The sequence below is a fragment of the Cupressus sempervirens genome, chromosome 8, assembly GCF_028749045.1.
Source record: "Cupressus sempervirens isolate cs-2001-9-10 chromosome 8, ASM2874904v1, whole genome shotgun sequence".
Lineage (NCBI taxonomy): Eukaryota > Viridiplantae > Streptophyta > Pinopsida > Cupressales > Cupressaceae > Cupressus > Cupressus sempervirens.
This window is the reverse complement of record NC_143125.1, coordinates 586099005-586675720: the sequence shown is the minus strand read 5'-3', so window position 1 is coordinate 586675720 and position 576716 is coordinate 586099005. Positions and strand designations below refer to the sequence as shown.

General features: G+C 34.6%; 1 protein-coding gene and 1 pseudogene across 3 annotated transcripts; both read right to left on the bottom strand.

Annotated features, from left to right (window-relative positions):
• Positions 1 to 131263: 131263 nt before the first annotated feature.
• On the bottom strand, positions 131264 to 425052 carry LOC149543799 (pectin acetylesterase 3-like). Of its 3 annotated transcripts, none has more exons than XR_016355683.1 (13): positions 424794 to 425032; positions 424410 to 424699; positions 363577 to 363659; positions 349933 to 350062; positions 315112 to 315191; positions 313463 to 313549; positions 297319 to 297443; positions 236472 to 236532; positions 207546 to 207599; positions 207342 to 207394; positions 207133 to 207238; positions 145137 to 145282; positions 131264 to 131568 (listed from the first exon to the last, which is right to left on the bottom strand). XR_016355683.1 is itself a non-coding variant. In XM_089798482.1 (13 exons), exons 2-13 carry the CDS (start codon positions 424579 to 424581, stop codon positions 131467 to 131469), a joined length of 1224 nt encoding a protein of 407 aa, XP_089654608.1. In that variant the 5' UTR covers positions 424582 to 424589; positions 424794 to 425052; the 3' UTR covers positions 131264 to 131466. The 3 variants fall into 3 exon arrangements, 2 of the variants coding, with proteins under 2 accessions (XP_089654608.1, XP_089654607.1); XM_089798482.1 differs by having other exon boundaries at positions 207342 to 207419; positions 424410 to 424589; positions 424794 to 425052; XM_089798481.1 differs by having other exon boundaries at positions 207342 to 207419; positions 424794 to 425034.
• A 91725-nt stretch (positions 425053 to 516777) lies between these two features.
• LOC149543798 (taxadien-5-alpha-ol O-acetyltransferase pseudogene) lies at positions 516778 to 520468 on the bottom strand (annotated as a pseudogene).
• Between the last annotated feature and the right edge of the window lie 56248 nt (positions 520469 to 576716).

Here is a 576716-nt window from a genome sequence, read left to right as displayed (position 1 = left end):
TTATGCTTGCTTGTTGATTTATAGTAACTTGTTGAATAGGAAAGTTAAACCTTGGATGAATGAATAGTGTGATGGGGTCACTACACTTAGTAAAAAGTTTGAATTGGACATGTTGGACCTTGAATAAATAATTCACACCCCCCCCTCCCCCCCCCCTCTTAGTTATTCTAAAGCATTTATAAAAAATTTTGAATTGGACATGTTGGACCTTGAATAACTGATTCACCCCCCCCCCCCCCCCCCCCCCCCCCCCCCCCCTCTTAGTTATTCTAAAGCATTTATAACAACTTGTACATGTTTTTCCTCTTTCTAGGTAATTGAGAAATGGCTCAAGAAATTTCTAATGGATCTATCTAACTAAGAAGTTACACTAGCATATAAGGTAACATCAATTTCCTAGCAAACTAATAGACAAAACCTCATAGTTAAGCAAGAGAGGAAGATCAACCCAATCTCATTCATAAATCACCAAGAGAGAATGAGCCTATACATATCATATTTGAGTCTCTGGATTTTGTATGGGAAGTCAATTAGACCTCATCTGAATATAGACCAATATTTTATTTGGATGGAATATAATCCACATCATGACAAAAGAAATATAATGCTACTCTTAACCAACTCTAGTACCCACCTAGGCCCCTAAGACATGACTAAAAAGTAATGTAAAATAATTCACCTTATGGGTGGGCATGAGTACTAAATACCCTAATGATTAACCCCTCAAAATTATATTAAAATTCAATATAAAACAACAAGGAAAAAAAAGAGAGAGATTAAGACCTAAAAGTGGTAGCCTTATGCTATGACTAAGTAAGTCACATCCAAATCATGCTCAAGGGGCATGTAGTCAGTGGTCCCCACCATCTCTTAGCATTCGAAGACCTTGGGAAGAGGCTAGGTGTTTTGGAGAGATCTCTGCCTCTTGGTCCCATGTTAGGGACCGTCTCCCTAGGTACTTGCCACCTTTCCAACTCATGGAAGCATATTTGCAGCAAATTTCTTTGTTGGCCTATGACGCCTCACCTTGTTATCGGTGCCTCCACTTCTCAAGAGAAATGTACCTGGGAGGAGTACATAGAATTTGGGAAGTGGGAGGAAAGTTTTATGTTGGGGAATGTTCTTGTCAGGGCTCCTTGAGATCATGTCGACTAGACCTTGCAAGGATTTAAAGGGGGCACATGGCTCTATTTTGCTAGGAAATTTGCATGGGAATGTTGGGTAGAGTTTTAAGGGGATAGCAGGTTAGTGGTTAGGTTTGTATGTTAGTAAGGAATGTTATTAGTTAGTGATAAGTTAGTAATAAAATTTTATTGTTTAGAAGATAGCAAGTTCTTTAGTGTAATTTAGTGATTAGTTATAAGTATATGAATACTTTGAACTCCACTATGTTACATAAGTGTTAGTTAATGGAAATAGGTGTTTAGTAATAATGTTATTATTTGTTCTTAATATATATAATTATACTAAATACTATAGATTCTCTTGATTTTGTTTGCAAATAGGCTTGACAAAAAAATTATAATCTATACATTTCGTGTATAAGAATATAGTCTTATTATAAAATTCAAGTTATCCTTCCATTAACGAATTAATAGAAAGTTTGTTCGAATCCAAAATAAACTTGTAAGTCAATTATTATGATTGAATGTGAATGAAGTTGTAAAAACTTGGTGTAGTTAGAATTAAGATAAAGTGGTAGTAGCAAGTAGGTTAAGAGATAAAATTGGGTTGTTAGGTTAGATAGGTTAATTAAGTTTGATATGGGATATTTAGAGCTATTATTTCATGTAGATTCATACATGGATTAGTAAGTTTTGTGGATTAGTAGTTGTTAGTAAGATTAAGGTAAGGTAGGTTAGTGGGTAATATGTTTTTAAATCAAATGGATAGATAAATTATGAAGCATAGCAATAATGGACTTTAATTTTTATGCATTTTTGAGTCATGTCATGTTGATTTAAAATTGAGTAAATAAATTGTTTTGTTCCTTTTATTTAAGGATATTGGTATGTTTGAATAACTAATAAATAAATAAAAAGTTAATTGAAAAAGTATCAAATAAATAAATAATAATTAATCTTAGATTATAATCAAATAGATATTCAATAGTACCTAATTAGTGACACATTTTGCTGATTGAGATTACTAGGATTTATTAAATAAATTATAAAGTAACTATGCTTTGTAGTGAATGGACATTGGATCATAGGATTAATATAGTAATTATAAATAACTAATTCATATATAGGTATTAGTGGATGGATAAGTAATAATTAAATTAGTCGGTGACTAGATGATGGTTTATAGTTGGAATATAACTTTATTAATTGAAGGTATAAACTGTGACTCATAGTTAAGAGTAACTGTTTTAGTTGATAATAGAATCATAACTCTTAATCGAATCTTTACATATTCCTTGATTATTTCATTAAATCATAACTATATGACTTCCCGTTAAGGATTGGTAATAGTAATTTATTTTAGAATTTGGATAGTGAATAAATGATAAATAATTTAAAATATCTTGTTGTAAAACATCTTCACCAAAGCAATTTGGAACAATTATAACAACATCAATGCATAAATGGTATTTCTTTATTGTATCTATAATGTCTCACCTCAAGGATAGGATGTGAATCAGTGATGATAACATCACCTAGCTATTTTTTCATAACCCAAATTGTTAGTTAATGTTAGGGGATAATTTGGTAGCACCATGGAAAAATTGAAGTACATGACCTCAACAGAAACAAACTTCACTGGTCAAATTAGTAAAATCTTAACTCCCTCGAGGAAATATAATTGGTTTCCAGACAACTCACTGTTCAATGAAATATTCAAAACAAGTAAAGATCTATACATAAAAGCTATAGTACACCCAAAATAATAATAATAATAAAATTTTGTTTAAGAATTGGTGGATGGTAATACATTTGTAGTAGTTTGGAAAATAAATAATTAATGGTTAATAAAGAATAATCATTATGATATAATTAACATACATATAAATCAATGTATCAAGTAAGTTTCATTAAAGGTTTTGAACTGTCTTGATTAAGTTTTTAATGATCTATAAGATGTGCGTAAATATATGGCACTCAATGAGAACAAGTAACAAGTATTATTGAGTATTTCTATACTAGACCCTATATAGTGTGATGTAAATATAGGTATAAATATGTAAGGGAAACACATCCTCATGTAATGAATATTTAAAACTATATGTCCAACTTAAGATAAATCCCCACAAGTATATGTTTCTTAAGATCTCCTAGAGAGTAGTTCCAAGTTAAATTAGGTGAGATAGACATTAACTATCAAGCATGTTTTATAATTTGGATTTGAGTAAAATAGAGTACCTAGGGTTGGCATTATAAATGTTTAGGGCAAATGTTTGCCTGATATGCTCCATTTCCTTCTATACGTCATTGGTCACTATAGCTTACACTTTCATGACTATGGTGTACCCAAACTTCTAATTTGAGATAATCAAGTTAATTATGGATTATCCTTTATGAGAACTTGTAAGTTATGTAATTATTAAAAAAAAATTACTTTTGTTTTGCCTTATAATTTTGGGCATGACAAATTAATTATATAAACATTAATTGATTGTTTTGGTTAGTAAATACTAAAGATATAATTGATATTAATCATAAGATGAATAATATTATCTAAAAGGTAAGCATTTAATTTTAAAAGAATTAAACAACAATAACATGTTCTATGTTATTTAAAAAAATATTAATATAATATTTCTATAAGAGAATAATACAATAGTTCTTATTATTTAAATACAAAAAAAAAAAATGAATGCAATGGACTATAGTATTTCTTAAAAGGAAAGTACTAGTAACTCGTTTATTTGAAGTAAAGGTGATTGCAATAATAAGTACTAGTTATTGCAATTGAAATGTGTCTTCTTTATAGATGACATTTACAAAATTAGTTGAGCATTCCTGAAATCAACCCAAAATTTATCTTGGGTCATTGATCTAAGTTGAACAAATGGTGATCATTTTTGGTTTCTTCCAAGTAATCATCATTAGAAGTTAGTGATTGGGGACACGTATAAATATTTCATAAGTGTTTTAGGAATTTGGGTTATGTATTTCCTTTCAGTCCAAAATACAACTAGCGTAATTGATCTATTGTGATCTAATGGTTGTCAGGCCTCGCTGATATTATAATAAAATAATTATAACATGAATCCAATAATTAATTTATTAAATAATTGTTAATTATACATTAAATGTTAAACCTCTACATTTTAATTTTAATTCAATGAAAAATGTTATATTCCATTTCTTACAAATTTACATAAAATTTTCAAAAAGGAAAAATCATTAAAATAAAACAATAGAACAAAAATTTAGATGGAACTACAAAATTTTCATTGATATTTTTTGGAAATTAAATCTATAGGTAGACACAATGTATGATGATTTTAATTTGATAAAAAAATAGAAACCAAAAAAAAATGTCAACAGGGGAAAACCCTACTACTACTCTGTGTAGAAATCATGAGACACAATTAAGTTTGTGAATTCTTGAAGTCACTGGTTTTTCTTTTCCACTTCATCCATGCTAAACCATTTTCAAAGAAAATTCCTATCAATTCACTCTCATTTCTTATGGCACTTCAATTTCCCAACATTTAGGCCCAACAAAAATGGTTGCAAGGTCACACTCTAGCCTCATTCTAGAAGCTTGTGGACTTCACCTACCCAAGGGATCCCAACCCCTAATATTACATGAACAACAACCTCAATGTCATTCCCTAGGTACTCTATTTGAAGTCCTCCTCAAGAGCATCAAAATGTTGACCCTTTCTCCATCAAGGTCGAGGAGAGAGGCTAGAAAATGAGATGTAATGTCTGTGTTGACACACTACTTGTTCTCATTCTCCAAAAATTCATGGCCCAACACTATTTTTACAACACACTTTTCACTTCATTATTGATGAAATCCACAATGGGCCCAACCTCATTGCAAATTAAATTGAGTTTTACATTAGGGAAGGGGCCTAAAAAGGCTTTCTAGTCCTCTTCCAATTCACATGTTAGGTGAATTGGAGTGTCCATCTTGATTCTCAAATTATGCAAATAGGAGGATTTAGGAAATAATTAACTACAAAACAATGAACACCACACCAATTAACTAATTGGATACAAATTACATTACCTACAAAGAAATGACTACTACACCAATTAATTAAACTAGACCAGAATTTATCGAGCACTACCACTACTAGACTCATGACTACCAAAGAGGAATGAGCAATGACAAAGAAAGAAGCTCAATTGCCTATAACGAAGCTCAAGTGACTGGAAATTTCTTAACCTTAACCATTTGTCCTTCCGATTCAAATTTTTAAAATAATTAAATATTTGAAATTGTTCATCATTAATGTTGGTTTGCGCAAAAAAAATACTTAATGCTTGGGGAGGCAATGGAAGAGGGAATGCCACTAATAGTGATAAGACATCTACTTGATGTCCACTACAAGTAGTATAGTGTAGAAGGACACTTGTCACCATTTCAAAGACTTAAACAAGGTTGAGGTTCCATTTGAGATGTTTGGTTCAAAATAAACCTTTAACTATTGATATATAATCATCAGATGGTAGATGGATGTTACGTACATGTTGAAGATATGACACATAATTTGAAACATTTCCCAAAAATTAGTTACTTCATATATGTAATTCAAGCTTGCATGTGTACTATGTTCTAACTAGAAAATAATTACTTACTAGAAAATTAAATTAGGATTGACATAAGTTTGGAAAATAATAATCAAATAAATCAATTGATTACTATAGAAGAACTAGAGCCAAAAAGAAAACCCCATGCTATAGAAATATTAAAAATGGGTTTTCTTTTCAATTAGGCTATACTGATGGTTCCCACTTTTTGCCCAACTTTGACACTGAAATAAATAATTTTTTTTAAAAACTTTATTTTCAAATGCATATTACTAAAACATTGTAAAGAATTTGAAGATGATTAAACAAGTGATTTTTAACATTTTCTTTCTAGTTTGTAAATTTTTTTTTTTTTTTTTTAAATTTATTTGAAGTTCATTTTTCCTTCTCCTTTGAGAATTGTTTTATATTAAAATTGACTTTTTCGAAGAGTGATGGGTCAGTTGACCAACGTAAAGACAATGAAAAAATTCTTTCAAGATGAGAATGGTAACATCAATATCTAACAAGTTAAGTTAGTTTCATTTAATTTTGTTAAACATTATAGATTTTATTCAATGGCAAAGTGATACTAACGATAATTTAGACATAGGTTGTCTTTTATTAATATGATTTGATTTATATTTATCAAAATGGATTCTTCATGATTTTCTAAGTAGCAACATATACCTTTGATGAACATATTTTTGAAAAAAAACATTCTCTCATTTTCTATTTTTTCTTGAAGCTTCAAATAAAGATTTGTGAAATGGGCAAAAAACCTATATTTAATAAAACTAAAAATAAAACATCATGATAAACACATTATATAATAAATATATATTCATTGGAAAGCTTATTTAGAGTAGAATAATTTTCTATATTTATTTTCATAATATTTATCTATTTATCCCTTTTTCAAGCACTCTCAAGGGAAAATTTTGGTAGAATATTAGAGGATTTTGTTCAAATTTTCATTTTTTAGGGCTTTTCTCGAAGAGGGATTTGAACAAAGCCCTTTGGGGAGGCTTTGTTAGCATGAATTCTGATGGTATTACTTTGGGGGAGTATTCTAATCATTGGTAAGCATGTGTAATAATTGACATATTGCATTCATGACCATATTTGTCATTGATGACAACATAGTATAGTTTTTGTGAAGACTAGCAGAGTAGTAGATAATGGTCATGATTGCACGTACATCATTTTGATGTTTAGGTGATGTGTGATCAAGGACATGTTCCACACTGTGTCTTGGAAATGAGGTCAAGTGTGCATAGCATAAGTCAAATTCATGCAAAAGATATGTGAGATTTATAGAGAGTAGTGTAGAGATAGAGTACTAATAAGCAATTTTTGATGATTGGATTGTATCTCCTAACAAAGATATAATCAAGGTATGCAAAGTTACACAGTGATAGAAGAAAGTTTGATAATGACATAATTGAGTGTGCAAGTTTTGAAGTAATATGTGTGAGAATTTGTACATATTTTGAGATGACATTGTAAAGTGATTGTGAAATAATTAATTATCTTATTGTGGTCCTATTATAATTAATTGGGAAAGCCTCAAGGTCAACTAAAGGAATCTTTTTGAGGACATGGTATAAAGGAAAGTATTTTTGTTGCTTTTAAAATGTGTATAGGATGTGAAGTGATCAAGAAAGTGTGAACAAGAACATAGTGTTTGGTAAATGTGAGTAAGTGATCCAAGAGATTATTAGATGCAAAGTTTGTGATCTAGTATCAAGATCAAAAGGAGCATAAGTCAGGTTTATAGGATAGAGAAAGAAGAATAAGAAGTACAGTCCAATTCTATTATTTTCAAGGAATAATAAAAATATCATTTGGATAGTGGGTTCATTAGTCTTTCCCTTGAATCTATTTGGATAGTGGGTCCATCTGCCTTCTACAACTCCTAATAGAGTTGTCACAACTCCTAAGAGGGTTGGACTATCCTAACAGGGACTGATATATACTAAATATTTTAATAGAATCCTAATAGGGCCCATCCTCTAACAAGGAATATTTATATTACTACATTATCTTGTGGGTACCATCTCCACCAGGTTTTTCCCTCTAATTAAGGGTTTCCCTAGTTAACATATCTAGCATTTTTGTGCATTAGTATCTTGTTGTGGTTTCTCATTATATTGCTTGTATGGTTAAGATTTAATAAGGTTTATAATTGTGATAATTATTGGATAGTTGATTCACCCCCCTCTTAGTTATATTGGTGGACTATTTATTCTATCAATTGGTACCAAAGCTTCAAGTCCTTGAAGGGAGAGTTTAACAACTTTGGGAGATCAATGGCGAGTCACTTCAGAAAAGATAGTCCTAAGTTTGATGGAGACTATGAAAAATAGAAAGAAAAGATGAAGACTCATCTACTATGTATGGGTCCAAAATATTTTCTTTCGATGAAGGAAAACAAAAAGATTTTGGAAGAAGCCAAGGTTGAGGAAAGTAGTGAAGCAGAAAGAAATATGTTCATGTGTAATATGAGATCTAGAAAAGCCTTACTATCAACTCTTCTTGAGAATGAATATAGTTAGGTAAAGACACTAGAAACATCTCATAATATTTGGAAAGATTTAGAATCTATTTTTGAAGGGGGTACACATATACAAAAAGGATAAGATTATAGAATTGGATATGCTCATTTCAAGATGCTAAAATGATGGAAGATGAATATGTAAGAAGCTATGTTGGTAGGATATCTAAGATTGTTGCAAGAATAAAGTCATATGGTGGATCCAAGGAAGAATATCAATTTTTCTAAAAGATCTTAAAAACTTTGACACCACCATTCAATCAGTAGCATAGATGATTGAATTTTTGATACCCTATGTTGAGAAGTTGACCAGGGAAACCTTGCTTGGAAGATTAGAAGCATCAAAAGTTGGTTTGAGATAGTTTGGAGACAACTTTTAGTGTTCATCCATTCTTATCTAGAAGTGCAAGCACTTATGGAGATTTTGCTAGCAGTAGTAGAGCTAGATCTGAAGAAGAAAGAAAGATTGAAGAAGGTATAGCCCTACTTTTAAGAAGAGAACTAGTTGATAAGATAATCTTTAAATGTTGGACTTGTAATGGATTTAGTCATTATGTATCTAAGTGTCCTAAAAGTGAGAAAAGGTATAAAGGAAATTTTGAGCCTAGAAGACCTAGAAATTGTTTGTATGCAAATGAAGATGAGGAATCTAAGGAAATTGTTTAGAGTGAAATTAAGGATGAGCTAGGATTTGTAGCCATAAAATAAGATGATCTTAACATAGAAATTAGACAAGAAAAAGGCTCTAGTTTCATAGGAATAAAATAAATATGATTGGATAATAGACAATGGATGTTCACATCACATGACTAGTGATATGAAAAATTTTGTTAATTAGGAAATCATGATGGAGGTATTGTTAGAGTTTGTAACAATGCAACCTCTCACATCATAGGGGTATAATCTATTACTCTTGATGGAAAAACTAACACTAATGAAGTTTTCTTTGTTGATGGTTTAAATTATAACTTGTTGAGTGTTGGATAGTTGGTAGATAAAGGTTGCCTGTTGCAATTCATTGAAAAGACTTGTATTATCAAATATAAATATGGTAAGATGATTGGAATAGGTACAAGATCTAGAGGTAGTGTATTCTAGTTGAATCCTACTAAGATGACATGTTTGGTTGCAAAAGTGGATAACAGTTTTGATAACATTGTGAAGGTTAGTAGCATATTTTTAGTTAGAGATTTGCCTAATATAATGAAGCGTACTAATTTTATTTGCAAAGAATGTATCATGACTAAGAAGAAGAAGGTATCATTTCCCAACAAGAAGTCCACTACTACCAAAAAGTTGGAGATTGTTCATATATATTTGAGTGGCCTTAGCAAGGCAAGATGATTCTATGGAGAAAGGTTTTTTATTATTTTTGTTGATGATTTTCTAGAATGATGTGGGTAGAATTTCTTAAAGAGAAATCTAAAGCATTTGAGGAGTTAAAAATTGTAAAATTCTGGATTGCTACAAAGGTATTAACACTGCCATAATGTTTGGTATGTGCTTTTCAAATGCAACATATCCTCTCATGTATATATTGAGCATAGAACATGAATGGGCATGCCCCTTCATGGGACATGTCTATCTGATAATTAGATAACTAATATTAATCATTATATATATATATATATATATATATATATATATATATATATATATATATATATATATATATATATATATATATATAAAACAACAAACTTATATCTCATATATGAGGAACACACACATATATAAAGGATAAATACATCTAAATTGACTAAACCTTTAACACTCCCTCTTAGTCAAGAAGGATAAATACATTTTGATAATCAAAGGTTAAGGACAATTGTTAATTTGAATAATCCAAAGATGATTAATGAGATGATATCTAAGCTCTTTGTTATTAAAATACCTAGTATGAATTTATACAAACAATCCAAAGATAATCAATTTGATGATATCTAAGCTCTTAGTTGTTAGTCTCACAAAATGCATACTTACCTCATACCCAATATGCATCTATACAAACAATTGAAAGACATTCATTTAATGACATCTAAGTACTCAATTGTAAGTCTCACTAGATGCATATTCTCATGATTTAAGTAAAAAACTTACTCAAAATGTATAACATGGAGTTTATCCAACTAAAGTTGCCACAAATAAACACTCCCTCTTATCTAGGAAGGATAAAAAAAAGATATTACACTATTTGTAATATTAGAGAGTTACACAACAAAGAAATATTTGATCATAAGACTTCCATTATATGATATTGCATGGATATTGGCCTATATGAATGTTAACACATGACATTTACCAAATGTACTTTTGATATCATATTACATAACATGAGTATTGGCCTATCTAAACATCAATTAAGTGATATTCACCAATTACTCAATGTGTTTTTGATATCACATCTAATATCAAGAATATTGGTCTTTTAGAATATTTAGATGTAAGACATTCACCATTTACTCAATTTATTTGATCAAATAATACAAGTAATTGTAAGATCCTCATCTTATAACAACTTCTCCAAATATAAGTGATGATCATTTGGAAGTTGTTACTTCCTCATGATGTAACAAAGTGGTAGGCCAATTAAATCATGCAGTCACATCCATGATACCAAAATTTTACATGAAGTCAAAATGCATACTATCATGTGGTGTTGCCGTGACATCCACCATGGATCATGTTAGAGAATAAGGTTTTCACCTCAAACTTATGTTTCATAGAGAAGAATGCATTATGAGGGATTATACTTGGAACTTCTTCTTCACAAAGAAACACTAACCTTTTGACCTCCTTGTTAATGTTATTTCCAATAAGATGTCAAAATTCCCTCTAAATCTAACACATATCCCCTATCTACTCCCTCTCCTTGTCCAAAATTTCCTCTAATAATTTTTTATTCTCCTTGGTTCACATGGAACTTCATCCCATGAATCATAGTACCTTTAATTGTAATAATGTTCTGATCACTGAGGGTTGACTTGAGTATATCTTCTATCTACCTCTCTTTCAAGGTTGACTTTAATAAAATGTTCATCTCCCTCTAAATCTCAATCTCCCTTTGAACATCAATTTTTAGAGTTCCTCATTCAATATTAATTTTGATGAAGTATTAGACTCCCTCTAATTTGATATCAGTCATCATTGTCCCACAAAGAATATTCTCAGAGAAAAGATCAAGACACATATCTCTTATAATACAAATAATAATGTTAACATTAGTTATGATGTTTAGGTTGTTTAGGTTAACTCATGCCTATGACTAATAACATAAATAATTATAACTCTTCATTTTATGATATTAATTTTGATTCCATCTAGCCATTCTTATAGAGATGGCCTCAACCTTTATAGTGACATGCAAGAATTCATATAGAGATGAGTGTGGTCCCTATTAGAGTAAAAGGTTAATTTAATTTAATTTATTAAATTTCCTTTACTACCTTCTTAAGATTTCCCTTTATGCACTTGCATTTCCATTTAATAATTAATTAGTAATTATTAAATGCCATTTACCTCTTAGGGTTTTCCTATTAGGTTTTTGATCTCCTTCATAAGGATTGATCAGTAGTAAATTTATTCATTTTGTTTTGCACAAGAAAATACAATCTTCTTGTTTATTGAGAAAACCCTTCTTTCTCTTTACCTTTCTTACTTCCTTTAATAGGTTTATTGCATATAGGATATTCAAGGTCTGTATATTTGTTCATCATCAAATCCTACATGGTATCAAAGCCTTTCTTGCAGCTACCTATTTTTGTTTGAAGAAAAACAAGAACAAAGGTTTGACAAAATATATTTGACATTTTTTGGGTATTTCATGTGAAAATAGGGGGTTTCTATTTTCAAAGCACTTTGAGGTTAAACAGACCTCATAGTTAGAATCAAAGTCCCCATTTTCATATAAAATTTGTTGATTTTGGACAATGTTGACTAGGGAGGTAAAAAAAATTGCATAATAGGGTCGCACAACCTCTGCACGCAATTTGAGGTGACAAAAAAATTGTAAAAATAATTTTAAAAGTGGTGTTTTAACATTGCTAGAGTCAACTAACCACAACAACCACTATCGTGATTATCTTAATCATAGTGGCACCATTAGCAATTGGCCTACTAATTGTAATGACCTCTACTCAATCACATCACCACAACATTGCTCGCATCCAACCCCACCCCTACCACACCACTAGAGCACCAACACCACCATTGGAGCACCTCTAGCACACCACTAGAGTGCCAACACTATGGTGGTTATTTTATTATTATTATTATTTTAAAATATTATTTTTTGATATGGAGACCCTGGTAATCTTTTTGCTCTAACTTGAGCATACAGGGGTATTTTTTCGATCCAAAAGAAGCACTAAAAAGATGATTTAGAGACAGAGTCAGTGATGTAGGTATTTTTTGGATTTTGTTCTATTTTGGTACTTGTTGTTTTTCTTGATGTTAGATGATGACTTCTATCTTCTACGGGACATAACTTGCTCATTACAACTTCATTTTTCAATCCAAAAAAAGTGTTGGAAAGCTCTTGTTGAGCCCTATCTAGATTCTTTATTATTTTCATCAATATTTCTCAAAGGTACATGAGATTCTCAAACTAAATCCTTTTTCTCTCTTCTTTTTTATGCATTCCTTCTAGTAAATGGGGTTCAATTTTTTTGCATTATGGGGGGTGTTCTTTTATTATTTTTTGTAACAATATCACTATATCAAAAAACTTCAAAAAACTTTCTTAAAAAATTGCTAAGACCTCTTCTTGTCTAGTACTTCTAAACCCACACAATTATCACACATAGAAATCTCATATGCAACGACTTCTCGATTCAAAGGTTTTTTGGTCTTGTTCAGATATAGTGCAACTAGTATTTTAAAGTTAGTATCAAACTTTGCAACATAGAAATAAGATGGATGAAGCCATGGTTCTAATTTCTTTGAGTGTTTCAGACAACTTACAATTTCATCTTGATGAGTGTTCAACTCCTCAAGAAATGTGGAAAAATTTCAACAACTTGTTTGGTACCATCAAAGAGTTAAAAGCACTTCAAATTGAGGGGGAGCTTACCTCTCTTGTACCAGATTCTTTTCCTTCCATTGAGGAATTCTCAATGAAGTTTAAACAATATAGATCTTTATTGTAGGGTTATGGGAAAACAAAGACTGATGCTGAGTGCATTTACTTGCTTCTTTCCAAGCTTCATGGAAACTTTTAGATTTTTTCTTCTACCTTCTATTCCACCAAAGATGCTTTGGGTAATAGATTTACTATGCCATCCTTTGAGGCTATTTATGATCATTTGAATTGATAGAAAGCTAAGCTCTCTTAGTTGGATTCTCTCATAGGCTCACAGACTTATGCATTGGTATCTCAACCATCTTCTGAGATGAAGGAGAAGAAATAAAAGTCACATCCTACATAGTCTTAGATTGATTCTAGCCCTCACATTACATTAGACCCACCTCCTCCTAAGGGAGATAAACCAAATCCAAATAGACTGAAGTGTGCTTATTATAATAATCCCAATCATGATGAGTCACATTGCTATGAGAAGAAGTTAGATGGCTATGCCAAAAAAGTTTTAGATTTGACAACTCTCCTTCATAAGAGAAACATTGATATTCCTTCTACTTCTCATAGATCTTCTTCATCATCATCATTTTAGTCAGATGTTAAAAATAAAGGAAAGGGTCATGCATGTGCAACTACTACTCCACCCTCTTGTAGATTGTTACTGGATTTAGTTTCTTCACACCATATGACATCTTCTCAGGATTTGTTCTCTTCTTTTGAGGCTTCTCCTACTCCACACGTTTTGATGGGAAAAATAATATTATGACTGTATGTGGGAAAGGTTCTATTGGCATTGATGATGGTATATTTTGATGATGTACTTTGTGTTTCATCTTTGTCCACTAACCTTCTCTCTATTTATTAGATTACACACAATGGGACAAGGAAGATAGTTGAGTTTGCACAAGATTTAGTGCACATAAGAGATAGTGAGACAAGAAAATATTATTGCTACAAGGATTGTTGATCATTCATCCCACCTATACTCCTCTCATTTTGGTCCACCATCTCCACTATTAGAGACTCACTCTCCTTCTTCACAAGAGAATACTAAGGTGTAATCAAGCCACTTGAACTTATGTGTTACTCCTGAGACTAGTGTTGTGACTTCTATGCCTCCACCTCTTGTTTAGATTCCATCCATTGAACATGATTACTCTTTTGCATCACCTATCATTGTAGCTCTAGTCATCAAACCACCTACTAGAGTTGTTGAAGATATATCAATCGACACATATCTCCTCTCAGATGACATATTCAAAACACATGTTATCCCACCTCCATTGAAGATTCCATTTCAGGATTCTTATGCATTCTCCTTTGAGCATTAGCTAGGATTTCTAGCTTTACCTTACATTCATGGGTTTCATTCTTGTTGTCCACTGCCTTTTTTTCTTTTAGATTGGAGTCATATTGGTATGTTTATTGACATAGGAGTTTTACCATTCGGGGGGGGGGGGGGGGGGGGGGGGGGGGGTGGGGTTACAAAGTCTCAAGCTTTTATCATGGAGCGTTTCATTGTGCTTATGGTCTTGAGAGAGTCTCTTGAGATATTTCATTTGTGCATCCTTTTCTATATATTTTTAGAGTAGGGTTTTTCCCACTAGGTTTTCTCTATTTCTTTATTTCATAGAGATTTAGTTTTGATTGGGTACCTCATTAGGCCTTGTTTGCAGGACCCAATTTTTCTTTCATCATTGTAGTTTCCTTTCTTTTCTTGCATTTTTCGTAGTTGCATTGTTGTTCATCTTAAGGGGGGGTGTTAGAGTAAAAGATTAATTTAATTTAATTTATTAAATTACCTTTACTAACTTCTTAAGATTTCTTATGCACTTGCATTTCCATTTAATAATTAATTAGTAATTATTAAATATCATTTACCTCTTCGGGTTTCCCTTTTAGGTTTTTGATCTCCTTCATAAGGATTGATTTGTTGTAAATTTATTCATTCTATTTTGCACAAGAAAATACAATCTTCTTGTTTATTGAGAAAACCCTTCTTTCTCTCTGCCTTTCTTACTTCCTTGTAATAGGTTATTTGCATGCAATATATTTAGGGATCTGTGTATTTGTTCATCATCAAATCCTACAGTCCCTACACTGTTACTATAAAACTTGATCCATTATTTCTATAGATTCATTTAATGAACATATAATATTGAATTACAAACATTCACCTAATTTTTATTCTTGAATAACAATATACTCTTATATATAATGTTATTATAATATCAACTTAATATTCATATATTCATACTATTTACATTTGCATATAAATCAATAATACATTATACTTACTTTTGGGATTATTAAATGTATGCCCTTATGTTGCATAGTCAATAGAATATTTGACACATGGAGACCATCCAACAATCCTAGTCATGGTAGTTAGATGGAGACCTTAATGCCTCACATAGCACATGCTATGGATTCCCTTTGATTACCATGGTGTCAATCCTATGGACTCTTAGTTAAATATGGGGTCCATTCCTTTTACTTTCCTTTAATCATTGGTCTAACTTTCCAACATAAATTTTCACCCCTCGTACCATTTGACACTTTTGATTTGTATAATGAAGCATTGTTTTCCTGATGAATTTTTCTAAGTCAAAGTATGGTATTTCATGTCACACCAATTTTATTGCACATTGCACTCTATGTCATACAAATTGATGGGACCTATTCCACCTATGTATGTCAATTTGATTTCATGCTACCTGAGTAATTTTATTTTTGTATTTTTATTTTTTCTTCTATTCCTCTTTTAGATTGTAATTTCTTACATCTCTCCTTAATATATTTTCTTTTGTTCTATTCGATGGCCTTTGTCTTTCATCATTACAATAGTTTGCGCCTACCATTAAAAGATCGTCATTAAGATTAAGTTCATCAAACATTATTTTACAACCCCTAATTCATATTCCAATTATCTTTCTCAATCGTTATTTATTATTATTATTTATTTGTTAGAGGCACCTTTATACACATAAATTTGAGTGTATTCAATTTAGAGTTTGAATACACTAGATGACATCAAAGACATGGAATCATTGTGATTGTAACATTAATTATGGTCTACAATGATTTATTGTTCAAACTCAATACTTTGGGTTGGCATCATATATCATGAATACTACCCTTTGACGATCAAGAACTCCTGACAGTGTTCCATCTTATATTATCTGGTCTTTAATTTTTGTATACAACATTTGTCATTGTTGTATAAGCATTCAACCTTTCAAAAGTCATCGTTATGCTTATACTATTGTTGTTGTTTTATTCATTCTTGAGTTGTCTTATGGAATCATTAGTGACTTCTCTTTACCATTGGTGTAACATGAAACCAATCTTATCAATATTTATGACTGTTATCTACATTAAATTCTTCATTAGCAATAATGTGCTTCCTTACTTTCCTTTTGTGAAAACTAGACTCATATTAAAACTCATCTCTTGTGAATCATGATAATGATTCGTTTATGTTAGGCTTCACCCCTGTGAAAAAATAAATTGAACAAATATTACAAATTTTTCTTCATTTCTTTCATTCAAATTGGACTAATCATTATGTGGTATCTCAAGAACTCAAAGTAGTCATAGCTTTGCATTCACGTAATGGTTTAGACATCCAAAAAGAGCCAGTCAAATTTATTTGTAATTGTACACATCAAATCTCAAGCTCAATGTTAGACTCATTTAGATATGTCACAAACCTTGTCCACCACCAAAAATTATCCCACTGAAATCAACCTATCTTAGTGAATATGCTTCTCACTACAGTTTCAAGAATTCACCCAATTCAACTTCAGTGTGAACACCCCAGAGCTTAGCTATGAATTTGAGATCTTCATACCAGTTTGGAAAACATTAATGCAAATTTTCCTTGTATATTTGACTTAGTAGGGTCAATGTGCCTTCTTCTAATAGTTCCCACCAATCTTGCTACTATCTTTTGTATGCAGATCAAGCATCTAATGTTTTAAAGACTCTCATTGCATCAGATTCTTTATGAGTCATTTTTCTTAGATCCATCTACGAGTAGTGTGCCAAGCCAAATCAACATCCAAATTACTATTTCCATTTCCACATAGGGGTTCATGATTAGAGCTCACCCTAAGAAACAAAGACCTAACTTTGATTTAATATATCACACATAGTAAAAGGGTTTCCTTAAACCACTTACTCTGATTGTAGAATAATTCTTCAATGATCATAACTCTACTTTGATACCATGTAAAATTTTGGATTACTGTAAAGGTATTAACACTACCATAATGTTTGGTATGTGATTTTCAAATACAAAATCCTCTCACATTTATATTGAGAATAGGACATGAATAGACATGTCCCTTCATGGGACATATCTATTTATTAATCAAATTATTAATATTAAATCTCTCTCTCTCTCTCTCTCTCTCTCTCTCTCTCTCTCTCTCTCTCTCTCTCTCTCTCTCTCTCTCTCTCTCTCTCTCTCTCTCTCTCTCACACACACACACACACACACACACACACACACACACACACACACCAATAAAATTATCTCTCATATATGATGAACACACATATATAAAGGATAAAGATATCCAAATTGATAAAACATTTAATAAAAATATTCAAGAAAAAAGTTGAGAATGAATCTGGTGTAAAGATTAAATGTTTGAGATTAGATGGAGGAGAGTTTACCTCTAGATAATTTAACATTTTTTGTGAAGATAATGAAATTAAGAGACATTTATCTTCACCTAAGACCCCTAAGAATAATGGAATAGTAGAAAGGAGAAACAAGTCAGTATCAAAGGCAACAAGAGCAATGATGTTTGAGAATGATGTATTGAAGAAATTTTGGAGAGAAGCGGTCAATACAACAGTGTACACCATGAATAGAGTATAGATTAGAAAACATATGAATAAGACTCATGAATTATGGTTTGGTTAGACACCTTCACTAAAGTATTTCATAATATTTGGAAGCAAGTATTACATAAAGAGAGATGATGATGTTGGTAAGTTTGATCGAAGAAGTTATGAAGACATGTTTCTTAGTTATTCATTAAAAAGTAAAGCTTACAAATTTTTTAACCATAGGATAAAGACATTTGAGTGTGCAAATGTAAAAGTTGATGAGAATTTTGGAATTAAGGAAAATATGATGGATTATAATTCTGATGAAGATGAAGAAAATGTTGGAATTGTTAGAGAGATTGTGGAAGTTTTCTTTGAAACTAACAATGATTTTCATAATGATGTAAAAATTGTTGAGCGGAGAGGAGAATAGAGATCTAAACAAAGAGATGAGGTAAGAGTTGAGTTAGCAACTCCTACTTCTAATAGGGACTTGACAAAGAATCACCCTCCAGAGCAGATAATTGAGAGCAATGACAAATGAGTGATGACAAGAAATAGAGTAAATGAGGAATCATGTTGTGTAGATGAGGCATGCAAATATGATCATTGGATTCAACAAATGAACAAAGAACTAGATCAGATTGTGAAGAATGAAAAATGAGAATTGGCTCCTAGGCATAAAGAAAAGTATGTTATAGGAAATAAATGGGTATTTAGAAACAAAATGAATGAACAAGGAAAAGTTGTAAGAAACAAAGCTAGACTGGTATGCAAAGGATATTCATAGCAAGAAGGGATAGATTATGAGAAAACATATGCCTCTATAGCTAGAATGGAAGTAGTGAGAAGGTTCTTGTTGTATGCAACAAATAAGAAGTTCAAAGTGTATCAGATGGATGTCAAATCAACCTTCCTAAATGGAGAACTTGAAGAATAGGTATACATTGGGCAACTCAAAGGTTTTCCTCTAATAGAAGAAAGCTCTATATGATCTAAAGCAAGCACCTAGAACTTGGTATGCAAGGTTATTGGAAAAGTATTTGGAAAAGATTGGATTTGCTAAAGGTACGACATATAGTAACTTGTATTTGAAATAAATTGAGAATGGTTTGTTGATAATATAAATATTTTTTGATGACATAATTTTTGGAGGTAATGATGAAGAAAGTGATAAGTTTTCTGAAGAAATAAAGAATGAGTATGAAATGAGTATGATAGGAGAGATGAAGTTCTTTCTAGGTTTGCAGATTGTGTAAAACAATGATGACATTTTCATTTCATAAGCTAAGTATTTAAAAGACTTTTTGAAAATATTTGTCTCAAAAAATTGTTATATTGCTGGTGCACTAATGATAATTGGTCATAAGTTTTCTAGAAAGGATGAGACAACTACAGTTAAAAATAAGAAGTACCGATCCATTATTAGAGGTTTGTAATATCTAACTCACATAAGACTAGATATAGAAAAAGAATTTGGGATTGTAGTTATATTTCAAGCTAATCCTAAGGAGTATCATTATGCAATAGTAAAGAGGATATTTAGACATTTAAAGGGAACATCTGATTATGGGATATGGTATGGCAAGTCAAGTGATTTCACTTATGTGCTTATACTAATGTAGATTGGGTAGGTAGTATGGATAATAGAAAAAAAAATGGTGGTGGAGCATTTTTTCTTGGAGGAAGATTAGTTTATTGGTTAAGAAAGAAACAAGATTGTATTTCACAGAGCACAACTAAGCTAGAGTATGCAACAACAACAAATAATTGTATCTAGGTCATGTGGATGAAGCAGATGCTTAAAGATATTGGGATAAAAAATTTAGAACATGTTATCATGTGTTGTGATAACACAAGTACAGTAAGTATGTCTAAGAATTTATGTATTGCATTCTAAGACTAAGCATATATCTATTAAGTGTCATGTTTTAAGACAAAATGTAGCAGAGAAAGAGATCAGATTGGAGTATGTCAGTACTAAAGATCAGATTGTAGATATTTTTATAAAGCCCTTGTCTAAAGATACATTTGAGTACTTGTGAGGTATACTGGGGGTTATGCCCCTACCTACTTCAGAGTAGATGATGTAGAGATTGCATCAATTCAGTGGTACAGAGCACTATTATTTGTCTAGAGTGAATGTTGATGCTTCCTATGTGGGGGAGTATTTGCAATGAATAGAGTTACTAAGGACTCTTGGTAATTGTTATTAAATAGTGTCCTTGGACACATGATCTATTTGAAGACTTGGAGTAGATGATTGACATAATGAGATCTTTGTCATTGATGTCAATGGGGGAGATATGTACATGAAAAACATCCTCTAGTTGAATGGGGGAGAGATAGTTGAACATATCTTTATTAGGGAGATTTAGAAAGATTCATGTAAGGAAAAGGAATATATCTATAGGGGAGATAAAACATGAAGAGTTATGATGTATGGGGGAGAAGCTGAGAGTTGTTTAGTGTGTGAACAACTAATGCCAATCCTAAGAATATGTAGAATATAGTAGTGTTCCAGAAGGTTTTAGATTTGATTGATGAAGAGGGTTTGAAAAGATGAGAACAACAATAGCAATAGAGTGTTGTTTAGTATTCTTGGAACCTAGATGTTTTTCATCTATGTTGCAATCAATGCCAAAGGGGGGATATTGTTAGCATGAATGCTGATGATATTCCTTTGGGGGAGTATCTTAAGAATTGTTAAGCATGTGGAATAACTAACATGTTGCATTCATGATTGTGTTTGACATTGATGACAACATAGTATGGTTTCTGTAAAGACTAATAGACTAGCAAACAAAGATTCTGATAGTATAGATAACATTTTGATGTTTAGGTGACACTAGTTAAGGACATGTTTTATACTATGTCTTGATGATGAGGTCAAGTGAGCATAACATAAGTCAAAGTTATGTAGAAAATATGCAAGATTTATGATGATTGGATTGTATCTTCTAACAGAGATAAAATTAGGGTATGCAAAGTTAATAGTGATAAAGGATAGTCTAGTGATGATGTCAATGAGTGTGGAAGTCCCAAAGTCACAAGTGTCAAAATTTGTATAAAGTTTGAGCCGACATTGTTATGTGGTTGCAAAATAATTATCTTATGTGATCCTATTATAATTAATTAGGAAAGCCTCAAGGTCAAATTAAAGAATTGTTTTGAGGACATGGTATAAAGGAAAGTATTTTCCCTGATTGTAAAATGTGTATGAGATGTGAAGTGATCAATAAAGTGAAAAAAAAGGAGTATTTTGTAATGAGTAAGAAATCCAAGGGATTATTGGATGTGAAGTTTGTGATTTGGTATCAAGCTTAGAAGGAGCAGAAGTCTAGTTTATAGGATAGAGAAAGAGGAAGAAGAAGTACAATTCAATTATATTATTCTGCAAGGAATAATATAGAGATCATTTGAAAAATGGGTTCATTAGTCTTTCCCCTAAAACTGTTTGGCAGTGGGTTCATCTGCCTTAGACTCCTAACAAGTTCCATCCTCTAAAAAGGAATATTTATATTGGTACATCATCTTGTGGATACCATCCCCACTAGGGTTTTCCCTTTGATCAAGGATTTCCCTAGTTAACATATCTGATGTTATTGTCATGAGTATCTTGTTGTGATTTTTGATTATGTTGCTTACATGGTTAATATTTAATAAGGTTGATAATTGTGATAATAACTAGATAATTTATTCATCCCCAACCTCCTCCCTCTCTCAATTATATTGGTGGACTATATATTCTAACAGGCTTCTCACAAAGCCCCTTTAGGAAAAGCCACCGAGGAGGTTTTTAAGGAATCATAGCCTGGGCCACATTTTGGTGGGTTTTCATACTGATAGAGTTTGGTCAAGGAGGATTTGAATGAAGCTCCTATCAATTACATGAACCATAGGGGGATTCGTTTGAAGCCAATCAGCCAAAAATAATTTCATTTTAAATTTTTTAAAAATAATATTAATATCATTTTTCTTTCATTTTCCATATCAATTCAAGAAAATCTAACTGGAAGAACTTGCTATTTTTGAAGAAATAGGAAGAATATTGGGGACAATTTGAAATATGTCATGCCTAAAATATGAGGCAAAACACACACAATTTTTTAAAATTATATTTTTAAGGTTAATAATTAAAATTACATTCACTAAGTTTGAATAGTTTAAATTTAGTTTGAACAAAGGTACAATGGGGACATCGAACAGGTTCTACAATCAAGAGACTTGATATTCCATTTTGGGTTTAATAACAAAGAGTATGAATGGGTCGTTAAAACTGAGCATTTGTTATTCAAATGATTAATTAATTTGAACAATCCAACTTTCAATTAATTAAAAGATTTGGCACCCTTTCACTATTGTTCACTTTTAAAATAATTCGACATGAATTGTGATTCTTTCACTACCTACTAACCTTAACTTAATAACTTGAACGACATAACAATTCAAATCATCTAACTATAATCTTTAATTTCATAAACAAATTCCAACTTTAATCTAAAAGTAACTACATCCAAATCTATAATCTATCCTAAAATACAACTCTATAAAATAATAATAGTGGTACTAAAAAAAATTAGTAGAATTTAAAATAATAAATAGAATATTACATTCCTAACTTATAGAATAATTTGTAAACAATAATTTATCAATGTCTTTAAAACATTTAAACTAAATTACAATTAAAAAAAAAAAATTAAGTAAGATTAAATTAAAACTTAATTTAATCTAACTATCTATCTTTTAACCAAACCAATTTAATTATCACAGATTTCTAAACAACAAATTTAATTAAAACTAAAAACTAAATTAAATTTACACTACTTAAAATTAAACTAATCTAATACTAACTTAAATAAATAAAAACTAACTTAATTCTACACTAATTTAAAATTAAAACTTTTCTTAAAACAATAAACAATACTAATCTAACTACTATCTATTCTACTTCTAGGCTCACGTGAGCCTTCTTTGAAGCTTTAAAAAAAAAAAAACTTAAACAAATTCAATTCCTAACTACCCCAAACTTAACTCCCTAAACTCCCTTGGCCACTTGGCCACTAGACTTCCCCTTGACCCATGCCCCAAGAAGATCTTGGGTGGATCCCAAGGCCTAGCACTGTCCCAAGTCTGCTAGGCACAAACTTGTTCCCCCATTGCTAAAGCAAGCAAGCCTCAAAGTTGCATGCCTAGGAAGGAGAGTGAGGGTGCAATTAGAAAGGGGGTTCATTAAGAATGTTCAAAACTAACATGTCACTTGCCACGAATGCCAACCAAGGAGGTCTCATGCTGCTCAAGGTTAGCCTGAGGATAAACTTCACATGGAGAGGATTGGCTAAGGTGGTTGGGGATGCCAAGTCAACATTTAATGTTTTTTCTAGTTGCTCCTTTGACCTACGCCCCAAGTCCAATTAGTCACCTAGAAGAAAGCAGGGGGGGGAGGGGGGGGTGTTAGTGAACAATATAATAAATTAAAGGTCTACTCCTTTAGACTTCCCATGCGCTAGAATCATGGGATAGGTGTGAGGGGTTAGGTGGAGGTTCAGGAGAAGGGAAGGGTAATAATGGTTAAAAGTTTTTTTTGGTGAGTTTTAGGATAGAGCTATATATATATATATATATAGATATTTTATTTTATTTTCTTTTGCATTATTTATTTGTTTTTAACATCAAAATTATTCATTTTTATATTTAAAGGATTTGAGAAAAGATTTTTAAAAAAAGAAGAATCAATGGAATATACTCTGTTGCTTTCCAAGGATTAAATTTTGTCTCTCATACATATTCCAAAGAGCAAAATGCTCCTGGGAGTGTTCATTTTTTTTTGCCAAGCCAATTCCTTACTAAGTGTTGATTTATTTTGAAGTGTGAAAATGTTCTAAGTAGCCTAATTTTCTAAGAGGCATATTTTGAGTCTAATAGGATTTTATAACAAGGTGGTCCATACTATGATACTCCTTTCTAAATGAATTTGCAAAAATGCCAAGCTAACCGAGAAATCGAATAATGTGTTTAAGCAATAATACAAGATTTGTTTTATTTCCAATTAAGCACGGATTGAATTGAGAGTTGCAACATAATATAGTTTCCTTCTTTAGCAAGATTGAACTTGAAAATACATAATTTATCATCATCATTCTATCTACTCATCAATGCCCATATGCAAGAACTGAAATAACATAAGCTACAACGCAAGAAAGTTTCTCAATCTTTTCTCTCTATTAATCAACCTGGTTCAAGGCTCCATTGGGAAAGAACCAGTAAGAAAACTTGACATCTTTGCCAAATACATCAAAATTCAAATACATTTTTACATAATGTTACAGTTCAATTGAATTCTCTTCTAGGTCTTTCACAAGAGGTCTTTTCCAACATCCACAATGCACCAAGGGAACCATGGGAAAGACAAGAACTGACCCAGAGGTAAAACAACATAAATGATGAACAATTCAAGCATGCAATCCCAACCCAATTTTTGCACAATAGGTTCAACATTGAACCAAATTAGGGGGGGAGGTGGATTTTATCAATAGGATACATCAATCACCATACCATAACATAGCCCTTGTGGGGCTAAAATTCAAGAACTTTTGTTCTTCTACAAATGCCCTTTCGAGGCGAATATAACAAGGGTTTTCATTCCTTCTCTTCTTCAAGAATTCAAATTTTCATACAAGGTATGTGATGACAAGTAGGGCCTATACACCCTACCCTCTTTCCCTCTTCTCACCATGAGAGGAGATTCTACACTATTGAGGTCCAACTAAGGCCCTTCCCCTCGTACTTGGCCACTTCTTCCCTATCCAAGGGTGAGTAATGCCAAAACAATCCCCATGAAATCCTCTCAAAATTTCAAAGAAAAGCATAAGAATGACATCCAAGAACAAGTTAAGATCCCTCCCCAAACAACCTCAACACACATGCAAGTAATACAAGAACAACACAATGCCTTATGCATGAATCAAAGTATGAACAATATGAAGAACATGATCAAAAGAGTGAAGAACCCTACCTTCACAAAAGACAGTTATGGTAAAATGACAAGTTGAGAAGAGCTTATCCTTCCTTTCCTTCCATCTTCAAACTTCTCTCTAAAAAACTAGAGATTGGCTAACAAAACCAAAAACTTCTCCAAAATGCATCTAAATATGATCCTAACTCAACTAGGCTTTAGGTAACCCCAAGGTGGAGTTTGAGTCACCAACTCATGAGAGAGACAATTCCATTTTTGCAAATCAACCAAAAGTAGGGTTTTTGAGTGACCCTAAAAGTCAACCTAAGAGGCTAAGGGGGTGGAAAGTACTCCCAACCCATACCCTTACCCCTAGGATACTTAAATTTAATGTTTTTAGGCCCTAAAGACTTAATAGAAACCAAACAAAAGCTAGGAGAATAGTAAGACCCAAAACAACCTTCAAGGAAAGACAATGCAAAATAGCACAAATTAGCAAGGGGTTCAGTTTTGTCTTTCCATTAGATGTCCTCGCTAAATATCCTACACACTCATTGCACACATCAATAGTCCAAGAATTCACATGCATATATGTAAATTACGTATCAGAAAAATCATGTAAATTTAAAACATCCATCTTTCTAATAATCAATTGTTTATCTCATTCTACTCATATTTTTGACCATTCAAATTGCATAATCAAAGTGTTAGTTCTACATATATTTACGTCATCATTATACATGTTCATAAAACATTAAATGACAAAATAAAATATCTAAAAGTAAAGCATCACACATCATAAAATAACATAATAATGTTCAGTGCATCAAATAATGTCCTGACATATCGAGTCATGAGTATCAAAATAGTAATGTAACAACTATGCTACGATGGGTCAAGGTGAGGCCTCACAAAATATTTTGATAATTTTTTGAAGACCAAAGATGAAATGAAAGAAAGGAAGACAAAGTAAATTTGCAAGAAATATATTGCTTGGTGAAGAACAAAGAAATCATGAAAAAATGATAGCAAATTATGTACATGTAAATTCATATGCATGTATATTTTTTAGTTTTTTAAATAATTTTCTAATTTCATTTAGTTATATCAATATAGGTCTCAACAAAAATCACAAGATGAGAAAATACATGTTGGAGAAGGTTTGGGATACAAAGATGCAAGACATGACAATTTAGGACATAATAATTCTGGACATGAAGTAGTGGAAGTTGGAGAAGGGTTATGATCACTTTCTCAAATTGATATGGATGAACGTGTTAGAATGGGGTTTTTGTTACACCAAAAGATTGATCTATCAATGCCCAATACAATCATTCAACTTATACTACACAGGAGGTGGTTAAGACCATGTCACAAATCTCAAGGGGAGCATTGAATAAATTTATAATAATCTCTCCCTCAACATTACTCGAGGGTCTAAGGATTTAAACTTGTAACCAAGCTCTGATACCACTTTTTAGAGTAGGGTTTCCATTGCACCAAAATACTGATCTATCAATGCCCAATGCAATCACTCAACTTATAGTACACAGGAGGTAGTTAAGCCCTTATCACAAATCCTAAGAGGAGCACTAAAAATATTTCTAATAGAATAAATAAGACTAGCTACAACTATAAAGAAGAATATCACTCATAGACATTTAGATCATTTAATTGCAATGGTTGTGGATAAATTGAAATCACTTGTTGATATTAAATGGTTAAGTCCTTCCAAAAAATGAGCTTTAAATAAGATAGTAAAAGAAATAACAAGTAAATTTGATGGTTTGGAAACACTTGAAAAATCCCAGGTAATTTCTTGTGTTATTATAGAAAAAAACTTGTAGGAGCCATTAAAATTGTTGGGTGTACACATAACATCAAAAAAGAGAAATTTTTCTAACATGCAATGTGGTATTATCGAAAATGTTAAGAAATGTTTGAGTTTGTAGGGAAGACAACTCAAAGTAAAGTTAATATTATGACAAAAAGAGTTATGTTGGTATCTATTGTTGGTAGGAATAAACCCCAAAATAGACAAATATCTTCAATTTCATCACAATTTGGTTTTAGTAGAAAAATCATATCAAAATATGTTAAGAGGAGAATGGTTTTGGATTATAGTACTTTGGAAGGAAATTGGGAAATTATGTGCAGAGCTCCTTGTTGTGAGAAGGTTGACAATAGAATCAAAATTTTGATAATATCATTTTGGAATGATAATACACTTCCTTTGTCAAATACTAAAAATGTTCTTAGATATAAGATTAGAGCTAATCTTTACAAATATTGTACAAAACATTGGTTGGACATAATAGAACATGAAATGTATGTCTCATTTTCTAGTTCAAATCCTAACATAAGGTTGGGAAGACATTATTTGGAAGATTGAAGCCATATCATGTTAGGAGAAAAAAAGTGTTTGAAACTTTTTGTTTTCGTTATACATAAAATTTGATCTCCACTACTAGGTTTATTGAAACTTTATAGAAGAAACTTTTGGTTATAAATATGCTCCTCCTAGTAAATGAAGTGAGTTCATCTCATCTATTTTGTGATAAAAAATATAATCATGTTGGTCAAATTAATTTCATTAGAGGAACATGTGAAATATGTGCTAATTTGAATATTTTTCCTTTGAAAAATGAAGATATTGATTCCACAAAAATGATAAATTGAAAGGGTTACAAGTATGTAATGAATGAAACTAAATTTGGGAAGGAATCCAAAAGATTATAATATGTTGAAGAGGAGATAAGTGCTGGAGTATTTATGGACAAAATATAAGTTTGATTCAACCATAATTTTGTCATTTTTTTTGTAAAGTGGCAAAAACAAAAATGTCAAAAACTTAGAGATAACTTTCCACTTGGAACCATTTTTGCATAAAACTATTCTTTCATTCATCAAAAGGCTATTCAATTAAACAACCATTTTTCATATTAGGTTTCTATTATGGTACAAGTGTGTTATCATCATGAACAATTAGATTTTGATGGTATTCAAAGAAAAGATAAAGCACAAGTCATCAAGAAAGAATATTACTTCTACATAAGTGATGATAAAGAACATGATATTTTTTATGTAGAACATTATTTCAAGAAATTTTTTACATATATTAAAGAAAGGGGCATAAGCATTAATAAAAATTACATTTGGTCAAATGGGTGTGCTACAAAGTTAAAATCATCTATACTATTTTATGCACTTTGTCAATGTCATCGTAATGAAAACATACCATATGTATGGAGTTTCTTTGAAAGTGGACATGGAAAAGGTGAACATGATGGTGTTGGAGCTTGCATCTAATATGCTCTACAAAAGTGTCAAATAAATTATAAAGTAATTCACATAAATAATGCACATGATATTGTCAAATGGTACAAGGAACATTTTGCATCAAATGAGGTTTATGCATCATCAAGAATGAGTCAAGTAGTACCACATAGAGTTTTGTGGGAGATATCAGGTACATGTATGCATGTGTATATATTTAAATTATAAGTTCATATATTTTTATTATTTAATTTAAGTTAAATATATGTGTGTATATATTTTTGTCTCTAATTTTAATGTATATGTTTTTGATTAGGTAAAACAAGTTTTACATGGATCCTGAAACCCAAAGTTTTACAACAAAAAGAGCGAGATGAAATAGACTAAACAAACAAAAAACTACCACAAAAGGCCGGAGACAAAAGAAGGCCTGAAGCCAAATTACAAAGGCTAGAGATAGAAAAGAAAAGCCAGGTGAACAAGCTAGTGGCCATCTGTGTCCATGGCCTGCAGGGTTTCTGCAACATCATTGTCCTTCTGACTGGCTGCACCCTCTTGAATCCTGGTAGGAGTGTTCATTTGGTTCCCCTGATTCACCTGGACATTGGCCTCTTTCTGAAATTCATCCCAGTTGAATCCTTGCTCTATTTTCTACTTTGCATCCCTTTCAAGGCCAATTGTAGTCAAATAGTCCCCCAGATTGACAATATTCTCATTCAAGGTGTGAAGGGTGTCCACTATCTGTTTGGTGATTATTTGGTGGATAGAGTCCAGCCTTTGGACCTTCTACTCAAGTTGGGTGAGTTTGTCATCTTGATGGTCTTTGGAGACCTGGCCTCTGTCTTTCGCCTGGCTACCCACTTGGTCCTTGCTTCCTCTGGCTTCCTGGTCCTTGTCAGAATCCTAGTTGTTGGGCTGGTTGCTCCTATCCTTCAGAGCCTCAATTTCCTGAAAAAGCCACTTGATGAAACAAAAGTTGTCAATCAGGCTATTCTTTGCATTGTTCAGGAAGTTGAAGCTAGTTTCTCGCACATTGTCAGAGATAACCAAAAGAGCTGGGTCAATGAGCTCGTTGTAGTGGGTACTTTTGTCAAGGTCCTCTAGCACTTGGATTTTAGTAGGTTCTCTAACAATACCCAAACTAACCTTGTCCCCATAGAAGTTCCTCCAGGCCCTCCTCTTGTTCCTTCTGATTACCTCCCCCCCTTTTTCAACCATGATTTCAATCATCTCCTTTGGGGGCGAAATGAGAACATCCTAAGGCAAATTGGGCAGGGTGGGGCTGGGGGCACATCAACAAGGTTGTTGGGATGATCCTGGGGCAGGGCCTGGTTCACTTTTCTTTTATTGGGGCTAACCTTGGGGTCCATAGGGGTCACCACCTCCTTGTCATTTTCTCTCCCCTTATCTTCTTCCATCTCACTTTCCTTCATCATCTCCGAGTCCTCCTCCTCAGACTCCATATCAGACTCCACATCATCATCACTGGCCTCTTTCACCTCCTAAGGATGAGGAGAGGGGGGGATAGGGGGAAGACATCTAGGGCTCTTACTACTAGGGATGTGGGGATCACGGGTAACAGGGATAGCTTTGCTCAGGGTGTCAATTTTCTCTGATTTCACTACAAGCTCATCCCCAGAATCAGAACTAGCAGTGTCCTCCGAGGCACTACCCAAATCCCCAATGGTTTTACCTCTAGTTTGGGTTTTCAAGAACTCATAAATCAAAAGCAAGAGACCCTTATGGAGGGCAGGATTTATGACAGGGCATTTCTTGAACCCCTCTATATTCTTGGCCATGGAGGTGAAAATGTAAAAAGGAAAAGAAATTTTCACTTTGTGTCTAAAATAATTTAATAGAACAAAATGATGAGTCTTGATTCTATCAAACATGGGGTCAAGAGTGACATATTCAATGATAATCCTGAGAACATACCTCCAGAACTTTTTGATGGAATCAATGTCATAGTAGGTGTCAATCTTGACCAATTTGCTTTTCTCCTTATCATCCTTGACAAAGTTGTTGACAACATTGGTGGACATCTTCTTGTCCCTATAGAATTTCAAGCCATCCTGAGAAAAGCCAATCACCTCCTTAATAAGACCCTCAGTGATTTGGTGGGAAACATCATCAATTTTGACCCTAACATTTTGCCAGGAATCAACCATAGCTTTAGTAATCTCCGCATCAAATCCATGAAGCTTCTCTATGAATTTGGTTATACCTCCCTTCTAGAGCTTTCTCCAGACCTTCCTCTTCTCTTTCCATCTATTTGCTTCGCCCCATGGCTCTCTTCTGATCCTTTCACCCACCATTGCAGTTTTCAGCTCAACTAACCCTAAACCACTAGCAGTATTGCCGAGTTTAGAGTAGCAAAAGGCGCTAAGAGCGAAAATAATTGTGCGCATTTTTATGGGTTTATTTCTGGCTTCCTTCAGCTCGTGTCTTCTATACGCATGATTATGGAGCGGAGGGGGTTCCGCATAACTCCAAATAATTTTCTTTTTGAAGTATGATTTTGCAAATCCTATCATCATTAAAAGGACATTATGTTGGTGCCGTGGATTTTCTCCTTTCGGATTAGCTCAATTGCCACTGCTGGAAAGTCATTATTGCTTCCCCACGTCATCATCGAGTTGCTAGCAATCGCTTCGTTGGCAAACCAGTCAGTGACCATGTTTGCTTCATGATAAACGTGGCTAACCTAGTAGTTTTTAAATTTCCTTAGGTCTAATTTTAGGTCCTCAATAATTCTTTCAATGGTCCAAGAGGGTTTTGTGACTCCTAAAATGAAATTTATTATATTTAAGGAGTCACCTTCAAGCCACAGCTGCTCAATCCCTAAGGCCAGGGACAACTTAATAGTGAACCTAGCAGCACTGGCTTCAGCTAGATGATTGGTTTGGTGGCCAATAGGGGAAGAGATAGTAGCAATGCCACCTCCCAAACTGTTTCTTATGATACCTTTGCATCCAGCTAGACCTGGATTCCCCTTGGTTGCCCCATCAAAATTGGCTTTATGCTAGTTCTCAGGGGGAAAAGACCAAATAGCCTCTTGTCTTCTTTTGATCCTATCTTCTTTCCTGGCTTTATTGTTCCCTCCAACCTTTATGTCTCCTTCTCTGGTTATGGCATAGTTCTCTGTCATAAGGTTTTCGGTTTTCTCAGCTATTATAACCTCAGGGGCTTCTCTGACTCTGAATATCTTATAAAAACTAAGGTTTAATGTATATGATAAATATGCCTTCAGGTGTCAATAGAAAAATTATGCATGGTTGCAAAGGGATAGAACAAATATGACCTTTACATTATGTTATGAGTATCAATCATCACAATTGGACATTGTACACAAGAGACTATTCATATTTTTGTTGGTGTCGCATTGTTGAGAATTATTCTGAATGCATCAATAAGGATTGTGGATATGTAGGTCCATAAACTTTGGTGCTTCTTGTTGTTACTAAAACAAATAATGGAGATGAAGATGAAATTTTTGATGATATTCCTTTGATTTCTAATGATTATAACCATATCTATGGACTAGTTCAAATTAGTAAGTATTTTTAATTTAAATATAATAAATGCATATATTAAAGTCATAAGGATAATTTAGCTCACATATACATGTATGTGTTTCTTGTGTGTAGGGGAAGGCTTTGCAGTTATTGTTGAACCTAGAAATGTAGAAAGAGTGAGTTACTATTTATTGTGTTACATTGTAGAAAGGATGAAGTTAATTGTTCAAAAAATGGCTAAGGTGTATATTTGATGTTGTCATTTATAGAAACATATCGGTTATGTAAAGAGGGCAGATCATGAAGATTCAATTATGATAGCTATACTTAGAAAATTGTCTAAGTATCATACAATTTATTTGGTGAAATAGATAGAATTTTGATTAGCATGGTTTTCTGAGGTACATTGGACATGTGTGAAGTTGGGTATAGCTACCTAACATCATGGTTATGGTGTATAAAAGTCTACAGGTTAGTACATATAGTACATAATAAGTTATGAGTAAGTTACCAATTACAACAGAAAATAGGTAGAACAAAGCATGACATGAAATGGATAATTATGGATCAAGGAATTATTTTGTTCACAAAATAATTACTTAACTAATTAGGGATGACATTCTATATGTTAACCCTAAGTCAACAATTTATAATAATATATTTTGTAAAGTGTGTGAAAGCTTGAAGGCCAACTAGATAGTATTTTGTAATTTGTAAAGGTATGTAAGAAGATTGCAATATAGAAAATTATGTGTGCTTCTAAGGAAGATTATGTGAGCTATATGTGATGCAAATTCTAATATAAGATCAAAGATCTACAAGTTTTTTGATGAGAAGCTAAAGCTATATCAAATATTGAAGATATCAACATCAACTAAAGAGGGTTTTGTTTCTATCTTTTTGTATCAAGGAATGACATTGTATATTGCATGTTTGGGCAATGGGCTCTTCTTAAATACATTTTGTATTTGTATATAATAAATCCTAATATGGTTGAGGCTTCTAACAAGGATTGGCACACTATACAAAAGCAATAGACTCCTAATAGGGTCAATATCTTTAACCATATACTTTTGGTCAGTGGATAATTTTGTGGGTACCATCCCCACTAGGGTTTTTGCTTGGTTAGGATTTCCCTAGTTAACAAAATATGATATTATAAGTTCTCTTATTGCATGTTTATAAATTATCTTACTTTAATATGCAAGTTATAAGGTAATTAATAGTATCAAATTTTGGGTTAAAGTTTGTTTAATATTGGTTCACCCTCCCCCCCCAATCCCCCTTCTTAGTATTCCCTATTTCTAACAATTCATATCAAAGCTCAATTATGCAAAAGAGGCTTAACAACTTGAGTAAGATCCCTATGGATATGGAATAGTTATAAAATAACCTAGGAGAAGATCTTGAGAAGATTGACCTTCTCACTGAAAAAAGAGATAACTTGAACGAAAGATATGAAGATACAAAAGACTACATTGGAAAGGTAAAAGACAAAATTGATCATCTCAAATCCAGAAATGAGCATAAAGATCAAATTAAGGATAATGATGAAGTTAAAGATTGAAGAAAGAAAATGAGATCCTAAAACATGAATTGAAGATCACTAAACTGAAATTGAGCTTAAATAAAGGTCATAGGAAAATTGAGTCAGATCTAAAATTTGAGAATTAAGATCTAAGATCTCATCTTACTAAAGTTACATCTAAACTTGAATCCAACAAGTTAGAGTGTACAAAACTTGATAAGTACAACACTATTATGAAAGGAGAGCTAATCCAGACTAAGCAACATTTAGAAAATTTATATTCTAGTAGTGAGAAAATTGATGAGCAATTATATTTTCAAAGACTGTCTTATGATAAGACTAGTCTTGGATGTTTCATTGGAGAAAAATCAGCTAAGAAATCTAAAGCTATAAAGGAAACTAATCCTAAAATTCATCAGCCTATGCAAGAAAAATAGGATCTGAACAAAGTTGAGCCAAATCAATCTGATAATACAACTAGGGAGATTGAACAACTTGGTCAACCTAAATAAACTGATGAACCTAAGAAAACTAAGAGAACTGAATCACCTGAGGAAGTGAGGTATGAATTTAAAGGTATATGTTTTGCATGTAGTAAAGTTGGTCATATGAAAAGGGAATGCATAGATAAGCCATTTAAACATGTTACTAATTGTATCATCTTAAAATGGAAAAACTTCCATGTTAATAGTGTTTAGCCCATTGAGTAAGTGGTTTGGGTTCATCTCAAGTGCCTTGAATAGGTCTTTGCATGGATCTATTTGTTTTCCCCCTCTTCTGCTTCTCTCTCTATTTCTAGCCTATTTCTACAACTTTCTCCATGAATCTAAGGAATTTGACTTTCTAGGTAAAGGATGAGCTTTTAGGTCAAGGTTGACCTTAACCTTGACCTAGGCTAGGGTCAACCTCATCTCTGACCCCAAGTCCAATTTTCAAGTTCCAGGAGTTTTGAGATATCAGGCTTCAAAAAAATTCATTTTCCCACTTCTACGTAAGCTATTTCAAGTCTTAGAATGGTAGACTCTTAAATTACATTTAATCTAGATCCATTTATAGGGGTTAAGGTTAATTGGGATTTAATGCTCCCATGTTGGCCTTCTCTAGAAATTTGTGCCCTAGATCTTTATATAAGAAAGCCTTCTTCCCTCATTTTGACATCCATGAATGACTACTATCCATTATCCACTTACTAGGATTGACTATCTACTTTTTAAGGAGATAACTTTCTATGATCAAGCATCCACATTCTACCGTTCAAGTATTCAATTTTTCTATTGTAGATAAAGGATTGAAGCATTCAAGCCTTTGAAGGGATTTGGTTCAAGTATTCAAGATTCATCATTCTAAACCCTAGATCTAACCTTCATGGTGGTGTGATCTTCCTACAAGATCCTTTGTTCATCTTCAAGATCTATTCATTCTTCTATCAGGTGGATTCCAAGCATACAATCATGGTTGAGGTTTTGATTTATATTTACTAATGTTATGTTTAAGCCTTCATATCAATATACTTGTTTACATTTCAAATATAATTTCATATCAAATAGCTTCATTATTAGATTTACTTCTACTACTTCTACTACTTGTTAGCATTCTCTATTTCAATTCAATTATTAAAGTTGATTCCAAAATAGGGTTTGACCAAGGAAAACCACTCATCCAAACAAAAAAGCCATTTTTCTTGTAGATACAGGTGTGGAACAACAATTAAATTGCAGATTTGGATACACTTTTCATTGAACTTGCAGGTTCCACAAACATAAATTTTATCGAAGTAGTGTAGGTCAAGGTTGACTTTTCAGGGTACAATGTGCCCTAGGGTAAGATTGTGCCCTGCTATTTGGATCAAGGTTGAACTAAATTTAAAAATACAAAAAAAATTGGGATTTTCTCTGTCTCAACATTTCTAGTTTGAAATAGGTTGCAGAATTCTCCAAAACTATACATAGACATCAAAAATCAACATTTTCTAGTTTTGGTCTATTTTGAGGGTAGTATGTGTCTTCTATTCATTTCAGATTTCAAGTAAATACTTTTCCATAAAAATATTATAAGGTATCCTCCTTTCTTCCTATTATCCATTCCTTGACCCATTTGTCCATTGATCACTTCCTTGTGGTTAATCAATTTGGATCATTCCTTTTGGGAATTCAGGTTGAGAATAGATCCTATTTTATTCTTATTCACTAATTTAATTGTTATAATTTTCATGGTTTTGGTCATAGGGCAGTTAATTATAATAAACCTAAATTTGATAATAATAGTAGCAATAGTAGAATATTTAGAGGTACTAATCCGGTAGGATAAACATGAAGATCTAATGGACCAAGGAACAACATTGTGTGTTACACATGTAACAACTTTAGACATAGCCAAAAATTGTAGAGCTCCTACTAGCGTAGACCCAAATTTGGAAATAATGCATCAATATGTTAGTTATGCAACAACTTTGGTCATGTAGAAAGATTTTGTAAAATGGATATGAGGAAAACCAACGAGAATTTGAATTTAGAAAGGAACACAAAAAGAAATGTTAGAATGAGTGATAGCAACAATAATAGTCAGAAAGATGAATTGAAGGAGCATATAGAAGAATTAAAAAGAGGTATTTGTCAAAGAAAAAGATCAATCTAGATCACATGTAGTATTAGAAGAATAGTAAATTAATGCACTTGATGAAAGATTGAAGTCATCAACTATATATGATTCATCCTATTTGAACTAAATATTTTTCTATTAGAGATTGAGTATCAAAAACATGTAAGTAATGATAGAGATCAAGTTAAGGGTTGCAAATTTAGTATGAGGTAGAATAAGATATGTTTAAGTCATTGTTAAGTGCACATATGATTTGGAGATTGAATGAGGTTATACAAATCAATACAAGTTACTGGTAAAGAATAAAACAACTTTTTGTAAACTGCATACTTGTGCAATTATTGAAGTTGGTGAATGAAAAGGATTAAAGGGTTAGAATCAAGATTTTGAGCATAATTTAAATGTGTGATGAGTTATAGAGAAATTGAGTGAAAATCCAAGGAAAATTTAAGTAGCATTAAAGCAAATTCATCTAAAACCCTACATTTCGTGTAATTAAGGTATTTATCTAATTTCATAATTTTATCTATGAATTTGAAATCAAAATTTTTTAATAAACATGGATAGAAGTTTGACTCATAATGTTGAGGATGAGGCAAAACCAAAAATGAAGATAAACCCCATTCTACCTTTGGAAGAAAACACTATGCAACATTTTTTTCTATTCTAGACAAAGTCCTATACTTAGAATACATTGGAAAGTATCTTAAGAGAAAGTTTGAGACAGTAGGAGAAGAAAGAATAACAAATGAGTTTGAACATATCTACAATGAATACATGAGCTTTAAGATTATTTATGGATACCTAGAACATAATGAAATGATTAGGTTTATATTTTTACATGAGTTTGAGATTGAAGATTGGGTAAAGATAATATTGAGCCAAATTCATGATGGGCAATGTTGGTAAGGAGATAATGTAGTAGATATATCAACTAACCTAATTCATGCTATAATAGGACTATTAAATGAAGGATCTATCCTAGTTAATGAGAAGAATGTAAATAAATTTGTGTTGGAAAATACCAAGTTTGAGTGCAATGGAAGAGGCATTATGATAAGAAAGATAACACAGCATGATGTGAGATTTTATAAGAAAAATTATGACATTCAAGATTTTTGCTAGCTCTAGAGAAAATGATATGGCAATAGGTTTTATCCATGTAGCCTATATGATGTGTGTGGAGAGAGAAAAAATGTAAACATATGTGAAATCTTGATAGTGCAATTCATAGAAAAATTGGAGAAGATCAAGAAAGTAAAAAACTGTCAATTCATATTCAAATCATTAATTATTTACATGATTTTCCATCTAATTAGGATATTTCTATTCCTATCAGTTACTAATTTACTTAACAATGAAAAATGCACTATTGAAAAGATAATTGATTTCTATACTAGATATCCAGTTGATAAGATTGATAACAATGCAGATCTTATTGTAAAAACCTTCCAAGCAAAAATGAAATAGAGGTATAGAATCTCACCCTTTGTTGTGAAGAAATTCAAAGATGATATGTGTTTATGATTGGTACAAATCTTACCTACATACAACTAGTTGAACCAAGGATGATTAATGTCCAAACACTTGGTTATGAGATCACTAAAGAACAAGTTGAGGGTTATACAGAAGCAATTCTGAAGTCAACTAGAGATGAAGAATTCAATAGTTTTGGAACCTATGAAGAGATTATGCAATTAACCTCTCAAGCTCTTCTTTAGAAATCTACAATGAAGAAGGTAGAAGCCATAATGAAGAAGATCATGGAGGAAGAAAATATGACTCCTAAAGAAATTGTAGTAGTTAGAAAGACTATCACTAGAATGAAGCAGAGTGGACAATAAGGAATCATGTATATACAACCACTTGAAGCCAGAAGATTGTTAGAGGGTATAATTGTGGAAAAACCTCGGGCAACAACATCAACTATTCCATATGCATTAGTATCACAAGAACAACCACTAAGGACACCTATTTTTCAATCATTGGAATCCAGTGAAGAAGAAGAAGTAAAGATTATGGAGACAAAGAAAAAAATAGCTAGATTAGCTAAACTTAAACAAGAACAATCAAAAGGACTTAAACATAAGAGAGCAAAGAAGATGGAAAGAGGCCCAAGGATAAGGCAAAAGGTCTTAATGACATATGAATGGAAAAATATTTGAGGACAAGTAGAATCACTAGAGAAGGAAAAAGACATAGAACCAACCAAGAAAACAAAACCAAAGTTAGCGAGAAAAGGTAAGCAACTATGGAATCCTAAGATTGAAAAACTAAAAAACAAATCACTAATGAAGGAAACTTTGGTTAGTTAAAAAAAATTTATGATTTATACAATAGCATGGAGAATTTACAGTTAGAGAATGCTACAATAAGGTATATAATTTTGCATAAGAAGAAATTTGAGGACATTATGGAAAAAATTCCTAATGATTTATATGAGAGGCTAATAAATAGAAAGAGAAGAGTACAAGAGGAGGAAAAATAGATTAGAGAAAGCATGATTAGAAATTTGTTTGTAGTAGAGAGTGAAGATCACTTGAAGAATTTGTTACAGAGTCTTGAACCCTTTCTAAGGAACAAGACTAGAGCTATATTGATTATGGGTGGAAACTAAGAGGAGGTAGGAGAAGAAACTCAAAAAGAAATTACAGATGATGAAGAAAATTATACCTTCTAGCCACTTGACTATAGAATCTACATCAAAACCTCCACAAGTAATAGTAGGTACAAAGACTAAGTAGATTTATAGTACTAATGAATTTTTGATACAAAGGAAGCTCTTTTCTAACGATTTTGGTGCAAATGTTGACAATTTGGTCAGTCTGAACTCTAAAGAAGAGGAATAAGAAAAAGGAAAAGAAGAGGAAGAAGAAAAAGAAAAAGAAAAGGAAGAAAGAAGAAGAAGAAGAAAAGAAAAAAGAGGAGAAGAAGGCAAAAGAACATAAAAAGAAGGAAGAAGAGGAGAAAAAGAGGAAGGAAGAAGAGGAGATAAAGAGAAAGGAAGAGGAAGAGAAGGATAGAAAAGAACAAGAAGAATAAAATGAGAAGAAATGGAAGATGCCTTTGGTAACTATACTGGGAAACTTAACTGATGATGATGATCACAAAGGTTTGATTTCATCATTAAGTAAGTTATTTGAAAGAAACAAAAGGGTCAAGAGTTTGGAAAGAAATTTAGGAGAGGTATTTGACAAGTTACGAGAAGTTGTATCTTTATAATAAAAGATATTGATCCTTAGGTTAGAGAAAAAAAATTTGATAAGTTCATTTGGCATTAAGCTTACTTAATTAGCAAAAGTGGCAGCTAGTCAAGCATAGATTAACCATGATATACAATTGTTTGACATTGTCTATACAAATGTGAGGAATAACCTGCAATCATTTGATGCTTGCATTAAGTAGCTGAGAAGATTTCTTGAAGAATGTAGAAAATTGTATGGACAATGCACCTTTTCATACAACTACATCAAGGATATTAATAATGAGCTTAGTGCCAAATTGAATGAGTTATAAATTTTGACGTCTAAATTGCAGCAACCAAACATAAACATAGAAGATTTAGAGACATAAATTTCACATGTACATGATGATATTAAAATCATTGAGTTGAGAAAAGAGAGAGTAATTAAGAGGTTCACTTTGCTAAGAGAACATCTGACATTGAAAATTAGTAATGTGCAAAAATAACTTGAGGAATGTCTTGCAGCTAAGACATCTTATGGAAAATTTGTATACATATATATATATATATATATATATATATATATATATATATATATATATATATATATATATATATATATATATATATATATATATATATATATATATATATATATATGTATGTAGTTGAGGTGGAATCCCATGGCTTATGTGTGTTTCTTAGAATATTAGAGGTAGTAAAGGAATCCTAGTAGAAAGAAATTGAGAGCTTGAGGAAAATCTTCGCAAATTGCATATCTAGAGTTTCAAATTCAACGTAAAAGATGAGGTAATATAGTTTTGACTTGTAAATAAGTTTTGGCACCTTCATCATTAATGTCAAAGGGCAAGAGAAAGGTAAGGAAAATTGTGTAGAAGATGTATAGATGTATGTATATAAATAAGAGAGAAAGGTGATGAAAATTGTATATGTAAAAAGGAGATATAAGGAAATATGGTTAGAATTAAATGATCCACAAGCTTTGAATTTTGAAATTTTTTATAAGGCCAATTGTGTAAAGTTTTGAAGTTGCAAGTTTTTTGGACTTAGCTAGTTTTCCCACATCTTGCCATCAATGCTAAAGGGGGAGATTGCTGAAAATTTGGCTAAGATATACATTTTATGTTGTTATTTATTGAAACATATCAGTTTTGTGAAGAGGTACGATCATAAAGATTCAATTATGATAGCTATACATCAAAAATTGTCTAAGTATCATACAGTTTAACTAGCAAAATGGATAGAGTTTTGGTCAGCATGGTTAGTTGAGGTACATTGGACATCTATAGAGTTAGATATGTATACTTGACATTATGGCTATAATGTATGAAAGTTTGTAGTTCAATACATATAGTACATAACAAGTTATGGGTAAATTACTAGGTACACCAAAGAACAAGCAGAACAAAGTACAATAGGAAATAGATAATTATGGATTAAGAAATTATTTTGTTCACAAAATAATCATCTAATTCATTGGGTATGATATCCTAGATGTTAACCCTAAGTTAGCGAGTTATAATAATATATTTTGTAAAATGTAAGAAAGCTCAAAGGTTGATTGGACAATATTTTGTAATTTGTAAAGGTATATAAGAATATTACAATATGTGAAATTATGTGTGCTTCTGAGGAAGACTATTTGAGATGTATGTGATGCAAATTCTAATGCATGATCAGAGGTATGCAATTTTTTTGACTATCAACTAAATCTATATTAGATATTAAAGATATCAACAAGAACTAAAGAGGTTTTTGTATCTATCTTTTTGTATCAAGGAACTACATTTTATATTGCATGTTTGGGTAGTCAAATCTTCTTGCATACATTTTATATTTGTATATAACAACTCCTAATAGGGTTGAGGGTTCTGACAATGATGGGGCCTCAACCCAAGAACAAAATGGACACAACAGAAAAGGGAAATTGTATTAACTGAAAAATAAGCTAGTACATTCAGTACAGAGAAAATAAACTTCAAAACATGCCCTAAGGGCTTACAATAGCATAAATGTGGAGATAATTTATCCTTTCAGTACCTCCTCTCAAACTCCACTCTGAACTCCACTCCGAACTACCTTTACAATGCCTGAAATCTCCTTAAATAGACCCTGGAGGGTTAAGGACTAGGAGTACATTCTAGAAAGTGCTAGTAGGCATCTACCGACCAAATAGAAGGTTCCAGAAGCTGCATTAGAAGTCGACGCAAATCTAGAAGAATCCAAAAATGGTAACCAAACTTTCGGGAGGCATAACTTTTGAACTGTAGCTCCGATTGACAAACCGTTTACATTTTTTAAAAGATCTCGAAGCGCTCTATAGCCCTATGGACAAGCGTCGCTTGTCCCCCATTTTTTGACCTTTTTCGAGGTCATTTAATGCCCCTAACCTGACTTTGAAGCATTCGTAGGAGGTCTCCACAACTCAAAAAATTGCAATAACTTTCAAACCGTGGGGCCTTTTGACCTGATTCTTTTTTTGGAATGCTCTAAATCACAATTACATTCATTTGGCCAATTCACACCTTCTAGTTTACCAAAATGATGGCCCAATTACATACTCCTATTTTTTCAGGATTTACTAGCACACTGATAGTGGAACTGTGAGAGTTGGAACCTTTATTTGACCCAAATGGGTATCCAAAAATGAAAACACATGAAACAAAAACTAAGTCTAAGTATATTTTTTTGGGTGACACAGGATTGCCCTTATACCTCTGGATGCTCCGGCATCAGACAAAGCCTTATTCCTCTAACAAGGAATGAGACACTATATGGATGTAATAGACTCCTAATAGGATCACTATCTTTAACCAAATACTTTTGATCAGTGGATCATTTTGTGGGTACCATCCCCACCTAGGTTTTCCCTTGGCCATGATTTTCATAGTTAACAAAATATGGTTTTATGAGTCCTCTTATTGCATGGTTATGTTTATTTGTTCAACATAACTAGTACATATGCAAGTTATAAGGTAATTAATAATACCTAATTTTGGGCTAAAGTTTGTAGAATACTAATTCATGCCTCCCCCCAGTATTCTCTATTTCTAAAAAATTGAACTTGAAGAAAGTGATGGAATTCTATTCCCTACAAGTTTATTAAATGATGAATTTAATTATTATATGTACACATTTATAACATTTAGATGCATGGTGTGCAGGTTTAGTTGTTTAGGAGGGAACACAACTCAACCAAAAAAGATTAGTGAAACATGGAATTCACTTTCTGGATTACCAACTTAATAATAAGGCGCTTCAATATAATCACCATGTTATTGCTACCTCCATTACTCTACATCTAGTTAAAAATCAAAGTGTACATTGCAAGTGGAGACTAGATACCGAGGACTCTAAGATAATATTAAATGTTCTCCATGAGCATTTGGAACCACTTGGGACATTTCATATGTATGAATTACCTAGCTATTTCATAAATTTACCAATTTAGTGAAGAGATATTTACAATATATGTAAATTTAATACATCTAGGACTTATAGTTTCATAAATTATGTAACTTAGGACTTATATATGTGTATGTACATGTTTATTTAATGTAACTTCTATAACTTATATGTATATGTTTACATGTTCATTTCATGTTTACGAATTACATGTGTACACACATGCTCATAAATTTGTAACTTAGAATTTATATGTGAATGTATGCATATTCATATCATGTTTAGGAATTAATATATTTTCATAAATTTTGTTCATATAATCATTTAATATATATTCATAGATTATGTAACTTAGGACTTATATACATGTATACATATATATTCATGCATGAACTCATTTCATGTTTAGGACTTATATGTTTACTTGCATGTTCATTTTTTTGTAACTTCTAGGACATCACTAGTACATTAGGCTTTAATTTTTTTATAACAGTCCAATTTGTCTTATCAAGTTCACTTTTTTTATAATAGAATCCTGATAAGGTTAAAATTTTGACCATACTTAACTTTTTTGATAAAATTTTAGTGACACTTAATTGTCAAAATTTTGATGACACTTATGTTTATTGTCAAAATCTCAACGTGTTAGGATATAAACAAATAATAGAAACTTGAAACATTTCATTTTTTTTTGGGAAAATTGCGGGTGGGAGGGTTCAACTACATGCATGAACCAGTCATTAGTTTTAGGTAAGGTATTATTTTTGTGGATGCTAGTCAAGATTCCCTAATGATGATAATTTTGTGGCTCCTAGTAATGGTTTTTGAGGGCTAATTTTTTTCTCTAGCTTGCACAACACGTTAATGTAGTCATCCATTCTTTTGTAAGCCCTAATTTTCATTTCTTTGGCCCTTGAGGGCTTTGTTTATAAATCTATTTTGGATTTGATGAATGACCATGAACTAAATAATTTGTTACCTTGATGTATAAAAATTTAATGTGTTGTTTTCACCATAGGTTGTTCACTCTCTTCTCTTTACCTACATACTAATCAATGATAAAGAGAAACTAGGGGCTAGATAATGGAAGCTTTTGCTAAGTTGGGAGAATGGAAGGGAAACTAAAATTCATTAAATTGTGATTGATTGTGTTATAACTTCTTCCCCCACCTAAATTTTCCATTCATTCATTCATTTAGGATCAAGTAGTGAATATGTATTTTGTTTGTTGTTGTGCCCTTGTTATCTATGTCTCTACAGTGATATTTTTCAATGGAAAAGGAAAAAAAGGAAAAGGAAGGGTCTTGTATACATAATGTAGTGTAAGTGGCTTACATAAAACCACATTAAGGGTTAGTGGGGGTAGCATGAGGCTAGGTTAGTCAGTAGTAATTGTAGTAGTAGTATTCAAAGGCACAACATATACATAGATCACAAGGGCACACCAAGAGACTAAATATATATTGAACTTAGAAATATAATTAGAATTTTTACATTTTTATACCATAGTTCATAAGCAAAAAATAATGTTTGAACAGTCCCAGACCAGTCATTTTTTAATTACTGAGTATTGGAAAGTTCAATCAAGATACCAATTTTTTTAGTATAAGAGCTTATAACATGATATGCTTTAAATTTGAATCACAATTTTGTCTATTATACATAGTATCTCTCTTGAGTAATGAATCATATCTAGAGGATTTATAGTTTTTGTGAGTGTTGAAATTTTTTAACATAAGCAACTGCCAAACTAGAACTTTCCAATGGTTAGAAATAACTGTAGAGCTTCTTGTATGGGTGATAGGGTTAGAAATAAGTCAAATATGGCATGGTATTTAAAGAAAAATCAATGTGATAATCTATAAGTTAGCTCCATCATTAGTTCTGGCAAGTTTAAATTTTAGCAAGGATGACAAGGGAACCATTGTTGATCCAACATTGTAGAAAAGACTCCTTGGTAATTAAATGTATTTGACTAGCACACGTCCAAATACAATACACAACATGAATCATATTTCAAGGTACATGGAGTCCCTAAATGAACATCATTGGAAAGAAAGAACAAGGATTTTGAGATATGAAAGTTGAGCTAAAAATTATGTAACTTGGTATGCAAGGTTAGATGAGTTCAAACTCATTAGATATGTACATTTAATTATTGTGTCTATATCTATTTTGGAACAAGCATAGTTTTATAGACATCTATAAGAATAACTCATTGCCACTCTTTCAAAAATAGAATTAGAGTATGTATCAAGAATATGAACATGGTGAGAAATCTAAATAAGACAAATGTTAACAAATTTGAGGCATAAATAAGAAAAAGAAACAAAGATTATGTGTAAAAATTCAATGATTACACTATCTAATATTCTTGTACTTCATAAGAGTATAGACATCAATACCATTTCATTAGAGAATTTATCAAAAGATAAAAATTTACTAGGAATATTTCATGTCTAAAGATCACCACGTAGATATTTTTTCCAAGTCATTGAGAAAATAAAGTTTTTGATATTTATGAGATTTTTCAAGAATCTAAAATGATGATAGTTGTGATTATCAAGTGTTGGAAAAAACAATTCCAACAACTACTTTATGAATTTTCCTAAGGCAAGAATGAAATGCCAATATATAGAAGCTCAAGAGATAGCACAAGAGAGATAAGATATAATCAAATGAGAATGGATTAATCAGATAATTGGATGAATACAACATAGAAGTGTCTTGTATATAAAGGCAACTGATATGTCTAGGAATCATACAAGAGATAAGCATAACAACCAAGCACATGTCCACCAAGAGTGGATTATCCTCTATTGTGCATGAATGTATGTGCAACTATCAGAGGATAAGAATGTAAAGGTGTATCTCATAAAGAGATGTAGTAGGAAACATGTACTCAATTGGAGTGCAAACTACTATGTTTTCTACATGACAACTCATATGAATATGCAAACTCCTAGGTGTGTATATGGAAACTAATATGCTAGTGCATTAACCTAAGTAAACTTAAGTGAAGTGTAAATAGTAAATACTTATTTACACCAACACCTCCCCTTAAGTACAAAGTAGGGAAATGTAATTAAGCTCAAAAAAGCTAGATCATAATGCAAGATGGCTTCCAGATACTAGGTCATGTTAGGTATCCATGTACAAAATGCAAAAAAGAATGCAACCTCTCATAAAGCAGAGAAAGAGAGAAAACCCCATGGAAACAAGATGTAGGGATGGATGGAGTAATTAAGACCCCCCATTACAACATACATCATGTATATACAATAGAGAAGTATGAGAAGGACAAAATCCTAGAAGAGGAAAAGGTCCCCCCATAAGAGAGAAGAAGTAGAAGAAGAAGAAAGGAGACAAGGTAGTTCCCCCTCAATACAAAATGACCATCAGCGATAGCTACTGCAAAATGAATGAAAAATTTGATCCATGACTACTGAATAATGTTCCTCCCCTTAGGAAGAAATAATGTCATAGGTACATATGAGATGCTTCCCCAATGTGTAAAAAGAATCCTCAAGATGAATGGTGTCTCTAAAAATTTCTTAACTATCCCTGTGTCAATACTAACGGTTGCCCCTTCCAACACTACAGAATAGAACAAGTAAAAATCTAGCAAGGATGGATGTAGAAAATATCCCAAGAACCAAATATCTCCTCAAATGATAAAGAAACCTCCTATAATTTTTGTACATAAGGATCCACAATCATATCAACCTTGTAAGATTGATCATGTAGAGAATGGATAGGAGGGTTAGAATGTTCCCATAACTAAAGAAGGATCTTCTTCATCAAAGAGAAGATGTATATCATCTTCCCAAATATACTATGTAGGACTCCACAAATAAACCTAAAATCTCTATCAAGTAGTCATCCCCTGATGTTGGAACCGAAAGAAAAGGTGTACCCAATTATACTGAATGACATGGACCTATCACTATAGCAATGTATGCATGAGGAATTTTCTAATGTTGTGACCTTGTTCTTTGTCTGTTAAAAGGATCCCCCACAAGTGAGCTTGTTGAATCACTATCACTATTGTCACTATAAATTTCCACAATGTATGAAGTATGGAGAGGATTAGAGGATAAGTTAGGTGAACTTTCCTCAAAGTGAACATTCATCTCTATGAATATCTCATGAGTCTCAAGATCCGTTAGTCTATATTCCTTAACAATCTCTTCATATCTAGTGAAAGTACAAGGCCTTGTTGGTGGTGCCTTCCATTCCCTTGAAGATATGTGTGCCCATTCTGGACAACCAAAAACTCTAAAGTGTTTCACAATTTATTTTCTTTTGTGTCATGCCTCAAAAGGAGTCATTCCATCTAAGACATTATGAGGAGACCTATTAAGGATGTGATTGGCACTACTTATTGCTTCTACCTCAAGTGATGGATCAAGAGACTTAGCTTGAATCATGTAACTTGCCATTGACTTAAGAGTTCTAATCCTCATTTCTGCAACACTTGTCTTTTGTGGACTAATTGCTATAGGATTCTAAAGATCAATACCCTCAAGCTCACAAAAAATTTTAAGTCTTGAGTTCACATATCTACTTTCATTGTCCATACGAAGAACCTTGATGGATTTACTTGATTGCTTCTCAACATGACTCTTGAAGGCTAGAAACTTATATAACACTTCATTCTTGTGATGAAGAAAGTAGACCCATGTGTAGCATGAAAAGTCATCAATGAAAGTGAGAACACAGTGACCCTTGCTAATTGATGTCACTGAAAAAAGGCCTGATAGAACAATGTGAACCAACTCAAGAACAATTGATGCTCTCCAAGACTTCCCTTTGTCAAACTTCTCTTCTAGATGCATATCTATTAAACAAGTTGAACATTCACCCTTAGAAAAGTTGATTGTAGGTAGACTTTTGACCATATTTTTAAAGCTAAGTTGATAAAGATAGTGGAAGGCAATATGTCCATACCACTCATGCCATAATTTACTTTGTGGTTATGAATGTGTCAAGAAAGCATGTGAAAGAGACTTAGGCACAAATTGGGAGAAAGAATAAAGCCTTGTTTCATGATTAACTTTACCCACTGTAACCAATGAATCGTCTTAAGATTTTGCACCATTACTGAATCAGGAAGAAACTCAACTTTATTTCCACCTCCATAGTGAGTGATTTGGTAAATTGAAAGGAGATTAGTGCTAAGTTTAGGAACATAGAAAACATCTTTGAACTCTCCATTTTCCATCTCAACTTTTCTTTTCCCTTCAACTTCTACTTTTGTATTATTTTACAAAGATGTGAGGTACCTTAGATTGCTCCAATAAAGAAAAGTGTCCTTTTGAAGAACCCATATGATATGAGGCACCCAAGTCAAGAATCTATTCCCGTGAAGAACTTGAACTTTCCATAAGTACTTGCCCTTTTCCCTTTGAAGTGGATGGATTTTAATCCTTGGAAGCATTTGGCACATTGAGTTTTTTCTTCCTAGGTAAGTTTTCCAACTCATCTATTCTCTTTGTCTTGCAATGATGTTCATTATGATTTGGTTTCTTGCAATATGCACAAAATAGTTTATCCTTCTTGTTTTTGTTTCCCTTATGCACAAAATAACACCCGAATATGTGTTAGTATGAGCCCAAATGAAGCCTCCAAAGTTGTAAAAATTGGGATTGGAAATTTTCAAAAAAAATTAGGAACAAAGATCTCAAACAACCTACATCAATGTGTAGATCATGAAATTCTACCCCAAAAAAAAAATTGCTCAAAAAAAGAAAACTGTATGAGGGAGAGATCGTTGTTTGAAAATCAACTCTATAATTATTTTTCCAAAATTGCCACCACCACACCTTCAAAAATCAAATGACTCTAGATTTCACCTTAGATGTCCAATTTTGATTAAACAAAAGTTGATTAGGGTTTTTTGACCTTCTAAATGTGATGCTAACATCTAATTTACACCAGCAAGCTCTAATCTTGTCTTGCAAAACAAAATCTCTCCAATGGCTATGCAATGAAACTCCTATGGCTCTGGTATCATGTAAAAATTTGCCTAAGGCAAGAATGAAATGCCAAGATCTAGAAGCTCAAGAGATAGCACAAAAGAGACAAGATATGATAAAATGAGAATGGATTAATTAGATAACTAGATGAATACATCATAGAAGTGCCTTGTATATAAAGGCAACTCATATGTATAGGAGTCATACAAGAGATAAGCATAAAAACTAAGCACATGTCCACCAAGAGTAGATTATCCTCCATTGTGCATGAATATACGCACAACAATGAGAAGATAATAATGCAAAGGTGTATCTCATAAAGATATGTAGTAGACAACATGTACTCGATTGAAGTGAAAACTACTATGTTATCTACATGACAACTCATATGAATATGCAAACTCCTAGGTGTTTACATGACAACTAATATGCTAATGCATTAACCTAAGTAAACTTAATTAAAGTGAAAATATTAAATACTTATTTACACCAAAAAATATACTTACCACAATCTTTGTTCATCCTCTAGCACGTAGATAATGCAAATGTTTTATTCAATACATGATTTTGTATTTTTTTTTACAATTATATCTTTTTTTTTCCCTCTGTTTTTAGATATTATCTTTTGACCCATGAATGTATTGTCATTCATTCACTATAGTGGAGGACTTATTTATGTATATATTAATAGAAACTTTAATTTTAAGAAAAATGTATTTTGGTTTATATGAAGTCTTATCTACTATTTCTTCATTTCTTTCCATTGTATATCTTTGAGTGCATAGTTTTCCTTGAGTATTCAATGGAGTAAGTTCAAGATCTATATTGATTACCTATCACCTATTTTTCTTCATGTACAACTCTCTTCATCATGGTAAAGAGCCTAGATGGTGTTGTATATCTATCCTCTTGTGACATCCTTTGATTAAAACACCCTATGTTTGTGATCCAATGTGCTATATCAATGAGAGTCAGAGATGGATTTTTCCTCTCCATATCACATATAGAATTGTCTATCTAAATTGTCCCTTTCAACCTCCACTCTTTTTATTTCCAAGGTTGGAGCTCAATGCATGTGCACAATTCATAGTTAGAAACTTAAAAGGAAGGAAATCATTTTTCTATTATTTTTTCCATAGATCCTTCTATTGCTTTATCTAGCTCTTCTAGCTCCCGAAAACATGAAAAATTATTATATTTAATATTTCCAACTAATTGAATTCCTCCCTACCTTATTTCCTTCTCAATAGTTCATTTTCTACTTGTCTTCAAGCCATGGTGCATTGGTGTTTATTATTGATATGTAGGGCCCATATTCATTATAAAGAGTTTGCAATGCATTGTATACACTAAGTTTTTAATTTTTATTTGACCAAATATTAGAGCCACTTAGAGAAATTGTATAGCATAATCTCAAATATTTCTCTATTCCCTTTACTAATTTCTTTTTAATTTAACTATGATGGTGCTTGTGCCCAATGTTTTGGAGAATGTTTCTTAGTAAAAAAAAAATACACTTGTCATAAATCATGATATGAACATGTGGCTTCAAACTTCTAAATCAAATTTAATTATGATTAAATAATATAGGAGATATTTATAACTATAAAGTACAATCCCATGATGTTTATTTAAAATCAATTAGATGTTCTATGTAACTAGTTAATATTAGGTGGATTTAAGCCATGTGAAAAATCCCACTAGATGGTGTAAGAGAATGTAGACAGATTGGAATCAACATTTACCAAAAAAATTTTGTTTGTTTTCTATATGATAAACAATTATTACAATGGTTTCCTTTAATAAAATTATCAAGGACACATTGTTTGAGAAATTGAAGAACACTTAACAGAATATTGTACTTTCTTTAGATCATGATTGCATTACAATGGATAGCAAGGATCAAGCTTTGGGTCAATTCTTAAGATAAGCTTATTATTAAATTCGATCAAAAATATAATGTAAACTTCCAAAATATAATGTAAACAACATGCTATCACTTAATCAACATACACATACTATCAAGTCATAACATTAAAACATCTAATGGTTACATATTCTTGTACATTTGTGCTTTATTTTCTTGACAACCACAAAGCATTGTAATTTTATATATAGCATAAAACCAAACTACCAAATCTTAGATACAAGTTCGTCTGCCAACTATCTTCATCATTCTTTAATAGAAACCCAAAATATGCCAATGGGCCAAGATATGGAGTAAAACACCAAAACATGGTTTGTTAAATTGTTCATTGGAATAATCATGGTTATACCATTCACAAGTTTTTCCAATAATCAACAAATGCCTTTGAATATATAAATATATATCTCTGATATTACAATGCTCCAAAGAACCTAGAGAACAAAAAATTCATATACTATATATCTTCGAAATGTAGTATGACAAAACAAAATACATACCCCATTGTTATAACACATAAAATAAAGCATGAAGTATATCATGATATCCTTATAAATATTTGGACCTTCTTCTCAATGCTTTATTACACATCTATGCATCAGGTTGAGGGAATCCATTTTAGATAGGCAATAGGATTCATCTTCATCTTTGATGTGTCTCTCCACATATCTCATCTTGTCCCATTTTCTCACCTCTTGTAGCACCCATACAAGAAATCAACACAACATCTCCCCACAATACATATCAAATTTTGAAAATGGCTAAGTGGACATATGAAAATTTGAGTAGGGATTCCTTAGCCTATATGGGAAGAGAATTCATTAGTGGAGGCTCTTAACTTTTGTTATAGTCATGATAAGGGTGATGCACAACTACATCCTAGATTCAAGTTCCATCCTACTGATGAAGATCTCATAATACATTATTTCATGAGACAAGTTTTACATAATATTTTTATAGGAAGGGCCATTGTTAAAGTGCCATTCAAATTAGATGTGGTGTTTTGACCATAGGCTCTTCACTCTCTCCTATTTACATACACATAAATCAATGATAAAGACAAACTAGGGGGATACACAATGTAAGCTTTTGTTGAGTTGGGGGAATGGAAGGGAAACTAAATGTTATTAAATATTAATTGATTAAGTTATAAAATATTCCCACACCTAGATTTTCTAGTCATTCATTCATTTAGGATTCAACAATGAATATATATTTTGTCTCTTGTTGCACCCTTGTGATCTGTCTCTACAGTGATCTTTTTTTAATGAAAGATTTTCTTCTCATTATATATATCTAGTACAGGCTTGGAATACAATTTTTTCTAGCAACATCCTTTTTTTTTTTTAAACAAAGATAAAATGGTTTTCTTAAAACAAATTGTAGATTCAAGATTAAATTTCAATCAAACCCTAACTCTATTTTGTTTTCAAAAATCAATTCCTATAACAAGGGTTTCAATTTTTTTATATATTTATTTCTTAGATGATTCAACTATGAAGAATGATTATTTCTAAAATAAGGGTTTTGTTTTTAAAACATGATTTCCATAACACAAAGATCCATATAACAGGCACAAAGAAGATAGAGATACAACATGAGATTTACCATGAATACAAGATTCCTACCTCGATATGATGCTAAGATTTGATGAACACTCGAAGAATACAAAAATTACGGTCTCCCAAAACCCTTTCCAAAAATTGCTCCTCCAAACCTATGTGTGGAGAAATGAGCTTTAGTTTAGGAATAAAAGATTTTCTCAACCTTGGGTTTTGGTTTTACAAACCACAAAATCCTTTTCTTTTATTATTTTAATTTATTTAATTCTTTGTACAAACTTTTTTTCCTATTAATTAGAATAAAATTTATTTAAATTATTTCCACTTTGATGGTGCATCAAAAGGGAATAAAGGAGTATCAGGCATAGGGGAAATGGCTAGAAATGGTAAAGGGAAAATCATTGGGTTTGTGGCTAAAAGGTTTATGGATGACACCAATAATGTGGATGAGTTTGAGACTGTACAACTCATAGTTTTATTATCCAAAAAGTTAGATGTTACGCATCTTCACTTGGGAGGGGATTTAAAAGTGGTGGTTGATGCCATTGTTAGAGGCTTGGTGCAAACATGGTTTTATCAGATTTTGATTCAATTAATTAGAGAGTCATTGGATACATTAATAGATTTTTAAGGTGAGCCACGTGTATAGGGAGGGCAACATGGAAGTAGACAAGTTGGTGAACTCAGCCACAACTTTTCCCCAAATTAATTTTGTTGAAGTTAATGATCTACGTATGATACGATTGGACTCTTGAGGTGGTGGCAGTGTTTGGTTTCATCATTAGTGTCAATCCTTTATTACTAGTTGGTGGATTTTGTGGGAATTGATAGAGGGGCACATGTGAAGAGTGGCTAGGAGATGGCTTTGGATCACTTAAACTAGCTTTTTAAGTTCCTATCAGTGGTCGTATCTTTTAAGTGGTGACAAGCAATAAGTATTGATTTTTTTTGGAAGATTTTGTGTGTGAGGCGGGTGCTTTTATAGGATGGCATGTAGGGTAGCTCATTTACGAAACATAGTGCTGATTGAATTAGGTCTCTGGTTTTTTGCAGTATAGGGAGACGCTATTTGCAAAGGAAGCCTCCTTTTCTTTGGATTCAAACAAGGAGAAGAAGACATTTAAAGGGTTGGTCAGTAATGAAACAATGAAAGGCCTTTTGAAGATTAAGACTGATGCAATGATAGAAGCATGGGGATTGGAGTTGAACAATCCCATAGAGGAGGTTGGATATGTGGCAAGAGATTTGTTTGCAGAGGATATGCTAGGAGTTTAGACTCCGTTCTTGAGTGGTTTGTACTAGGCATTGGCTCAAACCTTTTTGAGTGTTTTGAGGATGAGGATGAAGGTAGATGCTATTGCTACATTCCCTTCTTGCGATGGAGAGTGAAGGTAGACAAGCCTTCTTTATATAAGGTGACAAAAGATGCATGGGGAAATCTATGGGAGGAGCTTAAAAGGGAAGAAGGTGGGGAGGCTCAGTTGGAAAATGAATGGTCCACCCTTCCATGTTGAAGGCATAGTCCTCAAGGTCAACGTGCTACCTCAGAGACATAGGGGTAGTGTTTTCACTTGGTGATGATATGAGCTAGGGTATGTTGGCAAGCTGATGGTGTATAAAGTTTTTTGTGCAGATGAATGTTATGTTTTTAGATGGCTAATATGTTAGTTGTAGGGAGCTAAGCCTTGTAATGGGTGGGTGGTTTTTGTATATGTATAACTGCGAATTGTATTGAAACTAGGATTGGCAGCTGGGTTGGGTGCTCAAGCCTTTAGGGCTTTTTTGTTAATGATGTTTTGTTGATATTCAAATGAATTGTATGTAACTACTTTATCTTTTATTTAATATAAAAAAAATTGAGTTCATTAATTAAATGAAACTTCTAAATTTATTATTATTAAATTGAATAAATATCGTTATGCTAAATTTGGTCTTTATTTAAATATTTAAATAATTTTTTCTTTATAATTTTTTTGTTTAATTAAATTATTTAATAAATTGTTTATTTGGTTTAATTATAACTAAAAATCATCGCAGACCCACCAACTTAATAAGAAAACTCATCTAAATGACAAAGCACAAATTCAAACTCAGAGGTCAAAAGTCTCAAATTCACGTCACTTGACAAATCTAGAAAGGTGGTCAACTTAGACACTTGTCCCATAATTTAGGACAATTGGCTTAGGTTTAGGATTTGGACTTGAGAACTATCTCCCCTCTTTTACCATTGAGATATTGCAATAGGGAACACTTATCTTGGCAATTCAGGGAAGTTGATGCTTGGTACTTGCTATCTGTATAAAAGTTGAACATGTACATATGCACACACACACACACACACACACACAAACTAAACTGAAAATGGCTAGGAGTGGTATATTGTGTAGATCCTGACTAGTAGGTGACTATGACTCCCTCCCTCAACCACATTAGAAATGTCAAGCATAAAATAAAACATACATTCACCATACACATGCAAGTATGGGGTAAGTAACCATAAAAATGTACATAAATCATCCATCTAACTGTCAACATGAAACAACTAAAATCACTATATGACACATACAAAGAATCATCATCGAAAGATAACCATGAATACATGAAATAATTGAGTATCAAGTAGCTCATCAAATATATAATCCAAGTATGAAATAACATCAATTAAACAAGTACCACTAAACCATTAGACATAACCATAAAAACTAGCCTAAAAGAATTAAACAATATAATGTGAAAAAGTAAACTAGGGGTAGGCACTACATCCCGCATGCAATCCACCCTTGATAGTCTAATTTTTTCCTTTTTTATACATATACATATGCTTTCTAGTTCATTCCCAACCATTATATGTGTTTCATAAGTATCTAATCCATACTTTGAACACTCATCCCTTAGGAATTCATCATTGTAAATCAAATCGCAAAATTTTTATGGATCTAAATTGGAAGATGTTTTCATCTTCATGTTGTAGTGCAATCTTCAAGATATGTCATAACTTCTTTGAAGAACAATGTTGGTGTAAATATGTACTTTACTATTTACACTTACTTAAGTTTACTTAGGTTAATGCATTATTTAATTATATTGTATTATTTTATTATTTTTATTTATGAGACACTTAGGAGTTTGCACACCTTGTGATTTGTCATGTTGACAACACAGGAGCATGCAACTTTATTTGAGCACATGGTGTCTACAATACTGTTTTGCGTGTCCCACCCTTCTAGGCTTATCCTCTCATAACCGCACTTACTTCCTTGCTTAATGGAGGATAATCCATATCTAGTGGACATGTGCTTGGTTGTCTGACACTTCATGGTGCTAAATTCTATGCATTCTAGGAGCTCTCTTGAGGCCTTTATATTCAGGCACTCCTAGTGTACTCTATGTATCAGTTATTGAATACGTTGTTATTCTGATCATACTCTCTCCATTTTTGGTCTACTGTTGTGCTTGTGTTTGAGTTCTTAGTTCTTGGGTGAATTTTTCCCTTAGGAAAATTCTTACATGGTATCATAGTTTGGAGACTTTCTCATCACATAGCCGTTCGAGACCTCTTGCTTGCTTCATCACCTCAGCTTGAATCTGGAGTGCTGCAGAAATTGGGAGTGTCCAGCACCAGATCTGACCTCTCCATTGCGTCTGGAGTGCTGAATCGGTGAAGATTGACTATAAACTTGCCTATGTTGAGTGAAAGGTTATTGTGAGGCAAAAAAAATTTTGCAAACAGGCACCCGAAGGCACCAATTTGCAAATCAGGTATGATCTAATTTGATCTGATTATTTATATTTTCGAATCTATAATTCTTTGTAATTTTTAGATTTTTTTAATCAGTCTATCAAAGATATTTTTTTTTGCAGTACAGGCTGTCAGATCCCGTACTACACAGTTGGTGGAATTATTTATCTGCAAGTTTTTTTAATCTGTCAGCCTCAGCATTCATCATGGGCCATAGCTGCACTGCACCGATCGAAACATTCAAGTTCGACCCTGCTCCATTTTCGGCATCAGAAATACTCGTCAGCGACAAAATCCTACAACATTTTCGGCACCGATCGCAGCTGACCCAACACCGCCCGACAACAGCAGCTGCCCAACCCTCCACCCGCAGACTGCATTTGGAACAAGGTTGACAGCAAATTGTATAAATACTACACTTCAAGCACATTCCCAATAGATGTGGGATTAAATCCCACGCAACTGGCATCGAAAAACAAAATCACCGGCAACACTCTATAATTCCAGCGCTCCCGCTATAACAACCAGTATCCACGTTGATGTCTCCATAGCCTATCCACTCTGTGGCCATCATCTCACCACGTGACAAAAATTGACTCGTCCACGCGGACCAATCCACAGGTGACATGCGTTAGCCCCTACACAGCGATCAGTCAGCTGCCATCTCAGCTGACATGCTGTCTTTGTCCGCACTGCCACGCAGTTTTTTATACAGTATGGATCCGTACAGTTTGTATTGCCACATCAACGCCACATCATCAGGTGGCCAAATTTTCTTGCTGAGATCATCATTTCATTGGGTTAAATTTGATGCCCATTTGAACGTCATTTCCAAGAATTTTTCAACTGCTACAACAATTGTTTGACCGTCAAATTTAACTTAGCATTTTTTTCTCTAGACCCCTCTCCAAATTGCTTTTCAGTTTGGTAGCCTAACTTTGCAAGCTCATAACTTGGACATCCGGACTCTGATTCAAGTGCAATATTTTTTGAAATCAGGTAGAATTTCTTGAATTTTCTAGTGGTGGTGTTGTTTCTTGGTTTTGGTATACAGATTTTGCAGAATTTGCATTTTTTGGTGATTGTACCTGCATAATCTTGCCTTTTACAACTTTAGAAGCTCCATATGGGCACATCTGGTCACCTTTTCAAGTTCTATTTTTTTTGAAAGTGCGTATTTTTTTGTCTACTTTCTAGATCCAAAGTCAGATTCTAAGGTTGTGTGGACCAATTTCTAACTTTCAGAATTAGGCCTTCTTTGGCATTGTAAAGCTTTGATTCTTTTTAGAATTGTTGTAAATCTGAGCTACTATGCTTAAGTGACAGATTTAAGCCTCATAAGATAGTTGTAAAAGCCAAATTAGAAAGTCCACTTTGTTCAGTTTTACAAGTGGCTCATTATAAACACACTACTTATAAAGTGCCAAAGCATCTTTTTTGGGGGGGTCTTTTGATTGAGTAAAAAGGGGGGGTGTGCACTGTGTTTTTTGTGTCTCTCTATTGTGCTCTTTCATTTCTGCATCATGGGTTTTAAATGTCCTCCTCTAACTTCACGCAACTATACTACATGGAAAGATATTGCATGGAGTAGATTAATGGAAAAAGGATATAGTTTGTATGTTGATGGCATAATCACTAAACCTACTAATGTTAAAAAACTCATTGATTGGACAATTCATGACTGAAAAGCTTTAGGTGTTATCAAGAGTTGTGTACATGGGGATCTTCTCTTTCACATTAAAAATTGTTCAGAATCTAAGGAAGCTTGGGATAAACTTGAACAGTTGTATGGTAAAGTGGATGAAGAAAAGGGATTTCAGATTGAAGATGATCTACTTCTCTTAGATCCTAAGAATTATGACACAATTCAAGATTGTATCATTAAAGTCAATGAGTATAGGGCACTTCTCAAAGATTGTGGAAATCCCATTAAGGATGATAGGTTGATTCATCACATCCTAAAGAAGCTACCTACTGAGTATGCCAACTTTGTTTCGAGTTTTAATACTCACAAGTTGACCATGGGATCTGCTTACTAGAAGCCTTCCTTTGATGGATTTGCAGATATGTTGATTGTTGAACAATCTCACTTGGTGGATTTTGGCCTTCTCAAGTCATCTAAGACCAAAGCCTTAGTAGCTCGTGATGATCATACATCTAGTCAAGGGGGGAAAAGCAACAACAACAAGAAGCAGTGGAAGCAGAAAACACAATCTGAGACACAACATGACTCCTCTCAACAAGGCGGTTCTTCAAACAAGAAAGGAAGTAATGAAAAGAAGGAAAAACTCTTTTGTGCATATTGCAAAAAGCCAAATCATGACGAGCATCATTGCAAGACAAAAATAATTGATGAGTTAGAAAATCTACTCAAGAAGAACAAGATTCAAGTGCCAGGTACTTCCAAGGATTCTACTCCTACCTCTTCAAAGGGTAAAGGTCAAGCACTTATGGAAAACTCAAGTTCTTCTTCAGAATGGATACCTGATCCAGGTGCCTCTTACTACATGGGTTCTTCAAAGCACGACTTTTCTTCATTGAAGTAGTCAAAGGTACCACACATCTTCGTGGGAGATGATGCGAAGATGGAAGTTGAAGGGAAAGGACATGTAAAAATGGAAGATGGGTAATTCAAAGATGTTCTCTATGTTCCAAATCTAAGCTCTAATCTCCTATTAGTTTACCAAATCACTCACCTTGGAGATGGTCATAAGGTTGAGTTCCTTCCCGATTCAGTGATGGTGCAAAGTCTCAAAGATGATTCATTGGTAGCAGTTGGGAAAGTCAATGATGATAAGAGGCTTTATTCCTTCTCCCATTTTGTGTCTAAGAGTTCTTCTCAAGCCTTGTTAACTCACTCTAATTCAAACAACAACTTATGGCATGAGTAGTTTGGTCACCTTGACTTCTGCTCTCTTCAGCAACTTTTCTCAAAACACATGGTCAAAGGTCTACCCAACATCAACTTTTCTAAGGGAGAGTGTTCATCTTGTTCAATGGATATGCATCTCAAGGAGAAGTATGATAAAGGGAAGTCTTCTCGAGCTCTAGTTGTTCTTCAACTAGTTCACATGGTATTAGCAGGACCGTTTGCAGTGACTTCAATCAACCAAGGCCGCTACATACTCACATTTGTTAATGAATTTTCAAGATTCACTTGGGTCTTCTTCCTTCATCACAAGAATGAAGTGGTTCACAAGCTTCAAGAGTTCAAGGCTCATGCTGAACACAAGTCAAGGAAAGCCATCAAAGTATTAAGAGTGGACAATGAGAATAGATATGTTGACAGGAGACTTAAGAACTTTTGCAAAATTGAGGGCATTGATCTTCAGAACTCAGTAGCATTTAGTCCGCACAAGATAGATGTTGCAACTATGAGGATTAGGACTCTCAAGACCATGGCAAGTTGCATGATAAAGGCCAAGTCTCTTGATCCTACATTAGAAGTTGAAGCCATTACCAGTGCTACTCACATACTTAATAGGTCTCCTCATCCAGCCTTAGATGGAAAGACTCCTTTTGAGGCATGGTGTGGCAGAAAACTAGTTGTGAGTCACCTTAGAGTCTTTGGTTGTCCAGCATGGGCAAACCTATCCTCTAGGAGTTGCAAGGCACCATCACCTAGGCCTTGTACCTTTATTGGTTATGAAGACAATGTGAAGGCTTACAGACTAATGGATCTAGAGACTCATGAGATTTTTGTGGAGAAGGATGTTCACTTTGAGGAAAGTGCTCCAAGCTTGTCCTCTACTCCTCTCCGCACTTCATACACAATGGAAACTGATAGTGACACCAATGATAGTGCTTCAATAGGTTCAAACATGTGGGGTTCTGTCGACAGTTGCAGTGAGAGGTCACATTAGTCCAGTCCACGTGCTTATATTGCCACAGTGAAAGGTCCGTCACATCATGGTACATCTTGTCTTCTAGCTCCAGCTTCATTTGACTTGGGAGACAGACTTGAGGACATACATCTTCTCATTGATGATGATTCTTCTATAGTTGTTGCGAGGGCTCACTGTGACCCTCATGTCCATTCTCTACATGATCAATATACACAGGTTGGTGTGATTGTGGATCCTTATGAACAGCAATTAGTGGAGGTCTCTTTGTCAGTAGAGAAGACAAATGGTTCAGTGGAACAGGTTCAACAAACATCCTTGTCAAATCTGCATTCATTCTTTTCAACACAGTTGGAAGGGGTAAACTTCAACATTAGTACAGGGATACTTGAGCAAGTTTTAGGGCCATTGTACATCTTCAGGACAGTACCTTGGGCATTGTTTCTTCCTAAGGGGAGGAACACCATTCTGCATTCATGGACCAGCTTCTTCGTCGGAGCAGCTTTCACCTATTGGCATTCTTCTTTTGTGGGGGGAGCCTCTTCTATCTCTCTTCCTTCTTTCATTCTCTTTTGTATATACTAGATGTATGTCATAATGGGGGGGTCTTGATTACTCCATCCATCGATGCATCCTCTTCTATCTCTCTTTTTGGGGGAGGGTTTTTCCCATGAGGTTTTCCCTCTTTCCTCGCTTTATGGGAGATTGCATTTCATTATGTACATGGGTACCTTACATGGCCTAGTAGTCGGGACCCATTATGCATCTTCATCCTAGTTTGTACGCTTAAGGGCATCCCCTAAGTTGCACTTAAGGGGGGGTGTTGGTGTAAATATGTACTTTACTATTTACACTTACTTAAGTTTACTTAGGTTAATGCATTATTTAATTATATTGCATTATTTTATTATTTTTATTTATGAGACACTTAGGAGTTTGCATACCTTGTGATTTGTCATGTTGACAACACAGGAGTATGCAACTTTATTTTAGCACATGGTGTCTACAACACTGCTTTGCATGTCCCACCCTTCTAGGCTTATCCTCTCATCACCGCACTTACTTCCTTGCTTAATGGAGGATAATCCATATCTGGTGGACATGTGCTTGGTTTTCTGACACTTCATGGTGCTAACTTCTATGCATTCTAGGAGCTCTCTTGAGGCCTTTATATTCAGGCACTCCTAGTGTACTTTATGTATCAGTTATTGAATACATTGTTATTCTGATCATACTCTCTCCATTTTTGGTCTATTGTTGTGCTTATGTTTGAGTTCTTAGTTCTTGGGTGAATTTTTCCCTTAGGAAAATTCTTACAAACAAAAACATCACATCAAGAAGATATGCTTTGATCCTCAAGAAGCAATAATTCATTTGGTCTCAATTTTCCTAGATTTGTTGGCCTATAACCTGAGTTCATTGGGAATGTGCCTAGCACTTTTGTTAAAATTTTTTTAAAAAGGTGTTAGTGGAAATTTATTCCAAGTTTACATCCAGAGTCCATCAAGGAGGTTTTCAAAGTGTCAAAGACTCTAGAGTGTGTCAATCTACAAAGGAGAATGCACAATAACTCAAATGCAATAAATCTTGATCACATCAAGTTTTTAAATGACAACTAAAAAATCATCAAAGAGAATGCAATGTTGTAGTATCATGAGTCCCTAATTTCATGACCATTACAAATTACAAGGATTTTTATGATATTCTATAGGATTGATTAATTCAAAATCAATAGCTTCAACAGTTTCTTCAAGCATTTTCTAGCTTTGTAGATGCAGAAGATGGATCACATGTAATCCAATCACATGTAACTCAAATGCATGTAATGAAATCCCATGTAACATGATTACATGTCCTTATAACATGTAATCCAATAATTCCTCTCATCCAGTTTGACCGGGTCAAAGTTGGTTGAGTTGCTCCCACTTTTTCCTCCCTTTTCTCACTTATTTTTTTATAAAAGGAGTGTTTATCTCATTGTAAAAACCATCTTTTGTTGTATGTAAGAAATTTTTTCTGACCTTGTGAAAACATAACTTTGAATTTGTAGTACCAATTTGGGAAAAAATTGAATAAAAGATGCAATTGGATTCAAAGCTTTGACTTGAAGCAATTGTGATAGGGAAAATTAAAAGCTTTAACTATGATTTGTGCTTTTTGTCTTTGATTCATGTTATTATTATTATTCTATGTTCAACAGTAAAGCATAGTGAGTTAAGAAGAAATTAGAGTTGAAGATTTGACTAGGAGCCATTGTGGTAATACATAGACTATAAGCTTTGGCTGTAGCTTATGTTACCATCTCAAATTCACAAAAAATATTTAGAATTTCCTTATTCTGGGAGTCTTTGCACCCCAATGGTGGATATTTTTCTTATAAAATATATTAAAACTAAAAATAATTAATAGAATAGAGATCGTCTACTTTCAGAAGTCTTTGCAATGACATTGATTTTTCTCTTAAATTAGACAAACAAGACTTAGAGCCAAATTGGTATATTTTCAATCAGCCTTTGAGTTGGTTTTGGTTTGTTGGTATCATTGTTTCTAGCTACTAAATATAAGTGTAGTTAGAGATTTCATCTTAACCGTTACTCGCTCCATAGAGAAGTAGATTATCTCTTGAAATTTTAGAGGAAAAAATATTGGTAACACCTCTTATGAGTCTCTCAACTTCTTTCTTACCTTGGTAACACCCTTTAAGGTAGGAGATAATTTTTTTCATATGTTGTGGCTAGTCTACCTATTTTTCGATTAGATTTTCACAAAAATAATTGGTTGCAAAATATACACCCAACAGTTTTTGGCAACTCTATTAGGGACATGATGCACATTTGTTGGCATCATGCTTTTATTTGAAGCATACATGTTTCCTTTTTAATTATATATTTTAATTATAATTTTATTTCTTAAAGTTGTTTCAAGCATTACCAAGGACATGTAAATGGCCTAAGGTCCTTGGGGAAATTCTTTTGGACCATTTAATCTAGCTCCATCTCTAAATGTTCTTCCTAATGGTTTGTGAAAGAATTTCTCCAACTTTTTAGGTGATGAAGATCAACATCCTGTTGAACATATTATTTCTTTCTACATTGCATGTGGTGTTCATGTTATTAAATATGAGGATGTGTCTATAAGGTTGTTCATGGAAACTATACAAGGCATGGTTTATGATAGGTTCTACCATTTACCACCATGTATTATCACAAATCAGATTAAGTTTGAGGAAAGGTTCAAGCCTCCTAAAGATTCTCATACATTGTTGGCCAAACTTTCTCAGTTGAAGAAATCATCTCATATTCCTATGCATAAATTTTTTTCTCACTTCAAAAAATTGACACGAAGAATTCTAGTTGATGCTCAACCTACAACTACAAATTTGAAGTGTTTCTTTATCAATTCTCAAATTCTTGAAGTCATATTTCTATTAAGGAGAGAACCCTCGACTACTCTTGCAGCTGCATAGACATTGACTATTATAGTTGAAGATGATCTTATTCTTGTTGGAAAGATAAGAATTGAAGAAAATGGGTTTGAAGAAATACATCATTATTCCAATTCAATTTCTTTTGGTATGAGGATAGATCCTATGGTGTGGAGGTTAGCAAATGAGTTACTTTCCCTCAAAAAAGAAAATAGTTGAAGGAATGTTCTCCATTCCTCACAAAGATGTACAAATGGGGCATTTTCCAACTATTCCTCACAGTTATACTTTTAGGAATCAAAAAATTCACTTTCACCATCAAAGTGAGGAAACATTAGCAAAGACAACAGTGAAGCATCTTGTATCTAAAGATAGCGATCTCTCTATTCTCTTTCAAGAAAAGAAAAAAAGATATAGTTGATGACTTTCATATCTGGATACAGAGTGTTAGAAGGATAATGATGAAAAGATGAAGGAAAATGTTTCTTCTAATGGTCAAAATAATCCTGCTATAAAAGGGGACATGCAAGAAAGTTCTAATCAAGATAAAAATGATGTATTTGTGTAACAAGGTCATGAACTTGAGTACATTTTGCATAAATGTTTTACCCCAAAGCTTAGAAAGGAATTTCTCATAAAAAATAAATAAATTTCCAAGTCATAAGTTTGTGAGTAGTATGTTGAGTTATGCAGTGCATGCATGACATTAAAAAATTCACATGAGCAAGATCTTCTCAATCATCTTGAGGTGCTGGTGATTGATGAACTAGTCAAGAAATTTGTGGTTGGAAAGAAGAGTCTCAAAATTTTTTGATCAAGGGGATATCCAATTTGACATCTTGCATGGTTGGAGACTATTGTAAAGATAGACATTCTACATGTACCTAAACCTATAAATAATATTGAAGAGAAACAAAAAGAAGCATTTTTAGTTTTGGAGGAGAAATTTCAATTCATGGGCATATCTTGGAGTAGCAATACACATGATTCATCTCAAAAGGGTGAATTCTTTCATCTCTTCCAAGAGGTGTTACATCAAACATTGATAACATTATTTCAATTATTTGTGTTCCATCAATATGAAGTTGCATGTGAACATGCAACATACTGCAAGCTACTAAAAAAAAAAAGTAGCTATTTTGTTGAGCCCATAAATGGTTCATCTATAAATTTATATATCTAGTTAGTGTTAATTAGGTAGGTTTTTCTTTGACTTTAATAAGTAGGCTTACACATTTTGTTTTACTAGATTTTCTTTTCTTTAGTAACATTAGATCTTTTTTGTTTTTGGTTGCTTGATTCTATCATCTAATGGAGTAGATGAAGGAACTTAGAAAACTAGATTCTATGTCACTCTTTGTTTCCAAGAACAAATGAGTAACATTCCCTACATAGGGCCAACTATTGTATTGCATTTTGTCACCACAAAATATAGGTAACCAATATGAAACTTTTTCAACTCAGTTTCACATTACTCTAGGATTAGTTCAGTAATTAAATTGCTAACATTTATCAATCAATCAATCCCAATTGGTATAATGAGTCATTTATTAAAGGCTTTTGTCAAGTCCTTTTCATTTTTCTTTTTAATACGCTTATGATTGATTTTTTAAGTCTTTAATGTCCTTTTTTTCATTTTTTAGTGTGTGTTTATTTCCTTTTAGTATTTTGATTTTGTTCAATCCCTTGCTTTCAGTTTTCCCTTTGATTCAATATATCTTAGGGCTTAGTCAAACTTAGCAGTCAAAAGATATGATCATTTAAGTGCCCAAAAGATGGACTCTCCAAATGCAATTGTATATTTAAAATATCATGTTATATTTTAATGTTGGCATTCACATTTTGAAAAATATAAAATAAATTCACCTTATGATATGTTTTTAAGTTAATTTATGACTTAAGTGACTATAGAGCACTTTATGTTATATTTACATGTTGAGTTGTTTTTTTAATTTTTCACTTAAACGACTTTATTAACTATATAGTTTGATTTATTTTTGAGTTACTTTATGCTTTATTTCAAAATATCTAAGTTAAATATTGTTTTTTGAATAATATTTGCACATTATACATTAATTATATAGTGTAAATATTGTTTTTGTCCCAATTAAGTGATATTTCCTCAAAAAACAATTAAACATGTGCTCAATTGATCACTTAAGTTATACAAAAATAACTTTCAACCAATAATATGTTTAGATGCAATTATCTTGAGAGAGTTTGATTTGCACTAGAAAGGCAATTTTAAAACACTTAAAACAAGTAAAAGCCAAGTTTTTAAAAAAATATAATAGACCTCCAACAGTGTGATTCACATGAAAATGATTTTTAACATGTTAAAGAATTACATGCAAATGCATTTAGAGTCCACGATTTTGCCTTCCAAAGCCAAAATTGCTCAATGCATATTTTTAAAATATGTAATGGAGGATGGAGAGTGTGATTCTTATTATTATTCATATTAAATGCTTTTAATATATGTAATGGAGCCCTAAGAGTGCGATTTGCATTGCTTGTTATATGTGTGCATTTTAAAACATGCAATAGCACATGGAGAATGTGATTTCTTTTCTTTTCCAAGAATGCATCCATTTTAAAACATGTAAAGACTCCAATAGAATGTGATTTGCCACTTGATTCCATTTACATGCTTTTTAATACATGTTGAAGGGCTTGGAAAGTGTGATTTGTCTTCTTGACCTCTAGATACATGCATTTTGAATATGAAAACTCTCCTATAGAGTACGTTTGGGTATTTTGATGCATGTAAATGCTATTGGAGACCATGATTTTGAATCCCCAAGACAAAATTGGCTCAAATACATGCATTTTTAGGGCATATTTTTACTAAAAAAAGCCAAAAGGTTTCATTTTCATCCACATTTTTGCATTTTGATCCATGTGTTAGCATTTAGGGAAGACATTGTTGCATTTCCAGGTCAAAACGACCAATATATATGCATTTTTAGGCACATTTTTGCTAAAAAAGCCTAGAAAATGGCATTTACAGCCCATGCATTTTTGAGTTCTAATGCATATTAATGCATTTGAAATCCCCATTTTTTACTTTTTTATGCAAAAATACCCCATACTCATGCATCTAGAAGGCACAATTTTACTCAAAAATGTCCCATATACATGAGTTCCTTAAAAATGTTTTACACTTAGAGGTTTTAAGAATCATATTTTGGCATTTACATACAAAAATGCCTCTTGCATTGATCATTCAAAGTCATCATTTTCAAGCATTGAAAAGGTCAAGGAGTTGTTTGGAAATTCAAATTTGGAGGAAAGTCAATCATTCAAACCTATTAATCTTCCACATTTGGCTCTTTGATCTCCAAGTAAGTTGAAGTTTTTAAACCTTTACTATTTTGTTGCATATTTTGGCTTATTACTAAACACTTGTTGAAATATATGCTATGTATTTTTTAAAATTCCTTTAAATAATTTGAAAATTTCCCATTTCAAATGCTTGAAATTTTCCCAAATTCTAATTTTGAAATTGAGAGCAATTTGGTATTTTGTAGTGTTTGAGTCAAAAACCAAAAGTATGTTTTTGTTTTGTGTATAGTTTAGTTTGTTGTTTTCTTCATGAACTGATTTCCTTCTTTAAAAAAGGTTGAGGCTTCTTTCCCAAGAATGTGAGAGCATTTCACTCCATTTCACTTTCCACCTCTTCATGCAAGTACATCAAATCTTTTCATCAACACATGTCAAATCATATTGCACCATTTCCCAACATATGCAATTACATTCCAAGAGAATTTACAAGTAAGTCCATCCTTCATCCACATTTACATGTAATTACCTCCATACCCACTTACATGTAATTCCATCTTCCAAGCCTAATTACATATTTTCATCAAACACAATTACATGTAAATCACTTTACATGTAATTACATATACAGAACTAGATTTTGGTAAAAGGTCACACTTTTAAACACCAAAGTCACCATTTGTACACATCCATATGCAACCCAACTTGCATTCTTGGCCATACCCATAAAATTTCATCTTTTCTTACATGCAATTCACCCTTGAAAGTATGATTCTGGCCCTTTTCACCAACATACATATTCTTTTAAGTTCATTTCCAGCCATCATATGTGTTTCACAAGTATCTAATCCATACTTTGAACACTCATCCCTCATGGATTTGTCATTGTAACTAAATTAAAAAAAAATCTTGGATCCAAATTGGAAGATGCTTTCATCTTGATGTTGTGACACAATCTTTAAGATATGTCAAAACTTCTTTGAAGAACAGAAACATCTTGTCAAGAAGATACGATTTGATTCTCAAGAAGCAATAATTCATTTGGTCTCCACTTTCTCACTAACTATCCTAGAACCTGAGTTTGTGTGGGAATGTGCCAAGCATTTTTCTTCAAAAAGAGAGAGTTAAAGGTGCTAATGGAAAGTTGTTCTTAGTTTACATCGAGAGACCATCGAGAAGGTTTTCAAAGCATCAAAGATTGCAGAATGAGCCAATCTACAAAGGAGATTGAATGACAACTTGAATGATAATAAGCTTGATCACTCAAGTTTTCAAATGACAACTAGAAGCTCATCAAAGAGAATGCAATGTTGCAATCTACAGGAATCCCCAATCTCGTGATCATCATGAAGTACAAGGATTTTATGGATAAGCTATAGGATTGATTCATTCAGAATCAAGATTTCTTCAAGTATTTTCTATCTCTATAGATGTAGAAGATGGGTCATATATAATCCAATCACATGTAACTCAAAATTATGTAATGCAATCACATGTGATATGACTACATGTCCTCATGACATGTAATCCACTAATTCCTCTCCCCTAATTTGACCAGGTCAAAGTTGATTGAGTTGCTCCCACTCTTTCCTCCTTTTTTTCTCACTTTATTTTTCTATAAAATGAGTGTTTATCTAATTGTAAAAACCATCTTTTGTTGATGCAAGAAAGCTCTTCTAGACTTGTACAAGCCTAACTTTGATTATGAGGTACCAATTTTGGAGAAAAGTGAATAAAAGAAGCAATTGGACTTGAATTTTTGATTGGAAGTGATTTTGATAGAGAAAATTAGAAGCTTTCATTGTAATCTTTTCTTTTTTTCTTTGATTCGTGTTATATTTTGTGTTCAATAATAGAGCATAGTGAGTTAAGAAGTAATCAGAGCCAAATATTTGATTGAGAGAAATTGTGGTAATACATATACTAGAAGCTTTGATTTTATCTTGTGTTACCATCTCAAATTCACAAAAAATAGTTAGAATTTCCCTATTTTTGGAAGTCTTCATGTCCCAATGGTAGAGGTTTTTCTTATAATAGATTAAAACTAAAAATAAGTTATATAATAGAGATCATGTACTCCTAGAATTATTTGCACCTCAATTATAGTAACTTTTCTTATAAATTAGAGAAACAAGGCTTAGAACCAAACTAAATGCTTTCAATCAGCATTTGAGTTGGTGTTAGTTTATTGGTATCACCGTTTCTAGCTATTAGATAGAAGTGTAGCTAGAGATTTCATCTTGCCCATTACTCGCTCCACAGGTAAGTGGATTTTTTCTTGAAAGTAAAGAGCAAAGAATATTGATAAAACCCCATATGAATCTCTCAACTTCTTGCTTAACTTGAGTTGATTTAAGGAGCACTAAGAATAGGGATCCTTCCCTTCAAGGTAGGAGAGAGTTTGTCTCATATGTTGTGGTTAGTCTACCTATTTTGTGACTAGATTTTCATAAAATTATTGGTTACAAAATATCCATCCAACACAACCCTCATAACCAAGATCTATCTAACTTAAACCAACCTTAAAATCAAAAGGAATATGTATCTTCCAAGTTATAGAAAACCACCAATGAATTCAGCTAAGATTATTGTCACACAATTTTCTTCATTTTAACCCACCTCGCATCAAAATTTGAGGCACTATTTGCTTAAAATAATTCTCGTCCACCAAATTTATCTCAAATATCACTTCCATATTTGTCACATTTCCTCCAATCATCATCTCCACTTTATATTCCACAATTAATATTGCCCTTTTAATCCATAATATCACTTTACGTTCTATAGTATTCTTCTTTCTATACTCCTACTTTCTATACTCCTACAACATGCCCTACAACAACCTCAATTCCAACCACATATGTCACAACTCATGTATCATCCTTGTGTTCATCACTAAAATATACAACAAATAAATAATCTCCATTCAATTTACCAATAATGATCACAATATGGGTGTATCCCATATGAAACTCTAAAACTACCTCTCAACCCATTTTCCCAAGAATGCAAATGAATGAACATCATTCTCAAAGGGTTATAAAGAAAGACATTTGACATCAAAGAAAACCATACAAATTTGAAGATATTTGTCCTACTCATTTGTCAGATCTATCACAATGGTATATTTCCCTCCACATTTTAAAGTTCCAAAATTCTATAGATATAAGGTATTGAGAGACCTTTATAATCATATAAAATAATTATTGATGAAACACCAAAGGTTTGTTATACAAACATATGCTTGATGAGACTCTTTCCTTGTATTCTAAGAGGATAAGCCTAGAGTTATTTATGAATTCAGCTTCAATATCTATTGCTTGTTCATTGAATTGAAGTTTATTACACTCTTATACAACATTGATCACAAGATTACAATGTTTGATATATTTAGCCTAGACAAGATATGTGTGTGATGCCTAAAACTATCTAAACACCTTGAAGTCAATTTCCTTTACGTATTGATATATGTCCATGTTGTATGAGATAATGGAAAAATAGGTCACCGGTGAGAAATCCCTAATTGTTGAAGGTTTAAAAGATAATTAAAACAATGAAAGTGACAATGACAATAATCACCATATTTTAGGATAAAACAATAAATATTGTTAGTGATGGGTAAATTTCTCAAAGCACTAAATACTAAATTATTGCCACTTTAATGGAAGCCACATACATTTTAACTATCCTAAAACTCTCAAACATTTATATTCCATGTAAATAGCCAAAGCCTTCAACAAATCCAAAAAATTAATATATCTCTTTGGGGAAGCTATAGAGATGATCTCTCACAAAAAATGTCCAACAAAATATGGTTGAAATCCTAAAAACTAAAGTATTTGACAAGAATCAACCAAAATGCATGTTGTATATAGAAAATGAATATGCCACACTTAAAATTTAGGAAACTAAGAAACTATATCCATGATCTCATCAATTTTCATTAGATTGAATTAAAATGAAGTTTATCCTTTGCACCCAATAAAAAATCATTATTTTCCAAAATCCTTTTCCCAAACATGAACATAACCAACCTCATCATCTAACCAAATTTCATCCCATAATAATTGACCTAGAATGATGGCCCAAAGAAACTATGTACCTCGTATTACTTAGTTGTATTCCATATTAAAGAAACTACCTTGTGAGTCCCATGATAAAAAATAAATCATCAAGTTATAACACCAGTACAAGGAATGGCTATATTGTTCTTCGAGGATCCTCTAAATATTCAACATATGTCACCCAATACTAACTCCAAGAGAATATTAGAATAGCTCTAGATCAAATATATTTTGTGTATCTTCTCAAAATAATTAGTGTCCATAAGTAGATATCAAAGTGTGTCTTTCATGAGTTCTAAGTTCTCAATAACATCAACATTAATTATGTTGGCTAAATTTTTGTAAGCGTTGTGACCACAACTTACAAAATTATGACTTAGACAACATCTCTTTATATTCTTCTCTCCTCTTAGCAACAAAGAAGGATCTCTTCTTACCATAGGTGGATTCAATGCATCTTTCATGAGCTCTAAGATTTCAATAACATCAAAATTAATTATGTTGGCTAATTTTTTCGTAAGCACTATGACCACAACTTACAAAATTGTGACTTTAGACAACATCTCATGAGATTTATCTCTCCTCTTAGCAATAGGGGAGGATCCCTTCTTACCATAAGTGGCTTCAATAGGAATTTGACTTAAATTACAAAATAGGAAGATTCTCTTAATTCTCTCTTCTTCTTTTTTTCTAGGAATGATTTGCATACAACTAAAACCCTCTAACCTTATTGCTACAACAATATTGGCGACCCTGAAATTGACTTAAGGACAAAAATAGGGGTAGCTAAATTTCTAAAAATTATGAAATAAATACAAGAACCCAAAGCCTCTCGCGCTTGTCTCAAATGAGGATTCAGTTAGAAGAACTAGTAAGCATAGAGTCTCTTACTAGGTACTCTCAAATATAATAAAAATGCTTACAAAAAAGCCATAATTCTTCATCTCTAAGTAATTGCAACCACTATTAACCATAACAAGTTTTCCTCCTGGTAGCTAAAGACACTACCACTCCTCTCTCTCCCCCATAGTCCCCTCTTTACCCCTTAATCCCCACCCTTGAGTCCCAATCCCCCCGATAGGTTGTTATTGAGGAGAAGCAAAAGAATGATGACACTTGTGCCAAACCTAGTGGCTTGGTGGGTAGTATAAAAAACTAGCTAATCCTCCCTAGCAGCGAAAGATATTGCCCCTTCCCCCTCATAGTCCCCTCTTTATCCCTCAATCTCTACCCCTGATTCCCAATCCCAACCCCCCTGTAGGTTGTTGTTTAGGAGGAGAAAAAGAATGACAACACTATTGCCAAACCTGGTGGCATGGTGGGTAGCATCAAAAACTAGTTGACAAACCTCGAAAATGTTGTGTAGGAGCTGAAGAAGGATTTTGAGAATATTAACAAGTGTATGCATGTTTCTAAAAAAATCACTATCAAAGTCATGCATGCTTATTCAGTTACCATCTATATGATGTAGGAGAGGATTGTGAATATGAAGTCAAAATATGAGGAGGACTCCAAAGAGTTGTTTCAATTCCTCAAGAGGAAATGGGCTTCCACAATCCTCTCCTAGGGGATGGGCAGGAATACTAAAGCTTAGTGTTTATGGGGTTTCCTATTTTTTTGATTAATGGTGTGCAACAACCCTAAGGGATTTGATACTATGGGGTTTTCTATTTTTTTCTCTTTTACCGACAGCCCTACGGGCTTTGATAATATGTTGAAGAATGCTTTTATGTTTAATGGACCTATATGGCTCGTCTACTACATTAAATTTTCATTTAAGTATGCAAATACTACTAGTATTAATTTCTATTTAAAGCACTCTATTTTTATACTTTTGATAGAGGCAAAAGGTGGTTGCTCTATTTTGTTGTTGATGTGCTAGTTTCTATTAATGTGCTATTAATGCTCTAGTTTCTCTTGTGTCATGGGTCAACACCCTCTTGCTTCTTATCTATTCAAAAACAAATTGTCCTCCTACAACACAAATTCTTCAAAAGTTAAAATTGGTTCTGAAAGCAAAAGACAACTCAAAATTTGCACAATTTAGTTCAAATCCCTATTGAGAAAAGAAGTAGAACTCAAACCAAATCAAAAAGTATTGTCCCATAACAAGATGGATTAGCTTAATGTCTCTAAACAACCTATCTCTTATGTTGAAAGCAATTCAAATTTACATCTAATCATAAAATCTTATAGTGTACTACAAATTGATAGAATTACATTACATTGCCAAATGATGATTATTTACAAGGAGTTCCATTTTTTATATAGGAAGAGAGAAGAGAGAAAGGCAAAGGAAGAAGAGGAAAACCTTAAACACCTAGACTTATTCTCTAACAAACTTCTAACTAACATTGAATTTTTCAAAGTTGCATGCCTAATGCACTTGCAACCTTATTATATGTTACAACTTTGCACGTGATACTATCACATGTAATTACATCTTATTTTTCCATTGCATGTAATATGTCAATTACAAATTACAAATAGATGATGAAAAAATTCAAAGTGCTTGACAAGACACAACTTCTATTATATCATTCTTATTAGTTTTCATGCATTCAAAGGAGTGCTTTATGAATGATGTGCTTGGGTTTGGTGAGAGCAACTTGAATCTGAATATGAATTCATATTTTTTATTGTTTCATTCACCATCGTTCATTTAAATAATTCTGTACTTATAATCATTCTTTCACCTTCATGTAGGCTCCATTCTGTGATCATGCTTTTCTCGTGTCTCTCTTTCTTCTTTGCATGTGTAAAAATAATTTGTTAATGGGGGGAAATCTTAAAAATGAGGGTTTCTCATAGCATTTCTTATGGAGTACTACTGGAAACTTTTGGGAGAATGAATGGATGCCGATGTTTGAGCTCAAAAACAAACATTTTATGTTGAAATCGAGGTAATTTGTATAATGCTATCCATATTTTGTTGAATATGTCTTGGACAATGATAACATGTCTCTAATAAATAGGCCTAATTTCAAGGTGTTGTCTATTTAGAGGCCAAAATGCACTTTTATTAATTAATTTAAAAATTACATATAATAGTTCTATGAATTTTAATTTATTTAAAAAGACAAACAAAATGGTTAAGCCGGTGCATTTTCACCCGTCCATAGCCAAAACCTAATTTCAAGTGTTTCAACTACCTAGTTTGTTGCACAAGCTGTACCAGGATTTTTGCAATCATCTGGTTCATTCCATAGGTGTGTATCTTTGTTTCAATCAAAGATTCAAGTGTTATTAATCAATTTTCTTGCCTAGAATATCCATCTCCTAATATGATATCATAGAATTGGGCTTGTGCCCTGAGCCTAATGTATGAGTCTCTGCTCTATTAAAACTGTCTTACTTGATAATATATTTTACTCTATTAATTTTGCAATTATTAAAAATGTTTTATATGTTTCTATTTTCCTCTCGATAGACCTCTTCAATGATCTATATTGAAAATTACACCAAAAGGTACACCCAAGGATTGGCACCCAAGTTGCACTGCTGCTGTGGAAAATAGAAACATACAGTAGGACAATTTTTTGCAAGAATGGTCATGCAGTTGCTCTTAGTAAGGTGAGCATGCTTTGCATAATTCTTCTTATAGTTTACAATCCACATACCATGAAAGCTGATTCTTTCTATGGATTTTGATTTAGTGTAGTGATGAACATAAGTATACCTGATGTGGATTTCAAATTTATCTAGAACCATGTTGCCAGCTGCATGGAGGAAAGAGATTGAGTCATTATAATCGAGTGCCAGGTTAAATAAAAAATAGATACTTGGCGGGTTGGCTCAGCTTCTCTACAGGTAATATTTTTAAAAATAATTTGTTAAGTTAGATAAACAAGATAAATTTCTATAACAAGCAAGAAACTACATGGTAGACATTTTATTCCCCCTTGCTTAGTGCTACATTTTTACAATCTTACAAGATGTGAAATTCATTGTTTATGGCATATGCATTTAGTATTATGTTATGGTTTGTTCATGTTAAGTCTATAACATGAATTTGGTCTTTGCATTGAATTGAAGGGATAACTTAATCATTGTAACTTACATATTATTAAGAAAACCCATCAAGCATTTAGAATGTGAAAGCATATGTGGAAAAATAGGATATTATATGGAAAATACATGGAATTGAATGGGAAGATATTCACTTATAATGAGATATTGTGTTTTCATTATAAGTAAATGCACAAGCATATGCAAAAAACTACCATCATGAGTTTTTAAATCATGTGGTAGCAGTATGTAAAGTATGAACAGAGCTTATGTAAGCATGAAAAGTGGGGTTTTGGATGCAAAAGCACATGAGAAATGATCTCACTTTATTTGATGGTCTCTTTCAAGAACGGGGTAATTGATCACAAGCAAGGTAAAGTACTTGCACATGCAACTTGGAGAGTGTAGAAAAAAGATAGAGGAACACTTCATATATACAAAAAAAATGCAAATCTAAAAATGCAATGAAGTGATTTGCATACAAAAATGAGAGAACAAACATATATAACAAAACCCTATGAAGTTGGCAAAGAATCTTACCTTTTTTTGTAACATCCCTCTCCTTATGCACTAAATAAAACCATAGTTTCCTATCTAAATTCTCTACTAAATAATTGTAAACATTAAGTAAGCAAGATGTAGTATCCCACCTAGAGTTTAAGGAAGATTATAAGTCACAATTATGCCTTCTTATGATGTAATGTTAGAACTTGTTTGAAGAAGACATAGAACTTTATGATATATATATATATATATATATATATATATATATATATATAAGGATGGAGTACAAATATATATAGTCTTATTGTTTTAGAAAGTTATGTGGTTGTTGAGAAGTCATAAAATTTCATGCTTAATTAGGGTTATCGAGCTAGAGGGCTATAAAGGCAGAAAACCAAATATCTAAATTAGGTCATCAATGGTTGATTATAAATTATTATGGAAATAATCCTTGTCTTGTTAATTCTATTATCTTGATGACAAATGCATACCCTAGTAGTGGCATCATGGTCAATTGATTTGAATAAACCTTATAATGTGATGAACATGCCCTATATGAATCATTCATTTAAGAGTGTAATTATGTGGATTAGCATATGATGTATTTGTATATTGGAAGGTATATGAATTTGTTGAATAATGGATAGGAGTAGGTGAATTGTTTAGTCCTTTTGATTTATATTAAATATGTTGATTTATATGTATTTTAATCCATTATGTGTAATTGCTTTAGAATTCATGTCATGATTATTGATGGGAATAAAATTAGAATTTACCATTTTACATTTGATTCCCTATAAAGGTGTAAATGGACTAACTCAGAAATTGGAATAAAATACAAGTAGCCATGTTGAATGATATTGACAATATGGATTAGAGAAATTTCATGAATGTAAAGTAAGAAATGTTAAGATATGTGATGGAAAATTGATCTACGAATTATAGATGTCGATTTACATATTGATTATTTGGTCATGGACATTGGATATATATTATTTTCCATGTATTTGATTTATAGTGATTTCCTCATATGGGACTACTAATGTTTCCATGGAGTGTGCAAGTAGTGAGCCCATGGACATATGGAGAACCCTGACTAGGTGCATTAAGGCCAAGGTTAACCCTAAGGAGGGTGTAACCTAATTGCCATTGTGGTTTATTAGTGAAGCCAATTTGAATATAGTTGTGAGTTATATTATGTAATTTGTGGTTTATTATTATGTGATGTAATTTGCATGCGGATGTGATTAGTGTGTTGATATGTTGTAGATTATTATTGTGTCACTTGACACATGTTCTTTGATGTGACATGCCAAGGGGATAAATAGGTACTTAAGTAAAGCAAGGGGTAGCCTAGTAGGGAAACTAGGTTAGGTACATTCATTTATTTAACCGAGAGATTTTTTTTCCCCATGCAAATTCGAATGCAAACCTTCGATGAGTTTTTAGGAGGTTAAAACCATCCCTAGGGTCAGGTTAAGGCCTTATTTTAAAGCCCATATGGTACATCTAGGGATTGAGGGCATTTTAAAGTATATTTGGCATCCCTAGGCATCTTAGAAGTCACCCAAAAGTGAAGTTTTTCAAGTTGGTTGAATCTTGGGAATGGGAAAAGATAGGGAGAAGGGAAAATTCTTGGGAGATGTGTCTTGGGAAGTGTGGAAGGAGGAAATAGGGTAGAATTTTTTGGAAACCTCTAGAAGGAGTGAGTGAGTAGTTTTGGGAAAGGATCTTGAAGATTAGGAGGGGAGGGTAAGAAATAAGCTTAGGGAAGGAGAATGGTAGAAGGAAGAGAAGCCCAAATCCATTTTTAGCAAGCTTGGTAGCAAGCTAAGTAACCTCCCTTGTGCATCTTTGTTATGTAAAACTTGTGCTCATATGTGTTCCTGCTATTTTAGTAGTGTGATTTCATGTGATTCTTATTGTGGGTAAGATGGTGGACGTGTTTATAAGATTTAAGAGTTCTTGTTATAGATTTGTGCATGGTGATGATGTTTTGATGTTGTGTTCACAAAGGTTTGTGGGTTCGTTTATTTTCAATCTTAGTGTATGGTTGAAGTGTATTTTCTTTGTGTTGTGAGTTCTTTATTTCTTGTTTCAGTTTTGTGTTATGGGGCGTGACAAGGTGAGCCTCATCCCTTGGGGGGGGGGGGGAAGAGAGCCTTGTGTGGGTAAGGGGTGCATTGGGACTGTGTTGGGTGAGAGTCTCTCCTTGGATTAGGAGAGGGATGTTGTATGGGTGTTATGGGCCCCATATGCGACTTGCTTATATTTTGAAGGGGCTATAAAGGGGTAAGAATGTGTTGTGAAGGCAGGTATGAGCTCAATAAAGATGTCTTGTGAAGGCATGAATGTGACTTGAATAGCCTAGTAAAGGCATAAGTGCAAGTGGAGTCTCCCCAGCATTCAAGTTCCACCCTTACCCCTTAATATGGATCAATATGTGATACTAAGTGCTATACCTTGGATGGGGATTTTGTTTCTATTTGTGAATTGTAAGCATGTAAGCAGTTTTGTGAAATGTGAGCATTGTGATGTGAATCATTGTTAGAAAAGTAATTTTTCTACCTAGTCACAGTTCTCCTAGCTCAGGGGTGGCCTTGTATAAGGCCTAAGGTTGGGAGGAGAGTACCCATGGGCTTGCTGGTGTGTGTTTTGTTGCAGGTCACTACCTATGAAATTGGAAAGCTTGAAGATAGACTTGCTGATTTATTTATTTGTGCAAAGAGGCACATTTTCTTTTGTGAAATTTTATTGTACATGGGAGAGTCTCCCATTTGAAGTAACCCCCACTTTTGTTTCGTCAGATTTATGTGAAGTTTGTGGCAGCTTGTGTGTTGTAAAATGCACAAGATGGTTTGTACTAATGTTATGGTTTGTACTATTACTAATGTGTTGTGATATTTTTCCAGTGAATAAGTTATTGAAGAAATTACATGTTATTTACTGTTATTGTAGTAGAAAGAAATGAAGTAAAATTGTGATATTGTATTCCTAAAATATTCTAAAAGAAAATATATCAATAGATATTTGAAGTCTTACTTCACTATTATGTATGTTCACTTTCTATTATTGATAACAACTTTGTAATGAAGTTATGGTTCTGTTTCATTATAGTTCTAGATCTATTATATTAATCAACCTTAATTTTATGAAGACAATTTTTTTTTTTTACTGGTTCTTTTGGCTGTAAGTAAGCTGGGCATGACATTTTCCTCAAGAAGAAAAGGAAGAAGTATTTTAATCTCTCGTAAAAAATCTAGAAGTGAATCCAATTAGATTTTTAGATTTAGAATGATTGCATGAATGAGAGTTCAATAGACTTCAAACACTGACTCTTTGGGAAATGCATTCTTGAGTTAAAATTCATAGCTTGCCAAGTATATGAAGTTGGAGATTAAAAATGCATCATTTTAGCAACGATTTTGACCAAGAAATATGCAATATGTAATACATGTTAAAAATGACATCAAAAGCATTATATGCAACTTGAAAAGAATTGTCAAAAAGACAGAAATTATTAAAAATGCTTTAAAACTTCTCTTGAGGCAATGGGTTGAATATTTGGTGGAGATAAATGATCAAACTGTTAGTGAAAAAATTGTCCTTTGAGAAAATGCATGAAAATTTGACCCTAATGCCCAAGTGTAAGGACAAATCAACACCAACAATTGGATAGGTTATCATGGAATTGATAACCTTCCTCTGAATTTTATCAGGTACAGCTCCCCGTATGAGATATTCAATGAATCAAATGTGAATGCTTTTAACCAAAAAGCACAAAAGGATATCAAGCATCTATCCGTAAATATAGCATAGATGCGTAAACTTAATGACTGGAAAGAAAGAAAACAAAATATAACAGATTACACAAAGCTCATTTGTTGTATACTACATTACAAAAGACAAAGGTCAAAGGAATAATTTCCATTCTCCTAAGAAAGAAGAATCGAAGCTTCAAGAAGATCTTGATATCAAAATGCATTCAGAAAATAGCACATCTGATGCATTTAAAGAAAAATGAAAGTTACAAGAACATAACAATCAGTGGAAAGAAAACTACATAGACTCAAAGTTCTAATTTGCAAATATCTTTCAAACCTCCCTTCTTTAAGATGTAAAAGACTACACAGATCCTATTACACACTGTATCAGAAAATGAAAACCATCTCCCCTACATTACATTTCAAAATCAAATTCCCCTTTAATCACTAGCACAAAATCTAGCAAACAAAGCTCCGTTCTACTCCAGCTACAAATCTGCTCTTTTCTCTCAAAAATCTGGAAAATCTCCCCCTTGAAAAATTAGAATCCTCTCCCTAAAGCAACATGAAATATCCTTCTGGAAAAGGAAGAATATCCCCCCTTTGCATATTTGCTGAGACATATTTATCTTTCCCTGTTGTCGGTGACTGTTTAGTTTTTGGTAATTGATTCTTGAGTTTATCTTTCTTTAAACTTATTTGTTCTTGTGTCCCAATAACCTTTTCCACTCCCTGACCACTTTCTTTATTCCAAGATTGATATTTATAATGTTTTTATTTTTCATTATAAATGCAACTTTATAATGGGAAAATGTGTCGTTAAGGTCTAATAATGGGTCATAGTGGTGAGATTATTCTTTTCTGAATAAATATGAATCTATCCAAAAATTATATAATTTAGAATATGTGCTTTCTTTGGACAACTGGCTTCACTGACGACACATCATTTATACAAGAGGAACGTATTTGATCTCCATTGCAGAGTGTTCAAAAATTGTACCATCCTCAAGTTTGTCAATGATCATCAAGCTATCAATAACTGCAACAACCATTCTTCCTCTTGGCTTTAACTGATCGACTAGAGCTTTTGGCAGTTCTGCAGCTGCTACACCAACATGGATAGCATCATAGGGTGCTGCATCTAGAAATCCCTTTTTCCCATCTGCCACATGGATGGAGAGTGCCCCTTTCTCTAACAGATGAGCAGCAGGTCCCTTCTTTATTGAACCAACTGATCTTTTTTTACAAGCTAAGGAATATGTTCAACTCCTACAGTTATTCCATTTTCTCCAACCATCAAAGCAAAAACCACTGATAAGTATCCAGAACCAGAACCAACATCAAGTACAGACATTGTAGTGCCTCTCCCATTTGACTTTTGTAAGTCATCCTAATGGATGCAACCTTGATGATCTTTTGTTGTGATGGGATCATGATTGTGACCTTGAGTGGTCTACACCGTTGAGGTGTTTGGATTTATGTTTCTGTATCAGTTGCTTGGTTTATGCTTTTGATTGATCTTTGAGATTATGATGTGATTTTTGGTTCACTGAGGTTTGTGCCAGTGGTTACCAGGATCGATGTGGTATCATGAGGTAGTTCCGTGATTACCTTGAGATGTGTGCAGAGATTGCACTATGTTCTATTAGCATGCTACATGGGACTAGGTTCCTGTAGCAGTGGTTAGTCATGTTTATGACTGTGTTTGCTTATGTGTTTTAAGTGTTTTTTTTATGCAGTGTAATCAATCATTATTAAATGCTTAAGTAATTAGAGTGGATTGTTCTTGTGGGATTATTTGGTTATGTGTTGTGAGCATTTACCTTGTTATATTTCTGATTAGAGAGATATTTGTTACTCATGTTATGTTTATATTTGAGAGGACCTGAGGGTCAGATGTTACATCTTGATTCTAGTATCATAGATTTTAGACTACTATGCTATTTAGTAAATCATATTGCATTATGATGCCATTTTGAGATGATAGTGTGTTTTATGATGATATCTGGTTATTTGGTATTTGGACATTCCTCTGATTTTGTTATGTGATGGATTTAATGCTATGGTTATTTACTTCATTCCTGCGTTGTTATGCTTTATGCGAACGTGAGTGATGTAAATAGATTATTTTAATATAATTAAATAAATGGTTAAATTAGGTGATTTAATGCATTTATTGCTTCTACTATGTTATTATATGCAATTGCACTTGATCGTGTTGTTTAGTGTGCAGGATTATATCCCTGGCAGTGGCACATGGAGTTAGTGATTCAGCCTTTCATATTTTACCAATGTCGTCCTTGTATGGTCGACGTATCCTTTATTAAAATGTTTAATTTAAACCTTTCATTGATTATTAAATATGAACTCATTGCATTATGTGATTAGATCAGTAAGCGTGTCTGTGCATTTAGAGGTTCGCATTGTCGTGAAAGTTGTTTAAGGTGATTTTTGTGTTTTTGGGTTTTTCAAGCTTTTTATTTGATTTATTTTAATTTCTAGCAGCTTTGCCATAGATGAATTCTTATTTATAGTAATAGCCTATTTTCATTTGGGTCGATTCGGGGTTAAACTAGATTGGCTGGTTAAATGCCCTAATTGATTATTCACCCGAAAAGTGAATAAGTATCCAAAGAGGAATTTAATTCCTCACTTCTCACTTTCAAATTGGAAAGTTGGAGAGTAAAACCCAAAATCCTCTTCATGAGGATTTATTGTTTTGTTCGTTGTGAGAGCTACGGACGTGGGATCGTTGCGAGGTTGGGCTCGTTGGATCCAACTCGGAGAAACTTTGGATTGCCACAATTTTCAGCTACTTTTACGAGATATTTTAATGGTTCAGATTCCCGTTTTGCCCTTTTGGCTGTGAGGTAGGGCTTTCCTGTTTTATTGTTTCTGCTTCTGTTTTTGGTAACCGTTTGTTTGGAGGCTGAGAACTAGTGTTCCCCTCTGTTTCTGTATGCTAGTTCTACCCGGTTGGGCGGGTATGAACATTTCCCTATTTTTTGGGATGAGGGTTTGAAATTTTACGTCGTTATGCTGGTCATTTTTGCATACGGTGTCCGATTTCATTTATTTTTGAATTTTTGAGGTTTTTGAACCCAAAGGCCAAATGGGTTTTTAATTTTGAAGTTTTTCAAATTTTTGAAGTTTTTACCTCGTTTTGCATGCCGCCCTATTTTCTCGAGTTTTCTTGGCACAATGTGGGTCGTGGACCTTGATGATCTATTTGGATATCAGTTAGACCACTTTTGCACTTTTATGTTGCATTGGAATGCGTATTGCATCCATACTCTCGATGTTGTTTTCAGTTGAGTGATTTTATACTTGTTATGGTTTTTGTTGGACCTTTGCTTTTGTTTCGTGAATGCTAGGACTCGTGTAGAATCCATACTCTCGAATTGAGGCCGGTTGAGTGAGTTCATGATGTTTGGTCTTGTTACATCATTGGGATTCGTGTAGAATCCATACTCTCGGATTGAGGCCAGTTGAGTGATTTTATGATGTATGATTTTATTGGCTTTGGGATTCGTGTAGAATCTGTCCTTCCCGTGTTGCTTTCAATTGGGTGTTTTCTTTGCATTGTGTTCTCATTCTTGTCCTTGTGTTGTGATCTTCGTGATGGTGGTGCGCCACACATGAGTACGTGCGCGTACATTTGTTGAGTGACTTGCGAGACTTGATCTTCTATAAATTTGCCGGAAGTTATGATCATTGGGGTTGGGATGGGCATATGCATGCCCATGGGCACTTGTTGTAGGATGAGCATGGGTAGGGTAGGGTAGCATCTAGAGGGGGCTTCTATCTCGCAGCTCGACGTTCATGGCGTTGGAGGTTGACGGAGGATAAGAAGTTTTAAGAAAGTGATAACTAAATAAAATGTGTGATTGTTAATAAAACTTAAGATAAGTAAAATGTGTGAGCACCCGATTAAGTTCGAGGACACAATGTGTGAGCACCCGTTTAAGTTTGAGGACACACGATCCGAGCTTGGGCTTTTCGATGCCAAGTGACTCTCCATGATGTTAGCCCCTACTTAGCAGCCTTTTGAGTGTCTAACCAGGACCTATACTCCTTGCATTGTCTTAAGTTCTTGGTTGCAGCCATCATACTGTTTGGCGTGAGTGTTAGCCATGGATGTTCTTTTATGTGTTTTTGGTTGGATCATTATCTCCATCAACATGGCAGATGTGGACCTACGGGTTCCACGTGGTTGGGAGGCGTAGCTACCTTTACCACTGCTAGGGATCGGTGTACAGAGATGATCTTTTGTCCTAGTGCGACCGTTGCTGGATGTCTTCACTTGGTACTTCGAGTTTCGGAGTATGCTTTCTTGTGATTTATGCTTTCATTGGGATGCTTGTATATCATGCTTAAATGATGTTATTTTATTTGGTGCATTCCCTTATTATGATGTTTAGCATATGATTAGATGATGTGATTTTCTTTAGTAGTATATATGTTGCTTACTGCTGTTTAGCATGTGATAGGTGATGTTATCTACTGTAGGATTATCTTATGCGATATTACTAGCATGTTAGATGTTCTTATGCTGTTATTGTTACATATTTTTAGTAGTGACGTCCCTATTACGACAATACCGACGATCTAGTCGGTGGCTTGGGATGTTACGCGTGGGGGATGGCTAGGATCCACGATGGTCTTATGATGCTATTGACGGTTGGGAGGAACCACATACTTAGTTTGATTGTTTAGCTCTCTACGATGTTTATTTCAGTGTGTTCTTTGCTGCTGTAGTTGAGATGGATAGATGTTTTTCTTTCTATGTTGTTCTTGCACTCGAGTGTTCATTCTTCGATTCGCATGGATCTGGTACTCCCTGGTGTGGAGGTTCTTTGGTCCATTTTAATTTTTTTTGCTTCTGGGAGTGTTTTTGTTTTCCATGGGTGACATTTGTTCAGCATGGTGCGACACTTTAAAAAATATCGCACGCCCATGCAAACTATGTTGTACGACACTGTAAAGTATCTCACGCTTTCTTGAAAAATGTTGTACGATGCTGAAAAGTGTCGCATGCCTTCTTGAGAAATGTCGTACGACATTGGAAGAGTGTTGCACGCCTTAAGGAGAAGTATCACCCTCCCTTAGTAAAAAGTGTCGCACGATTTTTGTGAAAAACTTGCGCGTGCCATCAGCGGGCACTTTTCTTTGTGACCCGATCTTTTTTAGAGTGGTTTTGGATACCCTTTTGGGCGTTCTTTGACCCTATGCTGTTGCATTTTGAATTCTGTCGGTGTATCTTGAAATCGAGTTTTCGTGTTTTCTGTTTTAGTCTCTTGGGGTTTAAAATATATCATTTAAGTATAAGTTGACGTATATTTAATTTTTTATTACTTAAGATTGACGTATATTTAATTTCTTATTACTTAAGATATATTTTAATATATGCGAAAAATCATTTGAGATAGGTTTCAGACCTCTCAGAGATAAGTTATGGATTCTAAGAAATTTCAGGGCTTTAGAAATCCAGACTTAGCCAATTTCAAGGCTTCAGGATTTCAAGCTTAGCCAAATTTCGAGATTCTGCATTTTACCCCAGCTTGGTGTTTTGTTAATGAGTGGTCATTTCTTGTGCCCTCATCTCATTGTGGTGGTTGTTGGCTTTTGTTTGGGTGTGTCAGTTGGGTAGTGGCGTTCGGAGATTCATTGGTTGCCGGGATTGTGTTGAAGTCTTCCGTTGCGATCTTTGTGATCCTTGTATGATGTTGTCTTGTGCATTCATACTTGTAACAAAAAAAATATCTTGACTTGATTTGAATCCTTGTTTCCAAGGATCTCCGGGCGGGGCATTACAGACATGCTCGGCTTCAACTGATCCATCAGATCAAGACAGTAAGCATGCATATGAGGAGCAGATATAGTTGCACCGTAACCTTTGGGCTGCATCTGAGTCGACACATTTGCATATGGTGGATTTTAATTTAAAACCGAGTTTCACCCATCCTGCGGATTTCATTTCCTAGCCATCCTCTTAAATATAAGTGATATTCCACTCTTACACCCACAAGAAGCCAATTATGAAGATTCATAGATTGTGTGAAAACTCAATCAAATCTTGTGCTAATAGGATGGAGTGCTTGGGTTCCATGCAATGAATATACAGAGCTTATCGGGCTCTTGAACAATCTCAATGTTTCGGCCGGATTGTGGCACTTGTCATGCAGCTCACATACATTGTCCACGTCTCCTTCTGTTTTTTTTAAGACAAACTTCTTTAACAGAGCCAAGCCTGATTAGGTAAAGTCAAGGTGCATGTATTTCATGCGAACATTGTTCTGCCGGTCTTCCATGCTCTCAGGCATTTCCATATGTATCACCAACAAAAGCTTTCACAGTCGCATGTCATGACTTCAAACTTGGAAATTGAACAAACTGAGATGCAAATCCACGTACCCTTGTATGTGAACGACTCGAGCATATATTTTTCATAATTTTGTAATTCATACCCGTGAGTTTTCTTCATATGGTTGAAGAGCATACAGTTATGTGTTAGATGCGATAACAGCCATGACAGAGCCTGATCTTTATTGCAGATTAACCGACCATAAACAAATGGAGGCATAAAGCAAGAGCAGCAGGTAATAAGATAAATTACATGTAAACTCCAAATATATGTCATCATTCCCTGCTGCCTGATGTCAAAGTTACATATATTATAATAATAATAACTCATTCAAAACAAGCCCATCTGTTTCTTTAATCTTCAATCCCACTTCTATACCTACTTCCATCAAGTATGAGTTTTCGAGCTTCAATTTCCCGAACTAAGTATGTCTTCAAATCGAGTGTTGTGAGGGAGTTTTCACACAAGGCACAAGGTGTTCTTCCATGTTTTCACAGCAACCCGATATCCATCTTTATTAATCATTTGCGGGGCTCGGACACATGAAAAATGAACTATAACAGAGGAATAATGGTCAACAGTGATATGGACTACCTCTGCCGTGTGGAATGAAGACTTTGAAAATGATTTTGATTTACTAGAAGATGTAATTCACGAATGAATTTCATTTGATGGGATCTTCATGTAATGGGAACCCGAACTTGATACCATGCTCACATGAAAACTTAAGTCTCCACATTTCAAAAACCCTCATTTAAGGATAGTATGCACAATTCATATTGATTACATTCCATCATAGGATTAACTGATTGTGAATGCAATTTTTGCTTGGAGTGATGTATATCCTTTCAAACATTCTGATTCTTGAATATCTGAAAATCTGGGCCATGATTCTGAATCTGCATGTTTAACCATTTCCAACCTCTATAATTTGGAATCTTCGAACTTTTGACCTCCGCTCTCAAACTGATTCATATCTTCAGCTTTTGAGCTTCGAATTCTAGCTTGAACATTGTGAATAATGACTGGCTTAATAGACCCTGAAACATGAATTCAAACCTGTGACTTCAGACTTCACACCTTCCAACCGGGAGCTACTTTTGTAGTGTTGAACTTTGAGCATTTGAGTTATTACACTTTGAAACCTTAGAACCATTCTGAATTCTGCTTGCATTGAACTTGCAGGACGGGTCAACTGAACCATTGAACCACTTCGAACTGCTTTAAACTAAGGTTCAAAGCAGTTCAAAAACACGAATTACAAGTTTTAAAACCAAGTCCATATTAGGTACTAACACAAACTTAAGACATTTTTGTGCAAAACTGTGCCCTAAATAGGCTATAATATGAGCAAAATCCTTTCAAATCTGCACTTTTGATGTGCCAATAATGATCTTTGAGAGATATAATGCAATAACAACTCTATTGGAGGCAAAAAAAAAATTGAGTTTTGGTGATGAATCTTGTGATTCTTTTCTCCAATATCCTATTTTTGCTAAAAATGCCCACAATAAATGGGTTTTTACATGTCAAAACACACGATTTCCTCTCAAAAATCATTGTTCAAGCTTGTTTGATAAAAAAAGACATGAACAAATGAGTAAAGATGCACTGTTTTAAAACCAAAACACGTGCTATTTAAAACACATGTGCTTTTGGGTTCAAATTCCCCATCATTATGCATTTTAATCACAACTCAAGTAAAAAATGAATAGTAATGGACTTAAAAACTACAATAAATGCTCTTTTGGGGTCAAATTATCCACTTATAAGCATATTGCGAGTGCTATAAAAATGTGTTATTACATATAAAAAGTATACCAATATGTATTTAGGACTTATATTTTATTGGCAATGGGTTTTTAATAGGCGTTTTGCATGTTGATGATATGTAATGAGTGATAAAAACTCCCACCCTTCTCATTTTACGTGTTTCATGTAATTAAATTTAAGAAATAACTATAGCTTTCAATAAAGTAACATGAAAATAGACTTAAAAAGGCTATATTTTATAAAACTTAATTTTTTTGATAAAATCAACTCAAAATGAGCTGAAATTTTAAAATGGATGCTAAAATCTACTTTAGTTATTAAATACAATTTTATTTCATGCAAATTTCAATAAAAAAACCCACTTTTGGAGGAATTTTAACAAGATGTGTTGTCACCCTGGAAAACCCCACTTTTTCCTGTATAACTTGTACTAGACAACTTTGTTTTAGGCCTAAGATAGCTCGAAATTAATAGGATTTCAAGGGCTATTATAATACATAAAAAAACAAGACTCAAAACTATTTACAACAAAAAGAAAAATGGAGAAATGACGTGAAAGTTTACCAAAAATCAAACGCTTGAAGTCAAAGATGAAAAACTCTTTCTTAATAACATTTAGGGATTTAACTCAATGGAAACTTTCAAAAGACACACAAATAAAGTTACATAGAGAATAATTCAGGGATGACGAATCATCTTCACAACACTTTATTAATAGGTTAAAAAAAAGAGGATGCACCTATGCTTTTATGAGAAAATTGCATAGGGTTCCCATATTTTTTGTGAAGTCTAAATTGAGGACAACAAATTAACTCTACGATTTGGTTATATGCGCGCGTGCGTGTGTGTGTGTGTGTGTGTGTGTGTATATATATATAAAAGCACAAATGAATCTTGTAGAAAATATGTATAATTAAAATTATCTACATATGTTTTGGAACTTGAAAATATCATAATAGAATATATGATTTGATATAAAACTAGTATTAGGGGGTATAATATATGGCTCCACATTTAGATTGGTCATTTTATTATAAAAAAAAAAGGTATCAAGTTCTTGATCTTGACTTTCCTTAGAATATCCTCCTCAATCATCCATATATACATACATACATACATACATACATACATATATAGATATACATATTATATATATACATATGTATAGATCTATACATATTATATATATACATATGTATATCTATACATATGTATATATATAATATGTATATCTATATATGTATGTATGTATGTATGTATGTATATAAAAGCACAAATGAATCTTGTAGAAAATATGTATAATTAAAATTATCTACATATGTTTTGGAACTTGAAAATATCATAATAGAATATATGATTTGACATAAAACTAGTATTAGGGGGTATAATATATGGCTCCACATTTAGATTGGTCATTTTATTAAAAAAAAAAAAGGTATCAAGTTCTTGATCTTGACTTTCCTTAGAATATCCTCCTCAATCATCCATATTGGATCCACAGCATGTGGTTTGTTCAGAAACCATTAGTTCTTAGAGTGTGGATAAATGCACAAGTTTTGATGCCAAATATTGGAAAATCGTAATACCTATCCAAATAATCAATTTGTGACTTCAACAGATGAGATACAAGGCTTGGACTACTACAATATGAAAATATGAAACTTACATACAAATATAAAATAAAGTAACTTTAATATATGAAATTACCATGATTGAATGCATCTTCTTTATGATGCTAGAAATTAATATATCACGAGTAGCAACACTACCTTGCATGAATGTATAAAAACAATAAATAATGTATAATATCATCATAAGATAGGAATAAATAAGAAAAAAACTAGCAACATAAAGCATTGCATTATACAAGATTTATGTTGAGAAACCCTTTTTGGAAAAAACTCCACCAAGAAGAGAGGGAGGGTATGCATTATATTTATGTAAATGAGATTACAATACATTTAATTACATTATCTTTTTTTCCTTCAAAATTTAGCACATTTGTACATGTGAACAACCTCTTTATTATCAACCTATACTTATTCCTACATAGTAACTTTACATTCAATTATTTCTCATTAATTTCTAAATACATGAAGATGACTTCATAGACTTTCTAATAGCTCTAGGGCACTAAAAAATGTATTCCACTATAATTCTTCATTCCAAACATCACAACCCTTTGTATTGTCTTATATTGTGATAAGACATTAGTTTCAAATCCAATATTTTCCGTCTAAATTGGCTACCCAAAATTGGAAAATATAAAATAAATTACATTAAATGAAATAGATTACCAAATATCAAGAGACACATGTTGCCTCTTTCCAAGAGCCCAGTTGGAAAATCACATCAATAATTCATATGTCCTCTTCACGTGCCATTAATAATATCATTCTACGCATCTTCATGTGTGCAAATCATTATTATTGTTCATGTTCACAAGTTACCTTTTCCACTTCTAGTGGAACCCATAACCCCTTATGATTATACTATAGGGACTTCAGGAAGAAAATTTAATTCCTACACTTAACTCGAGAGAATAGTTTTGCAAGAAAAATCAGATGTCTACAATAATAGAAAAAACTTAATAGAAATAAACATAAATAGCATGAGTACTACAACATCGTTATTATGTGGGAAAAAGTCTTTTTGGAGAAACACTTGACACTTCAAAAGTCATCGAATAGATTATTTACAAATCAACGATATAATACAACATACTTGGAGAAAAAGCTTCTCACAAAAATATCAACAACTAGTGATATGGAGGTACAATATACAATAAAATAATATATTAGAGATAGAATACATGGAATTGTCAAATGGTATTACAAAATAATGGGCTTTAACCAACTGAGAAATCGTGTCAAACTCACCTCCAACCTAAGATGCTCTATGATGTGTTTAAATACACACCATCATGTATAGCTCCCTTTTAGAACTTGTTTAGGTCTTGAACACATTTTCATATTTCCTATTTTAGAAGACCCAACTTTTGGAAATGAAATGTTTCACTATAATCTACTTGAGATGCCATTTGAAGCACCAAAATGATCTTATTATGATCTATCCAGGTATAAATTGCTACAATATTCATAGACAAATTTGGGCCATTTAAGATCCTCTAAGACTATCAAAATTATATTCAAAACTTTCATTTGCAACTTTAAAAAAAAAACTCAATGTCTTCAAATCTAGACACGATCTTGCAACAAAAATTTACTACCATGCTCATTACCTAGCCAAATTGTAGCCTTGGGAAAAATATCAAACCAATCCATGCTCTAATATAAAATTACAAACATAGTAACCTTAGGTAAATGCAAGGTTAAGACACCATTTCCTTAACATTATTGCACTTGTTGACAACTTTGCAAGGGAGAATGAAATATCTACACCATAATTTAATTGCTATGGGTTTGTTGAAAGTTTTAATTGGGAAGCTAAGATATTGAGAGGGGGGGTGTGGGGGTGAATCAGTATCTATAAAACTTTTATCCTTCAAAACAAATTTACATCACTCACCATATTGACCTTCTCATATCTAGTTTATGCATAACATAACTTATAAAATCAAATTTTGAAATAAATAGATCTCTCTATTAATCGCATCCATGAAATGCAAACTCATAACACAAGATTTGGTTACCCAGAAACCTTCCAAGGTGAAGCTAAAATTGGGTTGCAAATGACAACCACAAATCTTCACTACTATAGTAATAAAGTTAACATATTAGGGTTACAATTTTGATCACTTCAGATGATCTACCTTGTGAGGGGTCTGCTCTGCTAAAGGCATTTAAGACTGTTAGTTCATACCATGTTAAAGGATTTTAAACTTACAATAAAGTAAGGACTTATTTAGGAGATTTACAAAGGTCTGTTAAAACCACTTTGTTAAGAGATTTTCCCTAATTCAATCTATTAGAACTGTCTCAATAACTAATCCTTTGGTATGCACTATAATTACTAATTATAGACCTCCTCTTTCCAATCTTTGATCTGATCTCCAATCTGATATAACTTTTCTTAGTCCTTCACTGCTTTATAAGGTCGCTATACTTTGTTCTTCACAACTCTCTCTTGCATGCATCATCCAAAACTTAACTCCTTTGCTTCCTTCACACACTTTGAAATATCTAATGTGATAAATCACTTTTATATATATAATAGGTTTGGATCTTCCTACTTAAATACTTCTGTGAAGTCTTATAGACGCTTCCCTTTTTGCCTCTTCATCTTATTGGTTGTTTATTCCTCATAGGGATTAGTGATCGACATCAAAAAGTGTAAGCAACCTCTATAACAAACTCTACGATCATTAAATATCTTGTCCATGTCAGCTTGAAATGGTTTATCTCAAAGTTTGTAACATTATAGACTTTTATGTTCTCTCTATGTTACTCAACACTCAATGTTTCTGATGATCGATCATAATTGTTCTTTGTTTTGTTGCTCGACCTTAACTATACTCAACTCGTTCTATATAACTCAACATCAATGTGCTTTGTCTACTTGACATTCACTAGGCTTGTCTTGTACTAAAAATACTTAATGGCCAAAGACTTGGTCGACTCTTATAAAGCTTGACATATACATGATTATTTACAAGTCTTTTCCATGACTCGACCTATGTAGAATAGATCATTTTTAGCAATGACTGTATAACTCTACCTTATTTATGACTAAGTGTTTGACACCAATAGACAACAAGACTTAGAGATATCAACAATCTCCCCCTTTGACATTAGTGGCAAAAATACTTTGTCATTATTACAACTTTTCAGTAAAAAGAATAATAGTAGTCCCCCTAAGCCTATGGTTCAATTCCTATAGAACTTCAAAATTGCCTTTACAATAAAATATACAATACAATACATTACATGACTCAAAAGTTTGATTCTAACTTTATCATACCTTGTTTGCTATTTGTCTTCTTTGAACTCCGAATCTCATCATTATGATTTCAACTTCATTTTTCCTTTATTCTTTCAATCATCATTCCCCCTTGTATATCAGTCATTAATCATTTATCCCCGTTATTTTCAACACTTATGTCTGCTACTTTTGCTACTAGGGTTGTGAGGGTGTTGGAATCAAACCATATTTATCAATTAATAGTTTGTGAATTTGGTTGATCATAGAAAGTGCATTATCCCATGTGGTTCTTCTTGATTCCAAAACATGACTCTTCAACTCCAAATTTTCTACTAAGTCAATCAAGTTATCAACAGTTGAAAGATTATGATCTTTTTGGACTAGATTCTTTTCTAAAGTCAGCTCTGTGCTCTCAAAATTTTGAATTTAAGGTGTGAAGAATACCTTCGAATTTTAGATATATAAATCCATTCATTCAAGTTAGGGTCTCCATTAATTTTGAGAACTCTGTTAGGTGGAATCCAATTGTCTCAGTCAATACTAAACTTTTTAAACTCAGTCTCCACTATATAGCTTGGTGAATTCCATCTAACTTGGCCTATACATTAATGTTACATTAGGGCACTCAGTCCATATTGCAATGCTTAGTCAATATATACAATCAAGTACCAATCTTCGACACTCATTGTGTAAATGATTCTTTTGCACTATTCTTTCCATAGATATGTTCTGTTACACCTTTTCTTATGCATATATAAACTTTAACACATTTTATGTTAGGAACTGATGTAAGATAACTTCTTAAGTACATAGTTTGTTACACACCTTTCTCAATCAGTTTGAGATGGTGTGATCACCTTCTCCATTAAATTGGATGACCTTAACTTCATTCGTTCCACTGCCTCCAGTTTCTACCTTTTTCTTCCAAGTTTGATTCATCTCCTTCTTTGTCTTTTCAACATCTACTTTTATTTTACCCTTGTGTTCATTATTTGGTATTGATGCTGGGGTCTTGCAATTCTTATTCACTTGTCCAATCTTGTGACAATTACAACAAAATTTCTTAGGTGCATTCTTGTTTTTCTAGTAGGGTTTTTCCTATGATCTGCACTCATATGCTCTATGCCCAAACTTTTGACAATTGTAACAGTAACCTTCAAATCCAAGTGTAGTAGATGTGTTTTTAATTCTTGATCTACACTCATGAATTTGATGTCCTTGCTTCTTGTAGTAAAAACAATAACCAGTAAACTTAGGTTTAGCATTTTGCATACCATTCTCGCTTCTATAAATGTTTGCAGTATGTCCAAATTTACCACAATGATAGCATGTTGGTTTGCCTTTTGAATTTTCATTCCTTAGTTCTCCACTCTTTAATGATTCTCCTTCTTTAGTGGATGAATGTTTTTTGTATGCCCTTGTCTAGAAGTGTTTTTAGATGGCCTAGGTGATTTCATCAATTCTTCAAAGTATTTTAATGCTTCATTGGGTTTATTCATCTTTCCCACAATTTCTTTCTCAGATCTTAACTCATTCCTCAATAGGCTAGTCTTTGATCTCAAATTTTCTATCTCCATGTCTTTCCTATTCAATTCTTGATTTGCAAGCATCCATTGATTTATCATGTCTAATTGAGTGTTTGTAAGCTTTTGCACATATGATTCCATTTGTCTTTTGTCTTCCCCAGCTACAAATTTATCTTCTTCTATTTGGTTGCTTCACATAGCCTTACTGACTAGATTTCATGTTCTCTCTTCAATCCTCTAACTTTTTCATTTAGGATATTGTTCTTCTCTAGTAGATTTGTAATGGATGCATCATTATCATTAGAATTTCCATTGTTAATAAATCCTTGTGTATCAACTTCTTCATAATGTGTATCATTATTTTGAATAGCCATATCCTTTTTCTTTCTAATGGATTTCTTGATCAATTCCTCTCTTGCTACTTCAAGTTGCTACAGTATAAGTTGGATGTCAATCACTTCATGATTGTCAATAACCTTTCCTAATTTGTAAACCTTCGTATCCAAGATCTAAACTCACAAGTTGTTAGACTTATTTCAAGAGAACCAAATTTTTGATACCAATTATTGAAAGTTTTAATTGGGAAACTAAGTTATTGAGAGGGGAGGCGAATCAGGATCTATAAAACTTTTATCCTTCAAAACAACTTTACTACATTCACCACATTGACCTTCTCATTCTAGTTTATGCATAACATAGCTTGTAAAATCAAATGTTGAAATAAATAGGTCTAACTATTAATTACATCCATGAAATGTAAACTCATAACAAAAGGCTTGGTTACCCAAAAACCCTCCAGGGTGAAGGTAAAACTAGGGTGGGGATGACACCCAAAAATCTTCACTACTATGGTAACAAAGTTAACCTATTAGGGTTATAATTTTGATCACTTTTGATGATCTACCCTGTGATGGGTCTACCCTGCTAAAGGTGTTTAAGAATGGAAGGCCTCACCCTATTAAAATATTTTTCACTTACAATAAAGTAAGGACTTTTCTAGGAGATTTACAAAGGTTTGTTAAACCCACTCTGTTAAGAGATTTGCCCCAATTCAATCTGTTAGAACTATCTCAGTACCTAATCCTTGAGTCTACACTGTAATTCCTAATTACAAATCTCCTCCTTCCAATCTCTAATCTAATATAACTTTTCTTAGTCCTTCACTTCTTCATAAGGTCTCTATACTCTATTCTTCACAAATCTCTCATGAATGCAACATCCAAAACATGACTCCTTCACTTCCTTCACACACTTCATAATATCTTCTGTGATATCTCACTCTTCTATATAAAATAGGTTTGGATTTTCCTATTTAAAGACTTTTTTGGAGTCTTCTAGATGCTTCCCTTTTTGCCTCTTCATCTGATTGGTTGTTCATTCCTAATAGGGATTGGTGATTGACATCAAAACAATTAACAACCTCTATAACAAACTCTACAATCATTAAATGTCATGTCCATGTTGGCTTGAAATAGTTTATCTCAAAGTTTGTAACATTACAAACTTTTAAGTTCTCTTTGTGTTACTTGGAACTCATTGTATCTAATTCTCATTCATAATTGTTCTTCATTTTGTTGCTCGACCTTCACTATACTTGGCTCATTCTGTATAACTCGAAATCAGTGTGTTCTATCTTCTTAGAATTCACTAGGCTTGACTTGTTATATTTTCAATTTGGAAACACTTTTTTTACCTTTTACGAAGTAATGCTCTAGTTGTATCATATTAATATCCTCCTCCAAATCACCATTAAGGAAAGAAATTTCACATCCGTTTTCTCAAGCTCTATATTTTTAGAAACAAAAATAGAAAGAAAAAATGTAATGCATCTCATTTTGTAATGTACCCACTATTAGGGTTAGTTAGGGACAAGTTATACCCACACAAAAAAAGTTAGAATCATACAAATAACAAATCTCACTATACTATTCTACCCTCTATCTTAAACCCCAATCTTAAGGACATCTCTAAATTGGGCTTCCTAGCTCATAGCTAACTTGTTGTCTTCTCAGGAGTGCATCACTTAAGATTATTCTTGGACATAAAATCCTCTATTCAAGGCCAATCACATATGCATATGTTGACATCATCAAAATATTCAGGCACATGGAAATTATATATTGATTCCCAACCATGGCAGTCACATGAAGATCTTAGAATATCACATACCCCATGCTTCGACTCTTGCTAATCTTCATGGTGCTAACCTCACAGGTTAGCATGTTATTATCTATTTCCATTATTCCTCATATAAGGAATTGATTATCATAACTATGCTCATTAGATAAAAATCATTTATGTTCAACTATGGTATTTCTCAAATATACCATAGTCTTATGTCATAAACATATTTAAATAAACTTGGGATCTATAATAATAATATTTCATACCTCCAGTGAGGGGGACAAGCTAATCTCCATCCAAAATGCACTAAAGACAAAACAAAGTCAAATTATTATTTTTTTTCTAGATTCACAAAAATGTAGTGATTTTTTTTTTTTTTTTTTGGTTGTTTTCAACTACAAACTATGCAGATCATGAAAATCAAATGCTGAAATTTTAGAAAAATCCATGATGTTTTCAATTTTTTGAAAATTGGTCATTGCACAGTTTGGATGGAGGATAGTTGTGTCCTCAATGAGGTGGTTCAAATGGTGGGGTCTACCTCCTTTTACTTTATTCTAACCACCTTTTTTTGGGATGTGACTATCCTCCATCCAAAATATACAGTTCACCAATTTTCAAAAAGTCAAAAACATCATGGATTTTTCTAAAAATTTCAGCATTTGGTCTTCGTGATCTGCATAGTTTGTAGTTGAAAACAACAATTTTTTTAGAAAAAAAAAACTATGTTTTCATGAATCTGAAAAAAAATAGTTTGAATTTTTGGGATTCCACGTGCTAACAATGATACGTCCATTGTTTGATGGCAATGATTTTTGTTCTATCGAACATACTTGACCTTTGGTGATGTGACATTTTTGGGATGTTATGTGTTTACCTTTCTTCCTTTCAACGTGCTTGGCTCCTATGCTATTCAATTTGATTATTGTTGAAGATGTCTGTTCTCCTTCCTTATTCGATGCCAAATCAGATGGTTGTGGGCCCAACTCCTATTTTCTCCTCCACGATGTATCTTATATATATGGTATTTCCTTTTCTACTACTCGATGATCTATGGTTTATGTCTCATTGTGAATGCGCCACCCTCCTTTTTTGGTCAATAACCCTTGAGTCCCACTTAAATATGTGCCTTGACCAATGAAAGGTCATGTTATTTGAGCATTAACATAGAAATGCCAATATGGCATGTGTAATGGGTTAATGTATCGTCCATTACCAATGAAGTTTATATAGAGTATGGAAATAGATAAAGGTTGGATGTTGATATTATAATTACAAGTAATATCTATCTGATTACTATGCTATTGTTGATTAGTTGAATTAGTATATTAATTACTATTAGTTAATTTGGTTTAGAATATTAGGAGTTTATGTACAGGAAAATGAGAAAATGGATCATTTTCATTATATGTTTTTGATATATTCAATTAGTTTTATTGTTAGCTAAAACCATTTAATTAAGACATTATTTTATCTTGAATCATTTGGTCATCTGAATTGATTATATATAAGATCTTATCATTAGAGGGGGTATTACACATTTTTGCATCAAGAGAAAATATCTAACTATAATCAACACTCAAGAAACCACATAGTAGCCTTTAGCAAGAAGCATTTCTTTATACTTCTCAATACCTTCATCTAAACCAATATTTTTGTTAAACACCCATATGTAACTATAAATAGGTTTTCATCCTTCAAGAAATATTAGATCTCATTTATTATAATTTTCCAATGCTACCCTTTTCTCATCCATAAAGTTTTTCTAAGATTTTGTATTAGTTGTATGTAATGCATCTTCTGTACATATAGGTCTGTCCATAGTAGTTAAAGAAAAGATACATCTCCAATCATTAGGTGAATATATTTTTGGTGGTTTTCTATATGTATTGTAAAATTTTGAACAATCTCATTTTGAGGTTATTACTCTTTTTTTGAATATTTAAAATTACTTGATGTGTCCTCAACTTCTTGTCTTTCTATGAGACTATTTGGGACAAAGGTTTTTCAAACTTTTTGGAAGGCTTGGATCCAGGTGAGACAGTTTATTGAGGAAAGAGAAGCGGCTGGAGGACCTCCTTATTTTCTTGTTAAAGATAGATCTATTTGGTGGGGGCTTTCATATAATAATAAACCTTTGGCCCTTACTCAAAGCTGTTCTGCTAAGGCTTGGAATTTAAAGGGGATCTCCTTGATTCATGATATCTTGGTAGGTGGGTAGTTAGGGGAGTGGGATGAGATAAAAGGAAAATATAACATTCTTAATTCTCAGAAGAAGACCTACACTTTCATTAAGAAAGCTATTAACTTTAATAGCTATTGTGAGATTATTGATTCTAATGCTTTCCTTGATAAGGTTAAATGGTCTGATGGCAACTTGTTGACTGATACCACTACTAAAGGGTTGTATCTTTGCATGAAGAATGATTCATCTCTTATTGCTAGGGTGTCCCAGTGTTGTGGGTAGATTAATCCCTTTTCTAATTGGTCTTTCTTTTTTGTAATTTTTGGAAAGGTAAAGCTGAAACCAAAAAGATTTGCTTTAAGTGGTTGTTATTGTTAAAAAAATTGGATGTTGGTCAAGTGCTTTCTTTTATTGGTCTCTCTCCTATGTCTTGTAGTTTGTGTAATGTTGTTGAGTCTTTTGAACATTTATTTTTTGAATGTGTTTATGCTCGCAAGATGTGGGCTATTTTTCTTGGGTCCCCTTGTCTATGGAATTATGATGATAGTATTTCTTGAAGTGAAATTCTTGCAGGATATGTGAAAAAATTTGATTCTAAACTTAATACTTTCTAGTTTTCTCTTTCAATTGAGGTTTTATGGACTCTTTGGAAGGATAGGAACAAATAAATCTTTTAGGCTGAAAGAAGGGAACTTAATAAGTTTAAATTTAAACTCACACATTTTAATATTATGTCATAGGTTACTTTGGTATTACACATTTCTAGGAGTGATTTCATGGTTTTAATGCAGGAAGGCAGCCTGGTGATTAATAGAGATAAAGTGCAGGCAACAAACTATATTATTGAGTACTTGATCTTTTTAGCTCCTAGTACCGATATGGAAGATTTGAATAATGTGATCAATGAGTTCTAGGCTAACAGTGTGCCTAACCAAGGTAATGCTTTGGCCAGAGCGGAAGATGAGGCCCCTGCTAATGTGATACAGACTTCTGATGAGGTTCTAGTGGTTTACTATGACCAAGGCAACCACAATGATGGCTGGGATTAGATAGCATTATCTTGTATAAATATTTTTTTCTATGCAATATATGTAAAAGGATGTATAAATCAGTGACTTTGTTTTACTTATAGTTATTTTTCTTTCATCCCCCCAAATTTTGTAACTGTATATGTAATTGGGGGTGTGATTAGGTTGTTTATTCTCAGACTCAACTCTATACTTCTAACTATTTCTAAACTATCTTAATAGAAAAAAATTTGAGTTTTAAACTGAAACAAACTAATAAATATTACTTTTAAAATGATATTTGCGCATTATATTTTAAATATAATACTGTAAATCTTATTTATGGCCCATTTAAGTAATATTTCATCAAAAAATAAATCTCCATGTGCTAGTTTAAATACTTACTCATCCTTTAGACCCATTTTCATATTTTCAAATTATGTAAATGCATCTAGAGTAAGCTTTTGAACTAAATGCATGTAAACGCCTTTTATTCAAAATATGTAATGGCCTCCCAAGAGTGAGCTTAGCATATTGCATATTTTTAAAACATGGAGATGCACTCCAAGAGTGCATTCAACATGGGCAAGCATATAAATCATATTTTAAACTATGCACATGCATCTTGAGAACCCGTTTTTGCTCAAGATGCATGTTTTCAAAATATGTAAATGCATTCCAAGAGTGTGTTTGGGCTTGGAAATCCACATGCATATTTTTAAAACATGTAATAGAACTCCAAGAGTGTGTATGGACTTTTAACACATGTTAGTGCCTCTTGAGAACTTGTTTTTAACTCTTAGGGAAAAAAAGTTCATGTCTATGGCCTCCAAGAACACATTTTTGATGTTTTTTCTTGGATTCTTCCATGAAATGCCTTGAAATATCTTCCTTAAGAGGATTTTTTGCATCCTTATGCATTTCTTTACATTTGGCATCCTTATTCATGTGAAAAATATTTCATTTCAACCTTATTTAGACCCAATTTTTGGACAAAAATGCCCAAATTTGGACCATTAGATTCCATGTTTTTGCCAAAGAAAGGGTCATTTTGGAGTTTTGATCATTGTATATGATAATGGGGGTCATGTTTTTACATTCTAAGATAAAAATGATTTGTCCTTTGGTGTTTGTTGACCACTTTTTTGGGCATATACATGGAAAACACCATCTGTTGCTCATTAATCATTCATCATTGCAAAGTTGAAGATTTTCAACATTGGAGTTTCTTTCTCCTTCATTTTTGGCACATAATCATCAAGTAAGTGGACATTTTCCTTCTTGCTATTTAATTCATGCTTATCTTGCTTATTTTATGTGTGTTTTATCTTGATGCTTCAAACTTGTTGATATAGATGCCATGAAAAATGTATTTTCCCTTTAAAAATGATAAAAAGTTTCATTTTCATATTTTTGGGTTTTTTCCCAAATTCCAAGTTCAAGTTTGCATATTGAAGTAGCTTGCTTGTTAACATGTTTGCGTCTTATGCTAAAGGTATATTTTTCTTTTGTGTTTGTCTTTGTGTTTTGTTTGTTTGTGTTTTAGTTTTTCTTCATTTTGAAGAAGTTGCAAGTTCTTTCCTAAGAACTTGAGGATGTTTCTTTTCATTCCACCTCCATAATTACATATCATAATACTTCGCATCTCACTCTTCACATGTGATTACATGTATTTTTGTCCATCATCTGCAAGTACATGTAATCCCATTCTCCATTCCCACTTTCAAGCATCTCACTCTCTGCACCCAATCACATGTCATGATTACATGACAATTCCTTTGCATGTAATTGTATCTTGAGAACCCATTTTTGATTGAAAGTTACTTTTAAAGAGTCAAAAAAGTCATGTGCACACATTCCCATGTACTTGGACGTCCCTTTTCCTCAAAGATATCTATAAGAGCTCACTTTGCCTCATTTTCTCATGATCACAAGACACATTGCATCCATTCCTTTCATATGAAACTACACTTCTACATGTGATTACATGTAATCTTACCCACCATCCACACTTACATGTAATCTTATTCTCCATCCACAATTACATGTAATCTCATCATTTTCCCATATACATTTACATGCCATCCATCTTCTGAAGTCCCATTTTAGCCCTTCACATGTACTTTCCATATCACATCCAGTTCATTGCATATGTTCCATGACTATCTAATCAATACTCTGAATATACTATTCCTCAGAGATCCATTTTGCCAATATTCCCATGGAGTCAGAATTCAGATCTTCTAATGATGGATTCAATCCCATTGAAACTTTCATGTTGCAACAAGTCAAGATATGCCATAATTTCTATAAAGAATGAAGACATCAAGTAAAAAAGGCATGCTTTGAATCAAGGAAGTGGTAACTCATTTGGTCCCCATTTTCCCAATGGTTGTCTAACAACCTGAGTTTGTGCAAGAATGCACCACACACTTTGTAAAAAAAAGAGATTGCAAATGCTTGTTGGAAAGTTGTTCCAAGTTTACATCCGAACAACATCAATAAAGTTTTCAGAGTGTTATAGACTCCAGAATGTGCCAACCTATAAAAGAGAATTCACTACAACTTGAATGAGAAAAAGCTTGATCACATCAAGATCTCAAATAATAACAAAAAATTCATCAAATAAAGTTAGAGGCTATCAAAAAGATGTAACATCATGATTATCAAGGTTAATGCAGTGGCACAAAATATAGGACTCCCAATCTTGTTATCATCTAGATTTGCATCATCAAGTACAAGGCCCCTCAGAGCAATCCCTAAGATAGTTTCAATTCTCTTTTGTCTTTCTTCTTCTTCTTCTTCTTCTTCTTCTTTCATGTTTGTAATTGAAGTTGTATTACATGAAACTATGTAATTACATGTATTACAAGTTACATGTGTAATGACATGTAATCCAATAATTTCTCTTGTTAGTTAGTCCGGGTCAAAGTTGGTTGAGTTGCTCCCACTTTTTCCTCCCATCTTTTTCTCAATTCCTTTGCCTATATAAGGAGTGTTAGCCCCATCATTGTAAAAATCATCTTTGTTGTATACAAGAAAGCTCTACTAGACTTGTGCAAGCATAACTTTGATTGTGTAGTATGAATTTGGGAGAAAAGTGAATGAAAGAAGCAATTGGATTCAAAGCTTTGACTGGAAGCAATTGTGATAGAGTGAATTATAAGCTTTGATTGTAATTTGTGCCTATTGTCTTTGATCCATGTTATTATTGTGTGTTCAATAATAGAGCATGATGATCAAAGAAGCAATTAGAGCCAAAGCTTTGATTGGGAGTGGTTATGGCAATACATAAACTAGGAGCTTTGACTATAGCTTGTATTACCATCTCAAATTCACGAAAAATAGTTAGAATTCTCTACTTCTGGAAATCTTTGTGCCCCAAAGGTAGAGGGTATTCTTATAGAATATGTTAAAATGAGACTTAGAGCCAAACTGGTATGCTTTCAGCTAGCCTTTGATTTAGTGTTGTTTTATCAATATCATCATTTACAACTTTAGATAGAAGTGTAGTTTGAGTTTCCATCTTGCCCATTACTCACTCCATGGGTAAGTGGATTTTTTCCTGAAAGCTAAGAGGAAATAATATTGGTAACACCTGTTACAAAATCTCTCAACTTCTTCCTTACCTTGAGTTGATCCAAGGAATGGTGAGAAGGGGATCCTTCCCTTTAAGGTAGGAGAGACTCTATCTCACACATTATGGTTGATCATCCTATTTTGTGACTGGATTTTACCCAAAACTATTAGTTGTAAAATATCCACCCAACAATGTGAACTCTCGATTTTAATTACTTCCTACAAATGTATAATGTTAGATTCTATGATGTATACAAACACACATTATCCATGTTTTCATATGACTATTTAATATTTTCCTATATATTTTAAAATTCTACTATTTTTAATATAGTCATCCCAATTTTTGTCCCTTACTCTAGGATTATTACTTTTTGTCTCAAAAACCAGTTTCCCTATCCTCCATCCCTGGTCCCATAAACTCAAGGTAACATAGACTACACATACATATAACAATTTATTAATATGTAATAAAGATAACATAATATAATATATAGTATGTGTGTGTGTGTGTGTGTATCAACACATTAAATTATATATTATTATTATACAATATATAGTATAATATATTTAATAATATTACTAAACCATATCAAGTTTTTGAATGATATTGCATATCCGATACCTTTCAGATATCTAATATTGCTAAGCATTTGTCATGACCAAATGCAACGACAAACAAACTAGCTAAAATGCCAACATGAATTTTTTCATTTTTGGTAAATTGAAAAACATTTTTTTTTCTTCATATCACCAGCTTTTGGCTACTAATGAGTCTACACATACTCATCAAACGTGGGAGTTATTTGAATTTTCTAAAGGTAAAAGAGTTGCAAAACAAAAGGGTTTATTGGTTAAAGGAAACAACATGGTGAAAAAATGATTTAAGGAAAGACTTGTAAAAAATTTTGCATAGAAAAAATGTATTGGTTTTGATGAAATTTTTCTCTTTTCATCAACATGACCTTAGTTCAAACTATTCTAAGTCTTGTGGCTATAAAAGACTTGTGTATTGAACAATTAGATGCAAAGACAACTTTTATCCATCTAGATTTGGAAGAAGATATGTATTTGTAACCACCATGGGGATGTGAGGTCAACATTAAAGAATTAGTGTATAATTTAAACAAAAACTTAGTGTATAGGTTAAAGAAAAACTCGTATACCACCACAAGGATATGAGGTCAATAGTGAGGACTTAATGTATAGGTTAAATACAATATTTGTATGAAACCATGACAAGGATGTGAGGTTAAAGAAAAACTTGTATGGACTAAGGAGAATGTCTTAGTAATGCTATTTAAAAATTGACAGTCTTATGGTTGAACAAGGTTACAATAGATGCCATGTTGATCATTGTGTTTATTTTATGAGATTAGATAAGGGTAGATATATCATCTCGATATTATATTTTAATGAAATTCTTATTGTTTGATCTAATATGTAGCAATAAATGAGCTTAAGAAGGATTTTGGGTGTAGAAAAATATATCCTCAATATGGGAATAACTAGAGATAGGAAGAATCACACATTAACATTGCATCAAAGTGATTACAAATAAAAGACGTCGAAAACATTTTAGATGTAGGATACAAAACTAATTAGTACACATTTTTATAATTATTTTAAATTAACTAAGGGGATGTGTCCTTAGGCAAGAGCCTACAACACAATGGTAACTTGTGAGCCTCTCATGTGGAGGTCTTGGGTTCAAATTCACTTAACACATAAAAATAATTAATTATAACAAATAACAATAATTAATCTAGGCTTCTCATTTACCAATTCAAAAAAAAAAAAAAAAAAAACTAAGCAAATGTGTCCTAAAAAAAAGAAGATATTGAATATATGTCCAATGTTTTGTACTCTTCATCAGTTGGCAGTTTGATGTATATCATAGTGTGTACAACTCTAGAAGCTAGTAGTTGTCAGTAGGTAAATGTAAGATCCTAGAAAATATATAGGTATTTGAGAGGTAGAACTACATAGTCATTATGTTTTAGAGCTTCTAATTATTCTCTTTAGGAATTTGTTGACTCTGAACTAGATAAAGATATTAATAGTAGGAGGAGCACAATAGGTCATATTTACTATAGATGGAACAAACTTGGTTGGATTTCATTGTTGCCAAAAAAACTACTCTCCACCAAAAAATCAATTATGTTTCTTATATTGAGGCTAACAAGAAGATTATTTAGTTACAAAGGGTTATGGAGGAATTTGACAAGCAACAAGAGAACAAGTTGTGTAGTGATAGTGAAAGTGTCATTCATCTTGAAAATGACTCATATATTTATTATAAGAAAAAAAAAAGGTTTATACCAATTGATACACATTTCTAGAGGATGAAAAAGTAAAATTGGAGAAGATGCACACTAGTAAGAATCCTACAAATATGTTAAATGTATAACATGAGAGAAATTAATTTGCTACTCAATTTCTATTGGTCTTCAAGCATAATACTAGAAGGAATGAGAAAAAATACAAGTCCAATCTGTCAATCTAGTGGGAAATATACATGCATTAATGTTCATCCAAGACCAAACTCCAAGTGGGGGATTGTTTGGTGTTGAGCCCAACCAATGCCAAAGTGGGAGACATTTGGTATGTAATGACTAATCATTACATTGTGTTGAAATTTTGGTGACTTTTTCATCCATTTTTCCTCAAAATTAATAAATGGGGAAATGCAAGGTAGGTAGAATCTCTCTTGTAGATCCTAGGGGGATGATCTCCCTCAGTAGGTGGTTAGAGGTGGAGCCCATAATAGGGGTTTGGGGGAAACACTCCATAGTGAGGGTTGTTGGGAGAAACATGCTAAATGGAAATTTTTTCTATTATTTAATGAAGGAATCAACTATTATTTTGGCATGTAAATCAACCTTTGTAAACCATCTTGAAAGCTTATAAATAAGTGGGTGTATAATGTGAAAGACACCATACCTTGAAAATTTATCTCTACTAGTTAATAGAAAGAAGTGGACAATTATTTCTCTCATGGATGTAGCCCACATTGTGTGAACCACATTAAATACTTGTGTTGAATTCTAACTTTGTATTTTTCCTCTCATTATACATCATTTTTTAATATTATTATTGCTTTGGTATGCCTTCAATTATGAACATGAGAGATATGAATCAACTAGGTGTCTAAGGAGATATTTGACCAAGAAAATAAGAGAAATCAAATGCCATTATATTTTAAAAGCATTGTACTAGATGGTAGGAAATATTTTCTCAAGGTTAATGAGGACATTTGGGGAAGTTTGAAATTCATTTCTTACAAATTCTAGCAAATCATTATAACTTTCAAAAAATCATTCAAGAAAAGAATATTGTATCAAGACTTTAAAAACTAATCTTAAGCAGTGACATAACATTCCAATACTTTGTCCAATAAAAAAACATTCCAATACTTTGTTTCTCAAGAATATTAAAAAAATCTTACTTTTGTCTACTTTATTATACCTTACATATCAACAAAATCTCCATTTTGTCTTCTTTACATGTTCATTTTATGACAATAGAAAATTGATATGTTGAGACTTGAGTGAAAAATCTCTATTACATGTTTCATATTTTAAATTGTTGTATAAAGTGAAATGTGAAGCAATCAGAAAAGGTCTTAATTACTCTACATTTTGGTTTAGAGTGAGGGACCTTATACCTCAAAGGGAAGTTAAGGAGATTGATCCTTTCAATTCCAACTCTAGGTTTATAAGATCTAAGTAGATTAGTGAAATCAAATGGTGAAGGATTGCTAATGTAAACAAAGATCTAGCCATTATAGAATTAGATAAAAAAATGCAAGATCATTAAAACCTTGATGTAGCAAAAAGCTACAAAATGCAATTAAGACTATAGATAAGGCTCCACTATCACTAATCGATGCAGATATCCTCCCTACAAATTGTATAGTTGTACCAATTTTCAAAAAATAAAAAACATCATGGATTTTTCCAAAATTTTTAGGATTTGATCTTCATGATCTGTATAGTTTGTAGTAGAAAACAACAAAAAATTTGGAAAACAATCACTACGTTTTCATGGATCTAAATTTTTTTTTTTTGACTTTGTTTTGTCTTTAGTACATTTTGTCTGGAGATTAGCCTGTCCCATCACTAATAGGGGAAGCTAGACCTTGAAAGGTTGGAGCATGAGCATGGAAGATGGATGATGAATCCCCCAAATGAACTCCTTTGAATGTCTTTGAAAAGATCTTGAATGCAAGATATATCCTCTCCAATGGGTTGCAAAAGGATCTCCTTGAATCTATGATGTAGGAGCATTAGGAGACCAAAATTTGAATTCTAGAGAACACCTATCTATGGTCAAACAAACATTATAATCAGACCATTAAGTTCATGATAGGGTATTATCAGATTCAAATGTACTATTTAATGGTCTCATGTGGGCATTCAAGATAGTAATGTAAGTTGTCGGGTGACAACTTTGTTAACTTGACTGCATCAATCTTTGTGATTGGCGGAGTGAGTAAGTAGTTATAGTTAGGTGGAGAGTTAGTTTTGATTCAATTTTTGATTAATTATCGATCCTCTTTGTTTTTTAAAGACTTGAAGCCCGATATGTAAAAATCAGGACATAGCCATCCTCCCACAAAAATGTACAGTTGACCAATTTTGAAAAGATCAAAAACATCATAGATTTTGTTGAAAATTTTAGTGTTTGATCTTCATGATTTGCATAGTTTTTAGTCGAAAACAACAAAAAAATTGAGAAAAATCATTATGTACTTGAATTTGGAAAAAAAAAGTTTGACTTTGTTTTGTTTTTGGTATTTTTTATAAGAGATTAGCCTGTACCAAAAGATCAGACATGATAGTAAGTAGTGGATGAGCTCAACAAAAGGAGGGGAGCGGGCTTAGTTGAACAAGAGAGCCCAATAACAGTGAGATATAGATCAGGTTTTTAGGATAGTGAATGTTCGGGTTTCTAATATAGAGGGCCCGATGTCAATGGGCATGGATCGGTTTTCGCATAGAAAAAGAAAATATGAGTATGTATAACCGATGATAAATAACGAGAGTTGGTAGTTTTTCTGCATTTTAGTATTATGATCTATTTTCTTCTTGTTCTTTGGAGATGGATTATTGTTCTTTGGTGAATGAATCCAATGAGCCGATAATGGGAGAGTCAAATTTTTTTCTTATGCAGTTAGAGTGACTCGATGAACTACAAGCCACGATATCAGTTCTTTACCTCTGCTATTCGGTGGAAGAAACTGATGGCAGTATTTCTTAAAGAATTTCGAAGGTTTTCACCAAACTATATATGTTAATTAATCATCTTTTACTGCGAGTTGGAAGTTGGTGGCATTTCTCTTTTATGTGTCTCTTTTTCTAAGTTTGGAATCTAAAAGCCGAGTTTGATAAAAGAGCCGAAGTTGGGCTATGTAATGTGTCTTCAAGGACACGATGATGATATGTCATGAAGCCCGATCATTGGGAGATGGAAAAGGTTCAGTGTGAACCGAGTTCCCATTTATTATGTCTCAATAGAAATGCGAATAGAGTGTTGTGTTACTTGAAGCATTGATAAAGTAATAGAAGTCTTGAACCCGTTCTTTGTGAGTGTTTGTTCACAGAATTTTTCAAGGTTGAGAGTGAATTTGTTCATCAAACCTTGTCATCAGTTGATTTCTTTGGGGTCCCATTTCGTTTGGCATCAATGCACTTGAAGATGGTTTGAGTGTTTGAATGCTTGGGCACTTCTATGCATGTATGGATGGAGAGATGGATTGTGCATGCATGGATGGATGAAAACTTGAGAAAATCAGTGTTCTTATAAAGGATTCAGAATAAGTTTTCTCCCATCGACCATCTAGGAAAAATAAATGATGTCTCAAATCAACTCCAATACAAGGGGTAAGAAGGGAACCCAAAATAGGTCTTAGAGTAGGGACACACTACATCCCAAACCCAGTGTAGAGACATAATATGTCCCTAGCATGGGGTCCCAAAATAAGCATTGATTTTAAGAAATTAGGTGCATATCCCAAGAAAAAGCTTTACTTCGATGCGGAAAGAAGATTTTGGTGATTGGAAGATAGAAAGGAGGACGCCAAGTGGATAGGTCCTACCTTGAGCTTTGTGCTATAGAATAGGAATACCAAGGAGAATCCATTAGATCCTACTCTAATTCCATCTAGGAGAAATAAAAAGAGATAAGAACAAAGGAGAAAATTCAAATTAAATAAAAATTTAGAATGAAATCACATTAAGTAAGTGCTAAACAATCATTAAGTTATAGTGCTTCCAATTTAAGACGATACAATAGCTATAATGAGAAAATATTTAGATAATTTAGGTTGTAGGCTATGACCTCATTTCTTATAGGCATTATATGTGATAAACAATTGGTTCCCTTCTAAAAAAATTATGATGTATTAATGCAAGTGTACAAGAAACAATTAATGTTGAGTATTTGTGTGTAAAAAGAATAATATTTTGAAATGGAAATCCTTCAATGACCTTGACCTTCCACTAGAAAAACAAGTAAAGTTAGAGGGTATACACATAAACCATCCTATCTATTATCACAATAGAGAAGATAAGCTCATCTGAGCAACATCAAATGATAGAACCTACATAGTGAAGGTAGGATATAAGCTGATCATCAACTCCCAAAGATGGGATGAGATAAATATAACTATGAAATCTGCCAGGATCCAATAGGACTTCCAAAGGTAGGGATCTTCCTATGGGTGGTAGTTCAGAACATAATCCTTATAGGAGATAAGATAAGGAAATTAGGTTTTGAAGGTTTGTTAAGATGTGTACTTTGTAAAGAAGCTTCAGAGGCTGAACACCTTCTTTACCAATGTAAATATTCTAAAAAATGTTGGAACTAGCTCAAGGGGAAACTTAATTGGACCCCCCCTCTACCTAGGGATTGATAGGATCACCTCTTGGGCTAGCCCATAGATAAGGATAAAAAAGTGTATGAAAAATTATGTAATATCACCCTAGTCATTCTAGTCTGAGAGATATGGAAAGAAAGAAATAGAAGAATATTTAACAATACTGAAATGAATACACCCTTACTCATTAACATAATTGAAACTAGCATAATGAAAGTTATGAATAATTATCTTAAGAAGAACAACTAAGGAAGAAGGCTTATTCTCATAATGGGATGCAGAAACAAAAAAAGAATTGGCATCATTTAATTAACCCTCCACTATATATCGAAACAAAGAATAACATAGCTAGAAACAAATGCAAGTGGGAACCACCTCCACGAGGTTGACTAAAACTCAATTTTGATGGAGCTTCTCGAGGAAATGCGGGGGTCTCAAGAACTAGTTTCATTTTAAGTAATGAATTAGGAGAATGGATACTCAAAAGAGCAAAACCCTTGGGTATAACCTCTAATAACATTGCCGAACTAGAAGCAGTACATGATGGCCTCATATACTACGATAAATTAAAAATCATAAAGAAAATAATTGAAGGAGACTCCCAGATAATTTTAAATGCTCTAAGGAAAAGAAGCACACCAAATTGGATAATAAATTCTAAATTAGAAAATGTAATTAAAACATTAGATAAATTTGAAAAAGTAATTATAAAACATGTTTACAAAGAAGGGAACATAGATGCCAATCTTCTAGCTAACAAAGAGATTGATGACAATGATATCCTACTAACAATCCTTGATACAGACTTCTTAACAAGAGATTAAAATCATAAAGTTAATCCTAAACTATATCTTCTAACTTGTCATCTTGTTTAAAATGTGTCACTTCTATTTTCAATCATGATGCTAGACTCTTTAAACTATCACTATCTTCACCATTTGGATTAAATCCATGATTTTGTCATGATGTCAGCTGACATAAGACTTCTAGATTTTTCCTTTGTACATTTGTTTCTTTATTTAACTTCAAATTGGTCTATAAAGGAAACTAGTAGAAACTATTCAATTCCCTGGATTCTGTCATTGGCGCCATCTTTGAAAATTAATATCTGTTGGAAACCTTTTCCTTCATAATAGTATTGAGATTAAGTTCCTGAACTTTATTCAAAATCATTTAGTACTAATTAGAAAACTGGATGTAAAAACTGCTTGTTTCCATCTAAAGGATCAATTTTTAATGTTACACATTCATTCTACAAATACTAATATAAAGAGTGAGTATTCTCCTTTTAACATTGTGGGAACCCTAGCCTCCCCATTAAAACAGGAACAATTTGGTGGAATTTTCTTAGGAAATAAGTGTTATATGACAATTTTGTTATTCCTAACCCTTTCTTCTTATTAGCTCTCTTGGAATCATTCAATATGATATGGTTTAGAAGTATATAGCATTTCATCCCTTCCTTTACCTTTCTTCATTTTTACTAACTTGCTCGAAGCTTTAGCTTCTTTTGGCTTTCTTTTCTTTTTGGTTTCTTTGTCTATTGATGCAGGGAAAAGCACATCCTAATAGAATAATGTGGAAGCCCGAATCTACCCTACCACATTTGCCATAACTTGGGATCATCTGATGAAGTTGTAAAATGTAAAATATGTTGAATTGTAAATATGATGATGATACCAAGCTCTAGCTAAAGTATTAAGATGAAATTATTAAACTGGGGTATGCCCCCTTGCAAATTGTATAATATTGGACTATGTCCCGGGAAAGACTAGAGGTTTTCTTCACCATTCTTTCCTACTAGTGCCCATTTGAATGGAGGATTTGTAAATACTTATTCATTAATAAAATATAATCAAATGCTCAGGCCATTTATTGATAAAAAAAAAAGTATTTTATGTCCAAATATTAATTTGGTGCACTGCCTTAGTAGTTCTAGGTCTCATTTTAACTTATTTCTTTTCCTTTCACTTAGAAAATTCGTTAAGTTAAATTAGATGAAGTACTAAAAGGAGCTAAAATTCTTTGGAAGTTCATTTTTGTGATAGGTAGCCCATAGCTTGAGAATGATACTACATTTCACTAGGTTGCAAAGTTAAGTAATAATAGTTATAATGTCAAGTGTTGTAATAAAGAATTGACAAATACCACATACCTTGTACAAAGTAAAGTTTGTAGTCTCCCTCTATTGCATATTTCTTAGTAGTAATAGTCAAAAGCATGCACCTTGTAGCATCTATGTTCTCATTTTCCATTCATGTGCATCTTCTTTCTCTTCCATTTTATATATTCTTTCCACTTTTTTTCCTTCATTATGTTCATTGTGTTCATATCTTAGGTTACATAGATCTATATAGAAAAGTGTTGGATGTTAAAATGGGTTGAAAATGAGTTTTTTATTATATAGTTATCATGATTTGTTTACGTCAAGATTGATATGGATATATTAAGTTTCTTTTTAATGGATATTCAATTTGTGTAGATGAGAAAGCATGTTCTCATTATGCGCCATTATATTGTTGGTAAATTGTTTTGGTTTAAAATGGTAGTTTAACATAATCTTACTAAAACTAAAATATCTTTCTTATTCGTTATTTGGAAGAGCACAAAACAAAAAAATGATTTACTTGAATATCATTTTCATTTAATTCATAATCTAAAGTAGAAGACAAAGGTTTTTGAATTGCCATTTTTAATTTTATGAAGCTATAAAAGTGTAATAAATTTTTGTATTTACACATTCTAATTGAATGCATTATTAGTAGAAATTGACATCCAAAAAAACTCATTGAAGGACAAATTTGTACTAGGCCAATTGTTGATATTGTGGTCAACATAAGGTCCCTATGCTAGCATGAATGGAGGGTCTTATGAATTATAGTGCATAGCATACAATGAAGTAATAAATAATGAATTAACATGTTACTTTTAGTTTATCATATGATAGTTTTTAGTTAGTTGAGATTAATTTCTAGTTAGTTGATGGGTACTAGAAGTTAAAAGGGACTATAAATCTATTGCAATGTAATAACTTTATGTTCAATGAAGAATATACAAATTTGAACTATTGATTCTCTCTTTTTTCCATTTCAATATGATATCAATGTAAGTTTTTTTTAAATGTAAAATATGGGCTTCAATCTTCTATACAAATGTTAAAAAAACACTCACATTTCACTTAGGGAATGGATCAATACTACTTCCTTCACAATTTGGCCTCTTTCCTTGTAGCCTTTCAAAATGACATGTTGGACCATAAATTTCATAATAAAAATATAAGACCTATTTGGAATACCTTTTTGGATTTATTCAACATATATGGAAATGGGTAGTGGTTCCTTTGTACAGACTGGGGAAAATTTTGACCATCCTCTTTTCTATTATGCTTTAAGACGTGTTAAAAAAAGTGGACTTTTTCGGCCATAATTCTTAGTGCAAATATGAGATCAAGAATCTAAAAATAACTTCAGACAAATGGGCATGAATTTCTGCAAGAAAAATGAACTAATCCAAACTAGAAAAAACCAAAAGGCAATACATTTATATTTCCAAACATACCACCTATGAGGGATTAACATTTTGTAGAACTTTATACAAAATGTTGCAACTAGATGATTACAAGAAAAATCTAGAAATTATAATCATGAAAATGATCACAATTTTCATAAAACATAATGAATTTTTTTCAAACCAAAGGATTTGAAACATAAAAAATTTATCCCACTTTTCAAATTAGTTTTGTGCCATTATTATTATGTGTAAGGCCATAGAGTTCAAATTACAATCAAATTTGATAAATAATTATAACAAAAAGTAGTGAAAATGATGCATATCTTTCACTCAATCTTATCTAGCCCCCAAATTCAAGTTGGAAGGTTACATTTATATATTTTCCACCCTAAAAACTATTAGATCCATCCAAAAAACTTTCTTGTTAAAAAAAAAAGCTTCTCACAACTTTTACAAAGTTGCTTGACAACATTTTGAGTAACATTGACAACTTCAAACATTTTTGGCATATAATCACCCAAATATTTCAATAATGATCCCAAATGAACCATAATGGTATTATATGACCTTCTTGACTCAAACAAACCATAATAAATGAAAATTTAACAAATGCCATTAATTTGACTCAAAGGGTGCATTTAGGATGCTCCTATATCATACTCCCCACAAAAAAAATTGAGTTCCATCTAAAAAATGAATCTTTCTTTTTTACTTCCAGTTCCTTTGCATACATGTATTGTGTTCTTTTTGTTGGATCTCAACTAAATTCATTTCAATCAATTCACTTGTTTTTTTAGGTCTAAAAAAATGCTTCTTCAACCAAGGCTAATTTGACACTAGATATACCCATGATTTTCTACTTGTCTTCATGTTCCAACTTTGGCTTTGATTGTCATTTGATTTTTTATGTTCTCTTTCATCCACTTTGTCTTCATTACCCACACAAGAAAAAAAAAAATTCAAATAAATCACATTCTTCTTCTTCACAATTCACTTCTTTATCCACCCCATGTTGTTTGTCATACATTATTGTCTCTTCTTACTCTCCAAAACCTTTAGCAACACCTCAACCCTACTCACCATTCATCTTCATTTTTGAATTACTCATTCATTCTTTTGCTCTCCTTCACATCAATTTTTTTTCCATGTCCTCTTAAGAACCAAACTATCTCCTTATCCTCCATAACTATCTTCTCTCCTTAGATTATCTTTGATTCCTTTAAAAGGTTGTGTGCTATTACTTTCTCTTCTTGAACATCACCCCCTTCATTAAAAAAGTCACTATTACTTTCATTTCTTTGATAAGATTCCCAAGAAATTTCTTCTTCTTCTTTTTTTGCAGGTTTTTCAAATAACATTTTTTTTCAGCAACAACAAAAAAACATTTCCTCACCCATTACCTCATTTTCTCTTTATTCATACTATCGTATCACCATCTTCTCACTTAAAATAAAGCTTTCAATTCCCACACTCTCATCCTTCAAGGTTATTAATGCACATTTCTCCCCATCCTTTTTCAACTCACATGTGTTGTGTTTCTTGTTATACATTTTTTGTTCTAGAATATAATGCCACAACCTTCCAAACACAAGGTGACATACATTTAAATGTATAATATCAAAAATATTTCATCCTTATAAGATCCTTTGTGAAATTATTTTTGCATTTTTCACTTTAAATTACTTAACTATCTATCTGAAGCCAAGTAATTGAAAAGAAGGCATAGTGTGGTATTCTTTCCAACCATAATTTATCTATCATATATTCAAAAAATATATAATAAATGTGAGCAACATATGAATTACAACTTGACAACATTTACCTATGGCCCTGCATGTAGGCCAAAATAATCTTTCCTTTTCCAATTGGTTTTCTTTCTTGGATTCAATTTCTTCCTCATATTAATTCTGTCATTTCTTCCTCCTATTTCCACTTTGAACAATCTATTGAAGAGTGTTGATTCTTTTTGCCTTTCTTATTATTTGGAGTTGTCATTCCAGAACATAGGCTTCCAAGACTTCCCTTACCTAGATCTTTGAGGTTCAATACCACCTTGACGCAAATAATGGGCTTCAATACTCTCTACCAACATAGAAAACCACTCATCTTTCACCTAGGAAATGGATCAATAGTACTTCTTCAAAATTGGGCCTCTTTCCTAGTAGCCTTTCAAAATGATCTTTTGGACCATAATTTTTATTTGACTTGCTATAAAAAAACATAATACCTATTCAAGATACCCTTTAGGGTTTTATTCAATACATTTGGAAATGTGCAATGGTTCCTTTGTATAAACTAGGGCGAATTCTACTATTCTCTTTTCTAGAAGGCCTAAAAAGGTGTAGTAAAATGGAGCTTTCAACAATAATTTTTAGTGCAAACATGATACCAAGATTGTAAGAATAGTTTAAGAAACCCAATTAGATATTATACTTTTTACAAAATCTTTCCCAATTTGATTTTTTTAATCACCCTAACAAGGGTTTCAAACCTATTTGCAATAAAGTGGGCATAACTTTCTTGAAACACAATGAAATTCACCCAAAATAAAACCAAATGAAAGGTAACTCATTTATCTTTCTAGTATACCATGTATAGGTCATACAAATTATGTACATATTCATGTACAAAATGATATAATATGACGGTTATAGGAAAAATCTATAAATTACAGTCACTAAAATTATCATAACTTTCAAAAAACATGATGAATTTTTTTTTACCAAAAGGAATTGAAAGATAAGACAATTCTCCTACAATTATTTCAGGCCAATATAAATTTTTATTAGGTTGTACAATGCAACTTACAGTTAGATTCCATATAAATTACAAGGAAAAGTAGTGAAAATGATGCATAAATTTCATTCAATCTTCTCCAACCCCAAGATTCAAGTTGGCCTAATTTAGATTTAAGTATCCAATATCTTAGCCTCTATAGTAAACATTTAGTAACATAAACTTGCAATCTACTATCCTAATACTTATCAAACTTGTAGTCTAATGTAAAACATTAAAAGTAAAACATCACAAATGAAATTGACACTGGGATTGAACATGGAAACCCAATTTGGGAAAAACCACTAGTAACATGTCACCAATCTTCCACTCTTCTGAAGTGAGCTCTATTAGGAGCCAACCTTGTTCAAGGTTACAAAATACACTGTTGAATGTGACTTTGTTAAAGAATTTAATCATGTTGTTAGGAGTGGCTTTGTTAGAGGGATTTATTATATTCCATTAGGATGCCACCTTGATTAAAGGATTTACATATGACTATTAGGTCAACCTTGATTAAAAGATTTCAAATACTGATAAAACAGTTAAAAAGTAACAACAATTTTGATCTAACAAATATATCTTACTTATTAAATATAGATCACAGTTTGGTTCACACGTTGATCCATTGTTTGGACTTCATTGCCATCTTAGACTCTGATTCACTTGCCAACCCTTCAAGCAAGCACTCTTCAACTCTTCACAATTCTTCTCAGCCTCTAGTTCAAGTTCACCAACCAATAGCATCAAAAACTATTTTAACCTCTCTACGTCTTCACAGCTAGCTCTGCTAACCTCTCATACACTTTAGATTAGTCCTTATGCCTCCTTAAATAGGTAATTATAGTCTTTTACCACTTAAACACCACCGTAGATCTTAGGGTTTGGTTAGATTCATCAAATTCTTCCAACATTTCATCTCTTCTTTTCTCTTCTAGAAATTTCTCCAAACTTCTCCTTGAATTCTTACATAGAAATGCTCAAACATGATTTCTCTCAAATTAAATGCTCCAAGTCATCCATCCTTATCTTCCAGATGTTTTACATATTCCAAGAAATCAATAGCATCTACTAGAAATCACACTTTCCGCATAATTTATTAAATGATGTCCCTCGACGAACACTATGTTTTGACACTCATTCATCACTAGATTACTTGGTCACTATTAAATTTTTTGTTTGGCACATATACTGTCACTCAGTCGATACTAATGCTCAGTCGACACTATATTATGCTCGGCTTATATTGTAACTTGGTCGACACTAGCATCACTTGGCATAAATTTCAAGTTTCATAATCTTCTACACTTTTTCTCAGTCAAGCCTATGTATTTGGTCAATCTTTGATCACTTCTTCAAGGCTTTAGTACAATAGTCTTCTTCACTCGTAGCATGTTTAAACAACCACTTTATCTTGTCAAATTTTAACTAATCAAGTGACCATTGTAATTTCTCTCATAAATCAACCTTTCATCTACATGTTTTTGTTATGTCCATCTTCTCAAATCCTCTTCATCAACCATCTTGATATCGCACTAAAATAATATAGAAAACTATCTTACCAATTAGGTTTGATGTGAATGACAAATTAGCAATTATCTCAATTGTAGTTTCCAACAATCTCCCTCTTTGGCATTGATGGAAACACTTCTAGTTACCATACAATCCAAAACATGTTCTATTTCAAGCAATCCCCTAAGATCTTCATTAATATCCTTAGTTTCATTGTGATCCTCATCTCTATGTCCAACAATCTTTTATTTTTCCAGTTTCATTTTGATTCTCATCCATGCAGCTCACATAAGCTCCCTCTATCAGATCACAAATCAATCAGATTCTTTTGTATTGATGGCAATACCTTGCATAAATTCTCCCTCTTTACAACATCTCCTTATTGAATAATTCTTTCTTCATATGGTAATTGAAATACTCTCCCTCTCTCTTATTACTTCATGGTAACTATCATATTCTCCCTCTTTGACAACAATTCCAAAGACGCTAAATCTTTCTCATACATCTTTATTGTGTAGATATCTTCATGTCAGTACATAATTCACCTTTGTCATCTAGTCTATGACTAATATAACATTCTATTCTTCTCCCTTCACTACTTTAGGCAACTCCTAAAATACAAATTTTTGCATCAACTTGTAAAATATTTTGATCAACACATTTGATGCAAATCTCCATCTTAGCTTAAGTAGCATCTTCTAGGAGAATCACTCCTAATTTACCTTTTAGATATTCATAAACATCCTTAGGTAAAGCATAGTGAAAATATCAACTATTTTCTTCTTAGTGTTTACATAGTCCAATCTTACTTCTTTGTCTTGAACTAGCTCTCTCAAGCATTTGATACTTGATAGCAATATCCTTGGTCTTTGTGTGCATTACATGATTCTTTTATATGTTTATAGAACTTGTGTTGTTGCAAAAGATATCAATTGGATCAATGATCTCTTCCTTCATCCATTTCAACAATTGCTTGATCAATATATCATTTGAACAATTTACTCATGCTACCACATATTCAACTTTAGATGCTGATCATAAAATATAGTTCTATTTCTTACTTGTCAACGAGATTAGTGTCTTTCCTAGAAAGAAATCTCCACCACTTGTAGACTTTCTATTATCAACATTGCCTTCCCAATCAAAATTAGTGAACACTTTCAATTCAAACTTTTCATTCTCCTTGTAATAAAAGCCATAGTATTTTTTTCCTTTCAGATATCTTAGTATCTTTTTCACTATCATTATGTGATTCTCTTTAGGGTTTGCATAAAATATAAAAATAATCCCAACTACTATGATAATATTAGGTTTGTTGTGAACAACATATTGTATTCTCACAATCATTGATTTGTATAATGTCTAGTTCACATTAGCTGAATCATTATTCTTAGATAGCTTATGTCTTGTAGCCATAGGTGTGCTCATAGGTCTTGAATCTTCCATTCCAAATGTTTTCACATCTCCTTAATGTATTTTGATTGAGTAATGAAGATACATTTCTTCATTTGATATACTTGTAAACCAACAAAGAATTTGATCTCACCAAACATAGACATTTCAAATTCCTTCATCTCATCTGAAAATGATTTACATAATGCATCCTTTCCTCCAAATATGATATCATCAACAAAAAATTTAGATAACAATATCTCATTGTTACCTCCAGTCTTCAAGTACAAATTGTGGTTATCATTAGTTCTTGCAAATCCAATCTTCACTAAATAATTATGCAATCTTTCATACCATGCTCTAGGGATTTGTTTCAAAACATATAGATCCTTGTGCAGTTTACATACCATGTTGTTCTTGTTGGGATCTACAAATCCTTTTGGTTGTTTAATGTAAATTTCGTCTTCAAGTATTCCATTCAAAAATATGGATTTGACATCCATTTGGTACTCTAACTCTTTTATAAATAAAAATATGCAAGTAGTGTTCTAACTCCTTCCAATCTTGCAACTAGGGAAAATGTTTCCCCATCGTCAATTCCTTCTTCTTGTGCATATCCTTTGCATACTAGTCTAGCCTTGTTCCTTGTGTCTTCTCATTTTTCATTCATCTTATTTCTGAATATCCACTTTGTTCAAATAACATTCTTGTCTTTTGGTCTAGGTACCAGTGTCTAGGTTTTGTTCTTCTCTATCTACTCAATTTCTTCATTCATTGCATGAATCCAATCCTCATTCTCCAAAGTATCTTTTTATTGATTTAGGTTCAAACTCACAAAGTAAACATGTATCACTTGTGAGTCTTTTCCTTGTCATAACTCCAAATTCTTTGTCTCCAATAATTTTCTCATATGCATGGTGTATTCTCACATACTTTGCTAGTGTAGGCTCTTTCATTCTTTCTTCTTGCACAAGTTCATCTTGAAAAATTATTTCAAGGTCATTTTGTCTCTTTGGTTTAGGTTTTGGTTCAAGATCTACTTACTCAACATTGTCTTCTTGATGTTCAACATCTACTTAATGTCTCTTGACATCATTTTGTTAATGCTCAACACCTACAGTTTGTTTCTCGGTAGCCTCCTGCTACAACTTGGCATTCATTATTCGTTGTTGTTTGGTAGCTTTATTCTCTTGCTCAGGTAAGGAGTATGAAACACATTCATGCACATAAATGGATGTGCTATAATCTTTAGGTTCTATCTTCCATTCAACTCCATTATTTTCTACATATTCATCAACTTTTACATTTTCACTTTTCACAACTTTGTTAGTGTTAGAGTTCAAACACTTATAAGCTTTTCTCTTAGTGGAATATCCTAGGAATGTGCCTTCATCACTCTTAGCATCAAGTTTTCCATTTCTATTATCTTTTAATATATAACACTTGCTTCCAAAAACTTTAAAGTACTTCACATTAGGCATACACCCATACCATAATTCAAAGGGTGCAAAATTTGTACCTTTCTTGATTTGTACTTTGTTCAAAGTATAAATTGTTGTATTTACAGTTTCTTGCTAATATTTCTATGACACATTCTTCTCCATCATCAATATTCTAACACAATCCATGATTGATCTATTTCTCTTTTTAGCTATTCCATTTTGGGGAGGGGTCCTAAGTGCTAACATTTTTCTTTTGATTCCTCTATCATTGCAAAATATATTGAATTCATTAGAGAAAAATTATCCTTCTCTATCAGATCTCAAGCACTTTAGACTCTTACATTTTTTCCTTTTCAACTCTAGCCAAATATCATTTAAACAACTGAAAAGCATCAAATTTTTCTTTAAGAAACGTCATAGTAATCATTCTACAGTAGTCATCAACAAATAGAATGAAATGTTTGTCTCTACAATAGCTTTGTACACCAATAGGTCCACAAAGGTCAGTATGAACTAATTCCAAAATATCATTAGATGTGTATATCTTGCTCTTGAAATAAGATATTTTTTCCAATTGACATTGTTTGCACATAGCATTATTAGGTTTCTTCAACCTTGGTAACCCTCTTACTCTTTTTATCTTACTTATGCTTACCAAATTATCAAAATTCACAAGACATAACCTCTTATGCCATAATCATATATCTTCATTTTGTGAAAACAAACATGTCTCATGAAATAAATCTAGATAGAACAAGTTACCTCTTGTCTGATTACCATTTCCAATTAGTTCACCAGTAGCATCAAATATCTTGGCCTTCTTATGATGGAGTTCAACTCTGTATCATAATTTTTTCAATTGTGAAACACTCAACAAATTATAGCTAAGTCCTTCAACCCAATAAACATTATCACATTTGATCTTGTTAGTCAATTGTATTGATCCTTTACCTTTCTCAAGACATGGTGCATCATTACCAAACTTAACATCGCTACCCTTGTATGGTTCCATGATTTCAAATTTACTTATATCACCAGTCATGTGATGTAAACAACCACTACCAATTATCCACCTATCTCCTTTACTCACATATTAAATCAATGCAATTTTCTCATCTTCATCAGAATTGTCTTTCATATCAACATAGACAACTTTTTTGGCATTACTTTCATACTCATTATCATTTTCTTCTTCAATAATATAACAAGATTTCTTACCTTCGTCTTTGTAGTCCTTGTTTCTTCCATTGTCTTAGTCATCTCTTCTTCCTTTGTACTCGCTTTTCCTTCTTTGTCAGGACATCTTGCATTAATATGACCAACTTTGTTACATGGAAAATATATTATAGGAAGTTTACCTTTGTACATTCCTTTGCCTCTTGAAAGACTCCTTTCCATTAGTGCTTCAAGCTCATCAAGTTCATCATTAGAAGCATCATTGTCATTAGTCACACATTTTCCTTTTTCTTTCTTACTAATAACCAATTGTGATTTGAAAGCATATTCAAAAGAAGTAGGAGGGAAATTATCAAAATTTGACATCTCAAAAGTAGTAAATCTACTAATTACACCTTCCAAGGTTACATTGTTATTAGGGGTACATCTCAATTCTTGTATTGCAAAGACTCTAATAGCATAAAGAGGAAGTAGAGTTCTCAATACCTTACTGATGTGCAGTCTCATCATCAATCTTTCCATTTTCTCCTCTTATAGCATTTACAACCTCTTTGATTCTTCAATAATACTGAACAATATTCTCACGTTCCATCATTGTCATTTCATCACACTTACCTCTCAAGATTTCTGATTTTGCTCTTAAAATGTTTGTGTCATCTCCATAGATGGTCTGCAGTGTATCCCACATTTGCTTTGCATTAGTGCAATCCTTTATGTCATCAAACTCGGTGTAGCTAAGGGCTGATGCAATCTCCAACACAGCTTGGTTGTGTTCTTGCTTCTCTTTCATCTACTAAGATGTCAGAGGAATTGTTGTGATTGCCACATATGTATTTTTTGTATATTATATTGCACCAACTCCAATTCCAACTAGATGCAACTTCATCAAACTTTGCCATGCAGGGGAAGTTTCATTTGTTCAACTTTTGACACCTCCTTTTCGTACATCTTGATCTTTAGCTTCAAGTAACTTCAAACTTTTCTCTACAAGCACTAATGCTCTAATACCAATTGTTGGGATATTTAGAATGATTGAGAGGGGGAGGGTGAATTAATTATCCAAGGTCCAAATGTACCAATTGAACATATAAATAGTTCAACTAATTCAAATCTAAGCATCCAATAGCTTGAATTCTATAGCAAACATTCAGTAACACAAACTTGCAGTCCACTATCCTAATACTTATCAAACTTGAAAAATGTAAAACATTAATAGTAAAACATCACAAATGACATCCACACAAATTGACACTAGGATTTATCGTGAAAACCCATTTTGGGGAAAGCCACCACTAACATGTCACCAATCTTTCACTCTTCTGAAGTGAGCTCTATTAGGAGCCAACCTTGTTAAAGATTACAAAACACACTGGGTAAGTGCACAAAGATGAGTCTCAATTTTGTGGAAGTTCGCAAATTGAGATCATGTACTTCTAGAAATGGACACCCATTTTTTAAAAAGTGGGCACCCATATTAGGCTTGGATACTTGATCCAAATTTTAAAAAATGGGCACCTATTTTAAAAAAATTGGGTGCCTATTTTTGAAAAAATAAAAAATTGAATTTTTTAAAAACAAACATTCGTTTAAAAAAAATAAAAATCAAGTACCAATTTTTCAAAAATTGGGTGCCTATTTGTTATTTATTTTTAAACAGGCGCTTGTTTCTAAAAAATATTTCTTTTCGTTTTTTTGTGATTTAAAATGCATTTTCAACGTTGAAAATACTTTTCCAAAATGGGTGCCCATTTCTTACATGAGGCAAGATTTTTTTCTCCTGCCTCAGACTTCAATTTGGGATAGGCTTGGTGAGACCAAGCCTATGCGTTGACCTCTCAAGATTTCGCAAAGACATTGAACTAACAGATTCATGTCTTGCCATAATTTTTAGAGGGTCTTCCCAATCAATTTTTCACAAAACAAAAACCCATTAGACTTTTCACTATCCTAATTTTAGAAATATAAATTTTATAGTGTTATGATGTTATTTGCTATTTTTGTAGTGTTCTTTAATCAAAGGTAGTACCTAAATCTAAAACAACGAGGTTCACTAGAACTTAAATAACTTTTTTATTTTTTATTTTTTCTTAAATTAATTTATGTCATTAGTCTACATACAACTCTTTTGAAGTTTACTTTTTTTTAAAAAATAAAATAAAATTTTGATTAAATTACGGTTATACTTCTTTACATACTCAATGAATTAGTCATTTGGATATGATACCATACATACATACATACATACATATATATCAATCCAATCAATCCAATTAACTACTTACTAGAGTTGACTACAATACCAAATTCATCATAATCCACAAAGTCGGCCCAACTGTTGTAAGTTGAGTTCAAAAGACTAACTTGATGTTGTTCTGACACTTGACAAACACTATCAACGCTCAAAAAACTCTAGCTCTCGGTTGACATTAAAGCTCGGTCCATACTGATCACTTCAAGTAGCATGATCTCGGTCAGCATTGTATAACTCAGTGAACAATGAGAAACTCAGTAGATATAGAATCACTCGGTTGACACTACATGACTCGATCAACACTACATTTTTTTAACACTGCAAGCTTGGTAGACATTGTAGAACTTGGTTAACACTAAGAACTTCATCACTTCTACTAGATAGCTCGGTAGACTCTGCTACACTCGAGCTATATTGTAAATTGTCTCAGATGCACGATAGACACTATGAAGCTCAACATGAATTGCATTTTGACTACATAGCTCGGTTGCAACTGAAACACTTGGTTAACATTGCTCAATGAATGATAAGCTCGGTAGAAATTGTAGAGCTCGGTAGCAATGTAACCAACTGACTAAGTGTTAAGTCACTAATAGACAAATTGACCTTAATATCAACAATCTCCCCCTTTGGCATTAGTGAAAAAAATACTTATCATACCAAAAATCCAAATTCTCAAAATTACAAGTCAAAAACTTCCTTTATCAACATTTTGTGTCTTCAACTTGGTTTTGACTTATTGCTGTTGAGCTTGGTAAATTACTACATTTTTTTTATTTTTCAAAATTGCTATTGTAAACATTTTACTACTTAGCTATACATATATTTGCATATTACTACTCCCCCATGGTACATATATCTCTTATAATATTTTCTATACAAATAATCTTATTCTCTCCCTTTAAACATATCTTCTCCCATACTTTGTACAAATAATCTTCTTCTCCCCCTTTTTGAGATAAATGCCAAAGGTGTATAATATCTATAAGTTAAAACCAAAATGTGACAAGAAATTAGTGTGTACCTTCAAAATGATTGTCATAGTCTTGTCCCAACTCTCTTGCAATACCTTACTTGCATGCAAGGCTATCTGTCTCTTTGCTGACAGTTCCATCATGGGATTAGCTATGGAGAAGTTGTTGTCGTGGATGAGTGTCTTTGCATGTGCAATGTGCGTTTGCATTGCATCCATGTTTGGAAGAATTGTGTCCTAAATTTCTGCAAGTGTGTCCCTAATTCTGGCTTCTTCCCTCAACAACTTTGCTTGGAGATTTGTCAGATATCTGATACTTGTAAAGTGTGCAGAACTACAACTAGGATCAAGTGACAACTGGTGTGAACTTGTCTTCATATCCTCATCTATCTTGGACAATTTATCCTTAATTTCCCTTGTAAAGATAGACATGCCACTCAATTTGACAAATAATGAAACAACATTATTTACAGATGTTTCCAATGAAGTAATAAGAGTAGACAAATCTACTTGATCAATAGCAAGCTTCTATGCTACTTGTTCCAAAACTTTATTTTCAAATTTTCTCTTAGTTCTCTACAATAGTCTTTCTTGTCCATTCAAATCTTCATTGTACTTGTGGACAATTGTAGCTAACTGCTCCAAAATAGGGTGTTTCCCATCAACCTCAATACTCAAAGCATCAACAACTATGCTCTTTATGTCCTCAAGGACTTAATTGGTCTTTTTCCTCTTTTCTCTAAGCTTCTTTTTCTTAGCCCTTTTCTTCCAAAGTTCTCCAATGGTATCCATCTCTTCAGGAGTGAGGTTGGAGGTATCCCAATTTGGAATAACAATGTCCTCATCCAAATCAATTTCTTCTTCTTATTTACACTTAATCTTTGGAATGGCAAAATGAACAATTTCTTTTCCCTTATTTAGAACTTTACTGCTCGATTGAGATTGATTCTCAATTGTCATTGCACTAACCATGGTGGAAACAATAGTTGAAAAAGTAGGAATATCACCAACAGTACTAACAATAGAGATAACATTAACAACAGGAATACCTCAAGCTGTTGCTCAGTCAAGCATGATGCTAGAAAGACTTGTTGCTCGACAGATGAAGTGCTAGGCACTTCAATAATTGAAACACTCAGTAGAGCAATTCTAGAGATTGGTTGTGTGCTTGGTGTAGCCGATTTGACCACAACTAACTCAGTAGAAGCCTTCTTTGAGCCTGACTACACTAAGGAAAAGAAGTCATAACTTCTGCTGCAATCTTTTCTGCATCTATTTCCTCTATACTTTGTACTTCTGGGAGACTTCCTCCAGTGGCTTCTTGCTTTTCTTCCTCATCATCAAGATTGACATCCTCTATCTCATCATCTTTGATTTCTACCTCTTCTTCAGCATCGTCATCTTCACCATCTTTGTCATCAACATGCACAATGAAGTGACTAGGCTTGTGCAACCCATAGATGTTTTTCCATGTGGTAGTCCTAGACTTCACCACATATTCAATGTCCTTTAGAAATAGTAGACATGTATTGAATTTGGGTGTGAGCTTCTTCTCATTTTCTTTCAAAGCTTCCTTCACATCTTTTTCAATGAGACTCAACATAAGTTGTCTCAAAGTTTGTTCACTAATGTCTTTAGCAACTTTTATTGCATTATTCTATTGAGGTTTGATTGGTTTCAAAAGTTCATCGGGAACTTGTTGTGTTAGCTCATCAAGTGAATAGTTCTACTTACTCAATTTTGTCAAAAGGATATCCTCAATTTTCTTTTTCTCATCTTCGCTCTTAGTCTCATATTTAAGAGACTTAAAATATGTCATACATGTTCCTTGTTCCATCTTCTTCAATCTTTCTTGAAGGGTAGGGGAAAAGATCTGAAAGATAATCTGTTTAGCTTCATCGTCTTCACCCAACTTTAGTTTCCTCTTGGATTTGGCAGATCTTCTTGTAAACACAGCAAGGGAAGACTTGACAAGTTTTGTTATTATAACCTTCCCTTCTTTAGAGGCTCCTCTTCCTCAGGTTCTATTTCCTCTACATCATCCTCTTCATTTTCATCTGCAATATCATTTCCTTTGCCTTTTGTCTACATCAATTGAGAGCTTGATTACTTAGAGTTTTTGATCATTTTCTCAATCATTTTCCTTCCTCTACTCTCTGCTTGGGGTAACTTTATCTCAAACTCAATTATGGCCTTAGCCTCCTCATAAGTACCAAAATATGTTGCCTTAGGATCCAAAGGCTCATTTAGCAGAGCTTAAACAAAATATTCAGTGTCATCAATGTTAACCTCATATTCTAGAGGCTTAACCCATGCCACTCTAGGCCTAACCGCCTGAATATAAACCTTGTCACAATCAACCATGAAACATATGTCCTGCTCATAATCTTCTACTAGTTTCTAGGGTATCCTACATTTGTTTTACATCTTCTCCTTGAATGTCTCAAAATAGTTATCCATAATACTATCAAAGTTTTCTCCCATCTCTACTATAAATTCATTGATTTGGTACAATAGTGGAGTATATTTCTTCTAAACTACAATACCTTTAGAAGGGAAAACCTTCTGAACATATAAAAATAAACATGTGAAGAGAGAACTAAACTTACATGGATTGTTCTTTGATGCTCGTATACTCTCCATATTCTTTCTTAATTGATTTAGCAACAGCTCGGCAAGGTCAAAGGACAAATTGTTCTTTACCACCTTGTACACTAGGTCAACTACTTCACATGACATGTTCTTCACTTGGCTTGAGCTATAGATTTTGTGAGCAATCACATAAATGCCAATTTTCAATTCCATGTTAGTTACACCACTTAACTTCATGCCTCTTTTGTCCCATTCGACAAGAGTCCACTTTGTCGACTCAACCCAACCTAGGGTTTTAGTGGTTTTCACTTTATTCAACATGAGAAATCTAGTAATCTTGTGTATCATCTTCTTGGTTATCAAAATAGGATGATCTAACCATAACTGCATGTTATGAATACGACTCAAAATGAGTCTAATCTACTTCACTAGAAAATCCCTCGACATATGTAAGATATGCATGAAACCCTTTGTCTCCAAATGTTTGTGCTCAAGTTTTTTAGTACCATCCACACATAGTTCGTTGTATGCTTCATTCATCTCTAGGGTTCCAAGCTCCTGAATAGAATAGTGATAAAATGATTGAATTTGTGAATAAGAAGCACCTTAGGTGGAATTTGTGATTGTGCTCCAGCAGGGTCAAGTGCCTCTGCAATTGCCAGACTCAATTTGAATGTGGTAACCTTGTAATCAACTCCACGAACCAACATTTCAAAACCTTTCTTAACCTTGCTACTTGAAGATGCCATCACTCGATAGGGTTTCAAACATGGGAGAAATCTTCAATAGTAACTATTTAAATCACTTGGAGGCACTGAATTCGCTCTATGCTCTATGCTTTGAAAATTTGTGGTGAAATAATACATCGATTTCCTCCTTTTAATGAATTTTAGTCTTTACGATCACCATTAATACTTTGTACACATAACCACTTGGTGACAGGCTATCCTCCATTCAATTTGGTCTTTAATGCTCGGAAGACACCTTCAACTCAGTAAGGTCTCCTTACTCGGTAGGAACTAGCAACTCAACATTTGCATCCTGAAAATGATATGCAACCTCACCTTGCTCGATAAGGTCTTGCAACCTGACTTTGCTCAGTAAGGTATTGAACTTCCATCATCACTCGATGCTCCTCGTGTATCTTAGATGCTGATATGGATCTTTCTGCTCGCTAGTTGGAACTAAAGTTAGATGACTTTTTCAAAACCACAATTCCAGTGATCTCCATGGGGAACTAAGTTGACGTGGTTGAGCCACCTAACTCATTGACTTGGGTGTCAACAACTTCAAGACTTTGGTTTGCATTTTCTGGAGATTTCTACACCCATTGCTGCCTCATTAGTTTTATGATATTGTTAGCTTTGGCTTTCTTTTCATCTTCTATTCTACTTGTGTTCATACAGTTCTTGGCAAGATGTCCAAGTTTTGTACAAACAAAACATCGCTTTGTAATGTCTATTTTCCTCATGTGATGTTTTACACAGCTTGCTCCAATGTGCTCAAACTCACCACCATAGTGACATCTACACCATGTGTTGTAATCCCATCCAAATATTGCTTTCACAATTTTCTTTGTGGGGTTTCATTTCTTGGTCTTACATTTTGAAGATTTGTGTCCTTGCTTATTGCAATTGTGACACTTTCCTTCAAACTTAGGTTTCTTTGTGCATTCACTTGCTTTATGACCTTGCTTATTGCAATTGTAATACTTTCCATTGAATTTTGCTTTACCATTGCTCCAACACTTATTTGATATATGACCTATCTTACCACAATGATTGCAAGTAGGCCTTTTGTTCTTTTGAGCTCCTTGTTGAGATAATTCACCTTCTTCTGTATATCCTAATCCAGCTTTTCCTTTGTGTCTATATTGAGTTTGTTCATTCAATTGATTCATGCTTTCTTGTAATTTCAAAATTCTCTCATTGATTTGCTTTTCAATACTGAGATCATTCTGCAGTCTTTCATTCTCTGTCCTTAGATTGATAAGCTCTTGATTTGCCTCATTAAGTTAATCAATAAAGTCTGTTTGCTGAAGGAATAGTTGTTGAATTTCATGGTCCTTTTCTTCTATCTCTTCTTTGGCTTTGTCTTTTTCTTCCATGACTTCACATAATCTGACTAATTGGATTTCTTTATTTCTTTTCAGCTTTTTGATTTCTTGAAGATTGGAATTTTTCTCAAGTAAGTCTTTGATTGCTACATCAGCTTCATTTGAATTTCTTTCTGCACATAAGTCTTTAATTCTTTCTTCAATATAGAGATTGTCATCCATTTGTGTTGCAAGATCTTTCCTTCTTTGTAATGATTGAGAGAGTTGCTCATTTGCTTTCTTGAGTTGTTTTATAGCTAATTCAAGATCCATCTTTTCATTCTCAATCGCCTTTTCTAGCTTGTATACCTCCATTGCCTCTGATCTTATCTCAAGTTGTTAAACTTCTGATGTGAGAACCAAAATGCTCAGATACCAATTGTTGGAAATATGAGGTAGGCTAGGTTACTGAGAGAGGAGGGGTGAATTAGGAACCAATAAAACTTTAACTCACTTCTCCAACTAACCTTTCATATATTATTACGATCTAATTACATGCATGAAAGAATAATAGCAATAAAACATTCATAACACTTTAACACAAGATATGGTGACCCAAAAACCTTCCAGTTAGAAAGTAAAACTTCGGGGGGGATGATACCCACAAAGCTTTATTACTACAGTACAAAGTTGGTATGTTAAGACTTATAATTGACCACTTTTGATGATCTACCTTGTTAGGAGCAATAAGGACTGTTAGGTCCACCTTGTTAAAGGATTTACAAACATATAGTGAAGTATGCACTCTAAATTAAGAGATTTCACAAAAGGCTATTAAATCCACCCAATTAAAGGATTTTACTAATGCACCTATTAGAATGAATTAGTAGTTGATATCTGATTTACAACTATGATTTGTTGAATGAGATTCCTTGAACTGCAATGATCACCTCACTATGATAGATAAGTCTCTATTATATCATATACTGCTTATGGCCTTCAATTCACACTCTTTTGCTTATGCTTCTTTACATACTCGATGAATTACTCGTTTGGATATGATACAATACATTACATATATATCAATCCAATTAACTACTAATGGGAGTCAACGACAATACCAAATTCATCATAATTCACAAAGTCAACCTAATTGTTGTAACTCAGGTTCACAAGACTAACTCGGTGATGTTCTGACAAACAAAAAACACTATCAATGCTCGGCAAACTCTGGCACTTGATTGACGTTGAAGCTTGATTCATATTAATGACTTCGAGTAGTATGAACTTGGTCATCACTGTATGACTTAGTGAATACTGAGAAACTCTGTAGATACACAATCACTCAGTGGACACTGCATTTAGTTTGTTAACACTGCAAGCTCGATAGACACTATAGAACTTGGTTAACACTACAAAGCTTGGTTAAGAGTAAAATCTTCATCATTTCTACTAGATGGCTCGGTAAACTTTGTTACACTTGGGCTATACTGTAAACTGTCTCAGATGCACAGTAGACACTGTGAAACTCGACATGAACTACATTCTAATTACATAGCTTGGTTACAAATGAAACACTTGGTTAACACGGTTGGATGAATGATAAACTCCATAGCAACTGTAGAGCTCGGTAGCAATGTAACCAACTGACTAAGTGTTAAGTCACTAATAGACAAATTGACCTTAATGTCAACAAAACCAAGTGAAAAAAAAAGTTTTTTTTTTTTTTTTTAAAGAAAAAGCTGAGGGCTTGTTTCTTTCAATATTGCTATGGATTTATTATGTCTCTCTTTGATGGATATTCAATTCAATCTAGGAATTATTTTCTTAGTAGACACCACTCCCCTCTTTATAGGTTGCTATGATTTTAAATGACAATTTATTATAGCTTTCATCTAACTCACAATCTAATAAGAAGACAAACATAGTTAAATTTTATTTTTTCCCTTGGAAGCCACAAGGGTATAATAGATTTTGTATTATTACATTGTATTTTAATGTTTTATTTGTAGAAATCACATCACTAAAAATAAGTTGTTGGAGGATAGATTTGTGATACGTCAATTATTGATATTGTAATACTAGAAAAAAGTTTCTATGTGAGCACAAATGGGGGATACTAGGAATTATAGTGCACATGATATAAAATGAAGTTTAAAGATTTTATGAAAATATTTGTGATGCAATAAGTTAGTATTATTGATGAATGAAGAGTTTATATGTACGAATCATTGGTTCTTAGTTCTCTTGTCACCATTTCAACAATTCAATACAAAGAGATAATTAAATTATGACAAATTCTGATAATAATCTTAATATAAATTAATAAAAACTCAAAATTAATTATTAATTGTGTAACTGTAAAAATTATTTTAAAAATGAACAAAATATTTATATCAATAGAAATAAAATATACAAAATAAATCTAAATATTAGCTCATCAAAAAAATATACTATTGAAAAACAACTTTTATTTTTCAAAACCAAAATCATACTCTACTAAAAATGTTCAGATAAATATAAACTTCCAAAACTTAGATAGAAAACTAGTCAAAGTAATGAAAGTTCTCATAATATATAACTTTATACCAAATCATATCTATTACATAGTTGCTCTTCTTTCATCCATTTGATTTGTAAAAGTTTTGTGCTTTTAAGTTTTTTGGATTGTTTATAACCTTACTCGGTATAACAACCTAGGATTGTACTTCACACTTGTTTACACTTTTTTTTAAAAAATGCATATAATTCTAACTTTGCACGAAACAAGTTGAATCACATGGATATGGGCAATCTATGTCTTGTATTGGATTTCTATCAAAATACCAATCTCCCACAGCTTCCGCAATAGTCTGTCATGCGCATTCAAGATATAGTGAAATTAGTAGACGTACAAAGATTCACTTTTATTTTTTTTTAAAGAAGAATTAGCAATACAAGACACATTTAAATGGTTACTGTAGAAATGATTTCAAAAACAGGAAAACCGTACAACAAATTGTCAGTGAATAGAGTATAATTTTTTTTTAAAAATAATATACTTTTAGTTAATAGATTATTAAACATAATTTAAAATAAAATGATTAATTATTAATTTTAGATTTAATAAAAAAATTGTTTAAGATTTAGTTATAATTTTTAGCAGTTATTTAGAAGATTTTTATGAATATTATAAAAGGGATGATAAAACATTGTATTAGTAAATAAATCTAGGTTTTGCTAGTAGATAGAGTAGAAAACTTACTTTTCATTCTATTGTCTATAAGTCATGATGATTAATTTTGAATTAGTAAATAAATCTAGGTTTTGCTAGTAGATAGAGTAGAAAACTTACTTTTCATTCTATTGTCTATAAGTCATGATGATTAATTTTGCTATTTTAGTAACAAGACATGTAATGTTTACAATACTATTTTAATATTTTTATTCTGACTTTTAAATTTCAATATAAAACTTTTTAGCTTTGACCTTCTATCAATGATGGATATGGCAAGAGGGATGGCAAAACATTGTATCTAGTAGAGAAATCTGGAGTTTTGTTAGTTGACAGCCTAGAGAACTTTTTTTTTTTTCATCTTGTTATTCATAGACCTTGATAATTAATTATGTTATTTTTGTAGCAAGATATGAATAGTCTATAGTATTTTTGTAATCTTTATTCTAACTTTCAAATTTTAATATAATTAATTATGTTATTTTTGTAGCAAGATATGAATAGTCTATAGTATTTTTGTAATCTTTATTCTAACTTTCAAATTTTAATATAAAACTTCTGACCTTTGACCTCTTATCTATAAAAAATAAAAATTCTTCAACACTCTACAAAATCATTTCATATATTTTGAAATCATATTTTTACATCAAGTTCAAATACAATTTTTTTCTCTAATTTATCTAGTTTTCAAGTTTGAACATAATAATTTCTAATATTTGACCTTGTATTGGATGATATAAATCCTAGCTATAAATGAGTTGCATCATGGAGATAAATATTGATGATTGCCTAATTGGTAATGAATTTAAGATAAGAAAGAATATATTTGTGCGTATAGGTTGTGTTGTCCTGCATTTTGTCACCACAAAATGTTGGTAACAACACAAAACTTTTTCAAGTTAGTTTCACATTTCTCTAAGCTTGAATTTGATATTTAATTGTTTAATGTGAATCAATTGATCCATTTCAATTCAAATATTAAATTGTTTTACTAAGGCCTTCGTCAAGTCTTTTTCATTTTTTTTCTGTCGAGCCTTTGCTTGATTTTTGAAGCCTTCACAGTCCGTTTTTTGCTTTTGCGTTTGCGTTTGCTTGTTTTTAGTCCTTTGATTTTGCTCATGTCATGCCTTTTGTTTTTTCCTTCGATTCGGTCTAACCTAGAGATCAACCGAAGCTGTCAATCAAGCTATGCTTGTTTTAGTGCCTCAAAAGTGAACATTTTAGGTGCAACAACACGAATTAAAAATATGATGTTATATTTTCAAATTGACATTCATTTTTTGAAAAATATAACATTATACTCACTTTTTGTTACGTTCTAAAGTTATTTTTACTTTAAATTTATAACTTAAAGTGACTATAGTGCACTTTATGTTATAATTTTAAGTTGAGCTACTTTTTAAATTTTCACTTAAAGTAACTATATAGCTATATAGTTTCATTTTAAATTGTTGGTTTTAAAAATCAAATACTTATTTAAATGTTACTTTAAAATGATGTTTATGTATTATATTTCATAATATGATAAATAAATATTGTTTTTGACCCATCTTGTAACATTTTTATAAATTTAAGTGAATTAAATGACTTAAAAGTTTCATAAGTGGACATTTTATGTGCAATTACATGTAAAATCTATCAAAAGTGGACTTTTTACATGACATTGCATATAAAGTCTACTTTGGTGGACATTTTTGATGTCATTACATCAAAAGTTCACCATAAGTGCACCCTTTTTGATGCTATGACATGAAAAGTGAACTTTTCATGCTTATGCATCTAAAAAGTGAGATGCATTTTAAAATATGCATTCCCCTCAAAAAGGTCTGATTTTCACTTGGAAGCACATTTTAAAATATGCATTGCACTAAAAAAAGTCCTATTTTCACTTGATGCATATTTTAAAACATGCATTGCACCTAAAAAGGTCTGATTTGGAAGAAAAACATATTTTAAAATATGCTATGCATCCCAAAAAGTCCGATTTTGAGAGGAAAGCATGCATTTGGCCTCCAAGAACCTGATTTTGCCCATAACTTGAGATTTTCTTGGTGGAATTGCATGAAATCTTCTCCATTCAAGATGTTTTTCCTTGGCAATGATTTTCTTTGCATCAAGAATGGATTTAGCATGCTGAATTTTTTTTTTATAAATCAATCCTAGGGCACGTTTTGGAAGAAAAACTCCAAATTACTTCATTTTTGCTCATAACTTGAGTTCTACTCAATGGATTTGCATGGGATTTGTTCTATTTGAAACGTTTTTGCATGGCAATGAGTTTTCTTGCTTCTAAAATGGATTCATTTGCCTCAAAAACATTTTTGAAACTTTCATGATGGATCACGTTTTTTAAGAAATATGTTAAAAAAATCTATTTTTAGTGCATATTTTCCCTCCCAACCAAATTGTTTTGGCATCTTTTGGAGATTACATGGCATTGGAATTCACATTTTGAAGTTTAATGATCAATTCTTTTTTATCTTGCAACATGAAAAAAAATGTTTTTTACCAAAAACGTGTTGCAACCATAAATCTTCAAAAACATTGGACTATGGAGAGTTTTTAGGACATGTTTCGGCATCTTCCAACAATTTCTCCTTGTTTGCTGCCCTCTCCCATTCGAATTTGCAAAGTTGGAAAAGGTTTTACCATTTTTGAAGAATTTTTTTAACATTAGAGCATCGTTTTCCTTCATATTTGACACTTAATCTTCATGTAAGTGAACTTCTGAATCCTTGCAATTTAATTCATGCTTATCTTGCTGATTTTATGCATGAAATTACTTGATGGTTGCCATTTGTGAAAATCTTTGTCAAGGAAAGTTCATTTTTCCTTTAACTATGAAGTTTTCATTCATTTTCATATTTTCGATTCTTTCGCAAGTCCCAATTTCGAATTTGAGCTTTGAAGTGCATTGCATCTTGTCGCCTTTACCAACTTGCAACCAAAATCACAACAATATGGAGATAAAGAGATGACAAAATGCTTCGCAGAGCATGCTTTTATTATACTTGAAATTTACTTCATTACAATATTTTTCCAATGAGAGAACTCTCAAATAAGAGTCTTCACACTAAGAGCTTCACCAAGAACTTCCCAACTAAGAGCCTTCACCTCCAAAGCTTCCACCCAAGAACTTCTACTTCAAGAGCTACACCTTAAGAGCTTTCACACCTTGAAGCTTGACCTTCCAAAGCTTTCACACCTTCTAGCTTGATTAGAAATGCTCATATGCCTTGCTTAATAGGCACTTACCACCCAATGCATGATTTATCCACAACCTTCTAGAATTCCACCTACACAATATCCACAACCTTCTAAGATTCCACCTACACAATATCCACAACCTTCTAGAATTCCACCTACACACCTCGATAAATGGAATGACAACCATTTTTATTTTATTTTTCTATTATGCCACCTATGCACCTTGAAAATAGAAATTCCTTTTTTTCTTTCTTTTCTCCTTTTTCCCCTTTTTTATTTTTTTTATTATTTCTCCTCTAATTTGTGTCACTTTCTCTCTCCTCCACAATTTTTTTTTAAAAATGTTACTTTCAACATGCCCCCTTTATTTTGGATGCAAGATGCTCCTGCATCATGTTTTGAGCTATTTTCGAAGATATGTTGTTTCTTTTGTGTTTTGTGTATTGTGCTTACTTGCTAGTTTTCTCCACTTGGAGAAATTGTTTGCTTCATTACATGCGAAAGCATCATCATATTTCACATTTCGTTTCATGTCACAACACTTCATCTCTCACTCAATGAAATGCAATTATATGTTTTTCATTCTATTTGCCATCCGCACATGCATATAATCTCATTTTCCATCTCTATTTTCACCCATCTCACTTTTTGCTTCCATTCACATGACACGATTACACGAAATGTCTTACGTGTGATTACATCCAAAAGGTCCAATTTTGACTAAAAGTCACATTTTGAAAAGTAAAAAAAATGTCATTTTCACTTCCCATGTACTTTGACTTCTCCTTTTCACCAAAACTGACTATAAAACTCATTATCTCACTTCCATTTTCCTTTTTCATCCCTTCATGTGCATTTGCGCTTTTGTGAGCAAATACATGTTTCTGCATCTTTCCATGTTTTCCATCTCATCGTCCATTCACACATATATGTGAAGTATATTCTTCATCCACGTTTGCATCTCATTTCACCCTCCATCTCTCGTTACATGTTGCCTTTACATGTATTCATTTTTCATGTAATAATGCCTTGAAAACGTTAAGTCACTTTTGAAATCAACAATTTTCATTTGCATGCATTTCCATGCGTTTCACCTTCATGCATTCTAATTCCATTCCATTTCATTTCATCTTCCATTTTCTCACTTTCATTTCATTTCATTCCGCTTTTCGTTTCATTGCATATGCATATGCTTTCTCTTTGAAGTTACTTTGACGGATTTGTTAAGTCTCCAAATCCATTTTCGAATCTTCATTGCTGATCTAGAATTCACTTGTATGGAGGTTCCTTTTGATGATGTATTTATGTTTTGGGATTTTTGTGTTGCAACACAAGCACAAGATATGTCCTTGCCATCCAAATCCAAAGACAAAATGAAATATCAATATGATAAAGAATTGGCTCATGCAGCTCCTTCAGCCATATCTGTTTTGGATAACATGTCGGACATGAAGATTGGTCATGTAGATGTGGCTGATTTTCTACAAAGAGTTGAAGCCCCGACTAGTTATGAAATGAAGAGCATTATAAGCAACATTCATTTGGTATCCACATTTCCTATGGTGGCTATAGAACCTGATTTCATTTATGAATGTGCACGGCAGTTTACTCCCAACACGAAAACTATCAAAGATGTTGACGGCAAGGTTATCATTAGCTTAGATCCTGAGGTTATAGAACAAATTTTCAAGGTTTCGCATAAATCATAATGTGTTGATTTGACTAAAGAATCATCATTGGCCAATTGGGATGAGCAAAAGAGTAATTATTAGAAGTATGTCAACCTTTACTAGTTGGAAAATAAAAGAAGCATTTTTTCTAGATGGCTAAAGACTATTCATCGGTCAAATTTCAAACAAGAGTACAAGTATCTCATCATCCTTCTTAGCAGGATTTGTGGCCTTAAAAATTCTACTGATTTTGAGCCATGGATGTAGAAGTTCATGTTTCAGATTATGGAGAATAAAGAACACATCTTTTGGGGAGAACTTATCAATATTGCACTCTGCGAACAGATATGCAATGTGGGAACATCAGTGTCTTTTTATGTGTAGTTTACATTGTTGCTGCCATGTGATCTTTCTCTGAGCTTTCTACCAAAGGAGATCGTCTTCAAGTTCATATTTGGGATTACTATGACCAAATCACTTTGGCAAATAGTAAATTCCATTACAAAAGAGTACAAGATGCCTTCTTTGGACATTTCCAGTGCTTGTTTGATAAGCAATTGTCTATCAAAAGAGTATCTAATGAGGCATGGGAAAAAGTGAACCAATATGGCTATATTTTTCTTTAGTTTTCCACTTTCACATACTTGAAGTTAGATATTTCAAGGGAGAGCCGTATACCTTACCTAGGTATGCTACAAATCAAATCATCCTGATAGAGTTAGCTAGATAGTTCATGGATGTGCAGAGTGATCAACATGCTTCGCATAGGCCTGGTTTTAGCATTACCTCAACTAAGCCTTTGGCTATTGGTAATTATTTAATCATTTTTGTAACTAAAGCAAAGAATATGGAAGTAGAATTGCAGTTGATTACTTTGAAGAAGTTCAAGGCCAGATTTGATTTTGACTATCAAGAGATGAATTCTCAGATAAAAAGAGCCTACACTCATGTCCATCGCATTGAAGACATTTGAATTGATATGAGAACAAAACTTGACATCATGAAAATGGATTACTGCAGATTAACCTTGCAACAAATAATTAATCTTAACATGTTGGAAATTCTTTCAGATTTCCAAGTTGAAGATGATGGCAACATTCTTGATCCAAAGTTTCATCAAGCCGACTTTGATAAGAAATGCCCTTTTCCTATCCAATGGCAACAAGAGGAAGGTACATCTATCATGGACAGATTTCAATCCATCTTAGTAAACAGTAATAAATGGTTGAAAAGTAAAGGCCTTAAAAGAGTAAATCCTAAGATGGGCTTAGATTGTGGAAGTTTTGGTCCTCCTGGCAGGAAATCACAATTAGAGATTATAGGGAAAGATGATGCCTCATCTTCTGATGCCAAGGGTTCCCTCAAATTCAAATTGAAGGGCAGAAAAGGAACAAAATCATCTCAAGTTCATGAGCCAATTCAAGAATCAGTAGTAGAATTAGAAGAAGAATTGGAAACAAAATTTGATAAAGGAGATTCAGATGAAGAAGGGAAAATCATGATCATATCTCCTCCAAAGCCTGCACAAGCTTGTACGTCTTTTGTATATGAAGAACCTTTTTTGCATGAGGTTGATGATGATGTGGATTCTTTTTCTACTATTTTCACTCCTTCCATTCTAGTCTCGGAAGTTAATATCATGGCTCTTCCTATTTCTTCTGCTGCTCCTCATGTCCTTGCACATGAATAGTATGATCACTTAGCAAATGCATTTGAAGATTTTCCAACTCTTACTAGTGGTCAAGTTTCCCAACTTGAGACATCTTTGACAAGATCTGAACTTTTCATGACGGAGTCTTCTCAATATGTTCTTATGCCTTCAGCAATATAGACTGAATCTTGCTCAGTCACTACAGATATACAATCTGGATCAATGCCAATGGTCTCCACTGTGCTCGCTTCTGCAAATGAAAGTTTTAGTCTGCCTGCATGGTTGAGTAAAATAACAAAGAGAAGGAAAGCGGTTGTTCCTCTTGACAATCTTCTTGTTAAGAAGACTAAATCCAAATCTTTGAAAGATAAGATTGTTTCCAGAATTTTGGTCGATTCTGATAATTCTAAATTTGTTAAGGTTGCTGAGCCCTTGATAGATAAACTTGTTGAGGAACTTACTTGTTCTAACTACAAGATTACTAAGGTTGAAGTTGGAAAGCAATCACATTTGGGTTGTTTGCAAGATGTTCAAGATGCATTGGCCAATGTATCAAAAAGAAATCATGAGTTTTGGGAAAAGAAGAATTGCTTGAAACAGAAGATCTCTTGTTTGAATGAGGTTATCTAGAAACAATCTTCTCAAAGTGTTGTTGTTATGTCTCAAATGTCTAAAGAAAGAAGGTTGATTGAAGCTGCTAAGTCGTGGATACAGGAAATCATTTCTGAAGGTATTCGAGCCATCATAGAGGCATTTGCAGTTCTTAGACATGTCAAAGAGATGATTGAAATGAAGCAAAAAACTTAATTTCTTCTTTGACTTGAGAAGCTGATAACTTAAAGGAAATTCTTGATGATTGGGATGATATGGTGAGATTCAATTTGGATGCCTTGGTTTCATGTGATATTCTTCCGTTATGTGAAATGTTCTTCAGATTTGAAGGGCTCATTGGGTACAAGGAGGAGACATTAAGGAAGCTGATCACAAAGTTGTAGGTGGCTTTTGGAGATTGTCAAGCTATTGAAACAAGTGTTACTTGTGATTTGGAATAGATGGGATGTCATGTTACTGATGAATCTAGTATTCTTAGTGCAACAGAGATAGTAAATTCAGAATATACCAATAGGATCAATGCTGATGTAGATTCTAAATATTTTGGTTCACATACGATGAACAAGTTTGTTTTGTATAAATTATGGCAAAACACTTGTTAGATACTACATCATCAAATTCCAAAATCATGCAATCAACATATGCAAATGCAGTGAGAGTTGAAGCCATATCGAAGATCATGGAAATTGTTGATCTTCCCACACTGTGTGACATCATTGTCGAATTCAAGGCATTGAGAAACAATCTCTAAGATTGTTGTTTTATCTTTATTTCATGTTAGTAGTTGTAAAGAATGCATTACATTAAAAAAGCATAATTACATGTAATGTGAGTTACATGTATGTAAAAGGATGTAATGTGAGTTGCATGTGCAGTTGCACGTAACCCTTTATTTTTTGTAGTTAGACTAGGTCAAAGTTGGTTGTGTTGCTCCCACTTTTTCCTCCACCTTTTTCTCAACTTCTTTGCCTACATAAAGGAGTGCCCCCTCATCATAAAATTATCATTATCTTTATGCAAGAGAGCTTTGGAGAAATTGTGCCAATAGAACTTTGTTTGTGTAAGCACTATTTTGAGAGAAAGTGAGCATTTGAGACTTAACTTTGATTAAGTGAGATTGGTTTTTGTGTGAACTGTAAGCTTTGTCTATAATTGATCCAAGTTGTCTTTGATTCATGTTATCTTGTGTTATTGGTAGTTGTATCTCATGAATTGAATAGAAAAGAGTTAAGAAGCAATTGAAGCCAGAGCTTTGACCGGGAGCAACTGTGGAAGTGTTTAGCTAGAAGCTATGTCTGTAGCTTATATTTTCTTCTTAATTCACAAAATAGCTAAGTATTCTTACTTTTAGGAGTCTTTGTGCCCTAATTGTAAAGCTTTTCATATAAAAGTAGGGCTGAACTTAGAGCCAAACCGGTACATTTTTAGCTAGCCTTTGAGTTAGTAAAGGTTTATCAGTATCACTGTTTCCAAATCTTGACAAAAGTGTAGTTAAAGATTCACCTTGCCCATTACTCACTCCATCGAGTAAGTGGATTCTTTCTTGAAAGATAAGAAAGGATATTGGTAACACCCATTTTTATAAAAATCTCTCGACTTATTGCTTACCTTGAGTTGATCTAAGGAATGGTGAGAAGGGGGAGCCTTCCCTTTAAGGTAGGAGAGACTTTGTCTCACACACTATGGCTGATCATCCTATTTCGCAACTGGATTTTTACCCAAAACTGTCGGTTGCAAAATATCCACCCAACAAGTTGGGTAGTTCAAGACATATGTGAGCTATCATTATAGACATAACAATTGTTACCATTGGTAGGTTATGACTACCTTGTGTTAACCCTCTAAAGTGACTCTTAGGGTCTGTTTGGTTTGTGGAATTGTAGAAATCGAGATTTCTACAAATCTTCATTTAATTAAATCAAGGATTTGCAAATCTTGAAAATGATTTTGGTATAGATGAGTGGGAAGATTCCATTTCTACGTTTGGTTCCTCAAATTAGAAATGGAATTGGGATTTTAAAAAAATTAATTAAGGACTTGGATCACCATTACCAGAGAGCTGCCCAGCTAAAACTTTCAAAGTCAAAAGAAAACCACAACACATCTTTAGTAGTTTCGTATAATCTACCAGCATTGGAAAAATCAAAGAATATTCTCTGTAAATCACACATGGACCTACAAGATACCCAATCATCTTGATCAGAGATAAACCCAAATTACTTGCCCAGTGCAGTGACCCTCACATCAACGCAAAACCTACCCGATCCAACAACAACTACTGCAACTCACATTGCCACATGAGTAACTTGTATCAACATTACATAGGCACACAATCGGGCCTTCTTTTGGATGCAATCCGCTACAGTGCTATCTATCTATCACCATTTCAAGACTAATCAGTATATTCTCATTTGAAACAAAATTTCCCCATTTCCAGGTTCGTACAAGTCGCACAATTCATTAAAATTAATGTTTTTAGATACTCAATTTCTTCCTGTTGGTATGCTCATAGTTGAGAAATAGGACGAGGAACAAAATATGTCCGAGAGCTTCAAATTTCCTTGACTGGGTGAAATCAATATTAAGGATTTGCCTTCAAAATTTCACAACACATAGCTTGCCTCTATCTGCAAGAAGCACAGATAATATCAAAGGCCCGCGTTGGCATTCCAAATCCAACCCATCTTCATGAGTAACCCCAGATCTTAGCCCCTCTACATCTACAATGACTTGGCATCCACAGTTTGTGATGTATGGTTCAAATAGAAAAGACGATTTGAACAATGACGATTAATAAAATGTGATTTTTTACACTTCATAAAAGTGTAACCAGGTTTTGATTTTCAATTCTAGATAGCTAGTGGGAAGCTCGATACCCTGACTATGAGGTAAATTAGATTTTTGCAATTCTAACCCTATTTTGAAATTTTGGACTTAAACGCAAAATTTTCCAAATCTGATTTTTACAAAAGTCAATTCCGGTCTAATTCTAGGAACCAAACATACCCTTAATGGGAGCTTGTCACTTCCCTATGCACCCTATACTTTTAGTGTTAACATTTTAACAACTCAATATGATTTGGACTTAGGTACGAGCTCTAAGATCAATCCTTTAATCATGTTTGATATTTTTGAATGTTGTATGGAGCCAATGAATAAGGTTATATACTTAATACTTTAATGATTTGTTTTTTTAATTTATGACATTGTTGTATTGATACATATATGCTATGTTTTTATATTTAACTAGATATTAAAATCTTTTGTTAATTTGTTTGTTAGAAATTGAAGTGGTTTTGTACACACATGGGTGCAACAAATGTTAACCTAAAAATTTATCCCAAGAATAGCCCTTAAGCCTTTTAGCCTTACTTTTGTAATTAGAATATCAATTTTGCCTAAATAGATCACATTGTTCAACTCATTAAGGAATTTCAACACAATCAAAAGGGCATTGTGTTTCACCTCTCTGGTTGTACCAAAATTGCAGGTCAGGGACAAGGTACCACACGTAGGGCAAGAAAAAGAGCCATAACCTCCACAGAACACATTGTTGGGGATTATTTTGAGAGGGAGGAAATGAGAAACATGTGGGAGAGGGCGAGTAGAGTGGGGGTGAGCTAACAAGGACTTTTCAAATCTAGGTAGCATCTTGAAGGTGTATTTCACCCAACTACAAAGTTGTGTGAATTTCTTCCTTAGCGCACCTTGATGTGTTTATCAATGATGATCTCTACATAAAGTTTTGTTCACCTGCAAAATTGACACCTTCTCTACCTGCAATGTGTATTAATGTTCATCCCACTTCTCTCAATCTATGTTTGACTAGCAACATCCTAGACTCCGAGTCTTATCTTGTGCAAATATGCTATTAAGCTTGAATAAGGAACATAAAAGATCTTGGTATCAACTCTGATTTTAAATGGTTTTCAAACTGTATATGGTGAATAATGCTATCTAGCAACTCAAAACAAATGGATTTTGGACAACTGACTAAGAATGTTATAGTGTGAATTACCTTCACCATAGCTGCAAGTGTATCCTCCATGGTAATGGCTACCTAACCTTCCTCTATTGCCATTGCGATAGAAGTTGAGGATATAGTGTTATGAACATCACTAGCTGATAAAAGAAAAAACACCGAGCTCAAGTAGCGAGCAGTTAGTCTTTCTTTGTACCTTTCAAAGTGACCAGACTGTTATACAAATGTAAAAGTGGGAGAATGGTGGAAACTACCTACAAATTTTTATCCCAGTGTTTCTATGAAACTAGGTTTAAATGCAAAAGTAGAGCCTTATAGCCATTTATTTAAGGTACTGGTTATACGTACCCTATTTAACCAGGTAAATAGTATGAAGTTAAATACGACAACTTGTTCCTTAGCTTTATGGATAGGAGGTTTACCATAGCTCCTTTAGAAACCAGTGATACAATTAGTAGTATGCCACGGGCTTGGTAACTATGTCACTAGCACACTTTGATGATAGGGCTGTTATAACATGAGGAAAATCTCATGTAAGTGAGTACAGAATCAATGACAATTAAGTTCTCCTAACCTGATGAGGAGGTGGCTGTCCTTGCCAAGTTTCGGATGAACAAAACTAGAAGTTTTTTGGTATCAGCTTTGTGATAATTGCCACACAAAATGATAAGCAATAGATATCTTGAACAAATACAGACTGCATAAAGGGATTTTTTTTGTTGTGAACCTCGTGAATAGGAGATTAAATAAGGCCCTTTCAAGCTGTCCCTGTTAAATATTGAGGAAATAAGTCTCGATAAAAATTACACTCTATTTATCAAGTGGCTGGTCACTGCCATGTGTACACTGCATAAAATGAGTGGATGGTGTTACCTTGTCTTTCCTATGCCACATGAACCATCATACGTATGGGATAGCTCTAAATCTACTATTATAATCCACAAGTTAAAATTGAGAAACACGAGATCTCCTAGGGTAGCTGGAATAATACTACATGTTGGAGCTACAAACAATGAATGCCAAAGACTATCCTAGATGTTGTACTGCAGCGATTGAGCTGGTTGCTACCAAGTAACAATAAACTGGAGACCATTGTGTATTAAGAGGGTTAGCATGCTGTCACTTATAGCACAAAGTTGGCTCATGCCTAGTGCTACCAGTACAGGGGTTAGTCCGCAATATCACCAACTCCATGTGTTGGTCTATATCTGATATCGCTTCTTGACTGGACTTATCAAGTTACCGTGAATGGCCTTGAGACATTTGAAGTTGGAATCCACCAACCTAAAATGGTTCACCTCTTGGGAAAATCTCCTTTTAGCTTACATGTCTATTTTGGGATTGAGGATGGACCCCCAAAGTAGTACAAGATGCATCATAATCCTCTAACTTGTTGTCTAGTAATTTGCATTCCTTACTAGGGATGAGGGAGGACCCATTATGTAGTATGTGATGCACTCAAGTGCTCGTCCGAGTCATTCAATGGAAAACCCAAATTTAACCCCTCACATAGCCCCTAAGCTTGACAACATAAGCACGGGATTATTCTCCAGCAGATCTTACTAGATCCACTTGGATAAGGTGAATGGAGTAGTGGTCCATGTGTTTGGGTTTGTTGCATCCTCAAGTCGACAACCAGGAACCCAAGCATACAGTTACTATTCGTGACCACTCAAGCTCTTATTCTTCACCAAATAGCATTAAGTTTGGCACTCTGTACTTTAGATTCTTGTTTATTTCTTGTGGTATATATTGAATAAAGTCACCTTTATATTTATGTTGCTGATTCAAAAAGATTTTTGTATTTACGTTCGCTAGTAAAAAAGGTAAAAAGGTTGCTGTCTACTGTCGTCGGTTTTTATAGAGCTTTGAGTATAACATGAGTATAATATTGTTTGTCTCTTTGTCACCACAAGAAGCTACTCTTTAGAAGACATATATCAGTATATCAAGATTCAAAATACATGAATTCTCTGCAATTTCAATAAATATACAAGCATACAAAAAGAGAGATGAAACTAAGAATATAAAATGACAAATGCAATAATACTAAATTTTGCACAACGAAAGAATTCTAATGATACCTTGTTATGTAATCTTGGAGAACTTTGTGAAAACCATGTTTGTTGCATCTCAGATTGACAATGAATAAAACATGAGTTGATAAAGATGCCCAGAAGTTTAGATCCCACAAAAGCTTTCAGTGCGCGAAGCATATCAGTCCTAAAATCTGTTTATAATCCAATATCAATAAAAAAACTCTATGAACTCGTAACATAAGTTGTTATTAATAAAAACTAGATCTAGAAAAATAAATTGTACAGTTGTTGAGTAGCATCCACAACATTTTAAACAAATGTTAAGAAGAAATGCAATAGAGAATGTTGCCCAAGACATAAGTGAGGTACAATATAGTTATAAGGATGAGTATTCCAGGCCATCAGTATCAAATATTGGTAGGTCATCGTAGACGCAAGAATCGTCCCCACACTCAAATTAAAAGTACCTTTCATTTGACAATTAAAAATATTCATATTTTTTAGTTCAATTGAAATCGCAATTTCACATTGAGTTTATTAAAATATCAAATTTGCACTGAAAATTCCCATTGCATGAGGACATGCAATGATAGGAAGGGTGGACTGTAACGTCCCCTACTCTAACATAGAATTTAATATATAATATAATTAAATTGGTAAACAAAAATAATAATAATAAATTCCATAAGTTATTATTAAACTAGAATAAAAGAATTGGTAAAATACAAAATAAACATAATAATAATAAAATTATAATATAATCATTATTAAATATAACATGCTATATTAATCTAATAATATATATACTATTAATATTTTTAATAATAGTATATTGATATAATAATTAACAATATAATAACATAATATATTATAAATATGACATTTCATTATTAAAATCATAATATAATATACTATCAAACTATAATATAATTTATTATCTATTAATTAACAATACAAAGTATAACTAAAATACAAATATAAATATAATTAAAGCATGTACAGGATAGGGAGCTATCCATTCGAAAAATACATAGGAGAAGTCTTCGAACGATTGAAAGGGATGGAACATCACAGCTTATAATACAAAACAACCTTTTTGAGGGATAAAATATAGTCAGCAATAGACAGATGGGGAGGAAATTCAGTTAACCTGAAACTTTAAATACACCCAGCAATACCAATAAAAAAACATCAGCAAACGGGATGTGAAATGATAGATCTTAAGTAGGGAAGGTTTTGCAGTCAGCATTGAAGTTCGTCTTCAAGATCAAATCAGTATTTCTGAACATTAAAGTACGCAAAGAACAAGCAACAATCAACATAATAAAACCAATGCAAGTATATTACAGTCAGTGGCCAAATATCACCAAATTTGAACAAATACCTGGCACTGTCAGCAACTCAAATAATCCAGATATTCATCCATTTCTTGTATAGCTGTAATTACTCAAGAGCAGAATTAAATGTTAAATGTAATTGTTGGCTCTAAAAGTTTTTGTAATTGTTTGTCAGTTAACCCTGTCGGTATATGTCATGTTAACCACACGTTTGAGTTTTATGACAGTTAGTTCACACATTTAATGTTGTAAAGTTTCATAGATATTTATTGTTGGAGACAGCAATTATATTTTCAGTCTTGAGATGAACTAATTCTGGAGACCTTTGAGTTTATTATGTGAATGCTTGACTTCTTCTTATGTGTGCTTAAAGATTTATGTAAATTCAATATATCTTCAATATATATTAAAGTAGTATTCTGATACAACCTGAGATCAATATGCCAATGTGATTGATAATAATCTGCAGATTGAATAGCGCGAGCGCGCGCGCACACACATATGTTGAAACATAATCATGTAGGGGCATGAACCTACGTGATCATGCCTCAACATATATTTAACTGCACCGTATCATAACTAAACATAAATCACCCGATACTGATCAGTGTGAAAGGCAAGATAAAACAACCGATACTAATCGGTGTGTAAGAAAAACAAAACACCCGATACTAATCAGTGTGTAAGCCAAAGCAAGACTCCTGATAATAATCGGTGAGTGAGAAGAGATATCTTACATAGTTAATACGATCAAGATTCATGATCCCCGAGTACCTTATATTATATATTAATGACAAGACATTAATGAATAGACTCTCATCAATAATTGGTATTTTGCAATATGACAGATTATACACACACACATATGCCAATGAATAATCAATACTTCATTAGATTTTTCAATTCACCAAGAAGCTAACATTCTTAACACTCCCTCTTTAGCAACGAGGGATTTGAAATAGATATATATATATATATATATATATATATATATATATATATATATATATATATATATATATATATATATACAAGATTTAAACACCTCTTAACTGTGGTTAATCAATTATGGTGTCCGGCAAAATCCGGCCTAATGAACAATGATAACACTTTACTTCAACACTTTTGGTGTTCGGAGGTAGATCAACTATTGATAAGATCGTCACCTTACAATAGTGACTTTAAACACATGAAAGATCGTCGCGTTTCATTTTACAAGTTTGCAAACAATCTAATTTTCAATTATTCATGAATATATAAATTTACAAATGTATTTACAAATATGTCATACCAAGTTTACCTCTGAAGTACTCTATTTTCATCCTTGTAGGAGGTTTGGTGAAAATGTCAGCATTTTTATCATTAGTGCTGATGTAAATCAGCTTGATCACATTTCTGTCAACCATATATAATGGTATGAAGTTTCGATGTGCTTTGAGCGATTGTGGAAGACCGGATTGGCAGAAAGTTTGATGCAGCTGTGGTTATCACAATGAATCATTGTGGGATCTAGTTGTTTTACAAACAATCGAAATAATAGCTTTCTTAGCCATACTGTTTTGCGAGCTTCCATAGAGGCTGCTATATATTTAGCTTCGGTGAAACTCAAGGCAACTGTAGGTTGTTTTCTAATGAACCATGATATAATTGCCGATCCAAGACTGAAACAACATCTTGTTGTACTCTTGCGGTTTATGAAGAAACCAACCTAGTCAGAATCAATATAACCTTCAAGTTTGATTTCAACATTTCTGTACTTCAATTGAAGACCAATAGTGCCACGTAGATATCTCAAGATATGTTTAGCAGCCATCAAATGAATCTTCTTCGGTTCACACATGAAATGACTTAAGACATTGAAGGCATAGCAAATATTAGGCCTAGTATGTACTAAATAAATGAGCAATCAAATGATTTGTCTGTAGAGAGTGGGATCAATAGATTCTAAATTTATAGCTTCCTCTTTTAGTTTGTGTAGATTAGTTTCCATCGGAGTTGCAAGGGGTTTGCTGTCCATCATTCCAAATCTAGTCAAGATGTCTTGAGTGTACTTCTCTTGGTTTAGAAAAATATGATCTTTCTTTTGACATACCTCTAGAGCCAAAAAATAGTATAGTAGGCCTAGATCCTTCATTTCAAACATAGCTACAAGATCTTGTTTGCATCTTTCAATTAGGTGATCATTTCCTGTTATCAATAGATCATCAACATATAAAACAAGTATTAACATGTCATCATTAGAGATTTTGAAATATATGTTAGGATCAGCTTCGTTCTTTGAGTATCCTAATTTGGTGAGATAGCTATCTATCCTTTCATACCAAGCTTGAGGTGCTTGTTTGAGGCCATAAAAAGCTTTCTTGAGTTTACACACATATAGAGTCTTATCTTTTATATCAAAACCTTCAGGTTGTTCAATATATACTTCTTCATTAATGACCCCATTTAGGAATGCATTCTTGACACCCATTTGGTGTATCTTCCATCCTTTGGCTACTGCAATTGCAATAATTGTTCTTGCTGAAGTGTATCAAGGAACAGGGGCAAAATCTTCTTCATAATCAATACCTGCATTCTGAGAAAAACCTCAAGCAACAAACCTTGCTAAGTTATGTTTTTCAATATTGCCATCTGAAGCATATTTCATTTTTTATAACTATTTTGAAGAAACAACTGACTTGTCTTTTAATCTAAGTACAATATCTCAAACATCATTTTGTAGTATGGATTGATATTCTTCAACTATAGCATCTTTCCAAGCTTGACAAGGTAGGGCTTCTTCAACAGTTGATGGTTCAGATTTAGTAAGCTCAGTTACTAATACAATGTAATAAGATTTGTTTTTGGTTTTCTTGCTTTCCCTAGAAATTTCATCTGGCTCAATATTATTTTCTTCAATCATTTTTCTTGCCCATAGTGGTCTTTTCTTGATATTAGAGATGTCTCTATTTTCTATATCTGGTAATAGTTCATTTTCTTCTAACATGTTCTCCCTTTGAATTTTAGTTTTTAGATTTTCATCTAAGTCTGTGATGGCTCATCTTTTGTACTTGTTGATAGTTTTAATGCAATGTTTTCCTCGAATATGACATCTCTGCTTACTTCAACTAATCTTTGTCCAGATACATAAACTTTATACCCTTTAGAGTTTTTAGTGTACCCAACAAAAATCCCTTTCTTCCCAGATGGTTCTAACTTAGTTCTTTTTTCTTTAGGTATGTGAATATAAACAGTGCAACCAAATATTCTAAGATGACTTAAGTCAGGTTTAGTTCCTGTAAAGACTTCTTCAAGCATTATGGTTTCTAGTATTGAGTGTGGGCATCTGTTTTGAATGTATACAATAGTATTGGTGGCCTCCGCCCAAAATGAGAAGTGTAAATTTTTTATCATGAAGCATGGCTTTTGCTACTTCAACAATGGTTCTATTTTTCCTTTTTGCTACCCCATACTGTTGAGGATTATAAGGTACTATATAGTCCCTCTTAAACCTAACAGAGGTACAAAAAGCTTTGAAATTTTCAGAAGTATATTCTCCCCCATTGTCTTATCTTAGGGTTTTAATTCTTTTTGACATTTGATTTTCCACAATTTCTTTGAATTCTTTAAATTTTGATAGAACCTCATTCGATTCTTTGACCTTTAGAAAATAGATCCAAGTTTTCCTAGAGAAATCATCAATGAATTATATGTAGTAAGAGTAACCTCCTAGAGAAAGTGTTGGAATAGGTCCACATGAGTCAAAGCGAACTAGTTCCAGAACTAATTTAGATTTGTGTTCACTAGGACGAAAAGGTTTTTTAATGTTCTTTGTTAGAGCACATCCTTTATAGGTGCCTACATGTCTTGAATTTAGGCCAGGTGTTCCAGTGGTGATTTTCTCTACATTTGGAAGTGAACTAAATCCAATATGTCCTAGGCTTCTATGCTATACTTCATTAGAATTTGTCACTTCATGGTTGAGAGCTTTCTTTTGAATGTTGCATAGTTTATATAGGGTCTAATCTCTAGTCCCTATGGTGATACCATTTTTTAGATTAGTGTTTTTAGGCGAGTACAAAACTTTGTCTTCATTGAAGATGACTTGAAACCCTTCACTAGCTAGTCTAGAAATTGATACTAGATTTCTTTTTATGCTTGATACAAAGAGAGCATCTTTCAATTTTAGTGTGAGCCCAGTCCTTAGTTGTATAGAACAGGTCCCAATTACTTTAACTAGATAAGTGGTCTCTATTGGTGACTCTTTCAGTGAGATAATTTCCAAAGGTTTCAAACTTATCTTTGAATCCTGTTATATGTCAGGAAGCACCGCTATCTATTATACACACATTTTCATTGGATTTCATCTCACTTGATAAGGCAAAGTAGAATAATAGATTTTCATCCTTCTTTGTTTCAGCTAAAGAAGCTAAGATTTTTTCCCTTTCTAGACAATTTCTGAAAGTATGTCCGAGTTTCTCACACTTATAACATTTAACTTTGCATAAGTCATTTCTTTTGTAATTATTATTCCCTTTCCTTTGAATTTTCTCCCTTTCCCTTTGTTGTTAGAGACTCAGAGGAGAGCTTGATTTTCTTCCTCTTGATTTGAGATGATCCCTCTAGAGATTAGTTTTGATTCTTCTGATGTGCACTCATTTTTTAGTTGATCAAAAGCTAGTATTGAAGGTTTGCTGACAACTTGGATGAATGCTTCCCCAAGATATGGGTAATCCTCTAAGTGCAATTATCAATAGTTCTTGGTCTTCTACTTTGCTTCCAATAGTAGATAGATGATTTTTAATTTCGGAAATCTTTCTAAAGTAGTATGAGAGTGTTTCTCCTTTATTCAGTTGATTTTTTAATGTAATCAATCTACTTGAGTTGTTGATTTCAAATGTATCCTTAATCATCTTGAATACTTCAAATGCCTTTTTGAGATTTGAGATGGATGGAAGAATATGATCTTTTACTGAATCCACAATGATTTTTCTGGCTTTATTATTCTGTCTTTTCTAAGCGGCTTTTTTTGCCTCATCTTCAAGTATTGAAATGTCTGATTCAATAAAAGATTCTAGTTCTAATTCTTCAAGAATTGTAATAATCCGAATATTCCAAGAAAAGAAATTTGCTACTCCTTCAAGCCCGTCCTCTACTCTAACATTATTTGACATATTATCACATTTGATTCAAGAGTAAATTTGAAAGTCTCTCTACCAATTTGGCTCAGATACCATGTAAAGTTTAATAGATCTTTATTGGTGGAGACTAAGCAATTATATTTTCAGTCTTGAGATGAATTAATTCTGGAGATCTTTGAGTTTCTTATGTGAATGTTTGACTTCTTCTTATGTGTGCTTAATGATTTATGTAAATTCAATATATCTTCAATATATATATTGAAGTAGTATTCTGATATAACCTGAGATCAATTTGCCAATGTGATTGATAATAATCTACAGATTGAATAGGACACACACACACATATATGTTGAAACATAATCACATAGGGGCATGACCCTATGTGATCATGCCTCAACATATATTTAACTACACCGTATCATAAGTAAACATAAATCACCCGATATTGGTCGATGTGAAAGGCAAGACAAAACAACCAATACTAATCGGTGTGTAAGCAAAACAAAACACCCAATACTAATTGGTGTGTAAGCCAAAGCAAGACTCCTGATAATAATCGGTGAGTGAGAACAAATATCTTACGTGGTTAATACAATCAAGATTCATGATCCCCGAGTACCTTATATTATATATTAATGACAAGACATTAATGAATAGACTCTTACCAATAATCAGTATTTTGCAATATATGGTTATGACAGATTTTATATATATATATATATATATGACAATGAATAATCAATACTTCATTAGATGTTTCAATTCACAAAGAAGCTAACATTCTTAACAAATGTGTTAGGTGAACATTATGCTTTCCCTCCAAATTTGACTTTCAAATCATGACGACTTTTGATTTTCATTATTTTGGATCTATTAGTATTATGTAAAGGAGGATTCTAGATGAAGTAATAGATAGAAAATTGCATGCCTCTGGTTTTCCTGTTATGCTCTATTTTTCCTCTATTCTAAATTATTTAATATGGTATCAGTGATGATGGTTGAAAGCTGATAGTTGAAAGCTAATGGTTGATTGGATCAAGCTGAAGAAGATCAAGAGCTTGCTGGAGAAAACCTGTTTCTAATAGCAACAATTTAAAGTTTGAAAACATTTTGTGTGAATCAGTCATGTTCTTACCCTATAGAGACATCTTAAACTAGTTGTGTTTAACTTGCAGAGATAGAAGAAACTACAACACAAATGTCCTAGTGCACACAATCTCTCTCAGTGGAAGAGAAGATCAAGGTAATCAAGTGTCTAAGTGTTTTTGGCAAAGAAATCTTGTTATTTAGCTCAGGAGAAAGGGGAAAATAGAATAAAGTAGTAATGGCAGCCAGAAACACAAGGACCAATATTAAATGAAAAAAAATTCTATATGAGCCATTAAAATGAAGAGTTACTTGAATAATTTGGATTGATGGGAGGCTGTAGAAACTAAGTATGAAGAGTCCAGTGCACAAGAACTAGCTCAAATGACAAATGGACAAAAGAATGCAAATACAGAGAGCAAAAGAAAATATTCTAGAGCTTTATCGAACATACAATGGAGTTGAAGAATCTATCTTACGCAAAATTTCAGCAGCAACTAGTGCAAACTAGGCATGGAAGATACTTGCAACAACATATCAAGGAGTAGAAAAGGTAAAGAATGCTAAGCTAAAGATTTTGAGAAAAAGATTTTAAAGCTTGCAAAAAAGGATACTAGGACTGTAGATTAGTCCATGTCTCAAGCTATGGATGTAGTGAATCAATTGAGAGCTTATGGTGAAGATGACATAGATAGAAAAATTGTACAGGAAATCCTTAGAAGTCTTCCAGAGTCATATGATACTTTGGTGACCACAATTGAAGAATGTAAAGATTTGTCTACATATTCAATTGAAGAGTTCATAGGTTCAATGCTGAACCATGAGTCTAGAATAAAAAAGAGAAATGAATCTTTGGAGATTGCTCTACAAACACAAGCCACAACTAGCAGAGGAAAAGGTAGAGGTGGTAGAAGCAGAGGAAGAAGAGGACAAAGTTCTTTTCACTTTGATAGGATACATAATGCTGAAAATCAAGTATAGCAACCTCTATCACAGTCGCAAAACCAAAGAGGAAGAGCCAGATTTGACAAATCAAACACACAATGTTATTATTGCAAAAGATATGGACATTATGAGAGTGAGTGCAGGAAGAAACAAGAAGACCAGAACAGAAGAAGAGCTAATGTGTCCAATGTGGAAGAGGAAACTCATTCAATGTTTCTATCATTCTAAGCAGCAGAAGATAACAACAAAGAAGACACATCATTGTTGGACAGCGCTTGTAGCAATCATATGATGGGTAACAAAAATCTTTTTACTTGTTTTGATGAAATAGTCAAGACCAAGCTAAAGTTAGGAGATGATCACTTGATTCATGCTCTAGGAAGAGGTACTGTCACAGTTGTTAATAAGAAAAATGAAAAGAAAGATATCCATAATGTTTATTATGTTGAGAATTTGAAGTACAAACTATTGAGTATAGGGCAAATGACTAACAATGGGTTTGAAGTTAATTTTGAAGGACCCACATGTATCATCGCACAAAAAACCCCAAGCAAACTAGTCATAGCTAGAGTCCTAATGACAAGAAATAGATTGTATCTTGTAAATATAATGGACACCCCTGAATTCCCCCAAAAACTAAACCAACTGCTGAAAGGAATTATGTCAAATGGTTTGCATTCAACTTCTTATTTGTCCTTTTAATGTTTAAATCCCTTATAACTTCGGAAATCAAACATTTATTTGTTTATTGTGTTTTGTGCATGGAATAGAAATCATACAACATAAACAAGAAAGAAACTACAATAATATGCAAAGTGGACAATGAACTACTGCCAATAAAATGCTATTTTCAGAATTTAATTAAATCAAATACATGGCAGATTATCAACTCACTAAATACTCCAATATCATTGGCATATTACTCCAGCCCGTGCTTTCAAACTTGCTGCTAGAATGCTGTGAATAGTACTGTGTGAACAGTGCCTCATGAACAGTGCTGCTACAGTACTTTTTCTTCCAAACAGCCCACTACCTTCATAAAATCATTCTCTCAAAGCGGCATAAGCGTCAAACAAATAGTGAAGAAGATATGAGCAAAATATCAAATCCGCTTGTAGTTGGAAATGGAACCAAAACTGTCTAATAGTGAAGCTGATAGTAATGGATTCCAAAGGCCGAACCCCAAGGGAATGACATCTAGAATGTCACACAAGAGGATAGATGTCTTCTAATGCCAAGAACAGATCTGCAACTTACACATCCATTTTCTTCTCATATTCAACCTGCCTAACAAGGGCCACAAGCTCTCCATTTTATTTCTACTTCATAGGGTCGACCCACTTTTCACAAGCAATGTGGGATAAAGTGTTCTAAAATAAAATAAAATAAAATAACACCTTATGTCCCCCTTGGGTTTCCCTTTTCCAACACACAACCCAACATGAATAATATTAAAGTAACACTTTATTATTTTCACATTTAATTTAAATGTTACTTTAATAAACTTCAAGCATTAAAATAAAATAGTAATTGGGCTCAGAATAATATGAGTGATAGCTCGTTAGAAAGCTCTCATCGAGGAGCATCAAACCCAATCACTAATTTTGACATCGCCCATGCCCTACTGACTTACTAAAAATAAACTCCATTCTAGCCCGAATTGGAAATGACTAGGCCAAAACATCTCAAGATCCCACTGACCTCTTTGTTAGCCTTCGGGACCAAGCGGAAATAGGCTAATAGTCACACAATTGGACAACTACTAAAGTGGGGACATTACAGTTTGCCCCCCTTGAAATCACTTGTCCTCAAGCAATCTCAATCCTGTTTGTTGTAACACCTGCTCACTCTCCCAAGTAGCATCCTCCTCTGGTAGGTCTTTCCATCTATTCTTTAGCCACCTTGTTCCACAAAGTCCTCTCCCTAGTATCTAGAATAGCCTCAGGAATCAATATGAGCTTCCTCTCCTCATCCAATGGTGGCAAATCTGCAGAAGGCACAACTTGAAACACATTATGCACTCGACTGCCCTCTGGAAGCTCAATCTCGTAGGCAATCTCACCCACCCTGCAAATCACTCTGTAGGGACCATACAATCTAGGCTTCAACTTCTCTACTCTACTCTTGTTGAGTGATGACTGTCTGTATGGTTGTAGCCTCAGGTAAACCATATCCCCAACCTCAAAATTGTGCTCTATTGTTGCTGATCAACATACAATTTTTGTTGATTTTGGGCTTGTTGTATATTCTCCCTGAGCACCCTCAAAATATCCTGACTATCCTGCAAAAAGTCTTTGGCTTTGGGCACTCTACTATCCCCCAAAACCAGATCCATGAAGCTAGGTGCTTCATAACCATATAGTGCCATGAATGGAGTCATCTTGATGGACATATGATAAGTGGTGTTATAACAATACTCTCCCATATGTAGCCATTTGACCCAAGCTCTCTGTTGTGCAGTCACATAGTTCCTTATATATCCTTCCACCCATTTATTCACAATCTCCATTTGCCCATCTGTCTACGGATGATAACTAGTGCTAGGTGTAAGATCTGTGCCTCACAACCCAAACAATTCTTGCCACAAAGCACTCATCAATTTACTATCCCAACCATTGACAATGAAACTAGGTAGCCCATGTAACTTGAATATCTCTCTAAAGAAAAGATCGGCCACTTGTGCTACTGTGTAGGTGGATGGAATAGCAAAGAAGTGAGAAAACTTTGTTAGTCGGTCAACTACCACATAGATGCAATCTCTCCCTATACTTGTGGTAACCCGGTGATGAATTCCATAGAAATACTTTCCCATTTCCTATCTAGAATGGGCAAAGGCTGTAACAACCCTGCAGGATATGTGTACTCTCCCTTATTCTGGTGACAAACTGCACACTCCCTGACATGCTTCTAAACATCATCTTTGAGCCCTTTCCATGTGAACCACTCATGGATCTGCCTGTAGGTCTTAAAGAACCCTGGATGTCCAGTTGTAGGTGCATCATGAAATGCCTTTAGTATAACCTCCCTAAACTATGATGAAAGAATCAACTATATCCTACCTTGGAACTTGATCAATCCATCCATCACCACATGATGATCATCCTGTATGGTGCCTGCAATCACTCCAGAAGCCCAAGTGTCCCTTGTATACTCTGCTGTAATCTTATTTCTCTAATCTCCTGTAATCTCAGCTAGAGCACAAATATGAGGTCTCCTGGATAAAGCATCTGCCACCACATTCTTCTTGCCTTTGACAAACTCAATGTCAAAGTCATAAGCCTGTAACTTCGTAATCCACTTCTGTTGTCTATCATTCAAGTCACGCTGGCTCACGAAGTATTTGATACTGTTGTGATCAGTCTTGATAACAAACTTCCCCCCAACTAGGTAGGACCGAAACTTGGCCAATGCACGCATAATGGCCAACATCTCATGGTCATAGATGGAATAGCTCCTCTCCACTCCATGGAGCTTCCAACTCTCAAAAACAATGGGATGCTTCTCCTGCATCAAGCCTGCCCCAATCCCATCACCTGACGCATCACAATGAAGCTCAAATGGCTTCGTGAAGTCTAGTAGAGCTAATACTAGACATGATATCACCTTCTTGAAATGATCGAAGCATCTCTAAGCTGCTCCTGTCCAAATGAAGGCCCCTGTAATGATCCCCAAATCTAGGACTTCAAATAATTGAAATTGTTTCCTTTAGATTAGAGCAACTTTCTCTCTATGAAGCCCACTATCAAATCTGATGTATGAATAACGTGTAAATAAATGTTTCCTTTAGAGATGAAATCATTGTCTAATATATTGTCCTTCATTTCATGAAATGGTTAATATGGTAATAACTCTATAGGGATATAGTTGCTACTTCATATGAATTTTTATCAACTGACACCAAGTATGATTTTATTTCTAACATGTATAAACTTTCTTATGATAAATGGGGTTGTCTTTGATCTTCCTTAGTGGGTTTATGAATCATGTATAATAAGCCCAATATGTATAAGTCCGAGAACAATGGGCTGTTAAAATATATATTGACTATACTACGCCAATGGGTTTAGATATATTTCTCCTTTCATAAATTATATATCCATTACCAAAAGATTACTTTTCCTTCCATCTTACCCACTATTGGTGATAGATAAACTTGTGATTGTTATTGATGTATTTAAAGATATTATATGTGTTCCTGCTGTATGCATTCTGTCATAGTTACACCATATGGTTTATTGTCATTATGATCATTCCTTCTATTTTACGGGCACACGGGCCCTAGGACAATAATCGTAAGGTGACGTGAGTGTTTTCTCTTTGGAGTTCTCTGGTCTTCGATGGCATCTTGATTCTAACCTATCGCCTTCCCTATCTCTTGCTATAAGGATCCTCGATTGCTCGTATGTGGTGAGTCTTTGACTCAAAATTACCAAGTATATGCTTTAGCTGCTACGAGCTTATCCCCTTTATGATCGTTCCATAACGTTCCTTCATATTTAACATATATTTCTTATTACCTGTCTAGTTCGAGCTACGTCTCCCTCTGCTCTCTTTATACCTCCAACTTTGCATACCTCCCCTTATTCTTGGGACTACGTCTAACATCTTCTTACTCTATGTGGAATCCAATTTGTCCTTATTCCTTCTTGTGACCTTGCGTGGAGTGCTTCTCTGTCAACTTGTTGACTGTATGACAACCATGTTTGCTTGCTGCTCTCTCCAAGGGAGGATAATTCACCATTTTGTGTTGTTATGATTATCCTGAGATTTACTCAGACTGTGCGATTGATGTTATTAGTTCTTGCATTTTCTCACATACATGGTATTTGATTTACTTCCTGTACTCATCCACTGTCATTCGTAATTGAATTCCCTGCCCCATCACTCAGGTGTAGAAACTCTTCTTATATCTTTCTTGGTCGAATGAAGAGTTTTCCCTATAAGAGACGTGTCCCATGGAGGCCATATCCTTTTGTTAAATATCTTAATCCTCTTTCTTAATCACATGTGATGAGATTTTGTGGCCATTATCATTGGGAGATTAAATGCTAGAGAGTATTTAAGATATTATTGTCGGTGGTCAAACTCTACAAGGTGCCCCTTGACCCAACCCCTCAACGAATCTGAGAGTCCATCCATAAACAACACTACTGACCTCCTCTTTGAAATATCTGTGACCAATGCAGCTAACTTGTGAAATTCACTGATATACGTCTCACCTGATCCCCACTGCTTGAGTTGTGTTAACTACTTAAACTGTAACTTGAGATCCCCGATATCAAATCTCTATATGAGTCTCTCATAAGATGTGATTTGATTATGCCCCAAGGTTACCATGCCATGGTGCCACCACTCAGACACTGGGCCATCCAAATGAATAGCCACATACTATATAGCCTCCTCCTCAAGCATAGGATTTAGTTGCAAGTATGTATCTACCATCTACACCCAAGCTCGTGCAATCATCTTCCATGAAGCATCATAATAAGGTAAATAGAGTTTTCCAACTTTCTTTCTCAACTCAAAGTTTTGATTCCTCCCTCTTGCTCTAGGCATGTGTCTCATCCTCAAGTCCATATAATCTTTAAGGGAAATGTTCGCTTGAAACTCTGGTCCACTAGCCTCCCAATCCCTCCTGAACTGATCCTGTAACTTGGTAATCTACTATTCGTTTACTGGTTGAACTGGATCTTTGGGTGGGAAGGTGGGTAGAAGAGGTCTCGAGCTCGCTGTTCAAGCTGGGCGTGCAACATGTCTATAGTTATCAGCCTCATTCCCATTGTTGCCATGTCCCTTATTACCATTAATGTTATTCTCAAGACTGTTGTTGCCTTGGCCTCCATTATTATTATTGCCCCTATTGTTATCGTTTTCGCCATTGTTATTGTTTCCATTGTTGGGATCACCTGGATTAATATTGACACCTATCTGTCTAGCCATAAGCTGCAACATCATGTCCATTCACCTATTCTGCTCCTACTGCATACACTGCCCCTAATCTAATTTATCCAGTAATTGTCTAAACATTACCTCCCCCTACTCTAGACCGGCATTCCTGCCTCAACCTAATCCTGTATTGTTGTCATCTCGGTCACCCATATTGCTGTCCTCATCAAAGAATATCTCCTCTGTGTCTATATGACTGGATTGTGTCATTGGCAAATATTGTGTAGCTGACGGGTTGATGTCATCGGTAAATATTGTCTAGCCAACGGGTTGATGTAGTTGGTAATTATTTATTATCTAGCCGACATGTAGCCGACGGACCCCTTTGGGAAGGTTCTTTGAAATGGTATATGTACAATTGTGGATCATCATTGTATTCATCATTATAAGCACTATGTAATCTCTTCAGCATATATGCAAATAATAAGAGTACTGCCATGTTACATATTCTTGTTTGTTGTCTGTATACATTAATCTATTTACCCCATATGGTAAACATTTAGCACCATTGCCCAATGGACCTAGAATGAAGGCAAAGGAATGAAGACTAATGCCCAATCAGCTTAACAAGGATAGGAATAAGATAAAGGGAAAAGATGGAATACGCACCGCACAAGAAAATTTAATTTTGGCACAACAGGCCGAGAGTGCAAACGGAGGTTTCAGTAGATTGCCAACGGACACCGAAGCACCGAGGAATTGTTGGAAAAGACTCGACAGCGGTTGGATTTGGTGGAAGAAGCAAGGAAGGAATTTTTGAACTTGTATACGCCGAGGGAAGAGAATCCAGACGGAAGGGAATTAACTCACACGGCTCGGAGTGACAAGGGAGCACAACCGTGGAGTGAACTCTTCGTCCGCGATACACTTCCAGAATGAACAACTTCTCTTAACGAAGACCCTTCTTCACCAGAGAATGCGACTATTGGAAATACTGTCCAAAAGACCGCCAATGTAGGAGTGTGAAGCGTCAGTGTCGAAGTGCAAACCACTGTTGTGGGAGTGTAGATCGTCGATGTGGGAGTGCAAAGCGTTGGTGTCAAAGTGCAGAACAACGCCGGTGTTGCAGTACCGAACAACGTCAGTGTCGCAATACTGAAAAAGTGCCTGTACACAAAATCAAGTAACAATGGCAGGACCAAAGGAGAAGTTGCCAAAGTTTGATGGTGATGCCGATCCAATCAGACACTGTAAGACATGCAAAACAATTTGGGCGGCAAATGGCATAACCAACACAGATGAATGGGTCCAACAATTTTCGGCAACCCTAAGGGGTGTAGCAATTGATTGGTTTGTCAATGCAGATCCCCAAAAATAAACCACATAGGCGGGAGTTAAAAAGAAGTTTAGCACCAAGTTTCAATTGCTCCGCGACGACAATGAGATAGTAGCAAAGATCTACACCACAAAACAAGGAAAAAATAAAACCATTCATGTATATGCCAGAAAGCTAAAAGAATTAATACATAAAATGGAAAGTAAGTTGGCAGATGGGCTAAAGAAGAGATGGTTCATTGAAGGACTATGCCTGGAGTTGAGGAAGAAAATGAAAATTGTGTCGCCATCATCATACACCAAAGCATGCAATCTGGCAATGGACTTAGAAAGTGAACAGAAAACAAAAAAGAAGAAGAAAAGTAGCTCATTTGACTCAGATGAAGTGTCTTTGGAATAAGATAGCAATGATGACAAAAAGGGCAGCAAGAACGTCCGAGCTCTCCAGAACGATATGATCAGAATGATGAAAGAATTTTAAAATATGTAGAAAGAGACGAAGGGAAACGAGCTATGGTGCACGAAATGTAAGACAAAAGGTCACACGAAGGGATCCTGTCGGAAAAACCAGTTATGTGATATCTATCAAATTATGGGACATTCCACAAAAGAATCCCCCTTCAATACGAAAACAAGAGGACATCAACAAGTGCTTCTAACACAGGAGGCTTCTGCATCAAGAGGGAGCAAAAACACCAGCAATGATGGTGCCACTTCGGTTGGGTACAAAAATAATAGAAGAGGGCAAGACAACAATACCAGCAATAATACCAACAATAATAATGGGGGCCACAATCGAATTCAGTACAATGCGAACGGCCACCCGATAGTTCAATGCCGAGCATGCAATTTGTGGGGCCACTTTGCATGAAACTGTACATCAGCGAATACACCAAAGTTATGCAGATGGTACAGTCCTGAAGATCATGAAGATCATGAAGATGCCAAGTGCCAGAAATCAAGAGTGAATTTGATTAGCATCGGTGCGGACGAAGAAGTCTTAGCAATCACCCGTAAACAAGCAAAAATGTACCCCGACCCGATGGAAGAAAAGAAGAGATTGGAAGAAGCACGAGCGAAAATTGAGAAAGCAATGCAAGCAGAGAAATCACAATTGAAGGACACTACTGGTATCTCAACGAGGAACTGCGTTGAGCAAAACATAATATGGCAGGAGATGCAAATGGAAATCCCGATCAAATTAAGTGACCTTCTCACAATGCCCAGTTAAGGACAACCATTCTGAATATGACATCATTTCCGAAGGCGACGGAGGAAACAGGAAGGGATGATAGTGGAACGAAAACAACAGGCCCAATGCTACTAGCACTCACAACGGGAAGGCATCTGGCAGTAGTCGAAATGGGCATTCTGGGAACTATTTGGACAGACACAATTGTGGATGGAGGGTCAAGCGTGAATGTGTTACCAAAAGATGTATGGAAAAAATTAGGACAACTTATGTTGTGGCCATCAACCTTCCAGTTGCTCACGAAAAACCAGCACGGGATCAAACCGTTGGGAACCTTGATGGCACAACCGGTAACTATTGGAACGCAACCATTTTTATTGGACTTCGTGGTCATACCATTGAAAAGAAAAGGACATGACACTATTCTGGGACAGAATTGGTTAGTGCAAGAAAAAGTAAAACATGATTGGAAATGAAATACCCTATCAATGAAGTGCAGAGGCAAACGATTCATAATTGACCTGCATACACAAATGGTAGGTGAGGAGGCCGTGTCGTCAGACTCAGAAGGAGAAGACAAGAGTGATGCTGAAGGAAAAAAGAGAATGGAACCAAACGAAGGAGTATTGAGATTAGGAGGACCGACTGAGGACAACCTAGACTCAGTGAACAGCATTTTCCACTGGCAGATGGAGGATTACGAACTCTTTCCGAGCTATAATATGTTAAGGGTCGACGAAAAAAGTGAAAGGAAAATGAATGTCCAAAGGAATACAGAGAAGTGGAAGGAACAAAGGCGATTAGGGCTGAAGCTAAAGGCAACAAAAGGAAAGATTTGACCGTTCGGTACACGGTGAACAGACCGCACGGAAAGAAAAGGTTAAACCGCACCATGAAATTAGTAGAAAGGTGTCGACAGCAAAGAAAACACATCTTATAGTGTGCACAGGAAACAAAGAGGAAGGGCTTAATAAAAACTTCAGCAGTATAGAGTGAATGTTCTAAAATCAAGAATACAGCTATTGACGGCAAGGAGTGGCAACCGACGAAATTTATGGTACTGAGTCTCAAGAACAAATCTTTGTGGACCCATGCAAATAGAGCCTATAGGAGGGAGGTATTATTTTGTGACTTTTATTGATGATTACAGTCGGATGACATGGGAGTATTTCATCAAGAACAAATCAGACACCTTTGAGAGATTCAAAAAATTTAAGGTAATGACAGACAATAAGAGTGTTAGACAGATTAAAGTCTTAAGGTCTGATGGAGGGGAATATGGTTCCAAAGGCTTTGTCAGGTATACTCCGCAACAAAATGGAGTAGCGGAGAGGAAAAACCAAACAATAATGAACATGAAAATAAGTATGCTAAAAAATAAAAATTCACCAAATGAATAATGGGCAGAGGCAGTTGCATATTTAGTCTACATCCTAAATAGATCACCTACCAAAAGTGTGAAGGATTAGACACTTCCAATAGAATGGAGTGAAACCACATATAACAAATTTGAGAATCTTTGGAAGTGTAGCTTATACACGTGCTTGAGGAGCTAAGGAAAAAGCTTGATGATAGAAGTAGGAAATGTATAATCATAGATTGTAGTGATGCATCAAAAGCCTACAAGTTGTATAACACAATTACTAAGAAGGCAATTGTGTCTACATATATAAACTTTCTTAAAGATAAGTCATGGTATGCACAAGATTATGTAACAACTCATAGTCAGCCTACTCCACATATTTATGAACCAGCAGATGTTGATCAGCCAAGAGAAAGACTTCCTAGATTGGAGGTTTCAACAACATCAGGAGAAAATCAATTGAGGACAGGGAATGCATAGTCCTTCTAGCAGTGATTAAATCCCGCATAATTAAGGAACCAAAAGACTAGAACTATAAGAGAAATATATGAACAACAAGACAACAATGAACAAGTATTGTTTCCTTTGATGTCTAGTCAGCCTAAATGCTTTGAAGAAGTGATTGAGAAGAAAGAGTAGAAAGAAGCAATGACCAATGAAATTGCAGCCATAGAGAAAAATGACACATGGGAGTTAGTAGACTTGCCACAAGATAAAACAAGAATAAAAGTTAAGTGGGTTTCTAAGACAAAGCTTAATGAGAAAGGTCAAATTGAGAAGCACAAGGCAAGGCTAGTAGCCAAAGGTTATGTACAACAGCCAGGCATAGACTATGAAGAAACTTTTGCACCAGTAGCAAAATTAGACACAATTAAAACTTTATTAGCAATTGCAGAAAAACACCATTGGTCAGTCTATTAGTTAGATGTTAAATCAACTTTTTAAAATGGAATACTAAATGAAGAAGTATATTTTAATCAGCCGCTTGGATATGAAATCAAAAGACAAGAAAAAAAGGTCTATAAGCTTAAAAAGGCTCTATATGGATTTAAACAAGCACCAAGGGCATGGTACAACAGAATAGATTCCTATCTACTCAACAAAGGGTTCAAGCACAACAACAACGAGCCAACATTGTAGACAAAAAAAGCTTACAAGGTGAGATCTTAATTAATGATTTACTATATACTGTTAACTTGCATCATGAATAATTCAGGGTTGATATGAAATGAGAAAATGAAATGAACAATCTTGGTCACATGAAGTACTTTCTTGGTTTAGAGATTGAACAATTGTAACAAGGTATTTTTATCAGCCAAAAGAAATATGCACAAGATGTGTTGACAAAATTCAAAATGAATAATGGCAAGCCAATCAGCACACCTATTGTTCTAGGTACAAAATTGGGCAAAAATGATAAAAGTTGTAGCAGTGAGTCCCACTTTATACAAGCAATTGGTTGGCAACCTAATCTACTTGACAGCAACAAGGCCAGCCATTATGTTTTCGGTCAGCCTTCTCTCTAGGTTTATGGAATCACCAAAAACATCGCATTGGAAAGTAGGGAAAAGAATACTAAAGTATATTGTAGGAATAGTTCGACATGGTATCTTGTATAGAGGTTATGGAGACAACCAACTAGTTGGATTCATAGATAGTGATTTTGTTGAAAGTGTAGATGACAAAAAGAGCAATTAAAATTAGAAAAACAAACTATAGTGGTAGCTGGGAATGCATTTAGCAACTCCAACTAAGAGTTTGTGATTGCCATACTTGCCTTGGTTAAACAAGAGAAGTATTACCTTTAGTAATCAAGAAAAGAAATAGGTAGGAACACATCAATCTGAAACAATGTACCAAGCATAACATGGCATAATCTAATTCAGACTTATTATTCATATTTGGAACTGCTGAGAGAATGCACTTGTCATTCATTAATTGAATAGTATAAGCACATATCAGAATGGTAACAAATTACCTAAAGTTATGCTTTTCCATTTGCATATCTAAATTCCTACATCCAGAAATAGTAAATCTAGTTGCCAGAAGGTATGCATATCAATTACAGTTCAAGAAGAAAGAAATTTGATATAGTGGGTGTGAGAAGTTGAAGTAGTTGTTTCGATATTTCGAGTTAAACAAATTAGTGGACATTTCAGTGGTATCAGAGCATGATTCTACCATTTGTAGGGCAAAAAGATAAACAAGGAATCAAGGAAAGACATGATAGAGCAGAGACATGAACTGTAAAAGCTAGGAGAACAACATTTAAAAAACAATTTATAAGTAAACAATCCTACTAGTTCTAACTTTGACAAACACCAATTTGCTTCACTTTTAGATGTTTGACATTTAACAAACACTTTGCATGCAAGCTTATCCAATTGTACTTTATTTTTCAGATTATGTTCTTTACGTTTGTAGGCTGCAAATGAAGTTATTGAATGCTTTGACAATGCAATGTTTTTACAGAAATGGTATACTAGTTGTTTCAACAATTTGGCAAACATTTACATGACTGAAATCAACTCTCACAACCAATAGACATAATGACAAACACTTGTCACGCATCCCAATATGCACCTACAGCCCCTAAACATTTCTGCAAACACTTGGCATGCATACTAATGACTGAAACACATAACTACAATCTTGGCATTTCATCAAACAGTTGTAGTGCAACTTTATAATTCCTTATTTCAATACGGTTGCAACTCTGAAATTCAATTACAATATAAACCAAATTTACAATTTGCACCTGCAACCATGAATGGTGTTTGGTAGAAACTCACAACCACGAATGAATTCCACGCCACCAAAGTACTATTATTCTTTCCCAAAATAAATGCTGCTAGTTCTCAACAACAACTATCTTACTCTTTATTAATGGCTCAAATTCCAATGCAACCCTGCTAGTTAAATGTTGCTCTAGAATAGTAAACTGCAGCCACAATGAATGCCTAACACTGACGATCCTATAAGCACCAAAGTGATGAATCCCACACACAGATCACAGGCCTGTAGATAAATGTTGACGCTTCCTTATACAGGAATATGCAGCCCTTACAAACCACACCCTTAAAAAGAATTTGGCCACCCAGGATAATATGTACACCTGCAGACTTCTAATGCCCAATTGCAGCAAATAATCACCCTCAAAAGCAACATATAACAGACTTCGTAGGCTGGAATTATGGCGTTCAACCCAGTAAACTATTGCAGCAAATTAAAGGATAATCGAGCATACAACAACATCAAATTATCAGTCCCACTTGCTGAATTATATCACAATGAACAAAGCACAATTCATCATGCTTGTAATGTTCTTGAGTGTGTCCTTGTACCAATTTGCTGAGGACAAAGGGTATGTATCTCTTTTGTACGATGCAGGAGGCGAAACTGAGGCATACAAAGTGTCTATACGATAAAAAAGTGCTAGGAAATTCGCATGATTGGAAGCAATAGTCCGTACGGTGGGAACAGACAGACCATACAGTAGAGGAGCGATGCTTGTATGACTGGAATGGTGGCAGTGTACTGTACGGTGGTGCAAGGGTGACTGTATGGTATGGATAGCATACGACAATAGTGGATGATTGGGTACAAAGAGGTGATGAAGTTCGCACAAAGAAGGAGAGGCTAGGCGTACGGAGTGGCGACCGTACGGAGCTCATAAGTGATGGAGAGGTGGTCATATGGTGATAGTTAAGTGGTCATATGGACTATGTTTGTCCTGAAGGAATGTGCAAGGGTGTATAAATAGAAGGATTAGGAGGGTATTGCAGAATTGATCAATGATGTTACTATAAACACAAAGATTGTTAATTATCTCCAAGTTGACAAATGAACACTAAATGCACAGAGAACATTGAACAAAGATTATAGTTGCACATAATGATGGTGCTCCGATTCGTCAAATCTGAGCAAAGTATTAAAGAGGACGGAATAGGGTGAGGGTTGAATCCCATTGAAATAGAAAGAGCAAAGTAGGGAAGATCTTTTGCTTTTGAAATGGAAAACAATAGTGAATTCTAGCAGGAATTTACAGTACAAATAAATAATTCAAATTGCATACCAAAACAACTCAACCTCATAGTCATAAATTCCCCGTTGAGGGAGAAACTTAATTCCGGCAGAGGACACGACAAACACCAACGGAAACAATTAAAATAAAAATGGGTGTAAGATATGCTAAATCAATCGACCCATAAAAAAATGTTTAATTTAGCATTTATTTTATGAAGAGGACATTATAGTCCTTCTGTCCCAAAATTTGCTTGCCCTCAAGCAAACAGTGTTGGATAATGAAGAATTTGTTTTCCTTCCAAAGCGGCATTATCGAGTGACAAATGTTTCTTGTGTACCAAGTATTCTTTGATGGTGCGACTTTTGTAGTTTCCTCTCAAATAAGTCACTAATTTCGATAGGTTCCAATATCAATTTCCCTTCTTTGTTCAGAGGTGGCAGGTTGGTGGATACCATGAGATTTTGTCCAATGACCTTCCTCAGGCATGATACATGGAAGATATTGTGGATCAAACTTCCTTTCGGTAGCTCAAGCTCGTAGGCAACTTCACCTTTGCGTCAAGTTATGTGGTACAAACCATAGAATCATGGCCTTAGTTTTCCTTTGCCACTTATCTTCTGTCATATCCCCATTTTAATATAGAATTTTAATAATAATTAAATCATACAATGTTATTAAATAAATAATGATAATAAAGTTATATTAAAACTAATACTTAAATATAGAACAGGAAATAATAATTATTTAATCTATATTATTAATGAAATAATATTTAGTATGATATTTTAAATAATTAAAAAATATAAAAATTTCAATGAGTGAATAAAGAAATTAAATTAAATACAAGAGATAATATTGTAGAAAGTATGTTAACTTTCTAAATAGAATTTAATAATAAATAATAATAAACACAAATAAGCAAATAAATAATATAAGATAGAATAATATAAATTAACTAAATCTAATGAAAGCTCAAGAGATGTTTAACAAATAGACATGACTCCTTAAAATTAAGATATAAAAGGGAGAAGAGTTTATTTTACAGAGAAAAAAAAAGAAGGGGAGGAGAGGAGTTCAAAAAGGATAAATGGAAGAGAAAGTGACTTTCTGAAAAGGTATCAATGATATTGAAAGGATGTGAACCTTTGAAAGGGTCAAAGTTATAAATAGTTGTAACTTTTCAAAAATATTTAGATTATAAATTATTGAGACTTTTCCAAAGGATTTTAGTTATGAAGTGTTGGGACTTTTCAAAAGGATTATAGCTATGAAGTGTTGTGCCTTTTTAAAGGATTTGCATTATAAAAGGTTGTGACTCTTGGAAAACAAGAAACAAAAAAAGTATTTTTTGTTCTTTCCTTATAATTAGAAAAGGAAGAATTTTGGAAAGAAAATATAGAGTTGAGATAATCTAGAAGAAATAATTCATTGAAGGACCGACTAAGGATAGAGCCACATGGATCAAGAAAAGAAGGTAAGAAAGGTATGTTTATGGATTGTATTTGTTTAATTATGTTTATGAATTTATTTATATTAATGAGTCATACCTGTTGATAATATTGTGTTAGCTCCTGTGGTTAACACCATGGAGATTAATAAGACCTGAAGCATAAAGCATGTGAGATATTAAGATCTCCATTGTCCACCATGGCCGATAATCAATGTGTCAAAATATTCTGATGTTGTCAACATATGCATATGTAATTGGCCTTAGATGGAGGATGCCCATCCAAGAAGAACATTAAGGGGCGCGCTGCCAGGAAGACCATTTTAAGATAGAATTTTAATAATAATTAGAAAATCCAATGTTTTTAAATAAATAATGATAATAAAGTTATATTAAAACTAATACTAAAATATAAAACTAGGAAATAATAATTATTTAATCTATATTATTAATGAAATAATATTAGGTATAATATTTAAATCATTTTTAAAAATTAAAAATTTCAATGAGTAAATAAAGAAATAAAATTAAATACAAGAGACATTATTATAAAAAAGTATGTTAACATTCAAATAGAATTTAGTAATAAATAATAATAAACTGTAATAACTAGGTTTGGTTATAGCTAAATCAAGCATCAATTTTTTTCACATTTCAATGGTTTGACATTTTGTCAAACACTTGTCAAATAACCCAATTATCACAGAACCTATGATGTCTTAAATTTTCAAACCCAATATCAGTATGTACAAAAAACTGATCACAAATTTACTTAATTTTGGCCTTATAAGTTTTGCTTAAATAAATACCAAACGCCAATAAACAATTATGTAATGATTCACATGAGCCTCTGTATTCATTCATCAACAAACCATATAGAAATATAATGATAAAGGAATTTAATTATTGGCTAACTATAAATTAGAATTTGAAGCCAACCTGTTTACTTTCAAACTATGTAATATAAACTGAATTTTACAAATTAAGAACATGGTTTTTGTCGTAGAATGTAATTGTAAAGTCAAATTGAAAGCCGCCTAGTCTAATTTCAATCTGGCGTTCATAGTCTACTCTTAGAAATGCTGCCCAAAACAAACTCCAATCTACAGACTAAACCCTCGTCCAACAACAAAGAAATTATAATATTCAATTGTATAAATGCTCCTCAACCACAGTTAATACAAAAAGAGGAGACGATAATAAAACTCAAAAGTCCACAATACCTCAGCTATGGATTCTTAAAATTAAATCTACAATACTTCAGCTGTAGATCCCAAACCCTTATAATTTAGCAAGGGCACAAACTTTAGACCCAGAAATGTCACAAAGACAATAAGAGAAAAATAAGATAATCAAATAATTGGATGTTTTACTCATCAAATGGGCTCATATTTATAATTTCCAAATGGCACAAAGTTTCCCAAATGAACTTCACTTAAGAGGCTTCCCACACACAACATTAAAATATAATAAAGTGTCATTATAATCCGATTTATTAATTGCTTTTGGCTCCGAAAATGACCTTTTCCACCATAACTTCAAATTCTGACACATAAGGTCACTGTTTCTTATGCCCATGATTTAAAACTTTTCGTCTCGATTCTAACAAGCTATGGTACTGAGGTGGCCAACTAACAACACTAACAAAAATAGCAACCTCAACGTATTTAGATGAATAATCATAATAATTCACCAGTCTTGCGAAAACAACTGAAGAAACATCAAAATCAAAATCTGACAACACCAAAGTGATCCTGATGATGAAAGACGATAAATGAACCTGACGGGGTGACTTACTATAAATGGACGCTTTGTCCAAGATTCTGAGAGCTCAACCGAAAGCTTGAAATAAAAACTGAGAGCATCCTCGAACTCCTCTAACTTAACTGAGCTCATCGAAATCAACAAATTGACTTGCTATAAATAGTACATTTCTCAAACGGAGCCAAAACACACCATAGGCTGCTGAAAAGCATATAACCACACAAGTGAGACCCTCAAATCCTATTGTCAACTCACGAGGGTCGCGATGGTTAATTGACCTAGCCAACTGCAAGAACCTGCTAAAAATAGGGACATTACAGTCCTCCCTCCCTAAGATTGCTTGTCCCCAAGCAATTCCGAAGCAACATGAACATCACAATCCACTTGGATCCCAAAGGTAGAATTGCGTACTATCCTTGCTATGTACAAGCAACTCCTGTAGCACCAACACCCAAATAACGAACGTCAACATCAGAATCATGTGAAAAATGACCCGAGGTGCTGATGGAGGCAACAACCCATTGCAATTCAACTCAATTGAAATACCAACTCTGTCAACACTTTGAGTCCCCATTAAAATGATACTCACACCCAACTGCACTGTGGAGATGGTAACAACCATAGGTACCTGAAACAATACCACCGACTCCAACCTCTATCAAACTATCCTGGGTGTGCAGATTCTACAAGGGGTTTAATTTGCAGCTATCAATCCCGTCTACAAAAGATAGTGCTAACCCATCCCATAGCGAATGGTATGAAACTGGAGCTAACCCACACCAACGCAAAACCAAATCCTCTACCTGTGGGTCAAAAGAAAAGTGATGAGCACTCCTCACAGTGCAATGCCGATAAAATCTCCCAATTTCTATCAAGGGCTCATCATCATAAAACTGGAAATCAAATAATGGCTCCAATCTCTGACTCCGAACTACCAGTCAAGTAGGATCATGGGCAATCCTCTCAACAAATCCAACCTCAAAATCCCTATGGGGAAGCATAGTAGACAGAGTCCCTACAATCTTTCCCACTAACCTTTGAATAGCACAAGAACCTCGGATGAGAGTACCCTCAAACACTCTATATGAATCCTCCCGCACATCCAAACTCTCCAAAAGATACTCCATGAAAGACTCTGTGTAGTAGAAATTATATGTGAAAGTATCAACCTACTCCCCTGCTACCCACAACTGATACCTCTACAAATTTGGCACTACCAACTGTCCAATGGTACCAGCTGTATGAAATGAAGAAATAGATTCGCTTCTGACAGAAGGAAGCAAATCACCATGAGAGCTCGTCTCCACTGATGCTCTCACCTCCTCTGTACCTACTACATCCATATGCTGGACAAATGTGTCAACCACATTATCACGTCCATCATCCCCAACTGTAGAAGCAAACTCACCACCAACCACAATATGCAACTAAATTGGATCTGGGGCTGGTGTAGTCCACACATGCTCCAACTCCACGGTCACCTCATTCAATCATGACTGTGACTCCTAAAGAGCCAATTAAATATACTAAAGAGAGTCCACAGTCACCTCAAGCTCTTAAGTGAGCTCAACCACCTCCTCCTCTCTCTAACAAAGTCTCATAGCATGTGCTACCTCATTCTAGAAGGTAATACCTGTCAACAACTAGTTTCGAATAGTTATGCTTCAAGATCTTGACAGCCTCTCGAAGTGCATGAACCTTTGCTAGAGAAAGAGTACTATCATCGTGCTCATCAAACATAGGAGCATCCCAGCTAGATGTAGCTGGACTTTGACGGATCGCATCATAATGCTCGAAAGCAGAAGACATGTCACTTTCACTCACCTTTAACTGATTGGTCACATGATGCCTTTGTAATCCTTGTCTCCTATGCAAGCTCTCTGCCTCACTAACTACACTATGATAGGAAATCGAATCAGAACTACCCACCACAAGATCACTCACTGAAGCCATCAACCTCGCACAACTCTACATCTGAGATACAACTACTATGTACCTCAATCAACTCCTCATCTGAACAAATGAAAGCCCTCGCAATATCAATATCCCTGTATGTCTCAGCTTCCACTTGTAAATACTAATCCTAAGACCCATCCAAAACCTCCTCGAACTCATCAGTTGATACCTGGCAAGGGATATCATACCCGGTGCAACTCATAGCATCATCAAATGTGTCCATATTATCTGCATCCACATCTCCTAATAAAGCCTCAACTGTTGACACCTGACTCTGCACACTTGACTCAACGTCAACTTGTGAATCAATAATGCTAGAGTATGAATCCACATCTACCGACTCCATTGTATCACCCAAATCACCAACATCAAAGCTAGGTGACTCCATACATGCATCGGTCCTACCTGAGGAAGCAATTGCCTCCTGCACTAGAGAAACACTATGACAGCTCACATACAAATCTCCAATAATAACCCCCTCCTCGAGAGAGTGTGAAGTATCAGTAGTAACAACTACATCAACTGTCTCTACACTGACTGCAACAACAGCTCTAGGAGCCTCAACCTATTGAAGCTTAGTGTCGCTATCCTCTGCTACTGACACAATCACACGTCCCTATGAAATAGGTTCATCATCAACACTGGATAGGATTAGCAGGTGTCGTACTAAATATAGGTCCATCTGTATCATGGACACCTATCGGGGAAGACTCAAGCCTCCTTCCCACTGACCTTCTAATGGCGGAAACCATATACCTCGCCGCCCTCTCAACATGTCTCTGGATTCGACAAGCTCTCTGCCATCCTTTGCTGATAAAGCTTAAGTTTCTCTATACTCTTTCTCAAGGAATTTAATTTCCTGTTATCTTCCTCACTACTCCACCAACTCTCAGAACTACTAGGCCAATTGTATCTGTCCATAGCTGGAAAAAACTAGAGTGCTGGTCACTCCGCATGCAACAATAAATCTGAAAATAAAATAAATTTCCTACCCCATAGGATGTCAGTAAACCGCTCTGATACCACTGTAATAACCCTGTTTGGTTATAGCTAAATCAAGCATCAATTTCTTTCACATTTCGATGGTTTGACATTTTGTTAAACACTTGGCAAGCAGCCCAATTACCACTGAATCTATGATGTCTTAAATTTTCAAACACAACATCAGGATGTACAACAAATTGATCACAAATTTACTTAATTTTGGCCTTATAAGTTTTGCATCAATAAATAACAAATGCCAATAAATAATTCTATAATGATTTACACCAGCCTCTAAATTCATTCAGCAACAAACCATATAACAATATAATGAAAAGGGAATTTAATTGTTGGCTGACTATAAATTAGAATTTGAAGCCAGCCTGTTTACTTTCAAACTATGTAATATAAATTGAATTTTACAAATTAAAAACCTAGTCTTTGTCATAGAATGTAATTGTAAAGTCAAACTGAAAGCCGCCTGGTCCAATTTCAATCTGGCATTCATAGTCTACTATTACAAATGCTGCCCAAAACAAACTCCAATCTACAGACTAAACCCTCATCCAGCAACAGAGAAATTATAATATTCAATTGTATAAATGCTCCTCAGCCACAGTTAATATAGAAAGAGGAGACAATAATAAAACTCAAAAGTCCACAATACCTCAACTGTGGATTCTTAGAATTAAATCTACAATACTTCAGTTGTAGATCCCAAACCCTTATACTTCAGCAAGGGCACAAACTTTAGACTCAAAAATGTCACAAAAACAAGAGTAAAATAAGATAATCAAATAATTGAATGCTTTACTCATCAAATGAGTTCATATTTATAATCTCCAAATGGCACAAAGTTTTCCAAATGAACTTCACTTAAGAAGCTTCTCACACACAACATTAAAATATAATAAAGTGTCATTATACTCTGATTTATTAATTGTTTTTGGCTCCGAAAATGACCTTTCGCACCATAACTTCAAATTCTAACACATAAGGTCACTGTTTCTTGTTCCCATAATTTTAAACTTTTTGTCTTGGTTCCAACGAGCTATGATACTGAGGTGATCAACCAACAACACCAACAAAAAAGCAACCTCGGCGTATTTAGATGAATAATAATAATAATTCACCCGTCTTGCGAAAACAACTAAAGAAACATCAGAATCAAAATATAACAACACTAAAGTGATCCTAATGATGAAAGACAATGAATGAACCTGACGGGGTGACTTACTCTAAATAGATGCTCCCTCCAAGATTCTTGGAGCCCAACCTGGAAGCCCAAAATAAAAATTGAGCATCGTCCAACTCCTCTTACTCAACTAAGCTCATCGGAACCAACAAATTGACTTACTATAAATAGTAAGTCTCTAAAACAGAGCCAAAACACACCATAGGCTGCTGGAAAGCCTATAACCACACAAGTGATGTAATGTCCCCAATTTTTTAATGTAATAATTTAATTTAATTAATTAATTAACTAGGCCCTAAATTTAAATAATATAATAAAAGGACCTCAATTAATTAATATGGACCCAAGTTAATATTTGTATTTGTGGTTTTCATTGATTTAATATATCTCGGACCTATTTTAATTTTTGTTTCCATAGTTTGTGTTGCCGTCGGCTATCTTTGTACACCCTCGGAAAGTTTCCCAACGGATATTTAAGCACAGCTTGTAGGTTGTGGTTGGTATGCGATTTGGATTATTTCTCTTGTACTGGGAATTCCAGTTGGGATTCTCTGTTGTTCACCATTTCGGAAGTGAAAGATCTTCCCTATTTGGCTCTTCCGGTTTTGGTGGAATTCAACCCTCACCCTATTCTGTCGCCTGTTGCACTTTGCTCGGAATCTGGCAAATTGGAGCACCATCTTTCGGCATATATTATTCATATTTAAGTTTCTGATATTGTCTGATCTTCCTGTGTCTTTGTGAATGAAATTACATTCATTGTTGTGGCTTAATTCCTCACTGTATAACATTCGACATTTCCTGTATAGCTTCTTGATTTACCTGTATGGCTTCCATCACTCCCTACCCATAAACTTTGACACTGTACGACCCTCACCCTATCCTCCAAACATAGTGCGACCAGTTACTTGCACTGTACGGCCTACTCATCCCCTCCGTACCGACACATAGTTCTACCGTACGATCACATATTCTCCTATACGACTATCCGGTCATTATCGTGCGGCCTCCAACATCATCCCTACTCCCCTCCAACATTACCGAACGGCCTTCGGCATCGTCCCTACTCCCCTACAACATTACGTACGGCCTCCAGCATCGTCCCTACTCCCCTCCAGCATTAACGAACGACGTCCAACATCGTCCCTACTCCCATCCAGCATTACCGTACAGCCTCCAGCATCGTCCCTAATTCCCTCCAACATTACTGAACGACCTCCAACATCATCCCTACCCCCCTCCAGCATTATTGTACGGCCCCAATTTTAGCATTCGTACTTCGTGTTACATACCCAATAGAAATCAGGAACCATTTTCATGTTTGTCGCACGCACACAGAGGTCAGGAACATTATAGTGGTATCAAAGCAGGTGATTCTGCCAGCCTATTGGGAGAATGGAGAACTTTGACTTGGATTACATTATGGCTTAATTTCCATTTGATTGGAGGGCACATCTATTAGTCGAATACTCCAAGAATATTTTTGCGTGCCAACTGTTGGATGGTCAAGTGTAGGATAACAGATACAAGGTGGTTGGCAATGTCATTTACCACAAAGACAGAATCTATATGGTACCCGAATCGAAGATGAAGGAAATGATTATGGAAGAACGTACTTGCACAAATAACATTAACCCAATGCTCGACAGTCAACTTGATAGAACTTTGGGTTCTACCAGTGACCCTCCAAATAAGCAAGCTCTATCAGGGGTTGTTCAGCCTCGTGGTGATGCAGATTCAATCAAGGATTATTTGCAGAAGCAATCTTTACAGTTGGCTGATTATGAAATCTATTTCCCAGTGGCAATCATGATGGATTACAAAGATGGATTTCAAGTCTGGGATCTTGGTGACTTAGGACAGAACAATATTTATATCAAAATGACACAGCGGAGCTTCAATGGTGATCTACTCATCTCAATTGAATTCAATTATGCACATGTGATCCTGAAGAAGTATGGTGTCATGTCCCCTATTTTTCTAATAAAATTCAATAATATAATGAGTTAAAGAAATAATTAATTTTATAATCTTAAAAGAGAACATAATAATGTAATAGGATAGTAACAAGAAGGAATAATAACAAGAAAACATAATATGAAAATAATATTATAACATTATTATTATTAAATATATTATAATAATATTATAATATAACAAGAACGAATATCTTAATAAAAGATGATTATAATAAAATTAAAAAGGTAATATAAGATAATGTTAAACCTTATTAATTAAAGGTAAAATATGATTATAAATATTAATAATTATAAATATAATCTAAAATTATAAATATAATTATATTTTAATAATCATTAAACTAATGTTATTAATTACTCATGATCGGTCATGTCTTTTGAGCATAATATGGACTTGATATATAAGAAGATTTGATTTTAAAAGGGAAGAACATCAGAAAATATAATGGAAAATATATAGCAACTCTGGGAAATGATGAATATTATTAAGGCTTTGAGAATAATGTTCCTATTTCCTAAATGGAGGAACCGGGGACATTACAAATGGAGTTTTCAGCAATCTGCATCCGCGCATGGTTTGGGATCCCATAGTTTGTGTATTGTTTGAGGACAAGCAATCTTTGGCCGACGAGGATTTGTAATGTCCCCAATTTTTTAATGTAATAATTTAATTTAATTAATTAATTAATTGGTCCTAGAATTTAAATAATATAATAAAAGGACTTTTAATTAATTAATATGGGCCCAGGTTAATATTTGTATTTATGGTTCCGATTGATTTAATATATTTCGAACCTATTTTAATTTTGTTTTTGTAGTTTGTGTTGCCGTCGACTATCTTTGTACACCCTCGGAAAGTTTCCCGACAAGTATTTAAGCATGGCTTGTAGGTAGTCTTTGGGTATGCAATTTGGATTATTTTCTCTATATTGCAAATTCCTATTGGGGGTTATCTACTATTTGCCATTTTGAAAGCGAAAGATCTTCCTTGGCTTATTCGATTTCGGTGGGATTCAACCCTCACCCTATTCCGTTGCATGTAATACTTCGCTCGGATCTAACAAGTAGGAGCACCATTTTTTGGTAAATATTATTGAAAGTATATGTATTCTAATCTCCATTGTTGATTCTATCTTATGAAATTGGGTCTTTGCGTTATCATATGTCTAAGCACTTCCTCTCTACCCGTACACCATCCACTTCTTCCAACACGAAGTTCATCTTCCATGAGACTACATTGCTCACTATACGGCTCACACCTAGCTCCTTCATTTCACCACCGTACGACCATTTGGCCTTCATCTTCTACCAACCGTATGGCCTCCCCTTCACCCATCCATCACTCCATACTTCCTCTGTACAGCTTTATTCACACATTATCTCCTTACTGTACGACTTTACCTCCATCCATAGAACGGCCAGCAAATCTTGTCGTACAGACCAGCTTCACACCACCGTATGGCCACAAGGAACATATAGTACGACACAATTCACTCTCCCATACAGCTACCAACATTCACCATTCTGCACTACCGTACGGCCACTAGTATAACCATACGGCCATCTTCCAAACATCCCTTGGCACTCATACACACCGTACATTGACAATTGGCATCCATACCAGTTTCTAGTTCATCATACATATTTCATCAGGTTGCCTAAATTTTCTAGAGAGGGATTGTCTATGCTTCATATACGGAATTGGAACATTACAGTGGTATTAGAGCAGAAATCATTGAGAGCATCTCCGAAACCGTTCGGAAAAGTGGTTGTGCAACACGGGCAATAGCCACGTAGTACGGGAGCATCTCCAAAACCATTCGGGAACATTACAGTGGTATCAGAGCACGGCTTGTAGGTTGTGGTTGGTATGCGATTTGGATTATTTCTCTTGTACTGCGAATTCCAATTGGGATTCTCTATTGTTCGCCATTTCAGAAGTGAAACCTATTCCCTATTTGGCTCTTCCAGTTTCGGTGGGATTCAACCCTCACCCTATTCTGTCACCTATAGCACTTCACTTGGATCTGGCAAATCGGAGCACCATCTTTCGACATATATCATTCATATTTAAGTTTTTGATATTGTCTGATCTACTTGTGTCTTTGTGAACGAAATTACATTCATTGTTGTGGCTCAATTCCTCCTTGTATAACATCCGACATTTCCCGTATAGCTACTTGATTTACCCGTATGGCTTCCATTACTCCCTACCCATACACTCTGACACCATACAGCCCTCATCCTATCCTCCAGGCATAGTGCGACCAGTTACTTGCACTGTACGGCCTGCTCATCCCCTCCGTACGAACACATAGTTCTACCGTATGGTCACATAATCTACTGTACAGCTATCTGGTCATTCCCATGCGGCCTCTAGCATTATCCCTACTCCCCTCCAACATTACCGTACGGCCTCCAACATCGTCCCTACTCCCCTCCAGCATTACTGTGCAATTTCCAACATCATCCCTACTCCCCTCCAGCATTACATACAGCCTCCAACATCGTCCCTACTCCCCCCCAGCATTACCGAACGGCCTCCAGCATCGTCCCTACTCCCCTCCAGCATTATTGTACGGCCTCCAACATCATCCCTAACGGCCTCCAGCATCATCCCTACTCCCCTCCAGCATTACCGTACAGCCTCCAGCATCTTCCCTCCAACATTATCGAATGGCCTCTAGCATCATCCCTACTCCCCTCCAGCATTGTTGTATGGCCCCAATTTTAGTATCCGTACTTCCTGTTACATACCCAACAGAAATCAAGAATCATTTTCTTGTTTGTCACACGCACACAGAGGTTAGGAACATTACAAGTGAGACCCTTAAATCCTATTGTTAGCTCACGAGAGTCGCGATGGTGAACTGACCTGGCCAACTGCAAAAACTTGCTAAAAAGGGAACATTACATAAACACAAATAAGTAAGTAAATAAATAATATAACATAGAATAATATAAATTAATTAAATCTAATGAAAAGTCAAGAGATGTTTAACAAATAGAGATGACTCCTTGAAATTAAGATATAAAAGGGAGGAGAGTTTATTTTAGAGAGAAGAAAAAAGAAGAGGAGAAGAGAGGAGTTCAAAAAGGAAAAATGGAAAAGGAAAGTGATATGAAGAAAAAAAGGAAGTGACTTTCTGAAAAGGTATCAATGATATTGAAAGGATGCAAACATTTGAAAGGGTCATAATTAAGAGTAGTTGCAACTCTTCAAAAATATTCTGATTATAAAGTATTTGGACATTTCCAATGGATTTTAGTTATGAAGTGTTGTGACTTTTCAAAAGGATTATAACTATGAAGTGTTGTGGCTTTTCAAAGGATTTGTATTATGAAAGGTTGTGACCTAAGTGCAGATTTGGGTTCAGGGATGGGTTCGGTTCGTGGGTTCGGGCAATTTTTTTTCCCCCATTTGGGTTCGTGGGTGGGTTCGTGAGTGGGTTCGTGAGTATATATATATATATATATATATATATATATATAGAGAAGAGAAACATGCATAGTTGCAAAACAAAATCATTTCACAATATGAACAATTGTTGCTTGATCATTGATCAATGCCAAATGCCAAAGGGTTTTGGGTCCCTTCAAAACATGATTTTACCTGAATCTAAAAACGTTAAATACTCGCTCATTAATCTATCTTCATAATTGTAAAGAAAATTATACATTCAATTACTAAATTGCAAAACATAGACTAGTTCATCAAATAATACATTGAATTACTAAATTGCAAAACAAAGACTAGTTCATCAAATAATGAAGTTTGAAACATGATGATAGATGACAAGTGTTTAGTAGTTTATCAATAATCATAGTATCAAATGCCCCTTCAAGGGTCAATTGGATCATCATAAAATGAGAGATCAATGGCTTCATCCCCAACTGCAACTATATCTAGAGCTTCATCATTGGAACCCAAACTGGTTCCACTAGTCCCATATGCTGCTATATCATCGTCCTCCTCCTTGACATAAGGGATTAGATGAGTGAAATGTTTTTTAAATTTTTATTAAGTTCCTTTGAGAGTTACAGAAGAAAACAATTTTAAAAACACTCTTTAAAGTTGTTTTTAGCCCCAGGTTCGCTGTGGGTTCGTCTAGGTTCGCTCCAGCAAGGACCCGGATGAACCCACAGTCAAAACTAAGGACCCTGCCTGGACCCGCAGCGAACCCAGGGGCGAATCTGGACCCGTGCGGACGCAGACCCGAATCCGGGCAGCAGCGAACGAATCCGGCAACTTAGGTTGTGACTCTTGGAAAAGAAACAAAAAAGTATATTTTGTCCTTTCCTTATAATTAGAAAAGGAAGAATTTTGGAAAGTAAATATAGAGTTGAGAAAATCTAAAAGGAATAATTCATTGAAGGGCTGACTAAAAATAGAGCCACATGAACCAAGAAAGGAAGGTAAGAAAGGTATATTTATGAATTATATTTGTTTAATTATGTTTATGAATTTATTTATATTAATGAGTCATACTTGTGGATAATATTGTGTTAGCTTATGGGGTTAACACCATGGAGATTAATGAGACTCGAAGGATGGAGCATGTGAGATATTAAGATCTCCATTGTCCGCCATGGTCGAGAATCAATATGCCAAAATATTCAAATGTTGTCAACATATGCATATGTGATTGGCCTTGAATAGAGGATGCTCGTCCAAGAATAACCCTAAGGGGTGCGCTGTCAGGAAGATGGTGAGGTAGATATGACCGAGGAAGCCTGATCCGGAGACATCCTTAAGATTGGGGTTAAATTAGAGGGTAGAATAACATAGTTAGTTTGTTATTGTTGTGATTCTAACCATTATTTTGTAGGTATTACTTGTCTTAAACTAACCCTAATAGTGGGGACATTACACCTTCAGAGACAACTACTGGTGTGGTTGAAGACAGAGATATACCAACTCACCTACTTCAAAGCTTCTCTCACTTCGATGTCTGTTTGCATCAAAGAAACGAGAATCACTGCAATTCGTATGATTCATCATTCAAGCAATTCAATGATCCTACTTGAGCTGGTCAATTTTTTTCGACTCGCTAAATCAACTCAACAGTTTTTTGCCCGAAATCGCCATGAAATGCCGAGTTATGTGCCTCATGACTTAGCAATTTTTTTTGGTTGCATCTCAATTATGATTTATAATTATTTAAATTCTTTATTGTTCGATCGGCAAAGATTGGTGTTTTGGAAACACATAAGATACATAGTTTCAAATAACTTCGAGAATACCTTCATTGATTGAACATTCCATGAACTCCAACATTCTTAGAAGATTAATAAGATCCTCCTTAATCTCTTTCAATCATATGCGGCATTTAAAACCTTTCATTGGATTAGAAATATGATATATCATATTATCAAAGTAATAAAAAATAGTTATTAATTTTCAAAGAATTCTTGCTCTAGATAGGACTCGCTACGTCTCCTCAAATACAAAGCCACTTAACATGAGATCAAAACCAATGAAAAGATAATTCAATGCACTAACAAAATCCAAAGTTTCCAACGATTAAAAGTAAAGATATCAACCTACTCTAATTCAAAGTTATAGTGTTACTATTTACGATTTTACACTTTATTGTTACAGATACGTGTTTCATGGAACATTTGATGTCATTGCTTTCAAACTTCCATGGATTTTGCATACATTTATGATTTGACCACATTTATAACTCTATATATCTATGTCAAAAGATTATGTTTTCTATTTCCTTCAAACACAATTTACAATTTACATATGTGATGGATTTAACATTTATGTTCCTTGTTTTATGTATGTTAGCTTCTATTTTTGATGATGTTATAGTGTGTTTAAGATATATTCAATAAAGAGTGCATGAAATAATTTCCAAATCGTTAAAATCTCTAAATTTCCAAGTTTTCTTCACTTGGCTGATTCATAGCCAATTCATGGGCAATTCATAGTCGATTTGCGAGTCGAATAGGCCTTGTTGATTCCAAGCCAATTCCAAGTTTTGGTTATTTGGTTTGCATACATCTTTTAATGATTTTGTGTCTGTTGGATGTTTTCCTTCAAGACCCTCAAAATATCCTATTCGTCTTGCAACCAATCCTTTGCCTTCAGTGTGCGACTGTCACCCAAAACCATATCGACAAATGCAGGGCGTTTGTATCCGTAAAGTTCCTTGAAAGGCACTATTATGGACATGTAGTAAGTGGTGTTATAATAGTACTCCCTTAGATGAAGCCATTTAAGCCATGCATTTTGTTGTGCCGAAACACTAGGTTGCACGGGTACCTCGCCCCCCCCTCCGGACCACGATCTGGTTCATACCAGGTTCCTAGTTCAGGTCCGATTCAAACTTGGTTCGACTAGGATCCTCTTTTCGCAGGCCTAGTTTGATCTGGTTGGAACCAGGGTTCGAACCCGGGCGAACCACATCCAAAAAATCAAACCTAGTTCGACCCCACAACTACTGACGTGATTTTAAGTGTTTTATTTGCAATTTTGTATAATGTTTTAGCGTCCATGTAACCTAAAAAGGTGTTATTAATAGATAGATCGTTAGATAGATTTTAATGTCCAACAAGAGGCCTAAGGGACTTCCAATGAAAGAGCAAAAGTCCAGCAAATAGCGGGAATACATAACAATGTCCGGACAAAGATAGAACAACAAACAAAGCAAAGCATAGTATAGATTCTAAAGCATTCACTTCTTAGAAGACTTTCTCAAGGAGAATTTACACCCATCATTTCCTTGACATCTTGTCAATAAATACATCAATACATAACTTGCAAGCGAAATAAGGCAACGCAGAATCAATTGATTCCCCATTTTGGGTCAACCTTCAACTTAGATTACATGACAAACGAGTATCTCTTCCATCAAAGTCATCTGTGGCTTGCATCTGGCCTTGATGATTGAGACAACTCTACACCCTATGTGTTTATATTACTTTATCCAAACTCATCTTTTGGCCTCAGCCTTTGCTTTGAAAGCCCTTTACAAGTTCAATGCATCCTAATTGGCATTATTTACTCAAGACTCGAATGTTTGGTGATTTGTTTCCATCATTAACCACCTATGAAAATCTAAGAGAAGCTAAAATCCAGGTATAAAATTGCAAAACGGAAAGATTAAACAAGATTAAAATAAGTTCATTTTCTCAGTTTCAATCATTTGAACCAACCGACCCTCCGACCCCACCCTTTTTGAATGGACAAGGAATTGCACTACAATTCTATGGGGGGGCTACCCCTACTATTTAAGGGTAAGGCAATGAGTAGGAATCAAAGATGGGTCCAACTGGCTCATTTACGATAATAGGGGAGGGGCGATAAGAAATTAAGTTAGAGCCATTAAGCGTTGCTTTGACACAATTGATTTTCATTCCATTAGTTAAACCATGAACATGAAACAATGATACTTGAACTTGATATTTTAAATGTTTTGAATCTTTGCTGTTGAAGTTGATTGAACTATGTTACTATATGATGGTATGATCACTATGGTATGTTATTGTTTATGGTGTTTTAAAGTTTTTGTTGTTTAAATGTGTTTATGCTACTATGCTACATTCTAATTTTAACTCATGCTTCATAAAAATGTACATATATATATTTATAATTTTTATATGTTTTTGTACTAACAAACCAAAACAAACCCAAACCCCTTTCCAAAATTTTGTCGAACCAACAAACCGGTTCTCGAACTTCAAACTTGGAACCGAACCCGAACCAACAACTTAGCCGAAACATAGTTGTGAAGGTATCCTTCCAACCATTTGTTCACAATTTTTGTTTGCCCATCGATCAGGGGATGATAATTGGTACTTAGTAATAATTTAGTTCTTGCTAGCCGAAATAGTTCTATCTAGAAGGTGCCAAGGAAATGACTGTCCCTGTCGGTTACAATGTTTCATGGTGATTTGTGCAAGCGGGAAATTTCCTTGAAGAATAAATCTAAATCTACTACTTGGGCTAGAACTTGGTGGGAATGGCGAAGACATGTGCGTACTTGGTCAATCTGTTAACCATCACAAAAATGCAATCCTTACTATTCACCTTCGGAAGCCTGGAGATGAAATCCATCAAGATGTTATTCAATTTCTGTTATGGACTCGGCAAGGTTTGTAACAAGCCTGCTAGTAAGGTGTGTTCAAATTTGTTTTGTTTGCATGTTGCACATTCCTGTACATTCTGCAAGACATCATTTTTAAGACCCTTTCATGAAAATCTCTCTCTAATCTCCCTGTAGGTTTTGAGGAATCTTAGGTGTCCAGCTAACAGTACATTTCCTTCAAAACTTTATGCTTCATTGTCAATCATAGCACCAAATATATTCTATTCTTGTAGTAGATGATGTCAATCAACTACTTTGTATAAGTCATCCTAAATGTCACCATCCATCATTTTGCATGGAAAAGTGTTCTTGGAGTACACCAATAAGTACGCCTTCCAATTGGTTGAAATGTGAGATAATGAATAGATGGCGAGTTTTCATGACAAAGCATCTACAACAAGAATATTCTTTCCCTTAACATATTCAATGTCAAAATCAAAAGTTTGAATCAATCTTACTCATTTTTATTGCCTCTTATTAGATCTCTTTGTTCCAAAAAATATCTCAAGCTATTATAATTGGCACAAACGACGAACTTGGCACCCACCAAATATTACCAAAACTTGGTCAGGGCGCGGATGATGGCCAACATCTCTTTGTCATATATCAATCAACTCTAATTCGCATAGAGAATTCTTTTACTAGAGGCTTTTATCAAGTCTTTTTCTTTTTTTTGTTTGTTGAGCCTATGCTTTATTTTTGAGGCCTTCACCATTCTTTTATTTGTTTTTGAGTGTGTGTTTACTGGTTTTTAGTCCTTCATTTTTGCTCAAGTCATGGTTTTCAATTTCCCCTTCAATTTGATCTAACCTAGAGCTTAATTGGAGTTGTCGGTCAAAAAATATGGTCATTTTAGTGCCCAAAAAGTGGACCTTTTTGATGCAACAACACAAATTAAAAATATCATGTTATGTTTTTAATTTGACATTCACTTTTTGAAAAATATAACTTAAATTCACTTTATGTTATGTTTTTAAGTTACTTTATCAATAAAATTTTCACTTAAAGTAACTATAGTGCACTTTATGTTATATTTTTAAGTTGAGTTTACTTTTTGATTTTTCACTTAAGCGACTATATTAACTATATAGTTCAGTTTAATTTTTGACATTTAAATCAAATGCTCTAGTAAAAATTACTTATTCTATTTTATCTACATGTTATATTGTTAATATGATATGTAAATATAATTTATGTCCCACTTAAGTAATATTTTATTGAAATTAAATTGACATGTGCTTATTAAATCACTTAAAATCACTTAAAGTGGACATTTTTCATGCCATTGAATGTAAATTTCAACTTAAAGTGTAAAGTCACTTAGAAGTGGACCTTTTTGATGCCATTGCATGTAAACTCACTGAAAATGTGCAATGGCATCAAAAAGATGAGCTTTATGTGTTATATGCATATGCACCAAAAAGGTGAGCTTTTGCCTTGAAATGCATATGCATGTAACCTAAATATGTCTTTTCACCAAAAAGGTGAGTTTTTCACTTAAAACATGTATTTGCACTTCCCAAACCCGATTTTGGACAAAAAACACAGTTTTAAAACATGCATATGCAGCAAAAAGGTGGGTTTTTGCCTTGAAAGTGCCCATCACATGTTTTTAAAACATGTAATGGCCTCCAAAAGGTGTGTTTTGCCTTATTAAATGTTTTTAATATGTGCATACATCTCGAAAAGGTGTGTTTTTGCCTTGAAAGTGCCCATTACATGGTTTTAAGACATGTAATGGCCTCCAAAAGGTGTGTTTTGCCTTGTTACATGTTTTTAATATGTGCATACACCTCTAAAAGGTGCATTTTGCATTGAAACACATGTATTTGGTCCTCTAAATCTCATTTTTGAAAAAACTTCATGCAATGGGCTCTCAAGAACACTTTTTTGGTGTTTTTGCTTTATTTTCTCCATGAAATTTCTTGAAATCTCCTTCATTGGGGTCGTTTTTGCAAATCTATGAGTTTCTAAACATTGAATGTCGAGATTTCATGTGAAAAACGTTATTTAGGACTGCATTCAAGGGCACGTTTTGGTGAAAAACCTAAAATTTATCATCTTGGCTCACGTTTTTACACTTGGGAGTCAAAAACGGTTTGTTTCACCTCTAGAGATTTACATTTTTTTCCCAAAAATGTCCCAAGAGCATCCATTTGTCAAAAACGTTGGAAGTTTGAGCATTCTTAGGGCACGTTTTTGGCATTGTCCATCAAAAACACCTCTTTTTCTGCCCACTACAGATTCCTCTTACAAAGTTTGAAAAGATCTAAGTTTGTTGAAGAATTTTTCAATATTGGAGCTTTTCCCTCCATTTTTGGCACATAATCATTGTAAGTGGACATTTTCCTTCTTGTTAATAAATTTGTGCTTATCTTGCTGATTTTATGCACATTTTAGCTTGATGATTGCCACTTGTTGATTTTGTTGCCATGGAAAGTGTATTTTTCCTTTAAAAATTATTAATGGTTCATTTTCATGTTTTTTGTTTTTACCCAAACTCCAAATTCGAAATTGCATATTGAAGTGCTTTGATTGTTGACATGTTTGAGTCATTTGCCAAAGGTATGTTTTCCTTTTGAAGTTTGTTTTGTGCTTTGTGAGTTTTCTTTCCGGTTTTTCTCCATTTTGGAAAAGTTGCAAGTTCTTTCCGAAGAACTTGATCATATTTCACTTCACTCCATTGTCCATTTCATGCAAGAGCATCATCATTTTCCATTTCTATCTTTCATGTCACAACATTTCACATCTCATTCATCAAATGCGATTACATGTTTTTCATCTCATTCATTATCCGCATGTGCATGTAATCTCATTTTCCACTTCCATTTTCACTCATCTCACTTTCTGTATCCACTTGCACACCACGATTACACAAAATACCTTACGTGTAATTGCTTCTTTAAAACCCATTTTTGACTTAAAGTCACTTTTTGAAAAGTCAAAAATGCCATATGCATGTTTTCCCATGTACTTTGACTTCACTTTTCCACAAGACGACTATAAAGTTCATTTCACCTCAAGCTACATTCCATTTTCATCTCTCCATATGCACTAATGCCTCCATGAGCAAATACATGTTTTTCCACTTTCCGTGTCATTTCACATTCTATCCACACTTACGTGTAAGCTCATCCTCCATCCGCATTCGCATCTCATCTCACTTTACATCCCTCATTACATCTGGCATATACATGTAGTCCATTTTCCATACAATAACATCTTGAAAACCTAAGTCACTTTTTGAAAATCAGCAATCTTCATTCGCACGCATTTCCATGCATTCCACCTTTACACATATCCATCTCCTTCCATTTTCACTTCACCTACCATTTTCCATCCAAATACATATGCTTTCCCAACAAGTAGGCATGTTTTGATTCTCAAGAAGCAGTAATTCATTTGATCTTCAACTTGAGTTTGTGTGGGAATGCACCAGGCACTATGTTTCAAATAAAATAAAAAATAAAATAGAAGGTGTTGATGGAAAGTTATTCCAAGTTTACATCCACACATCATCAAAAAGGTTTTCAAAGTGTCAGAGATTCTAGAATGTGCTTATCTACAAAGGAGAATTCACAACAACTTGAGCGAGAAAAGTTTGATCAAATCAAATTTTCAAATGACAACGGACAATTCATCAAAGAGAGTCACAGGATATCAAAAGACACAAGACTGTGGTTATCAAGATGAATGTAGTGACACAAAATACAGGAACTTCCAATCTTGTGATCATCTGGGATTGCATCGCAGAGTACAAGGTCCTTCAAAATAATCCCTAAGATTGCTTCAATTCTCTTCCGTCTTTCTTCTTCTTCTTTCATGTTTGTAATTGAAGAGGATGCATTGCATGAAAAGATATAATTACATGTAATGGGAGTTGCATGTAACCCAATAATTTTTCTTCTAGTTAGACCAGATCAAAGTTGGTTGAGTTGCTCCCACTTTTTCCTCTATCTTTTTCTCAACTCCTTTGCATGTATAAAGGAGTACCCCCTCATTGTAAAATCATCTTTTATCTATTATCTAATATTGTATGCAAGAGAGCTCTAGAGAAATTGTGCCAGCAAAACTTTGTTTGTGTAGCACTATTTTGAGAGAAAAGTGAATACAAAGGAGCAATTGAGACTTGACTTTTATTGAATAAGATTGTTACTTGTGTGAATTAGAAGCTTTGTCTGTAATTCACATATGTTATCTTTAGTTTGTGGTCTTGTGTTCTTAATAATTGAATATAAAATGAGCTAAGAAGCAATTGGAGCCATAGCTTTGACTAGGAGCAATTGCAGAGATATATAGTTAGAAGCTTTGTCTGTAGCTTATATCTCTTTCTTGATTCACAAAATAGTTAAGATATCTTTACTTTTAGAAGTCTTTGTGCCCTATTAGTAAAGGATATTCATATAGAAGTACGAACAGACTTAGAGCCAAATCGGTACACTTTTAGCTAGCCTTTTGAGTTAGTGTCGGTTTATCGATATCACCATTCTCAGCTTTAGATAGAAGTGTAGTTAGAGATTTCACCCTACCCATTACTCGCTCCACAAGTAAGTGGATTCTTTCCTGAAAGTTAAGAGGAAAGAATATTAGTAACACCCCTTTTAAAAAATCTCTCAACTTCTTGCTTACCTTGAGTTGATCCAAGGAATAGTGAGAAGGGCGAGTCTTCCCTTTAAGGTAGGAGAGAGACTGTTTCACACGCTGTGGCTGGTTATCCTATTTTGCAACTAGATTTTACCTAAAACTGTCAGTTGCAAAATATCCACCCAACAAGTTTCCAACTCTCATAGGCTATGAAATGCCTTTCTTGCATTAGTACAACACTGATGCCCTCTCCAAAAGCATCACACTCCAGAATGAAAGGTTGAGTGAAGTCAAGTAAGGCAAGTACCAGACAAGTACTCATTGCTACTTTTAACTTGTCAAAAGTGTGTTGTGCCTTTCCATTCCACTAGAATGATCCCTTATTAGTCAAATTCATTAATGGTGCACTAAGTAGAGAGAACTTTTTACAGATCTCCTACAGTAACTGCACAACCCAAAGAAACCGCACAACTCTGAGGGTGATTTTGGTGGAGGCCAATCAAGGATAGCCTGAAATTTCTCTTGGTGGACTTGTACTCCATGTCTACTAACAGGATGTCCCAAGTATAATATCTCTATCATCCCAAATTTGCACTCTGACTGTTTGCGAACAATGACTATGCTTCCATGATTCCGAGGACTTCCTCCAAATGCTTTAAATGCTCTTCCCATGTTTTACCATAAATATGAATGTCATTAAAAGATACCAACAAGAACTTATGCAAGCGTTTGTTAAAGATGTGATTCATGCAAGCCTGAAATGTAGTTGTTGCTCTTGTTAATTCAAATGACATTACCAAAAACTCATTGTGCCTACAGTGATAGTGGAAAGCAGTCTTTTGCACATCTTACTCCTGCATGCGGATCTAATGATATCTGGAGCGGAGATCTATTATAGAAAAATAAACTGCACCATGCAACTCATCCAATAATTCATCAATCCTGAGAAGGGCAGCTATTTTTTATTGTCTTCTTGTTCAACGCACAGTAATCCAAAAACATGCCTTTTGCCCCAGCCTTGTTTTTCACCAAGACCACTAATGATGCAAAAGGGCTAGAGCTAGGACGTAAAGTATCTACAAATGATGGGGAGGTACACCAAGAGGAATGTCTGCAAAAACTCTACTATATTCTTCCAAAATGACCTAAAGTTTAACATCGTGAGAGTGCGCATGTCCTTTTGTTGGTTCTGTCGAAATGAAGTAATGTGTGACCCATGCGACATCATCATGTCAGAAGATCACCTCCATCCTTTGTGTGGACACATCGTTCAGTCCCTCATTTGCCATCCCTCTAAGGAGCACCTTCTTCCCATTGACAACAAAAGTAAAGTCCATCCGTTTGAAGCTCTGTGTGTATTCATCCACTGATTCCATCCATCGTATACCTAAAATGACCTCCATATCATCCAAGTCCTTTATAAACAAATCTTGTCATTGTGTGGTTAGCCATGGTGATATTGAGTTGGGGAACAAGGTGTGTGCATGGTAAGAGTGTTCCTCTAGCGACTTTGATATTTCTATGTGCCTTTGTAGGTAAACCTCTTCGTTTTACAAGTTGTGAGTTTATAAAGTTCAGAGTAGCCCCACTGTCTAACGTCACAATGGCCCTCTATCATTGGACGGTTCCTTGCCCTCTATCATTGGAGGGTTCCTTGTACTCTGAATATTGTACATCTTGAGCTATCGACTAGTGCGATAGTTCCTCCATGCCAAAGAAATGCAACGATCTTCTTCGTACAGTTTAGCTGACCAACTTGGAGTCTTCCTGATGGTGGCTACCCTCTGTGGATAAATCTTCTTGATCATCTTGATCATCAAATATGACTTTGATGTAGTGTATTTTTCCTCGACTAAGGCGTCTGTGCCCAAGTTCCCAGGACTCCTCACAGGTGAACATAATTTTTTCCTTTGGAGTTCTTGTCAGGTAGCTTCCTCCAATGAAGGCTTCTTCGGCAAGGGCTTGTTGTCTTTGTCCCTCAAAATCAATGGTGGTTTGGAGTGGTGTAACCTTGAAACAAAGATGTGGATGATGATGTCATACTCCGTGCCTTTTTGATAGCCTCAAAGAGAGTGGCTAGATTGAAACCCTTTACCCAACCTCTCAATAGTTTTGACAATCTATCCATGAATAGTATTATCCATCTCCTTTTGGAAATGTCCATAACAAGTACAAAGAGTTTATGGAATTCTATGATGTAAAGGTCAACCAATCTTGTTTATCTTAATTGTGCCAATTTCTTAAAATTGAGATATGGATCTTTGCCATCAAACCAATCTATCGACCTTTCATTGTATTCTGCATAAGGATTTACTTGGTCATCTCTTAATGTAATTGTGCCATGATGCCATCATTCATGCACCACTCCCTCCAAGTGGAGTGCTTCAAATTTAATTGCCTCCTCTTCTTCAAATTTAATTGCCTCCTCTTCTAGCATCGGGTTGGATTGGAAGTAGGTATTGACCTTCATTACCCATGCTTGTACAAATATTTATTCTAATCCATTAAATGGCGACATATTCACTTAGCTTCGTTTTGAGAACATCATTAAAATATTTTCCGTATTTGCCCCCAAAATAACTCATTCTCAGTTCCATGTAATCTTTATAGGATATGACCCTTCCAAGTTTACATTATTCCAATCTTCTTCCTATTGTTCTTGAACTTCTTCAAAGGTTGGTTCCCTTCATCTTTGGGGTGCCTCCGTTCATGGAGAGAAAGTCGACATGGAAGGTCGCGAGAGCACTGGATGAGGAATTGCCTTTCCAAAAATTGAATCGTCACTAAGACCATTTTGTTCGTCAGATATTTTACTTTCAGCTAGCTTCTATAAAGTTTCTTCCATAAGCTATTGAGTGTCGTTAATCTACATTTAATTCTTGGAAAGCTCCCTCAGTAATGTCATGACTTCGACAGAAGTGGGTTCTTGTGAATCTGCGATTCTATCAACTAAGCGGGATCTCCTTCATTTTTGACTATAAACTTTCATTCATTGTCCAAAGGTTGGCAAGAACACTCACTCTCATACCACTATAATGTTCTTGAGTCCGTCCTTGTACCAATTTGCTGAGGATGGTGGGTATGTATCTCTTTTGCACAATGCATGAGGCCAAACCAAGGCATACAAAGAGTTCGTACAATAAAAAACTGTAAGGGAGTTCATACGGCTGGAAGCAACAGTCCATACGATAGGAACAAATAGATCATACGATAGGAATAGATAGACTGTACAGTAGAGGAGCAATCCCTGTAGGGTGGGAATGGTTGCAGTGTAGTATACGACAGTGCAAGGCTGACCGTACGCTATGGATAGCATAAGACAATAGAGGGAGATGGGGTATGAAGAGGTGATAGAGTTTATACAAAGAGGGAGAGGCTAGGCGTACAAAGTGGCAGTTGTATAGAGGGTAGAAGTGATGGAGAGGTGGTCATACGATGGGAGTTAAGTGGTCGTATGGGCTATGTTCATACAAAAGAATGTGCAAGGGTCTATGAACGAAAGGATTAGGAAGGTATTGCAGAATTCATTATTGATGTTACTATAAACACAGAGATTGTTAATTATCTTCGAGTTGCCAAATGAAAACTAAATGCACACAAAACATTTACAGAGATTATAGTTGAAAATAATGATAGCGCTTTAATTCACCAGATCTGAGCAAATTATTACAAAGGACGAAACAAGGTGAGGGTTGGATCTCACCGAAACTGGAAGAGCCAAGTAGGGAAGATATTTCACTTCCGAAATGACAATTAATACTAAACTCCAATAGGAATTCATAGTACAAAGAAATAAACCAAATCACATGCCAAAACAATTCAACATAACAGACATAAATACCTCATCAATAGAGAGACTAAGTGTCAACAAAAGATATGGAAAACACCTACAGAAACAATTAAAATAACAATAGGTCCAAGATTTTTTAAATCAATCGGCCCATAAACAAAGTTCTAATTTATTATTTATTTTATGACGGGGACATTACAATGCCTTTCAATGGCTCAAAGTGTGAATTAGAGAAAGGAATCATAACTCAAGAAACCCTTGAGGAAAACCTTCAACACTTCATAAAATAATAAAATCAATAGACAAGAGAATGAATTCTTTTTTCTCCATGAAGTCTCTTTTATAATGCAACTCTTCCTCACACTTTTCATTAAAGAGGCTTCATCAATGCACTTTTCAATTAGAAGCTCTTATTCGATACTCTTAAATAAATAACTCCCAAGCTCATAACTTCATGGAGACACTTTTCACTTAAAAAGCTTCTTCAACACACCATCAAATTATAACAGTTAAATGATAAAGTCATTTATTGAGGTAGTCTTAATAAACAACTTATAATATAAAGCTCCATTAATTTATCGAATCAATTATTGAAGATCCCCATCACTGGGTGCCTCAACTGCATTGCTAAAAATATTAACCGATCCAAAGATGACTTACTATAAATAATAAGTCTATCAATAGAGACCCTCAATTCAATCTGTCAGCTCAAGAGGGTTGCAATGATGAATTGACCATGACTTGCTACAGGAACTTGCTAAAATGGGGACATTACATTTTGCATATATATATGATGCAGTGCAAGGAAGGAGAATCCCCAAAGGAGATGTCCTAGCCCCTAACAAATAACCACACAACGGAAACACAACGCAAGAAATAAGATCTGATACCAAACACAACTCTTTATTCATAAAATAATTGATTACATGCAATGTGTCGGGTTGTAAGGTCTTCCCAATTACGACCAAATAGAAAGCAATAGTTCTGCGAGATCCTCAAGATCCAACCCAAACCCTAACTAGTCCAGATCCACACTTTGGTAGAAACCTCAGAGTAAAATCTAAACTTGGCAAGCCACCAAGCAATCTCCTTGTTTCCCAAGCTACAGCTACTAGCTCTTCTCAAACGTCGCTCCTCTACTTCATCCTTCTCTCCATGCTTCTATACAATAAGAGATCACATCTTGAGAGCTTGATTACAAATGCTCATATGCCTTGCTTAAATAGGAACTTACCATCCAAGATGTTACAAACACAAACAATGTGGGATAAAAGATAAATGCAACTACTTTACAACAAATTTTTAATTCCCAACCAAATACAACTAAGCACCACCATGTGGCCAATTAGAAAATTACATTGCCTTTGTGGATCACAAAAAATGTTAAATACATGATTTAAGGAACTTTCCACAAAATTCTAAAAAGCCACCTACACACCTCAATAAATGAAATGACAAACATTTTTCTTATTTTTCTTTTTATGCCACCCATGCGCCTCGGTAAACGAAAAAACATTCTCTCCGTTTTTCCATTTTCCTTTTTTTCTTAAGTTATTTTTCCTCTAATTTTTGTCACATTCTCTCTCCTTCATGGTTTTTTTAATCACACCCCATTTTATTTCGTGATGCAAGATGCTATTGCATCAAACTCCCCAGGTATTAAAAAAAGTATGTCCCATACTTTGATTCCAAAAGAAATTTCTCCAACCAACTGTTTCCAATCCATCCCAAACAAAACAACAAATCTGTACACCAACCATCTCGGCTTCATCCATACAAACATCTGAATTGAATGAATCTCAGCAACCCAATCAACATGGTCACTCCTAGGAACAAACTGAACATAATGCTTCACCAACAATCCCTGTAACTTAGGCAAATCAGGAACACACAGATTCACAGTATCATGTAGATCCTCAACCACGTCAGCAACATCCAACTCCACATCAGTAACAACATCCATATAAACCATATCAGCAGTAACCAATACATCCTCAATTATCTCAGCAGTAACATATGAATGCAGATCCATATCAACAACCATATGCAAATCCTCATCCATATGTAAATCCCCATAATCAGCAATCTCATCATCCACAATAAGATGCTCTACAATTTTCATGTCAGATCCAACCAACTAATCATGAAAACAAATCTTCGTTCGAGTCTCAACAAGGTTAGGAATCTCTTCAGCAACAACCACAAGTTTCTCTGCAAGTTTCGCATCACACTCCTCAAACTGATCAACAAAACCAACTTATACCTCGACCTTGCCATGGACTCTTTTCTCTCGAACAAGTCTTCTGAATGGCCAAATAACTCACTTCCAAATCAATAGACTCCAGCTCCAGTAATCTCTACAAAACTCAACTATCCCTTAACTAAATAAAGGAAGACATCTTTGAAATCTTTTTCTCCACCACATCACGGAGAACTGAAATCATTGTAGGGTCGAATCTTCTCGGAGGCATCTTCCAAGATTTTCGTCAACCCTCTGCAACAAATCCCACCCAATGTCATGTCCCCATATTTTATTAATTTTTATATAATAAAATAAACTAACAATAGAATAAGTTGTAATCTAATTATAAATGACAAATATAATAAGATATATGATTAATAATAATCAATATAAATAATTATAAATATACATATCTTTATTATTATTATTTTAATATTGTCATATCAAGAAATCATAATAAATAATATTAGTTGAGAACTAAAAATTATTATTGCTAATATTATATATTTATAGATAATAAATAAAGAGAAAATAATAACTATAAATAATATTCTTGAGTTAATAAACAATGGAGGTTCTTGCTACCTATATGTTCTTCCACAATGAAAGATTATAAATGGAGTAATCAATCGTGAATATTTCTAAACCCATGGATTCCGATATTTATAAATACATCAATCATGAGATAAACGACCAACATCGATACTTGGGCATATATTGTAGCATTGCCTATTATAAGCCAATGTTATTATAAGCTGTGACATGATACTATCTCCAAGCTGGCTGAGACGTCATTAAGGTTAAACAAAACTATTTGAGAGTGTGAATCAAGAGACGGGTTAAGGGAAGAGACAGGGACATGTCACTTGGGGCAGCATCCTTTCATCAAAACAGGTATGAAGAGGAAAGGCATGATTCATTCAGGGGGGGATAGGCGCTATGGTCAGAGAGGAATATAATCAGACGTAATCACTAGATAGGCTAAGGGACTTCACAAAAACCAGCAGAGGAATAAAAAGGAAGGTGGTACGACAGGGTAGATCATCACTGAATCACGCTGGCCAAAGCATATTCAAATAAGGAGGTACAAAATCAATAACCTGGTCACTTAAATAAGACAGATTGCAGCCAAGCCAATAGCAGAAAGACAAGTTATAAATAGGATATGTGCAGAGATACGAGAATAGACTGAGACAAGGAATCGAAATTAACTTCTGAAGATATTGGATTACAAAGGCAACGACACCAAATTATATATTAATTTATACATCTAGTCCCCTAGTATTTCAAGTCTCACATTAAATATCAAATTGCAAATAGGGTGATAGCAACCATAGGTTAAATACATCTGAAGCATTGAAATCCCATTCATTGAGAATATTTTGTTGGACATATCAAGACAAAGTATTATATCTAATCAGCCGTGACCCTATAAGGGATTAACGACCTTACAGCTGTTTATGAATAGTACATGCCAACATATATTATTAGATTACATTGAAGACTATTGATACAAGCATAAATTCATACATCCATGTTTGTCTAACCCATCTTGTCATATTGGAAAAATAATATTGGGTCGCCTATTCTTAAAACAATGATAAGAAGATCTATTTGATTGGAACTATATGAAAGCTTGCCTCTTCTAGTTGAGTTGTCAAACACTAGTTCAAGCAATAACATCAAAGTAAAGTCTGGAAGTTGTGAAGATACCGATATTTCCCTCAAGTCCTATGGTGTAGAATATTAATAAGAGATCCAAAAAGGACAAAATTCTGCTAGGACATTCTATACAAGTCATCATTTAAATCAAAAGGGAAATCAGTATACAATAAAGGATCGAAGATATAGTCATCTCAGAGCATCCAAATAAATCTTACAGATTTAAGAACGCAGTCCCATTTCATATTGAAGGCAAAAGGTGAAGGGACATTACACCCAAGCACCTTGTGACAAACCTGAATTGTTTGCAACTTGCCACCTTGCATGAACAACCAGGAAGAAATCACAAGTCTAGTAACACGGATCTGCAATAAATATCACACAACTCTCTACAATCATGCTCCAACCAGATCAACCTTCAATCTTCGCAACCATTGATCCATTTGCAAGTCCTCTACAATCGTAAGTCAGAACCACAATCTACCACCTCACAACCAAGATATCTAGGACTCTAGAAAGAACAATCCACCACCAAATCAAGATCTTCTCAGATCAACTTCTCCCAGCCCAAGGTCCTGGTACAAACTACCTCACGTCCAACAACTATCCACGCGCTCAAGAACACTAGCTATGATACCACTTGATGTAGTACAAGACAAGAGAATCCCCAAAGGAGACGTCCGAGTCTCCAACAAATAACCACACAACGGAAAGACAACACAAGAAATAAGATTTGATACCAAACATAGCTCTTTATTCATAAAATGATTGATTACAAGCAATGTGTCGGGCTGTAAGGCCTTCTCGATTACGACCAAATACAAAGCAAGTAATAGTTTTGCAAGATCCTCAAGATCCAACCCAAACCTTAACTAATTAATATCCAGACTCTGGTAGAAACCTCCAAGGAAAATCTAAACTTGTGCTCACAAACCACCAATCACAAACCACCAAACAATCTCCTTGTTTCCCAAGGTGCAGCTACTAGCTCTTCTCAAATGTCACTCCTCTGCTTCATCCTTCTCTCAAAGCTTCTATACAAGAAGAGATCACAGCTTGAGCACTTGATTACAAATGCTCATATGTCTTGCTTAAATAGAAACTTACCACCCAAGTTGTTACAAACACAACCAATGTGGGATAAAAGGTAAATGCAACTACTTTACAACAAATATTTAATTCCCACCCAAATACAACTAAGCACCACCATGTGGCCAATTAGAAAATTACATTGCCTTTGTGGATCACAACAAATGTTAAATTCATGATTTAAGGAGTTTTCCATAAAATTCTAAGATGCCACCTACACACCTCGATAAATGAAATGACAACCATTTTTTTTATTTTTCTTTTTATGCTACCCATGCACCTCAGTAAACAAAAAAAACCTTTTCTCTTCATTTTTCCATTTTCTATTTTTTTTAAATTATTTTTCCTCTAATTTTCCTCACTTTCTCTCTCCTACAATTTTTTTTTATCACACCCCATTTTATTTCCTGATGTAAGATCCTCCTGCAAATATATATATATATATATATATATATATATATATATATATGTATATATATATATATATATGTATATATATATATATATATGTATATATATATATATATGTATATATATATATATATGTATATATATATATATATATGTATATATATATATATATATATATATATATATATTTGTTTCTAAAATCCATTTTCAAACTTAAACTTTTTGTTTAAAGACATTTTTTTCAAAACAATGAGTTCTTCCCCCAAATTGGAAAACGAGTTTCTCCCACAAAGATAGAATCCAACTAATTTGTCTTTCCCCTTTTTATTGACATAATTAAAAAAATCTATCCATGAGCTTGTCATTCCAAGAAAGAACTAGTTTTTTCCCAACTGGTAATTGGAACTAGAAAGCCCACTTGCAAGTGCTCTCCAAGCACTTTTGAACACTCTTTTCAAGCTACAATTGGACTTATTAAACCCATTAGTAAGCATCAACTACCTTCCAAATGACTTGTAATCAAAAATAAACCCCGCTTATGAGTAAAAGTCTTCTCATTTGTATATCCATGCTTGAGCATCTCATTTTTATACTAAACACTTCCATTTCATCCACCTGTAGTGCTCTAGAAAAACCCATTTAAAAAAAATATAAAAAAAACTCCCATGGTGATCTGCTCCAGTCGCGAGTATTGAGAAAACGATGACCTCTCCCGTCGCAACCTCCTCCCTTCTACACCTATTCTTCATCTTCATCGCAGCCTTCCATGGCGTTCGTGCTCTATGATTTGGGTGGTCGAGCGGGTTGTATACTATGCTTCCGTCATGATTTACTAAACGGAGGGTTTCTGCAATGCATTCCAATCCATTTCTTTTCTTCGACTCATGGATTCTAGTGGATATTTCCCGTGCTCTGATACTGTCGTTCTAGGAGCTTGATTTCAATTTTGTTAACCTTCTTGTTCGTATTGTAGGGTGTCGTACTTTCTCTTTCTGATCCATCTTGGTTTCCTGATTGATTCATTCTGATTTTGCCCTCCACTACCAAATTTTTTTCACTATTAGGGATTGGATTTTTTCTATGCATATTGGTTTGATCTGCTATATCCTTGGCCCGGATTTTTGATCTGCTAACTGTTGTCCACTGTAGGGGTCTTACGGCTCCTAATTCTGGTCTATAATGGTTGGTACAATGACTACAAGTGATACCCAAAATAAAACCCTCACATATCAGCAATTATGTGATCATGTTTTTAAGTTGGAGAATGATAACACCTTTCTGAAAGAACGGGTTGTTGAGTTGACACCAAAATTTGCAAATCTCAAACAGTCCACAGAATCGAACACCTTGAAAATCCAACATTTTTTTGATACTTTCATCTCTGAAACAGCAGGGTTAAAATCCAACTTAGAGGCCGTTATTGAACAACTAGACGAGCTAGAGAAAATCAAGGAACAACAAACCGAAACGGAAACAATACACTCTTCTTTGATTGCGGAGACTGAACAAAAGGTGAAATCATGGGCTTCTATTTGCACTAATACAGATAATACAACCCCCAAGTAAAATATAGGCAAGATCGTTCAAGGTAAGATTGATGATGAGTGTGTACGACGTGCACATGAGCTCAACTTGCGTGTTCGTGGTCTCACACCCACTTCCGATCCTACTACCACTAGACATTCCTTTCTATCTGATAAACTTGGTATCTCAAATATTACCTTAGATAGGTGTTGGTTTGGTACACGGGACACCCTTTTCATCAGATTCTTCTCTTTTTCAAATAGACTTTGTGCCCTTAGAGCTAAGAGAAAGTTGTTTTCTCTTCCCTCAAAAATTTATCTTGATGAAGATTTTACTAAGGCACAGCTTACAGAACTCAAAACATGCTCGGGGAATCGTGGCAAAGGCTAGACGTGTTGGAAAATGGGCTGTTATTAGGAATCTTCGAGCAGTGGTTCGTGATTCTCCTCTTGCGAGTTGGGTTGAGAGGACAACCTCCAAACCAGCATGACGGTCCCAACAACAGTCTGACAAGAGGAAGCCCCCTTCTCTTCTTGTCAACTGCTGGAACAGTAATGGCTCTTTATGGTCATTACCAGGTCTTTTTCAGGATGCAATGGGGTCCTCAGATATTTTGGCCATCACTAAGACTCGCGAAAGTCCCATGCGCCCTCTTCCAGGTTATCCTGGTTATCAGTGGCTATCAATTTGCAGAGATGAGGCCTAGACTTTTGGTGGAGTCTGTGGGTCCAAAGGTCTTGCTTGCTTGGTTCGAGATGATATTTTCAGTTTCACTTTAGTTGTTCACTCTGACGCCTTTGCCAGATTTATGTGGGTCAAGATTCGTTGGCGGAAATACCGACACAAATATTTTTATTGTTGTTTGTTATTTTCCTCCGACATCCTCTCCTTATGCGATTCATGACCTAGAGAATGGGGATCCTTTTGGTGACCTTCAGGAGAGCATTTCACAATTTGAGGCTTTAGGTGATATTATTATTCTTGGAGACTTCAATGCTCGTACCAGGGATCTTTAGACTCCTATGCATGATTGTGGTTTTGATTTGAACTGCACTTCTAAGTTAGACCCGACTAGTATGGGACTTTAGCGCACCTCAGAGGATGCTCTTGGACCGCTCTCAGGCTATGGCTATCACCTTCTCTAGCTCAGAGTCTTCTGGGTTGTTGATTCTGAACGGTTTATCCTCCCTTCCTAGATCAAACTTTTTTACCTATTGGTCGCACTGTGGTGGTGCAAGTGTTGTTGACTATGCCATTTCCTCTCATTCCTTCATTTCTTCCATTCGCAGTTTCATCATTTTGCATCTCCCCTTAGCTGATCATGCTCTTCTTAGCATTTCTATTTGCATTTCACCCCACCTGTCCCCACCTTCTCACTGCCTAGGTGATACCATCTCCCTTCCTACTTGCTTTCATTACCCTGAGAGCGATGGTGAGCTTTCCACTTATCACCTTAGGAGACTTATGACACCCGCTAGCTTTAATGATTCGCTTGCTACTTCTGACATGTTTGATTCACTTGCCTCTGGCATCTGGGATTCTGCTCTCCTTTCTATTCCCCACCGTTCCCCTCCACCTCCCTCTCTCAAAGCTAAGTGTCAAAATACTTGTCCTATGAATAAATGGTTTTATGCTTTCCATCGCTCTGTTCGCATCGCCTTTGAGTCTTGGTCTCCTGCCTTCACCCATCTGCGTCTTTCGTACCTCCGTTTTCTTCGCCACAAGAAACGTTCTTTTGCCTCCATTTAGTGCAGAACCCTTTGCTCCACACTTTTTCAGAATCCCCAGATCTTTTGGCGTACCCTTTTTCCTTGTTGCTCCCCCCCCCCCCATCCTCCACTCTCGACTACCACTCTCTGACCTCCCATATCATTACGCTTTACAACATTCCTGGGCAGCCTCCTCTCCACTCCACTCCACCTCCTTACTGCCGCTTGTTCACCTACTCTAGTATTATGGAAGCCATCTAATCTTTGAGATACAGTAGAGCAGTAGATGAAGAGGTTTACCAGGCAGAACTTTTCAAACTTGGTGCCTTAGTTCTTGGATCTTACCTTCCTACACTCTTTAATAGAGTGGTTTGCACTGGGTTTCTTGAATCCTAGTCTAGACATGTGATTTACCCTATACACAAGTCTCGGCTTGTTTTTGATCCGAGTAACTACAGAACTATTATGATAGGACATACTTTTGCCAAACTTTATGCCACTACCCTGAACACCATTTATCTAGTGAGCTAGAAAGAAGAGGCTGTAGAGCTAAAGGTCAAGTTGGTTTTCAGGCAAACTATCAGACTATGGATCATGTTTTTACACTGTGGGCTATCATTGAAGAGGCTAGACACTGCTCTTAGAAGGTCTATTGTCGTTTTGTGTACTTCTGTAAGGCTTTTGATTATGTTCCTAGGTTGACCTTATTTCAACGGCTTCACAAAATTGGGATCTCAGATATGTTACAGACTGCTATTATGAGGCTTTGTGAGAGGGTAACTAGTAGGCTCAGGACTTCGGAGGGTTCTTCTGTTTTGATTCAAAGCACCATTGGGGTGAAGCAGGGCTGTCCTCTTTCTCCTACACTGTTTCGTTTGTGTATTGATGAGTTGGAGGATTTCCTTCTAAACTCCTCTCAACCGGGAGATGGGTGTTATTTACATCAAGTCTTGATCTCCATTCTCCTCTTTGCTGATGTGTGGTTCTCTTGGCCTCTTCTCCCAAGAGCTTACAGGGACTCCTTGATGGTCTAACTTCTTTTTGTGATCAGCGGCAGCTTGTGGTCAATTTGTCTAACACTCGGGTAATGGTTTTTAACTGTTTAAAGATCTCTCATCTTCACTTCTTTCAGGGGCAGGAGGTTGAGATTACTCCCTCTTATATGTATCTTGGTGTGAAGTTCTCGGGGCCGCGCTTCAGCTTGAGACCAGCTATTCAATCCAGAGTTAGTAAAGGCATGGGTTCCCTAGCATTGCTGGAAGGACAATGCTTCAGACATCATTTTCGAGATATTTCATCCAAGTTGTCCCTTTTTGACTCCTTGGTCAATCCGACAGTTCTCTATGGTTCGGTTGTTTGGGGGCCTTCTCTTAATGCTTCTGATTGGGCTTCTATTGAGCGGGTCCAGACGTTGTTACAACGTATCATTAGATGTCACAGAATCACCCCCACAGCATTGTCTTGGCTGAGTTTGGTACTCATCCTCTCAAACTCGCCGTCATTTTTAACGTGATTTGGTTTCTTCATCGGCTTCGTGGTTTTATGGAGACTAGTGTTGACCGGCACAAATACTCTCATCTGGCATACTGTTCTTCGATGGAGATTATGAGATCTGACACTTCTACTAGGTCTCAATGTTGGTATGCCTGGGCCACCTCTTTGTTGGGTTCGATTGGGATTAACATAGATCGTCTTCCTCCTTACCAATTTTCACTGGATGCTCCTACTCATCTTCTCCCCTCTTGTCAGGAGTTGAATGAACATGTTAGACAGGATATTTATAGACAATACATTTACCACTACCTGGAGCAATCCCCCGGGGGGTCTGTGACCTAGGATGGCTTTTTATGATAAGCATTTTCTTGAGATTCAGGATGGTATTATTGTTTTCCCTGCTTATCTCTATCTGTGTTGGAATCATGCCTTATGATTTTCTTTAGGATCATTTAGAGTTGGTTCTCACGCCTCAGGGCTCGAACTGAACACCATATGGATCGAGCTGATCGGATTTGTCAGTTGTGTACTCTAGCGGAGGTTGAGACTGAGATCCACTTCATATTTTGATGTCCTCTTTACTATGAGATCAGAGGGAGACTTTATTTTCTTTCCAGACACTATTCTTCTCTTTCGATGTTCTTCAGCTATATTGATCAGCAGTGTCTTGCACTTTATCTTCAAGAGGCCACCCATCTTCGAGAGATTACCCTGCGGTCTTTTATACCTTAGGGATGTACTTCTGATCAGCTCATTACCGCCCTTTTCTCTCCCTTGTCTCCTCCACCGGGTTTTAAAAGGCCTTCCACTTCTCATTCCAAATTGGTCATACATTGCACAAGTCTCTCCAGGCAACGACAGTCCTATAGAGGTTCTTCACAGCATTCTAAGACTATGGATCGTTCACGGGTTTACCCCTCTATTACTGATTTCTTTGTGGCAAGGAAGAACCCTTAGTCCTTACCTTGTCTTCTTTCGTGTTTTGTCTCTTGCTTTTGTTTCTTCTCTATCACCGTTTGGTGCTTCTGCTTTGGCCGGCTCTTCCGTTTGTATGCACAGTCCCATAAACCGCGTTGGTTTTTCGTGGATATTAATAATATTATCTTATCTTATCTTATCTAATCTCATTTGAAAGGCTGATTCCATTCACTTTCTTCCATCTTTTATTGTTCAAAGGACTTCTCGTCACATCAAACATACGTAGCTCTAGATTTGCAAAGAAGAAAGATCCATAACTTCTCATGTTTGCATAGTTACACCACCCTAGGGGATGAGGGGATGACAGAACGAGGGGACAAGTTTCCAGGATAGGGGGACAAAGGGGCCTTAATTTGGGGATGTCAGGGGGACAGCATGGGGAAGGTGGAGAGGAACAAAGGCAAGTTGTATAAACTATACTTATTGTACTTAAAATCTTAGTTATTAAAAGAAGTATTGCAATATAAGAATAAAGATGTAAAAGAGTAAATACTTGAACATTGCATTGAATTGGAACATCGAACACTGAAAATAAATAAATCCATTAGCAAATAGTCAACACTAGGACATCACCCCATACTTAGCGAAGGTGGCATAATTTGGTGGCGCTGCTGGGGACAACGGGACAGAGTCCCCAAGTTCTGGGTGTGTCCCCATCTCAGAGACGTGGGTCAAAAAGGTAGGAGACGCATCTCCATGTTACTGTGCCTATTTCCCAACATCATGACATTGGTCTTATTTTGCAAAGAGATTTGAAGACTCAGAGAATAATGTGAAGCAAGAACAACCACATGCTAGAGCATACAAGGAGGTGAAAAAGTGATGATGTAACATAGAATGCTTTCATGACAGAGAGAAAAAATAAAGGTGCTTTCTTAGGTAAACAACATTATCATGTAGAACAATCAAAGATGCAACTTTATTCCAATTTGAGATGCTTTCACCAAACCTAAACCCTTCAATCGTGGAGCAGCATGAAGACCGACACAAAAATGATGTAATAGGAGTCTTGTCTTGTCAGACACTAGTTTATTTTCATCATGCATTTTGTAAATGTATGATTAAGACTTGAAACACAAGATGTAATTGCATGTGATAGTATCACCTGCATAGAACTTGCAATGTTGAATAAGTCTAAGTTAGTTTGTGAATACGTCAAGATTTGTTGAGTTTCTCCCACCTATCTCTCAGCCCCTCACCTATATATAGGAGGGACCCTCATTGTAATTTTCATCTTTTGGAAATGCAAGAAAACTTTACAAGTTTATATATGCGCTTGAAGACTTTGTGCCTAGATGTAGATTAAATTGCCTTCAAAAATACAAGCAACTTGCTTTCAAACGTTGTGTTGATTCAAGGTGTTATGTGATGACATTTTTTGAATATTGATTGTGAGTTTTATGCTTTGTTTAAGAGGGATTTGAATTCAACCTTATAGACTTTGAGTTGCTTATTGCATTTAGAGTTACAGTTCAATTTGAACCTTTTAAAGACTTTGTGCTGCAGAAAGGAAATTTTTTGTAGTTGATACTGGCCTCAGATACTTAAAACTGAAAGATTTTGTGCTTCAATACTAAGTACTTATATTAAAACTAGTGAATATGTAGTAAGAGACAATATGCCTTACTGTTCGTTGATGTTATTACAATCTTCATTAGGGATAAGTGCAGAAGACTGCATGTTTCTGCAATTGTTCCACAAATATAAAGTAAACTGGTATCTTTATTGTTCTCACATCAAATCCCGAGCCGTCGATATTATCGTAGCAATAGGCACTTTTTGTTAAGTTTTAAAGTAGATCATAAATTGTCAAGTTAAGCTTGCTCGCCTGTTGGATTGTAGTTCTTCAAGCTACTAAACATTCTCAAGGGTTGTCCTGATGGTTGCCATTGGTGATCAGCCAACTCCAAATATATGCGTCATTACACATAAGGAGAGACTATTATAAACATGTTTCTTCTTCTATTGAAGTACCGAGGAAAGAGATAAATGGACAAATGGGTCTGTCTCTTACTCAATCTATCAACAAGACAATTGACCTATTCATAGCTCAATTGGTTACTAATAGTCTACATCTTATTGCTAGCAATCAAAAGGAAGAAGTGATCATTTGGATCATGGGATAAACAAATAGGGGATCACAAGAACCTTGTTTTCCCAACCTTCTACACAATGAAATAAAAAAGCATTACAAATGCCCATAGTGCTTTAGCCTCCCATGAAAACAAAGCTCAAAATGTGGAAAACTTTGTTTGAACAACATTCACATGGAAGTAGATTTTGTCCTAGTTAATCTCCCTATTACTTGTCTTGACATTGTTTCATTGGTCCACCGATACAAGAATGATGAGTGAGCAAAAACCATTCATGTAGGCATCTACTGGAAACACCCTTGCATCTGTTGGTGATATTGGACTACACTTTCTAAACATAAAATTTATTGTTATGGTAATATTTAATAAGACCTCATTAGTTATGTCTAAAATATAATTCATAATAAAGTTATAATAATTATGTAACTTCTCCATACAATACTAATTATAAGCATGCATTTACTGAGTGTGCACCATTAAATTCTCTGAGATTCTCTACATTCACTCTTAGCGGACCCTGGTACAGGCTTGCTTGGGTAAGCTGCTCCCTACTATTCTATGGCGAACACCATAGCCAACAATATTTCCATTTTAAATATGTTTTCTTTAGATTTGTAAGATGATATTTTGATTGAATTCAGATTGAGTAGTTTTACCTTCAAGACAATTGACCCTTTGTAAGAAATTATTTCCTTCTAACCTTTGGTGCATGCAATGAAATCAGAATGGAGATATAATTAGAAAGGGAAAACCTTGCAAAGTTTCCAATTGAGTTTCGTTACAACTACTAATGTTGTACTTGCAGTTTTGCCAATGTCCTTGAGGATCAGCTACGTCTGGTGCCAAAATATTTTGAATCTGAAGAACATTCAATACATTAAATGAAGGTTTTGGTTATCCAACAATATATCACATAAATACTTGAAATTGGAGATAAATTCAAAGGGTATATAAAGGTTACCTGCCATGAATCATATGGTGAATTTAGAATAAAAAATGGTGTATCTACGTAACCTAGAAAATATTGTGGAAAGAAACACTGTCATGCAAATCCATTATATGCCAAACACAAAGTTAATTAGAACAATCGCTTGTATGCAATCAAGAAATATGTTTAAAAAAGAAAAAAGAAAAATATTGCTTCTAAATATCATTTGACCATTACCATTGTTGAATCCATTTGTGAGGTACATGACTTTGGTAATTGAATAGATACTTCCTGCAAAAATAACCATCAAATCCAGTAAATGCAACTATAAAACGATTTTAACATTACAAAAAATTGAATAACAATAAGTATTCCATTGGTTGTATAAAATCACACAAAGTTCAAAAACTTAGGCATTGAAGTTGCTTCAATTTGCTTAATAATACGCAATTTGTCACACCTAAGCTACAAGCTTGCCAATAGTTTTGTGTACAATATTAAATTTATTATTTGGTTTCCTTCTTATATAAGGTTGCATTTTGCAATGTCCTCTTCTCAATCCTAGTCAGCCAGTTGACAAACAGCCCATGTCCTGAGTTCCTATACACTAACTAATTATGGTAAGAGGACTACTATAATAACCCCAACCGATTATAACTTCATCAAACACCAAATCCTTTTTATAATTCAGTCGTTTGACATTTCGTCAAACACTTTCCAAGCAAGCTTTGATACCACTGTGATGAGCCATGTTGGCTCTCAAACAATCTATGCCAAAGAAATGATTTCTTTTTTTTTTGTTTTTGAGGTTTTGCAATTTGTGATACAATACAGCAGAAAAATAGAAGATATTACAAAAATTATTTCAACTCAAATATTATGGATATTAAATAGGGAATATACAACTGAAAATTCCAAATTTTAATATCAACTTAGATCAGTGTTCTAGGACTCTGCAAGTCCGAGGCAGAGGCGGCCTTTCCGAGGCAACTGGCCTCTGGACTCTGACTCAGCCGAGTCTTGGCAAAGTCCACGTGGACTCGCTAAGTCCAGGAAGTCTGCCGAGTCCCAAGCCCAACACTCTCCCAAAAAAAAATTCTAATTTTTTTTTTAAATTTAAAAAGATAGAGATTTCTCGAAGGTGTTTTTTTTCAATGCTTATTAATTTTGAAAATGATATTGTGGTATGTCACGAACTTATTAAGGATTGAATCTTAAATCTTAAATCTTCAACTTTATATTATGTTAATCAGTTTTTTTCATTCAAAAATTCCTTGTTATATTTATGTGATCTATGCAAAATCGTGTATGAGTGTTAAGTAGCTTCTATTTATCTCAATTATTGTGTATTTGATGTTAATTGACTAAATGATGCATGAAAAAATCGTTAAATCCTTAAAAATCTTTGAATTTCATGAGTTTTTCAATTTTTCGAGTCCTTGCCGAGTCTGGTCACCGAGTCCAAGTCCGAGTCAAATTTTGACTTTCTGAGTCAAAGGCGAGTCTAAGTCCCATAACTATGACTTAGATATTGAGTATTTTCACAAAATACCAACAACCCAGTTGATAAAATATCCCATATTATCTAAAACAACCATAGTTTCCAGACTTGGACTCAGAGAGTACTCGGCAAGCCCAAAATTTTCAACTCAGAAAAAACTCTGCATATACACAACAAAAACTCTAGGAAAACTCGGCAACTCAGAAAGTATTAAAATTTAAAATCTGTTAAAGAAACATATATATTTTTGTAGAATACAATTATAAAATGTATTAAATTAGTAATTGACATTTTAATAGAGAAAATGTATAGATTTATAGCACTAAAATGATGTGAAAAATGCATCTAATCCAATGTTTTCCCTAAATCAACATTTTTACCTACGTTTTTTAACATCTATAAATACGCAAGAGTTAAACTTGAGAGTACTTGCCCATCAAAAAAACTTGAGAGTACTCGACAACTCTAAAAGTACTCGGAGAGTTTGCAAACTATGAAATCAACAATACCCAGAGAAATTAGAAGTTACAATCCATGAACTTACAGGTAAGGCATGCCTTGAAACCCTTTGAAATGAAGTCTGGGAGCAACAAAAGCATTCTCCAGCAAAAAAATGCAACTACAAATATGTAAAACAAGTGCAGATAGAAAATAATGCCTAGTAGTAAATATAAATGGGTGCTCAACCAACTCCAAATTAACCAACGCCCAACCGCTTCTCAGCAATAGTAATAATAGTATAAGAAGACACCAAATTCCAAATTCCCAACACCACAGTATCTCCTAACCATAGTGTATACAACAATGGAGATAAAGACCAATTCTCGGAATACTAATTCACAATACCTCAGCTATGAATTGCAATGAACTTCTCAAGAACAAACCCTTATACTTCAGCAAGGGCACAAAAAATTTGACTTTAGAAACGTCACAATGAGGACAAAGCAAAATAAGATAATCAAATAATTGGATGCTTTTCTCATTAAATGTCTTCATATTTATAATCTCAAAATGGCACCAGTTTCCCAAAAGAACTCCACTTGCACAACATTAAAATTTAATAAAGTGTCATTAATATAATTTATTAATTGTTTTTTGCTCCAAAAATGACCTTTTCCACCATAACTTAATGTGTTGACACACAAGGCCACTGTTTTTTGTTCCCACAATTTAAAACTTTTTGTCCCAATTCCAACGAGCTATGATATTGAGGTGACCAACTAACAACACCAACAAAAATAGCAACCTCAGCGTATTTAAATGAATAATAATAATAATTCACCCATCTTGTGAAAAAAACTAAAGAAGCATCAGAATCAAAATTTGACAACAACAAAGTGATCCTGATGATAAAAGACGATGAATGAACCTGACAGTGTGACTTACTATAAATAGACGCCTCCTCCAAGATTCTTGGAGCCCAAACCGGAAACCCAAAATAAAAACTATGAGCATCACTCAAATCTTATTCATTTGAGCTCATCGGAAGCAATAGATGGACTTACTATAAATAGTAAGTCCCTCAAATAGAGCCAAAACACACCATAGGCTATTGAAAAGCCTATAATCCCACAACTGAGACCCTTAAATCCCAATAGTCAGCTCACGATGGTCGCGATGGTGAACTGACCACGCCAACTGCAAGAACCTGCTAAAAATGTGGACATTACAAGTACAAGGAATGTTGGAGAGCATAGGTTCAGTATTTCTTGATTTTTATTTATGGAAAAAACTTGGTAGTATTGGTAGCAGTGACATTTTTTTGGAGGTGATTTCAAGCTCTGTGGATGTTCTCCAAAATTATTGGTAAGCACACCTATTTTTAGCATTTGAGTTGGCACCAATCATCATCTCACTGTTTCAATTTTTGTAATGAGCCCTGCTGGCTCTTCTCAAACTATGCTGTAGAATTAATGGTTTGTGTTTCTGATAGATTTTTTTTTTGGCGTGTTTTTGGGAATATATGCTTTTGTTTGCCTTTTTCCAGGATTGATAGAAACAATTCATAGAATTTGAAAAACTCGCACTAGATTAATTTACCATGAAATTATTTACAATGATATGCAATTAAAAGCACTGAACAAACAATTTTTTATTTCAAAGCCAAGAACCTGATACAACAGATATAAATGCTGGCCTCCGGCTGAGTTTGATTTCACAAATTAGTCTTCTAATGGCAACGTTGACTCTCCAACAGCGAACTTGGTCTGTGATTGCAAACGCAGCCTCTGTATATTCTAATGTTGGCTCTTTATAACTGATTGCAGCCTATCTTAGGCCTGCGTTCTCTGCATAAACCCAAACAGGTGGCCAAACTCAGAGCCAATACCTCAGCATTCCCGAAATTTCCAGCCACCTCTTCTCAGACTAAATCTCCAGCAAAATGTCACTTCTCTAGTATGAGTTGATTCAACCAAAAACAATCTAAACAGCAGAAATGAAAGGCACAATTCATGGGCAATGATTTCCCACTCAAAGTGCATAGAGAACTGAGAGAAATTTACAATTTCTCCAGCTGAGTCCTTCAAAAACCCAAATATCCAAAACATAAAATGTCATCAAGAATGCATGAAATGAAATCTGAAACCCCTTTCATAATATTGAAATTCTATTTATCTAAAACTCCTTTAATTTACTTTAATTTCATTTCTCATAAAGCAACTTTATGTTATAATTTAAAGTTGACAAATAATAAAGTCACTTTATTGATTAAACTCCCTCATTACTCCAAATTTACCCTTTTCATTGATATAATGGTATGTTGACACACAAGGTTCCTATTTCACGTGCCCATGATTTAAAACTTTTCATCCTGATTCCAATGTGGTATAACACTAAGGTGTCAATTAAACAATTTCAATTAAAAGAACAACCTTAGAAAATATAATTAAATTATAACCAATAGTACACCCAACTTGCAAAAATGGCCTAACAAAACTGGAATAAAAAATTGATACCATAGAAGTGATCCCAAAAATAAAAGATGATAAATGGTCCTAACTTGGACTTGCTAAAATAGACACTCCCTCTATCAATGTTACAGCCCAAACCAAAAGTCAGAAGTAACATCTGAAAGCATCATACAACTCCTCTAAATCATCTAAGCTCAATGAAATCATCTGTTGACTTACTACAAATAGTAAATGCCTCAAAGCGGAGTCAAAACTCACAATTGGCTAGTAGAGAGCCAAAGAATGCCACAGCAAGGTCCTCTAATCACCAGCATCAGCCTACAAGGATCCAATGATAGGCTAAATCCAGAATGCAACTTAAATATGGGGACATTACAGTTGCATCCTGGCATGATCAGAAATGGATTCAAAGTCTTGGCAGTACTTTTTGCAACTTGAGAGAAATATTTAAAATTTACACTTAATTTTCTAATATTTCAAAATAAAATATCTGCTTAAGTGATATTTTATTAAAATTTCTATGTTCCCACAAAAGTGAGCACTCGGGAAAAGGTGGAGACTCATACATAAAAAAGTCATTTTGTAATTCAAAAAGACCATAAATGGCAAAATTAATTATTTTATATTTTCAAATTGGCTATCTCCCCTCGAAAGCTAAAAAAGGAGGTTGAGGAGACTCATTTTGGATAAGTTGGAGATTTGATTCTGTTATGATGTTGGGCTGAACTTGTAATTCTTCCATAATATTCTGAGGACGGAAACCCCCTTAAAATTTCTAGTTTCGGAATCAAGAGATGTTCTTTAGCTAGAATGGTGTGGTTTCTTTTAGGAATATCATTGTACAGATTGAAATTCAGTTTGGCTTTCCAATCATGAAGTGTTTGATGTGTTTGAAAATAAAGTTTGAGATTTTCCTATGGAATGAAGAAATTTATTGTTATATTTGTTTCTTGATGTGAAGATTACTTCCCTTGTTGACAATACAATTTTTTGATAGGCTTTCCATTCCTGGCATCATATAGTAGGTTACCCTATTTAATAGCTTTTTGAGTCATAGAAAAATGATCAAGGTCCTATCTGCTGCTTTCTAATAGTTAATCCATGCTTGCCGTGGGATTTTTGAGGCCCACAATGCAAGTCATATGAATCAGGCGCTGGTTGTATATTTGCAATATAGGCATGTAATTGGAGTCCTTGATTGTGTTGATGTTTGGTAGCTTTTGTTGGATAAACCTATGTATATGATTATATGAGATATAATTTTTATAACCTCATTGGGGTTATGGATGCCTGACTAGCAGCAAGGCTCTATCCAAGATGCTTTTGGAGTAATGATATGGAAACCTATATGGAAACCTCGTTGGGGTTATGGACACCTGACTGGCAGTGAGGCTCTATCCAGGATGCTTTTGGAGTAAGAAAATCAAAATAACTAAGTCCAATGGATCTGAGAGGCTTTCTAGGTTCTTGTCAAGCAGGAAATGAATACATTTGCACACACATGTAATTGAGGATGAGGGCGCTTAGCCCAATTTCATGCTTCTTCCATTTTGAGTGCATTTTCCTAGTTGTTTGATAGGTGGAAGTGGATTCGATCAAAGGTTTTTGGTCCTCACAAGTCTTATCCTTGAAATGTTCAAGAACATTAATTTGGGTGGGTGCTAGATGTTGTGTGGTTTTCACACCATCACCCCATTGCAAATAGTGACCCCCTCTTTTTTCTTTAGCAAGTAGGAGTTGTTGTCTTTGGTGGTTCTAGTTAGCAACATTTTCAAGTCTCCAAGTTAGAGATGAATTTTAGCAATTTTGGCCCATTGGGAAGCAATTTTGCCCAAGTTTTGTGCAAGCACTTTGGTGCCATTTGAGGAATTTCCATAGTGTAAGTCCAAGTGGAGAGTGGAATTTTAGTTTGGGTGAGGGGTTTGCATGTTCGAGAGATAGGACAAAGTTTGTGAGCGAACCAAGTTTGGGGAAAATTTCACCTCTTAGGAATTTCCCTCTTGGGGAAATTTCACATCTCTCAAGAATTTCCCTCGAGAAATTTCACATCTTTTAGGAATTTCCGTTCTTGGGAAATTTCACATCTTTTAGGAATTTCCGTTCTTGGGAAATTTCACGTCTCTAATGAATTTCCCTACATTGAGTTCCCCCAAATTTAACCATCCTCTAATCCATTTAAAGACCGAGTTATGGCATGAGGGCAACACCATGAACAAGAATAGAACAATGAACTACTAAGGAATGTTCAAATGAGGAGTTTTTTAAGAACACCAATTTTAGGGCAAATTTCCTGTCTCTCACTATTTTTCCCAGCCAACTCTCATCCTTTATTAATCGCCAAAACCACCCTACCTCCCCAACAAAAAAAAAAATGAGAGAGACTAACAAATTAGAAAAATAATTAATAATAATAATAAATGATTTTGGATTGGGATGAAATTAAAATTTGCCTCAACTCTGCAAAATGATTGGTTTAAAAGTTGGATAAATTTTGTTTATTATTGATGTGATTTTATTTTCAAAGCTTCTTCCACAAACTTAATGCTTTTCTAATTTGTTTCGCAAGGTGTATTCGAGAAGGAGAAGGACTAAATTGAAATTCATTCTTGGAGCATCTGAGAAAATTAGAGCATTGCTGGTGCACATACCCTCCATCATTATGCCAACATAAATTGAAGCTAGAGGGCAAGGTGATGATCAAGGCCTCAAAACTTCAAGCGGATACTGCAAGGAGATGGGTCAAGCCCAAGGACTCGAGTGAGAAGGATAGATTCATGTTCAGGCTATCAAGCCACAAAATCAGATTGAAATCAAGGGGTAATTGCAATGTCCCCTTCTTTGAGATCGAATTTAATGATAGAAAAACTAATATGATTAGATAAATAAATAAATAAAATTTCTAATTGTAATATATATGATTACATTGATAGCATTAGCTTATACAAATATATATATATATATATATATATATATATATATATATATATATTTATTTATTTATTTATTTATTTATTTATTTATTTAAATATATAATGTATATAAGAAACCCAAACTTAAAAGTACTCTAATAAGAATTAATAATAATATTAAATAAATAAATTTAAATAAATAACATATATGAATATAATCAAATGTTTTATATATATATATATATATATATATATATATATATATATATTATAACAAATATAAAACCCATATATCTTTGATTGGGTCAGATAAAGTAATCTTACAAACTATATTATGGATGAGCGACACCCACACAATATTGATATTTTCGGAAGAGGATCATTATGTTTGCAGCGACATTATATGAGGAAATCATTGAATGGAAATAAATATAACATTGATGTTTGGATGAGGTCATGACTGGGAATGAGGTGTGCACGAGTTGGAGATAGTGCCTCAGCCAATATGGTCCAAACAAACTGTTATTATTAGATAAATGCCAATTAAGAATCAATAATGATACACATCAATGAATTAATAACATGAATCACACCCCATTTAGAATGAAGAGGTGTGAACGAGTCTCTAACTATAATGTATAAGATGAAGACTCGTCTCTCTCAATGGGGGGAAAAAGCATGGAGGGAAGGTATACGAAAAACTATAGAATGTCAACAGGAAGCATGGAAGGAGAATGAAAGAGATGCCTACAAAAAAATATATCTATAAAATCGGCCAAGAGACCAATGAACATCCTCATTTATTATTAAAGAGAAAAGAATCGCTAGGGAGGAACATCCAATTCGCTCATTATTCAATCGCAAACCTGTGAAGACTATCTATGGCACATAAGAACTAATATAAGAATCAGAAAAGATGGACACAAGTTGCTTAGCTATCATTGTTCTTGGAGACTCAGGAAAGCAGAAAGACATCTGGCAAAGGAAGCATATAGTCAAAAATCGCACTCCAATGTAGCAAGTAAATCACACATTGAATAAGATCAGAATAGGAAGCAATTGCATCAGACATAGGTGACCAACCTACAAACTTAGCAATTCATTCCCGACTCAGCATACACAATCTAAGAATAGAGAACCAACAATATATCAGTCAATTCAACAGCTTCTCATTCAGCAAGGAGGATTACATAATTTCATATCGGCAATCCACAAAAGCAAAAATAATCTCAGTGAGTTGGAAATAAGAAACTCACTGGACATTAGGAAACAAAGAAAGAGGAGACACGGGAATAACAATCAATGGATATATCATCAAATATAATCGAGAGAATCTCACTCAAAGAAGAATATTACCTTGGCAACAAATAAAGGCTAGAAATAAAATTCTTAAGCATGAACATTCACATTCAACATAATAGAAGTGACAATGCATTGGGAACATATCCAAATTATACATATAATAATTACTAAAGATATTGTTTGGACTATCAAATCATTCTATACAATCTCATACTATCAATGAATCATTGTCACTATTCAAATATATTAGTATCAAACAAAGAAATTGAACAAGAAGAGATGTCTCGAGATGGAATTATAAGAATTTGGTCCAATTCTTAGAAGAGTGCATACAAACCTGAGTAACCAATCATCTAGTACCAATTTATTAAGCTTGCAAATCAATTTTAAGAACATTGTCCTTAAATATCCAACTTAGTTGGATAGGGGCCATTACAGTGGTATCAGAGCATGATCCTGCCATCTTGGAGGGTTAAAATCATTACACAATTATTCAGGTGACAAAGAGAAAAAGGATAACTCAAACATAAAGCATTTGAACTTTGTTCAATTACATTTGAAGAAAACAAATTGGATTTATATGCGTTGTTATATGAGACTCATAGCCTTAATACAGATTGGATGGGGAAATAAGACAATTAAGAAAATAAAATATATATGAACGCATAGATCAGATTTTAGAGAACATGGAGTTAAATTGATAACAATTAAGTTATACATTAGCCACTCCATTCCTCCAGAGGAAAACAACAAACCAGTAATAATTGGATTAAGATACAAGTCATCAGTCCAAGTCAAAGGAGAATGTAAGAACATTCGTACATAGAAAGCAAACTGATTTGTAAACAGATTACTAAAGGATTGGCATCAAGATATATTACTGCAGTAGATATGCCATGAAGACATTTTATTTCAAGCCAATAAGAGAAATATTCTCCGACTCTATTGAGTGAGCAAGATATATCACCTAGTGTGATAAGAATCAGTGGATCAAGCATAGGCAATAGTAGATACCAGATCAGATCAAGACTTGGTTATGAGTAACTAAGTAAAGGACTCCTCATTTGCATCAAATTGGAAATAAAGATTAAAGCAGACATTCTAAGCTGAGTGTTCTAATTCCTAGTATGAAATTAAGGCAAAGAGCTAACCTCTCTGAAGGACTTCGCAAGATATTATATTATTGAATATTCTTAAGGAAGTGAGGCAGGGAATCAAGTATTCTCTGAAGGACAGTATAAAATATTAAGGAAAAACATATGAATATGTAAGGATGGATACACCCAGAATGGGTATCCATAAGGCCTAGGATGAGGAACAACTCCCTCTTAGGAAGGATGGATATATCAAGATAGATTATCCATAAGGTCTTAAAGAGAAGTATCGTGAGAAGATGGTGATTAGTGGAGAGTTGTTCTATTAATTAGAGCCCCAGGAAGCACTCCCCCAGGAGCTAAGCATCTGATCACAACCTCTCCTTAAGAAAGGGACTTAAATTGGGAATTACAATCTTCTATTTATATTCTTACAAGATTAAATAATATTTTTATATGTTTTTGGAGTACTAACATATGATGCAGGTCCACCTGTCAAGGCACTAGCGACCCCAACTTGGATTGTAATGTCCCCTACAGGATCTGTCCCATTTCTCTGAAATTTCCAATCATGGTAATAGTGTGCCCTTAGAAATGACTATTAATATTGTTCTGAATTAAGAAAATGCTGAGGTCACCTTTAGATTTCTGTTATTGCAATCTATGTAAAGATTACCATCCTCTTTCTATATAATCTATCTTACTCATGCTCTTAATTGAAAATAATATCATTTTTCGCCTTCTATGATTGACAATAACTTTTATTTTCTATAAGATTTGTTCCCATTTATAATAATCATCTATGACCCCTTTTTTTTTGAGCATTAAATGTGTCCATATGTGCTCATATGTTTTTATATATAAATATTCCAATATTTCACTTCTTTATATCTGCTCTCATCTTATTCGAATGATTCTCCATATTGTTATAACAATGTTGCACCCATTATATTGGTGTGGTAGTTATAATAGCTCTTTTATTCGCAGGTCATTCTTGGTGTAATTGATCATTTGTTGATAAAAATCTTTCATCTCTTTTCCCGTAATACAAGATAAGCATTATTGATTATCTTGAATAACCCATAGTCTCACCTATAATATTTTACATATGATTTAATTCCCATTCTTTGGTGCTTCCTATTAAACGATCAGTTATGACATGCCTTACATAGAGCTTCCCTTAGTATATTGATACATGCGATAGATAATACCTTGGTCATGGTTTTGCCTGATCAATTATCTCTGATATTTGCCAAGATTGTTTATGATGCCATTATGAATATGAAAATGGTGATTGGATGTTCCAGTCTACATGCATATGACTGCAGACTTCTCATTCCTGGAGATTACATTCGATTCCTTTAATAATTCTTTCTATTGCTGTAAGCACTTCTTTATCACCCATTGAATTTATATTCCTTGTCTATTACCTGGTGCAGGCCATATACTGTTGGCAGTGCTCTTGAAAATATGCTCATCATTTCTCTCCAAGATGGATTGTTTAAATGCTACTATGTGTCCTGTTTATTTCTACTCATTCCAACATGATAAACGTATTATTGCAAACTCCCTTTATTTCTTATATCACTATTTAATTTCTCTATGATCTTCCATATTCGATGACTGCCTATTATCCTGACAGAGCATTAATAGTTCTTGTGTTGGCTGCAGTATCACCTGTTTCTGGAAATTAATCGTTTGGTATGAAGTTTTATATTATAAGACCTTCATATCATGCTTCCTTTTCCATTTGATGCCCCTCTATCAACTGCCATCTATTCAATCACGTGGATGCTGAGTGCATATCTTTCCAATCTCTTTCTTGTTGTCACTGGCTGATTTATTTTCTATTGTTATTATTTTAAAATATATCAAATTATATATATCAATGATATTCAATATATATATATATTCTATTGACCATTGATTTATTACTTAATTCTATTGAAGGAAAATGGGGAACATGACATGGATATATGAGACAACAATCTAAAATAACGAATTTTGTGAAACTAAACTTGGCCTAATTCTTTTTGTAGGAAATTTACTTGTGTATGTTCTGTGTCTGTATCGTGTCTTCGTGCATTAGTGTGTATACTTTGTGTCCACATCGTGTCTTTATACACTAATGAATATATATTTTGTGCATGCTTTATGTTTACATATATCCTAGTCTATGCTTCTTAGTGAGTGCCAAGAATTAGGGACATTCTCAATTAATGTCAAAAGTAAGGACATTCTTAAGGAGTATCAAGCATCATGAACATTCTTAGTGAGTGTTGAGATTGAAGACATTCTGTCAATATTGGATCAAGAGCATCCTTAGGTTACTCAAACTTGCAAACAGGATGAAAATGGAGTTGAAGTTTCACATTGCTTGAGGACAAGCAATTTCGGGAAGGGCGAGCTGTAATGTCTCCTTCTTCAAGATCAAATTTAATGATAGTAAAACAAATACGCTTAGATAAATAAAAAAATATAATTTCTAATGTAATATATATGATTACATTGACACAATTAACTTATACAAATATATATATATATATATTTATTTATTTAAATATATAATATATATAAGAAACCCAAACTTAAAAACACTCTAATAAGAATTAATAATAATATTCAATAAAATAAATATAAATAAATAACATATATGAATATAATCAAATGTTATACATACATACAGATATATATATAATAACAAATATAAAACCTATATATTTTTGATTGGGCCAGATAAAGTAATCTTACAAACTATATTATGGATGAGCGACACCCATATAATAGCAAATTATGAAATACCACCCAGTATTGATATTTTCGAAAGAGGATCATTATGTTTGCAGCGACATTATATGAGGAAATCATTGAATTGAAAGAAATACATATAACATTGATGTTTGGATGAGGTCATGAATGGGAATGAGGTGTGCACGAGACAGTGCCTCGGCCAATATGGTCCAAACAAACCGTTATTATTAGATAAATGCCAATTAAGAATCAATAATGATACACATCAATCAATAAATAACATGAATCGCACCCAATTTAGAATGAAGAGGTGTGAACAAGTCTCTAATTTTAATGTATAAGACGAAGACTCGTCTCTCTCAATGGGGGGAAAAGCACAGTGGGAAGATATACGGCAAACTATAGAATGTCAACAAGAAGCATGGAAGGAGAACGAAAGAGACACCTATGAGATTCTTTATCTACAAAATCGGCCAAAAGACTAATGAACATCCTCATTTATTATTAAAGGGAAAAGAATCGCTAGTGAGGAACATCCAATTCACTCATTATTCAATCGCAGAATTGTGAAGACTATCTACGACAGATAAGAACTAATATAAGAATTAGAAAAGATGGACACAAGTTGCTTAAATATCATTGTTCTTGGAGACTCGGGAAAGCAGACAAACATCTAGCAAAGGAAGCATATAGTCAGAAATTGCACTCCAACATAGCAAGTAAATAACACATCGAATAAGATCAAAATAGGAAGCAGTTGTGTCAGACATATGTGACCAACCTGCAAACTTAGCAATTCATTCCCGACTCAACATCTCATTACACAATCTGAGAATACAGAACCAACGATATTAACAACTTCTTATTCGGCAAGGACGATTACATAATTTCATATCGGCAAATCCACAAAAGCAAAAATAATCTCAGCGAATTGGAAATAAGAAACTCACCAGATGCTACGGAACAAAGAAAGAGGAGACACGGGAATAACAATCAATGGATACATCATTAGATATAATCGAGAGAATCTCACTCAAAGAAGAATATTACCTTGGCAATAAATAAAGGATAGAAATAAGATTCTTAAGAATGAACGTTCACATTCAACATAATAGAAGTGACAATGCATTAGAAACGTATCCAAATTATACATAAAATAATTAATAAAGATATTGTTTGGACTATCAAATCATCTATACAATCTCAAGCAAACAATGAATCATTATCACTATTCAAATATATTAGTATCAAACAAAGAAATTGAACAAGAAGAGATGTCTCAAGATGGAATTATAAGAATTTGGTTCAATTCTTAGAAGAGCGCATACAAACCCAAGTAACCAATCATCTAGAACCAATTTATTAAGCTTGCAAATCAACTTTAAGAACATTGTCCTTAAATATCCAACTTAGTTGGATAGGGGCCATTATAGTAATTCAAGAAAGCACAGAGGATCTAGCTACATTAGGGCATATTCAAGGAGAATCAAGAAAGATCAACTTCATAGGTTTATGAAGATGCAAGTGGTTCAAGTCAATTCCATGAGAAAATTTTAGTTTCAAGCATAGTCAATCAAATCATGCCAAGTATCTAATATTCTCATTGGTTGGGAAAATCATGGTAATTTGCTTATTAGCCCATGATTTGTGCCTTCATGTAATTGGTTGTAAATTTGGCAACCCTATTTAGGGTTTGTGATAAGAAATCTCTACCCTTAATGTTGAATCGATCTTGGCCCTTTGTTGTAATGGAACTACTATAAAAGGCCAAGGCCTTCTCATTCGTAATTCATCAGATTAGAGTAGCTTAGGAGATTAGCTTAGAGATTGGATCTAATATACAGCAAGGAGAGTAGTGTAGGATACTTGAGGGAGAGACTCGATGAAGTTGTTGCTATAATGTCAAAGTAATTAATAATTCATTGTTCGTTCTTCATGGTGAATTACTTGTTATAGTTTTGGGATGTTGCATGGTTTTCTCAATCTTTCACTTCAAGTAGATTTATTTTCATGTTGAATTAGTTTAGTTGACTGTTGAATGGAAGTTGTTGTGGATGTTTACTTGTTTGACTTGAACAAATCCAAGTTACTAGCTTCTTGCTAATGGTAAGGGTGTCTTGTGAGGTAAGTTGATGATTGAATGCACTTAGCTTCAATTAATATTCAATCTTTAGTTTACATTCAATTGATGGGATTCGAGAGCAGATATTGATTTGAAAAGCACTTGAGTGTTCCTTAGAAGCTTGCACTGCGTGGGTGGACTCACTCGTGAGATTACACCTACTACAATCCAAGTCATCCATGATTCTTTTCATTCCTAGTTACAGGTAGAAGTAGTAGTAGAGGTTTAAGATTAAGTTGAAGTGGAAAATTTGGAAAATCAAAAGCTATATTTTTATTGCACATTGTGAAGCAAAATCTTTAGAATTACAAGAGTTGATACCCATTGAATGAATTACATAAGTCCACTTGTGATAACCAGCATATCACATCATAAAATTGAGTGAAGTCCATGATTATTAAGGAACCCTAAAGTCATTTCATGACCTTACTTTGCAAGCTTAGTATGAGAGATGACTTTATATCAAGAGAGGATTGACTGTTTCATGTTTCTCTATGAAATATTAAGTATTTGATTTTGCATGTTGTAGTGGAACAAAACTCACATCAACATTACCTTAGCCTTCTTGGTCTTAGGAACCTTGGCCTTTAGAACTAAGTTGGAATTATGGTCTTCAGGTGAAAGTTCTTCCTTCATCCTCTTTTGAGTAATTGCAATGAGCCAAGGAGAAAGAGTAAAGGAAGAGGATCCTACAAAAGCAGTGGTAACCAAAGTGGACACTAGATCAACATGTACAACTTTAACTACATAGATGTGGCTTCAAGCATGATTGTCATTGGAGTTGGGCTTCTATGTGTGACCTCAACCATGAATTGCTCAAACTGCGTCGATGAAGTATCCATCAATGGCATGGATGGAACCATAACATTTGGGATGGACATGGTGTAGGCATCATATACGCTCTAAAAGCTGATATATTGCTCCACTATAAAGACCGCGGGAGAAACTAAAGATATGGGGATAGCTGGTGTGATCGAAGTTGGATCTACATAGAATGGTGTCTGCTCGGAAGGAAGAGTGTCCATAGCAACATGCAAGGGTGAATCTTCTAACTCATTTGAGGCTGACATAGAATTAGTTAGGGTAGCTGCAAAAAAGACTTCTAGAGGAGGTCTCCTTGGAGAGCACTTTCTTAGTGGAGGAAGCTCATCATCACTAACAATAGTGTGAATCTTCTGAAGTTCAGCAAATATCACCTCAAGCACATGTCCCTTACCTTTATCACTCTTGATGGTGATCTTTGGAATGGTTTTTGTCAAAGACTTGGTACCATCCCTCTATTTAGCTCTCATTTCAACCCTTAGGCCAATTGGACTTGCAGGATCAAAATCCTTTCCATGCTTCACCTTTATGGTCTTCGACCCATTTTCTTTAGCCAAATGTTTGTGCAAGAAAGAATAGGCTGAAAACGGTCTGAAATGGAGATGTTTTCCTTAGATGAATAATATGGAGATGGCACAATAAACTTATCGAGATGATGCTAGTGTACTCTAGATCCAAGACCTTATCATTATCTTCAACCCCAACATGGATTGTTGTAAAATTAAGTCCACAATTTTCTTAAGGGTCAGCTAGCAATAATCCATCTGGCAAATATCAAACTCTATGTGTAAATTAACCAAAAGGTCTTAAAGGAAATGAACATGAATGTAAGATTTTCCTTGCCAAGCAAAAAGCATGCACAATGAACTTCTTCAAAGTAATCCACTATGGTTCAAACTCCACGCTCTTGGCCTTTAGCACAATGTCCAATGTATAGTCACCAATCCTTAAAGGATTCTTTGATGAAATACCAATGCCTCTATGCAAAGAAGACCGGTATGATTGTACCATCATCAACTGCCTTGCTAACTCCATAAGAATGATCTTATCAATAGGATACCATAGAAGAGTATATGGTTTGTCTCTGAAATAACCAAGTCTCATGTATGTGAAGTTGGGAAACTAGAGGAACAAACAACCATATTCAATTAATTTTGCCCATGCTTCATCAAACACCCGGTTCTTTGGCAATTCCTTGTTGAATAAGCATATATAATGCCCAAAGAACACATCCTATACTCTCTTATAGTGCATGAGATTGGATCACAAAGTGAGCTGATCAAAATTCTCCCATAGTGGCACTATCATACGATCACTCCTAGTAGATAGGTTTAAGAATGATCCCAAAGCAAAAACAATGTACATACCAAATAAGAGTTTATATATAAAGTCCCAATCGAAGAGAGTTGGGACAATTGCTCCAATAACATATTACTCATCATTTCTACCCAAAAGACTTTTCTTTTTGTTTTCAACAGACGATGAAAGAGATATTCTTGTACATCCACGGTTCAAAGACATTGTGTTCTTTAAGCCTAGCAATGCGACAAAGAAAAGTGATGAGATCATTGGTTCCTTCTTTGAAGTCAAAAGAACAAACACCTTTTGGCCATCTAACAAGATTTGGCATCTTGTTTATTAACCTGTTGGCATTCATGTACATACTAGATTCTTCCGTATCATTGTTCCATCTTTCCAAGGCCTTTTGTTTAGTAATGTTAGTCACCAACGAAGCGAGTGGAACTCCGAAGATTTGGTCCAAAGTTTCAAGATCCAAACTAACAATGGTTTTCCCATCTTGATCTCTAATTGTTCTTGATGGAACATCTAGATTCTTGACAAAGGAAAATATGAACTCAAGCTCATGAGAAGCCAAAGGGAAGTGGAAACTAGATTAATGCCACTTTGTTTGATATACAACATATCACTTATGGATGCATCCTCTATTCTCTTCAGGAAATCTTCAATATCCAAGTGTGAGATATCGGTGTCTTTGATGCCTTCACAATAGGAAGTGACTTGTGAAGGAGACATGGAGTCGTGATACTAATCATACTAGTACTTCATTTTCTATCTCTCTTTACCTCTACCTAGAGTGATATCCTCTATCATGACAAGTATATATGCACAAGCAACTGTGACATGAAAATTCCACAATCAAAGTATATCTTCAAGATGGGGATCCATGGTGTATGTTTTAGTGTTGAAGTATGGAATGTGGGACTTTTGTATGGAAGGTATAACTATAAGTTATTGGGACAACGAATGTATGCAAAAATTTGAGCTCAAATACATGCATTTTTATGATGGAATACCCAAAGCCGGTTTTTAGAATGTGAAAGCATGTGCAGACAACAATGGCGTAGCGTGGAAAATGATTGAGAGGATGTTTACTTGTATTGAGATTTTATGTTTTCATCATAACTAAATGTACAAGCATACACAAGCAACCACCATCATGAGTTTTTTAGTCATTTAGTAGCAGTTCATAAAATGTGAATGGAGTGTATGTGAGCATGAAAGTGGACATTTGGACACAAAAGTATGTTGTAAATGAGCTCACTTTATGAGAGTGTTTTCCAAGAACAGGTTTTTAAATCTCAATTGCATGTACAAGCAAGATGAAGTACTTGCACATGCAACTTAGAGAATTTAGACAAACGAAAGGATTGCATCATATACATTATAAGAATCTAAAAATTGAAATGAAAAGACTTACATAAACAAGAACTAGATCAAACAAATGATAGCAGAGATCGATATCTAGCACGTCAACTATAGCCCTACTCAACTATAGAAGGTGGGGCGGGGGGCTACAATGATCCTTGACACGAGTACAATAAAGCCCTATAAAAATGACGAAGAATCATACCTCTTTCCTCAAAAAGCAAGGGAAGAAGTCTTTTGATCTCTTACAAAAAATATGAAAAAAAATCCAAAGAGATTTCTTGGATTTAGAATGATTCCAAGATAGAGAGTTAAACAGACTTCAAATCTTGACTCAATCTTTGCAAAATTTGAGCCAAGATTCATAGGTTGCCAAGTGTACAAAGTTGGAGATTAAAATTGCATCATTTTAACAACCTTTTTGACCAAGCAACATGCAATATACAATGCATATTAAAAATGACATCCAAAGCATTGTATGCAAGCTGGAAATGATAAACAATACTTGAGATTTTACCTTGAGCCAAAGGGTTGAAGATTTGATGAAGGAGAATGCTAAAGCACAAGGCATTTTTGGGCAAAAACATGCACTAGATGGGTTGTAGAATGAGCAAAAACCTCTTTAATTTGCACTTTTGAGTAGATAAGAATGATCCCTGGGTAATTTCATGCAAAAACGACCCTATGGAGAGAAAAATCCATCAAGTGTTGACCAAGATATGAGTGATTCTTTGCTGCAAATCCTGTTTTTCCTCAAAAACACCCAAATCTGGTGGGTTTTTACAAGTCCAAAACATGTGTTTTTGGTGTGAAAATTGTCACCCGTGTTTGGAGAAACAAAAAGCCTTGAAAAAACAAATAAAGATGCACTTTTTAGAGCTCAAAACATGTGTTTTCAAATCCAGCATTCTCACCTCTCATAAACGCTTATATAACGGAGTAATAGCATACTTTTGATAATGAAAAGCATGTGTTTTTTGTTAATGTTTGGTAGCTTCAATTGGGTAAACTCAAGAGGCTAGATTGGAGTTATATATAGTTTATATATATTATATGTGTGTGTGTGTGTGTGTGTGAATGTTTGAATAATAAATTATTATATTAACAAATCTTCATGGATTATGCTATAAGAGAGGGAGTTGCATTTTGGAAAACATATACCAAGAAGGCAATGTAGTTACATATGTAACCATCCTCCAAAACTAACATGGTATTAGAGCGAAGTTTGTTTATAAAGCCTAACAGCTTGAAGGTAGATCAAAAATTGATAGAGAAGAATCTATAGGAGGACGTCAAGCGATTATCAAATGTGTGCAAAGATCTCCACGTGACAACATCAAAAATGTCTCCCAATTCCCTCTATCCCAAATTCGTATTAGTAGGCACATCACATATGTCTGACTTCTTTTGAGTGATGGATATTGCCTCTGCCACCTATCCAACCCTTCCTCTACAAGCCAATATTTCACATAACTTATGAGATTGTCGTTTGTCACACAAACATGACACGCATCTCATCTTGACTAGACGTGAATACCAAATGGATCTGAAATGTTACAGACTCGCTTTTGGCTAGTAAATGCATAGAGGAGGGAAGGGGATTGCGGTCCCTATGCACAGGTCCTCCATTGATAGAATTGTCCATATAGAATATTCTGAATTCATACGGAGATCTAAGATTGATAAGTGGAAATTTATGGAACATGCGCCCTTTGTCCAATTAGTGCACGAGGAAAGAAAACTAAAGTCTATGAAATTATCATCTATGGAGTCAGTTGGAGAATAAATGCCCACCCCATCCTTGGCTGAAAGAGAGGAATGTCTTTCCATTGCAAGGTGATTTTATCTACAAAAATGTTCGATGTCTTCGGAAATGCTTCCAGTGTTACACCATTGGCAAAACCAAACACGAGGACTGAAACCATCAATGCAAAATATGCATGCTTTGTTAATGCCAAAACTCGTTTTAAGAATCTTGGCTTCGGAAGCCTGATGTTTTCTGAAGGGTAATGTCTCACCTTGGTTATAGTGCAATCATCTTGGATTTTTGCAAGCATTGAAGCATTAAGCGAGGAAGGATGTTAAGTTTTGCACAAATGGTTTGAATGTCAACTTTGCTTGTCTATTTTTCTTTTATGGCATATTAAGTAGCATTTAATCAGTTAATGATGTATTGGATAGAACTATGAAGGCTTTATAACCCATATTTTTTAAAATATATTTAGATGTCTGAGATATCATTTGAACAACAAATAGGAGCATGATCTTCCAGGCAAATATCGCTAACAATGTGACTTTGGGAATAGTCTACGTCAACATTGACAACCATCATGAGGGGCTCGTCAAAAGATGAGGAATCAATTAAAAGATGAAGAGAGAAAGTAATTTTACCAATCGTGGCAGAAGGGAAAACCACATGATTAGATAGTATGCTAAGGAATAGGTGACTGAATTTTCGTGCACATTGAATAGGCTGCCATTTTTTAAGTTGAAAAGTATTAGTGGTCTGCTAAAGACATTGGGTGCTGATCTCATCAAGGAAGTGAAAAAAAGGACCATATCAAGGATCGAGAGAATATGAAGTGAGACCAAGTAAAAACAAATAAAATATTCAGAAAAGACATCATCTCTACTTTGGTGGTCAGAATAAAGATTAAGGAATATATAAAGGATGATTGGTTAACACAAAGGTATGTTCATTTTACATTTGATTCCTAAATATATAGTCATTTGTTTAGGAAATAAATAATTGAGGTGATGAGCAATTATTTGGAGTTATAGATGAAAAAATAAAATTTATTAGTTTATTATAATCAATTGATATTATGAATGTGATTCTATACATATAATGAAATAATATGTTGAAAATATAGAATAAAGTATACATAGAAGATGGAATATATGATTATACAGTTCAAAGTATAGATATTTATCTATATTATATTCAAATGATCTTATCATGTAAAATTATTTATTATTCTTGAGTATTGTAGTAATCTCTCTTATTTTTCAATATGTAATATATGAGCTATTTGCCTTGATCTTTTCCTCCAAGAATTTTATTGTAGGAAAACGAGATTGATATTAGATTCAGAGGGAGTTAGACACTTCTGTAAAGGTAAAGGAGCTTAGAAGACTGATGTTCCAAGGGAGTCTGTTGCATTCGTCAGAAGGAACAGATAGAGGATATGATTCAACCTTCAGTGATTCAGAGGGAGTAAACCGTGTTGAGATGGATTCTCCAATGATCATTAAGTTGTAGCAGTCAAGAGGACCATGATTCAAGAATATACTTCGTGACTATGATTTTAATGGACCTATCCCCTGTGTACATCATGAGGAAGTAACAACTTCCAAATGACGTCACTTGTATCTATAGAAGTTATTGAAAGGTGTCGATCTTACAATAACTTAATTTTCTATTATGATGGATACCTTATGATATCTATGTAGATCATAATAGATTATATTTTTCCATGGTGGATGTTTATATGGTAAGCATTATGAGAATATCTGTGCACATACCTTATAAACACTTTTGAGTATATGGTGAATGTTATGCGAATTGATGTTCTAGAGGCCTTTACACAGAGTACGTGGTGAATATCATATGACTTGATATTTTGGAGACCATTACTCATAGTACTTGAAAAATATCTTGCATCTCATTCTAGAGGCCATTATGCAAAGAGCATTTGGTGAATATCATATATTTTTATTTTGGAGACCAATACTCAAATGTGATATCAAAATGGTGAATATCATATGTTCTGCAGACCATTGTCTTATTGAGTACATGGTGAATATCAAGTGTTGATATTTTGGAGACCATTACTCAAAGTTTTGGTGAATATCAAATTTGATATTCTGAAGGACAATACTCTTGATATTATATGTGACATAAAAATGATAGAAATCTCTAATCAAAGATATCCTTAAAATTTGTCATGCCTAATATTACCAATGGTGTAATATTTGTCTTTTGTTTACCCTCCCTAGCTCAAAGGGAGTGTTATCATTTGGTAGCTTCCGTTGGATAAACTTAAGAGACTAAACTAGAGTTATATATAGTTTATATAGTTTATATCTGTGTGTGTGTCTGTGTGTGTGTGTGTGTGTGTGTTTTTAAGTAATAAATTATTATATTAACAAATGGATATTCATGGATTATGATATAAGAGAGGGAGATGCATTTTGGAAAACATATACCAAGAAGGCAATGCAATTACATATGCAAAGATCCTCCAGAACTAACATTTTTGAAGACAAAATTGCCACCTATAAAGCTAAATGGTTATTAAAATGTAAGGACACTCTTTTGGGTCCTAAAAACATGTGCTTTTGGGTTGAAAATCACCACACATGCAATTTTACTTTAAAATGCTCATAAGGTGAGTAATGATGAGCTTTTAGGATACAAAAGCATGCCTCTTGGCATTTAAAAGAAAACATAAATAGTGGTGTTCTTTTAGGGGTGAAAGCATATGTTTTGAAGGCCAAAAGGCCCACCATATGCATTAAAAACCTCTTATTGAAGAAGTAATGATGTGTTTTTAGGAAGGAATAACACGTGTTTCTGATAATGCATGTACTTTTGCATCCAAATTCCCCAACTATATGCATTTTAATACTAACTCAAGTCAATAAACGTATTAATAAACTTTAAAATTGCAATAACATGTTCTTTTGGGTTCAAATTCCTCACATAAAAGCACTTAAGTGATAAAATATCACGTCATTTCCTATTAAAAGTCCACTTATATGAATTTAGGACTTATATTTATTGGAAGTGGGTTTTTAATAGACATTTTGCATGCTAATATATCCTTTTGTTAAGATAAGGTAGCGTCGGTCAGGACACATACATACACACATAACCATTATATTTTCCATAATCCTTGAAATTATCTACTATCCATAGCATACTAAGTTGAAGTCTGAACCTTTTCTCTTGAATAAAACATTACTTGCCATAAATAGATCATGCATTAAGATTGTGATTATTTTTCTTGAAATAATTAGATCGACGTCTATAATTATTTGCTAAACTAACAAATCGAAATTAAGATTTGTGTTTGTAGCAGTTTGTTAGTTTAACCTTTCACACCCGATTAGGATTGGGATCTTTGAAATATAATCTTACCATAGTGTCTCTTTAGATCGAAGAGACATGTTTGCCCCTGATTGACTATTGGTAAGTATATTTATGTGATTAAAATCAAGAGATATGAACCATTGAAATACATAAATAGTTCTATCTTTGCTAACAAACTTGAAAAGAAATCAGTAATATAATCCTTAGGACTTATATCTCAAATCTGAAAATTCAAATTAGTGCATATACATTGTGATTGCTATCACCTGCAAACAAGACAATCAAATTACTACTCCAGAAATTTGTAAAATCACAATCTGATATAAAGTTTACCAATACATTTACAGCTCTGAGTGATGAAAACCCACCTTTATGCATTTTAAATGTCTCATGTAATTAAATTTAATAAATAACTATAGTTTTTAATAAAGTAAAGGCTTGCTTTGAAACTAAAGACGTGACACTAATGGGTAAGCACAAGATAGTAATACATTTCATAGAGGTGAAAAAGAAATGGAGTTCAAAGAGATTCGCCATAGCCATGTCAACAAATTTGGTTTTATATATATATATATATATATATATATATATATATATATATATATATATATATATATATATATATATATACACTTAATAGATTTATTTCGATTATTATCAATAGAAAATTTAAGATAGAAAATAAATAAGGGAAAGAGTGATAATTAAGGAAGAACCACCAAGGGCACCTTATTGTTAGCACCTTCCCAAGGCTGCAGTTATGGGAAAATAGCTAGGGCACACTATTACATTAGCATGTTAGGGAGAAGCATGGCAAGGGCACCTTACTACTCTGTGATTAAGGGAGAACCGCTAGGACAACCTATTGTGAAAGAGACCTAGGCTACAATTAAGAGAGAATTGTGAGGGCGCCTTATTGTAGAAGCCTGCTAGGGAGAGCTGCAATAAGGACACCCTACTACTTTGTGGTTAAGGGAGAACCACTAGGGCACCCTATTGCAGAAGAGACCTAAACTACAAGGGAGAATAGCAAAGAGCATCCTATTTTAGCAACAGTTAAGGGAGAACTACTAGGACACCCTATTGCAGAAGAGACCCAGACTACAAGGGAGAATCGCACAGGGCACCCTGTTTTAGTGACAATTAAGGGAGAACCACTTTAAGGGGACCCTACTTCATTGTAAACAAGGGAGTACTGCTAAGGGAACCCCACTATGTTGTGGTAAAGGGAGAACTGCTAGGGCACCCCACTATAAATAAGAGATTATATCCATTGAGGCCTAGGATGAGATAAAGTCTCTCCTAAGGATTACAAGTGCATATTCAAAGGGAATTCATAAGAGTTGAGAAGAAATAAGCATCTCTAAGAAATTATAAGGCTTACTCCTAAGGACTTATCGTGGGATAAGGCAATGCAGAGCAAGGAGAATGGAAGCACCAAAATATATCACGATAAGTTCTCTCTTTAATCATTCTTAGTAATTTAAACCTAATCTTGTGATATTTAAATTTATATTTATAACTATCTAATCCCAAACTGAAATTGTTGTTGCAAGATTGTCGATCAAATCAGGAGAAGAAAATATTGAATTGCTTGAGGATAAGCAATTTTCAGAAGGGCAGTGTAATGTCCCCACTAGGGAGGACAATAATACCTGCAAAACCAACGTTAGAATTTATACAATAATAAAATATATTACACCATTCTACCCCCTATCTTAACCCAACCTTAAAGACGTCTCTAGATCGGGTTTCCTAACCCTTAGTTAATCAACCATCTTTTCCAGAGTGCACCCCTTAAGGCTCACATATGCATATGTTGACACTATCGGAATATTCTTACCATTATATTTCCTCAAGCATGTTGGTCAGATGGAGATAAAATTTCTCACATACCAACATTATAGAGGTCATATCCTTTTAGGTAGTGTTTGGCCAAATGAGCATTTCACCCATCTCTGATACCAACACTATATGTCCATCTCTATTATGTCAGTCAAATGGGTAGTTATTAAATCAAATGGGCATTTCACCCATCTCTAATACTCACATTAAGACTTTGTGATCTACTTCATCGTGTCAACCAAATGAGAGGTTATGCCCATCTCTGATACTGCCACTATATAAATTATGATCAAATCTTCTCCCCATAAGAGATTTCATTGATCAAGTAACCTTTAATGGACATTTAAATTATGTATTAATCTAAAAATAGACTATCTTGATCTTAAACCATTAACCATTAAGTCATGTGTGTTATCCATTTCGAATTTCACCTTTACATGTACATATGTATATGTATAATTTATCCACAAGTATGATTCATTGATATAAATAAATTCATAAACATAATTAAATTAAATATAATCCACAAACATACCTTTCTTACCTTCTTCTTTGCTTGGTCCATGTGGCTCTATCCTTAGTTGACCCTTCAATAAATTATTCCTCATAGATTATCTCAACTTATTTTTACTTTCTAAAATTCTTCCTTTTCTAATTATAAGGAAAGGATCAAATGTACTTTTTTAGTTTCTTCCTTTTCAAGAGTTACAACCTTTCATAGTTATAATCCTTTCAAAAGGTCACAATACTTCATAACTAAAATGATTTGGAAAAGTCCCAATACTTTATAATTACAATATTTTTGAAGAGTCACAACTATTCATAATTATGATCCTTTCAAAGGTTCACATCCTTTCAATATCATTGATACCTTTTTAGAAAGTCACTTTCTTATTCTTTTCATATCACTTTCCTCTTCCAATTTTCCTTTTCGAAATCCTACTTTTCTCTTCTTTTTTCCCTCTCTAAAATAAACTCTCCTCCCTTTTATATCTTAATTTTAAGGAGCCATGTCTATTTGTTAAATATTTCTTGACTTTTCATTAGATTTAGTTAATTTATATTATTCAATGTTACATTGTTTATTTATTTACTTATTTGTGTTTATTATTATTTATTATTAAATTCTATTTAGAAAGTTAACATACTTTCTACAATATTATCTCTTGTATTTTATTTAATTTGTTTATATATTCATTGTACTATTATTATTTTATTTAAAATACTAAATATTATTTCATTGATAATATAGATTAAAAATTTATTTCTTAGTTTTATATTTTAGTATTAGTTCTAATTTAATTTTATTATCATTATTTATTGAATAACATGTTAATATCTAATTATTCTTAAAATTTTATCTTTAAAAAAGGATATGACAGAGGGATTGTAATGTCTCCATTTCTAAGATGGATTTTAATAATAATATGGTTAAATATTAGATTAAAAATTATAAATAAATAAAATATAATTATATTTGTAATAATAATATTAATTAAAATAATAATAATAAAAACAATATTCAATAATATATCATCATCCAAATTATTATATATAATCTAATGTAATATCTGATCTACAAAAGCAGATTCAATGAATAAATAACAATATCAAAATAAAAATAAAAATTATTAATTATAAAATTAAATAAGATAGATAATAACTAAATATAATATATATTGTATTTAAATAAGTTCAAATAAAAACATATCTACTAAATCGTAAGGGATGTGACCATTTGAGAACGGATCATAGAAGAGACACTAAAGAAAGGAGTTAAACAGTGAATAGAGGAAAACATCATGAAGGAGAGACTGAAGATAGGAGCAGAGAAACAAAGTATAGGCAGGAGTAATTATTTCAAATACAGAGTTTGTATTTTGAGACCCTGGCACATTCAAGAGATAAAGGATAAGAACAAAAGATGTTCCTAAATTGGAAAGGTATAACCCATACAATCAATAATTACAAACCAGATCGAACCATCAATGGCTATTGTGGAGAGCACTGGAAAATAAGAAGAAAAATCAGGAACTCGTCAAACTCCAATATTTAAATCCAGTCGACAGTAGATACCTAGTCAGCGACAACGAGTTCATCGGCAATAACAAGGGAGATCACATTCAACATTACAAGCAACAAATAATAATAGATACCGTTAGCACATAAAAGAAATCAAAAAGAGAAATTATCTACCAGCGATTGGATTATCCATTCAATAGTCACTGTCAGGCGTAGAATTGCAAACATATATCTGAAATAAACAGCTAATCATAGGCACCTAAGTCCTAACTATTATCTTAATATGACCGAGAGAAAGTATATAATTTTAAGGGAAGATTTTGATGTGTTTATCCTCATCAAACCTGCCCTGTTTAGAGCAACTTCTAATGAGGCATACTTGATTCACAACGGACAGAAAGGAAAAACATCTAATCCAGCATAGACTCGGCAGAAGGCACACAAGGGCGACTGTGAGGAACAATAATGGCATAGGAGAGACTGAGGAATATATACCAATAGATCATCAACCAAGTTGGACAAAAGCCCCAAAAATATTAAAGGGTGGTCATGTAAAGAAATTGACAATGATCAACATCAGGACAGTGCCTGTGGTGATGTCTTCCATTTACGCATATACACCCAGTAATATGAAAGAAGCTCATATCAATTGTTATCAATAGTGGAACATAATAAAAGTAATAATAAGTTATCGATTCTTTACAAATTACCATCAATGGAGTACAAAAACTTCTATCATAATGATTATCACTTCTATCAAGAACAAAGATCTCTTAATATTATAATCCATCAAGAAATATAGAATCCTACCAAGTAGCGTTGGAATTGGCAGAGGATATTGTGTATTACAAGTTAGCCAAAGGACATCAATTTGAGTTGCATGTAATCTATGAGGAGAATACCCCTACTACAAAAGATAGGAATGCTAAGAGTTAAGAATGAGGAAGAAAATTACGTTCTATGTACAGTATTACAATCCGAAAACGATATAGATCTTTAATAAATCCAACATATTGAGGGAGGAAATCTATGGGAATATATATATACACGAGAGTATCAATGTATTGATTGAGGAGAATCAACACTAAACATATAAGTTAGAAATATCTGATTTAGAATTATTACTGTAATGATCAATAGGAGACTATATGAAGAAAGGGAATACAACTATATGGAAAGATTAGATAAATGATATCATGGTAAGGGAAAGACGATAGAGATATAATATATCAACATCAAATATGGAGTATGAAATGCTATGATAATGAAGATATACAAAATTAGAAACTTGAAAGAGTACAATTTCATGTACTAATTGGGAATTATCGAGATCTCCCTAGTAGGAGACATTACAATAGTCGTGATTGTTACTTATTGTGAAGTTTTAATTAATATTTAATAGCAGCTATTTATCTAAGGCAGTCGTGGCCTCCATAAAACTTTGGCCATGACAAAGGAAGTGAAGCATATAAACATTAATTTGTCTTTGTATTCTATAGAGTTTTATTTAAGTTTGCTCCTGATGGAGGCGCAATTTCTGACACTCAAATCCTTTGGTTTGCCTTGCTGAAGGCACTATACCATCTGAAGAATTGATACCTTAAGATCCTTGTGTTTTCTAAACCCAAATCACAGCTTTAAATAGAATCACTCTCACCCATCCCAGCACAGGAATTGTTATTGTTGTTTGATGAAGATTTTATGAGGCCCAGGATTTGTGTGCTTCTGTACAATCACAGATTTGTGAGCGTTTCAAGCTGCTGTTTTAAATTATTTGGAGTCAGGTTTTTGACTCAAGTTTTTGGTTGAAATGATAGTGAGGTTTTGTTATAAGTTGTGTAAGTATTTATCATTTTTCAGATAACAGCGGAACAATATGAAATGTATGTGTTTTACTTAATTTTAAAATTGGAGTAAAAAAGATATAAATATATATAGAGATTATGAAAATATCGAAACCACTTCCAGTTTTCCAATGTGATTTCCACTAATCTCAAGAAGCATACTGTACGCATTGACTAAGGACAAAACACCTTTCTTTTATAATAAGATATCATTTACTAAGTTTCAACCAAAGCCTACCCTTATCTATCTTATTAATGAAAACATGGAAATATTTACCTGCAATGTTATCACCTTACTATAGAAAGATTTTATGAAGCTTGCTCCTGATATGTCCTTCCTATGAATTGGCAAAATGTACCAAGACAATCAATATAAGCATTGGACAAACACAATAAAAGAATAATACAGAGCCATGTCTAAACATGTTGAGTAAACGCACACCACATACAACATGAAAATAAACCATGATTTTACATGTAGACAAGAAAGCAACTCATATCAACCACATAATTGATCCGATTGGGACTAATCAATAAATAAGCTTTTGTGTATTTTATCCCACAAAATATTAATGCAAATATCATCTAAAATCTTCTATGTTTTAGAAAAAGACATTTCAAGTTTGAAAATTCAACCAGTCTTCTGTTTACGAACCGGGAAATTTTCTCTTTGCATTTACTTGATAACACTAAACCCAAATATTACAAGTTGGATTCACAAACAAAGATAAGTTGCAAAGTTAAATATTCTACCCAAATCTAACGCACCTATATTACAAACATTACTTCGGTGTTCTATGGAAATCTAACACAACCAGATTACAAACACTATTTTGTGTTCATTGTGTAATGTCCCCGGTCCTATGATGTCTTGGAAATTCGGAACAATTAGCTGGACTTCTCCATTCTTCTTTGTATTATGATATTTGATTCCACTTTGTAACTAGATACAGATAAGGGTAATAGATATTATTTGCCTAGAGGATACTTGTTCGTAATAGCGTTACTATATCTGGTATAACTTGGATAAGATGATCTGATGACTTTCCCTTATTTGACAATGGGACTATGATGTGATATGATTTGATAAACACTTTACTGAAATTACTTTCTCTACTCTAATGTTTGGAATATCCTTTAAGGCTATGTTGTTCCAGTTTTATTCAGTGGTGTCAGAGCATGGTCCTGCCATCATGCAATGTAGGAGAAGATCTAAAATCTTTAATTATTTGAATTTTTTTAAAGTAGATTTGGAGAACTTGACCAAAGATATAAGTAAAAATTAAAAATTGGAGAAAAGAATCAAATGTTCTTTGTGAGCACCAAGGCTTCATCAAGACATTCTTGGTGAATGTTACAGCTTGATCAAGAGACATTTTTGGTGAGTGTCAAAACTTGATTTAGACCTAATTGGTGAGCGTCAAGGCTTGATCAAGGACATTCTTGGTGAGTGTTACAGCTTGATCAAGAGATATTTTTGGTGAGTATCAAAACTTGATTTAGATGTTCTTGGCGAGTGTTGAGGCTTGACCATGGACATTCTTGGTGAGTGTCATAGCTTGATCAAGAGACAGCCTTCGTGAGTGCCAAAACTTGATTTAGACATTCTTGGTGAGTGTCAAGGCTTGATCAAGGACATTCTTGGTGAGTGTTAGAGCTTGATCAAGAGACGATATTGGTGAGTGTCAGAGCTTGATTAAGAGACATTCTTGGCAACTGTGGAATCTTGATCAAAGATTTCTTAGTGACTGTTGAAATTCTTGAAAGAGAATTAAGAGATTCTATATCACATGACAAAGCCACTCAATAAAAGAGAAGGAAAATGCTACAATGTATCATGAAAAGTTCAATTTTCAAATTAGTATTTCAAATTGAGCATAATGATCTTCAAATTTCATAAGTTACATTTGTAAATATATTATAGTTCTCACATCAAGTTGAAATTGCCATTTTAGATATTATTGTATTTAAGATGGATATCAGAGTAGCACAACATAAATTGCACACATCAAAATGTCCCCTTTCTAAAATTGAATTTAATAATAAAATATAAAAATAAATTAATAGACAAATAAATTATAATAAATACAATTTATTTTAAGTAATCATAATATGATATATTTTATTAAAGAGCATAATATATTAAATTATTAACTACTATAATAAAGTAATGAAATGATAATATTTATTAATTAATAAATACAAATAATCAATGATAATATACCAAATATCATCATTACTCTATAATGATGATAATATATATCAATAGTATGAACGAAATAAATAAATAGATGTTCAATACACTATAAATACTAATTATGTATATATGCCACAACGTGTATCAAATTTTATTAGTCTATATGTAACGTTCTAGTGATGGCAAAAGAAAAAATAGATGAAGCACACAGACGACAGATGCCCGTACATCACTGAGGCCCCAACATATGGTTAGGTTGTTGAACAACTCCCTTCTCTTGTCTGCAAAACCCATACAACCTAATCCAAAATTGGTGTACAGTGAGTGGTAGGAAAACCCACAACACTCCTTTGCCACAATCATGCGATAGACTAGACCCTACCCTTCGTACAGTGTTGTCACTATACAATCAACAATGCCTCCTGTGTACAACAAGTAAAAACAATGTGATTGTCATGACTAGTGTTCGTACAATAGATGAGCCTTTGCAGGGCAACCAATACAATCACCACAAATGTTTGGTCCCTAGCATATAGTAGAATCAGATGAATTCCACAATCTTGGTAATGACAATAATATTTATGCTAGATAGTAAGAAGATCAATACAACAAAATTACTTGGATTCCACATTTAAGAGATGCTCTGATTAATAATGACAACACTTCCAATTTCACTAATTTGGAAGCAAAGCAAAATAGGGTGAGGAGTGACTCCCACTGAAAGTGCAAATGCCAAGTAGCGAGATTCTTCACCTTCAAAATGGTAAACAAGTTGAACCTCCAACTGGAATTCGCACATACAAATAAAATCCAAATCACATACCTACAACTACAATAGACTTGACCTTAAATTGGGCTTCGATGAACTTTCCAAAGGAATACAAATATGCCGACATAACCAAAGATATTACCAACAATAAAATATGAAGGACCCAAGAGATATTAAAATTAAGTTTTGGGGCTATAAATACATAATTATAAAATTAAATTATTTAATATCATGGGGGACATTACAATATACGACTTATGATTGCTTGATAGGTTGGTTCCCCAAACCACAAATTACTCAATCAATTGTGGCAATGAACAAGAATAATCTCTTGATTCACTTTCCCTACACTTTAGGCTTCGCTAACCCTAGGTGGGTAAATCTTCATCTTAAACCCTAATCACTTGGTTTAAAGCTTTTCTATAGCAAATTTAAACTTTGTGAGTCTTTAAGTTTGCAAAATCCTTAAACTCGATCAAAATAAAGATATATGAATGCTTGAAATGATTAAATGTTCATATAAAATTTTATCAATAATTGAGTTGATGCTTGCAAAGAGATACAGAAAAGAATCATTAACTTCATCTATGAGTCTGATGATTGTCTTTCAATGATTCCAAAGACCAATGCCTTGTTTATTCGGGCAATAGAGTCTACCATAATGAAAATTCTTATGTACAACTTTATGGGACAATATACATCAAAATATCATCAATTGCTCCTATGTTCTAAATGTAGAAAATTAATCACATATGCAATTCAACGTCAGTCCAAAAGGATTCTAACTTCTTTGGAGGGAAGTCCAATTAGACATGGATGAAGAAACACTTATACATTTCACACTATCCCTGATTATCAAACAAACAATGCTATGAAGGATCTAATGAATAATGATTGTCAAGAATAATTCAATAATCGCCTTACTGATCACAAAGGACAAATCAAAATTGTAATTTATTTCTTTACCTCAAGTGAACACAAACAAAAATATTTTATTAATCATCAAAATATAATATATTATATAATATATTAGTTCATCTTACACCACTCACTTCTCTTTATAGATCTAATTGACTGCTTCCTTTTATTGGTCTTTGCATCTTGTATTCATATGTGAGTACAAGTGGTCATACCGTTTCATAACACATAATTCAAATTAGCTAGTTGCAATTTGTTTAGTCATTAATCATAGATCATAACAGTAGCAGTTATCTTCCTTCTTAACCTGCTATATGTCTTCTTTGTCTTTACTTGGAAGTCCCCGGGGTACCAATTTGGCTCTATTATTAGCATAATGCTATCTGCTCTTTTCCCGCTGACTATGCAAGATGATTTTGACGTCGATGATAGAAGTATTTCTAATGCTAGCCCGTCACCTTGGTCTCTCCTATGGTCATCGCATATTATTTTGGAACACTTCTTTCATGATATTTGTCCCTGCTATACCCAGTGATATGTTCGATCCCTTTGAAGATTTTCGGTGTTCAATGCCCAAAAGTTTTCTTTGCTACATTTGATTCTTCTTGCATCGACGGCGTGAGTCAGACTTAGGAGATTATATCGGTGTCAAATATTTGTTGATTTGCTATAGCCTAGTATCTTTGCATAGTATTTATCGGGCTTCCCTTCACAGGCATTTCAAGACTCCAATGTCCCTTGCTATCTGTCATGTGGTATCTTTTTGATTGTTGTCTCGAGGAGACTCGATTGTTTCTTATACTCCTTGCGCTGAATAATTCCATTGACGGCACCACAAATAGATGACTCGATATTCTTCATACTCTTACTACTTTTGGATGTATGTGTTAACTTTACCAGGCTGTCGAATAGTTTCGTCTAGTGCTTGAGTTTATTTTAAAACATCAATCAATTTTTTTTGTTCACGTAGCTGTGAGATTACACTCACTTTGGATATCCACAATGACTGGCATTCAATTTTGACTTGTTACACTGCCATAAAGACTTCAATATAGAAGACACCATTAATCACTCAACTTTTCCCTTAATTGCTGACATGGACATGTATCTCATTTGGCATTTCTGTTTACTGATATGTCAATCGCTTCCTTTATTGAATCGTCGATAATTATATTATTATTTCAACAGCTTCATTTGTGTTTGTTGTTTCTATTTCATTCATCGTTTTTTTATTGCTGAGAATTGTTGTCTATAATTAATCTTTTCTTTCTTCAATAGCGGGCTTTTGGAGATTCTATTTGAATTCCCTTACTTACACGACTTATACATGATGGTCCTTTTATTCTTTTGTATAGCTTAGTTGCTTCTTCATTGCCGTGATAGAAGAATTGCCCTGAAAATGCATTATGAGTTGTGCATATCGAATTTAATCTTAAAGTTTTCGATTTCCTCCAAGCCATCGTCTTTAATAATCATCTGAACTGACTGTCTAAGAAACCAATAATATGATTTCATACCCGTGCACATGTTATTTTTGTTATACAGGAAGCATCTGGTAATCTGTACGCTCTGTCCAGGCTTACTGTAATAATACCAATTTGCTTTTCATCATCTGTTACACATATTCACCATGTTCTTCACTTATTTTTCTATCTGCTCGACATCTGACAGGTATGAAATGGCCTTTCATTTATTATCTGCAAATAGAACCTTCAAACATGCTTCTTCCTCTAACTAGTAATATGCAAGTGATCTACTATACGTAGTGACTTCCTATGTGAAACGGAAGGCAAAACACTAATATCTTATTCCAGAATTATTTATTATCATTGGATTAGTGTTCAGAGGTTTTTCTCTCATAAGAAATTTGCTTTGTATTTTCAGCAATATTAAAGTTTGACGCCATCTTCAGTGAGTATGTCTTGTACAGGCACGCTCTGCGAAATGATAACTTCTGGAGGAATTCTATCATACACGTGACGCCCTTGATTTCCATTTAAATTCGCAGGTATGCAGTAATGCTACTAAGGATGTGTGAATTCACACAAACTCGTACACATTCTGCTGGCATCTTGTAGTTGATAAGGCTAATGATAGGCAATTCTGTAATAATATTTATTTTTGGCATTAGTGCATGGAGATCCTAATTTTCCAAAATTACGACTCAATCATAACGTATCACATATGTATATATATGACAATATATATAATAATAGAGCGGTAGAATTAATGAGACAAAGGATAGCAACAAACATTAGCGCAAAGGATAGCAACAAACAGTAGCACCACAACCCCTCCTATGCAAAGGTATAAGGAGGGAACGCCCAAAGAATACCATGGGAAGAGAAAAAAAGCTAATACATAACACAAAAATTACTTACAAAAACATACTTAGGGGAAAGGTGATTCATCAAGCAAAATACACATGTTCATTCAATTTAGGCAGTGCTGGGATTCAACCAATGGCAGATTGAACACTTCCAGATTATTTCTTAGCCACCTTGCATCGCTGAATTTGAATAGTAGCTATTCAAGGTTAGGATGCACACAATTAGGGATAAAGAACATAAAACAACGTCCAAGGAATGAATGAATTCAACAATTTTTATATTAGAGTCCGTTCAAATGAGAAATACAGTCAGCTTATAACAAATGCACAGTCAACCCCAATATGATTCAAAATTACAATCAACACTTGAAAATTCAAGCAACATTTGAATATTCAAGCAATGGTAATATTCATAAGAGTGCATACGTAGTACAAATTTACAGTGGGGGAATAAAACAGTAGTCACGAAGAGAGTGCCAAATTCATATCAATTTGAAATAAAATTTGAACAACATAATCTAAAAGGATATTCCTAAGATCGCAGTAGAGAAAGCAAATTCAATCAAGTGTTTATCAAATCATATCACATCATAGTCCCATTGTCAGATAAGGGAAAGTCGTCAGATCATCCTATCTAAGCTATACCAGATATAGTTATGTTATTAAGTATCGTCTAGGCAATCAAATATTTGTTACCCTTATCTGTATTATAAGTTACAAAGTGGAATCAAATATCATACTACAAAGGAGATTCAAGAAGTCAAGATAATTGTTCCAAATTTCTGAGGCATCATAGGACTGGGGACATTATATATTGATAGGTACAAATCTAGTTCACAAATGTAACATAAATTGTAGCTTGTTTTTTACATGCAATGGGTTTGTATCTATTACCAAACATTGCTACAACAAAATAAAAATTGGAAATGAAATGTATAAGTCAATCAAACTCAAATACATAAAAGTCGCCACAATGAAATCCTGAATAGGACTTTCGAGTGAGATCATCCTTCTAGTTGGAGAGGTTTCTGTGCACACCCAAAAATGGACTTACTTACGTGTTCAGACTTAATACACTATTATTCTTCTATTAATTAAGGATTCTAAATCATTAATTAATCATTTTATTTCTTCTATAATCAAATTTTTGCATCCTTTAATCATTATCTAATTTTAATCAAATAATTAATTTTATTTAATTATTTAACCTTTAATTAAATTATCATTATCAGTTAACTCAATTCAATTTCTTATAATTTAACTAATAAATATTGATTATTTAAACTAACCAATTATTCATATTTATTAAATTAAATTCTAAATTTAATTTAATTTCATCTTTATTTCTTTGAATTTCAATTTCGATCAATTTCTCATTAATTTTCATTTAATATCACCTTTGTAATTTAATTGAATTTTTTTATTTAATTAAACCTTCTAAAAATCTAAAAATCTAAATTATGAGGAATTACAATTTCTGGAAATTGGAAAATCCTCAGAAACTGAAAAAAAAAAAAAATTTAAATCCAAAATCAGAAATGATGCCAAAGTTTCCACTTTCAATTTTTGGAAACTTTATCTCTCCAAAAACTGAAAAAATCTCAGATTTAATCTTCTATTTTTTTTTTGTTTAAAATTGGTAACTTTCCAATTATTCCTCCAATCTCTTTCATCCTTGTCCGTTGATAGTGATTTTCCCGAATCAATCTCAATCGTTTATGGATTTCCTGGAAATCTAAATAAACAACCCTCCTATCTCATAATTTCATCACTCACTTTCACATCGAACCTCTCTCAATTTGTTATCATTTGAATCATATCTTTTATCATTTTTCGGAGTTCAGAGTCAAGGTGTTGCTTGATTCACAGCTGAGTGCAATCCCTCATGTGAATGAAGGGAAGTGACAAAAACTTGGAGCATTAGTCAGTTTGCATGCATTCATTTGTGTGTTTTATTTCTGATAATATGCTTCTTATTTTGTTATTTGTAGGGTTTGATGAATTTGTTAGTTTAGCATATTGAATAAATTGGTGCTACTAACTAGTTTGTTTGAGTCTTGTAAATTTCCCCTACGACAATTGGTAAACCTGACATGAACTTTGAGATCATCCTTCTAGTTGGAGAGGTTTCATCCTATGACATGTGCGATTAAGTGTCTTGTCCTCAAACTATCTATAAATCCATGGATTTTGTCCTTAAATTTGGGTGTTCGAACAAAAGGGTTCATTATATCTCCCTAAATAAGGTTTTTTGTATTTACTCATAATCATCCTCCATCAAGACTTAGGACCCTTAATATCCCGAAAAAGAATGTTGAGATTTGTATGAAAGTCCTTGAAAACAAGAATAGTATGCCATTAAGGACACCCATTCTTATCTAGGGTCACTTTCCCTCGGATCACACACAAAATTCCACCTATGTATGTAGGTTTCTACTTGAAAGACATGAGGATGTGACTCATGTGACTTGCAAATGTCTTTTACAATAATGGTGTGAGGTCTAGCATATTTCTGAAATCTAACAACTGCATTATTGGTAACAAGGCCCTTTTCTCTATTTTTATCCTTAAACATACACGATGATCTGTACCTTGAAGACTAAGCATTAATGGCACTTTGAGATGTGCCTAGAGTAAGTGATGTGAACAATAAGAAATGGTGAGAGTTTGGATTTCCGATTTTAGAGATGACAAGGAGCTCATAATATTAAGGTACCTTGACAAGGGAAAGCCTGAACAAGAAATCCTAATGAGAAAGAATAATGATAAGGATCAAGGATCTGGGATGACTAGTATACAGTACCATGCTCAAGGTAAGCCCACACCACCAAATTTGATAGGATATATGCTAGAAGTTACCCAACAATGAAGATTGAAAATGCTTAGGAAGAAGTATGTAGGTAAAGGGTATTACTCCTATACCTAGTAGATCAGATAAATGAAATAATAATAAAGATAGGAATCCCTACTAAAAATAGGAGTAAAACATATCTTTATATGCTTCTGAATTATTACAAAGAAGAAGACTTGCGATGGTCAGCCGAGGATTATAGTTAATTTGACCATACCATGCTACCTTCCTTCACAATACACAACATATTTAAAAGGCTCCACAGTTACCAGGAGGAACAGAACCATCAACCAACTGACAAAAATAATTACCCACAAAGGAAAAGGAAACTTGATATGGAAAATTCATACATTGTTGAATAATCATGTTATTAAACATAACAATGGAAATTGTACACTAACAAGAAAGGTATGAGCGAAAACTCAAGTCTAATGAGATAAGATAAGATGAACTATTAGTATCCAACTAGAGACCACGAAGGGTCTATAGGATTGAAAGTTACATCCAAGAGGCAACCCTTAACATGAACAACAAATGGTGTCCAGGGAAAGAAAGAACAACCAGAAGAAAAATGGAAAGAAAAAGAGATACAACACCAAGGGTCGGAGCAAGGAGAGAACAAGGACAACCAACAAAGAGCTTTTGGCCACCAAGAAGTTCCCTAGAATAGAAGGGTAACTATCAAGGTGAGAGAGTCTAGGACTGTCTCAAAGAGCAACAAGGGGCAGGTAGTTGCTGCCAAGGTGTGTGGTCTTTGCAAGGTCTCACTGACGTGATATAAATTGTAGTAGAGGGTCTAACAAATGCCTGGAGCCTATGACTGGGGTGGCTAGAATAAAGGAGGAGATGAGGTGATCAAAACCATGTCTTGAGGGAGAGTAGAGTTGAAAGGTGTGGTCACAAAGATGCGTAGCCTCCTAGAGGAAAAGAACCAGGCATTATTGATCAGTGTGTCTAAAGGAGGTAGAGGATCGATAATCCCTGAAGAGGCAATAGAACCTCCCATGGATCTCATAATAGATGGGGAAATGGAATAGAAAGTGTAACTTATTCTTTGCCACACCTGTGTCACATAGTTGGCATATCCAATCCTCTCTCACAATATGGTGATCGGTCAAAATAAGAAGACGATGAGAGTCGACTCTAAAGGAACCCAAAGGAGTACAAAGGGCATGAGTCCAACATCACTCAATATAATAGGGACACAAGATAACCCTATCCTGAATGTGAATGAAGAACTCAGCATAAAAGGCCATCTTAGCACGAAGTCCTTCTCCGGGGTCAACCCAAGTTATGTGGATATATCTACTGTAGCTATCCATCTTGGTGTGTGCATTCAGCTACTGTTGAGTAGGGAGTGTCCAACAAGTATTGGAAGCAAGGGAGGTGATCAATATCAATGCCCACTGACCTGAGGAGAACAGACGCCTAAGCATACCAACAACGAGCTCGACTAGTGGGATTGGTCACCACAATTGCCTCTGAGGAACGATATGCTAAGTAACAAAATCTGTGATGCCCCTTCGCAGAATTGATGAAACAATGAAGAAGATGAAACCAAGTCAAATCAAAGATGGTTATGCTAGTAAGGGTAGTCTGGTGAATCCTGATAATGCGCCAAAGGAGAAGAGGACAAACACGCTCAACCAAAGCCCAATCTGAAGCCAAGAGGGAGGGTCTACAACCATAGAGCCATAGAGATCACTCGGTTTGATCAAGTAATCCATAAAATCCATCGTGGACATGGTGTCCTAGAAGTGATGTCTGAAACACTATCTCTCAAGATGAGAAAGGCAACCCAAGCCTTTATTAACACGAGGCTGCATGGACGACCTCATACTGGGATCCGAAGAATCAGACGCCTTAATAAGTGTAGGTAAATGAGATCTCAATCTCCTTTCCCTGAAAGAAGTGCAAATGGGAGGTCCTTAAACAGTTGAAGACCATAACTCAAGTCTTACCCAAGTTGACCGCAAGTTGTCTAAAGTTACGGAAGGAGCTAGCCCGTCTAAGAGACATTGGAGGCCCTCAAAGGAGGCCAAGAGATTCACATTATTAACAAAAAGAAGAATGGAGATCATGATCTGGTGTAAGTAACAACCATTGTCAAAAGTGAGATGTTTCGAAGGAAGGCCTCTAGCTCATCAATGTAGATGTCAAAAACAGTAATGGAAAGTGGAAAACCCTACTTTACCACGATGGTACTCTAGATAGGGTTCAAGAAATCCTTTAGAGTCTTGTACTGACCAACAACACACACATAGAGCCTCAAGATGGTAGCCAAAAGAATCTTTGGAATCCTCATGTCTCCAAGTCTCTGAAATAAAGTCGCCCTAGGGACGAAATCAAAAGATATGCGAAAGTCTACGAACCAACAAAAGACTTTCGCCATGCGGCGCCAAGCCTTCTCAATGATAGCACAAAGATAGAATGTGATCCATATTCTGGAAGTTTTTCCTGAATTCGATCTAGCCCCTTGCACAACAATGTTATCTATCAAGCTCCCTGGATAGAATGGTGTGCGAACAGTAGCATATAATTTGGCAAAGATGTGCCTAACCATGATTCATGTAGTAGTCAAAGTCCAGAGCCGACCCAACTTTGTGTATCATATGGATGTTGTGTTGTGACAAAGAAGGGGCTAAACCAATTCAAACCACTCTGTTGAAGAGCATAGTGAAGAAAGAATACAAGACTCAAATAACCAGCCTAAAGAGTTTTTCCTAGAACCCTTCCTCATTAAATGCTCATGGATCTAATAGTCTCACAAACGTTAGTGAAGGTATAGAGATGGCAACAGGATGGGGGCGAGGCAGAAGGGGGGCTAACCAGGGATGTCCTAAAGGATGTAGGTGTAAGAGACTAGCTCGAAAAGATTCAAGGTGGATGGGGCAGGGGAGGTCAAGCGAAGAGGGTATGCCAAGAGAGCTTGGGGGACTACAAGAGGGATGAACAGAGGGATCTACATTGTGAAAGAAAAAATAGGCGCTCCTTGCAGCGAGAAAGGCAGCAATAAGAGATCCTCAGCTAGGGAAATGAAGGGATCTGGGAGAAGAAGGAAATGTGGACCGTGCAGTGGAAGGACTTACAATCCTAATCAAACCAAAGGTTAAGTAAGCACAAACATGAGCCCCAGGAATTACATGAGAACGAGATGGATCGGTAGGGGGAAGAGAGGATGGTAGACTTGTGGATTGCAATGGCAAGGTTGTAAGACATGGTCGGAGTATAGTAGGTGTTAGTGAAGGGCAACTTGTTGAGTGGTCATTTTGCACGATGCTAACGACATAAATTATTGCAAATCTCTCTTAAAAAGCTGATCAATGACCAACTCCAAGGTTTCGGATGGTTGTTTTTCAACCTGTTGGGTAGCTCAATCGAAGATAAATGTGAATGTTCACAAGGAGGCCTTTGCTGGTATCTATCAATTCTACACAACTTTGATGAAAAGTAAGCACAAAACCAATTTATTTTTGTATTTTCCGTTTTATGATGAATGCAATTTCTTATCAATGCAACTATATAAATTCATATTTTAACCAAGTGTTTGAAAAGCAAATAACGAAGATCTCTAGTAATGAGAGATTTAAAGCAAATTACTGAACGAGAAATTCCTAACGAACATAAGCCAAAGCAACAAGTCTGCGAACTAAATTGTCAAAAGGACCTTGTAGGAAACCAATAAAATTAGGAGCAACACTTCCTCAACTCCACTGATGCAATCATCAATGGGAACTTTAATGAAAACCAAAAGATGTTTCACGATTCATCAAATCGTGCAGCCACGGAAAGTGCACACACACAAGACAAAACGCTATGTAAGAACAATAGTGATCCTTCCTTCAATTCGTCACAACAACGGAATTTGTTAACATAAGGCAAAGACCATAACTAAAAGATCGCACAGTTATCACAATACAATAAAACCATTAGCTCCATTATTATTCATGAACGTAAATTCACAAAAAAATAACACTCCGGCAAGATTTACTACACTCAAAATGAGAGCATCAATAGTATTTATTGTTGCATCAAAATATCAGCCTGGAGTACATATTACATCCATGTATTTATAAGAAACCCTCTCCTCTTTTTGTGGTAGGAGAGAGCTCTTCTAATGCAAACACTATGCTAAAAACTAATAAAATAAAGCTAATTATAAACAGACTCTCTAAATGGTGCTAAGTAGGTCTCCGCCCTTGTTTATATCAATTAATGGGTGCATGAGTCTTCACATGACTTGAAACAATAAAAGAAGAAGATAGGAAGAAAGAAGCCATGAGATGATCTGGGAGTCACTAGGACTTCTAAAAATGCAAGCTTGGCCTTCTCAAGGTGTTTTTGGGAGTTGAACTATTGTTAAATCGCATTTCTAGTGCATGGAATACTCAAAAATAACAACTGCCAGTTAACTATCGGTGCATTGCTTCATCTTCAAAATTGTCAGCACACCTCTTGATTTGGCACACCTTGTGAAAAGTGCACCTTTGTGAAAAGCGCACAGTCTGGCAATGAACAAAATGACAAAATTTTCCTAAGTGTCAAAACTCAATTTCCAACATCTGGGTTTTCTTCTCTTTGGACTAAAATGATGTCTAGATATGTTATTTTGAACTTTTGGATGATGTCAGTGATCTCTTTGAGTTCCCAACAAATCTAAGGACACATACTTATTGTACAACACTTGGCGGTAATTACCAATCTCCAGCCTAATATTCGCAAAACCTTCCAACCTAGAATCTAACTCCAATAGTGCTTCTTCAGTTTTGAAGATCTATCTAATATCATCTACGGAGGAAGTTGCCTCAAACAGTGCTCTGAACTATTGTACTACTATTTCTACTGAAGAGAGATGAGTTCTTGATTCATCCCCAAAAATCTCTATGCTGGTGGTACTATAGTACTTATTTGCCTCCAAAAATTGCTTTGGAGCTTTGTTCTAAATGTCCTAAATATCCTCACATAATCCTACCATGACTCTATTGTCGGTCGATACCTTCTCAATCCAATCATCTATTTTATCCAATTCTTTTGCCTTATATACATCCATCACCATCCGATATGTTTGAACTTTGATAGTCTTCAATGCTTCCAAATCGTTGGTGCAGGTATGCACTTCATCCATTAGCCCAAAATCTTGGTTTATTACTGTGACCAATTTGTTGGCATTACTCTGGATGTTGTGTAGAAGGTTCAAATTACCTTCAATTATATGCACCCCTCTATATTCAAACCTATCACGCAACCTTTTTGCAAGCGCCCAAAAATGAATCACTCTCTTTTGTAATCTTTCCTCAATGTTTCTTCTCTAGAGAAACCTCTAGCTGGTCGGGGTTAATCGAGCCCACTATTTCATCAACATATCCTCTTAGCAACTCATTATGCTTTCTTAATACCAAAATCTCTTGCTCACCTTAGTACAAGTGTGTAAACACTTACTTGAGGCCATGGTGATAAGAACCTTTGCCGCATCAACTGTGAGCCTTCCCAGCACTATCTCCTTCATTTGATAGTCTTTTGGAGAAATATCTTCAGTATCCGCATTGGGAGGCAAGATGGCAATGTGTGCTAGTAGATCTTCGTTCTAGTTCTTCATGATAAAGGCTCGTCGCTTAGCATCACCTTTAATATGTCACAGTACTTTGAATATTTTTATCAACTCCATCATACCCTCCTCCATGTATTCCATATATCTCCTTTGGCAAGTTAAAAATTCCTTTTCAGCCATGCTAGAGTAGTCCCCATGGGAGACTTGTACTGAGTTGATGATGTTGGTTCCAAAGTTAGCCCTTTCTCCTTATCACCTCATTCCGAAATCTTCTCTTCTCTTGGGACTACTGCTTGAGCCTCTGTTTCCGCCTGTGGCAAGGATCTAAAATCTTCTCTGACAAGAATCTATTCTCCTTCCTCGGCAATTTGTCCTTCTTTTGATACTTCATCTATATGTAACTGGACATACTCATCTCCCTCCATAGTCTATCTCTCTAATTCTGTTACTTGAGGAGGTACTGTAGCTGCTTCCTATTCTTCCTAAGGAGGAGGCACATATGGAAGGTTCACTGATGGTGGAAGAAGTATACCAAGTGGCCCTTTGGCTAAGGGAGGCAACTGATCCCAATCCTCTCCAAGTGGTTCATTCTGAGGAGTATCCCTTATCATTTCCCCTACCATCTGCGTGCCTACCGACTTGAAGTCAAAGTCTGAAATATCGAAGACATCTATCCCATCTCCTCCCATCTCTTTATTCCATCCTTCCCTTTCTTGATCAAAGGCTTCTATTTGCATTGGTTGTTCTGGGATGGAAGGTGGTGTTTCCATTAATCTCATCCTCCTTTCCTCTTATATGGTTCTTCCCGACCGTTTTCTCTTACTAAATGGGATAGACTCAATTTCTTCCCCTTCTTCCTCATTTTGAGGCTCAAGTATGGTCTCTAGAACCTGAGGAGACAGAGTACTTTTCTTCTTCAACTTTCTATTTTTCTCTCCCACCACCGTTGTCTCAGTTCGACCTCTCTTAGGTAGAGATGAAGTGGCCTCCACTTGGGTTGCAGGAGCTTCCTCTGCTAGAGCCTCTACTTGCTCAGGTTGAGCCTCTTCTGGCTGGGTTTGTTCTGGTTGAGCCTATTCTTGGTGAGGCTCATCCCGCTAAGTTCTTTCTTGAGTAGCCCTTTTCCTCTTATTACTCTGTACCCTCTCAATCTAGAAGTACTCCACTTCCTGTTGGTGCTGATGTATTGTCTTAGGCCTTACTGGTGACTTCACTGGGTATGTAGGAACTGTGACTTTCGTTCCTTTACCCTTCTTTGGTTGGGCAGTTGTTTGCAAAGTTGGAGCGTGGGAAACATCCAAGCAGAAAGGTTTCCTGACCAATTCCTTGGTTAATTGTACAACATGTCAGTCCCTATGATGGATATCATCGTTCTCCTCTCACTCAATCTCTACATTCATAATGGGTCGCTCATAGATCTTGTCCTTGTAGTATAATGGGTCCATCACATCAGGAGTATCTTTGTTCCACGCCTTCAGAGGTATATCCAAATTAGACGACTCTGATGGTGATCAGCCAAACCCATGTCTTCTTGTGTTGTTTCCACACTCTGTCATAAGCTGAGGCAAGTTGCCTTGCTATCTCCAATAGTAACAATCTATCTGAAGGATAACGAAGGAGCTTTTTCGGGCATAAGAGGGTACTAGCTACTTGGATATAGGTGAACGTGTTGAATTGTGTGAAATAAGCACGTACTTGTGCTATTTGAGCCACTGCTTCTATTGACATTCTTTAAGCATAGTCCCCTTCAATAAATCGAATGGTGGCAAAAATGAATCCATCATTCACCAATCTATATTCGAGGCTCTTAAAGGGAAGCTTCTTCTTCACGAGCTGAGGATAGACTATGTGTGGTCAGGTGTTTGCATCTTGCATGCTTACTCTCTTGACCAAACCAGAATAATCTATTGGCCTAACGGCTAAGAGGTATACGACATAGGAGGTCATGTAGAATCGCAAATCATTCTTCACTGAGATGAGCTGCTCATCTAAGTTGTCACTAAGAATCATAGCCCAATCAATTGGCATTCTTCCTATTCTAATGATTTCTATGAAATTCACAATCCAAGTCTCTAGGTGACTTGCTGCTGGGAGGCGCATCGCCCTACTCAAAAGGAGTATAGAGTAGCCAATATCGTCAATCATATACCCTTGCGTCATGTCAACCTTTCCACCTCTTTGGTTCAATGGTGGCCTGGCAATGAGGAACTTCCCTTGCACTGGCTCCCTTGCCTTAGAATTATTCTCCCTCTACCACCGGTCTACCATGTCATAAGTGATTTTCAAGTATTGATATACCCTCAGTAGATGGAAGACCTTCTCAATGTTTCGTGGCCTTAAATCCCACACAATTTCTCCCGTCACACTCTTAACCACTTTCTCTGTAGGTAAATAATGGTGAGCTAGAGTCATTATTAGTTCAAAGGACTAAACAGATTTTTAGTGAAAAAGGATCAACTATTCTGTAACTTGTAATAGCACTTGTGGATGTTTTATGTGTTTTTCAAGTTACTATATGAATGAATATATATGTGAAAAAAAGAGGCATGTCTCTTTAATATATTAACTTACATTAGTTATAGTTATAACACAAGTAATATACCCTCAATATATTATAATTGTTATATAACAATATATATATATATAAGTTAATTATTCCATATATAAAATTTGTCATGTATTATATATCTCATATATATAATATAATTTATCCGACTGAATTATAACATTAACACTCCCTCCTAATGAAGAAGGATAAAACACATAGATATTACACCATAGGCAATATTTCAAAAATAACACATATAGGAAATCTTTGATCAGAAGATTTCTAGAATATGATATCATATAAGTATTGGCCTATCAGAATATCAACATATGATATTCACCAATTACTATTTGATATCATATTTGGTAAAATGAGCATTGGCCTATCAGAATATCAATCAAATGATATCCACCAAGTAATCAATGTGGTAGTGGCCTATCAGAATATCAAGGCAAGATATACACCATGTACCAAAAATATATCTATACAAGCAACTTGCAGATAATCAAATTAATGATATCAACCGTCTAGCTGTTGATTTATAAGATAAAGCCTTTACATTAAACAATTTCGCAAAAAATGAATCATGCTACAAGTTATTGTAAGGACGTCACTTTACAACAACTTCTCCTAATACAAGTGATAATCATTTAGAAGTCGTCACTTCTTCATGATGTACACAGGGGACAAGCTCATACATGTATGACATCAAAGGTTTGCATGAAGTCTCCATGAATACTGTCAAGTGATGTTGTCACAACATTCACCATAAAACATATCAGAGAATAAGGTTTCTCCCTCTTAGTTTGATATCAACTTTTTTAACCTCTTAGCACAAGATTCTTTCCGATGAAGTGTCAGACTTCCTCTGAATTTGTTATCATCGTTCTAACCTCTTTTGGAAGCAAGTCATTTCATGCTTCCCTAGTTCAATGGGTATCCTGATAGCATAAAGCCTTCCAGCCTATATACATGAGACTTTATCCCATGAATCATAGTCCTTTAGCTATTATAGTTTTTGACTACTGTTGAATCCATCAATAAGGTCTACTCCTTCTGAACCAATATTAACAAAAGTTTGATTTAAGCATTTTTATTTTCTGCTCCCTCTCTTTCTCCAAGGTTGCCTCTAATGAACTATCGGACTCCCTCTCATAATTTCAATCATCAAGGATATTTGCTTCAAGAAACTCACATTATCCAACCTAATCGTTAGATGATTCGTGAATCCTAAATCATAGCTTCTTTGAAGCTACTATCATAAGATTGAGTCTGCACAATATTTGGTAGCATGCCTAATGTACCAATCTTCTTTTCCTGCAAGAACATCCTCAGAGACAAAGGAAAAGATCAAGGCAAATAACTCTTTATAGTAATTATAGAAATACAAAATAAGAGAGAGACTACAATAAGTAGATACATGCAATACCCGAGGATAATAAATACTTATCTGCAATAATAATATAAGTTGTTCTAATGAAGGTCCATATGCATCAAATCAGGAAATGCCTCCATGTAAGAATTAAACAATTTGAGTACTTCTTATTCTATTCCCATATAAGGACGGTTCAAGTGGGAATATAACATTGATTATCATTCCCCCTTACAATGTTAGATTCCCACTCTTATATTATTGAACATATAGATACACCATCAAAGTTGCATATATTTGGACACACAACCTATCTCCTTGTAACTCAAGTCACATTGGTATGGCTTTCGCAATGTGTCCCATGCCCATGTATCAAATAATGCTTGTTTACCATCATTTCTTTCTCCATTTCCAAGAAAGAAAATCATTTTCAATATGCACACCATCTAGACACCAACTCCTGCTTATTCACATCTTAGTATGGGCCTTTTAAATATAACTTTATGTTCTCTTATATTTTTAAAAAAACATTGGCCCTTCGTGGTGACAATCAAATAAGAAAAAAAAAACCTTCTGCTACAATGCACATCTCCCATTTTGATAATGAGTTTTGAGCCTTGCTTTAACCACGCCACGACAGAGGCACTGCAAACCACCGCTTTAGATCCCCGCAAAAGAATGTGATTTCGTGGCTCTAATGCTAGATCACAAAAAATGGCTGCCTCTTTCCTATTGATTCCACTTTCATTTTAATGAGTTGGTCGATATCGTTGTATTCCAGTACTTGCAAGTGATTTTCACCCTCATTAAAGTTGGAATAGGAAGTCTTTTCAAAATCATCCCCACCGCATCTAAATCTAAACTTATAGGAGGATACTCATGATCATTATTGTTATCTTCCACTAGTACTGTATCCCATTCTATACTTTCATTACTATTGTTATTATTCTCTCTGTCGGGATTATTCTTGGGCATTATGATTGTCTGTGAATTCTCTTGCTTCTGTGCTGAGATTCCGTCGGAGCATTCTTTTTCGATGGGGTTTGGTGGGTGGAGCATAGATTGCTAGCATCATCCAACATTGACTCCAAACTACCAAGCAAACATTTCACCAATCAATCTTCTAGTAGTCTTTCTCGACTAGTCATTCCAAGTCGATCATAGACACGTGGTTCCACTGAGCCCCTTCCTTTCCAACACAATATTTTCAAGACAAAACATATGTTGCATCTGATTCTACAAAGAATAAAGTTATTGACACATTGTATTGCCCATAGGCACAGCTCTTTCAATGGTGGAACACAAAAACATTGAGCAATGATCAAGTCTAATACAGATTTCAATCTTGACTCAAGGCTGAATCATTCATAGATCCACTTCGACATTGCACCAATATCCTCAAACCTTGTTTGATTCCTACAAACATGAGATGGATTAACTCAAGAAATAAGTGACATTCAATGAGCTCGAGCATAGGCATCGCCTCAAGATAAACACGATCCGTTCAACTGATCCAAGTCATGCCGACTTTGGAACCTCTGCGATCTCTGACATTAGACCCTATAACATTGGTAATATATACAAAATATTTGGTGATTCCACTGACATCCATAGCAACATTCAATGTTACATGTTATCATTTATTTGTCGATGATCTCCAATATCTTTACTGCCTACAAACCCTGCCATATTGCAACTTGTTGAATTTAGCGCAAAGACATTGGCTCTCTTAGGCAATGTGCAACTTCCTGTGACGAGCAACATTCCCTCTGATCAAGGTTTTCAGATTGATACAATTTTACTCAAGACCCTCCTCGATGAGTTGTGCAGAGTTAGGGCAATTTCAACCAAGTTGCAGTGACGTAACTTGTGGCGTACTTCAAAAAGGACAAAGCAGTATCCTGAGACTGTATAACATCAAAGAATTGTAGATAATATCTCCACGCATTGTATTCCTCTCTTGTTCCTGCTCGATACCATTATGGATGTCAAAAGATCCCTAAGATTGAACGTGCTCTGATACCATGTTAGTGAAATAGGATCGACTATTCTGTAACTTGTAATAGCACTTATGGATGTTTTATGTATTTTTCAAGTTACTATATGAATGAATATATATGTCAAATAAAGAGGCATGTCTCTTTAATATATTAACTTACATTAGTTATAGTTATAACACAAGTAATATACCCTCAATATATTATAATTGTTACATAACAATATCAATATATATATATATATATATATATATATATCACTCTTAATATAAGTTAATTATTCCATATATAAAATTTGTCATATATTATATATCTCATATATATAATAATATAATTTATCCAACTAAATTATAACATTAACACAGATACTAGATGGGAAGCCGCATTCACTAGCCCGATCCTGATCAATGCTAACACCATTGCTAATATTTCCTTGGGTTTGTTGCACAGCAATAGAAATCCATTCCAATCAATATGCCCTAATTTGGTGTCGCGGATCTCTAAGGTTTATCTTCGAATTTGGACTTCTTCGGTGCTCCTTGATATTTAAAGCCACCGGTTCAGGAGTGATCTTTGCGGCCATGGAAGATGAAAATGATGCCATTTTACCTACACAAGTGACAAAAGTCAATGTATCAACAATAGAAAACCAAAAAATGCTCTAACAAGCTCAACCGAACTAGCAAAAACTGACCGAATTAGAAGAAACTGACAAATTTGGCTTATAGTGCCTGAAAGGCGCCTATGTGCACCTTGCGCATGTGCGCATGGTGCGAGCCCTTGGCTTGTTTCAAACTGGGTATGCACATACTGCAGAGATTGCGCATATAGCACATGTGTGCAACATGCGCTATGCAAGTCTAATTGGTCTTAACATATGTAGGCTACGTATATAACCCACCATGGTGTGGTGCACATGTGCACATATGCACAGGTGCGACCCCGAATGTTTACCTTGGGTAAATGAAGATGCAGTCAAGACCTAGGCAGACGTGTTGGTGCAAGGGAGCAGTTACTAGGGGTCTAGAATTGAAAAGGTTAGCAAATGGTGGGGGTCCCCTTGTATTTATAGGTATGCTAGTTATCAAGGCGTGCTTAGCACACCTCTTAAGGTCTTCAAGACTTGATTCTTTTGAGCGCATATTGTGCACCTTCCGGTGGTGCACATGTGCGCTATGTTCGCAATTGTTTGTTTGACTTGTGAAAATTTGACTTGCTCGCATGCCGACTCTGTTCTGGATTGATCAACTGGGGAACTTACAATGACCTAGACCTAGAGGGAGACCCTATTCACCGAGACTCTGTTCTGGATTGATCAACTGGGGAACTTACAATGACCTAGACCTAGAGGGAGACCCTATTCACCGAGGCGCCCGACTAGGTGCCCTATTCTAGAGAATGGAATCCCTCGCCCTAAGAGCAAAGAGGGGGTCCCCATTTTGAATTCCAAAATGAGGTGTGTGTTCTGAAGCCACAATACAACTCAGGGAGTTGTTGAAGGTGGGAAATCAAATGGTCTGTATTATAGGAGGAGAAAAGAGTATGGGCGAGGGGGCGAGCAGGGTGAGGAGTGGTGTTGAAGGTGAGGCTACGAAGGGAGTGGTCAACAAGACGGAGACATGATATGGAGAAGCATTTGATGAAGTGGATGATGGGGATGCAAGAGAGCGTGTAGTCCACCATGCTCGCACCTCCACAATTGAGGCCAAAAGGTGAAGAGACAAGAACCAACAAAGCTAGAAAGCCAATTCAAAATCACTAGTTCGAAGACTCAAATGGTGCAAGGGTACACTCCCACATCATGATTGATCAAGGATCAATCCATTTTTTATGTTCTTTGTGTTATAATAAGGCAATTTCCCAAACTTTGTAACTTGGCTATGATCAAATTCTTGTAATGGCCCCATTATGCCAAATTGAGCAAAGGTGGTCAAGTATGGTCAAGTTGCATAAATGAACTTAAATTGCAAAAAGTTGTCAATTTGTAGCAAAGTTGTCAAAGTGCACCTTTGATAACTTTTTGCAAAATGTCTCTTAATCAAAGTTCCAATGGTTGGTTGGTTCAAAATGTGGTTGAATGAATTGGTCAAGGTATGATTTAAGCCTTTTGATCAAAAAATGATGTAACCTAAAGTTTCGAAGGCAATTAAAGGAGTTTTGTTGCTGATCAACAAGGATTTTTTGAGTTTTACTCGCCTTTATTGTGTTGGTGCATACTGGTATGCATTGGATCCATTAATTGAAGATCATGATTGGATAGTCCTTTGGATCAGCTTCTCATTTCATTTGGTTTGAAGTTTGAACCCATTTGATAGACTAAAGAGGAAGTTATAAGGGAAATTGCATGGACTAGCATGTGAGAGCACAAACAACAAGGATTTCATAAACAAATGAGTCTTCCCTGACATGCCAACGTAGAAATCTTATGGTTCTTTAGAGAAAGAAAGGTTACTCAGTGTACTATATAATGGTCTTGGTTTCGGGTCATTACCTACACAAACTGAATTTTCCTATGATGCCCTAGGCTTGGCATTCATACATGACAAGCCAAAATTGAAGGGAAAGTTGATGCTACAAAACCATTGAAGGTGTGTGGGTGCCACGTGTTCGATTAATGTCCTTAGACATGGGGAAGACCAAATCAAATGCCACTTTGTGTTGATCAATTTGTTTGGTAGGAGTTCCATCAAACACTCACTATTCAAGGGTTTATAAGCCATTTCAGCCCAATTTGGGTTAACCAGGTAAATGACAGAGCCCAAATCCCATTTTGTGAAGTTTCTTAGTCCTTCACAAAGGGTATCCGAGTATCAAATTTGTTTGGGGCGTTGTTAAGGTGGTTTTGGAGTAAAACTCAAAGTACCTGGTTCAGAGGGCTAAATATATTAGGTTTGTTTAGGCCTAGCCGCACTAAGGCATTGAATGTGCCTTGGTGTATGTTGTCAAGTGATCCAGAATGGGTAGAATAGTTCATGAAGAATATAGGGGGCACTTACACACCCTAGATGCTTGTTGAAAGATCCTAATTGAAAGTGAGGAGTAATTGACTAAGAAGGTCTTAGGGGGAAAGAGTTAGTTGTAAGGGGTTTTACCAGAAGCTGTAAATCAGATTGCTCTATTAAAGAGAGGACCTTAGAGGGGTACCTAGGAGCAAGGTTAAAGAAGAAAAATCAACATTTGAAGGGTTGGAGTGATAAGGATCAAGATTGGTGCCTAGAATACAAACCAAAGAACCTTACCCTAAGGATTCTTGAGGAATACTCTCGCACTCGACATGATATTGATATCAGAGCCAATATTGGCATCTAATTACAGTGTATTTTAGAAGGGGAAGAAGAAATAGAGACTAACATCATGCCTCCAAAGGCAATGAACACTGAGGCCATCAAGAAGTTGGTGGAATAAATGCTTGAAACAAAACTTGGAGAGCTCAAGTAGTCCAAGAATAGGGACAAAGATTGTGCAGGTGACACAAATGGAGAAGAGGAAGAAGTACCAAGGCAACTGGTGGAACTTCCTGCAGATCATAAGGCCTTTGTAGATGCCATGAAGTTAGTGAAGTGAGATGTAACAGACAAACTGCCAATGTTTGGTGGAAGCATGAATGCTGATGAAGTAATTGAATGGATTTGAAGCACTGAATAACCACTTTGAGTGTCATGATATCCCTGACAAAAGAGGGTTAGATTAGCCAAAGGAAAATTGAAAGTGTCATGTCCCCATTCTAAAATAGATTTAAACAAAAATTAATGATTACATACTAATAAATAACAAATAAATACATTTTAATAAAACATAAACATAAAATAATGACTATAATAATCTACACAAGATTGGAAAGAGTAAATAACTCCAAAATGCAAAACATTATATCAAGATGCAATCAATTACAATGATAGTGGTGTTTATGAATATTACTAAGTTATGAATATTTATAGATTCTGTTGTCCTACATTTTGTCACCACAAAATGTAGGTAACAATACAAAACTTTTTCAACTTAGTTTTGCATTTCTCTAAGTAAGTTCATTATTTAATTGGCTAACATTAATCAACTATTCAACTCAAATTGATATAATGAATCCTTTTACTAAAAGCTTTCATCAAGTCCTTTTAGTTTGTCTATTTTTTGAGCTCATGCTTAATTTTTGAAGCCTTCAACATCTTTCTTCTTGTTTTTGATTGTGTGTTTGATAGTTTTTGGTATTTTGGTTTTTCTCAAATCATTGGATTCGTTTTCCCTTCGATTCAGTATACCTTAGGGCTTTATCGGAGTTGGCAATCAAAAGATATGACCATTTTAGTGCCCAAAAGGTGAATTCTCCAAATGCAATTGCATAATTTAAACTATCATGTTATATTTTAACGTTGACATTCACTTTTTGAAAAATATAATATAAAATCACTTTATGTTATGTTTTTAAGTTACTTTATCATTTTCATTTTTCAATTAAAGTAAGTAAAAAGCACTTTATGTTATATTTTTAAGTTGAGTTGTTTTTTAAATTTTTTCATTTCAATGACTTTATTAACTAATATAATTTGATTTAATTTTGAGTAACTTTATGTTTTATTTAAAACATCTAAGCTAAATATTACTTTTTGAAATAATATTTGCTCATAATATGTTAATTCTATTATGCAAATGTTATTTTTGACCCAATTGAGTGATATTTCTTCAAAAATCACTTAAACATGTGCTTAATTGATCACTTAAGTTGTGCAAAACATGAATTTTAACCTATTTGCATGTAAATATGCAAATGCCTCTAGAGACCACGTTTTTCAACTAAAAAGGTATTTTTAAAACATTTATAAATGTAAATACATGCATTTTAAAATATGCAATGGGCCTTCTAGAGTGAGACTTGCATATTTTAGTGTTTATAAAATATGCAATCACCCTCCAAGAGTGTGTTTTGCACTAAAAGGGTTATCATAATAAGTTTTTAAAATATGCATTGCTCCTCCTAGAATGTGTTTTGCATCTTGAGGGCAAATGCATGTTTTTAAAATATATCATTACAGTCCTAGAGTGCATTTTGCATAAAGAAGCCATTTCATGTTATTTAAAATATGCATTGCTTCCTCTAGAGTGTGCTCTCAATCTATTCCATGCATTGACAAAGATAGAGCCCGTTTTTTAAGATTCAAGGGACAAAAACTTCATGTTTTCTTCCTCCAAAAACATATTTTCCATAAAAAATGCTTAGATCTGCCCATATAATGGCTTGAAATCCATGAGGGGGTTGGTTTTGCATATTTGTGCATTCCCATGCATTAGGCATTGAAATCCATGCAATAAACAATGCAGATTTTGAGGTTTTGTAGCATTGTTTTGGAGAAAAATGCCCAGATTTGGGGCCTTTTGATCACTTTTTCCTGCAATACAAGTCGTTTTGGCCTTGCGATCCTTGTGTTTGCTGTTGAAGAACATGTTTTTGCCTTCAGATGTCAAAAATGCTTCATTTCATGCTCTCTATGAATCACATTTTTACATAAACACCCAGAATTTGAGAGTTTCGCAGCACGTTTTTGGCCAAAGATGGATCGTTTTGGGGTTTGAATCCATATGTATGCCATCTATGAACAATTTTTTGCATTCCCATAGCAAAAATGCCTTATTCTATAGGATTCAATGTTCACACTTTTTGCAAGACACATCCCAACACTTTTTTTTTTCAAAAACATCACATGTATTGGTGATCTTTGACCACGTATTTTAGCATTCTCATGCCAAATCCAACCATTGAATGTTCATTAAATATCCATTACTTGCAAGTGTGGAGGAAGTCATATAGTTGTAAGTTTGGATTTCAAGGAGAATTGGTCTTCAAGTCTTAAAATCTTTCTATTTTCGCTCTTTGATCTCCAAGTAAGTGGACATTTTCAAACTTGTGTAATAATTCATGCTTATCTTGCTATTTTGTTGCATATTTTAGCTTGAGGTTGCATACTTGTTCATAGATATCTCATGAAAAGTGCATTTTGCCTTCAAATATGATTAAAGCTCTCATTTTCACACATTTAGATTTTCCCCAAACTCCAAATTCTAATTTGCACTTGAAAGCAACTTGCTTATTGACATGTTTGAGTCTAAGATCAAAAATGTGTTTTTTTATGCTTTTTTTGTTGTTTGTTCATTTGCTTTCTCATTTTTCTTCTTTTGGAAGAAGTTGCAAGTTCTTGCACAAGAACTTAAGTGCATTTGACTTTACTTCAACTTCCACTATTTCATGCAAGTGCATTTTTTCCTTCCACATCCATCACTACATGCCATAGCACTTTGCATCTCATTCTCCACATGTGATTACATGTAATCTCACCATACATCCACACTTACATGTAGTCTCATTCTTCATTCTTACTTACGCGCATTTCCATCATCCGAACCCAATCGCATGTCACAATTACATGTAAATCACTTTACATCTAATTGTGTCTTGAGAACCTATTTTTTGAACGAAGGTCGCCCTTTTAAAGTCAAAAATCATCATTTGCATGCATTCCCATGTGCCCAACCTTCATTCCTCAAAGCAATTACATAAAAGACGATCTTCACCCACTACAATCCACCCTTGAGAGTCCATTTTTGGCCCTTTTCGCCCAAATACATATGTTTTCCAGTTCATTTCCAGCCATCATATGTGTTTCATAAGTATCTAATCCATACTTCTAGCACTCATCACTCATGGATTCATCAGAGTAACTCAAGTCCCAAAATTTTCATGGATCCAATCTCATTGGAAGATGTTTTCATCTTCATATTGCAATGCATTTTTTAAGATATGTCAGAACTTCTTCAAAGAACAATGACATCTTGTCAAAAAAACATGCTTAATTCTCAAGAAGCAATTATTCATGTGGTCTCCACTTTCCCAATGGCGGCTTTGGAACCTGATTTCGTGTGAGAATGCGCCAAACACTTTGCTTCAAAAAAAAATGAGATAAAGGTGTTGATAGAAAACTCTTTCGAGTTCACATCCGGACACCATCAAGAAGGTTTTCAAAGTGTCAAAGACTCCAATTTATGCTGATCTATGAAGGAAAATTCATGACAACTTGAACGAGAAAAAGCTTGATCACATCAAGATTTCAAATGACAACAGATAATTCATCAAAGAGAGTCAGAGGCTATCAAAAGATACAACACCATGATTATCAAGGTGAATGCAGTGGCACGAAACATAGGAACTCCTAATCCAATGATCATCCGAGATAGCATTGCCAAGTACAAGGCCCTTCAAAACAATCTCTAGGATTGTTTCAATTCTCTTCCGTCTTCTTCCTTCTCTAGTTGTCATGTTTGTAGATGAAGAGGATGTATTGCATGAAATTGTGCTATGTTCCCCGGGGACGCGTACCCGGCCTAAAACCCGATGTTTTGGGAATGGGGACGTCCCGGGAACGAGGACGTCCCGGGGACGGGGGGACGGGTATGGGAAGTCCCCTAGCCGTCCCCAAATGTCCCCTTTTTTCAGGGGACGTTTCGAAAATTGGGGACGTGCGGGGGACAAAAGGGGGACAGCCAGCCATACCCGGGGACGTCTAGACGTTCCTCGACCGTACCGGGTACAGCCAACCATCCCCCTTTTTTGTATGCTCAAAACTTTTTTTAAACAACATTTAAAAAATATTTAATGCCTCCTTCTTGGTCAGCTAGTGGGCCCCACTCCTCCAAAAACCCTAAAATGTATATAACTCCACACATTTAAGTTGTTTTAACAATTGTTTGGTTTTCATTTTATGTTGCAGCCGGCAGAAGTTTTCATTTTGCAAGTAGAGGTAATATTTTTGCTTCCAAGAGCTTGACCAAGGGTTTGATCTTCTATTTTGTCCACCAAGTAAGTATAAAACTCTTTGTGCTTTCATCTATCATTTTTTTAATAAATTTGCAGCTTGCAAAGTCTGATTTTTTTTAATTTTTTCATTATTTCAGCTCATACATCTATTCAATTGCATATTTAAACACAATGAGCAGCAGTGGGAGTACAAGTAGTGAAGAAGAAAATGTAGAGGTTGATGTTGCTTGTAGTGACACTAGGCAAAAACCCAATCCTAAAGCTGATTTGTTTAAATGCCATTCCGCCATTATGAAGAATTTTGCAAAGGGTCCTTTCAATAGGAAAAAACCTCTTCTCCAATATGTCACACCTCGGCCAAAAGATAAAAAGAATTCGGGAGGGACTAGGGTGTGGGATTGTCATGTTTGTCTTGATGATTTTAGGGGCACCTATACAAGAGTGAAGTCACATTTTTTAGGTGTTTCATGCCAAGGAGTCAAAGCTTGTCCTTACTTAACCGATGAACAAAAATTAGAATGCCAAAGATTGCACTTAGAGGCTGAAATGGAAGGGCAAAATTTAACAGTGACATCACCATCCATTCCCTCACAATCATCTAGGCATATTTCATCCGCCATTGGTACTAGTGGCAGCCCTAGTGGATCTAGAGGGAAGAGAAAGATAAGTAGTCGTGAGAAGGGCTCGGTGGAAAGTATGTTTAATGCACAGGCAAAGGAGAAGTGTGAGGCATCCATTGGTAGATTCTTTGTTGCTAATGGTATCCCATATAATGCAGCCTGTTCCACTTATTATAAACAAATGGTGAAAGATATTTTGAGCATGAATTCCTCATTTGTACCCCCCGGTGAGCATAAGCTACGAACCACTATCCTAGATGAAGAGTACTCAAAGGTTGCTTTGTTATTTGAGGATATGAGACGCACTTGGGTTAGGACAAGCTGCTCTGTTGTGATGGATGGGTGGACCGATGTTAGATATTGGCCACTCATCAATATCATTGTCACATCCCCTGCTAGCTCTTATTTTTTGAGAGCCATTGATTGCTCAGGAAAGAAGAAGGATGCAGATTTCCTATTCACCATTTTGCGAGATGCCATAGAGGAGATTGGGCCCTCTAATGTTGTACAGGTTATCACAAATTATGCACCTGTGTGCAAATCAGCTGGTTTGATGATAGAGGGTGCTTATAGGCACATATTTTGGACCCCTTGTTGTGTTCATTCTTTGAACAATGCATTGAAGGACATAGGAAAAATTGAATGGGTGAAACAAGCGGTGCTAGAAGCTAGAGAAGTGCAAATGTTTATTTGCAACCACCACACTTCACTTGCTCTATTCAGGTCCTTCTCTAAGAAGGAGTTCCTCAAACCAGCCGAGACAAGGTATGTCAATTATAATTATAGTTTACTTTTAGTTTGTTTTAACTTTAAGTTATTTTAAAAAATTATTTATAAGCTTACCTACATGTGATGCATTTTGTTTTAAATTTTAATCATTAATGTTTAAGTTTAAATTTTTAATTTTTAATTGTTGCTATAGGTATTGCACATATTTCATCTTGATGGAAAGGATGATTGAGGTGTATGAGGCCCTTCAATTGATGGTGGTGAATCCAGAGTGGGGACGATGGTCTCATTCTAAGTCCTCTGAAAGAAAAGCGGTGAGGCAAAGGATCCTTGATGACAGTTGGTGGTCCACAATGAAGTAAGTTGTTGATTTTTAAATTTACTATTAGTATTTTGCTTGCTGATTTTCCTACTAATAATCTTAAAATTCTTAAAATTCTAATTCTGATTTTTATTTTTGTTGGCATCTTGATCTTGTAGATATATTTGCTTTATCATAGCACCTATTGTTGATGTCATTAGATATGCTGATACTAATGCTCCTAGTTTCGAAAAGCTCTATGAGACTATTGACAACATGTTGGGAAAGATGAAGAGAATTGTTGCGGCAAAGGATCTTACATTGGGCTTTTATGAGGAGCATATTAGGCCTATTGTGACGCAGAGGTGGAACATAATGAATACCCCGCTTCATATGGCAGCCTTTGCTCTAAATCCCAAATGGTATGCATAGTTGGGTGGAAGGGCCTCCCATGTGATGATCCTAAAGTTTTGGATGGCTTCACAAGAGCAATTGATAAGATGTATTCAGCGGAAGATGCCTCTACTCTTCGTGCACAGTTCCTTGACTTCACCAACCTTCGTGGCCCAAACTTGGGTAAGCCACAAGCAAGGTTGGATAGAGTTGTTTTGGCACAGAGGGATCCTATTGGATGGTGGACCTGGCATGGGAGAGATACACCTGAGTTAAAGATACTTACCAATCGCCTCCTTTCACAGGTTGCTAGTTCCTCAGCTGCAGAGAGGAATTGGTCCACATATTGATATATCCACTCTATCAAGAGGAATAGACTTACCTCTAAAATAGCGGACAAGCTAGTGACAGTGCATCATGCTCTTTGACTTGCCGATCGTTAGACTCCAAAGTATAGGCAGACACCAGCTTTGCGATGGGATGTTGAGCCTGAGGATGTGGGCCAAATAGATGAGGATGACACAGCACTAGGACTGGTTGGGGTTCCATTAGATGAGACTACGCTTCCTATGGAAGATGACAGTGAGGACTCTGATTTTGATGCCATGGCAGTAGAGGCAGAATAGGAGCAGCAATCTGCTTCTTTTTTTATGGTTTGCTTTTTGTGTTGAACATGAACATGATCATGATACATTGATAATATGATACTTATTACTTTATGGCAGCCCTCTACCCTTTGGGCCTATAGCTTTGGGCATATTTTGATTTTGATTTTCAGATTTATCATGCTTATCATTATGAGTTTTATGATATTGACAATTGTTAATAACTTAATGTTCATTGTTCAATGTTCTCTGATATTGTATTAATATGCATTTTGACAATTGGGTACTTAAATAGTAAAGTAGGATATTATTTCGTAGATGGCATTCAAATTTTGTATGTTATGGTTCTATTATGTTTAAATGACATGCTTTGTGCTTAGTTTCATATGAATGACATGTATGTTTACAAATTTCAATGTATATTTTAAAATTTTCTTATATATATATATATATATATATATATATATATATATATATATATATATATATATATATATATATATATATATATATATATATATATATATAGCTGTCCCTGTTTGCTGTCCCCCCCCCCCCCCATCCCCAAAATTGCCAAAAAAATTTGCCATTCCAAAAACTCGTCCTGCCGTCCCCCGTCGTCCCTGTACCAGAAACTTGGGGGAACATAGAAATTGTATAAGTACATGTAAGTTGATTTACCTGTCCTTATGACATGTAATTCAATAATTTCTCTCATTTAGTTTGAAAAGGTCAAAGTTGGTTGAGTTGCTCCCATTTTTGCCTCCATCTTTTTCTCAACTCCTTTGCCTATATAAAGGAGTACCCCCTCATTGTAAAAATCATCTTTTTTTGTAAGCAAAAAAGCTCTGCCAAACTTGTGCAAGCATAGCTTTGATAGTGCAATACCAATTTGAGAGAAAAGTTAATAAAAGAAGCAACTAAATTCGAAGCTTTGAATAGAGAAAATTAGAAGCTTTGACTATAATTTGTGGCTATTGTCTTTGATTCATGTTATTATTGTGTTTTCAATAATAGAGCATAGTGAATTAAGAAGCAATCGAAGGCGAAGCTTTGACTAAGAGAGATTGTGGTGATACATAGACTAGAAGCTTTGACTGTGGCTTGTATTACCATCTCAAATTCACGAAAAAAGTTAGAATTTCCCTACTTGAAGTCTTTATGCCCCAATGGTAGAGGTTTTTTTTATAGAATATAAATCCTCTTGTCATGTCCCGTTTAGGGCATTTTCTTATTCGCTTCTTATTTCTATAAGTTTTTCAAATAATCCCTCCAATATCCTTCTCAACAGTTGATATTCAATATTTATATATGGTATTACATAGAGACATGCCTTTTCATAATATAATAATTATATTATATTGATTATGTAATCATATTAATAATAACATATATTATATTAATAATAATATTAGTAATATCATTATTCTTAATACTATTACATAGTATATTTGCTTTACATATTATTTATAATAATATTTAATTCTCAATTATATTATAATATTATCTTTGAATATGTCCATTTCATAATATAACCCATGTAGGTATATTATAAAATTATTATTGTTATTTGATATTATTTATAATCAAAATCTTTATTTGTTATAATTCTTATATATCTCATAGATTATTATATATATTATATTTAAATATATCAAAATATATGTATTAAATGATTTTATATCATATATTTATCTATCTATATTAATCTCATATTATTATTATTTAACTCTTATTTTCTATTAAAATCTATTCTATAATTGGGGACATCACACATCTACTTCTAGAAGTCTTTGCGGCATAAATGTAGTGATTTTTCTTATAAATTAGGAAAAACAAGACTTAGACACAAACTGATACATTTTAAATCAGCCTTTGAGTTGTTGTATGCTTATCGGTATCACTGTTTCCAGCTATAAGATACAAGTCTAGTTTAGAGATTTAATCTTGCCCATTACTCGCTCTGCAGGTAAGTGGATTTTTTCTAAAAAGAAAAGAGGAAACAATATTTATAACACCCCTTACATAATCTCTCAACTTCTTGCTTACCTTGAGTTGATCCAAGGAACGGCGAAAAGGGGGAGCCTTCCCTTAATGTAGGAGAAACTTGGTCTCATATGCTGTAGTTGGTCTACCTACTTTGCAACTCAATTTTAATAGAAGTGTCGGTTGCAAAATATCCACCCAACAGATTCCAAATGAAATAGTTTAGATAGATTTGACATGAGATGGAGTTGGGAGATGATCACAAAAACAATAAAGGTATAAGCTACCTGAAATTAAATAGAAAATATACTATACCTTGATTGGTTATCAACCAACTACGGATACTCATACAATGAAACATTCTGATTGCAAGTAAACAGATATGTGATTATCAACTAAATAAAATATCATTTCCCTTAACAATAGTAGTGACTATGATGATTAATCAAGATATGACACTTACTAAGGGGCGGTAACACTTCGTGTTAAGTTGTCTCTTCATTGTCTTTTAAGGATCTAAAAGCAGACCACCAATGGAAGGGGAGGATATAATAGGAAGGGAAATGAATAAATTGTGTTACCAGGGCAGGAAGAAGATTGTCGATAACAAATCAAGCATCTACTTCCATTAAACAATAAGGGGGTGTTCAAGATATAACACCAAAGATTAATACTCAACACAGATAAACTATATAACCTTGCAGAATTCAAGATATCAAACAATATATGATTCAATCAGGTGACAAAGTGGCTATTCACAATAAAGAAAGAAAGAAAAAATAAATTGGAGAACAAGCAGACCGAAGGACATTCAGCTTAGGAATTAAAGATGGAAATAGTTTGCAACAAATTTGGCACAGGAGGTTGATCAGCATTATACAATCTGCTGCTGCATTCGAAGAGCGTTGTAAATACAAATACAATCACCCACACAAATCATGGGAATAGAGAAAGAGAAATATAGTCAGCCCTATTGACGAGACATTCCATATACAAGGAAAATCTGAACCAAAGGAAGATGTAATAACAACAAAATTAAGAAATAAAGAATGCAGGCATGGGTGATGCAAGAACATAAATTATATTTAAAGAAGGTCAGGTAAGCAAGGATGACAAGGAATGGAAGCATGGGCCATGATCATTCGCGTTGGTATTTCCATGGGCATCACCTCTCAATGGTTATGAACATAATCGGTTTATTCTACAGGATGACGGTTAGTGTGAGAACATGGACATATTCTATATGCATAGCAATTTGAAATATAAAATCCTCAGTCAATATAGAGCAACAGACTTATTGGAAGTCTATTTCGGGATGAGAGAGATATAAAACATAAGCAGAACAAACATACAGCAGAAATGAAAGAATACACAAACATTACCCAAGTCATCAGTGACAGATAGCAATATGACAAGGACAGTTAAACATAAAGAATAATAGAATAAAGCCTTAGATATCACTAACATAATGAGCTAAAGGTGACAACTTGGACTAAGGTTGACACATCATATATTATAGTGATATTCACATCAGGCACTAAGAACATCCTTGAACTATAAAACAATGATAATAAAATGATTCAAGGAAGGATAACGACTTTACAATCTATAAAACAATGATAATAAAATGATTCAAGGAAGGATAATGACTTTATTATAACAGATGTGATCGTAGAGATTAAGAAAATAAACAAGTTCATGGACAGCCTAAAAAGTAAGTAGAAAAAAAGAGGACTGACAATTAACTGAGTCAAGACAATGATAAAAAATCACATAACAATAATATAAGTTCTGCAAAGAGGGAAGTAATTTATAGAGGAATAATTACAGGGAACACGTAGGCATAACCTATGTAAGTTATCACTCATAAGCATTACTTACAAATGAAAATTATTTCAAAGGAAATACTATTTAGTGTACTGGAGCTTATGATTATAAAAGAGACCAAGTTAATCTTGGTAGAGGACATTCATTTGTGGATGTCGAGTTCCTTTAGAATTCTGAGATTAGATGGCATTCAGAAATGAATGTCAGGATTCAACCACCTCCTCTTTCACTAACAGTGTCTCATAACATGTGCTACCCCACTCCATAAGGTAATCTTTGTTAGCAACTAGTTGCGAATAGTTATGCTTCAAGATCCTGATAGCCTCTTGAAGCGCATGAATCTCAGCTAGAGATAGAGTACTATCATCGTGCTCATCAGACATAGGAGCATCCCAACCAAATGTAGCCAGCATCTAATGGATCACATCATAATGCTCAAAAGCTAAAGAGATGTCACTTTCACTCAACTTCAACTGACTGGTCTCATGATGCCTTTGTAACCCCTTCCTCCCATGCAAGCTCTCGGTCTCACTAATTGCACTGTGATAGGAAACCGAATCAGAACTACCCACCACAAGATCACTCACTACATGTGTGCTATCAGCCTCGCACAACTCTGCATCCAAGATACAACTACTATGTACCTCAATCAACTCCTCATCTAAAGAAATGGAAGCCCTCGCAATATCAATATCCCTGCATGTCTCAGCTTCCACCTCAAAAGATAGATCATGTAAACATTAATCCTGAGACCCATCCAAAACCTCCTCAGAGTCATCAGCTAATACTTGGTAAGCGATATCAGACCCAGTGCAGCTCATAGCATCATCAATTGTGTCCATACTATCCACATCCACATCTCCTAATAAAGCCTCAACTGCTGACACCTGACTCTGCCCACATGACTCAATGTTAACCTGTGAATCAATAATGCTAGAGCGTGAACCCACATCTACTGACTCCACTGTATCACCCAAATCACTAACATCACAAGTGGGTGGCTCCATACATGCATTAGTCCCACCTAAGGAAGCAACTACCCCTTGCACTAGAGCAACACTATGACAGCTCACCTAACAATCTCCAATAATAATCCCCTTGAGAGAGTGTGAATTATTAGTAGTAACAACAACATCAACTGTCTCTACACTAACTATAGCAACAGCTCTAGGAGCCTCAACCTATTGAAGCTCAATGGCACTATCCTCTATTGCCATTGACACAACCACATGTCCCTGTCAAATAAGTCCATCAATACTGTGGATAGGACTCTCAAGTGTCGTACTAAATATAGGTACATCTGCATCATGGACACCTATCGGGGAAAACTCAAGCTTCCTTCCTTGCAACCTCAATCTCGACCTTCTAAAGGCGGAAACCATATACCTTGTTGCCCTCTCAACTATCTCTGGATCCAACAAGCTCTCCACCAACCTCTGTTGATGAAGCTTAAATTTCTCCATACTCTCCTGCAAAGCATCCATTTTCGCACTAACTTCCTCATTACTCCACCGACTTCTAGAACTATCAGTCTTCTTCTGTCTGTCCATGGCTAAAAAATGCTAGAGTGTTGGTCACTCCAAATACAACAGCAAATCTGAAAATAATTAATATTTTCCTACCGCACAGGATGCCAAGAAACTGCTCTGATACCATTGTAATAACCCCAACTAGTTATAAATTCAACAAACACCAAATTTTTTTATAATTCAATTGTTTGATATTTCGTCAAACACTTTGCAAGCAAGCTCTGATACCACTGTAATAACCCTGTCTAGTTATATCTTAAACAAACATCAATTTTCTTTACAAATCAATGGTTTGACATTTCGTCAAACACTTGGTGCACAACTCTGTTATAGTTGTATGACATTGGAATGTATTTGTTTCTTTTTGTGTTTTTAGAATATAAATGCTTCACACTAAAATTCTGAAAACAAATATTGAATTGATCTATTTTTAACAAAAGCTTGATGCTGCAATCAAATTGCTCAAATCATGTACTGAAAATTACATTAATTAATACAGAACTTGAATTCTACATAATGGTGGATTTTCCTTCACTACCAACTTGAACGCAAACTGCTAGAAATTGAACCAAGCCACCAGGAAATAATCGTAGGCCTCCATATTTATAGCAACAAGCTCTATAAAGGTGTTTGCAAATTATAAACAAGCCAATTAATGCTCTAGAGATGAATAGCAGCATCCGCAATATGCACAGGCATCTCCAAACCTCCACACACGTGTAGTTTGATCACAAAAGCTCCAATTAGCTCACACCTAGATCAAGGAATGACTGTAATTTTGCACAAATTAATATCCACGCAAGAACTGGTTGAACTTAGGTAATGATGCCACAAAACCTTCCCAATTCGCAGGCTGAAATGCAATTAAGTTCCCACACAACAATGTCTCCCAGCTATAGTCAAAACAGAAGGAAGACTCCACAATTCAGACTATAACAACTCTCAAAATTCATTCACAATACCTCAACTGTGAATTACCAGGTGCTTCTCAATCCAAACCCTTATACTTCAGCAAGGGCATGTAAAATCAGAACTTTAGGAAACGTCACAAAGACATCAAAGCAAAATAAGATAATCAAATGATTGAATGCTTTTCTCATCAAATGTCCTCATATTTATAATCTCCAAATGGCACCAATTTCCCAAAAGAACTTCACTTAGGAAGCTTTCTCTACACAACATTAAAATGTAATAAAATGCCATTAATATAATTTATTAATTGCTTTTGGCTCCAAAAATGACCTTTTCCCACCATAACTTAATATTCTGACATACAAGGCCACTGTTTCTTCTTCCCACGATTTAAAACTTTTCGTCCCAGTTCCAATGCGCTATAATATTGAGGTGACCGACCAACAATACCAACAAAAATAGCAACCTCAGCATATTTAAATGAATAATAATTCACCCGTCCTGCGAAAACAACTAAAGAAGCATCAGAATCAAAATCTGACAACACCAAAGTGATCCTGATGATGAAAGATGATAAATGAACCTGATGGGGTCACTTACTATAAATAGATGCTCCCTCCAAGATTCTTGGAGCTCAAACTGGATACCCAAAATAAAACCTAAGAGCATCACCCAACTCCTCTAACTCAACTGAGCTCATCGAAACCAACAGATTGACTTACTATAAATAGTAAGTCCCTCAAACGGAGCCAAAACACACCATAGGCTACTAGAAAGCCTATAACCACACAACTGAGACCATCAAATCCTACTGTCAAATCACGAGGGTCACAATGGTGAACTGACCTGGCCAACTGTAGGAACTTGCTAAAAATGGGGACATTACATTCATTATCCCTCCATTTTCCATTTCCATCCCTCCATATGCATTCGTACCTCCATGTTGCATATACATGTAATCCACGTTTTCATGCAATGACATCTTGAAAGCCCACGTCACTTTTTAACAATCAGAGAGCTTCATTTGCATGCATTCCCATGCATTCCACTTTCATGTTTCAAAGCATTCCCATGCGCCAAGCACTCTACTTCGGGAAAAAGAAAAAAACAAAACGTAAATGTGCCGATGGAAAGTTGTTCTGAGTTTAGATCCGGACATCATCAAAAAGGTTTTCAATGTGTCAAAGAATCCAGAATGTGTCAATCTACAAAGGAGAATTCACGACAACTTGAGCAAGAACAGTTGGATCATGTCAAAGTTTTCAAATGACAACGGACAATTCATCAAAATCAGAGGTTATCAAAAGACACAACACCATGGTTATCAAGGTGAATGTAGTGGCACATAATACAAGAACTCCCAATACTGTGATCATCCAAGAATGCATCGCCAAGTATAAGGTCTTTCAGGACAATCCCTAGGATTGTTTCAATTCTCTTCCAGCTTTCCTCTTCTTCTTCTTTCATGTTTGTAATTGAAGCGGATGTATTGCATGAAAAGATGTAATTACATGTAATGCGAGTTGCATGTACATGTGTATGTAGAAGATGTAATGCAAGTTGCATGTGCAGTTGCATTTAACCCTATATTTTCTCTTGCAGTTAGACTAGGTCAAAGTTGGTTGAGTTGCTCCCACTTTTTCTTTCGTCTTTTTCTCAACTCCTTTGCCTCTATAAAGGAGTGCTCCCTCATTGTAAAAATCATCTTTTGTTATATGTAAGAAAGGTATGCCACATTGGTGCAAGCATAACTTTGATTGCGTAGTACAAATTTGGGAGAAAAGTGAATAAAAGAAGCAATTGAATAAAAGAAGCAATTGGATTCGAAGCTTTAACTGGAAGCAATTGTGATAGAGCAAATTAGAAGCTTTGACTGTAATTTGTGCCTATTGTCTTGATTCATGTTATTATTGTGTGTTCAATAAAAGAGCATAGGGATTTCAAAAGCAATCTGAGCCGAAGTTTTGACTGGGAGCGGTTGTGGATATATATAGCTAGAAGTTTTGTCTGTAGCTTATACTTCTTTCTTAATTTGCAAAATAGCTATGTTATTCTTACTTTTAAAAGTCTTTGTTCCCTAATTGTAAAAAATTTTATATAGAAGTACAACTGAACTTAGAGCCAAACTGGTACAATTTTAGCTAGCCTTTGAGTTAGTTAATGTTTATCGGTATCATTGTATCCAGCTCTTGATAGAAGTGTAGTTAGAGATTCACCCTGCCCATTACTCGCTCCACAAATAAATGGATTCTTTCTTGAAAAGCAAGAAGAAAAGATATTGGTAACACCCATTTTATAAAATCTCTTGACTTCTTGCTTACCTTGAGTTGATCCAAAGAACGGTGAGAAGGGGGAGCCTTCCCTTTAAGGTAGAAGAGACTGTCTCACACGCTGTGGCTGATCATCCTATTTTACGATAGGATTTTTAACCAAAACTGTTGGTTGCAAAATATCCACCCAACAGAAAAGGTCTGATTTGCCTTGTTTGCACATTTTAGAATATGCTATTGACTCTAAAAGGTTCAATTTTAAACAAAAACATGTTCTAAAATGTGTCTTGACCTCCAAAAAGTCTGATTTTGGAAGAACACATGCATTTGCTCTCCAAGAACTCGATTTGCTCATTGTGAGAGATTTACTTGATGGTTTTGCATGAGATTTTCTCCAATAAGGTTGTTTTTGCTTGGTAATGGATTTTCTAATATCAAAAATGGATACATCTTGCTAAAAGATATTTTTCTAAGCTCTATCCAAGGGCACATTTTTGTAAAAAAATTCAAAAATCATCATTTTTGGCCCAAAGAGGAATCGATTTGGCTTTTTAAGTGTTTTAAATTGCATTGTGACTCATAATTTGGTGTTTAAAAGCCAAAATGTTTTCATTTCATGCCTTTTATGAATTACGTTTTTGCTAAAAACGACCTAAAAATTGGGGTTTTTATTTTTTTTTTTGCATTCACAAGTCAAAAAGGACTCAAAAACATGCATTATTTGGCTACGTTTTGGCAAAAATGGCCCAAATTTTTGCCTTAAAAAGTTGTGTTTTTGTTCAAAAAACTCAAAAAAAATGCATTTTCAGCACATGCCTTTGATCAAGAGAGATTGTTTTTTAGTTTTAAATGCATGATATTGTCTTTGGAGACCATGTATTTGGCACTTTCATGTCAAATTCGACCCTTCACTGCTCATTAATTTTTGTTAAATGCAAGTACGGAAAAAGTTAAAAAGTTGTTTGAAAATCCAGATTTGAAGAAGAATCGGTCTTTAAATTTATAAAACTTGCTATTTTGGCTCTTTAGCCTCCAAGTAAGTGGACATTTTCAAACTTGCTCATTAATTCATGCTTATCTTGCTATTTCTATGCATATTATGGCTTGTTATTGCACACTTGTCCATATATATGCCATGAAAAGTACATTTTGCTTTTAAAAATGATGAAAGCTCTCATTTTCACACTTTTAGAATTTCTCCAAACTCCAAATTCGAAATTGTATGTTGACATGTTTGAGTCATTTACCAAAAGTGCGTTTTTCATTTGAAATTTTTGTGTCTAGTGTGCTTGCTTTCCAATCAATTTAATTTTTAGCATTTAAATCAAATGCTCTAGTAAATATTACTTTTTTAAATGATATTTACATGTTATATTGTTAATATGATAAGTAAATATAATTTATGTCCCACTTAAGTAATATTTTAATGAATTTAAATTGACATGTGCTTATATAATCACTTAAAGTCATCAAAAGTGGACATTTTGTGTCATTACATGTAAAATCCATCAAAAGTGAACTATTTACATGTCATTACATATAAAGTTCAACTTGGAAACATAAATCCATCAAAAGTGGACCTTTTCCATGTCTTTGCATATTTAAGTCATCAAAAGTGGACCTTTTATATGCAATTACATGTAAAATCCATCAAAAGTGGACATTTTACATGTCATTGCATATAAAGTTCAACTTGGTAGACCTTTTTGATGTCATTACATCAAAAAGTTATCAAAAACGGACCTTTTTGATGTCACTGCATCAAAAGTTAAGCTTTTATGTCTTTGCATCCAAAATGTGAGATGTAACTTGAAATGTGTAATTGCATCTAAAAGGTCCGATTTTGCTTCCTTGCACATTTTAAAATATGCTATTGACCCAAAAAGGTCTGATTTGCCTTGTTTGCACATTTTATAACATGCTATTGCATCTAAAAGGTCCGATTTTAAACTAAAGCATGTTTTAATATATGTATCAGCCTCCAAAAAGTCTGGTTTTGAAGAAATACATATCTTTGCCTTCCAAGAACCCAATTTTGATCATAAATGGAGATTTTCTTGATGGATTTGGATGAGATTTTCTCTTATAGGGTTGTTTTTGCTTTGCAATGGATTTTCTAACATCAAAAACAGATTCATCTTGCTAAAGGACGTTTTTCTGAGCTCTATCCAAGGGTATGTTTTTGGAAAAAAATTCAAAAAACATCATTTTTGGCTCAAGTTTTGGCCCAAAGAGGAATCGATTTGGCTTTTCAAGTGTTTTACATTACATTGTGACTCATGCTTTGGTGTTTAAAAGCCAAAACGTTTTTGTTTCATGCCTTTTATGAATCACTTTTTTGCTTAAAATGCCCAGAAAATTGGGGTTTTAATCCACTTTTATGCGTTTTGAAGCCACTTTTTTGCATTTTTATCCATGTATATGCATTTGGGGGAGTCATTTTTGCATTCACAAGTCAAAAATGACTCAAAAACATGCATTTTTTTATCACGTTTTCTGCAAAAACGGCCTAGATTTTTGCATTAAAAAGTCATGTTTTTGTTCAAAAAATGGCATTTCAACCTATAAATTTGGATCAAGAGGGGTCATTTTTGAGTTTTAATGCATGCTCTTGTCTTTGGAGACCACAATTTTTGCCTTCTCATGTCAAATTCGACCATTGAATGTCCATTACATGCAAGTGCAGAAAAAGTCAAAATGTTGTTAAAAAATCAGGATTTGAGAGAGAATTGGTCTTAAAGTCTATAAAACTTGTTATTTTGGCTCTTTAACCTCCAAGTAGGTGGACATTTTCAAACTTACTCATCAATTCATGCTTGTCTTGCTATTTCCATGCATATTATGGTTTGTTATTGCACACTTGTCCATATATATGCCATGTAAAGTGCATTTTGCCTTTTAAAATGATGAAAACTCTTGTTTTCACACTTTTGGAATTTCCCCAAACTCCGAATTCGAAATTGCATGTTGAAATGTTTGAGTCACTTGCCAAAGGTGCATTTCTCTTTTGAAGTATTTTTGTCTCGTGTGCTTGCTTTCTAGTTTTCTCCACTTTGGAGAAATTACAAGTTGTTTCCCAAGAACTTGTTCTTCTTTACTTCATGCAAAAGCATCATCACATTCCACTTCCATCATCCATGTCACAACTTCACATCCCATCTGAAAAATGCAATTACATGTTTTCCATCTCATTCACCATCCACACATGCATGTAATCCCATTTTCTGCTTTCATTTTCCTTCAAACTTCATTCCATTTTCGCCTCTCCACATGCATTCGCACCTCCATGAGAAAATACATAATTTTCCATTTTTTGCATGTTTCCATGCTTTGCACCTCATCTTCCATTTGCACTTACATGTAAAAGCTCGTCCATCATCTGCCTTCGCATTCCATCTGATCCTTCATCCCTTGTAACATGTTGCACTTACATGTAATCATTTTTCATGCAATCATGTCTTGAAAACCCTAAGTCACATTTTGGAAATCAGCAATCTCCATTTGCACGCATTCCCATGCACCAAGCACATTACTTCAAAAAAAAAAAAAGTATAGGTATTGATGGAAAGTTGTTCCGAATTTACATCTGAATACCATCGAGAAGGTTTTCAAAGTGTCAGACTCTAGTTTTGTTGATCTACGAAGGAGAATTCACGACAACTTGAACGAAAAAAGTCAAATCACATCAAGTTTTCAAATGACAACAAACAACTCATCAAAGTTAGAGGTTATCAAAAGACGCAACACCATGGTTATCAAGGTAAATGCAGCGATACAAAGTACAAGAACTCTAGTCTTGTGATTATTCGAGATAGCACCGCCAAGTACAATGCCTTTTCGGAACAATCCCTAAGATTGTTTTAATTCTCTTTCGTCTTTCTTCTTCTTCTTTCATGTTTGTAATTGAAGAGGATGTATTACATGAAGATGTGTAATTACATGTAATGCGAGCTACATGTGTATGTAAAAGATGTAATGCGAGTTGCATGTGCAGCTGCATGTAACCCTATATTTTCTCTTTTAGTTAGACCAAGTCAAAGTTGGTTGAGTTGCTCCCACTTTTTCCTCCACCTTTTTCTCAACTCCTATGCCTATATAAAGGAGTGCCCCCTCATTGTAAAAATCATCTTTTTCTGTATCCAAGAAAGTTTTGCCACATTTGTGCAAGCATAACTTTGATTATGTAGTACAAAGTTGGGAGAAAAGTGAACAAAAGAAGCAATTGGATTCGAAGCTTTCACTAGAAGCAATTGTGATAGAGCAAATTAGAAGCTTTAACTGTAATTTGTGCCTATTGTCTTGATTCATGTTATTATTGTGAGTTCAATAAAAGAGCATAGTGATTTAAAGCAATCAGAGCCAAAGCTTTGACTAGGAGCGGTTGTGGAAATATATCGTTAGAAGCTTTGTCTATAGCTTATACTTCTTTCTTAACTCACAAAATAGTTAAGTTATTCTTACTTTTAGGAGTCTTTGTGCCCTAATTGTAAAAATTTTTATATAGAAGTACAACCAGACTTAGAGCCAAACGGGTACATTTTTAGCTAGCCTTTGAGTTAGTGAAGGTTTAACAGTATCACTGTTTCTAGCTCTTGATAGAAGTGTAGTTAGAGATTCACCCTGCCCATTACTCGCTCCACGAGTAAGTGGATTATTTCTTGAAAGATAAGAAAGGATATTGGTAACACCCATTTTATAGAATCTCTCGACTTCTTGCTTACCTTGAGTTGATCCAAGGAACAGTGAGAAGGGGGAGCCTTCCCTTTAAGGTAGGAGAAACTCTGTCTCACACGCTGTGGCTGGTCATCCTATTTTGTGACTGGATTTTTACCCAAAACTGTCAGTTGCAAAATATCCACCCAACACACTGCATCCCACTAATACAATGAGCAATACCCATACAAAAGTGACTATACAGCATGAATAAAAATTACGTTGCACAAGTCACAGACGAGATTAACTGAACGCTTGATGTAGGCATTATTTTTCGAGTACAGACAAGTGAGTGGGTGTCTCCAACTATGATATCACTGAAAAAGGATACCACTCAAATAAGAATATGCATGGATTTTCGTTGTTTGAACATAGTAACAATTAAGGGTTCATTTCGAATACCATTTACTGATAGCATTTTGGAGATATTTGTTGGGCACAAAATATATTCATTCATGGATAGATTTTCTAGCTACAATCAGATATTCATCTCTAAGATAAGCTGAAAACAACCTTTGTGGTGGAAGATGAAACCTATGCCTACAACCAGATGGCATTCGGCTTGTGCAACGCCCCAACAACATTTCAAAGAATCATCCTGCACATCTTCAACAAAATGTCAATAGGAAACTTCAAAGCTTTCTTGGACGATTGGTCAATTTTGAGCACTGAGGACAAACACTTGACCACACTCAAGGAGTGTATGGAAAGATGCAAACGGGCACAACTAGCGCTAAACTGTAAGAAGTGTAGATTCATGGTGCCTCAAGGAAAACTGTTGGGACACATCGTGTGTAAGGAAGGCTTGAAGACATACTCGGATAAGGTCCAAGTGATTCTGGAAATGCCACCATCAACAAATGTGACCGAAGTAAAATCATTCCAAGGACACATAGGGTACCACCGGAGGTTTATTAAAAACTTCGCCAAAATATCTTCCCTCTTGACAAACTAACTTGCAAACGAGAATCCTACAAAAGGGAAACTAAACAAGATGAAGCCTTTCAAAGGTTGAAAACACGACTAGCCACAACACATATTCTAGCATACCCCAATTGGGACAAGGAGTTCCACGTACATGTTTATGCGTTAAATTTCGCCATCGGAGCAACACTAGCACAAATAGGTGATCATTGGATTAGACCACCCGGTTTACTTTACAACTAGACTCTTGTCGAAAGCAAAAAAGAACTACTATACAACTGAGAGGTAAGCTCTCGGAATGGTATATGTTGTGCAGAAGTTTAGGCACTACTTACTAGCAACCCCGTTCGTGTTTTATGTAGACCATCATGCTTTTCTATATTTGGTGAATAAACTAATCATTCAAGGACGAATAAGTAGATGGTTACTTCTTCTACAGGAATTCACGTTTAAGACTGTAGTACGGCTTGGGAAAAGCCATGTGAGTGCAGACCACATCTCCATAATCAAGTCAGGAGAACCACCCGAGAGAGTCAATGATGACTTTCCGGACGCATAGTTGTTTTAGATCGTCGTACTACCATCGTCGTAGGCAAGTATTGGAGAGTATATTTCCACGGATCAATTCCCTATGGAAATGCAACCAAATGAAAGACAAAAACTCATACTGAAAAGTCGAACATTCCATACAGGATGAATAACTGTGTGAAGTTTGATTAGTGAGCACACTTGTACTAGCGTGGGGAACTTCAACCTTTAATGGTAATTTCTTGGAGATTGGACGAAGTGTGGTCGGAGCACTAAGAACACCGTACACAGGCAAGAGGGAGACTGAAGGAGCATACCGTTTGGTAGGTTCTATGTGATGATGATACCAGTAGCATAAGGTACTAAGAGTAATGAGATTGACCTATAGGCATATGCAAACTAGGAGACAACAGCCCAGCACCGTACAGCTTGAGGATTGTACCGTGGTGTACAACTTTAAAAGATGCGCAAGGTAGGAAGCCGTACGGACGACAATATAAACCTTGCCCAAACATAATTGTATCACCATACCAGCAATAAAGAGTTGTACAGAGGGGCGAGAAGGCATTCCAGAGTTGAAGCAAAATGCACTAACCATTTCTTGCAAACAAAAGGACAAAAGAGAAGACCGTTATGCATTCGACTGGGCAAAGAGCATGGAAGAAAAAGTTAGAAGAGCTGGCTACCAGTAAGAGGATGAATCGAAATGTGAAGACATTGCCTTCAAGCATCCGAGTTGCAGGAGGCACAAGCACGAACAAAAAGAAGTGCTAACAACTAGCACATGTAGCGGCTATAACAATGTAGCTCACACCACAAAACATTCCTTTCAAAGACATGAATGGAGTCGAGTGCAAGAAATGATGTCATAGCATCAAAAAGGTGCAGGTAGAGTGAGCAATCTGAATGCCAATTTTTTGCATTTGTGATTACGAGGGCTTTCTACGCATGATGGTAGACACCTATGACTGGTTCTCCAAAACCAGCTCGTTTTCCTACCTAGAGCGAGACTTGGTCCTCTAATTCAAGGCACTAGACTTCGCTAGAGTATTCAGCATACCTGGTCATGCGCAAGGACGCAGGAAAATTGATGGTGAACCGAACAAATTAAATTGAGAGGTGAAGGCATGCTTGATAGAGCTTGTGTGCAGTAATTTATGTCAACTAGAAAAAGAAACATTGATGGACACTTCGAAAGGTAGAGGACTGAAAAAGTCTAACATTCAGGGAGGGCAATGGTGCTACCTCATGGGCCTGGTTAAGAGTAGGCTCACGGGATCAAGCCGTGCATCTGATATTTCCTTCTCGTTGGTAGCAATGATGAATGGGATCATAACCTGGAGGGTGTATGACTAGGCCACATTACTAGCGGAATGCATGTATGAGTTCATGATGCTACAGCACAGGACATTTTAGATGCCCCATTACGCTATTGGATTATTCCTTGATGCGATAGCACAGATGATTCCCCTTGATAGGTTGGAGGTCAAGCCTAGCTCACTCGCTCTAGGCAAGCCACCCATCATGCATTGGAAACATTTAGACACACCAAGTGGGCAGAAGGCCACAGTCGGGCAAAAGTGACCCAAGCAAGAGTTGGACGCAGGCTCGGAACATAGGAATATAGATAGCGGTCGACAAGAGACATCATCTGATGATAGTGAGATGGATGACAAGGAAGAGGATATGGAGGATGACGAAGACGTTGACGTCATTACGATGACACCACTGCTATTCCCACGGCCTACCCTCTCAGCTACATCTCATTTGGCCCCTGTGCTACACAAATTTTGGGTTTTGGATAGTTCAAACAAGTTGTAGTTATGACTACTATCACAGTAGCAACAACTTCGTCAATACCCGAAGAGATCCCAGCCATTCTTGAGGCAGTGGCTACATTGTAGATAGAGTCTCCCCCATCGCCACCTACAGTCGTATCGAACAAGGTGATGGAGTTACTAGCACCAGAAGGTACTTGAGAGTTCGAGGGCACCTCAAGTTTAACTAGAGGTAGTTGGTTCAGATGTTGTGGTCACTAAAGATACTGCGTTATTGGCTACCAGTGCGGGTACAACTACAGCGCAGGACTTCAGTGCGCAAGACTTGAATGAACAGGACTTGAGTTCGTACTTGAGTCGAAGGTTTAGTATTAGACCAATAGCATCAGCATCTAGTATTCTCTCACCTATGAGAGAAGTATCCTAGGAGATGGATCTGATAGCCTCGAAGGAGAGTCACCCCACTGGTGCAATTGAGTGACCCCTCCACCTCCGCTAGATAGCACTACTTAGAGGATGTTGGAGGCAGTGGAAGCAGGGATGGGAACACAGGAGCAGCCCGCATTAGGCTCATTCATGGCCATAGGGGAGGATGTCGAGGCATACTTGGCTGACATGGTGACTCAAGGTCGCCAAGTAGTGATCTCCGCACAAACGCGCGCATTGTAGACTGTGGTGCAAGATTTGGAGCAGGTTCCATCATTCATGCGAGTTGGTTACCCAGCTGCCTTTGTAGTATGCTTTGAGGAACGAGGGTGACCTAGCACAGAGACTCCAAAGATGCGGCAGGAGTGGACCACTAGAAAGCCCGTAGTAGAGAGCGAAAGAACCCGACACGAGAAATAGTACAGACATATCGGGATGTATTCTATGCTCTACAGAAGAGTCAGGCATGTCGGGTAGCAAAACAGAGGGCTCACAAGGAGACAGCTACCAGATTAGTGGCAATGGAAGCTAGTTTGGCTATGCAATCGTCATCTTGGGAGGCAAAGTGGGGAGCACTTATTGCCAAGAGGGAATCAGAGAAGGCAACATTCATATCTTAGTTGGAGGAACCAAAGAAAGCCAACAATCGGCTGCAGATGGATTCAAATGCAAAAGAGGTGGAGCTCTTGAACATAGCTGAGATGATGAAGACAGCCTTAGAGATTTAGATGCAATCTAAGGCGGATTTGAACACCCAAACCCAATAAGTGCATGAGTTACAGGCACAGTTGAAGGCTACTGCACCCGCACCACGATGCAACCCTCTTCTTCTTAGTCTTGTTTTGATGTACTTAGTTGTATTTTGTCGTCTGGAGACAACTTTTCATTTTAGGGAGATGATGTTGTCGGCAAAAGTTTAAACACAACCAACAGAGTTGTTAGTGTTTGAAAGGTTACGTGACGGTTGAGTCACCCCTTTGGGAGACATATGTACATCGTCTGAATTGAACTATGAATCATTATTGTACTCGTGATTGTATACTCAACTTATATGAATAAAGCACTATCTTGTTCTATGGTATATTCTAGTCTATAAATGCAATAACTATTCGTTTACCCTATATGGTTAACAATGTTTATTATTGTTATCGGGCATTTTGGTCACCATTTGTGACAGTTGCACCTCCTCTTGAATATTGGGCTTCTATCTTTGCTTCCAGCTATATATGTATCCATTTTGATTTGTAATAATCTTCAAATATGACATATTAGTCATCTGTTGTAATTGTATCAGACCTATATTGAGTCTGATTTGATGCTGATAAAATGAACGTGCATTTAGTATTTGCATTTCTACATGTTTTTCATCATTGAGCATTGAAAACAAAACAAGAAATCAGAAATGAGACTTTGCATGCAAAGTGTTTGACAAAATATCAAACACCCAAAATTGAAAGAAAGTGAGATCAGAATTAGTAGGGGTTATTACAAATAATACAACCCATCTACTTCATGTTTCATGTCTTAAAAGGGCACTTGGAGAGTATATCACATCCTCAACGGAGCTGCCTCTTATTGATGATAAAGGCAAGTCGATTTTAGTACTTTAAATCATCATGGGCATACAAGAGATGAAATTGAATAGAATGCATGGTCAATTAAAAGAATCTCCCTATTGAAGAAGCCATTGGGAAGGAATATAGATTTTTGAGAATCCAAGTTATTAATTTTCTTGTGGTCAAGCAAGTTTGGAAAGGGTAGTGTCATGTTCTCTTTCTTGGTATGAGTCATTTGTAGACCCTTATCTTAATATTTTATCTCCCATAGGGTAATGAGCTAAATAATGAAAATAATTTAATAAATTAAGTTGTTCAAAAAGTAACCTTAATATTATAACTGCAGAAATGCAACCTAATGTTTAATTATTAGAAAGTTATAAAGTGTCACTACAACTAAGGGCCAAAAAAGTCGTGTAATTAAAAAATCTTTCTAAACACTTTTGAAATAAAGCTTTGAAGGGAAAAAGGAAAAAAAATATTAGACTCCCTTAAGGAGCTTATAAAAGTAAAGGTTTGAGAAACAAAAAATCAGTTTATGAAATCAAAGCTCCATTTTCATTGGACCCAGTGAAATTCATCTTTCTCCCTAGGGATGAAATTCTTTCTAGAAAATGGATTTGGAGATGAAAGCTCTCCTACTCATATGGTAATTTCATTCAAGGATTATCAATGAACTATAAGTTTATGGTACTTTCTAGTTTCAATTTGATGTTTGCAAATGAAGAGCGCACACTTGTGATGGTGGGCAATGGGGTGAATCACTATATCAACAAACTGCTACTTTTCCATACTTGAATAGTCATAGTAAGAAAACTTCAAAAACTTAATCAACCACAAATGCAAGATCTAGCAATAGGGACACAAAAGCACACAAATTCTGCAGAAGCCCTTGTGGGTTTGAAAACCATGGAAAAATATTGTTTATGTATTAGAAACTTCTTACAAATTTTGTTGGCACCAACCTACACGAGACACCAACCCCCACAACTGAGCACCAAGTTAAAGACACCAACCTTCAAAAGAGTAAAGTGATAAATGTTATATCTCTTTCTTAAATCGGATTTGAAACACCTTCACAGATCTACTAGAAAGACTGCATAAATTTCCTTATGATCTTCAAGAATCTCTGCTCATAGGTCTGCATATAATCACCCTTAAGGTCTTCAATAAATCACCTTCAAAGTCTTCTTATGCTCTTAAAATTTTCTCCTCAAAAGGATCAAACTGCTCACAAGTCTTCTCATAACGCTGGAAGTTGACTTGTGAATATTTGCACATGGTGTTCACAAAATTCTGATCATAAATGTTCCTTAGATCTGTTGAAGTATACCATCAGTCAAAGTGATATACTCATTACATTGAGTATTTGTATCCATGGTTTATATGAACATTGTTTTACGTCTCATATTACTGATAAGTGTGTGTGTGTGTGTGTGTGTATAGATGTCTATGTATTCATAAATTACTTAACTAATTGGGCTCTTATGGTCAGAAGAGACTATTGTGTTATGAAGTTCTTAGATGTAATTGTTTCACCACCACATGTCTCTACGGGACATGACTTTGTTGTAGGCTCTGTCGGATTGATTTTATCAGAGTTACCTCATTGATGATAAATTATCCTTAAGATAAGTATCTTATATATATAATATATATTGTATATGTAATATAGTATATATTGTATATATTATGCATTATATATCTTATATATATTATGCATTATATTATTATATAATAATATAATAATATAATAATATTATATTATATTACATATATGATTAATATATTAATATTATATATATATATATGTTTAAAGGTGAGTTATTCATATAATTATTTATTAACTAAATGGTGATTAACTATAGAGACATGTCTCTTCATGTCTCTTGAAGAGACATGTCTCCTCCTCTCATATTTATATAAGATCCAAATTTGGAAATTATCAATCACAATGGCCATGATTCTACATTTGCAGAAACAACTTTAGCTACTTTAACATGGTATCAAAGCCAAACTGCAAATGAATAGAAGGAAGTAGAACAGACAAATGATAAAATGCTTGAATGAAACCATATGCAGATGGTATAATTTAACAATGCAGACCATGGAAATATTTGTCTATATATAAAACACAAACAGCCATCTTAATTTGTTGCCATTATTGTATACCTGAAATATGAATAGAACTTATGTGGAATAAGCAATCCTACATAATTCAATTTTAGAAGACTTTTCTATTAATCGAGAAATATTATGTTTTGTTTTCATTTAAGCATCTAACGCCAAGAGGAAGAAAGATACCATGGGAGGGGAGGAATACAAACGTAAACAATGCTCAAAATTTCTACACCATGAGAGGCATTGGGCATGGATAACTTTGATGAATTACATTAACAATTGTCAGTCAAACAAAAGCTTTGTGTGACGCGGAAGGGTTTGCACACACATATAAAAATTGGTCTGAGCCACATTGATTAAAGCCAATACTTTTAAATACATCGTATATTCCATTTCTCGATTGTGTTGGAAGTAAAGAACAAATAGATGTAGGCATAGACTTACGTGCAAATAACCAATGGTAAAGATCACCAAAAAATATATTTTAAAACCAAAGCGTGTGTAAACTAAGATAAAGAAAACCAAGATAGAAGGTATCTGGTACTACCTGTGCAAGACGTTTCCAACCCGTGATAGGCTCACCAACTCTAAAGGTAAAATATATTACATTGGGAGAATGGCTTGACATTACTAAAATAGCAGAAGGGCCAACCATAGAAGTATTCCATTTAAGTATGACTTGAGACATTAAAGTGAACGAGTATTGACAACCAAAAAAGGAAACAACTAAAATAAATGTTCCAAAGGGTCGGCCCAATGTTGGTCCAAACCCTTTATTTCAATGTAGTAAGTTCATCCCAAAGATGGCATTCACACTATATAAAAATGTAATAACCAATGTGGATGGAAAGGTACCCTAATTCATCCGAATCGAACCCCATCTCACATCGATTTGAAAGCATCATGATGGCAAAAGTATGGCAAAAATACAAATTAAAATTAGAGGAAAGACTGCCAACAAATAAGGTTGGCACCAAAGATTGGAAGAGATATACGCGGAAGGAATTATAAGGAAAGAGAAAGCAATTATCAAAACAAAGAATCATCTCCCCGTAGTCATTTGTATGTGATGTGGAATGGTGAACCCACCACTAACGAAAGCAAGTATTAAATGGCATGGGATAAAACAATATGATGACCATTATGCACTCGAGTGATATGCCACATTAGCAAGGGACCCACCATAAATCGAGCGACAAAGAATATTAAAGAAAGGTTGATAAAGGGGATTATTAGGTACACCAAAGTGAATATATGAAAGGCATCTGAACCCATACATCGCCAATGCAATAACGTACCACCCCACCAAGATACATAGCCATGTGAATGGCCTATGAATATATTTTATGATTGCATGAGTTTAGGAAGGTATGTTAAAGGACAACGAATAAGGTATGTCATTTATATTTGTTATTTTATTTATATATAGAAATGAACATCATGAATCTAAATGTGATGATAATTTATATAATTTCAAACATTAGATATATGTTTTATTGGTTCACACTTTAATGATACTATGTTCAAATTTTATGGACACCTATATTGTCTTTGGGAAAGAACGAATCTCGAGTTTTATTTTAATTTTATTTTAATTTTTAATATTATTTTGAAATACAATTTCTAACATTATAAATGTATAGTTCTATTCAATTATATAAATAGAATTAGTACGAAGTGTTGGATTAATTTTCATGTTATAGATTCTACCATCTATTATGTAATTTGATACATTCAATGACACTAATAATATTAAATGATATATATAATTATGTTTGAATTATATACATTCTTTCAATATAATATTTAATAATTTGACATTATGGTTGTTAAATATAAAGAGGTTCATGGTAACGATTGAGTATTATGTTTCTATTATTGGAAATATAAAACAAAGAGTTATGTGTTATTGTTAGCAATAAGCAGGAGTTAAATTACTAACATCTTCACTAATGTTAATATTCTAATTAGTATTTCTATACATACTATGAGAGCTATGTGCCTCAATTTTTCCTCCAAGATCATTATTGTAGGAAGTAGAAGATCGAGATTCAGAGGGAGCCTGACATTTTATCAGAGGCAACTTTGAAAGAGAGGGAGTAACCAATGCTGTGATGGAATCTTCAGTGATTGATAAATTGTACCAGTCAAGAGGATTGTAATTCATGCAACTATGTGAATGGGCCAACCCCTTGTGTACTTCATAAGACAATTGTGACTTTAACTATCTACGAGTCTCTCTTTGATAAATGAGACTCGATGTATGAGTTGTAGAGTCATTCAAGTGGCACAATCATACTCAATCAAGATATTGGCGTATTGTGGACGAGTTGGTGTTAGCTTCTACTATTAAGTTTAATGAATGTTTGGAGCTTCAATGGATGAATTGAGCAAGTTCTAACTTAGAAAGAAGTCATCAAATTTGATGTGATGTAGAAGTGTTCAAAGATATAAGTGTCGGAATTTTACATTGTGGGGGGGAATAATAGGCAATGTTACATTCCCACTTGAAACATCCTTAGAAAAGGAGATATTCCATGACCCTTATTTGCTTTGATCTTTTCTTTTATGTTTGAGGATATTCTTATAGGAAAAGAAGGTTGGTATGTTACATATGCTATCAAACATTGTGCAAACTCAATCTAATGATAATAGCTCCAAAGACTCTGATGATCAATATCATAGTTTCGAAAATCGCCCAAAAATCGCCTAAATCGCGTGAATCGCAATACGATTCAACCAAGCCGAGTTTTTGTGAATCATGAATTGTAATCGGTGATTTTTTGGCATGAATTGCTTGAATCATCGATTCAGGTGATTCCTACCAAAAATCGCCTAAATCTCCCTCATGAATCGGCTACGGCAGCCCATAAAGTTGCATTCAATTTTTTTTTTAAAATACATATTTTTATTTTTATCCTTTTAGCCTTTCCTCTTTGTTTTAACCCTAAAGGGCTTTCTAATTGTTAAGCATGAGTAGAAGAGAGGAAAAGTGAGAGAGAAGAAGGGAAAAGAAAAACCACAGGTTTCCAACCAGCAAGAAGGAAGAGCACCAAAGAGATCAGAAGTACATCTAGAGAGGCCATAAATTGCATTGGGAGCATTAAGGAGTCAATATCAACACTCCTTAACTCATTTGCAAGAGGTAAGTGCTGATTTTTTTTTGCATGTTAGTGTATTATGCATTTTTTGTTAAATTTTTTTAGTTTTCATTTGCAAATCTTGAATGTTTTTTAGTTTTACTAAATTGCAAACTAGGGTTTGTTGTTTTGTAGCTTTTGTTTATTAGTTTCAAACTTTGATATTTTACATGAATTTTTTTATTGCAGCAGCCCTTTGCTTTCATTTTCCTCAATGGGTAAAAAAGATGAATGTTGAAAATATAACGAAGAGTTTCCTGGAATAACCATATTTCAAACAAAATGTATATTTTGTAAAAATAAAAAAAATTCTTGAGGTATTTATAGATTGAATTACCACATTGCTGCTATACCTGGACATGATGTTACAATTTGCACTCAACAAACTGTTGAGGCAAAATGCACTTGTTTAGTGGCATTAGAAAAAATTAAACAAGACAAATTGAATAAGAAAATGCCATTTGAAGGGTTAAGAGGTATTGACTCCCATGCTCCCATAGCCGCATCTACATCTGCATCAACTTCCGCATCCATAGGTTGTGTTGGAGAGGGTTCTTCCAGGCCTCATTTTCGTCCTAGTTCTGGTGCTTATGTGAGTGCTAGTGCTAGTCAGTCTTATACTGAGACTGAGTTCAACTCCAACCTATTACGGCCTAGAGTGCAGAAAAATAGAATGGTTAGTTACTTTGTGCCCCGCACTACTCCTAGCTCCCAACCCACGCTTGAGGGCATGGGTTTGAACAAAGAGATTCATAATGCTGCTAGAAAAGAGATTTGCAAATTTTGGTAGTTTTGCAACATTCCATTTGTTGCAGCCAGGTAATTGATTATTTTTTCTTTGTTTTCTTTAAGGTTAAAACTTAAAAGCAACGGTAAAACTTTAATTATATCTACTCGTTTTATCATTATGATTCATTGACTAATCATAGATTCGATTTACAAGCTTACATAATGATTTGAGTCTTTGACATCTAAATTTCTAATCATTATCTATTTGTGACAGGCCTCCTTATTGGAAAAACATGATAAATGCAGTTGCTATTTGTGGTCTGGGGTTTAAAGCCCCAACTAAGGTTGAGTTGAGAGGATACCTCTTGGATGATATGGTAGAGGATATGAGGGTTGAGCTTGAGGAGAACCGAAAAGAGTGGATCGAAAAGGGTTGCACCATCATGACTGATGGTTGGATAGATAGGAGGAATAGAACACTCCTCAATTTTCTTGTAACCTGTGGAGATGATTGATCATTCTACTTTCCTACATACATAATTGTGAATCGTGATTGACTATTTCAAATTTTGATTTGTTGATTGCTAATTTGTTGATGATCCATTATAATTTGTTGTTTTGTAGGATATACCATGTTTCTCAAATCCATTGATGCTTCCACTCATATAAAAAACGTCGCATACTTATGTAAGGTTATTGAGTAAGTCATAGCAGAGGTGGCGGAACATGTGGTGCAGGTGGTGATGGATAATGCAACAAGTTATGTTGTTGAAGGTAAACTTTTAACTTTTCAAGTTTTGAAAATAAATTTATTTGAATTTTGAACTTTTTCTAATTCTAAGTTTCCTAAGTTCTAACATGTGTGAAATTTGAATTTCTAATTAACTTAAAATTATTGTAGGTAAACTTTTGATGGAGAGGCAACCCACCATATTTTGGTCTTCTTGTGCAGCACACTGCATTGACCTCATGTTGGAGGAAATTGGCAAGCTCGAGTGGGTCAAGTCATGTGTCGAAAGGGCAAAAAATATATGCAAGTTTATTTATAATCATTTATTTGTCCTTAGCACAATGAGGAAGTACACAGGAGGCAAGGAGTTAGCTTGTCTAGGCATCACGAGGTTTGCCTCAAATTTCATCACACTAAGTCCTTGTTGATATCAAGGGACAATTTGAGGAGCATGTTTGTTGGGCAGGAGTGGATTTCATCTTCCTATGCTGTGACCACTACAGGGGTAGATGTGGTGGATTGTATATTTAATGATGATGGTTTTTGGAAACCTGATAGAGAAATCCTCAAGGTAAATTTATTGCAATTTAACATGTAGTATTTTATAGTTTACTATTTAGTATTTAATATTTAATATTTATTTGTTTAATGATTTAGTTTTAATTTAAGTTATATTATTTTATATTTAAGTTTTGACTCAAATTTTTATTTTACTTTATATGTAGGTCACTGAGCCCCCGTGTATCTCTCCTACGAACTGCTAATGGGGAGAAGCCCTCTATGGGCTACATATATGAGGGCATGGATAGGGCCAAGGTGGCCATTAGAGCCCAGTATGCACGAGTGCAGGAGAAGTATGCCCCTATTTGGGATATTATTGATAGGAGATGGCAGAATCAACTCCACCGACCCATCCATGCAGTAGCTTACTTTTTGAATCCGGCATTTCATTTCCGTCCTGACTTCAAGACGGATGAGGAGGTTCTTACTGGCTTATATACAATGATCCAGAGTTTGAGTAGTGATGAGGATAGCGCAACTGCAATCATTGAGCTCGACAAGTTCAATAATAAAGAAGGGCCACTTTTCTCTGGCAGGATGGCTATACATGCTCGGGCAACAATACAGCCAGGTAAAATTTAAATAATATATTCAATGTTCATGAATCTAAACTTAAAGTTTATGACTTATAGTTATAAGTTGTGCATTTTAAATTTTAATTGTTGATTATGTAATTTTAGAGTTGTAAATGAGACTAATTGTTTTTGTTTTCCCTTATTTTAGATAGATGGTAGCAAATGTTTGGGGCCACAACCCCAAAACTTCAAAAAATTGCCATCTGTATTCTAAGTCAGCCAAGCAGCGCTTTTGGATGTGAGCGCAGTTGGTCCATGTTCAAGCACATCCACTCAAAGAGGAGAAATAGGTTGACTGTGCAGAGGTTAACTGATCTTGTCTTTGTTCATTACAGCCTTCATCTTAGGATCAAACAAATTTTGGGCATTGACTCCTCTCCGATCATTTTGGAGGAGATTGATCCAGAATCAAAGTGGCTCACAAAGGTTGTGGATCCACTCTTCACTGAGGAAGACCGTGTGTGGTTTGACCAAGTGGATCTGAGGCTATGGCCATGGCAGACGATGCAGCTAGAGTACGTTCAGGCACTGGGAGACGCACATGCACATGCACAAACACAAGCCTTAGCAATGTTGTTCATGAGCCCATCTTACATGCGGAGGATATGGCTCAGCGGTCCTCTAGGATCTACCTTAGACGCCTTTCTAGTAGGCAAACTGGATACTAAGAGGCTGAGGTTGAGGCTGCGGCCGAGCTTGAGGATGATAATGAGGCTTGAGCTGAAGTCCTTTTTTTTTCTTTTGTTTACAGATATTGATACTAAATCACTAATAGACATAAGTTTCAAACTTTCATAGATCTTCATCTTACATTCTTACATACATTTATAATTTGATGTCTTATGGATCTTCATCTTACATACATTCTATGATTTGAATCATTATGATCATTTGATTTCTATTTACTTCAGCTAGCCTACAATTTACAATTTACATAACATAGTTATATATGTGATGGATTTTATGTTCCATGTTTATATATGTTAAGTTTTAACTTCTATTTGATGATGTTATAGTGTGTTTAAGTTATATTCAATAAAGGGTGGATGAAATAAGTTTTAAATTGCTAAAATCTCTAAATTTAAAGGGTTTTTTCAAATTTGTCGATTCATCGCCGATTCATGGCCGATTCACAATTTGATTTGGCTTTGCCGATTCCGATTCTCATTACTTTGATCAATATAGATAAACTAAGGCTCTTGAAGAAAACATCCTTGATGATTGAGATTATAAGATTCTTATACATTAAGAGGGAGTATGACACTTCTTTGAAGGCAACACAAGAGCTTAGAAGATTGATACTCAAAGGGAGTCTAGAAATACATGTGGGTGACTGCATGATGTGATGGGATTACTCCTATGTACATCATGAGGAAGTGATTAATTATCACCAAAAAATCAGACAATTGATTCAGAGTTCGTTCGACAGGCATCCTTGGGTGAAGAGAATTTCTGAGAAAGTAACTAGAGGACTTGACTTCCCAAGATCGATGTTCAGAGGGAAAAATTTTGATATACAATCCATTGTAGATGATATCTTCTCCTTGAGTAGAAGTTCTAAGAGAAATTCTTTATAATGCACTCTCCTCTATGAGAGAGAAGCATGAGGTGAAAACTCCTTGTACCACCCTCTGACTAGGTTCATGGTGGATAGTATTTTACATATGATATGTAATGAAAGGTGATGATCTTTCATTGACATATATAAACTTAAGGTAACCATTATAAAATGACGATCTTATAAATGGTAGATCTATTATCATGGTTCTTTGGGCCGGATTTTTCCGAACACCATGATAACGAACAAACAGAAGGTAATCTTTGTAAGATGACAAACTTGCAAATTATAGGCCTATTATCATGAAAATTCTAGATATTGTTTCGAACAATTAGAGATCATTGATAACGAATGCATCATGATTACTCTAGATATTGTTTCGGACAATTAGAGATCATAATATATGTTATGATAGTGTTTATAACATTGTGATTGTAGTTATTTGACAAGTCACTATTTCAGAGTATTAAAATCAGATAATATGTTGTGTATAGATATCCGTGATACTAATATCTCATAAAAATAAAAAAAATTGTCACTTCTCCCTTGCTAAGAGGGAGTGTTAAAGTATAGCATCAGTCAAAGTGATATTACATTGAGTATTTGTATTCATGGTTTATATGAACATTGTTTTACGTCTCATATTATTGATAAGTGTGTATATATAGACGTCTATGTATTCATAAATTACTTAACTAATTGGGCTCTTATGGTCAGAAGAGACTATTGTGTTATGAAGTTCTTGAATGTAGTTGTTTCACCACCACATGTCTGTACGGGACATGATTTTGTTATAGCCTCTATTGGATTGATTTTATCAAAGCTACCTCATTGATGATAAATTATCCTTAAGATAAGTATCTTATATATATAATATATATTATATATGTAATATAGTAATATAATAATATTATATTATATTACATATATCGTTAATATATTAATATTATATATATGTTTAAAGGTGAGTTATACATATTTATTAACTAAATGGTAATTAACTATAGAGACATGTCTCTTGAAGAGACATGTCTCCTCTGATATTTATATGAGATCCAAATCTGCATTTGGAAATTATCAATCACAATGGCCATGATTCTACATTTGCAGAAACGATCTTAGTTACTTTAACAAGATCCACTCGAAGATCTACTCAAATTTGCTTTGAATACAAAAGAGATTAAATGAATTACTTGTTGAATAACCTCCAGAGGATTTCTATCATCATCATTTACTCTTGTATCATATCTTGAATATTTGCATTCACTAGTAGTGAAACAATAGAGTGATATACTTTATTGTCTCCTACATCAATATAATCTTGCTTTAACCGGGAAAAAATGATATGGTCATTTTAGAAACATAATCCATCCACAAACAATTTAGACATAACTTCAAACACTTAATCTACAAAAAAAGGGGAAATACATCGAATTTACTGTCTTCCATATTTTGGTCCAAATTAATGTAACAGATAACTACATCTCAATAAAGAAAATTGACATTGTATCTGTTAAACTATAGAATAGAAATGCATACAAAAGAAATAATAGCTAATTTAATACTATGAGTAAGGAGATATTAATTGAGGGAGGACCATGCTATTATAATAAAGTTAACTTTTGTACAACTTCCAAATTGACAGCTTTCTGGTAGTGGGCAAGGGTATGGTACAAAACCCATTCATTCAAAAGTACAATGGTAACAGAAATTACCGCTTGTCTCTTTTGACCCTTTCAATCAACTTGAGTTACATGAAAAACAAAGACATTCAAACATGTTGTGACACCTTATACAGCTATAGTTGCATTTGAAATTTCTTTTTGGACAATCACAAAGCATATAAAATGGAGGTATTATTTTAAAGCTTTTTATTGCATTATGTATGAATGATGTAAAACTCTATACAAATAAATACTATTATATAGCTTGTTTCCTTTCGAGAGTTGCATTGCATATTAATTAAGATTAATATGAAAGTGTATCCTTTTAATTGTGATGTTTATGAATAATTGAAAACTCTTGATAAATGATGAGCTCTTCCATTATTAGTATATTGTAGAATGATAAATATGTGCATACCTTTCATGTTATTGAAAATTGTATAAAAATCCTTAATTAGGAAAATTGACAGTCCTTTTTGAGCTTTGCAAATAGCTTACTTGGCTTGCCTAGATTTTATGGTACTTTCCAAAGATGAAGCCACTTGGTAAAATACTAAAAAGCCATCTAAGAAAGAGAGATAATAAAACTAATGCAAAAACAAAAGATTAAAGCCCTCACACATCAAGGAAGAAGCCACCATCTCCAATGCATTTCACTTTAACATTTTGAGGAAGAAGCTCTTGAAAATTATCACAATGTAGAAATGATGCCAATCCACCAGCAGAGCATCCAGAAAGGAAACCCTGCAACTCATTTCATTTTATATACAATATCCAAATAAGCATGTGCAGTTAACATCAATTAAATTACATAATTTTAAATATCTAAATAAGAACCGTATTTTGTTGCTACTTCTTAAACTATCCTGATTGGGTACCATAAATGCATAATCTATAAACTAAATGTTTTTTTTTTTCAAGACATGGTAGACTAAATTGCAAAGGAATTCTTTGGATTCAAATTCAGCAAAACCCAATATCACATAATAAGAATATTTATAATCACATATAAAGTTTCCTTTCCTACCCAACTACCCAACCCCCTTTAAGGAGAAGACATATATTTTATTAATGTCCCCAAAAGACCAGAATAGGTCAATGAGACTTGAATTTGTATAGAGAGATTGTAGCAAGAACGGTCAGCAAAAGGAAGCAAAGAAGCCACAAGCTAAAAGTTACAAGAAGAAAAATAAAAGTTGGAGTTAAGAAGAAACTGCAACAAACCTACAAGCTACAAGATAACTAAAAGCAAAACAAAAGATGGAGGCAACATGAGGCTACAAAGAAGCTACAAACTAAAAGATAGCCAAAAGAAAACAATATTCATAAGGCATTTTGACAATCAAAAGGAGGGGTCAACCTAATTTGGAAAAACCTAAGACTATTCAAAATCAAACGAACCTATGAGATGAACAAGATAGCTAAAACTGCTCTATCAAAAGTTCAAATATTCAGGTCCCAAGAGAAGACATTCATCTTTGATGAAATTGAATCGTGCATGTTAGAATATTGAAATTAAAATTTGTGTCTAATCTATATCACTAAAAAAGAAACCAACATAAAATATTTGTCAATACCCCATGCTGAATGCTCCAAGCTAAAAGGCATACACTAGATGACACTAAGAGTTGTAAAAACTTCTTGTAACATTCATGGTCATTGATCCTACATCATCTAAGATACTACTCAAGGTGGGAAAGAAACTAGTGATATGTTCCTAAATATGATATTCCAATAGGGGACTAAGACATAGTGGAAGTGTCGTGCCTCACGTAAGAGATGGTGTGCTCCCATACGGTCTTCACCAGCCTAGGCAATATCATATTGTGTGCATTCATATTGGGGGATATTATATCCCAAAAATTTGATGTAATTGTAATAACCCTAACTGGTTATAACTTCATTAAACACCAAATTCTTTTATAATTTAGTTGTTTGACATTTCATCAAACACTTTGCAAAGAAACTCTGATACCATTGTAATAACCCGACTAGCTCTCGAACAATTTGTGTTGAATAATTGATTTCTTTCTTGTTCTTGAGGTTTTGCAATTTTGATACAACAATATAGCAGCAAACTAGAAGATTTTACAATAATAATTTCAACTCAAATATTTAGATATTATATAGGGAATATACAACTGAAAAAATCCACATTTCAATATTAACTTGGATACTGAGTATTTTCACAAAATACCAACAACCCAGTTGATAAAATATCCCCTATTAACTAAGTCAACAATACCCTAGAAAACTTGGAAGTTACATGCCTTAAAACCTTCTAAAATGAAGACTAGCAGCAACAAAGAATTCTTTGACAAACAAATGCAACAACAGATTTGGAAAATGTTGTGCAGATAGCAAATAACACCCAACAACAAATATAAATTGGTGCTCAACCAACTCCAAATTAACCAACACACAATTTGATATAATAATTCCAGTGAATCCCTTCACAAATTCTAGGACAACCTCCAGTAGCAAGAAAAAATTAAACTTCTCCTTAGCAATAGTTAATACAGTAGGAGAAATGACAAATCGTATACCTCAACACAATTTGTCAAGCAATCTCAAAATTGAATCTACAATACTTCAGCTATAGATCCCAAACCCTTATATTTCAGCAAGAGCACAAAAATCAAAACTTCAAAAGTGTCACAAAGACAACAAAGAAATATAAGATAATTAAATAGTTGGATGCTTTACTCATCAAATGGGCTCACATTTATAATCTCCGAATGACACAAAGTTTCCCAAATGAACTTCACTTAAGAAGCTTCCCACACGCAACATTAAAATATAATAAAGTGCCATTATAATTTGATTTATTAATTGTTTTTTGCTCTGAAAATGACCTTTTCCATGATAACTTAATATTTTGACACATAAGGCCACTGTTTCTTGTTCCCACAATTTAAAACTTTTCGTCTCGGTTCCAACAAGCTATGATACTGAGGTGATTAACAAACAACACCAACAAAAATAGCAACCTCAACGTATTAAGATGAATAATTATAATAATTCACCCGTCTTGCGAAAACAACTAAAGAAGCATCAAAATCGAAATCTAACAACACCATAGTGATCCTAATAATGAAAGATGATGAATGAACCTGATGGGTTGACTTACTATAAATAGACGCTCCCTCCAAGATTCTTGGAGCCCAAACTACAAGCCCGAAGTAAAAACTAAGAGCATCACCCAACTCCTTTAACTCAACTTAGCCCATCGGAACCAACAATTTGACTTACAATAAATAGTAAGTCCCCCAAATGGAGCCAAAACACACCATAAGCTGCTGGAAAGCCTATAACCACACAATTGAGACCCTCAAATCCCATTGCCAACTCACGATGGTCGCAATGGTGAACTAACTTAGCCAACTGCAGGAACCTGCTAAAAATGGGGACATTGCAGTAATATTTTGGAAATAGAATAAAGACACAGGGGTTTAGTCAATTTGAGAGAGGAATACAATATTCAAAGGTATTTTTATTAAATAATCTCTAGAAGTACCTTTAAAAGTAGTGAGAAAAATCACTGATAAACTGAAATTTGAAAATAATTTACCCGGTAAATAGTTAAGCAACAAGTTCAGAAAACCATTTTGATTTTTCAAACTTTGAAAGCACACAAAAACCACTAGAGAAGTGGAATTTTACCAAAAACAAAGTGGAATGACCTGCAACTTCATGCTATTTAACTAGAAACGATGTTTGTTTTCCACTTCTAGTTTTCAAGTCTTCGATTGTTGTAAGTCATTTTTAGGTTAAAGCTCAAAACCCCGACCTTTCATAGCATTCATCTCATTTTTATATGTATACCCTGATAGAGTCTGTAGCATACTCATTTTCATATGTAACATGTTTCCTTATGCAATATAAGACATCTTGTGTGCTATATATTATCTTCTGCACATGGATCGTGGACTACTTATATCATTTTCAATGCATTTAAATGGGTTTTAGAAGAAAAATGGTCTACTTTTGATGAGAATTTAGGTAATTCTTTATTTATTTATATAGATAACTACCAAAGTGGGTAGTTCCATTACAAGTTGATCAAGCCCCCTTACTGGTTTGATGAAGAAGCCTCATCAATAGCTTCCATAAGGAGACTAATGGTCTAGATCATATTTCCTCTATGTTTGCAGTTTCTTTTGGTTGTCCAACAATGAAAATTGCAAAGCAAATTGCAATGGCTTAAAATTTACACCATTATCGGTGGATCATTTGCGCATTGCATTCCCCTTTAGCCGAAGACACAAATCCACCACAATTACCCCTTTATGTCATTAACCAAGCTAAACCCTAAAAAAATTCACATAAGAAGGCCCCAGCAGCCGCGGAGATGTCTGCATAGCGCACTTCCATCCATGAAACTGCAGACATGTAGAGTCATTTGAGCATTACAGACCTGTCATACTGCAGTTTGTAACACCCAAAATGATCACCTCTTGCATGGATTCCATCTGGGTTTGATAAAAACCCTTGATGAAGGCCATTTTAAGTGTGCTTTATTAATGATATATTATAAGTCAACAAATGTATATGTCGTATTCATTAAAGAGCCTTGCTAGTGAAGATTCAAGGGGAAATATTATTAAAGCCTTTATATAAGAATATGAATTCATTCAATTGTGTATTTAATATTTATATATTTGAAAAGAAATTCGGAACAAGAATTTCAAGTTCCGATCATGTACAATTGAGAATTCTACCAAGGCCTTTGCACTCTAAACTAGTGAAATTATGGAGAGAAATTGTGCTAGTAAATGGTATCACTCAGTGCCATCATTGTGCTTCAATTTGTGTTTGCATTTCACAGGTGGGATTCAGTGTTTTTCACCACAAGAACAACTTGCAAGATGGAGGGGTGTTTATATTTTGCAGATCACAGCTTCAAGAAGGGTTGCATTTGGAAACTTTGGTAGTCACAACCTTGGAAAAAGGACAACATTCATACTTTTGAAGGCTGCAATAATATTAAGAGCAGTGGCATACAGTTTGAGGGGCTGTGTTACAGTTTTGGGGCAGCCCTTGACAGTTCTTTGGGACACGTTATGGATTAGGAGTTTCTTCTGTATTTAATTCAAGCATCAGCATCAATTTTAGGATGTTTTCAGTGACAGCAATTTCAATTTGGATTAAAATGTGATGCATGCAAATCAGTCACAAGTTCCTTTAATTAGTTTTCTTTTTTTAATAAAAATGGAATAGAGCTACTAGTAATTAATTGCATTGTATTTAGTCAACTTTCAAACATTGTTATTTCAATTTCCATATATGGTCAAAATCTTTAAAGCATATATTTCAAAACTGAAAATTGCAAAATCATTCAAATACAAATAAGCAAATGCATACACATTCACAAATATAGAATTTACGGTTTGCATGCCAATTGTTTGACGAAATGTCAAAAGGCCTGAATCAGAGCTAGAACTCACAAGGGTTCTTACACAAAAACTCTCTATTGTCTCCTATCCAATCAAGGAAATCTGAATCTCATCCTTCCCAAAAGCACAGGGACCATATCTTAGCATAATTTGTTAATTGTCCACTTGTAATAAGAATATATGTATAATAAATTCTTTAGGCGGAAAAAAGATTTGAATCTATCTAGTTCAGATAAATACTCTACATTTCTAGAGGGGAATCCACTGTAGCATATGAGAGCTTTCCAAAATTTTCAGAGAATAGTACTATTTCCCTTCCCCATATAGTCATTTATATCAGTCTTTAACCAAAGCCCTCATGTTCTCTGTATGACAGTACTTCTCTGTCTTCCTTGATTATCTTCACCATTCAGGCCATACTTTGGGATTATCACTCACCACTTCTTTATCAACTTTATCTATTCTTGTTATGAGTCATGACCTGAATATGAATTGATTTCCCTTTGTATTTGAGCTAAATGTGTAAATTTGACTTCCTTTGTATTGGACCTTCACCAATATGCCACTAGTGAAACATACATCCTGCTAAATAGCCATGTCTTCGCTCTTTCGCAACAAACAAAATCTGCACCCTGCGAAATAGTGATCCTAAAGTATTTGCATCTTAGAATCAGCTAGTGAATAGTTTAATGGAAGAATTTGTGCAGGATAAACTTACTGTCAAAGTATATTTAGAAAAGGGGGAACCTAAAATAAGATCCATTGTGAAAGTTTTGGCATTGATTATGGAACAGGAGAAGTATCCATGGCAGCACCAACAATTTGTAACTTCAAAAACAATCATATGAAAATAATGTCCCATCAATGTCACATTTTAAGGGAGGAAAATGGTGAAGATCGTTCAAGTAGCATAGAAAAGTAGACAACAATGATTAGAGATCAAATCAAAGATTGATCAAACAATTAAACTTTTAGATAATTTCGGCCAGACATGTGAGCCTAAATTACTCAAGGTGGTGGAAACAACACTTTTAGGCTATGAGGATAAGTAAAAAGTAAAAGTGGAATGTACACAATGCAATAAATGCTTTTGTTTGGTGCTAACAAGTGATGATATTGTTAGTTCTGTAAATGAACACATGAAATCAAAGAAGCACATCACTACTACAGATGAGACTTCACATGATACAATTGCTTTAAGGAGTGCAACAGCTGAGAGACTGAAGAAACCTACTAATGGAAATGCCCAACAAAGTTTGATTAGGCTCTTGGCCACATCATCACCATTCATATTGCATAGGGGTTCTACAAGTGCAGATCCTTTCAGGTAAGTCAAATAGATAAGTTTAAATTTATTTTGCATTTGATTTATTGAAATGTATACATTATTTGTTTTATCATCCTATTCAAGGTCACTCATCACCTAGAGGACATTTTGGCAACTGTGGAAGAAGTGAAAGACAGTCTAGATTCAATTAAGCACAATAATCTATTAGAGGATTGGGGCAAAATCTGTCTAATAGATGGCTCAATAACATGCGAAGGTTATGGTTATGGTTATGTCTTTAATCTTCGAGTCAGTTTTAGAAGTTGTCTTGGATACATGCTAGTTGTTAAGCCCACAACTCTCAAGATACTCGAATATATCCAAGAATTTCATGACCTAGGTGTCTGCGTAAAGGCCTTCCAGCCTAAATAGATGGGACTCAATCCCATGAATCATAGTCCTTTGACTGCTACAGTTTCCTAATTGTTGGGTGGATATTTTGCAACCAACAGTTTTGTGAAAATCCAATCACAAAATAGATAGACCAGCCACAACGTATGAGACAGAGTCTCTCCTACCTTAAAGGGAAGGCTCCCCCTTCTCACTATTCCTTGGATCAACTCAAGGTAAGCAAGAAGTTGAGAGATTCGTAAAGGTGTTACCAATATTCTTTCAAGAAAGAATCCACTTACCTGTGGAGCGAGTAATGGGCAAGATGAAATCTCTAACTACACTTCCATCTAGTACCTGAAAACAGTGATATCAATAAACCAACACCAACTCAAAGGCTGATTGAAAGCGTACTAGTTTGGCTCTAAGACCTGTTTGTCTAATTTATAAGAAAAATCACAACCATTAGGGCACAAAGACTTCCAAAAGTAGATGATCTCTATTCTATTACTTATTTTTAGTTTAAATATATTCTATAAGAAAAACCTCTACAATGTGGGCACAAAGACTTCTAGAAGTAGGGAAATTCTAACTATTTTTTGTGAATTTGAAATGGTAACACAAGCTACAATCAAAGCTTCTAATCTATGTATTACCACAACCACTCCAAGTCAAAGCTTTGGCTCAAATATCTTCTTAACTCACTATTCTCTATTATTGAACACATAATCAAAGACGTTAGGCACAAATTATAGTCAAAGCTTCTAATTTGCTCTATCACAATTGCTTCCAGTCAAAGCTTTGAATCCAATTGCTTTTTTTATTCACTTTACTCCCAAATTGGTACTACACAATCAAAGCTATGCTTACAAAAGTTTGGCAAAGCTTTCTTGCATACAACAAAAGATGATTTTTACAATGAGAGTGCACTCCTTTATATATGCAAAGGAGTTGAAAAAAAAGTGGAAGAAAAAGTGGTAGCAACTCAACCAACTTTGACCCGGTCAAACTAGGTGAGAGAAGTTACTAGTTTATATGGTAAAAGGATATGCAATCGAATCAAATGTGATTACATAATTTCATGCAATTCAATCTCTCCAACTACAAACATGAAAAACACTTGAAGAAAATGTTGAGGGTGTTGATTCTAAATGAATCGATCCTATAGATTGTTGACAAAGGCCTTGTACTTGATGATGCAATCCCGGATGATCACAAGATTGTGAGTTCCTATATTTTATGTCACTACTTTCACCTTGATAACCATGGTGTTGCATCTTTTGATAGCCTTTAACTCTCTTTGATGAATTTCTCGTTGTCATTTGAAAACTCGATGTGATCATGCTTTTTCTCGTTTGAGTTGACGTTAATTCTCCTTTGTAGATTGGCACATTCGAGAGTCTCCAACACTCTAAAAACCTTCTTGATGGTGTTTGGATGTAAACTTGGGAGAACTTTCCATCAACACCTTTAACCTCTTTTTTATTTGAAGCAAAGAGCTTGCACATTCCCACACGAACTCAGGTTCTAGGCCAACCACTGGAAAAGTGGAGACCAAATGAATTATTGCTTCCTTGGATTTGAAGCACGTCTTCTCGACAAGATGCGTCTGTTCTTTGAAGTTCTCACGTATCTTGAAAAGTGTGCCACAACATGAAGATGAAATCATCTCCCAATGAGATTGGGTCCATGAAAACTTTGGGATTTGCATTACAATGACGGATTCAAGAGGGATGAGTGTTTGAAGTATGGACTAGATACTTATTGAAACACATATGATGGCTGGATATGAACCGGAAAGCATATGTATTCGGGCAAAAAGGGCCAAAACCAGACTATCAAGGGTGGATTGGATGTGTGCAAATAGCGACATTGGTGTTTAAAAATGTAACCTTTTACCAAAATCGGGTTCTTTAGATGTAATTACATGTAAAGTGATTTACATGTAATTAGGTTCAGAGGATAGAATTACAAGTGAATGTGGATGGAGGATGGCATTACATGTAAATACTCTTGGAATGTAATTGCATATATTGGGAAATGGGCATAATATGCTTTGGAATGTGTTGGTGAACTATGGAAAGATGTGATGCATTTGCATGGAAAGGTGGAAAGTGAAAAGGTGTGATATGCTCTTGCATTCTTGGGAAACGTAATTTTCCCATTTTTGCTAGTAGCAGAGTTTCAGGAACTAGCCTATTATTGTTAACCTCGTAGGCTACTTATTGTGGATAGAAGGTCTTATGAGGCAGTGGCTTGGCTTGGGAGGTTCTTGTCTTCTCCACAATTAAGTAAGCTACAGGTTGGTCTTCATTTGGCTTAGATTGGGATCAAGCACATGTACTTACTATTTGTGGTAAGTTGGGTGTTGATTGAGATGGACCCTTTCTATTTTTGGAAAGTGCATTTGGTCACATGGAGAAATAATAGGTGTCACTCTTATTTCAGATGACATATTTACATTATGAGCATTTTGGGAGTTATTATATTTTTAGTGGCCAAATTATTATTAAATTATTAAATGACTTATTATAAAGTTATAATTTAACTTTATAATTTCACTTAAGTTGAGGGTTGAGTCATCATTGGAAGTGGCCATTTCTTATATGCCTAAGCCAAGTATTAAATATTTAAAGTAATGTTGTGTTGGAAAGTTTCATGAGCCAAGTTCTTTCGGGAAACTTACCAGTTTCAGAAGTTGAGTTCTTTTGGAAACTTTTATCAACAAAGCATTATAATTATGAACTCATTTCATTGGAAGATACCCATGAATATTGATTTGTTTTATTTTGCCTTTGTGGCTTTTTCTGAGGTTCTGAAGTTTTGTGCCCTTGCTGAAGTATAAGGGTCTCTAAATTCTGAGATTGTTTTAAGATTGTATTGGCAATTGTGTTGAGGTATACAATTGGCCAACATCTACTACTGTTTCATACTATGCCTTAGGAGAATTGACTGTTGGAGTTCATTGTTCTGAGTTGGTGAAGGAATTGATGTTAATATTGAGACCTACAGGAGGTCAATCTGGGCTAGAGCTGGAGTTTAATTATCGGACAGTGATCAAGCATCAACAGCAATTGTGCTTAGTATTGGAAGCCTGCTGGAGCTATAACTGGGCGTGAGGAAATTTGGGAAATAAAAATCTGGGAGCAGCATTTATATATTTTTGACCTAGGTATGCTGGTTAGGGACTACCATGAATTCTGAAGGCTGCTGCTTTTCCCTCTGGACAGTCCACCTGTTGGGCACTAAAATGGTCACATGTTTTGCTTGTCAAGCCTGATTAAGCCCTAAGATATACCGAATTGAAGGGAAAACTGAAAACAAGGGTCTGAACAAAACCAAAAGCCCAAAAGCAAACAATCACACGCTCAAAACTAAGAAAAAGAACATTCAACGCTTCAAAAATCAATTGTAGGCTTAATAAAACAAAAAACAAAATAGACTTAACGAAAGCCTTCAGTAAAAGGAAAAGGATATACCGAATTGAAGGGAAAACTAAAAACAAGGGTTTGAACAAAACCAAAAGCCCAAAAGCAAACAATCACACACTCAAAACTAAGAAAAAGGACATTCAACGCTTCAAAAATCAATTGGAGGCTTAATAAAACAAAAAACAAAATAGACTTAACGAAAGCCTTCAGTAAAAGGATTCATTACACCAATTGGGGCTGATTGATTGATCAATGTTAGCCACTTAAATAATGAACTAATCTCAAAAAAATGCGAAACTAAGTTGAAAAAGTTTTGTACTATTACCTACATTTTGTGGTAACAAAATATAGGACAACACTAATCACTACAGAAACCATCTCAACATGGTCTACTCCCTCTAAATTGATATGACCAAAATTCTTGAAAGTCAACTAAAGAAAATCCTATCTAGCTTCTCCCTTTGTCATGGAAGCATACCCTACTCACATGGTACCAATCATAGAAGATATTTTTCTCCGAGAGACTCCCATCATCTAGCATGATCCATATATGGCTGAAAGTGATAGATCCAATACCACCTTGAACCTATTGTCATCAGATTGAGCCCAAGACAAGGCAAGAATATGACCATCCTGAGATTAGAACAAAATCCCCTCACATTCTACTCCCCTTCAAAGGGAGAGCTCTCTTGTCTCAACTTTTCTTTGTAATCTTAGATGCTACGATCACCTGCACAATTGCCTTGCTAGCATTCCTAATGCATCCTCCTTCTCCTCCTCGTAGCATTACTCTTCAACTAACAAACGGTTGAGAAACACTGATGCAATAAGGCGGCATTCCAAAAACATTATCACTTTTCATGATTGCTTCTCCTAACTTATCAAGCCTTCTGCATTCAAGGGCAATTTCTCTTAGTTGCCGATTCGTGAAACGAATCCAATTCTGGCATGTGAATCGGATCCATGGATTCGGGATTTTTTTTTCCCAATTATAATTCGTGGAGGATTTGTGCATATATATATATAAGAGAAATATTCATAATTCTAAATCATTTCATAGTATGAATCTATGATTCTAGTATGCATCTATGAATCTACTATACTTGATAACTGATCTACTTTCATGATTATGAAGAAAATCAACACATTCACGCTGAATAACTGAAAGTGAACGCTTGTAACATTCAAAACATAGATCATTAGACTTAAAGTTTGTAACATGATTTACTCATAAAAGAGTCAAGAGTGACAACTAAAGTTTTTGATTTAATCATCACATATATTTTCAAGAAAATCTGCATCAAGGGAGTACTGATGAGCTCCAAGTGTCATATTTGTATCCCAAACCAGCTCCACTAGTAGTAGAGGTCATTGTGAACTCATAATCCTCCTCATCATCATCCCCATCAAGCAAAGTGGATCTAGCAAAATCCTGGATGATCATATCTAAATAGGAGTCTCTGATGCTACATCCCAAATCTTTTCAGCCCCCTTCTTGTACTTAGGATCATTTTGTGACAACAAGCGCAAATTGTTGTGAATGAACACAAGGTCTTCTTCTTTTTTTGCAGCCAACCGGTTGCATTTGACTAAGTGAATAAAGGAGTAAGTACTCCAATTCCACTCAGTTGTAGAAGAGCTGGCAACCTAAAGAGAAATTTTAAAAATGTCAATACAACAATCAAGATAAATTCAAGGAAGTTAGAGTGTTAACTTTAAGCTTAAGAAATCAACTTTAGGCATTAAATTTTACAAACTTATTTGGGATAGGATCTTTATGGCAAGAAGTTGGAGGTACATGAAATCATGCCCATGAAAGTACCACCATTTAATGGCATCCATCCTACTTTGATCTGCTATAGCAATAGGGTGGAAATTATCACCTAAGATGAAGGCAGCAAATTCATTCCTCACAATTGCCCCAATTTTTGGATCTTGGAATATTTTAGCTAGTGCCCCCTTATACCCATCTGCAACCTCTGCATCTCTAAATGGTGGTACTCTACCTAGAAGGTGAAGTATATCTGCACTATTGTACCTAGGGGATAACATAATACAATAGAACATTATCAAATATCAATAGCACAAACATTGGATAACATAAGCGCAAGCATTTGATAAGCACTACAGTACCTTGGGGATAGAGCATATGCGAGGAGCTGCAAAGGTGTGGTCATCCTGTTCCATCAATGATGAAAAATTTCTTACACCTTTTTGTAAAAGGCATCTTGAGGATCATTATCCCTCCTCTATATGACCTAAGACATGAGATATGAATAATAATTATAATTAGTGATTACATCAATCTAAACTTTAGAATCTAGATATCTCTCAAAAAATTGTAAGAGAGCGTAGAACTTACCATTTTAATCTTTTCCAACATAGCGTCCCTGGAATCATAAATATCCCCAAGGCATGCCTCATCTATAATAATCCTTCTTAAATCGGGTCAAAAAATTAACACTAATGCTCATGGTATTTTTGTCAAACAATTGGTGAATATAGTTTTTTCTGTATTAACTAGGAGCCATTTTAGATATACCACTTCTCATGCATGCATGCCAAGGTTGAAGACAATTGAAGGAGACAGAGCTCAAATTCAAATCAAGATTTAGAACAACAAGTTTATATAGGCATTTTGTTCCCAAATCTATTTGAGACTATGATAGAGATAGTAAACCGGTTTTAAATCCCTATGTTTGAAAAGCTGAATACAATCTCACTAATACAAAATGAGAAAATGATGAACCAGGAGATAGTCGCCGGTACTGATCTTCCTTGGTGATCTGGTGCGAGGGAGCTACTGTGGCCTATCTTCACAGTTTTAAATGCAAATCTCGAACCAACTTCCCTTAGCATTGAACAGAAAACAGTGCTACTTCCAACGACCTGAAATCATATCTTCTTGTTGTTAATGATGGATTCCTTGTGTTTAGCAAATCTTCAGTTGCAAACCCTATAACACCAGTTCTAAGAGTTCTAACTATTTCAATTGATATTGCAAAAGTTCAAGACTTGTCTATGTAATATTCTTTGAAGTTTTAGGTGACTTAGAAATTCAGCACTACTACCCGAATACTATCCCAATAGACACTTACATACTCGTCACAACTGGAGATGTTCATTCACGTATTTTCCTGTGAATTGATTCTTGAATACCGCTTATTCATTCCCTTACAAATGGGCTCCACTGTTATAGAATGCGATATTGGGAGAGGTGTTGAAAGCTTCAATTAGTTATAACCCACGTAATGTATTAACATTGTGGCAACTTTCTACAGTATGGAAAGCATTCAGCTATTATGCCCTCTGCCCAAGGAATAAACAAATCAATGGCATTTATTGCTTGCAATTCTCAAATACTTACCTGTGTGTCCCTTGCCATCTAGAGAACTCCACTTACTGCCAACTTCCAAGATATTCAATTGAATTCCAATACTGATATAAAATGTAAGTGTCAGGTTTGCATCCAGCATCACTGTTTTTATTTCCTCAAGGATTTTCAGCCTTAGGAGATAACTAGTCACACCTAAGCAACTTTTTGGATTTGTGTTTTATAACATATATATTCGTTGTGCTTTTCCCAAGACTAAGCCTCCTTTTTATAACCTCGAAGTGAGGAAAGAGTGTAGGAATAAGAGATGTGGGATAAAACACCAATTTCGTCTTCTGGTCACTTAAGTCACTTTATAAAGTGAATGTCTTAATAAAACATAAAGTAACTTTATTAAAGTACTTTAATACATTAAATGAAGAACTTAGGACAAATCTTCGCTTATGACTGGCAGGCATCCTTTCTGGAAATGTCGTTAATCTATCTGGATGTGGAGATAGATTAACCAGGCACCAAAAGCACTAGCATGAATGAGGGGACATGACATCATCACTATCTGCAAAGTGAAGCATTGCCATTATTGGGTCGGTGACTTCCAAAACATAAGTCACAAGACCCCACCAATCCTCATCTAGAATTATTCTTCTCACATTTAAGGCCCTTTCTACATTAGAATTCTTCCAAATGCCCCATTGGGGGCTAATGACCATCTGTTTCAATGCTTCCTTTACCCTCACAAGTCGTCTCAAGATGATTGTGTGAGACGCAAAGCGGGTTTCAGCAACCTAAGAACAATTTATACTCAAGTAAGTAATACATTAAAAAATTAAAACATGTTAATGTAACCAACGAAAAAAATATTATGGAATCCAATAATATATAATTGAATATTAAATTTACAAATTTACTTTCAATAATTCCAAGTCCGAGAAACTCCTAAAAATTGCTAGTGACATGTGGTGATTTGTCACAAACATTTGAATCTCTTCAGCTTCCTTGTATATCTTTATCTTTTTCACCCAATCTATTTCGGTGCCAATTGATTTCATCGCCAAATCGAGAGAGTGGACAGTGCATGGTGTCCAAAGATATGATCATATCTAAACTCTACAATCATCCCTGCAACCCTACAAACTTTTGTATTTCCCATAACCACTTGGACAACATTATCATGACCCACTAACTCTATGGCATCAATGAGAATGTGTAAAACAAAATCTAAGTCTTTAACTTGCCCTTCACAATCAACTGCCTTCAAGAACATTGCCCCCTTGGGGCATACAGCAATAGCATTGATCAATGGATGGTTTCTACAATCTTTACACCCATCCAAAATAATAGACACACTCAATTAAACCCAAGAATCTCTTATTAGTTGAAGTTCAGCCTCTACAGAATTCCTCTCATCGTGTAATATGGTAGTGAGCAACTTCTCATAACCAGGTGGTCTATAACCAAGGGTTGCTTCATTTATTGCTTGCACCATCTCCCTAAAATAAGGTGATCTTGCAAAATTAAATGAACCACCATTTGCAATCAAACAAGGTCCAAATATGTGATCGGCAATGTCTCTCAATTCATTTTGGAATACCCTATCTAGTCGGCCTCTCTTGCAGATGAGTGGAGATGGGCCTACATCTTCGTCATTTGTAGTTGGCATAGGCAAAAAAGGATGTGTTCTCGTTCTTTTTTGATTGGATGGTGGTGTTGATGCATTTGTTCTTTTGGAAGCACCACTTTTTGTTTTTGCAACTACTCTATCAGCATCTTCTTGCTCTTTTGCTAATGTTGTTATTTGTGCATCTGGTAATCCCTTCTTATCTGGCCCACTACCCTCACACATGTTAATTCCTTCACCCACAAGGCCCAAAAAATGTTTTTTCACTTAGGAATAGGAGCTTCTATATTGTACATTGTGATAATTACATTTCCATATGTATGACCCACCCCCAAGACATTGTGTAATTCTTGTTGCATGTCTCCATAAAGGAGACCCCTTTGAATCTTGGTGATCCAGAACCACCCACTGAGCCTTCACTACTCAGTGTTCTATTTTTGCAATCTAGAAAAAAAAAATTTAAAAACCATTCTTCAACACTTAAACAAAAACTTGAAATTTTGGAAAACTAGAAATAAGTCAATTATCTATGAAAGAACTAAAGAATATGGTTGAAATGCATACCTTAAACACGTATTGCAATGTATTTGGAGCTCCACAACCGATCTCCTTCAAATCCAAGCACTTCAATTTAGCAACTATAAGAGAGCAAAATGAGGGAGCAAATGTGATAGCAAATGAACTTGCATAATGACTTAAAGGGTCATTTTTAGGGTATACACAAAAAAAAAAATCAAAAACTTAATTGGGCCCACTTTTTATTATTTTTTGGCTTCCTTGGCCGCGGATTCTCGTGGATCTGCGTTGGATCCTCGAGGATCTAGGCAAGATCGAGAATCCTGCTCGGATCCACGCGTGGATCCGGATAAGCAATCATTCGTCATCGATGGAACAAGATGACTCTAGAAAAGGGCAACTGTCACGTGTAACAGAGTTATCTGGCTGGAATCTCTGAGGAAAACTTGATTTCTTTCCAGGTTTGTTAAAATTGATTCTAGAAAAGGGCAACTGTCATTTGGTCCAACTGCTGCATAATATACAGCATTCTGTCCATCACAGTCCTTGCAATCTATCATGTTTCTGTTATGCTTAAATACTTGAATGTATTTAAAAGCTAAATATTTATTTAAATAAAAGAAAGTACTTATTCATCTACTTTTTGTAGGCCCCAAGTGTTGCCTTAATAGATCTTTATGTGAGGTCTGATTCCCTATTCTGACCAAGTTAGCTATTGCTCATTTAGAATTTTAATATCAATTTATTAAATTATTATGGTGCATTGCAAATTTACAAGTACAGATGCAAAAACAGAGTGAGAGGAGAATACCTTATCAGCTTTATCCATGCCCTTGGCCAAGAGGTCCTCCATGACAGATTTCCAGATTCTTTGACCTCTGAAGAAGACTTTGTATTCCTAATATATCATGTACAAATTAATAAGGTTGCCCAGGCATTTTGTAAGTGAAAATATGTCAAGTTAATGGCAATCAAATTAACATTGGTTGGTAATTATGGGGATATAACTAACATAAAAGAAACACAAAATATAAACCATAACTGAACGAAATGGATATGCATGAATATACAAAGTCATTGCATGGGCACAATTGACGGTTCCGTATGATGACAATACACAGCAATTCTGGGTATGAAGTCTAAGGACTGCATCAGTAGTCAGGGCTTCAAATTATTTTACAAGGAATAATCTTAGAGCTACTTGTAAAAGTTGGGTTTATTTAACTATTTTCCATCCATTTCTATTTGAGAACCTAACAATATCTATCAATAATTGAAGAATAAATAATGAACACAAAAAAATCAGAAGACAATAAACTGCAGGCAACCATTACAAGATCAACACATTGCATTCTTTTAAAAATAAAAATTCACAATATTTATATCTTACTTTAAAATATTCTATGAAATCTTATCGATAAAGAAATTTACAAATAAACTAAAAATGCTGACTGTACTGGTCCTAAATATACATAAGTTGTAGATTTGATTACTTTCAAAATTCATGTTTCCTCATCAACTCTTCTTTTAGCATTTTATGTATGAGATGCTTTAGGCGATCCCGTTGTAACTATTCTCAATGATTGCGTTTATGTCCCATTGACTTATTTTGGGTTATTCATGAACATAGCATAGTGTCTGTCATTCTTTCCAACAATGGATTGCAATTGATTAGAGTAGGATGGTCTGTTTTCTTTTATGATAGCATCACTATATTAACAAACTGTATGATTCAATTTATGAAGCTGATTATTTCATGCATCAATTATAGGGTATATAATCTGTAAAGGAAAAGAATTGATTTTTGAGAGTTTGTATCCTTTTGGACAGAGTTCAATTTTAATTGTATAGGTGGCATGATTGGTCCTTATGATGTTGAAGGATTGAGTGATTGTCATACACAATACTCTAATTTGACCATACACAATGAAGTGAGGGTTTGAGTCACTGTATATCTGGATAGAAGACGAGGGTTACATAAAGCTTGCTGTGGTTGTGTTGGATTTGATGAGTTATATTTCTTTCCTCGATGGGATCTGTTTTCTTGGACTCTGCATCGGAGGGCTTGGGTGGATCTATCCTGCACACAGATGTTTATATGTAAATGGCTTGTTAACAAGTTTACCAATTCCCAGTTGAAAAGTAATTAATCTGGTTCAAATTTAATGTTCCTTATCTTTTTCTCTTAATTATATTTTCGCTCATTGTTATTTTATAATCTAATGTGAAGGTTCATTACTACTACTGTTTACAATAAATGGCATTATTGAAAAATGTTTACATAATGATGCTCATAGCTGTTTAAAAAATGTTCTGCATAAGCCTCTTTAAATTCTAATATAAAATCTGTCCTTTCAACTAAAAAACAGGATTCATCTCTAGAACTTAGTAGAGGACTGCAATTCTGTTAACCCAAGTTCAACAAAGAGTTAAACCTAAAAATATCTAGAATTTACCAACCTGATTTTCATCTTCAACATCTCCAGAAAATGAAGCTCCATCACAATAACGAACTTTGACTCTATTCCAATTGTAAAAATCTGCTATACAAGCTTATATCAAAAAGGCAAGTATAGAAATATGTACATATTTTTACAATGCTATATATAAACCATATTAATGCCTGATTTCAACGAGACATGATTGGAGCTCAATTTTATCAGCATCTCAAGGCCATTAATATTTTTTGCAACTAGCTTTGCTTCTATCTAAAGCTTGAGTAAGGAAAAGGAAAACTAGCTATATGATTCAAAAGATGAACTTTTATCCAAAAAATTGTATATGCATGATTTTTTAACAGCCAAGAATTGAATTTCAAAAACGTAAAATTTGCAAAGATGCCATCCTTTCAGGACATCTAGTTTGAAATGGATATAAAATTAACACTAACAATTCAAGGGATAATAGATGGTAAGAATAAGAGAAAAGAAAAGAAATGGCAATTGACTGATAGAGGTAGAAAGCTGAGCTTTGATGGGCTTTTTATTAGCATTTCAGTTTTTAGCTTCAAGTGCAACTAAAAATAGATAACATGTGTACGTAACAGAACATTTTTTTCAAAATAGAAGTTGTAATGTCCCCTTTTTAGCATTTATAGCATGATGTTGTTGTTAGCCTATTTCCCCACGGTCCCATAGGCTAACTAGGACATTAAAAGGACTTAGAGGCCATTTGGCTTAGATAGTTTCAGCTACAAGTCTTTCTGTGGGGTTTTGAGGCAACTTTGGGCATACTTACTATTTATAGTAAGTCATCTTGGATATGGTCGAACATCCAGTGGCAGCGGTATGTCGATGGTAATTGTTTAAAATCGACAAGAAGACTTGTTTATCATTGATAAGATTTGTTATGCATTGATAAAGCTATTTTATAAAGTTAAATTTAAATATTTAACTTTATTAATGCATAGACTATAGTTTGTGGGAAATATTTAAATTAAAAGAGTCCCCTTTATTTTATAACACATTGGAGACATAAGTTACATAAAAGGAGTGATGTTTTATCCCACATGGAGAAAACGAAGGATTGAGCTCTTGTGAGAACACTATAAAAAAAAAGGAAGAGCTTCTTTTTAGTATGCTTGGAAATATCAAAGAAATTGGGAAATTTTCTGGAGATTATGTCTCAATAGTTTGAAGGACAAAATCCCTTCAAGTTGGAAATCTTGACGCCATTGAAAGATATGGTCTTGAGATTTATCATGGTAGCAGTCCGAAAAAGCAAATACGAAAAAGCAGTCCGAAAAAGCGGAATCGAAAAAGCAGGCTGAAAAATCAGTCCGTAAAAGTGGAACCGAAAAAGTAGAACCAAAAAAGCAAGCTGAAAAAGCAGTCCGCAAAAGCAATCCGAAAAAGCGGAACCGAAAAAGCAGGCTGAAAAAGCAGTCCGTAAAAGCAGATCCGAAAAAGCAGTTCGAAAAAGCAAAACAGAAGGGGCAGCATTGAAGGAAATTATTACAGCCATCTACAACTAGGTTCCCTTGTTAGTATTGTTTTTAGGGCATTAGAAGTTTCAGCTGTAATTGTGCATTATACCAGCATTATCATTTTGTAATCCATGTAAATGCCAAAAGTCTTGGCCATATTTCATGAGCATTGTATTAGAAATTTCATTGCAATTAAGAAGATAATAGTTGCTGGTGTCATTTAAGCAATTCAATATCATTATTTATCAGCTAGTTAGTTTGCATACCAACTGTTTGTAAAAATGCCAGTTGGCTGTAGGTATTCATTTTTCATGCTTAGATCATATATATGCACTGAATATTGTCAAAATTAGTAGCACACTCATGTTAGGTCATTGTGTAGTCCATTTGGAGTCTTCTAGCACAAGATTCCGATTGATGCAAATTGAAGAAAAAGTCATTTAAAGCTAGCTAAAATACTATATCAATCATACGTCCCTTGCATGTGAATTGTTTGATGAAATTCCTTGAGCTTTCATCAGCATTTTTGAGAGCAAATTTGAGGACGGTTATTACAGAAGTGGAAGCTTTGTGTATACTTGTTATTTACAATCTTTACAATATTTTCTAGGGTGTTTCATGCTTATGTTAAATAAAAGTAAATGTACTTTCTGGATTCACCAAGGGCAAAATGTGGCATGCACTTGAACACTAGGAAAAAGTTCTTATGCTTTTAGATTGAAATAAATTATATGACTGAACACTTGCATTGCTCAACTAAAAGGAGAGATTCAACTAAACAAATGCACATAAATATTGAATAAGCTTACATAGAAAAACATGAATGATTCATTAATTAAAATATGAAATTAGTACAAAGGCATAATCTTCAACTTAAGAAAACTTGCAATACAAATCTTGCAACTTGCTATAACAATTTGATTTTTATCAACGCACATGACAAATTTTTCAATCGAAAATTAAAGCATGATGGGGTAATGAACTATACTAAATGAATATAGATTTTTGGTAAATAAGTTATATGTAAACTTTCATTAACTCTAAATGATAACACTACAAATTTGCAAAATAGGAGTAGGGTGAAAAGCCATTCCCTCAATGCCTATATAAGATGATTCTGAAACATAATAGCAAAGGCCAAACCCAAAAAACACTAAGCAGCTAACGAAGTCCCAACAAAGGGGGGATCTTGATCTTTAGGTTTTCCCTAGACAACACTAGAGATAGCAGCTTCGATAAGCTCCCAACCATTGGAAAGTGACCTCTTTAGGTGTGCCCTCTAGCTAAGCATGGGTTTCGTAGATGGATAGATCTAAGAAAGGAACCTTGCCAAAGTTAGCCCACAAATACCATGCCCAGTTAAGGAGCCAAAGAGCTTTTGAGAAGACTGACACCATCCTCCGTGTTTCATATTATCTCTGGAACCTAAGCCTGAGAATCACAAAACATGGATCCTTTCTCAGGTCTAAAGTACTCAAATACCTATGCCTTTAAGGAGAGAAGGGGTTGGAAGGGACTTTGGCAGCAATGCAAGGAGCATTCCCCAACAATGCAAGGTACTATGTGGTCATTTAATGAGTCTACTAGGATCTTCATGGCTTTATTATTATTCCTTTTCCATTGAGTTTTCTCAGTCACATCATTTGGTATTCATACAACATCTTCTACATATGAATCTAATTCTTGTTCTCTAAGTGTCATCATTACTCTGAGTTTCCATGAGACAAAGTTTGCAGCACCTTCAAGTCTATCTTCAAATCTAACTTCATTCACCATGATTGTTTATTAATTGCAAACTCCTCTGATGATGATTTAGATTTTATGAGGTTGTATATGCTCTTAGCATTATTTATAAACCTGGCTTTAATACCATGTTAAGGAATAAGAATCAGTTGTAATACCTTGATTTCAAATTTATATACTTGATGTACACAATATTGTTTCTCAAAAGATCTTCTTCACAAGACTAACTTAATCTTTATGCAGATTTGTCCAATTGAAGTGGCTGCAAACATTGTAAGTATATTTTATTATGTTGATAATATCTCTCTATATGAATGAATCCTATTTTCTGCCTTAATAATTTAAACTGAAAATATGAATAAGACTGCTACTATTTAAACCTTGCTGCCTTTTATTTTTGTGTGTTAAACGCAGCAGTTTGAATAATTGTATGTATAAGAATGTAGAGGCATGTCTCTACATGGCTCAATTCATACATAAACATGTCCTACATGGAACATGTCCATACTCCAAATCGTACCAACTCATGCTAACTATTATATGTGTTAATTCATTACGAGAATTACTTGATTAGCAATTGCCGATCAATGTAATGTTTGTATGAAGGTTATCAGGGGTTTCAATTATTCCAATATGCATATTTGGTTCGGTGACATGTAATATAGTTACAAACTATTTTACATGGTTTTAATGATTCAATCATGTTATGTTAATTCTTTCTTGACAACGAATTATTTGATAATATTAATAGTTATTAATGTGTACATATGTATGTATGTATAAATGCACAATTTTATATATATATATATACACACACACACACACATACATATATATACACACATACATATATATACACACATACATCTATATGTATATATACACATACATCTATATGTATATATATATATATATATATATATATATATATATCTTTCTCCGTAACCTGGGGACATATCGCCTCCCAAGTGTCCCAATGTCTCGGATATGGGGATGCACTGAGGATGGGGGGACGTCGTTCAAACATCTCCAAAGGCATCACTAGTCAGTTGTCATTCTAGTGGAGACAAGGGGCGTCCTGGTATCCTTTGAGGAGAAGGCGAACATCTCGGTGTCCCCTAAGGAGATGGGGGGATGAGAACAAGTCCCCTGACCCCTCCAAGGGGCGATTGGATGTCCCCAGTCCAACAAAAACAAATTTTGTTTAATAATAAAACATTTTTTTATATTCTATTGGGGCGTATTGAATATCGTATCATGCTGTTCAATGTAATCATCTTTATGATGAGATACTCATACTTTTGATATCTATGACTATTACTATGTAATATATATATATATATAGAAGTTGGAACTCTTCCATTTTCTCAATTGAGTATTTAAAATTTTAATATTTATTGTTCAATGTTCAATGTTCCACTTTCATTTACAATGTCCAATGCAATGTTCAAGTATTTAAATTTTAGTAAATTAGTATTTTACATCTTTATGTCTTATATCATTATACATATTTTTAAAACTAACATTTAAGTACCACATTTATAGTATATAGTATCTACACACCCACCTCCCCCCAGCCATCCCCAAATTGAGGCCCCTCTATCCCCCCACCCAAAACCTATTTCCTAGGGTGTATGTGTGTTTGTGTCTCTATATATGTGTATGTGTGTGTGTGCACGTGTGTATGAGAACAAGTCTCCTGACCCCTCCAAGGGGCGGTTGGGTGTCCCCAGTCCAACAAAAACAAAGTTTGTTTAAATAATAAAACATTTTTTTTATATTCTGTTGGGCATATTGAATATCGTATCATGTTGCTCAAGATAATCATCTTTATGATGAGATACTCATACTTTTGATATCTATGATTAGTATTATGATATATATATATATATATATATATATATAATAGACGCTAGAACTCTTCCATTTTCTCAATTGAGTATTTAAAATTTTAATATTTATTGTTCAATGTTCAATGTTCCAGTTTCATTTACAATGTCCAATGCAACGTTCAAGTATTTAAATTTTAGTAAATTAGTATTTTACATCTTTGTCTTATATCATTATACATATTTTCATAACTAATATTTAAGTACCACATTTATAGTATATAGTGTATCACCTAATCTAGTGGTGCGAATTGAATACTAACTATTATTGAAAGCATTAACAATACTAAATAAGCTAACACTTAAGATAGGACGAGGTTATCACCAAGAAGGAAGGCAAACCAAGAATGGTAAGCTCGTCGGGTGTAACCTATGGTGATGTAGATATGTCCCTAACGGATAGGGGATGTGTGCTCAAGCTTCCAAAGTATGGGGTTTGGTATCAAGCATGTAGGTGGGTGAGGGATTTAAGAATGGAGGTGTGGAGGGATTTCAGCATTATGATAGTATTTTGGTAGTTTTTAGGCTCTCAAAATAGCATGATAACTTTAGCATAGAAGTGGATTCCTATTTGTGAGAGGGAAGGGTTTTATTTAAAAGCCAAGGGGTAGAGAGATGGAGGGTCTGAATGCAAGGATGGAAGAACAATGAGGGAGGGCTAGGATACTTTGAAAGGGAAGCACATGGATTGTGCTTGTTCAGAGCTCTAGCCTTGTGACAAGTGTCACAAGGGGATTGGGTGGTCAAAATGGAGGGTCAAGGGGAGTAATGAGGGAAGATGAGTGTGTAAGAGGTATTAAGAAGGATGTAAGAGGCATTAATGGCATGTAAGAGCCATAAATGCTCTTGGATAGGGATGGAAGAGGATAAGGGAGACTTGTTGACTTTGGCTTTGGTTAGCATGTCTTAACCCTTGCTTAAAGTTGTGCACATGTTTAGGCGGGGGTTTAGGCTTGGTTTAGGAAGGGGCTAGGGGGCAAGTGGCTTAGCTTTGATGGGATAGGTTAGTTAGGTGGCCAAGTGAGGTTAGTATGGGTGAATGGGTTGGATTAGGGGTTAAGATAGGGTTTAGGGATGTTTTAAGGGTTTGGATAATTTATTAAATGATTTATTTAATAAAATGGAGGATGTGAGATTAAATTAAATAGACTTGAGAATTTATTTAATTTAATAGAGGAATAGGGTTTTAATTGATAATTTGATTTTGGGTTATCATTTAATTTTATCAATTGGACTATAGTTAATTTAATTAATTAATTAACTAGGGGATGACAATTAATTAATTAAATAATAAATATTTAATCAATAATGTCTTAGGAGATGACTAAATATGATTACCTATTTTTGTAATCAAATTTAGGTGTCTACATATAGTATCTACACACCAACATCCCCCCAGTCGTCCCCAAATTAAGGCCCCTTTATCCCCCCTATCCAAAACCTATTTTCCAAGGTGGTATGTGCGTTTGTGTCTCTGTATGTGTGTATGTGTGTATTGGGTGTGTATGAGAACAAGTCCCCTGACCCCTCCAAGGGGCAGTTGGGTGTCCCTAGTACAACAAAAACAAAGTTTGTTTAAATAATAAAACATTTTTTAATATTCTATTGGGCGTATTGAGTATCGTATCATGCTACTCAATGTAATCACCTTTATGATGAGGTACTCATACTTTTGATATCTTTTACTAGCATTATGTAATATATATATATATATATATATATATATATATATATATATATATATATATATATATATATATATATAATAGAAGTTAGAACTCTTCCATTTTCTCAATTGAGTATTTAAAATTTTAAAATTTATTGTCCAATGTTCAATGTTCCACTTTCATTTACAATGTCCAATGCAATGTTCAAGTATTTAAATTTTAGTAAATTAGTATTTTACATCTTTATGTCTTATATCATTATACATATTTTCATAACTAACATTTAAGTACCACATTTATAGTATATAGTATCTACACAACCACCTCCACCCAACTGTCCCCAAATTGAGGCCCCTCTATCCCCCCTACCTAGAACTTATTTCCCAGGGTGGTATGTGTGTTTGTGTCTCTGTATGTGTGTATGTGTGTGTGTGTGTGTATGTATGTATGTGTTAATTCCCTCATAATTAATTGTTAGGAGCAACAATAATTAACTATCAATTAGGTAAACTAATTAAACATAGTTTATCTCCGATTAAATCAATCTGGCTAAAGCTACAACACTAATTAGGAAGAGCGTTTGAGGCATTTGGATGAAATCCTCTGATTTATGGATGCAAAGTAATTGTTTGTCAAGCGGTCCAAGTGTGACTTTGGAATGACAGAAATATCATACATAGGACATGTTGTTAGTAGATATGGAGTTTAGATTCACCAAGAAAAGAATTAGGATATTCTTGACTAGCTACCACCTAAAACTCTCTTAGAGTTATGGGGATTCTTCAGATTGTGCAGTTACTACAAGAGGGTTGCAAAAGGCTTCTCTCAGCTCAATACACCATTGGCGGATTTGACTAAGCATATTTTCATTGGAGTAAACAAGCACAACACACCTTCAATAAATTCAAGGAAGCAATGAGTGCTTTTCCTTTTTTGCATTACCATATTTTACTTAACCTTTCATCTTGGAGTGTGATGACTTCGGTGAGTGCATTGATGCAGTACTTTTGCAGGATTGGCACTCAATAGTTTTTAAGTGTCTAAGGGCATTGGCGTAGTACTTGTGCAAGATTGGCACTCAATAGTTTTTAAGTGTCGAAAACTGTAATAACCCGAAAATAAGCAAATATATATATATATACTTGTGCAAGATTGGCACTCAATAGTTTTTAAGTGTCGAAAACTATAATAACCCAAAAATAAGCATATATATATATATATATATATATATATATATTCTAAATAAATAAAACAAATTTCTTTTATTTGCTCAAAACATTGAATAGAATATATTATTATTATATAATGAATGCTTGAATGAATAAATAAATAAAGATATTTAACTATGAAATATTATCTATATGAGAAATGCTCAAAAATAGAAACATATTATAATAAAACTAAATTACAAACTCCTTTCCTATCCTTAATAAATCGAATGTAACCAATGGGAGAGATAATAAACATTATCAATCTAAATCATATTAACCAAAGTCACAAAAGGTATGAATTTTCACCAAATGTAACATCCGCATATTTAAGGAGATTAGAGGCTGGGTAAGAGGCATCGAAAGGCATTAGATGATACGCAGAGAAAATCATTGGAAGTGGAAGGAAACTCATCGGATAATTACAAGCAACAAAGAGGAGATATATCCTCACGCCCCAACGCAAATAGTGAAACAAACCTTCAGTCCTTCCATGTGGATATTAAGATTCGAATATTACAATTAGATCTTCAAATGCACAGTAGAGAAATACACCACAAACAATTGTGGTTGGCCAAAGAGATACAACCTTGACAAAATTTGAAGGGTATAGCAGATATCTGGAATAAGCAAACGGACTCCAGCCAACATAGATGGGTCGCTAGTTAAATAGAAAACAAGCAAAAAATAATAACACATGATAAAATAGAAGAGATCGATAATAAAGACACACCAAATCGAATGTGTTCAAGAATAGTGGGCATGTCGGAACATTGAAAACCAGTTAAACTGAAGAGAACAACATATAATGTTAATAAACACCAGATAGTGTGACTGTACAAACAAGGATGAAAATATACCATTAGAGATATGCTAGTGTATTAGAAGAATAATTTGAAAGAGGCTGAGCTACATAAACAAAATATTTGCAAGTGAGAATAGTGTGAGCTCCTACAAGGTACGACCACACCGGTTAGCAAAAACCAACACCAATTATTAAATGATAGCATATTTATAGAGGGCATTCACATTTGAATGTCAAGTTTCTCATAAGGAAACCAAAGATTAGAGGGCGTTCATAGTTGAATGCCAGGATTACCAAGTGGGATCCCCAAAGAGAGAGATTCATAGAAAATCTCTTAGGGGCAATATATATTGTAGTGGTCAAACATATGCATATGTCAGAGATCAAACACTTGGTTAGAGGTGGGATCTCTACCAAGTAAAGTGCTTAATCAAAGATCCCAAACAAAGGCCATAGGAACACACTCTTCATATGATGATTTTCTAATCGAGAAGTAATTCTCACTAGAGGATTAAGCGATTTGAGAAGAATCCCTCTTTGAGGGATTAGGAGGGGTTAGCAACAGTAGTAGTTAATCAATTTTTAATCAATTTAATATTTCCAACATGCTAATATACATTTTTTTTATATCATACTAACAAATTGTTACAGGTTACGACATTCAACCTTGAACCAAACTGGGGGCATCACGTGCAACAACAATGAGATCAACAAAAGAACAAAAGAAGTCTGAAGATGAAGGTCAAAATTCCATAACTGACAAAGACAGTCATTAAACCAAAAACTCGACAACCTCTAATCACAATTGTCTAGGATGTCATTATATTATGAACAAAATGAATAGTACTAATAATCATAGTAAAAGATGACAGGTGTCTCCTGAGGACATGCATGTTGGTGACACCATTAATAAGGCCTAAAACAACGGTGGCCCCGAAAAGAGCTCTTCAATACTAGAAGTGACAACCATAATCTAGTCAAAAGGAAGTTTGAAGGAAATGTGCTTCCCTCCTTTGAGATGCAATTGAGATTCAATACTACAATTACATCCACAACTGCCACGATTTAATGCATAAATCTAAGTCTTTTTGCTCAAAACCACAGTGGTAAGAACTCCTTCAATAGACTATCATGTCCCTGTGAGAATGAATTCACATCATTTATCTAAGGAAATCCTCACGCCATATCAACATTGCTCTACGCATGGAAGGAGAATCCTTACACCTAACGTATTCAACAACACCATATTGAGTAATAGATAAAGATCTTCTCATCCTCATCCCATTCTACAAAATTACTCTCACCTTCATTGCTACAAGTTATCACACACGCATGACGAAATTTGAATCAAAGAAAGAGAACGGAAATAGTTTTGTTGTTACAAACTTCTTCACTTATACAAATAAAAGACAATTGTCTATACAAGAGATGTCTCAACTAGTAAAGAAGGAAGAGTCAGACAGCTTTTGATGTCATTCATATTCAATGATATATCGAATCATATTCTAAAATGATTCTTTATCACATGCGCATGTATAATCTTTGTGGTGGAGTAATTACCACGTCTGGCTGAAATTGCATACTAAAGGACCCTCCTGCACATGGGACAAAAATACTATAGAAAACGTATACGAGCATATAGAAAGAAACTCAGCTAGAAGACCCCTGGGAAAATTACCAGAAAGCATAGAGCTCAAAATAAATCAGAACCTTTGAAGAAATTGATGGCCACATACTATTGATTTCACAAAAGAATAAAATAGGTTGAAGAAGAAATATGGCCAAATAAAACTCTCCAAAATATAATATTATCGAGCACTCAGAAATCATAAGTGTCGCTTCTCACTATCGATAATAATAAGGATACAAAAAGTTAGCTAAACTGATCAAAATGGTTCCACCAAAATTAAAAGCCTCCATGTATGCAGAGTAACTGAAAGAAAGTCCATATATGCTAAAAGAAGAGTAGAGTTACACTAGCTGGAACATAGTAAAAAAAATGGTAGTCTGCTCCAGCACCAAAAGGAATCAAAATAAAAATTGTAGAACTGAGTGAAACAGGATCTTTCTCATAGCTATCATATTTTAATTTTCCTATATTGTTGTTATCAACGTGGCTCTGATACCATGTTAAATCTTGAGCCTAGAAATCAATGATGATAAACAACAACAAGAAAAGAGCCAAAATTGAAACAATAAACATCAGAAATATCCTAAGAAAAGCCTTCTAAAATGAAGGGAAAACCCAGTCACACAATAAAATATCATTTTATTGATCATAAAAGTTCAAGTGTACAATCCTTTCACTTAAACGGAAATATATAACCAATAAAGAGACCCTTCACATAACAATCAGAAGTCTCTTCAATTTCCCATAACTCCTATAATTAATTACAACTCTTTGAATATTCACACCTCAATGCATGTGAATGACACATGTCATTTAAAGTTAATATTACAATGTATGTTATTTTCAGCTAAAGGTGGCCATAACGGTAATAATGTCTAGATTTTGAGAGAGAACGATCTCTATCATAGATACAATCTTTAACATTCAGCAATCTCCCAAAGGCCTCTAGCACCAAAGTAGATGTGGTGTTCAATAATGAAGCCAACTCGTGTGACACAAGGGACTGATTAAACCCTAATTCTGCAAATTTGGAGAAATATGGCAAACAAAGTGAAAATCATGATGCAAACTACAATAAACAACATAATGTTCCCACTTTTGGGTTAGGAATGAATGCTATACCCTGCAACAAATTGTTCGTACAATATCGAACTTTGCATGTAAAACATATTAAAAATATTGAATTAATAAATATTAATCTAAAATTCTAACCAGACTACCCAGACTACCCCTCCTAATCCCTCGGAAGAGATCTTTCTCAAACCACTTAAACCTCTGATGAGAACTATATCTCGATTAGATGGTTATCATGAAAAGAGCATCTTCCTTAGGCCTCTTTGGGATCTTTGGAAACATTACTTGGTAGAGATCCCACCTCTACCAAGTCTCTTATCTCTGACATATGCATATGTTTGACCACTACAATATATATTGTCTCTAAGAGATTCTCTACAAATCTCTCTCTAGGTTTTGATTTGGAATCCCAACATCCAATTAAGAATGCCCTCTAGTCTTTGAGCTCTATTTTAGAGAAACTCGACACCCATAACGGATGCCCTCTACCAAGATTAACTTGATCTCTATAGGAACCATTAAGTTCTTATCTCATTCTGATTTTGCTACTACATAACCATTAGACCTGAAAGTAAGTATCATATACCTGTGGTGGTCTCAGAATTTACACCGAATCCTCTAGGATATTATTCTACATTTAACTCATGATAATTTCTAGAACTTAATGGTCATCCCTTTCTTAGGCTTGATGGCCTTATATCTGATCACCCTTCCTTGCTTATTCAATTTTCCTTATCATCATGGGTCATTTACTGTTGCAATCCTTGTGTTTCATCTCTTGTGATACTGTCACAGGCTGACAGTAATCTGTATGTTTCTTTCTTTAATTTTACTTGTCATTTGATATTCGTTTGCTCACCTTCCCTTTACTTAGGGCTCTGTCTTATTCTGTCATCTCTGTCCGCTTGATATAATTCTGAATGTCATTTCTTATTATGTTCTATCATGCTCTCGTGTTACGTAACCATGTTTTGTTTCTGCACTGTCTATGTTGCATATTTACTTTCCTCTATTCCTATATCAATTCAATACCACTTAGCCTTACGTATCATGTTTGCAGTTTCTTCTAATCTATCTCTAAATTTACTTTATCATTTCATATTCTCAATCCTCCATTTATCTTCCTTGTCTTATTTACAGTCCATTTCGTTTTATAATTATGGGACTATCTCAGACAATTACTCGCTGCCTGCCCAATCTATGGTTTTGTTGGTCATTTTTAGTCTGTCATTAATTCTTTGTCTGCATATGTTTGAGTTTTTTGTCCCCACGTCACTTATGTCAATGAGTCTCGTAAGACTCCTTTATTTATTTTCCCTATCCGATACTACTCGTATATGTACCTCTTCTGCTCGTATTGCCTCTATCCCTCTTGTCCAGAGCCTTTATCTATACATGTTCGTTCCTGACTTCTAGCTTTGACTTGTGCCTCTAATATATTTCTAACATACCGTCTCTCTTGATAGATGATTCTGACTTCTTCCATTGGCAAACAAATATGGATTATTTGTTTCTATGATTCGACATACACACAGGAGTTTGGTCAATGCCCACTAGCTATTTCTACTGTTGCTGCAAACTATATTGTCCATGGTTTGAATGTAAAACAATCATTGTTCTTCTATTTACGATCTCATCTACTGCTTCTGTCCATACTTGGTGAGATAATCCTTAATGTTTATGATGGCTGGGAGTATTGTGTGTCTCTACTACCATTCAAGAGAATAGTATTGTTCCTGATTTCTTTCTATCTTTGCTTGTTGGCTTCTGTACTCTCCTCCTTTGGTTTGCTGCCTTCATAATAGCCTTTATACTGTCCTGTTATCCTGCCGCCCCCTTTGGTTCAAATCTAACTCCCTTCAAATAAATGCATCAAGATTTGGTTGTGACTCTTAGTCACACTCTTTCAATTTGTTTAATTATTATTATTAAATAATTCTTTTGTATCTATCTTTATTTTCATTATAATGTATTGTTTTATATTTCAATTATTTATATATATATATAGATATAATATGATGATTTTATTTAGAACAATAAATTTTATATATATATATATATATATTAGCATGGATAAGGTCTCTATCTATAACTTTTAACATGTTATATATGCATTAAAATAGATTGATTTGTATGTAATTTTCGGGTCATGGCAGACAAGCATCTTTCTTTGCAAAAAAATAAGTAGGCATGGACAATCTTCTTAAATGCAATAGACAACATTTCAACAATATTTTTCAAGAAAAAAACTCTCCCTAGAAAAAGTACTAGATGAATTAATAATACAGTAACTTAAAAAGGGATGAATGAAGAAAGCTACCTTAAAGAAAAGGAGCTACTGGCTAAACATGGGAACATTCTAACAAAAGAAGAAATATTTTGGAAACAAAAAACTAGGGAAATTTTGTGGTCGAAGGGAACGGAAACACTAAATTTTTCCATAAAAGCAATTATAGAATAAAAGAACTATAAATAGAATAACCAAAAGAAAAGACGCAAATAACAATTGGGTAACATAACCCAAGGAAATCACAAAAGAATTTGTAAATTATTTCGAAGAAATTTACAGTGGCTCAAATGGATTTGATCCAATGGCACAAGAAGAAATGTTAAAAGTCATCTTGAGCCTCATTTCAGAAAGTGAAAATTGATGGCTAAACAACAAGTTTACACTCAAAAAAATAGAAGAGGAAGTTTCCAAATGAATCCAAACAAAGCACCAGGATTGAACGGGTTCAATACAAAATTCTTTAAGAAATGTTGGCAGATAATAGGCTGAGGCCTTAAAAGCTACACACAACTCAAGAACCCTTCTAACTGAAATCAATAACACCTTCATCCCACTCATACCTAAGAAAACAAACTACTTAGAATTAGTAGATTTCAGACCTATAGCCTTATAGTATACTATCTATAAGATTCTATCAAAAGCTTTAGCAAATAGACTTAAGTTATTATTACCTAAGATCATCTCAGAAGAACGAACAGGATTTGTCCCAAACAAAACCATATTAGAATGTATTGTGATAGCTCAAGAAATAATCCATACTGTTCAAATTAACAAAGAACCATCCATGCTGATCAAATTAGACATCCAGAAAGCTAATGGCAAGGACGATTGGAGTTTCTTATGCAAGAGTCTGGAAGCTTTCAGCTTCTCCAAAAGATGGATCAAGTTAATATTTAATAGTATATCCACCCCTAAACTATCCATTATGGTAAATGAAAATCTTGAAGGTTACTTCCATATTTCTAGGGGTATCAGGGAAGGCAACCCATTGTCCTCCTTTTTATTTGTCATCATGTAGAAGCTCTAGGAAAAGCAATACATAAATCTCACCAAGAAGGGAAGATCAAAGGGATCAAAGTGACATAAAACATAGATAACATAACGCATCAGCAATTTGCTAATGATGCTATCTTACCAAGTGTTAGCACGAAAGAAGAAGCTCAACACTTCAAAGGTGTCCAAGATAAGTATTCAGCAACATCAGCACAAGAAGTTAATGCTAACAAATCAGAAGTCTTTTTCATTAACACAAATCCTAATACATTAATACTAGGTTTCAAAACAGGAAAATTTCCTTGCAAATATTTAGGTGTTCCAATAGACAAAGGGAAAAAAAGTAAGACTGTGGGAACCAATGATTACCAAAATCCAAAATAAAATGGATTGTTGGAAAGGAAGGTGGCTTTCCAATACTGATAGAACCACAATGACCAAATCAATGCTGGCATCTATACCCAATTATCAAATGTCCATCTTGCATTTGCCTATAAGTATTGTTGTAATGTCCCGAAGGGGAACTTGGCCTGAAGGCAATCTCAACTGAAGGTGTTCTCTTTCCAGAGGTAGACTCAATCCAAAGGTAATCTCGGCCCGAAGGGGATCTCTATCCGGAGGCAATCTCAATCCGAAGCCAATCTCAGTCCAAAGGGGATCCCTGTTCGGAGGCAATCTTGATCCAAAGGCAATCTCAACTCGAAGGGGATCTTGACCCAAAGGGAATCTCGACCTGAAGGCAATTTCGGCCTGAAGGGGATCTCGACCCTAAGGCAATTGCTCTGATACCACTGTAATCTTTCGTTCTCGACTCCACTTGCTGAGTACCCAAAACCAGAAGCAAGTTTGAGAAAAACACAAAATTGGCCATATGGTTTTGCTCAGGTAGAACTTACAGTAGGATTAGGAAGAACAAGTTGGTTGTATGGCCTGAGAGGGATGCTTGTATAGTAGAGATGGCTTGGAAGTATCCGTACGACAGGAGCATATACAGTTAGGCCCTATGGTATGTGTTAGGTTGTACGGTCTATGTGGAGTGCAGCTGGTCGTACAGTGTGGATGGTTGTAGTGGTCGTACGTGGAGTTGAGTGTTGTATGAACAGTGGTTAAGGAAGTCGCAGTTCGCCAAGAGTGAGTGTCATCGAGGTGATTTGGGTCTTGGTAGGAGGGAGGAGGATGATTGAGGGTTGTTTTGCCATGCCACGAATTGAGCCACAATCTGTGATGCTAGAACAATGTGAATATATTCACCAAACACGCCAATTAATGCTAGTACAAGTATTTGCAATCCAATCCCTAATATATAGATATATGTATTGCAAACAAAGATGGTACGTAGATTCACCAAATCGTAGCGAGTAGTACAGAGACGAAATAAGGTGAAGGTTGAATCCCATCGAAACTGGAGTAGCCAAGTAAGGAAGATCTCACTTCCAAAATAGCGAACAACAAAGAATCCCAACTAAAATTCACAGCATAAGAAAATATAATCCAAATCGCATGACAACTACTACCTACATGTCGTGCTTATATATCATTCAGAGGAACTCCAGAGTGTTTACAATGATAGCCAACGGTAACACCTACAGAAAAAATTAAAATAAAAATGGGTCCAAGATATACTAAATCAATCAGCCCACAATACAAATATTATTAACTTGGGCCCCATAGTTATTAATTAAAGTAACTAATTAAAGGTTCTTTTATTATATTATTTAAATTTTGGGACCAATGGCCCGTTAATGAGCCTTTAAGGGTTGATCCTAAACAAAAAAAAGAAAAGGTGCATTGGCTACCACCAAAGGAAGGATGGGTAAAAATCAACTTTGATGGGGCAGCTTGGGGAAATCCGAGGGTCTCTGGTTGTGGATGTTTAGCAAGAGATCACAAGGGGAACACCCTTGCTTTTGTGGCCAAACGGCTGAGGGATGGAACAAATAATGTGGCAGAATGTGAAGCAGCTAAAGAGGTTGTAGTCTTAGGTGTTAAATTGGGCATCCGTTGAGTGCATTTGGAAGGAGATTCAGAGATAATCACTAATAGAATCAAGAAAAAGGGAAGTTGGAAGCATGGCATCTTGACAAGCACATAAAGAAAATTAGATACCTGTTACTGGAGTTTGAGGATTTTGAGGTTTCCCATGTATACAGAGAAGCAAACAAGGTGGCAGACAAACTGGCCAACATGGGTGCGAATGTAGCTTTGGGTATTCAGAACGAAATGTTTGAAGACCTTAGGCTTCTCGACTTGGAATAAAGATTGGAAAACAAAAATGAAGGAGCTAAAAAAAGTGTTTTAATTGATTATTATGGGAGTACAACTCAAATCATAAATCAATACTCCTAGTGGCACTCAGGAAATATCAATCCCTCGCACATGACAAAGATTGAAATTATTAAAATGGCACCCCGTGTAGAGAAAGCTTCCAGATTGTTTGAAGTGTGTGATTTTAAAGAGAAAAAAAGGGCAATTCACAGGGTTTTCAGCAAAGAGAGAGATATGGAGGCTAACTTCGTGCTTGAATCAAACAATCAGACGCAATCGTATGTAGGGAAGATTACGGTGAGGCATCAGAAGAACATTTTCATGTCTGATGACCAGAAGTTCTTGGATGGCATCCAGCAAATGTATGGAATGGAATATCTGGAATCCTACTAGAGGAGATGCTCCAACTTGGATATTGCTTCGCTCTTTGTGGCATTGGCTCTGATAGTTGGTGAGAACAAAGAGGAAGTCAGTAGGGTTGTTGCAGCATGTGTTGACCCACAATGGCTACAAGGGTTGGAGGATCTTATGGACAGAATTGTTCTAGGTGTAGGTTCGGAGATGCGATAGGAGCTACGAAGGCTGATTGGGGGAGGGAGTTCCTCATTTCAACCCCCAATTGTTTGGTCATTGGTAAATCCACAAGGGGTGCACATACTGCTGGCAGAGAAAGGGTGAAAGAAGGTTGTAAAATTCTTGCACGAGAAGATATGGGTTTCGAGTGAGGAGAGGAGGGGATTCATGAAGGCGACACCTCGTAAGAGCGTAACGACATAAAGTTTTCCCCTGCGACACCAATTTGAGAGGATAGTTCAAAATGATGCTAGGGATTCCACGGTGAAAGGAATGTGGTTGGACATCTCATTGACTGAAGAGGCAAGCACAAGTGAAATGGGCAGCAAGCATCGCCAAGGAACTAATCCTCCTGGCATGCCAAAGTTAGTTCAGGAAGACCATGCCATTCCAAACTTCACTAGGGAGGAGACAGCACAATGGTTTAAGGATTAAGCATAGGTGGTTGTTGGTGGTTGACTACACCATTGCCTTTGGCATCTTCTCCGTCTCATTTTTGTGGGTTGGGGTGGTGATGTTTTTTGATTGGGTGTTAATGCTTTTTTTTGTTTAATATCTATATATGTTTGTGGGGTAGGGAAGATAGAAGTTTGTAAAGCTTTTGGCCAACTTATGTAAATGACAATCTAATGTAATACCTATTTTATTATCAATGAAAAATCAAAATGTTACCTATCAAAAAAATAATTTGGGACCAATTAATTAATTAATTTAATTTAATTATTACATTAAAATTTGGGGACATGACAAATCCTCACTGCCCAAAGATTGTTTGCCCTCAAGCAATCCATCATCAAACAAAAGGCCAGTAGCTCCAAGGTCCCAAATCAAATGCACAGGCGAGACGAGTGGAATGACATCAATCCTCTGCAGCATCACATTGCCATCAAACTTTCGCTGGGCCACTCTAATGTAAATATTGTCGTGTCTTGAGTCACCAGGATTCCAAAGATTCCAATCATAAAATACATCGATGTCATTATGTTCATCAATCTCTTCTAGAAACTCATAACTTAGGAAAACCCTATTGCTCTCCCGTAAAAGTTCCTCACATGGAAAGATTGTAGTTATGCATGCCTTGAGCACGATTGGTGAATAGACTCCATCATCAATCAATGGTAGCAATTGTTCCTACAAACAACCTTCGCCTCATTCTCTAGTTTCATGATCCATTTATGTGACTCCAAATTATTATCCATGCTCTCTTGTAGATTACCAACCTTGCTCTCATCCCACACACTAAGAGCATAATGGGGGTTCACTTCAACATTGGTTTTGTTGTCAACACCAGGATCCCAAACCAAGCATGTAGGCAACATGACTGAATTGTCATCAAATCTCCCCTATACCACATTGTCGTTAGGCATCCATTGCACCACTCTAATATAAACATTGTTGTGCCCTTCAACAATATCCCAATGACATAAATCCATGAAATCTTTCACATCATTATGTTCAAAAATCTCTTTGGGTATGGTCATACACATAGACGCTGATGTTGGCACAAACGTAGCCACTAACACAATCACAATGCCCACTATTATATTCCTAACAAACGAAACCTCGATGAAGAGAGCCTCAATTGTGAAAATGTCGATGAAGGGAGGCTTGGCTGTGACTACATCGGCGACAGGAGCCTTAACAAAGGGTGTCACTACGACAAGAGCCTCATTGAAGAGTACCTCAGTGAAGGGAACCTCGACAGAGAGTAACCTAGAGAAGAGAACCTCGACCATGAGTACTTCAGCGAAGGAAGCCTTGGCAGAGAAAGCCTCGACGGAGAGTACCTCAGCCGCAAACAAAATTTTAGTTGTAGATAAAACTCAATGGCATGCAAAACCCTAGTTGAAGACTTGATGATGGAAAGAGCCTCAACGGTGAGCAATGTCTCAATGGTGACAGATGTAGCTACTACAACAGACGCAGCCACAACGACGAACACACAAAGATGACGGAGACAACCACGACGACGTCAACAAGCACAACTACGGCGACGGGCACAAACTCGATGATAGACACGCACTCAGCATCAGTGACAGACACGACAGACATAACGATGGTGACGGGCATGACGATGGACTTGGCTATGGACAGAGTAGCAGTGAAAACAACGGACACAATGGCGATGACGGACATGGAGACAATGACAACAACGAACACAATGATAGTGACGGACACAGTGACGATGACGAAAACAGACACAACTAAGGTGACATGCATGGCGACGGTGATGAAAACAAACACAACTATGGTGACTAATACAACCACAATGACGAACATACAATCTTGGTGACGGACATGACCACAATGAAAGACATAGCTTAGGTGATAAAAACATAGCCTCGACAACAAACACGACCTCGGTGATGGACACAGCCTCGGGGATGAACACAACCTTGAAGACAGATTGAGCCTCAACAACAGACAGCTTCTATGATGGACACAACCTCGGGAACTAATAGAACCTCCACGACAGATAGTGCCTTAGCGACGGGCACAACCTCGCACGCAACTTTGATGATGGGCACAACTTGATCTGTCCATGTCTTCACAAGATCCATGCAAGTAACGTCTTCATTTTTTAGGTGTTCTCCCCATGTTGGTGTAGTAAGAAGATTTAACAAATCCTCCTAGAGTAGCCCTATAATCATGTCTTCATTCTACTCACGTAATGCATCACCCTTATCATTGTCATCCATTTTCTCCCACTTGTGCAAATGAGATATTAGTTTTTCTTCACAATGCTTGAAAACATTATTGACCAATCTATATGCTACTATAGAGGGGATACATTCTAGATTACATACAACCCATAACATAGATATGATGGGTTGGGATATTTCATCCATCTTTTCAATGCACAAAATCATAAGACTCCATAACAACTGAAATCTTAGTATCATGATCTTCCTTGATGGCGACAAAGAAATGATGAAACATATCATTAGATCTCCTACCAAAAGGGTTACTACTGAAGTCATCAAGACTCTGAAAGTTGTCAACTATCAAATGCAATATCTCTATCATGGTGTTATCATCATATGGTGCTTTAGGGGCCAAAATTCTCAAGACCTCACTAAGACATGTTGTAACTGCCAACCTTTTTTTCTTGTCATGGTGTCTCAAAAGCCTAGGTTGACTTAAGAAATCCTTAATCGGCGAGAGGATTCTCTGTATAAATCTTGAAAGTAATTGGTTCAGATTACACAAACATGCTTCCAATATATCTAATGTAAGATCAACACCCTCACCGAGCTCTTTACCAATCTCTTGTAGTGCCTTCAATCACCTCTCCATCATTGTTCAGTGCCATAGTGTGATCTAAATACCAAAATCTCTCAATCATCCCAACAGCCTGGCAAGATCACCAGCTCTGATACCACAGTAATGTCTTGAAGGGGAACTTGGCCTGAAGCTCTTTGCCAATCTTTTGTAGTGCCTTCAACCACCTCTCCATCACTGTTCGGTGCCATAGTGTGATCCAAATACCACAATCTCTCAATCATCCCAACCACCTGGCAAGATCACTAGCTCTAATACCACTGTAATGTCCCGAAAGGGAACTCGGCCTAAAGGCAATCTCGGCCTAAAGGTGATCTCGGCCCGAAGGCAATCTCATCCCGAAGGGGATCTATGTCCAAAGGAAAGCTCAATCCGAAGGGGATCTCAACCCGAAGGGGATCTCTATCCAAAGGGGATCTCTGTCTGGAGGAAATCTTGATCCGAACGCAATCTCAGCCCGAAGGGAATCTTGAGTCGAAGGGGTCCCAAAAGCAACTTCAGCCCTAAGGGGATCTTGACCCAAAGGCAATTTCGGCCTAAAGGAGATCTCGACTCGAAGGCAATTGCTCTAATACTACTATAATATTATGTTCCCAGCTTCACTTGTTTAGTACCCAAACTTGAAAGCAAGTTTGAGCAAAACACAAAATTGGTTGTATGGTTATGTTCAAGTAGACCGTGCGTTAAGATCAGGAAGAACAAGTTGGTCGTACGGTTTGAGAGGGATGCCCTTACGGCAGAGATGGGCTCAAGATATCCATATGGCAGGAGCATGTACAGTTAGGTCGTACGGTATGTGTTAGGCCGTATGATCTGTGTGGAGTGGAGTTGGTCGTACGGTCAGGATGGTTGTAGTTGTTGTACGGTCTGAGAGTTGCAAGGTCGTATGACCTGAGAGTTGCAATCAGGCCATGTGATGGAGTTGGGTATTGTACGAACAATGGTTACTGAAGTCGCAATTCGCCAGGAGTGAGTGTCGTCAGGGTGATTTGGCTCTTGGTAGAAGGGAGGAGGATGATTGAGGGTTGTTTCACCACAGATTGAGCTACAATCTGAGATGCCAAAACAATGTGAATATATTCGCCAAACATGCCAATTAATGCTAGTACAAGTATTTGCAATCCAATCCCAGATATATAGATATATATATTTGCAAACAAAGATGATGCCTAGATTTGTTAGATCGAAGCAAGTAGTACAGAGATAGAAGAAGGTGAGGGTTGAAACCCAACAAAATTGGACTAGCCAAGTACGAAAGATCTTTCACTACTGAAATGGCGAACAATAGAGAATTCCAACTAGAATTCGCAATATAAGAAAATGTATTCCAAATCACATGACAACTACTACCTACATGTCATACTTAAATACCCTTTGGAGGACCTCTTGAGGGTTTACAACAATAGCAGATGGCAACACCTACAAAAATAATTAAAATAAAAATAGGTCCGAGATATACTAAATCAATCGACCCACAAATAAAAATGTTATTAAGTTGGGCCCCATATTTATTAACTAAAGTAACTATGAAAGGTCCTTTTAGTATATTATTTAAATTCTGGAACCAATTAATTAATTATTTTAATTAAATTATTACATTAGAATTTGGGGACATGACAATTGTGAGAAAATTGAATCCAAAGCCTGAAACTTTTTTTGGAAAGGAACCTCAGAAAATAAGAAATTGTCAATGATCAAATGGGAACATATTAGTAAATCCTTAGAGAAAGAGGAGTTAGGTGGTAAATATGGCCTCTCAAAACTTAGCATTAGGTGCAAAATTAGTTTGGAACTTGCTACAACAACCCAATAGGAAATGGGCTTCCATTCTTCTCAGTAAGTATATTCTAAATGTTGAACCCTTAAACTTTTTTGGATCTCGTAACCACCCAAATGGTTCTCGATTTGGAATATTCTACTAGCATGCAAAGATATCATTTGCAAAAAAATGACGTAGGACATTGGTAATGGAAATAATGCTCACTTTTGGGAAGATTCTTGGGCAGCATATGAACCCTTGACCTCCTAACATGTGGACCCTAACATCAAAAATATTGCTAAAAAGGAATGGGAAAATAAGCTTAGACATTATATTGGAATTGACAAAAGTGCTCTAACTCAAGGTTGGAAATGACAAATTCCTGAAGGTACCCTATTCTTGGAAGAGCAAAGGCCAGAATTTATTGACAATCTAAAGGATAAAACTTTCTCTCACAAAGCAAGACATGATAAACTCATTTGGTGTGGATCTAATGATGGGAAACACAAGGTCAAAGAAAGGTATAAACAAGCTACCAAACATCTTAATCTTCAAAACTTTAAATTTCCAATACAACTCTAATGGATCAAATCATGCTTACCCAAAGTCGAGACCCTTTTTCCATGCAACAGCATATTTTAACAGCAGAAAGGTTTCAGAAGTTAGGTTATGAAGAACCTTCAAGATGTGTATTACGCAAACAAGAAAAGGAAACTGTAGATCACATACTTGTCAACTATCCTTATGCATCAGATTGTTGGCAGAGCATCTTTTGCAAACTAAACTGATCATCAGCACATTCCAATGACTTAAGGAATTTCTTACAACAATGGCCCACTGGGATGAAGGAAAGTCTATATAGGGACATACTAACTATCACTCCGTCAATAACCACATGGGAATAATGAAGGAAAGGAATAGGAGACTAATTCAAGACAAGATGATGACTATAGACTTTCTTGGTAATAAAATTGAGGCAAACATAGTAGAAACCTTAAATAATCGACTTAGGAATACAAATCACATAGAAGGATCCTTTTCTTAATGGGATAGCCTTATCCAGAAGAATTGGGTGGGTCTAATTGTTCCACCCCAAAACGACAAAGGAGATAACCAGAGCAAGAAAGAAAGGAGTCAACATAAATGGGAACTCTCAAGAAAAGGATGGCATAGATTGAATTTTGACGGCATCTCAAGAGGCAATCCTAGTGTGGTCAGCATCAGGTGCATAATTCATAATAGTAATGGACAGGTTAAAGAAAAACTAGCAAAACCTCTTAGTAATACCACCAACAATTTGGTAGAAATAGTAACAGTAACTAAGGTCTCCAGCTGAGTAAGGACCTTGGAATTACAAAGCTAATAGTAGAGGGAGATTCTCAAATTGTGATCAACGCAATCAGCTCAAGAAACACACCCAATTGTAAATTGAATTCATTATTGGAATGAAGTTACATCTTCTCGATACCTTCACCAAAACCAAATGTAAACATATCTATAGAAAAGGATATAAACTAGTTGATGAATTGGCTAATAAGGGTGCGGATGGTATAGTCATTAGGGATATTATACTATTATGAACATATATCTAGCCTATTTTATAATTTAGCACACTAGTGGTTAAATCCCATCTTACTTCAAGCTAAATTTGATTTCATCAATTTGGCTCCCATCTCCTTAGTTTTTCTAGTTTTAGCTATGGTTGTTATTTATAGGTAGTCTTACCATCTCAACTATAGTTTATAGATTGGTGCGTTCTTTCCAACTAATTACCTCACCCTATGAGTTGTCTTGTAACTTTATATCCAGCTTGTCCCTTTTCACTCCCCCTAACTCAAGCCCTTTTAAATCAGTTGTAAGTTTATCTCTGAGCGATCCTTTCTCTTATTATAAATCCCTATCATGATTATCAAAGATGCTTTATTCTAACATGCTCGGTTCAATATATATATTATATGATTCAGTTGTACTTCCATCAGCCAAATCTATTATTCTCATTGGAACAATATCATAGTTTGGTCTTTTGTCCTACAGCACTACTTTTGTTAGGCCTATGATTTTAATCATCTCTATCTCACTCATTATTGGTATAATAGCACTCAATTTTTTCCCTGTCACCTTACACTCTCCTCAACTTGTTATGATTACAGTGTTTATTGGAGGTCACCCCCTTTTAGGAACTCCAATTGCCTCTTGAATCTTCTGGCTCTTTCTAGTCATTTCCTTCTCCTTTTTAAAACTTTTCTTTAGGTATGTTATGGGGCGAAGTCTTCTTGTTCTTGGCTTGTTGGTTTCTGTTAAACCTGTGGAATTCTGTGTTTAGATCCCCTCTAGGATAGGATTAGATTGTCTTGATATGGACGCTGCAGTAGGTTCCATCAAGCCCGAACGTTGTAGTAGAATCTTTAATAATGTTGATGATATGACATGGCTTCCAGTTAACAGAGTGATAGGCGAAAACACTTCAATTTCAGTCACACCTGGAGATCCAATTGTGAGGTGATAGGGTGTTTTATTGCTTGCCTTATTCGAGCTAGGGTAAACCATTGGGATACCATCCATTTATGTGAGGTCATTTTTTATAAGACTTGGTTAAAAGGGTTGCACAATGCAGTTCTCAATATTAACAAGCGAATGGAAATCCCTTACCCAGAGGACTATATGACTTGGTTGGTAGGTAGTGTTGGTTCCCAAAACCACAGATTGGAAATCCAAGAGCCTGCCACTTCTCCGATAGGACTTCTCAATCAGTTCTGGCCAACGAACGGGAATCACCTTGATTCGCCTACACTTCAGGCTCCGTTACACCTAGGCGGGTAGACCTTCTCCTTGAACCAGATTACTTGGTTCAGAGCTTTTCTAAAGCGAATTTAAGCTTTGGAGTTCTCCGGCTGGCAAAGTCCTCGAACTTGATTAAAATGAAACTAGATGTTGAGTGTTTGAATTGAATGGATTGTAAAATATTTGTAAATAAGTGATTTGATACTTGTAGGAAGGAAGTTATAAATTTCCTGACTTCAATAATAGAAAGACCAATGCCTCTGCTCATTTGGGCATTAGAGTCAACTTCAGTGAATTTTCACATACAACTCTATAATGTTCTACGCAATTATACTGCCAACAATTAAATAATCAAGATATGACAGACCAGATATTATGCAATCTTAAATTAGTCCAGATTGAATTTTAACTCCTCTGGTAGGGAGACAAACTGGACATAGATACGGAAACAAATTGATATTCCACAATATCTGTGATGATCGAATTTAAATTGCTAAATGACCATGTCCACTTATTTGACATTTAAATTGTATACAGAATTCCAAAAAATAATTACAAAGGACGATTCATCTGCAATTTAAATCTCCAAGCCATTTAAAAATAAACAAAAGACATTTTATTTTATTATAAAAATAAAATAATTAAATTTATATTACAAGTCATATTTAAGCCCTTGTTCCTCCATACAAATAAATATAAAATGCTTCTTGAGAATATGATAGTTTCAATCTATCTTCTCAAATGAGATTTCCCCAATTTTTATATCTTTAATTACAAATGGTATGATGCTTCAACATGGAACATTGTCTCTTTTGCTTAAGGCAAATACTAACATATCAAAATCGTATCCTTTAAATATTCTAATGATTATCTAAAGAGCTGCTTAATAATAAGAAAATGGATTTCAAACTAATCCGAAGTTTGACCAAAAGGAAATTAAACATGGAGGTATCGAACTTGATGGCTGGAGGCTTATAACTACAACATTTCTTATCCCTTCATAGCTGCTTCCAATGCCGCTTGATACTTATCTATGTTGAATATCATCGTTGTGGAATTTTATGTAATACCATTAACATTTCCCAGTTGCCGTATTGCTTTTTTCCTTCTCTCCATACGCTTCTTTATCGTTGTTATGGGTATCTTTGAATTTCTTCTTCATATCCGTCATCTAAAGAAGTATTTGAATGTTCCTCCTTTTTTTGTATTCCTTCGATGCTAGGCTTGTGTTGGATTTTTTGTGCATGTTGACTACTCTTGGCGATGTGTTCACGAGACTTGTATATGAAACTGTTGCCACATATTCAAGGGTCCACACATGTTACGGTGTGTCATTTCCAAAACATCCAAACCATATTCTGCATACCTATTACCTATTTATTTGCTTTTGAGTAATGTACAAGTGATGAGTATTGTCAATGAATCATTCAAGTGACCGACCCCATTTCTTCAGGTTTGATGTTTCCTCCATCCTTGACTACATTTACAGTGAGACCTGCTCCCTGGATCCTTTGCTCATGTGGCATAGCACAGTGCTTCTTATACTATGAATTTATGGCAATGCCACATCTCTCCAATACACTAAAAGGCTCACAGTGATTTTAGTTTGTGGTCAACACCTCACCAACTCTTATTTACTGCCTTGGTTTGTGCATCTGTAAACTTCCATTGATCGTATTAACAAGAGGTTGGAAATTTAATACCATTTGATAATGATAAATATTCAATTGTAACTGTATGCAGATTCCAGAGTGATCTCTTGTCTTTTGTTGTTGTTGTGTCAAATATTATTCCACCATGGCACCAAACACTTATTATATTTTGACTTCTGCCATAACTGTCCAAGGTAGCTCCTCTGGAACAACACTCATCAGTTAATTCAAGGCATAGAGATTCAAGATTGGTTGTCGAGTAATGGAAACCATTGTCTCAATATTTCCTAATGTGATTGAAACATTTTCTGAGTGTATATTTTACTAATACTCTCAGATTTATTCATGGCGGAAATCTTCCCTCAGCTATGCAGACTCAAAAGAAAAATGCACCTCCTTAACCTTTTGTTCAAGTAACAGCATGACATCAACATGCTAATATGCCCATAGTAGGGTTGTGCCTAAATATTTGTTCGAGGATGATGTAACAGTCTGCAATCTGCGCACTAGGATTAAATGTGAAACATAACCGTCACCCACTTCTCCTCTACTTCACTGGAATGTTTTATACAAATGCCCTCTATGCTTCAAATCCTTTCATTAACAATATCACCAGTATGGAATCGTTTGCTTCAAATTTTGAATAATAAATAAATCTCTCAACCATATTAATTTTGAATTGCCTTTAATCCAGCAAAACTATGTTTTTTTCTATGTATGTTGATTTCACAGGATTTGAATCCAATCCAATGTAAACATTTTATAAAAATTGTTCTTCATAAAGGTTGAACTATTGGTATACTCAATTGTGTCCTCTTTATTCAACTGTATATAATGCTTTAGTCACATTTTGCAGTCATTAGGCCTCAGTCAAAACCTTTCAAATCATGCTCATGAAATATCAAGCCTCCTTTCCACATTAATGCTGACTCTTGTGATCTGGCTCATTAATAGCAATATTTAATCACGAGTCTCCAACATTCTCTTGATCAGTCTATTGTTTGAACTTTGAACATAAGTAGTGGGTAAGATCTGAAAATTCTTTGGCATGATAATTGGGACTCTAAAATTTGTCAAAATTTTAGAGTTCTATTAGGTAGTTTGAAGCATGCCAACATACTCATACGCCCAATCCTAAATGTGAGACAGATCCCAGACTTTGAGAGAGCTTGGCTAGAAATGGAAATGAATATCCATTTCCTCCTAAGGTGGTGCAATATCATTAAAGACAACAGCAATGTAATTTCCCCAATTTTAATAAAATACTTTAAATAATTAACGATCCCCAAAACTTAAATATTATTATTTGGACCTTTAATTATTTAATAAAGAGGCCCAATTTTTATTAATTATCTGTTGGTATTTCTCATGTCGGCATTCTTTGTAAACCCTCGGGAGTTTCTCTGAAAGGGGTATTTATGTGCAGCATGTAGGAAGTTGTTAGTATGTGATATGGATTATTTCTTTGTACTACAAATTCTTGTTGGAATTTCATATTGTTCACCATTTCGGAAGTGGAAGATCTTCCCTACTTGGCTATTCTAGTTTCGGTGGGATTCAACCCTCACCCTATTCCATCTTGTATTACTTTTCTTCGAATCTGGTGAATCTAGAGTGACATTTTTTGTTTTGCAAATATAATATTTTGAGTTCTGGCAATAAATTGTTATATCTTTGTGTTGACATACACTTCTATGTTTGACTATTATTTGGTGTATTCAGTGGATTATATATTCCCCTCGTCATCTCCAGCTCACTCCCTTCAGCACATTCCTCAAACAGCGTTGTGGCATCAAAACTTTCCCTCAAGCACTTTCCCTCAGGTGTTTCACTCGAGTACTTTCCCTCAGGACTATCCCTTAGGTGCTCTCCCTCAAATACTTTCCCTTAGGTACATTCCCTTAGGCACTTTTCCTCATGTGTTTCCCTCGAGTACTTTCCCTCGAGCACTTTCTATTGGGTGCTTTTCCTCGAACCTTTCCCTTGCACACTTTCCTCCCTCAGGTACTTTCCCTTGGGTACTTCCTATGAGTGCCTTCCCTCTAGAAAACTCGTGTCGTTGGAGAACATTACAGTGGTATCAAAGCTAGTGATCTTGCCAGCCTATCAAGTATTGATTTCAAATCATGGCACTGAGATGGGTTGGTTGATGCACTAAGAGAGCTAAGAATTAGTCAACAAAGGCTCTAAGAACGGGCGAAAGAAACACTCAACCTCTTGACATACACAAGGACATCGGTGACAATATTCATTCCTAGGGCAGAGCAACAGGAAATGCGGACTCCCACATTGGTTGAGATGTTGAAGAAAATCAAGCAAGATTCGGTGACATATCTCTAAAGGATTATATAGAATTATGAATGAGGTATCTATCATCTCAACACAATAAACTCTTCAACAATGATTTGAAGCAAGAGAATGATAAGTGGCTACAAGATGAAGTCATACAAGCACAAGAGGAAAATGAAGAGGCCAATATTGGTTAAAATGAAGATGATTTAGTAGCATTCAAACCTTTGAGTTAAAAGCACTGCAGCTGCATATTTCAAACATAGCTACTAAAAAGAGAGACTATGCTTCTTATTATTAGGAATAAGACCCTCTCACAACCAATAAGTAGGTAATGGGTACAGTAGAAGTAATTCAAATCTAAACACTCATTTGTTTAACTAAATCTTCTATCATTGACAGTTTTATAGTTTGGTAATTACAATATAAATAAACTTCTTTCCATCTTAAATTACACTACATTTAAGCACCCTTGTTCATATGTTTGAACTAACAATGAGCTTAGCCATAAGAGAGAATTGGGGATACGAATTGGGGCATCAAAGCAGCATGAAGCAATTATAATACTCTGGAACACGGAACAGCATTCAGCTAAGAAATGGTATATCAAAACTAGCAAAGTAAGATGTAACTATCAATTAATGTATGGGATGACATGTTTCCCCAAGCCCCCTAGCAAAAATCAGTGGCTATATTTGAATTTCTGATGTAATAATTTTATTAATCATATAAGAGAAGGAACGTCTTCTTATATCCTCTTCAATAAAGAAGAGGTAATTGTAGATACAAGTAGACAGGACGTTTGCGTCCAAGGCTAGAATGGGGGTTTTCTTCCCCGTTCTCTTTCCCCCAATGCCTGCATTTTGAATGGGGAAAACAAAATGTAAATAATTATTTTTTAAAATTAATAAAATATTGGCAAAAGCCCATTACTGATCAAAAAAACATGTCACTTAAAACGTGATAGATCTAGGCCCCCTTTTATGCACTTTTTGTCACTATTGTTGTGTCACCTAGGTGCAACTTTCAGAAGACCCTTCCATTTTAAACATTATTTCCACCTTGCAAGCACACTTCTATGGTGCTTTTCACTGAAATGAATGTTATCATAAACCCTAGGCGCCACAACATGTAATAACCCCAGCTAGTTAAAACTTTCACAATCTCCAAATTTCTTTCACAATCCAATGTTTTGACGTTTCATCAAACACTTTGCCAACAAACTTTTGATCCTACTATAATATTCCAGCTAGCTCTTAATTGAATCGATCTTACTTGTATTAACTTGTAATTTTCTCTGTATTTCAGAATGTAAGCTTATAACATTAATGCCTATAACCATGACAGATTTAAGAGAATTATCGCATCATATTCTAGCCAAAACAATAAACTGAAATGGGACTTCAAGAATTAGCAATTGGAATACATATAGCATCAGCAAAACATTGTTATGTATTAATTATAAATCAAACAAACCTGATTATTATGCTACTGTACATAATGCTGATGCCCAATCCTTTCAATGTGACTTCACAAGAGCTCCCAAATACCCACTGAAATGTATATATTGTTAAGAATATTAACCAAGATAAACCTACAGGTCTGACAGTACAAACTGTACTTCCTCTTAATAGTAATATATCTCTAGTGTTGGCATTTAATGATATATATATCTCTCCTATAGGTGCCAAGTTAGGAAGGGTTATGTCCCTTGAGGGACATACCCTTTAGAAAGGATATATAAGTAGGTTGTAAATGCAGATTATAGGACACACAGTTACAGCAGTCTGCTCCTATAAGCATTTTATATCCTGCAATTTATATCTGAGATTCTCTATCACAATAAAAGGTTAAATATTCAGTATTGTATCTGTATTATAATAAGCACTAATTTCGTCAATATTCATACTACTTAGAAGATCATTCTCAGCATATAAGACTGGATTAAAAGTCTGATTAAGAGATAAGGATTTAGCAGAAACTTTACATATATATGAATTGTAAGCACCAAGATCACCATACTTTAACAGTGGCTTCTTTTTACATATGCCCAACTAGGTATTGATAGGTGCAGCAGTGAGTGGACTTGCCAGTGATGGCATCCAAAATTTCAGTACGCAGCTCGCCCAGATGTTCAAAGGAAACCACACCCAAAAACCTCAGAGTCAAGCATTCAATGCATTTCCGGCAGGCACAAATAACAGACCAGAATTTGCCCAGATTTTGCACAGAAGATCATGCCAGAAATGATCAGTAATGGTGCCCCGCTCAAACAATTACACTCAGAATTTAATGTCCTCAATTTGCAAATCAAGAGCAATCAGCTACAACAATTGTGCCCTCCAAATTCAGATTGCAAGAAACCCAAACCACTTTACCTCAACAGCGGTAATAGAAGATAACACCGACAGATTCTCTCCTCAAGCCACCAATAAGCACAGTATGAGGAAACCAATTACAGACTTTGTGGTCAAACCCTTATACCTCAGCAAGGGGATTGAAATCACCAAACTCAGAAAACTCACACCAAGACAAAATAAAAGTATTAGACTATTGGATAATCTATTTGCTTCAAGAAGCCACCTTTTATAATGCACTTGGCTTCACCAACACACCAGCAATTAAAAGCTTCCATTAAATTCTTTAAATAGATAACTTTTCTAGCACATGGCTTCATGAAGTCACTTTTCATTTAAGAGACTTCAACTTTTAAATATAACAACTCTTGCACTTTATATTTAATACTTGACTTAGGCTTATGATCTTATAATTAATTATTAATAAATGGCCCCTTCCAATGATGACTCAACCCTCAACTTAAGTGACATTATAAAGTTAAATTATAACTTTATAATAAGCCATGCAATGATTTAATAATTTGTCCACTAAAATAATAATAACTCTCAAAATACTTATCTTTTAAATATATCGTCTGAAATAGGAGTAACTCCCCCATGTGACCAAATGCACTTTCCACAAACAGAAAGGGATCCTCTCAATCATCACCCGACTTACCGTAAATAGCAGGTGCATTAAACTAAGCCCAAACGAAGTCCAATTTAAATCAAACGAAGACTAAACTGGAACATACTAAATCGTGAAGAAGACAAGACCCTCCCATATCCAAGCCTCTGCCTCAGAAAACCCTCTATCCACAATAGTTAACCTGCGAGGATCACAATAATAGGCTAATCTCTGAAACTCTGATGCTAACAAAAATGGGGACATTACACACCATTTGCAATTGTCACTTGAAACACCCCTTATCACCTTCAAGCATACATTCTTCATATCTTTGTTAGTTGGCTTCCTTTTAACAAAACATTCTTCGTGTCTTCATGATTTCTGCCACTTACAAGTTAGGCGCACTTCTCCCCATGTTTTATGAGTCAACTTCTAATAAATACCACTTAAGTGCACATAAAGGCTATATATGTCACTTTAAAGATGAATTTGAAGTTAGATATATGAATCAGGTATTTTTGACATTTGAACTGATATATTCCTAATCTGACATGCTTTTATTCTTGTCACTTAAATGGATCTATTTTCTTTCCCAGGTCCACTTTAAGCTATGAATGCCACTTAAATGCCTTTAACTCTGCTGACGCACATCTATAGGCTACCCTTGTCACGTTACCACTATATAGATCTGTTTTTCTTGGTCCTTTGTGACCTAAATACCTCCCAGGAATACCTGTAAAAATACCATATATAAGATCCAAGTGCCTTTCTTGGCTATAACTGTCACTTGAATCATTCAACCACTGTCTAAGCAGTCAATACAGCTTCTTTTCCCATTCTGATAGAGGACCTATATCAGAGAGATTTGCTACTTATCAACACTAAGTGCCCTTTTCTGATGTCTTTGTTATTTGCCAAGCTTCTAGTCACATCACCTTGTTGCCTCTGCCACTAACACCTCAATCATAACAGTTCAGGTGCTCTTTCCAGCAGTTTGTAACACTTGGAATTACCTCATGTGCCAATTCTTTGTAATTACTGTCACCAAACAGCAGATCTTTACACTACTCCAGTCACGTTTATCTTCTCTACAATGCTTCTCAGATAGAATGATGATATAATGGGAAGTCCCAATCACTAAATAGACAGAATATCTTTCTATTTATGGACTAAACAGGGACAAAAAGATTTCACCGCTACTTCATAGAGATGCAACAATTGATAGAGAAGAAAATGCAGAGAGAAGACAACATATCACTTTTAGAGATTATTCCATAACACTGGAAGAAGCCATTTACCAGGCTCCACAACATGGCAGAGAAGTAATTCATCTGCTCTACATTCCTCATTAGGGATGATGGTAATAGCGCACAGTATCAGACTTGCAGACTTCCTTTGCTTCTGTAGTCATCCTGTTAGACACTTATCTCTTCCTAGTGCAAGAGACTGATAATCAGCTTTGAGACATTTGCAGCTGAAGGAATGTAAACTGTTTTAGATTTTTCAAACAGCCTAAGGCTTTTCCAAATGATGATGATCTCCTTGATTTTGGAATTCCAAGTTGTGATGTCAAAGATGGAACCCTTCTTTGAAAATGCTTAGTAAACAGAAAATAGAACCTTGATCTGTTTTCCAGATGCCATTTGAAGATTTCAATACTGTAAGTACATTGCCTTAAGGTGGAATTCCTAGAAGATGACATAGTAGTAGGTACATTTATTTCCATTCCAAATATGATCTGCAAAACACCAATATCCTTCATTCTCAACTGCAAATAACAAATTCATTATTGCAGAAAACAGAGGTCAGCATCCATCTTGATGGGAGGAGATTAACAGTGCCACCAAGGGTAAGACCAAATCAGACAAGAAATCCAATCAATTCTTCTTTTGATAGATCAGCAGTCCTAAGATCCCCATTAATAGTTGCAGCACTTACATACCTGAAGAAATGCATTCCATTCCTAAAGTACAATTTAGAGAATCAAATTAAATTATTCAGATGCAACTGTTTCTCAACTGCTTCATCATCAGAGGCACTATTTTTTCAGTAACAAGCTCCAAAATATCGATCGTGCCTGTCATGCACATATTTTCTTGGTCAGGAGGCATTGATTTAGATTGATTAAATTGTTGTTGAGCACTGCTCTTCTCCAAACAAGAGAGAATTGGAATGTTACTTGGTTTTTGGTTGTTGTCATGCCCCATAATGTCCTCAGTTGACTGTTCTATTTTGTGTCTGTATGAGAAAACGGAGCAACTTGTGGGGGGCTAAGATGAAATATTATTAAGATGCATCAATCTGAAAGCTTGGATAAAGCCTCTTTGATGGACAATCACCTGAGTTGATACTTTTTCACCGTAATGTCCCTGAGTTAAGCAAAGTCAGAATTGCCTCACTGTAGTGGTCTATTGGTTCTATATTTTGATAAACAAGAAAAAATTGAAATACAGACAGATTTTAAATAAAAAATTTAAAAATAAAGGATTGACCTGGATTTTCAGAGGGTTGGTTGCTTAAAATGCCTGAAAATTGGATTTGTCTTTCCATATGCATAGATGAACCCAAAGCAGTATTCTTACGATCACCACATGATGCTAAAGTCTCACACCATCCTCCACCCTATTGTTCAAAAGTGAAATGAGCAAAAAACAAAACAATATTTTACTCTTGCAAGAAAAAAAATATATACAAATATCCATCCAAATAATCAGTTAACTCTTTTGAAAAAGATGAATGATCTGATATGTTAAATGTGAACATAACATGTGAATGTCTGAAAACATTATGAATAATAAAAAATACACTCTCTATAAAACAAGAAATTTTTTATCTAAATAACACAGAGGGTTCCATAGTTAGCATGCTTCTGATTATTTTAGGAATCAGAATGTCATCAAAATAAGAGAATTCGTAAAAGTAGAAGCAATGATTTCATTAATACTGCAACTTGTTCTCACATTATATGGATATACATAAGCAAACATAAGAAAAATTGAAGATGAATGTGGAGGGTAATTTGAAGTTTCATTGTGTAATGACATTTCAGGACTTGAATATTATCATTTGAGCAGATTATGAATAACACATTATGAGGTATTTACAAAAATTATTTTATTGGCAGTTAGAGATTTATGAGTATCTGTGATGTCCCTTGGCCATCCTATGCAATTTGGAATTTGAATTCAATGTCTCGATGGATTTATTCAACCTGAGTTGTTATTCAAACTATTTCCAGCATCAATGACTTAGTGGCATAATCAACCAATAGAGAGCATATGGAGTGCTTTATAGGACTGAAAATGGAAGATGAAAATATGGCTCTTGGATATTTATGACGATTATTTCAATTTGCCTTTATACTTATGTAAGTTTATTCTGTATTGCTTATGGAGATGTATATGAAATATATATATATATTTAAATGATTGTCCCCAAGATAATGTGCATTGACAGTCTTATCCTGTCAGAAAGAATAGTGGTTCTTGATGTCTCCCAATTCTATGATCCAATTGCTCACATGAACCCTTCAAATAGGACAAATACATAATAAGCCCAATAAGAATACATGTATTAGTTTGAGAAGTATGTATTGTTCAAATCTGCAGTGTCTCTAATATCCTAATCTTTTGATGAAGTGTTTGTCCAAATATGATTATGTATGTAATTAGTAGTAACCGAGATTCCCTTGTAAAATGGGGAAATGTATTTATATATCTTGTAATTGGAGTAACAAGACACAATGCCCAAAAGATGTGTCTTAATAGTAAAACATTTCTGCACCTCTTTGTTACTAACACTTGCATTCTAGTTTAGTCATTTCCTTTTGTATGTGATGTTCCCTCTTTAACTGCGTCTAGTAGAGACTTGTGAGTCAGCTTATTATGGGGTCTTGTAGGCTGACAGGGTTGGATAGAGACCCAGTATGGTTATACAGTGTTGGGAATTTGGTATTCTGGCAGTTGTTGTTCAGTTTGGAGATGTTCCTTGTTTTTAGGAGGCAGTTCCTAAAATTATGGGGTTATTCCTACTTTTTAGGAGGGATGATCATGCCTAGGGTTGGATCTCCATGAGATGATTCCTTGAGTTCAATTTCAGAGGAATCGGGTTTGTTTCCTAAGTTTTAGGAGCATCCCTAGATTTTAGGGATGAGATTGCCAGTGGATCCTTGATTTCCGACTTCAGTCACAGACAGGTGACAGAATGATTTCATGGTTTGTGGTGTCATTGGGACATTTTGTAGCTACTTGGGTTATATTTTTAATATTTCCTAAGTTAGCGTTTAATAAGTTATAGCCATTTTGGAGTAATAAGGGGTTTTTGGCCTCATCTGGATGCACATCCCTTGGTGTAATAGCTCGTTGGAAAGGTCTTGAACTTTTCTAAATATTTCTCTTTTGACTCAGAGCATTTTGGTGAACAGATTTCTTTCTATTGGGAAAAAGGTCATTTTTTGAATACTTGATCACTTAAAAAATGAGAAATATATTATTTTATAACCCAATGCCACATGGAGACACTTTTCGGGTTCGAGCTAAGTATGGTGGGTTATAAGGAGGTAAAGACAAAGTTCTAAGGCATTATTGACATATTACATCTTGGATTTGTGATTTGGGCTCTAATTGCGCTTTCAGCACTTGGGATGCCAACCCCACTCGCTTTGCCTGTTTGGGACGTAGCCCTCAAAACAATGGTTTGGATTTGTTGTAGTCAGAAGCATCTTGGAGATTGTGCATTGTTTCTTCTGGGGAACATAGTATTGAGTCATAGTTTTAGCTGGGGTTTGGGCATTCTATCCACGTGTGGGCACTTTGCAGCTGTACGGCAGCACCTGGCAGCCATATTCTTTCCCACATGCAGCATTTGAGAGCTGGAACTTGGTCGTAGCTTCCTTCTAGGCTCATATTTCTCCTTCACGCCTTCAGGTTGGGTTTATCCTTGGTTGTAATCATCTGGATATTATTGTAAATCTTCATCTGGTTACAAATTAGGCTTTATATTCAAAAATCTGCTTGAAGAGAAATTGCTTTGGTTGTATTTGGAATACATTTTCAAAACTGGTTCATGTTATTGTACTTCTATTATTACTTATTGCAAAATCATCAAAAACATAAAACAATCAAACCCTTCTGCAACTTCCGTCTAGCTCTGTAAGAAAATTTTAATAAATAGGGAAAACAAATTTAAAAATAATAAAATTACAGCAGATCAGCAAAAGAGATCCATCAGGGATCTTTCATTGTATGTGGTCAGATGACTAATTTGTGACTGGCAATTAGATCGTTCTTATTATGTATCTTGTTATTTAGTTGATATCTATCATACATCCTCATCAATTAGGCTCGTGTACTTATTGCTTACTCTTCTTAATCATCAATGCATAAGAGTTTTTCCCTTAATCAATGTTGTTAAATAATGTTCAGAGTTCAATGATTATCGCTTCTGTATAAAACATAATAGTTAATCATATGTTGTTCCTCCTTAATGTTGTTTCTAGAAGCTATCTTAATGCCCAATATAATTGTTGTTCATTGTTTTTTTGCCTATTATCACTGGTTTTTATCCATCACTGCAGTACACTATTGGTTGTTCACGTGGATTTAGAATATGATTTTTTATTATAATCGCAATATAAAAATACTAAAATATATTTAATTTGGAATGAAAGTATAGTGATTAGAATATACGTGTTTCTATCTATTTTGTAAGTACATTATATTATATTTTATAATGAATTATATCATTATTATGTTCGTTCATCATTATAATATAATATATCAATTCATATATTATATATTCTTTTATTATAATAACAATATTAAATGTAGTACATGTAATAATAAATTATGTTGTAATTCATTTTTTTTTATTTAATCCTTATTATCATTAAATTGGTCTCTGGAAAGGGGACATTACAGTATCAGTCTTCTTATAGTTAAGAAGTTATAGTTTTGAATTTTCAACACATAATTGTACCCATACTTGTATACAAGGAAAAAAAAAGCCATACCTGCACCTCAACTAAAATCGGCAACTTTGAGTTATAATGATCAAGATCACAAAATATATTATTACAACTCAAAACTTTGCAGCTAAATCTAGAAAAAAAAATAAGAAATTGAAATAATGTGGATAAAAGACAAGCCTGAAAATTTATGGAAAGAAATACATTTAAACCATTACTTTAAAATCAATTAGGTCAAGTAAATTACCCTGTCCTAAACCTAAGCCTAATGTGTGATGACTCCATTTTAGCTCACCATGGTTTGCAGTTTGGATTAGCCTATCAATGGCCCTCGTAGGCTAAGTTGGATGGCTAGAGGGTCTCAGAAGAATTAGAGGCCAATTCCCATTCAAGAGGACAGTAGTGATCAAGATTGCTCTTTGTTTGGTTCAGTTTGGCAGTGGCATACTTAGTATTTATTTTAGGCAATTTACGGTTTCTATCTTTAGCAGAGCACTTGAATAGGTTATATTGCAGTGTTAAGACTTGACACCCTTGGCTTGAACAACTATTTGGGGACATACTATTTATAGTAAGTCGATTTTGTAAAGATGCTACTTTAAGCAAAGCACTTGGATGTCTAGCATTTGCAGTGTATATCTGGATTTATTATTAGTTCCATGGAGAACATTTTATAGCCCATGTTCCCAGTTATTTTATTATTGATAAAGTCACACTTTATTAATAATATATTATAAAGGCCAATTACAATATAATAAAGTGATTGGGGCCAAGTTATGTAATTAATTAAATGATTCAAAAAGGTGCCCTGTAAAGTTTTAATATGCTGAGGTCTTCTTATTGGTGTAAATTTCAATGTCAATGTATCTTGGTAATGCAGAATTGCATTACAGTGTGGTAATGTTTATACTCTAATTTCTTGATGTTGTTTTTTAGAATGAGATAATGTATTTGAAGGAAGAAAACTAAAATATAATTTAAACCGATATATATAATAGTCTGCGATGAGAGAGTATGATTGCCGTTGTTATTGATCAACTTCTCATCACAGACCATACTATATATGTGTGTACAAAAGGGAATAGACACAGTGGACAATCATATTGATTGGTTACAATATTACAACCCGACAGTCACAATGATTTGTATAATAATAATCTGCCGATAACAATCACGATGTTTGGTAAGTATATGAATTATTATATGTCGATAATAAAGTCTTTGTGTGAGTATAATGTGCTGTCGGCAGTTGGATTACATACAAATGATTAATGTAACATTTCATTGCTTAGATTCTTAATATAATCTTAAGTATATATCTATATGTATACATACATACATACATACATACATACATACATACATATATATATATATATATATATAATGATAAGATATATATATATATATATACAATTAATGAATCAATTATGTAATATTAACTTGAGTATAGATCTTCAGATTCTATACAAATAAAAAATATAGATACAATTTCACACAAGCTAACATTCTTAACACTCCCTCTTTAGCATGGGAAATTGAAATAAGTTTAACTTACACAATAAGGTGTAATCATCATTATGTTTTAAACTAATAAAGAGAAATAAAAAACATAAAGGATTTTCATGGTGTCCGGCAAGATCGCCCAAAGACACATGAAGGTTATCAATGTGTCTGGCAAAATCCGACCCGAACAACAAGGATAACCCTAACTTCTAAATAATGGGTTTTCATGGTGTCTAGCAAGATCCGGCCCAAAGAACCATGGAAGTTATCAATGTGTCCAGCAAAATCCAGCCCAAAGAACAAAGATAACACTAAATTCAACCATTGTTTGAAGACAGATCAACTAAAATAAAGTCGTCACTTCATAATAGGATCAGAACACACGAAAGGTCGTCACCTTTCACAAGAAAAGTCGTCACTTTTCACAATACAAGCTTGCAAGAAAAAAATAATTAATGAATATTAGATAATAAATTATTTACAATAAAATCATACCAAATTTTCCTCAGAAGTACACAATTTTCAACTTCGCAAGCGGTTTGGTGAAAATATCAGCATTTTGTTCATTTGTACTGATATAACTTAATTTAATGATATCTCTGTCGACCATGTCTCTTATGTAGTGATAGGGAGTCTCGATATGCTTTGATCGATTGTGGAAAACTGGATTTTCTGACAACTTCATACAGCTTTGATTATCACAATGAATCACTGTAGGTTTTAGAGGTTTTCCAAATAGCCCAAATAGTAGTTTCCTTAACCAAACTGCTTCACGTACTCCCATGGAAGCAACTACATACTCAGCTTCAGTAGAACTCAAGGCAACAACTAGTTGTTTTTTATTGAACCAAGATATCACGGCTGACCCAAGACTGAAGCAACAACCTGTAGTACTTTTTCGGTTAGAGGAGCAACCTACCCAATCTGGATCAGTATATCCTTCCAGATTTATCTCAACGTTCTCATACTTTAATCTGAAGCCAATAGATCCTCGTAAATATCTCAAGATATGTTTTGCAGCCATCAGGTGAATCTTCTTAGGTTTACACATAAAATGACTAAGGACATTTGTAGCATAGCATATGTCAGGTCTGGTATTCACAAGATACATAAGAGATCCAATTATCTGTTTGAAGAGAGTGGGATCAATGTCCTCAGATTTTGATGCTTCTTCTTTTAGCTTGTGTAAGTTTGTTTCCATCGGAGTAGATAAGGGCTTACTATCCATCATTCCAAATCTAGTCAGAATATCTTGAGTGTACTTTCCTTGATGTAAGAAAATGTAGTCTTTCTTCTTATTAACTTATAATCCCAAGAAGTAGTGTAGTAACCCTAAATCTTTCATTTCAAATTCAGCTACCAGATCTTGTTTACATTTTTCAATTAATTTATCATCACCTGTTATTAGCAAGTCATCAACGTATAGAACAAGTATTAGCATCTCATCATTTGAGGTTTTGAAGTATATGTTTGAGTCGGCTTCATTTTTTGAGTATCCAAGTTTGGATAGATAGTTGTCTATCCTTTCATACCAAGCTCGAGGAGCCTGTTTGAGACCATAGAGTGCTTTCTTGAGTTTACATACATACAATTTTTTATCTTTTATGGTGAACCCTTCAAGTTGTTCTATGTAGACTTCTTCATTAATGACTCCATTTAGGAATGCACTTTTTACATCTATTTGATGAATCTTCAATTCTTTTAATGCTACAATTGCAATAATTGTTCTTACAGAAGTGTAACGAGCTACTGGAGCAAAAGTTTCTTCATAGTCAATGCTAGCTTTCTGAGAAAATTCTCGAGCAACAAATCTAGCTTTGTGTTTTTCAATACTTCCATCAACGGCGTATTTGATTTTGTATAACCATTTTGAAGATACAATTGTTTTGTCTTTAGGCCTAGTTAAAATATCCCAAACATTGTTCTGAATTATGGAACTATATTCTTCTACTATGGCATCTTTCCACTCTTGTGATTTTAGGGCTTCTTCAGCTGTTGATGGTTCAGTTTTGTTTAGCTCAGTTATAAGAGCAGTGTAACATGATTGATTTCGAGTTCTCTTGTTTTCTTTTGAGATCTCATCTGGTTCTACATTGTTTTCTTCAAGCATCTTCCTTGCCCATAATGGTCTTTTCTTCCCATTAGTTATATCTGGTTCTCTTTCTTCAGATGTGTGCTTCCTCTGATTTTTAGTTTGTCTAATTTCCTCATCGTCTGAGTTTGGTTCATCTTCTATGCTGGTTGAAAGTTTTAAAGCTGAGTCCTCTTCAAAAATTACATCTCTACTTATTTCAACTGATCTTTGTCCAAGAATATAAATTCTATAACCCTTGGAATTTTCACTATATCCTATAAATATACCTCTCTTCCTCGAAGGTTCAAGTTTAGTCCTCTTTTATTTGGGTATGCGTATATAGACTGGACATCCGAATATTCTAAGATGACTTAAATCTGGTTTGGTCCCTAAGAAGACTTCTTCAAGTGTGGCATTATTTAGAATTGAATGTGGACATCTATTTTGAATGTATACTGTTGTTTTAGAAGCTTCTACCCAAAATGATACATGCATATTTTGATCATGTAACATACCTTTTTTAGCTTCAATGATGGTTCTATTTTTTCTCTCTGCGAGTCCATTTTGTGGAGGATTATAAGGTACTGTATACTCCCTCTTAATCCCAATAGAATTACAAAAACTTTTGAAGATTTCAAATGTATATTCTCCTCCATTGTTTGATCTTAAAGTTATAATCCTTTTACTTGTCTGATTTTCTACTAATGCTCTGAAGATTTTAATTTTAATAGAACTTCATTTGATTCTTTGACTTTCAAGAAATAGATCCAGATCTTTCTAGAAAAATCATCAATGAAGGATATATAATAAAGGAAACCTAGTGATGGTGTGGGCATGGGTCCACAAAGGTATGAGTGGACTATTTCCAAGACTGATTTTGACTTATGTTCACTAGAGGGAAAAGGTTGTTTTATGATTTTCCCTAGAGCACACCCTTTGCAAGTTCCTATATGAGATGAGTCTAGTTTAGGAGTACTAGAAGTGATCTTATCTAAATTAGGAAGTGAACTAAACCCAATGTGCCCAAGTCGTCTATGCCATAATTCATTAACATTAGATGTTTCAAGACTAAGGGCTTGTGTTTGACTATTGCTTAATCTATATAATGTTCCAAATCTGGACCCTATGATAATAGCACTTTTCATATTTGAGTTGTTAGGCCAGTATAGTACTTTGTCTTTGTTGAAGGTGACATGATATCTATCATCAGTTAGACTTGAGATAGAAATTAGGTTTCTCTTTATGCCTGGTACAAACAAAACATCTTTAAGATTAAGTGTAGTTCCATCTTTTAATTTTATAGAACAGGTTCCAGTACCTTTTACAGGATAGGTAGAGTTGTCTCCAATTGTAACTCCTTCAATGATATAAGGTCCAAATGTATCAAACATATCTCTGAATCTAGAGATGTGACGGGATGCACCACTGTCTACGATCCAAGCTTCTTTATTTGAATTTACTTCACTTGAAAGTGCAGAATAGTATAGTTGATTTTCATTTTCTTTTGTTTCAGCAAGAGAGGCTAGAATTTTCTCTCTGTGGACAGTTTCTGAAGGTGTGTCCTATCTTCTCACACTTATAACACTTAACTTGAGAATGATCTTTATCTTTAAAATTCTTTTTATTATTATTGAATTTTCTTTTATTGAATTTCCTCTTTCGTTTATTCGAGACAGTGTGAAGAGCTTGATTTTCTCTCTCTTGATTTGAAGTGATTCCTCTAGAGATTAACCTTGATTCTTCTGCTATGCATTCATTTTTCAACTGATCAAAAGTAGGAATTGAAGGTCTGCTTACCACTTGTATGAAGGTATCCCAAGACATTGGAAGCCCTCTCAGAGCTATTAATGAAAGTTCTTGATCTTCTATTTTGTTTCCAATGGAAGATAATTGTTTCTTTGTTTCAAAAATTTTCTCAAAATAAGAGTGAATAGAATCTCCTTTTTCCATTTTAATATTTAGTAATTGAGATTTTAAGGTGATTAGTCTACTTGAGTTATTTATCCCAAATGTATTTTTTATGATCTTGAATACTTCATATGCACTTTTGATATCTGATATTGCTCTTTAACTGAATCAACAATGATTTTCCTTGCTTTATTATTACGTCTTTTCCAGGTGAGTCTTTCGGATTCATCTTGAGGTATTGGGATATCTTTTTCAATGTAGTTTTCTAGTTCCAGTTCTTCTAGAATCGTAATGATACGGGTTTTCCAAGAGAAAAAATTTGATGCACCTTCAAGTCTATCTTCCACTCTGACGTATTTGTCATTATTTCTTCCCTCAGTCGAAATTTGAGATTTCTCTACCAATTTGGCTCTGATACCATGTAAAGTTTTAATATGCTGAGGTCTTCTTATTGGTGTAAATCTCAATTTCAATGTATCTTGGTAATGCAGAATTGAATTATAGTGTGGTACTGTTTATACTCTAATCTCTTGATGTTGTTTTTTAGAATGAGATAATGTATTTGAAGGAAGAAAACTAAAATATAATTTAAACTGATATATATAATAGTCTACGATGAGAGAGTATGATTGTCGTTGTTATTGATCAACTTCTCATCGCAGACCATACTATATATGTGCGTACAAAAGGGAATAGACATGGTGGACAGTCATATTGATTGGTTACGATGGTATTACAACCCGACAGTCACAATGATTTGTATAATAATAATCTGCCGATAACAATATCTCCAGTCACGATGGTTGGTAAGTATATGAATTATAAATGAGACGAAATCTTCCACAAGGATAGACTTGGAGCAAAATATAGAAAGTTTACCTTTTTGTTGATTTATTCTCTTTGCTTTGTGTTTTATGCAGGAGTTGTGCACAAAGGAAGTTACTAAAATAAGTTGTAAATGCGTTAAATGTAGACACTTTAGAAATTGTTTCCTTTTGCATGAGAGAAGTGTTTAAAGAGCATTGTAATACTGTCGGAGTTATTCTAGATTTAGATTTCACAGCTGATTACTCTTGGAGAGCTTTGGCTTTGGAGATTCTATTGTAATTGTTGTTGCTCATAATACAAAGGGTTTTCCCACATATATATGGTGTTATGTGTTTATCTACATAATCTATTTTCTATATGTGTTTATTTAGTTTGTAATAGCTCAAGGATTTATGAAAAATTTCACCATTATCTCTCCTGTTAGATTTAACATTTGGAAGTATTTTCGTACTTGGCTTCTTTGCAATTGATTAGAACCTGGCCAGCTTTGTTATTGTTGTTGGGTAGAAGGGTTTTTTGTGTTAATCTAGTTTTAGTGGCAGTTTTGCGGTAGAATTTTTCATAATCTTATTACAGGTTAGATATGGCAAGCACATCCAGCAGAGTAGAAATGGACAAATTTAATCGCAGCAATTTTGCGTTGTGGAAACTCAAAATGGAGGGCATGCTTGAAATAACATATCCAGGCCCTCTAACACAGCTTTGCTCTTAGTTAATGTTAGGCCCAATTACAATATTCACAGCAAATAATTATTCAATATCCTTTGCGTAGACTTTCGCAAAGAAGGAATTTATTAATTTTCAAATGTTTCGCCAGATACATCCACAGTACTAAACTTCACAGGATGGTTAAAAAATTAACTAACTCCACCTTAATTTTCTTGTGGCTAATGCTTGAGAAAAATTAACAGACCACAGGAGTCTCAAAAATATTTGCTGCTCATTAATCAAAACTCTGCGATAATATCTCCCTATATAAGGTAATTGTATAATTTCAAGGAGAACAAATATTAATGTTGCACAATTCAATGTGCCTCATATATGTAAACGTTCACCTTATTCCCTGGTATTGTTTATTACTTATGAATAGTGGCAAATCTTCAACACCGTGGCCTTGTTAAAATAATTGCAAATATATGGAAGAATGGCCAAAGTATTCAAAATAGAATAATCTTTATTCCCAGAACAGGAGCTCATACAAAATACTTTCAGATCTCAAAACAAACTCAAGCTTATGGATTTGGCGTAAGTGTAAAAATACCTTCTTACTGTCAATTTCTTTTATTTCTATTACTCATTGAACTTCACATGCTAGTGGGAAAACCAGCTCTGATAAATAATTCTAACTCTGAGAATAACTCTAATATAAAATTATATTATGTGTACAAGACTGTCTATTGAGTAAACTTCTGTAAAAAAAATTGCACAAACTCCACAAGCTGGCAAGATCAATGCTCTGATACCATTGTAATATCCTACTGGATATCTTTCCCCAAATTTTCTCACAAGCAAACTTCAGAACACAACAAATAGCTCATGCAATTAAGACCAACAAAATAACCACCAATATCCTCATATGAATATCTTCAAAAATGTCATTGCATTATAAACCAGCAATACAAAAGCTTCATAACACCAAAATTCAACCTTAAAAACAGTAACACAGTCAGATTGGAAATACACGAAAGAACTTGTAGGTGCAATGTGGATTCCGTCTTGAATCCACCTTAGAGCTGAACCGGGTTTGTGTCTGATTCACCCAGAAGAACCTGAGGGTTTCTGTCCTCGAACCCTGAATAGAAGCTAAAGCTTCCCAAATCTCACCAAGTGATATCTGAAATCAAATCCCAAATCCAAGCATGGCTGCAAATGAGCTCCTCTCCCGATCTTAAGCTCACCCTGGTGACTCTTCACATTCCTCCCTTTGTCCTTTGTCTTCCTCCCCTTTTCTCACCTACTTACCTCCTTTCTAATATTTAAATTACTTTAAAAAATCTGACTTAAGGTCCTTTTAATTCATTTTAAAATATGTTATGCACTTGGCTTAATTTTCTCTAATGTCCCAAAGTGGGGACATTATAATTTGTGTAAACTTCATCTACTCAAGGAAGCCGACTTCATATGAAATCACATTTTTCAACTTTAATGAGAGTAATTTGATGTGATATTTTGCCTTAGAACTTTGCCGTTTCATGCTGCAAAGAAATCTTGGTTTTAGCTTGAAATTGCCTTGCATATGCTAGAATGGGTTTTGTAATTTTAGCCAGAAATGACTAGTAGCAGGCCAGATTTTCACAATTTAGGTGGACATGACACTAAGGCAGGTCAAAATTTAGACTTAAGGCAGAAATGAGCCCCTAAGCCCTCAAACTTTTCATCTCACTCTTCAGAAATTTGCACTTGACCTCAAGGAGAGGTCAGAAGGTCTGACTTTAGCTGAAAATTTTGTTCAATGCCAAAAATTTGGATTTTAGCTGGAAATTTAACTTATTGATTGAAACTTTCATTTCTTCCTTCCAGATTTTGTTTCTTCCTCATTGATTTATAAATTGAATTCCCATTCATCTCATTCCTTGCACAGTCAAATTTGATCCTTAATCAAGGTCCGAAATCTCATTTTAAGCTGAAAATAAGGCATGCTTGAGGTCGCTTTTTAGCTGGAAATACATCATGCTTAGGATCGGATTTAAGATTTTCAGGTGGAAATGGGGAGAGAAAATCTAGTTTTTGGTGTAAATAATGAAGAAAAACCAAGTGGAATGGAAGTGGAAACATAATTTTTAAGTGAAAATGATGAAGGAAAATTTATTTCAAGCCAAATTCTAAGGATTTTTCATTTTTTATTTGGAATTTTTCTTGTTTCCCTTTCAAATTTGGAATTTCATTTATCCTTTCTTTAATAAAATTGAATTTCATCTTCACTTAACATTTCCATTTAGCATTGTGCAAATTGCACTCTCGACACCTTGATTCCTGACCTTGACAACATTTTAACATCCTTTTCCAATTTTCACACTTAGTGAAATTTTCACAATTGCACCCTCAATTCCATATTTTGCAATCACAACATTTCAACTTAACTCTTCTCTCATAAATCGATCAAAATTCCACCTAGACTTGACAAGATACCACAGGCCTTCCCAAGATATTAAGAGACTAAGAGACCAAAATATTGCCAAGCTAAGCAAAAGTAACCAACACCTATAACAATCTAATCTAGCAAGCCAAAAAAAGAGGGGGTTTCATTTGTGCATGAACTTTAGGTATCACATTTTGACAAATCATATATCACTACAATGCTCTTGAAATTTCTAATGATGCAACTCTCCAAGTATATTAAATTCTCACTTTATGTTAAATTTGATTTTGACCAGACTCTACCATGGTCATAGGATGGCCCTTCGCGCAATAATACATCTTCCATGGCACAAGTTTACCATGTGTTAGAGGAGAGATTATGTGATGCACCATTCTATGTGGCTCATAAAATGTCAGAAAGCTTCTTGGGCTTAACAGTATATGCCTTCATTACTCAACTGATTTCTTCTGAGTCCTTAATTGTTAATATGAAGTAGTATATTCCTTTTTAGCAACTGACTTGAGAAGGAAAACTCTGACCAAAAATGACATAAGAGTACTTTCAGGAAATTAAAATAGTCCCTTCAAATAACAATTGCATGTTGGGAAACATATCTTCTCATACTTATAAGTCTGTCTTTATAGTGCATATGTATGGTTATTTGTAAGTATTGTTTACTGATAATACAAAATTGAAAATGTTCCAGGAATTAGACAGGCATTTCTAGCAGATAAAGAAAATAAAGCATGTACTACTGACTTAAAATAATGACTAACCTCAAGATGAATCAGCCAACTATTTGATCCTGGACCAAAACCTCGATGAAAATGGTAACCCGGTGGTGTTCCATCTAAGCAAACTATAAAGTAAATTCAACATAATTAATAAGAAATCGTGCATTTTTTATTCCTATAAAAAGAAGCAAATGTAAGAAAAGTGAACAAAAGATTAAGATCATTGAGAAATTTCATGACTAATGTTCAGACCCTCAGAAATGAACTAACCTCGTCAACTAAGCAAGTAAAGATAAGAAATACAAGTAATCCTTACAAAATAAGGAAGGATATAAATGTTTTATTTTAAGTCCTCTAAAAAAAATGTTGCCTAGCCAATAATAGATGAATCATGAACCATTGGTCAATCTTCATTTTTTTAAAGACTTAGTAATAAAGAAAATACCAGTACTTTCTAAATCATTTGCATGGTCAAGGACGAGTGTGTAGTGAAGTTAGTGTGACAGTGTGTAAAGACCCTGAACTATCTCCTGCTGCTATGCAAATGATGAAATAGTATCATTCTGTTTTCTTTATGTTTTCTGTTTTTTTGTGCTTTTCTTGGTTTATATGCTATTTTCGGTTTTTTGAAAGCTTAGATACAAATGAAATGCAATGCAATAAGGAAATAACTCATGAACAGATATCTACCATTATTTGATGCAGTTCCAATTAATTCATATGATAATTGAATAAAACAATTACATTGGCTAAATAAATATATGATATGGAACCTGTTTTGATGCAAATTGTAAACTCCACGATGTCTACGCAGCAGGCTGAGTTAAAACATTGCCATACCAATTAATCGCAGCTTCCACACACAACTGTTCAAGCCTCCACAGCCAGTGTGGCTGTCTTAAACATAAACACAGGCCTGTATCACTAAAACGTAGGTCTCCTCTTGCAACCACGGGCCTCAAATTCAAATGCTAGCGCTGTAAAAGTGAACTGCAGACCCCAGATCAAGTCATGGGGCTTATGAATTGTTCGCAGGCCTTGGAAAAGGAAACACAGGCCCTCTGGAAATGCTGGCAGTCTTTCTTCAGGCAAAGATGGGCCTATATATGTCACACCATAGCCAGTAGAGGTAACGGAAGCCTCTCAAAATGCACCAGAATGAATCACAGATGCTAATGATTAATGAAAACCACAAATTCTCACCAATCAGATGAAACCCTTCAGTATTAACCAGCTTCTCAATTATAGTAGCAACAGAGGAGAAGCTAAAATGCAAACTGTTATACCTCAGCAGCAATTTGCACACAATTTCTGGAACAATCTTGAGAACTCAAACCCTCAGCAATATATCAAAAGAAAATAATATTCAAATGGATAATAATTCTCAAAGTGAGAATCATTTTATAATCTCTTCTGTCAGCATTACACCTTTCACTAAAGAGACTTAAGCTTCACAACATCACTTTATAAAATAAAGTGCATTAATACTATAAAGTGCATTAATAATTATAAAGCCTCATAACTAATGCAATAAATATGACTCCAGCAATAAATAACTCCATCCTATAGAAGACTGAATAAATGACCATCGCCATTGTGTCGACTCTACACTGTCAAAAATAGCAACTGACCAAAATTAGACTTACTATAAATAGCAAGTCAACAACTGAGACCCTCAAATCCTATTGTCAACTCACAAGGGTTGTAATGATGAGTTGACCAAGCCTATCTCCTAGAACCTGCTAAATTGGGGACATTGCAGTAGGAATATATATCAATAGTTCTAGGGGCCACTCTCACGGTCAATTGTGTGAGGGGTATTTACATTCAGCATTCTTTTTATTTCAGCTTTGTTAATATCAGTTGTATATTATGATGACTTTGTCTTTCCCTTTTATGTATTCCTTAGTCAGAATGAAATCTACGGCGTTAAAGAATATCCTCAGGCTCCCAAGTGGCATCCTCATCCGATAGACCTTGCCACTTGACCAGAAACTCTCTGATAATCCTCCTTCGCAACTGTCTCTCCCTGATAACAAGAATCGCCTCAGGGATCAACTCAAGTCTCCGCTATAGGAGAATATGTTTTCTTTGAAGCTCCTTGACAAATTTGCTTGAGACTCAAAAGAGACTTTCTATTAAAGCTTTCTAGTTGTAGTATTTTAATGAACATTACTTCTCATAAAACTATGGCAGCTTCTTGTGTGTCTTTGAAAGGTTTTTTTATTTCACTTGTATGATGCATACTGTTGTTGGCAACCAGTCACTTGTATAAATATTGATTATGTTTTAAAACTGGCACTTTGTTTACCAGGCTGCTGTAATTTGGAGTTTGTTGCAATTAATTTCAGTAACATTGCTTTTGCACTTAAATTTAAAAATTCATTAGGATAGTTACTTTTACTGCAATATAGAACGTTTTTGCTCAAAATGTCTTCCCAAATCTTGAATTGCTGAAACCTTTTCTTGTTAAGCATGCTTGAAAATATGTACTATTTGAGAAGCTTCCAGTCTTGTATTTGCTCATTTGAGTAAAGAATTCATCTCTGTTTTCCACTGATGTTATTCTTTCTCCACCCTTGTAGTTCACTTTGATAGAACTATAGCTTGCACTTATCACAACTTTCCATCACTGATTATACATTTTCCTGCTCCTATTGTAGCTTTGCATCAAACTATTCATCCTGTAGGAACAAGCTGAACACAATTCTTTAACTCATGTTCAAAAATATAATGCAAAATCTGAACATCCTTCCTGTAGCATCTTGACGATCCTGTAACTGTACTTGTTTCATTAGCAGCCCTGTTTTGTTTTGTTATACATCTTTGATCCTGTAACTTTTATTATCTCTTCACTTGTTCAATCAAAACAAAAGGTTTCAAGTCAGAATAACTTATCCCTATGATGTTTTTCTTCTCTAGTACTGAGCTTATTGATATGAAAGCAAAAGGTTTCATTAATGAATGTCCCTTTTATACTTCATTGTACTTGTTCTGATCAGCTTCATAGATCCTATCTCTTATAGGCACATCAGGCTCAATAACCCTCGTGGGAGCCTACGGTTATATCCACGTACCTATTAGAGATAGGACGTTGCACAAGAAACAAATATGTTAGTAATAAAAAATTTGACGTGATTGTTTGCCTCTCTTTCTATTGGTAGATATTTCTGTTTTGAAAGTGCATGATATGAAAGTAGCACAGAATTTTTTATGAGGTGAGGTGTTCCACATTGCTTAGATCGCTGGATCTAACACATTCTCTTGTGCATGCAAATTTCGGACTCTTGGATGAATTGTGGACCAGGACATCAGACTAGCGGGACCAAAGCAATGCAATTTAACTAGTCATTACAGGCAATGGTTGGTTCCTTATGACCCTTCTTTACTCTATGCTCTTTTCTTAATGTTATGCATATTCGTACAATAGGAATATGAATCAATAGTTCTAAGGACCACTCTCACAGTCAATTGTGTGAGAGGTATTTACTTTCAGCATTCTTTTTATTTCAACTTTGTAAATATCAGTTGTATATTATGATGAATAATACAAAGGACATTTGTTTTTTATTCTTTTGCTCTAAATGAAATATGATTTAGCAGTTAGAACATGAGTTAAATGCAATAAAAATGTGTACTTCACTTTCACTTGCTCAAAGTTTCGAACTGAATTTTAACATGTGTTAAAATTAAGTATAACATTTTTTATTACCTTTGCTGATTGTATGCCTGCTGGACATGTAACCAGTAGCCTCTAGCATCCATTGGGTAACAGAGTTTTGAAAACATGCATTTTTAGGACTTGAAAATAGAGCTGAATGCTTTGTGTGCTGGCTGATTGTATCAAGTAGGTGTGTATGATCAGGTTCAGTGGGGTTCATTCATTTAACACTCATTGGGCTTGTTGATATGCAGGTATGTGATCCAACCAGTCAGTACATGAGTACTTTATCTCTGTTTTCTACTATGTGAATCTGTCATGGATGTAGGAATGAGTCTATTGGATGTGACAACCTTTAGACTGGCTTGTATTTGTATGGCTGATCCATATGGTAATAACTTCAGCTTTATATCATGATTCTTCTAGGTTTCATATTTGAACTTTTGGCCTTTGACCAGCAACCTTAAAACTTAGAATGTGTTCAAAACAGTTAGGGAAACCAAAAAAATGAAAATTGAAAACATTGATAACTACCTATTTGAGTATGCTACAGTGAATGTATGTGTAAAGGTTAAACATTAGGTATGTAGGTCAATGGAGTAAATGGTAGGATGCCCTATTCTCTTGTATATGTGATATAGAACCTTGACATGGATTGACTCTAGGATGAATTTACATGTGGCTGTCAATAACACACTAACAACTAACTGTACACAAGCACATAGGGAAAAAAACAAAACCCTCAAACTGAAACAAGACACCAAAGCAAACTATCCTAATATGTACAAGTTGAAACTCATAGATCATACCTCGAAGCATGGCTTGAGGTGTATCCCATTCCCACGGATAGGCATAACTTTTCCTTCCATTGTTGCAAGGTGAAACGCATTGTGTTCTTTGCCTTCAGCAATTAGAAACAAACCAGACCAAAAATGATCAAATTTTGCATGCTGACCCCGCCTAGTTTATAGAACAACCCACTTTAGGACCAAGTCTGCTTCCTTGAAATACTTATCAGTCACCTTTTTATCAAATGTCCTCTTAGTGAGAAGTTGTTGATACTCCATTTTCTACAATTCCTTATTCCTCTCTTCCTCTAACTCCAGCAACTTAGTGTACCTTAGCTTCAAAGGGTCATTTTAATCAAAAAACATCAACTGATCTACAAGCTGTAGAGATGGAAACTCAGTACAAATAGGCAATCTAGCCTCTTTCCCATACACCAAAACATAGGGGGATGTATCAATAATTTGTTTAGGAGTGATCCTATCCAACCATAGGGCAGATTTCAGCTTTGAATACCATTCCTCTTGTTCTCCTGCAATGTCCTCTTAATTATCCTAAGCAGATTCTTGTTAGTACTTTCAGCTAAGCCATTTCCTTGAAGATAATAATTATAAGACATATTAAGATAAATGTCATTCTTTACAGCCGATTCAGTAACCTTAGCTCCTACAAATGCTAAGGCATTATCAAAAATAATTGAAACGGGAATACCAAAACTGGTTATTAGATTATCATAAAAGCTTAATACAGCAGATTCATTGACCTCCTGTAGCGCTACAGCTTAAGTCCAGTGTGTAAAATAATCAGTTGCTGTCAAAATCCACTTATGCCCAGCACAAGAACTTGGATTAATAGGACCTATAAAATCAATAACCCATTTCACAAATGGTTGATCAACCAAAAGTAGTTGCAAAGGCAAGGCTGCCAGCTTTTCCTTGCCTGCAAATAAAGCGCATTTCTAGCCCTTTTTATTATTCCCGTTTCAATTATTTTTTGATAATTCCTTGCCATACATGAGCGTCCTTAAGCAAATCAGGCCAATAGAAGCCTTCTCTCAAAATTTTATAAGTTGTTGTCTTTGCAGAAAAACGACCCCCTACATAATGAAATTGCTTTAAAAGCTTGCTAGTCTAATCAACAACAATACATCTCAATAACATACCACTATGGTCCTTTTTGAATAAAATATTGTCAATCAAAACGTAAAGTATGGATTATAGTCTGAAGTACCTACGTTTGGCTCTATCCAGCCTTGAAGGGCACTCACTTGTTTGCAAATAATGAACCATTTCACTTAACCAACTAGTTGGCTGTTCATTTTCAGCTTCTTCATCAATAACCAGCAATGTTTCTTAATTGTTTTTCGCTTCTTGACTGGTCTCATCAGCCATATGCTCACATAAACCTTTACCCCTAACAAGTTTAGTGATATGTATATCTACATCATGTTCCATAACACGTGTAATCCAATGTACACGCTTTTCATTTAGATCCCTTATTAGTAGAAATTCTTTCACACTAGGATGAGCAACCATCAGATGTATCTTGCTATTAGAAACCAAATGTTTCAATTTCTTAAAACTTTTTATAACAGGAAGTACATGTTTTTCAACAAAATTGTACCTTTGTTCATATTCTTCCAAACCTATGCTAAAAAATGCAATAGGTTGCTCAAAACCTTCAACATTTTTCTGCACCAGCATTGCAGAAAGAGTATCAAATCCACCATGTGCATAAAGAATAAAATCTTTTGCAAAATTTGGGTTTACCAAAGCAGGGACAGCTGATAGGGCCTCTTTAATTGCTTCAAAATTGTGCTTCCCTTCTTTGGTCCAACTGAAAACAACATTCTTTTTTCACATTGATGTTGAAGGCTTTAAAAAATTTGTTATATCAGGAATAAAGTGTCTTACAAAGTTAATTCTGCCAAAAAGACTTTGCAATCCCTTTTTATAACTAGGCAATGGCAACTCCAAAAAGGCCTGCACTATTTCTGGATCTATGGTAGTACCATATTTTGAAACTATGTAACCAGGAAGTCTTTCTTCGTGAACAACAAAAATAGATTTCTTAGGATTTAGAGAAATACCAAATTCTCTACATCTCTCCAACACCTATCTAAGATTAAAAAAAAAATGATTAGCAACTTCTTTCCTGAAAACTGTTATATCATATAAATACACCAGCACAATTTTATATATCAGATTTCCAAAAGCCATATCCATAGTTTTCTGGAATGTAGCCCCGACATTAGATAATCCAAAAGGCACTCTCCTATACACCATAGTACCCTATATGGTACTAAAGCTGTTTTGAATTGGCCTTTATCCTTTATTAAAATCTAATTATACCTAGAACACCCATCTAACACAGAAAAACCTTTTAAACACTGAAACATATTGTAGAATTTGTTTCATAAAGGGTAAAGGATGCTTGTCCTACAATGAAACTCTATTCAACTCCCTAAAATCAACACATAAGTGTATTTCCCAATTCTTTTTCCTTCCAGGAACTAGATTAGAAACCCAAGAAGTGTGTTTTTATAGGAAAAAGGTGTTTTTATAGGAAAAACAATCCCTTGTCAATTGAGGAAAGTAGCATCAATGGGAGGTGCATCTTGCTGCTGTTCATATTCAGTCTCAGGTATATGTTGTGTACTTGTAGCATTCAGAACCATCAAATCTTGATTTATAACCCCATTGGAACAAGTAGCTTGATTGTGGGGCTGGTTACACAAGTAACACCACTCATAATCTGTCGCTAGGTTATTTTGAGTGGGTACAATATCCTTAATGAGATTAGCGACATTGAGAGGTGTTAGATTATAAGCTTTGTATGGCCTTTGATTCAAAATCTATTTATTTCCAACATTTAAATCCTTGATAATTTTGTCTATTTTGAAATTGACATTGATTTTGTTGTTAATATCCTTGATTTTGCTGCTGATATCCTTGATTTGCAGCAATATTCTAAGCTTGAAATGACTGTCTAGGCTGGTACTATTGCTTTTTGAGGTTAACCCGATCATTTCTGAAAGTTTGCATCTGAAAGTTTGCATCAAACTTTCAATCTTTTGCTAGTTGTTCTTTATCTCCTGCGGCTCCTAAGAAGGTCCTACAATTGTCATTTCTTAGCTGGAAACAACTAGCAATGGATTGGAAGGTGGAAATTGTAGAGGCATATTAGGCTCTATATTGGGAAAAATCGGCATAGGAGGCATAGGAGCAATCTTACCCGCATGAATGAGACTATTTTATGCCCTTATCGCTCTAGAAAATGCTTGAGGTAATGAGGTACCTCCCATAGACTGAATCATGACAGATATGTCATTGTTCAAACTCTTCAAATAGTAAAAAAAGGCATGATCAATACTTGGCCTTGTAGCAACAAGTATCCTATTCCACATTTTTTGTAAATATGATTTGAAATCAGTCATTTGCTCTTGTTGAGCCTCTTGATTGTTGTCAAATGCTCTCTACGAGCGACAAATGATCAGATTTATCTTTAAAAAACTTGTTGAAGGCATCACACAATTCGTCCCATGTCCTGATTGAAGTTACTGGCAAACTCCTGAACCACTCTAGTGCTTTTCCTTTGTATGAAGCTGACAATAATCTAACTGGTACATTTTCTTGTGTAATATGATGAACATTACAGAGAGATGTTGTCTCTAATATGCTCAAAAGATATAGTTTGTCCTTCTTCGTGAAAATTGGCAATCCTTTGAGGGTTTCCAAAGGAATGTCGTTATGTTGGGCCAGATTCAATGGACTCCCTTGATTAAAGGGCACAAATGCGAAAGCTCTTGGTGCGGCCATTAGCGGTGTTTGAACACTAGTCTGATGTTGCTATACTGTAACTACAAAATGTGGTATCGAAACTACAGCAGGTATTGAAAATAAATTTGTTGTAGAACTTGAGCTTGCTGTTGTATCAGTGAAAACAACAGAAATCTCAGGTTCAAAAGGCTCGATTCTACAAGTTGGACTTGTTGTATACTTGATATTTCTTTCACTTGCATGATTTCTTCTTTGATAAACTCGAATAGTAGGTGTTGGCTGTTGAGTCCTCTTGGCATGTATTGTTCTAGCAAGAGTTCTTCCACACCTTTTTGTTGTTTCCAACTACAAGTATTCAAAAGTATTGGAGCTTCTAGTTTGTACTTTTCTCATGAACAACACTGATCTGCACTTTTATAATCCACAGAGTCGCCAGATATGCAAGTTGAAACATGCTTTGAGCAAAAAACTAAGACTTTACAATTTGCGTATCAGAACGGCAATAATACTCCTTCAAAATTAAGGCAAGTGTCCCACCAGGCATGCCAAAACTATTAACTCCAAAATTTTGCACCCTATTGCTAATGTCCTAAGACTTCACCAATTTTAGAGTAACACGGGATCAATCAAAGGTTGTGGGTATCCTATGACCTCATTGAACCTAAGGGTTCTAGGTCAGTTCCTATCTAATTTTGTATGATGAATCACCTAGCTATCAAAACTAAGGAAACTTGTGAAGGAAAGAGATAGAGAAGTACTGATGACTATAAATATTGCACAAATAAAGAAAAAGGGTGATACACCAACTAATTTGACTGAAGCAAATATCTTTCCAAGCACAATCTGACTACTTGCAGCATTCTAAACACAAATACAACTCTTGGTTATATACTTCACACATAAGCATTTCAAAGGAAGACTCATAACCTAAAAATATTAAAAGGAATTAATCACAATCAATATCTTAAAACACTTGATATAACCCTTGACCTATGCATAGTACTTCAAATCATAAAAGATGCAGAATAAGACATAATTTTAAGGTTTCTAACAAGATACACAAGACAACCACATCTATCACTATCAAAACATACAAGTATAGCTCCAGAAATAGATCCAAAATATGTTGTATAAACTGTCACGGGCTTTGAAAATACATGGTACAAATCTAATATAGTAGAAAAATAAGCACAATGCCTGAAAAAAACAAAGGCTCTCCTTTCCAAAAACTGAACCCCCCTCTATCAAAAAGAGAAGTATATAACAATCATCCAACTCAACACCTTTCCCCAAAATCAACAAGTGCAGGTCGGATATAAAAGAAAACTACTCCAACAAGGACTCTACAAATTTGGAAATGATGCCAAATGTCCTCCAAACTATGCCTCTGCCATCTGTCTAGGATGACAAGTCCAAGAGGACTCCAAAATCACCTAAAATCACTCCTAAAGTCACTCAAAAGTCATCCTTAAAGACTGAAAGTCTCAAACTGATAACTAGGACACTTGGCAACTACAAAGCACCACCACTACCCCATCAGACAAGGAGACTTCAACTTTCAAATTTGAACTGAACTCCAAATCCTCAAACTTAGGCAATCAGAATGCCACCTCTCCGTTGACACTTTCAATCAACACATGACTCGGCTATCTCCCTATTAAGCCTCCCTCTAACATGTTATTTTGTTGCACCAAATTTATTATTAAGTAATTGATTTATAGGACATCAATTACAAAATAATAATCACATTTCAAAATAATCACAGCAAAATAATAATAAATTAATATAATAATATGCAAACTAGATGAAACTATGCTCCATATTATTATATTAATTTATAAACATATATCCTACGAGAAAGTTAAAAAAAACATGAGTCGGATCCGAAATCAGATTCCATTCTGACTAAGGAATACATAAAAGGGAAAGACAAAGTCATTTGTGCCATTCGTATGGCATGAAATCTAGAAGATGAAATAGCATAAAAGGGTTTTAAAACCCTAGTCGCCTATCACAGAGATTTTCTACACTTTCTAGAGCTTATTTTTGCATTACTTCAAGTTATTTTCGATGCCATAACTCAAATTTACTTCGCCATGACCTGTCTGGAGCTTGTAGCTGCAACTCTATGCTCATTGTTGCTGATATAGCTTCATTTTTATGTATCAATCACCATGACTAGGGTTTACTAGGTCATAGCTGTGACTGGAGCTTTACATTTTGATCAAAACATGGCTTTGCCTAAGCATTTTCCATACATTTCTAGAGGCTTTCTACTGTTGAACATTGAGATTTGGTGTTTTTCTTAGCATTTTCCTCTGGTTATAATGCCAGATCTAAAGTTTCCCTTCTTGTCATGACTGTGTCTCTCCTTGGGGTTATCGTGGCTTGATTTGCTGTTATTTTGGAATGAGAATTGCTCCCTCTTAAGTCATGGCTGGGAAAATTTCATAGAATTGTCTGGGTATTTATTGCAAACTTGGCTTCATTTTCTTGCAACCATCAAGTCTCTTGGCCGGATGAAAAACCTCTGCAATTTTTAGCTTAAGGTAAGTACTATTTCTGTTGTTAAAATACCCATCCATTTGTATTTTTTAAGGGTTTTGTATAGATGAGATCTTCTGTTTATTTTCCTTTCCTGGGTTAATGCCGTGAATAACAATTTTCTTACAGATTTGAAATAAAGAAAGAAGATATATGCGTTTTTCATTCTTTGCTTCCTAGATCTTCAAATAAGAGATATTCATGTGGATGATAGAAAAATACTTTCTAGTTTTTTTTATAATCGTAGCCATTAATTCTGAAGTTTTACATAACTTTTCAATCACTCCTAATCAAACTCCAAAATAGGTTTTCTTTAAAAATGATGTTGCTGTTGTAGATGACCATATTTTATTTTTGATGAATAGTCCCTTCCTTATATTTTAAAAAAAAAAAACAATAAAGTTACATATTCACAAAAAAAGGGTCGAGGGGAACAAGATCACCCCGCGAGTTCATACAGCCACAGGCCAGAAATCAACTATTCAACAAAAAAAACTTTTAGAAAACATTAGAAAACATAGAAATCCTCAAGCTGCCAGCGCAACGCCAGCCATAGGAGGATCCTTATCATTAGAGCTCCACCCGTGGGTGGGGTGAGTAGACGACTCAGGGGAAGCCCATCCGTCATCAGCAACAGCAACATTATCTTCATCTCTCTCCCTTGGGCCTAAGAGGAGAAATGGCTAAGTCCAGCTGGGGAAACACCCACTTGGGTTATCAGCGCACAGAGGGCCAACTGGTAGCAGGAGGAGCCATTGGGGACCACCCCGAACTAGACCTCCGAGGAGGCGAGGCAAAGTGGTGCTAACCACCAGATCCTCTAGAAGAGAGGCGCCAACCAAAAGCACCACCCCTAGGAGAGCGGTGCGGCTGAGAGCGAAGCGTGTGTGAGCGGTGGGTAGAACTACTACGTCCTCGACGGCGACCGTGAGGAGTACGATCGCCAGAGGTCGAATCCGACAAAACACGAGCAACCGTACAGGGGGCATTTCCCCAATGAGCCAAACGCTCCTGTAAGTGAACCACCTCCAAAGCCACTTTATCTGTTTGTACTTGAATCTGCAACATGACATTGTTATAAGTACATGCTTTAGCGTACATAGCCACATTAATGTCAAGTGTGTTGTTAGCATCAATAACTCCATTGTGATCTTTCCAAATGGTAAATAAGATCTCCAATCTGAAAGCATGCCATATATGGGCGTACTTGAAGGGTATCTGAGTATTATCACCCAGAACAACCATATGCCAAGAAAAAGGTTCTAGGTGCAAGGGGTGAAAGAGATCATGGATCCATTACCAATAACACTGAGCCCTTCTACAGAACCAAAAAATGTGCAAAAAAGTCTTTGGTTGACCACAGAAAGGGCAATGGGGGTCAGGAACTCCCAGGTGCTGCAGCTGGGGGCCCAAAGGCAAGCCCTGGTAAAGAATACACCAAGCAAAATGCGCAATTTTGGGTTTAGTAATAGCGTGCCACACAGTGGAGAACCTATGACTCCAAGTACGATGAGAAGATTGCAAATGCCATCGTTGGTTGAGAACATCAACCATAGGCACGTGAGGAACCAACCATCGGTAACCCAAACTAGGCTTATAGCTAGTTACCGGGGTATCTGGATACCACTTCTAGTCTTTCCACCAAGGGCGAGAGGACTGAATGCCCACTTTATGTAACAAATGTGGAGGCACCGCAGGAACTAGAAGATCAAAAGTTTGTCAATCTGGACGAGTGAGCCGGAATTGCACTTTCATGTCCTCCCATGACCAAAGGCTCATAGTAACTCTAGAGAAAAGATCTTTAGGGGTCCTTATGCCACATTTAATAAAATGCAAAGCACTAGCCCCGTGCACCTTAGCCAGGGGAACACCTTTGATAGCGAATAATGGTGACCACCAAAGATTGTGTTGGTTCATGGAGAGCCCATCTCTAAACCCATTGCCAACCCAACGAAGCCAGGGCTTCACTGCTTCCCAGGCTTTCCAAATACTCTTGGCAACAAAAGTGCCCTGAATTTGGATAGGTTCAGTGGTGACAAGAAGGGTCTAAAACCCAATCCCCTTCCAGGTTGGCCGGTGAACCAGAAAGCCTGAAGAAATGCAATGTCTTAACAAAATCTTCCAGGCTTCATTGCCAAAAAGAGCTCGAATCACCCATTTGGCACATAAAGCAATACCTTGCTTCTGGGTGGACAACAAGCCTAGGCCACCAGACTCTTTGGGAAGACAACAAAAATCCCAGGCAACTCTATGAAAGCCCTGGTGAGAAGCGTCTGATGCCCAGAGGAAGTCATGTAATAGGCGCTTGAGTTTGAGGTAAGAGGCCTTTGAAGGAGCCCAATAGGAGGAATAGTATAAATGGCTGGCAGCCAACACTTTGGTGCAAATTTGGAATTTGCCTGCAAGGAAGAGAGGTTTGGTGATCCAATACTCCAACTTCTTCTCAATTATGGCAAGAACCGCATTCCAGAGCTCTACAACTGAGGCTTGGAAGGCAAAAGGGATGCCCAAAAAACGAAAGACTTCCCCATGCTAAACCCATTTCCATTGATATTGCTCAAGCCAAGCAGGACGAGGAAGGGAAGATTGCCTATAGCAAAGGATTTTGTGCCACTCAGTAGCAAACCCTAAAGCAAGACAAAATGTGTCAAGACATTGCAAAGTGGAGGCAACATTCTCTTCATCCTTTATGAGAGTGAGGAAGGAGTCATCTACGAAATGACCATTCATAAGTTGATCAGGGGAATCCGGGAGGGAAATATCCCAAACCCTCCTTTGTGAGATGGCATTTGCTCGCAAATGCCCAAAACCTTCTGCTGCCAACACATATAAAGAGGGCACCAGTGGGCATTCTTGTCAAATTGAACGATAAAGCCCAAAAGCTTGAGACTGACGGCCATTAATGGAGATGCAAGCAGAGGCATCCCAAAAAAGCATCTGAACTAACTACAAAAAAGTAGGGCCAAACCCAAGAGCCTAAAGCATTGCAAGGATGAAAGGCCACTCAATCCGATCATAAGCTTTGGCAAAATCAATTTTGAGAAAGATGGCTTGTTGCTTGGAATAGTGAGCCCATTCCATCCCTTCCCACACAGCAATAATATTGTCCAGGATATAACGGGATTTGATAAAAACCATTTGTTCAGGGCGAATGGTCTGAGGAAGAAGAAGATGAATTTTAATAGAGAGAGCCTTGGCAATGATCTTGTAGGACACATTCAACAAATTAATAGGCCTCCAATTGCATGTCTTCAAGGTCACCCGACTTAGGTATGAACTTGATATTCCCCTTGTTAATAATATTGCCTAGAGAATGGGAATTGTAGGCCTCAATGTAAACCCTATGCAGGTCTGGTCCAATCTCATCCCAAAATGTTTTGTAAAATTCACAAGGGAAGCCATCACAACCAAGGGCCTTACCGTCCGCCATGGAGAAGATAGCTTCCTTGAGGTCCGCTAAAGTGAGCTTCTGCTCACAGAATGCATATTGTTCTGGAGCAAGTCTTTTAGGAGTGACAGCCAAACAAGCCTACAAGGCTTGGTTTCGGGCTACCGAGGGACCTTGCGCTGTGAAAACTTTCTAATTGTGGCGAACGAAAGCTTGGAGAATGTCAAGAAGCTCACAAAAGGTGTGTTGACCCTCCCGAATGCATTTGATCCCCACCATCGAGTGGCAAGCCCTCAACGCATTGAAAAATTCCTTGGAAGCTTGATCACCAAGCTCCAGCCAGTGAAGGCGGGCTTTGAGTTGAGCTCCCCAGGCAGTGTAATTATCTGCAACCTCCTTTTGGTGGCGAAGGTTAGCAAGCCGAACCTGGAGATCCATATCAAACGGATTCATGGCAAGAGCTTCAGTGGTCGTACAAAGATCTTTGGTAGTGGCCTCATAGGATCTCTTGCAGTAAGTGGCCAGCTGCCTCCCATAAATGCGAAGAAACCTCGCAGTATGGGTGATGCCGTCATTCCACCACTGAATCCACCCAGAGGAAGAGTGGGGCCTAGATTCAAGGTTCCAAGTTTGTAAAATATGAGCGATGGTGGGCGGATGGGACAGCACTAAAGTATTAAGCTAAAACTAAGTTTTACAATTACAAGGAGGAGCAGAATGCCAAGAAATGGAGAAGTGGATGGGAAAATGGTTCGAAAGAGTCACATCAGGGGGTGGAGTGATAGGTAGCAGAGTCTTGTGAGAAAAAGATTAAAAGGACTGAGCAAAAATCATAGCACAGTCCAACCTTTTAAGGACCCTGTCAGCTCCCTCTCGAAAGTTGGACCATGTGTACCAAATGCCATCAGTCCGGCGGCAATGAACATTGGGATCAAAAAGATCCAACTTGTTCCACATGTAAAACCAGGCTTCTCGTTCTCCAGCTGACCATCAAAAAGGCAAAAGGCCCACTTTATCAACAGCCAGCTCAACCATATTAAAATCTCTGCAGAATATCCAGGTGGCAGGCGGCAAAGAATTAGCTAGCCACCTCCACAAGTGTGAGCACTCAACCACATCATTAGGGGCATAGATATTGAAAATGCCAAAAGAATGATATTGAAAAGACAGCAAAATCCAAACAACTCTCTGCATGGGGTCAGAACCATGGGAAATAACAAGAGGGAAAAGTCAAGGGGAGAGGAGAGTGACTACACCACCTCGACCAGCTTCATGCTAAGAAGCAAAGCTAACACCATCCGGCCATATCACACGGCAAGCTAAATTGAGAAGAAACCCAAAGACTTTGACTTGCAAGCATTGAACATCAATATTGCCAAGCCTATGCTTGGTATCACGAACAGAATATTTTCTAAGGAGGTCTGTTAGCCCCCGCACATTCCAGGAGAGAAAATTCATTATAAACCAGCTTGCATATTCTCCTCGTCCTCAAGTGAGGAAAAGTTGTTATGCAAGAAGGTGAAGGATTCAAACGAGGGGTCACCCAAAGTGATGGCTCTTCGTTTATCCCCAGTGATAGCAACTACATTCCGGCCTTCATGGCTGTGAGAGCAACGAAGAGACGGAGAGGAAATCATAGAAGCTACTTGAGGCATATGAACACAAGCAACTTGGACCTCCAGCTGTTTTGTCTCCTGCGACGCAGGGTTTGAAATAGGCTGCGGCACAACCATGGGAACCTTTGGTGTCGTGAGCACAAGAGGAACCGCACTGGAGTTGGGATGGCTAGGTTCTTGAGAAACAGGGCTTGGCTTAGCAGCACCCTTGCCTTTCTTAACAACCGTTGTACACTCCTCTTTTTTAACGACCAGAGCCAACTTGGGTTCCTACATCAAAGAGCGATTGTGCTCAAGAAGAGGACAATCCTTTATCTTATTGCTAGCAAATTGATAGCGAAAGCAAGTATTCAGGAGATTCAGGTAAAGCACCTTTTGGGTAAAGGTGGTAGCACCAATCTGAATTTCCACGGATTCTTTAAGGTCCCTAGAGAGGTCGACTTTAACACAAACCCTCCATTGAGGGCGAGCATTAAAAAATTTGTCTGAATCCACGCAAATCACTTTGCCCACAGTTTGGGCAATTTCTGGGAGAAAAGACTAGCAAGGGATGGGCAGCCCAAGGAACTCTACCCAAACTGGAACCCTAAGTTTGCGGTCATCTGAGATGCAAAAGTCTCAAGACCATCTCTGAAAAACAAGCAAAGACGAGCGAACTGTCCACAGCCCATGGCTGAAAATGCTCTCAGCTTAGGAGGGGTTACCAAAACGAAACAAAAAAAAGCCCTTAGTGAGGTTCTAAATCCCTTCAAGGCGAATACCCTAGGGGGTCCAGGCCTTGGATACCCATTCACACAGCGTGCTTTCAGATGGAGTGCGACCCACAAAATACCCAATAAGGGTTTGGGTTTCTAGCCATTGACAAGCAGATTCAAAAGCAGAAATATTCAAAACCAAGTTGGGAGAGGAATTACCTCGTGAAATACCTTGGACACAAATTTGCGTGGGCATTTGCTCGACGTGGCCATTTTCGCATGCAGCAACAACTCTAGCACCAGCAGCAACTGCTGGGCCAGAGAGGCCGAGGCCATTATATCCTAAAGTAAATTCCCACAGTAAATGGAATGACAGACAGTTTGGTAGAAAGGGCTCAGACGCCAACCATACAAACCCTAGATGACCATATTTTCATTTCATAGAAACCCCAGGTGTTGTCTTTGTGAGAAATGTTAAAAAAATTTGTAATAGGTAGATTTTGTGATTATTTCTTCCTTTCTCAAAGCTCATTCTCTGCAGATGACGTTCCTGAATCTGATCTTTTATTCATTCTGCTATAAGAGAATATGTTTTCTTTGAAGCTCCTTGACACATTTGCTTGAGACTCAAAAGGAACATTTTGTTAAAGCTTTCTGGCTGTAATATGTTACTGAACATTACTTCTCATAAAACTATGACGGCTTCTTGTGTCTTTGAAAGGTTTTTTTCATTTTCACCTGTATGATGCATACTGTTGTTGGGAACCAGTCACTTGTATAAATATTGATTATGTTTTAAAACTGGCATTTGGTTTACCAGGCTGCTGTAATTTGGAGTTTGTTGCAATTAATTTCAGTAACATTGCTTTTGCACTTAATTAAAAAATTCATAAGGAAAGTTACTTTTACTGCAACATAGAATGTTCTTTCTGAAAATGTTTTCCCAAATCTTGAATTGCTGAAACCTTTTCTTGTTGAGCATGCTTGAAATATGTACTATTTGAGAAGCTTTCAGTCTTGTATTTTCTCATTTGGTTAAAGAATTCATCTCTGTTTTCCACTGATGTTATTCTTCTTCCACCCTTGTTGCTCACTTTGATAGTACTATAGCTTGCACTTATCACAACTTTCCATCACTGATTGTACATTTTCCTGCTCCTATTGTATCTTTACTAAAACTGTTTGTCCTGTAGGAACAAGCTGAAAACAGCTCTCTAATTCATGTTCAAAATAATAATGCCAAATTTGAACATCCTACTTGCAGCATCCTTTCTGTAGCATCTTGATGATCCTATAACTGTACTTGTTTCATCAGCAACCCTGTTCTATTTTGTTATACATCTTTGATCATGTAGATTTGATTACCTCTTAACATGTTTAATCAAAACAAAAGGTTTCAAGTGAAAATAACTTATAACTTTGATGTTTTTCTTCTTTGGTACTAGGCTTACTGTAGCATATCTATAATGAAAACAAAAGGTTTCATAAATGAATATGTTGCTTTTAGACTTCATCGTACTTGTTCGGATCAGCTTCATAGGTTCTATCTCTTATAGGCACGCCAGGCTCAATCACCCTTGTGGGAGCCTACCGTTATATCCGCATACCTATTAGAGCTAGTGTCATGTCCCCTATTTTCCTTCAATAGAATTAAATAACAACAAAATGATAATAAAAATGAGTAAATAAAATATAATAATACTTATTAATTATATTATCAATATAATGATAATAGAAGAATATTATAGAAAACATTATAATGCAATAAAGATATAATATATCAAAATAAATGATATTATTATCATGACACATAAATGAAAATAAAAATAAAAATAATATACTTAATGAATATAATGTTTTAATAATAATATCACTACAATAAATGATAAAAACAATTATAAACAAGGTAGTGATATGATCATCAATATATATATATATATACAGATTCAGAACTTAAATATAAATAATTCATATAATGCACATTCGTATTATCATTGAAGTTTAATAATACATTAATTTAGTATTAAAAGATCAAATATATAAAATGAACAGCCACGACTATTAACACAATCGGATATATAAAGATGGGATAAATATTGGAAAAAAGGATACAGAAAGGAGCTTAGAAGCAGAAAATACACAGCATCAAGAAAATAGACAATAAAGCCATCTGCAATTAGAATAGCTACCATCGATACACCGAGAAAGGATAAGAAAAGTACAAAAGGAAAACAAAGGGCAGAACTGAATCAGTGAAGTATGATTTCATCCGAGCAATAAGAAGACTCACGCGCAGCAGGAAAGGAGTGAGCCATACAAACAACACCTGATGTTGAAGGAAATCAGACAACACTTTCCTTGTAACAGATTACCAACCCTTGATATCATGTTATTGCAATCTCATATCGGACGTGTCCGGTAGGAGGGATTTACAGCTGCGGGAGTCTCAAAACTGATATCCAGACCACCTATGTAACATATCCATGGGACAATATAATAACAACTCAGTACCTATCAACTAATTGAACTTCAATGCAGCTTCAGGAATTTAGAGCATTAAAAATACGTACATAAAAGAATAGCTTTTAGAAGTGGCAAATATCGTAGGCACATCTAGGACGGATCTTATATAAAATTATGTTTACTGGAGAATTTGCATAGCTGCCAGGAGAATGAGAGACTAAGAAATGATAATTCAGTCGACATATTCCACCTAGAAACTTTATGACAATATGAGACGAAAGAAGGGATAATTGTGAGCAGAGCCAAAAATATTCCTACCATAGGAATCATGCACAGTAACAACTATGGTCATATTCCAAATGTACCACTCATATAAGTGCTACCAGGAACTCAATACAATCGCCAAGGCTTGATAGGAATATAGATATCGAATAGACATTTTGAAGGATATTTATGTTTGTAACATCACAATTATTTCAAAATATCTGTGAAAGGAAATCCACACCATTGGACAGTCAAAGTAACCCAAAGAGGAATATCTCAAAGAATACTGAGTACACAAATATATTGATTATGATTGGTTATCCAAGGAAGTCTCTTCCAAGGCAACTATATGGTCATTATTCTATAGACCCGTTGAATTGAGAACAAATACTCATATTCAGAATATAGTTTAATAATACAATCTGCAGCAGTCTGATCAAACTTTCGTATTAATTAATTCTTCCATTGACTAGATTCGTTGAATTAAGGATATTAGTGTCAGATACATCCATCATATCACATACAAGCATCTACAACATGTGACAGATTGCCACAAAAGTCGTTGAAAAAAACAAGTTGCTTACAATTTTAGAATACATCACTAAGAATAGAGTTCAAGGACTAGGCTAAATTAGAAGGGACATTACAAATAGGACGCTGCACACGAAGCAAACATGTTAGTAATAAAACATTTGACGTGATTGTTTGTCTCTCTTTCTATTGGTAGATATTTCTGTTTTCAAAGTGCATGATATGAAAGTAGCATAGAACTTTTTATGAGGTGAGGTGTTCCACCATTGTTTAGATCGTTGGATCTTACACCTTCTCTTGTGCATCTAGATTTTAAACACTTGGATGAATTGTCGACGGGGACATCAGACCAGCGGGACCAGAGCAACGCAACTTAACCAGTCATTACAGGCAATGGCTGGTTCCTTATGACCCTCCTTTACTCTATGCTCTTTTCTTAATGTTATGCATTTTTGTAGAGTAAAAATATGTATCAGTAGTTCTAGGGGCCACTCTCACGGTCAATTGTGTGAGAGGTATTTACTTTCAGCATTTTTTTTATTTCAGCTTTGTGAATATGAGTTGTATATTATGATGAAAACAACATTTTTTTATTCTTTGGCTCTAAATGAAATATGATTTAGCAATTAGAACATGAGCTGAATGCAATAAAAATTTGTACTTCACTTTCACTTATCATAGTTTCGAACTGAATTTTAACATGTGTTAAAATTAAGTAACAAGGCATATGCAGTTTGGAAATATTAAACAAAAACAAATCAGATAACCAATCAAGGTGTCTGGCTGTAGATAAAGATATCGAAGGAGATTGCTTCCCATTATTTGCAATCACTATCGTAGACAAAACCAGTTTAAAACCATCGAAATCGATTAATTTGAAATTATTCAAAGTCAAAAGGTGTTCATTAAGGCTGGGAATTTGCAAGAAAAACAACTATAAAAAGCACATTTTGAATGGTGGAAACCCTAGGAGAGTCAGTCAATCTCATCTTCATCAATTTATTCTGATTCTCTGCACAGTTCCTAAAACATAACCTTTGCCTTTCAATCTTAGATTCTTCTTATTTTGCTGTCCACTAATGACAGCGATCTGACCTCCTTAATAATTTCTAACAATTTCTGGGTAAAGGAGTTTATACTTAGGAAACCAGAACTAATATAAAATCCAATCCACATGGTGGAATATATTGTTTACCGTATCGATTAATTAAGCAACGCACACAGGAAATAGACACGAACATCGAACAGCAACAACAGAACTATTATTATTATTCACATATACCAACAGTACATTATGCTTCCATGATAAGATATCCTCTGATGATTACAATGCTTCCCGAAGGGGTTTATAAATACTTTCCGAAGAACTTTCCCGAAGGAGTCCGTCGGCCAGGTACATTATACCCGCTACAAACTGTTTACCGTCGGCTACATAACAAGAACTTTTACCGAAGGGACCCGTCGTCCGATGCACAATTTCTGCCGACGACATCATCCCCCCCCAAAAAGAAAAGTCGTCTCCCGACGACTAGCAAAATTGGGAGACAACCCACAGTCAAGAAAAATAAATACTTAGAGAGGAGGGGTCCCAGAAGAGTGCTGTTGACGACGCAACTCATACACCTGGTCAGTTCGGATGTGCAGATCTGTCTGAATCTGTGAATTAACTTCTACGGCCTCCTTTAGTAGAAGCGCAGCATCCATAGCCTGCTTCTTGGCCAACTGTAACTCCTGCTCTGCTGCATCTTTATCCCAGATAGTTGCGTCCTCTTGTACCACTGCTGCCATATCCTTCAATAGTTTTGCCCGCTCTGCTGCCTGCTTGTCGGCCAAATCAGCGGCTAACATTTCTCTTGCCTCTTTTTCAACTGCTAGAGATCTCTGAGCTGCAACACTGTCTGCTGCCCTATCCACCTCCACGCGCTGCCGTGCATAGTAAACTTCTTTGTACAGTCCCACGATCTCATGTGCCAACTTCATCATCGGAGTGTCACTCGGTCCCAACTCTGGGCCGTAGTATGATCCGCTGAAATGTTGCAGGCACATTGCACAGACTGAACGGCATCCGATTATAGGCATAGACCCCATCTTCTATGACAAATGTCGTTTTCAGTTTATCCTCTTCTGCGATTGAGATCTGATTGTAGCCGGAAAAACCATCCATAAATGAGTAGATCTCATGTCCCGCCACCTCCTCGAGAATGCTATCCATGAATGGGATCGGGAACGGATCCTTGATGGTGACTGCATTCAAGCATCGGAAATCAACACATATTCGGATTTGAATGGAGTCCTTCTTCAGGGAAATCACGATCGGAGATACCCATTCACTAGTCTGTACCTTGAAAATAATTCTGACTTCTAGCATCCGATTGATTTCTTCCGTAACCCGGGCCGCATAATTTTTGTTCATTCTGTAGGGCCTTTTCCGTACGAGTAGTGCTCCTTCGATTAATGGAATGCCGTGCACACATAATTCAGGTGGTACGCCCTTCAGGTCCTTGTACGTCCATGCAAAGACATCCTTATATTCTAAAAATATCTTGAAGGTTGTTGCCTTTAGTACTGGGTCCCAATTGTCCCCTACCAGTATGTTCCGTGGTTCTGCTTCATCTCCCAAATTCATGGTTTCCAACGCGACTTCATTATATTTGATGGGTTCTTCATTAGTGAACTGATGTGCCAGGGTCACATCGAGTGACGCATCCCCTTCCTTTATTTCAGTGAATTCCTTTGGAAAGGCATCGGTATTGTTTTCTTCTATTGTTAGTACGTTGCAGGTTGGAAACAATTCATAATCCTCTATTTGCCAATAGTACAGATCATTTACTGAATCTAAATCGTCGTCTCCTTCCAGTCGTAAAACTCCCTCCTGATCCGGTTCCATAATTTGCCCCTTTTCATCCTCTTCTCCCTCAGAATCTGACGAGAGGGCTTCGTCCCCGACCATCTGAGTGTGCAGGTCAATGACATACTTCTGGCCTTTGCTTTCGAGTGATAAAGTATTTTTCTTCCAATCATGCTTTGCTTTTGCTTGTATTAGCCACCCCCGACCCAAAATAGCATTGTACCCCTTCCGCTTGAGAGGAATCACAACGAAGTCCAACAGGAATGGTTGTGTTCCGATTGTCACTGGTTGCGATGTGAGTATTTCCAACGGCTTGATTCCATGTATCCTCTGGTAGCACATTGACACCGGATCCTCCGTCGACAATCGTGTCCGTTAGTACAGTCCCGAGAATGCCCATTTCAACAACCGCCGGATAGCGTCCAGAGGAAAGAGCTAACAACATCGGATCTTTTGCACTTGTACCCCCCTGTTTGTCGTTGTCGTGCTCTATGGGTTGCTTAGCACTTGGGACTATATTTGTGAGGGTCGTACGGAGTTGAGGCATTGTGAGCAACAGATCATTTATCCTGATGGGTATCTCAGCTTGTAATATTTGCCGTACAATGTTCTGTTCTGCACAGTTCCGGACGGAAGTACTCGGCATGTCCTTCAGGTGTGCTATGTCTGCCTGTGTTACTTTCTAGATCTCTGCCCTTGCTTCCTCCAGTCTCTTCTTTTCTTCCGCTGGGTCAGGATATAACTTCGCCTACTTCCGAGTGATTCCCAAAACTTCTTCCTTGTCTGTCCCTACGGTAATCAAGTTTACGCCGAACTTCGGGCACTTAGTATCATCATGATCTCCAGGTCCACACCAACGGCATAGCAGCTTCGGTGTGTTCGTCGTTGTGCACTCCCGGGCGAAGTGACCCCACAGATTGCATGCGCGGCATTGAACAATTGGCCGACCATTTGCATCGTACTGAATTCGACTCCTTCCTCCATTGTTGTTGTTGCCACCATTGTGGTTATTGCTGTTGTTGTTTGGACCGCGCCGGTTGTTTCTGTATCCACCTGATGTGGCACCTTCCGTACTAGTGTTCCCGTTCCCGCCTGACGGGGATGCCTCCTGTGACAGGAACACTTGCTGTGGTGTCCTTGTTTTTAAATTGAAAGGGCATTCCTTTACTGAGTGTCCGAGGATCTAGCAGATTTCAAAAAATTGCTCTTTCGGGCAGGATCCCTTCGTATGGCCTTCTTTCTTACACTCCGTGCACCATTGATCATTACCCTTAGTCTCCTTGTTCATGTTTTTGAATTCCTTCATCATTCGCATCATGTCCTTCTGGAGAGCACGGACTTTCTTGCCGCTTCCCTCGTCATCATCGCTGCTATCTTCTCCTGAAGGCTCATCGTTATCTGAATCCGATGAGCTGGTCTTCTTCTTTTTCTTTGTTTTCTGGTCACTTTCGAGGTTCATTGCCCGATTGTACGCTTCAATGTATGTCGATGGTGGCACGATCTTCATCTTCCTCCGCAGCTTCGGGTGAAGGCCTTCAATGAACCATCTTTTCTGGAGCTCATCTGTTGGCTTATTCTCCATTTTACTGATTAAGTCCTTCAATCTCCTGGCGAAGACCCATACTGTTTCATTCTTCTTTTGCTTGGTATTGAATATCTCCACTACAATTTCATTATCATCACGCAAAAGTTGAAATTCTACGATGAACTCCTTCTTAATGTTATCCCAACTATTTAACTTCTGTGGATCAGTATCAGTAAACCAATCAATCGCAACACCCCGTAGGGTAGCAGGAAATTGTCGGATCCATTCGTTTGTATCTGTTATGCCATTTGCCCTCCAAATTGTTTCACATGTTTTACAATGTCGAATGGGATCAGCTGCTTCATCACCATCAAATTTAGGCAATTTTTCCTTCGGACCTACCATTATCACTGTATGTTGAGGGTTTTGTTGTGTACCTGCGCTGTTCTGCACTCCCGCGCTGTTTCGAGCACCCGCGTTGTTCTGAGCTCTCGTGCTGTTTTGAACACCTGCGCTGCTTTGCACACCCGCACTATTCTGGACAGCCGCGCTGTTCTGCACACCCGCGCTATTCTGGACACCCGCGCTGTTCTGCACACCTGCGCTGTTTTCTGCTTCTGCGCTGTTTTCAACACCCGCACTATTTTGGACTTCCGCGCTGTTTGGTGAAGAAGAGGGTTCGTCAACCGAAGCTGTCCGTTCCGGAAGTATATCTCGGACGAAGAGGTCACTCCACGCTCGTGCTCCTTCGGCACTCCGAGCCGTGCGAGTCGATCTCCTTCCGTCAGGATTCTCTTCCCGTGGTGTATGCAAGTTCAGAAACTCCTCCCTCGCTTCTTCCACCAAATCAAGCCGTTGTCGAGTCTCCTTCAACAATCCTTCCGCGCTCTTGTTTCCACCGGAAATCTTCTGAAACCTCCTTCAACGCTCTATCTGCTGAGCCAAAATTAAATTTTCCTGCGCAATGCGTATGTCATCTTTTTCCTTCAGCTTACTCTTATCTTTGTTCAACTGATTCGGCATTTAATTCATATCTGCCTGCCTGCGTGCCAGATCCATCGGGCAACGGCGCCAAATGTTTACCATATGGATTAATTAAGCAACGCACACAGGAAATAGACACGAACACCGAACAGCAACAGCAGAACTATTATTATTATTCGCATATACCAACAGTACATTATGCTTCCACGATAAGATATCCTCTGATGATTACAATGCTTCCCGAAGGGGTTTATAAATACTTTCGGAAGAACTTTCCCGAAGGAGTCCGTCGGCCAGGTACATTATACCCGCTACAAACTGTTTACCGTTGGCTACATAACAAGAACTTTTACCAAAGGGACCCGTCGGCCGATGCACAATTTCTGCCGACGACATATATTTCCTAACAAAAGTTCAACAATGGAGACCATTGCTAAAGAAGAATTTGTAATGGCTTGAACATTTTGCAATATTTGCAATAACCACCCGAGCAAAGCAGAACAAATCTCGACAGCTCAAGAAAATGGCAATTTTGTTGCTCAGAGATTTAACTTTTTCGAGGCCCTAGCTGAAGATTATGTACTGGAACCTCAACAATTCGAAAAAGCAGAAAATCCATGCCAAATGAATCAAAATTTCGCCAATAGGGTTACAGGAAACCAGCATGGAGCACAATTTACCCATATTAGGGCACAGAAGCAATTGGCACTGTTTGGCATAGACAAATCAGAAAAAAGGAAAGCTCATTCTTACTACAACACCAAATATGTTGTATGCATGCCTGATGCCCTAAAGAAGAAAAGTATCTAAGCAAAGAAAACTTTGGTAAAAGGTCTAACCCCAAGGTGCGCCAAATCCAAAACGATCAACAAATACCAAAGACATCTCGAAGATCATGAGCGATAACCAAAAGATGGACAGGAATCAAGGAGGCTTGAGCAAGTGCTATTACAATCTCACAAAATATGCAGCCCCATCCTCAAAGTTTAACCCTAGTTCGGCACTGATTATGGAAGAAAACCAATGGGGAAATTCAAATCTAATGAAATGAGCATGAAATCCCTAATTAGAATAGCTAATACAAAGAAATCACAAGAAATTGTTCATGGTAATCAAGGCAATGGTGATGAAATCTACCCAATTCATATGGAAATGAAGGCATCTATGACATACATACCGCTGCCTAGGAGTGATTTCTCCAATCGAAATCCCAATCCAGGCCAACCTACTAGTCTTAAAAGATTATAGGGCTAACAAGTTTCAAGAAAATTCTCTAAACGATAAGCAAACTTTCGGAGGGATTAATGACGTTTCAAGTTCTAGCGAGAACAACGATAATAGCAAGGATAGTTTCTTACTCATCAGTAACAATTTCAATGAGCATTGTTGGATGGAGTGCAAAAATTAGGGACTTTTCGCATATTGGAATGGCCCAAATTCAAGTGATCCTAATCTAGCAAACTGGTTGGAATAAGTAACGAGTAAGTATATCAACCATAGTAACGAGACTCGCCGTGAGTCGAGCAAGTCGTCAAAGTCGGCGAGTCAAGTTGCCTCAGTCGAGTCAAAATGACCTGTGACCCTGGCTCAGCGAGTGAACTAAGCTGACTTGCCTAACTTGGCTAACTCGCCCAGGTGACTCAGCTAACTCATCTAACTCGGCTGATTTTTATTTTTTTTGCCTTTGTAGTTACGTAATTGATATATGTTATGTATGTGATCAAATTACCATCTATGTTATGATGCTATTGTGTCTTTAATCTTCATTCAATAGTGGGTGCATGGAATTAATGTAACTCCAAAAAAATCTCTAAATTTCAAGGGTTTTATCACTTTGCTGAGTCACTACCGAATTTGAGCCGAGTCACGAGTCGAGTTACCCTTCCCGAGTCTGAGCCAAGTCCGAGTCTCGTTACTTTGATATCAACTATGTCCAAGCATTTGGTATATCTTCAGTGTAAAAGTAAATATATTAGGGATGTATTTCTTTCAAAATTCTTATGTTTTTATAAAGGATTCACTGTTAAATTCTTCAAATGGGAGCGAAATTTTAATGAGTCTTCAATAAACAAAATACGATCATTGTTGAAGTATAACATCAATCGAAGTAATATACTCATTACATTTAGTATTTGTATTCATGATTTATATGAACATTGTTTTATGTCTTATATTATTGATACGAATAATATATGTGTGTGTGGGTGTGTCTATTTATTTATAAATGACTTTATTTAACAAATCGGGCTCTTATAATTAGAAGAGACTATTATGTTATCAGGTTCCTAAATGTAATTGTTTTACCACTGCATGTTTGTCGATTGAGAAGCAATCTGATTGTATTTGCTTATACACCAATGGTGATCAGTTATGTCCACATAGGGACATGACCCTACGTGATCTTTGGCCACGTAGAGTCATGTCTCTACGGGGACATGACTTTGTTGTTAAGGTTCTAGCTTCTGTCATATCGATTTTATCATGAGATACCTTGTTGATGGTAAATTATCTTTAAGATAAATATCTTATATATATAATATATATTATATATGTAATATAATATCTATGATATATATTATACATTATATATTATTATATATATATATATATGCTTAAAGATCAGTTAATCATATAGTTATTTATTAACTAATGATGATTAACTATAGAGACATGTCTCTTCTCATATTTAGAGTCTTTGAATCTGCATTTGGAAGACATCAATCACATTGGCAATGTTACTACATTTGTAGAAACGATCCTAGGAAAAAAACAATTGCCAACCTGAGTTTACACCAAATCTTTACCAGTAGAGCTCATTCGTTTCCAAATCTTAAAATGTATAGGTTTCATCATAAGTGAACTCATAGGTCTCAAATGTAACTATTTAAATTCCAACAACATCAAATTTCTAATCAATTTGGAAGTAGGGTAAAAGGATTTTAAGCCTATTTTAATTATTACAAACCAATCAATTTACAATATAAGATTTGAAAAATACGAGAGAAATATCCAAAAAATAATCGTAATGGAATCTAATAGGTCAGCAATCCCAAGGTTTACTGAAAGGAATACAAATCTTAAACATGTCTATTCATCAATCTACCAAAAGAATAAGCCTCGGACAAGAAAACCTTTATATGACAACTTGCAAAGAACAATTTAAGTATGCAAGAACCGAATCTTGCTGGTGAAATATGCTACCCAGCATAGGACATAGAACATGGGGAAATAGTGGTAGAAGATATGGAGAAAACAATCATTAACAAGGATATCACCCAGCCATAGGAACAACAAATAAACAAGGATCAAACAAAAGGCAGAATAAACTCTTCTCAAGAGAATACTACAAATATAGTGGAAAGCAACAGTACTGAGGAAAATATCAATAGATTTCATCAATGCGAAATTTGTATACAACAAAATCTATTTATAAAAGATATTAGAGCAAATATGATTACTTATAGCAAGTTGATTCATGACACAATGCTTATCCATAATGCTATTAGAGATCAACTAATCCTATGGGGCAAAGCCCATAAAGAGCACTTCCAAGCACTTAGTCAAATTGGGTCAAGAGACAATAGTTCTGAATAGATTAAGAAAGATGAAAAAGATAATATTAGCTCCCCGACACAAAAGATAGGCAAAAGTCTAAAACAAGCAAGTATAGTTAAAAACTAGTCATTGAACTCAGAAGAAAGACTAAACGAGAATCTTAAAAACAGCCAAGATGGATCAAATAATCAAGAGGCAATTAATATACCAGAAAATGAAACTCGGACAGATAAGATAACTAAAATTCAAAGTGGAGAAATATTGGTACTGGACAAGACATATGAAGAGAATAAACTAGTAGAAAAAAATATTGGCTTGACGGGGTTAACCAACTTGAAAAAATAGAAATTCAGAGGAATATTTTCCATTCATTGTATTCACATAAAAACTGTACAGGTACATATACAATTGTGTGCCAAATGCATAAAGCTACAAGAAAGGAAACAATTGTAGGAAAGCTACAGGAAAAGAAAGAATAGTTTAGGAAAGAATAGTTTAGGAAACAGTTGTAGGAAAGCTATAGGAAAAGAAAGAATAGTTTAGGAAAGAAAGCTCTTTCAATATTAGAAACAATCTAATATTGCAACACTCCCCCTCAAGTTGGTGCATAGATATCCCACATGCCCAACTTGCCCAAAAACTTCAAGAACACTCGACTTGAAACCGCTTTGGTAAGAATATCAGCTAGTTGATCTTCTGATCGAATCTTAGGCAGCTCCACAATCTTCTCATCCAACTTCTCCTTAATAAAGAATCTATCTACCTCCACATGCTTTGTATGATCATGTTGAACCAGATTATGAGCAATATCACACGCTGCTTTATTGTCACAATATAGTTGAATTGGCCACCTAGGCAGACAGCCCAAATCTCTCTGGGAGAAGTCTTAGCCACAACGCTTCACATACTTCAAGTGCCATACCTCGAAATTCTGCCTCCGCACTTGATCGTGCAACAACATTCTGTTTTTTGCTTCTACATGTAACAAGATTACCTCCTACAAAGGTAAAATAGCCTGAAGTAGAACACCTACCATCTACTACTCCAACCCAGTCAGCATTAGTATATGCATCCACACTTTGATAATCCTCATTTTTAGTGAATAAAATTCCTTTTCCAAGAGCAGACTTCAAATACCTCAAAATGCGCATAACTGCATTCATATGTTGCTCTCCAGGATTATGCATAAACTGGCTAACAATACTTAATGCATAGGCAGGGTCTAGCCTTGTGTGTGCTAAGTACATCAATCTTCCTACGAGTCTCTGGTATCTTCCTTTATCAACTGGTACCTAATTAGACTCAATACATAACTTCAATCCTTCTTCCATGGGTGTATTAGTGGGTTGACATGCTAACATACTGGTTTCCCGTAACAAGTCTAAGGCATACTGTCTTTGAGATAGAAAGATCTCTTTATTAGATCGAGACACTTCAATCACAAGGAAATATTTCAAGGGACCTAGATCTTTCATTTCGAATTCTCTAAACGAGTAATCCCTGAGAGCCCTCCTTTCTTCAAGATCATTTCCTATAACTATCATGTCATCCACATACACAATAAGTGCAGTGATCTTACCCTGCTGATTCTTTATGAATAAAGTATGGTCTAAATTGCTTTGATGGTAACCAAAGGCTTTCATTGCCTTTGTGAATCTTCTGAACCATGCCCTTGGAGATTGTTTCAACCTATATAGTGACTTCTTTAATCTGCACACCTTCAGACTATGTATTTTTGGTATCACGCAACCAGGTGGGAGTTCCATGTAGACTTCTTCAGACAACTCTCCATGTAGAAAGGCGTTCTTCACATCAAACTATTGTAATGGCCAACCCAAGTTCGCAGCTACAGACAACAAGACCCGTACTATATTAATTTTAGCTACAGGTGCAAATGTCTCTGTATAATCGATCCCATAGGTTTGGGTGTACCCTTTTGCCACCAATCTCGCCTTAAAGCATTCAATTGTACCATTTACTTTATACTTAACAATATAAACCCACCGACATCCCACTGGTTTCTTTCTTGGTGGACGGTCAACAAGTTCCCAAGTATTATTTTCCTGTAATGATTTCATCTCCTCATTCATAGCGGCTTTCCACCTTGGATCAGCTAAGGCTTCTTGCACATTGTTAGGAATAGATACATAGATAATTGATTTACAAATGATTTGATTCTGACAAACAATGGTTAGACACATAATGACTCATAGGATATTTAACTTTACTAGAAAGTTCGGGTTCATATGTGGATTTAGGAATACCTTTGGTGAGACGTTGAGGTAGTAGTTTTCTAGATGGTTCAGGAACATCCTTGGTAAGCGACTGGTGTGGTGTCAAGGATTCGGATGGAGGTGGACCCACAGCTTAAGTTTCTAAGTGTTCACTACTTTGATCCAAAGTTTCACCTACTTCTTGATTAACAATATCAGTTTCTGGGTGTTCATCACTGCTTTGATCCAAAGTTTCACCTACTTGATTAACAATATCAGAGAGTTCCCCTTCTTTAGAGATGTCCAAGCTACCCACATCTTCAGGAATGTGAACATCCACATTTTCAGAGGTGTTATCCACATCTTCAGAGATGTTCAAGCTAACTACATCTTCAGAGATGTGAGCATCCACATCTTTAGAGATGTGATCATCGTAGTCTAAAGTATGAATTTCCTTCTGGTACTCCCCCTGAAGTTCAGGCTCAAAGGAAAAATACATTGAGTCATGAAAAACTAAATCCAATGTAATAAACATTCGTTGAGTTGGAGGATGATAGCATCGGTAACCCTTTTGATAAGCAACATATCCTAGAAAGACACATCGCAGTGCTCGAGGAGATAACTTGTTGCGTTGATGCTTATGGAGGTGTATGAAAGCTACACAACCAAAGACGTGAGGAGGTAAATTTGGGACAGCAAGAGCAACAACCGCCTCAGCGAGAGCCTGAGATGGTGTCTGGAAATCAATAGTGCTGGAGGGTACCCGGTTGATCAAATATGCTGCAGAGGTAAGTGCTTCGCCCCAATAGGATAATGGCATATGGGCTTCTATCAGAGAAGCACGGACAACCTCCAACAACTAACGATTTTTCCTCTCAGCTACCCCATTCTACTGAGGTGTATTGGAACAAGTAGTTTGATGAATAGTTCTGTGTGCTTCCAGATACTGCTGAAATTCACAACTCAAATATTCACCTCCATTGTCACTACGAAGAACTTGAACTTGTGCATTGTATTGAGTACGAATCATCTTATAAAATTTTTGAAATAACAAGTTCACATCACTTTTAGACTTCATTAAGCATACCCTAGTCATCCTAGTACAATCATCACTAAAAGTAACAAACCAACGTGATCCACCCAAGGTAGTGACTTTGGATGGACCCCAAACATCAGAATCTATGATCATAAATGGAACTGGACTTTTATTCAAAGTTAATGGAAAAGAAGCACGTGACTTTTTGCAAGTTCACAAACTTCCACCGGAAGCTAGAAACATCAAATTTTGCAAATAAACTAGGAAATAATTTCTTCAGATAACTGAAGGAATCATGTCCTAGACGTCGATGCCATAACCAGATTTCAAATTTCTGCTTGTCCCCCTTAGAGCCATCCATCACTAGAGCTTGACATAGCTTGTTTGAACTCTTTGACTCCAAGTCCAAGTAATACAACTTCCCTCGCCTAACACCACAACCAATCCTTTGCCTCGTTTGGATGTCCTTTAATTTTAAACACACAAAAATCAGGCCAAAAAATTACAACACAAAGTAAAGTAGTGGTGATTTGGGAAACTGACAACAAATTGTAATCCAAAGACGGAACCACTAAAACAGAATCTAGATTCAACGTATCAGTGAGAGGTAAGGATCCTTCTCCAATAACTGGGGCCGGAGAGCCATTGGCAGTGGAAACAAATTTTTGTGAGGACAGTTTAAGGGATGAGACCTGTCTAGAATCAAACATCATATGATCCGTAGCACCGAAATCAATTATCCATGCACTATTAGAAACAAGTGTAGACATATTTAAAGACTTACCACCATTACCTGCCACTACTGCTAATGCCGAGATCTGTCCAACAACAGTTTGATTGCAATGGGTGCATTTGTAGGTGGATTTTTCAGCGCCATTAGTGATCCCTGCCTTGAACAACGAACCTTCAGATTGAATAATAATGGGAGCAGATTTGCTCTCAAATACTTCTAAATCTAAATCGGCCATAGTTCAATGAAGGGATACAAATAATTCAAGCTTCAGAGCTCTGATACCAACTTGAAAAAATAGAAATTCAAAGGAATATTTTCAATTCATTGTATTCACATAAAACTATACAGGTACACATACAATTGTGTGCCAAATGCATAAAGCTACAAGAAAGGAAACAGCTGTAGGAAAGCTACAGGAAAAGAAAGAATAGTTTAGGAAACAGTTGTAAGAAAGCTACAGGAAAAGAAAGAATAGTTTAGGAAAGAAAGCTCTTTCAATATTAGAAACAATCTAATATTGGCAACAAACAATGGAGGAAACTTCGTAGTCAAGCGTGCTCAGGCTGGAGTAAGACTGGGATGGGTGACCTCCCGGGAAGTCCCAGTGCTTCACCCCTATGAGCATCACCTAGATCCAATGAGTGCTAAGTGTTCTATTTATTCTCATGAGAGATGGATTCATGTTGAGTCACTTCTCATGAAACATGGGTCAATGAGTTTGACTCAAAATCACACAATTAAATCCTGATAGCAATATTAAAATTTGACGGGGTATATCAACAAGGATCAAATAGAAAAATCTTCTCAAAATGAAAGAGCAGTAGAGACTCTCAACCTCAATGATTTAGAACATCTCAAGAGATACCATTCTCAGAAAAGATTCAGAAGATATCATTCCTAATGGCACGAGGAAGAGAGTAAGGTACTAAAGAAAAAATCCTACAAATTTTGGCAAACTCTAATAGGAAGGAATAATCCATTTGAGAATAAGGTAATTGAGATAAGCATCCAAGAAAAAATTGAAGAAGATGGACAAAAAGTGCCACAAATTCCTATAAAAATAGAAATTATAATAAGTACGTGTGAGACAGTTACAAATCAATTCTGGGAGGAGTTTGGAATTCTAGCCCCAATAGATCAAAATAAAGTAAATTTAAAGGAAATTAGGGACAAAAAGCATAAAAAACTCTCGAACAACCAGATATATAGAGAGAATCTGTCAGAGCCTCTGAAACAAACATTGAATAACATTTCTAAAACCAATATTGAGTCAACTAGGGACAAGAATTTACCAATACCACATCAACTTTTATAGGAAAATCTACAAGAACAAGTGGAAGATATAAACAGAGATCAGAAATACCAAGCACCCAGAAGATCAAGAACGTACAAAAGAAAATATTTGAAGGGGGGTAAAAATAGAGACTCATCAAGAATAGAAATAGAAAGAGGAGAAAGAATAAGATACAAAAAGCCAAAAAAGAGAAAACAACCTATGATGGAAGAGCAAGAGATCAGTACAGAAGACATTAATGTTAAAAAATATAGTAGAGAATGCAGGAATGGAAACTTCAATTAATTTGAAAGAAAATAATAGGCATACTAGAAATAGGAATGAAAGTCTTTCATTGACTTACAATAGTATTAAAATGGACATAGCAAAAGAAAATTACCGGGTTGAGGCTGGTAAAACAAATAAGATTATTAGATTAAACTCTAAACAAAACTCCAATATGGTTTCAAAATCTCCTTTGGATGAAACTAACTTAGATAAAGAAAACTTCTTTGAGGACCTTGATTCTGAATTAGAAGATGAAGAATGTGATGATGCAATAAAGGAGAAAAGTTGGTTAATTGAAAGAATCATGGAAATGGGAAAGGGAAAGGAGGAATTTATAAATGAGGATTTAGAGGATAATAATGAAAAACACAATTCTACAAACACCAAGGAATATAGTGTATCAATGCTAGATAAAAACACAATCTTGGATATTCCAGTAGGAGCATGGGAAGATAAACATCCGGATATAAAAACTATTACGAGGTAATTGGTAAATACTTGCTTGTTAATAACAAAGACCGAAAGGTCAATTTATACAAAAGAATGAGACGATGTTTCCTTAGGAAATGATCGTAAAGAATAGAAACATTCTATTCCAGAGAAAGCAAAAAACGAAAGCAAACTAAAGCTAAAGATATTTACAAGATAACCATTAACTAATAATAGACGTCTTATCTATTATTGTAATACCCTCCCTTAATGGTTAATCTATCTAACACACCAAGCTGTCCTCTGAATTTGACAAACTTATCAGGACGAAGAGGCTTGGTGAGAATGTCTGCAGTCTGATCTGTGGTAGGAACATACTGCAGATTTATAGTCCCGTCTTCAACCAGTTGTCGTATGTAATGACAATGAACATCCACATGCTTGGTTCGTTCATGGAAGACTAGATTCCGTGCTAACTTGATAACACCTTCGTTATCAACAAACAGAGTAGTCGGTCCTGCTGGTGACATCTGCATATCCCCAAGCATCCGACGAAGCTAGACAGCTTCACATCCTGCCTTAACAGTCCCTCTGTATTTAGCCTCTGTAGAAGAGAGAGAAACTGCCTGCTGCTTCTTGCTGGTCCATGTGACTGCACCAGATCCCAAACTGAACACATATCCAGATGTTTACTTTTTATCATCAACAGAGCCTGCCCAATCTGAATCTGTGAACCCACTGAGTTTAGGATTAGAACTCCGAGAATACAGAAGTCCATAATCAGAAGTGCCCTTCACATAACGAAGCACACGCTTTGCTGCCATCCAATGATCAGCCTTAGGAGCTGTCATAAAGCGTGAAATATAGCTGACTGCGAAGTTGATATCAGGCGTAGTAGCAGATAGGTAGATGAGGCTGCCTACTAGTTGCCTATGCGTAGTATCATCAACGGAAGGAGAATCAAACTTGGCTGATAACTTGAGACCTTTCTCCATAGGTGTAGATGCAGGTTTGCAATCCTGCATTCGGAATTTGTCTAACAAGGCCCTAGCATATTTGGACTGAGAGATTAATATACCAAAAGACTGTTGCCAAACTTCAACACCTAAGCAATAATGCATGAGCCCAAGGTCAGTCATATCAAAAGACTGGCATAAGTGTTGTTTGATTCCCTGAATCAAAGATGCCGAACTGCCAGTGATGATCAGATCATCCACATAGATAACAAGAAGGATGATGTCACTGTCAGTAGTCTTGATGTACAGATTTGAGTCCGAAAAACTCCTCTTGAAACCTTGAACACTGAGGTACGTATCAATCTTGATGTACCATGCCCGAGGGGCCTGCTTCAAACCATAGAGAGCTTTTACCAATCTGAGAACCTGATGGTCTTTACCAGCAACTTTGAAACCAGGAGGCTGCGTCATGTAGACCTCTTCATGGAGATCACCATTCAGGAAAGCACTCTTTACATCCATCTGATGGACCTTCCAGCCAAACTGTGCTGCCATGGCTAGGACTAATCTGATGGTGCTCATCTTTGCAGTAGGAGCAAAGGTCTCCTCATAATCAATGCCCTGACGCTGAGAAAAGCCCTTTGCCACTAAACGAGCTTTGTACTTATTCAAAGTACCATCTGATTTGTATTTGATTTTGTAGACCCATTTGCAGCTAATGGGTTTCTTCCCTGGGGGAAGATCAGAAAGGACCCAAGTGTTGTTCTTCAGCAGGCTCTGGTGTTCAGATTGCATGGCGTGTTCCCACTCTGGAATTCCCTTAGCCTCGGAATATGTTTGAGGTTCAAACACACTGTGAATGTTGGCCATAAGAGCAAAGTTAACAGAATTTGTAGTTTTGCTCTTTTTCCGAGCAGTTCTTTCATCAATGAGCTCATCATCATGAAGATCAGCAAGTGGCTTAGCCCACCACTTAGGCCGGAGAGGAGAATGACCAACAGTAGTACTAGGAGATGCTTGATCAGCAGGATCCTCATCAGAAGAATCTGGATCAAACTCAGGTGAAGCATCTTCAAAACGAGGTGATCCTGCAGGAGAAGCCGGAGGTGTCTGTACAGGTATCACTGGCAGGATTGGAGCTGGAGGAGCTACTGGAGCCCTCCCATCAGGTGGACCTAATGGAAGCCGAACTCCCAAATCATGAACCTTCATAGGCTGGTCTGCTGGATCAGGAACAGGAGAAACAGGCATGAATGGTCCTCGCTGCTCATCAAAGACTACATCGCGGCTGTATATGAGACGAGATGTCTCAACATCAATAAGGCGGTAGGCTTTGTGAAGACTACTATATCTAGCAAGCATCAGTTTCTGACTCTTGGCATCCAACTTGGTGCGTGAAGCATCAGGGATCCAAACAAAAGCAAGAGAGCCAAAAACCTTCAGGTGACTGATTCTGGGCTTGCGACCTGACCAGGCCTCTTCCGGAGTTTTACCTTTGACCGCCACTGTGGGTAACCGGTTCAACAGATAAACTGCAGTGTTAACTGCTTCTGCCCAAAAACGCTTCGGAACATGTCTGTGTTCGAGCATGGAACGAGCCATCTCGGTGATTGTCCTGTTCCGAAGTTCAACTACACTGTTCTGTTGTGGCGTGTGGGGTGTGGTGAACTGGCGTTGGATGCCATGTGTATCCAAGAAGCTGGAGAAAACATTAGAACAAAATTCCCCCCCATTGTCTGATCTAAAAGTAATAATAGATTTCCCAGACTCTTTTTCAACTAAGGGTTTAAACTTCTAAAATACAATAAATGCATCGGATTTCTTTTTAAGGAAATACACCCACATTTTTCTACTGAAATCATCTACAAACAACAGGAAATACCTATACGCAAGAACAGAAGGAGTGGCCATAGGGCCGCAGATATCAGCATGAACAAGCTGAAGTACTTGAGAAGCTTGCTAAGAATCACCACTGGGGAAAGGTGTGCGATGTTGCTTCCCAGCCTGACATGCGTCACAAACTCCAAGGTGTTGGGTTTGAATCTCTGGCAAACCAAGAACAAGCTCATCCCGAGCAAGTTGTGAGAGATAATGCACATTTAAGTGCCCATATCGCTGATGCCAAAGTGTGCTGATGGAAGATCGCCGAGCAGCCATAGCAAAGTCCTCAGAATCACCAGAATCAGTAAGTCTGAAAAGACCATGATCCTCAAGACCAACTGCAACAGTAGACTTAGTCGCCCGATCAGTAATGGTGCACTGATGTGAACTGAAGGTGACTGCCAAGTGTGGAGAATGTCGCAGCAACTGACTGACCGAGAGTAGATTTAGTTCCATCCCTGGAACGTAGTACACATCAAGGAATATGAGCTTCCTCCCAACAGACTGAATTTGAATGTTGCTTTTACCAACAACCGTGTACTCTTCTCCACCACCAAAGATAACAGAATCTGAATAAGGCTGGTAGTTAGTAAACCAGTCTCTGCGGTGAGTGAAATGTCGACAGGCACCTGAATCAATGTACCAGGCAGATGACTGCACATGATCTGTGGGTCTTTTAGCCATGAAGGCGTAAAAGGCAGATTTCGTCTGCTCAGTGTGCTCTGCACTGTTCGCTTTGGGTTGCGAACCTGATTGCTTAGACTGGGCAGCTAAGCGTTTCCGACATGCAACCTTCATGTGACCATACTTGTGGCAATAGTTGCATTGAATGTTCTTCTTTTTGGTACCATCAGATGCTGGAGCAGAAGACTTCTGCTGAGATGGTTGCTGAAACTTGCCCTTATCCTTCTGAAAGGATTTTGCAGCAAAGGCTTGCTCAGTGGAGGTGGAACTAGAGCTGCTACTGAACTGTTGTTTCCACCGATCTTGCTGAAGCAGCAGGGTGCAGAGATCAGTGAACTTTAGATCAACACCAGTAGATGTGATGTTGAGAGTCTCGATAAAATGCTCATAGGAATTTGGTAAACTCCGAAGAATGATTACCATAATATCCTCTTCCTCCATCTTGCGACCGATGGCAAGTAACTGATCACGGATTTCCTGAATCCGATTCAGGTGTGCCTGGAGCGAGGTGCGCTCATCCATGACAATAGAAAACAGAGTGTTTTTCAGAAAGAAGGCTCTGCTCTTGTCGGAAGTCTCATGAAGACCTTTGAGATGTGTCCAGATTTCGGCCGCTGTCTTGCCGGATGGAATCTGAGAAAGCTGGTCATCAGCTACGGAGAGTTTGAGAAGCATTACTGCCTCTCGATTGTTCAGATCCCATGTATCTTGATTAGAACCCGGAGAAGTCGGACGCTACTTAACACCCAGAACAAGTTGATCGATGTTTCGATATTCAAAGATTGCGATGATGCGCTGCTTCTAGGTTCCATAATTGCGACCATTGAATTTGGAATTATGCTCGAGCAAAATATTTGTCAGAGATGCCATGGCACGTTTTTCAATGAAAAACTGTGAAAATCTGTGAAGGCATGTTCTTCGAGGCAAAAATACGGAAGACCCAGAAGAATCAAAGAATGACCCAGAAGAGAGCTCGAAAAACCCAGAAGGAATCTGCTGTCGTTTTCTGAATCCGTTGGCTCGAAAATCGAAGCACCCAGAAAAAACGGATGACAACCCAGTTGAGCTCTCGAAAAACCCACCAAAAATTTGCAAACAAAAAAAAAATTTCGACCCCAAAAATTAGGGTTTCGAGCAAAACCTTAGTCGGCGGATTTGAAGATCGGATTTGCAAAAAATAATGGCAGATTTGGATAAATGAACACTCGAAAAAGGAAGATATGCTGGCAAAGAGGGTCGTGAATGCTTCAGCAGTGATCTTCGGCATTCGAAATAGTCATTTTCTGCAGATGTTTTGCGGGTTCAAAAAATCGCGTCGTTTTCTGCATATATTTGTTCAGATTTGCGCGGCCATGTGACGCGATTGCATGAGGAGACAAGGTCGCCAATGGAGGAAGGATGCTTGCAGGCCGCAAATCTCAAAAAAAACACCAGGAAAAGAAATCTGCGATTTCAAAAAAACGCCCAGAAAAATATCCGCAAGTCTGCCAAAAAAAATCTGTGAGTTTCAAAAATCTCAGACAAAAAACTATTCTGAAAATCTCAGGGTTTTTAGATTAGGAAGCAAGGTTCACATAATAATTTCGAAAATTGGCCCTGATAATTTCAGAAAAGAAATTATAATTTTCGAAAAAATTAAGAAAGATGCTCTGATACCATATTACGAGGTAATTGGTAAATACTTGCTTGTTAATAACAGAGACCGAAAGGTCAATTTATACAAAAGAATGAGACGATGTTTCCTTAGGAAACGATCGTAAAGAATAGAAACATTCTATTTCAGAGAAAGCAAAAAACCAAAGCAAACTAAAGCTAAAGATATTTACAAGATAACCATTAACTAATAATAGACGTCTTATCTATTATTGTAATAAAAACAACAAAAGAGTATAATAAACTATTTGTTCCACCCATCCGAGAAAAAGTAGAAAAAAGAGGAGCTTGCAAATATATTCCTATTGAGGTAGAGACATTTTTAAGGGAATCTGAATTGATAAATCAACAAGAGATTCCAGACAATTGGAATTTAGATAATCTAGATAGGAATACAGTAGGAAAAATCCTAAATTGAGAGGAGTTTGGGATCCAAGAAACAGAAGTAGTTTTCAACAAAATATGGACAAAATAAATGGAGTAAATAATCAAATTAAGAAAGTTGTAGGAAGGGATACGGGCGAGGATGATAGAGGAATTAGTAACAAAATTATTAAAGAATAAGAAAAAGAATATTCAGATAAAGAGGAAGAGGGGTCGATTGCTACAATTGTGCAAAACACTAGTAAAAATCTAAACAGCCTTGGTATTGTAGCAAACTTGCAAGGCTTAGAACAAAATGTGGAATACAAAGCAAAAAAAGAAGAAAATCCTTAGCTGAACTTAAAGAAACTATAGGTCTAGCTAGTTACCAGAAAATGATTATCGATCTTCTGAATGTAGGGAAGGGGAAGTTCCTTCCCACGAAGTCGTGAAGCTAACAACATGGAATGTTAGGGGCCTAAGTGCCCCTACCAAAAAGTGCTTACTCAAGCGTAATTTAACATTATTTGAGTCATATATAGAATTAACACAAGAATCAAAACTTAACAAAGAAGGAGAAAATTTTAAAAGAAAATTAGGCTTTTGGAAAATGGATGTAGTTGATTCAGTAAGGGCCTCCAGGTGGGATTGGTATTGTATGATATCCAAGGAGGGTAGATTTTACTCCACTTGTATCCAATAATAACTCGATTGGGAGGAAAGTAAAAGGCTTCAAAAGCAAAATTCAGTTCCTTCTTATTAATTTGCATGGCCCAACACCAACAATAAATAAGAAAGAAATTTGAAATGAGATTACCAATTATTTAGAGTTAAATCCACAAGAAAATGTTTTCATTGGGGGAGATTTTAATGCAATTCTAGATTCATGGGAAAAAGGTGGATCCACGATCATTAATCAGGTTATGTTAGATTTCAAAGCATGGTTTGCAAAAGATAACCTTATTGACATTCCAACATCTAACGGGTCTTCACATGGAATAATAGACGAGTTGGCTTCTGTAATCTAGTAGAAAGATTGGACAAATTTATATTGAAAGGAAATTTAATATCTTTTAATCATCGTTTCAATACAGTGATTCTCCCTAATGCAGGATCAGATCACTATCTGGTTAGACTAGAAATAGGTGAATCACAAAAACCATCAAGAAATCCATTTAAGTGTGAAAAAAAGTGGTTTCTAGGCAAAGAATTTCTTAACAACATATATCAATGGTGGCACGAAGAGAAATTTGAAGGATCAAGGATGTTTTGTTTCATAGCCAAATTGAAATCATTAAATAAATAAATGGAATAAAGAACATTTTAATAACATGTTTAAAGAAAAAATAGAGAATGAAGAAGAATTGAGAAACTAAAACGAAGAAATCATTAGGGTAGATATGGATAATGAAAAATATACCAAAGAAAAAGAACTTCTAGCTAAACAGGAAAATATCCTAGCAAAAGAAGAAATATGTTGGAAGCAAAAATCAACAAAAACATAGTTGTTATAAGGTGATAGAAATACAAAAAAAAATCATAATAGTATTATTAATAGGAGAAATATCAATAGAATAACAAAAGACAAGGATAATTTGAGAAGGGTAATTGAAAACTCAAATGAGATAGTGGAAATCATTGTTAATTATTATACAAATATCCTTAATAATTTTGAATCATCAAATTTCATAGCTCAAAATAAGATGTTAGGATCTATTTCAAAAATAATAACTGCAGAAAATAATAAAAACTTAAATAAGAAATTTACCAAAGAAGAAATTAAAGATGTCCTTTTTCAACTTAATCCTGATAAATTTTTGGGCCTGGATGGCTTTCAAGCCTTTTTCATTCAAAAATGTTGGGATATTCTAGGAGACAACCTTTGGAAGTCTATTGAAGCAACTAAGAATTCTAGATCCCTTCTATCTAAAATTAACAATACATTCCTAGCGTTAATTCCAAAGAAAAATGAACATATGGATCCAAGAGACTTTAGACCCATAGTCTTATGTAATACAATCTACAAAATTCTCTCAAAAGCACCAGCCAACAGACTTAAAAAAATACTACCAAATCTCATTTCAAAGAAACGGATAGGTTTTGTTTCTAATAAGTCACTTCTCGATGGTATTATCATAATTCAAGAATTAATTCATTTTGTACAAATTAATAAGGAATCTTGTATGCTAATAAAGTTAGATATTAAAAAAGCCTATGATAAAGTGGATTGGAGATTCTTATGTAAAACACTCTAAGCTTTTAGATTCTCTCGTCAATGGATTAATTTAATATATAACTGCATTTCAACACCTAAAATATCCCTTCTCATTAATGGTACCCCTAAAGGTTTTTTTAGCATATCTAGAGTAATAAGACAAGGGGAACCTATATCACATTTTCTCCTCATTATTATGGCAAAAGCTTTTGGAAGAGCTATAATAAAGGCTCAAACTGAAAGGAAAATTGGAGGAATCATAGTAACTGAGGAGGTCCCTAAAATAACACATCAACAATGTGCAAATGATGCAATTCTACCAGGAGAAAGCGCTTTGGAAGAAGCTCAAAATTTTAAGCAATAAATAATTATATGGAAGCATCAAGTCAAAAAGAAAATGCTAACAAATCAGAGATTTTTGTTATTAATACCAAAGAGGAAGTGGAGAAAGAAATTTTTAGAATAATGGAATTCAGAAAATGAACCTTTCCATGCAAATACCTTGGTATTCAACTTGAAAAAGGCATTAGAGAAAGTAAAGCTTCGGATACAATTTTAGAAAAATTGGATTAAAAATTGGGAAGTTGGAAAAGGAAATGGTTAACCAAAGCTGGTAGAATGACTATGATCAAAGCAGAATTTTCGGCCATCCCCACATATCATATGTGTTGAGTAACATGAATCGGTTTCTACAAATGTAATTACACTATCATTGTTATAGGTATGTTCCAAATGCATATACCAATCTCTTATAAATATAGGAGGAGACATGTCTCTATGATTAATCATTATTAGTTAATATAACAATATAAATCACAATATAACATATGTATTATATAATATGTATGTATAATATAATATATATTTATAAAATTACATATATATTAGTTTAATTATAATATTATATTTATGATATGTATATCAACATTGTATCTTACGATTAAATCAATCCAACTATAGCTATAATGTTAACACTCCCTCTTACCTAGGGAGGATTTGTTATGGAGCACAATATGCTCTCAAGCATATGGAGATATATCATCTCAATGTGATATTCCTAGAATGACATATTTATGGATATCAACATAAATTCATCAACACACACATATATATTAACATATATTACATATGGAATTTGCTTCAACTCACTATGAGGCTAAATTTCTCAACACTCCCTCTTTAGCAAAGAGAGAATTAAAGCAATTATAGTGCAAAATTTGAACACCACCTTAAGTGTGGTCTATGATAGATTCAAGTTATGGTATCCGGCAAGATCCGGCCCGAAAAACCATAACAATTTTCATGGTGTCTAGCAAAATCCAGCCCGAAGAACCATGATGAGTTGATTATCAAAGTCTCTGGCAAAATCCGGCCCAAAGAACCATTATAAGTTGGTTATCAAGGTGTCCGGCAAAATCCGGCCCGAAGAACCATGATAACACTTTCTCTAACACATTTTGGTGTTAAGAGATAGATCAACTTTTGATAAAGTCATCACCTTACAATAGTTACCTTCTAGTTGATACGTTTATTATCATGACTTCCAACACTCTAGGACAACAACTTAATGAAGTTTGCCATGATAACATGTCTACCATTTATAAGATCATCACCTTACAATGGTTACCTTTTGTTTCTATATGTCAATGATAAATCATCACCTTTCATTACATATCATATGTGAAATAGTAACCACCATGAACCCCTAGAGGGTGGTACAAAGGCTTTCACCTTAATTTTCTCTCACAAAGATGAATGCATTACAAGGAGTTTCACTTAGAACTTCTCCTCATAGAGAAGATATCATTCACAAAGGATTGCACTTCAAAAATTCTCCCTCTAAACAATGATCCTGGGAAGTCGGGTCTAGTAGTTACTCCCTTAGAGGCTCTCTTTCCCAAGGATTCTTGTCAAACTCACTCTAAATCTGATATCTAATTTTCTGGTGATAATTCATCACTTCCTCATGATATACATAGGAGTAGGCCCATCAACATCATGCAGTCACACACATGTATTTCTAGACTTCCTCAAAAAATCAATCTTCTAAGCTCCTGCGTTGTTTTAGAAGAAGTGTCATACTCCCTCCTGATGTAGAAGAATCTCATAATCTCAATCATCAAAGATGTTTTCTTCAAGAGCCTCATTTTATCCATCTTGATCATCAGGGTCTTCGGAGCTACTATCATTAGATTGAGTCCGTACAATATTAGGTAGCATATGTAGAGTACCAACCTTCTTTTCCTGTAAGAATATCCTCAAACATAAAGGAACAGATCAAAGAAAATAACCCTTATAGTATGTATAGAATTACGAGAGAGACTAAACGAGTAGATAAATGTAGAAGATAAGAATACTTATTTGCACATGAAGATTCAGAAATTGTCTTTTTAGATTATTTGAGAATGGAGCATCTCCCCTCTAAATAAGGTTCAAGTGGGAATGGAACGTTCACTATTATTCCCCCCACAATGTAAAATTTCCACTCATTCTTATATTGCTGAACAATTTTGTATCAAATATGACAACTCCTTTCTAAGTTCCAACTTGCTCTTTTCGTCCATTGAAGGACCAAACATTCTTTTAGTTTAATAGTACAAGAGAACATGTCCTTCCATTTTCTCACACTTGCCCATAATACGCCTATATCTTGATTGAGTATGATTATGCCACATGTATGAATCTACAACTCATACATCAAGTTCCATTCATGAAAGAGAGACTCGTAGATGGTTCAAATGAATTCCTAAAAACTTCGTTAACATCTCACAACTCAAATTTCCTTTGTTCATGCAAAGGTATTTGTTTGATCTTTTGATTAAACCTATATTACGCACATCTTGCAATTTGTGCATTCCAAATTTATATCATTAGTGAATCTATCAGAACGTGGTTTACTCCCTCTTAATCAATAAAACCAAGTTCATTGAAGGTTAACTAAATAACATCCTCAGTGTCCTCCGTCTCTCTCAAGGTTGCCTCTAATAACATGTCAAGCTCCCTCTCAATCTAGCTTTTCCTTAAAGAACATACTTGAGAGAAAAGATATCAAAAAAGGGGTAGGCCTCCCTTTGAATCTCAATCTCCCTCTCTTTTCTACAAGAACATTCTCGGAGGAAAAGATCAGGAAAGAGACTACAATAATAAATAGTTTGCACAAGATCATTTCAATAACATAAACATGAATGTCTAATTTAATTATACAATTTGAACATATATATATATATACACACTTTGATCTATGTTTTAATATACATCTTATCATGAATATAATAGCACTTCATATTTATATAAGAAAAATATTGTCTCATAAAGAATCTCATATAAAATAATGTGAACAAATACAACTTAATATACCTTTTATAGTCACCGAAAAATGATTTGTATGTTTAGTGCATATGGTACCTTGAACCTCACCAAAAATGCTTTTGTCATGAAGTGATGCCTCTTCAAGAGTATATCAGGTTGTATACTAATCACGTCCTAAAGTTTCAGTCACTCGTTTCTAATATAGTTAACCAAAGTCGAGAGGACTAGTTTCTAATATGGTTAACCAAAGTTGAGAGGCACCCTCACAATGTCTTGTAGTTTAATCACCAAGACTTTAACTTTCTTCAAATTAGTGATTACTGGCAGCAATGTATAGGGAGTCGATTCCTCTATCGAAATGAAATCTTTACTTGTTTGTAGGTATCACATCATTGTTTCCATAATCTCCCTTCAATATTCGATGTCTTCTTTCTCTTTTATATATGTATATTATCGAATTGTTTCCACTCTCTACACAACTGATGCCTTTTACTTTGCACAATAGTCATATACAAATTGATCTTTATGCTAAGACTAACTCCCTTGTCGGCTATTATATTTAAGTGGTCTTCATGCCAATTTTATTCACTTTTAAAATTTTGTTTCTTTTCTTTCTTCATCATACTCAGCAATCTTAAGCCACGTGACCCATTGCAATTACCAGTACTTCGCTCGTTGCCTCCTTGATGTACTAACCTGCGTCACTAGTTTGATTGATGTTGACTGTGTGTTTAGATATTGCTTGTTTGCTTTTTATATTCAATATAATGGAGTTCCATGCTTAGATATCCCCCTTGCATTTGCATTCCACATAGACTCTGATTCCAATGGGCCTGACAAATATATAGCACCCGTTTGAATATGCCCTTCATTGGGCACTTTGGCCTCCTCTAGTGGAGATTATGTCTCTTGTTATCGTGGCACTTGCCATGATATCTAACACTGGTTGCTTTGTTTAATATGGTTTTTGTCTTTTCAATGTTTCATATAAGCTCTTCCTTATGTGGCTATGATCTCTTTTTATATTTTCCATCGACGTGAACTATCATGCCAAATTGGTGTAAATGTACTCCTTATATAGGTACGTTGCCTCATGTCATGGCTTAGACACGTTGGCCTGCCTCTAATTTTCTTGCAAACCGATAGGTTTGGATTTCTTTGTTTATTGATTGCTTCTTATTACTATGTTTAATTTCTAATGGTTATATAAATCTAGAATAGATAAAATTAAGTCTCCTTCCTACTTGATTCTTCTATATTTTACTCTTCCACCATTCACATTTGTAGCCTACTCTAATACCATGTTGAGTAACATGGATCGGTTTTTGCAAATGTAATTACACTGCCATTGTGATAGGTATGTTCCAAATGGAGATCTCAGTCTCTTATAAATATTAGAGTAGGAGACATGTCTCTATGATTAATCATTATTAGTTAATATATATTAACAATATAAATCACAATATAACATATGTATTACATATATTATGTACCTATAACATATTATATAATATATATTTATAATATTATATATATGTAGTATAATTATAATATTATATTATAAATATTTAAACAATAATAATCCTCTATCTTTGTTTAGAACCAAAAATCCTCCAAAAGGTTCAAGAATTTCAAACTTTATGTTGAACTATCGCCCATTAATAGCTAATAACTTAACTTGGGATATCGGTTTAGAGAAAGATGCTTTATCTTGGGAAGATTCATGAGATGGGCTCCCTTCTCTAGATAGTGTAAATCTACCTATCAACATCAAAAACACTCTTTCATCTCTGTGGGGTAAGAATGTGAGTGATTATAAAATTAAAATTTACAATAATCTGTATGATGCCAATAGAAAATGTTAGATGAAACTCCACTTTCATCACAGGGAAACTACATTTAAAATCAATTTTTATAAAGTAGATAGGCGAACCATAACAATAGGAAAGATAAATTAATTTAGGGAGCCTTGAAGGATGAAAATTGTAAAGTCAAACTAGGGTATGAAAAGATAATAAATTCTCAATAATGGGATAAGATTGACATCCCTCTAAATCTATATTGGGATCCGGTATGTCTTCCAAAAGCATCTTCTTTTGGGCTGGTCTACAAAAGAGAGTTCTAGCAGCAGATAGGTTTACCAAGATGGGTACTAAAGGACCATCTAGATGCCCACTCTGTGAAAAATACTTTGAAACTTCTTAACACTTGCTTTATGACTGTCCCTTTGCTAAGAATTGTTAGTATTGATAATGTAAGAAATTAAATTAGCAAACTGAATTCCCTAATAACCTATTAATTTTTTTAAAAGTTGGCCAAAACATGGTTGTTCTAAGGTTAATAGTAATTTATGGAAAATATCCCCTTCCATACTCCTATGGGAATTATGGCAAAAAAAGGAATAAAAGAATTTTTTGTAATGAATAGATGGATCTTACATCATTTTTTAATAAATTGGAGGCTTGTATTATTGAAGTAGCTAACAATAATCTCAGAAACTCATATAAGGAGGAATGTTCCTTTTCAAACTGGGATGCAAATATGCATAAAAATTGGTTTAAACTAATTAATCCACCAATGATATACACAATCTAACAACATTGCTAGGAAAGAATGTAAATGGGAGCCTCCTTCGGCAAGATGGTCAAAGTTAAATTTTCATGGGGCCTCTAGAGGTAATCCAAGACTAGGAGGTTTAGGATGTGTTATTTGTTCAGAAATTGGATCATGCCTAAGTAAACATGCCAAACCTTTAGGAGTAATGTCTAATAACTTAGCCGAATTAGAGGCCATGATAGAAGGGTAACTCTAAGTAGAGAGATAGGTATCAACAAATTAGTTATCGAAGGAGACTCACAAATTATCATAAATGCGTTAAGAAAAAGAGAAACCCCAAGCTGGATCCTTAATTCTAAACTTGAATATGCCCTAGCCATCGTTGATCAATTCAAAGAAACAATTATAAAACATATTTATAAGGAAGGTAATAGAGAAGCAAATAATCTCGCTAACAAAGGAGCAGATGGAGAAGAGATTCTAATAAAGACAAGCTAAGATGATAAGTATAAGTTAGACACTTGTTCTTGGAGCAAAATTGGTTTAGAACTTTTACTGTCAAAATAAACATGTTAATTTCTTTTGTTAGGTTAGGTATGTCTTTGTACAAGTTGTATGATTTACCAATTTAACTAATATCATGGAAGTTTAATGTTTATAAGTGACATTTTTTATTATTCAAAAAATTTCCTTATATACTATTTGATTTTAAAATTAAAGTTAAAAGGAGATAAGTTTTATTTTTTATTATGAAGAATACTTCTTTTTGTTTTAACAACTCAATCAAAGCCAAGTTTAAATTTTCAAGTTATATTCATAAGGAATTATCAAAAGCAAAGCTATAAATTTGGAAAACAAAAATAGGCACCAATATTGGTTAAATTACTCTGAGATATTTAAGGGTTGCACCAAGGATACCTATCCATCACTAATCTTTGGTGCCTAATTGAGATGGTTTTTAATCTAAACATAATCTTGGGCCTCATGGCCTTTTACCTATTAAAAAAAAGGATAAGTTGTGAGCCTCTTATCTAGGAGATCTTGGGTTTGAGTCTACTCGAACTTAACAAATAATAACAATTAATCTTAATAAATAATAATTAATCTCGGCTTTGGCCTATTATCTATCAAAAAATCCTATATGCCTCATTATTATTTAATTGAATAAATCCCCATATTTAATTAATTAAATTAAATCCCTCTTTTCCCACTTCATCCACTAAATTAAATAAATCCCTTTTTAAAAATCTCTTTGCCCCACTTAGAATTAAACGGAATTTTTAATTCCTCCACTCATTCTCACTCCAAATGTCTTGTCCTCCTACATTTGCCACTTGCACCTCTAATCACTACCTAATAGCCTTTCGTTAGTTTAATCCCCTCCTCTAAACATGTCACCCTTAATCATGAAGATCAGAGAGAATGTTAGCTCCTACCTTTATCAGTATTATGTGTGTACCATAATGCCTTGCCTAGTAGGGAAGCTATATCACTGATGAAGGGGCCAAATATAAAATTCAAGAATGGGAAGTTAACCCATATTGGATATTTTCTAGGAAGTTGGGTTCACACCCTGGAGCTCAGGTCTGGGTCCGGATTCATCCGAGTCCAGATTTATCTAGGTTCGAATTCGAGCCCCGGTCTGCTTCGGGTCCGAGCAAAGTCCCTATTGGGGATTGTGGGTTCGAGCAAGGTCCCTGATGGGGACTATGGGTCCGTCTAGATCTACGCAAAGCAGACCCAACGGACCCACAATCTCCAACAAGGACCCTGCTCGGACCCACCGTAGACCCAGGTGAATCCACGTGGACCTATTGCCCATGGGGCCAAAAAAGTGACTTTAAAAACATAAAACAACCAATTTTTTGTTTGTAACCCTAAAAGATGCCTAGTAAGAAACATTTCATTCATCTAATCTCTCATTTGCTTTCTCATTTTGCTCTTTCATTTTGGTGTAGCCATTTTGCAAGTTTGAAGAGAAGGTTGTAGAGATTATTTGTGGAGTCTGAAATCTTTCCGATAATCAATGTTGAGTGTTCTACGTATGCATTTGATCCTTCTCTTTGCTTCTTTGATAGATTGTTTTTAGTTTTTTTATTGTTCTAAAATTTTATCAAGTTCTTGTATAAGTTTTTTTTTAAATTATTTATTTTTTTATAGATTGCAAGAATGAGTAGTCAGAGTTCTGTGGGTGGGGAGGGATCCCAAAGATTTAAAACTGATAAAAGTTCTCCTTTGTGGAAGTATACAACAAGAATTGAGCAATGTGTTGGAGGGGGAGGGTATATATGGAAAAGCAATTTTGCCAAACCCAATATAGAAGCTCAAGTTACCAAGTTAAACACCATTTCATAGGCCCTACAGGTCAAGGGATTAGCATGTGTGAGGGGCTCCCAAGTGGAGATAGGAAAGGGTTGTCAGCTTCTCAAATAGTAGGCATGTTAAAAGAACAACAAGAGGCTGATAGGTTAGTGTCAAAGGGGGAAAAAATAGAACAACGCAAAAACCACCAACACCTCCCTCTCAAAAAGCCACTAGACAACATCCCTTCCTAACTACCCCTTCTACTGATGAAGAAGAAATTGAAACACGCCCATCCCGCAAGAGAGGCCCATTAGATAAGGCATTTCAAAATGAATTGAGAGAAATTGCTAACATAAAGGTTGGGCGCTGCTGTAAACAAAATGGATCTGTTCTAGAGAAAAACTAAGTTTTGTGGTGTTAGTAACCTATGAACAATATCCAATCCTTGAATGCAAGTTGAAGGATAATAACAATTTATGATCTCAGTATTTCAATATTTAGAGACTGTTTGTAATAATCTGATGACTGAAGGTAATCTTGAATGCCACGGTTATTGATTTGCTAATCAGAACAGTCACCCGATATCACAATATATATCTTTAAGGAGAGTCATGATATTATGGGAGGGTGTGACTTTCCCGTGGCAATTGCCATGGGAGTCACAACCTCCCATGGGATCATGACTTTCCATAATCGATACATATGTTATTAAAACAATTATTAATTGCCACGAGAGTCACAACCTCCCATGGGATCGTGACTTTCCATAATCGATACATATGTTATTAGAACAATTATTTGCCTTTACCGATCCATGTTAAAATATAGCAATATTTAGTATGGTTTGACTTATAATGACATTTAATAATATGAATATATATAGATGTAAATAATAATATATACAAGTATATATATATATGCATGTCACAATTGTATATATATATATATATATATATATATATATATATATATATATATATATATTTGAATATGTTATTATATCAATATCACAATTATAAATATGTTCATAACCATTATAAATACAAATGCTTCAATCTGAATGAAGCTATATTCTTACCACTCACTCTTAGTGAAAAGAGGATTGAATACATCCAAGGCACTTGTATCAATTTATGGAAATGAATTTCATTCATTTTCATTGTTTATGAGACAACCATTATCACTAATCCTGGTGATAACATAGTATCAAGATATCCAAAATAATTCAGAATTTCAACCCGAATGTAGACAATCTAGATACATCCTTCATCATGTGTTCCAACCAATTTATAGACACATGACAACAAGTCAACCTATTGATAAGATCGTCATCTTACAATAGTGACCTTAACCACAAGAAGGATCGTCATCTTACAATAGTGACCTTAACCACAAGAAGGATCGTCATCTTTCTTGCCACAACACATGCACAATATTGCATTATCAATTTTATTATATATTCAATAAAAGCTTACATCGTATTGGATTACAGTTTAGATAAACCAAGTTTATTCCTGAAATATTCAAATTTCAACTTAGCAAGAGGTTTGGTGAAGATATCGGTCTTTTGTTCTTCAGTATAGATGTACCTCAACTTGATAACATTTCTTTCCACCATACCCCTTATACAATGGTAAGGAATTTCTATATGTTTGGACTTGTTATGAAACACTGGATTAACTGATAATTTAATGCAGCTTTAATTGTCATAGTGAATTGTAGTGGATTCCAATGGTTCTCCAAATAATCCATATAAAAGTTTCCTTAGCCATATTGCTTCCCGTGCTCCTATGGAAGCTGCCATATATTCTACTTTCCTAGAACTCTGAGAAACTGTTCACTGTTTTCTACTAAATCAAGATATCATAGTTGATCCAATGCTAAAGCAACATCCAGTAGTACTCTTGCGATCAATAGAATTACCTGCCCAATCTGAATCAATATACCCTTGAAGTTGTAGTTCATAAATTTTCATACTTCAGCCCTAGTCCAATTGTTCCTCGAAGATAGCTTAGACTATGCTTGGCTGCCATAAGATGAATCTTCTTGAGTTCATACATGAAGTGACTTAACACATTTGTTGCAAAGCAGATATCTTGTCGAGTGTTCACTAACAACATAAGAGATCCAATAATTTGCCAATAGTGAGTAGGATCTACTGGTTCTGAATCTGCTGCTTCAATTTTGAGTTTATGAAGATTAGTTTTCATTGGAGTAGATAAGGGTTTACAGTCAACCATTCCAAACCTGGTCAATATATCTATAGTGTACTTTTCTTGATTTAGGATGATGTAATTTTCCTTTTCTTGTACTTCTAGACCCAAAAAAATGTAGAAGACTTAGATCCTTCATTTCAAATTCTACTATAAGATCCTATTTGCATTTGTCTATAAGATGATCTGCACCTGTTATTAATAAATCATCAACATAAAGAACGAGTATCAACATATCATTATTAGATATTTTGAAATATATATTCAGATCAGCTTCATTTTTTGAATATCCCAATTTGAGAAGATAGTTGTCTATCTGCTCATACCAAGCCCTGGGAGCTTGTTTCAACTTGTAGAGTGCTTTCTTTAGTTTAGATACATATAGTTTCTAATCATGTGTCGTGAATCCTTCAAGTTGTTCTATGTAAATTTCTTCTTCAATGATGTCATTCAAGAAGGTTGTCTTTAAGTCCATTTGATGTATTTTCCAACCTTTGGATGCAGCAATGGCAATTATTGTCCGTACTGAAGTGCATCATGCGACAAGAGCAAATGTTTCTTCATAATCAATCACGGCTTTTTGAGAAATACCCCTTGCAACAAATCTTGCTTTATGTTTTTCAATACTTGTGTCTGGTACATACTTGATCTTAAACGATCATTTTGAAGATACCACAGATTTGTCCTTAGGTCTAGGAACAATATCCCAGACATCATTCTTTAGAATGGATTGATATTCCTCTACCATTGCATCTTTTCACGCTTGACTTTTTAAGGCCTCCTCAACATTAGTTGGTTCTGTTTTAGTGAGTTCTGTTACTAAGGCAATATAACATTTTTTATTTCTAGTTTTCTTATTTTCTCTCAAAACATCATCTAGTTCCACATTGTTCTGTTGAATCATTTTTCTTGCCCATAGTTAGTGGTCTTTTCTTGTGATTTAAAACTTCATCGTTTTCAGTGTTGGATGGAAGTGTGTCCCTGTCTTTTCGAGGAGACTCTCCCTTAGATTTCCAATTGAATTATCTTCTATAGTGTTCTTCCGCTGATTTTCAGTATTGTACTCATCTTCTATGATAAACTCCTAATTTTTAGTTTCCTTGTTTTCTTTGTTTAAAGACATTGAAAGTGATCACTTCATCAAATTGAACATCTCTACTGATTTCAACAAACTTTTGCCCTAGAATGTATATTCTGAATCCCTTAGTTATTTCACTATAGCCAACAAATATGCTTTTCTTTCTAGAAGGTTCTAGTTTAGACCTTTTCTCTTTGGGGATATGGATGTAGACAAGACAACTGAAAATCCTTAGATGAATAAGATCTAGTTTGATTCTTAAGAAAGCTTCTTCGGGAGTTATATTTTCTAGTGTTGCATGAGGACTTATGTTTTGAATGTCGATTGCAATATTTGCTACTTCGGCCCCAAAAGACATAGACAGATATTGATCATGAATCATGGCTTTTGTTGCTTCTATAATAGTCCTATTTTTCCTTTCTACAACCCCATTTTGTTGAGGATTATACAGCATTGTAGTCTCCCTCTTAATCCCAACAGAAATGCAGAATGCTTTGAAAATGTCAGATCTTAACGCTTTTATTTTCTTTCCATTGTGATTTTCCACAAGAGCTTTGAACTCTTTGAATTTTTGTAAAACTTCATTAGATTCTTTAAGTTTTAGAAAACATATCCAAGTTTTCCTAGAGTAATCATCAATGAAAGTTACATGGTACAATAATCCCCCTAGAGAGGGTGTTGACATGGGTCCACATAAGTCAGTGTGTATAAGTTCTAATGCAATTTTAGACTTGTGTTTGCTTAAGGGAAAATATCCTTTCTTATTTTTTCCTAAAGCACGCCCTTTGCAAATACTAATGTGATCAGAATTGAGGTTAGGTAGACCTGTTGTGATTTTCCCTATGGTGGGAAGAGCACTAAAGCCAAGGTGCCCTAATCTTCTATGCCAAAGTTCATTAGGATTATGAACTTCATGATTTAGAGCTTGTTGTTTTGCTTTAAGGTTTAATTTGTACAGGCTTCCATCTCTTGATCCTATATTGATAGTGTTCTTTATGTTGGAGTTTTTAGGCCATGATAATACTCTATCCTCATTGAAGGTGACTCGATATCCTTCATCAGCTAGACCCAAAATGGAAATTAGGTTTCTTTTTATTCCTGGTACAAATAGCACCTCTTTTAATTGTAGAGTTTCTCCAGTCTGTATTTGTAAAGAGCAAGTTTGAATTCCTTTTATTGAATAAGTAGAGTTGTCTCCAATTGTGACTTCTTCTGTGCAATACTTCTCGAATGTTTCAGACTGACTTCTAAATCCAGTTATATGTCTTGATGCTCCACTATCTATTATCCAAGTATTATTGCTTGTGTTTAATTCACTTGATAAAGCTAGAAAGAATAAAGGAGTTTCAACTTCAAAAGATTCAGATATGTTTGCTTGATTTTTCTTTCTTTCAGGGCAGAATCTTCGAATGTGACCAAGTTTATCACATCGATAGCATTGAACTTTGGATAGATCCCTTTCCTTTTGATGTTTAGGATTATTTCCTCTTTTTGGTTTGAACTTCCTCTTCTTCCCTTTGTTTTTGTTGTCAGTATGTAGGGCTTGAAGCTCCCCTTCTTGATTTGTGTAGATTCCTCTAGAGATTAATCAGGATTCCTCTTGAATGCACTCATTCTTAAGTTGATCAAATTTTGGAAGAGAGGGACGACTTACATATTAAATGAAGGGTTCCCATGCTATAGGTAAGCCTCTTATAGTAATTAGTGTAAGTTCTTCGTCATTTGCATTGTTTCCAATGATGGCAAGTTGGTCTCTTATTTCAGAGATTCTTAAGAAGTAAGTTGTCATCCATTATCCTTTATTTATTTTTATATTCAGAAGCTGATGTTTTAATGTTAGTTTTCTACTAGCATTGTTTATTTCAAATGTATCTTTTATAGTTTTAAATACTTCATACATTATTTTCAAACTTGCTATGGAAGGAAGTATATGATCCCTAACAGCATCAATTATGATTTTCTTACCCTTATTGTTTCATCTTTTCCAAGTAGTTTTTTATGATTCTTCTGCAGGCATTTTAATATCTTTTTCTATGAAAGACTCTAGTTTGAGTTCTTCAAGTAATGCTATTATTCGAATTTTCCAGGAAGGAAAGTTTATTGCCCCTTCCAATCTGTCTTCTACTTTGATTCTGTTCAACATTTTGAATGAAGCAAAAAAAAATAGCCTTGTATAAGGAAAAGAGTATTGTAAGTTTGTCTTTAGAATTTTTCTCTAGTTAAGCTCTGATACCATGTAAACAAAATGGATCTATTCTAGAGAAAAACTAAGTTCGGTGGTGTTAGTAACCTATAAACAATATCCAATCCTCGAATGCAAGTTGAAGGACAATAACAATTTCTGATCTCAGTATTTCAGTATGGAGAGACTGTTTGTAATAATCTGATGATTGTGGGTAATCTTGAATGCCATGGTTATTGATTCGCTAATCAGAACAATCACCCAATATCACAATATATATCTTTAAGGAGAGTCACGATATCATAGGAGGGTGTGACTTTCCTGTGGCAATTGCCACAGGAGTCACAACCTCCCATGGGACTGTGACTTCCCATAACCAATACATATGCTATTAAAACAATTATTTGCCTTTACCAATCCATGTTAAAATACAACAATATTTAATATGGTTTGACTTATAATGACATTTAATAATATATATATATATATATAGATGTAAATAATAATATATACAGTATACAAGTGTGTATGTGTGTGTGTGTGTGTGTGTGTGTGTTTGAATATGTTATTATATCAATATCACAATTACATATATGTTCATAACCATAATAAATACAAATGCTTCAATACAAATGAAGCTATATTCTTAACAGATGCCTCTTTACGAATGGTGTTCCATTCAATCTCATGAGATCACCATATTGGAGAGAGATGGTGCAAGTAATAAATGAAGCACCTCGTGGTTATCGAGGACCTACATATGAAAAGTTGAGAACCACCATATTGCATAATGAGAGAAGAATGTAGACACCCTCCTCAAACCAATAAGAGATTCTTGGATCCAACCGGGGTTGAGTATTGTCTCTGATGGATGGAAAGATTGCAAAAACCATCAATTAATAAATGTGATTGTTGTCTCCCCCAAGGGAGAAATGTTTTTGAGGGTAGTTGATTGTGAAGGGTGGGTAAAGGATGCAAATTTTATTGTCGGGCTTGTCATTGAATCCATAGAGTTCGTGGGAGTTGACAATGTTGTCCAAGTAATAACAGACAGTGTTAAAGTTTGTAGGTTTGTAGGTGCCTCGGTTTTAGCACGTTATGATCATATCTTTTGGACACCATGCATAGTCCACTCCTTGAACTTGGTAATGAAAGCAATTGACACCCAAATTGAATAGGTGAAAAAAGTGTATGAGGGTGAGGAAATCCAAATGCTTGTGGCAAACAACCATATGTCACAAGCAATTTTCAAAACTTTCTCCCGCTTGGAATTATTGAAGGTAAATTTTAAATAATATCATTTATCTTTTTGTGTCATACTTTAAATAATTGAATAAAAAAAAATTTGTGTTGTTTACATATTTGAAATGTGTTATTAACTTACAATTTAATTAACATGGTAATAGGTTGTTGAAACAAGGTTTGCTTCACACACAATCGTCCTTAAACGACTTGTGAGGGTAAAACAAGAATTGTCCCAAATGGTTATTAGCAACCAATGAGGTGGGTGGAAGCAAGTTGATACAGCAAGGTCTAAAAATGTAAAGGATTTGATCTTGAGTGATGATTTTTGGAACAGGGTGGAATATGTATTAGAATTTTATTGAGCCCATCATGTCTATGCTTTGGTTTGTTGACATTGATGAGCCTTGTTTGGGGGACATATATGATGCCATGGACTCCATGCTAGAGAGAGTGAAAATGGTAAGTTTAAATTTTTATACAGTACTTTATCCTTGTTTATTGAGAGATTTTGATTTTTTAATTTTAATTTACACTACATCAAGATAACTTACATGGACATCATTTGACATCCCAAGTCTTTCAAAGGAGAGATCAGGATCCTGTGAAAACCTTCTACAGAAAGGTGGAGAAAATTGTTCTGCATCATTGGAACAAGATGACTACACCTTTACACCTCCTAGCATATGCACTTTCTCCCAAATATTATAGCGGTGAGATACTTTCTATTCCTGGTAGAGTGGCACCATACAGAGATCCTGAGGTTGCTAGTGGATATAAGAAGGCATTTAGCAGGCTCTTTAGTGACCTTGAGAGGTGGAATTGAATGTTAGAAGACCCTAATTCAATCAATGACCAAAGTAGAATGGATGTCATTGGATGGTGGTACTTCATGGGCAAGGTTACATGTACCTCCAACCTCTTGCCATTAAGATCCTGTCACAAGTATTTAAGTTTCCTTTTTTTATGGCCACTTAGCTTGTAGAATTAGCATTATTAAATTCCTATTGTATTATATTTTTACAATTTCTAATTTTTTAAAACTTTGTTGGTTGTCTCTCTAGGTTGCGAGCTCTTTTGCTGCTAAGCAAAATTGGAGTACATACTCCTTTATCCACTCAGTGAAGCGTAACCGGTTGGGTTATAAGAAAGAAAAGGAGTTGGTATATATTCACAACAACTGGCATCTCCTGTCACACAAGGATCCAAAATACAAGAAGGGGCCAGAGAAATTGTGGGATGTAATACCCAAGACTGCTGACTTGGAAATGACCGTCCAGGATCTAGATATAATTGCCTTGCTAGATGTTGAGAAGGACAAGGATGAGGATGTGACAGCATCTAGAGCTAGTGGAACCGGTTTGGGTTCCAATGATGAGGATGTAGATATAGTTGGGGATGAAGCCATTGATACCTCATTTTTTGATGACCCAATTGACCCTTGAAGGATATTTGCATCTTTGATACTATGAATCTATGATCATTGACAAACTATTCAACATTTTTCATTTTTCATTATGTTTCGAACTTTATTATCAATTTATCTATCAATATGAACTAGTTTATGTTCTGAAATTTCATTTGCAATTTAGTAATTCAATGTATGATTTACTTCACAATCATGAACATAGATTAATGAGCGAGTATTTAATGTTTATCTTTGACATTTGGCATTGATCAATGATCAAGTAACATTGGTATATTCATACTATGAAATGACTTAGTAAGTTAGTTTTACAATTATGCATGTTTCTCTTCTTTTTTTTGCATATATATATACTCACAAACCCACCCATGAACCCAAATGGGGAAAAATAAAATTGCTTGAACCCACAAACCTGAACCCCAAACCCAAATCCGTCCTCGAACCCAAATCGGCAACTGAGGGTATTTTGATTTCAAGGTACCATGTCTGAACATAATAAGTTTGTGCACATATTAAACATGTTCCACACTGCAGAACTGCGCAAGCATGTTCTGGGTTCACAAAACTGCAAGCCACATAACCTCTACACAGACCCCTAATAGATTGTATGCTCCAGCCTTTTAGTTCCTGTGTTATGGGCACATTTTAAAAAGTCTTGATCAGTTGGAACCCCTCTAAGGAAAAATAAAACTATCGTTTTAGCTTTGCAATCTGAAATAATTTCTACAATATCACTGGGATGCTTGAAAGAGATAATTTTACCTTCAAAGCAGTCATCAAGAAGAGCCATAAGTCTGGATTCTGGGTACCTTTCCCTGTTATCTTATCTGGTTGAGGTGGGGCATTGTGTGTGCCCCCATTATGCTGAGGATTACAGCCTGTGCACAGTGTTTCTCAGGGATCTCAAGATCTGTGTGTGCGTCTAGAATGTTGGTATCATTCAGCACTGGAAGCTTTTCAGGGTTTGTGGATTTTTCCTTCTCCACTATTCTGCATTGCCTCACAGTTTTTTCATTGTAGACACCTTGGATCCAGTAAGCGATGGGATTTTGGCTCAGATCAATGATCAGTCTATGGGGCCGTGTGAAGTGCAGTTCGCTTTAGTCTGTCCATCCTTCTTGGAATTTGCTGCACTTTATGAATCTTGGTTTTCTCTTCTCCAGCATTGAAATCTTGTTAATCTCTGTTTTCTCTTCTCCAACGTTGGAATATTGTTAATCTTTGTTTCCTCTCCTCCAGTGTTCCACCTCGATTGACATACCTACTAATTAGATAACTTTTCTTCTTGCGGATCATCAGCCTATTCTTTGAAATTAGAAAATTTTATGATCAAGTTTTTCAAGCGAAGTGAAGATGATGAGGTTTCTGTGGGAGTAAAGTGTGCACTAAAAAAAGTTTGACCTCTGTACTTACGCTCTTATATCTCAAAAACTTGTTCCAAAAATAATATTCATAAAGAAGAAAAGAAATTCTACCACATCCTAGTTTACACATTATTTTCTATTCAAAAATTAATAATAAGTTGCATTTTCTAACATATTTACCGACAACTGTCTATAGGCATAGTCCTTTCATTACAAATGCTAGTAGTAATACCAGCAACTAATTTAAATTTTAATAAATCAAATCATTAAATATCCATGACAGGGATATTTTTGAGACTCGGGTATGTTTGGAAATGATAAAAATAAATTGTACTAAAGTCAAAATTCAATTTAGAGAACAAATAATTAAAAAACCATGATAAGGATAATTCTGAGATTAATTTATGCTTATGGATGCTATGACGGGAAATTCTGAGACTAATTGATGTTAAAACTCAAAGTATTGCAATGTAGGCAACCAAATTAGAAAGAAAAATTATTTTCTTTGTTTTGAAAGCATCTCTGGAAGAATTCTATAAATAATTTATGTTTTATGGCTGTTTAAAATTGAATTGAACATTACCAATGTAACCATCCAAATTACAGAGAAGATAATAAAAGCCAATGCTATTAACAGTTCCAAGGCTGATTAAATATAGAGACATGAAAGTTGAGATTTAATCATTCCATTATCCAGTCTATAGATTTATGTTTACAGGTACAAAAGTAAGCTTTACTAATGTCAGCATCCAACTTACAGAATAAAGATAATTGGGAAAAAACCGAAACCGTGATACTAATAATTCTGAAATTGATTTTGGGTAAAGGGCAAACTCACCTGCTCCTTTCGATGTTGCTGCCTCAACAATACTAAGATTTACCATTAGAGGAGAAAGGAGAGCCACAGGAGAAAGGGGAGCCTCAGGAGCCTCTGCTGCACCATTGCTCTGTCCCTCCCCTTCTATTTGCAACACATTACCCCCATGATCTCCATGACTTGAATCCCTCATCACTAATACTGAAGCAAATACAGTAACAACTATTATAACAACTACTGTAACAAACCCTACCCCAGCAAGGCTCAATTTCGTGCAACCCCACTTCATATATTTGCCCATTCTTCTCCTCCTTTCAAAAGAAAATTACAGTTCAACTTAGGGAACAAAGGATTCTTGCACTCTTAATAACCACAAATGAAAAAGAAGAGAAATGGGCAACATACATGTATGTGGAATTTTCTACATTGAACTTTGCTGGTCTTCTGAACATGATTATGACTAATTTATTGACTCCAATACAAGCATTTATTCGTTCATTGGCTCCATTGACAGAGCTTATCTAAATGAGAGTGCTGCTAATGATGTACGAGCTGAAAAAAATCTGGCCGCATTCACGTGTGGAATCTTCTTCGTCTGCATTTGCTTGACTCCATGTGACTGGAACTAGCGAACCAATGGAAAGATTCGACTATACAAGGTGGACGTTATTTTAAAGCTCCAAGCCAAGGAAAAATAGAAAACGAGTTTGAAACATAGCGTCTAGATCCTGCCCATAGTGCATCTTAGTTGAAGGTTATGGTGAAAGTATTAAAAATGTATATGTAATATAGCTATGTTAGTAAATGTCAAAGATTTCTTTCTACTTATGTTTAAGTTATAAATAAAAAATAAATTGTAATATAGAATGTTCAATCTAACATTTGAAATAAAAAATTTATTCTAATATTTAAATTTTTTTTTTTTTTTATGACTTTGACTAAATTTGATTTTTAATTCTTGTAATGAAAAAAAATATAAATCTTTATTGTGATATTGCTATCAAAATTTAACTGTGTGATTTTTGAGCCAAACTCATTGACCCATGTTTCATGAGTAGTGATTCAACATGAATCCATCTCTCATGAGAATAAATGGAACACTTGGCACTCATTGGATCTAGGTGATGCTCACAGGACAATATCACAATTTGACTTGCTGTGGACATTATCTCCTACTTATCAATTGATGAGCTTAAGGGGCTTTCTAATGAATGGTTCATAAGGCACAACACTTGGTGAAGGTTTTGCAAATGGAGTTACAAGCTTTAGGTTTAACCATGGAGGAAACTCCATAGTTAAGCGCGCTCAGGCTAGAGTAGTACTAGGATGGGTGACCTCTCGGGAAGTCTTGGTGCTTCACCCTTGTGAGCATCACCTAGATCCAATGAGTGCTAAGTGTTCCATTTATTCTCATGAGAGGTGGATTCATGTTGAATCACTACTCATGAAACATAGGTCAATGAGTTTGACTAAAAAATCACACAGTGAAATCCTGAAAGCAATATTGAAATTTGACTTCTTCTAGATATTATCTCCTACTTATCAATAAATATTTATCTTTTATTTATTAAACTAAACCACATAAAATAAGAGCTATAATGTAGCTTTAGTGGTGCCTTGGTAAAAATTAAATAGGAGATTTTTATTCTATGTATAAAATGTTAAATATACATACTTATTTAAAATTAAAATTATATTATAATATGATATGAAATATAATATCAATAATTATCGTATAACTGTTTATGTTTATAATTATTTATTATATTTATAGTTTTCAACAATTTGAAGCTAACAAGTTTGTAAAGGTCTAAATTAATGTCTTTAAAGACTCTTCATTTTGAGTAAAAATAGTACCAAGACCATTGTTCAATTAAACTAATTAGTTCCACTAAATTAAAAATCTATGATTCATATGGATCAAAAAAATTCTATGATTCATGACAAAATTAATATTTTAATATAAAATTACAATTAAGATTTCAACTTAAAATCAATTATAATATGTGACATGAACAATCCAAATAAACTGGAATCTGAGTAAAGAACAATTTTAAAATCGTGATGTGAATATCAGGATTTAACTTTGTGATTTTTGAGTCAAACTCGATGACCCATGTTTCATGAGTAGTGATTCAACATGAATCCATCTCTCATGAGAATAAATGGAACACTTAGCACTCATTGGATCTAGGTGATGCTCACAGGGGTGAAGCACCGGGACTTCCCGGGAGGTCACCCATCCCAGTACTACTCCAGCCTGAGTGCGCTTAACTACGGAGTTTCCTCCACAGTTAAACCCAAAGCTTGCAACCCCATTTGCAAAACCTTCACCAAGTGTTGTGCCTTATGAACCATTCATTAGAAAGCCCCTTAAGCTCATCAATTGATAAGTAGGAGATGATTTCCACAGCTAATCAAATTGTGATGTGAATATCAGGATTTAACTGTGTGATTTTTGAGTCAAACTCGATGACCCATGTTTCATGAGTAGTGATTCAACATGAATCCATCTCTCATGAGAATAAATGGAACACTTAGCACTCATTGGATCTAGGTGATGCTCACAGGGGTGAAGCACCGGGACTTCCCGGGAGGTCACCCATCCCAGTACTACTCCAGCCTGAGCGCGCTTAACTACGAAGTTTCCTCCACAGTTAAACCCAAAGCTTGCAACCCCATTTGCAAAACCTTCACCAAGTGTTGTGCCTTATGAACCATTCATTAGAAAGCCCCTTAAGCTCATCAATTGATAAGTAGGAGATGATTTCCACAGCTAGTCAAATTGTGATGTGAATATCAGGATTTAACTGTGTGATTTTTGAGTCAAACTCGATGACCCATGTTTCATGAGTAGTGATTCAACATGAATCCATCTCTCATGAGAATAAATGGAACACTTAGCACTCATTGGAACACTTAGCACTCATTGGAACACTTAGCACTCATTTTATCACTTATCTGCAAACTGTGATTCACTGACAGGAAGGCCTATAGGATGGCTTTAAAAATTAACAAAAACAAACTAGGCCATGGGATCTGACATATTGGTTCCTTTTTCAACATCCTTGCACCCTGTCAAATCTCATCGCATGACAACTTCGGGGTCAAAAGATATTGACCGTCAAAGTTGCTTACTTGAAACTGCCTGCAAACAAACATGTTAGAAAACAGTAAAATGTGTTCAGTTTTGGCTTTAGAAATGGGTCAAATGGATACCTGGGGGCATGAAAACTATGTTGTGAGTTCACTATCATGAGGGGAATATAAATCTGTGATTCGGGCTCATGACAAATAACAAGGTGAGTTTGGCAAGTGTGCGAAGTGAGGTACTTGGATTTGGAGGACTGCAGACAACAATAGAACTATGGTTTTCTCAAATGGAATGGACTTGGGAAAGTGTGTAGATGGATTAGTGAAGACTTGAAAACTGGCACACTTGAAGTATTTTCAGAGTGGAATGTAGTGGTACAAACCATTCAATCTCATATATTATGGATTCAGAGTTATTACATCCTGAACAGAGGTATTGATCAATCTACATTTTATGACATTGGTAAAACTGTGATGTAAAAGGAATTTTCTCAGTATGGTCAACTAGGTCAAATTACAATTGGTCAAACAGGTCCTCCTAGAATTCAAGGCAAATTTGCATTAGCATGACAAAGATAAGTAACCAACTTCGAGGAATTCAAAACATATCAAAAATACATGAAAATTGAAATAGAGGTCCACTAATATGCATACTAAATAATCCCAAAGTGGTCAACCATGAAACATTACTAGGTGCAAGATATTCAAATCAAAATTGGGCTTTATGTCGTTGTTTGGCACTCAAGCAAAAAATGCATAACTGAACACTATTCAAAATAGAACTTCGTAAAATGACTCAAAATGATAGTTTATCACCATAAGATGCATGGATACACTGAATGTAAGGTGTTAGAAACATAAAATACCTCTTAGACCTTAAAATGACAGTTAGGTAGACAAGCAAGAAAATGCGCTTATAGTCTCAAAATGACTCAAAATTTTGGAATGGTACTCAAAATGAGAACGCAAATTTTGAGTCCCATCAGTGGCTCTGTCTAGGGATGCATGCCCCTTACAAGCATGGCAAGGATTCAAATCTTTGGAGGAAGAAGACCACTCCAACAAAAAAACTCTCTTGAACAACTTATTAAAATCAAGGAATCTACACTAAATTTACAAGACGATAGCCTCGGGCCACCGAAACTTTTCAAAACTTCTTACCTCTATCAAAAACATGATTCTCATTTACATCTCTTTGAGGTAAGTTGTAAGGATCATTTTCATGAGTTTCACCACGCACATCAAGAATGCTCATTAGCAGATTATGTGAAACAAAATCATTCACATAGTGCATATAAAAACTTGAATCACTCTCTTCATCTCATTCACTATGAAAATGTATATCAGCATGCTCTTGAATACCAAAATCAAATTGAGAACCATCACGAACATATGATAGATGCATGCTATCAAGAGGAAACACAAAGAATTCATATTCCACTTTGTTCACAAAGTTGCACATGTCAAGAAATTGTAAGTCACCTTGTGTATCTAGGTGTGAGGAGTATGTAAAATATGATCCCTTCCTAATTGTAGTCATGTTACTCATCAAATCAAATTTACCAGTCACTAAAACCTCTTCATACTTAAAAAACTAATTAGTTACCAAATCTGAAAAATTGTCCTGAAAATGTTGATCCAAAACATGTTGATCACAGTCATTATCTTCATCTAACCAAGTGTTTGAGGGAACCCTAAAATCATCAAACTGATCATTACATGATTTATCATTATAAAAAGGAATCTCATAATTAGAATTGCAGCCCTCATTGTTTTCCTCCTCATCACATGAAGTATCAAAACATATTGTAGTACAATCACCAACATGAGAAGAAACTAAGATAGTACCAAACTTCCCTTTAATGACATCTCCTACATCTAAAAAGCCATCATGTGCACAAATATTTGAGGTATTGTCATATGCACCTCCAAAGCTTGACAAAGATGATTCAGATTTTGTATCTTTTTCCACATCAAACGTTGGGGAAGTGACTTGATTAAATAAAGAAACATCATAAGGAAAAATATGAACATCCTTAGAAGTACTTACATATTTTTCAAAATCACGAGCCAACAAAGTTGAAATCTCATCAGGGGTTAAGAAGAGTGCCTCACAAATCATCTCCTGGCTGTGATTATTAGTTGGATGACATGAAGAACTCATAGCAGTAGCAACATTAGTAGGACAATCTGAAAAATCAAAATCATCACTACACTCATTTTCATCATAGGAATCATTACCTCTACTCCTGTTATACACTTCTTCAACTTTGTACTCACTATCACAAGACTCATTTTTAGTCATATATTTGCCTTCCTTATGTTAATGGCAATCATGTTATTCACTAACAACTAAATCCATCTCTTCACACTCAGAAGACAAATTATCATTTTTTATAGATTCATTATATTCATTACTACCTTGAATTTCAACACATGTACCATCATCAATAGAAAACATAATATGAACTCTATTGTTATCACTTTCCATCTTCTTAATGAATGCTTCAGCTTGCATAAGCTCTTGCAATCTTACATGTGTTGGCCAGTTAACTGAATCAGGCATAAGAATATATAGGAAAACACTAGGTAGGGAAGATTCCTCAGGTCTAGAATGAAAAGGCATCATACTGTTTATTAATTTAAAATTTATATAAACTTGTTCAACATTTAGACCCTGAGTACTTCTTGCTGCCCCTTTTACTATACTGACAATCATATTGTTGATTTGCTTGTTCAGCATAGTAATATTACTAACCACAATTTCCTAATTTTTAGAACTTGGCAAACTAACCTCAAATCCGAGATCTGACTCCATTTCAAAATAAAAACTTCTACCTCTTTAACCTAGAGTTGAAATTCACTGAATAGAGGCAACCACTAATTTCTAACATTCAACTTTCATGAAAATGAAATTCATGAAAAGTAAAATACCTTAAGTGTTGATGCAAAACTTTATCTACTGAATCTTGGCATGGGTGTGAATTGAAACTCTTTCACACCATGAAATAAAACCATGCAGAGCTACCACATCGTTGAAGAGGACAAATAAATCACAGTTGCGGTTCACTTTCAAACATTTAAATTTCTTATAACAATAGAAGCATACAACACTCAACTTTAATCAAGAATCAAACTTCTTTCCAAAAATGATTGTCAAGAGGTTCAGATCTGCCCTTACAAACTAAAAGTCCTTCAAACATTTACAACATGAAATCAACTAGGATACACTTGTATAGAGATGTAGAGTCGCCACTCACAAACATGAGAAATGTTACATAATTTGTCACTTGACAAAATCTAAACCAGACTTTCAAATGTAAGAAAAATGCAAATCATCAAACCACTCTTGTAGATTTATAATCTTGAAACAGAGAACAAAAACTATTGTTCATTCTTGACTCTAAGCACTACAACACTTTGAAAATAATTCTTAACTGAACTAATTAATGATGAATCACTAGTAATAATGCAATCTTTGTTCAACCTTCAAAATACTAGTGTTCTGGATAAAACACTATTGGGGTGCATGACATTGAGTAAGAAATTGGAAAACATATCAGAGACTCACCATGATAACTTGTTTCATGCATTACCTTCTATGGTATTGAATCACCTTCAGATTCAATACATCCCCAGTGGAGTCACCATTTTGTTGGCTTCTGAATTAACAACTTTTGAATAACCTAATGATAAGAACATTTACACCTAGGGGCAGCTAACACCCATCCTTCAATGCACCTATTCAGACACTAGGGCCAACTATAAAGCTATTTAAGTCTCCTTCTTCTTCAGGCTCTACAAAACCTAGGTGGGTGGACCTTAGATTCTTTATATGGTACCATTGTAAAGGCATATAACTAAATCTAGATAGTAGATAAAACCCCTAATGCAACCAATCACAGACATGAAATAACTAATGAAATGACCTATGAAGGTGATAAACTAAGTGAGGGTAACTCTTTTCAACTCTTAAACTAAAAGGGAAAATATATTCGATTAATGATTGAATCAACATAACCCAAGTATGCAACAACAAAAACATGTAATCTCAAAGCTTATTATTCCCTTATCCATTGGGCATAAACTAAATCAAAACACACACATGGATACTCGAAATATACTTGTATACTCAGATATTTGATCTATCTATCTACCTTGCAAATAGTCATCAATCTTCAAACAAAATTCGTACTGATTAGATCCTCTTATGATTCTTGCAATTCTGTCAATGCAATATCAAGCAAATTACTTAGGTCCTTGACCCAACAAAAAGACATACAGTGGCATTCAACTTCAAAACAAGTTGTAACTAGATGATATGCACTTTGGGCATATATCAATAGAAAACTACAAACCCATAAACAAGGAGAAAAATTATGAATGAACATTTCAATGAAGCTTTGTATTCATTTCTTTAAAATCGATACGTAACAAATGACTATATAATCTAAATACTTCAAAAAAAACTACATTGTTGTTGTTCAATATAGAGGAAAATATGCTGAGAATGTTGAATCACAATTCTAGAACTGGAGCCAACCTTGTGGTCTTACAGTCATAAAAATTGGAACCTTGTTGGTCTCACAATAGTGAGAAAATCTCAAAATTGGAACCTATACAATGAGAAGAGAAGAAAGATTTATAGAGGAGAAGGAGCTCAAATCATAAATCTGATTCTGACATGTGTCATGCTGAAATTCCTCATCCTACTACTATTGAAAACTATCTCTTCTCTATATGTTGGCAATCAAATCCTATTAATTGTTGTTACATAGTATCAAATATCTCCTAAAAGGTAATCAACAAAACCACTTTGTGAAGGAAACTGTTATTAGATAAAATGTGAAGAATTTGCAATCTAATCTAGTTTGTCTTGTTTTTCCTTTTCTCATATCTCTAACTGCTCTTGTCGAAAAAACTCTAATCTCTTCCAATTGCCTTTAAAATCATTCAAGTTGTCCTTTATGGTTGCCAGTGCATCAAATCTTATCTCTATTTGATCATAATTTGATCTTATTCCCCACTGAAACAACAAATCTGCCCTTATACTGAGGATGCCCCAAAATTATATAACCTCCTGTAGCTTCTTCTGATAAATATATGTGCAAAATCTAACTTTAGAAATAAAGAGTTCATCTTCTCTTGGTTCTGGTGGTATATATTATAGTTTATGTTTCTGATAAGAATGATGCCTCTGATGCTGATTTGAAAATCCAATCCCTGGGCCATGAACAAAGGATTAAAATTTTGAAAAGTAAAAAATACTATGTAGTTGAACTCTATAATAATTCCCCTTCATTTAAATCTTTCAAACATTTGAATTTTGATGTGTTCAATTTGAAATATCTTAATATTGGATTCTCTGATCTGACAACATTATTTTGACATCAATATTTTTAATTTTATTTTGACCTTATTTCGTAGCATCTCCACTCAAAATTTGCCTTCCTTGGACCATATGACATCCTCGTATGATCTTACCTCTCATATTTTTCCTTTTCAATGCTATGAACTCTTGAACCTATGATATCATCATAGCATCTCAAGCCTTCATTCTTCACGCCCCGATCTTACAGCTATCATGACATCGTACCTCTTCAAATTTTGTATTCCAATATTTCAATGAGATTCCCAAGCATGCCATGTGGCACTTTTTGGTCTACTAGGTCAGTCAAAATGTTGTTGACTTTGCCATCAAACCAACCTTGGCAGGCCCCTCCAATTGAGCAACTGCTCCAAAACATACTGTGTCTTAAAGATAATTGAATATTGTATGGTCAAATATAAAAGCATTTGAAATGTCCTCCACATAAAGCATGTGGGACTTAAGCATTTGGAGAGTAATGTAAAGGGAACGATCCTAGTAGGGATGCCATTTATGTGGAAGGACCATGCACACTTGCAGTCAAGTTCACTCTAGCCTGCTACTCCTCTACATGTCATGATTTCACACGTTCACTCCCCCAAGAGCTATCCTTCACGTGGAGTACATCTGTTGCCTTCAATATGCATGTTTGTAGCCCCTTCCTCCTAGATGATGCTCTACTCCTCATGTGGATGCTCTACTTCTTCAATGTGTGTGGAGCTTCCAATTCCTCAATGCAGGTGCTCTATTCTATATTTTCTTAGCTTGCGAGTGCTAAGCATCTATTGATGTGGATTCACTTGGCCTCATGTCATGGGCCATCTTCCTTCTCCAGCTATGGACTGTCTTCGCCGTGGAGCTCTATTCTATTCTTGCTATGTGGATCCCAGGTTTCCATGTTAAGGCATTGTGATTCTCGCAAAAGGAGGACTCCGGCTTCAACTTTAGTCATGCTATCTCAAAATCAAAGTGTTCCTTCACTTATGTAAACCTCCAACTACACACCACACAACCAATGGATCATCAATAGACATATTCCCTGCAATTGTTAAACCTATGTGTCTACATATCGGGTGTGAGCCACTTGGGCCATTAGCTTCATTTTATCACATAACAACACAGTTGCCCATGCTCCACACGCATTTGGGTTAATGATGATGGTCCTAGTAATGCGTGACCTCTCTTATAGAGATCCAAACTGATGGAATCTACAGTGACCTCTTATAAGAAAAGGGGATAGCTTACGCACAACACCTACCTATTGCTTACGCACACCACCTACCTATTGTGTTCTTCATAAAAGTTTCATAGGATGCATGGATACACTGAATGCAAGGTGTTAGAAACATAAAACACCTCTTAGATCTTAAAATAAGTACAGTCGAGTAAACAAGCAAGAAAATGCACTTATACAACTCAAAATGACTCAAAATTTTGGAATTGTACTCAAAATGGGAATGCAATTTTGAATCCCATCAAGACATTTCTTGCACTTTTCTCCAAATTCTTGTTCATCACATTCCATGATAATAAGTCTAAGTGTTGACAATAGGTCAAGAAACATGATATGAAATATAGTAACAAAAAAACTCACACTCTAATCTAAACAAGGAGACTTTTTACTAATAAGGTTTTTCTTTGACTCATTGATGGATGGAAACCCACCTTAGATTGTCATAGTGAAAATAGTATAGGAATATTTATGGGTGCAGGTTTACCAGATTCGAATGCATGATTAATTTGTTCTCTAATCAAAGATTGATTCCTTCATCTTAACCAGAGTACTTTTATCCATTAGTGAACCAAGTGCAATGAAACATTTCCCACGCAAGTTCCACAATCTACCTATGAAGAACTCAAACAAAATCGTTGGATAAATGTGGGCTTTGTGTTTGTAAAACAGTTGCGGGTATTCCTAAAAAATGGGTTTGCAAGCATATGGTCTAAAAATAAATGAAGAATACATCCTCTATAACCAATGAAAAATAAAAAAATGAACATAATTGTTAAAATCTACAATGTATAAGATTTTTCCAGACTGATTAGAGAAGCTCTGATTTTTTCAAAAATTTACATTATGAAAAAGCCTAAGATTGAGGGGAGAAATATTTTAATTTAATTTCTCAAGATATGTTAGAATATGAAAAGACATTCTTACATATTGTCAAATATATTTATTACATTTTATTGAGTTATCTCATCATATTAATGGTAGCCATAAAAAAAAATTAAGTAGAAAACTAAAAGCCAAAGAATGATTGTAGCAAGGTTGCAACCAATAAGATTGTCAATAAATATTTTTTCATGAAATTAATGAAATATCAAAATATATTAGAACTATACAAAATTGAAATTTTTTGAAAAATAAAAGATTCTGATTGGACAAATTAATTAAAAAGTAGCATTTTATTGAATGCTATAGAATCTTGCCTACGACAGGAACCAATAAAACATTTTTTAGACTTTGAACTTTAAAATATCTTTACAAAAACATTTTAAAGATTAGGAATTATGACATGGAGAGAGACCAAGTGGGGACTTAGAAATATATTTATAAATAATAATAATAAAAAATTTTAATGATATATTTTAATAGAGGATTTTTTTTAATGAGAAAAAAATAAAGTTTTGTTATTAGTGTGTTTATTAGTTTAGAGTTGATAAAAATATAGATAAATATAAAGAGGTAGAAGGGTGTGGTCTTAAGAGGGGGTTGCAAGATCTATTTTTATTAATTTTGTAATTCGTAAGTTTAAAAAAAATGTTTGTTAGAGGATTAATGGGAATCTTCTTCTTTTTAAGGTTCAAATTTGAGCCAGTAGAAAATGTGGGGGATTGCAAATTCCCCACCAGATTAAACTTTTTCTCTACCAATCATATAAAAAATTCAATTATTATTAATAAAATTTTAAAACTTTTTTATTTATTTAGTCAAGTAAATTTAAATATTGTGATATTGCTATCAGGATTTAACTGTATAGTTTTTGAGTCAAATTCATAAGGCACAACATAATGAAGGTTTTGGAAATGGGGTTGCAAGTAGAGTGGGTTTAACCATGGAGGAAACTTTCTAGTTAAGTGCACTCAAGCTGGAGTAGTACTGGGATGGGTAACCTCTTGGGAAGTCTTGGTGCTTCACCTCTATGAGCATCACCTAGATCCAATGGGTGCTAAGTGTTCTATTTATTCTTATGAGAGATGGATTCGTATTGAATAGCTATATCACAATTTGACTTGTTGTGGAAATTATCTCCTACTTATCACATTTGAATATGTTAAATGAAAAAAAATGATATTTCTGCATAAATTGTGGAGCATAAACTTATAAGAATAAACTCCACTCCAAAATTGATAAGGCCTCTCTTTTTAAAATAATCTTTAAAAAGTGAATTGCCAATTGAAATCTTTAACTTACAAAAAAATTAATTACATAATTTTAAAAAATATTATATGAAAATTAAAAATGATTATGTCATAATTGATTTACCATATATTATTGAAACTGAAGTAAGTATTATAATTCAATAAAAATATAGGTGTCCAATTTATAGCTTTATCTATATGTAATGTCAACTACAACTTTTCAAGTGTTAGAATCTTGAGAAGAAGATTGTTAATATAAGACTTTTAATAATCGTTAATTTAGGGGTATTTAGACTTTTATAATCATTAATCTAGGAGTATTTAGACTTTTAAAAAACTTTAAAACAATATAAATTATAAATTAAAGATTTAATAAAGAAAGAAAGAAACATCTTTTTAGTAATATTTTTTAAAAATATATTATTTTAAACTATAATATTAATTTTTCGATCTTGTGATTCTATAATCTATCATTGGAAGATGTTTGATGTTGAATGGTTCTGAATGAGACCATTAGAAATCAAGTCTTGTTATGTGCAAAAGCTCCCACATTGTAAGAGATGAGGTGGGGATCATGCCCCATGTAGATTTTGGTGTAACTAACAAAAAGAAGAAAAAACTTAATCTATAATAAATATCTTATATATTTAATAAATAATAGAAGAATTATTATTAATTTTAAAATAAAATAATAGGAATGTTACAAAGGGCATAGAAAACCCTATTAATTTTTTCAATTGAACCTAATTTAATTTCTTTGATGAATAGGTAAAGATTAAAACATATGAAGTTGAAAATCACTAGAAGACTTTGCAATCCCTACTGGCCTTGAATGATAACATTTAAATGCAACTAAAAGCTATTTGTAGGAAAACTAAAGCTAAGCTTAACAGAAACAAAGTTTACTCAAGCCCTTCAATTCCAAGGGTTAGCCTCCATAGCAGCTACAAAATGATGGACTCACTCCCAAATTTGGACTCTGTGCCACTCCAATTTTAGCAATGGAGGTGGTTCTTCCCACATCTTCTTCTTTTCTTTTGGACATCTTCTTTTTCTGCCTCTTTCTCACTAGACATGGAGCTATTATTTCCCATGTCTTCAAGTCACTCTTTATTTTGTATTTAATAATCCATTCATTGGTTTCATCCATTTGATCCCCTATAATATCTCCTTGCACATCATAAATCCCCATTACCATTTTCAAAAAGTATAGACTTCTTTGAAATAGAAATTGCATAATATCTTGAACTTCTTCTTCTCATCTTGTGAGTAGGAAATATTTCGGAATTTATCTTCCCTCCAATACCTTTTCAGATCAAGCAAGGATTTCAAGCATTTCTTCTCTAGCTTTAATGACCCAAGAAAAACCACAAGGATGTGCAATAGCCATGTTGAATTCTTATCATTATTCATCATTAGCTTTTCTAAATACTCAAGGAAGTCTTTATCAAAGATTCTTTTGCATAATTCCTTTTCCATTAGTTTTGTTTCACCTGTTCTCAAGAGAGTTGCTCAAAAGGTCATTGGAATGTTATGAAAAAATCTATACTTGTTATACATGTGTACAAAATTGGGCTTCATAGCCCTTTTAATTTTATTAATGATTATTGTTTGCTTATAATTCATCACCTTCTATAGTCATGTGTTAGAGATAAAACCCCCAAAAAAATGTCTCTTGTATGAAGTGCCCAACCTGAGGGGTGTGTCCATCTTGTGGATTCTTGATGCCCTAGAAATTGTGTTTTTGTAAAACTCCAATGGAATGAATACAACTTTCCTGAAATGAATGAATGATTGTTTTCTATTCTTTTATGATGTTACTAGAAACTTTAGCATGAAGGAGAAGTTTTCCTTAGTTGAGTAATAAATATTTTTGCTACTTTTAATGTATATGTTCCATCTCAAAACCTCATTGTCCTTTAGCAAGAAAATATCCCAATAAAACCTTGTTATTAGACTTGGGGCCAAATGTGGGCCCAAGAACCTAAGACAAGTCATCATTAGTGATATGTCCCATGAAGAATGGGCTAAAATTTTGTTTGGGTATCAGGGATATAATGTAGATGTGATATTATTAGACAATTCTTATTTTGAGGACAAGATAGGTCATGAAGGCCACAAATAGGGATATATAACCTAGGTGATGAAATTAATTATTTTATTTGAGGAAAATAGAGGAGCAACTTAGAAATAAGGACCAATATTGAGTTTTGAAGATATTGAATCAATATAAGACTTACAATGTCAATTTAAAGGTCCAATAAGTGTTGAGAGTGTGTGTAATCAATGTGGGAACCCATACATACTAAAATAGGGCTAAAATGGGAACCTAATTAAGGGTGCTTAATTATGATGATACAGTCATCCCCCACTTTAGCGAGAGGATGAATCCATCTCATGCTAATGATAAAGTAGAAGAAAGAGAGACAAAGATGATGATCATTGGAAAAGTACAAAGAGATGGGATATCACTGTTGTCACAAAAGCTTGAACCCTTGTCCAAAGTCTTACCTAAGGAAAACCTCATCAAACATGGAAGCAACCTCCAAGCTATGGGACTTGAACTATGAGGTTGAGTCTTAGGAGAAGGTCAACTTCCTCTACTATTAGGATGCACTTAAACTATTCTTGAAGAGTAAAGGGAGAAGGAATACATGAATGTAACTACCTAATCTATTATAAAGAGGTGATGCACCAAAATAGGGTGTTCAAACTAGTCTCTACCCATACATGCATAGTACTATTATTATAACAGTCCAAAGATATATGGATTCAAACTTGCGTTAATCTATAAACTACATAAAGATCAGACAACCACATGAGTGACACAAGGAAAATTGCTTCACTTCTTATCATTTATGGGCCAAAGAGATACATAAAATGCAAATTATAGATATTCACAGTACATCAAAGAGAGGTATGCAAGCTTGCACAATATGACGACAATTGAAAGAGATAAGGTAGAAAGTCATATAACTCAAAGGCAAAGAGGGAATTTACAGTAGCATGCCAAGGCAATACTAGGGAAAACAACGAAGATCTGACCATAAGAAAGAGTACAATATTTTTCTTTGTAGTGACAACATAACCTGGATAACTTCCCTCATAAGATAAAAATCAATCACCACAATCAAATATTTAGAGAATAATCACTGCAAAACTGAAAAGATCTAACTATCACATAAATCCATACATGAGAGGATGACTTCTTCACCAAACAAATCTCTAAGAGGTTAGGAGCGACAATCATTTAATCTCTAACTGAATGAATGGATCAATAGATGATAGTGGAGTATCCCTTTGCATTGATCAAGCCTAGGGATTGATGAAAGTGGTTATAGGAGGTTAGAAAGATTTGACTCATCATTCAAGGAACTGCTTCCATTGCCACCAACTTTTGAATCGATTGTGACTCTTGGTCAATTGAGTTTTATCCATTAAGTCTTGCTATGTGGACCAAACATTTCTTACCATTATGCCACTATGTTAGCTTTTCAATCTTTATGCCTTGCGTTTGACCATTCATGATCGCAATCTCACCACCACCTTCCTTTAATAATTGTTATTGCTTGTGAAACTACAATCCACCAATCATCGTTGCCTTGCAACCTACCCTTAGCATTTTTTACTAACTGTTGTAAACATGTGAAGATTGAGCTTGGACCATATATGCACCATTTCCACCCTAAACTAATGTTACTGTCTGAGCCTTGCGACCAAGTAGAACAAGGGGAATCGCTCGATCAAAACTCAAGACTTCACCATCTTTTAACCTGCTGCAATCATGCACTTGTCATAGATCAAAGAGATCTAACGATGTGAAATGCACCTTGAACACTAAAGGCTTGCCCCTTTTCACGTTGTTGCAATTTAAACCACAACTTGTCAATATAACCATGCGATCAAGTGAAAACAAAGAAAAGTGCACCTTCGCCACCTTGACCTTAGTCAACACTTAACCAACTACGATTATCCGAATCACATGATCATGAATTAAAAATATCCTAAGGCATAATATGAAATAAGGAATATGGCCAATGGTAAATCATTTCATAAGAAACCTTGGGTGAATATTAAAATGGATTATTATTTGAATTTTATTTTTTGGCAAGAGCGCAATTTTGGCTAACATTTATGGCAACTCGGGTTGGATGCAAGCATGCTTAGCATATTACTAGTGACTATCAAAAGATCCATTGGGCTATGGAGTATCTGAAGCCATGAAACTCATCAATTTTATCATTTGTACCGCATCTTGAGCTATAACATGCCTTCTTCTTCTGCAACTTGCTTAAAACTTAGAACCAAACCCTCTACTACAAAACAAAATGTATGCTCATGCACTTCTTGGAAAATAGGAAAGAAAAGGAAAGCAAAACTACTTTGACTATGTACATAAAAAAAATTCATTAGAAATAGGGCTTAAGATATATTCCATTGACAGGAATAGGCAAGACTTCAGCATTAGGCCTACTCATCTAGAAAGCATTAGATTTTTTGCAACTGACGATCACATAGGGACCACTCCATAAAGCATAAAATTTTGAATGTCTCCTTGGCTTCACTCTATCTATATCCCATTCCAACACAAGATCACCTTCTCTGAAACTTCTAACTGTAGCCTTCTTATCAAAACTATTCTTCATCTGTTGCTAGTGTATTTCTAAAGTTTGTATTGCTTGACCTCTTTTTTCCTCTAACTCCATCAAATCTACCATTCTTACAAACATAACATCATTTTCAATTAATTGCAGTTGATGAACCAACTCAAGGGCAAGAAACTCCAATGAGATAGGAAGCCTAGCTTCCCTATAATATACCAACATGAAGGGAGAATTTCCTATGGCTCTCTTGGGTGTTATTCTGCCAACCCACAGGCCATTCTTCAATTTGTGGTGCCAACACCTTTGGTTATCTTCAATAGTCAATGGTAGAAGGTGCACCAAATCTTGTGAAATTTCCATTATGGAAATCCACAATTAAAGCTTTTGTAGAGCCTTTTAAGGCTATTATCTCTATCTACCTTGTAAAATAATTCGTAGTAGCTAGAATCCATTTGTGACTAGATCTAGAAAGCGGGTTAATAGGACCAATAAAATCTAATCCCCACTGAGAAAAAGGTTGATCATCCTAGATAGGATGAAGTGGAAGAACTGCAAGTGTCTGCTTACCTAAGAAGAAATCACACTTCTCACACTTCCTTACATGTTTGTGGCAATCATGGAACAAGGATGGCTAGTAGTAACCGACTCTAATGATCTTCATTGTAGTGGTTCTCGCTGAAAAGTGGCCACCATCAGGACCATATTGAAGCTCTTTGATTATCCTCTCTACTTGGTTGGCATCAGTACATCTTAGTAGGGCTCCATTGAAGTCCCTCCTGAAAAGAACACCATCAATTATAGCATAAGGAATAGACTGTAGTCTAAACTATCTTCTCTTAACTTTATCCAACCCTTGAGGATATCTGCTCCTAGCTAAGAAGGTCTTTTACCATCTATCCAACTCCTTGGATTGTCATTTATTGCCCCTTGTTGTTCTGCCAACACTAAGACAACTTCCTCATCAAGCTCATGAGATGAGATCATTTGTTTGCAAAATCCCTTTCCCCTTATCATTTTTGGTATTCTGAATATCCACATCATACTTCATTACCTTGGTGATCCAATTAGCTCTTTTCTCACTAATGTCTTTTCTTAACAAGAAATCCTTAACACTAGCATGAGGGACGAACAAATGGATTTTGTTATGAGACAGTAGGTGTCTAAATTTCTTCAAGGCTCTTATGACTGCAAGGGCCTACTTTTCCACATAGCTCTACTTATTTTCATATTGTTTGAGTCCTTTACTAAAGAAAGCAATAGGTTGCTCTTCATTTTTATCATTTAGCTGACTCAAAACAATAGAAATGTTTGACCCACCTTCTAAGGTGTAAAGAATTATTTTTTTATCAAATTTTGGATTAATGAGAGTAGGATCTGAAGCTGTAGCTGCTTTGTTCTCTTCAAAGATTACTTTCTCTTCCTTGGTCCATGAGAAGTCCATATTCTTTTTTAGCATAGTTGTAAGAGGTTTCACCATGGTAGCTAGGCTAGGAATAAATCTTCTCAGAAAATTTATACTAATAAGAAAACTTTGTAGGCCTTTCTTGTGACTAGGAAGAGAAAGGGAAAGTATTGTCTTTGTCTTCTCTGGATCAATGGTTAGACCATCATTAGATACAATATGTACTAATAATTTCCATGGGTTAGTGGCAAAGACACACTTGCTTGGATTCAAAGGTACTTTGTACTCTCTACATCTTGTAAACACTTGTCTAAAATGACCAAAATGTTCTACTACATATTTAGAATATATTGTGATATCATCAAGGTAGACTAACACAAACCTCTCAATCATATTTTTGAAGGCCATCTCCATTGCTTTTTGAAATGTGGCATCTACATTCGTTAGTCCAAAAGGCATCTTGCTATAGGCATAGGTACCCCATTTAGTAGTAAAAGCAGTTTTGTATCTGTTAGCTTCCTTGACTAACAACTGATTATAACCTGAGAATCCATCCAAGAAGGAGAATCTCTCTGAAACACTAACCTTGGACAATATTTTCTCCATGGAAGGGAGAGTATGAAGATCTTTGAGGGAGGCTTGGTTAAGATCCCTAAACTCTACAGACAATCTAATCTCTCCATACTTTTCCCTAATAGGGACAAGGTTTGTCACCCAAGAGGAATGCTTGATAGGGAAAATGATATTGGCCTCAATTAATTTGGACAACTCATTTATCATTAGGGGACCAATCTTGGGGTTTAATGGCCTCTATTTTTGCCTAACATGCTTGACATTATCCATGAGATCTATATTATGTTGAAACAAACTAAGGTCAAACCCCTTTAAATCATCATATGTCCAAGAAAATATATCATTAAATTCTTGACATAGATGGACAAAATTTTCTTGCTTGGCTTCAAAACATACCTTCCTTATGCTTAACGTACTTCCATTAGCAACTATGAGATGAACAAAATTTTCTTGCTTAGCTTCAAAACATACCTTTCCTATGCTTAACATCCTTCCGTTAGCAACTATGATTGGCACACGGTCTCCTTTATTTGCAACCAGATTCATGCTTCTATCCTTTGCTTGGTCATCAGGGTTGAAGACACTCTCTAAGGTAATGAGACCCTTAGGTAATTTGTTAGAGTTGGTTGATGATTTGATCACCATATTGGTCATGCAATCTCGACTGATTTCTATCTAAGAACTCTACTTCATTCTATAAGAAACTCACAATTTGTGCATCAGACTAAAAAACCTACCAATTGATATCACTATTAGGGATGACAAGTTTGACCACCATTTTAATCTTTTGCCTATTCTCATCTTCAAGGCTCCTTGGGACATCATAAGATGCACCCATTACCACAAGTCTATCAACATGTCTATTTCCACTTCTAGGGATACTTTGAATGTTAAATGCATTGAAACCCTCAAGTAAATCCCACACTCGATGTTTATAAAACTTGAGTAAACTATTCTTAGTAACATTTTGATTCCCCACCCAATTGATCACCAGCTCACTATCCCCATACACACTAAATGTCTAGATTCCTCTTTTTTGAGCAAGTAAGAGACCTTAAATCAATGCCTCATATTCAGCTACATTATTAGTACAACTAAATTGAAGCCTAAATGAGAAGTAGTACCTTTCTAATGTAGGAGAAATCAACGTCACACCAACCCCTGACCTATTTTTATTTTTTGATCCATCAAAATACATGCTTTATATGACACTTGTATCTTCTTTGTTTTTCATCAAATTAGGGACAAGTACATCTTTTTCTGATATACAATAAGTGCCTAGGTTGATCTCTAAGGTTTTTGATATAGGATCAAAGTGATAAACATTAGCCCACTCATCCAAAAGGAAATTAGGTGTATCAACTAAGGAAGTGACAGGCTCATTTTCATCTATCTCTAGGATGGTGCAATTCATATTGATGAGATTAGGAGTGTAGGGCTCAATATGATGGAGAGCTAATGGTTCTTCTTTGATTGATGCCTCGGTTTCATATCTAGTTCTAAAAAACATATATGTCCAATCAGAAGATATGTAACCACCTATTTGAGTGGTGAAATCTCTTAAAAGACAAATGGTAAAGTGTGGCTTGATCTCAACAATTGATATATATTGAACTACAGTGCAACTTGGACATGCATGTAAGGCCATTTTAACATTCCTAAGGATACCCATAGTCTTGATAGTACTACCATCTAACTACAATACCTCCTTAACAATAGGTTCATATTTCATTTCCAAGGTATCAACAATACATTTGGGCATTACTGAACTACTAGCCCATGAATCAATCATGCAATTGTGGACTAGCCTATCTCTTATAAGTAGAGAAACATAAAATGGAGGAGGTCTAACCTTTTTACTTGTTCCTACCTCCTTTGATGGTTGTACCAAGATCACAACATCCTCCACACTAGACAGCTGATCTCCGAGTTCAATGCTTTCCAACTCCTACAGCAGTAGCTTCCTTTGTGATGGTATAATAGTTACAACATCCCACATAGAAATGTTCACATTGGTCTTCCTAATTTGATCTACCACACTAAAAGAACCATTAGATGTTTTAGTAGGAGCCTTAGAAGTAGAAGTTTGAGGTGGGACAGTCTGCGAGTTGTTCACATTATCTCTACTTTCTCCCTACTTTTGCTATTGAGGGGTATGGGTAGGCTAATTCGCATCATGTTTCTAGGCAACTACATGTACATGTGGTGTCACACTTGATATGGAAGTCTTATTAGGAGGTTGAGGAGCAACCTCTTCCATAACTCTTCTCTTGCTCCTAGTATTGCAAGCATAGGAATCCTGGTTTACATTACCATGATCTTCCACCAAGTGGTTCATAAAAGAACAATCATCCTACTGAAAGGTATCAACAGGTTGAATAGCATTTTGTTGTTGGGTAACTGCTCACTTTGGTATAGTTAAAGCCAAGTAAGATTCTGCCTTATGACAAATGCAACCATATAAATAGTTACAAGAAGGGCATAAATCTTGATCTTGGGCAAGGTAGTTCTGAGGGACTAAAGCCCTATTTAGGTTGATGTTTGAAGACTGTGGTTGGTCAATAGCTCTATTCTTATTGTGAGGGTGATCGATAGTTCTATTTTGATTGTAGGGGACATGACTCTAGTTTGGAGGTCTATCATGAAGAAGACCTTGACTGTGGTGTTAGAGAGGCTTGTTACTTTGAGCTTGTTGCCTCTTCATGGTTACTAACTCATTTCCCATTTTTTGCACTACTGCACTATTATCCTCCATCTTCTTTTCTTGATTCAACATCCTTCTATCTACATTCTGCATTAACATCTACATCATAGCCTCAATCCTATCAACTCCATTACAAGATGTAGAGGCTATTGGGACCACAAGAAGAGGTTGACTTACAGAGGAGACATGAATAGGGGCCACAATAGGTTGGTAATTAGGCATGTCAGGGAAGAGGGGCATTGGGGGTCTTGGAGCTAACTTACCTCCAATATTTTCAGCTCTTATGGCAACCTCATAAGCATTTGGTAAAGTGTCCCCTTCCATAGATTGCAAAGTGGTAGCAACATCATTATTGAAGGCTCTAAGATAATACAATAATGCATTACTAGGAGAAGGCTTCACCACAGTAGATATTCTATCCCATGTCTCCTAAAATCTATAATTGAAATTAGTCATACATTCATGAGGGGCCCTCTTGATAGTTGTCAGTTGTTTTAAAAGTGATAGGTGGTCACTTTTGTCCTCAAAATGCTTTCATAGGGCTGCCCCTAACCCATCCCAATCAGTAATAGAGTTATGAGGCAAACCTCTATACCATTGTAATGCATTTCCTTTCAAGGATGAGGCCAGAAATGTGACTACTACATCATCTTCGGTGATACTATGAATATTGCAAATGTTAGACACCTCCTGAATATTGTGAATAGGAGGGATGAAAGTTTCACTAGTAAACTTAGGTATACTCTTGAGAGCTGATATTGGTATGTTGTTCTTTTGGGCTAATAGAAGGGGGTTCCCACCATTAAAGGTGGCAAAAGTGTGAGCTTTGGCCATATAAGCAAGTGTTATGTTGATATGAGTAGATGGTATTCTAGGCTAAGACCTAACAACAAGAGGAGTAGAGATAGATCTTGTAGGAGTATGTGTTACTGTCATACTCCTAATTGGTGATAAGGATACTCTAACCTTTCTTCTTGGATTAGAAAGAGAAATCTCTTGATATTAGAACTTACCTCTAGAAGATGCCCTTGTGTGTCTCTTGGGCATGGATCACAACAACTTTGGTTTGGAAACCAAATTGTGTTTGAAGCTTACAGTCACCAAGTACTTCTAAACAATGAGCCACTTGAAAGCTTTATACTGAAGGCAATACTATCTCCTTAGCATGAATAATGAATCTCTTCCCAAGGCTAGTGAACTTTAAATATTTTTAATATATGATGTCCCGCCGAGCATGCAAAAAATTGTTGTCACAAAAGCTTGCACCCTTGTCCACAGTCTTACTTAACAATAACCTTGTCAATCATGGAAACAACCTCCAAGCTGTGGGACTTGAACTATGAGGCCAAGTCTCCAGAGAAGGCCAACTTCCTCTACTATTAGGATGCACTTAAACTATTCTTGAAGAGAAAAGGGAGAAGGAATACATGAAAGTAACTAACTAATCTATTCTAAAGAGGTGATGCACCAAAATGGGGTGTTTGACTAGTCTCTACTCATACATGCACAATACTATTATTATGACAATCCAAAGATATATGGATTCAAACTTACTTTAATCTATAAAATACATAAAGATTAGAGAACCACATGAGTGATGCAAGGAAAATGGCTTCACTTCTTATCATTCATGGGCCAAAGAGATACAAAAAAATGTAGATTACATATATTCACAATACATCAAAGAGAGGCAGGAAAGCTTGCACAGTATGACAATGGTTGAAAGAGATAAGGTAGAAATTCATATAACTCAAAGGCAAAGAGGGAATTTATAACAGCATGCCAAGGAAATACCATGGAAAATAAAAAAGATCCGACCCTAAGAAAGAGTACAATATTTGCCTTTATAGTGCTAGCATAACCTGGATAACTTCCCTCATAAGATAAAAATCAACCACTACAATCAAATCTTTAGAGAATAATCACTGCAAAACTGAAAAAATTTGACTATCACATAAATCCATACACGAGAGGGTCAGTTCTTCACCAAACAAATCTCTTAGAGGTTAGGAGTGACGATCATTAAATCTCTGACTAAATGAATGAATCAGTAAATGGTGGTGGAGTATCCCTTTGCATTTATCAAGCCTAGGGATCAATGGAAGTGGTTACATGAGATTAGAAAGATTAGATTCATCATTTAAGGAACTGCTTCTACTACCACCAACTTTCGAATCGATCATGACTCTTGGTCAACTAAGTTTTAACCATCGAGTCTTGCTACATGGACCAAACATTTCTTACCATTATATCACTCTATTAGTGATTCAATATTTATGCCTTGCGTTTGACCATTTGTGATCACAACCTCACTACCACCTTCCTTTAATAACTGTTACTACTTGTGAAACCACGATCCACTGATCATCGTTGCTTCATAACCTACCTTTAGCATTTTTTACTAACCACCGCGACCCTGCAAAGGTTGAGGTTAGACCATATCCACAACATTTCCACCCTAAACTAATGTTATTGTCTGACCCCTACGACTAAGCGAAACAAAGGGAACCACTCGATCACAACTCAAGACTTAGCCATCTTTTAACATGCTGTGATCATGCACTTTTTGTAGATCAAAAGGATCTAATGGTGTGAAATGTATCTTGAATTCTGAAGGCTTGCCCATTTTTGCACTGTCATAACTTAAACCACAACATGTCAATATAGCCATGTGATCAGGCAAAAACAAAGGAAAGTGCACCTTCGCCACCCTGACCTTAGTCAACACTTAACCAACTATGACTATGTGAATTTCATGATCGCGACTTAAAAATATCCTAAGGTGTAATATAAAATAAGGAATATGGCCAATGCTAAATCATTTCATAAGAAATCGTAGGTGACCGTCAAAACAGATTATTATTTAAATTTGATTTTTTGGCTAGAGGGCAGTTTTGGATAACAGTCACCAAGTTTAAGGATACAAGCCCCAAAATCAAGGATCTTAACTCATATATTCATATGAAGATACATATACAAAAAAATCCTAAAACTTACTATGACTCCAATTCAAGTATTTGAAGAGACCTTACTAAAGTAAATGTCTCTATCATTAGCATCATGCTTAGCAATCTATTGCAAAAGCACAAGTGGTAACATGAAAAGAGAACTTGAGTACATGTCAAAGATAAGACAAAACTCCATGATCTAATCCACTAGCATGGATATGAGATTATATAAATAAGATAGAGGGGTCATGAGTCTCATGATTTAGCAATTTGTGTTATGCTAGTCAATTCTAACTTGAAAAATATGTGCATAGGAGTGACTTGGAAAACTTTACACTCAGGGGTGGCCTATGAGATTAGACGTACAAAAATAATTATTTCCATAGGGATCTAAAAAGGAGATCATTCTCGAGGAAAATATTTTCACCTTAGGGATCAATAAAATATGACCAACCATAAGAACATGATTATCTATAAGACTATGGTGACATAAGAGTAATGTAGAATCATTAGGAACAGAGAACAAGGATACTTTCTTCCATCTATAAGAAAATATCCCTAAAACAATGTATGCTTATGCCCTTATCAAAGAGTGAAAATTTTTATTGACAAAGGAAATAGACAACCATGAAAGGGTATTTGCAAGTGGGAAGAGACACTTGACAAGAATAACTCTTCATTACAAAAAATCTACCTTTTAGGGGATTTCTTGAACAAAGATAACACCTTCAAGATAAGGAGGAAAGGAGAATAAGAATGTGCCCTTTTAGCCCCCTATTTCTAAGTGAGAAGGGGATTCTTGATGAAATATAATACATCTCTAGCTCCAAAGCAATGCAATTTGTTTAGGGTAGACAATATCTTTGTAAGAAAGGAATTTTTTTAAACTCAAGATCTAAATCTCCTAAAATAAAAGATTCTTACATAAATAAATCATACCATGCTAGAAAGGGTATCATGTGATAAATAAAGACCACATAACCTATAGAAAGTGAATCCTTGGAAAGCAATAATAGAATGAGAAATGAAACATTTTACCACAAGAGTTAAGACAAGAGAAAATATAATTCATTATATATCTTATATGATAGACCTTTTATAATAGCCATGCACTTTCAAGCAAGCACAAGTTTGCAACTTGGGAGGTAAATATCTTGAGAAATAGAAGATACTTACGTAAAAAAAAAAAAATCATGCAAGAAATGTCATCACTTTATAAAAGAAGAAAGTATACAAAGGAATATTGGATATTTTTGGAAAAGAAGGGGAAAATGGGAATGGGGTTCAAGTATGCATACATTCCTCATTTCTAGGTAAGGGGAAATGATGCAAGTAATTGGTGTAATCAGCTAAAATACTTTCACTATCCTCCTTTGAGCTCCTCCTAAGCCCAACCAGTACTTCCTCCTATCTCTCAAGACCTACCTATGGCTAGAGTGGTGGTGAATGGTTTCCTCAATACTCCCACTTCACCCTTCAAGTCCATCTGAACTTTCTATGTATCCATAAACCTTCACAAAGGAAATCAAATTCCTCCTACGCCTCACTCCTTTGCACCCTCCAAGATCTTAAACCTTACTACACCTCCTTACACTATTCTCCACATTTTCACCAAGTTTCAAGACCAACCCATAGGTTTTGGGTGCCCTACTAAGCCTAAACAACAAGTTGCCCTAAGAGGCCCAATAGGGCCTCTTTCCTTGTAGCCCTATTCTATAGTTTTAATCACAAAACTTCCAAATCTTCCAAAGAGACTACCAAAACAATTAGATAATCATTCATAGGTCATGAAAATCTAACAAATCCCAAAAGATGAGTTCTAGGTCTGTCCTCCTTACCCCTTAACTCTTGAGCCCTAGTTTAGGCCTAATTAGGAATGAAACTACAATTTGTACTAAAATTCATTATACTCCAAAAACCACTTCAAGAATGGCTCTGCCAAAACTTAGAGAATCTCCCAAAATTTCTAACTTCCTTGTATCAAACATCTACAACCTCCATCGTGGCTTTTGCAACATGATTCCTAACTGTCTGCACGCTAAGAACATGAAGATGCTTAGCCTAATGGATATAAGAAGATTACAAGCTGGCGGATAAATCGAAATAAGAATGTAACACCTTCACCTACATCCTATACCCCTTATATTCACCAAAATTTAGGCCTTTTCGTTGTGGGTTTTAGGAGGGAGGGTCCATTTGAGCTAAAACCCTAGGTACAAATTAGGGTAACCAATGGATATAAAAAAATAGGAAAACTTATTTCAAATTTATTCTAAACCAACCAAAATAATTATCACATTCACTATAAATTAAAAGCACAACTATTTACAATGAAAACATGTACCTAGGAATGTCAACTGCAAGAAGATCCTAGACTATACTTGTTGTCTGTGCAATTTTCCCACCAAAAACTTGCTGATTTTATTGATTCAAACATTACCTATCATGTACAACCTCTTCCTTAGTTGAAAAACATTAATATATAGGTCATGTCTCTTGACCCTTCACATTCATTCCTCTTTTCTCAAAACCATTACATGAACATGATTGTTGGCCTTCCCAAAAAATGTAAAAGTTGCTCAGCAACAAAAATTGTTGCATGAAAACTTTTTTTTGGTCAATTTTGCAAATTTTAATGATTTTCATTCTAAATACCTTCAAATTCCTACAAATGCATGTCAAACATAAAAAACTTCAAAAGACATAAAATGCATGATTTTGGTCAAATTCTAGCATTCACCAACATTGACTGACCTAGATCTTGCTCATAGGTCTTATTACAACATGAATGAACCTTGCCTAAATGAACTCTAGAGATGCTTGAAAATTAACATAATGCTTTGTGTCAACTTAGACACTTATTAACAACCTAATATGTCCAAAATTGAGGTTTGACCAAACTAGTTAGGACCTTGGGCCTCTGCACCATACTCCCATAGTTGAAAAACTCAAGTCCCTTGAGTTGGTAGGTGTTGAAGAGTGGTGCCATGCTTCACAATATCTTCCTTTATCATCTAGATTGCTTCAACCTCAGGTAAGCCTTGCAATTTCACTATGTACTCCTTATAGGTTTTTTTTCTTGTCTTCTTAACTATCTTGGTGTCCAATATGCATTCCAACTACAATGGTTTGTTGGGTGGTAAATCCTTTACGCATTATACTTATGGTAAATGCATTGATTTCTCTTGAATCAACACAAAGTCTCCATTTACCATCCTTCTTGGGTGCTAAAACTAAAGGGCATGCACATGGACTCAAACTTTTCCTTACTAATCCCTTATTTAATAGTTCCAAGACTTGTCTACTTACCTCTTCATTCTGATGGGGTGTGAGCTTGTAGGCTAGTTTATTTGGCAATGTTGCCCCAGGTACTAAATCAATTTAATGGCTTATACTCCTGACAGGTGGTAGTTCCTTTGGTTTCTCCTCTACAATCAGTGAGGGGTACTATCTTAGCAATTCTTTCACTTTTGCAAGTAGTGTCTCTCTGATCTTGAACTCATCCTTTGGTTTTTCTATTAGGGCATATCTCTAGAAATTCTCCTTCTCGTTCATTTTCAAGAATTCCTTATCCTTGATTATTCTAACTATATTATCATCCTTGTCTTTCACCATGTGATAAGGTAATGGATCTATTCTATATTGTCGGCCATCCTTCTCTATCAAATAGGTATTCTTCTCTCCATTATGTTGGGCTTTGACATCATACTACCATGGCCTTCCTAGGATTAAATGGTAGGCACCCACAAGAATGATTTCACATAGGACTCTATCCTTGTACTCACCTAGCTCAAACTCTACCCATGCTTGATCTTCTACTGTAAAACTTTGGCTCTTATTTAACCATGAAATCTTATGAGGAGCTACATGAGGTAGTCTTGTAAGTTTACACTTCTCAACCATTTCTAGAAATACATCATTCTTTGTGGATCCAGGATCAACTATGATTTTACACAACTTACCATATGTCTTGCCTTGAGTTCTAAATAGGGACTTTCTTTGTGGTGGCTATGATTTCAGAGGCATCTTCAACATATTCCTTCTTAGCATCATGTTCTTCCCATCAAATATTGGTACTACACTCCCAACTTGTGTGGCACTATTACTATAGAAAGCTTCATCATTCATGACTAACTGGTTCCTTCTATCTCTAATATTATTAGGAGGATTTATGATTTTGTGTGGGCACTGAGCCATTGTATGTCCTAGTTGCCCAAAAGAATAGCATATTAAGACTCCATGTCCTCTCCCTTGTCCACCTTCATATCCTCTTCCTCTACCAAATGGCCTCCTCTGACCTCTAAATCCTTGATTACCTCTTTGAGAACTTTCACTATTGTTACTACTGTAATTCCTCTACTCATTGTGCTAATGATCTTCTAGCCTCCTATCTTGATTCCTAGGAAAGTTACTCCTTCCTCTTTGTTGATTATTTCTTCCACCTCTACCCCTATTTGAATTCTTCTACCTCCTCTTTAATCCTCACAACTAACTGAAAGCATTTTGTCAGTGTATTGGGGCATAAGATGGTACTTCTTCCTGAATATTATACCTCAGGCTAGTTAAATATCTAGCTACCTTCACACTCTCTAGTTCTACCATCCTTGACCTTATATAAAGCCTATGAAATTCCTTAGTGTACAAGCTCACATTCATCTCCTTCTACCTTAAATTATTCCTTCTCATATGTATTTGGACTTCATAGTCCTTAGTGACATAAGTATCCCTAATCATTTTTGACTTTACCTTCCACGAGGTAATCTTATTCTTACTCTCTCTTGTTCTTTCCTCTTGAATGAAGTTCCACCATGTGAGAGTTGCTCCTTTCATTCTTGATTGTGCTAGACTCACCTTCTTTCCGTCTGTCATCCTATGGAATTCAAAGTGACTCTCAAGAGCCTCCATCTAATCCATTATGGCTTCAGGGTCCATCTTTCCTCCACAAATGAGAGTGTTAATTGATTTTCTCCCAACATTTTCAAGGGCTTTTATGAAGGTTGGGTGGTCTGTAGGCATGTTGTCATGCTCATCATCTATTTATTTCTCTTCCTTCTCTTCCATCTCTCCTTCCCCCTTATTGAGAACTTCCTCAATCTTCCATGTAGTTTTCTCTACTACTCTAACCTTATTTTCTAATTGTTCTAGCCTCTCTTTCAATTGCTTATTCTCATATTTATGTTCTTGTAGCTCCTAGGAATTTTTTTGATTTGTCACCATCTTGTCTCTCCTTGATGTAGAGCACTGATTAGGTGCAAACATCCAATCCTCAAGCTCCAAGCTGAGCTCTGATACCACTTATGATATAATTAATGGGTGTAATCAACTAAAATACTTTCACTATCCTCATTTGAGCTCCTCCTAAGCACAATTACTACTTCCTTCTATCCCTTAGGACCTACCTATGGCTAGAGTGGTGGTGAATGGTTTCCTCAATACTCCCACTTCACCCTTCAAGTACATCCCAACCTTCTAGGTATCCATAAGCCTTCAGAAAGGCAATCAAATTCCTTCTACACCTCACTCTCTTGCACCCTCTAGGATCTTAAGCCTTAATACACCTCCTTACACTATTCTCCACCTTTTCACCAAGTTTCAAGACCAACCCATAGGTTTTAGGTGTCCTCTTAAGCCTAAGCAACAAGTTGCTCTAGGAGGCCTAATAGGGGCTCTTTCCTTATAGCCCTATTATGTAGTTTTAATCACCAAACTTCCAAATTTTCCAAAGAGACTACAAAACCCATTAGATAATCATTCATAGGTCATGAAAACCTAATAAATCCCAAAAGATGAGTTCTAGGACTGTCCTCCTTACCCCTTAACTCTTGAGCCCTAGTTTAGGTCTAATTAGGACTACAACTATAGTTTGCACTAAAATTCATCATACTCCAAAGCCGACTTCAAGAATGGCTCTACAAATTCTTAGGGGATCTCCAAAAACTTCTAACTTTAGTGTCTCAAACATCTACAACCTCCATTATGCCTTTTGGAATGTGATTCTTGATTGTTTACATGCTAAGCACATGAAGATGCTTAACCTAATGGCTATCAGGAAACTCCAAGTTGGTGGGTGAATTGAAAAAATAATGTAAAACATTCACCTCCATCCTATACCCCTTCTATACACCAAAATTTAGGCCTTTTCATCATGGGGTTTAGGAGGGAGAGTCCATTTGAGCTAAAACCCTACGTATAGATTAGGGTAACCAATGGATATAAAAAACATGCAAACTTATTTCAAATATATTGTACACCAACCAAACTAATTAGAACATTCAATATAAATTAAAAGCACAACTATTTACAATGAAAACACCTAAGAATGCCAACTGCAACAAGATCTTAGACTGTACTTGCTGTCTACACACTTTTCCCACCAAAAACTTGCTTATTTTATTGATTCAAACAATACTTATCATGTCCAACCTCTTCCTCGGTTGAAAAATAATAATATATAGGTCACGTCTCTTGACATTTCACATCCATTCCTCTTTGCTCGACCTTTACATGGCCATGACTATTGGCCTTCCCAAAAATTGTAAAAGTTGCTCAATAATAAAAATTGTTGCATGCCAACTTTTTTGTCAAATTTTCAACTTTTAATGATTTCTATTATAAATACCTTCAAATGCCTACAAATGCATGTCAAAACATAAAATACATGCATGATTTTGGTTAAATCATAGTGCTGAACAATGTTGACTGACCCAGATCTTGCTCATAGGTCTTACTACAACATGAATGAAAGTTGCCTAAATGAACTCTAGAGATGCTCAAAACTTAACATAATGCTTTGAGTCAACTTAGACACTTAATAACAACCAAAGATGTCCAAAATTGAGGTTTGAACAAATTGATCAAGACCTTGGGCCCCTCCACCAAGAACCGTGACAAAGGATGACACATTATTATCCCTAAGTGAAAGTTAATTTATAGTATATACATTCTTCCAAGAAAGCATAAGATTACAACTTGGGATGAAAATCTCTTGGAAAAGAGAATATAATTATGTAAGATAACAAATGTATGAAAGAAAGAAAGCAAGTTATAAAAGAAACAAGTCAAGAAAGGGATGAAATGGGTCCTTGGGATGAATAAGAGAGTGAAATAGTTCCCTTTCCCCCTAATTGTGGAGATGAGGAATAAATACTATTATGTTAATCACACTTGAAATTGCACCAACATAAATTACAATGAACCCTCAAAGGATAAGCTAGCAATATCATGTAGTGAGGAGCAACATTATAGGAATGTGGACATTATTAAGAATGATCATGGTAAAAATATCATTCATCATAACATGTCATTTTAATCATACCACAATCAATGAATTTCTATATTTGACTTTAAACCCTTTCATTCATTATTTTTATGGCCACAAATTTGAAGATAAATATGTCGGAAACTATAATTGGAACAATTATTATGTTGTGAAGATTGGTTTTGCAAGGACTAATGATAATGTTAATTTATACTTGAAGACTAAATTTGAAAAAGGGATACTATTAGCTAAGATATTTGTGCATGATATCATATTCGGAGGACAAGATTTATTGTGCAAATCATTTTCTAATGAAACGAAGAAAGATTATGAGATGTCTATGTTTGGAAAGATCAAATTCTATTTTAGTTTGCAAGTGTATCAAATGAAGAAAGATGTATACATAACATAATCAAAGTATATTAAGGATATATTTAAGACCTTTAGAATGGAAGAATCAAGACCGGTTAGTTCACCTAAGGCTACTAGACATAACCTTTCAAAGAGTGTTGATACTACATATGTGAATCAAACCTTGTATAGATCAATGATATGAAAGATGTAATATGTTGTTCACAAAAAACTAGATATTGGATTAGTTGTTGGAATTATTGATAGATTTTCTACAAATCCTAAGGAGAATCAAATGATGGTTGTAAAAAGAATATTGAGATACATGGAAGGAATAGAGGAATATGGACTGTACTATAATAAAAATGACATGTTTGAATTGAAAATGTATACTAATGCAAATTAGGCTAGAAATGTTGATGACAGAAAGAGTACAAGTGGTGGAGCTTCTTTCTAGGAAAGAGATTGGTTTCATGGACAACCAAGAAATAGAATCATATTTCACAATCTACAACAAAAGCTAAATATGTAGCAGCAATAGTTAATTTTTCTAACACAGTGTGGATCAAGCAATTATTGAAAGGAATAAAGGAAGAGATCGTTGAACCTATTGTCATATTATATGATATCACAAGTGTTATAAACATATCTAATAATCATGTGATGCACACCAAGACCAAACACATTGCTATCAAATATCATTACTTGAGAGAGTTGGTACAAGACAAAGAAGTGAGATTAAAGTATGTGAATACAAAGGAATAGATAGTTGAAATTTTTACTAAAGAACTCTCTAAGGATTTTTATGAATATCTAAGAGGTAAATTAGGGTTGATTCACCTAACTAAAAGTACCTAAGCTAGAGATGGAGCATCACATCAAAAGTTTTGATTATAATATCTTACAACTTGATGCAAGACATCACACTTTAGGAGCTTCCTAAAGCTGTGAAGAGATAAGCACAAGATGTTGAACCAATCATAATCAAGATGACAAAAGGAGAAACTAGTTTAGAGAGATGACATGGAGTTATTTACATGATACAAATGTAGAAGATGGATTAAGGTGTCTTTCACATTGTTGTCAAAGAGGGAGAGTTTATATAGTTACCATGGGAAGCATGAGTAAAGGGAGAAATTATACATGAAAGAGGGAGAGTATGAGAAAGAGAGATGATGTCTTTGTATGACAAAGGGAGTTGTTACAATTGTTTCTATAATTGATGTCTAGAGGTGTTGCATATCAGAGCTACATAGATGAAAATCAGAATAAAACTAAAAGATGAAATCAGGGAGATTGTTGGATCATGAGATGTGAATCAGAATGAAACTAAGGATATTATTGAAGATCTGTTACTAAACACAAAGGGGATTGAAGAAGAAAATCAAGTAGGATATGCAGGATTCCATAATAGATCAAGATAATCACACTACTATTCTTTTAACAAGGGTACAATATCCATTTTGAGAACTATCTATTCCATTATGAAAAAACATTTGAACTGTCAACCTAGGGATGTAGGACTTGAAATGGGTCAGCACAGTATGTGCACCAAGTTCCTTTAAGAGTTTTAACACCTATGCTATAGGAAAGAAAAATGTATGAAAGGAATCTATGCTACTAATATAGAATAGTAAACACACTTAGATTATCAACAAAGAACTGTAGAAACTACAAAAAGGGAATTCTAAACTAGTTAACAGTTCAAACATCCACTACGATCATTTTCCACAAGCACTGCAGGAACTCTTACAGTAACTATGTTGCAGGACTAATATAGTAAATCTATCTTAAACAGGAAATTGCAAGAAATGAATCTACTCTACCTAAATCTATTCCACCTCCTAAGTGGGCTCCCTTGGTTAGCTTCAACTAACTAAGAACACAACAGGTAATCCAAAATCACTCTCTCATTAGAATTCTTCTTTTGTTACATAATTGAACAATTTGTAGAGAATAGAGAAAACAACTTCACAATCCCTTAACTAACTCTAACTCTTCATATATATAGAGGATTGGAACTTATTAAAAACATAGCATAAAAAATTATGAGCAAACATCATCAGTAGAAAAGGACGGGATGTCAACCATGGCTTTTAGAACATTGATTGAGCAACAAAATAATGGTCCATAGATAATGTAACAAGTCGGGCTTCTTGAAATAACTCCTCTTGCAATCATGGCTTATCACCCGGAACTAACCTGTGCTTCTCATGCTATGACTAGTCTTCATTACTCCTCCTTTAATATGGTGCTCACCAGTCTTCATGCCAATTCTCCACTTCTTGAAAATTAGAAACATTCGAACACATACAACAACATTTCTACTCATTCAAATATTAAAACATAGCTTAAAATATTTATATGAAATACTACACTTTATATATAATATTAAGTAGGGTACGCCATATCCACTATCCATAGGTTTAATAGGTTCTAGCTACATTCAACATAAGTTCACAAGACATTTAAAACATATATTTTGGAAATGTTTTTCAGATGGCTCAAAGAGTAAGTTTAGACTATATAAAAACTATATCAAATTTGAGACATTAATATGCCTCATCATCTGCCCACCACTATGCAAATGCTTGTCCTCAAGCATTGTACTTCTTCGCCATTGCTCTGAAATCTCCCACGGTTGTCTTCTCCCATTTCCCACTTTTGAAGGTGTAGAAATATCCTCTAGATCATCTCCAATGCTCACCCAAGTGTTCTTCAAGTAATGTATCTAACCTGGTAATATTGCTTTCATACAGGGGCCAGAGAAGGTTAGGAGGTTGGAAGGTTAGTGGCATCCATAACTCTTTCATGATTTGCCTTCCCAATTGCATGTATTTAGCCACTCTATTCATTGTTGCCTCAAAATTAATAGGGCTGTGTGGTTCAGCCTTTGTGAAAGATTCTAGTAGTTGACTCCACCTATTTTTAAGCCTTGCAATTTCTCTCTGGCAGTTGACTCTATTTGATACTTTGAAATTGGGGCATTTAGTTTTTCAATAGAAGCTAGAGATACTAGACCTTGCATATGAGGGCTTCTATGTACATGAACTTCTTCAGCTTTGACCACTTTGCAGGTTTGTTTTGTTCTAGGCGTGACTAGAGTAGATGCTATAGGATTAGTTGCTACAGACATAGACCTCTTTCTTTTTGTTACCTTAATAGAGGGATTTTGCACTTCCTTTTCAAGATTAGGGCTAACCTTACACTTGCCTTTACCCCTAGAAGAGCTCGACATATCATCCTCTAAATTAGGCTTAGTAGACTTATCAGGAGAGGGTTCTTTTTCCTTCTGAACTAGATTTTGAATTAGCTCTATGGTTTCTTCCTCATTTTCTAAGTTTTGAGGAATAGGGTTGGCTTGCAGCTATAAGGTCTTGGATTCAACAAATTCTGACCATGAAATAGGGGAAGAATCCCTAAGAGATCTTTCAACTAGAAGTTTAATGAGGGCATGATGTGAAATAGAATTTGGCTTTCCTTTTTGAATTTCCTCAGCACTAGTAAACAACATATCATAAAGAAAGTTGAGAATATTAACTTGCATGTTATGCCTTATGTAACTAAGCAATTTAAAATGATGAGCATGTAAGTTTGAGGACCTACCTTCACAGGTTAAATATTTGATAATGTGGGTTGCTAGCTCTAGATATGGAGTAGAAGAGAAAGTCTCTTACATCCTTGTTTTGTAATGTCTAGTTTAGGGTCCCCTTGCTAAGTGAATTGTGCCCTTGAAGATCGAGCATCATGTTCATTTGGATAATGTTCCCCAATTGCTGGTAATCCTATGACCTCAGCTATCCTTTCCTTGGTAGCAACCACTTTTAATCCCCAAACTAAGGCTTGTCCTTCATCAAATATCATCATGAACTCCATTTACACTTCTTCATTGAATTCTATTAATTGTAATAAATAACCAAACCATCCATAAGCATGAAATCACATAACTACTTCAATGTCGGCGAGTAAAATATTATGAATGACTAGCTCATAGCTCATTAGTTGTCCTCCCATCTTCAAAATTTTTGGCTTCCACTCTTGCTATTGTGACAATTTTTTTCCCCTCTTACCTTTTCAAATCTTATTTTTCTTTGAACTTCAAAACGAATCTTAAAGATGTCATATGTTTTTGCCACTTCTTGTAATCAAGTCCCCCTTGTTTCTGGCATGTAGAATAATGATACATTAATGATGGAGGGCATTGAGGTTTTAACTACAAATTTTCCCATAATATCTCTTAGTCTTTTCAATCATGCCAAGTACAGGAGATCCTCTCCCAAAAATTGCAATAAAAGGTATGGCGGATATAGAAAGATTTTAAAAATTAATGAAATGAAAACTATCGGACTGCCGCCAAAGTACATCCTTTAATGTAGACATGACTAGGATAATGTGGAGGTGACATTTGGAAATTACTACACTTTCCTAACTGCCCACTAAAATTTGACAAGTGTCCTCACTTAAAAATTTTTGGCATTGGAAGGAGAAACTGGCTTAAGTCTTATATGATATATATAATGTAGTATTAGATATAAATATTGAAAGCTATATTCTAAAAATGAATAAATAGTAAAAGAAATTTTTATACCTACAATTTTGAGATTGTACATCCACATGCAAGTTGATGAGGTGGCAAAGGCTGATGATCATAGGAAGCACTAACAGTTTTGTTTATTGAAAGCAAGAAAAATAGAGTGTGGGTGACGTGGAATGTGGATGGATGGTAGATAAAGAAATGAGATGGGTTGATATGAAGAATGAGAAAAGTGAATGGAAGAATGGGGCCTTATATTTAAATGATGTTTTATTATGAAGGTTCCTAAAATGCTATCATTGTATGGCTGTAGGAAGAAGATTTTCATCTTCTGCTGTAGGAACTGTGTTTGGAAGAGCTAGTGCACTGGTTGGTTGGAATTGTTGCAGGAACTGTACTTTAGTTTGTGGCTTATGATAGAGACATAGCCTATGGCCATTTACAAGTAACTTAAACTGAACAGGATCAATGGTTGTTAGTTACACTGCGCCATTGTCAAATACATGTTGAATTTCATAAGGCCCTAACCATCGAGTTTGAAATTTCCCTAGATTCTCTTTGAAGCAAGAATCATAGAGGAGGGCCTAATCTCCTACTTGTATTTTTTTATTCTTGGTATGTGCATCATGCCACTTCTTTCACTATTGTTGAATAATTTATGTTCTTTCTAAAGCTCTCTTTCTTATTTCATCTACCGAATTCAAGTGGAGGAGTTTCTCTTGTTGTGCTGCAGGAATATTGATGTTCAATTCTAAAGTAGTGCGCAATGTCTTGTGTTCAAATTCAATGGGAAACATTGTTGCTTTACCATAGACAAGCTTAAATGGGGTGAACCCAGTTGTTGTCTTCCATGTGGTCCGGTATGCCCAAACAACTTTAGTTAATTTGTTTGTCCAATCCTTCTTATGTATGTGTACTATTTTTGTTAGAATGGCTTCAAGTTCTCTATTGGTGAGCTCTGCTTACTCATTTGCTTGAGGGTGATAAGGACTGGATTTACAGTGCCTTATGTTGTACTCCTTCATAACCTTAGTGATCAAATTTGACGTAAAGTGAGCTCCTTGATCTGTGACAAGTTCTCTAGGCACTCTATAACGGGTGAATATTTCTTCATACAAGAACTTAGCTACTTTCTCATCTCTAGCATTTTTCATTGCTCTAACTTCCACCCATTTAGTTACATAATCCGTACATACTAAGATGTAGGATTTTCCACTTGATGATGGGTCAATTGGACCTATGAAATCCATGCCCCACTTATCAAAAGGTGTGACCACAACTTATGGAGTGAGTGGTGTCTCATCAGTTTTGGTTGGTCTGCCCATCCTTTGGCATTTGTCACAATTAGTTGTATATGTCATTGCACCCTTATGTAGGGTTGGCCAATAATATCCCATTGTAAGTATCTTCAGTGCTATTCATTTCCCTGCAAAATGGCCTCCACATGGTTCATCATGAAAAGCATGCAATATATCATATATCTCATCTTCCTTGACACACCTCCTCATGACTTGATCTAGCCCTACATAGAAGAGACTTTTATCTATCTAAGAATATTGAAAACTCTTCTCTGCTAGATTTCTCTTATCTTTATAAGAGAAGTGTGGGGGCAGTCTATTTGTGGCAAGATAATTTTCAATGTTTGCATACCATGGTGTATGGGTTGCTATATGGAACAAGTGCTCATCTAGAAAGGTGTCTTCAATTAGAGTTGGATCTTCATCAGCAATGGTCAATCTAGACAAATAATCTACAACTATGTTGGATTTGCCTGGCTTATCAATAATAGTAATATCAAATTCTTGTAACAACAACAACCATCTTTCCAATCTATCGATGATAGTTGGTTTGTTCATTAAATACCTTATAGCTAAGTGATCAATATGAACAAAAATAGGATATCGAGTCATATAATGTCTAAATGTGTTCAATGCATAGACTACAACTAAAAGTTATTTTTCCATTACTGTGTAATTTAGCTCAGGTCCATGAAGGCTTTTACTAATATAGTAGATGGCATTCTCAAGATTAGTTGGCTTTTGTCCTAATACAGCTCCTACAACATAGTCTGATGCATCAATATGAATATGAAATGGAATTAACCAATCTGGTCCTTGTAAAACTAGTGCCATAGTGAAAAGTTTCTTAAGCTATAGGAAGGCTTCATTACATTTAGGTGTCCAAATAAATTTAGCTTCCTTAGTCAACAATGTGTACAAAGGACTAGCTATTTTGCTGAAATCTTTTATGAAACACCTATAATATCCAGCATGACCTAAAAAGGATCTTACATCTTTCAGTTTTGTAGGTATGGGTAGTGTTAGAATTACCTCTATCTTAGTTGGATCCACTTGTATTCTTACAACTGATATGAAATGACCAAGTACCACTCCTTCCTGCATGAGCATGAAACATTTTTCACTATTAAGTGCTAGACTATGTTCTTTACATTAGATAAGAGCCTTTTTAAGATTCATCATGGATTCTTCAAAGGTGACTCCAAATATTTTGAAATCATCCATATATATTTCCATACAATCATGTGATATATTAGCAAAAATGCTGATTATAGCTCATTGGAATGTTGCAGAAGCATTACACAGGCCAAATGGTAAAACATAATATGCAAAAGTACCCCATGGGCATGTAAATGTGGTTTTTTCTTGGTCTTCAGGAGCAATACTTATTTGATTATAACCACTACACCCATCTAGAAAAGAGAAATACTTCTTTCCAACCATAGTGTCCAGAACTTGATCTATGAATGGTAAAGGAAAGTGATCCTTTTTTGTTGCCTTATTCAATTCTCTGTAATCTATACAAATCTGCCATTTCCCTCCCTTTTTAGGCACTATGACCAGGGGTGGCAACCATCTATTATTAGATATAGGATAAATAAAACCGACATCAAGCAATTTTTGCAATTCAGTTTTAACTATTTCTCTAAGCGTTGGATTAATCCTTCTCTAGGGTTGACGGAGTGGCGAGAACCCTTCATTGATGTATATTCTATGAGTATATAATGTAGGACTCAACCCTTTCATATCCCCATAGTCCTATGCAAAAGCCTTTTTATGTTCTTGAAGTAGCTCTATTAACTATTTCATTTATGTGGAAGATAATTTAAGATTGACGTGAAAATTATGACTTTTTGACAGCTCAACAGTAGTGGTAGACTCAATTATAGCAGCTTTAGAGATTGGAGTTGTATCTAATTCACATGGTAAGAGTTGATGAATAATGTCTAGTTCTTTGAGAAGAGTACAATTCTCATTACATTCCTCATATGTGGTTAATTCTAACATGGAACTATTAGATACATCTTTTTCTACCACACAAGCGTTAGTAAGAATACTCTAAATTACTGAATCCTCTTCCTACAACTTCAAGAAAGATTGTCTATGTAAAATCATAAGTTGTGCTATAGAGTTTAACTCTTCTTCTTCATCCCCTAAATTTGGCCAGACATATGTGCTTAAATCTGGTTGTGGTTGTGTTGGAGGATATAAATTGCTTGACCATTAGATATGGTCATATTCCCTGACCTACAACTTATATTTGCATCAGCTGTAGCTAACCATAGTCATCCTAGAATGACAGGGTGACCAGATAAATTGACTTTGGGAGATAGAATCATGAAACTTGCAAGGTACTCTAGAGAGTCTAGGGTTACAACTATGTTTTTTATCATCCCATCAAGAGTGACATTAGAACTATCTGCAAGTTGTAGAATTGTTGGAGTAGCCCTTAATCCTTCTATTTTCAACTTCTTCATAGTATCCTTGGTCATGATATTTATAGTAGCACTAAGATCAATTAAAACCTTTTTAATAGACTCAACATTTATAATCACATTCACAACTGGATTAGTTGGATCATAATATTTAGGAATGATCAATTTTCCTAACATAATGTCATCCAATTGTCCTACAACACGGACTATAGTTGGGTCCTTTTTCTTCCTCCCAGACTTCTTTAGGTAGGTGTCTCTAATAGCTTTACCATAGATAGGAACATCTTTAATAACTTGGAATAGGGGTATTTGAACATGCATGTTCTTTAACTAATCAATAATATCAAAAGACCATTCCTCTATTTGTACAAGTTTACTTTGTATGAGTTTCTTTGGAAAAGGAGGTTTAGCTGCTGGCTGGGCTTGAGCTGAAATAGTGACATTAGTTGGGTCAACCTCTTTAGAAACTAGGGGTTCTAATGCTACAGGAGTATCTAGTATTTCAGTTATAAGGGGCAATTTAGGCACTGGTATGGTTGTACCATATCTCAAATGTATATTTGCAACATTCAGAGCATAAGCAAGATATTGCTGAGCATCAACAGAGTACATTGGTTGTTGTGACTGTTGGTTATTTGAGTTTGGTTGAGGTTGTGCAGATAATTGGGTTTGCTTTTGAGGTCCAGGACTCATAGGTGGTGGCATTAGTGTAGGTTGTTGGACTGGAGGTGGTAACTATAGATTACCAATATTTTGGTTAGGCCACTATTGAGGTCCTCTCCATTGATTTGTAGATTGCCAATTCCCTTGGGGTGGTTGACATTGGTTATGCTAGTTTTGACATTGATTATTCTATTGGTTTGGACAGGAAGGTTGGGAATTTTGAGGCCATTGAGGCTGTTGTGGATTATTTTTGCCAAGCATTATTCCAATTAGGTTGACTATATTGTGGAGGACCTTGGGTATTACGGTTTTGCCATTGATTACCATATAGATTTGAATTTTGCAAAGGGTCATGAGGCAGACCTTGATGTTTGGCCCATGGTTGACATTGAGCAACAAAGAATACTTGCTCATCATCTCCATCTATCTTGATGTACTCAGTTGGAAGATGTTGGTTTTCCATGCTAGTGAGCAATTTGCATTTGCAATCTTTCTTCTGCTTCTGGCAATGGGGGCAATACTTAGCTAATTATACCTCAGCTTCTGCGTGTTTCTTCTTTGTAGTCATTGTGTTGAGATGTGTAGTAACATCATTTATAATATCTTTCTTGAAATCTAAGAGCAGATTAGATATCTTGAGCTTTGAAATACCCTAATTGATTCCTTTAATAGCTGTAGTCTGGTGTGTTTTTCCTTTCTTCATGGTTGATCTTGAGTAATTAAGAAAAATTTTCTTGAGGTCATCCTAAGAAGATTGATACACATCTCCTCTAACCATCAAGTCTAATGCTTCTAGGCAACTATCATTCACACCTCTTAAAAAGACTAGCTTTTGTGAATCCTTAGATAACACATGCTGAGGGTTCTTCTGTAGTGTATACAAGAAATGTGAAACATAGTCTTCTAATGTTTCTTACTCCTTTTGTGATATTTTAAAGATATCATCTCCTCTTGAATCATTTTCTTTGCAATACTCTTTGTATTTGTCTAGTAACAAAGTTTGCATTTCATCCCAAGTACTTGTTGCATTGGCTCCTACACCCATGAAGCATCATAAAGTTGACTCTTTTATAGTTGCTGGAAATAAATTGAGCTTATGGGCATCAGTGTTGTAATTAAAACTATGATAGAGTATGTCAAACTTAAATAAGAAACTATTAGGATCTTTAGTTGCAAGGCCATAAAACTTTGGAAGAGCATTTGGAGGTATATTTTTGAGATTAGCATTGGTTACAAGGCTTGGGAGAGGAAATGGAAAAGTAGCTTGTGCCTTTACTGGAGGTATTTGATTATGAGGTTGCTACTGAAAAGGGATATTGGGCACTAGATTTTTAACAATTGGTGGATTTGGAGCAGTACTATCAAGAAAATTGGCAAAAATTTCAGCAAAAGGTTGAAGACTGTTTGTATCCAAAGGTTCTGCCCTTGAGGATGATTCTGTAGGAAAAATAGGGCTTGCATATGAAAAAAGCAACTCAGCTTCTTATTCAATTTCTTTGTTCAGAGTAATAGGCTCCCGTGGAAGAAATTTCCCATATTCATCTTGTGGTCTTCCTCTTTGATGCATGCAATTGAATTGGTGACTTATGAATCAAGCACTCAATCTTGTGGTTTCTAACACACTAATCTAGAAACAAAGGACTCATAAAGGTTCCTAGTTTGACACCATCCCTAGCAAGAAGAAGATACAATACTTATATTCTAGAAGTCTAATTACTTGTTTGGGTAGTGAGCTCTTCTTGTGATTGGAAGTGCATGTTTTGGAAGTGGGCTCATCTTGCATCTACTGCACTACAACTCCTAACAGGGACTCCTTATACTAAATTTTCTCATTGACTCCTAATAGGGTCCATCCTCTAATAAGGAAATTATATATCAGTATATTATCTAGTGGGTATCATCCCCACCGAGTTTTTCCCTTTGCCAGGGTTTCCCTAGTTAACAAGATATGGTGTTATGAGTTGTCTTTGTGCATTGTTACTATTACTGTTCAACATTACTTTATTGCTTTGTTATGCATGGTTCAAAGTAAGAAATAATATATAGTTGGTGACAAAAGTTTTTAGATTACTGATTCATCCTCCCTCTCACTTATCCCTATTTCTATAAAGACCAAATGCATAGGCTAAATCGAGAAAAAGAGTAGAAGATTAAATAACTTATAGTTGAAGCTGAGTTGTGCCAATGTTGACTGAGTAATAGTATAAGCTGAGCAAATATAGTGTCAATCAAGCATTTGTAAGGATTGAGTATCAAAAAAGTCAAACTAAGCGAGGGAAAATTATGTCGAGAAGGAAAATTAGTATTGACCAAGTTGTCTAGTGATGACTGAGGCTAAGGAACATAGTATTGACCAAGTGATAAATTTGAAAGTTTGTGAAGGAGTTCATATTCACTGCCAACATAGTTAAATTTTCAAATTGGTCAGAGTATGTGAAGGATAAGTATTGATGAGCTCGAACATTTAACACATAATAAATTATGTTTGAGCATTCCTAGGCATGGATTCATAAAGAATTTTTGAGAAGTATCTAGAAGGAGAAGGAGGAAATGAAATGATGGAAGGATTCAATGGATCTGACCTAACATTAAAATCAATGGTTAAGTTTAAGTGACAAAAGATCAAAGCTATCTATTTAAGGAGGCATAAGGATAACCTAGAGAGGTCAAGTAGTTGTTGATTGGAGAACTTGAGAAGAAGGTTGCGAAGAGCTAAGAAAAGGTGAAGTATGATTTCTTGAAGGTTTTCTAAGAAAATAAATGATGGAGATATTAATGGAGTCCAGTCAGTAGTTTAACATATGGGCTACATTGTGATCTATATTTACAAAGTGAGTTATATTTATTAGATCAACTTTCTATTACTTTCTAACCATTGTATCATTTAAAATCCTTTAATCAAGGTTGACCTAATAGTCATTTGTAAATCCTTTAATAAAGGTGACATTCTAATGGGATGTTCTTGAGAAATCTAACAAGGCCACTTCTATCAGGGTGATTAAATTCTTTAACAAGGTCACACCTAGCAGAGTGCATTGTAACCTTTAATAGGGTTGGCTATTAACCGAGATCACTTCAGAAGAGTGAAAAGTTGGTAGTATGTTACTGGTGGTTTTTTCCCAAATTGGGTTTTCACATTAAACCCTAGTGTTTTACTTTTGTGAATGTTATTTGATATGTTTTATTTCTTATTTCTTTACATTCTACGAGTAGGTTACTATTGGGATAGTGAGCTATAGATTTATGTTTTTGTTAAGCTGTTATAGAGACCGAGTGGATTAATGAATAAATCTAAGCTGTTAAAAGTGATTAAGAGTTTATTTGGAACATCTGGACCTGAGGATAATTGATTCAACCTCCCCCCTAGTTATTCAAAAATCATTCTAACAACATAGAAATTAAAGAATTGTCTCTTTTATGTTTGTTATTTTTTCATTTGTTTTTCACAAAAATAATAATTAAGCTGTCTTTACAAAGTTCGAACAAAATACTCTTTTTTGGTGATGATAAATTAGGATAATAATGTATAAATAAATTGGATATATGGAAAGGTTGGAAACCTAGATTTTCTTTTGAAAAAAGTAATGTAAATTTATGATGAGTTTTGAAGCTTTATTGTACACATCCTATACCATGTCCATAAAATATTTGATATATCAAAATGATAAGTGTATCCTTTAGGTGGAATTGGATTGAAACTTAAAGAGGCCTAATCAATATCCATGCATTATAAAAATAAGGTGTTTGGTTCTCAGAGTTTATGATTTTTTATTTGCTAGGAAAGCTAATGTCAAGTCTAAAGTTTTACAATACTCATCTTGAAGAGTTGATGGTTTATTTGTTTATATTTAGAGAAATACTTAAAGAAGGAAATTGAGATTGAATAAAGTTGACTTGATTAGGATTCTTACATGCCAAGGTTGAATTTATGGAAGAGAGGACATTAAGGATATTATTCTCATGAGGATTTTGTCACACGTATATAATACATTATCATAATCAAGTTTTTGCATATTTAATAATTATCACTAGTTTTCTTTGAGGGGTATCTTTAATCGTATTGACTTGATTATGTTATTTGTTCTCAAAATATTCATTTGGAAAAGAGATAGTGTTAGTGTAAATAATTAATTATTATTACACTTTACTTAAGTTTACTTAGGTTAATGCATTATTTTATTATTTATTAGTTAGACACCTAAGAGTATGCGTACTTATATGAGTTGTCTTGTTGAGAACACAAGAGTTAGCACATCTAATTTAGCACATGGTGTCTACAATACAAGAGTTTGCATAATCATTTGAATTGTCATGTAAACAACATAGTTTTTCGCACTCTAATTAAGCACATGGTGTCTACAACATCTTTTTACATGACAAATCTATGTAGGATTATCATCTCATCATCACACTAACTTCTGTGCTCAATGGAGGATAATGCACTCTTAGTGGACATCTACTTAGTTGTGAGTCTTATCATTTTAGTAACTCCTAATTAGTCTAGAGGCCTTTATATATAGGCACTCCTAGTGTGTATGTACATCAATTCATTTTATTGTTATTCTGATCATACTTTATTGGTCCATTTGGTGCTAGTGCTTGAGCTTCTTGATCTTGGGTGATTTTTCCCTAAGGAAAATTCTTACATGGTATTAGAGCTAAGGGAGCTTCTCTTCATGTAGCCATTGGAGACCATTTTTGCTTCACCTCCCAAAGGACCATGATTCAGATCAGGAGTATCACAGTCATTGGGAGCATCTAGAGCGAAAGCAGACCTCACCATTGCGTCCAAAGTGCTGATTCAGTGAAATTTGACTATAATTTTGCCTACCCTAGGCCATAGTCAAATTTTAGGCAATTTTTTTTGTAAACCGGAACCTGAAGGCCCGATTTGTGAAATTGGCTAGTAGGAGAGATTTTTTGTAGGATAAGGATTAGAGCTTGTTGGTGCAAATCAGATATTGGCATCATATTCAGAAGGTCAAAAAACCTCCATATTGACTTTTGTTTCATTAAAATTGGACATCCGAAGTGAAATCTAGAGTTAATTAATTTTTGGAGGTGCGACGATGATTATTCAAGAAAAATAATTGTAGAGGTGATTTTTGAACAACGATATCTCCCTCATACGAACTCCTTTTTTCTGAGCATTTTTTTTGGTTTTTTGGTAGAATTTTGTGATCTACACATTGGTGTAGGATGTTTGAGATCTCTGTTCCTGAATTTTTTTGCAAATCACAAATCCCAATTTTTGCAACTTCAAAGGCTTAGTTTAGGCTCATCTAGACACATATTCTAGTTTTATTTTTTTTAAAGTGCATAATTTTTCATCTACTTTCTAGATCTACAGTAAAATTATAAGCTTATGTGGACAAAAATACCACTTTCAAAAATAGGTCCTTTTTTGCATTGTATTGCTTTGATTAGACTTCAAAATTGTTGTATATCTGAGCAACATTGCTAAGTACTAGATTTGAACTCCAAAAGGAGGTTATAAATAGAAAAATCAAAAGATCACTTTTGTTCATTTTGACAAGTGGCCTATTGTAAATGCACTACATATAAAGTGCCAAAAACATCATTTTTGGGGGGGTTCTTTGATTGAGTGAATGGGGGGGTGTGTCTTGTGTTCTTGTGTCTCTTTTTCACTTGTGCTCTTTTAATTTTTTGCATCATGGGTTCACCTAAAAGTCCACTTTTAACTTCACAAAATTATACTACATGGAAAGATATTGTATGGAGTAGTCTAATGGAAAAAAAGGTTTAAATTTATATGTTGATGGTACAATTGTAAAACTCACTAATGTTGATGCACAAGTTGATGTGAAAGTTAAAGACAACCAAGCTTTAGGAATTATTAGTTGTGTTCAGAGAGATCTCTTCTTCCACATTTCTAGCTTTCAGGATGCCAAGGGTGCTTGGGAGAAACTCGAAGATTTATATGGTAAGGTGAATGAGGAAAAGGGATTCCAAATTGAGGATGATCTATTTCTATTGGATCCTAAGAATTTTGACACAATTCAATACTATGTCAACAAAGCCAATGAATTGAGAGCACTACTTAAGGATTGTGGTAATCCCATGAAGGATGATAGATTGATTCATCACATCTTGAAGAGGCTACCTTCAGAGTATGCATCTTTTGTTTTGAGTTACAACACTCACAGGTTGATCATGGGAAGTGCCTTCACTAAGCCTTGATTTGATGCATTTGTAGAAATGTTGATGTTGGAACAATCCAAGTTGATAGATATGGGAATTCTCAAGTCATCCAAGTCTACAACATTGGTGGCTAGTACTGAGAACCAAACAAATCAAGGCAGCAAAAGTTTCACCAACAACAAGAAAAAGTAGTGGAAGCCAAAATCACAATCAGAGACACAACAATCTTCCTCCTCGCAACAAGACAATTATTCTTCCAACAAGAAGGGAAACAAAAAGAAGAAGGATAAACTAATTTGTGCATATTCCAAGAAACCAAATCATGAAGAGCATCATTGCAAGAATAAGATAATAGATGAGTTGGAAAACTTACTTAGGAAGAAAAAAATCAATGTGCCAAATGCTTCCAAGGATTCAAATCCATCCACTTCAAAGGGAAAAAGGGCAAGAATTTATGGAAAGTTCAAGTTCTTTAGGGGAATGGATTCTTGACTGAGGTGCCTCATATCATATGGATTCTTCAAAAGGACACTTTTCTTCATTGAAGTAGTCTAAGGTACCTCACATCTTTGTAAGGGATGATACACAAGTGGAAGTTGAAGGGAAATGCCAAGTTGAGATGGAAAATGGAGAGTTCAAAGACGTTCTCTATGTTCCTAACCTTAGCACTAATCTTGTTTCAATTTACCAAATCACTCACAATGGATGTGGAAATAAAGTTGAGTTCCTTCTTGATTTAGTAATGGTGTGAAATCTTAAGGATGATTCATTGGTTGTAGTGGGTAAAGTTAATTTTGATACACAACTTTATTCTTTCTCCCATTTTGTGCCTAAGTCTCCTTCACATGTCTTGTTGACACATTCACAATCATAAAGTAAATTGTGGCATGAGTGGTATATAAATCTTGCCTTCTGCTATCTTCATCAACTTAGCTCAAAAAATATGGTCAAAGGTCTACCTACAATCAATTTTTCTACAGGTGAATGTTCAACTTGTTCAATTGATATGCATCTAGAAGAAAAGTTTGACAAAGGGAAGTCTTGGAGAGCATCAGTTGTTCTTGAGTTAGTTCACATAGTTCTTGCAAGCCTTTTATCAGTGACATTAGTTAGCAAGGGTCATTATGTCCTCACTTTCATTGATGACTTTTCATGCTGCACATGGGTCTACTTTCTTGATCACAAGAATGAAGTGTTTGATAAGTTTCTAACCTTCAAGAGTCATGTTGAGAAGCAATCAAGTAAAGCCATCAAGGTTCTTCATATGGAAAATGAAAGTAGATATGTGAATTGAAGACTTATATACTTTTGTGAACTTGAGGGTATTGATCTTTAGAATCCTATGCTATTTAGTCCACAAAAGACAAGCGTTGTAGCTATGAGGATTAGAACTCTTAAGTCAATGGAAAGTTGCATGATTCAAGCTAAGTCTCTTGATACATCACATGAAGTTGAAGCTATAAGTAGTATGAATCAAATCCTTAATAGATCTCCTCATAATGTATCAGATGGAATGACTCCTTTTGAGGCATGGTGAAAAAGAAAACCAATTGTGAAACACTTCAGAGTTTTTGGTTGTCCAACATGGGCATACATATCTTTAGGGGAATGCAAGGCACCACCACCAAGGCCTTGTACTTTCATTGGATATGATGAAAGTGTTAAGGCATATAGACTTATGGATCCTAAGACTCATGAGATATTCATAAAGAGGAATGTTCACTTTGAGAAAAATTCACCTAGCTTATCCTCTAATCCTCTCCATACTTCATACATTGTGGAAACTAATAGTGACAACAATGATAGTGATTCAATAGGTTCAGATATGGGGGATCCTATTGAAATATGTAGGATGAGGTCACAACATCAGATAATGCCACATGCATATATTGCTATAGTGATAGGTCCATGTAATTCAATATAGTTGGGTAGACCTTGTATTCCTATTTGAGAATCAGGGGATGACTACATGATAAATATTTAAGGTTTATTTGTACAAGTCCTTCATATCAGATTTGGGAGACATTATAAATGATATACATCTTCTCTTTGATGAAGAAGATCCTTCTTCAATTGTTGCGAGGGCACACTCTAACCCTCTTGTCCATTCTCTACTTGATCAATCTTACTAGGTTGATATGATTGGGGATCTTTATGTACAATAGTTGCAAGAGGTCTCTTTATCATTCGAGGAGACAATTGGTTCATTGGGATATATTCGACATCCATCTTTTCTAGATCTGAAATTATTCTTTTCAATAGTGTTAGAAGGGGCAACCGTCAGTATCAACTAAGGGACAGTTGAGTAGTTTTTAGAGACACCATTCATCTTTAGGATTCTTTCTACACATTGGGGAAGCATATCATATGTACCTATGATGTTGTTTCTTCCTAAGGGGAGGAACATTATTCAACAGTCATGGATCAACTTATACATTCATCTTGGAGCAACTATCACTTATCGACATTCTACATTTGGGGGGGGGGGGGGGGGACTACCTTGTCTGCTTTCTTCTTCTTCTTCTTCTCTCTTATGGGGAAGATTTTTTCCTCTTATGGGGTTATATCATTCTCATACTTCTCTATTGTATATACATGATGTATGTTGTAATGGGGGGGGGGGGGGGGGGGGGTGGTCTTAATTATTCCATCCATCCATGCATCTTTTTTTTTCATCTTTCTTTTTGGGGGAGGGTTTTTCCCATGAGGTTTTCCCTCTTTCTCCATTTTCAGAGAGATCACATTGCATTTGTACATGGGTACCTAACATGGCCTAGTAGCTAGGACCATTATAGCTTTCGTAAGCTTAAGCTTAAGTTCATTCCCCTAAGTTGCACTTAAGGGGGGTGTTATTGTAAATAATTAATTATTATTACACTTTACTTAAGTTTACTTAGGTTAATGCATTATTTTATTATTTATTAGTTAGACACCTAGGAGTATGCGTACTCATATGAGTTGTCTTATTGACAACATAAGAGTTAGCAACTCTAATTTAGCACATGGTGTCTACAACACAAGAGTTTGCATAATCATCTAAGTTGTCATGTAGACAACATAGTTGTTCGCACTCTAATTAAGCACATGGTATCTACATCTTTTTACGTGACACACCTATGTGGGCTTATCCTCTCATCATCACATTAACTTATGTGCTTAATGGAGGATAATCCACTCTTAGTAGACATGTGCTTCGTTGCTAGTCTTTTCATTTCACTAACTCCTAGTCAATCTAGAGGCCTTTATATACAGATAATCCTAGTGTGTATGTACATCAATTCATTTTCATATTGTTATTCTGATCATACTTTATTGGTCCATTTTGTGCTAGTGCTTGAGCTTCTTGATCTTGGGTGATTTTTCCCTAAGGCAAATTCTTACAGATAGCATTAAGTGCATATTATCATTTTCTTCTAAGTTTCTTTAAAGAAAAACTTTAGGAGAAAGAGAATCATAAGTTATGTGTGCATCTTCTCTAGAGGTAGGATGATTGAAATGAATAGGAGAAGAATTTTCATTAGGGTCATTCTCAATCATATAACCCTTTTGTGCTACAAAGTCATCCTCTTGCAAAAAATTAGTCTCACAAGGGAGCTACTTATCAAGAGGACAATTGAACATTCTCCAATGACTCATCCCAAAGAAGGATATCATTGAAAGAAGACTTAGAAATTTGTTATTGGATTAATATATACTCATGAGGAAGAGAAGCTTTTGGGGAGAAATCATTAAGTGGTTTATAAAGAGGATTATTACAAACCCTAAACCAATATGTCACATTAATTAACTTTTGACAAAAGGATAACTCATGCATTTTAGAGGAAGACTTATAGAGATAAAATCATAAAGGACTTCATCCATCATATCATAATCTTCATCACTAAATGTAACATCAAAATAAGTAAAGCATTGGACAAGAAAATTAGAAATTTTCTAATAAAACAAGCTAATGTTATGAAACAAAGTTTAAATAGAGACACACAAAAATGCATGAAAATAAAATATTATTTGTACTTTTATTGTTTTCAACTTGTAAATGCAAGAATGAATCTATTAATAATGCAATATATATATGTGTCTTTTTTCTTTTTATAAATGAATAAAAAATAAAACCAAATTTAACAATGAAATGAATACAAGGGAGATCTAAATAGAAAAGCACAATGTTTTTATTATTTTTAGAATTGAAAACCACACACATTCAAGGTCTAACTATCCAAAACAAAAGTTATAATTGATGAAAGAGATGGTTTCAGCAAAATGCACATTATGAAATTGTAAGCAATGTAAACAAGGAAATTGTTCACCTCATATGGCACCTTGGAATACAAAACCACCCCAAGATAAGTATGATTAGCACTATTTGATAAGATGTCAATGAAATTTATGTGATTGGAGAGTTTTCATTCCTTTTTTGGTTATAATTGAGGAAGAGATAAATGGTAATGGTGTGTAAATGAATACATACAAAGATATCCGATTTGATGTAAAATAGAATGGAGAAGAATATAAATGTACCTAGAAATTAAATGGGAGAAGTGAGATTTCAAACATTAAATCCTAGATGTTGAAGTTTCAAAATGACCTATAGCTACAAATCTATGACCTATAGGATTTACCTAGTATCCTAGCAAATTTAAGCTCAAAATGGTTCTAAACATGATGATAAATGACATCATGTTCTTGGTACATGACAAAAATTGCAACATGTTTCTAGTGTTTTCAATTGAATTTTTCACAAATCATCAAACTATACTTATTCCACCCATATCTTGTTTGGAAACTCTATAACCTATTTTTATATGCAAAAAACTAGGGAAGAATCTTGGCTAAAGGAGTTTTCCTTAGTCAAACCCATTTTTATGATTAAACTTAAAAAATTTAATGAAATTGCATGAGGAAAGATGAAATAGAAATCATATCAAAATTGTAAATCACCTCACACCTTAATGCCATAATTCTTTTTTGGATGTAATTGTTGGAATTATTTAGAATAACTGAGAGGGGGAGGGGGTGAATTAGTTATCCAAGGTCCAGATGTACAATTAAAACTTTTCACAACTTAGTGAACCCATATCCATAAATAATTCTCATCATGCATGCATCCATTAGATTAAGCAATCACTTAAACTTGTAGGTTACTGTCAAATCAACTTTGTAGAAATGTAAGTATTAGACATAATAGATTCAATAACACATTTGAGACAATGATTTAAAATGGAAACCCAATTTGGGGAAAACCACCAGTAACATGCTACTCATTCACGCTCTTGTAAAGTGATGCCCTATAAAAGGAAAACCCTGTTAAAGGTTACAATGCACACTATTAAAAGTGACTTGGTTAAAGGATTTCAATCATCTTGTTAGAGGACTTTAGATCATTCACTTGGAATGACACCTAGTTAAAGGATTTACAAATGACTGTTAGGTCAACCTTAATCCAAAGGATTTACCCTAGATTGGTACAATGATTAGAAAGTAATAGTGAGGCTCGATCTAATAACAACTTACAACACACTTGCTGGATTATAGATATTTGTTTCAATCCTCCATTCTACTTGCATTTCACACACTTTAGCTTTGACAGCTTGTTCAACCTTCAAGCATCCATACCCTTAAGCCTTCTTGCTTTACTTTCCAATGTAGTCTCTTCTCTTAGGTCACTGAATGAAGCAACACCCCAAACTCCTTGTCTTCCATAGGTTCTCACACATGAAAGCCTTTGCTTTTGACCAACCATATCTATAAATAGAAAATCAAGATCTTTTGTCATTCATCCTCCATCATCTATTTTAGGGTTAGGTTGGATTAGGTAGGATTCAATGAATCTACCCATCATTTCATTTCTTTCCCTTCTAGAAGATTCTCCTTCAATCTTCTTTGAATTTTCCTCAAAATGGTTTACCTTTAATTTTGTGCCACCAACTCATCAAGCTTATCTTCCACATGGTTCACACAATCCAAGAAATCAAACTTGTTGGCTCAGATTCATCGAATTCACTCAACATTGACTTGCTTCTGATGCTCAACACATACTGCATTGCTCGACATCCTCTAACAAAACACTCAGCACAAACTAAAGTTTACTAAATTTACTCAGCTTACACTATATCTCACAGCATACATTGAACTTAATTTTCTCGGCTCCAACTGATTTTCTTCTCAGCTTACACTAAATTTGCTCAATACCTACTATGCAGATTGTTAAGCTTGGCAAACACAATTTGTTTATCTTGTTCTTCTAAACTTAATTTGTGTATCCATCCTTTACAACCTTAAGTAGATTGTTAATGCACTATATTATCACTATCTTAGTTGATCCTTGTACATGACAAAAATTGCAACATGTTTCTAGTGTTTTCAATTGAATTTTTCACAAATTTTCAAAATATACCTATTCCACCCATATCTCATTTGGCAACTGTATAACTTATTCATATATGCAAAAAACTAGGGAAGAATCTTGGATAAAGGGGTTTTCCTTAGTCAAACCCTTTTTTATGATTCAACTTAAAAAAATTAATGAAATTGCATGAGGAAAGATGAAATAGAAATCAGATCAAAATTGTAAATCACCTTACACCTTGATGTCACAATTCTTTTTTGGATATAATTGTTGGAATTCTTTAGAATAACTAAGAGGGGGGGGGGGGGGGGGGGGGGGGTGGTGGTGAATCAGTTATCCAATGTCCAGATGTATAATTAAAACTTTTCACAACTTAGTGAACCCATATCCATAAATCATTTTCATCATGCATGTACCCATTAGATTAAACAATCACTTAAACTTGTAGGTTACTATCAAATCAACTTTGTAGAAATGTAAGCATGAACCATAATAGATTCAATAACACATTTGACATAATGATTTAATGTGAAAACCCAATTTGGGAAAAGCCACCACTAACATGCTATTCATTCTCATTCTTCTAAAGTGATGACCTATGAAAGGCCAACCTTGTTAAAGATTACATTACACATTGTTAAATGTGACCTGGTTAAAAGATTTCAATCACCCTATTAGGAGTGATTCTTGTTAGAGCATTTTAAATAATTCACTTGGAATGACACCCAATTAAAGGATTCACAAATGATTGTTAGGTCAACCTTAATCCAAAAGATTTACCCTAGACTGGTACAATGATTAGAAATTAATAGTAAGGCTTGATCTAATAACAACTTACAACACACTTATAGATTATAGATCTTTGTTTCAGTCCTCCATTCTATTTGCCTTTCACACACTTCAACTCTAACAGCTTGTTCACCCTTCAAGCATCCATACCCTTAAGCCTTCTTGCTTTACTTGCCAATGTAGTATCTTCTCTTAGGTCACTAAATAAAGCAATACCCTAGACTCCTTGTCTTCCTTATGTTCTCACACATGATAACCTTTGCTTCTGACCAACCATCTCTATAAATAGAAAATTAATTTTTTTTCATTCATCCTCCATCGTCCATTTTAGGGTTAGGTTGGATTAGGTAGGATTAAATGAATCTATCCATCATTTCATTTCATTCCCTTCTAGAAACTTCTTCTTCAATCTTCTTTGAATTAGCCTCAAAATGGTTCACGTTGAATTCTGTGCCACTAACTCATCAAGCTTATCTTCCACATGGTTCACACCATTCAAGAAATCAAACTTGTTGGCTCAGATTTATTGAATTCATGATCTTTCTCATAATGTTGAAACTCGACATTAACTTGCTTTTGATGTTCAACACATATTGCATCGCTCAACATCCTCTAATAAAAAACTTAGCACAAACTAAAGTTTACTGGTGCTCGACATCAACTAAACTTTACTTGGCTTACACTATATCACCTGAAATACACTAAACTTGACTTTGCTCAGCTCTAATTGATTTTCTTCTTGGCTTACACTAAATTTACTCGGCACCTACTATGCAGATTGTTAAGATTGGAAGACAAAATTTGTTTATCTTGTTCTTCTAAACTTAATCAGTGTATCCATCCTTTACAACCTTAAGTAGATTATCAATGCACTATAATATCACTATCTTAGCTGATCCTTGTACTCCTTTTCCATATTATAACTCAACCTTTCCTTTAGGTGCTATTGTTACCTCATTTGATCAAATCCTCTTCATTAATCAAACAAATGATAGTACTCAAATTATATAAGCAATTGTCTTACCAACAAGTACTAGGCTTAACATCAATGACAAAACAATGATTGAAACACATTATCATACTTATATCAATATATTTTCAACAATCTCCCTGTTTGGCATTGATGTTAAACCAAAATGACCAAACATAATTAGTATAACCAACAAAATATCGAAAAGAAAATAATTCCTTGTATTGAAATCTCTCCCTCTATCAACAACTTTCATCTTCTGAATAGGTTGAAAGAAAAGTGACAAGCACTCTTCATAGTGTAATGCCAATAAAAAATTCCAATCTCTATCAAGGGCTCATCATCATCAAACTAGGAATTAGTAGATGACTCCACTATCTGACTCCAAATTATTGGTTAGGTAGGATCCTGAGAAACCCTCTCAGCAAACCCAACCACCAAATTCCTATTGGGAAGCATTATAGCCAAGGTCTCTACAATCTTCCTCACCAATCGTCATATAGTGTGAGAGCCTTGAATGAGAGTACTCTCAAATATATTGTATGAAACCTCATGCAAATCCAAGCTCTCAAGAAAATACTCCATGAATGACTTAGTACAGTATAAATTATATGTGGAAGCATCAATTTGCTCCCCCACAATCCATAGCTGATCCCATTCATGAACTTCAAAATAGGAATCCCAAGGTTAAGTGGAAATATAGGGTCTTGTGTGTAGAAAAGAAAATAAGGAGATGTCCCCAAAGCATTCTTGACCCTTACCCAGTCTATCCATAATGCATATTTGAGTTGTGTATGCCAATCTTTAGGATTCTCCTTCAACAAATGTCTTATTACCGTGACCAAGTTCTTATTCATAGATTCAACCACACCATTTCCTTGTGGATGATAATTTGAAGAGAACTTGATAATAACCTGATTTTCCAGTGTCCATTGAGTTAAGAATATAGATGCAAAGGCTGATCTGTTATCACATACTAGAGAGAACGACATCCTAAATCTAGTGACAATGTGTTCTTCTAAGAAATTTGTAACCACCTTAGCCAAGCAATTTCTGAATGTTTCTGCTTCTGTCCAACATGTATATTAATTCATAGCTATGAGAATAAAAGTGTGCCCAGTTGTTGATGGTGGTTTCACTAGACCAATAAAATCTAGCCCCCACTTTGTGAAGGGGCATATCTCAAAGACTGGTTGTAATGGCATTGTAGGATGTCTTTCTCTATTAGCACTAGTCTAACAAATATGGAAAGCACGCACATGCTCTAAAGTATCTTTGAATATTGTAGGCCAGAAATAACCCAATCTTAAAAGAATATGAGTAGTTGCTTCTGTTGAACCATGCCTCATACCATACTTATCATGAAATTGTTCCAAAACTTCTTTTACTTCCTCACGCCCCAAGTATTTTAGGTAGATTCCTTCATAGTTCCTTTTGTATAACTTTCTATTGTGCAACATGTAGGATTCACATTTCATTTTGAGTCTCCTACATTGTGAACTATTCATGCAACTAGGATACTAATTTTGTAAAAGATAGTAAACAATATCCTGGTACCACACACCTATTATTACACCCTAATCAATATCAACTTGAGATACTACAGTCTTCTTTTGATTGTCCACATCTGTTTCACCATCAAATCAAAATTTCTTTTCATCACCTATTTGGTTGTCTGCTATCATTTTTGATAATCCTTGACCTTTTACTAACTTCATAGGTTGAATCTTTAAATAAAATTCTTGAAGGATTGCCATCCATTTCCCTTGTCTTTCACCAAGTTCATTTTGCATCAACAATGTCTTAACCGCTAGATCAGGCATAATCACATATACCTTGCTCCTCAGTATATAATGGAGAAACTTATTTACCACTTTAATTAAAGAAAAATACTATTTTTCAAGGTTAGAATAGTTTAAAATGACATTCTTTAGAGGGAAACTTATAAAGGCAATGGGTCTCTCATCTTCTTTTTCCTTCTTCTATGTGAGAATCCCAACACATGAATGCTCTGAAGCAAATGAGTATATTTTGAAGGGTAGTCCTTAGTCTAAACTTACCAGTACTAGGGCTATGGAGATGGCCACTTTGATATTATCAAATGATTTCTTGACCTCTAGAACCCATTATATTTTAGCTCCCTTTTTGAGTAAATCATTTAGGGGAAAAACTATCTCTGCAAACCTACTTATGAATTTTTGCACAAAATTTATCTTCACAAAGAAAGACTTCAATTCTTTTTGACTATGGGGAGGTAATAACTATAGAATGGCTTCAACTCTATTAGGATCAATGGAGATTTTGGCTCTAGAGATGATATGTCCTAGGAGCTTCCCTTTGGTAACCCCAAATGAACATTTCTTGGGATTGAGTGATATGCTATACTTGTGACATCATTGAATACCTGTCTTAGATCAGCAATGTGAGTGCTTCAATCCTTTGATAAGATAGTTAAATCATCCATGTAAATGACTATACACTTATTTATCAATCCCTTCAAAGCTTTGTTCATGGCTCGTTGAAATGTAGCTCCTATGTTAATGAATCCAAAAGGCATTCTCCTGTAAGAAAAAGTTCCCCATTTAATTGTGAATGCTGTCTTCAGCCTATCCTCTTTGTCAATCATTATTTGATTATATCCTAAATATCCATCTAAGAAAGACATCATATTTGAACCATTTAGAATTTGTAGAACTTCATCTAGTGAAGGCAAAGGATAATTGTTTTTTTGAGATGCAAGGTTCAAATTATGAAAGTCTACGCAAAGATGAATCTCTTTGGTCTTCTTCCATACAGGAACCAAGTTAGCCACCCACATAGAATGGTGAATGGAGAAGATGATCTTGGCATCAAGAAACTTCTTAACTTCCTTCATTATCAGTTGTTCAATGATAGATTAACAAGCCTTTGTCTTTGTCAAAAAGGCTTTGCATCAAGTTTTAATGTAATGTCATGTGTAATAATCTCAGGATCATACATTTTTAGCTCTTTATAACTCCAAGCAATTACATCCTTATACTCTATAAGTAATTTGAGCATATCCTCCCTTTCTTGTGCATTACATGCCTTTCCAATCCTTACCATCCTAGGATCTTCATCAGTACCCAAATTGTATGAATCACATTCTTTGATCCCATTTTATTGGACCGTTCTTCTATTAAGTGTTGATTTGTCATGATCAAAAATGCGTTCCAACTCAATCATTCCTTTAGGAATAGTTTTGGTTTTCAAGTTTAGGATCCCATCTTCATCTTCAAGTTCATCATCTTTTGGTTTGTTGTTAGGAGTGTCATCAATTTCTTGCCCTTTAAAGTGGCCATTGCACATGATAAACTCGAGTATAAGTTGATCATCCTGAAAAACTTGGAAGTTTGTAATGTTATCTGGGATAGATGGAGCAACAACCAATTCAACTGAAAACCTTTTCAATTTCATTCTTTTGATGGGTTGTAATGTGTTATCTGAAATAGTGAGGGCATTTACTACCATGTTTTTCTTCCTCAGAATAGATTTTATATTCAAAGCTTCAAAATCATCCATTAAATCCCATATTCTCTTCCTATATGCAAGCAACCTCTTATCATTGCAATAATATACCGACTTCACTTGTCTTATAACCAACTAGGAAGCTCCCTCAACTATGAGAGCTATGATTCCTTTCTCCAATGTGAAAAGGAGTCCTTGAATCAATGCTTCATATTTTGCAACATTATTAGTGCATGTAAACTGTAATTGATATGTTGTGTAGAAAGACTTACCTTTTGGGTTGATCAATTCAATACCTGTGCTAGCTCCTAATTTGCATTTGGAACCATCAAAGTGAAGTATCCAGATCAGATCCTCTTTGGGTTGCCTAACCTTATGCTTATTTGTCCTTAGCTTTTCTTTCACTTGGGCCTGGAAGGATTGTTTCTTGGGAACCCACTATAATCTTTTACGGGGTGGACTTGATGATTCTCCACTATTGCTCCTTGATATGGGAAGTGGATTTTTTCTTTTTTATCTTAGATTTCCCCTATCAATTTTGTAATTTCATCCATTTTGGGTTTAGGATGAATGACTATTGAAGTCCATCCTTGACCCTTCATGTACCATCTTCTTCTTTGAAGTTTGATCATTCTAGGTGGAGGAGAAGGAAAACCCCCACCATTTGAGGAGGTATCACTGTATGATGCGTTCAGATCTTCAATTTTCTCTTCAATCCTTTTCACAGATTTAGATATGTTTATAGGATTTTGATTTTCTATGAGTTCATCTTTTGGAATATTACCACTTTTTACTCCCATCATCTGAGTCAACGCCTTAGCAACTGCCTCTTGCCAAGATGAAAATTCAAACTCTAAATGACTAACTTTATGCAATTGGTAAAATATTGGAAGAAGGAGGATACTGGGATCAACCTCTTCTCCTAAACATTGCAAGTTAGCCATCATGTTGTCTATGAATTGCGTTACGATCTCATCCTTTGGGATTGAAATCCTGGATTCTACATCTTGATTATTTGATATTTTGATTGAAGTTGCATCAAAAGCCATCACCTTGTAAGAGCCCAAATCTGTTTGTAAGAATGCTACCTTGTTTGGAGCATTGTATTCTGTAATCATTGTTTTTAACTTTGGCTTTGCATCCATCTTGGTTTGATTTTTCAACCCTTTCTATGGTAGCCATAACTGAGTAAAATCTGTAGAAAACCATCCTCTTAGGCATTTGGTCCATTCTCTACTTAGTAGTAGTCCATATGTTTCTAGGATATTGACCATATGTATATCGATGATGTCTTGAATTTGGGGATCTACCATCAATTGTATCTGAACATCTTTCAACACACCAATGACTTTCACCTCTATTTTATCCAATTGTACCAATATTCAGTTAGAGGGTTGAGGATTGACTCCTAACCTTTGAGCTATTGATAAAAGCATAAAATTACAAGAAGATCCTAAATAAATTAAACAATTATGAAGATTCTTCTCATATATCCTATAGCTAAATAGAAATGGGGATACCTCAACCTTGTCTTTAAACATAGTAGGCATTGCCTCTGAAGCATTAACTTGTTGAGATACCATTTTTTGAGGAATAATACTTGTATTATGGGGTAGATTTGTATGATTAAGAGTTTTCATTAGTGCCTCTTGTTGATGGGGACAATTTTGCAGCATGTCAAACATGGACATGTTGGCCTTTGTCCATTTCAAATCTTCCACCGCATTATATTTTTCAGTAGACCAAGCTAGATTTTTCAAGATTGCTGGCACATTTCCTTGATTCTAATTTTGTTGTCCTCCATATGATGGCCTGATTGGTACTAGATTATTACTCACTCTCAGAACAGGAGGAGTCAGTTGTAATGCTGGCAGAATTCCATCTGTTATAGGTTTTTTTTGACTTCGTAGATTGTACATATTTCAATTGTCATTGCGAAAGGCAAATATCTCTTCCAATTGAATGTCTAGTTCCTAACTAAATGGAAAAGATAATTCTTCAATGGCTAGTTGTTCCACCTATGTGTTCCATGCAAAATTGTAAGATTCTAGTAGCATAGCGTTAAATTGTACAAGAGGGACATTGTCATTTGCTTGTGAATTCTGAGTCATGTCTTGATTTCCATTATAGTAAGAAACATCATTGTTAGATGTGTTTTGACCATCGTCATACTGATTGATACTGACATATTGAACATTATTATTGTTATCATATATAGGAATGCCCCCATTGTTTGAACAAGTGTTTCATTGCCTAATCTGTGTTTTGAAGCCATTATTACGATTGAGAGGATTGTAATTGTTTCTCCATTGTTGTTCCCAATGAAATTCCTATCGTAGTTTTGATTTTAATTGTTGTTGTTGTAAGGACCAACATTATTTCTTTGGAAGTTGTTATTATGTCCGGACAACAACCTTAAGAGAGTTAGCTCATTGTTCATTTGTGACATGGTCTTCTTCATTTGATCAAAATTGGAGGCAAAATTGTTGTCTACCTCAGCAAAAGCTGTTGCCTTTTGCCCAAAGAAAGAAACTTTTGGAGGTTCATACCTTAGATATATTAAAGCAGGGTTTTGTAGAGTACGTGCCTACTGTAATGGAATTGGATTCATAGGTATGAATTTTCTATGCATCACGGGTGCTTTGACAGGATATGTTGACATTGTTTAATAACTTGAGCTAGAAGCATTAATCCTCCTCCATTAGGATTGGCTTGCTTAGTGAAGGTAATCACTTCCATGAAGACTTTGTCCAATGTGTCGATATCTATTGTAGGAAGTCTTCTTAGAAAAATAGTAGTAAGATGGTCCATAGCATTCAAATAAATCTAAATAGTAGCTTCAACTGGTATAGTGTATGGCATTTCTAACTTGCAGTATGCAGTATGAAAGCAGTGGTTGAAGTGTGAAATCATCCCAACTAGGTTTTTTTGATTGATATGAATTGTTGATGTATCATAACTGGATTGATGAAAGTTTTAAATTGTTCCAAGAACACTTTTTCAAAAGTAGCCCAGTCTCAAATACATCTAGTTGGCAAATTAACATACCAATTAAAGGCAACTTCCCCCATTGGGTAGGGGAATAAGAAAAGAACCACATTGTCATTAGTAATCTAGTTTTGTTTGCAAATTTTCTTGAATACCTTGATGTGATCTTCAATAGTTTGTGTTTCTCTGTAGATGAACCTTGGGAAAAACTTCTCAGGATTCTTAGGAAGATCATTGAGTACATTGTCAAGTTAATTGGCGAGTCTACAATATTTGCAAAAAAGGCCATCGGAGGGTTAGGTGGAATGTTGAGTGGTTGTTGTGGAGGTGAAATAGAAGAAGATGACAAAATGTTGAATGGAATTGGTAGAATTTAGGGGATCCCTTTGTCATTGTGAGGCTTATAGAAATGGCTAAGCTCAAGGAACTCATGTACATTTGGTGAAGATCTTAAAGCTTGCTAAAATGGGGATGATGGATTGAAATCCTCCAGTTTGCATCAATTCTAGAAAAAGCACACCTCTATAGAAGTACACCTTCTCACAAATAAGCCACACCTTGGAATTTGGCACACTTGGACACCTGGTGCAGCTACGCATCTAGTGCACCTACGTAACTCGGAAGCTCAGGAACTCAGATAATTTTCTTAACTTGTGAAAAAATGTAGAATTTTGGAGTTTACAATTTTTTCCTTCTATTATGAATGTTAAGGGCCCCTCCTTCTAGTGCCACTTTTGTTGAGCTATCATTTTGCACAATGCTTAATGGCAAGAATCCTTTCGAACTCCTTTCTTTAAAAGATAATCTGAGGATCAACTCCAAGGTTCCAGGTGATCTTACGATCTACTGGAATCTGCTTAGTTGAAGATAAATGTGAATGTTCATGAGGAGGCCTTTACTAGTTCTAAAATGATTTAGATACGATGTAGAATCTACTTGCTATTTCAAAAGAGTAACCACAAAAGAAAGAAATATATTTTTCTATTTTTCTATTTTAAGATGAATGCAATCTAACAATGCAACTATATGAATTCCTAATTTAACCAAGGGGTTAATAAAGAAAATAATGATGATAAGGAAACAATAAATTTAAGCAAATAACATGAAAAGTAAATCCTAATGGACATAAGCTACGAAAACAACGCGTCTATAAGTTAAGCTTTTGAAAAAATAGTAGGTAACCAATAAAAATAGGACCAACGCTTCCTTAATTACACTAATGCAATCAACAATGAGAATTTAGTAATCGTAAGATGTTTCACTCATCATCAAATCACAAGGCCATGAAAAGTGCACTCATGCGAGACGAAAAGTTATGCAGGAACAATATGATGATCTCTTCTTGAACTAAGTATGTTAGCAAAATTTGCAGACCCGTAGAAACACCAGAATTAAAGATCGCAGAATCAAAATAACACAATGAAGCTATTGGCTCAATTACATCCCATGAATTTACATTCACAAAAATATAACACACTTAGGCAAGAATCACTACACTCCAAATGTGAGCACTAACAACATATATTATTGTATCAAAATAATGATGGCTCTCTATACACATTACATTCCTGAAGTTATAAGAAATCTTCTCCTCAATTTTTGTTGAGAGTAAGAGATATATTTATACAATCATATGCTTCTAAACTAATAAAACAAGTCTAATTATGTACAAACTGACTATCTAATTGGAGCTAAGTAGGACTCCATCCATATTTATATCATTAATTGGATCCATGAGCCTTTACATGTCATAAAATAAATAAAGCATGAGAAAATATGAAGGAGAAAGGCCTTAGTTGATCTAGAAGTATCTAGAAGTGCCAAAAATAGGAGCTCCTTCTTCACTAGGCGTTTGTAGGAGTTAAACTATTGTCAGAATGCATTTTCGATGCATGGAAAGCTCTAATTTAAGAACTGGTAGTTAACTATCGATGCACCTCTAAATTCCTCAAAATCTTCCAAAAAACCACTAAAAAGGTGCACCTATGCACCTGGCATACTAGCACAATAGTGCACCTCAGAAGCAGGTTCCAAAAATTGCAAAATTTCACTAAGTGTCAAAATTGAAATTCTGGCTTCTGGGTTTTGTTCCCCTTTATACCAGAGCTATGTTTGGGTATTTTCCCTTGAATTTCTCAATTATCTTAATGAATTGAGTCACATTTAGAAATATAAGGCTTCATATTTATCCTACACCTTCTGCCTATAGTTGCCACCCTCGATACGAGTCTTGGCAAAATCTCCTAATTTCACATCCAGATCTAACAATGCCTCCTTTGTTCTAAATGCTTGCCTAATTCCATCATCATTGGAAACTTCCTCAAAAGTTTTATGGAATTTCTCAATTACTACCTCTACTAGTATTAACTTCTCCCATGCATCATCCTAAAAAATATCTAAACATGCATCATTGTAATGCTTCTCAACTTCCAAAATTTGGTCCTCGGCTTGATCCTTGAGCTTGTTATTCTCTGCATATAATATCTCCATTACTTTATTACCAGCTGCAATCTTTTCAATCCAATCATCAATCTTGTCTAACTCATTAGCTGTATATACATCCATCACCATCCAATACCTTTGGCGTTTAATTGCCTATAATGCTTGCAAATCCTTCCCCCAGGTATGTATCTCATCCATCAGACCAAAATCTTGATTCAAAATGTCTGCTAGCCTATCCACATTCTCCTGCATGATGTGTAATAGCTTTAGATTTTGTTGAATGATCTATACACCTTTTTCCTCAAAACTTTCTCTCCACTGCTGACAAGCACTCAAAAATGGATCTAATTGGCTCGTACCCTTATCTCTTCTCTTGAGTGCTACGTTCAAAATTTCCTCAGGGTTTGTAGGATGTAGGGGACCAACAAATTTTCTTAGATATGCTTTTAGGACTTCATTTTGTCACCAAAGTGTTATCAACTCTGCCCCATCCTGTTCTAAGCTCCTAAAATACCTCTTTTATTCCTATTGTAACCATCAACTTAGTGGTATCCAAGGTAGGTTTCCCAAGCATAACCTCCCTGATCTGATAATCTCGTTGAGTCAATTCTTCAACATTTGAATGTGGAAGAGGGATAGCTACATGAGAAAATAGCTCTTGGTTCTGATCACTCATGACAAAGACTAATGCTCGTGCATCATTTGGAGGTGGTTCAGGCTTCTTTAGGACTTCAATAAATTTCATCCTATCCTCCTCTGTAGTGAATTGTTGCTTCTTGTTTCTTGTTACTTCCTTCCCCAACCACCTTGGGATATGCTCTAATAAAGATTTGCCTTTTTAGGACAAAGGATTCTACTCAATAATGCCTTTTCCCTTATCTCCCCTTTCTAGAGTCCTCTCTTTTGTATAAGATTTGCACTAGGAGTCACTGCATCTGTAAAGTCCACAATCCTTACCTTGGTGTCTTGAGAAGTTTGTTAAGGTTGTTCATTTATCTACCCTCCTTCTGACACTTCCTCAGTATATTCTTGTTGTGGCTCTTCCTCTTTCCCTACTCAAACCTATTCTTCTTTGATACCTCGAGGCAGAGGGGTAGTTGATCCCTTTTCTACACAAAATGTGACTTGTACTAGGGATGATGGAGCTATGTTAGGTCCTTGTGGCTTGAGTGGCAACTGACTCCAATAATCCTATTGAGGTTGGTTGGAGTGTCTCTTATCTTATCCTTGACCAATTTAGTACCCACAAGCATGAAATCAAAATCTAACATCTAAAAGACATCAGTGCCCTTTATATCCTACTCATCTATCCACTATTGCATTTCATCTTCTCATGTTGTAGTCTGAATGGGTTGTTGAACAATATATGGTGTTGTAATTGTGGATCTTCTTCTCCTTTCTGACTTTATAGCTCTTACAAGATGAGTCCTTCAATTCAAAGGTATATTGTCCTCCTCATCCTATTATCTTCTTCTTCCACTTCTCCTAGAATAGGCTCAAGGACTGATGGGAAAGGAGTCACTTTCTTAATGACCCTTTATCTCCTCTTTACTATAGTCTTGGTTTTTCTCTTCTTAGGCATGGAGGGGGAGCCTTGTACTTCCTATGAAGGCACTTCTTGTATTTCAATCTTAGCTTCTCCTTGGCCTTGTTCAGCTGGTGGCACTTGAGGATCATCTTGAGCTTGTGTGACTTCTACATTCTGTGGCCCTTGTTCATTTTCTTCTCCCTAATATGGAGGTTCTTGAGTCGCTTCTTCTTCTAGCTCAGTTTGTTGAGGAGGTCATTTTCCTCTTTCCTTTACCTTTACCTTTCTAAGCCCTATAATACCCAACTAGTTTATCAAGTTGGTGTATTGTCTTAGGTCTCACTAATGACTGGGCTGTAAATGTAGGCACTATGACCTTAGCTCCTTGACCTTTAGCTGGGCAAGCTTGAGCATGAAAGACTATTTTTGGATGAATTGGATCAAGTTTGGAAGGTCTCTTGAACCAATCCTTTGTTAATATGATGACGTGCCTCACCCTATGATTAATGTTCGAGTTCTCTTCTTTGTCAATCTTGACATTCATAGTAGGTCTATCACCAATCTTATCCCTATTGAACAATGGATCAAGCAGGTCCTCCATATCTTGTTGCACAATATTTAATGGGATCTTCATCTTTAAAGCCCTTTCTACTAGATATTGAGTCATCCTACAATAATCCCTTATGCAGATATCATAGTCATCCACTGCATTCATCTAGCAATCCTCAATCACATCCTCATGCTAAAATATCTTACTAGCTAGAAGTTACACCCTTCTAGTGTTATCAAAATAAGGCCATAGAGAATTATATTCTTCTAAGGGATATTGATCCCATTCACACCCAAAAGATAGAATGTGTTGTCTCTGATCCACACTGAATGATCCTATTGCAATAGGCCATTCCCATGTTACTTTGTGCTATCTCCTTACTCTGTCATATGTAGACAAGAGTTGTCGAGTGATCTCCAAGAGTATAAGCCTGTCACTTCGATATCTTGGGAGCTTCTTAGGATTGATAGTTGTGCCCACTACCCTCAAATATGTGAATGTTCAGTATTGGATGTAATAGGCTCCAACCTCTAAAATATTTGCAACTGCCTCTTCTGACATCCTTTTCGCATAATTTCCTTTGATGAATCAGATTATTGTGAATATAAAAGCATTTTTTACAATCTTATATTCCTTGCTTTGTTCTAAAAGCCTCTTCTTTACTACCTAAGGATATACAATGTAAGGCCATGCGTTTTCATCTTGCATGCTACCCTTCTTATAGAGCCATGGATAATCCATCACCCTTATGGCTAATAAGTACACCAATTATGATTTCATGTAAATTTTTTTAGTATTCTTTACCATCACCAACTGCTCACTCAAGTTCTCACTAAGAATAGAAGACCAAGCAATTGGCATCTCTTCTATTTTGATCATCTCAATAAAATGCACCATAAAAATGTTTAGGTGTCTAGCTATTGGCTAATCCATAACTCTACTTAAGAGTATGATTGAATATCTAATATCTTCCTTCATATAGCGTCTTGTCATATCCACTTTGTCTACTTTCTACCATAAAGGAGTCTTCTCAATAAGGTATGAAGACTACATGATCTTAGAAGCTTCATCAATATGTTTGTTGTACCATCTCTCCACTTGTTGATAGGTTAATTTAATGAATTAATCTACCCTAGGGAGATGGAACACCTTCTCAATGTTCTTGGGTCAAAGATCAAGGACAATCTCTCCAGTAATGCTCTTGACTACCCTTACTTTAGGAACATAATTCTTTGCTAATGTCATCATTACTTCTGAAGATTGTACTAACATTGGATGTGATGCTGCACTAACAAGCCTTGACTAAATCAATGTGGAAATCATCAGAGATCTTTCTATTGGTTTGTTGTACAGTGTGAATAATGTGCCCAAATCAATGTGACCTAGTTTGGTGTTTTGGATCTCTAAATGATCATCCTAGAATAGTGATTTTATAGGAATACCTTGAAACTTGAATACCATAGGCTTTGGGATCATCTTTGCTGCAAGGGAAGACAATGAAGAAGCCATTGAATCTACACAAAAATGATGCCCATTAGTTTAGAGTTAGGAAATATTGATTATTTTAGACCCAAATATAGATGTGAACAAAACCCTAAACCCTAATCTACTTGAAAAAACATTAAAATTTGGTTTATAACCCCATAATGTAAACAATATGTGCACTTGGTGCACCTCTAAGGTGTGCTAGGTGTGCCTATTGTTTGTTTGATTCAAAAAATATAGGGGTGCAATAGTGCACCTCATGAGGTGTGCTATACACACCTTATGATCCTTTGGCATAAAAAGGTTAAAGCTTTCCTTCTTAAGTTTTTAAGGGTGTGTAGGAGTGCACCAAATTAGTTGTGCTACTATGCACCCTAAATGAATGCTTTTGTTTAAGTTATTTAATTTTTTTATTGTTTATTTGCAAAAATTTTGTAGTAGTACACCTAATTAGGTGCACTTTTATGCACCCTTGGGTTATTTTAACATATGTTTATAAGTGTTTGACTATAGGTGGCAAGGTGGAGCGAGGATCAGAGGAAGAATGCACTAGTTGAGGTGTGAAGCTGCATCTTGAAATCTTAGTGAAGACAAAGTGAAGGAAGTAGGAAGGAGAAGACAGGGGGTGGGGGGGGGGTGGGGAGGTTATATAGAGCCCATGCACCTTTGGTGCTTTGCAGGTGCATAGCTGCACTACTGTGCATCTATGCATCACCAAAGGGGAAAAGCCTATCTCTTTTTTAGTACTTTGGTGCACTAGTGCACCTCATTAGGTGCACTAGTGCATTTTTTTCTAAACAAATAGGAATTATCTCCTCTAATTGATGAAATCTAGACTCTAGGTTTTTGAACTAGAACCTGGATATGACCAAAAACACTAAATGAAACCCTAAAAGAGTTGGACCCCAGAGTAGAGAATTTGAAAAGTCAAAAAATAAAGTAGGGGGGTACCCATTTCTAGTTGAAATGGGGCTTGTGTTGTGAAACCACAATAATTACTATCACTCACCTTCAATTGACAAGTCACATGATGCCTCTGCAATCCTTGCCTATGCAAGCTCTCTGTCTCACTAACTACATTGTGATATGAAACTAAATCAGAACTCTTCACCACAAGATTTCTCATACGGGTGCTATCTTCCTTGCACAATTCTATATCTAACATACAATTGCTACATACCTCAACCAACTCCTCATCCAAAGAAATGGAAGCCCTTGCCATATCAATCTCCTCACATGTCTCAACTTCCACCTCAATAGTATGATCCCATAAGCATCAATCTTGGGACTCATCCAAAACCTCCTCAAAGTCATCACCCAATATCTAACAAGGGGTGTCATTCCTAGTACATCTCATAGCATCATCAAATGGATTATCAAATGTGTCCATACTATCTACATCGACATCTCCTGAAAAAGCCTAAACTATTGTCACCTAACTATGCACACATGACTCTATGCTAGGCTATGAATAAATAATACTAGAGCATGAACCCACATCTATTGACTCTGCTAAAACACCCACATCACAACTGAGTGAATCTATACATGCCTCTATCCCACCTGAGGAAGCAAATGCCTCCTACACTGTAGCAACACCATGAGATCTCACATACAAATCTCCAATAATAATCCTATCCTTGAGAGAGCCAAAAGTATCAATAGCAACAACTACATCAATTGTCTCTGCACTAATTGTAACAACAAATCTAGGAGCCTTAATCTATTGAAGCTCGGTGCCTCTAAGTCCATCATCACCACTGTAGATAGCACTAGCAGGTACCATACTAAATATAGGTACATCTACATCAGCGACTCCTATTGGTGAAAAATCAAGCTTCCTTCCCTACAACCTCGATGTTGGCCTTCTAAACATGGAAACCATATACCTCGCTTCCCTTTCAATTGTCTTTGGATTTGACAAGCTCTCTGTCAATCTCTATTGATGAAGCTTAAGTCTCTCTATACTCTCCTGCAAAGCATTCATCTTCGCACTAACTTTTTCATTACTCCATTGACTTCTAGAACTACCAGTCCTCCTATGTCTATCCATGGATAGAAAATGCTAGAGTTCTGGTCACTCCAAATGCAACAACAAATCTGACAATAATATAAATTTCCTACCCCACAAGATGGTAGGAAACTGCTCTGATACCACTATAATAACCCCAACCTATTATAACTCTATGAAACACCAAATCCTTCTCAAATTCAATTGTTTAACATTTTGTCAAACACTTTGCAAGTAAGCTATGATACCAATGTAATAAGCCCAACTAGTTATAACTTAGTCAAATACCAAATTCTTTTATAATTCAGTTGTTTGACATTTTGTTAAACACTTTGCAAGCAATCTTTGATACCACTGTAATAACCCCAACTGGTTATAACTTCATGATGCACCAAATCCTTCTCAAATTCAATTGTTTGACATTTTTTCAAACACTTTCCAAGAAAGCTTTGATACCAATGTAATATCCTTTGCCTAAACTGACTAATTTAGCTCAAGGAATATTGTCAAACACTTGTATGCCACCTTTCTCTTTTTTGATTTTTTTGTGTTTTAGATTGTTTGATATAATTTGAATGATGCTAAGAACTTTAAAATGTTAGCAAATGATATTACAATACCTATTACAATGAACTAATATGCAAGTGCAGTTCCTTTTGGTATTTTCAATGCATATACATAAAAACTAGATATGAAATGCATACCTACAACCAACTGACATTTTGACGAACAATTGGCATACAACTATTATGCTGATCATATATGCTATTAGATGGACATTTTTTCAAACAAATGGTATGCAAAATATACCTCCTTATTTGAAATCATTCCCATGTACAATGTTGCTATGAATTTGTTGCCTCATTTGTTTCCTTATGTTGTCAGCCCTTGCTTTCTTTTCATCTTCAACTTTTCCTATATTCATGCAGTTTTTAGCTATATGACCGAGTTTAGTGCATGTGTAACACCTTATAGTAGTATCCTTCTTTCTTAGGTGATGCCTTGCACAATTTATGCCAGTGTGTCCATATTCTCCACACCAATGACATCTGCACTAGGTATTGTAGTCCCATCCAAATATTGCCTTTACAAGTTGTTCAGTTGGATTGAATGATTTGGATCTACATTGAGATGCCTTGTGACCATGCTTTTTGCATTTGTGACATTTACCTTCGAATTTTGATTTCTCCTTGCATTTGTTAGCTTTGTGACTATGCTGATTGCAGTTGTAGCACTTTCCATTACTCTAGCATTTGTTTGATGTATGAACAATTTTCCCAAAATGATTGCACGAGGGTTTTTGATTCCTTTTTGCACCTTTCTTGGAAGATTCACCTTATTCTTCATTGTATCCAAGTCTTGCTTTACCTTTTTGCCTATGAAGATTTTGCTCATTTTGTTGATTCAATTGATTCATGTTTTCTTGTGATTTCAACATTCTCTCATTGATTTTTTTTTTCAGCATTTAGGTCATTCTTCAAATTTTCAATGATTTTCTTTAAACATCTCAGTTCTCTCATTATTCTTTCATTAATTTCCCTTTCATAATTTAGATCACTTCTTGTTCTTTCATTATGTGCTTTGAGAATCCTGATTTCTTCATTTGCTCTAGTGATTTGATCAATGAGGTCTTCATGCTGATTGGATTGATTCTGTTCTTCATTGTTTCTTGCCTCCAAGTCTTCATTTTCCTTATTCATTTGTTCCAAAATTTCACATAGCCTAGTTGATTGAATTTCTTGTTCTATTTTGAGTTTCCTTACTTCTTCTTGCAGAGAGCCATTCTTTGCTAGGAGTTCTTTGATTGCCTCATTAGCTTCATCTGAGCTGCTTGATGGGAAAAAGTCTTTCAACATACTGATGGTCATCCATTTTTCTTGCAAGTTCCTTCCTTCTTTTCAGGGATTGGGAAAGATGCTCCTTTGCTTCTTTGAGTTGAGCTATGGCCATCTCCAAATCTAGCTTTTCATTTTTAATTGCCTTGTCAAGTCTGAATATCTCCATTTGTCCTTAGATCTTTGCTCAAGCTGTCAAACTTTTATCCTGAAAACCACAAAGCTCTGATACCAATTGTTTGAAATATTCAAGATATGACAAGTTATTGAGAGGGGAGGGGTGAATCAGTAACTTTAAAATTCTTCCTTTTAAATTTACCACAAATCAATCTATGCTATTGCATGCATTAATATTGAAAGATAAAACATTCATCACACAAAAGAACACAATATTTTGGTGACCCATAAACCTTCCAAATAGAAAGTAAAATTTACCCACAAAACTTCACTATTGCAGCATAAAGTTGGCCTTTTAAGGCTTACATTGACCACTTCTGGTGATCTGCCCTATTAGGAGCACAAAGGACTACTAGATCCACCTTGTTAGAGGATTTACAAACATAAAATGAAATATGCACTCGATTAAGAGATTTATACAAAGACTGTTAAGTCTACCTTGTTAAAGGATTTAGAAATTGATTCACCTATTAAGATGAAGTAGTGGATCTACTTACAACCAATTGCTGATAAAATTATTTATGCACTAATCACCTTATGTGATGGATATAACTTTTTTGCCTCTGTATTGACCTTGCTGTATTCCTTGAACTACTACTAGTAATCCTTCGCATGCACTTCTCAAAAATTCTTCACATTACTTTTCTATTGCTTAATACAAATGATATCTTACAATACACCTTACATATATACCTTTCAAATGTACAAAACTGCAAGGTCGGCCAAAACACAAGTGAACAACACATTACAAAGTCGGCCCAATAGTAAATAACTTAGGTTCACTGAACTAACTCAGTGACCTTTTGATACACGACATCCACTACATTACATGACATCAACATGACCTTGGTAGAAGTGAAGGATCAATCCATACTAATCACTCAGAGTAGTTCTGAACTCAGTGACCACTGGTGACTCAATAGATGTAGTGTCACTCGGTAGATACTGCACACTGAGTTTACCTTACTTCACTCGTCAAACACTACACATTCATCATTCAGTAGAAACTAACTTCATGTCATGCAAACTAATAACTTGGTAGATACTGTGAAGCTTAGTAACCATTATTTGTTTGGTGAACACTGTAAGCTCAGTAAACACAGTTGAACTACACATTCACTCAGTAGCTTCAGGAATGCTTGGTGTGAATTGCTTAACTGCTAAGCTTACAAGGTAACCACTGAATGCTCGGTATAAACTATAGACTGAGTGATGAGCTCAGTAAGCATTCAAAATTGAATAAGTGTTGTCACTAATGACATATACAACATAATGTCAACAAGAGTGTTGGTCACTCCAAATGCAACAACAAATCTGACAATAATATAAATTTCCTACCCCACAAGATGGTAGGAAACTGCTTTGATACCACTATAATAACCCCAGCCAGTTATAACTCTATGAAACACCAAATCCTTCTCAACTTCAATTGTTTAACATTTTTTCAAACACTTTGCAAGTAAGCTATGATACCAATGTAATAAGCCCAACCAGTTATAACTTAGTCAAATACCAAATTCTTTTATAATTCAATTGTTTGACATTTTGTTAAACACTTTGCAAGCAATCTTTGATACCACTGTAATAACCCCAACCGGTTATAACTTCATGATACACCAAATCATTCTCAAATTCAATTGTTTGACATTTTGTCAAACACTTTCCAAGCAATCTCTGATACCAATGTAATATCCTTTGCCTAAACTGACTAATTTAGCTCAAGGAATATTGTCAAACACTTGTATGTCACCTTTCTCTTTTCTAATTTTTTTGTGTTTCAGGTTGTTTGATATAGTTTGAATGATGATAAGAACTTTAGAATGTTAGAAAATGATATTATAATACTTCTTACAATGAACTATTATGCAAGTGCAATTCCTTTTGGTATTTTCAATGCATATACATGAAAACTAGATATGGAATGCATACCTACAACCAACTAACATTTTGACAAACAATTAGCATACAACTATTATGCTGATCATCTATGCTATTAGATGGACATTTTTTCAAACAAATGGTATGCAACATATATCTCCTTATTTGAAATCATTCCCATGTACAATGTTGCTATGAATTTTCCAAGACAAATGGGTTTACAATAATAACTACAATAATGCCAAATCTAATACTGAGTTATCACTTATAACAAAAAAATTATATGCCTAAGATTACAATGCTAACTACTAATAGTTGCAAGAGGAACTTGATAATAGTGATGCCCACTATTGGAGATGAAAGTTGTAATCAGAATCAAGCATAAATACTATAGTGCAACACTATTCACATGTACTATAGCAGCAAGGAAAAAAAATTACTAATGGTTGCCAAAGATGAATCTTTAGGTCTGCACTTGATAGTCCTTCAATATTCTTCAAACCCTTTGATTATTCCTTAACTTTAAGCACAAATAGAACTCTAGAATGAAGCTCTCCTAAATGCCAAATTTAGTGGATATTTCACCACCTCAAATGGTTGCAACACTAAAGAATTGACGCTCTCCAATGACTAACTAAAATCAGAAACCCTTAGTTTCTTCTCCCAAGTTCATATCAAATACAATGGGCAATAATCAGATGCTTAGCAATGCATCTCTCACCTTTATTTATTCTTTTCCTTCACCCTTCTAGAAGGAAATAAAATATTATTTAATTACACTCTCTAGAAGCTTTTCCCATTCCAATACAATAATTAGTTGTCCTTCTAGAAAATGCACTCTCTAGAAGCTTCCCCTTTCCAATACAATAATTAGTTGTTCTTCTAGAAAATTAAATTATTAAATATAAAGTCACCTTTAGATTTATTTATTTATTGACTTTAATTTAATTTATTTCTCCTTATTTCTCCACTTAGCCTTCAGAGAATGAAAAGATAAGAACTCCATCGAGGGTCTAAAAGATGGGGAACACTACATCTCTACTCTCAGCAGTAGGGGAAGCTCCCTTCTTACCGTAGGTGGCTACAAAAAAGACCTAACTGGAAATAAAAAAGGGTGGTTTAGTAAATCAATCCCAATATTTTTCTGGAATGATTTTACATTACAAACTATGACATGCAATTAAAAAAAAGGAATATATTGCTATGATAATACCGGTGGCTTAAGTATTGACGTAAGAACAACCTTAAGACAATATTTATATCTTAACTTGTGTGGTTGATAGAAAGAGCCCACAGTCTCCTACACACAACCTTCTTTAAAAAAATGGAAAATAACTAATAACACTCAAAGTCTTTGTTCAACTATCCAAATATGAAATAATATACTAAGAGATCAAGCTTAACGTCTTCAAATCCTAGTACTTGTAGCCACTATCAAACTAGATTAATCTCATTTATGAAAGCTCAAAGTCTTGCAAAAAATAACATCAAACACTCAAATGCTTTCAAAGAGAGAAGCAACAAATATTAATGAATCAATGTAACATAAGAGACAATGATAAATTCCAAGTATCTCAACACAAATTTTGGGAAAAGAATGCTTCTTTATTCACTTCAAAAATTTGCAACAAGAAATACAAAGCCTTCTAGTCACAAGCCCAATCTTCTTCTATAAAGAAAAAGATGATTATTTATAATGAAATCTCTTCTTTATATAGGAAAAATGAAGAGAGAAAGGTGGATGAAAAAGTGGAACAACCTCAACCACCCATACTTATCCTAACTAACTATTTGACTTTATTCAAAGTTGCATGCTTAATGCGATTGTAACTAAACTACATGAGCTGATTATACCAATACATGTTATCATGTATTTACAACATGAATTATCTTTACATGTAGTATTCCTACAACTATTCTACTTAAAGATTATGAAAATTTGAAATGTTCATAGGGTCTCATTTTATTTCTAGTTCATCTAATGAACATTTATAGCTTGCAAATGTATTCATTATATTGAGATTGAAATCATCCACTTCAAACTGTAAGCAAATCATTTCAATGAACTTTATAAGAATATCCTCTTCTTTCTTGAGTTTACCATTCTTAGTGATATCTCCATATGATAGCTTCTTGAAACACTCACAAATAATGTGCTTTTGCTCATCAATCTTCACTATTCTTTTCTTTGCATCCTTCATAAGTTATTGTAGAACTTGTTCTTTGTCAATCATTAGATGCTTATAATCATGATACATCTCAACAAATGAGATGACTTCATAAGCACATAAACCCTCCAAGTCAAGCTCCATCATACTCTTCCAAGAAAAAATATCCTCATTTAATAAATGTAATTATTGTTTAAGCGATCCTTGAATATCACTTAGTTGAGTAGAAACTTCCTTATCCTTTCTCACCATTTTGTAAATATCACGAATGAGTTGATAACCTTGTGATTCAATGTTGTTTACCCATTCATCTATGACATGTGCCTTTCACTTCTCTCTTTATGTACATACAAATGAAATAAGTTCACTACCTGTGGGGGACCTCTTCATTTCTTCAATGATTCCCAACAAATGTGCATTCTCCTCTTTGAGTTTCATTTTCTTTTCCCACGACTCATCATTCTTTCAAGAAAGAAAGTTAACTACCTCATGTGCATCTTGTTGATAACTTAGCCTTGTTTATTTACCAAGTTCAACCCTTATGATTTTGTAATTTGTAGGTTGCATATCTTTAGTAGATTTCTCCACAAGTGGTTCAACGACTTCAACATACTTGATGTGATTTTTGTCAACCACTTCTTGAGAAACTGACTTAGCTTTCTTACTCTTTGAGACCCTTGGTTTTCTTACTTTCCTATCAGATTCCTTGGGTGGGATTTCTTCTTTCTTCCTTTTTTGTGTGATAGTACTCAACCAAGGAGGAAAGATGAAAGAAGATACATTGACTTTATATGTAGTTACCATAGTTAACTCTAGATTACCTTGCATAATAGTAGTAACTATAGCTAGTGTCTCAATTTGAATGGTCATAGGAGAAGGACTACTATGTGTGACCTCAATCATGAATTGCTCAAATTGAGCTGAAGTCACATCAAAAAACACCATAGACCAAACAATAAAAAAAGGATTTGATAAGGAATATGTATCAAAAACATTCTAAAAATCATACTGATCTCCTCATGTTTCTAGTGTAGGTGCAACCGAGGACATAGACAATGCGGGTGTAATAGTGACAAAATATTCAAAGATTGATTCTCAATAGAGAATGCTTCCATAGAGATACCTAAAGCTAAATCATGGGATTCATTTGATACTAGAGCCAAATCTACAAGAGAAGTTGCATCGAGAACCTCAAGAGGACATGAAGCAAGAAGTGATGACTCCTTTGATTTCCTTCATTCATCATCACTTGAGTCAACTTGAATTGATTGAGATTCAATCCCCTTTTCCTCAAGTACTCTTGAATCATTTCCTCCTTTAATAGAAAACTTAGGAAAATTTTGAACATGAGGTTCAAATGTAGATGAGGATGTACCATCTTTACCTTTACCTTTTATTTATGATCTTAAACTAAGAGGACCAACAGGATCAAAGTCTATGCCGAGCTTTATTTTGATACATTTTAGACCCCTTCTCTTCACCCATGTATTGGTATTAACAAGAGTAGACTAAAATCTATCCCAAATGGACATATTTTCTTTACATGATAATATAGGAGGAAGAATGGGTAGCTTCTCCACATCATGTTGAAAATATTCAAGATCTAGGATTTGATCATCATCTTCAAATCTAGGAGGGATTGATGCCAAATTGAAATCTAAAATCTTCTTCACAGCCAACTGAGTATAATCCATGTGTTGTATATCCACCCTAGTATGTACAATAATCCAGAGATTATGCAAAAATGCCTTGATATCACAAGGTATTTTGATAGAGGTCAAGCCCAAAATGGGTTGTTTTTGCTTAAACAGGCTCTAAAAGCACTTTAGAAAGGCATTAACATACTATAAAATGCATGTATTTTTTTCTTGCAAAAATCACCTTTTATAAGATATTAGACGTTTTCAAGTCAAAACACATGCATTGAAACTCATAGCATATTGCAAAACATATACATTTCTTTCCAAAATTGCCACTCAACCTCTTAATGAAGGAAAATGGTTTTTAGAAGGGCAAATCCATATTTTGAAACACATGTTATTGCCACAAAAATTTTCATCCATGAGAGATCGAGCAATTTAAAACCAAAATGTGTTTTTTGGAACTTATAACATGTTTTGAAGTATATGCATTCCTTTTAAAAATCACCACTCAGCCCTAGATAGAGGAAAACAAAACTTTTGGGAGCACAGGCATATTGGGAAATATATGTAACATGATATAAAATCACACCTTTTTCTCTAAGTGGAATTTATAAGTTACACACATATTTCGATGACATTTACATGTGTTACAAGACCTATTCAGTTGGCTCAAAAATTGCCACTTATGCCTGTAGACTTAAAGGAAAGCATATTTTTTAATCAAAAACATATGTATTCAGGTCCAAAATCACCACTTTGGCTTAAAATGAATGAATAACTCATTTTAATTTTATATTTATATGTAAATGAATTTTAAAAACATACCTTAAATGGTGATTTAAAAAGAGATATGTATTTAATTATTAAAAATGAACTTTAAATACAATAATATATGCAATCACATTTTAAAAGCACACTATTAATTCTGGTGGGACTTTGAAAGTCAATTTTCATGAAGTATTTTTGCATGTGGATATATGCAATATGAAACAAAAATCCCACTTATAGACTTAAGTTGTCTCATATAATTATATTTAATAGTTAACTATAGTTTTAATAAGGTAACATGAAAAATAACCTTGAAATAAGCTATTTTAATAACACACTAAAAATTATGGTCAAATAAACTTAGAATGAGTTGAAATTTTAAAATGGACCACAAAATCCACTTTAAATATTAAATATAACTTTATATCATGCAATTTTCAATAAAAAGACCACATTTATGAGATTTTTAACAAAAATATATAGTTGACCTGAAAATCCCCACTTTTTCCCTTATAATTTGAGCTAGACAACTCCGATTTGGACCTAGCTCAAATCGAGAAAATTTCTAAGGAATATTCACTTAAGGAAAAAAAAATACTACAAACTATTTACAACACTCTTAGTGAATAGTTTTTTCTCCCAGTTATTTAAGTTTATATCAACAAGAAAAACCAACTTTCACCACAAATGAGTCTTGATAAATTGCACAGACTCTCTATGTTCTAAAGGCACAACTCCCTTCTACAATAATTTGCAATACAACTCTTATTATAAATGAGGCGTTCTTTTGACCTGAAAGAACTTAAGGAAAATATAAACATCCCCTCATAACCATAAAAGAATGTTGTAGATGAGTAATTACTATTAGATATATGTCACATGACACATAGCTTCAGAATTTCAGAATTGTGATCAAGCTCACTAAACCAAACAAAAGGAAAATAACTACAGAAAAATCAATGAAACAACATCTATGTGGACATGAATTTCACACGAATTCCATCACCTAGCAAGACAACCACATGATTATCAAACATATCCACTAGAAATAACCATATGATCAATTCTATTATCATTAACTTCACTGTTCATTTAACAAAAGGAAAATCACTATACCTACTAGCAAAAAGAAAATATACTAAGTCCAGAGAGCTGAACCTTAGATCGATTAAAACATTAAATATATAGCCATGTAGGGCTTTTTGAATTCTTTCAAAAAGTAACTCCTTAAGGAATTCTAAACCTTTTTAAACTAGTAGTCTTAAAAAAAAGTTAGCTAAAAATAGGGAAATGATGTAGGTGACTCTTCGATCCTCTCTTAAGCTCCAACTATACCATTGATATTGGCATGAGGTCCTTGGGCATCTAAACAACTGCCACCATTTTCTTTCCAAACTTTATGCCTTGCAAGGAAACCAACCAACTCCTACTGTTGTGGGACACCTAGCTACTCCAGGAAAAGTTTTCACATCTTCATAATTTGGCAATATGATCCAGCATTTTTTCTTGTACATCCAAGTGATCAACATAGATAATCATCACAAAGTGTGCCCTGGTGATGATGGTTAAATCTTGGACTAAGACTTCTCTCTCATTTCTTTCAACAACTTAATCTTGGAGATAAAGGCTTTTTCCACTTCCTTCGAGGCCTTTTCCCTCTGATCTTCACTTCCCATAATCTTGACATCAACACATTTTATATCAACAACTTAGATTTCCTTCAGATATCCTACCTCCTTTAGCAGTTCAAAGCATTCTTCTAACCCCTGTTCCATTAGTATGTTTCTCCATTCTAGGTTAGCTCGAGTGATAAACAAAAAATCAACATTGAACTTGTCTTCCAGGTTTTTTTTCACAAATTTTTCTATGCCATATTCCTAAACCTCAGAAATATCGATGATATTCTCATCCCATTTGATCTTTTTAGATTCCTAGGCATTCATTATTTATTCTAAGGCTATTGTCGATTTATCAACTCTTGCATTGGTATTAGTAAAATGAGAGAAATAACTAGTTGCATGAGCATGAACAACATTCAACCACTCAATGTAGTCCTAGGAAATGGAGTGATCACTTTTAACCTATTTGATAAAGCTCTTATTCACCGGAGACTCAACATTGAGGACAAAAATGGCAATAGACAGAGCTTCTGCATTTGGGCTCTGAATTTCATGGATATACTTTACCATTTTCCACAATGATTGCTTTAGCTCCTATTTATCCTTTTGATCCTTCCATATACACTGGGAAATCCTAGTGTTCCCAACATTCCATATCTTTATACAAGTTTCCCTAGAGGCAGGGCCGAGAATGGTCTTCTCTACTGCATAAGCTTGGGGTTGTATTTCATCTATACCTTTCTCAGTCATTGGCTTCATTACATCTGCAATCCACTACCCTATATTCTCATCAATGTTCAACAAAGTTTCAATCTTTTTCCTTTTGGTCTTAAGGCATTGACTTACCATATCACCCAATGGGAGAGTCACTAGCATTATGCTTCTATTGTTACTCACTGATAACTCAAATTGATTAGGGACATGAGGATTCTCTTTGGGAGGAGGATTTTGTAACACAGGTGATGAATTGAGTTCCATTGCACTTAAAGAGTTAGCACCTTCTATTGGTTTTTGACATCCTTGTTCCATCTCACCAATCAAGGATTGCCTATTCCCTCTATCTCCTCTCTTAAGTCAAGCTCTATCATTGCTGGTTTGTCATGAGTCTTACTCAAGCTCTTCACCTAATCTTGCTTCTTCCTACTATGAGAATGGGTCCACTTGAAAAAAGGAGGAAGATGAACTAAACCTTGAATGGAGTTTTTAGGTTCAACACTTGGCTTTAGCTTTCGTGTAGTGGGGAGAAGGAACAACTTCATTAGAATCGAGAACAACTAAAGGTGAAATAGAACTACCATGAATTATTTGACCACTATGAGTTACTTATCCTAATTGCTTCTTGCTTATGAGCCATTGCTTTGTTCTAGTTAGGATGGGTAGGGTTCTTGTATGTAGGTTGTCTACTTCTGGTATTGTCCAGTCAATCTCTAGTAATGGGTAAGATTCCACTTGCTCAATGTAAGCTAGGTCACAACTTCTTCATCTATTTCCTCAATTACGCCAAAAGTATCTAGTGAGAGATTGAAATATTTGATTTGTGCTAGTGACAACCTTGACCATAGCCTCCTCCTAAGTTCATAATCATTCTAGTAGTTAGCCTAGGAATCTTCTAAATGGGGTACATGAAAAGTAGAGGAAATTAGCTCAAAGTATTTTAGGGAAAACTCCTGACTGTAATAGTTAGGAATAGTGGAATAGGTTAAAAGGTTCATGGATTAATTCTCAACTTTAAGCTTAAGAGCATCTTGAATTTTCCTACATTTGTAATGTCCAAGTTCAATAGGAAAGGTGTAACCAAAGCCTTTTTGAGTTTTATAGTTCTTTTCAACCTCCACCAATTGTTTGCATATCTTGATCAACATGAAATGGTCTAGGTAGTGTCGAGGTAACCTTAGAGGCTTTCCCTCATATCCCCCAATCTTGAGATAGGTGAATTTGCAAAATTGAGTAAAGAAACTAGCATAAATATCAATCAAATGGGTGGCTTCCTCAACCTCACATTCTCTTTCCCTTGCAATTTAAGCACCAATTTGGCCAGAAAAGTGTCTTGGACTATCTTGAAACCTTCAAGGTTTTGACTCTTCTACAAGAGAGGATAATACTCATAAATGTACATGCTTGGATTCTAGTTTGAGTATGGTAAACCTTTCCATTCTTTTTTTTAATCTTGGATATAAAAATAATATGAGGTCATATAGAAACTAGATGTTCCAAAAGCCTAAGAGAGTTCTTCCTGTAGCCTAGTAGCTATTATATCTTCCCAATCAATGAACTTATCTTCCCCCAAAATAGTCTAGTGAAAAAGTAAATCCAATTCTCCCAATGAAAAGCATGTGGGTTCCCTTTCACCATGTTTAGCAACACAATGACATCCTTAACCTCAGGGATCATGTGTTCTCTAGTCAATAGACATGCAAGGCAAAAATACCCTCTCACAGATTTGAAAAGCCATATTTTTGTAGTGTTGTTGTTAAATTCAGTGACATCCATGGAAAATTAGGCATAGGAAGAACTAATAGTCCAATCTTCATAAATTTCATGTGGGGGATTTCTCAGAGCACCTATGATAGCAACTCGATTAACATACACTAGGAATTTTCCATTAAAGGTATGAATAGACTTTTCAATTGTATCATATCTATCTCTACATGCTAAGACTAACTCAAGGTAGGAGAAAGATTCTTGGAAAGTAGACTCTTGTAGCAAACCACTCTATGAAACTTTCTGAGATATGAAACTGGGTTTTGGGTTTGTAATTTTCCCATGTCCTCTTTAGTAAGGATTGTATCTTCCATGTCAGGCATGATACTACTTATAATAGACTCCCTAACCTTATCACATAGCTTTGGGTGGAATGGAGTGACCATTATAAGAATTTAACCAGAATAAAAAAATACAGAAAGAATGCATGACCCTTAAGAAATATAGAAAGAAATGATACCTGAAAGATGAAGGGCTAGAGACTCACTATGTTGAGTTCATGCAGGCTTGTAGAAACATAAAGCTTAAAAGCTACCACTGCGTACATCCAGAAAAAAAAAAAAATCTTTACCAAAATTAGAAATGGTAGGGGAATGAAAACAAGGTGACATCCACTTAAAACACAAAACTTGGACTAATAGTGTGTGGATGGTTGACAAGATTGATGATAGGACAAGTATTTTGATCATTAAAAGGTCACCTAAGTTCAACACATTTCATGACATGCCTTACCATCATTACTTTTAACTCCTAATTAATATAAATATTTTTTTGTAGATTTGGTAAACATTGTGCTTTCATTGAGCTATCAACCTAGACACGTGACATCAAAGGCATCTATCTTTATGACCAAGTGAACATGGATAGTTAAACTACACATTAGTTCAATGTTTAAGTTCAATAGTCACGATATATTGAAGACTATGCTTATGACAACAAACTAGAAATGAAGGTGGGCCCATGAACCTTGAACAAAGTGTTCATAGTTCAAGTTCAACTCTAATGATGAGTGACAGTAACTAGGATGATTGAATTTCTCGATTCCACCAAGAAAACCAATAAACTTATGAACCTTGAACATAGAACAAAGTGTTCAATGTTGAAGTTCATAGATTTTTTCGATGAAGAGACTTAAAAACAAAGAACGTCGAAAAAAATAATGTTCACAATGGGTATTCAATAAGAGATCATCCTTTTATGGTAGCTTAACTATTACCATAATCATGTACAAGAAGTAAATATAGACCATTCAAGGGTAATACTTGGCTTTGGCTGGGCATTCAGACTATGAGGGACTAAAAAGGAATTCATACATCTCTGGTTTCACACTAAGACTAACAAAATGGAATGGAACCTAACCTCAAACACAAAAAAATTATAAAGTAGAAAACACTAAAGCTAGAAAAGCTTCAGATCCTATCCATTATAAGACAGGGGTAAATTGGTGCCATCTAAGTACCTGAGCTTGAAAGAATTTTCTTGAAGAACTTTGTTGATTTTGAATGGTCCCTTCCAAAGTGATTCAAATTTTCCATGTGTGCCCCTCGGTTCTCTTCTTTTATCCCATAGCAATACTTTATCATTATTCATGTCATTGAAGTAAATGACAATTATTTTGTTCAATAGGTGTCCAAAGGAGGAATTCATCTCCCTTTGAAAGGTGGCACCTGCATTAATGAGCCCAAAAGGCATCCTACTATATGCAAAGGTTCCCCATGGTGTGGTAAAATTAGTTTTTTGTTGGTCCTCCAGAATCACACTGGTCAAATTATACTCGAAGAAACTATCCAACATGGACATCATTTCTGAACTGACCACCATTTGGAGGATGTGATCCATGTGAGGCAAAATAAAATTATCCTTTAAACTCACTTGATTCAAATTCTTGAAGTCTACATAGATTCTAATCTCGCTACTCTTCTTCCAAATAGGAACTATATTGACCACCCATGTGTAGTGATGAATGGGATAAATTATGCATGCTTTCAACATCTTATATACTTCTTTAAAAATTGCATCCGCCACCCTAGGGTTATAATTTCTAAGCTTCTGATGGAAAGGAACCACAACTATTTTCAAAGGAATCTGATGTTTGAATTTCTCTTGCTGGAAATCTTTCAAATATTTATAGGACTAGGTGAACACATCATTGAACTCTTTTAACAGCTTCAAGAATCTATTTCTTTCTGATTCATTGCAACCTTTACCTAAGTTAACTAGCTTAGGATTATCTTCTAAACCAATGTTCACCTTTTCGCATTCACTTGAAAGTTCTTCTATCTCTCTCATATTTCTACTAAAACAACAATCCCTTTGATCAAAAAGTGACTCCAAAGTGACTAGGCCTTTAGGGATGTGATTTCCCTTCAATTGAATGAGACCATTCTTAGGGTCATTTTCATGATCTAGGGGAGATCCAAAATTCCTAAAGTTAGAACCTTCAAAGTGAAGGGATTGAAATGGTGTTGTCCCTTGGAGAAATGCACTAATGTGAGTGTCATTATCAAAAATTTGCCAAGAGTTTGGATTATCAGGCACAGTAGGATAGTGAACCTATTTAGTTGTATAGATATCATTTTGAAAATTTGGACAAGGAATCATGAGGGATGCTGATCTAGCCAAGGAATTAGGCCTGGTATTATGTTCTCTAGGCATAGATTCTATGGAAAATGCTTGAAGCCCTTCAATCTCATCCCATACCGTATTTCTATAGTGTCCCAACTTGAGATTCTTCACAACAAAGATATTTCATACTTGTTTGACCACAAGTTCAAAATCTCCTTTAGCTTTTAACTACTTAACCCCTTTCTTTTTAGCTTCTTCAAAACCTAGAAGTAAGGCCTCATACTTTGCAATATTGTTTGTGTTCTCAAACTGAAGCTTGAAAACTTTAGGTATAATCTCGCCTGAAGGTGTAATTGAACAACTCCAACACCTGAACCAATTGAAGCACAATTGTCATAAAATTCTAAAGTAAATAGACCTTGTTTAGACACATCTCTTGGACATGTTAGCTCCTTAGATGAAAAAAAAAATTTAGCAAAGTTAGTTTCAGTGTACATGATATGGGATCTAGGGTTTTCAGATGCCAGGACTATGTATTTGGCCTTACTTTTTGGATTAAGCACAAATTTCTTATCTCCAATTGGAATAGTAGTCTAAGACCAATCTAATCTTACTTCCCGACCTAAGTCTTTACAAAATGTTCTACTTAGAAGCATCCCATAGCTAGCAGGGATATCTACAACTAGGATGGTCAATTTAAGCATTTTGTCTGGGAACTCAGTTAAGGCTACTTGGGCATATTTTATTTGTCCTACAAGGGGAACTTGTTTGGAATTCATGGCTTGGAGTGGGTTGGGTTTTTCAGCAATTGCATATGCTTAAGATATTTTAGCATGATCAAATGTTTCACCATTATTGAGTCCTTTAGCCAGATCAATATTTGTTTTAGAATTGTTTCTCGAGCTATCCCACTAGTACATTATAGGTCAAATTTTGACCTAAATTTTTGAACAACATATGAAGATACTTGTTCAATAATTTTATTTTTATTTTTTATGCTCGAGTTTTTTAGAAGTTTGACCAACTTAGGGTTTCCCAATTTGGTCAAAATTTTGACCAACTTGGGTTGTATTAACAAAATAGTCAAAAGTTTGAATGTGTTAATTTTTTATTATGTCTTCACACACTATTGGAGGTATTGGAGCTGAGGTTTGTGGGAGCTAAATAATCATATCTCATGGGAGTTGAGGATTGTAGGAGCTATTTCCAGAGCTAAGGATTTTGTGCAACACCACATGGAATGAGCAACGAAAAAGCGCTTATTTTGGTACAATAAGTCTACCATTGTTTAACAAGGTTTCAAAACACAACAATGAAATTCAATCACGGGCTTCGGTCCCTTCAAACAATTCATACTCAGTCAAAGAGTTAGATTTAAAGGGTAATTATATATCCCCTTGAGCTTTGAATGTTTTTTAGAAATGTTATTGAGTATTTTTAGTTGCAATAATAATGTATAGCATATCTCATGGGAGTTATGTGGTTTCTAGCGGATACATGTATATCTTTGATGCCCTATTTATTGTACATCCAAATCGAACCACCTTGTTAGGTTTCATAGTTAGTAGGAGTTATTTTTATAAGTTTTTGTGTGCATTGACACTTTGAATAATTGTGCCTAGAAAAATCATCAAATCTTTTCGTGATTAGGATTTGAGATTGTGGGACTATGTTTGTAAAGTTTTCTTTTTCTTGCATTAAGTTCAATATCTTTTTACCATGTTTCCTTAAATGAATTATGTTGGATGCTCTAACCACAAGATGATAGACTGATTCTAGATTGTAATACATGCATTTTCAATATTCTTATATTTATTACTATTTTAAGTAAAAAATGTAGATTCATTATAAATCTATTAGTTTTATGATCAAAGACCCATATTATGTGGAAAAATTTACTTTAAAATATATTAGAAATATTTGTTTTCAATTGTATCTCTATGAATACAATAAATTCCAAGATCTATTTTTGACGTGTAGAAGTGTTTTAAGAATTCAAAGAAATTTATCTTGCAATGTACGAGAAGCTCAAAGTTTAGAAAGATTTCATCTATGTTTAATGGTAGAAGGATTTCAAGCAATATAATTTTCTTCTTCTCTTTAAATACGCCTATATATTTTTGGGATTATGATTTGTGTTCAATAACGAATGAGATTGATCTCTTCTTTTTGTAGATTGTTGCTCGTGGAGTAGCAGTCAGGACATACAATTTTGCTGCAACAAACTTTAAAGATACACCTGTGTATAAGGAAGCTATTGAGTCTCAAGGATTGTTTGAAGAGGCACCTGAAACACTTGAAACTCTATAAGAGGTATTCAACTCAAAATTGAAAGAATATAAAGTGATTTTATTTTCTGCATTTGTGATTATAGATTGCTAGAGAGTGGGCATTGAGATTATTTTGAGTTTACTTATCAATGATAAGTTCTTGGCAAAAAATGAAGTCACTTGAATGTCATGAACAAGGATGGGAACTTCATTATCAACATGACCAATATCATAATCATATATGAAAGATTCTTTAAATAAATTAGTTAATAAAATGAAAAATAAAATTCTATTTATTAAAAACAAATAATTAATAACATTTGAATAAATAAGAAAATACGATTTAACTAAATTAATAACTATATAAAATAATAAACTAATGATATAAATATGATTAAATAATATTTCATTACTTCGTAGATAAATGCATAAAATAATGATAAGACAAAAAAATTGAACTTTAGTGACTGGAAGAATAACACTAGCATATGCTAAAATAACCCTAAATAGCTAAAATGATTGTGAAATAGTTTTAATTATTTAAGTAGATATATTAGAGATATCCATGTTGGTAATTTCTCTCACAATAGAATTTAGTAGTTACTGCCAACTAGCCGGAAACACTCAAATCATATTTGATTTTGTCAATGCATGTCTTTTACAACCAATTACATGAGCTCATTACATCGTGGGCCAGTAAAAAAATACAAAGATTTTTAAGCTAATAAGAGAATGACACTTGGTATAATGTGAGAATTTGCTTGAATTGGAATTTTTCGATTGGAGAAGACAACTTGGTACCACCTCATCATCCTTATCCTATAGCTCCATTTGAGAAGATGTGTTTTGAATGCTGGTCTGTGCAATGTGGCTACTAAAACTACAAATATTTCTTTGTCAATTATTAGAAAGTAACTCTCAACATTTCTAACTTTTATTAGCTCTTCTAAAACTATCAACTTCTTGAGGATGAATGTGCTGGCCAATGTTCTCAAATGCCTCATCTTGCGAGTCTTCTCTATCTGTTGAGATCTTTCTCATGCCTTAACTTGAATTTACATCTTGAACTTTTATCATGATCTAATTTGAACTTGATTGTATTTGAAGATGTCTTCATGTGATTGTACCTGGCTTGATCTTGAACCTAAATTGCAGTTTGATGATGTATCTTCCTCTCATTTGGATGTCTTGAAACTTGAAGCACTCCTCATGTAGATTGATCTCATTTGATGGCATCCTAAAAGTAAATATAACTAAAAAATATTACAGAGACAACTTTCTCATAAAATCTAGGGGCACTCTAGGGTTAGCTTTAGTTATATCTTAAACTTGTATAATCAATTCACCTAAAATTCTTAATTAGTTCAAGGTATAGGATTGCATTTATTACTATATTTTTGTATTTCTTAATTTTCACCAAAAAGGAAAGCTTAGAGTGATATGAATGTAGGATTTAGTGAGAAGCAACATTGGCGAATCTTTGAAATTTGATTTCAACATGGAGAGGTATAGTTTCAATAACTATCCATGAGAATTCATCATAGATATAAATGAGAGTAAGAATCAAAAAGTTTAGATTGTGCAATATTACTTGAGGAACTAAGAGATAAATCACTTTGATTATAAATTTGGGCTAACATGTTCTCCTCGAGTGAGCTCAAGTACTCTTCGTAGGCACAATAATTTGTAGAAGACCATTATGTTGCAATGAGATCTCCTATGTACCATGCTGACTATAAACTTATTGTAGATGAATAATTAAATACCAAGGTGATGAGCTTGTTGATTAAATATTGTATAATGAAAATTGTATATTGTACAATTAACAAAGAGCATTGTAAGAGAACAACTTCTCATTGATTATAATATGGGTGAATTTGAGCAAGGTGACCAATTTATCTTTCAAAACCATATGTGCAAATATAAAAATTAACTACAACATGTCCAATATTTTTGTAGATATACACATTAATTAGACCAATTTTTTTTTTTCAAAACCATATGTGCAGATATAAACATTAAGTAAAACATGTCCAATATTTTTGTAGATATAAACATTAATTACACCAAATTTTTCTTTCAAAACCATATGTGTAGATATAAATATTAAGTACAACATGTCCAATATTTTTGTAGATATATTTTCTTGTGAAGAAAGACCAAACTTGACAATATGAGCCCAAAATAAAATTACGAGACACTTGCTAGATTGTGGTCTAAGTTCCAAAGAAAAGTTGATAAATATAATTGTCCTTGCAAAAAGTGTAAGGGCTTAACGAATCAAAGAATTCTAATAACAACAGCCCAGAGTCATTGTAGGAAACACAGTCATGTTGAAGGGGGCCATGATTTTCATCGATTGGTGAATGTGGATTTCTAACTGGAGGAACATGAAGGTGTGAATATCTAAGCTGAGGATAACACTCCCATGGAAGCAGATGATAATGTGACAAATGAAATGATTGAAGAAGATGGTTTTGGTGCAACTAATGAAGATGCTCATGATGATGATACTAGCACATCTGATAATGATGATGAAGATGGTCTTTATATACCTATACTTGAGAAGGTATACAAGCCCCTATACCAAGGCTCCCAAACAACTCTTCTCTCTACTATAGTGTTGTTGGTGAACTTGAAGGTTATGAATAGTTTATCCAATGTAGCAATGTCACATAGTCATCTTCAATGTTAGCATACCATTACTATTCATTATATTAACAATTCATATTTGTTGTTATAGGTTGATATGTGAGTTTTTGTTACCACCATCAAACATTATGCCTCGTTCATACCATGAATTATCTACCATTATGAATCAAATTGGAATGAAGTATCAAACAATACATGAATATCCCAATGATCACATTCTATATCGTAAACAACAGGAATTTGCAACAAAATGCCCTGATTGTCATATTAGTAAATATCGGTTAGATCAAATAAAAAAAAAGGTTCCCCATAAGATTCATCGATACATTCCCATTATTCCACGTCTGGAACGATTATTCAAGTGCACTAGCTTGTCACAATTTATGGATTACCATGCACGCAATAGAAGTCAAGATGACAATATGAAAATTTTTGCGGATGGTTTTGCATTTAAAGAGATAGAAAAAACATGACCACACTTTAAAAAAGAATCTTGTAATGTCAAGCTTACATTGATAGTGGACGATGTCAATCCATTTGGAGATATGAAATCTGTTTGCTCAGTGTGGCCTGTTTTTGTTATTAACAATAACATTCCTCCTTGGATGTCTATAAAGAGGGAGCACATAATGTTGTCAATGATTGTACCAAGTATTTTTTCATTTAATTATTATCTAAATTAATTTATAAATAATTTATCAAAATGGTCATAATAATTATGTAATATTTCTGTTCATTCAATTACTAGGTAAATACCAAGTTAAGGATATGAATGTCTATATTGAAACCTTTATTGATGAGTTGTTGAAGTTATGGAATAGTGTCACTATGCATGAAATCTCTAGCTAATAGGAGAAAGATAATTTTGATACCATGAAATGCTTGTATGGATAATACATGATGCCCCTAGGCTAACTCATTTTTGTGATATGTTATATTGTTAAGGTCATATATTTTTGGTTTTTTATAATGCTTACACATTTTTGTTGTATGTTTAACTTGCACATGATAATTGTACATGATCTTTTAGGTCTTCAAAAAAAGGGAAAATTTGCATGTCTAGTTTGTGGTCCAAAGATGAAATCTCATTATTCAAGAAGTTTAGGAAAGTAAGTGTTTGATGAGTTTAGAAACTTTCCCCACAATAATCATAAGTATCAAATTACTGAAAAACATTTTTTTAATGGAAAAGAAGAGACAACATCAAGGCCACGAAGAATGACACCTCATCTATGGAAGTTGGAATACAATCAACTAAATCACCAAGGTAATGTCCATTTTATGGTCTGAAGTTTGAAATTTATATATTTATATTGTCTTTTATATAGTAATGATGTTACTGATGCTCATGAAGGTTGTTAAGGCATGAATGACCAACTTCCTAGAGGAATAAAAAGTTATCCTACTCAATTTAGTAGGTTACTATACTACAAAGATCTCCCAATCGTTCATTTATTTGATGCTATGTATATTGGAAAGAAAGTAATAGAGACACTATGGAAAATATTGGATAGAAGGCGTGACAGAGAAAAAATTGCCAAAATTTGTAATGACATTCATGAATACGCTGATGCACTAAAAAATTTCATTGAATCAAATAGAAATGGTGACTGCATAAATATGAGTGCCCTTCCTTAGTTATTAATAGGGTAGCAAAGTGATGCATTAAAAGAGGTCATAAAATTTTTTTCCCATAGGATTTGCTGCACCTATAAGCAATCTTGTATCAAAGAAAGGTGATTTTGCACTAGTAGATTTGAGGTCATTTTTCGACCAATTTTTTTGACCATTTATTAAATTGGTCGGTATGGAAAGGGAAACTATGGCTTTTTTTAAATCTATGCCCCTGTTGGTTGAAATTTTGACCAACACGAGTTTAATATCTAAAAAGGGCAAATGCTGCCCATTTCATTGTATTCTCTATTCAACAAATGCCACCCATTTCATTGTATTCTCCATTCAGCTTCAATGTGCGTGAGGGAGTTGAAGAACCAGGGAGCTTTGAGTGAAAATGTAGATTTACAGGTTTATTTTTATGATAGAGATCCACATTAGTGTTTAATTGTATGCATCACATGCAATCCAGTGGCTTCTTGCATCGAGAGGCAGGCATTAGTTGCAGAGGCCCTCATAAAACCTGTGGCCTATTCATTTAGCTTTTCCATTTCACATTGCCATGATGAATGAGTGTTTTCACGAAGTTCTGTGCGAGTCTTATTGAAGAGACCTTTCTATTGGTCTATCACAGATTTTCAATATAACAGGTAAGCTTTTGGAAATATTAAACCTCGATTGTTGTGCTCTTGTTTATTTAGAGATTTTATGCCTTCATTCTCTATGTTTTTAAAGTGCTCGATACATGTTATGTTACTCAATGCTGATGAGATGCATCATTATGCAAAATGGTGATTGGTTTGCATTATTATTTAATGTTTTTTTTTAAAACAATGTGTTTTTGAACTGCGAAATCCTTGCTCTAATTCCTGTGTTCTAATCATATATTGATCTTCTCCCTTTATTTCCATTTTTCTCCATCTATAACTAGACTGCAGTTGTATTTTAAGACAATGATCAAAGGAAGACATTGAGTTCAGAACATCCTGAAATTAAAATAGTTCAACTATTCCATTGGGTTTTATGAAATTGGGTGTACCAAAAACTGTTATGACGGAAATAAATAAATTGCAGTGATTTTCCTAGAAAGAAACTTAGAGTCATTTACTGTGAATCTATCGAGAAATACATGCATTCAATGAATACTAAGTGAGTCCTTTGCCCTATCTCTTTTGGGCTGTTGTGAAAGAATGATATCATCTTTGATTCTCTTATTTGTTTTATGCTTTTTTTCATGTCAAGCCATTATGACAATTGGCTTACTATACTTTATCAGTAACCTGTTTGCCTCACAGGGGTTTCATACTTTATATGGCATGAGACCTGTTCTCTTCTATTGATCTTTGTTTCACATCTAAGCCGTGATCTTCATTTCTTTGAACCTTTCTTAAACCCTTTAATTTCTTCCATAAAGTGTTTTTTTATACATTTAATTACATCATTTTTGATAAATAGAGAGGCTTGAACCAAATCTTCTTTCAATAGAGGTTGGTGTGGACTATGCACACTCTCCATAATGGTTTCAAAATGATAAAATTGGAGGTTTATAGGATCTTTTAGCTTCAATAGCTCTCTATTCCATACTAGTTCTAAAGAGGGCTTAACCTCTCCCCTTGCCATTTTTGCAAGGCCTTTAAGAAATTGACCCACTCCTCGTCCGTCACATATACTATGGTGGAAACTCACTCCCACAACAAAACCACTACATGCAAAACGAGTTACCTATATGAAGTAAATACAAGAAATAACAACAAAATAATGCACAAATCTTGTTAAAAAATCATATATTAAATCATTAGTATAAATTGAAATAAATAAGTTACAAAACCATCAAATGTAATGAAAATGATAACTAAAAAAATACTAGAAACTAGGAGATCCAAAAAGTTGCTTGAATATAGAAATTGGAAAAGAAAATTCAAGATAATAAAACCCAATGTAAGAGAGTAATACAACTCAATATAGGATAGTAAGAGTCAAGGATTTCGGAGTATCCATTCCACCAAATTTGTTAGTGGCATCGATCTTAGAGTCTTACACTTAGCAATATTAGAATATTCTTGGTGGGTTTGTTAAGAACCATTCAACTTCACCAATCATTAACATATGTTTTGATATATGAAAATTGTAAGTAATAGAATTGACTTATCGTAACATTGTTATCATTTTGTTCAAACTCCCATTAGAACACTTTTTGTCAACAAATGTTTCAATATACTAAAACTATGAATAATAAGATTGCCTTACCTTGGTGGTGTTATCATTTTGTTCAAACTCCTCTTCCATCTATGACCTTTCCAACTCATTTTTGAAAGCAAAAGCATAACCCTTCTCCCCACCCCCCTTCTCCTCAGGGAAGAATTAAGCTTGGAATAAAAAAGTCAACTTTAACTATTTAACACTTTGGTCTAGGAATTAAGCTTAGTGTGTGATGTTTAAGCTGTTCCTTCTCCCCGACCCCAACCCCAAAGATAAAACACTTTCTAAAGGAGATAAACTTAATCCTTCACTTTTCTATAAATAAAAAAGCAAAGAAAAGAATTACTTGAACAACCAGAAGATGAAAGTTCTTGATAGGAGTAGTAATAGGTGGAAGTGAATAAAGCAGCTACTGAAATGATGGGTTGCTATCATCCAAATCTACCAAGGCTGAAAGAGTGTTATCTGCCATTGCTTCCACAAACAAAGCACCCTCACCTGTGAAATCCACTTCAAAATCCCCATTTTCTTTTCCTCTGAGCCTCCCAGCCAAGGGAAAATAATATAGTAGAGAAAGAAAACTGGTTTAAAATTAAATTATGTAAAAGTTTTTTGTATCAATCTTTCAGATAAGATTTCATGATTCATCATCAGGATATTATGAATCAAAAAGTGGGCTACAAAAATTGTGTACACAATTTAATCTAGAGATAGCTTTCTCTATACAATCTGGATTGTGGAAATCTCTTATCATTGATACTAAGTATGAATGATCCAACCATATTAAACATCTTACACAATTTGCTAAATAGAGATGAATGGGTGTTTAACCTTGAAGGTTTGATTGTTTCCAAGAGTCAATGCAGTGGGGAAACTTCTATCAATTGTGCTTGTTGCTACTGTAATTAACCAGAGAGCTGTATTTGTAATTGTATTTGAGTAAGGTCTAGAGTTTCCACCTAAACAAACTACAAAAATTCCTTTTTCTAGAGCATGAAATGACCCAATAGCAATTGCATCATCAAAATAAGCATCTAGTGAAGGTGGTGATCCAAGAAACATAGAGAGCACATCCACACCATCATGAATTGCATCATCAAATGTAGCAAGTATATCAGTTGAATTGCAATCACTAGTAGCCCAACATACTTTGTATCTTGCACAAACCCCCCACCCCCCTCTGTAGGACCTTTGTGCACAACTACTGATACATTTGTCTATTAGTATAGATAATTTGGAGTCCATAATTATTAAGACATCTTAAATATTGAATGACACTTTGAAATGACCACTTTTCAACACTTTGATGCTTAATGAATTCTACAAGAAATTTTATTGATATGGAAAATGAAATAATTTTTTTTAAAATAGTTAAATTACATTAAAAACAACAAAATAAATTGTTGAAATCTAATATATAATTTAGACTCAAAGAATGTACAAAATTAATTATAGTCACTTTCCCATTGCAAAAATACAAAATTACACAACTCAAAGCATGTCTATCCAGAAGCAAAATTGGCAATATACTTTTAGTCCAATCAATCAATTTGTCACATCAATAATTTAACACAGCTGGCTTTCTTGGGGCTCTGTCCAAGGAATTCTAGAATCAAAAGTGGAATCATTTTTGGATTTGAACTAAAAATTGTTTGGTCTAATCTACTCTTGGATGTGGTAACTTATCAACAATTGTTAGGCTTAATGAAAACCATTTAAAAAATGACATTTTGATGGCAGAAATTAGATAGACAATTTTTTTTCTTTGATTGATGGGACTAAATACAAATTCCTATGCATAGATAGACAATGACTCCAAACACAATATTTTCTAGACAAAAACTTTACTATCTTGAATAAGAAAATTAGAAATGAAGAATTCGAGAGAAGAATAATGGCATAGCTATACATAAGTGTGAATGCAAATGTAACCAATGATCTATGGATGACCAACTAAAGGAACTCTTTCTAGTGATGATCTATTATCTCAAATATGGTGTGATTCAAAGGAATTGGATAAAAAATAAATATCAGCTCAAGAACAAGAAAAAACATCAGGTTATTGTGAATGGACTTAAATGGTAATAAAGAGGCTTTTATATCTATGTGGTTGATGTTCTCAAGAGCCTCCAAAAGAAGCCTGTGAAAGATATGTCATCTGCATACCCATTTCTAGGCTATGAAATGCTCTTCCATGAAAAATTATGAAGAAATGTGCTTAATTTAGTAACATTAATGAAAATCTTCTATCCATGACTCAAATTGAGAGAGCCCAAGAATTTAAACAAGGCATTAGAGTGCTGTTGGTTTCTTTTTGCACCTAGGATCTTAATGTAACAATTTTTGGTTTTAATATGATGGTAGCTGATAATTTCAAATATAATAATGTGTAGTAAAACTTATGTTCAATCTGTGAATAATTTAACAATAAAATTAAACAAAAATGCAAAAATAAAACAAGAATTCAAAATAGAGCAAAATATGTCAACTAGGCTCAAAATACTTTAAAAAAATTGAAGTATACAAAAACTCATACCCATAAACGATATGATTAGGTCATTGAACAAACTATAAGAATGGTAGAGAAAAAAGAAAACTAGGAAAAGTACCAAAATAATTACTTTATTGAACAATACACCAACACTTTGGAGAGAGCCTCTCTAATTGTTTTTGCAGGATCAATAAAAATACTATCATGAGCATTGTAAACTAATAAGGAAGTAAAGATGTGTCTTCTTAACATGGCTAAGTTATCAATAGAGGAGAGGGGGAGAATAGTTTTGGGTGTAGGTAGAGAAGGGGCCACCATGACTAGTTTAGAGCTCTTCACCTTCCACTCTCTTGCCCCAACTTTCTCCATTCTTATTCTTTTGATACTCAAATTGTGAGATAGGAATTGATACTCAAATTGTGAGATTAAAATAGTGTGTAGAGATCCCTTATATATACTACTCCAACCAATAAGTAGCCAAATTATTCCCTTTATAACTGTTGCTACCTAAAACAAATTATGTTGTATATTTTTAGTAGGTTTTGTAATTATATTGTGACTATAAACATCACACTATCGACCCACTCTAGATTTTTCATTTTTAATCCCTTCACTAAATTGGCATCTCTTTATATTGTTAAAATAAATAACTCATGATCCTCAATAGCCAATTCTTGCATTTTCTGTGGGCAAAGAAATCTATTTTGAAAAAGAGTTGTTTCATAAAACCTGGTGCAAATGGGTTGGTAAACCCTTGGAAATACAACAAAATGCAAATTTTGACATTCATAATTGATTGTCACACTTAAACTCCAGAGGGCTCGATATACTGCATAAAAATCTGGCTATATTCGCTGCTTAAAAAACTGAAAGTCAATAGTGTGAACTCTTAAAAATTAGGAGGGAAAAAAAAGCCCAAAAGATATGATATATTTTTTTGTTCACACTTCATCCAACAATTGAATTGCTGGCTAGTTAAGATAAGATGGGTAATAAAGTCATGAACTATTTATTCTTCAGAAAAGCTGCACAGTGACAGAAGGGTGATAAATGAAACAATATATTTATATTACATGGTATTCAGAAAGTAAAGAGTACAATCATCACTACATTGCAATAGAAAGGCAAAATATATTCAATGGTTTTATGAATATATTCAATGGTTGTATTGTTTAGAATTGCTTCGGTAAAATCTATAATATTCTAGTGGACTTAAATGAACAAAACGAAAGAATAAAATTCAGAACTAGCATGATTGAATGAAACATAAGTATGATGTTATCAGCTTTTTGCAGTATCATCTATAAAGATAATAAAATAAAAGGGGGAAAATGAATCTTTATAATAAGGGGAAATTGTTTTAATCTTTATTTCATATTTGAAATCTTAAAAAAAAAAATGTCTTAACTTTTATAAAGAAATATATTGTTCAAAGAATCAAGATGACAAGCTCAAAATAAGTCACCCTACCACCCAATAACCTAAAATCAAGTATTTAACATTTTGAGCTTATAGATCCAAAAAAACAAGTATCCTTAAGTCTAATATCATAGCATCTAATACTTAGAATAAGTACAATAGAACTTGCATTTTACTAAAGAAACACTAAGGCACAAGAAGTAGATAGGAAGAAAAGGAAAGAGGAAAATAGGAAAAGAAACCGAGGAAGAATAATAATTAGAACTCCACATTTTGACACTAGAAGATCACATTCCATCCACCACAAACTTGAACTAACCTCGAGGAGTGATCTAACAATAGCTCAGATGAGGAGGGGTGGAACATAAACAATCTTGAGAAAAGAAGTAAGCTTATAGGTATCTTTAAAATGATCCAAAGGTACAACCATGGAAGGAACCACCATTACTTCTATGATTTCACTAATTTTCTTCATAGCCTCCTAATGGTGTTCACATATTTAATGAAACTCTTCAAGAGTGCCATATTCGTCAATGTCATAAAATATAAAACATAATAATCATTCTACAAAATTAATCATGTACTATTGCAAAGCATAATCTAAGACAGGAGGACCAATATTTTTATGAGTACAAATAAGGCCAACTCTTGAACATGGAGACAACATGATATCTAGATATGTGGTCAAGAATCTTGAAGCAATCTCAAAGAATATAGTAGTAGAATTCATCCTGGTCCATTTTTTGTCGAAGATCTCAAGAATGGCATGTCAATAATCTCATGATTATATAGTGGAGACGGTCTAGTAGTTGAGTATCCTAGCTTTGTGCTTCTCAAAATCCTACATGAATTGGGCCAAGGTTGAAAACACATGATTGACATACCTTTGTCAAGGTAAGTCATGTTCTCTATTTACAATATATTTGTAAAATTGCATGTAACTACCTATTGTATTATTTCACAATATATTGAAAAGATCATTTTTTAATGATTGCAGTTTGTCCTACCTCTATCCCTCCCACACCAGTCTGACAACAATATTAAACAAGTTATATATGATCTTAGAAAATAAACAAGGTTAGAAGTGTTATTTCTTAGATTTCTTGTACATATATTATATATATGACTTGCTTTGTTTTTTATGTAATTTATTGTATATTTTTATCTGAAATCTCATTTATATGTTCTTGCATGTTGAATCTCTTTTAGGTGGTTATCATCTAAAGAAATTGATTAAAAAAATATAAAATATTGGCAGATAAAAATTTCACATCATAAGATGTGGAATGCAAAAGTGTCTACCTTTAACTTTTTTCAATTTTCAATAACACTACCTCACACATCAAGTTGAGGAGATGGAATTGTGTGGACCTATACAAACTAGTTCAATGTGGAGGGTTGAGAGGCACTTGGAATTTATGAAGGGCTTGGTTTGACAAAGAGAACATCCTAAGGGTTCTATGGTAGAGGCATATATGGTATACCAGACCATGGTGTACATTACTGAATATCTTCCCAAGTTTGCATCAAAGATCCATGTAGATCACATTTGGGATCCTAACTCCATTAATAGATTCATAGGGGAGTACTTGATGGGGAAAGGTAGATTGAGGAAAGTGAGAAGTAATTATAAGATTTTATTGTAGTTAATTAATTCTTATCCATCATCAATATAATTTGTTTCTAATTGGTCTAGTTATTTTCTTTATAGTTGGTCGTGAGTGGGATGCACTACATTTCTATATTGCAAACAATCTTTGATTAGATTATGGTATGGATTCAAAAGTCTCAAGAAAATGGTTGCTCATTAACATAGGACAATGTTGCACTGTTGGTTAAAGAAGCTCATCGTAATAGAGATCTCAATATTATGCCAATGCTACTTGATCTAGCATATAGCTTAAGAGATAGAAAGGTACATAGGAGATTACTAATCATGACCCATAATTTTAATGTCAACTCACAAGTCAATGCAAATAATCTTGACATGTTTGAATAATTACAGATCAAACACCACAAAGCTATGTACTACCATGGCCCTAAATTTTGCATAAAAGAATTAGACGAAACAAAGTTTTTTGTGATTCTAGGGTAAGTGCAGTCTTCAAGTTCACCAATATTTTGTCTAGAAATGACATACATCCTCAACAATCTAAAAATTGGTGCTATGACATTTTGGATGATATAATTGAGTGTGACTTTAATTCATTCAAATTAGTTCTATTTGTTATCAAATGGTATAGGCTACAACTGAATTAAAATGATCCTAATAGGACTATTATTGAACATCATAGTGGATTTACAATGATTAATACAAGGTCATTTGAGCTAGTTGGAGATGAGCCCTATGTTCTTCCAAGCCAATGTGAGAAATTGTTTTACTTTGGCATTCTACATAAACTAGGTTGGTCATTTGTTGTTAGACATGATCCAAAAGGAAGGCTAGTAAATTATAATATGATGGAAGAAGAAGATACTGAAGAATTTGAAGATAAAGTAAATGATGATCATGAATGATTGTTACACAATGATGAAGAAGAAGAAGAAGAAGAAGAAGATTTTGGTGATGATGATGATGATGATGACCATGTTGATGAAGATGGTGATGATGGTCATGATAATGGTGATGAAGATGATGATGATGGTGATGAAGATGATGAAATGGATGGAGGTGATTAGGATGATGATGATGGTGATGAAGATGGTGGTGGTGACAATGGTGATCAAAGTGACAAGTATGATGATGATGAAATGGATGGAGATGATGATCAATGACATGATCAATGAAATGTATGTCAACATATGACCAATGTCAAGTATGATGGGGTCATGATTTATTTATAGAAATGTGTTTGACTTCTATAATTTTATAATTAAGTTATTATGTGTTGAACTCTACTGTCACGGAGTATATACAATGATATTGCATAGCTACCACACATAAAGTAGAGGTAATAAATTAAAAAATGTATAATGATTTACATGAATGCATCATGTAATTTTTGTCTTCTATGTAATTTTTAGCATATATATCATGTAAATTTTGGTTAACTTAAGATAAATGAATTACATATGCAGGATATTTAACTCCTTTGACCAGGATCTTGCACAATCACATGAATCGACAAGTATAAGTCAATAGACCCTATAGATACTATTTTTTATTTGCAAATCTTATCATTTAATGGATTGTAGGTATCACCAAATAGGTATTTTTCTAAGCAGACTTCCTTGAGTGAGGAAAATATGGGAATAGAAGACAAAAGTGAGACATCTAGTAGGTCTAAAATAGGGAGATCAACTAGAGGTCAAAAGATTAGAAGAAAATTCAATAAGTGAATGCAAATTTTTCTTGTTGAGAGAAGGGGGGGGGGGGGGGGGGGTTGGGGGGTGGTCATGTTCTTATGATAATGAGAGTGAAGGTGATAGGAATGTTCCCTTAAGGTACACACATCTTCAAAAAGAATAGGTACCTAAGGAACTACCTCCAATTAACACTATTTTTTTTTCTGTTAACAAAAGGATATATCACATAGCTCCATCTTCATTACATGGTTTGGGCATATTTTCTATAAATGACATAAAGGTTAGTTACAATAAAGTTGTTGAATTGATGGAGTCTGTAGGACCTTGTTACAATTACAATAATTGGATGCAGATTGTGCAATAAAAAAAAAGTATGCATATGTATGCATTGCCACCAAATTATATACAATGCAAAGAAAATAATCAAAGTAGAAGGCTCACTATATATATTGATGGAAGGCCAAAAGCAACAGGGAATATTGTATAATTTATAAATAGTTCTCAACCTATGTCAATTAATAAGTGGCCAAATTGTATATTCAAGGCACATGAAGAAAATTGTATTTTTGTATGTGAGATAAAAGTCAATAAGTGCAGGGGAAGAGCTTCTGATAGATTACAGTTTGAATCATTTAGATACAAAAAAATTCCCTATCATGGGGCTAGTAAGTATAACATTTAAACCAATTGCCTCTAATTAATATTGACTCCAATATACAATCTACTATGATAAAAGTCAATAAGTGCAGGGGAAGAGCTTCTAATAGATTACAATTTGAATCGTTTAGATACAAAAAAATTCCCTATCATGGGGCTAGTAAGTATAAAATTTAAACCAATTGCCTCCAATTAATATTGACTCCAATATATAATCTACTGTTTTATTAATAATTTTTTTTGGTAATTCATTTACTTTCATTTCACTACTAATCGGTAAGAATTACTAATCTTTTTCATAGGGCGACATAGATACACCACAAGGCATAGGCGGGGATGTATCAACTCACACACCTTCTTTAGTGAAGGTAAACCTTAATTAGTGTAATTGTACAAATTATATAGAAACAATTATCATATTATTATAACACTTATAACACTTATAACACTTAACTTTGATCTTTATCCATTTCAAATGAAAAAAAACAATGTTGTAAATGTCATTTCTAACAATGTGGCTTGAACCTTTGGATGTCCTTGAAATTGACAGTTTGATTTATGCTCCAAAGTGCATAGAACAACACCTATGAGAAGATAGAATGTAGTAGTTGTACACCACATTCCTACATCAAATTTCTACACTACTACAGTTATACAAAGATAACCCTAGTATGCATATATAAATTAACTCTAGTGCACCAAGAAATGCAATGTGAGAATTATATATTTCTAGCCATCAAAACCAATCACAGCTGTAATTACCATCATTCCATACATATCATCTGTATATGCAACCACAATAAGAAGCTATCCATTTCTCCCATAGAAACCAATCATTCCATACTGATATGATGAGATAGTTGGATCTGTTGCTCCAAATGAAAGAATTGGTACATGAAATTCATTGGCTACATGTAAAACAATATGAGCAATAATAGAAGATTGTGGCCCTACTTGTGTAACATTTTTTGTTTTCATCAACATTATAACACTTAACTTTGATTTTTGGAAGCTTCTAGCTAGTATCCCATTTCATCTTTATTCATTACAAATGTCTTTGCTAACAATGTATTCTTCAGCTCATGGTGAAGTGTGGACACCTCCTTTGATCATTGTTCTGATAGCTAACTGCATTTTTGGCAACAAGGAGCTTGCATACATCTTCAACTATGCCAAGTACAACTAGTAAAACCTTTTTTTTCTATATTTTGTAATGTGCTAATCATGCATTTTTTTTTTTGTTGGATGGATTTAATAGTCATGGACCTATTTTGTGCACTAATAGATACACCATCACTTGATAGAACAATAGAGACCAGTACTACTGAAGTTGAACCATTTTCTGGAGCAACCCATGTGACTAGTACTGGTTTATTTGTGGGGACATTGTTCTTGGACAAGAAAACTATTTTTTCATTAAAATTACCAAGCTTCCAAGTGCTTTAAAATTATTATTATTTACAATGTAATTATAGTTTACTTATACATAACTCATTTTGGACTAATAATCCCATGATGTTTTTGTAGGAAATGATGTTTTCTATGATCATCTTTTTGAAATGACATTGAAGCTGTTTAGACCCACCATACATAAAAGGTATGTAGTTTCATATCATTGCTACAATATTTTTCTTTTCTTCTATTTATTGCACTATATTAAAGTTATTTATCTAACAATTTTATTTTAAAAAATTGTGGAATGACCAGGGCTCTGAAAAAAAAGAAGCTCATTACATCTTTTGAGGACCTTTTTGAAAAAAAAAATAAAATTTTTTGACAGTGCCCTACTTCTCAAAAGAGAATCCAAACATATAAAGATTGTGAGGAATTAATATAGAAGGGGTCTAAAGGATAACCTAAAGTACAAGCATCCTCCTATGATTCCATCGATGGAGTTGAATGAAATAATAGAAGATAGAAAAGAGAAAAGCCTATGTGGTAAAGGAAATGAACCAGAAAAGGGAAAAATAAGGTATGTCATGATAGTATTAAGTAGAATGTAATCATGCACTAATTAGTGATCTTTGTAAATATATAATCTAACATGTTTCAAACTTTTCATAGACTGCAGGACACAGCAAAAGCTACAAAAGTGAGACTACAAAAGTTTGGCTAACACAAACTTAGCTCTGGTGGCTATATGAGTCTTCACTCTTGACTTGTAAGTAGCAGCAATGGAATTTCATATAATTTTTTTATATAATGTTGTAAAATTTTTTGTTTAATCAAATCATACATGCAAAACTATCGATATTAAGCAAAAAAATACATGGTATAGAGTTCAATGTAGAGCCCATAGATGAAGATAAAAAAAATTGCCTTGATGAAAGGTTATAAAGTCGTGGTTGCATGCCTATGCCAAGAATCTAAAAGCCATACCCAAGAATCTAGTGCACCAAATGAGACATAGGTAAATTGGTCAAATGAAAAGTAAATCAAATTGAATAGTTGAGAAATTTCTTTTTTGGTGTTAGTTTCCAACATAAATTGACTGCATAACAATGCACATAATATTTCACTACAGCCTTCAAATCCTATAACAGAACTTGCACGTGATGAAGGCCATGATGCGCATCATAGTGGTGGAGGTATTAATTTTCTATTAGAAATTAATTACACAATTATGAATAAAATTTAACATATTCAATTGCAATTTGATGTGTAACATTTTTTTGAATATTTTAGAGCATGTTGAACATCATGGTGAAGGAGTGGAGCATGTTTGAAGTGTTCAACATGTTGAGATGGCGGAAGATAAAAATGTTATTGCACATGATGTGGCATTGTCGGGTAAGAAAAATACATGTTATGTTCTCCTGGTGAATGAAATACTTGTAATAGTAAAAAAAAAGAAAGAGTATGCCAATTTAACACATTTACTTGTTATTGCAACAGAGCCCCCTTTAGTGCATTAGCCTCGTGCTCCTCAAAATAGAAGGAGGCATCATAATTTGACATGACATGTGCCATAAGAGGAGGATAATGAGGAAGATATCAATGCTCCTATCAAGCTTTTCCTTAAAAAATCTAAGAAAAACAAAACCAAAAAATGATTTAAAAAAATGCTCTTTGATAAACCTTGTTTGATAAACTTTGTTGGATAATGAAAGAACGTTGTTTTATGTAATTATCTATGTTCATATTGCGTATTAATATTTATTTTTATGCCATGTTAATGAATATTGTTATGTGTTAATGAAGTCTTGATTAGTATTGTGTATTAATGAATTTTATATCATATTAATGGATGTTTTGTGATTGTATTGATTGAATGTTATAGTTCATAAATGGATGAATGCATGAATGAATTATGTAATTAGATGATAATGGGGAATTTAGATTGATGTTAGGGGGAGGGGGGTGAGGCTAGATGAGCTTCCACATTCACATGGTTGGCCTTGTTAAGTAGAGAATATTAAAGTATTCTCAAAATCAAGTGAAGCTCAAACTAACATACCTTCATTAATTAATCAATTTCATTCATTGTAGGTCTAGAATGATGGGATGATACTCTATGGTATAGGTATGAATCTCTAGAGGAAGATTAGGTACTCAATCTTCCAACTTCAATAGCTTTACCACTTGCATTTGGATCTTGCAGCTGGATTTGGATGGGAGCACCAAAAGTAGTGACTGAAGACTTGAAAGGACAAAGTTGTCCCAAATAGAATGTTGAAGATGAACAATTATGAAAGTACTAGATTCAAAGATTTATTGAAGATTTTAAACTATTCATAAGGGTCATAATTATGTGATACTGCTATACTGCTAATTCTATATTTAATATACTTTAATTTCAAAAATGCAACTTACAATATGTTTTGTTGCATTCTCTATACAAGAGAAGTTGATAAAAAAGTTCAACTAGATTACAGTGAGCATAAAACTAGAACTTATAGAATATTTTTGTTTAATTTATTCATAATAAATCGCTCCATTTTTTCATAGTAATGTTACTATCATAAACATGCAGACAATTCTAGCCAATTAGGACGTTTTAAATTTAATAGTATTGTTACTATAAAAATAATGTCTTGATAGTAATTCTATATGATATCCTATTCTAAGTATGGCCCTTATAATTATAGGCATAAGATTGGTTAAATAGTGAAAGGGTATGTCCCTTTTTTTATAGAATTCACAATTAACTGACTCATTAACAATCAACTATATGCATGTAAAACAAGTTTATAGAACAAAGACTTATGATGCCTATTCTGATGATGATGATTCACTAAAATCATTGCATTTCCTAATGTGTTCTACATATTTGATATCTCCTAGTAAATTTGCATTGCTGATTACTTCTCTTGCCTTGATCTCGATTTTGAACATCTGCATGTTGGCCTTTGACATCTCTAGGTTGTCATTCTGTGCAACTTCTAGGGCTCATTCCTGCATCATATAACACATATCCATCCATCTCTCTTAGTCAATGGTGTCCCCATTTTCGTCTTGCCAAGATAAAAATATATGTTTTGTAACCAATTCCTCCATTAACCTAAAAGAAAACTCAAATTAATATGTTGTATTATCCTCAATCAACCTTTCTGCTTCTTGAATATCTTCATCTTCTTCGAGGGTATTCTTTGCTTTGTCCAAGCTCTTATATATCTCATTGTGTCTCAAAGATAGGGGTTTATAAGTAATATAAATATCCCAAACCTAACCTAATTTGTCAAGCAACTTCTTAAAATGATTTCTGATCAAAGTGCCAAAGACTTCTCTTCTGATCATCAAAACATCTTTCAATTTTGCATTCTCTTCTTGCAATTTCTTTAATTCAATTCTCAAAGCATCAACAAATGATTTTATCATTGGTTGTACTTGAGGCTGCCTCAAATTTAACATATTTTCATATAATGTCTTCTAGTTATCCCTCTCAAATGTCACTTGCTTCACAATTACTTGATTAAACAATGCCAGGTTCACTTGCATATTTGCAACCTTGTTAGGGTCTATCACCCCTAATTTTAGTGTCATCAAATGACCAAAAGCTTGATCAACATCAATAATTTGTGGCCTTTTGTGTGGTGGTATAAGGCCCACAACAACATTGATTTTTTGTCTTCCATAAATCTTGAACCAATTATGACATTTTTGACTCCCTATACATCAAGTTTCATATCCTATTTAGTAGATTAATTAAACTGTCAAAAATGTATGATGCACTCAAATCCCAACCAGCCAGAACCATCACCCCTACTTCATTCAATAGTTGCCTTCCTCCTACTAGAGTCATCTGCTCAACTTCCCTTTTGATATCTTCCTTCAAATTTGTCATTAGTTCTGGTTTATTCTCAAGAGAGATATTTTGAATATTATGTCTCAATAATTTACCTTTGTGTTTATACAAAACAACCATACACTCCTTATATTTGATAAAAGCATCATCATTTACAAATTTTCTTAACTCTAAAAGTATTTCATCCTTCTCGACATTTATCCTGTCAAGGATCTACACATTATGCTCCAATGGATGAAGTACTAGCTTGTCTATAGTTCTTGAAATTAGAACAAGGGAATCCAGAATCTTATGAATGTCTTCTTTAAACCATTGTCTAGATTTTTCCCTTTGTTCTTCCTCTTCCTTATTTTGTTCCTTAATCATTTGTAGTATTTCTTCCCACTCCAAATTCTTGAAACCTTCCTCATTTTCAATGACTTGGTGAATATAATCACCAAATTTCTATGATTTCCTACATACGTGAATGTATCCTTTTGGATCATAATGACTCCAGGAATCCATGGTGTACATGTGATATTCATTCTGCAATTTCTCTCCAATCTTGTCATATGAACTAATTCCACAAATAGTAAAGTCTCCAAAAGATAAAATTGTTGGAACAAAAGTCTTCTTTCTTTGTTTACCTCCAAAATGTTGTTTGCTAGATTCAAACATCTACCTTACAATTTCTAGATATGCAATTCTATTAGGAACTGATGCTGGTAATCTGTATGGTGTCGCTTCAAACCCAAATACTTTGATACAAGTAAAGTAATCATATGCATACTAGTCTCCCCAATTGTGTTTGATTTTCTCTCCCAACCCATTGTCCCTAGGTCTTAACAATCTTTTAATATCAAGGCTAATTGAGGGAAAAGACTGGTGTCCAAAAAAAGTATACAAAGGTTTAAAAAAATGATCTTCAAATGTAAGGTAACAAGAACCAGTAGACCTATAATCTCATACTTGTGTCCATATTTAAACATGCTGCATTTCCCCATTAGACTCTCTCAATTTCAATTTCAAACCCTCATCCCACAATCCTCTCATTTTCCCAAAATATAAAACCATATGCATAAGCAAGGACTAATGTTTAAAAGTAGGGTACTCAACATCTTTAAAATTAATTAAAGAAGTATGAATGTTATCAACAATATACTCTACGCAATCATAGGGTCTGGGCTCTAGCATTTGAATGTCTGATGCTAACACTATGGGTCCAATTTCCATCAATTTAGGTGCTTTCATCCCTCCTACTTGTCCACATGATTGGTATGTCATGTCTAAGTATGTCTTAAACAATTTGATGCTGAATGGAGGTCCATTTGCTACAGTTAGAGGCTCATTTTCTATTTTGTGTAACATTAATTTCCATTGCATAAATGAAATATCTAACCTCTCATACTCATTTTTCAATTCTATGAATGACAACCTTTTAGTTTTACCCTCAGTGATTCTAAAAGCTTCATTTAGAGATTCAATAGATATCTCCATGAATTTTCCCCCATCCTTGTCATATATGCATGTGTCTTCAGCATTATATTTTCTTATAATGACCTTGAGTAACTCCACATTCACAAACACATTTGTCATTGTCAATTTTCCTATATTCATCTCCCAAGGATGACATATAGGTGCCTTGTGATTTCTCCTCACATAATGATATAAAAAGAGCTCATAACCCCTTGTCCAAGTCCATACATCTCCAATGTCACTGTACTTGTCTTCAATTTTTTTTGGGGATGGGTAAAACTACAAAGCTGTATCACCATTCAGGCTGACTAATCAGAACAACTAAATTTGAGTATTTCTATCTAAAAATCAATTTTGTTCAAAGATATGATCTAGATAAATTCATTCTAGCTAAGTTATAAATGGTATCACACTTTTCCAATTGGAAATGTCTATTAAATTAATGTTTTATACTAGTTTGTATCCAATTACTAAAGAAATATAATTATTTTAGAAAACTGACGTTTCAATAACTCTTACAATTTTTTATGATATATTTTTAATAACTTATAAACATCATTTTATAGAGTCCAAAGTCAATAATATTCTCACATAGATTTTATAGTGTTTTAATTAGATATAGTATATTATAATCAACAAATTCTACAAGCACGTATTTTAACACTAAAAAAGATGTCAATTTTGAGAAAGAAAAAAATAGTAAATCATATCATAAAAAATTAAAACTTGTATAACATTCTAGAGTAGAGAGTCCTCTTCTAGAATGTATAATTTTTATTCTGGTTAGACTAGATTTGTTTTGAAAAATGTGGTGAGAGATAAAAACTATCGATTTCAGGTGAGTTTAACTTTGAATGATTATAAAAGTGAAAATATAAGTCTAAAGATAATTTTTATTTTTGAATGTTCTAGATATATATTCTATCTATAACATCACTTAAGATCAAAGGGAAATAAGTTTGTTTCCATATAGTTTTGTGGTGGGAACTAGACCCTTAATTTTCAGTGTTTTTCAATAACTAAAAAATTATCTATACAAATTATGAAAATATATCAATTATTAATCCAAATAATTGTTAAAAATTATAATCCTAAACTTGATCAATTTATATACATTTCATTAGTTTACTTCATTTTCAAATTCTAAATAATAATACCAGTTTATATCATTGAAGGCAAACTGTTGTACTTTTGTTAGCCTTTTCCTTCACAAAAGGGTGACACAGGTTTGTGCTTTGATCCAGATATGAATTTTCTTCTTCTTGACTTAGGACTTGCAAAATCCATCTATTTAATGAAGCCTTCATTCAATTTCCTTGGTGGTACTTCATCATCTGCTTTTTGCTTCTTATCATGTTTACCCTTTTTGAGTTTCTCAACTTTCCTCTTCCGTGTAGAACTAGAACTCTCCATGACACCTTATGAAAGTTTCTCTGTGCAAAAATCTCTATAAAAAATGAATACAAACAAGAATCTCACAATTTTCCTTTAATAATTCGTGAGCTCAAACTAGTAGCGTTTGCCTTTTATTACCAAATAGGCTGCATTCGTGCATTTAATTTCCACATGAATTGAAACATAGAGCCATTTTTTTATCATTATAGAAAATGAACTAGCTGTTAGAAGTCATTTCGTACACTTATTTTTGCACCTAATGAAACATATTTAAACATTTGATCTCTAAAACTTTCAACATTATAAATATATGAAACTCTAATCGCTATAGCATGTTCTCACAAATAGAGAATTATTTTTAACTTCATGTCTATCACTATAGCAATAGCGATATCACCATTGCTTATCGCTATACTAGAAACCCTTCATCTACAATCTCTAATACACCTTCTCACTATTACGTATGTTGATATCAAAACTTCAGCCTTTGATATTGGCACTTGAAATGTCACTATAACATATAGCAATATCCCATAGCTCATCGCTGATCGCTATATCTCCATTACACAAAATGAGATCAACGATCACATTCAACTTATCACCACAACTCATAGCGATGCCATTTTAATAATACAATGATCCATCAGTATAAGTTACAATTATCTCCAAGTTTCATTACTAATTGCCATATCCTTTTTGTGCTCTCACCACTCAGTGATAGGTCATGATCACTATAACATACAATGATATATGAAGACTTATTGCTCATCGCTATACTGAAATTCCATATCCTCTTCTTGTTGATGAGATATATCGCTATAAGTTATAGTGATATTTCAATTCCATCACTCATCACCATATCAATAATGAGTATTCTCTACATAATGATGAACCCAATCACTAGATGCTATAGCAATATCATACCCTACTTCAAGCTGCCCAAACTGCAATTGCTAAAAGATACCTCGATATCTGATGCCTCATCTATATTAGTAGCCATAATCTCAAAAATGAGAATATCTTCATGAATTTAAATAGGACCAAGGCCTAGATAATGATTGGGACATTCTATCAAACAATTCCCGCACCTCCTCTTTCATGTTAGAGCAATGTGCCATCTTGAGAAAAGTCAAACTAACTTGAACATCATGTCATGAGCTGGTATGAGGTTTGTCAAAATAGAAATGTGTGTGGGTTGGGTGGATTATAATTTTGTTATCCACACAATACATTTCTTCAAACACTTCAATGACTTCTGTCCCAAACTTCTATCAAGCATTTCTTTAACTTGTAAACTATACCCATTCTTCTTTCCATTATGCATTGATAGATATCCATGCCTTGTTCCATAAGTTGATGGTAATTGATAAGGGTTTTTGTGTTTGGTGTTGAACCTATCATCTTGTGCATATCTAAAAATACTTGCACTCCATTAGAAGACATGCTTTGACCTGTAGATTTCATTAGATTTGAGATTCCTCTTTTCTTTGAGGCACTTTGTAAGATGATCTACAACCATTCCATAAGATAAATCTTTCATTGATGATCTCACAATCTAGAATATCTGAGGAGTATTTGATCTAAACATCTAAGTATGTCATTCACTTTCCCATAGTTGACTAAGACACCCATCCTTTCCCTATCTTAGCACTTGCCTTGAGACGATCTAGTTCTCAATTCTCATTTTTATCACTTGGAGAAGGATGCTAATAATTATATTCAAAATACTTGTTTTGAACTCCAATCTTCACCTATTTTTTGGATGAGAGGTTAAGGTTAATGATTGGGTGGAAAATATGTGTTTCTTAGTATTCAGTTGTGTGTTTTTATAAAATTTCATAAGAAATTAGACTTTAAAAGCTTACAAATTTACCAAATATTTATTGCATCTAGATGGTTTTCATACAGGTGAAACATCAATGTTATACAAAAGATTAGTGTTTGTCTTTAATCACTATAGAGATGATTACTTTAGACATATAGTGAAAATATTATGCATGTTAATATAGGTATTAGGTACTTTAACACATGCCTTGGTAGAAGTCATGCACTAGTCGTATGCACTTCTTTATCTTAATATCTCCTAAAGCATGTCTAATATAGTTTCTCTTTAAACATCTCAATAGATTTCTGTAGCAACTATCCCATTGAAGGGAATATTTCTCATGCTTTAACTTTCCCTTGCATCTTGTACCTACAATCTTGCAAATTCTCAACTCAAAGTCTGTTGATATTTTTAACTCTATCATCCACTTATATGCAATAACAAGGAAACTCTACTTGAAAAATAACACCTAAAATGTGGCTCAAATAGTTGCTATCTTCTTTTGTACTGGCATGTCTTTATAATCTAATAAAAAACTATCAACACTCCCTTAGCTATTTTAGATATCTACTAAAATGGTCATCAATTAGAGCATTTCAGTATCACTTATGGTCTTTTGAGATATAAAATAATAATTTAAAAGCATTTAATTGTTTTTTAGATGTAAGATACTATTTTAGAAGCATTTTATATGACTTTATTCTCTTGTCCCATTTGATGTTTGAATGATTTATATAGTCCAATTTAACTAATGGAAGAGATGATTGCAGTCTGTTTTCTTGATTCCCAATTGAACTGACACATTCTTTCATCATCATTGTTAAGAACTTAAAAATTAGGTAAATGAGTTGCTTGCTCATGTTTCATGTTACATTGATCAGTTGTTTCTATTAGAAGCCAACAATTTTTCCTATAATTGTATTTGAAGGTATGTTTCCTACTTGGCACCCTTGCACTTGGGGCAACTAGAGGCTTGACAAAAAAGAGGGAAACGAAAAGGTTTAATGACTATCGAGAGCATAAAAAACTTGAAGCTTGCAGAGGATATCATGAAGACTTTTTATGAGATGTATTTTGTAACAACTACTGGCTGACCTAGCACCATAAATTAAACATTTTCATACAAAGGTGAGCTAATGCGGAGGAATTAATAACCTGCATCAAGTGCATTTTGTTATTTTCTTACTAATGTTTTTCGTAGCTTGTTTTGAGGGTATAATTATGAATTTGAAACTTTTGAAACATGAATTTTATTGAAGTTGGATTATAGGGAGGGAACAAAAGTTCTGAGTTCCTAGATGACATAATAATTAGATATGCAGATCACCATAACCTTCTATGACTTGAGACCATGGAGTCATTTTTTGTGTTGCACCACATAACTCAAGATCCCAAGTAAGACATTTATCAATATTAATTGTATCCTACTGCATGTTACAACATCTAATTTTTGTAGCTTTTTTGAATCATTATTTTTCAATTCATTAGCTGATTTGACCTTTCCCTGCTTTTTGATTCTTTTATAATGGCAAGAGTTTTCTGAAAAATGATATCCTATGTTACTATGCTAAATAATGGGTGTACTCATTTTATTTTACTATATAGGAAATTGGAGCCAACATGTCTGTCTTAGCACCAAACTCCATCATGTCACCATATATTCATTGTTTGGTTTAGCTTTAGAAGTAGTCAAATCTCTGAGGTAAAGGTTGGTGGTTCAAATACAAGTTAACTTACATCTTTATTTCCAAAGAAAAGGGAATTCATTATAGCTAGATGGTCTTTCATAACCCATTACCATGCCAATTCCTAAATTGATAACTTCCAAATGAGTGGGTTTTACAAAGAAGAGCACTCATTTTAATGATTTCTTCCCTCAAACAACCACAATATGTTTTATTCTAGAGAACATGCCATACTGTTTCATACTTTGACATACAATACACATCTATTAGTCATGTTAGAAATAGTTTTTGAAATAGTCAAGGCATATACAATGAGTTATTGCATTTGAAGGGCATAATACATTTTAGTATGAGATATTTAGGGAATGATGAATTGATGCTGCAGGGAATTGTGGGTTTTGACTGGGTAGGAGATGCACGTGATAGGAAGAGGACTTCAAGATATTTCTTTAGAATATGACTTGTCTGAAAATGATATGCTACTTACTGTAAGTCCAGTTCAACTTTTATAAGTTTTGTTTTAGATAAACTAGTAAATACTAAATGTCTTCTTTTTTTTTGGACATAGACACAAGGTAATGACCGATTTTCATTTTTTCCATGTAAGCTTGAAATAATAGTAGTTATTGATATGAGGTTTCAAATTTTCTTAGTTAATTTATGTATTGGCAGGACCATGAGAATGATGATGCAAGGGAGAAGGAAAAACATGTTGATGATGAGATGACAGACATTGAAACTCTTAAAAAATTTCTACTCAAACCAAAATAATAGAATAATTAAAATCAATAAAAAGGTACTAATTAAAAAATCATAGGTTATAGATGTGATTTGGTATATTTTAATCTTAGGCCCTTGTTGGGATTAGGACAAGTAGAAGTGTAATGGGGGAAGTTACGAGTCTTGCAATTGGTACTATTTTAGCTTCTTTATCCTATTCATTACTTCCTTCAAAATTTAATGTGTGGACAATGTTTTCACTTAATTATGATGTATATGTTATATATAATGAATGATTATGGTATGCGATTGTCCATGGTTATTATACTATCATATTGTTATTAATGGTATAACGTGAATGGATGCTTGTTTGTTAAGAGGGCCCTTGCAACCTATGTAGAAGAAGTTAGAGGACATAGACTAAACGCAATTGCCTAAAAACTTTTCTGACTCTGTCTTGGAAGGAATTAACACCTAGAGGATCTGGAAGAGTTTGTAGGATGATAATATCATGTTTCATTAACTCATGTAGTGATTCTTGCATGTTCCTATATTCTTGTCTACTAATTAAGAGTTCAAACATGACTAAGACACTTGTAAGTTAGTTGAGGTCTTTTAGTTTCATAAAGGAATAAGTCACCCTCAATGTTAGGGAGGTGTGATGTGTCTCCCTAGTAGAATTTAAGATGTAATTAAGTCCACTCTCTTAGGCTGTTTACAAAGTCCAATTTTTCCAACAGTGTGTGGATCAACCAATGCACATGTGATATACTTAAATTCTGCCTTAATTTTTGATTCGCTAAGTTGTTACTACAACTATCTACTATGTACTATTTTAGAGGAATAAAGTGAATGACTTGATGATGTGTTAAGGTTACTCATGAGTCTAAGGTTACATCTCCTGAAGCAATGACTACTTGAGGCAATGCAATTCTCTTGTATTTAGATTCATTTAATTAAGCAATTTTTTGTTTTTTTTTTCTATGGAATAACTTCTATGTTGAAAATGAATCGATTAGCAATTATACTACATGCTCAAAATAATTTTTTCTGGAAACCATCTACAATTAGACAAATGCATGGGCCAGCTTAATCTTGGTTCCTTAATCACTAATCATTTAGTGGAGGCTTTGTGTTGCTAGGAGCTTCGATCATTTTATGAATATGATATTAAGCACGGTGGGTACCCTCTATTTTGTGTTTGGATTCAATCATGTTTATTCTAGTTTACCTTTGACATATGTAGATGTGAGGGAGCTAAGAATCAATAGGATAAGGTTACCTCACATGCCTACTCATGGTATAGGTGGGCCAACATGCTACAACCCCAACATATATTATCTCCCTCTCCATGGTCTAGATGTAGGGAATGAGACACCCTAATAGATGGGAACCTCATCCATTTGTAGTCACTTGTAGTGTCATCAATATAGGTCTATGAGATCTTATCTCAAGGTGGTGGTAGAACCACCAAAGACCGACAGATAAGTATCCAAACTAATCACTGACTAGGCCCCTATCAATGATTACTTTAGATATTTATCTTCCAGTAATTTTTTTTTAAACAAATCATGTTGTTTGAAACTTCCATTAAAGATTTGTTAAAATTTTGACCAATGCATCGAGTAGGATGCTGTCATGGGTTTGGCATCCTAGTCGATCAAGGGCCATCATCCATCAAACTTTTGACCAACCTTTGGTTGAAATTTTGACCAAAGCATTGACTAGGACATCGTCATAGGTTTGGCATCTTGGTCGATGCTTTGGTTGACTTTTTTGACCAAAGGTCTTATTAACAAGGGAGGCCATTTTTGATCAAATGCATCATCACAATTTTGGCACCTATAAGACTTGGTCAAATTTTTGATGACAAAAACAATGACAAAGCATTTGGTCAAAAGTTTGACCAACATGAGTAAAAAATTTAACCAATTTTCGTCAAAAAATGAGTCAAAATGTACTAGTGTCTGATTGAATTGAACTTTTAAAACATTCAATTAATCTATTCAGCTTATCAAGATTAGATCTTAAATAATCAAAAGGAGAAACTTGAATTCGGGTGGACTTACGAAATTCCACAATATCAAACTTGGATTTGGGGCTAGTTTCTTTGGGCATCCTTTCTTCTTGGGCCGTGTTTATTTGGATTTTGAATTCACCCTTGCACTTTCCAACATGATCACACCATTTATTGGTAGGCATAGAAGAGGATTAAGAAGCATGAGTCTTATCACTATGATTACTTCTGGTGAGTACTGTACAGGAAGGATTCTCTAGAGTTGTATATACATCACTGTTGGATTTGAGAAAATATGCAAATCAAATCCACAAGCCCTCGAATCACTTGCACATAGAAAACCTATCACAAAGAAGAAAAAGACAAGAAGAGGCAAGGGTTTGGTCTGAAAATAAGAAAATTGTATTCTCAGATAAAATGTAAATTGTTGTACAATATGATATGAATTTACAATGAGAGAGACTGAATATAAAGGCCTCAAGGAAGCTTGTAGAACAAGTTGGAAAGTGCTAGAAGATAAGGTTGACAACTAATCATACATCCACAAAAGGTGGAATATCCTCGATCAAGGTGAGAGGATAAGTATGACTAGATAGGAACAAACTTCCGTGTTGTCAACAACTCATCAACTACAACTATTAAATAAACGCATTAACCTAAGTAAAGTTAAGTAAAAGAATAAACAATTAATAAATAATTATTTACTCTAATAGCCCCCCTTAATTGCAACTTAGGGGAATGTCTTAAGCTCACAAAAACTAAGATGAAATGCAAAATGGGTCCTGACAACAAGGCCATGTTAAGTACCCATGTACAATGCAAAGAAATGTAACCTCTAAAAATGGGGAAAGAGGGAAAACCTCATGGAAAAAAATCTCCCCCAAAAAGAGGTAAGTACAAACATGCTAAAAAAATGAAGGAAGACCTCAACAAGACCCCCCAAGGACAACTTCCACCAAAAATAGCTCAAGAAACTCTCTCAAAACCATAAGTACAACTAGCCCCCCCATGAGAGATAGAAAATATGCCAAAGCCCCCCAAAATAATGGAGCCCTTGGAGAAAGAATTGAACTAATGAAACTCCAATGTGGAGTAAAAAAGGGAAAAAAACAAGGGAACCCCTAAATGAGAGGGAAAAATGGAAGGCCTAGCTAATGCTCAAAGGAGAAAATATAAGGATCCTAAAAGGGAATCCCCAAGGCAGGTGTGATAACACTATCATGAATGTCCTCTATAAAATCCCCAATAGGTGCACCTGGATTCTCGATGAATGGATCTGGAGGATTAGGCAAAGTAGAAGAAGAATCTTGTTGAAGAGAAAAGACCTCAATTGGATGTGGTGTGGAAGTCAAAATAGGGATCTTAGGAACAATACAAAGGTTCAAGTATCCTAATTGCACCACATGCTCTTGCGAAAGAGAAGAAGTGTGCTTTGACAATGGAGATGGTGGACCAAAGTGTGAGAAGGTGTAGAGATGGGTGGAAGGATTGAATACCCCTATAGAAATAAGACCTCTTGTTGCACAATCCTGAATGAAGAATAAATTTGTAGTGAACTCAACTATCTTCCTTGATCCATTATGTGTAATCTGAGAAATTGAGAGAAGGTTTGCAGAAAGAGATGGAACATACAATACATCATTGAAGGTGCCATCCTAAATGCTAAGTAAACCTTTCCCACAGACTAGTAGGGTAGTGTTATTCCCCATGCAAATATGAGGAATGGGAGAAGCCTCAAGAGTAGAGAAGACATCGTGAGAAGATGTCATATGGTGAGAAGCACCTGAATCCAATATCCAAGGGACCTAGGAAGGGGATGCAATGGATGCTCGTAATGCATGACCCTATCTAAAATCTGATGTAGAGGATGAAGATATGGAAGAAGATTAAAAGGAAGACCCCTATGAGGTAGAAGAGGATGGAGAAGAAAGAGTACTCTTCTAAAGAAGAGCTTGCAAATCTGCAATCTATTTCTCATAACCATCAAATTTCTTCTGAAAATAATGTGCCTCATCATGAGATCCTTTCCAATAATAGGAACAAATAAGAGTCTTAGTCTTCTTTTTCTCCTTCTTAGAAGAAGATAATGAACCAATAGAAGGAGAATCTAATATCAACTTCAACTTTAGCTCTTGTGTATCCTTGGAAAGCAATGCTTGTGATTGTGAACCTATAAGTGAATCCATCTGATTGATCTTGAACTGTTCACAAGTTAACCGATCACAAAATGTCTCAAAAGATTACATCTAATGTCTGTTACCCAAGGCATCCATAGTGGAGTAGAAAGTGGAAGAGAAGATCTAATACTGTCCCCTCAACTTTGAGAGTATCAAAAAGATACACTCATCATTTGTCTTGGTTTTCCCACATCCCTACAAAAGTGTACGCAAAGATTTGAACTTCATCAAGAAGTCCTCAATGGTGGGAAAGATGTCACGTGTCAAAGAAGTCAACTCTACATCAAGCTACAATGCCCAAAATTTATTCACTGTGCCAAAAAAAGACTGGAATTTTATCCAAATAGCCCACGGAGTGGCCAAACCATCCAAGTGAGACAAAAGACTATCTAAGATGTTCAGTGCAATCAATCCCATGGCCTCATCCATTTTATTCCTATGTTGAAGAACCTCAAAAGGGCACGTTAGAGTAGGTTGGTTCTCATCTAGACATGACCATAAGCCTCTTGACATGAGAAGCCTTGTCATTTTTGCCTTCCATGTGTGATAGTTGCGTGGTGTTAGCTGGGTCACAAAAGGATCCAACATTGAGAGAAGAAGATATAAGCAGAAGGGTCTATTCTGAGGTAAATTGCAAAAAATAAAATGCTCCCCCCACAATGTATAAAAATATCCCTCAAATACCAAAGAAACAACTATAGAAAGCACAAAAATTGAGAAAAGAACCTGGATCTTGGATGCAGAGAGGGAGGAAACTAAAGCCTCTACTTCAACACCAAAAATAGGAGCTCAATATTACTCCAAACTAATTCTAGATCTGGAAAGTAGACAATAAATCATGCACTTAAAAAAAAAAAACCATTGAAATATGTGTCCATATGAGCCCAAATGAAGCCTTTGAAGGTGCAAAAAATGGGATTTTTGAGTTGCAAAAAAATTTAGGAACATATATGTCAAACTTCCTACACCAATGTGTAGATCACGAAATTCTACCCCAAAAAAAAAATATTGCTCAAAAAAAGGAGTTCATATGAGGGAGATATTGTTGTTTAAAAATCACCTCTGTAGTTGTTTTTGTCTGAATTGCCACCGTTGCACCTCCAAAAAATAAAGAAAAAAACCCAAAAAATGTCAGATCTGTTATGTCAAACCCTTTTCCTCCTTTTTCTCCAAATACTAAACAAGCTACAATAGATATGACTTTGTTACCATGTTGGATTTGAGCAAATATGTAAATCAAATCCACAAGCCCTCGAATCACTTGCATGTAGAAAATTTTTCACAGAGAAGAAAAATACAAGAAGAGGCAAGGGTTTCTTCTGAAAATAAGAAAATTATATTCTTAGATAAAATGTAAATTGTTGTATAATATGATATGAATTTACAATGAGAGAGAGCAAATATAAAGGCCTCAAGGAAGCTTGTAGAACAAGTTGGAAAGTGCTAGAAGATAAAGTTGACCACTAATCATATGTACACAAAAGGTGGAATATCCTCGATCAAGATGAGAGGATAAGTATGACTAGATAGGAACAAACTCCTATGTTGTCAACAACTCATCAACTAAAACTATTAAATAAATGCATTAACCTAAGTAAACTTAAGTAAAATAATAAATAATTAATAAATAATTATTTACTCTAACAATCACCACCCTATTCTAAGTTAGATTCATATTCAAATTAGTAACTTTCACAGTCATCAAGTCCTCTAGGGGATTCCTCATTGATAAGTATTTCTTCTATATAACTTCTTTATTAACTCCCATTTCTCTATAATAGATCATTTCTAGACAAGACAATCCATTATGCTCACCAATCAAATGAAAGATACACATTCTTTCCTTCTTAAGGGAAGATCCCTCAATTGTTAATCTCTAGTTTCTCGATAGCATATGTAGTTGTCTTCCTTGCTCTCCTAGGTGATTAATGTTTTTGGGGATATCATGATAAGTCATCCCAAGAATATTCCTTTTCATCTTTGAAACATCATTCAATAATCTTTGAACTACATGATCCATTAAACTAGAAGTGGATGCTTGATTTTAAGGATTTTGCATCTCCCATCTCCACTTCCCCATAGCTAGGAAATCATCTTCTAATTCTATGGCTAACCTTTGTGTTGCATCAACTTCTACCAATCTATTCCTTCTCAAGTAAAAACTTATGTTAGGAGGCATGACATTCACAAAGAAACCTTTTTTGTTCTCATTAGTGGGTCTTTTTGTGGCAGGGATTTTATACAAGATCTTGTTGAATTTGGCTATGAAGTCACACATGGGTTCTTGAAATTCCTTTTTGAGTTGTGAGAGTTGTAACAAAAGAGTATTCTCATCATCAACATACTTGAACCTAGATTCAAAAGAAGTCCTCATGGAAGCCCAGTCAATGATAGACCCATTTAGAAGATGGTGAAACCAGTCAATAGTAGCTTATGTCAAAGTTTGCACAAATAACTTGACCAAAACATTTTTAGAGCTAACCACAATAACTCCACAAGATGTGTTAAATGGATTTAGGTGTTTATCAGTAGATTTCTTCCCATCTCCATTGAACTTAGGAAGAATATCTTAGGATCCTTTAGGTAATCGATTCAGATTAGGTCCCAGGGCCAAAGGCCCTACTTGAGCACCCCGAGGATTTGCAGCCATGGTTGGGAGTTGGAAGTAGATGGGTTGGATATTAAAGTGTGTGGGGATGAGGGTCCTAGGAAAGACAAAAGATTTCAAAGAAATGGTAGCTAATTTATGTTTTGTAGGAGAAGCAGGGCTAGTTTTACACTTAGTTATCCCTTTCCTCTTATGATTATGATTTGGGGAAAAATTTAGCGACTTTAAAAATTCAAAAGATTGGTCTATGGAGCCATTATTTTTATCACCTTGGGTGTACTTTCCTCCATCCATCCTAATAAAAGAAAGATTAACTACTAGATTTATTGGGCAGGGTTAGGGGTTGGAGCTTGCTAAGCTAGTCTTTCTACTACTGCTTCTTCTTGAGCTACATGTATGCCCCTAATTAGTGAAACTCTTTCTTCTTCATCCTTGAGAACCTAACTAACCTACAATACTATTCATTTCTATCCTTGCTAGTCCAAGATAGTCTTTAGTTTAGAAATGATATCCTCTTGAGTACTGTCAAACTCTAGACTAGGTTGAAGAAATGGAAAAACATCTTGATGAGGTAAGACCATTATTAACTAAATATCATGATTTTCCCTAGCAGAGTCACCATAAATTTCTCATCCCAGTTATTTAAGTTTATGTCAACAAGAAAAACCAACTTTCACCACAAATTAGCCTTGATAAATTGCACAGACTCTTTATGTTTTAGGGGCACAACTCCCTTCTACAATAATTTGAAATACAAATCTTATTGTAAATAAATTATTCCTATCATTCTTTTGACCTAAAATAACGTAAGGAAAATGTAAACATCCCCTCTTAACCATAAAATAATGTTGCAGATGAGTAATTACTATTAGATATATGCCACATGACACATAGCTTTAGAAGTTAAGAATTGTGATCAATCTTGCTAAACCAAACAAAAGGAAAATAACTATAATAAAATCAATGAAACAACATCTATGTGGGCATGAATTTCACATGAATTCCATCACCCAGTAAGACAACCACATGATTATCAAGAAGATGCACCAAAAATAACCATATGATCAATTCTATTATCATTAACTTCACTATTCATTTAAAAAAAGGAAAATCACTATACCTACTAGAAAAAAGAAAATATACTAAGTCCAGAGAGCTGGCCCTTACATTGATTAAAACATTACATATATAGCCATGCAAGGCTTTTCAAATTCTTTCAAAAAGTAACCCCTTAAGGAATTCTAAACCTTTTTAAACCAATAGAGTCTTAAAAAAAAGTTAACTAAAAATAGGGAAATGATGCAGGTGACCTTTTGATCCTCTTCTAAGCTCCAATTGTACCATTGATATTGGCATGAGGTCCTTGGGCATCTGAACAACTGTCACCATTTTCTTTCCAAACTTTGTGCCCTACAAGGAAACCAACCAACTCCTACTATTGCAGGACACCTAGCTGCTCCAGGAAAAGTTTCCACATCTTCATAATTTGGCAATATGATCTAGCATTTGGTCTTTCACATCTAAGTGATTAGTATAGATAATCATCATGGCGTCTACCCTAGTGACAATGGTTAAATCTTGGACTGAGAGTGCTCTCATTTCTTTCAATAACTTAATCTTGGAGAAAAGGCTTTTTCCACTTCCTTCAAGGGATTTTCACTCCGATCTTCACTTCACATAATCTTGACATCAGCACATTTTATATCAGCAACCTAGATTTCCTTCAGACATCCTACCTCCTTAAGCAGTTCAAAGCATTCTTCTAACCCCTGTTCCATCAGTATGTTTCTCCATTCTAGTTTAGCTCATGTGATAAACAAAAAATCAACATTGAACTTGGCTTCTAGATTTTCTTTCACAATTTTTTCTATGCCATATTCCTAAACCTCAAAAATATTGATGATATTCTCATCCCATTTGATCTTTTTGGATTCCTAGGCATTCATTATTTATTCTAAGGCTATTGTCGATTTATTAGCTCTTACATTATTATTGGTAAAATGAGAGAAATAACTGGTTGCCTGAGCATTAACAACATTCAACCACTCAACATAGGCCCGGGAAATGGAGTTATCCCTTTTAACTTATTTTATAAAGCTATTATTCAGTGAAGACTCAATGTTGATCACAAAAATGGTAGTAGATAGAGTTTTTGCATTTGGGCTTTGAATTTCATGGATACACTCTGCCATTTTCGACAGTGATTTCTTTAGCTCCCATTTATCCCTTTGATCCTTCTATATACATTGGAAAATCCTAGTTTTCCCTACATTCCATATCTTCATATCAGTTTCCTTAGAGGTAGGGCCAATAATGGTCTTCTCTTCTGCATAATCTTGGGGATGTATTTCATCTATACCTTTCTCAGTCATTGGCTTCATTACTTCTGCAATTCACTGCCCTGTATTCTCATCGATGTTCAACATAGTTTCAATATTTTCCCTTTTGGTCTTAGGATTCTTGCCAAGGCATTTTCTTACCATATTTCCCATTGTGAGATTCACTGGCATTATGCTTCTCTTCTTACTCATTGATAACTCAAACCAATTCAAGACATGAGGATTCTCTGTGGGAGGAGGAGTCTGTAACACATGCGATGAATTGAGTTCCATCACACTCAAAGTGTTAGCACCTTCTATTGCTTGTTGACACCCCTATTCCATCTCACCGAATAGGGATTCCCCTATTCCCTCTATCTCTTCTCTTAAGTCAAGCTCTATCATTGCTAGTTTTTCATGAGTCTCGTTCAAGCTCTTTGCCTACTCCTACTTCTTTCTGCTACAAGAATGGGTCCAGTTGAAAGAAGGAGGGAGATAAACTAAACCTTGAATAGAGTGTTCAAGTTTAACACTTTACTTTAGATTTCCTGCAGTGGGAGAAGGAACAACTTCATTAGAACCAAGAACAACTAAAGGTGAACTAGAACTAGTATGAATTATTTGACCACTATGAGCCATTGATCCTGACCATTTCTTACTTATGATCCATTTATATATTATAATTAGGATAGGTAGGGTTCTGTATGCAAGTCATCTTCTTCTAGCATTGTCCAATCAATCTCCAAAAATGGTTAAGCTTCCACTTACTCAATGTAAGCTAGGTTACAACTTCTTCATTTGTTTCCTTAATTAGCCCAGAAGTATCTAGTGGGAGATTGAAATCTTTAATTTTTTCTAGTGATAACCTAGACCATAGCCTCCTCCTAACTTCATAATCATCTTGCTAGTTAGCCCAAAAATCTTCTAAATGGGGTACATGGAGAGTGGAAGAACTTAGCTCATAGTATTTTAGGGAAAACTCCTGACCATCAAAGTTAGGTCTAGCAGAATAGGTAAACAAGTTTGTGAATTTTGTGAATTTAATCTTAGCTTTAAGCTTAAGAACATCTTGAATTGTCCTGCATTTGTAATGTCCAAGTTCAACAGGAAAGGTGTAACAAAAACCTTTCCAAGTTTTAGAGTTCTTTTTAACCTTCACCAATTGTTTCTATATCTTGATCAACATGAAACGATCCAGGTAGTGCCAAGGTAAACTTAGAGGCTTTCCCTCATATCACCTGATCCTGATATAGGTGAATTTGGGAAATTGAGTAAAGAAACTACCATAAATATCAATCAACTAGGTGGCTTCCTCTGTTAACGTCACATTCTCTTTCCCTTACAATTCAAACATCGATTTGGCCAAAAAAGTGTCTTGGACTATTTTGAAACCTTCAGGGATTTTACTCTTCTGCAAGAGAGGATAATACTCATAAATGGGCATGCTTGGATTCTAGTTTGAGGGTGGTAAACCTTTCCATTCTTTCCACAAGCAAGGATATTAAAAAAATGAGGTCATATAGAGACTACATGTTCTAGAAGCCTAAGAGAGTTCTTCCAGTAGCCTAATAGCTATTATATCTGCCCAATCAATGAACTTATCTTCCCCCAAAATAGTTTGGATGAAAAAGTACATTCAATTCTCCTAATGAAAAATATGCAGGTTTCCTTTCATCTTGTTCAGAAGCGTAATGACATCCTTAACCTTAGGGATCATGTGTTCTCTGGTCAATGGACATGCAAAGTAGGAACCACCTCTCTTAGATTTGAAAAGTGATAATGTTGTTAAATTTAGTGACATCCATAGAAAATTGGGCATATGAAGAACTAATAGTCTAGTCTTCATAAATTTCACTTGGAGGAATTCTCAGAGCACCCATGACAACAACTCAACTAACATACACTAGGACTTCACCATTAAAGGCACAAATACACTTTTTGGCTACCTCGTATCTATCTCTACATGTTGAGACTAAATCAGGATAAGGGAAAGCTTCTGGGAAAGTAGATGCTTGCAACATACCACTATTTGAGACTTTCTGAGATATGGAACTAGGTTTTGGGTTTACAAATCTAGCTAGTAATTTTCCCATGTCCTCTTTAGCAAGGAATGTGTCTTCCATGTTAGGTAGGATACTACTTATAATAGACTCCCTAACCTTATCATGTAGTTTTGTGTAGAATGAAGTGGCCATGACAAGAATTTGACCAGAACAAAACAATACAGAAAGAATGCACAACCCTTAAGAAATGCATAGAAAAATGACATCGAAAAGATGAAGGCATAGAGACTCACTGTGTCAAGTGCATGCCATCTTGTAGAAATAGAAAGCTTAAGCTACTGTCGCATACATCTAGACAAGACAAAATAATCTTTACCAAAAGTAGAAATGGAAGGGGAATGAAAATAAGGAGGCTTCCATTTAAAACGTAAAGCCCAGACTAAAAGCATGTAGATGACTAACAAGACTGATGATAGGAAAAGTATTTTGATCATTAAAAGATCACCTAAGTTTTTCATGTGTTACGACATGCCTTACCATCATTACCTTTAAATCCTAATTAATACAAATCTTTTTTGTAGATTTAGTAAACATAGTGCTTTCGCCAAGCTGTCAACCTAGACACATGGCACCAAAGGCATCAATATTAATGACCAAGTGAACATGAACAATTGAACTACAAAAAAACTCAATGTTTATGTAGTCGTGATATATTGGAGACTATGCTCATGATGAAAAACTAGAAATGAAGGTGGACTTGTGAACCTTGAACCTTAAACAAAGTGTTCACAATTCAAGTTCAACTCCAATGACTCCAATGATGAGCAATAATATCCAGGGACAATTGACTTTCTTGACTCAACCAAGAAAACTGTTGAACTTATGAACCTTGAACATTGAACACTTTGTTCAATGTTCATGTTCACAATTTTGTTCGACCAAGAGACTTAAAAACCAATAATACCAAAAAGATAACTTTCACTATGGGTCTTCGATAAGAGACCATCCTTTTATGACAGCTCAACTATTACCATAATCATGTACAAGAAATAAATGTGGACCATTAATGGGTAACAAATGACTTTGATTAGAGATTTAGACTATGAGAGACTGAAATGGAATTCAAACATCTCTAGTTTCACACTAAGACTAATGAAATGGAACAAAACTTAAGCTAAGAGAAAACCAAAATAGTTTGGAATCTAACCTAAAACACAACAAAATTGTAAACTAGAAAATACTAAAGTAGGAAAAGCTTCAGATCCTATCCATTATAAGACATGGGTAAATCGGTGCCATCTATTTAATTGAGCTTGAAAGAGTTTACTCCAAGAAGTTTTTTGATTTAGAATGTTCCCTTCCAAAGTAATTCAAATTTTCCATGTGCACCCCTCAGTTCTCTTCTTTTATCCCATATTAATACTTTATCATTTTCCATGAAACTCCTAGGCCTAGATTTCCTGTCAAAAATATTTTTAATCCATGCTTGGTGAATAGTTATATGATCAACTATTATTTCCCTCTCTTCTTCAATCTTTACGAGGTAAAAAATTCTTTTCTTTAATGAATTCTAAAACATATCATCTTCAATCACCTTTTGTAACTTGATTGTATCTAGCTCCACTGGTAGAGATAGTTGTGATTTGACCCCATATACTAGTCCAAATAGTGTCATACCGATTACTCTCTTAGAAGTAGTTCGATCAACCCATAGTGCTTCAAATTTTTTGTGCCAATCTCTCACATTATCATTTACCTATTTTCTCATTATTGAAATTAGATTCTTGTTAGAAGATTCTGCCTGCCCATTACCCTGTGCAAAGTAATCAAAGGAATTAGGTGAATGAATTCCATTATCATATGAGAACAACTACAGTTCCTTTAAGGAGAAGTTCTGGGAATTATCAATTACTAGTTTCTCAGGGACACCAAATATGACCAAAATATTCTCCATTAAGAATTTACTCACCACTTCAAAGATAGTCTTTTAAATAGGTAGTGCTTCAACCCACTTGGTGAAGTAGTCAGTAGCTGTTAGGATATGGGTGTGACCTACACTTGAGGCTAGATTGAGTGGCCCTATAAAGTCTAAATCCCATTTTTTAAAAGGCTCTTTGATAACTATAGGCTTCAAATTAATCGCAGCTAGTTTGGGTTTTCAAGAAAATAGTTTTCACTTCTCGCACTTCCCAACCCACTTGTACACATCGGTGAACATTCCAGGACAATAGAATTCATTTCTCAGTATCTTGAAAGATGTCACCATGGAGACCTTTCTTATAAAGCACATTATCAACACTAACATATTTGGAAGCTTTCAATTTTAGGTTCCTTCTTGCCTTACTAGTGAGGTTTTAGGGCATACACCATAGGTAAGAAAATAAGAAATGTCAAGAAACCAACTATCTTTAAGGCCCACCAATAATGCACACAAGATATCATCACTAATATCATCCTTACCATCAACCATTAGCTTATACAGACCCTAGCATCTTACTTACTTGGTAGGGTTTATTTCGAGATCTAATTCTTGAACTTTTGACACCCAGTTAGCTTTGTTATTGAAAAACACTTCTTGTTGCATGAGGATACTTTTTACAACTAAACTTGGAATAAAAATCATTGAGAGTGAATGCAAGATATAATATGTGAATTTTTTTACTACCTTCACGACTGAGAAAGCTTGATTTTCTACTAGCAAATATCTCAGCTCATAGCTCTTTAGTGACACACTCATAAAGGATATGGGGAGTTCGTGGCATATTGCATCTTCTTGTAATAGGATCGTAGACATTATGTGTTAAATGGTGTAATAGTGGATTAAAAAATATCTCTTATAATCTAGGTGCGTGAGAACCTATGCTTTTTCTATGGAAATTTTGACCTCTTTAAATGCTTTCATGGCCTCCTTACTCCACCTGAACACCAACTTCTCACTAAGAAAATTCATGATGGGCCTAGTTGTTTTAGAAAAATTAGATGGGAGGCACAACTACTAAATAGCTTCGATCCATTTAGGATATCTTGATCCTGTCTCTTGACATTTGATAGCCTAAGAGCTTGCCTTCAATAAAAAAAAAAAAAACTTCTTGGGATTCAAGTAGACACCATGTTATTTGAACCTTTGGAGAACTAACTTTAGATCTTGTAGATGCTTCTTCCTTCTTCTTGAGAAAACCATCATGTCATCCAAGTAAATGACAATTATTTTGTTCAACAGGTGTCCAAAGGAGGAATTCATCCCCCTCTGAAAGGTGGTGCCTATAGTGATGAGCCCAAAAGGAATCCTACTATATGTGAAGGTTCCCCATGGCATGGTAAAAGAAATTTTGTGTTGGTCCTCTGGAGCTACGCTGATCTGATTACACCTAGAGAAACTGTTCATCATGGACATCATTTTTGAAATGACAACCATTTCCAAGATGTGATCTATGTGAGATAGAGAAAACTTATCCTTTAGAATTTCCTAATTCAAATTCTTGAAGTCTACGCAGATTCTAATCTAACCACTCTTCTTCTGGACATGAACTATATTGGCTACCCATGTGGAAAGATGAATGGCATAAACTGTACATGCTTTCAACACCTTGTCTACTTCTTTAAAAATAACATTAGCCACCAGGGGGTTATAATTTCTAAGCTTTTGACTGAAAGGAACCACATTTGGTTTCACAGGAATATGATGTTTTAATTTCCCTTGGCAGAAATCTTTCAAATCTTCATAAGACCAGGCAAACATATCACTGAACTCTTTCAATAGCTTCAAGAATCCATTTCTTTTTGACTCATTGAAACCTTTACCTAAGTTAACCAACTTAGGATTATCTTCTAAACCAATGTTCACCTTTTCATATTCACCTAAAAGGTCCTCTATCTCTCTCATGTTTCTAGTAAAACAACAATCCCTTCGATTCAAAAGTGACTTCAAAGTGACTAGGCCTTTAGGGATGTGATTTTCCTTTAATTGAATAAGACCATTCTGAGGGTCATTTTCATGATCTAGGGGAGATTTAGATTACCTAAAGTCAAAACCTTTGAAGTGAAGGGATTGAAATGGTGCCATCCCTTAGGGAAATACACTGATGTGAGTGTCACTATCAAAATTTTTCTAGGAGTTTTCATTATTAGGCACATTAGGATGGTGAACCAATTCAATCATATAGATATCATTTTGAAAATATAGATGAGGAATCATAAGGGATGTTGACCCTGTAATACCCCAAAATTGGCACATTACCATGCTAAACCAATTTTGGTCTATTAATTAATCTTAAGAGGCAATTCTAATTTCGAAAATCTCTACTTGACCTAAGTGTCAAATGCAAAAAATCCCTAATCTACATTAGTTACATACTCTATTTAATTCTCAAGTCTAATTGAATTAGCAAAGGTAAACCTATTAATCAATTTAATTTAATTATGCATTATGGAACTTAAATTAAATTAAATTTACCCCTTTTGCTAATGTACATTAAGGAATTAAATGTATTTAATATATCCTCATTCTAATTATTGAATTTATTAATTCAATTAATTAAGATTATTCATTTATGAGGTCATATTTAATTCTATTAAATCAAATATACTCTTCAAATTCTCTCTTCAAATCAAAATTGGAATTGGAAAAGGAATTGAAACAATTAATTCTCCATTACACTCAGAATTGAATCAGTAAACTTCATTTACACAGGGAAGTTTCTTGTCTAACTGAATCTCATTTCCAATTTTGACCATTCATTCAATTTGATCTTTGACCATTGATAAATTCTAGAATTCTATTTAAGAAACCCTCAATTCCTTATTTTAGAGGAGGTGCATGAAAAGTATCAAACTTATGCTGAATTGATTACTCATCTCTTGCATTCACAATATCATTTATTTTCACATGTTATCTCTCATATAGTTTAATAATGCATACATTAGGATAATTTTCTCTCTTTATTTGTAGATTAACTTGCATACATTTAGATTAATCTTGCATATCACATAGCTTAAAATCCTTCATTCTAGAGGTTTGGTTGCTAGCTTCTCAATCTGAGAGTGAATAACAAATCAATCTAGTTAAGAGGCAACATATCAACTTGTTAGATGAGTTCAAATGAAAAATCCCAAGTTCATCCTAGGATGATTCTACATATAATGATCATGTTGAAGTGTGGTTAATTTATAGGCCATAACTGGCACTCACATTTTTGGCACCCGTCATGGGGCCAAGAAATCAAAATTTTGGCCTAATTTGTTGTTTATTTTGCAAAAATTTCATGTTCTATTGTTTCTATTCATACAATTCCTTTTTTTATTTCATGAAGAAACTAAAGTTTTTCTCCCTGTTCTGCACTCTCTTGCATGAAAAAGTGTATAATTGCATAGTTTCTTGCGTAGTACACAACCTTTTCTCGTGTGGGATACTACACATCTTCACGTGAAACTCAACATCAGTAATGTAAAATGCAATTTCTAGATTTCTATTTTTTTTTATCATGATGATTAAATCTTACATTTTTTTTGAAGCATTTTTATTTTTGGTTTTTGATTTTCAATAGCCTAATAGCGGTGTGCAGATTGCTTTTTGAAGATACCTTATCACAAATACGCAAATAGTTCTGACGGTTTGATTGTAGGATTCTTGGTCAAATATTCACATGTCAAAGAATGTATTCAAACCCACTCAAACATTGTTTCTTTTTAATGCTTTCTTATACACATAGTTTAATAGGGCTTGTGAACTTTGTAGGGCTCTAGAAAAAGCAATAAGAGAGTATGCTCTTTGCTACTTGGAAGTGATGCCCAAGAGTAAATCAGAAACCTAGATGCCTTTGGAAGGCGATACGTGAGGGAGACAAGAAAGTTAGCGGTTCTCCCATACAAATCTTTTTTATGAAGAGATGATGACTTCCTTTTAGGAAATCAAAATCTTTAGAAGAGACAAGTTGGGATTAATAAACTAACTTGGTGATGGACATGTTTTGTGTGTTTGGGTAAGATGACGAGGTAGAGGAGTATGCTCTTTTCCCTTGGGGAAAATAAGAAAATTTGACTCTTGAATCTGAGCCACCAATCTAAGTCAACCTTTAGAGGGCTTGTCAAAGCAATACAACCTTCGAGAATGACCCAAGTGAGAACAAACCTTTCGTCGATGATTCCAACTCACTATAATAGAGAAGCTTTGTAGAGCGAAAGACTCCAAAGCCATGTTAATTTCCTCTTCATCATTCTGATATTGCAAATCAAGAAGAGGCTCTCTTTGTTGCACTTGGTGACACTGCCCTCAGGCTTGCTAGTCAAGTGTGTGCACTTGCAGATGCTAGTGTGGGTTGCTAGTCTCAAATTCATTCACAAAGCCATTGAGGATTAATATGAATGAAAGCCAAGTAAAATGGTTTTAGTTAGCTCCTACCCATTCAACCTCTGAAAGGGGGCATAATCTTTGTGCAAGGAGGGGGAAGAATCTCTCTTGTAAATCCTCATCATAGGCATGTACCTAGATGCTGCAAGGTGGTATATACTCTTGACCCCTACGAAAAGGGTGTTAATTGAGCACATATGTTATTGAGTCCTTGGAATACACCAAAACCATGGGTGCCCTCTTATAGGGTGACACCGATGTGTGAGGTGAATGCATGCACATAAGTTGTGAGACAAAGGTTTTGCTTCCTCTACCATTTTTGGTTATAGGGATAAAGAGTGTCTTTTTTGAGTCTTTAAACTTGTCCAAATTTTCCAAACAAACAAAAGGTCAAGACTCTCCCATCCTTTCAAGTTGCTTTGTCCTTGGTTGGATTGTTTATGACTACTACTTGCTTCCCATATCTAAAAACAACTGTCTACTTGCAAACCAAAATGATGCCCAAAATCTGAAAACAATATCCATATATCTCTAAAATTTACCAACACTATCAGTCCTTTGTTCAAAACCTACCTAAATCATTAAAAATATCTTCAAGTTTAGTTTTGCAAAACTTCACATGAGAAAGTTGTTTGTTTGTACTTCCTCACATGCTTCTCTGCATTTCCTTGTGTGTCTCTTTGTGAATCCTCACATGAAAGTTAACCAAAACATTGTCTTTTTGTGTCAAAGTTTGTCTTTTTGGTCAATCTATCAAATCCTCGCATGAATTTACCCACATACTCTCATGAGAAAATAGGTCTAAAATTGTTGTTTTGAATTCTCACTTGGTTCTTTGTACTTTCTTGCATGGTTCTTTGTGAATTTTCACATGGGATCTTGTCTTAAAACTATAAAAATTTCTCTATTAGAGGTGTTTCTTCACTTGGTTGTCTATATTTCCTCACCTGGGAGTCATTCTGTTGTATGAGTCGATCCAATTTTTTCCAAAATAGTGAGCTATTTTGAGCTTTGTTGCCAAAACTTGATCTGAGTCTGATCTGTCTTTGTAAACACTTTTTCATTCCTCTATCTGGAACAATGTAAAACTTTGATTTCTTTCCTAGTTGATCACTTGTGATTCGTATATGGACTAGTTTACTTGGTTGGTTATCCTACTTCTATTTTCTTGTGTTTGTTATACCTTGTGTAATGATAGTCATAACTCTTGGTTGTTCTAGCCTTCTCTTAGACTATTCATACCTAGATATACAACATAATCCTTTCACTTTGAGACTAAGTTCTTGTGTGATCCTGGTCTAAACTTTTCTTTTCATCACTGTCTATGACTATTGCAACAAGGAGTGGAAACTTGTTTCCTCCTTGTAGACCTCGATGAAGTAGAGTTAGAGGTCAAAACCATGTTCAAGGTCATTCTCAACCTTACACATAGTCTGAATCTAGTGAAGGGTCCTCATGATCTCTTTCACCTGTTAGTTCATCTAGTCCTCGAAGAACATTTTCCATAAACTTTCAACAAACTAGAAATCTGTTATTATAAAAAACACCCCGATCCTGACAAAACACTTACATCCTTCAATATAATAGTTGAACATTTTTTTTCAAACAACAATAAAAAATAAACAAACCAAAATCTCTAACATTCCTAGAATGGAAGATCAAGATCATGAACAGGGTGAACACAATAGGAGAACAAATGAAGACAAATTCTAATGAAATGAAAGGATGAAAGGTCCCCACACTTACACCAATGACTATAGGGAAACTAAGGAAATACCCCAATGAGACATAGACAAATGTCACAATGATAAAAACTTCCAAAAAATGATGGAAATCCTACTCCATGATGAAAAGGAGAAATACTTCCTTAAACTAGCTCAAGAAGGAGCAAAATTACCTCAAAAATTCAATGTTGAAACAATCTTCACACTAGAGGAAGAAACTAAAAATTCCAAGATATGAAAACAACTTCAAGCCATGCAAGAGAAATTAGCCCAAATTATGCATGACAAGGATAAACTGATCAAAACATACATGATAGACACAGTCTATCCATTTCCTTTTAACAAAGGCTTGGATATGCCTCCTTTTCCTTGAGGAGTTGATCTACCCCAATATGAAGAGTACTTAGGAATACCTAATCCCCAAGATCATTGTGAGAGTTTGGTGCTTTTTATATGGAATTCATGCACAACCAAACATATCTCATTCGACTATTTCCATAGAGTCTAGGTGGTGAAGCTATGGAGTGGTTTTCAAGATTATCTCCTGGTGTTAAAATATTTGATGACATTGCTAATATGTTTATTCAAAAATATTCCCATAACATACAACAACGAATTAACATACAAGATTTGTGCAATCTAAAACAATAATTTGGAGAACTTTTCCTCACATTTCTCCAAAGGTGGAGACAATTGTACACCGAATAGTCACGAAATATTTTTGAAATAGAAAATCTCGATATCTCCTTAGACAATCTTTTTCCTAATTTTGGGTATAAAATACAACTTCAAGGTCCACATACCTTTGAAGACATGATTACACAAGCTATCCAAATAGAAGAATTTATGGTTAAAAAGGGTGAAATAACTCTTCATAAAGGCACTAAACAAGGATTAACCTCTAGTAAGGATAAATCCAAGTATGTGAACAAGAATCAAGAGGTAGTGCACGATGGAGTAGTTGATAATATTACTCCAAAACCTACTAAAAAGGTTTTCAATCTTACAGATAATATCAATGCATTTAAAACTATAAACAAATCCCCTCCCAATAACAAAACATTCAGAAACAAAGCAAAGAATTCATCCTGGGACCCTAGAAAAAACATGAGTATAGACCTTTGGGTGAACCTTCGGATGTGGTTTAAAAAATATTGCTTCAAAAAAAGACCATTAGTTTGTTGGATAAATCTCATCCTTATGATCCATAGCCATGACCTACATGGTGGAATGAGAACACATACTATGAGTACTATCGAAATAAGGGTTAGAAAACAATTAACTATATTAACCTACATCATAAGGTTCAATACCTAATTGATGATGGTGATATAGTTGTTGGCGGACATAATAAGAATGTGAATCAAAAAGCTTTAAATGAACCATTTTCACCCTATGGAAAAGGAGAAATCTCTACATAGAAAACCAACAACAAGGTCAATTATACATACACCAATGATGATGATATAATCAACATGATTGAACCTGTGGACTTTGAATATTGTGATGTTATTATAATTAAAGGAAAACATGACAATATGAAACCTAAGATTCCATTTGTCTTAAGAGGTGCTACCTCTTCTACATCAAATCATGAACTATCACAATCTTGTGCCAATGTTGTTACATGCTCTCATGCCAAGATAGTACTCAAAAGCCCTACACCTTCTACTCCTAAGATGGATCAATACAAAGACAAACCTATTGCTGGTCTATCCAAAAAGAATATGAAAAATGCAACATCTTCCACAGTTATGAACTACAATATCCTTGAACAATTATAATAGACAAATGCTTAGATAATGATCTTTGAATTACTCAAAATCTCACCTGCTCATAGGTAGATTCAAGAGAAATCCCTCATTGAGGCAAGCATACCTCAAGATCATGATCTTGATAGGTTTCAATCCATGATAGGTCACTTGACCTCACCTCACTATTTGTCCTTTTCTGAAGAGGATGATGATTCATTGAGTCATCCTCACAATCAAACATTACACATTGAAGTTATGATAAATAAAAAATGTGTCCATCACATGCTCATTGATAATGAAGCTGGTCTAAACATCTATTTTTCTACTCTACTCAAGCAATTAGGCTATTCTGAAGATTCTATTGATCAATGTTGTAAAATAACCATCAAGGCATATGATAAAGTTGAGCATAAATCCCTAGGTATTTTTGTGTTTCCTCTTTGAGTTGGTCCAGTAGAAAGTGATGTCACTTGTCAAGTCCTTGACATTCCATTAGCATACAACATCTTGTTAGGGAGGCCATGGATACATGAGATGTAGTCTATGCCTTTAACCTACCATCAATGCATCAAGTTTCCATTCCAAGGCTCTGAAGTTACAATACCTACCAATACTAGTTACACCTGTAACATGCCGAAAGCTTTGTACATGCTAATAGGGAATCTATAGATCATCACATTGATAAACTGAAAGAAATGGAGAAGTCACTCAAGATGAAAAAAACTAGGATGGGTGAATATCACATCAAACTTGTTCTATATTTGACATATTTTTGTCAATTTTTTTGTACCTCTAGAAGAGGAAGATGAAGATAATGCTATAGTGCATGAATATACAAAGAAGAGACTCTAGTTGATCTCACAGAACAATCTCATGAGATTACTTTAGAAAAGTATGGCCTACGTCTCAAGATAATGAAATGCTTTGGTTACAAAGGACATGGTCCAATTGGATGTAACAATAATGGATTGACTGATCCTATTCAAGCAATATCTAGAAGATCTTGAGACCCAATAGACCTAGGTTTCAAAAAGATCCCCTTTCATCTAGGGATCAATAAATTCATACCAGAGTCTGAAAGTTCATCTAAACATGAGTCACAAACTGAGTTAGATAATCATGAGGATAGCTTTGATGATGAGGATACTTATCCTTATCCAATTCCTTTTGATCTCACTAAATTCTTTGCAGAACTAGATGACTTCGTACCACATGTTAGTACTGTGGATGTTGATAGTGACTCTTCTGCTAACACTACCCATATCTCCCATTCAATAGGAACAAGGAGAGTCAATTTATACTATAGTCATTGAGTGACTTTGTAAAAATCCAGATGATGAGGGAGAATGGGTCCCTTTTACTATTGGGGAATTCTATAGCCTATGTCCATGTAGCATAGAATCTTGAGAGTATGGATTTGATTCTCTCTCTAATGCAATTTCAGACAAATATGTTGCTCAAGTTCATGTCTATGAAAATCAGCTTGAAATAGGTGAGCAATCTAGGGTTAGGTTAGATGAGTCTCATGCTACTAGTGTCAATGGGTCTTTGATTAATTTCATTAATAGTCAAAGGAGTTCAAAAATACCTTTGGACAAAGTCGCTTTAGGTCTCAAATTACTTGTCCAAGAATTTGATGACTATACCATGAATTCCATCAAACTTGCCACATCTCTCTCACTCACCCATCTTGAGCTCATAGACTAGAATTCCAATACATCTAGTAAGGTCCCTACTTTCCAAAATGACTATGCTCTCACTTGCTACTTAAACATTGTCAAACTAGTAACATCCTCCACTAGAAAACAGAGTGTCAACATGGCTGAAGTTGACATCAAATATCTTAGTCATACAATAAAAAAAAAAAAAGGTCCGATGGTGAAAACTACATTGTGACAGTATCACAACCCAAAATAGTAAAAAATAAAAGACACATCCAAAAGTGAAAATCTATCTGAGGTGCCTAAGAATGAGATATTTGATGTACTTCCTAGCCACTTTTAGGAGAGATCATCAGTTTTGATAGAGACAACCAACCAATCAACTTGGGAAAAAAGGAACATCCTCATATGATACACATTGCAAAATCTTTATCTACAGAAGAAAAAGAGGAATTCATTACCTTCTTTCAAGAGAAAAAGATTGTTTTTGCATGGACATACTTAGACATGCCAAGCTTAGATACTGATCTCATAATGCATCATTTGTCTATTGCACCATGAGTAAAATTGGTCAAATAGAAGCTTACAAAAATGAATCCTCATGTGGCATTGCTTGTTAAAGTGTAACTAGAGAAACTCTTAAAATTTGGTTCATCCATGCTATTGACTATGCTAAATGAATATCAAACATTGTTCTAGTCTCCAAGCATGACAAGTCTATCTAAGTTTGTACAGATTTTTGAGATCTAAACTTAGCATGTCCAAAGGATAATTTTCCACTCCCCAACAGTGATATGATAGTGGATATGACAATAGGATATGAAATTTACTCACTCATGGATGGCTTTTCTAGTTATAACCAAATCAAAATTGCACCAGAAGACTAGGAGAAAACTGCTTTCACTTGCGGATGAGGAACCTTCTATTGGAATGTGATGCCATTTGGTTTGAAAAATTTTGGTGCCATGCATCAAAGGGAAGTTACAATGATCTTCTATAATCTCATGCATAAGATGATGGAGGACTATGTTGTCGACACCTTGGTCAAGAGTACACAATGCAACACTCATTTGCAAGATTTGGGACCCATCCCAGATCATATGGAGAAGTTTAGTCTTAGGTTAAATCCCAAAAAAATGTGCATTTGGTGTAACTTTTTGGAAGTTATTTGGCTATATTGTCTCTGCAAAAGGAATCGACGTGGACCCGGAGAAGGTTCAAGCAATCATGGAAATGTCTCTACCTTGTAATATTAGTCAAATGAGGAGCTTGCAAGGAAGACTTCAATCTAATCAGAAGTTCATTTCATAGTTTATGGATAGGTCACACTCTTTTACAAAGACTCTGAATAAAGGTGTAAAATATGACTGGAACAAAGATTATGATTAGAGCTTAACACAGATAAAACAATATCTTGCTAATCCATTAATCCTGGTGCCTCCTATTTTTGGGAAGCCTCTCATTCTATATATCTTAGCAACATAATCATCTCTTGGTATCTTGCTAGCTTAGGAGGACAATGATAACAAGGAACATACCATATATTATCTTAGTCATACACTGGTCTCTTATGAGATGAACTACATTATCATTGAAAAGGCTTACTTGGAAGTGGTCTTCTCTTCTCAAAAGTTGTGACACTATATGGTGGTGCATACTACATGACTAATGCTAAAATTGATCTCTTGATATACTTACTTAGCAAGGTAGCTTTAACAAGTCGACTAGCTAAATAGGTCATGATTCTTAGTGAATTTGACATTGAATATGTTGAAAAAAAGGCTATTAAAGGACAGGCAATTTCATATCAACTAGTAGATGCACCAATGGAGAGTCTTAATCTACTAAATATTGATTTCCTAGATGAATCTATCTTATTGCTAACACACCAAACATGGGTGATGTTCTTTGATAGTTCCTTCACACAATAGGGATTTGATGCTGGACTCTTATTCATAACACCATAGAAGTACTCATTTCCTAAGGTGTAAAAGATCCTTTTTCCTCTTAAAAATAATATAGAGAATGAAGCCTTAATAAATGACATGAAGATTGCAGTTGAGTGGAGAGTAGATGAATTGAATATCTTCAGTGATTCACAACTGGTAATCAATCAAGTCAATGATGTGTATTAGACAAAGGATGAGAAGTTGATACCTTATAAAAGAATGGTTGATGACCTAAAAAAATACTTTACACATATCACTTTTCAACAAGTTCCACGAGTAGATAATAAGGTGGCTGATGCAATGGATACTCTTGCTTCAATGTTGTAGATGCCTGAGAATTATTTTTGACATAAATTCCTAGTGGAGACATTACTCTACCCTGCCTATAATTCACCTAAATCTCGGATGATTTTTTCTATTGTAGGACATGATTCATCTTGCTACCATCATATCTAATCTTACCTATGTGACAAAATAATTTTGGACAATCTAAGTCAGAATAAAAAACATCACCTTATTCACAATGCTTCATGGTATGTCATTATTGTTGATGACTTGTTTAAGAGAGGTCTTGATGTAACACTCCTTAGGTGTCTAGAACCTAGTGAGTCCAAATGCACATTAATTGATGTACATGAGAGAATGTTTGGATCTCACTCTAATGACTTGATACTAGCTTGCAAACTTATTAGATTTGGTTACTATTGGTTGAATAACTGCAAATAGTGTCAGCTCCATGGGAATTTGACTCATGCTCTAGCCAAGGAGCTAATTCCATCTATCACACTATGGCCATTTCAACAATGGTCCTTTGATCTCATGGTCAGATTCACCCATCTTATTCAAATGGACATAAGTTCATTATTACAGCTACAAACTACTTCACTAAATGGGTATAAGCAGTCCCTCTTTGCAAAAAATGGAAAAACTGTAGCTCTATTCATTATGAATTACATCATATGCAGGTATGGTGTACCATCCTCCATCATTATTGATAATGGGGGATAGCTTAAAAACAAGGATCTTAAAGAGTTGTGCAAAATGTTCAGAATCATGCAACATTGATCTTCTATTTATTACCCTCAAGGTAATGGTCAAGCAGATCATCCAACAAGGCTATCCTTAACATCTTACATCACACGATCAACAAATTTGGAAGGGACTGAAACCTTTAGATTAATCTAACTTTATGGGCTTACATAACAACTATCAGAACTCCAATAGGAACAATGCCCTTTGCTTTGGTATATGGAGCAGATGTTGTGCTGCTAATTGAGGTTGAGATTCCTACTTTGAGAATCTCTATGAAAGGCCTCATTACTGATGATGATTATGTAATATCTTGGCTTTAATAGCTATATTTGTTAGATGAACATCAACAAGTGGCGTGTGATCATCTTCGAGCTTACCAAAAGCATATGTCTAAGAGCTACAACAAGAAGGTTAAACCATGTGACTTCCAAGTGGGTGACCTCATTCTAAGGGAAAACCCTAAGAATTAACAACAACAGGTATAGAAAGGGAAGTTTGAACCCAAATGGCTTGGTCCATACATAGTTATTGTAGTGTTTGGATCTGGTGCTTACCAACTTTCAACAACTAAGGGAGAATTGCTCAAGGGACTGATGAACACTCTTCATTTGAAGAGGTTCTATAATTGACATGCTTTCAAAAGCTCTTTATACATACATAAATGTTCTGATTTTTTAAATATCTTGGTGAAAACCTAGTAATAGGCACCTTGGTAATACCAAAAACATTCAAAAAATACAAAAAAAAGTGAAAAATTAAAAAAAAAAATTGAAAAATTAAAAAATAGAAAAGTTTAATTGATGAAAACCTAGAAAATAGACATCATGGTAGAAAAAATAGAATATTTGCCAAGAAGGTGAAAACCTAGTAAACAGATGCCTCTTGTTTCAAATGCTTCATCTTGCATTACATCTTCTAGTTGTTTTAGAGTTGCTTTCTTGCTTTCATTTTCTACTTTTGCTCATGCATCCATGGATTGAATCTTGTGATAATCTCATGGGAAACACCCTATAGTGTTATAACAGATCTCTTTCATGTTAGTCACTAGTTTTCCTAATTGCATTTGCCTACTATCGCTTGCTTCATTATAGAGATTCCTCTTGAAGAAGATCTCTTAAGCTTCAGTCACCAGTTGTTCTAATTGGGTCTGCCACTATCACTTGCTTCATTATAGAGATTTCTCTCTCAAAGATCTCTTAAGCTTCAGTCACTAGTTGTTCTAACTACATTTTCCTACTATCACTTGCTTCATTATAGAGATTCCTCTCGAAGAAGATCTCTTAAGATTTATTCACCAATTTTTCTAACTGCATTTGCCTACTATCACTTTCTTCATTATAGAGATTCCTATCAAAGAAGATATCTTAAGCTTTAGTCATGAGTTGTTCTAACTATGTCTGCCTACTATTGCTTAGCTCCTATAGAGATTTCTCTCGAAGAAAATCTCTTATGCTTCAGTCACTAGTTGTTCTAACTACATCTGTCTATTGTCACTTAGTTTCCTACTGAGGTTCTTCTCAAATGAAGACCTCTCTTTGATGTCACTCAGTAGTTTTCGTAATTGAGTCTATCTATTATCATCCTCCTACTGAAGAGATTTATTTCACATATGTTCTGAACATCGACACTTGACATCAATTCTATAACACTAGCACTGAAATAGAAATATTGTCATGGTTGGTGTTATGCCGAGCTTCTCTTTTCTTAATTTTCTTTTTTCTTTATCATTTCCCTTTGAGAAACTTGAGGATGTCTCTTTTGACTAGAGAAGCAAGGACAAGGGGCATGATCTTTTCTTTTCTTTTTGTTTGATGGTTTAGTTCCAATGATCTGAAACTTCCATATAAAAGGGGTGTCTACTATGAGAGCCTCTATCTCATGTTGGATGGCCATGTGTACCTCAACTCATTTTATATGGATAGTTTAGTGAGGTTAATTCTTTTCCTTTCCTATTTGAGTGAATCATTTATGCTACAATACATACTGATACTCATGTTGCTAAGTCAACGTATGGGTCACTGCAAGTATACTTAACATAGTTCTGTCTTAGGTTACGAACACAAGGGTCATTGCATATATAATCTTTACTAAATACTTAGCATACAAAGGATCTCTCGTGTGTTTGGTGTGTTTTCATGCAAGAAACATTCTGATCATCCTAGTGTCCATGCTCTGATGCTTCTATTCGCTTGCTATATTAAAAGGGACAAATATTTTGGTCATTCTGGCTTCTTGTACCTGAATTCTTACACATAATCCTGACAAAACTAAGACACATGTCATATTCATATTCTCATGATTGCAATGTTAGTGCAAATTGTATGACATTTGTGGGTTTAACTAAACACTCAATGATGATAACTTTATGAGTTGCATCTAGTATAGGGTTGCATTTCATACTCCTCTTACATAAGAACACTATTTGATTACTACTTTACTTGCATCTTTTGACATGAGAGGTTGTTGGTTTCTTCAAATTATCATGTTTCTTCATGACTGCACAAGTATGCTGCTCCTTGGTTAGTCTTTTTGAATTTCACAAAATGCTCTGAACTCATTTTCTGGATCAAATTCAAACTTTGATACACTTAAATAGCTCAAAATTGCAATTCAAAATTTTGGGACTGACTTCGAATCAACTCCAATTTTTTTTAGTCTTCTGGTCTATTCTTCTAATTTCTTCAGTATCTCTCAATTTACTATTCTTCATCACTATTTTGGTGTGTCATCTTTTAATTTTGCTCCCGAGGGGGCAAGATTATTAAATCATTGAATCTTTCAAAAATAGCTTCAACTCAATCTAAATCTTATGTCCTTATTAATTAGGACATCTCATCACTTGGGCCATCTTGTTCCCCTCTATCTTGCAGCATATGCCATCTATCTTATCTTTTGATTAGTTCACTGATCTTATAACAATTCTTGTCAGAGTTCAATGCATAGGTATTAGGACAATATAACTCTAACTCCCAGGGATCAAGCCTCATTCTGGGGATGATTATATGACTCATGATAGGTCTTGTTCTCTTTTATGGACTAGTATTCAAGTGTTGTAAATAGACTCTAGGGGATTAAACTTCATTCTAGAGATAATTCCAAATTCTTGTTGAGGATTAAGCTCCATTCTACATATAGTTCGAAATTCTTGCTAAGAATTAAGCTCTTTTTTGGAGATAATTCTAAATTCTTGATTTCAATCACTATTTAATGGATAGGCATTAAGATAGTCTAACCCTAACTCCTAAATATTATGCCTCGTTCTAGGGATAATTCTATGAATCATGATTAATCTTGTCATCTTCTAATGGATAGGTATTGGGACAGTCTAACCTAGACTCCTAAGAATTGAGTTTTATTTTGGGAACAATTTTGTGAAGTTTGATAAATCTTTGTTCTTTCATATCGGTATCTAGTTGTTCTATCTATATTACCTAATATTAAGTTTCGTTCTAGAGATAACCTTAAAAAGCTTATCAATTGGTCTTTGTATCATCAATTTAAGAACCAATCTCATTTCTTGATCAATGCTTCATACTTCTGATTTCTTTGAATCAAATGTGTTGCTTGCACATTCATTTAAAGAGGGGCAAATGCAATACCTCAAAATTGGCACATTAACATGCTAAACCAATTTTGATCTATTAATCAATCTTAAGTCCTATTGTATTAGGCAATTCTGATTTTGACAATCTTTAGTACTTGACCTAAGTGTCAAATGCAGAAAATCCCTAATTTGCATTAATTATATACTCTATTTAATTCCTAAGTCTAATCGAATTAGCAAAGGTAAACCTATTAATCAATTTAATTTAATTACGAGTCATGAAACTTAAATTAAATTAAATTTACCCCTTTTGCTAATATACATTAAGGAATTAAATGTATTTGATTTAATTAAATATATCCTTGTTCTAATTATTGAGTTTAATTATTCAATTAATTAAGATTATTGATTTATGAGGTCATATTCAATTCTATTAAATCAAATATACTCTCCAAATTCTCTCTTTAGTTCAAAATTGGAAACTCTGAGTGAACTGGAATTGGAAAAGGAATTGAAATAGTTAACTCTCCATTACACTCATAATTGAATTAGTTAACTTGATTTGCATAGGGAAGTTTCTATTCTAACGGAATCTCAATTCCAATCTCAACCGTTCATTCAATTTGATCTTGACCATCGATCAATTCTAGAATTCCATTTAAGAAACCCTCAATTCCTCATTTCAAAGGAGGTACATGAAAAGTATCAAACATGTGCTGAATTGATTACTCATTTCTTGCGTTCACAATCTCATTTATTTTCACATGTTATCTCTCATATAGTTTAGTAATGCATACATTTCAGATACTTTTCTCTCTTTATTTGTAGATTAACTTGCATACATTTAGATTAATCTTGCATATCACATAGCTTAAAATCCTTCATTCTAGAGGTTTGGTTGGTAGCTTCTTGATCTGAGAGTGAATAGAAAATCAATCTAATTAGGAGGCAACAAATTGACTTGTCATATTATTTTGGATGAACAATCCCATGTTCATTCTAGGATGATTCTACATATAATGATCATGTGGAAATGTGGTTAATTTATAGGCCATCATTAGCACTCACAAACCCAGCCAAGGAATCAACCCTAGTATTGTATTCGCTATGCATAGATTCTATGGAAAATACTTCAAGGCATTCAATCTCATCCCATACCTTATTTCTGTAGTGTCTCAATGTGGGATTCTTCGTTGTACAGATATTTCATACTTGTTTGACCATAAGTTCAACATCTCCTTTAGCTTTTAACTACTTAACCCCTTTCTTTTTAGCTCCTTCAATACCTAAAAGTAAGGCCTCGTACTCTACAGTATTGTGTGTATTCTCAAACTCAAGCCTAAAATCTTTAGATATAATCTCAGGTGAAGGTGTAATAAGAACAACTCCAACACCTGAACCAATTGAAGCACAACTACCGTTGAATTTAAAAGTCCAAAAACCTTCTTTAGACACCTCTCTTGGACTTGTTAAATCCTAAGATGAAACAAAATAGTTAGCAAAATTTGTTTTAGTGTATAGGATATGGGATCTAGGGTCTTCAAATGCCAAGACCATGTATTTGGCCTTACTTTTTGGTTTGAGCACAACTTTCTTATCCCCAATTGGAATAATAGTCCAAGACCAATCTAATTACCTCCCCACCTAAGTCTTTACAAAATATTCTACTTAGAAGCATCCCATAGCTAGCAGGGATATCTACAACTAGGATCGTCAATTTAAGCCTTTTATTTGGGAACTCATCTAAGGATACTTGGGTATCTTTTATCTATCTTGTAAGGGGAACTTTTTTGGAATGCATGGTGTAGCATTTACCAAAGGTTTTAATTAAACGTAAATCTAGGGATTTAGCCACCATAACAAGCATAATGTTATCAGAGGCCCTAGAATCAATGATACAATTACTCAATCTATGGCCATGGACAAATAAAGATACATAGAATGGGTTGGATTTTTCAGCAATTGCATACACTTGAGATGTTTCGGTATGATCAAATGTTTCACCATTATTGAGTCCTACAATTGGATCAATATTTTTTTTTTGAATTATTTCTCAAGCTATTTGATTGAAGTGGACTTTTAACACAGTCAATTAATCTATTCAACTCACCAGGATTAGATCTTAAATAATTAAAGGGAGAAACTTGAATCTGGGAGGACTTCCAAAATTCTACAATATCAAACCCAGACTTGGAACCAGTTTCTCTGGGTGTCCTTTCTTCTTGGGTCATATTCTTTTGGATTTTGAATTTGCCCTTATATTTTCCAATATTATCACACCATTTATTGGTAGGTATAGAAGAGGATGAAGAAGTCAGAGTCTTATCAGTACAATTACTCCTAGTGAGTACTATACATGAAGGATCCTCTAGAGTTGTCTATACATCACCACCTTGTTTGAGTCGGATTCATATTTGAAGTAGTAACTTTCAGAGTCACTAGGTCCTCTAGGGAATTCTTCATTGACATTTATTTATTCTATAACTTCTTTATTAACTCTCATTTCTCTATAACAAATAATTTTTGGATAAGACAATCCATCATGCTCATGATCAGTTGAATGAAAGATACACATGCTTTCCTTCTTAGGGGAAGGTCCCTCAATTGCTAATCTCTAGTTTCCTAGTAGCATATGTAGTTGTCTTCCTTGCACTTCTTGGTGATTAAAGTTTCTAGGGATATCATGATAAGTCATCCTAGGAATCTTCCTTTTCATCTCTAAAACATCATTTAATAATCTCTGAACTAGATAGGATTCATTGAACCAAAAGTGGATGCCTAATTTTGAGGATTTTGCATCTCCTATCTCCACTTCCTTGCAACTAAGAAATCATCTTCTAATTTAGAGACTAATCTTTGTGCTACATAAACATCTACCACTTTGTTCCTTCTCATGTGAAAACTTATGTTAGGAGGCACGACATTCACAAATAAACCTTTTTTGTTCTCATTATTGAGGCTTTTTTGGTAGGGATCTTATACAAGATCTTGTTAAATTTGGCGATGAAGTCATGCATGGGTTCTTGAACTTCCTTTTTGAGCCAATGAGTGAATAGTGAAAGGATCTTTTCAAAGAGAGTCAAACTTTCCATCTATGCCCTTTGGTTCTTGCCTTTTACTCCAAAGGAGAAGCCGATCTCCGACTTGAAACTCTTTGTGCTTAGCCTTTTTATCAAACAATGCTTTTACTTGTTGTTGATGTGAAAAAAGTCTATCCACCACTTGTGTTCCTTTTTCTTTGAGTTGCTAAAGAAACATGATTCTTTTATCCTAGGAAGTTTAAAACATTCCATCCTCTACTGCTTTTCTTTGCTTGAGAGTGGGACACTCTAAAGTTATGGGAATTTTTGTATTTAAACCATAAAGAAGTTGAAATGGAAACACACCAATATCTCTTTTTTGTATAATTATATCTACCTGCAAAGCATCAAACATTACTTTGTGCCAAGTTCTCTTATTATCATTCACAAGTTTGCAAATGATTGTAACCAAGTTCTTGTTACTGGACTCAGCTTGTCCATTTCCTTGTGGATAATAATAAGATCTATGTGCCAAAATAATACAATGTTCAAAGAAAATTTGTATAATCTCAAATGATGAAAATACGTGAGGACTGTCCATAACAATCTTATTAGGTATTCTAAAATGGGAAACAATATTCTCCTTTAGAAATGAACACACCATTGATGATGTTGTATTCTTCACAGTAATCGCTTCCACCCACTTAGTGAAGTAATCAATAGCAATCAAAACATAAGTATGCCCTACATTGGATGCTGGATTAATTACACCAATAAATTTGAGACCCCATTGTAGGAAAGGTTCTTCAATTACCATTGGCTTCAATGGTAGTGCTGCTAACTTTTATTTTCCAAATTTTTTTGGCATCTTTCACGTTTAAATACCCATTCATAACTATCTTGAAAAAGAGTTGGCCAGTTGTACTTTTCTCATAAAATCTTATGAGTAGTAACTGGTGCTGAAAAATAACCTCTACAAATTGAGTCATGAAATGATTCCAACAATTTGATTTGTTTTACTTTATCAACATAACAAAGGAAAGTGCCATCAACTGTGTGCTTATACAAACCATTTTCCTAGAAAAAAAAAAGTGTAACTCTAAGTTTTAAACTCCTTCTTTAATTGTAAGAAAAATGTGAAGGAAATTCACCATACGTAAGACAGTATGCTATATTGATATAGCATTCATTAGTACATAGTGGCAAACACAAATTTAGGTCGTTCTTCCTACTTTGGTTCATTTTAAACCATGAGATGACATAAGCCTTTACCTTGAACCAGCTTTATAGGCTTGATTTCAATATCACAATCTTGAATTTTAACAATCCAATTGCCTCTTTTAGCTCCAAAAATCTGTTGTGTCAAAATGGTTTTGACAGTAGTAGCTAGAACAAGAGCCACCACCTGTGAATTCAATATATAAAATTTGAATGACTTAAATTCTTTAACCACCACAAAGACATTCTTCTCTATCAACAAATATTAATCTCATGTGATTTGAATGGGAAACTCATGAATGCAATGGGAGATTCTATATCCTCAACATTCTTTTGCATGAGAAGAACTGACATAGTATGCTTTGAAGCATTACTGTACATGATCAAATCCTTTGAGAAATTAGGAAAAACTAGTAATGGTGCATGTGCAATTTCTTTCGTGATTACTTTAAAAGAAACCTTTCCTTTTGTACTCCAACTAAACATGGAAGATCCTTTCATCATATTTTAAATATGATGGGTCTTCTCTGCAAAGTCTGGAATGAACCTTCTTAGAAAATTCACCTTTCTGAAGAAAGAATGAACAACCATCTTATTAGTTGGTAGAGAGAGACTTTGAGTAGATTTAAACCCTTTCAAGATCAATTTAAATTCCTTCTTTAGACCAAATGTGTCCAAGAAGATTTCCTTCTTTAACTTTGAACACAAATTTGTCAGGATTAAGAGAAATCCCATGTCCCCAACACTTTTTGAAAACTTAACGTAGATGATGAACATGACCTTGTCTTTGTTTAGAGAATATAGTAAGATAATCTAGATAGACTACAATGATCTTATCCTTGATATTAAGAAAAGAAAAATCCATTTCTCATTGGAAAGCAGAACCTATGTTTATCAACCTGAAGGGCATCTTGTTGTATGCAAATGTACCTTGTAGAGTTGTAAATGTTATTTCGTATTGATCTTCATCTTTGAGCTCAATCTGATTATAGCTTGAAAACCCATCAAGCATGGATAAAATTTGTGATTTGGTAGCTATTTGCAAAACATGTTCTATGATCGACAATGGGTAATAATCCTTTAAAGATGCCTAATTAGAATTCCATAAATCCTCACAAATACATTTCTCACCATTCTTTTTCCTTAGTGGAACAATTTTTTCCACCCAAGTAGAATGTTGAATTGGAAAAATTATTTTTGCATCTAACATCTTTTGAATTTTTGATAAGATAGTACCAAAAATCTTGGGATTATACTTTCTTTATTTTTGCTCGAATGGAACAACACTTGCCTTTAAGGGAATTTTATGTTGCAACTCTTTAGGACAAAATTACTTGAGATCATCATATGAATATGCCAAGACGTCCATGTATTCATGTAAAAGACCAATGAAATGATCTCTTTCTTCAGGTGTGCAACACTTACCAATGTTCACAAATTATGGATCAACATTCAATCCAAGATAGTACCTCTCAAATTCCATTGTTGAGCTAGACCTAGCTTCTTGTTGATGTTTAACACATCGATCATGCTTATCAAACAATCTTTCCAAAGAAACCAAACCTTGAGAATTTTTTTTACCTTTGAGTTGAATGGGTAACTTCTCCACATCATGTTGAAAATATTCAAGATTTAGGATTTAATTGTCATCTTCAAATCTAGGAGGGATTGATGCCAAATTGAAATTTACAATCTATTTTAGAGTCAAGTGAGTATAATCCATATGTTGTATATCCACCTCGATATGCACACCAATCTAGAGATCTTCTAGATGATGTATGTACACGAACTTCTTCCTTATCTTATCATACAACCCTCTCGAATTTAAACAACTCCCGACTACAAAAAAAATTCAGCGTGATCCTTTGGAGTTTAAACTTCACATTCTTTGCTTTAGGCATAGTATCTATTGAGTATCTTCCAATCTTCAATGGGTAAGAATTCTTTTAAATTGATAATAAAAGGGTTTTCAAAATGATATCCCCACTCCATGTATATAATTCTATTGGTAGGATACCTTGATAGTGTGTGTGGCTCTCCCTTGAAGCATCCAACTCACAGATATGTGAAGTTGGGGAACTATAAAAACATATAACCATACTCATTTATCTTATTCCATACATCATTAGATACTCACCTATTAAGAAGTTCTTTATCAAATAAGTATATAAGATGCCCAAAGAAGGCATCATGAACCCTTATGAAGTGCATCTGACTTTGCTTTAAGGGAAGCTACTCATAGTACTCTCACAAATGAAATATAGACCTATCATGTCTTGTTGATAAACTAGAAAAAATTCCTAGAGCAAAAACAATGTATACCATATAGGAGTTCATGTTGAACACACCAGTAGATAATATGTTCACCAATTGATCACATATTGAGTCACTCACGAACTCAACCCAAAACATATTTTTACCTTATTATGAGTGAGATGTGCTTATACATCTAGGGTACGAAGATTTTTAAATCCTTGAGCCCTGCCAAGCGACTGAGAAGTGTGATGAGGTCATTGATTTCTTCCTTGAAATCAAATTGGCATACTCCCTTGACTGGAAAAGATTTGGTCTCTTGGCAATCAACTAGTTCTAATTTACAAACTTGGTACAATAAGGAGTATCCTCATTCTACCACTCCATATCCTTCTTCCTTGTGATATTTGTAATTGGAGTGTGACAAACATGAAATATATGATCAATAGTCTAAGGATCAAAACTAATGACAATATTACCATATTGGTCTTTGATGGTTCGTGAGGCTGCATCAAAATGTCTCATACATGTAAGGATGAATTCTAGTTCATGAGCCACTAAGGGGAAAGTGGATAAAAAATGAATATGATTTCACTTGATCCATGCCATATCTTTAGTAGCTGCAACATCAACTCTTGCAAGGAAATCTTCAATGTTCATGTGATAATTATTAGGATCCCATGCTTCATCACAATATGATGTACTTGTGATGAAGGGATGGAGTTATGATATTTATTGTATTGATACTTCATCTTCTTTTTCTCTTTTCCCTTTTTTGGAGTAGGTTCTCTTGACATTGCAAAATGGTACACCTACACAACTGTTACATGAAAATCCCATAAAATGAGAATGTCTTTATGTGAAGGATCCATATCAAGATTTTGATGGATTTTGGACAAGGTATGGATGGGTAAAATAGATGGAATAAGTAAGGATAGAGAATGAACAAATGGGTCAAGCTCAGAATGGCTAAAATATGAGTAAACTAGCCTAAAATAGGTTATTCGGAGTGAATTACAAATGTGACCAACAATCTTCGAATTAAATGAGCAAGGGAAAAAATGAATAATACATTGAGCATCTCATATTTTAACAAGTGCAAAATGTGAAACTCTATATGGTAAGCATGTGGGAAAGACTTTAACCATAGGGCAGCCATATGGAGGTACATGGAATGTGTAATGGTGGGGTTTTAACTTGCATTCATATGTGAGGGAACAATGAACTAATCTTTGTTTTAAGAATGATATTTTATACCCAACTGTATATGCCAGTGAGATGAGACTTTGCATATACAACTTGGAGAAGAAGACAAAAAATACAAAGAGCAACTTCATATGCACAAAAGCATGCAATTTTGAAAATAGAAATGACAAAGATTTGCATTCAAAAAAATATATAAAAATTCCTTAGAGAAAATAACAAAAATAAATTACCTTAACTCCACCAAGAATGAGAAAAATAAATCCTTATCCAAATCTTGAGTAAATATGAAAAGAATCCAAGAGATTTCAGATTTCAGATTTGTCCAAAGTGAAGGAAATAATAGATTTTGAAATCTTCATAACATGGTCGAATTTGGACATGTAGTGATGGTTATAGAAATGTAATGCCCAAAATGTGAAACAAACTTTGACCTAGCAACTTCAAACGTAAAGACATATAAACATGATATCTGGGGCAAAGATGAGCTTGCAAAATAATGAAAAATAATATTGAAATTAAAAACCCTTACCTTAGATAACTTCTTGGAGTGTTTGATGCAAAAACACCTTGAGATCACAAGGTATTTTGATGGAGATCAAGCCCAAAACAAGCTATTTCTTCTCAAACACATGTATTGAAAATGCATGTAAAAGCTTTTAAAATTATTGCGTATAGCCTTGGAGGCTCTAAACGTACTTTAGAAAGGAAATAACATGCTATGAAATGCATGTATTATTTTCCAAAAATTGCCGTTTATAAGAGATAGGGTGTTTTCAAGTCAAAATGAATTTATTGAAACTCATAGCATATTGTAAAACATATGTATTTCCTTCCAAAATCATTGCTTAGCCTCTTAATGAAGGAAAACAGTTTTTAGAAGGGCAAATCCATGTTTTGAAACAAATGTTATTATAACAAAAATTGTCATCCATGAGAGAGTGATTTCAAACTAAAACACATTTTTTGGTGACTTATAACATGTTTTGAAGTGTATGCATTCCTTTTTAAAATTGCTACTCAAACCTAGATAGAGAAAAATGCAACTTTTGGGAGCATAGGCATATAGGGAAATATATGCAACATGATATAAAATCGGCCCTTTTTCTCTAATTGGAAATTATAAGTCAAAACACACATTTCAAAGACATTTACATGTGTTATAAAACATATGTAGTTGCCTCAAAAATTTCCATTTATGCTTGCAGACTTAAAGGAAATCATATTTTTAAATTAAAAACATATGCATTCGAGTCGAAAATTACCACTTTGGCTTAAAATGAGTAAAGAACTCATTTTAATTTTACATTTACATGTAAATGAGTTTCAAAAACCCACTTTAAATAGTGATTTAAAAACATATATGCATTTAATAATTAAAAATAAACTTTAAATATAATAATTTATGTAATCGCATTTAAAAAGCACACTTTTAATGATGCCATAAATTATTGAAAGTAGATTTTCATGAAGTATTTTGCATGTGGATATATGCAATATTAAATAAAAAACCCCACTTATACACTTAAGTTGTCTCATATAATTATATTTAATATTTAACTATAGTTTTAATAAAGTAACATGAAAAGTAACCTTGAAATAAGCCAATTTCATAAAACATAAAAAACTTTCTTGCACTTTCTTATCCTGATGATGGATCATGTAGTGTGATCCAAAACGTCGATGATAAATAAACACACACAATCAAATCCAGAAAACTTAGTACTTTACATAAAAAACTATGGTCAAATCAACTCAAAACGAGTTGAAATTTTAAAATGGACCACAAAATCAACTCAATATCAAAATAACTTTAAATATAAAATAACTTTATATCGTGCAATTGTCAATAAAAAGCCCACATTTATGAGGTTTTTAAATAAAATATGCAATTGACCTGATAAACCCCACTTTTCCCCTTATAACTTGAGCTAGACAGCTTTGATTTGGACATAAGTTAGCTTGAATCGAGTGGAATTCCAAGGGCTCTTAATTTAAAGCAAAAACAAGACCACAAACTATTTATAGCACAAATAAAAAAAAGAAAAGAGGAGAAAGTTAACTAAAAATTTAGTGTTCGTAG

What these genes read in the sequence shown, in the direction of transcription:
- LOC149543799 (XM_089798481.1), bottom strand. Translation starts at nt 424,840, where the DNA reads ATGTTCAGAAGACCAGCAAAGTTCAATGTAGAAAATTCCACATACAT. An exon ending in ATGTTGAAGATGAAAATCAG is followed by an intron (nt 313,550 to 315,111) that starts GTTGGTAAATTC and finishes ATGATATATTAG; the next exon opens with GAATACAAAGTCTTCTTCAG. An exon ending in CACCATATGATTCATGGCAG is followed by an intron (nt 207,239 to 207,341) that starts GTAACCTTTATA and finishes AATGTTCTTCAG; the next exon opens with ATTCAAAATATTTTGGCACC.